Source organism: Passer domesticus, chromosome 16, assembly GCF_036417665.1.
Source record: "Passer domesticus isolate bPasDom1 chromosome 16, bPasDom1.hap1, whole genome shotgun sequence".
Taxonomy (NCBI): domain Eukaryota; kingdom Metazoa; phylum Chordata; class Aves; order Passeriformes; family Passeridae; genus Passer; species Passer domesticus.
Window position 1 is genome coordinate 12,177,604 of NC_087489.1, and position 572,296 is coordinate 12,749,899.

General features: G+C 44.1%; 11 protein-coding genes and 7 long non-coding RNA genes across 45 annotated transcripts; 7 read left to right on the forward strand and 11 right to left on the reverse strand.

The window, feature by feature from the left end:
• The first annotated feature begins 20,326 nt into the window (after positions 1–20,326).
• Positions 20,327–37,870, forward strand: APCDD1L (APC down-regulated 1 like). Its single transcript, XM_064391727.1, has 4 exons — positions 20,327–20,710; positions 32,158–32,269; positions 32,995–33,553; positions 35,795–37,870. Exons 1-4 carry the CDS (start codon positions 20,674–20,676, stop codon positions 36,557–36,559), a joined length of 1,473 nt encoding a protein of 490 aa, XP_064247797.1. The 5' UTR covers positions 20,327–20,673; the 3' UTR covers positions 36,560–37,870.
• Positions 37,871–41,079: 3,209 nt separating this feature from the next.
• On the forward strand, positions 41,080–41,677 carry LOC135282174 (uncharacterized). The gene is made up of 3 exons (XR_010348469.1): positions 41,080–41,169; positions 41,343–41,374; positions 41,551–41,677. It is a non-coding gene; the product is annotated as an uncharacterized LOC135282174 (long non-coding RNA).
• A 4,529-nt stretch (positions 41,678–46,206) lies between these two features.
• Positions 46,207–76,603, reverse strand: VAPB (VAMP associated protein B and C). The gene is made up of 6 exons (XM_064391728.1): positions 76,280–76,603; positions 60,626–60,778; positions 53,162–53,265; positions 50,889–50,969; positions 49,546–49,722; positions 46,207–47,441 (listed from the first exon to the last, which is right to left on the reverse strand). Exons 1-6 carry the CDS (start codon positions 76,335–76,337, stop codon positions 47,283–47,285), a joined length of 732 nt encoding a protein of 243 aa, XP_064247798.1. The 5' UTR covers positions 76,338–76,603; the 3' UTR covers positions 46,207–47,282.
• A 3,566-nt stretch (positions 76,604–80,169) lies between these two features.
• RAB22A (RAB22A, member RAS oncogene family) lies at positions 80,170–98,759 on the reverse strand. 3 transcript variants are annotated; one of them, XM_064391280.1, is made up of 8 exons: positions 98,591–98,759; positions 96,703–96,782; positions 93,843–93,924; positions 89,852–89,923; positions 89,616–89,722; positions 87,706–87,815; positions 86,236–86,363; positions 80,170–84,519 (listed from the first exon to the last, which is right to left on the reverse strand). In XM_064391280.1, the coding sequence occupies exons 1-7, from the start codon at positions 98,624–98,626 to the stop codon at positions 86,266–86,268; spliced, it is 585 nt and encodes a 194-aa protein (XP_064247350.1). In that variant the 5' UTR covers positions 98,627–98,759; the 3' UTR covers positions 80,170–84,519; positions 86,236–86,265. The 3 variants fall into 3 exon arrangements, with proteins under 3 accessions (XP_064247350.1, XP_064247349.1, XP_064247351.1); XM_064391279.1 differs by having other exon boundaries at positions 80,170–86,363; XM_064391281.1 differs by lacking the exon at positions 98,591–98,759 and adding an exon at positions 97,847–98,541 and having other exon boundaries at positions 80,170–86,363.
• A 61-nt stretch (positions 98,760–98,820) lies between these two features.
• LOC135281927 (serine/threonine-protein phosphatase 4 regulatory subunit 1-like) lies at positions 98,821–120,420 on the forward strand. Of its 6 annotated transcripts, XM_064391269.1 has the most exons (21): positions 98,878–98,968; positions 99,064–99,108; positions 102,873–102,916; positions 103,580–103,712; positions 104,042–104,148; positions 104,741–104,883; positions 105,415–105,561; positions 107,157–107,264; positions 108,374–108,439; positions 109,014–109,172; positions 109,634–109,827; positions 110,158–110,579; positions 111,299–111,531; positions 112,087–112,179; positions 112,682–112,867; positions 113,146–113,307; positions 113,898–113,998; positions 115,082–115,202; positions 115,685–115,819; positions 116,490–116,631; positions 117,320–120,420. In XM_064391269.1, exons 3-21 carry the CDS (start codon positions 102,895–102,897, stop codon positions 117,472–117,474), a joined length of 2,829 nt encoding a protein of 942 aa, XP_064247339.1. In that variant the 5' UTR covers positions 98,878–98,968; positions 99,064–99,108; positions 102,873–102,894; the 3' UTR covers positions 117,475–120,420. The 6 variants fall into 6 exon arrangements, with proteins under 6 accessions (XP_064247340.1, XP_064247337.1, XP_064247341.1 ...); XM_064391267.1 differs by lacking the exon at positions 102,873–102,916 and having other exon boundaries at positions 98,826–98,968; XM_064391271.1 differs by lacking the exon at positions 102,873–102,916 and having other exon boundaries at positions 98,826–98,968; positions 111,299–111,378.
• A 4,481-nt stretch (positions 120,421–124,901) lies between these two features.
• Positions 124,902–129,450, forward strand: LOC135281933 (uncharacterized). Of its 2 annotated transcripts, XR_010348339.1 has the most exons (3): positions 124,902–126,324; positions 126,650–126,755; positions 129,130–129,450. It is a non-coding gene; the product is annotated as an uncharacterized LOC135281933 (long non-coding RNA). The 2 variants fall into 2 exon arrangements; XR_010348338.1 differs by having other exon boundaries at positions 124,902–126,755.
• A 2,831-nt stretch (positions 129,451–132,281) lies between these two features.
• On the reverse strand, positions 132,282–136,073 carry CIMIP1 (ciliary microtubule inner protein 1). The gene is made up of 4 exons (XM_064391282.1): positions 135,737–136,073; positions 135,123–135,204; positions 134,286–134,384; positions 132,282–132,481 (listed from the first exon to the last, which is right to left on the reverse strand). Exons 1-4 carry the CDS (start codon positions 135,772–135,774, stop codon positions 132,350–132,352), a joined length of 351 nt encoding a protein of 116 aa, XP_064247352.1. The 5' UTR covers positions 135,775–136,073; the 3' UTR covers positions 132,282–132,349.
• A 43-nt stretch (positions 136,074–136,116) lies between these two features.
• On the forward strand, positions 136,117–400,074 carry PMEPA1 (prostate transmembrane protein, androgen induced 1). Of its 5 annotated transcripts, none has more exons than XM_064391277.1 (6): positions 136,117–136,154; positions 145,657–145,732; positions 162,387–162,629; positions 390,737–390,891; positions 396,632–396,685; positions 397,297–400,074. In XM_064391277.1, the coding sequence occupies exons 4-6, from the start codon at positions 390,778–390,780 to the stop codon at positions 397,861–397,863; spliced, it is 735 nt and encodes a 244-aa protein (XP_064247347.1). In that variant the 5' UTR covers positions 136,117–136,154; positions 145,657–145,732; positions 162,387–162,629; positions 390,737–390,777; the 3' UTR covers positions 397,864–400,074. The 5 variants fall into 5 exon arrangements, with proteins under 5 accessions (XP_064247347.1, XP_064247348.1, XP_064247344.1 ...); XM_064391278.1 differs by lacking the exon at positions 136,117–136,154 and adding an exon at positions 161,452–161,642; XM_064391274.1 differs by lacking the exons at positions 136,117–136,154; positions 145,657–145,732; positions 162,387–162,629 and adding exons at positions 358,302–358,821; positions 373,672–373,710 and having other exon boundaries at positions 397,300–400,074.
• Positions 208,606–219,561, reverse strand: LOC135282192 (uncharacterized). Its single transcript, XR_010348489.1, has 4 exons — positions 219,265–219,561; positions 218,558–219,105; positions 209,650–209,929; positions 208,606–208,826 (listed from the first exon to the last, which is right to left on the reverse strand). It is a non-coding gene; the product is annotated as an uncharacterized LOC135282192 (long non-coding RNA).
• LOC135282195 (uncharacterized) lies at positions 265,089–271,314 on the reverse strand. The gene is made up of 3 exons (XR_010348490.1): positions 270,456–271,314; positions 270,139–270,363; positions 265,089–265,420 (listed from the first exon to the last, which is right to left on the reverse strand). It is a non-coding gene; the product is annotated as an uncharacterized LOC135282195 (long non-coding RNA).
• On the reverse strand, positions 332,545–345,697 carry LOC135282237 (uncharacterized). Its single transcript, XR_010348516.1, has 5 exons — positions 344,101–345,697; positions 343,383–343,570; positions 336,720–336,942; positions 336,029–336,136; positions 332,545–333,516 (listed from the first exon to the last, which is right to left on the reverse strand). It is a non-coding gene; the product is annotated as an uncharacterized LOC135282237 (long non-coding RNA).
• A 245-nt stretch (positions 400,075–400,319) lies between the features above and the next one.
• Positions 400,320–407,385, reverse strand: LOC135281934 (uncharacterized). Its single transcript, XR_010348340.1, has 2 exons — positions 403,684–407,385; positions 400,320–403,591 (listed from the first exon to the last, which is right to left on the reverse strand). It is a non-coding gene; the product is annotated as an uncharacterized LOC135281934 (long non-coding RNA).
• LOC135281931 (uncharacterized) lies at positions 405,482–413,490 on the forward strand. 6 transcript variants are annotated; one of them, XR_010348337.1, is made up of 5 exons: positions 405,482–405,929; positions 411,634–411,785; positions 412,377–412,617; positions 412,939–413,014; positions 413,311–413,490. It is a non-coding gene; the product is annotated as an uncharacterized LOC135281931 (long non-coding RNA). The 6 variants fall into 6 exon arrangements; XR_010348336.1 differs by having other exon boundaries at positions 405,483–405,929; positions 413,322–413,490; XR_010348335.1 differs by having other exon boundaries at positions 405,483–405,929; positions 412,377–412,524.
• Positions 413,491–436,264: 22,774 nt separating this feature from the next.
• Positions 436,265–444,162, reverse strand: PCK1 (phosphoenolpyruvate carboxykinase 1). The gene is made up of 10 exons (XM_064391412.1): positions 443,789–444,162; positions 443,278–443,552; positions 441,721–441,902; positions 440,908–441,111; positions 440,368–440,555; positions 439,321–439,483; positions 438,977–439,201; positions 438,752–438,883; positions 437,917–438,012; positions 436,265–437,347 (listed from the first exon to the last, which is right to left on the reverse strand). Exons 2-10 carry the CDS (start codon positions 443,499–443,501, stop codon positions 436,893–436,895), a joined length of 1,869 nt encoding a protein of 622 aa, XP_064247482.1. The 5' UTR covers positions 443,502–443,552; positions 443,789–444,162; the 3' UTR covers positions 436,265–436,892.
• Positions 444,163–456,185: 12,023 nt separating this feature from the next.
• Positions 456,186–468,523, forward strand: CTCFL (CCCTC-binding factor like). 4 transcript variants are annotated; one of them, XM_064391415.1, is made up of 9 exons: positions 456,186–456,357; positions 457,378–457,630; positions 459,208–459,375; positions 460,045–460,178; positions 461,792–461,912; positions 463,149–463,298; positions 463,963–464,120; positions 464,897–465,017; positions 466,201–468,523. In XM_064391415.1, exons 1-9 carry the CDS (start codon positions 456,217–456,219, stop codon positions 466,251–466,253), a joined length of 1,299 nt encoding a protein of 432 aa, XP_064247485.1. In that variant the 5' UTR covers positions 456,186–456,216; the 3' UTR covers positions 466,254–468,523. The 4 variants fall into 4 exon arrangements, with proteins under 4 accessions (XP_064247485.1, XP_064247486.1, XP_064247483.1 ...); XM_064391416.1 differs by having other exon boundaries at positions 463,963–464,102; XM_064391413.1 differs by having other exon boundaries at positions 456,187–456,357; positions 466,126–468,523.
• Positions 468,524–520,084: 51,561 nt separating this feature from the next.
• Positions 520,085–534,993, reverse strand: RBM38 (RNA binding motif protein 38). Its single transcript, XM_064391146.1, has 4 exons — positions 534,621–534,993; positions 533,804–533,927; positions 533,141–533,195; positions 520,085–521,665 (listed from the first exon to the last, which is right to left on the reverse strand). The coding sequence occupies exons 1-4, from the start codon at positions 534,786–534,788 to the stop codon at positions 521,365–521,367; spliced, it is 648 nt and encodes a 215-aa protein (XP_064247216.1). The 5' UTR covers positions 534,789–534,993; the 3' UTR covers positions 520,085–521,364.
• A 12,995-nt stretch (positions 534,994–547,988) lies between these two features.
• On the reverse strand, positions 547,989–555,920 carry RAE1 (ribonucleic acid export 1). Of its 4 annotated transcripts, none has more exons than XM_064391338.1 (12): positions 555,790–555,920; positions 554,842–554,938; positions 554,609–554,713; positions 553,980–554,072; positions 553,520–553,606; positions 553,019–553,105; positions 552,706–552,777; positions 552,103–552,210; positions 551,688–551,794; positions 551,508–551,583; positions 550,785–550,979; positions 547,989–549,307 (listed from the first exon to the last, which is right to left on the reverse strand). In XM_064391338.1, the coding sequence occupies exons 2-12, from the start codon at positions 554,929–554,931 to the stop codon at positions 549,221–549,223; spliced, it is 1,107 nt and encodes a 368-aa protein (XP_064247408.1). In that variant the 5' UTR covers positions 554,932–554,938; positions 555,790–555,920; the 3' UTR covers positions 547,989–549,220. The 4 variants fall into 4 exon arrangements, with proteins under 4 accessions (XP_064247408.1, XP_064247409.1, XP_064247410.1 ...); XM_064391339.1 differs by having other exon boundaries at positions 555,750–555,887; XM_064391340.1 differs by lacking the exon at positions 555,790–555,920 and adding an exon at positions 555,681–555,743.
• A 406-nt stretch (positions 555,921–556,326) lies between these two features.
• Positions 556,327–570,016, reverse strand: SPO11 (SPO11 initiator of meiotic double strand breaks). 5 transcript variants are annotated; one of them, XM_064391344.1, is made up of 14 exons: positions 569,658–570,016; positions 567,903–568,047; positions 565,710–565,823; positions 563,242–563,330; positions 562,568–562,634; positions 562,254–562,362; positions 561,579–561,665; positions 560,229–560,265; positions 559,896–560,005; positions 558,923–559,022; positions 558,381–558,418; positions 557,661–557,737; positions 557,357–557,468; positions 556,327–557,122 (listed from the first exon to the last, which is right to left on the reverse strand). In XM_064391344.1, exons 2-14 carry the CDS (start codon positions 567,998–568,000, stop codon positions 557,003–557,005), a joined length of 1,158 nt encoding a protein of 385 aa, XP_064247414.1. In that variant the 5' UTR covers positions 568,001–568,047; positions 569,658–570,016; the 3' UTR covers positions 556,327–557,002. The 5 variants fall into 5 exon arrangements, with proteins under 5 accessions (XP_064247414.1, XP_064247413.1, XP_064247415.1 ...); XM_064391343.1 differs by lacking the exon at positions 569,658–570,016 and adding an exon at positions 568,640–568,743; XM_064391345.1 differs by lacking the exon at positions 569,658–570,016 and adding an exon at positions 568,537–568,563.
• Between the last annotated feature and the right edge of the window lie 2,280 nt (positions 570,017–572,296).

The window sequence follows — 572,296 nt, forward strand, 5'->3', positions numbered from 1 at the left end:
GGCAGGGGACTTTGATACTCCTGAGAACAATGTGACCTCCATAAAGGCCCCGTGACAACTGCATGAAATCCTCTGCACCGCAGCTCTGGGCTGGGACCCCTCAGCAGCATCCTCCCAGCGTACAGAATGGCTCAGTGTGACTCAGAGCAGAAACACTGCCCATCCCAAATGCTGTATGAAAATTCTGAGTGTGAGTCAGCCCAGTCCCCTCTGGGGAATACAATTACTGTCAGCGAGTGTCTGCTAAGCAAGGCCCTGCTCAGGGATTGCATCCAGGGGTTTCTCCCATGGGAATCTGTGCTGGAGACACGTGGGCAGGGCACTGGGCTGGCACTGCATCAGGCAGCCCGTGACTCATGGCAGTGTCTGCCTTGCCATACTGACTCCATCAAACCTGGGGTGCTGGTGGGCAACTACCAACTGCAGGAGAATGGGATAAAGCAGCACTTCCCAGGCTCCTCCATGGGTTGACCTGGTCCCATGATGAAAAGACAGTTTGACCCCTTCTTCTTCAGTAAGAACAGTGGCTAAGGCTTGAGGAGACAAAACTCATGGACAGGCTTTTGCATCATCACAGCAGGAGCAGACACCATGTCCATAGCCTGCAAACCAGCAACAGTTCCCAGCCCAATCCCAGCCCTTTTCTCTTTTTTCCTGGCAGACTGAACTGGGCTGGGTCTCTGTATTAAATGACTTCTTTCACTTTGGTAAACAAAGCAAACCTTCTGCCCTGGCTGCACGACAGCTTGTGCTCAGCAGTGCTCCGGGTCACTTCTGTACGTGCTGCTGGGCTGAGGAGGCACAAGCCTTGCCCCTCTCAGAGAGCCTGGATCTGCCTCCCTGGCTTCCCCAAGGCCACCCAGGAGCCTCCACACTCATTTCTTCCCTACCAATGTCAACAGAGATCTTCCCACCCCACCTCTTTTCCTTATCACCCCTTTTCCATCTCTGTCTGACAGATAATGGAGTGTATAAGTGCTGTCTTGTCTCAGGTATCTGTCTGGGGCATCAAAAGATGTGCCCTGCAGTGAGTGGAGGTGTTGTGACCCAGTTCAGGCCGTGCTGTTTGCACGCACCGCTGCTCCTGACGAGCTGCTGCTGCCAGGCTGCTCGTTTGGTGTGGCAAGAGAAGTGAGGAGGTAAAATTACCTGTGCAGGCAACCTGAAAAGCCTTTTGCTGAGCACAAGGACAAAATGAGGGTGTATCAAGTGGAAGACAGCAAGTCAAGAGAGTCAGCAGAGTCACAGAGCATCTCCTTGTGCCCCAGAACAGCCTCTGAGTTTTTGGGACAAGAGGAGGGCATGAGGAGGAGCTCCATCTCCCCACCACAGCCTGGTCTTGCCACCACTGTGCCTTCTTCACTCCAGGGGCTCCTCAAGCCAGGAAAAAGGAGATACCGACCCAGGATGTGGGTGGTTTGAAGGGATCCTGTTGGCATTGGTTTTCAGTGGAGAAATTTTCAGTTACTTGAATAATCTTAAGGAGAAAAGTGCCTTTCTCAACAGAGTCCCACCTTTTAGAGAGCTGGAAGATCTTGAGTTGTGCTTTTTCATTTTTGAGTATGAAAATTCTCTGCAAAAATATTCCTTGGAAATCACTGGTTTTTGTGACTTTTTCTGCTTTCATCAGCTTGTCCATGGTGGAAGAAGGAGCAGAAGGACAACTAGCAGAAAAAGAGCTTCCCCTCAGGAGAGCAGGGAGGTTCTATTTGCTTTCAGTGTCCCAACAGTTCTGTCTGTAGAAGATGCTGTGTTTTCATGCTGGCTCTCACCCTGCTGCTCAGGAGCAGCTGGAGAACCATGGTAAAGACAATTAAGTGCACCCAGATGTCAATGCCACACCAGCAGGTTGCACAGCCAAGCAGACTGTGTCCTTTGCAGACAAACCTCTTGTTGTACCAGGGCAATTGTACCAGCCATCCTAATTTCTTGACTTTTCATCTGAGCATCTCAAAGGAAATTTCCCTTGTGGATAAGTAAAATTGCACACACTGGCTCCCACTTCACAGGCAAGAATCTGAAGCTGAAGATGATGAACCCAAACCATGTGGAAGACTAAAGCCTGGCTATTCCCCTTCCTGTGCTGACCATGATAGGAAATTCAAAGTTATAGTAGCTCACTAACAGTAGGGAGCAATTTAGTCCTCCAGGTGTGAAAATATGGGTAATAAATATTAATAGAGCAAGGCTCTGAAAATAGCCAGGGAAAACAAGTCAGAAACACTTTGCAGAATCTCACTGATTAAAGTGAAATCTCATTTAAAATTGTCAAAAGCAGCATTTCTGCCTTTACCATTTATTTTTTGTCACATCCAAATATTTCAGTTTGGTAAGAAAAAGCAGCTTTGTTTTAACAGTCTCAGTTGGATTACTTCTGATTTATGTTGCACATTAATCTTAAAATAGGTGGTTTGTTGGTTTTATTTTAGGAAGAATTGCAGTTTTCAATGTGATGAGAAAAACGCCATATTTGACCCAGGACTTTGCAAGCTCCTGCTTTGTCCAGGGAGGAGCCGGGACCACATTGGTAATTACAGCCCCAAGACTGTCCTGGCTGGGGCTGGAGTGGGGTTTTGCAGAATGTGCTGATAGATTTGGGAGACATTTCCCCACATTTTGTGCAAACCACTGCAGAAAACCAACCCAGGAACCAACTGTGATGGAGTGACTGCCTGTCCTTTGAGGACTCTGTATAAATCTCTGCAGCCCCAGTAACCACTGACCCAGATGGTGCCCACATCTAATTTAGGCCTTGGAAACCTTCTTGGGGTGTACAGTGGGATGTCCCTTAATGGTTCCTGCAGCAAAACCCCAGCTCTGTTTTGCCAGCCTCCCACACTCAGCTGCCCCTGGAGTCAGTAGGAATTTAGAATGCAGAGGTCTTTTAAGGTCAAGCTTTATATGGATTTGATCCATGCTGGTCCCAGTTCTCAGGATGGAGGAGTCCAACACTAATTCACTGTCTGGACTGTTGAACACACAGGTATGAGATACCACTTTACCCCAAAAGGTTTATAGATGCACCCACAGTGATTTGCTCCTGATTCTTTTATGGAATATAATCACATTATCCTGTAGTGCAGCTGCAACTGATGGCAATAAAACTTGATGTATGGGGAGGACTAACAATTTTGCAACAGGCCATGAAAAGTCAGTTTTAGAATGACACAAATTTTACCAGAAGTCTCATTCTTGCTAAATAATGCAGAGCTAAATGAGTGGTTACAAAGGCTCTGAAATTGATGGTGCATTGTGTTTAATTTTATAAAGGAAGACAATAATAAACTACTTTTTTAAACTTATCACTTCAACATCATCCTTGGTGCCAAATGCCATGTTCTATTCATTAGCAGGTAGTTGCTGGGATCACTCACACAGGGACTGGGCATTTGATGCAGTTCTTTGGCTGTAACAGACTGTCTCTCAGACTCCTTCCTTATGTATAGCAAGCTTGAAACAGAGCTAATGAAGGCCAGATGGCTGCAGGCTCCTTCTCACACCCATAATATTGATGGGAACATTCTGGAGGGAGTGGATTCTGCCCGAGTCTTTTCCTTGTGCCTGACATGATGATAACCACATTGCAGCCTCTGTGCTGTTTGGTCCTAACTTGATTCAAATGTTTCCTGGATTTCCAGCAAATGAATGAAGTGCAGCTCAAAAGGAAATATATGCAGGCCTTATTAGAAAAGGTTGTACTCATCACGAATCAGCTAAATACCTCATTTCTGACAGCGGGGAAATCCTTTTATAACTGAGTTTGTTTGGAAAGATTTTGAATAGTTCATTATAGAAATGCATTCATCTCTGCCAGAATATAGAGAAGCAGCCAAAGTACAAAATCTGGCCCCACTCAAGTCCATGGGATTTGGCATAAACTGGCAGAACTACTGGGCAGAATACTTTGTTCTGGATTAAAGCAGGACATCTTATGTGCTAATGGAACCCACTGAAGTGTGCTCACCAACCTGAGAAGGCCTTGCAGTTAGGTTCTGTCTGACTACGCTAATTAAGAAGAATAATTAATGCCCAAATATAATTCTCTGGAATGCTGCAGATATCCCAGATATTTCACGATTGCACAGGATATTGCACAGGATTAGATACTGTCTCTGTTGGTAAATTCCTCGTGGTTAGTAATCTCATCTTTTATATTTCATTTTTAATAAGGAGCTGCCTTCATGCTGAAGCCAGCTCTGTTTCAAGCTGCAAGAAAAAAGTAATTAAATCTGACAGGACTTGCTTTCATGACATATATTGCAGGCTATCTCATGACACACAGACCTGGTCATATTTTTGTTATAAGGAGTTGATTTATTTTCACCAAGTATCTCTTTTAGAATCAGAGTTTTCCTGAATTCTCTATTTCTTTGGCTAAACAAGCCCTGCTGCCTGTCTGTGGCTCTGTGCTCTGCAGCAGTGCTGGCTGCACACCCTGGCTATGTTGACATGTAATGGTTTGAACATTTGACATTTATATGTGGCTGGCATTCGTTTTGTTGCCTTGCAACCATCTGGTTCCAGAAGAAACTCATAAACTGATCCTGAATCATGCAACCACCAGACAGCAAACAGACAGAGCTGTAGGACTCTGACAGCACATTTATCACCCTCCTGTGATAGCTGACACAAACTGCACTGCACTGTCTTCTCCGCTCTCCGTCACACAGAGCAGCCAGGGCAGCACTTGAAAAAGAGGATTTGATTCTTCCCAGCAGTGGGAGTTCATTGTTCACCCTGCCTGTGGCCCGTCCTGTGTGCAGGCTCTCTGTTTGGTCCCCAAATCTCTGCCTGCACCAGCATGTGCCACTGGGTCCCTGCATCCGACACGTGGGAGCAAACCACCCCGAGCTGGAGGGAACCACTCCAAAGCCCAGATTTTGAGCTGATTTTTTCCAAGCTACAGAAACACCAGGGGACTCATTTCAAGTCAGAGCCTTTCATGCTTGTGCATGAAAAGAAAATTACAAATGTACAGCCTATGCTGATCCTGGTGGTGTTGGCACAGCTGAGGACAGGGGACTGGCAGTGGAGTGCTGCCCTTTGCTGGCTCCATCACCCAGGCCAGCAGCAGCAGGGAACAAGCCAGCCTGTTCTAACAGAGGGAATTTTGTCCCAGATATTCTTGCCATAAAATCTATATTCTTTATTGTCAAGTGATTTTCTCAGTAGATTAACTGATACAGGAATGAAAAGTTTCTAGGAACAAAGTGCATTCTTTAAAATAGAGCAAGAGGAGTGCAGTTGCATTTTTCTTGGCTGTGGTTTATTTAGGAGGCCAGCAGCTCCCCTGTCATTTCATTTGATTGTCCTCTCCTTTTTACTTTCAGTTTCTAAATTTTTGACACTGTTCTCATGTCCATGAAGCAAAGAGCTCACTTTTCGCAATAAATAGGAAAACTGAAAAATGCAGGAAGACCAGGTTATTAAACCCAAAGAACTCTCACTCACACATTATGTAATACCAATTTAACAAGAATGTTGCTCTGTAATCAAATCCACATAACTCATTCTATAACTAGAACCATCTCTTTCCAAATTAAACAGCACTTTTTTTTTTTTTAAATAATTGGATAATGTGAGAGTACTGCAGAATTTGGGTTAAGATTTCATTATTGGAATCCATTTTTATTTTCAGCTTTCGTAGATGTGTACACAAACACACACTACACTAATCCAAAAGAATGACTTTTACATTACAAAATTCAGCAAATAATAGTAGCAGACACTGGAGGGCACCTGCCTCAAATTCTCACCTACTTAAGTATGCCAGAAAGGAAAAATAAGTACTTATGGTGACTGGAATGGCTTCCTTTTCAATTTCAATTCAAAGGGCCTGGAAAAATGTTTTATTAGGTTCACACTGCTTTTCTGAATCTTTGAGATACACATGTGTGTATCAGAGATGGAACCAGACAGGAGTCTGAGTGTGCACCTGGGAAACCAGGTACAGACCTGACCAAAGTCAGCCAGGTCAGCAGCAACGTTAGTATTTGTTCTGTTCATAATTCTCACCTTACAAAAAACCCCAAATATGGGCCATAACAATTCCTGTGCCAGGGACCCTTATATGTCTATGGACAAGACAGCAAAGGCAGGGAGGGAGGCACAGGCAGTCAGGGGTGCAAAGCAGGAGCGGAATTTTGTTATCAAGACTGGTCTGAACTTGACAGAGGCAGGGATTCCCTGTGCCCTTTAATGGCATTGGCTCTTCAGGGAGGGCTTAAAATCTTATTCTGGAAAACTGCATCTCCGTAAGTGGCAGATAAAAAGAGAGGCTTTGCAAAGAGCCAGAGAGCTGCATCCAAATCCTTTGCACTATTTTCAACAGCCCACAGGAATTTCTTTGCAGTCCTTCAGGGCATCTGCTTCCTGCTTGGGCCAGCAGACACAATAGATTTTAGTGCTTTTACTCTTTTACATTCTATATCAAAGCAGTGCAGGACACAACATCACTTATTGATGTTCAGATTGCAAAGGTGTGGCATAGTGATCTGTGTAAATGTTCAGTGGGTGTTGGACATGGAAACTCTCCCAAGCCCAAATCTTGGCTGATACACCCTGTCTCTCCATAAACCAGAGTTCATCAATACACTTCAATAAACAGATAAGAGGTCAAAAGGATTTTACAGAAAATATTTTTGCAGGAAAAGAAAGACTACTTCAACTGAAAGAAAGATTACTTCAACTCAATTCAAATTGAGTTATCTGAATTTTATTTAAAACTATTGATTGATTACTCAAAGTCTTCTAGTGCAGCAAAAAGTGCACTTTGTTCTGTGCACATACATTGGAACAGAAACCTTATTAAAAAGTCAGTGGAGGTTTCCAGTAAGCAGGGCCACTTGATAGACTGAGCTATCTTTAGAGAAAACCAGGTTTGCTGTTTTAAGATTAAAAGTCCTGCATTAGTGTCTGGGATATTGTACAGAAGGCATTGCTTGTGTTTCCACACAGAATGAAGTGCTCTTTAGGCAGAGGAGTTCTGCCTGAACTCACACTGGACTTTGCATAAGTTTAAGAAAGAAAGCACTGAGAAACAGAGTGAGCAAGTAAATTAGGACAATATCTGAGTGTCTGCTCCCACGTGAGCATAGCTGCTGGTGTCTATATTGGAGCCATGCACACTAAAGCAACAGGAGATTTGAGCCTGGCTTTTCCAACACCAAACCAAAGCCTGGGTTCCTCTTTCACCACCGTTAGGTGCTCCTGTCTTTGTCTTCTTCAGATGATGTACAACTGATCGTATAACTTCAGTTGTTCCATGTAACAGAGCACACAGCTGAACCCCCTCTCCACTGCCTCAGTTGTTTTCCCACTTAGGCTGCACTGAATATCCTGACACCAGGTGTATCGTATTTTTTTTCCTGGCCTCTCAATTTACTGAAAAACATGAAGAAATGCAATGAAATCCCTCTCCACAGAGAAATTCTTCCTCTCTATAAAACAAACTGAAAGGAAGAAGCTTTGTCAAATGAAGCTCTGGGAACTATTCACATGCTACAGCTGTCCTAGGACTGGTGTGTTGAAATATCTGTGAGTGACATGACAGGTAAGAACAACCAGGATAGAGGAGAATTACCCCGGCCCATTTTCCTCTGATTGCTGAAAGTCAGTTGCTTGCTAGGAGGAAACCACAGAAATGGCCACGTTTTAGAGTGCTGTGTATTGGAAACCTACACAAACGGGCACGTTGTGTAAGCTTTGCTCTGAGAGCCATTATTGTCACCACCAATATGTCTTGGAAGCCGGGACAGCCCTGGAACGATGGCAGACGATGATTTAAGGCATGGCAGCGAGGGGCTCAGGAGGGAGCCTGCTTCTGAGAGCTGATGGCAGGAGAAACCTCAAAAGGCTGCAGGAACAGCGAGTCCCGAGGGCAGGCGGTGCGGGGACAGAAGGGAGCATGGCTGCGACCTCGAGGGAAGGGAGGATGGCTGCGAGCCCCGAGGGAAGAGAGGAAGGCTGCGAGCCTCGAGAGAAGGGAGGATGGCTGCGAGCCTCGAGAGAAGGGAGGATGGCTGCGAGCCTCGAGAGAAGGGAGGATGGCTGCGAGCCTCCTGCCCCGGCACAGCGGCTCTGGCAGCGATGCCCATTGCTCAGTAACTCTTGGTCGCTGATGGATTTCAGTGATTCCCCTGGGAATTGCCGAGGGCTTTTCCAGCGGAGCCTGGCACCGGGATCTTTCGGCAGCAGTGCAGCGTGGCTGGCATTTAGAAGCACAAATGGTGCGAGAGGATTCCTTGCTGTTCGCCCCCATGACATGGCACAAACCCCGAAGTCCTTTTCCAAACAGGATGGAGCATTTCCAAGCTATTTAAATCTAGTGAAAAACATCTCTGCCCTGACTCTCCTGCTGCAAATGCCTCTCTGAGGGTACACAGGCAGCAAACCACAACCGGAGGGGAACACTGGGGGCGAGGAGAAAAAAATGAAAAGTTTTTCAGGCTCTGCCAAAACTGCCCGTGCTGGGTGCCTGTCCCCCAGGTGCCCAGGACAGGGCATCTCTGCAGGACCACGCTCCAGGGCGGGCTCTGGGAGGAGCCGGGAGATGCGGGTGGCACTGGTGAGAATTTCCCAGCTCCCAGCGTGTGTGTGGTCCCTGTGCCTGCCGAGACAGGTGAGTGTGGAAGCGCTGATGTGCCCATCAAAGCACGCCTGTCACAGGATCCCCGAGTCCCTGTCCCCAGAGGATGGCTCCTGTGACACCCGAGCAGCACAGCACGGAACAGCCTGCCCCAGTTGCAGCCAGTTCAAAGGAAAAGTGGGATCCCGTTGCCAGCTGGGACAGAACTCTTACCTATGCAACTTTATATATGCTCGTCTCTTACCCTTCATGCAAGAAGCTTTGAAAATATTTATGGGTAATTTGTGTCAACCCTTCCAGCACAGCTCTGGTACTGCTGAGGCCTTGCTATAGCCAGGTATCTTTGGTATCAGAAGCATTTGATTTTATTATTATCTCTGAGCAGCTACTTTGTCTTATCAGTCTTCTCTCCTGCATTTTTATTCATTTTCCTATTTTTTTTTCTGGTTTTATACTGAAGGTGAAAAGCCGAATGTCTGTTTAATCTCCAGTACCAGAATAAAATACCTATCAATGCACACAAAGGAGAAGTAACTTCCTGATTTTTTTTTTCACCATCCTTGCAAAAGGCAAGACTGCAGTAACTTACAAAAAGGGGTTTTTCGGTGGATTTTTGAGATTTTTTTGCATTTGAACCAGACAGCACAGAAGTCATTCTTAGGCAATATTTAGGGAGATATTTCACTCAAGTTCTGAACACTCCTGGAATGTTTTCAAAGGAGAAAATGAAGGAAAGTCTACTATTAACAGGCAGTTAGAGAAATTTTCAGATTACTTTCAGTTTCTTACTTATCTTGGCACTCCATTAAAATAATTGCACTTGCTGTATTACCAGAGAGATTGATTAGACTGAAAACTTTGTTAGCCTGTTTAACATTACATTTACCCCTTTTAGCAGCTCTTGATTCAGAGTGAGACACTAAGAATAAAAAATGGAAAGTAATGTCTCTGAAGAAGCTTCAGAGACATTTTAGTACTTTTAGTTTAATCACTATAAAGGGGAGCTCTGGTTTAATCTAGTTTTCTTGGGATTAGAAGACTTTTAATTATTGCTTGCAATCAAGCCTTCTAGCCTTGCATGAAGCAACACATTAAAGCTGGGATTTTCAAAGAGCCTAAGGAACACACTCATCATTAAAATTCAATGACACTGGCAGTTTAGCTCCCTGCCTCCTTTGAACATCTTGGGGTTTCCTTTTAATAAAGCAACATCTGTGAAATTTAGAAAATAATATTAATTTTGACCCCCTCTGGATTTTTAATGGGTCTATTAACCCAGTGCAGGTGATCCTCTCCTCCTGCAAGCAGTTTGTAGTCTCAGCATCTTTTTATAATATGATGTTTCTTCAAAGCAGGGAACCTTCAGGACCATAATGAGTGGATTCTCTAAGCTTTTCCTGAAGCAAAGAGCATCAGCTCTGGTTGTGGACTAGATGAGGGAGTGGCTGCAGAGCATCCCTGAAATGTCTGGTCCAGAATGTGGCCAAGGTGGTGTCTGTGCATGTGTGAGCCTGGAGGGCCTGGCCTGTATTTTCACGAAAGTCTTAACTGGTAATGACAATTTTGCACTCTAGAAAATCACCCTGGTACTCTGGCACAGGCTCCCAAAAGCAAATCAGCATACTCTGCCCTACACCTGAGAGCAGCCCTATGTCTGTGCTCTGCCAGCCTGACCAAATATCCTTAGACAAAGATCTCGCCCTGAAAGTGGCATTTATCTTTAATTCTTTCTCCTTCCTGAGTTTCCACTGGATTCCCATTACAGACAGAAAATTGGCAACTATTCAGATTAAACACCAGAGTGAATTTGCTTGGCTCCAAGGAAGACATTTCTGTGTCGAAAGGTAAATTATGTTGCTGTTTTTCCACCTGTTAATGTGCAGATTATATAATAGAGACATTTTTCAATTTATATTTTTCTTCTTATGATTGCAATGACGTAGAAGATTCAACCTTCACAGCTTCTTCTTTGCTTCAGAGAATAATGCCAACGCTTTTGTGAAAAAGATCAAAAAGTAGGATTTGAAACCATAAGGATTTTGCTTGCTGTTTACAGAGATGATTTTAGTGGTAAGTCTTATAAAAACTTTAGTCCACAGCCATTTTTTAGGTTTAAATCTTTGGCAATGCAAGAGCTCAATCCTAAAATTTAGATGGTTGTGGGCAATGCTGTTGGAAAGGCAGATGTGTGGGTCCCCATTTGCGTGTGTTTGGGGATGTCTTGATTTCAGGGTAGCCAGGCTGGAACATCTTTTGAAAGTCCCAACTTCCTGGGATGGTGTAGCCAGGACATTTGAAGAGCAGTCCCAAGAGATAATGAAAGGGCAAGTACAAGTGCTGAGAGCCCCAAATCAGCGGCCTGGACTTGGAAGCTGAGCACAGGCTGAGCTCTAAGCAGTGATGATTTCCCCCAGAGGATTCAAGCTACACACACAGCAGCAGGGATGTCACACATGAGCCCACTAAAGCAGCTGGGCTTTATATTTTCTGATTGCTGTTGAATATGCAATGGCAATTTCTCTCTGCTTTTTAATCTCTCCTTAAACAAAGTCATAGTTCTTCCACAGTCACCTCGGAGACAGGGAGAGAAATATTTTCCTAACAATTACTGCAGTCAGCTTAGCTGGGCATTTGAAAGTAACAGACATTTAAAAATATACAATAACAGTAATCTTTAAAAATACTTTATTTTAGAAATATTATTTGGGGAAAAAAGTCCTTGCTCCCTTTATTCAGCAGGAAATGCCTCACAATTATCTTTATTTTCTTACTGTTTGTGGGATGAATTGAAAATCAGTATTTTAGATAAACTTACCTAGCAGCAATTAACATTTAATTTCCTTTAAAAATATGGAAACAAGATTAAAATGCCCATTGGGGGTGATTTATCCTTGATTAAAGTTTAGAAGTGACTGAGAAAAGTTGATGTTCAATGCATTAATCAAGAAATAAGAGAATGAAAACTTATGTTTGATATTCCAGAAGCAAACTTGGAAGTGGCTTGGAAACTGGCTAAGTTTATTTTTATTGTCAGGGAAATAAGTACCCTGCAGGCTCACAGGGGTGACCACAGCCCAGTGAAGCAGAAGAGCAGGTTTTTCACTGAACCCAGTGATTTGGCACACTCACAAAGATGGGCTAATATTTGCACAGCCAGAATTTTCTATTTCCTTAGATGTTAAAGGACAGAAGGAATTCAAAAGTGATAACCTGTGACAACTTGCAATGATCTGTATTAATATATTATTTATTACTATGATTATCTCACTGGAGAGTGAGTGGATCTATGATTTAGACCTGCCCATCTCTCCAGAAACCCAAAGGTGTGCAATTGCTCTTTGTTTCTCCTTTGTAGGGACCTTGTCCAGCTCCCTCCATGAAGGTCTGGGATCTCTGTGTGCACAGTGATTGTGGAGTGGACACATAAAAATGGAGACAGAATCATGACATTTTTATGGCATTTTGACTCTTTGCAGAATGTCTGAATAATCTGGAATCTGGTCCATAAAAAATAATATCCCAGATTGTTCAAAATGCATATGTGGTTGAATAATCAGTTTATATGTCCAATTATTTGACTTGTGAGTAGATTGGGTAAAACTTGGCATAATTTTTCCACCATATGGTTGTACTAACTTGTTTGAAAGAAAAAATGACCCAAAATTCACATAAATAACTGTCCCCTAGTTTTTCCTGTCTGCCTAATTTTGTCTATTTTCCCCACTAGCAACCAGAGATCCAATAAACTATTGAAGGCTAAAGGCTGATGTAAGTCCTTTTTTAGGGCAGTGATTTCAACAAGAGTGTATGAAGAGCTTTTTTTAAACCAGAGAAGAAGAGCAAACAGCTAGAAAAACAAAAAATGTAAAGTGCTTGTGCAAAAATCTGTCATGGACATCTGGACCACCCTTGTCCAGCTCAGGAAATGTAACACCAGTCATGCTTCTAAGTGAAGAGAATCAATTGCACTTTCTGTTTGCAGAGGATCAAAGGTCCCCTGGCAGCTCTGCTTTCAGCCTGGGCAGTCACTTGGGGGCTGGGTGCAGGTCCCTGTCTCCCCTCAGTCCTGCAGCACATTCAGGGCATCCCGAGGTGCTTCCAGCCCTGCTGGAGCTGTGACCCTTCAGCATCCCTGAAATCAGGCAGCTGTGCTCTGTGATGCTGCAGTGGTGATGCAGAAGAAGGGAGAGGCTGGTCTGAAAGTCACAGAAATCATCTCTTCCTGTGAACACTTGACTCTGGAGCACAGCTCAAGATCATCATCGTTGCTGTAGCACACATGCAGCTCACTGAGATTCTGAGGTTTAAATGTTGCTTCTGTAAATGCAGAGTATCTCTGCTTTGTCCCTAAGATTTTGGGACACAGGGGTACAGAGCACAGATTTACAACCATCTTATTTTTGGAATACCTAAGCTGCTGCTGATGTGATAGACTGTATTGGCTCCAAAGGACTGGTATAACCAAACAGACAGTTTGATTTAAGATTAGATATTTTTGCAAAAACAAAGCTTTACAAAATATAAGATGAGGGGAAATCTGCCATATTTATAGTTCAAATACCAAAGAAATCTCTCTTCCCAACACTAATGGGTCTAGACATCTGTTTTTCATGCCTAAAATACAAATGCCCTAACAGCAAACCAGCTCACAACTGAAGGAATTGAAGCTGTCTAGAAACAAGAATAAAAACAACTGGCCTTCCATAGCAAGCAAAAAGCCAGAGTAAAAAAAACCTCTTGCAATTAGTAGTGGAAAATAAAATTAGGTTTTCAAAATTATTGCAGCCATATGTAAGATGGACTCCCTCACCACTGAAACCATGGGCAAAGCACAGTTTGGAGCTCTCTTTATCCATGATCCCTAAATAGCTGGGAGTGATTGCGACGTTTTGGGTCCAAGCTATCCCATACAACCACATCAGAAAATACCAGAAAGTATTTTCTCCACATGCTCCCCCTCACCACCCACCAATCTTCATTTCCACAGCAAAAGGTTGTACATCCAGTCAAAAAGCAGTCCCAATCCATCATCAGCTACCCAAGGTTACATCCATCTTCTCTCATGTCTTTTCTTTTAATAATGAGCTCTGCTCTCTGCTGACTTAATCCTCAGGAGAGCCATTGATTCACAGTTTCAAACAGAACATGGATAACATGAAAAGAATCATCTATAAAAAAATACAGATGGCCAAATTCACTGGCTAACCTGGACAATGTTCCTTTAAGTCTAAAGCCTCTGTTGTGCTAAATACCCAGCTGTTAACAATCTCTTCTAGAGGCTATTGAACGCAGGAAGGACATGTTTTTAGCAATTAGAAAAATAATAGTACACTTACACATGGCAATATTTAGCAGAGTTTGTTTGGTTAATAGGTCAGCAGTTTGGGACAGTTGGTGGTTGTTATGGGGCAGCAAGGAGGGTTTGTGCAATAAGACATCCTGGCAAGAGTGCTGAAGCCCCAGGTACCCCTGGGGCACCCTCACATGAACATGTGCCATATAATCCAAAGCACTCGAAAGACACCCTCATTCCACAGCTTCCTTATATATTTAAAAAAAGCTTTGAAAACATTTTTGATAGGTTTGTACAGTGTCAGGGAAAATGCACATACATAAACCAGAAAAAATGCACACGATGGAATGATGTTTTGGGCATATAAGGGTATTACACATGCAAGGCTTGAACCGAAGTTCACATCCTTAAATAAGTTTTAGATAGAGCAAGAATTTAATAAGTGATTGTGTGCTTTCCTCATGCCTTGCAGGAATATGCAAGGGGCTGGCCTGAGGCGTGAGCAGGTGCATGTCTGCTGCAATGGTGCAGACAATTTATGGTGCAGCCCTCACAGCAGTTTGAGGTTGGCTGGTGGCCTTTGTGATTTATCTCTGCTGATATCATTATGTGCCTTGAGAACATTTATCTTCCTCAAAGTAAGGAGTAAATGATTGTTTAAACAAGGAGAAAACAAGACTTATTACAACAGCCCTGGACTAGGGACCACAGAAAGGCTTGGGTTTTTAACATGCTCCAAAACCTGTTTTAACAACTGCTTATGGTTACTATGGTCACTGAACAAAGATGTGGTTATTTTACCTTTCCTTGCTGATGGCCCAAGTTCCCTCTTATTTTCTCTGTCTTTGGGGAATGGCAGAGGCCATGCTTGGAGCTGCTGGAGTCAGAGAGGTCTGTGCAGTTTTCTGCCTGTAGTGGTGCAACTGGCACGCTGAAATCTCACCCTGAAAATTGCATTACATAAAAGGATGTGAGAAAAGGGGACATATCCAATCTAAATAATCCATCCATTGACCTTGGTGGTGGTTTCCAATCCTTTTGGTTTCATGGACCCCCATGGAGTCTCTGACAATAGACCTGCTTTTCTTGGTTATGTATTTTGCAAAACCTTAGAACTAATTCAGAGTCGCCACAAGGTCCATGGAAAACATACATAAAATCACACGTCTAAGGTATTTATAAGACACTAGCACCTAAATTCCTCCTCATGGGTGAGCATTAAAAAACCTTGAGGAGGTTTTATTACTTGCCTAACTATCAGAGTATGTATATGGTTATCCTTCCTTGCTGTTTCTAAGCCACAAGTTGCCCTAAAAAGTAGTTTCAGCACAGACTATGTCTGTATCTATAGTAGATTCTCCTCTAGCCAAAGAGAGAGCTAGTGGTGATTTTGCAATTCATCAGAATAAGAGCAATTTCTTTCCAGGTTTGTTATTCTTCTCCCTTCCTGGGTATGGGCAGAAACATAAAAGAACAGGACCTCCCACTAATCTGAAAAAACTTAATGCTAGAGGGAAGTAAAATGAGATTTTCATAAGGAATCAGGGCTTTGGAGGTGTCAAGTGTTGGAATATGACTGTCCCAGCCCTCATGCCACTAGAAGGGAAAATGGAAATTAATGCTGGACTGCTGGGGTTGTGAAGGAAGCAGCATAACCACAGAATCAGCACCAATTTTTTTGAATACAGGCCCAGTTTTTACTTTGGAACAAGAACTTGGACTCACATGAATTGTGTGAGGGCCTGGCCTTGGATAATCAGTGGGTGCTCGGTATCTGGCAGGATCAAGTCCATGGTGAACAAGAATCTTGGCTCACATTTGAAACACCACTTCTTCTGCTTTCCAACCCCATGGTGTAACCACCAGACCACAAACGTCTTTCCTACTTTTTGCTGTTAAGAAGGAAGCGTCAGTTTTCAGGCTTGGAGAAATGTGGTGGACTGAGGGCAGGAAGGATCTGTCATTCATAAGAAAACGTGGGCTAGAATTTCAAGATTTATTTAAATTTTAAATTTCCTCAATGCTGATAGAGTCAGGGGGCAGGAGAAGGTTCCCTGCCAGTGGCTCTCACTGCAGCACGCAGTGAGCTCTCTCCTCTAGCTGCCTTTTAACGAGTCCGCAAACACTAATGACACATTTAATTCCTTCACACCTTGGAAAACAGTGGCACCTTGCACAAAATAGAAATCTGGCTCATTTTTGATTCTTCCTTCTTCCCAAGGCCCCAGAAGGGACCTTGAATTAATGCGTTTTCCTGATTAGCATGATGGTATAAATCACAGCAAGCTGCTTTCATGTGGAGAAGTGAAGCCAGGCTCCAGAGTGCCCTGCAGTGCACACACACTCAGCAACGTGTAGTGCAGTGACACCAGAGCTGCTGCTGCTGCTTCATGTGCTGCACAAACTGCTGCAATTATCTCCAAGGATGTGGGAACTTTATCTGTTCCAACCTTTTGCTCTCAGACATTATAAAGTTAATTATAAAATGTGCCAAGGGGGAGGCAAGGAGAAACCTTGTTAACCTTTTCTTTCTGCGGTTTTCCCCCCTCGTTGCATTTACATTGGCCTTGAAGAGCTGGGACATTTTGCAGATGGTTTAGGGTCTATAAATTCTTATTTAAATTATCGTGAGCCAAGTATAACAGGTAGCAGCCCAGACTTCTCTAGAAAGGACAAACTCCAGCTAAGCATGTAAATAATACTCCAGTGCTTTTTAATATATAAATACATACACTGAGCCAGGTGCTCTGCAAGGTTTATTCACATTTTCCTATTGTTGCTCTGTAAAATGCACTGGGTATGCATTGCATGACTCTGCAATATTTTTTTTTTGATACTATTTCTTAGTGAATAGTGCAAAGTAACAGGCTAAAGGAAGGTGCTACTTCCTTTACTGCTCATCTCAGGTGGCTGGTAAAGACAACCAAAACTCTGTCTTTATCCACCAAACCTCAAATGCCCAAGTCCAAACAGGTTGCTGCCAATCATGGAAAAGTGAGAGGGAATTACCTGCTCTAGATCAGGCTGATGTAAGAAATGATGGGTCAAGGAGGACAATATTATGCTTTCTTTACTAATGGTGTGGCAATAATACAGCATGGAAGTATTGCTCTGTGCTGTTGAGAGAAGCAGAATACTCATTTCTACCCATTACTGCCCATTCCAGCTGGGAAATGTCCTGAGACAGGTCCTGATGGCACCTTTCACATGTCTGAGCAGGACATGTCCTCCATGGCTCCAGTGTCCCTGTGGGAAAGATGCTGCTATCTTCCTCTAATTGTTTTGAGTTAATTAATAAAGACTCTGCACATTGTATTTCTCCCGAAGAATGCTCTGCACATATTAACTGTTTTTACTTAGAAGTGCAAGGAATAGCATTCCCACCTTATTTTTTTCCCCTGAGAAATTAAAGAATTTTTGCCAGGTTTGTTTATTTTTATACATTTTTTTATAACTGTTTGTTTCAGTCCCCATTTCCAACTGTGCATCATGGTCCATCTGTTGGTGAGCCCAAGAGTGTTAAATGTATATAGCTCCCTCCAGAGTTTCCCAATGAGATTCAGTGAAGTTCCAAGAGGGACACGTAGCTCTTCCCCACAAGTGCCCCAAAAGAGGGATCCATTATTCAATTTCCACCCCCCAAATATACGCCCCTGAAACTGAAATAGAACACAAGTGGTTCTAGAGGGTATATATTCATTGTAAATGCACATACTCAGCACTTTCAGGTCACCCAGTACATCCCTTGGTATTCCCTCTTAGAGCCAGGACTCCAGAAGCAGCATTGCTATGACTTATGGATAGGGCTTTTTGGGGACCCAAGTCTCTGCTCAGAGGATCCCTCTTTTCAGACAACAGTATTTTCAGAACTGATCAATCTTTGCTTTCCTGGCCTGCTGCCTTCACGTGTGGTTGCCTATCCTTGCTGTTCTGGCAAGGGGAAGAGAAAATATTTGGCCTTTGGGAACTGGACAACTCAATGCCCTGTATAGCTAACAAGAGTGCATGATCCTGAGTTCAAATATTCTGTACCTGTTTTGCACAGGAATGAATATTACACAAGGTGCCAGGCAAGTGAAGCATAGCTAATGTAAAAACACCTTGGTCTGGTTCCCAGTTACCCTGCAGCTGTGTTAGTATTTACAGCACTGCAAGTAAAGTGCCCCTGAATCAGAATAGGAACAGCTTTAATTCTCTTTGAATGCATAAATCAGGCCACATAGTTCTGCTGGAATTACAGGCTATTTGCACTCATTTGTCTCCCTCCACGTGCTTTGCCCAGCAGGTAGCCTGTAATTATTTGATAATAAAAATTATAGGCATTTTTACATTGCTGGTCCTCTGCAGGAGCCGAAGATTACCCAGCCATTTTTACACGAGCTGAGAATGCAAGCCTGATGTCCTGGCAGACTTCCAGGTTGGAAGACTCCATTGCCTGTCTAAATCCTCCTGGTATTTCTAACAGGCTGTGGCACTCCTCTCATCCTCCCGGGGCAGTGTGTGGCTGAACAGCTGCATCGCTGTGCCGGGGCAGCTCCGCAGCACCAGGGTGGCGGGAGGAATTCTTCCCAAAAAAAAAGAGAAGGGCTCATGGCTCAGATACTTTGATAAGGTCCCTTGGGAGCTGCAGGGATGAAAGAGGCCAGATGAATGAAATCTATCACTGTGCCCTGTGGGGCTGATATGTGATAAAAGCTTGCGATGGTTTACATATGATTATTAAAATTTTCAGACACCTGTGTGAAAATTGCTCTGCTTTGGTTTTGTTCCTTCCCCACAAAAAGTGCTTTTAAAATACTCCTAAAGAAATCAAGGAGATTAGTGTTAGAGGCTGGAAGTGTCATATGAGAGGTGTGTAGCCAAAATAAAAGTTTGTTAGTGGTAAAAGACTACCTGTTCCATTATTTTTCTCATATAAATTGGCTATGCCTGAAAAGACTAAGTGCTGCTTTATAAAGAAAACTTCTTGCAAAACTATTTCTTTCTCTCTATTATCATTATAAATGACAACTTTTTTGCCTATGCATTTGAGAATTTATGTATTTGTAAATATAATAAAACCACAGTGGTTTGGACATTTACCGAGAATGACTGGTTTGGGGAATTTGAGAAACAAAAAGAGATAAAAACATCATCTAGAAAAAGGAGTGCCTGCATTACAAATGGACTTTGTTATTTTTTATCTTGGCAAGTATCATTAAACTTTAATTCTTTATGCACCCAAGACAGATAAGTTTGTCCCACTTCACATTAAAGATGTTATGCATTATTTTTGACAAAGTCATTAAACCCATTGCAGTGAGACCTCACCCCAGGACGCTGAAGGTCCTGCTCAGCAAATATGGGACTGTGGAATCAGGCCTCAACTTCTCCCCACTGCAATCAGCAGGAACACTGCTGTGAACTTGGAGACGAGCTTCCTTATTTCCCCCTAAAGTTTCCTTTTATTTGGTGAAACAGCCAGTTTGACCAGGAAAAGTGAGTGTGCAGGGTCCCGGGGTTCTGCCGGGGGCATACATGTGTTTTGATTTCTTTGCCTCATTTGCAAAAACTGAAACTAGCTTTTCAGTCTGGAAAAATGCATTAAACTTCAGCCTTTAGTGCCAGCACCATAAGTGTTGACCTGGCAGAGCCATGGCAGCCCAGCCTCTTCCCTCACTGCTTCCAAAGGCAGCGAGCCCTCACACTACGGGACACACGCATTGTTTTATGTGCTCAAAGGGAGAGAACAAGATGGTTCATGGATACTCACCGAAACAAAGAGAAGTGTTGTTCTGTCCCAAACACATCTAAATTAAGATTTGTGCTTTGCTTCATGCCAAGAGCTGATTCTGAGTCCTTTGTCGGTCACAGCTCTGTCCCGCAGGCCTGGTTTGAGGAATGGAGAGGGAATGGCTGGCATGGGCAAGCATCACCTGAGGTGGGCATTCTGACTTGCCCAAAGGGTCCCATATTTTTTCTGTGTAGAGTGTTGAGAGGATTTTTAAGGGATTCTATGCATTCTTTTGATGGCCCTGGTGATAATGAAGGGTCTGAGGGTGCCAGGGGCACAGTGGGCAGGAGGACCAGGCTGTGGGGATGCGAGGACAATCCCCTCATGGCCTGGGGATAGAGGGATGATCCCCTCATGGAATGGGGACAATCTCCTCATGGCATGGGGATGACGAGATGATCCTCTCATGGTGTGGGGATAGAGGGACGATCCCCTCATGGCGTTCCACAGCACAGACCTGGCCCGCGGCCCCCAAACGCCTCCAAGACCTCGGGGCCCAGGGCAGCACCAAGGCCTCAGGTCGGGTAAGGTGGAGCCGGTCCCTGAGGGAATCAATCCCGAGGCGGGCGCCCACCACGATCCGTGGTGCCGGGCCGGGGCTGCCCTTCTCCTTCTCCTCCTCCTCCTCCTCCTTCTCCTCCTCCTCCCCCGCGTGTGCGGTGCGCGGCCGCATGTGGGGCGCAGGCGGCGGAGTCTCCACCTCTTCTGGCAGCGGGAACCTGTGGCTGCCAAGCTCCATTAAAGCCATCAGCAGCCGGGGGGACGCGCTCCACGGCGAAGGCGGGGTGGGCTGCGGAGCTTTATTTTAAAATATATACTTTTCTTTTTTTCGCCCCCCCTTTATCCCTTCGCAAGGCTCGGGCTGAGCAGGACGCCTGAGGGCTGAAGCCGGGGTGCCGCCGACGCGGGCACCGGAGCGCCGGAGGCGGCCCATGGCTGCACCGCCGGGCGCCGCGCCCCGCTGAGCTCCGCGGGCACCGGCGGCGATCGCGCCTCTGGCCGGGACACACAGCGGGCACCATGGTCCGGTGCTGGTGGCTCGCAGGGCTGCTCGTAGGTAGGTGCCACCGGCGGCCGGTGCCGTCCCGCGGCGAGAGGACGGGAGGGAGAGCGGGTGGCGGAGTGGGGGTCGTACCCTCATGAGGTTCCTCGTCACCTCCCTCACCCATCCGGGCACAGTGAAGGGGCAGGAGCGGGCAGGAGGGTGCAAGGGGCTGGAATGCAACGAGACTGACTTTATGGGGAGTGCAGGGGGACAGCGAGGAGTGTGCAAGAAGTGTGCGAGAAGAGCGCAGCGGACTGGGGAGGAGGATGCAGGAAAATGCAAGGGGAGTGCGAAGAGGGTGCAAAGAAGCGGCGAGGAGGGGGCGAGAGGACCAGGAGGAAGTCGCACGGCGGGTCTCGGTGGGGCCGGCTCCGGGACGGGGCTCCCGGGGTGCCCCCGCCCGGGCAGAGGCACCTGGCGCCCGGAGCTCGCCGCTCCCTGCCCGGGTCACCCCCTGCCTGGGCAGTGTTTCCCTCAGCCGCGGTGCCCGGCCGGCCCGGCAGGGTTTCCCTCAGCCTCGGTGCCCGGCCCGGGCAGGGTTTCCCTCAGCCTCGGTGCCCGGCCTGGGCAGTGTTTCCCTCAGCCTCGGTGCCCGCCCGGCCCGGGCAGGGTTTCCCTCAGCCTCGGTGCCCGGCCGGCCCGGCAGGGTTTCCCTCAGCCTCGGTGCCCGGCCCGGGCAGGGTTTCCCTCAGCCTCGGTGCCCGGCCCGGGCAGGGTTTCCCTCAGCCTCGGTGCCCGGCCGGCCCGGCAGGGTTTTCCCGCCGTGCCTCCGCGGAGTGCCGGGAGCTCCGCAGCCCCACCGCCGCTCGCCGGGGCAGGGACGGGCGGGGAGCGCCGCGGAGCCCCGGGTTGCTCCCCCCGAGCTGTGGGATTGGGAGCGGAGACTGAGCCCCTGAAGCCTTTTCCCAGTGAGCGCCGTGCAGGGATGCCAGAAGGGCTGGCAGTCCGGTGCTGAGCTGCCCAGGGAGGTGCTGGCAGAGACAGTCGGGCATCCCCTTTGTCACCGCAGCTGTCCCGAGTATGGTGCACGGAGAGCATCGAGCAGAGTTTAGCTGCAGGAAGGGCTTAGAGGTGATTTTCACTGGAGTAGGGAATTCTCCCTAGGAGAATCCAGCACCTGCCCTGGCAAGGGACAACCTCACAAGTAGCCTCCTGCTCCAGGGACGTGATTCTGAGCCCCAGCTGTGCAGACAGGCTCGCGGAGCAGCACAAGCTGCATCTCTGCAGCTCCCTTTCAGAAAGGCATCTTTCAACCCCACGGTTCTTGGAGCAGTTTCAGAAGAAAAGGTTCTGGCTTAAGAGACCATATGGGAAAACAAAGGCAACTGTGCTGTGAAAAATACGCAAAATTATTTCTGTTTATGACAAACAGCAGAGTCTGAGAGAGACTCCTCCATCCTCAGACAGTATTTTCCTAGGAAATGCAGAGGAGACCCTTGGTTGAGACTCCTGAACAGAAGGGACAGGTGAAAGGAAGGGTGAGAGGATGTCCCTGAGGGCCCTGTGCAGTCTGGACACTGAAAATCCAGGCACCTGGTTTCTACTGCTCTTTCTACCACTTAGTTCACTCAGCTGAGGTTATGGGCAGCAAAAACCACATTGGCTCACCTCTCCAGCTCAGGGCTTAGTGATCAAGGCAAAAGAACTGTGTGGTGACAGCTATTGGGCAGTACTTGCATTAAGTGTAAAGGACCAGACTACAGAAAGAAATCTCTGAGAAGGGCACTTTTGTGGAGTTACCTTCCTGTTCTCCTTATGTGGGATCTTTGTCATGTGTTTGAAAAATAAAGCTGAGAAATATGAATTCTCTAAGTATCTTACTAGGTCAAGTTGCTCTGCTCAGGGATCTGTTATACTGCATTATGTAAGTTTACTCACTGAAGTCTAGTTAAAATAATTCTTTCTTAAATCCTCATGCAGTTTCTCTTAGTCCAGTCTAACCTAAACTCTCTGCTTCTTGCATCTGATGTCAGTGAGAGAATTTCTATTGATTTCAGTAAGAACAGAAACTGAACCTCAAAGTAACTGTTTAAATACCTAAGTCGGACCCAGAACTCATTAAAATCAGAGCAAGCTTTGCTCACTGTGAGCAAGGCTGGCATTCTGCATTTTGCATAAGGCTGAACATTAGCATGGGCATGACACCAGTGCATAATTAGTTGAAAAACCACTTTAGTTAGGTAACTGGATCTGACTTTGGAGTCTCCTCCAGAAAAGAATCACTCATTCCTGGAAATGTCCCCTGAGACCTGCTGAGTTTTACCTAAGCTTTCATTAAAGTCTGTACATTCCAATAACATGGCACTGATATTTTTTATGTGTAGCTTCTCCTACATGGTTTTAACATAAAATATCTATTCTTGTTTTCAATGTTTACTTTTAAGTTTGAAAGTGACAGTGTTGAAGTAAAATAACATCACCAGTTGCACTAAGTTTAGAGATTAGCAAGAGAATCCCATAAGTGTTAGAACAACACTCAGCATAGAGATGTGTGTCTATTTACACAATAATATATCTGTTCCTACTACTAAACCAACATCATTGTCTTTGGTTCAAATATTTATTTGGTTAATGTTTACTTAGCTAATTTTTTTTACCAGATTGGTGGCTTTTATTCTTCATTTCTCAGGCCAAAATAAATCAACAACTAATGTGCTATGCTGGATTGTGTGATATGACTCTATTTGTTCTTTCAATAATTATAGGGTTAGCCACGTTTCAAAGTATATGGATATAGATAAAAACAGGGCTGAGATGTAAAAAAAGCACAAGTGAAAAAAATATTGTGTGGTTTCTATATTTTCCCCACAAGCACAAATTGTTGAGTAAGGAGATTTTCAAAAGCCAGAAATTGCTGTGAAGAAAACCAAAGCTGGAATCCAATGCTAGGGGAGGCTGCATCTGGCAGAACAAAGTTTGGAAAGAGGTTTTGCTTTCAGTGGGATCCTGTGTTTCCCCACAACAGAGCATATGTCATCTATAAAGACAACGCTTTCATGGGTGAGATACAATCACTGCTAAAATCAACCTCAAATTAGGAAGCACCTATACAATGCTCTTACACAAGTGCTTTGGTTTTCTTATTCATTTGCCGTGGAAGATAAAGGTGTGAAAGAAGGGAAACTTCCTGATTTTAAGATGGTGTGTCTCAGATATAATAATCCCAAGAAACTGACAGTGAGAACGTGAGAATTTCAATGTGTAACCCTTCTTCTGTAGGCTAAGAGTGCTGCCAGAAACTGAAAATGTGATTCATAGAACAGCTCCTTCTCTTCCCATTTTAATTTGTGTAAGATCTGAGGGGTTAGTAAGCTGCAATCTGTGGAGTTTTCTTCTTTAAGGAGTTAAAAGGTCTCATGGTTTAAAATGCAAAATTAGGGCAGTTCTGTTTCCGTGTCTTAGAAAAGAAGCTCTGATATTTATTCTAAATGCCAAGGCTTCAGGGTGTTAAGTGATAAGAGGTTGAAATCCATCATTATTTTTGAGTTTTAGCAGGGTGATGGTGTGATAATTGTGGCTTTCGTAGTGGTGTTTTCTCATTTTCAGTGAATAGCTTATTGAATCATCACGGTTTGAATTCAGCTGAATCTGAATGCTGCAAAGAAGCTCAGCTCCTGTGGCACTGTTAGACAGATATTTGGATTGGTGCAAGCCCTACTTACAGCTGATGTGAGGGGACATAAATCAACAGGAGAAGTCTCACCACAGAGTGCTTGAGGAGATTTGCTTGAGTTTAGATTTTAAAATCATGCTTTAAACTTGAGTGTATGTCAAGCACTGAAAAAGTCCCCCATGGTTTCTCCTGGGTTAATAAGAAACATTGACAAATGTGTGACATTTTGGCCTTGTCTAACTCCAAGACTGTGGTCTTTGGAAGCAGCTTTCTCCTGGCACTCCGGGATCAATGTATACACCAAGCTCCCCACTGAGACAATTGGATTCACCTTGTTCACACTCTCACTAAATCCACAAGTGCTGGACACGGCAAGTTATGGCTTGGCTCTCCCCTGTTGATACAAAAACACAATGACATGTTATTTTTAAAGCTTTTCAGAGAAAAAAGAAGTCATATTTCCCAGTTAGCCTGCCTGGAAAAGACAGACGAGAATATAAATGACAGCAAGGTTTTGCTGCAGAAAAGCTCCCAGAGTTTGTTAGTTTTGAGTAGCACAAGTCCTGTTATTAGATTATGCAGCACGTAGGTTGAATGTCAGCTTTGATTTTAGCATCTGTCGGCAGAGTTTAGGAGAACTGGAACGCATCAAAACTTGGCTAATGTGGACAGGCTAAACAGTAGACTGAAATTTCAGGCTATCGAGAAACCACACCCAGACCCCAAAACACATGTTAGAAGTAACTTCAATTCTGTGCTCCAGCTGAACAAGTAACCTTTTTCTGTGGTCACTTGTGGCTCTAAGTTAAACGTGTGTGTATTGCTGGTGTGGGCTCTGGATCAGTTTCCCTCCTTTCTGCAGAGCTTTTTTCCTGAGGATGACTGCTTTTGAATGCCCTTCTCATCCTTGGCTTCACAGGAGCCAAGTAGCCTCAGAGTATTAGATCCTATTAGATCCTAATTTTATTACTATAAACAGTATCCTTGCAGCAGCGCCAAGAGCCCTGTTGTGTTAGGTGCTAAATAAAGGGAGAACAAAAGGATTGTTCTTGCTTTAGTGGGTTTATAACCTAATTTCCTGGACTTAGATTTTCAGCAGTGAGTACTTGACATGGCAGGGACCTGCTGGGATTCCCAGCTGTGTCCAGCAGTTTAGTACCTATTGCAGTTGCTTAGGTCTCTACATCCCTAAATGCCTTTGTGCATCCAGCCCTCATTTCTAGTCCCGTGGAGGCCAGGGAGGGAGTCTGAAGAGCAGGACAGTGAACAATGTGCTTACACAGGAGAGCAGCTGTCCCCCGTGGGAGCAGGGAACTGGGGCGGCTCCGTAGCAGTGGGAGACTGAAAGGCCACTCAGATTATCCCGCCAACTCCCTGCCAAGAGCGGGCTGTTCCCTGCTGAACTAATGCTTTGCTCAATCCCTCAAATCCTGCCAAGCAAGTGGACTTAGGTTGCCTACTCCATTGTGCCTCGAGAAGTTCACTCTGCCATACAAGCCACATGTTTTTCCTCTCTTCATTCGCTCCCAACAGAATCCTTTTATTCACTGCAAGGAATTCCTTCCTTTCCTTGGTGTTTGTGCTTTGTGAATATTTATAGGCTGTTATCATATCCATCTTGCTCAGCCAGGCTATATGTACTCTGCTCTTTTAATCTTCCTTTGTAACTCAATCCCTCCCACCCCCTCATCATTTTTTGTTGTTCTACTCTCAACTCCCGCCAGTTCCAGTTGCTCATTTTGCTTTGGGTAAATGCTGTATTTATGTTAATATTATGTGGTGGGTGGTCCTCTCTGCACTCTTGGTCCATGTGAGTGATTTAGACATTTGAAATGAGGTTGACATTTTATAGCCAAGCCATGGCTGATTACTGGTTCTGCTCTTCAAAGCACTCCAGGAAAAAATATGCTTAGCCATCACTATTAAAAATGGCCATGATAGCCACTAATAATGTGTCTGTGCAGGGGTTCAGGGGCACTGCCAAAACCTGCATGGGTGCTCTATACATTTATAACAACAGTGTGGCATTAATTTCACATCCATGTGCTGTTTTTTCAGTTGGGTTTCCGACTCATCTGAATTAAAGCATATAGATGTAATATTTGCAATTTGGTAAGAATGTGAATTCTGGTTAGAATTTAACTGAGTCATGATGGTACCCCGGGGGTATTGTTCAGCCTTGTTTTTATTTTGGAAAACAAATGCTTCCCTCCATTTGCTCTCCCCAGCCTCTCACTGTTTAGGCACCCAGGGGGTTAGAGATCTCACTGTGGTCTCACCTGTCTCACCAAACTGAAATTAAAACTTGCAGCAGTTCTCAAGTAAAAAAGCTCTAACATCACCTTTCTTTCCTTTGTTTTCCTTTGGGTTTTGGTTACATATTTACCTGTGCCAAATTTGGCAATACTGATCAGAGTTGAACACAAGTCATGGCGTGTTAATGCTGTGAGTTCTCAGATTTTGGCTCACAGCAGAGCCGCCTTCTCAACCCTCTTGCCCTCCCTGCTGTCCCTGGCTGGGCTGCCCAGTGCAGGGCTGGCAGCAGGACGGGCTCTGAGCCAAGGGCCAGTGACCCCTGAGCTGACCACAGTGGCTGGGCCAGCTGGGGCCATTGGGCTGCCTGGAGCTGCTGCTGTTCTCCAGTCAATCTTTTGGCACTGGCCAGTTCAGCTGTAGGAAAAGTGTGGGCTGGTCTGAGTCTGTGCAGCATCTGGGGCTGAGAAAGAGGAACATGAAGTGAAATGGCTCCTGTCTCTGTCAGGGCAGCAAGGATATTGTGAGTAGAGCTCTGCTGTGTAACCTAAGAGTGTTTTGGTGAGCATGGACTGCAGGAGAGCTCATGGGAGAGTGGACTCACATCTGGCTCTTGGGCTTTATTTTGTCACCAAAGTCCTCTGTCCCAGCTCTTACATGTCCTGCTTAGTTCACCCCATTTGAGAATACCATGATCTGTAAAGTCCCTTCCAACCCAAACCATTCTGTGATTCTCCCTATCCCATTTCTCCTCCTTTCCTCAGTGTTTACTGTCAGTTTATGGGGATGGGCATCTTCTGAATAAGGTGCTGATGAGACATTTCCTTCTTACAGACTCCAGAAAAACTGGGATCAAGCCCTTGAATCCCATTTACAGTGGTAGGCTTGATTGTCTTTGGGGTAAGCAGCCAGAGAGGCAGTTTGAAGAAGCCATTTTCTTTAAATGTAGTTTATACTGAAGAAGATCTTTGGGGTACTTCTCCTTCCTCCCCTTCCCTAAATCCCATCTGTCTTGTCATCTGTTGCTGCACATGACACTTAACAGGAAAAATACATTATTCCATTATTCCAAGAGCAAAATATTTACTTCTCTAGTGCCTTTAAAACCCCCAGGCAACTCACCACAAGCCCTTCACTATTTTAATTTTGGATATGAGACAGATCAGGCAGTGCTCACAGCCTTAGAACAAAGCCAGGCTAGAACCATAGAATGGGATGTCTGAACTCAAATGCCATTGTGTTGAATGTATGAGGTGAAAATATGTTTTGAAAACTTCTCTAAAATCCCAAACTACTTGGGACTTTTGAGTCGGCCGAGTTTCCTCTTAGGATCTGCAGGATTTCATGTGTGATTATGCTCAGTGTGCAGAGGAAGCTCAGGGTGATGCTCTGCAATGACAGTTTGTGGGTAATACAGTTACTGTGCCAGCCCTGAGGGCATAACTGAGAAACATTTAGTGAATTCAAAGCATTTTATGAATATCATGAACTGAGCACCAGCCTGGTGAAACAGCTAAATGTGAATATACCCATTTTACAGACAAAGAGGAGAAGGGATGAATAATAGAAATACTTTTCCAGAAACCAAACAGTGCTCCAGTGAAAGCACTGGCATCCTCCCTCAACCACTTGACCACATTCTGGCTTCAGTTCAGGGAGGCATTACTAATCAGGAAAAATGCTCATGCACTGGCTTAATTTCAAGCACATGCTTAAGTTTCACTGCAACCAATTAGACTTAAGCGTGTGCTTAAGCTCTGTCCTGAACTGTGTTCAGTTTGTATTTAGGCAAAATGCAAGGTTCTGCTGTGATACACTTTTCCATCCCCAGTGGGTTATATTTAAATTTTATAACTTTATAATATTATAATATAAAATTTATCTCTTCCCACAGAGCTGTTCTCTTGGGAATGCCTTTTTCTGAGTGAATTAAAGGCACCACTAACTTAATCTCCACACAAATGCAAGAAAAATTGATTTGCTAAATACAACTATTTTGTTTGCTTCTAAAAGAATGCTTATTCCTTTAGTGGCTAACCCAAAATCCATTCTGTGTGCACTCAGGAGAGGAAAATGCTAAAGAAACACTGTTTTGCTGTGTTAATGAAGTCTGTGTGGAAAAGTGTAATTCACTTATGCAAAATACATTGATACATTTCTTATCGCCTATTTCTTTCCAGTCTGAACATTCCTCAGAAAATATCAAAGGTTTTATGTCATCTCTAAATGAAGAAATGTGTAACGCTCCGTGACTTCAGGCCCTGATCTTATCCCTGTGAATGGGTGACTAACTGAAACATTAGAATTATAAATGGGAATGATAAATTCTGGCCATAGGAGGCAATAACATGTAAGAGATAAAACAGTCCAGCTCTGGAGAAGAGCTGATCCACAGTAACTAATTTGTTGCAAACTGTAATATATGCATTTTCTCCTCCATTTATGAAGAAACAGATGTGTGACTCAACTTTGCTTTTTTCCAGAGTCAATCTGCTTGGGGGTGCACAAACAAGATTTGTTTCCAAGGAGGAATATGACAGCATTTCTCTCTTGGTTGATGTTTTTTTCCTTTAGAAGTGAGAAGTGGCTCTGCATCTGGAGCACACAGCTCTTGTGTAGCACAGGGCTCTCATTTCCAGGCTTGGCCGTTGCCTCGAAATCTTCCACCTTAATTTCACCAACAATTTACTGTGAGGAGAATTTGAGAATTTCCATTTCTGCCCTTCTTGTCAATTTGATGCCGTGGATCTGATTTTCCTGGACGTGGTTTGTACAAGTGAGGGTTGGAATGGTTGGTCACAGCTGCTGCTGGAGCTGTGTGCTCAAGGCTCGGTCGGGTTTGTGCTGATGGCAGTGATGGCTCTGCCACTCCCTGCCTGAGTGCTTGTGCAGCGCCCTGCTCCGAGGCTTTGGGCTGGTCTTTGGGATGCAGCACACACTGGGAAAGCTGGGAAAAGCTGGGAAAAGCCCTGTCTTGTCTAAGTGCTGTGCTGGGGAGCTCTCTGGAAACGCTGGTGGTTAATCGATACAGACGGACGGCAGAGCGAGCGAGGGGGAGAGAGAGATCACAGTTAGGGAGGAGAGATCACAGTTAGGCATTTTTTTAGATTTTCCTATGAATGAGGATTTTTGTCTTGAAGATGAATTGTGAATAATTCCTTCCTCCTGCCTGAGAACTCTATAGAGCAGTTAATTTGTGTCACTCTTAAGAAAGAGGAGCTGCTCTGATGCGCTTTACCAGGGGCTGAGTAACAGAGTGACACATGAGTGACAGCCACTTCATGCTGCTCTTGGAATAGAGAGGTGCTCTAACTACAGATTTTAGGCCTGGGACTAAACTTTTCCAGCTTGAAAGGATGTTTGGATCTGGTGGGGCTGGAGTATTTGAGGGAGAAAAAAGCAGTCACAAATTTTGGGCACAGGCCAATAGCTTTTGGTTTGAGGATGCATCCAGCTTGGAGTCTTGTGCACAATTAAGTAAGACAAAATCCTTAGGAATTCCCATCATGTCAAATATTTACATTCTGGAGGCCTTTTTTTTGCTTTTTTTTTTTTCTTTTCCCATGAAGTTTGATCCCCATTATAAAAATTCCCTTTTGTATTGAATGTGTCAAAATGCAGTGCTTGCATTGCCAAAGTGTCTTTGCTCCCAAACAATGTAGACTATTAGTGTCTCTGCCAAGAGTAGCACGAAGGGTTCAGCGAGATATTGAAGCTTCTGCTGCAATAAACACACGCAGAGCTCAGCTTGTGAGTTGACTGGGTTATATTGTGTATATTTTATAGCTGCATTCTATGTATCTATAGACTGCACTGATACCTCTAGAGTCTTTCTGTGGTTATGGGCAAGAGCAAATTTGACCCTTATGTCCATTATTACCTCTAATACAAATACAGTTCTTTTTTAGTTGACTGTATTCTCTAGGATAATAATTTTGTGTTTGTTTGAAGTGTGGTTCAGTTTGGACTGCCCTTGTTCTGATGACTCTCCAGGACTTAGGTCTCTTAGGGCAGTCAAATGAATCTTGGCATATTCTGAGTGTGAGTTTAAAAGAAAGCCCCAGGAGTAGGGAGCACAGAGGACCCCAGAGCAGAGTCAAGGCAGAGCTGGGCTGAGGATACAGCTCCCCAGCTCCTAATGGCTCTCCTAAATAGGCACCCATGGGGCAGCCTCACACGTGCTGCAGCTGCCAAATTAGAGGTTTAACTAATAGCAGGGGGTTTTGTCATCCCATATTTTCCCATTTTCACATGGAGACTCACAGGAACTTCATTTTAGGAAGCACGAGTGCAAGCAATGGTGAAGTAGTTGGCTGTGCCTGCTCACCTCGTCCAGCCCTTAAGGATGGTAAGAGCAGTGCAGTTGTGAGTCTGCTCCCAAAAGAGCCCTGAACTCTAATAATGTGTCTTTCCAGCTGTTTCGTGCATTCCAGAGAAGGGTGAGGTACCAGGAAATGCAAGGCTGGTTCCCCTGGCCTTTGGGTGCTGCTCTCCCACTTCACTGGGGGCTTCCCTTTCCATGTGTTTATTCCTTTTGTGGTAGTTCAGGCTTTGTGTGCTCACATACATAAATACACAAATACACTTCAAGTGGCCTGTAAAATGGCAGCACCATAGTGAAGTGGCTGAATTTGTCCATCAGATACAAGTCTGAAGTTATTGAGTGGGATTCCCTCTCCTTTTAGAGGGGATTTAGTGGAGCTCCCTCCCTCTCAGGAGCCTCTGACTTGCACAGCAGACATTTAATTACTGAATTCCCACCTGACTTGGTCCAGAGCTTGTATATTGTGACTCTGTGTGTTCATCTCCTTGACTGAGGCACAGGGTGTGCAAACCTTTCACATCCTCATTCTGTGGGAAGGCGACACATAGATGTTGGATCTTTTGTTCCAGCTGATAGCCAGGCTGGAAAGCAACCCGTGTCCTAACACTGGCATGGAGTGAATAAAAGTTGGCTTCAAAATGTCCAGCAGACTCCTGGGTAAAATGCAAAGTGCAGCTGGAGCAAACCAACCCCATCTGGGCTCGTAAAGCCCTGGCTGGGCTGAGCTCCGCTGGAACCAGGGTCAGAGAATCAGCGGGGTTTTGGGAGGAGCTTCACTGAAAGCTCTTCCCATGGTGCCATGAGGAGGGAAATCCCAAGTTTCTTAGAGAAGCAGCCCTGCAATGAGTGCCACAGAGTGCTTAAGCAAAGAGTGAATAATGTGTAGGAATATGTGTGCTTATGTGTGCGTGCATGCAAAGGTCTTCAGGATTTAGCTGAGTGTTCACACATTCCCTAAGCCAATAACATCCGTTGTTATGGGAAATGAGGTAAGTGACAGAATTACTGTCCTTATGGCGGGCGACAGGCGAGGCCAGCGTTCCCATGCTGTAATTCCCCGTTCCAGCCACTGCCTCAACAATAGCATGAGAGGGGAAGAACACCAACAAAGAGCGCTCCGTTTTATTTGAAGGTTTCATCTACAAACCAGTTAGATTCAGATGAAACTCAAGTGGGAAACTTGAGCGAAATAAACCCGCGCGTGTGCCTTGCTGGGGGTTCGCCCGGGTCAGTGCCCGCGGCGCTGACCCCGCTCCCCGTGTCCCGCAGCCTGCGCGGCCGCGGAGCCGCGCTGCCGCCAGCAGCTGCGCCACCTGCAGGACAGCGCCGGGATCGCCGCGCGGCTGCCGCCCCGCCTGGAGGGGCGCTGGGTCTCCACCGGGTAAGGCACCCCCGACCCGGGTAAGGCACCCCCGAGCCCGGGTAAGGCACCCCCGACCCGGGTAAGGCACCCCCGAGCCCGGGAATGCGCCCCAAGCCCCGGGAGGGCACCCCCAGAGCCTGGGAACCTGCCCCTCTCCCCTGACAATGCACCCCTAAAGCCACGGGGAGGACACACATGGGAGGGAACATCCATCGCAAAGCGCCCCAGATCCCCCGGAACGCGCCCTTAACACCCCGGTAAGCCACCTCGTTCTCCTGGGAAGGCACTCCTATCCACTGGGAACACATCCCCAGATCCCGGAGGATCTCAGAATCGACCCCCAGAGGCCCCAGCCCCTGTTCATCCCCGTACAGCAAACTGTCCAGCAAGAGGAGAGTTTCCTTCTCCCCCAAGCTCTCATTCCCATCTGGAGGAGTGTGGGACCCCCGGATGTCCCTAGAGCCACCTGCTACTTCCCCATCGGGCTGCAGCTCAAATGGGCAGAGCAGCTTTAATTCCTGCTGCCCTCCACACTCCTCCTGTGGACATGCCTGAAGTGTAAGGTCTCTGTCCATCACTTTCAGATTTTAGTAGCAGATGCCCAGGCTGTAAAGCCACCCAAGGGTGGCCATCATGTGTGGGAGGCTCTTGCCCAGGAAGCTGCTCCCAGCTCTGTTTGCACCCCAGCTGCCTGGGAGGGATTTGTCCCTGTTCCGCCGTGGCTCAGCGCTGCCTTCCCGCAGGTGTGAGGTGCGGCCGGGACCCGAGTTCCTGACCCGATCCTACCTCTTCTACACCAACCGGCTCTTCAAGGCTCTGCAGTTCTACTACTGGGACCCGTCCTGCCGCGACCCCTCCTACTCGCTGGTCATCAAGGGCAAGCTCCGGCTGCGCCAGGCCTCCTGGATCACCCGCGGGGCCACCGAGGCCGACTACCACCTCCACAAAGTGGGCATCGTGTTCCACAGCCAGAAGGCCATGCGGGAGGTGGCCTCCTGGATCAACCAGACCTCCGGCGAGGGCTGCCGTGGGTTCCTGCCCCCGGGGCGCTCCTGGGCTCCGGGAGCCCTGTACGAGGTGCTGAGCGCCAAGACGGAGCGCGACTGCACCGCGGCGCTGGGCTTCGCCATGCACGAGCTGAGCCTGGTGAGGGTGGAGCGGCACTTCCAGCCGCTGCTGCAGCCGCAGCAGAGCGGGAGCCGGCTGGTGGAGGAGCTCTACCTGGGGGACATCCACACGGACTGGGGGGAGAGGCTGCGCTACCGCCCCACCGGCTACCAGCGCCCCTTGCAGAGCGCCCTGGTAAGGACGAGGCCTTGGCACGGTGCCCTTGCTGCCGCGGGGCTCCGCCAGCAGCTCCCTGGCTGTTCCAGCCACACCTTGCAGCTCTTGGCCCCTGCGGTCCTAAAGACACGCGGGTGATGGTGTGGGAGCCTGGGGTGTGTGGGGCTCACCCTCTGCCTTCCTGAGAGGACAGGACCGGGGCGGGTGAAAGCTCAGCAAAACCAACATGGGAAACAAGCCCGCACTGACATGGGCCTGGAGCTGCAGCTTTTGTTTGGCCGTGTTTTACGAGGAAATGCAGTTTCCTTGTTTCCCGCACAAAGTCAGTGAAGGCTTCAGGCTGCACATTGTTAGAGCCTGTCTGCTCTGCCCTTCATCTGCCCTGCTCTTCATCTGCTCTGCCCTCTCCTTGCTCCTTGGGGTGTGCTCCAGGCTGAGGGGAACAAGGGATCTGCCATTAACTCTTCCGCCCTTGCTGCAATGCCAGGAGCACAGGAACTTGCCCCCAACACAATAATGTTATTACACAAAAATCAGACTTCCATTTTGATATACATAAGACTGAGCAGAAGACTTGGGTTGCCTTTTATTCTATTTTATTTTGTTTTATAGCAACTTAGTTTATTCCCAGGAAAGCAGCTTTCCATCTGAATTGAAGCTGATCAAATCAGAAATGGTGGAGCAGTGAGATGGGGTGAAAAAACCTCTCTGAACTTTGCCAGATAGAAGGGAAATAAATCTAAAAAAAATATATTTTGGGGCAGCATTTCCCCACACCTCCAACCACACCAGCTGAACTTTGAAAAACACAGAGCAATACCCCTCTGCCTCTCAAAAGTAACATTCTCAATTTGGTTAAACTTGTATTATCTTGGGCCAAAACCATATATATGAGCAAAACCAGATGGTAAACATAAACACTTTTAAAAGTTAATTTAAAACCAAACCTAAAGATACTGAAATTCACTCTCTGAATGCAGCCCTGTAATTAATCAGCCAACAGCTCTCCAATGGACCCGCACATGATGTCACCACTTGGCCATAATTAGAAGCTGCCATACATTAGAAATAACTTCACACGACTGGTTTAAGCAAGTAAGGGTTTTGGCTCCATGTCCATAGTGATAATTTTATTGGGCATAGGATTTTTTTTTTAAATTTTTTATTTCCTGTGAACTGACATCCATTTGCCTGTGCTGGTGAGTTATACAGCTATGTCAGGAATTATTTTTTAACTCTCTTTTTGAAAATACCACTCTTTTCCCCTTAAATTTATATCTGTTTTAAAGAAACCCATTCTCCCCAAATTACCTTTCATTATCAAAGAATTTCCTGCCTAAGGAGAGCATATATATTTGCCAACTTCTGGGATTATTTAGCCATAATGTACTGTGTACTGTCAGCACTCATTACTGTGACAGTAGCAGTAAAGCAAGCTGAAAATGACTAAATTACAGTAGACTCCAATCAACTTGCATGTAAATTACCCACCCTACAGTTAACTACTGAGTTATTTAACCTTCTTGCCTATGACAGTTCAGTAAAGATTAGCTCGTGTTCTAGAAAATTATATAACGTTCCAACCCTGCTTATTTAAAAATAAATCAGTTGTGATATATGAAGTACAAGAAAAATTTCCAAGCTACACAAAACCTCTGCTGGCAGCGGATCAGGGCAGGGCTGGTTTGACTCAGGGGAGCGAAGGTCAGGGCCCCCTTCTGCCCAGGGTCCCTTTCTTCCCCGGTTCTGGGAAAACCCCGCGTCCCCCTCCCGGCTTGTCCCGCATCCCGGGATGTGGGAGCAGGGGCAGGATCGGGGCGAGGGGAGGCAGAACACCCTGGGCTGTCCTGGAGCTGCCCAGGGTCACAGCCTCCCTCATTCCCAGGAGTTCTGTTCTGGCACGCCCAGCGCCCCCATCCTCACCCAGCCATGGAAAACTGCCGGGAGCGCCCTGGGTGTCCCGAGGGAGCCTTCCCCTCCTGGCCCTGCCCTTGCCCCGGGCTCCTCCCGGGCTGTCCTCAGCACCCGCAGGGCACAGCCGCTGTCCTTCGGCTACCAGAATAGCAAAGAGCAGGGCAGCGCTTTATCCCCTTAATCTGCTCGGCAGCCTGTGCCAAGCTCCCCGCAGTTCCGCACCCTGCTGTGGGCGAGGGGAGCCGCAGCTTTTGAAATATTCTGGAAGGTTTGTTGTTGGTTTTTTGGTTTTTTTTTTTTTTTTGCTTCCCAGTTGGCAGAGCTGTTATTTTCTGTCTCCCGCAGCACCACGTGCACCCTTGCCCGGCGTGTGGGATCGTCTCCAGGGCCGACGAGCACCACCCGCCCGTGCTGCCCGCCCGGGCCGCGCTGCCCCTGCAGCTCAGCGGCAGCTGGGTCAGCACGCACTGCGAGGTGCGCCCCGCCGTGCTCTTCCTCACCCGCTACTTCACCTTCCACGGCAACAACCACACCTGGCAGGGGCATTACTATCACTACTCCGACCCGCTCTGCAGGCAGCCCACCTTCACCATCTACGCCTCCGGGCACTACAGCCAGGGCATCCCCTCGTCCAAGGTGCGCGGCGGCACCGAGCTGGCTTTCAAAGTCACCCAGGCTCGGGTGACGCCCATGGACGCGGTGACGGTGCTGATGCTCAACTCCTCGGAGGCGGGGAGCTGCGGGCTGGCGGGCTCCTGGAGCGCCGGCGTGGAGCAGGATATAACACCCACGAACGGATGCTTGGCGCTGGGCATCAAGCTGCCGCACACCGAGTACGAGCTGTTCAAAACGGAGCGGGACACGCAGGAGCGCAGCCTCCTCTACATCGGGGAGCGGCCCACGGACGGCTCCAGCCCCGACAGCCCCGACAAGCGACCCACCTCCTACCAGGCCCCTCTGATGCAGTGTGCTGCGGCCCCGGAGGAATTCTCCAACTACATCAGTCTGAAATACGTGGGAAGAAAGGATGCTAATGGGATCGAAGCACTAAAACCTTTGCCTGTGGCCTTTTTGTTGTTTATAGCACTTCTGTTTTTAAGATGGGACTAGTTATCTCTTCAGGTACAATGCAGAATCAGATAAATCTTGGTGCTAGCGTGATTTTTATATCCTTCAGATGAGCACATCTGGAATCAGTTTTATTCAGATTTGGAAACACTTTTTAAAAACACCCAATAGTGAACGAAGCCAAGGAGATATGCCTGACTCCACACTGTTTGTCCTGTGGCTTTATTGCCTAATCTCCCTTCTTTGCGTGCAAATTTAATGTACTGACACGGATGCACTGCACATTGCAACAGATAATTTAGCATCATGAGGGGGGAAAAAAGTGACATCAATTAAAATTGCTGCTTTGAGCTTTTGACATTGCTAAGATTTAATCAAGAGCTTGATTCAGATGTAATTCAAACATCCAAGTGTTGGCTGCTGAGTTTCTTTGAGGTTAAGTTCCCTCCCATCACACTCCTTTTTGCTGTTCATGCAAATTTAATCTGCAGAGTCAGTCAGCAATAAACAGTCAGCAAGTGTTCTTGAGAAGGGCACGGTTCACATGCCTCTTGCAGTTTACAGATATTTTCTGCACTTTGCCTGTGTATGTCACACACAGGGACCCACAAACACTTGGAGATGCCCAGAACAGCTCTCACAGGGGGCTCAACTTTTCCACCTGACCCTGGGCATAGATTACAGTAGATGGAAAACACTCTGTGCACAGCTCCAAGGCTCAGCATTCCCTGGCTGCAGCACTGCATCCCTGCTGCGTTAGCCCAGCTCTCTCTGTGAGCCACCAGCAGTGTCCCCGTGTCACTGCTGGCACAGGCACTGCCACCGTGCCCCGTGGGAAGGGAAAGATCCCTCACCAGCCCTCTCAGGCCATGTATTTCCACTGCCTCCTCTGCAGTTACTGGCACAGCAGCTGTTAATGCAGCTCTCCTCTCAAAGTGTCACTTCCAGCCCCGTTCCTGTACAGATGTTTTATAAATCTGCCTCTGGTGAACAATGAGCAGAAGAGATGCTCAGATCAGACAGCACAGTCAGGTCAAACTGATTCCTACTGACAAGCAGGACAAACTATGAAATTATATTCCCTGTCTGCTGCAGCTAAGCATCATATAACTTCCTCGAGAAGCCCTTCTCCAGCAGCTAAATCCTCTCCAAATAAGCCTGTATATCTTACCCACAAAAGATATTTTGTTAAAGCAGCTATGCAATAGCCACCTTCTTAATGCTGTATTTACGAACTTGCAGCTTGTACTTAGATAAATTATGGGGTTTATAACACAAAAATACTTTGGGGGGATCTGTACATTAATAATTCAAATGAGATGCTTATTAAATGCATTACAGTTGTGACATAAATGTTGTCAGCATGTTCACATGTTCCAGGCATGACCCAGGATTAGTCATGCACATAAACAGTTCAACTTGAAGGTGACACACAAAAGGGCCAGGCTTGGCTGCCTTGCCTTGGGTTCCCTCCCTAATCCCTGGAGACTTCAGCAGGCAAATCTTATTTCCAGTCTTGGTTGTGCTTTGTTCCCTGCTGCTGCACGGAGATCCACGGGCAACTGAGGTGATCCCAGAGCAGGTGGTGTCTCCTTGGGGATGTTCCCGTTGGGGTGCTGGGAATGGGCAGCTCAGCTGCACCCCCTGTAAGCCCACACGGGCAGAATTCTCCATCAGGAGTTTCCCCTCACTGTGCTCACCACAGCCCAGGGAAGGGCTGCTGTGGCTCCCATCAGCACAGGCCCCTGCTCTGCAGGACAGACGCCCATGGCAGAGCAGGGAACAGCCTTGTGCTGCCTTTGGAGTGTGTGGAAGAGGGACAGGGCAATTCCTGCCCTGTGTTTACCCCCATGCGTCAGAGCTGTGTGCAGATACTGTGTTTCATTTACATGGCACCAAAATGGATTAAACTTAACAAGAGCCCAGGTCCTGCACGGTGTAAAAGCTCTTACAAGGCCAGAGATCCTTTCCAGGTGGGGATGGGATTAAGGTGATGTGAAACACCATCACACACTTCTGCAATGTCAGCAACAAGCCCGTGGAAGGCTCTGCCCTGCGGCAGCTCAGGCACCACGGCTCCAGCAGCACCAGTGCTCTGCTGGCTGAACTGCCCTGTGAAACCTCATCCGTGTCCTCTTCCCCCCTCTAAGGACACCTCTGAGAGGAAAAAACCCACAGAAGAGCTATTTGCATAAATACCATAACTTTTATTGTTCTGTTCACAGTTTTTGAAGACACATTCCTAAATTACACAGTTATTCTCTCTTAAGAATTTGTGCCTTTTTCCAATTTGAATTTGCCTGGCTTTGCCAGTTGGTGATTCTTGTGTTGCTTTTTAAGATCAGAGAGCTGCAGTGTGCAGTATTTTCTGCCTGTGAAGGTACTAGTGCACTGTAATCAAGACAGTCTCAATTCTGGTAGAAAAACTCAGCCAACTGAGTTTTCTCTCACCCTCTCTAAGGCATTTTCACACTCCACCAGTAATTTCTGAATCATATTTTTTGCATCCATTCCAATTACTCAGCTTCTCTTGTAGAATGTAAATATCCAAATTGCATCCAAAATTCCCAGCTCTCCCAGCTGAGACATACAGAAGGATAATCACTTACAGCTAACAGTAATTAAAAACAAGAACGCATTCGTATTCATTAGGCTTTTACCCTGGGACTGCACTGGGAGTGTGCATGGAGCTGTTTTTCATTCTGGTCCTGGCTATGGATATTTCTGCAATGGTTTATCAGCAGTGATTTAGTGCCTGTGTTCCTCAGTGATCTGGAACCACAGGATCTGCCAGGTCCCTGCAGAACCCTTCCCTGGGCATCCCCACCTCATGGTGGCTCTCTCTGAACTGCAGCAGGGTGAGATTGGCATGGAGCACGCAGCTCTGCAGGGCCTGCCAGACCCAGCCCACTCTGATCCCAAAGAGAACTGGAACCCCAGAGACAGAATGACAGGACTGACACCCAGCTCCATCAGGAACATCCACCTCCTTTTCCATCCCCTCCCAGGGTGTCCCACTGTCCTGAGCCACTGACCACCCCCAGCAGCAGCTCAGACCCTGCCCCAGGCTCCTCCTTTGCAAACACTGATCAAGGTTTTTGGGCCTCCTGAATTAAAAACTGTCAATTTTTAATCCTGAGCATTGCTAAGGAATGACATCACCTTTCCAGTTCTCTTACATCATCCCTAGGTTTTATCTCCTGCATCTATTTCTGAACAGTTCTTATCCTATTGCAGATTTCCTCTGAACTTCTGCTCCTCATCACTCTCTCCAAGCACTCCAACCCACATTTTTCTTTTCCTTTGGGTTGTGCTTTCCTGATTTTCTACATTTCCTAACTCCCATTTTGAATTGATTGCTGTCTGCTTCCCTTTTTCTTATTTGTTTTATATTACTTTCCATCTAATTTTTCCCCTCATTTCATCACTGAAGTAGGATGGGCAGTTAGCCAATGTTGTCCCCCTTCTCAATTGCAAAATTATTGTTTTTTTGGCCATTTAATACCTTTCATTTAGAAAACTGTCAATTCTACTTCAGTTTTTCATCTAATTTCCTCCCCACTCCCAGATCTGATATGAAATTTGCTCAACTATGCCCTTTTGAAGCACCAATTAAATTTATTAGCAGTTCACACGGCTGTTTGCTGAGCTCCACTGCAATCAAGATCCCAACCTCATTTCTGACATTCATTTATCTTTATCTGGCATAAACAAGACAAACTAAATAATTTCACCCTTCGTGTCTAATACTGCTGCAGAAAAACAGGTCTAGGATACAGACCAGGAGCTTTAATCCTGACTACTGGATTCCTTTCTACCACAAAACAAATAAATACATTTTTACTGTCCCTGTGAAGAAAACCCAAGCCAGTGTGTGCTGGAAGTTGATGGTAACAAGCACATGTGTCTTAGTAAACTCTTCCACATTCACTTCTCTTAGAATATTTTTTAAAAGATTAATTATTTTTTAAACCACTCCAAAAAGCAAAAATAAATTAATTTCCCAAGTCTCGAACAATTTTCTGGCTTCCTGCACTGAGACTGAGCCTTCAGTACCTTCTTTAATATCACAATCTCCTCAGACAAGCTGCCTTTCCAATTTTCTGCTTCTTTAGCAGGTGCAGAAGTTTATAGTGTGAGCCAAGTCTGCCAGACAAACAGACCTGGGTCTGACACACAGCTCAATTAACAGTAACTTATTTTTCCAATTAACCACCTTCATGCCTCCCTGTTTAGAATGCATTTCTTCATTCTAGATTTCCCAGATAAAATGAAACAAAAACCATCTGAAGCACTTTTGGATATGTTAACAGCATTGTGCTACTGCTTTGTTTGAGAAATGATCCACATGGAATAGAAAAATCTGTCCCACACTACAAATAAATAAATCCACTGCACTGGAACAGCAGGAGGGAGCTGGAGACAGAAAGGAGATGGGTGACAAGGCTTGCTCCAAACTCCCCAAAGAGTGGAGAGGAAGAGAAAACAAAGAGGAAGCAGGAGGTGAGTGGCTGCATGGGGTGGGGAAGGGCAGCCAGGAGCAGTCAGGTCTCCATGGCAGGGGAAGATCCAGGAGCAGTCAGGTCTCCATGGCAGGGGAAGGACCAGGAGCAGTCAGGTCTCCATGGCAGGACAGCACCAGGAGCAGTCAGGTCTCCATGGCAGGGACAGCCAGGAGCAGTCAGGTCTCCATGGCAGGGAAAGGACCAGGAGCAGTCAGGTCTCCATGGCAGGGGAAGGACCAGGAGCAGTCAGGTCTCCATGGCAGGGAAAGGACCAGGAGCAGTCAGGTCTCCATGGCAGGGAAAGGACCAGGAGCAGTCAGGTCTCCATGGCAGGACAGCCAGGAGCAGTCAGGTCTCCATGGCAGGGAAAGGACCAGGAGCAGTCAGGTCTCCATGGCAGGGAAGGGAAGCCAGGAGCAGTCAGGTCTCCATGGCAGGGAAGGGAAGCCAGGAGCAGTCAGGTCTCCATGGCAGGGCAGCCAGGAGCAGTCAGGTCTCCATGGCAGGGAAAGGACCAGGAGCAGTCAGGTCTCCATGGCAGGACAGCCCTGCCAGGCTCCCCTGGGCCACGAGCTGGGACAGGCAGGGAAGAGCCTGGAAGGGTGAAGGGAAGAGAGGGACCCAGATGGAAACAGGCAGCAGGGAAGAAAAGCCATTAAAGATGCTCGGCTGAACAAGGGTTTCTCTGCCAAGGAGCAGGGAAGGAACAAGGATGACTTGGCCTGGAGCAAAGCGCTCAGGGAGGGAATGGGGTGAGATTTGACAGCTCAGGCAGAACAGAGCAGGAGGCAGACTGGGCAGCAGAGCCTGCAGCCCCCACAGAACGCTCCTCTGGGCTCAGCACTGAGGCAGAGATTCCTGGCTCCAATCACACTTGTGTGTGGCCTCCCAGTGAAATGTGGAAACAGAAATTGCTGCTTCAGCTCTGAGTTCCTCCCCGCCAGGAGCTCAGGTCAAGAACGGGGATCCACACACAGAACACAAAGAATTCCCCCAGCACACACATGGGTTACACCCAACACCACAGTGCCACACTGGAAGTTCAACTTTTAAAAACCTATTTATATGTAACTTAAGAGAAATTAGGGTTCTCCAAATCCAGGCACACAAACCTGGGCAGTTTTGGACAACTTCTGAGCAGTGTCAGCTCAGTTTTTGATCACTGAAATGATCAGACACTGCAATGCACTCCCCAAACTCACAGAGCACAAACCTGGTTCTGCCATTTCCTACCTCCTGAGTGCTTGACTTTGTACAGCCTTAATAACAGTCTTTTAAAAGTAGCTCTCTGTGGGTAATTGTGTGTGGGACATTTGCCAAACTAAACATGAGGGAGTTCAAGAGGCTTTTCTAATCTTGTGAGTTTATCCACTAAAGAAAAAGATTTGATTAAAAAAATGAAGTACAGCTAAACTGGGAACAATACTTTACTACGGGCTGTTCTTCATAGGCACTTCAGAATCTTGAAAAAAACCCCCACGAAATTAGGAACTTATTAAATCAGAATGAAATGTACCAATGCAGAAACATAAACAGAAACGCCAGATGTATAATGTCAACTTGTAATACACAGCTTCAATTATTTCTTCTTAATTCATTTGTTTTCTTAGCTTCTTTTGTTTTGCTCTCTGGAAAAGGCCATTTTCTAATGACAGATCACAGGAGGAAAGATCCAAAGTTCAAGTTTACTCCAAGGAAAAGCAGCTTCATTTCTGTGCTCACAGCCCCACGTCCCTTTTGTACTTTTCACTCTCTCAGAGGCTTCAGGACAAACTCAGGCCTGGACTGGGAGGCAAAGAGATCTACGTGGAAGTTTAGTAAAGGCTTTAAAGTTTTACTCCTCAAGTACAAAAGTGAACTTAGCTCTTGAACAGGAACTGCACCCACAGGAAATGGCAGTGAGTGACAGGCACACAGTCACAAGTGTGCAGGTGCGTGCTCACTGCAGTACCACGTGCAAGATTCCTAGCTGGCTCTCACTTGTGTTATTTGAAAAATAATCTTCATTTATGCAGTAAAAAACCCCAGCCCATTAATCAACCAACTTTTATAGTTAAGCAGATTTGAGCAGTGGAAACACAATTACTTTGTTCTGTGAAGCTGATCTTCTCCAAATCCCGAGCACATAAACTGAATTTCACTCACCACCTGTCACTTCCCAACTTGCTCACTCGAGGACCTGGGCCAGGGATGCTTCCCCATTCCCAAACATTGCACAGGGGCTCTCCAGGCTCTGTGCAGCACCAGTGCAGCACCAGTGCAGCTGTGAGCCAGCCACAACAAACAGGAGCCTCAGAGTGTTATTTTACAGGGGCTTGAATTTCAAACAGGGATTTTTGCTGGTGCTTTTTTCCTCACTTACTTTATACAGAAAACAGAACTCAGGATGTGGAATTTCAGGACATCACACAGGGCAAGAGAAGTATAGTTTCAAATTAAGAGCACTACTGTGCCTGAAAATAAAGAACATTCCACTGAAGAAATAGAAGTGCCATTTTCTGAAGAAAAGGGATGACAGTTTTCTTCCACTGGGCAATGCAACATCAAGCATGACAAGACATAAATGATCCATTCCTTGTGCACACCACGATGCAAAATCGCTGACAAGAATTGCAAGTTCACATGTGCAGCAGATACAAACCCTTCAGAGTTTATTGATGAAAAGAAATTCTAGTGAATTGCAAAGTGAAGTTTCAACTTTATCCCACTAACAGCATTTCAGGAGGAAAAAGTAACACCACCATTGAGCTTTACAATCCTGTATTTTTAGAAAATGACATTATGGTACATCAATCCCCCTCAGCATAACAACATGACATGATCTTGCTCTTCAGCCCCCAGGCTACTCCCAGTAACCTGAGCTGCTCCTGCACATGCAGCTGTTCCAGCTGTGCACTCCCAGCTGACAACTGCCAATGCACAGCAATAGTTATGATCATCCATGCACGGAGTATTTGCTTTAAGATGTGGAGAACAACATAAAAACAGAAGAAACCATTTTCCGTTCGTTTCCCAGCACTAGGCTTCAAGATATTTCAGGTATCTGTTTATCCCAAATTCGCCCAAAGAGTGCACCAAGCAGCCTCTACTGGGTGTTACAAAAATCAACAATAAATGTGCAAGTGGTCATCTTAAAGTAACAGCAAGGACAATAATTAGATTAGTAATAACTTGATTTCTACTACCATGAATCAATCACAGGTTTCTAATATCTGATGTTGTGTGAGGACCCCAGACAATTATCTTATTTAGAAACTCTACATTTTGTGCACAACTTCCTAAGATATAGAATGTCCTTCAGAATAATTCACTTTCTGTGAATACTTCATGAGAACATTTGTTCTTGTGTTGCCATGAAAGGAACAACTTACACAAAGAGCCAGGTGGCTTACGAATATCCATCCAATCTATATTTGCACTCTATCTACAAACTGGCCTTTTAGGAACCTTGGAAGAAAAAAAATCCTTAAGATTTCTCTCTACTGCCTATGAAAGAAGGGTTTGGTCAAACAGGGACTGAGAATTCCCCTGATCAGTGACTTTATTTCAAGCTCAGCAAAGCAAAGCATTACCCAGACAATTCAGGGCTACTGTGTTCAGGCTCTTGTGAAAAATGGTGAGGGAAAACCTCAGGATTTTGTTAAATTCCAAAATACAAGCAGTTAATTTGATTGTTAGGACTGATGGTGTGGGTGACCCAGCTGCAGGTTACACTGAAATCCTCTCCTGGTCTCCTGGCTCAGTGTCTGAAGGGTCTGGAAAAGCATGAGAAGGTTTTCTGGGACCTCTCTGTGCTCCTGGAGTGCAAACACCAGGAACAGCTTTGCCCATGAACCATCTCCAGTTCCAGGCTGGCACAGATCACCAGGAAGTCACTGCTGAGCACAGAGCTGCTGCTGGCTTTGCCCAGCAAGGGCAGCTGTGGTAGCTTCCTCTGGGTGTAAAACCTGCCTGGAACTTTACTCCAGCTACCCTCACAGGAGACCAGGTTAAACCTTCAATCCTCTCCCTTCATCCTGCAGACAGTGATTTATTTTTTTTTAAACCAACCTTTTTTAGGCTGTTTTAGAGCAGAACAATGGACTCTCAAAAAAACTTATTTTTTTCAAAGTGAATCAGAAATTCTGATAAGAGAACAAGATATTTACAGCCACTTAAAAAAAATCTACTTCATATCTCAGTCTCCCTTCAGCAAAGGTTTTCTCAAATATGTTCTTCAAAGCCATGAAAATCAATTTTGCACTATTACTCATAACCTTGCCTTTCTGAAAAGAATGCTTCATTAGAAAGTTTTCTTCAGCTTCTACTGCCCAGGCAGAATCTTCTTTATCAATTCTGCCCAATTTGTCCCACAAACTCCCTGCTTTGTCCTCTCCAGCTCATCTCCCACCTGCAGGACAGGCTGCAGTGGCTCTGTCCCTTCCCTCTGAGCAGACAAGGCACCAGCACTTTAAAATGCTAAAAATACACCTCTCCTTTCTATTGAATCTCCTAGAAATACTTCCAGACTCACGTTCATAAGATGAACACACCGATCACAAGGGTTTTTCCCACCTATTTTTCTCCTTAAGCCTTACATAAAATGTCACTTATTTGCACTTGCAGAGGAGGAAGCCCTTGAGACACAAGGGGGACAAACAAAGGTCAGGCTGCAGCCCCCACAGCTCCCACAGAATCCCAGCAACAGGGAAGGAATGACAGAAATCATCTGTAAAAGACTCAGCTTCATCTTGTAATATGCCACAATAAATTTTGCCACTGAATGTTTTTGGGTCTACCATTTGAGAATAGATGTGAATTTACCTGCTCAAAATCTGTTTAATTTACTGAACCCATCATGTTAAAACACGCTGAGTTTGTTTATACACCTCGTGGTAAAAGGAAGCTTAGAACCAAAATCTCCTTATTCTAAAGGTGCTGTCAAGTGTCTGAGCCCTGAACCCAACCAACCTGGAAAGTGGGATGTTACCTTGTACCTCAGCACGGTGACTCTGAACAACTTTTGTGTGTCAGGCTCACGATGGGGTGGTTTGCTTTGATATTAAAATCAGTCTGGAAAAAAAGAAATCCACCCTGAAATCAGACTGCAAATTTCCTTATGCCATGAACAAAGCTGACAAGAGAACACTGTTTCCTCCCCACCTCTAAAACTGTGAGAACAGGACAAAAGTAACAAAGGAAACATGAATTTGGGGGCTTTATTTAATTTTTCTTTTCTTTCTTTTTTTCTTTTTTTCTTTTTTAAGATGCTACATAGTCAAACAAGATTGGTCTTTTTACGGCATAGGACTAGTTTACTACTGATATTTTTGTTTCTCCCCTAAATAGACTTATTTACATACAAAAACAGTTTCTGACCACTGTTTCCCCAATGCTCAGATGATCAAAACTCCCAACAATGGTGTAGTGCCCAAAACACCAGGAGGCAGAAGAATCTTGCACCACTACAGCAGCAGATTTTTAGTTCTTGTCACTGGCTTTGAACAGGCGCCTTTCATACCACAAAGAATTAATCAATTTCGTGATAATAAGGAAACATGAGATGAAATACATTAAATAAGTCAAATATGCATTAAACATCTCTGAATAACATTTTAATTCAACTAAATGAACCAACAGCAATGTAGCTTGGTCCCTTGGTGAGAACAAGGCATTGACCTCTATAGTGAACGAGCCCCTCGGTGCTGCCCAGCTCCCTCAGTGCTGCCACAGACAAATCTTTGCAGCTCCTCACTCCTCATTTAAGTGCCAACAAATTGGTAACTTGCACAGAGTTGAAGACACTGATAGAAACTGTTAAATTCATGAGCAGAATGGTGGATTAATGTATTTTACAGAAGTTATCAACACCTCCTGCCTAACCCAGCTCCAAACATCCCTAGGGCCAGCTCCAGCAGTGGAGGAAGAGGTTTTTCTAGTTTTCCTTTTTTTTTTCTTTTTTTTTTTTAAAAAGAGGTAATCCAGCAACATGTACCAGGGTCTAAGAATGTTTAAAATGACATATACAATATTCCATTGTAGTGTTAAATCAGGATTTTCTCCCCCCTTCATCATTGAAGCATATTCTCTTTCATTCATTCCCTCACCGTACATTTTGAACTTTCTAGATTATGTTACATAGTATTTGTGCAGGGGTAATTTAAAGGCAAGACCTGTGAGATGTCATACATTAATTTCTTTTTAAACATTGTTATGAATAAATTTAATCCAATGATATGGCAGAACCATCAAACCAATTTACAATTTCCAGCATGCTGCCTCTACAAGGCTATTTTTCCTATAATTACACCAAAGACAAAGAACAAAACCACCAAAGCAAGTAGTCTGGAGCTGAGCCCTTCGTCCTTGACAGCAGCTGCAGAAGGAGATATTGGGTTGTTTGTCTGGGGTACCTTCCTCATCCGCAGTCCATCTTCTTCCTAAAGGAAGAGATATTGATTATTTCTACCAAAAAAAGCTTTAAATATTCACGCTTCTCATATTTATTTAGGTGGGTGTTAAAGAATAGGTGAAAGTGAATTTACAGCTAAGTTAGAGCTCTGTGTCCTGGATAATCCTGAGAGGGAAGGGCAGTGAGGCAGAGGGGAAAGCCACAAGCTCTTGGAAGTTCTGTCCTGCTAAGGGAGTGGGGAAGCACTGAGGAACCCTGCAGGAACTCCTGTCCAAAGCCTGGAGATGGCTCCAGAACTTCAGAAAAGTGATGGAGAAAATGCCATGAAGGTGCTTTTCTTGCCCTGTAACAAGAAAGGTGCTGCTGGGGAAAATGTTTCTCAGTATAACTAAGAAGCAGTTGCACGTTTTTCACAAGCCAAGGCAATTACACTCCTCACTCCCCATGTCAGATCTTCCAGCCCTTCAAGGGAAATCAGTTTCCCCATCATATTAATGCTGACATTTTGGACATGAACCTAATGGCAATAATTAGGATATTTTCTTGATAGGAATTTGGCAGCTCACCTGATGTAGAGATGAGACAACAGCTAAAACAAAGGAACACCAGCAGACATTCCCATCCCGGGTGGGAATGGTGCTCCCCTCAGCTCTCCTGAGCTGCTGTGCAGCACAGCTGTGTGTTAGCACACTCCAGTCACACACACACACCCAGAGCACTTCAGGAGAGGGTAATGAGTCTTTTGTGACTTCATTTGTGTCCAGCTGAAGCAACAGTGTTAGACTTTTAATGTGATAAGGTATTATAGTGCAAAAGGATAAGGTACCAAAGCAAAAATCTCCAGTCTCTACTTTAAAAAATACTCAAGAAATAAAACTGTAATGAAAGTTACTGCAGTCTTCAAAATTGTCAGATAAGTGAAGTTCAAAGGGCTTGGGGTATGTCAGTGTTTCTCACTTTTGAATTTAAAGGGGCACCTATATGATCTGAAGGTGAATTTATTTTTCTATTAATTAATTTATTTATTTACTAATTGAAAGCCACAGACCTCACTGCTGATCTAATTCTGAATGGGCACAACTGACTTCCATAAACAATAAAAAGCTGGTTTACATACAACACGATTTATATAGAAACAACACATTTTCATTTGAAATATTTTCATTTCCTTCTGACAGTGACTCCAGCCTGACACTGACAGCACCTGGTAGCAGGCAGTGATTTAGCATTGCTCTCTGATGTTTTACAGGTGTTTTTGACACTCCACAAAGGGACAAAGATCTCACCTATCTGGGACGTTACTGTAAGACATCAGCTCAATTCTAGATAGCTCCTGTAGAGTGAAGACCAATTTTCACAAAAATTAAATAAAATCATATAGAACTTAAGAGTAATGAGTTGCTGGCAAAACAAGAACACAAGGAGAAGTTAGGGCCATGTCTGTTATGTACACATATTATTTCTGTGCAAAACAACTGTTTTCAAGAATTGCTTCATGCATCAGGCAGCCAAGCAGATCAGAGCTGAGAACAGAGCTCCTTTCACCGGGCTGCAGGAGTCACAGCATCCACACTTTCCTTGGTGCTGATATCTATGGCAGCAGACACTTACAGCAAGTCAAGCTGCTGTAAAAAGAATTTTTCAGCAGAGTGATAAAGGCTTCTCAATGCCTGGATTTCCCAGCCATGTGCTGGGTATGACAGGAAGCCCATTTCCCATTCATCTGTCTTAATTTGGCCATTTCAGCAGCACATTACAGGTGCAATTACTGAAACACTCAGTATTTGCACAACACTGCCCTCAAGCTCCCACGGTTTGGGAGAAGGGGCCAAGTCCAACACTGAATGCTTAATTCAGACTGAGAAATTAGGTGGGAAAAGAAAAAAAGAGGGGGAATTCACTCCTCTGGGTTGCTACCCAATCTCCTTCTGTGACTGCATGACTTGTGCCTCCTTTCAAAGGAACCATTGATTTCAGCACCTTCTCAGAGTTTACAGAGAAACCTGAATTATCTTTTACTTTACAGACAGCAGTAAAATATTGTGCTAAGGTCAGGTAACCAAACCTTTAAGATGGAAGCTTCTTTTTCAGGAAAGGGGTAAATCTGAAAAGAAAACAACAGCAATCTTTACCTTAAACTGTTTATTCTCCTCCCGTAACCTCTGAACTTCTACTTGAAGCCTCTTATAGTCTTCCATTACTTTCTTAACTTCAGTGTCATCCAAAGAAGAACTTATTGATTTAGACATTACAGAGGAATCTGTCTTTGTTGCAGTTGTGGATACAATTTTATTTATTTCTATGTCATGCTGTTAAAAAAGGATAGAGTGATTTTTGGTTAGTTATTAACACCACACCACACACCTGATACATAGGAGGACAATCAGGTAAAATTGTCTGTGCACACCTGACACGTGCCTGTAGCAAAAGAAATAAACAACATTTTGCTTTCTGTGACTTTACTGCTATCCCAGAAAACATCAGACCAGCAGCAGTAAGTGAGCAGAGAATGACCCTGACTTGTCAGACCCTGCATGTACAGAAATGTCCCTAAACCAGGGCCACAACCAAAGGTGTCCCCCCCCCTTCCCTGCCAGGCCCAGCACAAGCAGGACCAGGACAGGCTGCAGCTCCTCCCCACCCCTGGCTGTCCCCTCTCCTATTTCTGTGTTTCTGTGGGGATGCAGGAATTTGCAACCCAGGCTGGGAAACAAAGTTCAGTGTCCCAACCCTGCTGCCTCTCCTGCCTTTGGATCTCCTCCATGCTCTGCACTTTAGAAAGGGTCTCTCATAAAATCAAAGCTCTCCCCAGCCAATTACATAATCCTAATTACAGACTGTTCAGTACAAGGTAGAACAACTGTGCCTTTAGGACCTGCACACTAGGAAGCATTTTTCAGTTCTTTCAATCCATTATCAGTTTTATACTGGACAATAGATATTTGCATTACAAATTAACATGTCCATTACCCTAACAAGAAGGGATCCTACAATATTATATCTGACAATTTCAATATCATTCCTAACTGCATTTGTGCCATCCTCACCAGTTTTGTATCAATTTACCTGACAAAATTAGAGTTGTATTAAGGAAGTGTTGGACAGGCATATTTATATTGCTGATGATTATAACTGCTTCGGTATAAACTCTGAGCTTCACAACCAGCAATCAGCACCTTTAATTTTTTCTTAAGTATTCTTTATCCTGTGACCTTTCACTAAATGAAAACAGATCAACTCAAAAATTGCTTTGTGGACTGCTGCATTTATGAAGTTCAAACTGGCTGTTAGTTACACCAAGGATTACCAAGCTTTTAAACAGTTTACATTGTGCTTTTGAAGAGTGATGCCATCCAGGCAGTGAAACAGAGGATTGTGTCTTGTGCTTTTACAGCTGTCTGTAGAAACATGCCATTTTACAGGATTTACTGTGGTATTAAGTTAAATCACTCAATATGCATCTGAAAATACTCACAGGCTTATCATTCTCTGCTGGTAGCTCAAACACACACCTAAGCTTCGAATCCATGAGTTCTTCCGGTTTTGCTTCTTTCCACTGGAATAAGTTAATATTAATTTCATATTAAACATATGAGTACAATCAGGCAGATTGGAAATGCAGTGCATTATGTAAACAAATCTCATTATTTCACTCAGAAAGAGCCCACAGGTGTTTATCACACCACCATTAACCACGCACAGGATGAAAAATGAGATCAAAACCAAAACTGAGTGGTATCATAAAGACAGAGCAGACACTATGAAGCAAATCATTCTAAATAGTCTGAAAGTTCCACAGGTAATTTATGAGAGAACTGGGAGCTGTATCAGAGTAATTAGCAGAGATGGAGGGAGTAATGAGCCTGCCTAAAAAAAGAAGGAAAAAATATTGAAAGGAGGGGTGAATTCAAAGGGAGGGAAAGATAACAAGCCCCCAAATAAATCACAGAGTGAGTTCTCAACTCTCTGGCCAGTGGAGTTCCTATTCAAACTTTTCAAATTTCACATGAGCTTTTCTTCCTGACTGGAATGAACACAGGACTGTTCTCCCCTCTCTTTGTTTTCCACACCCTTATTTTTCAGCATCAATGTCTGAGCAGCACCAGGTGTGCTACACACAGGGGGATAACTTCCCCCCACACCTTCTCTCCCCTTCAGCTGGGGAGTCTGCCATAAACAAGATTCCTCGCAACCTTTCTAACAGGGAGCAGCAGTAATAAATCTTTGCTCAGTATCAGCTGTAACCCTGAAGTGGACAGATTTACTCTCAGTGATAATGGACAGCAAGAAGTGCCCACACTTCCATCCTGGAGCTCTCACGTGCTCCCCTTCACTCTGACCATCCTCCTGGTAGCTTGGTATTCCTCAGCATATCTCAAGTAGGTGACAAATTATGGCTAAGCCCAAGCAACCTGGAGCAGTATTTAACTCATCCTAAACAGCTGAATCCTAGTTCAGCTCTTCTGGGGCTGAAGTCAGATCTATTTCCAGCTCCTTGGCTGTGAAGTGTTGAAAGCTTTATAGTACTCCCATAACTGGTCTCACCTGTTCATCCAGAATAGGAAGAGATCTGGAGAGTGGTAACAAAACTGAGAACTGATCAAAGTGCTACAGGAAAGGGAATTTTATCAGTCTGGAGAGCTCTGGAAAACTGAAAGGCCCATCTAGGTACTAATAAATGTTCTTTGCCAGCAGAATAACATTTGTCATGGTATAAAGTAACTCATAAAAATTAAAGAGCTCAGAAGAAAGGCAGACTGACTTATCTTTCTAGTGATGCAGACATTTTATTACTATTGCTGTTTCTCCCACTGGATCTTATTTTGAGCCCATTAAACAAATATAGTTCCATAAATCAGTTTCAGAAGGGAAATTATTAACCTGCAGAGTGCCCCAGCTTTTAGAAGCTATTCAGAAGAAGACACATATTGTAAAGACTACTGTAGAGTATTTTTGAGTTGGCTTTTTTGTTTTTAAGCCACACACTTTTAGAGTAATGGTCTTTTTCCTTTTTACATTGTGTCCTCAATAGCCACTGAATGTTCTCTCAAGCTAACAAAAGCCAGGCTACAGAGATCTTCCTTGTGCCTTCTTCTGGGGGCAAATCTTGCTGATAAAGGAAACCCAGCAGTTGACAGAATGGTTTACTCCTCTGCAGGTTGTCTTACAGTAGCCTAACATCTTATTTTTATGTCTTTTGTCCTTCTCTGCTCCAGCACCTACATATTTCTACTGCTCTCATTTGTAATCCACAGGACAGAATCCATGAGAGCCTTTCATTTACAAAGCCACAGCAGACACACGTAGGGATAAAGAAAAATACAAGACTTGTAAATCATCCTGTTGCATCTTGCAAAAGGAGCTGCTCAAGAGAAGACTGAGAGTAGATGCATAAAAATGATGCCACAGACTCAGAATATATTCTGTATATCCTTAGAATATATGGTTCAAGCTGGCCTTTCTACAGAAGGATATATTGCAAAAAACTACAACTACTTGTTTCATGGCTTGGCATCCCATTACTGACAGCAGCTTCCTAAAGAAGCAACCACAGACAAAAATTCTCAGAGCAGGATTCCTGGGCTCAAAATAACACAAAACTCCCTGTCATGCAGAGATGGAAATCTGGAAAAGCTTTCAAGGACCATTCCAGTGTGGTTTGACAACACCCCTTAAACAACACAGTCAAAGGACGTACAAAATTCTGCAATTAGAAAGAAATCCATTTTAATTAATTTCAATACTTACTACTGCTTCCATATCTGAAGTATCAGCTGGAGCAAACATAGACTGAACCATAAACTTGTGTTTACTTTTCTCATTAGGGTCATAGTCAAAAGGCTGTAGCATCACTGGAAGAAAAAAACCCAGAACACATTGCATTAACACTGCTCTGCTGCAGCCATGCACTGATCAGACAGTTACCAGATTTCACAAAAACAAACAGTAAAATGGTTTCAAGCTGTCTGTTTTTAAGACCAAAGCAGCAGCTGAGATCAGGAACCTCAATTTAAACTGGAATTTTGAAAAGAGGCAAGAGAAACAGATTTCCTCAGTCTGTCTAGACTTTGGTCTGAGAATTCTGGAAATGCTGATCACTCTACAATATTCAGTACACAGTTATGGCAAGATAACAATAGTCATTTACAGGAAAGAGGATCATTTACATATCTTCTGGGACAGAGGGAAAAATTTTCCAAGACAGCATCTTTTTGTCTTGCTCCATCCTTGGGGCAGAAGTAAGAAGCATTTTGATGAGCTGTACACACAATATTGCTGATGGTGCCCAAGAAAAACTACAGAGGCAAACATTGTAAACCTTGAGGTTGAAGCCTTGGGATGGAAATTTCCTCTACAAAGTTTAAGACTCTCATGGCATTTGATTTATCAAGTACAAGAATTTTGCTTCCACAAATAAGTCACTGAAAGTTTGTTACCAATTTATAGATGGAAGTTTATATTTAAATGTGATGCAAACTTTGCCTATGAAGGGTATGTAAGGAATGTATTTCTCTTCACTCAAAAAAATAAAAAGCATTCCAAAATTTACTTATGCAGAAAATTACTCTATTTAGGGGGCAGAGAGGAAGGAACAGCAGGTTTAGGGAGTGGGTGTGCTTTAATTTTTTAAGCAATATTGGGAATTTTCATGTCTTTGCTTCTGAGTTAAAGCAACCTGAGGAACAGTTGGGAATTTAATTTAAACAGAATAATCTTTAATCACTGTGGTCACTTGGAACCTCCACATTTGCACATGACACCTGGATATTCAGCCATTGGGGCATTAAAAAACATGAGCTTGGCTTCACCATGAGACAGAACACGTGGAAATAAGCAACACAGTTTACACAAACATGTTATTAGACACTGCAAAAAGCCACCACCCCCTCAAACTGAAAACAAAGCTTGCAAATACTGCCATTACTGCTAACAGAAAAAAAATGATGTAAGGTTTAAAAATTCACATTTTATGACCTGTCTTACTTCAACCCCTCAATTCAATCACTAAGAAGAGAAGCAGGTCAAGAATTAGGATCATTTTCAAGCACTGGTGCTATTAACATCATGTGCCCAAATTCATATGCACTAATTGCAGGGGTTTGTCATATAACAGCAATATCCAAAGATCCCATTTGTTACAAATGAAGGCAAGTCAAAGCAATTTGCCTCCCTTAACGAGCAGGGTATGTTATAGCTGTGCCATCTTTACTGTGCACACAATCTGTGGCCATCAACAACCACATGCCTTTTAAAGCCCAGAGAGAAGGCAGGCAATAAATTCTCTCAGATGAGGTGCTTTAAAAATTATTATACATTTTAAACTCACCTTGCAGTAGTTGGATATTGTTCCAAAAAAAGTTTGCAAATTAATTTGCTTTAAAGGTTTACCTTTAAAACTATTCTGCTAACAGGAGTGACTGTGAAAGCACAACAATTTCAACACTGAACACAGCACTGAAAAGCAGCAGCATCATTTTTTATCCTCTGTAGCAAACACTTAAATAATTTCAATGTGTAAGATCCAACTGGATAGCCAGAACTGTTCAGCATTTATGGAACTTCTATGATTGTGGCTTTTTCAGCTCGCTTTGCTGAGTGCAGCTATCAGCTCTTTTGAAAATCCTCATTTCCCAAGGGACAGTGCTGAATCCATCCTGGAATGCCAAATGATCACTGCCCCCAGCTCCATTCACTGAACCACAAGAGCCAGAGAGGGCTTGACAGCACAGACGTTGTTAGCACTTGTATTTTTAGATCAATACATGAAAGCCACATTGACACAAATTATTCAGCAAATGTCTTGTAAGCCAGATGGGAAGCTCAAAAATATGTACTTTTTTCAAGAGGAAACCAAACCATTTTAATATTTATCCACATACTATTGGGGTTTCTGTGAAAGATTAGCTCCATAAAATTGCCCTAATTGCTGGAGAAATTGCTAGTGGGAATGTGGCTCCTTTGTTCTGAATGGAAATCACAAACCTTATGCAAAAATTATGGGAGAAGTATGTTCCTACAGAATGCCTTATCACATCAGAGGTCCCATCTGGTCAGAAGCTTCAGCTTTTATCAGTAATCAGAGTTTTAAGAAACAAAATTATTAATGTGATCTTCCAGTTTACAGTCAGCAGCATCCATCAGGCAGAGATGTATCTCAACCACCTCCCAAGCTGCTCACCCCAGAGCTCGAGCACCAGCACTGTTGTACCACAAGCAAAAACTGCAGAGTCACTGAGAGATCAATGGCCATGGGTTTTCTCACACTCCTGCAACATCCCCAGCATTTTATATTCAGCAGAGAGCTAAGGAGAGGCACTGACCACCCAACGTGCTCCTTCTTTTCCACAGAACAGTTTACTGGCAAAGTTAGTTACAAAGTTAGTTACAATGACAGCAGCGTTAAACTCCTCTGGTTTTCCTAGAATAAACCAGCTTTTTCAAGGAACAGAGGAAATCTGAAGCAGGGAACACCTTTAACACCTGCTAGGTTATAGCTGTCCTTTCCAAGAGCAGAAGGAACAGAAAAGTCTCCCAGCTCAGATAGTCAGCAACCTTCCTCTAGTTTCCATCTAAATTTATTAATGGCCTGTTTACTTGGTCCTGGACCAACGCTGCCCTAATACTGAAATACCAGAGAGGGGGAAGAGTCATTTACTTCTGGGGCCCTCCAAGCCATCAATCACAGTAACTCTGGCCTACTGGTAAACTTAAGCCAGACTTGGTGGGTTCTCTCTAGGCCAGGCTCCCATTCATCCTCTGCACCTGTTTTGGTTTGAGCTCCTCTAATTACACATGCAGGAAACTTTACTAGTGCCATGAATCACAGCATTCATGCCCTCTCACCTCTCCCCTGATCCAGATGTATGATGCTACATCTGCCTTACTCACAGCCACATTCTGTATTATTATTATTATTATTATGTCTATTATCTGCTCACCCCAATCAGGCCCTTTTATTCAACAAGCTTGCAATTGCAGCCAGAGTATTTTATTCTCCAAATATGTGATTTTGCAGTTTTTCTAATGAAACTCCTCCCACTTCTCTTACTGTAGCTTTCAAGGGCACCTAATTCTGCTGTATATCTTCAATCTCTCAACTTTACAACATCATCAGAGTTTTTAGTGTACTCTTTGTTCCAGAATTGCTTGTAAAAGCTTTAAACAAGATGAGGACCAAGAATCACTCTCGAGAAACATCACTGGTAGCTCCCTGCTCTCACATTTCCATCCACATCACTGTTCATTCTTAAGCAGCTCATTCAACAGACTGTCAATTTATTTGTTCTTTTCTACCTTTATCAATCGTTTTCCCAAATGGAACTGTATGGAATCCTTCATGGTCTGGATGGATCAAATCTACCACACTTATGTCACATAATACACCCCAACCAGAAACAGGGGCAAGCCTCAAGATCCTTATGGAATTCCATCAGCTCTGGCAGAGGTGAGCAAAGGACACTCACATCCATGGAAACAAGCAGAACCCATTGCATCATCCCACCTTTATGTTTACATAAATAAACATAAAATTTCTGTAAATATTTCAATAATATTAAGAAGTGTTGACTTTGTGAAGATCAAGATAGAATTTTAAAGCAGGCAGGCAAGAACAACCCAAAACTTGGTAGTTTCTGCTTGGGAGATCTGTGGGAACAGGGCAGAGGAGTGACACTGCCAAGGAAAGTCTGGGAATGCAGCAGTGGATGGGACACAACCAGTGCCTGAGGGAATGGGGCAGACCCACTGCGACTGCAGAGCACAGGGCTGCAGCTCCATTCCTGCCTTTCCAAAGCCAGGAAAGCTCAGGAAAGACTAAAAATCCTCCCCGGATATTCGAGAGCAGCCCAAGGATAAGTCAGCTCCTCCTCCCTTCCAGCAGGCTGCTCAGACTGCTCTCTTCAGAGGGACTCTGCACAGATGGGACCATCTGCAATTCCTCTCTCCTCCTTACACATCCACTGCAGACTCACCAGCATCTGCTGGTGTTCCTTCACTTTTCCTTTGTAATCCATTCATGGCTTTGATTTAGGTTTCAAAGCCACAGAATCAGCTCTCTGTGCTGAAATCAGAGGTGCTCAGCAGCAGTGCCATGTGTGCAAACACTCCTTCCCCAGCCCTGCAGCCCAGTGCAATGGAATCAGATGACAGTGCTCACACACGCTCCCGACAGTTACATAAACTCAGCTGTTAAAATTACATGCCATTATATAACAGGTGAAAACACGGGCTCCAAACCTGACATCCCAGCAGGCAGCACATGCTGACAGGGCCTCAAATGCTGCTATTTAGCAAAAGCTGTGATATGGCATAAGAAGGCAGCATTTGAGAATCCACTAGATTAAAGTGAGCTTTATTTTTCTAGCATTTTGTAAGTCTTTAAATGAGCCATCATATTAATGTGAAATGAAGTGCAACTGCTTGCCTCTTAGAGCAAAATATTTTCTCATACACTTACAGCAAAATAGCACAGACACAGTTTCACAGGAGTATAACAAAGGCAGCTGGTTACTACAGAGCAAGAAAGAAGAGGCTGTCCCAAATTCAGCTCCAGGCAATAATATTCTCTGAGACTAACAAATGCTGAGGCACTGATTTTTGGAGACAAGGTGCAGCACCAATGCAGTGCTATCAGTGGCTGTGGTAAAGCCAGTCAGCAATTGTGAAAGGAGCAGACTGCATATAGTAAACACAGCCCAATTAGCTGAAGTGTCCAGAAGTTACTGTATTAACTATATTTTAAATAATTTCTCATCAGTAGTATTTTCACTAGGTTTGAAGGAATTCAAGTCCCATTTATTCAAGTCCTATTTTTATGCCCTGGGCAAGAATTGAATTAAATGCTGAAAAGGTAACTGATTTAGAGGCAAAGAAACAAATTCTATTTATTTTTCACTTCATTAACTCCAAAATCAGTCTTTTGTTCTCAAGCAATATTACTCAAAGGAAAGGTTAAAGACATCTTCCCCCCTTTCTGTGAATCTGAAAACAATTGTATTTTGCAAGTTAATAGCAGTCCCCTCTTTGATGCCTCCCATCCAAAGGATCCCATCTGCTGATAAAAACCAAAGACACTGCCATCCTCAAGTCCAAAATCAGGTCCCATGCATGGTTTGAAGGAGCTTAATCTATTACCTAAGGAACAATGAAAGTGTGCCATTTACATTTTAAAATATAATGTCAATGAAAGGACTGGCAATTTAAGATTGATATTTATTACTACTGTTAAAATCAGCATGGAAATATTAGAACACACACGTGAGCTTGTGATTAAATACATCACAGCCATTTTCCACACTAACCAAACCATAAATCACTACAAATAAGGTTATCAGAAAAGGGAAATTCTTAAAGCCGTGTAAGCAAGAGCAAAGCACAGCAGTCTCATAAGGGGATACTTTACTGATAAGATCCACACTCTACCTGGTGTGCCACTGGGAAGGCTCAGGCTGGAAAAGCAAGCCTGGCACATCACAAGAGATGGCTCCCAACACCTGCCTGCCCTGTACTTGCTCAAGGTGGAGCTAAGGGGCACTTGTGAGCAAAACTCAACCTGAGAGCAAGACAACACTTCAAAAAGCCTGGTAAGAGCTGCAAAGGAAGCAGGCTTTTAATTTTCAAAGTTCATCTGCAAGATGAAAAGCATCCACATCCTTATGGCACTAAGATAATTTGTAGCTAGAAACCATGCTAATTTTCATTATCATTTCATTGATTTCAGTGCATTTGATATGCTTGCCTGCAGCTAGTATAGATGACAGACAGCTTTACTTGGGAATTGTTCCGAGTTTTAAAAATCTCCATTTCTCTCCAGAGAGCTTTTTCATTTACATATTAGTCATTTCAGAGCTCACTGGGTATGTGCTGGCCCCCTCCTGGAGCAGAAGTGCTTTGCCTGCCCCACCTGGAGCTCCCAGCACTCCCTGGTTACCTCCTCACTGACATTCCCCTGGGATTAACTGCAAGGGAGGCACAATCCTGCAGCCCTTTGCACACTCAATCTGACACCACAGAAATCCCAAAGACAACAGATCAATGAGTGTGCAAGTATGGGCATGTAGAAGAAGACTCATAGGATTAGAGTTGCTTAATTTTACAGTGCAAAGTGATTTTGGGATCAATTTTTATTTTGTTGTATCAAGTTGTCTCCAAGGGTGAGGTGTTTAAATATTTTACATTTTATTAAATAAGAAATTGAACTCAATTTTTACATGTTGATTTTTTTCAAGTAAAAAGAAGTGGTTTTGGCATCCCAAAATTTTATCCCAGGCTAAAAGAGGCTGGTAGGAGCAAACTGTATAACCTATCAATAGTATTTCTTATCATGCCAATATTAATTTTTTTTAGGAACAGCAAAGCAAATCTGATATGCATTTTTAGAGGAATAATTTTCTTAACTAAAGTCTGACCTCATTCATCCAATATGCCACAACTACATCCTTTGACAGAATTCTTTATTAAGAGCATGGATGAGAGAAGCTATTGAGAGAATATATTATCAGCAAGTTAATAATACACAGATACTGTTTGTGAGAATACTCAGCTCTTTATGCTTTCAAAGTAAGCCATTCCTTTGCTTTTCCATTACCAAACTTAGGCAAGTCAAGAGCTACTGACTCATTAGAGAAAATCATTAACTTTTCCTATGCAACAGCAAAGATTTAGTCATTTGACATTTTTAACACCAAAGGATACTGAATCTTCAAGGCACACAAAACAAGCATGGTTTGAAAGTAAATGTTTTCATTGTTGGTTAAATCCAAGGCAGTTTGGCATCAGCCCACACTGGTCTAAACCAGTGCTACAGTCCACCCAGTTTTATTCTTCCCTCAATGTGCTCATCCAAGCACTTGTTTGACCCCGTGGTGAGCTGGTTCAGGAAGTTAAGCTGGCAAAAAACTAACTGTACAAAAATAATCCCACAGGGAGGGCAGGGCTGCAGCAGGACTGGTTTGGATACGCTGGCTGAGGCTGTTAATGAACCATATCAATCATTTATGCATTTCCGCCTTTTTCCTCTCCAAAACAAGAAGAACAAACCTGTTCCTGTTAGACCAAGAGTAAGGGAAGTAAGGATACATGAAATGGCTGCTTCTCCATGAAAACACAACCTCTTGGATTCACCAAAACATGTTCAGGCTGCAAGGCATTCCAAGAAATAACTGATTATAAGAAGCTATTTCCAATCAGCAAAGAACTGCTTGAATGGCTTACCAGAAACATTAATTGATGTTCCTGCATCGATAATTCCACTGTTGGGCCTTACACAGTATCTACGTGGTGCTGTGGTCTTAACTTTGAAGCACACATTTCTGTCCGTGGGGTTGCCGAGCTTCAGGTTTGTAGTGACCACATCTGTGAAAGGACCTGAGGAGGAGAGCAAAAGCAGACTTGAAATCACACAGAAAGCACTTTTCAAGCAGAGGCTAAGCAGGCTCTAAATCTCCGTTCACAAATCTTATAAAGTAATTAGATGTTCAATTTCCATCTGCAGCATGTACAGACAATCAGCACGCAAAGCTGAGGCTGCAGCCAGGCCCCAGCCCAAGAGCTCATCATTAACAGCAAAACAAAAGGGGGAAATCATTCACACGCTGTGCCAACACCACAACATGGCATTCAAAGGATGCCAAATTCCCTGCTGTGTCACAGTTGCTCCATTCTAGTCACAGAAGCCCAGGCTAGCAGAGATACCCGTGCTGTAGATGATAAGCAGTGAGTACAGTACAGGTTGTTAACCAAGGAATGGGAACCAAGGACTACCACAGATCCATCTGCACATGGACCTCCACAGAACCAGGATTCCACCAGGTATTCAGGAATGCCACACCAAAAACAGCAAGACAAGCATGCAGGGTACATCTCCTTTTGCCTACCAAGTTTTTTAATTTTTTTTATAAACTGTCTTGGCAACTAGAAATTATAAACCAGAAGAAATAATGGAGCCTACCTCACCCAGGACAGGAAATAACCATGTGGAAATAGGAAAGTTTTTAGACACTGAGAGCACTGGCAAAGATTTCCATATTAGCAAAGCCAAAATTAAACCATTGTCAAGTTCTGCAAAACCAAGTGCAGGCAAATCCTTTTCTCTCAGGCTCACTACCTAACTGAAATTCCCAAATCCCTCAGGGAGAAGAAAGGCTGATTTCCTACAAGACACTGATAAATCAGACAGGTAGCACACAACCACAGTGCTTCACAGACGGTAAAGAAGTAAAATTAAAAGAAATATAAGCACACTTTGATCAACTGTCTTCTCCATAGAAGTGATTAATTTGATGCCTGAATAAAATACCTTCATTTGTCCTCAAGAGTAAAAGCAAATTAGTAAAAAAAAAAGCACCAAACTTTTCCTTGCAGAAATGGCAACCCTAAAATTGAAAAAGGGTGAATGATGATGATACTAAAAAAATTAAAAATAGAGGCAGCATTCCACCACCCTCCTCTTCCACATGGATGCCTTGATGCGATTTAAATTTGCTTCTTATTCTACACAAATTTGACTCCTAAGACAATATTTAATCCAGCTGTAACAGTACTACAGTGCTGCAACCTCTATCCTTGATCCAATTTGTTTAAAGTAATTAGAAGGGGAAAAGCCTCATAACAATCACACACATAATAACCCCAACCAGACAACAAGGCAGCACCACTTCTGTCTGCACCGAGCAAACCAGCTCTGCAATGCAACAGGAGCTACAAAAAACTTGAAGCAATAAAATTTTTGGATCCCATGGCAAAGGTTTCACCAGCCCTGTGCCTGGTGGAACACTGAGATGTGAAAGAGAATGAAACACAGTTGTGAAGTTTTCTCTGTGTTCTGCATGCAGTGAGAGACTTTAGGCTAATGGAAAATAACTGGCCAGAAGCAGCCACGAGTTGGTAAAGAAGTCAAACAAGCCAAACTATCAGAAAAATCCAGCAAACGTTTAGGTGTAAGGACAGTAGCAGATCTTCAAAACAGCCCTAACAGAGAGGTATCTAACATTTCAGAAGAAATTATAGGATGCCTATGCAATAAGGATGTGTCTCTACTAAAAAATTACAGCTTGAGCTGTTCCAGCACAGGGGGAGGGTTGGCTGTACAAAGCCCTTCATCTGCAGCTGCATCCTCAGTAGTACTTTGCTGGTCTGCATGCTGGGATAGATTTCCTGGGGGAAATACCATGTTTGTACTTGGCTGATCCATGAATGTGTGCGGGATTTGCGTGCCCCAGCACAGAGCTGCTGTTTGAAATAGCAATACGACAACAATTCTGTGTGGAAAATAATTTCCAAATGGAGTTACTTATTGCTAACATAGCTCACACCAAAATATTTGGCAGCAAAACCTTGCAGCAGACGGAACTAATTTCTTCTTGTCTGCTTGGTGTTTCCTCTTCTGTTCTGTCCACTAAACCCTAAACAGTTTCTTTAGCTACATTTCCCCCCAGTTACAGGTTTTACAGCCACCACAACTCCACTAGAAGGTTGACATCTGATCCCAGCAAACCTGTGGGCAAGCACACTCATTCTGATGGCACTGCTGTTCAAACTCTGCAGCAAAACAAAACACAGCAGACAAATGCAGGATTAACGTGCCAATTAAGGTCTCCTGAAGGAAAAAAATAAACAGACCACAGGGTATTACTCAGGGGTAACCAGGGCGTGGCAGTGAAATATTATCACCTGGCTGGCCTGACTTTTACGAGCAAGGCCCACGGACTGCCAGCTTGGGCTGAAATGAAATCTTGGTCGCCTGTTGTTGGATTACTACAGCCAAAGTTACAGGTTTTGGGGAGGTTGGTGTATGTTGGAGAACTTATCCCAGGAGAGACACAAGTAATTCTGCACTGGAGATACACCTTGGCTTTCAACATCTGGATTTGAGTGCTGCAGATAAAGCTGGTGTGGGCATTACAGTCAGATGAGATGCACATCAACCCTGCAGCTTCATTTTCCAGTGCAAGCCATTGGGACTTTGGGAATCGTACCCAAATACAGTAAGAGAAAATACTCTACAATATTTCTGGTAACTTTGTCCTCATTACAAGTGGATGGACTATTTATACAAGTTTATGCAACACCTGGACAATGCTTGTACTCCCAAGGTGGGCTGAGAGCACAGCTGAGCCACACTGGGGCATCTGGATGGTCCTTGGGTGAAAGCAGCAAATGAAGACTGACTCTTAAAACCCACAACCCTTACTTAATCACATTATTTTGTTTTGAATGTTTTTTCAATTGCTCATAATAATATTTCTAGATAAGTGGAACTCGTACTAAGGCAGGGTGCTTTCCAAATGACAATTTGCTCTTTAAAATCATCCCAACTGTTTTTCTCACGTGTTTTTTAAAGATCATGAGAAGAATGACACTGGTGCCATCCCAAGGACAAAGTTATGGGAAACAGGGTCTGAACATGCATCATCTGACACGGGGTTGCCATGGGAGCATGGAAGAATGCAGTAAATTGAATTTGGTGCTGAAAGTCTGAAATACTCCACAAGGGTTCGGTGACTTTGCCCTGCCAAAATAAAGTCAACTCATGTTAATGCAAAGTGGGCATCTAGTGATACACAAACTAGCAGTAGTGAAAGGAAAAGAAACATCACCTTCTCTACTCATAAAGCAACAAAGAGTAAGAGGTATCCTGGTTTTCCATAGGACTACTTTTCAGCAGGGTTATTTCTGAACTGTGGCTTTTCACCCACAAATCCAACCCTTCAGGTTTGAAGATCACAATGTTACCTCAGAATTTTCCACAGCCCATTTCCTATTCAAACAGCAGTGCTGTATCAACCTTTCCTTAGAGAGCCATTCTGCAGAGTATGGCATTGTAATAACCCACACCATTTTAGTAATGATAAAAAAGTCTGGGAATTAGGTCAAAAGAACATGATGTCAACTCTATTTAAATTTTAAATAACCCTCACTGCAATAGAAATTGCCCATAATTGTTTCAGCAAATCCAGGCTGATAACTTTTTGATGAGCACAGTACTCACTGTGAGTTCCTTGCTACTTGCTCCTCAAAGAAACCACGTTACACAGCCACGTCATTTGTACTACATCTAAATACAACCATCCTCACCTTAACCAAAATTCCATGCTTTGGCATAGCAAATAATCACTCCTCATGCTGTTTGGCAAGTGAAGGAATTCAGCATAAGTGCCAGCAGAGGGAAAGCTTTGATGGCACAGCCTTGGGCAGGAATGTTCAAACCCAGCAGGGACAGTCCTCTGCAGATCTGTACCTGCAATTATCACTACATCTTTATAATTAACCACACACATCGGGTGGGCCACAGGGCTGTTTAATTCCTGCATGAGTCCATCTCACTGCTGAAAGAGGAGGTGGTCTGGCCTCTCATCTCCACCAGCTGCCTGTGCAAGCTGCACTGTGTTCCTCTGCATGGGCCAAGAGCAGAGCCAGAGAGCTGCTGGGGCTGGAAATTAATCCACTTACCAGAGAGAGGGAGGGGGCAGTGGGGAAGAGAAAAAGGAGAATCAGTTTTCAGCCAGAATGAGCAGCACTCAGACCTGGCATCAGGGAAACTGCATCTTCCTGCACAGCATCCTGCCAATTTAAGGTCTCACAGTTGCAGGTTAAAGCTTGCAAGCACATCTGGGCATAGGTGCTGCAGTCACTTGTAGTGCTGGCATAGCTGCTGAAAGTAATTAAGGCACATTCATCATTTTTTCTGAATTTAATGCAAATTCTCATCTGCTAAAAGCTAGGCATTCCTAAAAAATGTAGTGAACTCTTCAAAGAAAAGCACTGCACAAATACTTGATAGAACTGGCAACCATTGATCCACAAGACTAAGAATAAATTCTTATCAAGTTGCCCATGTTATTCCCAGAGTGTTTTAGATGCACTTTCAGCATCTTCCCCTAAAGAACTTTTGCAACTCCAGCTCACCACAGACATGTATCCAACAGCAAAGTAATTGGAAAAAGCCAGAAATACAGGCAGAGCTTCTCATGAGATAACCTCTCTTGTACTTCCTTTGTGGAAAGCAGTGGAATGCAATAATAGGAGGGGAAGGATGTATTTCACCATGGTTTAATCCCACTGATGTGTCAGATGAAAGTCATTAATCACCTGACACATTAATCAGCCATAGAAAGGTAACTGAAGAATCTTTAATAAGGGAGATGGTGGAAAGCAATAGAGGGGAAACCTGAATTGTTTTATGACTGTCCTCAAGAGCCCAAATCCTACATGTGACTGGTAGATGTTCACATGGAGCAGTAATTAATCCAGTGAAAGAGCCACACTGGCCCTGTGTGAGGGGAAAGGATGGGGGCTGAACATGATACTGATCCTTCCCCATCCCACACCCTACACTGGCCCCTCTCCCCTGGCATTAAGTGCCTGCCCCAGCTCTGCCAGCCCCTCAAACTGGGAGGTGTCAGCACCATCAAACAGCCACCATATCATCTCTCCAGCTGATCAGTTCAATATTTCTACCTGCAACTTTTCTCATCTTCACATCCAAGTGGTTTCTCAGTTCCTTTACTGCCTCTGACAACACCAAGTGATTTCATTTTATTTCCATGGGCTCTCCCATTTTCTTTTTGTCGATGTCTGTCAGCATTAGAGACAGGCAAAATAAAATCAGTAGTGAAGTGCAAGAGGGCTCAATTACAGGTGAAGACCCTGACTTACTGCACGCTTCTTTTAAAGTCATATATAAAGCTGATGACCTTTGAAGATAAACACTAAAATGAAAAGAGCTGAAATGTCAAGCAAGACATCTTGAGCTATCAGCCAGGTGCCTGAGAATCAAGAACACCCAAGATCCAATCAAACTCTCCCACCACCTTACTTGTCTTTAGACAAATCACTTAAGGGCTTGATCTTCTGCTATTAAGAGCCTTACGAGTTGACAGCAACTCCAAAACAGAAGCAGGTTTGGACCCTTCTAGTTTCCCTCTCTGTCAAGTAAGGAGAATACTTACCTAATTACACAGAATCTTGTGAAGATTAGTGTTTTAAAAAGTACCGAGTGCCAAGGTTTAATCATCATCTGGCTCTGGAGACTCTCATAATTAAGTGAGCATCCGCAACTTTTGAAATCAAAGAAGCCAAAAAATCAGAAGCAAGAAGAGCCTGTGTTGCATAAATATCTGATTTCACAAGTAACTCACTGAGACAACCCAAATCCCCCAAATTTGGTAATTATTTAAAAAAAATCCTTGTGTAAACCACATGCCAACCTTTTGACCTCAGCTCACATTTTAAAGGGAATTAGCTACAAACCCCCAGCCCTGTAGAATCAACATCTTTTACTCCCAGCACCCACCTCCTCACCCAAAAGAGCCCTTGAAACAAAGTGACAGGAGGGGAGTGGTCCCTTTCACTTCTGCTGTGTCAAACAGCGGATGCCTGGATTAAAAAATATTACAAAAATAGAAACAACATCCACATCACTCCCTATGCAACAGCTGATGCAGTGGAGCAATTTTTTTAAGAAGTATGCAATCAATAAAGTGACCTAAGAGGGGAAAAAAAAAGGGTGCAGAAACCCAACAAAATTAGATGATTCAGATGCCAAAGTTGGAGCAAGGTTGGCAGTAAGTTACTCCATTTAGATGGATTAATCAGTGTCCTTCCCTGGCCTACTCTAGCATAAACTATTTTTCTCAGAGCATGCCTCATGCTTAATTGGGAAAAAAGCCCAAACCCCAAACAAATCTGAGACTGAAGACTATTTTCAGGGTATCTGTTAGTATGTAATTCTTGTCACCTTTTATCCCTCAGAGGATCATTAACAGTCTGACTTCACAGCTGTAAGAACTGAGAGGCCACACATAAGCTTGCCAAGAGAAACAGAAGAATATGTCCTTCATATAATTTTGGTACCAGAGTCACTTGTTTTTTTCCCCTGTTGATTTCTTCAGTGTTTTTCAACACCCAAACATTACCTACAGCAAACTTCAGCAACAAAATCACACAACATGAAATATCTTCATAAAGTTAAACCAGATTTCTGCACACACTTGCATGAAGAAGAGGCGGAGAGCAGCCCTGGTGAGCTTTCAGAGGTGTCTCTCTGTTTCAGCTGTGCTTTCAGATCCTTTCAGGACCGAGTGCCAAACAGATTGTATTACCCTGCTCATTCTGCACACAAATATCACATGAACCAACTCTGTCCAGGTATGAAAACAGCTCAGGAAACACTGGGACAGCAGCTGCATCTCTTTCAATAACCATGATGCAGCCAGACTGACTTAGGTAAGACATCTCCTTTTTGCACACAGCCTGGAGCTCCATCCATGGGCTATGGAAAGGACAAAAACAAAGCCCAGGCTCCCAGGAGAAGTGGGGATGCAGCAACAGAGCAATGAAGCCTTGATGTGCAAACCTCCCCAACAAAAACACTGCTGAAGACTGAAGTCAGAGTAAAATGTTTCCCTGGAAGAACCATCCTGATTTTAATCACCAATCCAAGCTGCACTTTTTCTTCTAAAATGATTTTTTCCTGGTCTAATTTCATCACTAATCTCCATTTCCAATGCACATCAAAATGTTAGGGAAGGAGCAACTTAACTACTCTAATTTTACGCTCGCTCCTCAAATAGAGAAATTTGATGTGCAACTTAAATAGCAAATGAGCAAATATTTTAAAGTGCAAAACTGTGCCTAAGTCGAAAATACCAGAAGAAACAAACACAATTAGATATTCTGGGGATGCATACAGAATAGCTGCTTTTCTAATAAGTTAAAAAAAACACCCAAGCCACATAAAATAGGCAGTGGGATACTATTTATGGCTACAAAAAAAGAAAGGAATCCTGAGTTTAGCAAGATATATTTCAGGGGAGCTACTTGAAAACCAGCTTATTAACTGTATTTTCAGGACCAAAGGGAAAAAAAAAACCAAAACCAAACCAAAACCAAAACAAAATCAGAAATTTAGCCAGAAGCAGTGAGAAAATTTTAACAGGAAAAAAAAAACCTGACAGTTTATATGTGTGGCATAGAACAAGAAACAAATGTCAAGTTGTGTTCTTCAAGCCTAAACTTCTGTCTTTTCCAACCTAAACAATTCCATGATTCTGTGATCATCTGCACCACTGTATGACATCACTAAACACAGTGTAAAACCAGCTATACAAAAATTAAGGGGGGGAAAAAATGTTACTGCTCTTAGTCTGGTAAAAATATAGAAAGGCCAGAGGATGAGAAATCACAATCCAGAGGAAATGCAAACGTTTTGAGAAAACACAATATACTGTTAATTCACATATCACAAGAAGCACTAACTGCAAATATCAACAGACAACAAACATGAAACTGCACAAGGGAGAGGGTGAACTGCTGGGAGAAACATCAGAAGCACCAGCAAGGACGAAGCTAACTAGTGTGATGAAAAAAGTAGCAGTCTTGGGAAAAACAAGAAAGTGCAATTTTTTTTCTTAAAAGAATTACATAGTCATTTGACATGCCTTCTACAAGCACAACTAATTTGTCTCTTAAATTGCTTGCAAAAACATAAGATTTGGCTCCATAGTGATCCCCACACCTACATGATTTTATAATCTGCATCCTAAATAACTGGATCACCAGGCAAACCTCCTCCTTCTCTATTTTTCCACCCCTCGTGGAAACCAACCAAGAAAACAGGATTAAATTTAGAATGATAAAATCTTTAATCCATGCACCATGGTATGAGGGACTTCGTTTACAGCTCAGAGAACTAGACACTAAAGTAGTTTAGTAAAGAGATTATTTTCATGAAGTATTTATAATAACGTGGGGTAAGTACTGCAGGCAGCAGCAGTACCCAATCTGTACAAATGTGTTTGAGGCCTGGAGAATTCCAGCTGAATTGAGCAATTTTCAGAACAGCTCTAACAGAGAAAGAACAGCCCAGGCCCAGTGTGGGCTGTGCTGCTGGTGTGAACACACAGCCACAGCCAGGGTAGGAGTGCACCCTCCCTGCCCTGAATCACACAGTGGGGATTTGCTCTGCACACACTGCCAGGGACAGCAAGGACTGTGACAGCTGCTCCAGACCCACGGCACAAATCCCTCTTTACAAAAGGTTGCCTAGCAGGCCAAATTTTAAACTCAACAACATCCCAGGCATCTCAGAAAGTATCTTATATGGCTCTACAGACATCTTGGTCTACAAAGCACTGCAAGGGTTTATATATTGAAAAAAAATATTGGGTCAAATGCCAGAGGAAGAGACTTAGCATGAATCTAACCCCTAGCTTGGACAAACTGGTAGTTAAATATTCATATATGTATGTAAAATAAGCTTCCTTTCTGCTTCTGGTCATCACACAGGAAGACAAAGGATCTTCAGTGTTGTGGTAGGAACTGTCACACCAGTGCCAGTCCCTCATCCAGAGGAGAGCTCCTGACCTAATCAGTGAGATTTACTTGCAGAAAACCCCAACAAAACAACAATTGCAGCAGCAAGATGATAATGTTAAAGATCACGTTTCTTACAAATACAAAGATGAAATTTAAGTCTGAAACAACAGCTGTCACCACAAACAGAACTGTTGCAAATACCATCAATAAGGCTTTCAAAGCCAAGCAGCCACACTGTCAGGGAAAGTAAAGAGGCTGTTATTGTACCAACTATGAAATGCATTCAGTAGTTATTAGCTGTTCCCAGCAGGCAGCAAACATAAGACCAATATGGTAACAAGATAGTAGAAAATGAGTGTGACTGCAAGATGTGGGCAGAATTAGCAAGGGTCATTTGATTCCTGCGCTGCCTCAGCTGGGCAGAAAGCTGTGCTCAGAGGCACTCAGAAACAAGACAAACCCTCCCTCGCCCAGTTTCCTCCAAAAATTGCATTATAACATATGTAGAAGTTGCTCATTTGATCCAAAACTCATTTGATGCAATCAATACCTTCCAGAGCTGGCTGCATAGAACAAATTAAGCTGCTTTTAAAATTGGGTATTTGTTCATAGATGTAAGCTGACCTGAGCTCATGAAGTTGGATCATTTGCTATGGTGATGATGCCTTTTTTCCAGTTGAGTTTCAAAACAGATCTGACAATCTATTTAAAGGCTTGTACTTGAATTTTTACAATCCTAATTCTGAATAGAGAGCAATTAAACAGATTCACTCTTGTATTTAACGGCAGCTAACCTATTTTAAAAGAAATAAGGCATTACACGATTACTGGTAAGTTTTTAATTTATCAATCTTGCACCGTGAGGAAAAATAGGTAATAATTTATTTTCCAAAGAGGAGGCACTATCAGGAACTGCTGTATAAATTTCTACTCTATATTCCTTTCACGGGTGACAGGACACTGCACACGGCATGCAGGGCAGCAGCTGGTAAATACAATTTACTGCTAAGTACCAGTGTGAACCTGCATCCACTCTGACACATTAACTGTGTCTTCATTTTGCCATGATAGCCATGCTCCCAGGACTTGAGAGAGCCACCCCTTCCATCTGTATTTTCAATATAATCTGTTATCAGATATATCTTCTGAAGTGATGAATAGAGGTCACATCGCAGCAACCAAATCAGCCTGGCAGGCTGCCAGCCTGATGAGCTTTAAATAACAAAATTGAAAAACTTTTTCACGTATCATTACAATAGTTCCATAGCTCAAAGTGAGCTGAAAATCCATGGACAAACACAGGATTCCCAAGGAACAGGAAGTTGTGAATGTACGTGGCCCATTTTTGTACAGCAAAGGCAAGGAGTTGATCACATTCAAAACACAAAATCCCACAAAACTAAGAAAGCAATGGCCAAGTAACAAATTTTATCACTGCATTAGGTCTTTCCCTGAAATAGTAATACTTTGATCCTATTAATGCTCCTAACTTCAACTGGAATTCTTAAAATCTGTGCAGTACAAAATGATTCAAAAGTCCTTAACCCGTAAATCACATTGACCAAAGCCTTCAAGGAGATTGTGGTATTTTTGGAAATAGTCTTGGGAGACCTAAATACATTAATTAAATTTAACAGAAAATGCAGTTAAACCTCCTTGACTGCTTCACACATCTCAATTGTTCTTTGGTGCTCCAACCATCCTATTCAAAGTTTCATATTTCTGTTAGTCCCACACGTACAATTCCTCTCTCCTTTCCCAGTGGAGCTGTTGAGTGTTGTGCCTCTGGTGTACAGGACACCAGATTAAGGAAGCTCAAGAGAAGCACAATCTTCAACTTATTCCACCTTTCACAAAAGAGATGTGTTGTAAGAAATTCACAATGCATCACTACCCTCTCTTACCTCCAGATTTTTTCCCCCTAACACCTCTCTTCTAAAGTGAAGAGACTATGCAAAGTGATGAATTAATTATAAAACCAATGGAGCACGTGAAATCAGAGTAATTCAGCGACATGCAGCAGGCCTGTGCAACTAAACAAATGTTTAATAGAATAAGTTATTGATTTTAGCTAAGCTGCAAGAAAAGTGAGTGCAACATTAACTACACCAGAAAAAGACTGATTTTCTTTGATAATTGGGGTATATTTTAGGATAAATTTGGGTAAATTTAGGAAGCCTGCCTGTTATTTAAATACTATGTCCTCTATGATTTGATAATTAAACTCAAATAAGTAGAGAGATGCATAGGTTTACCCATATTTAATGCAGTAACAATGACTTGACTTGGAATCAGGCCAGACAAAGGGAAGCAAGGGCTGGTACATTTTTCAGCAGGAAAGCAGACAGCCATTGGCACAGCAGCCTTCAAAGAGTAAAGAAATCCTAGTACTGGCTGCCATTCTGCTGTGAATACCAGGAGGGCTCTAAGAGTTTAAAGAAAGAGCATATAAATGTTCAGCTTAAAAGATGCGTGTTAATTATCCTAAACAGCCAACTACTCACAATAATGTCACTATTTTACATTCTTAAACATGGCCTGTGACTAGAAATTCCTATTTATCCAATACCGGAGAGAATGAGCACAAAGTCAAATTCCTCCCAATACCTTCAGTGTAGGAGTGATTTAACCATTCCCAGTGGATCAGGACAGGGACAGAGACATAAGTGAATAGTCCACATGCCCTTCACCTCTCTTCTGAGACTTGGCAACCGCAGCTTCAGCAAACACTAATCTCACATCCCAAATGTTACTGGCCTGTTGGACTGAAGAGGCTCAGCCTGGTATCTGGTAGGAACGGGATATTCCTGTCAGACACAGGCGGCTCTGCACACCCCACTGCAATGAGCAGATCTGGCTGGAGCTCACGCAGGCTGACCTGGAGGAGCTCAGAGCGTCTCAGCAGGGAGCAGCAGCCACCCCACCAGGGAAACACAAACTGCACAGGACTGGGGCTCAACACTGAATTCTGAACATTTCAGTGCTGCAGATGCACTGCTGCACTGAGGACACCGACACAGGCCTTTGGGCTCTGAGGTAGCCAGGGCTTGTCCCTGAGCCTGTGAGAGGTGACAGCCCCAGGTCAGGGATGAATTGGCTCTGTTAGCAGCAGAGAGGATCGGCTCTTCTGGTTCATTGTTGTGCCCTTAGCAGAAAGCAAAGCTACACAGTGACATATTGCATAGGTCCAGGATCACATACTGGGGACAGGAACCTGCATTTCCAACTGGCACGACTTGCAGAGTTTAGCAAGGCACTAATCCCTGCTTGGCAGTACTGCCGGGAGCCACTTGGGGAGCACGGACAGACTGCTGAGTCATAAGTCCAGCCTAACCTGGAGCAAACCTCCAGAAACGCCACCAAAATGTCCCTCAGCCTCTGCCACCTCCCATCTGTGCCACCCCTGCTGAGCAACACTGCCCCAGCACCCCATGTCTGCTAACATGCAGCAGCATCTCAAACACTACAAACCCAGGGGAGCCCTAAAATATGCTATATTTTAACAAAATTTTACTTGCTGACATTAAACAGCCGATCTCTAGTCCTGGTGGGCACATATGGTGAAAAGACAGATCAGCCTCGGTGGGCAGCCTTCCTGTGAGGTGCAGGAGCATCCTGCAGCACAATTCCACATCCTTTTTCAGGTTTAAATCTAGCAATCCTTAAAGTCAGAGCCCCAAATGTAACAAATTCCTGGCAGATTAATGTCATCTCTTAGATTGAAAAAAAGAAGAAAGAAAGGGAAACATAAATGTAAATGTCACGTATACCAACAACAACGTTCTTTTTCACCATTTATTACCAGTAAATGCTGAGCTGTAAACCTTTAGCTGGATAATTTTTTTGCAAGCCTACGATGACCAAGAAGTGGAGGAAGCCACTGGCAAGCCAGTGAAGCTCCTATTTCAGAGAGCAGGGCAAGAAGTGGGCACCTTCAGGCACCTAATGGTGTCCTGCCTCCCACACTCACAGCTGCATTTCAGCACAGCACACGCTGATGCTATTTTGGAGCATGTGTGCTCTGCTGTAGGAGATGCGAGGCGGGAGGAAAGACAACCCCTGCTCATGTTCACATGCTGTGAAAAAAAATTCCAGCATGAAAAACTCCTTTGATTTTTTTTTTTTTCCAAACGAGATACAAGCACAGTATTTTGAAACGGAGCACCAAATGAATTTGAGATTCACTGCAAAACCAAGGGGATACAAAAGCTTCTATAAAATGGTTTTCAACCCTTAAGAAGTGAAAGTGCAGGCCATGGTTGCAACCCCAAAGTGATTGGGGCATATTAGAGAAGACATCCTCATTCACTATATTATTCCTGACATCCTATCTCCTTCTAAATTTTATACTGAAGAGCTACACAGAGCCTTTCAACAGCATCAGAGCGAACAATTTTCTGCTTTTTCTACCTGTCTGCATTTGGATTGAGCCCTTCACCATTTCCAGTATTAGGTTTACAGCCCAATCTCTGTTTCCTACATTGAGCACCATGTCTTTCAGCACACACCATAAGGATGCCTGTACCACTCAGCAGCTCCATGACCTCTGTCAGCCTGGATCTACTTGTACGGGGCCAAGGAACACTCTGGAAATAAATGCAACTATTTACAAAGGTAACAATATCATTTCAGCCCTATCACCAGGCAGCATGTCATCACAAGATCAGTAGGGCAAGAAATGCTTAGAGCAGAATTTACTTCATGAATACTTCAACCTGGTGTTTCCTGAATGAAGGACAGCGGTCAGCACTGCCTGCTAGAAAGGACTGTAAGGCAGAGGTATTGCCAAAGCATATGAATGCTGCCCGCAGCATTAAGTCTGTTTGAACATTAATATTTAAGTGTACTTTGAAACTAAGCCACTTAATAGCTGCAGTTAGTCAAGTAGCATTTTATGTTATAAGGAGTACACGTTGCTGGCTAAAGACCTGGCAACCAAAAGCGCTATGGTTAGTTGATTTAACTTCAATGGCTACTGGTTATTTAGCCCAAAACCTCATCTGAAAGACAGACAGCCTGACAAATTATCATTACTTCAAGAAAAAACAGAGTCTGGCAAGGTTTATATCTACCTGTGATGAAGAAAAGAAAGAAAAACAAATCCTGAACCACAATTTCGTCTCATTAGCAAGTCAGCGCCAATTAAGGCCCCACTTTTTGCCCACCTGAGCTTGGATTTGCTTGTTTGCTGAAAGCAATTTTATCCAGAACAAGAGGTGATTTTAATCTAATCATACTTAACACAAAGAACGTCAAAACAACAATAGTTTCCTTCTTAAGCATGTTTGATACTGCTGCCATAACAACTTCAGTTTACAACAAAGATATATTCATTCCTCACAGTGTTTATTAACAGGCTGCTTGATAAAACCCACTTTGTATTAATAATCGTTCAAATATATTTACTAACAAAAACAGGTAAAGACCTCCTCTATATTTAAAAACGTACATGAAAGCTTTTTTAAAGGAGTATTATTTTTGCCAGAGGCCAATAAACAGATCCCCTTTTTTTTTTAAAAAGCTTATTTGCCAGATAATCAAGTGAAGCCATAAAACACCTCTGACTCTGGTCGCATAAATAAACTTGCTGATTGCTTATTTGTAATCCCAGAATATTGTATTACAGCTGTGCTGTCAGGCTGCAAGGCAGGAATTTCAGTGCCAGTGGAAGCCCAAGCCCATTGAAGACTTTTATTTAAAGGATGGATTTTTGCACAGGCAGCCTATTCGTGACTTACTTAGCCAAACAGCTTGCTAAATTATAATAATAATAATAAGCAGGAAAAGCCAGGGAGTGCTGCCCAGCACCTGGCCAGAGGCCTCGCGTTTTTGGCCAGAGACACGATTGCAACCCCACAGCGCCTGGGACACATTACAGAAGAAACCCTTATTCGTTATCTTATTCCCAACATCCTTCCTCCGTTTAGATTCTATACAGAAGACCCACGCAGAACACTTAAACAGCTCCACTGCTAGCAATTTCCTGATTTTGTCTTTTGATTAAGCCCTTTATCCATCCGTTCCTAGGGTTTGTGGCACCTGGGCTCCCAGTGCTACCTCACGGACATCGCTGTCCTACATTACAGCACCAGATCTTTCGGCCGGGGCCGCGCACACACCCCCGCCGGGGCCTGGGGAACGCAGCCCAGCCCCGCGGGGTCCCGGGGAACGCAGCCCAGCCCCGCGGGGTCCCCCGCACTCCCCGGCCGCCGCCCCCGGGAAGGTCAGCCGGGCACAGCGCGGCGTTCCCGCTGCCGGCCGCGGAAGGCGGCGGCCGGGACCCCCCCGCACCGCGCCCGCGGGCCGCCCCCACCCGCGCGGCGGCTGCGGCAGCGCTGAGGGCGGCGCGGGGGGACCCCCGCGGGCTGGGGGCGGCTCCGCGGCGGGCGGGGGGCCGCGGCGGGGCGGCGGGCGCGGCGCTGAAGGACATTTTAGCTGCCGGCGCTGCCCGGCCCCCGGAAAATGGCTGCCGGGGAGCGGGCCCCGAGCGCGGCCGCGCCGCTCGCCCGGCGCGGGGAGCGGCGGCGAGGGATGGCGGCGGCCGCCGCGTACCTTTGAATTTGAGCTCGTGCTGCGGTTCGAGGCTGAGGACCTGCTCCGCTTTCGCCATGTTCCTCCTCCTCCTCCTCGGCGGTGGCGGCACCAGGCGGAGAGAGGAAGGGACGGGGAGGGAGGGGAAGGAAGAGGGGAGGGAGGGGAAGGAAGGGAGGGAGGAGGGAAGGCGGGCGGGGGGCGCGCCCGGTAGCGGGTTCACTCCTCGCCCGGGCGCTGGTTCGCCCTGTCCCGGCTGCTCGTTCGCTCGGGTGCTGTTTCAGCCTCGCCCGGGTGGTTGTTCCCGGTGTCCCCGGAGCGGGGGCAGGCTCGGGCGGCGGCTGGCGGCGCACACGCTGCCGGGCAGGGCGGGCGGGAGGCGGGATGATGCAGCACGGACGGGCCCGCGGAGAGGCTGCGGCGGCGGCTGACGTGAGCCCGGCCCCGCCGTGAGGGGCCGCGGGGGGAGGCTCCGCGCCGCCGCTCCCCGGCCGCTCCTGTGGCCGGAGGTGCCTCGCCGGAGCGTTTCGGGAACAAAGAGGGCTAATAAACAACGTTTATTCCTCACTGGAAAGCGTGGTTTGTAATAAACGCCTTGTTATCCAGAAGCAGCGCGGTTTTTCAGGCCTCTGCCCCGGGTGGCCTCAGGGCTGCAGGGGAAGCCCTCGGGGCCCTCGCCCGGCTTCCAGCGGCGCCCGGAGCTCCGGCCGGGCTCGGGGAAGGGCAGGGAAGGCTCCCGGGAAAAGGAGGAGCTCCCGGGGCCGCAGGGCTCGGGGCGCAGCGCTACAGCGCCAGGGCGAGCCTGGGAACCGGTAGCGAGCTGCAGGCAATACTCGCTTTTTAATGAATAAAACCAGAACTTCAGGGCACCTCAGATTTTTAACACATCCTCCCCTTTCTTAAAGCTTTGGGTTATTTGTTGGGGTTTTTATGTTTGTTTTGGGGTGGTTTGTGGTGGTTGTGTTTTGGGAATTTGTGTTTAGTTTTGGTTGGTTGGTTTTTACTCCAATGTTTTAAAGCATTTCTTTGAAATTTACAACATGGTTTAATATAGAGTGCAGCTTTATTGATAGCCCTAGGCCAGTATAATTACAGCAACACTTTGCTTTTTACTCCCCTCTCTCCTCGGGTTGTCTTAAACATTTGAAAAGTTCCTAAGAATTTATAAAGCATTCCTGTAACCTGGCAGAGGCAGGAGTTTAAGATGCCCCTCTTAACAGCATTAATATGCTGGTCTTAAAAACTGGTAATTTACATACACTAAAAAGTATGGACTTTATACATATTCACTGGACTTTATACATACCTGACTTCAGGAGGAGATGCCATTTGCAGAAATAAAAAGCTTCCAAAGAAAATTCATTTCTCACATCACTATAATCTACATGATGCAGTGCACCTTTCACACAAATTCTTTGTATCATGTTATTTGACTCAATAAATGCCAAAAATGCATAAGGTAGCTAAAAAGATCTAGAATTACAAGAGTGTTCTCCTTTCTGGCACTAAGAGCAATGTAAAGTGAGTGATGTGTGTGTTAGAATTAACAGCCCTGAGCAGGACAGTGGGCATTCACTGCCCTGAGCACATCTGCAGTGTTTGTACCACACCTTCAGCTGCTCCTGTCCACCACAATCCCTGTTCTGCTTTACCACCTCCCAACCTATTTCATCTTTTTTGTTCTCCGTTTTCTTTCATTCCATGCCAAAACAAACCAAACCCATACCTGTATTTAGTACAAAACTCTTAGTTTTGCATGATACAAGTGAAACCTGCCAACTCCTTCCAGCCACAACAATGGGACTGATTTTTTAAAGCTTCAGCACTGCAGGGCAATACACTCAAATACTGCTCTTGTTCCTTAAATTCCTTCTCTTTTGGGGAAAGAATGGTCACATAACATCATAAAGGGGTGCATTTTCTTTTCCAGGAAACTAGATTTGGATGGTCTTATTATTTTTGCTCCTTGGTGTGAGTGGGTAATTTTTAGCCTAAACTACAGGTTTTGTCATAACATTTTAAATCTCAGTCAGGAGAGAATTGAGTCCATAATTTGCAGCTTTCTTGGCTGGTACTGTGGGAACTGGGTACTTCTTTTACCTAATCTCTCAAGTTTCATTTTATAAACAGATTCTCTCTGTAAGCCAGGCAGTCTTGGAGCAGTAATTAGCAGAAAAAACAAGCTTTGTACATATCAGTAAGTTATTTGCAAACTAACGGCTGAGGAGTAAGAGAGAAAACTTTACACAGCATATAGTCATGCATAACAAAAGCCCTAAAGTAAACAACCATTAAGGGTTGCTGCGCAGACCTTTCCGAGTTCTACTTTTCCTGAAAGAAGTACAAAGATGCCCCTGAAGCGTTATGATCCACCTCTAAAGGATTTGCCAAGATGTATCACCTTGCCCTAATTGGCAGCTCTGAACTTACCTGTTTGTATTTGAAGGAGTCGCCCATGTTTTCATCCAGGCTGAGGGTTTTATTAAGCACAGCGTTGTTTAAGTTGGAAATGTATGAAGTCTAATGAATGTAGGTTGTCAGGTTTTTGTTGCATGTAAATAATGTGTGTACATTTAACGTTGTGCAGGTCAGATTCACTGAAATGGGTGTGCATGGAGGCCACCTGCAATACCCCACCCCTGTTCCACAGACAGCTCTCACTGGGGACAATGCAGCCACAAGACTGAAAGGCAACTTCTTGCCCACAGGGCTTTCTGATTAACAGGAGAAAATTGGGATGAACACTGCAGGGAAATGCTGGACAGCACCTGAAAGCTTTGTACTGAAACAATTTTAAAGAACAAGTTCATTTCTTGCAAAACTTTTACCTTAGAAGCTATGAAAGACTTGATCCAAGTGAAACATTCTCATTGTGTGTGTGAAAACCAAGTGGTTTGCATTTAGTTCTCAGATTCCCTATGCAAACACATACAAATGTCTTTTGCTCTCTATTCCAGCATATTTTCTGTGTCTACCCTTCTTATGCTCTCCCTGATGCACATTCATGCTATCTTAGACAACCCCACACTATTCAAAAGCAGTTTGTTCACATCTAAGAGCACAACTTCAAAATTGCAGGTGACAAGAAATTGAAATTATTCCAGGTCTCTGTTAAACAAAAGATGACATGGCACGTGTTTCCTGCATAGGAACTGCAGCCATTTGTTTAGTAAAAACTTGTACCCAACCTTTTCATGTGAAACAGCACTTCAGAAAGAGGACTTTATGTTTATTTAGCTTTTGAAGGCTGCTATTAACTCAACAGGTTAGATGTGCATCCCAGATTAAAGCAACCAAACCACATCTTTTAAGCATCATGTAAGACAAGTGAGTTAACTGCAGCCAAATCCATATTTCTGAGGACTACATAAGCACCAGAGCAGTGGTTTAAAAAAAGCAAGGCACCAACCAGCTGGCTGTATTAACAAACAAGAGAAGATCCCTTCCCAGCACAACAGGCCCACGATATTAAAAGCACTTCACAGTTTTGATTGACAGAAACCTGGCCTAAGCAGTTGAGAACTCTGCACTTCATGCAGTCTAAGGTAAAAGCAATGGATTAAATAACTTGGCCCTGACAGAATTTGCCCTGCTTGACAAGCCTGTGTGTGGCCTGCAGTTTCTCAGGCATGGTGCTGCAAAGAAAGGAAGTGTTACACAAAAGCTGCATTCTCTCTGCTGTTTGCCCCCATCCCTTTGCACAGGATCTTCTGCCTTTGTCTGTGTGTACACAGACCAGGGAAAAGCTCCAGTTTCTGAACACCAGTAGTCAGGACTCCTGCAAAACAGCTATTCCAGTCATTTGTACATGTAAGCTATTGCTTACATTCCTCTTCTATAATTATATTGCTATAGAGACTGTTTTTTAAGGTGTGGAGAATTTTGGAAGCATTTATAAATAAGCCAGCATATTTATAAACAAAGCTTTTTATTAATAAAATGTTTACACCTTTTTTTTTTTGCACAATACATCAGACTGGTAGTGATTTAGCATGTTATTACACTATAAAAGTTTATTATGAATGCTTAGGCTGAAAAGGCTGTTTACATTATGTCAAATCAACATTTCTTTATTTGCATTCTATGCACTATATGGGAGTGTAACGACTCAAACAAAAAGGAGAGAACAAAAGCCTGGTTTTCCTCATTAGCATCTACAAACCAACAATACAGACAAACCTGTACACGCTCTCAGGACCAGCCCAAGAGAAGACTAAAAAAAGGTCTCAAAACATTCATAAGCTTGGGAATTCATCACTACAATATTTCATCACTAGTAATCTGACTACACTTCATGCAGTGAAGCAATGGGTGGAAATTTGTGCAGTTTACAGTGCTGCAAATGCTCTGTAACTTTGAGCGGCTTAAGTTTGTTTTAGTAAGAGATAATAGAAGGCACAGACCTTTCAACCCTTGTAACAGGTTAACCCATCCTAGAATGAAAAGGCAGAATGTTGTTATGAGTGACAAGAATTGCTGATACAAAGGTTGACCTTTACACATTTTACAGCAAACATTTACTACACTGCAAGAGCTCAATGCATATCAGGTTATTTTTGTGTCCTGAACACACAAATGCAGTTTCTCAATCAGAAAAAAACTTTTTTTTTCTTCATAGTCCTCACTGGGGGGGTACAAGTGGGAAGATTCCAGGAAGTCTTAAGCATCTTAGCTACAGAAATGCAATCCATTTCTGTGCCTTAACTCAATGAACTCACCATCACAGTGTCAGTGTTGGATACACAATTTCAGAAAGAAGTACAAGAAAGGAAGTTAAAATACAGAAGAGTGGACTAGAGGCTTACGATAACTTGCTCCTCCAGGTGAATGTGCTTTTAGCCTTTGTTATGTGGTAAAATACAGTCATGGCACAGGTCTCAGCTGCTGTAACAGTTTCATAAGGCTGTGCTAATGAATTACCCTTTAGCTTACAAATATTTGCTGCTGTGACAGATACTTCTAGAACTTTGTGGCAAAATAGACACTCACCACCTATCCTTGTCTAAATCCCATAAGGAAACAAAGAACAAATTGCCAAGAAAACATAATGGATTTAATAGGAAATACATACTGTAACATGAGTAAAAGTGAGGCAAGATAGTAGCAGTGAATCTCTCAAGGTGTCAGAGTTACAGAATATTCAAGTGCAACAACTGGATGGAGTATCACACCCACAGTGATGAAGAGCATGACAGAAGAGTGGTCTGTGTCCTTCAACATTTGAAAAAGTTGGTTTGTTCAACAATACGTATGTGAAAACATCAACAGAAGCCAAGCAAAGCAAACCCCAACCATCTTAAAAGAATATCTTTACAAAGGTAATTAGCTCCTTAAATAAAATTTATACTTAGTGTTTAAGCAAAAATTTAGGAACATCAATTTGCAGGTTGATGTAACAGGAACAGCAAAATTGTTTCTTCTAAGAAGTCTTTATTCTGCACTGAGAAAACTCATCCTACTGCCTTGATTCTTCATGTAAAATAGGGAGCACCAAGTAACTCTCAGCCATTAGAACTTCTCTAGGTATTTCTGAATAGCTCTTCATAGCATGGACACTCTGACAACACTATGATAAAAATTCAGGGCTGGGTGGGGTGGGAGGAAATGGAGAGGGGAAGGAGGAGAAAGCTGACCCTAGGAACATTTTGACAGGTCAGAAGCTCATCAGTATTCTTGGATTTCAGGATAGTCTTATATCCTTGAAAGTTTTTTTTTTTTAATCTGTGACACTTTAGGGATAAAGTCTGGTAATGCTTGTTCAATTTTTTCCAAGCCGTGCATTTCTGATGGTAGCCAAGCAAGAAGTGGTTTGCATTCAGACTTTTGAGACCTCCAGAATATCAGAAGGGATTTTTCAGAAACAACATTAGTGTCAGAAGGCCTAAAATAATTTTAGGGAATTATATTTTGGCACCTGAATTTTTGTCTGATACACAAATATGTATTTTCAAGCATATTCCTTTTGACAAGCTGGAACCATATGACTCAAAGGAGAACAAACATTACTTTAGTACTAGAACCTGTATTTCCATCTTACATTGGTAATTCACACCATCATCATATTTCTGTAAATCTTCTGTCACCTACCATCACTAGGCTGTGATCTATTACCAGAGATGGGACCTGAACAGGAAACATCAACAGTTTTCTATAGGGAATGTTTTGCAGCTTTTTAGAGACTTAATTCAAAGTACACAACTCTTCTGCTTTGAGTAACTGACTGGTGATGTACAAACCATCTCAGGTGGCTGTACAATGACTTCCTGCTAGAAAAGTTAAGAAAGTTTGTCCTTTTCTCTCAACTATGAGCCAAAAAGCCATTTTTAGAGGCTGTAAGTATCCAGGAGAGATACATGAAGCCTTTTTACCAAATGAGCAGGGAGTGTAGAAGTTGAAGCCAGTGAATTATGCAGGTTCTCCTTGTGTTGGAGATGATTTTGCCCTGCTTGTCTGTGGCTACTGCTGCTGAGTGAGGTTCACTCCAGGGTGAGCAGCTCCACTGTTCTGACAGCTTCTGCCCTGTAAATCATCCATTCCTGTGCAGATTGCTGACACAGCTCACCACAAATAGCCTACCCCATCCTTAACACACACTAAAGACTGTTTCACAAGCAACTAATTCAAACATCACTGCTAAAGCTTCCTTTTCCAACTAGCAATGTGTTATACTGGAACTAAACACTAATGTGAAGGAATAATTTAACCTTAACAGTGCAACAAAAACAAAAATCTTGCCGAGGCCAACTTTTAAACCATTCAAGATTTTCACCATGAATTACTTTTTGATGATTAAAATGAAGCTTTAACCAAGATTGTAGTTCTCCCTCAACCAGGTTAAAGGATTAGACTTCCAAATCAATAAGTAGGTCCTGGCTCCTCTCCTCTTACTCTCTTCCCAAGCAAGTAAATAATCCTTCTTGAGCAGGCTGGTGGCATTAAATGTAAAGCAACACATCAAAGACTCCAGGCTGCATAAAACATCCCTCTAAACCATTAACTGTCTGATCCTGCAGCACTCAAAGGAAGGGTCTCACTGATGTCAGCAGGGATCTGGAGTGCAGAGATTTGCTGGACCTAAAATAAAGTCTTTACCTTCACAGTAACAGCAAAAGTTGTTAGAATTGCCTTAGAACTTTTCAAAGCACCTACAACAATTTTCAGTAGTATGATTACTAAATGCTACTAAATGTCAGTTTCCAAATTTCACCTACTTGGGCACTTTATATACCAGTTTTCAGCATGTACATAAAATATCCTAGAAAACTAACTGCAGCACAGATTGAGAACCTGGCGAGTCAGCTAAGTGACTGTTCCAATAGAGGGTCAGATGAAGACACCTTCCAAAACCTGGAGAGCACATTCAGGTTGCTCCAAAGCTTAAGAATGAAATGTTTATCAAGTTTTATTTTTATTCAATTCTATAACTTTGATGAGAAAGAACTGGTGGTGTTTAGAAGTTGCAATAGTTATATTTTTTCAGCTAAAAATGCTCTGGATCAATGATATAACATACACCTTGTTACATTTTTACATACATGACATTTTTCCCTTTCAAACATCTTCTGCAGAAATTAATCTGTGCAATATGCTCTGGGATGACCCTGCTTGAGCAGGGAGGCTGAACCAGATTACTCACTGTGGTCCCTTTCAACCTGAACCATTCTGAGATTGTGTTTGACAGTATCTGAAAGTTGAGTCTCTCTGATGAGCTCCACTCATTAGACAGAAAGACATGGTGGAATAAAACTTTAATCCTGAGCTTTTTTAACAACTTCTTACCAGGAAAAAAGTTATTAAAAATTGAGCTGGAATGGTTGATAATCTGCACTCCAAACACTCCAATACCCATGTATCTCCAAATAGAGAAGCTATGTTAGGACAAAATATAATCAATTCCAGCAAGCCTAGTGCAAGATCAAAGCAGCTGACCTAACAAATTATTAATACAAAAGAAACCACTTTTCTCCACCAGAAAGGAAACAATGAGCATGTGCATCTCATGCAGGGATGATTGCATTCCAGCATTCAGCAGGGCCACTGATCAATAAACACTCCTCTGGACTCAGAAGAACTTACATCAACTGTCTGTCTTGTTAAATAGGCAAATATTAAGAAGCAGCCTCACTCCAGGGCTGGCAGTTTGGACAATCTGGAACACTGGCTGTTACACTTCACCTGCAGCAATTCAAGAGCAGAACTGCAGAAAGAGAGGGTGCATACCCATGCAGTTGCATTTCCTGGGCTCTCTAGAAGCATGGAGCCTGTGGGACCATGGCAAAGAAGGCAGAATTGGCAATGCAGGCAGGGTAAGGAAAAGGCATGGCAAAAATGTAGTCACCAAATGTCATTAAACTCACTGACATGTCCAAAAACCTCCATGCACCAGTTTGCCTGTTCTGCTCCAGCTCTCCAAGAAATTTCAATAACACAAGTGAATCTGAAGTACAAGTCCTTCCATTTCTTACAAATTTTCCTACATTTCCTTCACAGAAAATACTTGAGATGATAGAAAACCAGATTAAAAAAAAAGAATAAGCATCATCATGAGTTCAGTTGGATACTAAACCAGCATATTTTAGTATATACTCAAGTCTATTAAGCTCTTTGTCTTCAAAAGTATAAAAGTTTCTCACTAGTGCTGGTAAGAAACAAAAAGTAAAAATAAATAAAATAGCACAAACAGGTATGGTCAACCTATAGTTTAATTGAAAGCTTACTAAAATCCATACAGGATAAGCTAAACACTGATTTGCTAAAAACCCTCACAGATGAAAAACCCCAGGAACCAAGAGGTAACGATCTACATTACCACATGTCTTAAGGTTACTTCCTATGTGTATTTTTGTGCCTAAAATAGGAAAGACTGGGTGCACCCCAGATGAAAGCTTGTTCAACAGACAGGCCTTGTGCTGCCCCAACAGGATGTTCTGTTGGCCCTTTCAAATGTCATTGAAAGAGAAAGAATTTCATCTGCCTCTGGATGAACTCACAGTGACAATACCTAAAATGCAGGAAAAAACCCCTGATGGAGATTCCCCAAGAGTTTATCCCTAGGTGTGGAATGGAAGGAGTGTAGAAGATTGTATTATTTTTTACTGTTTTTACATAATTTATAACACTTTAAACACTGGTCTCATAAATATAATATGAACACTTTACACATGCCAAGCAATTAAAAGCTTTCCCCAAAACCTTGTTGGTCTTATCAGAACCACTGGCAGCACCTGTTTACAGCATCTCTTTTTAGTCAGTAACCACTTCATTTAGTCAGATCTACAAGTAATTTTCTTCAACCAACATCTTAATATTAAAAAACTTGTAACAACAAAAAGATGCCTAAAAGCATACCAGTCTGCCTTAAAGTGATTACAGTCAGCATGAAAAAGAAGATTGTCTGTGGTTTAAGATCTGTTGCTTGTGTCCCCACCCCCAGTGCAGATCATCCTTAAATAAAAAGTGCAAATGGGATTTGGGGACTGGATGGACTGATTTGCCTACTATTTGTCTTCAGTTGCTTATTCTGTAGCCATCTCACATCAACTGTCCCATACTTTGGAGTAGCTACACCAAAATTTAAAATAAGGCTCACTGAAGAAAAGGAAGAAATGACATCTAACTTCCAGACTCCTCCTAACCCAATCTCCCACAAAAGTGCTCATTTCCCTTTTTACAAAAAAAACCTCCCAAAACCTTGATTACAAAACTACGAAAACATTTGAATTCTACCATCCACGCAGTCACCTTCCAATCAAGCAAGGCCAAAGAAGTGATGATGGATTCCCTTTGAATGCAGGGGCCACTGCACGCTGTGCAGCCAGCGGGCTGCCCCGAGCACTGCAGTCTTTTCTGCGCGCGCACAGGTGTCAGATGAGCCGGTCCCTCTTTGGGGGACCCCGGGTGCATGAACACCAGCAGATAAAGATCTAAGACTGATAATATAAACCCAACGTGAACCATTAACTTCCAAGACCACCTACTGTATAAAGTTTGACTTTCTGAGGGGTCAGTCAACAGCAGCTGCGTTTTGTCACCGATGGCTGGCGTCGAAGTTTGAAGCCCTTCCCACTGGATGCAGGGTTGGTGTCAGTGGATGGAATTCTGCGACCTACAAGGAGGCAGGAAAAAGAAATATATAGGAAATGTTATACTTGAAACTCATTCTAAGCATCCGGTGTATGCTCTGTATACAAAAAATGTGCCTTCAATTAGCTACAGGTCACTAGGGATGACATTCCTGCCCAGCAGGATGGCAGCAACAGTCTGTGTTATGTCTGTAAGAGGGACGGCTGCACAAAAGGACAGCAGAGGCAGTTAGAAGTCAATTTAGCAGCAGTTGCACTTCAGATTCATCTAGGCCTGGACATCTAAGCTGTAAAAGCACTTGGAGAATACTTTGCAGGATGCAATACCATCTGGAATAGCTTGAGAACAACCATCTTGACCTGGATTTCCACAGATTACCTGCATCGGGCTTAACAAAGGAGTGCTTGTGGAGAGAGCTGCTTTACTCATCTCATCAGTCTTTAAAATGGACTGTTCCTGGTTGAGCATTCTCTTCTGAGGAAGATTTATGATTTTTTTCCCCCATAATTTATTCAAGATCAATTTCAGAGAGCAACTATTAAGTCAATAAATCAGGAAGCTAATCTACAGCACATAGTTTTTACATCAGCTTCAATATATTCAGCTGCTTCTATAGACCCTATTTTTTTCTTAAGTCTGATGTTTCTGTAGCTAGTCCTCTTTTCACAAACAGGCTGACAAACCTGCACATTGGTGCTGCTACTTGACACATATCCTCCAAATAATATTGCATAGAATTCACTTTGGAATACTGTCTGCTTTTTATTCACATATATAAAAAGTATCATTGTTATCCTCACCACAAATGGGACAGAAAAGATTTGCAATTTAATATAAAAAAACCCCAAGGTACTACAAACATACTTGCGGAAAATCTACATGCAGTAGTTGCTATTCCCCATGCAGTAATCTGGCATTTATGAATTTTTGTATTTTTAAAAATACACTTATTTTAGCCTAAGTACAAGCACTAAGAGTGAGAACTTAATTCCTTTTCTCGGATGTGTGAAGTCTGGATCATCCTCACGCCATTTCCTTCCTCCTCCCTAACCTTGGAAGTACTAATTGGAACATTCAATAACAGACATGGTAAGATGACACTGACTTCTGACATGACTACCTGGCCTGCTATTTATCCAGCAGCATCACAGTGGGCTGAAAACCTCTAGAAGGAATATTGAGAGGTCATTAGGTGACCAGAAATTCATGCAGCTCATTTTGCAGTTTGTAGTCACGTCAGATCGTAATGAATTTAGTATTAAGTCTGTAAATTTTCACCCAAACGGCACAAAAAGTAATATAGAAATCAAATTTCTGCTCAAGTTTTTTTCAGAAGAAAGTGCATTAACTGTTTAAATACTTACTAATTTCTATAAAGAGTTCATTAATGTTTATTGCATTTTTCGCACTTGTCTCTACAAATATTGCATGAATGGAATCTGCATAGTCTTTAGCATCTTTTTCCATGACTTCTCTGGGAAAAAAAGAAACAAAGAAAAATTCATGAATGCAAAAGAACCCCATTACTCAAAACCTTAAGGGACAGATTAAGTTTTTAAGTGTCTCCTATAATGAATATTTTACCTGTTTAGCATCACAGTGCTCCCTCATGCTGAAGCTGATGCTCATTCTTTACTCTGTGCTGTCTCCCTGCCTTGAGGTATGAGCACAGTCATGAACTACCCAAGGCCTTAATCCATCTGACAACACTGCAGTGATTTTGTCTGGAGTGCTCTAAGCTTGGGTGTGCAATCAATCCTTCTGGTGTGTTGTTCACTCCACCAGCTTTACATGTCCTAAGAAGAGCCTAAAGCGTTATTTCCAATCATCCTGTGCATTTCTTATGACTCTTTACAAAACCAAAGAATCTCCCAAAATCATCAGCACAGCATTTACTTTGCATGAATATGCAGCTATAAAAAAGGAGTATTTTTATACTGAGCACACAGAGGTGTACAAGTTATTCTGCACCCCAAAGTAGGCAAGTCAATGATTTTGTATCTTTCCTTAAACAAAATGAAAAATACAAACCCCAGCAGCTGTAGGGAGGTCTGGACTTTGTTATATCACTTCACATACAATTTCTACAACACACAGGCTACTTTCAGTAATGAGGGACATTAGGATATCAAGAGCATGGACTTTGAGCAGTGACTCCAATATTGCCTCTGACTAAAGTGCAAGGAATCTTCCTCATTAGCTTCAAGAGCAATGTTGGCACTTATGATGCCAGCTGAGCATGTGAGATGTGAATTCTGTTCCAAATAATTTTACACTCTATTTCCTTCAAAAGACATGCTACTTCTAATGAAAGTTATTAGAGCTCACTAGATAACTTCTAGGTATTAACAATTTGTAAAACCATACTCAGAGCAACCTTTGCAGTGGTTCTTTAAACATATAACCAGCTGTCCCCTTTGAGACACCAGCTGTGGTGCCTTTTCCAGCAAAACCTAAACCCAAGAAGTTTACACACACCTTCTTTCTGAATTTTGGCTTATTTAACCAGGACATCAATAAAAAAGGCCTTCTTTTGTTTTTAGTACATGCCTTCCTGAAAGTTTGCCTGTTCATAAAGTTTCTCAAGAGCTTTTCCTGCTCCCTGCAACTATTTTGGCCACAGTCAATTCCACCCCAATATTTAAGCAGGGAAGGAAGGCACCTGAACAAGCAAGTCAGAAAAACCTACACAATGCTTTCCAACAGGCTTGGTGTTTTTCCTAACAAAATGAGGTGCTACAGACTGACAGGGGCACTTCTTGTAAAGTGAGGTAAACAGCTTCTATTACACTATAGTTTCACAGGCAGTTTAGGTTTGTGTAACTTGGCACTGCCACCAGAAAAGGTAATCCTGTCTCCCTGTAAACTGCTCATTCCTAACCCTGCTATCCCCATACCGTTATGCCAGCAAGTGTTCATGGTGTGAGAAAGATAAATATACTTGGATCAGTTTTCTTTTTTTTTTTTTAAGGGTTAGTTTTAATCTGGATCCATTTTACAGCCCAATTTACTGCCCAATCACACGTGTACTCACACCAGCACACAGGAGGAAGTGGGTGAGACCATCCAAGGGCAGACTAACCACATCTTCTGACAGCAGAAACAGCTCAAACCCCATGTCCTTTGACAGCAGAAACAGCTCAAATCCCTTGTGAAACTACAACACTAGAGCAGAACAGCTTGAATTGTTCTGTACCTTTCAGCTGCTCTAAAATCTTAAATATGTAATGGTACGGCTTAAGGAAAACCCTCAAAAGTGACAGCAGTTATTTACCTGACATCATTAAGATCACACTTATTTCCTGCAATAGCTACAACAATGTTGGGAGGTCCATGCTGGCGAAGCTCTTTAACCCAGTTCTTTAACGTTGAGAAAGTTTCCTAATGTGGGAAAAAAAAAAAGAAAGAAAGAAGACGGAAGGAATTAAGAAATTAAGAGTCAGAACTGGCCCATGACACAAAGAAAAAACCCCAGACATTGTAATGCTGGGTCAAGATCAGGTTTCTTACCTCTTTTGTGATGTCATACACGATGATGGCTGCTGCTGACCCTCGGTAATACATCGGGGCTAAAGCACGGAACTGCAAGAAAGACAGCAAACATAAACCTGGTCTCCTCTGACCTCCAGAACCTCACTATCATTAGTATTACTATTGATAAACTGAAAACCAAGATCAGAGCAGTGAAAAACTTTCCTTTACAGTCACAACTGGTCTGTGCAGTAGAGCACATGATCTGCCAGGAAGGCATTGTTCTGCTAAGGCCAGGCAATAAATCGTGTGGGACTCAGCAGCACCTACTGCAAAGAGCAGGAAAGCAAACTTGATCTTATTTTGCCTAGATTAGAACCTCTCCCTTAACAGACTGTCTACACAAACATGCATGTGCTCGACTTGAAACACCAAACAAGGGCAGAAATGCAGGGAGAAGCAAGGTCAACTTCGACTAAGACAAAAATGTTAAGAAAACTAGCATATATTAATTTTGATCTGAAGTGTTCAGAAGCTACTATCAACTTCTAGCCCTGTGGATCAGTCATCAGACTTAAATGCTAGAAATGTTGATTTCTTCAGAATGTAACTTATGATTTTAAGGATTTTGCTTCAGTTTTTCCCTCAAATTTAGAAGCATGTTTAAACCAAAAATCTGCCAAAGCCCACAACTATGTGCCCTGTTGGAAGCAGAGCTTTAAGGAACACTCTAGATAAAAGGCTGCTTTCTTGCAATTTTCAGAATTAAATCTACAGCACGTCTGTTTGCTTTGTAGGGCTGTACCTTTGAGTGGACAAAACCTTATGAATGCAGTGCTAAAAAAGAGCAATAAAGTACACAATCAAGTTGCATCAAAAATATCAATGAAGCATTCTTAAGAACAGTGGGATATTCTGCCAACTTTAAAAAAGCCAAGACAACTAATCTAGCAACCAGAACTTTCCTTCAAAGTGCAGAGTAAACTGCATGTATTGGTTTCATGTAAGCATTATGATTTAGAGCTTTTGTGCATCTTATTACTCAGGGTAAAAATAATGAATTGGATACAGTTTTTCATAAAGGCTTATTCATTTCTAATAAAATACCAATTTCCTTTTGCTTAGTACAGTTCAACTGAGAGCAATATAATAAATCATAAAAATCTTGCTATAAAGCAGAATTCCAGACCATTTACATTTGGCTCTCAAATTCTGTTTTGAAAATAGGATTTTGAATGCAAAGTTCAGAATATAAAAATATTTAATAGTGGGAAAGGGAAACATGGGCAGGCATTCAGTTCACATTGGGACATAATCCCTCTCTTCCTTCTAAGTACTAAAATATAAAGGGAAACATATTTGGTAAACCACCACTTGGACTGGCTGCAACCTGGCTTTTTGATTATTTCACTATTTACATTGGGAATAAACCAACTTTCACTTGCTGATTTTGTATTACTCTCATTTCCTGTCTGCTAACACTTAGATACTTTTTTCCACCTAAGAGCAGTCGGCAGATAAAATATATTAACAAAACAGATGTTACCAGAAACACTGGATTTTCCTTTTGCAATTTTTCCAAAGACTTCAGCTTGCCCCCCAGCCTCCGATTTGTGTTTTTACAGAATTATTAATGTAATTATGCATAATGTAACTATGCAGGGAAACTCAAAACTGTTAGGTAAGAAGGCAAAAATCCTAATTACTGTAAGTGACCTCCTATCAATTGAGCTCAGTGTAGAAGAAACGAGAGAAGAAATAAGGTCTGTGTGTAGATGAGGTGTGTGAATGACTTGGTGCACATTCCCAGCTCTGGAACAAGGCTATCCAGGCACCCCAAAGCCACTGAGAGCAAGGGGGTGCCCAGGGCAGTGCAGCACTACTTGCAGCTGGGCTTTTGAAATGGGAAACAGCAAACACTCCTCAAGAAGCCAGGGCTGTGAATTCCATGCATTCCACATCATAGCTCAGCAGAGACATTTCAGTTCCAAGAATGGTGTGGACATTTTTAGTATTCCAGATCTATTCCACAGAGGGAATCCCTTCCATAATTCACTGGCAGATATGCTGCATGACCAGAAAACAGTGCTACAGATTTCAGGGCCAGGCAGGTGTACAGCCCATTTGTGACAGCAGTGACACTGCTCTGGAGAAAGAAACCTTTGTGAAGATACTGAATCATTTCAAAGTAAACATCCCTGCTCACATTTCACTGATTTCCTTGGTTATACTGGGGTCTCCAGTGACTTCTCTCAGATATGGAATATAAACTTCACAGGTATCACAGCTCCTGGGTCACCTTTCCTTTTTTGATTTCAATAAAGATATCAAGCAACTTGTATGGAAGACAATTAAAGAGGTATCACAGAGAGTCCAAAAATAGATCAGGAACATGCTGGTCATGTACAGAGATGCTTCCTCAGATTAGATGTGCTAAAGCCAAATTACAGGATCCTCCCATTGCTTGCACAGTTAAAGTGAACAGGATGGAATGCTAAAATGTAATGGATGCTTCCTGCCAAACAGTGGCAGGCATGTTTATAAAGCTTTCCATTTAACAGTACCAACCTCTAAAAATTCATACTCTACCTCTCAGAATATCACTTTGCAGCAATAACATTCCAGAATGGGCTATGATGTTCACTTAAGACAAACTATTTACAGCAAATGCTGACTGACTGCTGGGAATGGAAGGGCTCAGGATATTTTTGATAACACAAAATGCTGTTGGACATATTCCTGGGAAACATCCCTGACAACTCCAGTTTGCTTTATATGGTGCTGTTGGAAGGAAATAAATTGTCATTCAAAACTGACAGCACTAAATCACAATACAAATACACTTGAGTTACTTCCTAGCCATCAAGGCTAATATCAAGCCAAACAGCTGGCAACTCAGTTCCACCAGGAATCCTAAAGGCCTGTGGATAGGGATGACTGAGGCTTTACAAAGTGTTTGTTTTGTTTGTTATTATTAGGGGGTTGTTTTGTTGGTTTTTTTTGTTTGGGCTGTTTCTCAAGCCAATCCTGAAAAGCAGTACAGCTGTATTTGCCAGTTGTTATCCCAAAGTTATAACCCAACCTTTGTCACAGTTACCTCACATCCTAAATAAACTCATCTTGAGTAAGTGGCAGCTGCCAGTAGTTCACTTGCAGTCAAGAAACAGCAAAAATAAGCACTGTTAATACAGCTACTGTAATTTCTACCACTCTTGCTATTAACCCATAAGCAAGCAAGTTCCCTAGCAAAGCCTTCCTTTTCATTCCAAGCAAAAATCACGCAAATTAATTAGCTGGGATTTCATCTGATTAGTCATTTTCTTCAAAGCTTTTGTTGCCTCCCCTCAGAACTATGCATGCTGCAGAGATCAAAACCCCAAACTACCAAATAAAAATTTAAATTTCAAAAGAGATTCCTCAACACAGCTTCTAACACAATCAGATTTGATTAGTAAAACTTTACAGAAGAATAAATAGTAGTTATCACCTGTAACATTGCTTGAAACTCTTCTTTGGAAAGCCTAAATCTACATCCTACTCACACTGACAACCTAACAGTGAAGCTAACAGAATGTGTTAGCAGTTGTGCATTTTTCCAGAATCAAGGCCTTACTTGTACTATGAAACATGGTAATTCATCTCACTTTGATTCTTGTGTTGCTGCACTGGCTGAAAACATTGCAGTTGAAGGCTTAAACAGCTAGAAATGGTACTAGAGAGAGCTGCTGGCTTCCTCCCACCCCAGCCTTGTTTTCTGTGAAAAGACCATTCCCTTCCAGAGAATATAAACCCAGACTATTGTTTCATAAACTCCTCTTAGGTAATCTTCCTTACCTGTACACTTAAATCATGACAACAATGAAAAATAAAAACATATGTACAGCACCCACATCTTGATGGGAACCTGCATAGAAACAAGTGTTCTAATACATGTTTGTAAAACCAGATCACTTTGTGACTTTCAGGGGCACAGTTGAAAATAACCCAAGCTCTGGCCCAAACTTTCTCCACAGATATTGATTTTACTTACCCGCTCCTGTCCAGCTGTATCCCAAATCAGGAATTTATGCAGCTCATTTTGATACTGTACAGTCTTGGTCATAAATGAGGCTCTGAAAAAAAAGACACAATTCACACTTTTGGAGAATATAAAAACATCCTTAGAACATTTGTTACCACCATGAGCTTTCAAGAAGGTTCACATTGCAATTAAAGTTCTTTCCCTACACATAAACACACAAATTGATGAAGCATTTCAGATATAAAGGCTGAAATTAAGAGAGAAAGAAATTTCATTTCAGAGACTGATGTTCAACTACCAAAACACAACATATTATAGGTTTTGTTTATAAGCTTTGAATAAAAATATAGAGGATGTATGACCAAAAAAGCCAGAAAGGTCAGCCTTTTAACAACATCCTTCCTCACAGCATCACAGCCATCACTTCAGTGCACACTGGAAACTTCTGGGGGGAATGAGGTCAAATTCTTCCCTTTGTATCTTTTCCTATCTCTGTACTAACATTCAGATAAGTGCTGGTAAATCCATACTTGGGAATAAAATAGGAGATGGATATCACTATTGGTAGGTGTTAACAGGACACAGAAATCAATAGAGTAACTTGCTTGTTGTCTGCACCCTGTACAGCTCCCCAGTTCCATGTTTCAGTTTGCAGAGGCTCTTGGACTTCTAGAAGACAAAAGAGATCTCTCCTACTCTCCAGGTTCTTCTCCCCTTGCCCAAATTCTAGATGTTTGACAGCTGCAAAGTACAGTTGCAAACCACTTTTTGTGGTTTATTTGATCTGCTTTAGCTGAATGAGTGTTTTTCCCACAAGAACATGAATTCAGTGACCTTACTCTTTTACAAGAGGGAGTCCTTTGCTGTATCTCTCACCTGCAGGCACATTTTTCACTGGAGAAACCACACACTGAATTCAAATCCTTGTACAGCTGGAACTATAGGTGACATAACTGTTTTAGGCACATGAGATCCCACACTGTGAACTTGAACATTTCTTGTGTGATTAATTCCTGCCACTTGAAAATACTGCAGACTTCCAAACTTGTTCTTCTGCCAGTTTTGACTGGAGCTTCTTACAGTACCCCAAACTTGCTGTAGTCAGACTCAGAGAGCAAGAGTATTGCAGCACAATCAGCCTTGAATACCTGAGCCCAGGACTCTGAACTTGAGCTTATCTCGGGGTTTAAGACCCACTTAATGATGTCCTTGACACTTTTGTAGCAAATGTAACTGCAGGCTTTGGACTTGTTTCAATGCTATAAGAGGACAATTAGCTAGATACATTAAAGAAAAGGAAAGGAAGCAGTCACACAATGTTTCAGCTGTTAATCTTCTCCCCATTCCTTAAGCCCCTCAGCATCCTGAGGGGAGAAAAGTTACAGATTCTGACAGGGCTTCTGCAGCTGCCCTTATCAGAAATTGAGCAATGAACATTGACAACAACAAAGTGTGATTGCTCAGCTGATTCCAAGAGGAATGAAAACAGGACAGGAAACAAGATCATATCTCATGAACTCAAAGACCCAGGGAATAAAGTTGAAACATTCTCAGCTTTAGTTTTACAAGATGCTCAAAGCTCTTCTAATCCTTATTTTGTCCTTTCCACCTACTAGTCTCAATTAGGAACTAAAAGCAAGGTATAAAAAAAGGGTAAAAATTAATTTAAATTTTTGGACTGTGTATCTTGTTGGAACTTCACACAATCCCTGCATTTGGACAAGTTTTGATTCATTTACATAGAAAATGACCAAAATAACCAGTCCTCAGACCATGAATGATTTGTTAAGGTTGGTAAGAGGTAGATTTTCAGTCTGTCACTTCAAGCAACTATAATGATCTCAGTACTGCTAATAAACCTCTGTTAACAGAGGAATTTAAACAAAACTTCTACAGAACATTTTGCAGTTCAATGTCAGTATTTACACTCAAAAAAAAGAGGGGGGTGTAAAGGAAAAAAGAGAGATCTCGGAGACCCCAATTTTTCAGAAGGACAGGATGAGACACAGCTGATCTTTATCAGCAGGATCTTTTTTGGTCAAAGCTGTAGCAGAGCCTGTGAGACACCTGAGACAGGAAGTTGTACTGACACCCCCACACACCTCTTGGCATCCAGCAAAGGCTGTCCTCCCAAAAGCCAAAAATTGGTTCTGATCAAAGCTGCCCAAAAGACACTTGCTAAGCAAAAAAAAAAACAAAACCCAAAAAACAAAAACAACAACAACAACAAAAAAACAGCAAAAGAAATAAAAAGATCCAACCACTCCAAGAATTCCAGATGCTTGCCCTTTCTTCTGTCAATTCAAAGATTTGAAATCAATAATGTTGCTACTCTGAGGCTCAAATATCCCCCTTACCTATAAGACCAACTGCAAAACCAGTTTAATCAGTTAGATTTATGTGTGCATTGCATACAGATGTGTAACATTTTAACTAATTAATGGTGAGACCTACCTGAATTATTATGTTAACCACCCTCAAAAACTCAGGAGACTTATAGTACTTGAATCTTTAAAAAATATGAATTAGAAACTGTGGAGTTGCACAACAATTAGAATTTGAAATTTAAGGGTTGTGCACAAGAAAAGCATGCTGCCCCTTTAGCAGAAGCATCTGTAGTGTAATTTATTCACTGTTAGCTTAGATTAACAATACAAAAATGGGTCCAGACCTTTCAGATGAAAATGGAAGCTGCAGGAGTGCTGAGAACACTCCTACGTGTCCTGAGGTAGCTCCCAAGCTTAATTAAGGCTGCAGTTATGTTTATTACCACATTTAGCTGCCACACACGAAGAACTCCCAAGTGATCTATTCAGGTAATTTCATTTTATTCTTGCATAAATCACATTTACTTCATTTAGTTTCTTACCCTATTGTTGGGTTGATGTTGGGATCAAAGCTATCTTCAACAAATCTCCACACGATACTTGATTTGCCCACACCAGTGTCCTAAGAAAAGAACAGAAATAATTGAAAGCAGTATTAATTACTGTAGACAGATGATTCTTTTTGTCCTCAAATCCTGTAGTACACTGCAGTGAGTAACACATTCCTGCAGAGAATCTCAGAGAAGTTGTGAAATACTTCAGGTATTACATTAATTTAGTAGAAAATGAAAGGCCTGTAACAAGTTACAGCTTTCTAAACAAAATTGTTGATTTTCTTTGAAGGACCACAAAAATCTGCATTCACACTTATTATTACTCAAACTTTGGGCTTTTTTACAAAGCCATGCACACCTCCCAATGCAACAGCAGTGGGAAAAGACAACTTTTGGTAAAACATACAGCAGTTGAGTACAGCTTAGCAGGATGGAGGACCAGTGGAGTACATGAAGTTATACAAGTGTGACACACGCATTCAACCTCTGACTAATGCTGTCCCACCCTGCTTAATGAAAGACTTGAAATTTCTTCTGTGACACACCTGAAACATGTTACTAATGCAACTCTACAGTGCTAAAAATGGCAAAAGAGGAAACAAACCATGACAATTCTGGATTGTGTATATCTTTGCACCAGCGACTCCATCGTCAAAAAGCAAGAGACAGAGAAGTCACATTTAGAAGTGAAATTAAACTCTTAGTAGTAAAATGCTTCTCAGTAGAAGCTGTATTTTATTTAAGACGTGTGAAGACAAACTTTTTGCTTTACATTTCCTGAGTCATTAAAACTTAAAGAAATAAACCCTGAGGAACTGCTTCACTGGAAATGAAGTTTTACATCACTCATGCTTTTTTTTTCCCCCCCCCAAACTCCTGAATGTTGCAGTAATTTGGGTACACTATGTACGATTGTGTTCATCTTGCCAATCTATTTACCTCTTCAGAAAAAGCACATTGTCATAGCTCTGTATTTTACACTGGTTGCAGTCTCAGTAATCAGAGCAAATCTTAAAAAGAGAAACACAGATGCAGTTCCTGGCTCAGGGAATTCAAGGACAAGTTTTCCTTTTCTTCCGTGACAAAAGATTTCTCAGGCCAGGTGAACACAAACAGTAGTTACCCCAGATACCTTCGTAAGACGAAGGGCACACAAACACATAATCTTCCCCTCTGAAGGGCAAGGTGGCCATTTAAAAGCAGAAAACAACTCTGAACAGAGGGTTTCGGTGCAGGTGGTGACACCTCCACCTGTTCAACGCGGGTCTCTCCGACCAAACCAAGCAAACAAGCAGCTTCATTTCCTTCAATTTTTAAACTTCTGCTTCACTTTACTCCATGTCTCCTCCTTCCACCACCTGCAAGACTTTCCTGCATATGTTCTTACAATATAACTTCAGGCCCCTCCCTTTCTCCCACCAGTTTGCTTTCAGGTGCTTCTATTTATTTTGTGGACTCAAAGCCTGAAAGGGCCTGGGAGGAAAAGGGAAGCATACACTGGATATTCATGCTTCCTCTGTCATTTTTTAAAAAGGAGAACAGGGCAGAAGAGGAGCGATATCGACCCCTGGCAGACGCCTCCCTCGCGGAGGGGAAGGCGCGTCCGCCCGGTCCCCTCAGAGGGACGGGGCGAGGGCCGGCAGCGCCCGGGAGAGCTCCCCACGCTCGGTGCCTCTCCGGGCTCCGAGAGAGGCTCTCCAGGCTCTGAGAGAAGCTTTCCGCCATCGCCACAGAGCCTCTCCAGCCTCTGACAGAGGCTCTCCGCCATCACCAGAGGCTTCCCGGAGCTCTGACAAGAGGCTCGCCGCTACCACAGAGCTTCTCCAGCCAGTCCCTCATTCCGCTCCCACCCTGTCTCCGGCCGCCCAGCACTTACCCCCAGAAGGCAAACTTTCAGCTCCCTCAGAGCCATGGCCGGGCAGGCAGCGCCTTCAGCGAGCGCCTGAGACGCGGCCCAGCACGATCATCGCCGTCCCCGCGGCGGCCGCCCCCCGCCCGCCCCAGTTACCCGCACACCGCGCTCCTCCTCAGGCTGCGCGGACGCGCCGCCATCTTGGGCGGCCGCCGGAGTCCCCGCCCGTGCCCCCCGCTCGCTGTTGTCCCCTCGGGTGTTGAGGGGCCGCTCGACCCCCGGCAGCCGCTGCTCCTTCACCCGGTGGCGTTTCGGGGCTGACCCGGCGACAGGAAGCACCCGCGGCTCCTCCCTGTGCCCTCCCGCTCCTCCTCCTTGCCCATGTCCATTCCAAGATGGCCGGTAAGTGGGGCCGGCGGGCGGGCGGCTCAGCCGGGGCTGCCGCCGTCCCTCCGAAACCAACCCCCTGGTATCTCTCTTCTGTTTTTTGTTTGTAGGGATCCCTTTGTATTTTGTGGATTTGCAGGATGACTTAGATGATTGTGAGTAACTGTTTTTTATTTTTCCGCTCCCTGTTCAGGCCCGCGCTCCCACCCCGGGGTCCTCCTGTCGCCCTCTTTCCCTCTCGGCATTTTCACCCCGGTGAGGGCGAGGGGAGGATTTTGAGGCAGCTCTGGCAGGTGAAGGGTCCCGGGGCGCTGGGACCATCCCCGCTGGTTCCAGCGGCCGCTGGGCTCGGTGTAAACAGCAGCTCCAGCAGCGCCCGAGCCTGGGAAAGGCTCGCGGGGGGACGCGGGGATCAGCCCCGCTCCCGTTGTCAGTGGGAATTAGGATACCTAGCCCAGGGATTGCTCAGCTGCGGTGAGACTTTGCAGAGCTGTAGAGGCTGCGAGGACGCGCTGTCCGCTGCTCCTGCATCCCGGGGATGTGCTGCGAGCGCACCTCGGGATGAAGGGAAGAACACGCTCCGTGTGTGCTCTGTTTGGATCGCACAAACCGGTGGGTGTGGGTTGAGCACCCCGGTCCCAGGGCAGGGAACGGCTCCATCACACGCCCGTGTAGTCCCGGGCTGTGCTCCAGAAGAGCTGCACACCTGTCAGACGTGAAGCAGCCTGGTAAGCGCTGTGACTTCAGGAGATAAAGCTTTGACTAACAGTGATATGAACTTCTGTTGCCTTAGAAAGCAGCTCTCTCTGTGGGGTGGCTTCCTCGATGCTGTTGTATGCTTTGTTGACTTTCCTATTAAAAAAGAAACATGTTCTATTTGTTTCTTTTGAGAAACTTTGTTTCTTACAAGACTTTTATTGTTTTATACTGCTTGGAAGTGTGAAACAGGTGGACCTATCCCACCCACCTTCCCAGCTGAGCATGAAGGGGGGTCTTCAGGGGATAGGAGAAAGATACTAGGGGAAATGTTGGAATACAACTGGGATCTAAAGTCTTCTGTTTGGAAGATGTGCAGGGACGTTGCCTCTGTGGGAGGAGCTGGTTCTGTGGAATTCTGTTGGTTGTTGCTCTCAGTCTGAGGTTTCTGCTTTTCCCTAGTAGGTAGCAGTGTGTAAAGTGTGAGAAGCAGAAATAAATGCAAAGTTCAAAGTCGTTTTCTTAAGGGTTTTGGCCTTGGACCTTCCCTGGAAGTGTTTGTTGTCCATTAGTGTTCACTCCTTGGCCGTTCTGTTTAGGCTGTAGCAGATTTGTCTGCTAAGTTGATTAAGAAGCTTGATGCTTGTAAGGCGAAACACGAGTGATTAAAAATGTCCAGATAAAGATAGTTTTGCCATAAATGATAATTCATAAAAAAGTTATCCATTCCAGGATGAGCATGTAAATAAATGTACCTTTTACAGCTTTATGAAAATCTAATTTCGTTATTTAAAGATATTCTTTAATTATGTTAAACAATTTGACAATACCTTTAGAATTATGGAATCAAAAGCTCTCTGTTGTAGCAGAGTTCAGGTGTCCCATGACTAAGATATTGTTGTCCAGAAACTAGGCTAGCAAAGAGGTCAGGATATGTTTTAGGAAAACCTCAGTGAAATAAATCACTGGAACTGCATTCTTGCTTAAGTAAATTGGTGAAATAGTGTCATGCACACTGCAGATCAATTGTGTTGAAACAGGAAGTCTAGGGACTTGTTCTGAATGTGGGAAAAAGCTGTAGTAGAATCTAGCTAAATTCAAGTGCAACTTAAAATTGTTTTCCATAAGATAATGGGTCATCTGGAAGAAAGAATTAGCTTATTTATGCCCTTTGTGTAATTAATAAGAAAGTATTTAAATAATTTGGTTTTCCTTCTACAAACACCAGGAGGGAAAATTACCTTCTGGAGCTGATTAAACTGTTGTGCTGGGTGCTGATATTTACTGGTTTGTGCTGTGAAATCTGAATGGTGACCCTGGGTGATGACATTGAATTGCCCCACCAGGTCCTGTGACCCTGAGTTTCTCACACCTCTGAGCAGCTTTTAAGCACAGTGAACTCAAGTTCAGCTGTGAATACTGTCACATTTATTTCTGTTCATAGCTCACTTGTTTGATCTAGTTAGAGGGAAAACTACTGAATAATAGATGTACCCACGAAGGAGCATTAGATAAGAAATACTAGTTCAGTATTTGGAATTTGCTTTATAGTACTTGATGTGAGTATCCATGGTGTCCTGTTTTATGGAAAAGAAAACTGAAATTCCTGAGAGAAGGCAAAATGGATTCTGCTATGATTATTCCTTACTTATGTGTAGTGAGAGTGTGTGGAAAAAATTCCAGGTATTTAACTCTCAGTTCTGAGCATAAGTAGTGGTGCTCTGTTTTCTCTCTGCTCTTGGAAGCACAGGTCTGGGCTTAAGTACTTTAAATGAATAATGGAGCTGCTCCATGCAGTAAAATTAAACATGTTCATCATGTTTACAAAATTAGTCCCAGGTGTGGTATTGTAGTCAAAGTTAGAACTGGGATTTATTTCATTGTCATTTGAATTGGTAGGAATTCTGAACTATTCGAAGTGAACTAATAGCTTTAATTGTTAAAGAGTTTCTAATTAGGGACAGGTAGGAACTAGGTAAAGCTAATGGCAAGTATATTGATTCTAATCAGTCATTCTTTGTGTAACAGGTGACTAACCTCAGAAATCAGCTGCTGAGTGTCTTGTCTGTGTGGAATTTCAAATATATATATACTATAATTGCATAGACTTAAGGATGGCAACCCCAGAAGGGAAATCTGCAATGCTACAGACACTGTGTAACTTCCCCTGAGCTGTCAGGGACACAGCAAGTTTCTTCTGAAGCAGCAAATCTGGATGTTCCCTCTTCAGATGCTTTGACTGGGGGGAAGTCCTGGAGCAGATTTATCCCAGACAGACCTGGGCTCTCTAAATTGTTTACACTTGTGCAGAAAAATGTTTTAAACCCGACAGACCCTTCTGTAAGGAGCAGGCATGAGAAATAATAATGACCAGGAGGGGAAAGAAGGGTGTCAGTGCAATATGTCATCATTCTAAAAAGCTGGGAATAATTAGCATCTGTTTCCTATTGTGTGGCTGTGGGTTCACTTGTAGTATCTGTGTGCACATTTGAAATGTCAATGTTTAATCCAATCCCACAGTTCTGTTTGTTTGAAATCTGTTGAATTTGTTGAGCGCGTTGTCTGCGAGAAAAGCAGAATCTGGAACTTCTGTAGTATTTTAACTCACCTGGGTTCCTTGGAGACCTTAAACCAATCTGCTCTTTTTCCCCTGAAGAGCCAGATATAGCATTTTTCCCCAAGTATGTTCAGATGACTTCCTCTTTTACTGAGCTGTATTTCTGAGGGTGTTTTGACTTTTGCTGAATAAATGGAAAGTGGAGTTTTACATAGGAAATGTTGGCGAAAACCTGAGGCTTGGAACAGAGGGTTTTTAACATATAAAGTGATTTATAATGGTTATTAATGGAGTTTAGACCAAAGAAGCAGCTTCTTGTCTTCAGTGGTTGTCACTGTCAGCACATGGGCTGGTTTGTGAGATACTTCATGCATGTGAGAAGCTGTGTTGGCAGAATTTGCATTTATTTAAGTGTGATCCCAGTTGTTCTGTTTGTGTGACAGAAATGTTCCTGGATCTAGGAGTGCTCAGGACAGTTGTAAACCCGGAGCAGCAGTATTGACTACTCCAGTGCAACTCCTTCTGTGGAGTTCCTGTATCCAGTGCTTCAATAAGAGCACTTATGTGAAAGATTTCTATTGCAGGCACATTATTTCACTTGGTTGTAGGGTGAAGGATTAAAATAAGTTTGCAACAAAGTTCTCCCATTCCCTTTCCTTTTCACAGTCATACCTCCTGCCTGTGGTCTATGATGGTGACTCTTAGACTTGGTAAGGCAAGTTGTAACAGTTGATGTGGTAATGTTTGGGTAAAAATCTGAGGCTGCAAATACAAAAAAGATTCAGAGAAGAGTGGGTTCACACAGAAAAAAGTCCGTAGTTGAGAAGTGCAGCAGGGAGCTCCCAGCTGTTCACAAGTACTGTGAAATTGAAGTTTTTCCCCAAAGTCTGTTTGATTTAGGTATGTGGGGCCCAGTAACTACTGTGACAAAAACGTACCTCAGAAACTTTGAAACAGACATAAGAATTTGCTGGTTTAAAGCAATGCAGTTTGAAATTTACTATGATTGTTAAAATTCCAGTTTCTTCTAATGGGACTTACTTTTCTTCTGAATGTGTCGGTCAGTTTGTGGTGTGCAATTGTGTCAGCTGAGCCCTCCTAACTCAATGCATGTGCATCCTCCATTGAAAGGGCAAAGTCGAGTGTGTTTAAAGCCAAGGATTTTGACAGTTTTGTTAAATTTTAAAGCTTGAATTTGCAAGTCTGTATGCAAGATACAATTTAAGATGATTTTGTAAGCTGTTTCCAGTGATGTGCAATTGCTTTTCTTTTAAAGAAATAGCTACTGATTTCTTGCATTTTACATTGTAACATCTCTTGTTGACGCTTGGATATTTTTTTTTTTTTTTGGGTTACTTTTCATGTCCTTCAAGTTGGCTTTGAAGATTATGGCCCAGACTGTGATAGCATGAGGATAACAGCATTCTTGGATATTCCTGGACAGGATAACTTAACTCCACTGGCTCGTCTAGAGAAATATGCCTTCAGTGATAATGTATTTAACAGGTAAGGGCACTCAGGCACACTTGGTGGTACCTGAGTCTGAGTGCACTGTGCGTGTTAAGATGTTGTTGTGTCTTTCATTATTCTCCCAAATACATGCCTGATGTTATTTCTACTTGAATAACTTGTAAAACACTTCCATGGAAAGAGATTTTCAGTGTTGGTTATCAAATAAGATCTCTCTACTCCATCTTTATTTTGTTGGTATGTGGAATGTTCAGAGAAAAGCTTGATCTGTTTTCTGGTGCAATTTACATTTGAGAAGTTCCCCTTGCATCCCATCTCTGTATCACTGGCTGGATATTGAGGCATTTGTTGTGTTCACTCCACAGGCAAATTATTGCCAGGGGTCTTCTGGACGTCTTTCGAGATTTCAGTAACAATGAAGAAGACTTTCTGACTGTAATGGAAATAGTGGTCAGGCTCTCTGAAGATGCAGGTTTGAAAGTTTGCTTTGTTTGTTTTTTAATTTGTGTAAGCTATTTTACTTAAATTGCAACATAGGAAATGCTGACTTCCGATTTTGAGAAGGCAGTGAATGAGCTAAGGAAGTTGAATCATCCAGCAGGAAGATCTGTCAGTGAAAACAGATTCATTTTTGTCTCGTTTTTGAGATATTTTGTATGGTAAATGTTAAAGGCCTATTCTTAGTATAGGGCCTGAAGCAACATTTGCAAAGAAATTTGGTAAATTTGCTTTGTTATATCTGGTGTAAGTGGCACAGAGCAGTTGTGTGTTTTAATAGTTGTTGTGCATACATTCATGGTGACTGGATTTTCCAGCTTGTGATCTCATTTTATAGGATTGATTTGGGAACTGATCCCAAGTCTCTGAACTGTGATATGTATGTGAGGCTATTCTGTTTTATTCAGCTTTCCTTTAAGAACAGGCAATCTCAGTGATGCTATTTCTATGTTTTGATTATATTAATATTCCTCTGTTGTGAAAACAAAGAAAAATGACACTTTTTTTTCTTAAGGTACCTGATCTTCATTTCATGTTTACTAATGTAATCTGACTTTTATTTCCAGAGCCAACTGTTCGCACAGAGCTGATGGAACAGATTCCTCCTATTGCCATCTTTCTGCAGGAAAGTCGACCAAAATTCCCAACAGCATTTTTTGAATACCTTATGCCCATAGTAGTGAGGTACCTCACAGATGTTAACAATCAGGTAGGAAAAACAGACAACAGGAGTTGGATCCTTGGAAAATTCTGTGTGGTTCAGTGAATTTAAGGCATGAGAAAGAGATAAGAGGAAATTCCATGTTGGTTGATATCTGACTTTAATGTAGTGCTCTGTGTTTATTGGTTTCAGCACATTCCTCTAGGGAGGCCTGATTTTTAATTTTTTTAGTGTGTTTTGGGTTTTTTATTTTTATACTTCTCCTAGCAGATAATGGGAGACTTCAGGATCTGCCTGACAGCACATGGACAGATCAGGAGTCATGACTTGAAAACCCTGTCTTCTACTTCATCTTTTATCTCATTTTCCAAATGTGATAAAATGTCATCTAATGATTACATTAAACTTTAGTATTTGTTACGAATTCCTTTTGATAATAAAACTTAAGGCTTTTTTTTCTGGGTTTGTTTTTTTAGCTTGTACCTGTGTGTCCATTCAAAGGATAGAGGGTTTTGTGCTTCTTGTCTCTGTAAATGTTGTTTTTCTAGTGACAGACTGGTTTTGTGTGTTTGTTTATAGGTCAGAAAGGCAGGCCAGGAAGCACTGCTGATACTGCTGGAACAAGACCTTGTGGCTCAGAGTGACATTGAAAATAAGGTGTGTCCAATTCTGCTGGACCTCTCTGCTCCTGACAGTGATGATGAGTACAAGGTGGAAGCTGTCAATGTAAGTTGATAACATTAATTTATAGTGGTGATTAAGATGAGGCCCAGGAATAGTGCTGACATTAAATAAAGTAAGCCATCAAACTTTTTGTGTTTATGCAGGAAGATATTTGGATTTTCACTTTAACAAAACAAGTCTTTAATTTTTACTCTGAATTTTTGAAAATATCAGATTTGAAGAGACTATCTTTATGCTTCAGGATGCTAAATGATGTCAAAATAGTAGCTGAATAGCTTTAAAATACAATTGGTCCTTGGCAGCCTTTTTAAAAATCCTTGTTAGGATTGTTACATTCCCCAGAGTGTTCTTTACATTTGCTTTACCAGGTTTCACAGTAATGTTGTAGAAATGTGACCTGATCTCTGTTCTGAAGTGTTTTGAAGAAAACATTGCCTGGTGACTTTCAAGAAATCAGTTGACTCCACAGAAAAGTGCTGGTGTGTAATTACATTTCAGCATGGATATCTGACACTTGACCTGTAAAATATTTTACCAGCTAGATTTTCCTCTTCCTTGTTTGGGAGTTGGGAATTGCTTAGGCAGTTTTCCAGGATGACATCTGAGCACCAGATGCCTTTTAGGAGTTTGAAAATTTGTAGGAAAGTCCTTGAATGGTCTCTTCCTTAATTGTTATTTAGCATTGTATTACAAAGGCAAGCATTTATTCCTGGAAAGGAATAAAGCTTATTTTTTGTGAAGGTAGCAAGCTTCAATATTTTTTGAAAAATAAAACCAGAAAGATGAGGACTGTAATCTGATGATGTTTGTGTAAGCACTGAAACCCTGGTGCATCAGAGCCCCTTGCTTTCTCCTCTTGCAAATACAAGAATGACAGCAACTTCTCCCAGAAAGTGGGAGCTGGAAGGAAACAGCCAACCCAAAGCACGTGATTTTCACAGCAGAAACATGGTTTGTGTTGGTAGAGGAAACTGATGGTTCCTCAGAGACAGCTGAATTAATGAGCACATTGCTAACTTCCTTTAATTATACACTGTTAACTCCTAAAATTCCTGGGCATCATTCCTGTAAAGTGTGCATTGGCTCCCCTAAATAACTCGTTTTTCTTGCACTCCCTTTTTTTGTCTCCTGCTGTATGGCAAACTTGTATTTTACTGTGCTATCTGAGCCTACAGAGCTGGGACTGAGCATGATTTTAAATATCTGAGCTGTTAAAGACCAATGTTGTACTTGCATGCTGAACCTTGGGATATTTCTAGTGTGCTTAAAGAGAGGAGTTTCTGTAAGATCCTTAGTGCAATGGAACTTTTGTCTTCTCCATACAAAATGCCAGTGTTTGCCACATTGCAAACACATTGAAAAAAAACTATTAGTAAAAGTCTAACCAGATAAAAAAGACAAGGAATGAAATGCAGAAATATTATGTTCTGGCATAGAATGATTTAAATAAAGTAAAGCTGTGTTTGTGCTTTAAATAAAACAGGTGTATGGAAATACAAATAATGTGTAGCAGTTTCATCTGTTTGATTGTAATCACTGTCTTGCTCTCTGAGGTAATTTCTAGGAGGAATATTTAGCTATGCTTAAAAGCTTTATAATTTTCTTCTCCTTACACATATTCCTTTTCTGATTTTCAGATAATCTGTAAAATGGCTTCTATGTTGAGCAGAACAACAGTTGAGCACATGCTGCTTCCTCGTTTCTGTGAACTGTGCAGTGATGGGAAATTGTTTCAAGTCCGAAAGGTTGGTGTGTGTCCAACCCTAAACCACCTGAAAATGAGTTTGTATTGCTGTCCAAATGCTTTCTGCATAATTTAGTCATAACTCTAGCTGATGGGCTTTCAAAGCATCTGGAAGAGAAGTTTTGATTTATTGACACGGTTCTAGTTTCTGTGGTTCAGTAAAGAAACAGACAATAGACTTTGGCCAGTAGGTTGGGTTCAGTAGTTAAACTGGTCTTGTACATTTAATAGTTTTGCACAATGGTTTTTTTTTTTTTGTAAGCTGCTGTGCTTGGTTATAGGATGGCAGCAAGTTTTATAATTTCTAGCATCTTATTTCAAAATTCAAAAGTAATAGACATTTGAGACATCCTTTCTTTAAAAAAACCTCTGTTATTATTGACAGGAGAAATCCCCTAAAGTGTAAGACTTACTTTAACTCATGTTTGAGTACAAAAGGAAACTTGTAGCATAAGAAGTATTACAATACTTGTGTAGCATTAAGGGTCACACCAAGCTTCAGCTTGGTCTGCAATATAAGCTGCACTTGCTGGAATTTGAGCTGCACACAGAGAGTGACTAAAACGTGTATGAACACAGCTCTATCTTAAATGATTTCAGATTTTGCCAACATCTTTTTCCAGCCTGAGGGGATGTCCCTTTTGCCTTAATTAGAGCTTCTGTAAATGGCATGAACTTGAGACCTTGATTAAACTTGGCTTCAGCAAAGCACTTAAGCCCCCTTGAGCCAGGGCAGTGCTGTCAGTACACCTAAGTCCTGACCCTGGTATCATGTTCTGGCCTGCTTTGGGTTTGACAGCTGCTGCTCAAAGTGATTTAAACTTTCATGTGGGCTTATTGTCCCTGCTGGTGGTTACTGGAGCAGATGATGCTCCTTGTGCAGAAACCTTTATTACTATTGATCCCAGAGGCATGTGGTGTGTGGACACTTGCTGCAGTGACTCTTTGTTTGGATGAGTTAATATAACATGATGCAGTTACAGACCTGAAATTGGAAGAGTCAAAACATGTGCACTTGTTTGATGGGATAAATAATGCATGGCAGAGTTGATAATCAAACTAATGCCCTTGAAAGAGACACAGTGTTATTAATGACTTTTTATTTCTTAGATTTGTGCAGCTAATTTTGGTGACATTTGTAATGCTGTTGGGCAAGAAGCCACTGAAAGACTGCTGGTATGTAAAAACCAAATCAATTTGCAAGACCTGTATTTCTCAGTTCAGAAAGTTTAATAATGAGTTCCTTTATTGTCTTCTCTATAAATTAATCAGCATGCATGCATTTTTTAATTGACTTGGCTAAGACCTTGGTTGCAATTACACAGCAAAACTAGGAATTAAGAGAAATGCAAAGTTCTTGCTTTGCAAAACATGTTTAACAATGTAATTGACAGCAGATATATATATATATATACACACACATATATATTTATGTATGCACACGCATTGTAGAATTACCACTTTTATTTTTCCCTGAACTAGATGATCATCAATTCAATTATGATTTCAGGGAAAATAGGCCATTAATAATTCTTTCTGTTCTTTCTTTCTGCAAATAGTTGTACACACATTGCTAATGGAGTAAGTGAGAGATGGGTTTTTTCCAATTTCTTTAATTAGTGTATGCATTTAACCTGTCCCTGTTTCTTCTGTTCTTTACTTACTGTCTGCAGTTTTCAAACAAATACTTTGATATCACTGCAGCCTTTGTTTAGTCTTGAATTAGTTTTGGATTGGCTTGTTTTGGCAGATTCCCAAGTTCTTTGAGCTGTGTTCTGACAGTGTGTGGGGAATGAGGAAGGCTTGTGCTGAATGCTTTATGGCAGTGTCTTACACCACGTCCCCAGAAGTTCGCAGGAGCAAACTGTCCCCCCTGTTCATCAGCCTGATCAGTGACACCTGCAGATGGGTGAGTACCTCCCTCTGGAATGGGTGCCTCCTCCCAGGCAGATCCTAAACAAATCATGGGCAAGTTCCGTAGTGCTTTGAAGTGCATTTTCTGAGACCAGAGCTTCATGTGCCAAAAACTAATCTCTAATGAGATTGTTTCTTATATTTCCTCTCTCTCAACAGTTTATAAGTCTAAATACTCTTCTGAGAAAAGGTTGCTTGTGTTAAATAGATGAGTTGAAGTAAACAGATGTCCTTCAAATTTGTAGCTTCCAAAAGATTTCTGTACAATTGTAGATATATGCTTAGGTGTATCACCCTTTGCTTAGGTGTCACTTATTTGGTAATTGGTTATATTTGGTATTAAATGAAGCTGTTCTTAAGAACCAGTTGGTTCTTACTGAAAATTGCACCAAATTAAGATTTTTCCACTCTGTGAGAGTTGCATGAAGCCTGACTGTTGCTCTCACACCACCACAGGTTCGTCAGGCTGCTTTTCAGTCTCTTGGTCCATTTATTTCTACCTTTGCAAACCCTTCAAGTGCTGGTCTTTACATTCGAGAAGATGGGACCCTGAGTATCCGACCACCAGCACAAGATGTGAATTCCAATTCCTGTCAGCCAAGCAACAATGTCACTGTGGTGTCTTCCAGTGCAAATGCTGCATTGCCCAGGTAAATCCTGGGAAAGGTGTGATGTAGTGGAAGGGGTTAAAAAAGGGGGTTTGTTGCTTGTCAAGACTAAAAATTTCAATTTGAGAATGCACTTCCAGAAAAGGTCTGAAAAGTGAGATCACACATTTGAGTAACCACATTATTGAAAAACTCACTTTGGCTTCACAGGAGGACAAAGGGCAAACTGCTGAACTAAAGCATAGTGGTAACAAATTCTGTCTTTCTTTAGAGAAAAGCTTCTCTTGTTGCTGCTGTCTTTTATAAAGTATTTCACTGAAAACCTCTTGTTACAGAGTACTTCAAGTTTACTTTCAATAATTTTATTTGCAGCTCAGAACAACCAATGGAAATCAAACCAGAATCATCCACTGAGGAGACTTCAGCAGAAGTTCATACAAAGCTCTCTGAGGACCTAAATAAAAATTCATGGGAAGAAGGTTCAGATTGTCGTGCCAACCCTGCAGAAGATGTGTCTGCCTTGTGTCAGGGTGACAAAACTGCAGAAGGCACGAAGGAGAGCAGTTTTCCGGGGCTGAGCTCGGTGCTGCCGTCTGCCGAGGACGTGTTTAACACATTCCTGTACTGGCGCCCTCCTCTGCCCGACATAAGTCAGGACCTGGAGCTGCTGCAGTTCAAGGCTGAGAAGCACAACGATGCCTGCTCTGGGCCATGTAATAACTGTGTTGCTAGCAGTGAAATAAAAAAGGTTCTACAAAGCTTACAGGAGCACATAGATGATCCAGATGTTCAAGGTGAGACTCTCTGACAGTAAAATTGTCTTTTCTCTGAGCAGATTTTCTGGCCTTTACAAAACACTTGACTGCATTTTAATTAGCTTGATCTTCATAGGGTGATGAACCTATCTTGAGTAATAAATTAATGTAGAAGGTTATACAACAGCTTTTTCCTAAGACTGGAGCAGCTGGGGAAATGTTTCTGGCTTCTGTTTGATTGAAAAATAAATTGATCTAACTACAGAAGGGAAACCAGCTTGTTAAGGACAGTTTTAGCAGGTTTTGAGTATTGTAGGTACTGTGGGTTTAGTGACAGTAAACTAAACTGTTTTAGTTTACAAAAACTAGTGTTACAAGCTGAATTCATCTAATACTGGCTGACTGAGAATGGCCCTAATTTCAAGTTCTTTGTCCTTACCCACCTGAGACAGGCCCTTTGTCAAAAGCATTGGAAGGATATTGGCCTGACAGTGGGATCTGTGCTTCATGGACCAAATCCTTGCCATCCATAGTCAGCTCAGTTTCTTGTTTCACCAAATCTCTTGAGTGCTCTGCAGTAAAATGCCTTTTCTTTCCAAGAGCAAATGTTTGCTAATACAGCATTTGTGTGCAGCTCCTGCTGGGCTACCTTTTATCTTTTCAGATGAGTTAATCACAAGTGCCTATTGGCACAAGGCTATTATTAATGTCTTTAAATGCAGAAATGAGACTAAATAACCATCTTCTACTTTATACAGCTCAGGTCCAAGTGTTGTCTGCTGCTCTCAGAGCTGCCCAGTTTGATTCTGTTGGTGACTGTGAGGCCAAAAAAATGGAAGTAAGTGGTGACAATCTTCAGAACAAAATGATTTTGGATGAAACAGCAGTTTCAGATGCTGCCTGCCACCAGGTGCAGGGGGACACTCTTTCATCCCCTGCCTCCCAGGGTGACATCAGTGACCAGTCAAGCACCAGTGTGCTGAAAAGCACAGTAAGTACATGCTGTGCTCCATGTCTGAGCTGTGTAGGGTTATGTAGTCCCTGGCATAACTGACCCACTTCTGATCCTTTGAACATTACTAGACCAAGGCTATCATATTCTACTTACTCTAATTAACAAAAGAAAGCCATTAAGGGTTATAATTTCTGTTTGCACACAAATAATCCAGGAGGTAAAGTTTTGCAGTAGTTTTGTACAGTTTTTTTTTTTCTCATAAAATTCTGTTGATATAATTTAAGTTAATTTCAAGGATAAAAACTATTTAGAAGTAACCATCCAAAATGTATATGAATGTTGGGTTTGTGATGTTAGATTCCTTTCTTTAGAAGTAAATCTTAACTACTGCTGTCCTTGCTGCTGCTAAAGTCTGTTTGCCTCAGTGTGCAACTGTTGTCTTTTTGTACTTGCATAAACACACTGAACAAGGCTCTGCCTGTGCAGGGCTGTTCTGAATCTGAGCTCTGTTGTTCTGCACTGTGATGCTTTGAAATAGCCCAAAAAGCACCAAGTCTCCTTCATTTCACTACCTGGTACCTTCTTTTGTAGGACTCAGAGGAACAACACAGAGGAACCAGTGTCTTTTTGAGGAAAGAGCAAGAAAATAATCCACCATTTGAAGATGACAAGTCAAAATTACAGGTGATTAAAATGGCATCTAATGGATTTAGTGGAGCACTGTGAACAGTTCATCTTCCCCTTAGTGCAGTGATACCTTCTGCAGTGGATCAGTTGCAGAATGTGAAGGAATGCTCCAAAATTCAAGGAGAACCCTTGATGAGAAAATTTTAGATGAGAAAATTAGGAACATTCTGTTGCCTTTTTGGTGCCTTAGAGGCAACCTGTGCATCCAAGGTAGACACTGACTCTTGCTCTGTCACTGATTTACTGTTTGGTATCAGAAAAGAAGGAATTTTCGGCTTAGTTGGTGCAAGGTGTTGATAAAGCTGTAATGACTGCTCCTTGCTGACTGCTCTGTCCTAATGAGAGGATAAATAACCACTGGAGTCATGTACCCTTGGTGAGGGTAACACACACAAGGGGTGTCTTGTTTCTTGTGTTTAGGTGCTGGCTGATTGGTAGAACTGCAGCACAGCAGCTGTATTTTCCTTCTGCTCTTAAATGGAAGTGTTTCTGTCTGTAGGACATCATCCCTCAGCCTTTACTGGACCAGTACCTGTCCATGACTGACCCTGCTCGGGCCCAGACTGTTGACACTGAGATTGCCAAGCACTGTGCCTACAGCCTGCCTGGGGTGGCCCTGACTCTGGGCAGGCAGAACTGGCACTGCCTCAAGGACACCTATGAGACACTGGCTTCAGATGTGCAGGTAAGAAAAGAAAGTTTTGTTACCCAAAAATCAGAATTTTGAGGAGGAGGTGTTTTCTTCAGTCTGTACTGTTGTTAGAAGATCACATAATTTCATATAACGGAATAAGCTTGCACTAAAAATATAAAATCCCAGATTTAAATCAGACTTCATAAGTATGATTAGCACTTCCTACTAGCCCTCTTTGTCCTGCTGTCTGAATCCTCACACGGGGTAGTTCAAAAGCTGTTCAGTGTAGCCATGGTGCCTGATGTGGTTCCCTTGCTGGCCCGTTGCAGTGGAAGGTGCGGCGCACTCTGGCTTTCTCCATCCACGAGCTGGCTGTGATCCTGGGGGATCAGTTAACAGCTGCTGATCTGGTGCCAATTTTCAATGGCTTCTTGAAAGACCTGGATGAAGTGCGTATCGGTGTCCTCAAACATCTCTATGACTTTCTGAAGGTAGGAAAATGTAATACATTTCTCAACGTGAATTTTTTTCTCTTAAATGAAAAGAGTTTTTGAATGAGCTGTGCATGTCTCAGTATCTAATCAATGTTTAGTTTTTAGCAATGCTACCATTTTGTGTGTGTGCCTCTATTCTTTCTTTTAATGTACCTCACTTCTCTTTTCTCTCATATCCCAACAAAATACCAAGCTGAAAACCCTTTGTAAATGTGGTTGTAAATGCTGCTGGCTGTTGTAAACTGGGAAAATCGGCCCAGTAGCAATTTGTGTTTGGGGCTGGGAGAGAAGAGGGCAGATCCTGGTGGGCTGCTGTAGAACACACACTGATCCTCAGCTTTTGGTTACTCGCTGTCATGCCCTGAGATGGTGCTTTGGGTGTTGCTAAAGGGATGACTTCTTGCACTTTGGATGTCACTTGTGTGTGTCCAGGCACTCAGCTGACTGTGCACAGTTTTTAGGAAGCACCTTGTGATTGGTCACTTGCTTTCAAGTAGGAAAATGCACATAGGTGTGAATAGTGACACACCAGAGAACTGCAAGTGTGAAGTTTGATCAGTTTTATACCAGTAATGTTTTTCCTTTAGCTACTTCATGCAGACAAAAGGCGAGAGTACCTTTACCAGCTGCAAGAATTTGTGGTGACTGATAACAGCAGGAACTGGAGGTTTCGTTACGAGCTGGCAGAGTATGTAATTTTGTTAACTTCTGATTTTTAACCTGTATTACTAACTTGGAAATAAGTAATTATATCCAGAAGTTAGCACATCTTGATTAGAAGCTAGAAGTTTACAATCTTTCTTTAGGAAGGAAAAAGCCACTGGCTGTTAGGGTTATCTGGGGGGAGTTGAGGGTGTTTGGGTTTTGTTTTTTGGGTTTTTTTCACAAATTGTGTTGTAATGTGTGACTAAAACTTAAATGTCTGTGATTTTATGGAGACCTGGGTTCGCTTGCAGCTGATGAAACATGACAATCTGATAGATAGTATTTAGTGAGAGTTTATTAGTTCAAGACTCCCTTGCAAAAATTAGTGAAACACATGTAAAAAGGAATTTTTTAACATGTAGGAAAGAAAAAACAGTTCTTAAAAAATAAGTTGTGTTTTTTTTAATTATTTCTATAAGACTGGACTGGGTATATAACAGAAGTAGATAAACATCCCACAGTTCTTTTTCTACAAGCCCTGTTGATATTTGCAGCACCATTGTAGCCACAGTTTGCAGATAAAGTCTGACCTTTGTGTTTATTTTGTTGCGTGTTAGGGTTGTTGAGCACTTGCTCTCCCTTTCCAGCTTGGCACAACAAACTCACAGTGGTACAGAAGTTACACAGCAGCTCCCTGAGCTCTGGTGGGGAGCTGCCACTGCCCCAGTTCTGTGTGGGTGCTGGAGTGAGTTCTGTGTCGTTCTGTGATAGGAATTATTTTCTGAAATGTAGATTTCTACACTGAGGTAAATATTCAGTGTTTGCTTTGCAAGAGTGTACAGGGGATTGGTTTGAAGCTGAAGAAGGCTCCTCATGCATCTGTTTGTAGCTTTTGGTTATTCTTTTGGATAATGTTGATACACTGGTACATGCAGTTTGGATCACAGTGTTTCTGGGCCTCCCTGATGGATTAAAGCCTGTAACAAGTGAAGAGAAGAACAAACCGCTCAAGGGCTCTGTGGGAGCCCTGCTGCTTTGGTGCTCCTTCCCCACCTGTGAGAGCTCTGGGGAATGGCAGCAGGCTGCTGCTGCACTTGGTACAGTAATGGTTTCCTTTGTGTTCCAGGCAGCTGATCCTGATCCTGGAGCTCTACAATCCCAATGATGTCTATGACTACTTAAGGCACATTGCACTGACTCTGTGCTCCGATAAAGTTTCAGAAGTTCGGTGGATCTCCTTCAAACTGGTAGGGGATTTAGTTCACTCCTGGCAGGAGAGCAGCAAAGTGGTCCTGGAGAGGGTTCCTGAAATCACTCTTTTTCAGACAGTAGGGATGTTTTGATAAACACAGGAATGAATATGAAAAAAAGTGAAGTGGAAAGTTTATAAAATATTTTGAGTTGTCAGACTGCCACAGATACTGAAATTTTTCTCTGTGGTTGTACGTGAATGAGAAATCCTTTGAAGTGAATGAAGGCCAGTATATGTGATTTGGAAAACCTTCCTTCATTCTGGGGAAAAAAAAAACCCAACCCACAATAAAACAGACAACAACCAACTACTGATCTTTGAATTTGTTATGAAGTCTACAAGCAGAGCTGACTACATTGAATACAGTGTCCCTTGCAGAATTCAAATGACATTATGCCTTTTTCAGTCCAAGGGCTGAAGCTGAACTTCAATTTCTTCTTTTTGTTCCCCTCCTTTTCCCATTCCTTTGGCTCACAGGTTGTAGCAATACTACAGAAGTTCTATGCAAACAGTGCCAATGCCCTGGGATTAAATTTCATCAATGAGCTCGTCGTGCGGTTTCGCCACTGCTCCAAGTGGGTTGGGAGACAAGCCTTTGCCTTCATTTGTCAGGTTGGAATGTTCTCTCCCTGTTTCTATGTGTACATTAAATTTGGGGTTTTGCAGCAATGTGGGCAAAACTGAAATTTGACTCACAATTTTTTTTTTGTTATTTTTGGTTTGGTCGGAGTCAGTGTGGTCTCAGTGCTGGCATCTGGCTGTCCCACCCCGAGCTGGATCCCTGTCTGGGTCTGTGCTTCCAGCTGCCACAGCTGGTCCTTGGGCTGTCTGGTATCCCAGGGGCAAAGCCAAGAGTTAAGTCCCAAACAGAGATGAATGGCCAAGGATTAAACAAATGTTAGGCTAAAGGATCACAAGAGCTCTTCACACCACCAACGGGTGCTGGATGCCAGGAGCTATTTCCCTCTTTATTGCCACCACTCACCCCTCCAAACCAAAAATGCTTACTCGGGTAGGAATGAGGAGCAAGGGTTGAACATTGAAAGGGAAATGGGTGATGACAGGCAAGAGAGCAGCATTTCTTAAAACATTCTTGAAAAAGCAGATGAGTTTTTTTCTGGCCCATCTTTGGCTGAAGTTCAAAATGGTGAGACACAGAGTGGGGTGTTCTTGTTCAGAGCTTTTTTAACAGGCCAAATTAAGGGCAAGGTGAAAAGAAATGAATGGCAAATAGTGTATTTTTAACCTAAACCTTGCTTTTTCTGTTGTGTTTGTCTCATAGGCTGTAGTAGAAGAGGAGTGCATGCCTGTGGACCAGTTTGTTGAACACTTACTCCCCAGCCTTCTCAGCCTGGCATCAGATCCTGTGCCAAACGTCAGGGTCCTGCTCGCCAAGGCTCTCAGGCAGACATTGCTGGAGAAAGGTGCAGTCCTTCCTTTCCTTGGACACATCAACGCCTCGGGCTCTCCTCTGCCCGCACAGCTCTTGTAGCTCACTCGGTGCAAGGCTGTAAACAGTCGCGCGCCGTAATTTAGGATTTAAATTCAGCTTTGAGAGCGCTCGGTGGCTTTGCAGGCTCGGGGGGCTCGTCCCGGCGGTGCTGCAGGTGCCGGGCGGCCCCGCACGGGGGCACTGCGGCCCCGCGATCCGCGCCCGGGGCTGCGCCTCCATCCCGCCCTCCTCCTCCCCAGAATAACCGTCTGGCTTCCTCTGGGGGATCCCAGACCTCAGCTGGGTGCTGCCCTCTGAGTGGTCAGAGGAAGAAGAACAGAAATCTCCCGTCTTTTTTTCAGAATAAAGTATGGAGAAGGGTTAGGAATGTGTTGCACAGCAGCAGCTTCCTGTTGCTCATTGATACATTTCTGTTTAGGGCTCAGCAAAAAAATTTATCTTTAAGTATTTAAGTACCGAATAAGATGAATCAGAAGCAGCATATTTCTCTTTCTCTGTCAGCTTCCTTAGTTTCCTGTAGTTTCTGTAAGGAATCTATAAGCTCTGGATAAGCTGCCCCAGATGGTTTTGGCATTCTCTGTATTTCTGCACTACTTATGCTCTAGGGTTTATTCCTTTGTATTTGATTAAAATGGTCTTTTTTTCTCCCCTAATTCCAGCTTATTTTAAAAGTGTTGGCAATCCTCATCTAGAAGCTGCAGAAGAGACCATTCTAGCCCTGCAGTCTGACAGAGATCAAGATGTGTCTTTCTTTGCCACCATAAAACTGAAACAGGATAACATGGACAATATCACCATTGAAAAACAAAACTAAGGAGTTGTTGTGCAGTGAAGGCTGAACAGCAGGATGGTTTTTCACCTTGTTTCTGTTAGTGTGAGTAATGAGGACAGATAAGGTGGGTTTTGTTACCTATTTGAGCAGGAAAAGGGTTTTGAGAAATGTTACAGTCTTCATTTCATGACCTTGTTTCATCTACAGCGGTGTGTTTGATTCCTGTGAGTAATTCCTTCCTTTTGGTTTTCCCTTTATAAATGGAGGTGATAACTCTGACCCCACCTGCACTTCACTATTGTCTGTAAAGTCTTACACCACACTCTGTGTTTAAGCATAATTGGAATTTACATTTCATTTTTTTAACAAAATATTTCCGTTAGTACAAGTTTGCTATAAGCTTAAAAAGATTGCTAAATCTTCAAACCTGATTATAGCAAACTTTCCTGAAACTGTTCTTTCCTCACTTTTATTATAATATTTGTAATGTTTCACCTATTGCATTTATTTGAAAAAAATTGTATATATGTGAATAGTTTTGAATTGTAACAAAAAATTATGAAGAACTTAATTCTGTATCAGTGGGAATAGCTGAAAAATAATTTCATTTTTTAAAGTAGTTTACACTGTTATAATTAAGCATTGGTTGGTCATTTTAATGTGTGATATTTTTCAAAGCACAGAGAGCTCAAAATTCTTTATATATTATGAGGTTTCTATTAATTTGTTCCTTCTGAGCAATACCCTTCCAGTGTTAACAGATCCTAATAGCACCATTTCACATTTCTGACTGCCCTTCCAGGTGTTCAGAGGTCAGGTTTTGTTGCTGCTGCCTCTCCCAGGAGCAGGCAGACTGCAGAGTTCCTGAGCGGAAAATTCCTGGTTCTGCCCCAGCAAAGGTCACTCGAGTTGAGATTCAGTTCTGCAGCAGCAGCTGGAGCTGTACAAGGGTATTGCAGAGAGATACAGGCTTGAGTCTGTTTGTTCTACATGCACACCTCATTTAACAAACACCTTTTAACCTGCCCAGTGGTCAAACCCCAAACAGCTTATCCTAAGAAACAAAGGAGCTCTAAATTCTGCAAAACCCCAGCACAGAAATGTTCTGGGGAAAGGTGGTGCCACAGTTTGCTCTGCAGCCTCTGTGGGTTGTAGGGCAGGGTCTGGGGCAAGCACCAAGTCAGACACGTAAGGTGAAGTGGGATGTCTCCTGTCTGTTGGAACAGGGGCTTGGAAGAAAGAGCAGAATTGTCTTCGCCAAATGGAGTAGCCTCAGAAAAATTCTAAAGCTTATACTTCTGCTGGACCCTGTCTTCTTTTGGATCCCAAATCTGCAATAATGTGGGTCCTGGAAAAAAGTCTTTACTGTGGATTGAAACTTTGTCCTGCTCAAAAACTAATGCTTAAATACTAAAGAAATGGTTTCATGTGATAACAGTTACTTTCTTTCTGAGAGCAGAGTCCTTTCTCCTCAGCAGACCTGTGTAAATACTCACCCTTATTTCATGTTCATAGTAAGTAATTCACGTGGGGGAAGGTTTTCACAGAAATACCTGTTTGGTTTTGTTGGAATGTGGCAATACAGTGAGTAGGTTCCTCAGCTGGGTTCTGTGTTTTGGGAGGGCTCACTTTTGTATGAGTTAACCAGTCATGTATTATAATATGTACAGTATTTGTAGCAAATTGTTTTCTTGTAAGATCACAAAATGCTCTTTGGAAGTTGCAGGCAGAAATTACACCACTGCTATTGCAGCAAACAGTGTAAACTTTGCAATATTCTGCATTTAATTTTTTACAGTTTTTTTTATAATTTAAAACAAATGCTTCTTCAGTACAGAATTTTTATGATTGCAATTTCTTAACAAAAAGACTCCTCAAGTTAATTTTTTTCTAGTTCTAATATCTTTTTCTAATGCTGGCATTATACTGATATTTTCTAACAGTTCAGATTTTCTAAGGCCTTTCTGACAAGGTTTCACTTCTGTTTTTTATTATCAGTTCATTAAATTTCTCAGCACTGAACAGATTTTTTTAAGTGTGTGTATATGTAAGTATGTTTGAAATATACTGTATATAAATTAAATACCTTGAAGGTTAACCCAACCCAGGTTGCTGTTTGTCAGATCACCTTCAATAGTTACCTTGACTTGCAATAATCCACTGGAAAACACAAGCTTCCATAGGGTTCAGCATGTTTGGGTAGTGTTCAGTAGGAGTTTTTAACTAGGATGTGTCTAAAGGGTAAGCCACCAGCTATAAAAGTTCACTAAAAGGCTGAACAAAGTTTTTTGGTTTTTAACAATATTTTGGTACCTCTCTGGCTCCCAAATTCAGGTTGGTTTTGAACAAGGAGATTCAGCTGAGCGTTTAAAACCTCCTGTTACACTCCACAGCTGCATGTCCTAGTGGGGGCCAGCATGGTTCTGGGGAGGGTTTTTTGTAGACAATGTGCAGGTCTGTTACCCAGATTTACCCTCAAGTTTGTCCTTTTGGTTTCGTTTTAAACTAGAAATGATTTCAGCATGACTAAAAGGCTGCACTTTACGTCTTGTCCTAGACAAATGTATGCAATGAGTGTGTTCACATGCAGTTCTCTGGGTTGTTTAAATTATGCAAAAATATGTATTTAAAAAGCCAGGTGGAGCAGAGTTAGGTAGTCCATCCACTTTCACAGCAGCAGCAGGGATATCACTTCTCAGCATTTCTAGCTAAGGAACATGACAGTAACAGTAGTTGGTGCAATATTGCTGGGGTGCTGTAGGGAATGGTCCAGCCCTTGTGATCCAAAGCATGTTGGTCATGTTGCTTAGGTTGAGCCTCACTGGTGGCCCTGGTGGGATGAGCACGTGGCAGCTGTGTCACTACAGTGTGGTGTTTAGAGCCCAGTTCAGTGGGGACACTCTGGAAGTGTCATTCATTTGTCAGAATAAAGAATCTATGTAACTTTGTATTTATCTCAATAAATCCTGTGACTGTTTTATAAACCAACTTGTGGTAACTGATTTTTGTTGTGGGTGAGATGTGAGTGCATTTCTTGGTTAATGAAACCTGTCCCAGAGGTAAGCACTGCTGGCTGTCAGACCAGGGCTGAATGGGCGTTCTTTGTGCTGTGTAGTAAAAGAATCTTTAAAATGTGCCATCACTTGCTGGAACTTCCCCTGCCTGTGGGGATATGGAACTTACAGGGAAGCTCCTTTCAGGAGCACCTGAGCAGAGTTCTGTGTTCTTGGCAGCTTCACACCATGGCTGGTCTTGTCCTGCCTGTGAACTCTAGTCTGCTGCACCTCTCCCTGTGGAAGCTGAGAGTTGGAACCTGGGAGCAGAGACCTGTTCTTGCTTTGGCATTGCACAAACAACTTTTCAGCTCAGGGAATTTTTAAGGAGAAAGAAAGAGAAGCTGTTGTTACACCTGTTCCATATTTATCAATAGACACCAGAGGCTCAGAACACTGTAGCAATTGTTACATTCCCTTCTTAAAGGGAACCAAATGAACAGAAATTGTTAAATGCCAGAGTACAATACAGCTTATAAAGCCCAACAGCCATCAGGAAACTGGTGCTGATTGGGCTCTTACATGTTTTCCTCTTGCTTAGGAAAGAGAATTGTAGTCAGCTTGCAATCTCCCTGACATTGTTCCTGATGGAAGCACACAAAAAGTACCAATGAAACAGAAGGGCTGCAATTTAGTTAATTTATGCAAAACACAATCAGCATTCAAACTGGGAGTTACCAAGCAGAAATGTATTGATAGAAAAGCAGAAATACTCTGTGCGCAAATTGTGAAATATTAAAACAGGATTTCAAAGAGACTCCTGGAATTCACATAACTCTAGGCCAAAGAAGATTCAGGAGGAAATTTTGTCAGTGTCAAACTCATGGGGAGGGGCAGAGGGGCTGTGATTTAGTCCCCAGCACTCAGGCCATGCCTCCATGTGCTGCTCTGCTGTGGCACAAGAGCTTGGAGCAGTAAGGAAAAATAGGAACAGCTTTTTCAAAAGAGTGATTAGCAGGGGGGATGATTGCTTCTGAGGGCTGGCTGTTAGGATCCATGGTGGGGAGAGGATGGGGAGGGAAGAGCAGGGAGGAGGTGGCACAGGGCTGAGAGAAATGGAACTGCAGATGAACTGGGGCCTGTAGCATTGTCCACACATTCTCTGCCTTCAGTTTCTGAGTTTGCAGTGTTGTTGGGTTGTAGCCACCAGCTGTGCTCAAAGGCCAGCATGAGCTGTGCCTGAGGATCTGCTGACCAGTAAGGTTTGGGGAGGGAGGTGGTTTGCAGAGGGGAGCCAAAAGTTATTAATTTCCTACTCTGCTTCCAGCAGCCTGTTTAGGTTGGTTTGATGCCTAAGCCAGGCTGCAATTGAGGTTTGTGCTTTGGTTTCCCTTTAGGTTCCAGCTCTCTGTACACTGTTCTGTTTGCAGCATTTGCTTGACATGACTGTCTGGTGTGGGTTGCTGGTGTTTTTCTGGAATTCCTGTATGTACAGGAGCTAATAAAGGAACTGTCAGCTCAGAAAGCCATAAATACAGTTCTAGTGGCTTGGGATAAGAAATGCAGAGATCCCTTGGCCAAGCCTCTTCCATGGAATTTCTGATGCTATTTCCATTCATTTGGTTTCCAAACAGTAGCCAAACAACCACTGGGGTCAAGCAGAAGTCAAGGTATAAAAATTCATGGCTCTGAGCCCCCTTACCTATGAGCTGCCATATGTTAGAGGAATGATCTAGACCACAGCAGTTGTCTTCTGTCCCCTGATGAGTGTTGGTATGCATAATTCAAACGTGTGCATGTGTTTGAATTCCAGCTTTTATTGATTGAATTGGGCTCTGATAATAAACAGTATAAATAAATCAGAAGGGAGTTAAAGCACTGATGTGCTGGGGGGTTGGAATTAAAATGAGTGCAGTGACCTCGAGCAGGATGTAATTTCAAAAGTGCCTGAAATATGCTGATGACATAAAATAAGGCTGGGGAAGTTGGAGGGGCAGAGGAACAAAACAAACTCGTTCCAAATGATTTGGATTTATCAGGATTGCAGGCAGGTAAGTGGCTCATGCAGTTTATTGTAGGGATGTGTGAGGTAATGAGAGCAGGGACCAAAAGCAGAGTGAGAGATGTGGAATGTGGATCAGGGCTTGTGGGAGGGCAGGTGCAGAGCTTGTCATTGGTGTCAAACATGCAGGAATCCTCTCAACTGCTCTGGCAAAGCACAAACCGTGCAGAGGCTGAGATGTGAATCCAGCTTTTGATGTTCCAGCAAACATGAACTGAGCTGCCTAATAGTTCATCACACTGATTTCAGACTAGAAAAATTAAAAATGCATTGTTTTGGACTGATGAGTGCCCTGACAGCCACAGGAAAGCAAAGAGAAATTGGTGACTCCTTCCAGCTGGCTAATCCAGAGGTGGATTCTGTGGTTTTGAAAGTACTTGTTTTCTTCTGGTTTTCTTTCCTTCTTTTTAGTCCTAATGTCTATTTTAATTTTTTTTAAATGTTTCATTTATCCCCTAAATTGTAAGCTTTGGATTTTTCTCAGTTGTGGCCAAGCAGCTTTTGAAACCAAATCAAAGGCAGAAACAATAAAAGGAGAGTTCTGTGTTGAATTCTGTCAATATCCTTGCAGCTTTTATTGTTCTGATAGAATCCATATTAATTGTCCCTGTTTAAAAGTGCTTTCTCTAACTTTACTTATATCTCTAAATCTCATATTTACACCTATTTTTCCACTGAAGAAATTAGATATTTGAAAATATAATTTTCCTGTCTTACCTTTTAATGCCCCAGTTTTACATATATACTGAAAGACTCCCAATAATCCATTATTTTCAATATCTTAATGCCTATCATTAAGGGCATATCAATAACAGAGACTTCTCTTTTCCTTTGTGCTCTCCATGCTGCATCCCATGAAATCTTTTATTGTCTGGAAGCCACAGTTTGAGTAAGACAGTGAAGAGCTACAGGGGAAACTGAACTGGGAAGGACAGGAGCTAAGGCAAGTCACAAATAATAACTTAATCTCCTACCCTGATCCTCGTGTCCTATCAGAATTAAATCAGGAGTGGTGAAAGAATCTTTGGGGAAGTAAGAGATGCACTTGGGATTTTTTTCTTTCTGGAGTATCTTCAGGGGTTTGTGGCCTCTGATTGACTTGGTGCCCTTGCCTGGGATACTGGGAATGAGATGCTGGATGAGATCAGCTCTTCCCCCTTTGAGATGAGCTCTCCCCCACCCAGGTCTTGCTGTGATTTTGATGTTGTTGCAGTAATAAGGACAGAAGGATGCCCTCCTTGTTATGGTCTCCCTTGGTTCTCCACAGCAAGGATCAGTGTTGGCTACAATCTGCAGCCTCAGAGTTCTGTTGTCAGCTCGGGCTGTTGTCACACACTTAGCTAATACCCTCCAGTAATTTTATTTCTTATTCACATGCACACTTAATGTCCTTAGTCATTAGACTGAAAAATGTTAACCTTGTCATAGTTAGTGACTGGAAGCAGAAAAGTCCATTTAATTCTCAGGGGAATGAATTCTAATTTTCTGCTTGTCAGAAAGTGGCATTTTACATATTTTTCTCTTTTCTTCCCCACCAGTTTAGTGCTAAATTTAAATGTGTATGTCATAGGAATAGACCTTTAGTCAGAGCTAAACACCCCAAAAGCCTTGGCAGGGGTCCAATGTATGGAAGTCTTGACCAAGAGCTGCTGCTAAAGCTCATTTCAGGCCCTGCAGAGAATGGGGGGGTGAGAATGAAAAGTTAAGAGAGAAGAGGTCAGCTCAGAGGGCACATTAACATTGCATGTCAGGATGCATTTTTTCCCCAGCAAATATGGATGGATGAAAAGCAGCTCATCTGGAATAAAATGTCCAATGAAGAAATAAATTATGTTAATCAAGCAGACTAGTACTAATATTTGTCATTAAGATGTGACATCTTCTAATTAATGTCACAAATTAATGTGAGCCTTTAAAAACCATGCTGGTGGGAAGGGAAGTTGTCTGCAGATCCTGAGTTCCCTGATCTATGAAAAAGAAGAGCTTGTCTTGAAAAATAGATGGCATTTATGGCAAAGAGAAATAATCCTCCCACAGATTACAGCTGTTCTCTGCATTGTTATGCTGGTGGTCTTATCTCATCAGTGGATGTTTTATATGGTTCTTTTTATTTTATTTTTTGGATGCATTTTCATAAGGCTGTTCTGAGGAGGACATTGTGTACTGAGAGCAGGATGTATTTTGAGAAAGAGACACCACTACAAAGAACTCTGAGTTTAAATTGCAAAGATGGATGAAGTAAAAATGAGGGATGGTTATTTTGCTTTTTACAGATGGGAGCTGAAGCAGGGGAGGTGACTGTTGTGGCCAAAGTCACCCTGGGAGTCCATGGAATTGCATCCTGATCTTTGAAGTGCAGCTCCAGTATTTTACCATATATTGTCTTCTGTTCCCTCGCTGCTGAATGTGGGTTTGATATGCACATGTGTAATGAGCCAAGCATGTTCTGCATGTGTTTAGCCAAATTGTGACCTCAGGGACACGAGAGGAGTGCTCCCTGCTGTGGTTAGGAGAGCTTCCATGGCTGGGCTCACCCAAGGACTGCAAAGCAGTGTTGGCATTTACTTTATGAAATTAAAGTTTGCTGTTTTAGCATCTGTGGGTTCTGGAGAGGCCTGCCAGGGCAGTGGGTGATGCTGCAGGGCTGATTGTGTCACCCCTTGCACTGTCTGAGCACCAGATGCTGATTAATGATTAGTGTGTAACAAATTAATAAATCAATACCACAGACAAATAAACATCCATTACAGGGGGCTCTCAAATCTCTCTCCCCTGGGGGAGAAGGGAGACCTGCAGGCATTACATTCTTCACTAGACACAAATGCCTCTGGACTCTGGGCTATCCTGACACCTTGCAGAGGGAATGTACCCTTGAGATTAATTATATTCCATATATTCCATAGGTGGTTCAATATGTGCTGGAAAAATCCCTGGGCTTACTTTTGTGGTATGCAGATGTTCTTGCAGGGAAGGGTGAGTGGTCAGCACAGTCAAAGTGGGCTCAGGAGGAGCAAGTCCTGCCCTGAAGGGGTTTATCCACAGGGACTCATTCCAGACAATACCTTTGAAGTCTAAAGACAAGATCTCATTGCCCAAGCTCCCTCTGTAGCTTTGTGGAGAACAGGGATCCTGTGTTGTATCATTTAAAGTCTGAATTTGGACTGCAGTCCTGAATGATGACCAGAGTTTAAAAGTAATGCATGTGGCACATCAAACACCACTGACCTGAGCCTCTCTCAGCCAAAATCAGGCAACAAATTGAGTTACTGTGTTGTCATCATTAGGCTGTCAAAAGCATAAAAACTTCTGTCCATCTGGCCTTGTTTTTCAGAAATAAAAAGCATTTAAAGTTGGTGTGATACATTATGGAATGCAGGTAATTAATGCCCTTGTAATGACCAAAGGGAGAATTCAGACAGAATTCAGATGTGGTTTCTGAATCTGTACAAACACCTACAAATCCAGAATGGGACAGGGAAGTAAATAAATCCCTGATTGGCCTAACTGATTTTTCCATTCTTCTTGCATAAGAAGTGTGTGTGTATGTCTGTGCTATGCTTGAGGCATAATTTATGCATTGCAATAAATAACAAGTATATGTGTGCATAATTAGGAGGGACAATAAAGAAAAGCAGTTGATGAAATTGAATTATGCATAATAAAGCTGGAATTTTTCAGGGAAGGCTGTAGTCATCAGGAAAGAAAGTGAAGCTTGTTTGTTTTGTTAGTATTGTGAGAGACCTGAACTGGGACTAGAGTTTTGTAAGACTTTGTATTTTTATGTCTCACAGGGTTTGGGCAAGACCAGGTGAACAGACCAACATTTTGGAACCTGAGGTACAGGATAGACTGCAGTCTGCCCTTATGGGGACTGCTCAGGAGGCTTACAAGACAATGCTGTGTATTTATCTACTTTTCCACAGTAAAAATGTATAAATGATCATTATAGAGCCCTTCTTCAAAAGGGAAAAGTTTGGCTCACTAGGTTTGAAGAGCCATTCTCCTACTTGGATGCTTTTACACATCCATGACCACTCTCCATGTGCTTTATTCAGCTTCAAAACAAGTCCACCAGCACTGCCAAACACACACATGAGATGAATGTAAAATACATTCCAAATAATTGCAGTATTTATGTAATTTGGTGTCTTGTGTCTTCCAGAAACCCTCAACAGCTGGTTAACCCCAGCAGGACCAGTGAGCTGAGAGGGGCACAGGGAGTGCCAGGGTCTGGCTGCCCAGCAGAACCAGCCAGGTCCTGCTGCCGGGTGAGGGTGGATTAGCAGTGACTCCAACAGTGCAAATTAAAGGGAAACGGAAAGCAGATTTAGGCAATTCTTTCTCCTTTGTGAGTCATTTAAGTGTAGAATTCTGTGTCTATGCATGCAGGGCATTTTAATTGAGATTTTTTGAGTATGAAGAAGGTGGTTCCCTCTCAAGTTAAACAGCTCTGGCCCACGGGGAAGGAGCAAGGCTCAAGCTGTCCATTGCTTGTGGCTATCCCAGTAAAATACTGATTTGCTCAGCACTCCTACTTTAAACAAGCAGAAGGGCAGACAAACATAGTGAGAAACCTGGTTTGGTCAAATCTATGGCAAGAGCTTTTCTCATTTACACAAAAGTAACTGGAATTATTGTGGACACAGCTTCTGGGAGAACAAAAGCATCAGCAGTGCTCTTTGGGAACCAGATTATTGTCCAGTTTTGCACTGCAGTGTGTTCCCTTTACCTGGCACCTGCCTCAAGACTTCCCAAAAATTGTAGATTAAAGTGAATTGTCCAACTGTAAATATTCAGGGCCCATCTCCTGGAGCAGAGTTCTCTGACCCAGCAGCACCACTGCCCCACACTCTGCTGTCCTGTGCAGAAGCAGCAGAGCCAGCCTTGGCCTTAAGCAGCAAGGGCTGCTTTGCTGCCCCAGAGAGCTCCCAGCCTGGCCTGTGCCTGCAGCCAGGCAGGAAATGAGGTGGGGAGAAGATCTCCATGTCCAAGTGAACCCACAAACCTTGTCCCTCCACACTTCCTCACACGCTGGTCAGCTGGATCTCGGCTTTTCCCCAGAGGCTGTAAATGTGTGGGGTTTGTTCATTAACCAGTGCAGCGCCGAGATGGAACTGTAATGCACGTGATGGGAGCAGAGGAATCACACGGCTTTCGTGAAACAAAGGACAAGGCTGGGCTCTGGCAAGAGGAGCATCACGGCTGTTTATTTTTTCCAGACAGGGACTGGAGCTCACTGGGGTTTTTTGGGCTCATGCTCCGTTTTTGTTTTGCTGCAGCTTTTAAGGATGGGAATGTTGTGTCTGACGCGTGTCAGAGGAGATTCACGAGCAGAGCCGCGCTCGTCTTGCTCCCCGTGGGGAATAAAAGCAGTGCCCGTCTCTCACTTCGGGAGGAGCAGGAGGGGCTGCGGGGAGTGAGAAGGCAGCGCGGGGCTCGGTGGGGCTGGAGCGGCCCTCGGCAGCCCGGGGGCAGCGCTGGCAAAGCCGCGGACGGAGCTGGGCGTGCGGGGCTGGGGGCGAGCGCTGCCCCGGCTCTCCGCATCCTTCATCTTCTGGGGAAGCAGGCAGGAAAAGGGACTGAATAAAGAGCCCTTTGTCAAGGAAGCAGAGAAAATGGCCACTTCTACAGCCCTGTATTGGAACTCTAAATGATGCTGTTATTAGAGCTGTTAAAAAATTAAATTAACAAGAGTTGTGTCCACTTTTAATCCCAATCTGGTACCTGCAAATCTGGTACCCAGGGAAGCTGCTGTCACTGGAGCCACCAAACTGAAAGTGTGGGGCTGGTGGGGAGTGAAGATTCTTTGTTCTTTGTTCTGTTTATTTCTTCATGGTTTCATCTGTTTTTGTGGTCTGCAGTTTTTTTTTTCTTTTTCTTTCTTTTTTTTTCAATATTTAGTGAATTTTAAGTTTATTTCACTTCTTTAGTGAGGCAGATAAAGCAGCGAGGGGGAAAATACGAGGAAAGGGGCTAAATTCAGAGTCACTTGGGCCACATACACAACCTGTGACCACAAGGTGTAAAGGTGTCATTTCCATTAATAAAAGCACATTATATTGACCCATCACTTCCAAATTTCAGCTAGACTGCAGAGTGCAGCTCACCTAAAGCAGGACATATGAGGTTAACAGAATTGTTGTGTTTTAAAACTATTTTTCAATACCATTAGTCTTTCCTGTGTATGACTGAGGAGCGATGTTTTGTTCACTTCCAACCCAATCAGTTTCACAGCACAAGAGCATCAATTTCCAGTACAGTTAAATTTATTCCAGTATGGTCCTGTGAAATGGCCTGACATGCTTTCAGCTAAATGACAATTTGATGGGATGTGAAAACCACAGGAGTCAGGAAGAAGGTAACAGTCTGTGAGCAGGCCTTATCTGTCTTGCTACAAGGGGAACAAAACACAACATTGAGGAACCTGAAGCAAGGAGGGGCTGGGCTGGGCTTCACAGGGGAGCAGAGGTTGCTGCTCTGGTTGCCAGTGACTGTTAGATCAATGTTTCACTTTGCTGCCTTCTAGAGTGTGGAAGGAACCAAAAAGAATCCTTCACTAAAGGAGGAAAATGATGTGTGTGAAAGGGGAGCCTTATGTCTCTGGAAACTACAATAATATAATCTACATCCTCTGGTTTGTAGGGAAACAATCTCAGAGCTGAAGTCACCTCGGGCTGACAGAGCAGCCAACAGGATGAGCTGGAAACAGGAGTTTGTTGCTCAGCCTTAGGACTGCAGTGAGTGTCACTGGGATGTCACAGATGTCACTGCAGAGATGTCTCTGCAGAGCACTGAGTTTGTTCTCCAAGCACCTTTCAGGCACTGCATCACTTGTCTGTGCACAGCCCGTGGCTGCTTTTCACTTTGGTTCATTCCAAATGTACAGCACCTCTTGTATGGTGATTGCAACCTCAGCAGTGCTACTTACTCAGAATCACCAGCAACTATGATCTAATTTAAAAATGGTTATTCTCTGTAAGATGCATTTTAAATAAATACCAATCTTTTGACTCTGAGCTCCTGGTAAAGTGTCTTATATTAATGAAATTATAAATAGCAAGTGCCAGTTCTGTGCCAGTTCTGACAGCACAGAAAAGAACACATTGTGAAGCAAAACACCAGGTTTTTGTCCCCCAATTTTGTTGTTTGTCAAGTGAGTGCTTGTGAAAAAGATAATTTTGATTTCATTGTTCTTCAACTTAAATACAGCTACCATTGAAGCCTTTGCTGTTATTTCATCACACAGCCAGGAGAGCACTGCAGGGACACATCCTTGGTGGCAGATGTGGGGGGACCTGTTTCCACCTCTGCCTCTGGTGCCTGGGTACCAGATCCAGTCACATTTCTGTTCTGAAGGGCCATCCACAGCTCTGGAAAATGAGTCTGTTATCAAGTTTACCTGGAAACAAACTAAAGGCCAGATGGCTTCAGCTTTTTGAGAAAATTTTGTCAACCAAGGAGCTCTCTGCAGCTCCCTGGGTTCACCAGAACGTTTGCAAAAGACCAAGTGAAATTTTGGTTGGAGCATCAAAGACATCTAAATACTCTTACACCTTGTTCTCATGTTTTGGTTCTGCTCTGACTTGCACAGAAACACAGGTCTAACACTTTTACACAGAATTGAAATTGTTTAGACTTTTGGTGCACTTTTGAAGTGATTTAATTTCGTTTTGAAGCATTTTCTGGTGTATGCAGAGTTTACTGACACTGTCCTGACCTTGGAGAGGTGTGATATTTTACAGTGTGCAGTGGCATTTATGTACCCAACCTGGCTCACATAAATAGGTTAATTTCCACTAATTAAAGGCCAGGTTTCCAGTATAACATCTTTAAGATTCACAACTGGGGCAGATGACTGAGCAGCCCTTTGACAGCTGCAAATCCACAACTTCTACAAAAAGTTTTTCATGTAAATGTTAGAAGTGTTGGGAAAAAAATTAGATTTATAGTTTCACATAACACCAAAACCCTGAATGCATGGGACAAATAACAACTGACAGATTTATGATAAAGAAATTACTTGAAATTTTAGATTATATTCTTTGCACATCCCAAATTAGTCTCTATCAAAGTATCTCCTGAAGTAAAGGTAGATAAATGGCAGAATGATAGAATGCACAATACAAACCCTTAATGTCAGGACAGAGTTAATATTGGAATAAGAGTCAGGAATGTCCAACTGTAGATGCTGCACAAAGAATTTATTTTGGTTTTCAAAATCAAACCATGGCTCATCTGGATTTGGATTTCACTTCATACAAACATCCACTGCGTATTTGGTGCTTTGATTCTTTAATATAACTCTTGAAAAGCCAGTGGAATTCCCCTTTTATTTGGCCTAAACTAAATGTAATTTAATTGCTACTAAATGACATATCAATCATTATTATACCTGTTTATATAAATCAGACAAGAATAAGATCTTATGACCTTAAAATAAACTGAAGAACCACATACCACATGATTAAAATAAGCAATAGATACAAACCTGGCAATGACAAGAAAGCACAGTGAATTTAAATATTATTCTTACAATTATCTTGGTTGTCCAAAGAACAGTGTACACAGGTTATGGTTAGTAGCTAAACTACAATTTAAATTCAATTTCCAGAGTCTGATTCCAAGTTACTCTTTATTCTGGTTTTTAAGTGAAGTGTCTGAAGTTACTTCTGCTATGCATTCTCCTTCTTGGGTAATCTTTCCAAAGGATATGACTCACTTCTCCATTATTTGTAAAGAGTATGGAAAAAAGTAAAATATTATTATTTTGTGGGCATTTGGAAATGGATGTTAAAAAAAAAAGGTGGGATGTTGATCATTGTGAGTCATTTCTTGGGAAGAAGGGAAGAACAAACACTGGCTGCTGCCTTACTGCTGTGGAAGCCAAGGACTTAGTGCTGACTCAAGCAGTGGATATTGATGGCTGCAGAACACAAGGAGATCTTGCAGCAGGGTTAAAGAGGAAAACCTTTCCCCTCTAAGTGATAACAGTTAGAGGGAGCTGCCTGTGTTCATTTCCTGGAGGCTCTTTTTTGCTTAAACAACCTCCTGGTTTGAACACCTTGGCCAGTTAGGATTGTATCAGGCAAGCAGTTGCTGCAGCTCAGTGAGTTTCCTCCTGGGTTTCCAGAAATCCTGGCAGAAGTCCTGGCAAACCTTCAGGTGCACCACGAAGAGCAAGACTGAGCTCAGGGCACTGAGGGAGCTACCCCAGTAACTCCCAGAGCTGTCACTGCTGGCTCTGAGCATCCTTCCCTGCTTGGTGCAAATATTGCTGTACACAAATCTGCAGCAATAGAAATCCTTTGTGACCCATCTCCACACTGATCAACGAATGGAAAAGCTCTGCTTTGATACCAAAACTGATTTTCAAAGTGACTCTGGCTCACCGTGGCCTTTGTGTACTTTATTTCTTTACTAGGAACTACTCACTTACTTTTGTGTGTAACTACACAAAATACCTGCAAAGCACACCCAACACAAGACCCAGAGTATTTTATTTTATAAGTAGAGGTTCTCGTGGAGAAGCAATTATAAAAATGTACTGTCACTCCAATTTCCAATGAATATTTTTATATTATAGTCTTATTAGTGATAATAAAAATAGTGTTCTGTGATCTTTACCCGAGTTAATTCATTGTTATTTTTAAGTTACAAGCAGAAGCTCTCAAGCAGAGTTAGCAGCCTGGATGCCACAGATTCAATGAAGTAAAATGAAAATGTTCACACTTCACCAAAATGATTGTGGGTTTTTACATAAATAGCAGAAATGCCCAACAGTCCACTCCAGGATATCTCCTTAGGAATGCAGATGCATCTTTGTGCCTCTTTATTTCATATGTCACCCAGAGGGCTCACATGGTCACTTCATGCTACAGACAGATCCTTTGCAGCTTTGGATTTGATAATCGTGTTCAAGTGCCAGTGCTGGAACACCTGATCTCCAGCCAATAAATCCCTGGGTCGTTTTTGGTACTGGAGGAGATGGAAGCACCTAAAATCAGAGTAACATGCAAAGCTGAGTGATGAAAAGGTTTTTGGTTAAAGTTTCTGTCACCCAAATTTTGTTTTTGTGCTGTAGTGTTCTAAAACCAACAATCAAGCCATGTTTAGTAGTGTATGTTGGATTTATTTTTTCCAAGTTTGGTTCAATACTAAGGGCTTTAATTGCTTAACATTATTAGAATTTTTATTATTATTATTATTACGTATGGAAAAAGCTCAAGCAGAAGATAATCACCATCATCTTTAAAACCAATTAACTTCTGTAAACAGGAGAGATAGTGTTTCCTCCTTGCTGTAATATATTTGGAAACAATGCAGCTATGGAATAATAGTTTTAAATCCAAATGCCAAAGATGTTACTGACCAAGATGGCTTTTACATCAAGAACTACTTATTCATCCTACCTTCCTTCTACTTTAAAAGATGGGCTAGCAAGTTAATCTGCAACTAATCTAGCTAAAAAGGAAACAAAACAAAGGCCAACAGACTCTGTTCAGTGACTGCTGTGCTTACTTTGGCTGAATCATCTCAATTGGGCACGTTCTATCATTTCAGCATCTGGGGACTCAGCACAGAAATACACAGCAAGAGAACAATGTTTCAGTTCTCTTGCCAGAGTTGCTTCACTTTGTTCTTTGGCCAAGATTAGAAAATGTTTATGATATTTAGGTGGAGCAGTTCCTCAGAAAAGATAATTTTTATGGCCAAAAGTGCCACCCACTGAGCGGGATAATGAAGGAAATCATGTCCCACTTTCGGTCTGGGGGAGGGGACTGTGCAGGAGCTTTTATTAGTCTAACCTAGAGAGAACAGATTTGACTGCTACCACAAGGTAAATGTGCAGAAAGACAGCTCTGAAAGGATGTATGAAACTTCACTCTGAATATGTAAAGGGTGACCTAAATCACAGCCAGCCCTTCTCTTCCTCCCAGTTCTGAGGTGAAATGGGAACTCTGTTCCAGCGTGCACCAGGCACTGATAACTCAGGATTTGTTCAAGCACCAGCACCCTCACGGGGCTGGGACTCCACTGGAACTGACACTGGGCTGAGGCTGGAGGTTTGGGGCAAAACTGAAGAACAAGCAGCAGTAATGGCAGAAATTCTGCCATTTCATTGCTATACCTCAGCACTAGCTCTTAATTTTTATTTGAATTTAATCTCAGTGAAAGCTTTTACTACTTCCATACCTTATCTCCCCACCCTTGGAATCCTTTGAAAGAAAGCTGCTTCAGCAAGTAAGAACTTCCAATCTCCTTTATTTCCCTAATCTTCTCTAAGTGGACTAACCTTCCTTTTCATTAGCATATTCTGCTTCCCCTTTTGTGAGTTCCTCTCCCAGTGTCACTGCTTTAGCTGCCTGTGGACTCACCCTGTTCACTGGTGAGCCTGACACGCTGTATTTACAAATTAAACCATCAGGTCACATTCTACTCTCCAGCTGTTTGACAGCTTTGAGACTCTGAATATACATATAAATCACAGAAAACAAAATAATTATGACTTGGCTTATTAGAACTGGCTTCTTATTAATTTGTGGTGCTGAAGAGGACAGTGGTATTGTCTCTGACAAAAAGCAGACTCTTAAATAAAGGTAGAAAAATTGCAACCATATCCAAAGGGCAATTCCTTGTCTTAAACAAATGCTTTAAAAGCATAGTTTGGCTTGCAAATGCAGTTTACTTTGACCTTTAGTTAAAGACTCCCCCTCTATAAGAACACTGGTTTTCAGAGCTTGTGTGGTTTTTTAAAACAGATGTTGCTGTATTGCAATTTTAAAATCTAATTTTCTAACCTTAATGTATTTTTCCACAGGTGTCACAGGTCGAACCTGCAGGTGATCTGGAAGCTGCAGCTTGGGCTTTGCAGCTTCTTTCTTTTCATCTCCAAGCAACTAAAAGAAAACATATTTAAAAACTGCACTCTTTATCTTTGGAAATATACTACAGTATGTGAAATCCACACCATTCCCCTCATTGTTGCTTATGAACTTCCTGTTCTTTCCACCTCAAACAGGATTTCAGTGCTTTTAATTACTTATTTCAGTACTTTGGAAATTACTGGACTTTTTTTGTTTCAGAAGACACAAAAACTACATTTATAACTATGCAGGGGCTGCATCAATCCTGTTCTTTAGCAATGAAATACTGTGATTCCAATTGTAACATCGTGTGCTACTGTATTCTAGTATGTAAACATCACGGAGAAGAGACATCACTCCAAATATTTTCATTTGTTGTAGATTCCCCCACTGACAATTTAATTAGCTGGAACCTTTTCCCCTAGATTTTTAAAATACCATATGGAGAGACAAAGGGGAAATATTTTCCTGTCAGTGTGCATCTAGTACTTGTTAGCACTATTAGGAGTCATGCTTCTCAAGAGAAATATATCAGAATATGCACAGCATATAAATTACCACTTGATGTATTTTATTCAAAAGAAAAACTGAATATTTGAACCATTTCAAAAGTAGTGCAGTTGCTACCTTGGATGACAGTGTGGTAAAGCATACTCAGTACACTTCTAGTCTTCTGTGCTCTCATAATTTTGTGTCCAGATAAATTTGTGCTCGAGTACATTTCATGTGTTGCTTATATTATAAGCCATATTACACGCCATTCAATTTTACCTCTTCAAGAGGCGTTTTCAAAAATCCCCATTTCTCAGCCCATCTTTTTGCAGCATCTCTTTCGTTTTCAATACGATTTTTCCTGCAACCAACACAAAATATTCAAGATTACTTTGAAAACTTGAATTAAAAAAATCCACAACACACCAAGCCAACTACTGATGTCACAAAGCACAGCACTTTAGCTGGAACCTTTAAACTTCCATCTCAAAGCAGCACGTTCATATACAAATTATCATTATCTGACTCAGAGCTAATGGGAAAATACTTTCTAGAGGTTTGAAACACTGCATGTGAAGAAGTGAACACTGCACGCGAACACTGCGCTGCTTTTAAATTATGTTAAGAAGCGGAGGAGGTTGAAAAATAAGCACCAATGATGCTTTCAAATATACTTTCATTTACTGCACTGACTGACGAGATGCCCGGAGCCCACAGCCGGGCAGGAGGGGGGCACTGGAGCAGCTCTAAACGCGACTCTGGTACCAAGGCACGCTTCACCCAACTCTTTAAAAACATGAGGACTCTCCCAGCGCGGAGCTGCGGGCCGGGAGGGCAAGGCGGACGGCGCGGCAGCAGAGCAGCGGTACTGCCGGGGCCGGGCGGGCTGTTACCAGTTGTTGTCCTTGGCTATGAAGTTGGTGGGCTCCATCGGGGCCGCGCCGCCCCAGCCCCGCCTGAGGGAGCGCGATCGGCCGCGGCCCCTCGGGCGTTGCGGGGCAACGGCGCCGTGAGGGGCGGCAGCTCCTGTGGGCGGGCACAAGATGGCGGGAGCGTGTTCAGTGGAATGTTGGGAAGCGCCCTCACACCCCCCGAGGGGAAAAGGATCCCCTTCTCTCGGCCCTTTGGGAGCTCTCCGGTGGCACCACAGCCATGCCGCAGGGGGAAAAAGCAAAATAATTCCCGCTCGGTGCTCTGCCGAGGCCCCTCAGGCGGGCACAAGATGGCGGCGGGGGGGGGGGCTCCTGTGGGCGGGCGGAAAGGGCGGGAACTCGTGTGGGCGGTGCAAGATGGCGGAGGGGCGGGGCCAAGGTAATGAGGGGGCGTGTCATAACGCTGTAATAAATTAATATCGGGATGTGTTTATATACTGTTTAAAGGGCAGGATTGCCTTCTCTTGTCTTTTGGAAGTTCTTAGGTGGCACCACAGCCATTTCTCAGGGGAAAAACAAGCAAAAAATTTGCGCTCCCTGCTTTCTTGAGGCCCCTCAGGAGGCCAGGGGAAGTGCGCGGTAATTTTTTTTTTGTGTGTGCCTTTAAATGAAGGAAAACACATTTGGGTTAAGGTTGTGGAAAGCTTCTTTTTAACCTGCTGACCTGTTCTGGGTCGTCTAGCTACACATCCAAATTATTTTTTGATAATTTCATTGGGAAACAACACCAGTCCTGCGATCCAGTGTCTGGTCTCTTTTTCTGATAAATGTCCTTTACGAGCTACACGCCTATGACAGAAATTCTGAGAAAGATCTCCACATACTTTATGGCTTCTATGTGAGAACCCAGAATATATATACAGTTATAATAGTTCATTGTGTCCCAAATATATTAATTTTTAAAGTAATTTTATTTTCTTGCATTTGCTGGATAAAATATTTCAACAATGAGTGGAGCCAGCTGGCTCTTTGCCCTGGTGGGTTTAAATGGTTCCCCGACCTCTTTCATGTTGTCTGGAAATTGACTTGTGTAAACACCCTGAAAATAGTTAATGGGACTTTCACACCACTGGGCACTTATTATCCTTATTAGAAAATACATGCAGAAAGGTTTTGACTTCAGCTGAGTGGTTTAGAGGCAGTGTGTTTGAATGTTTAATTATTAGACTTCTTTAAAAAAAAATCTGAAGTACCTAAAGCGTTTAAATATTTGAGTACAAGAAGACTATATGCATTTCTTAGTTATTTTAGAAGTACTAAGAATGTCTGTTTGTATAAGATGAGAATAAAAATGCCTTCTGTAGTTCTAAAATAGCAATTAATACTGCTCTTCTGAGTCTCTGAAAATCATTAAAGTATCAACAAATGGAATATTTCACTTGCACGCCATTTCTTGATTCTCTAATTGATAATTAGGCTCGCAATTAAATCAGCTGGGTCTCCTATCACACCCATAAATGCTTACTCATTGTCCTACTTAATTAACTCCTGCTGCTTTGTCACATTTATCTCAGGAGTTTTCTTATTGCTTTGATGCTTTCCTTGAAAAAAGATAATTTGTTAACGAAACAATCAACTCTGTAGTTTACTGTGTCAGGGCTGAAAGTGCGTTTGTCAAGAAGAAAGGAGAGGTGAAACCTCTTATAGTGGTCCATTTATAGATCCATTTATATATCCGTTTATAGATCCATTTATAGATCCATTTATAGATCCACGTGTATCTGTGCTTAGGGTTTTGCATTAAAAATATTTACCAAAAAATATTAGTTAGTACTGGCAGTTTTGTGTTTGCTGCTCCACGGTTTGCAATGTCAGGTGTGGAAGTCTAAAAGAGGAAAATTTGAGCGTAATTTCAGTGTCTTTTTGTAATGTTTTTACATAATATTTCAGATGTAGGCAGCCCGAGACTGCCTTGTTATGATTGCTGTGATTTAAGTAATGAAGTCCCATTGACACAGACTGGTTTCATTTAAAAAAGCCCTGCTAAAGTCTATCACATCAAGAACATGTTAATTGGAGTTCCTGAATTTCCATTTATGAACGTAATCCAACAGCCTGGTTAGAATCATTACATGTTGTGGCAAAATTTAGAACTCTCATCTTATTGTGGCTATAATTATCCAGTGGCTTTTGAAACAGCGAGGGCATGTTTGTTTTCCCAATGATATGTTCCTTTTTTTAATCCATAAAATGGCACTTACAGCTACAGCTTTATGCAGATTTCTGTGCTTGAAAAGTTCAATAATTCCCGGGATTTTATTTGGTTTTGAGCAGATTCATTTCTTTTTATTCAAACTAAAGATTTACATGAGAGACTGCTTTACAGTAAACCTGATGGATACACTCACATTCCTGCTGTACTGGGTGGAAGAAGATCCATGCCCTCCAAACAAAATTATTTGTCCTGTAGACATGGAGACCTTTTCAGACTGGAGAAGGTGTTTGCATTAAAATCCCTGAGTGCCAGCCTTGTCTCACCTGTTGTGGCAGAGAGCTTGCAGGATGCTGCCCTGGTGCAGTTCCAAAGAAAACGGCCACCACTTGTAGCCACTGCAGGAGTTTGTTGTAAATGCCAACGTGCAGCACTTAACAAAACTCTCCTGGTATGAGAACTACCTAGGCACCATATGAATTAAAGATGAAGGAGAAAGACACAATTTAAAATTTTGTTGCATTGTATAAACTGAAATCAAACTCTTCATGGTCTTTGAAAGTATTTTTTTGTTTCAGTACAGCTCATGTTTGAAATCAGAAAGCGTCTCCTTTTTCCCTTTTGCCTGAAAGGCAGGGGGTCTGGGACATTTTAATAGCTTTCATTGCCTACTCTGCAAATATATGATTGCTGCACAATGGTTTCTTTGCATGAGAATTGCTTAAATGATTCAAAAAGGATTGGAAAATATATTTCAAGTTTTAATTTTATGCACAGAACATTAATGAGCAGTGCCCCTTAGAGACTTGCTGTCAGTTTAACATATTCACAATAATCTCAACACAGATGTTATTCCATCGAAATCCTTTTAGAAGGAAGAAACCAGTAATTTTTCCTTAGAGAATGTCAGAAAATATGTTATTGTTGGAAATTACATTTTGATCCCAGAATGCTATATAAAAAATCATTGCTAGGAAGAATAAAGTAGCACATTGTTTCTGAGGAAAAATGCATGTGAAACTTTCTTGAGCCTCCTGTAAATTTTAAAACAAGTGAATGTTCTGTTAGTCTCATGCAGTTTTGCTTCCCTTGAGGGAATATCAGCATCTAATTGTATTCTAATTTAAGAGTGGATTTGTTATAAGTTCACATTTCTCTATTTGTAGCCATCAGATGATGAAGTTGTTGTCTCTTTTGGATACATTTTCCTCTGCGTTCTCTGAGCATATAAATTAAAATACTTGCTAGAAAGAAAGTACATACTTGGAATAACCGTTTTTTGTTGGAAAATGGTTTTGGTACCCTTTCTGTTTTGTGTTCTGTGATATGCCTGTGTTTTCTTTCTTCTCTTTGGTGCACTCTTGTTGTACTTGGTCTTGCCTGAGAACAGCTCTGAAATTATGCTGGTACTATAAAAAAATTATAAGATTGTAAATATTATGTTGCTCAATATTGGAGGAAAATTTTTCTGTTCCACTAAATCTGAACTGAAGTTGATCTCCAGTGGAGAAGCTGTAGCCAGTTCCCCGGAGAGACCCCAGCCATATGGGAGTGGTGCGTAGGTAATGTGAAAGAGGACATTTGGGAAAGTGTTGGATGACTCAAAGCAATGGTTCTGCAATTTTCCCAGGTTCTAAGAACACTTCTAGGACTGCAGAAATAAAAGAATCATAGTTGGGAGTACAGAGTGCACCATCAGTTCTGTGCAGAGAGAGCTGTTGGAGTAATTCCCATCAGGTTTTTCAGAAGTTGTTTGGAAGAGGAGGAGGGTGAAACATGAGGGTGCAGTCCGCCCAAAAGCAGGAGAATTTCCAGTCAAAGAAATGTTTGTTTCCACTTCCAGTCAAATGTTTCAACCCCTTCTTGGGAAAGAAGCAGCTCCCACAGCCCCTTAGTGGGTACTTGACAGAAGGAAAGGTTGCAGTTGCATAACACAAAGTGGGATCTCAGTTTCCAGTCTGTTTTATGAGCCCTGCTGCACAGAATGGCAGGGATGATGACCTGATCAAATTTCAGGATACTGCAGTGGAATATCCTTTATGAAAATGTATTTATTTTGCAAAGGTAGATATCTTGACCTCCAATAGCTTCTAATTTCTGCACTCTGCCATTAAGAACAGTACAGAGAAAATCTCTGTTTAGATGATGGTAGAAAATAGCTGCAGAACTGTAAACAAACACAAAAAAGACAAAATTTCCAAACATTTGCTTTAAGTAGGATACATTTTACTTAAAGTAACAAGCCTGGAGAATGAAATTCCATTCTGTTGTAGAATACAAAGAGAAAGAAGTACATTCATCAGCAATCTGTTGTTTTAATAGCAGCTCTGGGAGGTCTTGGGGTTTAAATTATTCACACTGTCATACTCGTGTCCGGGTTCATCTTATTTTATACTTAGTTGCACTCAAAATGCTCAGTTTTTTGATGTATGCACTATAGGTAATGTTGCCATAGTGAAAATGGTTGTACAGTTCTGTAGTAGGAAACAGCATAAATCTGTTTTCCCAGTATCAGTAGTATTGATATTGGGAAAATATAGGCTGTTAGTATTACATTTAGATTAGGACTTTGTTGCTTTTCTTTATCTGGAAGGTAGAAAATATTTTTTCATTACAGATTTGGAAAAAAGGTTTATTGTTATTAATTTTTTCTTTCAAGATTTGGTAGGGTTTTTTGATCAGATTTTCTGCTCCTTATGTAATCTGTGCCTTTAAAACAAACCTGAAAGATTCATTTCTGTAAGGAAAATCAGTGTTTAAATAGGTGGTGTAACATGATATATGCAATAAATGGTAAATGATTAAGCACCCTAATGTATCTATAGACCTTGGTTTAATAGTGCTTTGACTAACCTGGATTATGACATATAATTTGACACATACACATCCCAATTCAATCAAAACCTCTTTCAGTGGCATCTTAAATAGTACCCACTCATGCAGACTTTCACATTAAAGTAATTATGGGGGAGGGGGGAGTGGTAAGAACAGAAAGAAAGTTTACTCTTCCTCTTTATAGTGAAAACAAATGTGTTTTTCTCCAGAATCTGCCAAGCCTGTGTTTTAATGATTTAACAGATGGAGTTGGCACATGTGAACCTGGAAGATGCATCTGTCTGATTTTTCCAGTCTGAGGATTTTTTAACTGCATTAATGGCACAGACAATGGTAAAATATCACCTCCCCAGGCTGCTTTGCTCTCCTAACACATAATGTCTTTTAAGGAAAAAAAAAAGTGATAGAAGACTGGGGTGAGCAAAAGGCCAGAGAAATGAGGATTTGAAAAGTTTCATATTTTCTGTCTTTACTGCATTAAGCTTTTAAGCCTTTCACTTTGAATTTCATGTGTGTATGGTGTGGAAACAGAAATTCTACCCAGGCAACATTATGTGTGATCTCAGGGTTTTGTTAATTAATGGCTTTAAATAAACACCATTTAAATAAGGAGACCAATAGCCACCAGTGCTCTGTCCTGTGTAATTGAAATTGAGTGTTGCTTTTCCAATTTGATAATTCTAGTTTCTTGGGGGTTAGTTCTTGCAAAGGTTCTGCTCACATATAACTTTAGATTTAGCAATTTAGTCACTTGTACTGTTCATTCAAGCAGGCAATGCAGATGCTTAACTGTTTGGAATGAGGGCTTTAATTTGAATTTCTTTTGGACTGGAATCCTTAGCACTCACCTGGATTTCTGCTGAAACCAATGGAACACCTTTCTGTGCTAAAATCCTGAAGTCTCTTGGTTATTTGCACTGAGCTCTGGGATGACACTGCAGAAGCAGGACCAGATGACCCAGTAGTGTGGTCCTTTCTCTCCTGACCCATTCAGTGAGTCTGAAATGCCTCAGCAGTTCACAGGAGTGAACTAAATGGTGTCTGTGTAAGAAAGTCTCCCTTCTGAGGGAAGCCTTGTCCAAGGGCCAGGCCAGTGCTGCTGTGAGCTGCCCAGCTGCTGGCACTAACACTAGGGATAAGGGCTCTAAAGAATCAGACACATTTATTTCAATAGTCTTATCCCTGATTCATGTTAGGTAGAGACAGAATTTATCTCTTGATTTTTAGTGAATCAGAGAGAGTGCTGAGAAACTCCTGCATTCAGAAGCACTCAAGTCCCAGAAAGGAAGTGCCAACTTTCTGCAAGCCTGGGATACTGAAAATATCAATGCATTAACCATAGCAGATATTGCTGTTTATTTTCTTAATGCCCTTTTGTATTTTAACAAATGGCTGTAATAATTTTCATCCTCGTTTTAAGGTTTGATTAATTGGTTCATTGTGTTCTTTCTTCAGAAGGAAATGTGTTACTGATATCCCTTGGTATGAGTGACATATGGGTTCTAGCTGAAATGATGGAACGTCCTTTCATTTAGCAAAACAAAAATATGCTTGGCACTCTGTTCTTCTTTGCTACTCTTCCAGCCAAATTTAATTTGTGAGAGTGATGTGGCTTCTTTGTCATTGGTTATGGTGACAGAACTTCATCTGGGTGAGATTCTTCATGCTTGTGAGGTGAGGTCCATAGGGTGGCAGCAATAATGAGAGAGGTGCTGTTTTCTCTGTTTTCTTCTGCCAAAGTGTTTAATGTTGCAGCTCAAATCAGCCAACAAATAGAAAAGGATGGAAATACCTGAAAACGTGAAAATGCCCTACTCTGCATGAGTTCTTTACTTCCTTTCAAGTTTTCTGGTAGCTATTTTTCTTTTAAAAATTCTGCATTTTATTTTAAGATAATCTTTGAGAAAACTATAAGGTGAAGTCTGTGTTAAGGGAAATTGCCTTGAAATGGAGCAAGGGAAATGACTTGACTCCTTCAGGATTCAAGCCAGTTAAGAAACTGGGATGATTCCAGAGTTTTTTTCTCCATGCTTTGCTGCATGTGAGAATACATCCACTATGAGCCTTCATTTCAAGCCCAAGCCTTCTCTCAACACATTGGACCCTGTTATGAATGAACATGGTGTTGTTTGTGTCCTACTGACTGTTTCTTCCTTGTGTGCTTGTCACAGCACTGCTAATTATGGGTGATTATTTTAGGAATCTTTGGAATGTCATGTACATTTTGCCTCTCCAACAAATACCAAATTGCAAGGCTGTTGCCAGTTCAGGAATTTTTATTAGCTTCTAATTCCTTATTTTATTTTGGACACTGATAGGTAGGGTACTTTATTCATTCAACTGTAGCTTTTTACTGTGTAACTGAGATGAATTCCATCTTTCAGAGAAAAGAATTTCTCCATTATTAAATGTGTTCTTATATAAAAGCATTGAACACATCATGCAAGCTGAGGATAGATCATATAAATTTAGTGTCTGGTCTAAGAAAGATGAAGTAAAAAACTGCTTAGAACACAGGTGCTGCCTTTGAGCCCTAAGTTACCTGGTTTGGAATTCATGAGCATGTCCTAGATAAGGAGAGGCAGTGTTGCCAATTTTAAGGAACTTTTGGGAGATCACAATTTGGTATCGGAGTACGTGCGCATATGTTGGTGGCGGTTGTTGTTAGGAAACTGTTTGTACTCAAGCTTGGATTTAGAATTTTTTTTCCCAGTGATCTGTTGATTAATTTTTTTTTCCCAAGGAATAGAACAATTTGTGTGGAAAAAGAAAAGGTTAGTCAATATGCACATGTAGCTACCAGCTTCCATGGTCTTATAAACCTCATTATTTTTTTTTCACAAATCAATTAGAATGATGGGTTGACCAAGCCAAGTTTAAATTGAATAACTTTATGCCCCACATATAATCTACAGTGACAGGATTAAAAAAGAAATAGTTACATCAACTTTAATCTGCGATTCAACAATTAAAATATAAAAAGTAGTAAAATTCCTAAAAGGGGAAAGATCAAGATAAAAAGTGTTCTAGATCAATTTTCTTCCTGTCTCCAGTTTCAAATTCATGATATAATTAGGCTTCATTTAGTGTCTAAAACTGCAGTTCTTCTCTGTGATCTGGGAAGGACATGTCCAGAGAGAAGAGCGCTGTGTTTGCCATCTAAGTGTACCTGGAAATAATGAGTAATCTGTGTTTTGAGAGGAAGAGTTGTCTTGCACCTAGATTATGGGTGTGGATCTCCTTGGAGCTTAGAATAATTGCTGTGTTATTCTGGTTAAATTATTTAAGCTTTCATTTCTGTTCTAGCAATATTTCCTTACTTTTGTCATTTATCTGATGCCTTCTTAGGTATTCAGGAGAGGAATTCTGTGTTGATCTCTGTTTTGTAAAATCTAAGACTTGAGGAATTGTGAGGGGACAGAGGAGACATTTGGGTGTTAATGTGTGGTTGTAATAATCAATAACAAATAAATCAGGCCTTCAATTTCCCAGCCCTCACAATGTTGACAGTTCCCTATTCCAGCAGCCAGGTAAGCTCAGCAGCTCACTCTGGTTCTAAGAGTATTTATTTATAGTTTTGCTGTCCAGTTTGGCAGAGTGAACCAGGTGATTTGGAAAACACTTGTGATTTTTTTGTGATAAGAAATGAGGTTTTCTTTTAAATAGCCTGGTAGTTATAGTAATAAATTATTGTTGGAAATAACTTTGACAATTAACACCAATGCAAGATAAACTTAGTTTTGCATCAATATTTGTAAAAAATATATCAAAGCATAGGTACTGTAAGGAAATGCTCAGACATGGTGCCAAGTGGAAGATAAGAGTGTCAGACTGACCCAATGCATGAAGTCTTTCCTGAGTTGTTTGATTAAGATTTCTCTTTCACTGTGAACATGCAGCAAAAGAAGGGAGTCAGGCTATAGAAGCTTTTAGTCCTAAAGTGTAACTGATGTAAGAGAAATGAACAACTCTTCCATCATGACACTGCTGGTTGCCATCTCCGTGGTGGTAAACACTGAGAGAAGACAAACACTCTCTGCAGCACAAAGTGTGACTGAATGCCTTTAAGGACTAGAAAGTGCTAAATGACCTTTCATCACTTTAATCACTTGACTGGGTAGGAAATTTTTTAATGAAGGTCATAGAGCTGGAAAAATATCATAGATGACTGGGAAAGTGGCATGTTCTGCTTCTCCTGATTTGGGGTTTTTCCAAAAATTGTCTCTGCAACCAGTATCTTTTTCCTTGGAAGAAAATACTTCAGCACAGTAATAGTAACAGAATCTTAATGTTCTGTGTGGTATCAGATGGTGAAGAGTGGTGGTTTTTTAAAGCAGTGGTTGGTGTAAAAAATCGGAATTTAAAGACTTTCTCTGTGGCAGTTGTTTTTGTAATTTTGTTTGAATGCCTTTAATACTGTTCCCACTGTGTAAAATAAATCACTGGTATAATTACTGGTGTTCCTAAAGGCTGGTTGTGGCCTTTAGAAACTGGGCCAGAGAAAATAAAGTCACTTTGACTGTACATTGCTTTTTGAAAAGGTGGCAGTTTTTGTATTTTCTTGTGAAGCAGTCAGGAACTGCAGTCCATTTGCATCTAGACCCTACACACAGGTTGCTTACCCCTATAATGACAATAAGAAACCTCTTGGGTGACTTGTTTTGGGCATAAATCAAGTTATTTTCATGTCCTTGTTTGAAGCAGGAAAACTGAGTAGAGGGGGAAAAGCCAAGGAGCTCAGTTAAGAGATTAAGCTTTCATAAGAGGCTGGGATGAAGCCATATAATAAATTTTAGGCTGATGACCTTTCAAAGAGAGAGACGTTGGAGGAAGGTTTATTCAGCTGAAACATGATTGGTTTTCAGTTCTTCTTTTTTTTTTTTTTTTTTAATAGAAGAGCTGAGTTGTCCAGTGCTGTCAAGAAGATGGTAATCAAGGGCAAGATATAAATCAAGAGTAACATATCTGAGGTAAGATGGCATTCAGTTTCCAGAGATGGCTGAGCTCTGGAAGTACAGCTGGAAGTATTGGGGTTGTAGTGCTGAGAGCACGTTGGTTGCTCAGCCTTCCAACTCTGCTTCCCCTGGCACACTGGCATGGGACCATGCTGCTAATTCCTGTGATTGTCTCCAGGTCTATGCATTCCTTTTGGTCTGCTGTTTCCTGCTATTCCAGGGACTCAGTTTACATTTACACTGGCTCAGTACACAAGACTACCCTTAATATACATTGACTCCTTATACTGTAATTTGAGAGGTGCTTTGTTGTTCCTTTCCCAATTGATGCAGTGAGAGCTGTCTCAGTATTAAACATCAGAAGAGAGTTTTTGAAGTAGAGGAGGCATCTGATGAGCCATGTGAGAGTGTTGCAGGGAAAGAGATCTATGCTGGCATTAATAAATGAAAACAGCCCACCTTGTTTGAACAGAGAGACAAATGAAACATTTGTATCCTTGGTGATTTGGATGCTGGCAGAGAAGTTTTGTCGCTCCTTTGACTTCAGACACTGTCTTACAATTTTCTCTCCGAATATGTACCAAAGAAAAAGGAAGGCAAGGTCTGTTTTTTATTTATTTACATGTTCAGCAGGAAGACAGTGATTTGTATTCAGACATATCATGTACAGTGTAATCCCACAAAGTGTGATAGGTCTTGAAAGATGAAAAAGTCTCTGTGGGACAGTCACTCTTGGGGAATTCACTTATCAGTTTGTATCATGGCTTTCCAAGTCAAATCAGAGCTGCAGAAATCCCAACATCTGTGGTGCATGCTCTTACTTTTTAAAAATCAAATATAAACATGAGCAGTAGGGGTCCTGTTGCTGAGCTGTAGTGCATGAGCTTTGTCGTAGTGTCATTAATATTTTGTGTTTCTCAGCACATGCTGACTGTTGCTCTGTGACGTTTGGCATTTGGGCTTTGCAGGGGCTCGTGCAAATGTTGCCTTCATTTCCTGCATTATGTAAATTCATTCCTTTTGTATCACTTCCCACCCCCAAATTTTGCTATCATTTGTAGCTTCTGGTGGACCCAGGCTCAGAGTAAAGTGCAAGTGGAGAAGTGAAGTTTGCATCTGATTCTGAACAAAAGGCTTGTGTGTATGAATTTCAGACTCAGCACAAACCCATAAGGCCTTGAAATTTGCTTATGTCACATACCTGCACAGAGCTCTGCAGAATTTAGAAGTCTTTTTACTCTGGGTTTGTCACATAATGTGGAGGTTTAATTACACTCATGAAATTGCTGAGGTTATTATAATTCACTATGTTTCGTTAGCTGCAGGTGAGGCAAGGGAAGGCTGCAGAAAGAGTTGTGGTAAGACTTTTACTTAATATGCTGAGATCTTCTACGTTTTTCCCATGACAGCTTGTCTGCCAGGTTACATTCCTGAGCCTCAAATATCACTGCAGCTAGACATCTCTTGAAACCTGACCCATTTATTCCATTCCTACTCATCACATTTTGGTGTGGAGGCTCAAATCTAACTTTTCTGCACAGGAAAAAGTTGGAGGAAAACACATTTTCACATTAGTTTTCCCTGAGGGGGGCAGAAAAGCTGCTCTGCAAAGTGGAAATTTTCTGATGAAGCACAATTTGTTCAGATCTCAGGGTGCTGCAAATAATAAGCATGAGAAGAATAGAAAACAGTAAGAACAAACTTCTCACTTTTTTGAAATTTGCTTTGTGGTGACGGAGCAAATTCAATTTGCAAATTCAAATCAGGTCCTAAAATCATATTGAGTAAAATAAACAAATGTTGCTTTATTGAAACATTTTAACCTGAGCATCCTAAGCATCATGACTTCTGCGTACATGGAAGACCATAAGAAAATCTCACTGTTTCGTTTAAGGTTTTCAGATTCAGAAAGAGCTTAAATGAAATTTAGCCTGGAGTAGAATACCCTGCAGAATGTGTCTGTGTGCACTTGAATGAGTGTGCAACTGCAGTGGAGGCTCCCTTTAGCCAGCTCTCTCCATATGGGTGAATTTACCTGGGCTGCCTCATCCCAGAAGGCAGCAACAGCTGGTGGTGTTATGTCAGAAAATGGAAAATAACTTCAGAGACTCAAAGTCACTCTCCAACTTCAAAGCCAGACATGTAAGACAAGTGAGGGAATGGCAGATTGCAACAAATCAGTCTTTGATTAATCTCTCCTGGGCTGTTCAAACAAATTTGCAATTTTTACTAAATACAGGCTCGGTGTGCTTCATTGATGAGAACAACATGTATCTTATTTTTATGCCCAGATCTCACTGCAGGCTAATGCCACCTGGCATCAGTGCTGTCTTGAAGCTTTGCCTCAGTTCATTCAAGACTTGATTTTGCAGCTGCTGATGCTTTTTGAGTGTCCCCTCCTCAACTGATCATATAAACTTTTCTTATGAACTGTGGAAAGAAATGCTTCCAAAAGGAATAGGATGGCATTTCATGTGTGATGAGCCCTCAGCTGGCTCTTGGGAGGAGCTGAACTAAGAGCTTTCTCTTTGACTCCTCACATCTTGTTCTGTAGCTTCAAAACCAGCAGTGGTGAGAGATTGATTTTACATGCCCCTGAGACTTCCCAGGGAGACGTTGATGTAGTTCTGGAAAGAAGTGTGCTTTGTTCCTGTGAGCCCTTTGCCCATCCTGGGCTGGGCTGGGTTCAGCAGGGCCACGCTTTTCTGTTATCCTGTGGAACAGCTGCGCTGCTGGAATAAACTGCTGCTGGGGTTTTGTTAACACTCTGCTCTTCCACATCTCACCTCAAGGCTGGACAAATAAAATGGCATTAGTAATGTTATCTGATGCAACTATCAGTTCCATGCCAAGTGGAATATCTCTTGAATTATCAGTTTGTGCAGCTGTGGTGCAGCTATTATGAAAGATCCCTAAGGATTTTCGCAGGCAATGTGGACAAGGATGGCTCTTAAATTTTACATTCAGGCATAGTTCAACTGTCACTAAGAAATAAAGGTCACTATAGAAACTGGAGTGAAATGTGAAGGCTAAATTAAGAAGAGAGAAGTCCACAGGCAAGTAACAACACTGTTCTGACTATCTGATGAAGACAGACATAAGCACGTCTACATGCACACATTTGCTTTTCTGATCTGTGCAGTGTTTTTAAGTGGATCTTCAGTTCTCCTAGGAAACCATCATTAGGCTAATTGAAATGCTACCTTTAAAAGCAACAAATGTCATGATACATCTTAAAGGCTTCCAAAGAATCAAATGGTGTTCATGCTAAGAAATAAGGTACAGTCTATATAAACATTTCAAGCACTGTGAGATAAACTATGAATGTTTCCAAAGCCAGTAGACTTTCCTTGTATTTTAAACTGTGTTTTTAAATGATTTTGCAGTGTTTTCCAGCAAGGTGAGGGTAGAAGTAGGACTCAGTCCCAGAGAAATGATTTTTTTCTAGTGAGTATTTAGCAATGGGAGTTTTTTGATTCTCTTTAGAGAGGAAATGGCTCACAGAATAGTTACTACCACTATTAGTGTCGTGTCAATTGAGATAATGTTCATCTTCTCATTAAATAAGAACATGCAACTAGAAGTCTGTTGTGTCTTTATGGAGCTGCTTCTCTTGTTGAATGTTTTACTCATTCACACCAGGCAGCCAAATTCTCTAGTACATATGTGTGCTTTAGGATAAAAGATGCATATGTTAGAAAGAGAATTGGCCAGCAGTCAGAGAACTTTACTGAAAAGGCTGATTCTTTTTCCCTGTCAATAACTAAAAGATAGTTCTAACAATAGCCTGATATAACTTTGCTGTCATGGTGGTATTTGGGGAAGAACTTGGGGTTTGTAGGCTATCAATATGATTGTCCTTCTGAACAGTGTTAGCAGGGATTAAAGTAGAAAAAATTTTGTCATATCACCTTTTTTCTTAACATGGGGTGGGAATGGCATTGTCCTTCCTTCACAACACCAGCAAAAGTCCATTTGACTTTCTCTGAGGGTAAAATCTGATACAATTTTGTTAAAGAATGTATTTATTCTTAGAAATCCTAACTTGTGCTTAATGGCTTGAAAATAGATGCATATTTTAATCAAATTTGGTCCATTTCTTTTCCTACAGATGGTGCTATTTTCCCATGAAAATCTTAAAAGTTTGAAAAATCAAATGGCTTCAATGCCAATTCATTTTTAGCCCAAAGGAAAAAGCCAGGATGTTGCAAGGACTGTTAGACTATGAAGCTGTGTTGCTCTGGTAGTGGATGGAAAGGAAATGGAAGCTCCCCAGTTCCAGAGCTGTCCCTCTCTATTTTGTCCAAGCAGCCTCTCAGTCCGAGCTCTGAAGTGCTGTCACATACTGGAATGGGCTCATACACTGCTGGGATTCATTTCTGTGAAACTAAGTTTTGTTATTAAGTGCTCATGCATGCAAACAAGTGGGAAATATGGCTTCCAGAACTTTCTGGGTTTTTGTATTTCTGAATCTATTTTATCCCTCATTCTTTGTCATGACCCACTCTTTTATTGCTTTTGAAATATCCTATGGTCAAAACAAGGAGGTGACTTCATTCCACATCCCAGGGACTAAGCAAGCCTGACTGTTCTCTTGAGGTACGAGTTTAATGTATTAAATGCAGTAGACAGAGACTGAACACTGACAGGAATCTTGTGCTTCTCAGTCCTTCTCACTCTCCTGTAGAGCCTCACAGGACTTGGGTGATGGTCAGTCTCATCATCTGTTCTGAATGATGCATTCTCACTCTACCTTTTTCTTTTTCCGCTGACAGACCATTGATTCCATGTGCTCCCGTTAGAAAAATGTCTGCAGCTATTTCTAACACACAACACAATGTGAGTGATCCAGCTTGTTTCATGAGATGTGACTGCTGTGTCAGGCAGGTATAAAATTATCTGTGAGGACACTCTTGTAATAACAGCCTGTTGCCCCACTTGTGCCACTCAGGACGTTTTCATTTCTTTCTTGTCTTGAGCATAAGTGGAGCTTGCAGTCTCCTGGATTGCCAGTCATACAAAGAGCTGTTATGTGGGGAGAAAAGGAATTTGATACCTGTATCAAAAAGTCCCCCCAAAAGCTTTTACATTTAAAGTCAAAGTAAATTCTAAAAAGGCACCAACAGCCCATATTGTGTTTGCTGTCACTTTCTGAAAATCCCATTCCTGGTGTGTGCTGTGAACAGGTCTTGCTGGTGCTGATTCAGGCTCAGTCTGAATCAGGAATTTGTCAGGACAAATTTCCGAGACAGAACCTGAAATGTCGACAGGGCAGTGCTGATACTGGGAGGAGTTGCCCTTCTCTGGAATCACACAGTGGGAGAGCAGAAAGCAAATCTCATTTCTCCTCATTTCAGTGAGGGTTTTGTTTTGCGTTTTTGTTGGGTTTTTTTTAAACTCAGTGTGTGTCACGGGCTGGCGAAGGCTGAATGTGTCCCTCTGTGGAGACAGTCGCTGCTGGAAACAGGCTGTCACCAGCAGAGTGTGTGACCAAAACAATACAGTTTTCTTTCTTTCCCATTTTTCTCCTTTCAGAACAACTCCTAGATGTTCTGTGTACTGGCAGGCAGGAGGAAAAGACAGATGGTGTGACAGTGGGAGAACAGTCTATTTTAGCACTAATAAAAATGGGTCCGGAGATTCATATATGGCAAAAAATTATAAACTGGGCATAGCAGGGATAAAGCAAGATAAGCAGTGACCTTTCAGTGTTAGAGCTGCACAGGGTTTGTTTTTCTCTTTTGCATTTGAAATGTAGAGTTTTCAATTCTCCTACTGCAAAATATCTATTAAAATTATGCTAGTCCTGGTGTACAGTTTAACTCCCATTTCAAGTATTATTGAGCAAAATATAGTTTGGTTACAGAAAGTAAAATATTCTCCTGTTCAAAAAGGTATTTTTTCCCACCTGCGTCAGTCCTAAAACTGCTAGCTCTGTGCATTTTGTGTGTATCAAAACCAGGAATAAAAATGGATGTTACCCCCAGTCTGTGAACTTTGATGACTTCCTGACAGTTCACCTGTCCTGGCTTGTGCAGTTCTGAGGAGTCAATAACAGCTGGGAAGGAGAGTGTCCACTACAATTCCTGAGGGAATTCTCCCTGTGTAGCAACCTGCTGGACTTGAGAGTTTCCCCCTTTAGCATTAGTGCAGGTTTCACTCTGAGGAGATGCGGAAGACTCTTGCATGGGCTCTTGTGGAAGGAAAATAATGGGATTTCTTGTTCAGTCAGTCATAAAGTCTCACCTGCTCCTTTGTATTGAGGTTCCTGTAGCCCTGGGGATTTTATATCAGTCTGCAGCGTTGGTAGCTGTAACTGCTGGAGGGGATAAAGGTTGTTAAAATGAAACTGTGCCTCCTCTTGAGAGACCTTTTACAGGTCAGCATCGCTAGGCCTGTCTTAACTGTTTTCTTTGAGGGAATTCACTTTAAACTATGCTGAAATTAGCCCATCTGCCAGGAGGGAAGGGGATACATGGGCAAGAGGAGATGGATTGCAAAGAAGTTGCAAAGAACTTCTCTTGCCTGATGCCAACAGTGTCTGTCTTCTCATTGGTAGAAAGGAAAATATATTTCCTCTCTTTTTAAATATAAACACAGCTAATTCCCTCTAGCTATCACTTGACATCTCACAGATTTGACATCTGCAAACTGATTTAATTAATATTTGAGCTACCTTTCACAAGTGTATAGCACTTCCAACATACAGAAGTGCCAAGCCTTTAGTTGATAAAATAAGTTGTTTCCAGAGTTTCTAAAGTTGTCTAATTAAGTCACCTTTTGTGTTTGCTTCTGATTTTGTTCTCAAACTAACACCTCCAAATGTCTGAAAAAAACCCCCCACTGTCACTTTTCTCATCAGTGTCATTACTTGAAATGTCTGACTTTTACGGACAGCCCCATCAGGGTCAGCAGAATGTGAGATGCTGACAGAATCAGTATGGATATTCCTGGGAGGGTGCTCTCTGCCTGCAGAGATCCTGCAGCCAACATTTGCTGCACTTTTAGAAGTTTGGTGCAGGGCTCTATGAACTGAGTTGGAAGAGCAGCTGTGTGTTCTATACCACTGCTCCCAAACTGCCCTCAAGGATGGAAGAGGGGGATAAAAGAAACAGTGTGAAAGGAAGGAAGTAACAGAAGCCCAATTCAACTCTCATGGAAGTCTACAGGAATTTTTCCGACGACTTCATGGGAACTGAATTAAGTTGTTGGTGAGAAGCCATGTTCACAAAACTCCAGACCTCCTCTTCTATTCTACATCTGCACTGGATCTGTTGAATTTATTAGGAATAAAAATCTAGTTTACAACATGTGGAAAATAGAGGGGGTGAAGGTTATGAGAAAACCCCAACTTATTGATGTGGGAGTAGAGACCTCTTGCAAAATGGACTGTTTCAAATGTACTAAAAACATGTTCCCCCCAGCACCCAAAACCTTCTTGCATTCACAGTCCCTGACTTCATCAGTTTCACAGCATTACTTTTCAATCAGCAAACATCATAAACACAGGAAGGCAGATTTATGGCTGTTTATTAGCCAGCACCATTACTGTATTTACTGTAGTGTGAAAAAGGAAATCGGGGAAAAGTGCTATAAATCTCAGTGGCTGCAACCCAGATGCATTTATTTACTTACTGGATACTTCCCTAGTAGCTTAGCAGATGCCTGCTAGTTTACACTTATATTTTGAGCATATCAGCAGAATGCTCTAGAGGGAAGGGTGTTAAAATCCTGCTGGGGTCTGTTGTGGGCACTGCTAGGAAGGAGCTACTGAAATATGTTCAGTTTAAGCAGCTAAAATAGTTATTGAAGAAACACCAAGGTGTTAACCAATCACTGTGTGTTTAAAGGGAATATATGTATACATCTAGAAGTATATAAACATACCATCTTGCAATAACAACAGATAAACATCTGGCTATTAAAATAATAGGAATAAAAGCAAAACTCCTGACTTGTTCACATGAAGATATTCTCTGTTCAAAGAGGAACCACAATCCTCAAATCTTATCTAAAGTCCTGGAGCTGTAATATCCCATCTGTGCTGTGCAGGGAGCTGGTATCAGATGGAGAGTTCTGTTTCCTGCAGGCCAGACCCAAAGGTTGTACTTTACAATTGAAGATATAATTGTAGTTTATTCCAAGACAGTAAGTCATCTACTCCTGGATGACCTATTTCCATCTGCACTCAAAAAAAGTTATTTTGGGTATGGCTGTTTCTAATGTTCAAAAATGCACAAATACTTCCTTACAGAACACTTCTGCATTGTTCTCAGTAAACATGTCTTTAAAGTAAAGAACGTGACTTCAGCAAATGTTGCATTGTCTAGGCCTGGTCTTTACACCTTCATTATCTAGAAAAATTAATGACTGGAAGTTAAATTGAATGTGTTTAGGCTTCAAGTGTCTGAAAGTTCTATTTAATTTATCAACTTTCCAATAAAAGCACAACTTATTCAGTTCAGATTTGTGGTCAGATGCAAAAGCTGTATCTAGATGTGTGGCTAAAGTCCAAATGTATTTTTCCTAAAGGGAAATCATTAATCCATTCAAACCAGTTGAAATATCTTCACTGATGTTCAGTGAATCAGGAATTAAGTTCACCCCAAAACCTAGAGGGTTTTAATTTTTTCTATTTTTTCCTACTTACTATTGGCTCTTATTGTTAATGCTGTTTTTAAAATGAACAGTAAAATGCAAAGAGTATAAATTATAGATGAACAGTTTCAATGAGGCTGTTGATTGCAATGACTGAAATCTAATTAAGCAGTTTAAGATCTAAGTGATATTATTATTAAAGGATTATGTTAACAGAGCATTTGATCAGCCTCATAATTTGTTTTATGTGAATTATACTTAGGAGATAATGTGATTCCAAGTGACAAAAAGCTCAGTTCTGTTTCTTTCCTCTTTTTTAGAGAAAACTAATATGCTATAGTTAAATTGAAATAAATTGACAGAGAGGTCTCCTGGAAACAAAAGCACTATTTTGGCATCTTAACTTTAACTGACTTCATATAAATACTAATACTGACTACAGGGTTTGAGATGACATTGTGAAGTACTTTTAAAACAGGAACGGAAATGTCTGCACATGAATATATGCAAATACGTGTATATTTTTACACAGATATGCTAATTTGTTATGATGACAGACTTATTAGCAGTAGCGAGCAAAGTGGTTGTGCCACACTACCTCTTTGACTGTGACATCTGTAAACATCCACTTTTTTATTTAAAATAATTCAGTGCATTTTCTAAATCAATGGGAATCCATTGGGAAGATAATTATTATTTCATTTACCAGTACAGTTCATACAAATTTATGAACACATTGGATTGCTTCCTGTGTGATGCAGCTAAGTAGCAATCATGGGGACAGCGTGCTAGATAAATATATCCCTTATTTTTAGAAATCAGGTCTGTGCTTGGTGACTCTGGGAGTCAGCCTTGGTCTGGTTGTAATTAATATTTGTGCTTTTCTCACTCTCTGAATTCCATCAGAACCATCTCTGTCAGGTCCCAGCAGAGCATCTCCTACAGAGCCCAGAATAGTCCCCATTTCTTGTTGCTTGTACACAGATGTTGTCTACAGAGGTGTCCCACATTTCACTGTAACCTTATTTCTGTGAGCATCCTTTCCACACCTCAGTGCCTACTCTCCTTGCCTTGGATGCTGAAGTGCTCCTTTGAAGTTCAACCTCTTTGTGTCCACAGAATGTGAGTCTTGTCCCACCTGCCACAGACAGCTCAGAGCATCTTGGTCAGCCCACAAAGAGAATAAGCAATTGGAGGAACTGAAAAAGACAAAACAGGAGTCATTTTAGATGCAACTGGACACCAAGAATTAGCAAAATACTATATTTTTTTTGTTGGATTCCTTTGATTTTTACTCTGTAGCGCTAAGTTTGTTCCTTGGTTACCATGAAAGGAAACCAGGCAGGATTTCAGTCTTAAAATTTCAGTGTCATATAACTGTGGGTTTGTTTGAAACCAACTGTTATATTTCAGTGCACAGCCTGACGAGTACCCTGGGGAAATGGGCACAATTCCAGGGAGACAATCGTGTTCCCAGGTTAAATGTGTTGTGCTGTGGTTGCTGCTGCCTTGACCCTGTTTTGGATGAAAGGACCATGTCACAGCATTGCCATTTCCCTGCCCACCCCTCACTGCCTCTCTCCCATAGACATGCCAGGGATTGTTGAATCAGCTCCTGGAATACTCTTGATAAAAACAGCTCCAATTCTGCTGCTGCCTGTGCTCTCCCAGATTTTGGACATCCAGTCATTTTGATTTAATTTAAATATTGTTTCAATGAGTTACTTGTAATAGATGGTCTCTGGTATATATTTACTTTTTAAGCTTTCTAACCAACCAGGACAGGGGATGAGGGAGCAAATCATGGGGAATGATATGGACTTGAACAGAGAGGGCTGAGGGTGACAAACACTGCAGGGGAAAGAGATGGTCATGAAACAAAAGGAGACAAAGCAAGCGTGGCTGGATGATTCACTCTTTGCTGGGCTATTGCTTTGTGTGTGGCAGGACTCACAGCAACAACCAAACCTTTATTCCTAACTCTGTCCCTTGAAATTTGTTGTGCCTTTTCTCATATGGCTCATTCTGTATCGTTCCTTGAAGACAGTCTCTAATGAGCCAAAATGTACAGTATTGTTTTGAACCCATTCTTGGTTTTCTTTTCATGTCTGGAAGGATGGAAAATTAATTTTGCTCTTGGTCTGGTTCAAAATCTTCCTCCCACACTGTGGAGCCTGGATGTGGTGTTGGAAGATAGTATGTTCTGGCTACAAGCATCAAAGTGAGATCCAAAGGGCAAGCAGCTTTAAATATTTAACTACTAATAATCTGGTTCATAAAACTGACTGGGTGTTTATGGATGACAGCATTGATACTTTATGCTATTGATCTAACAGATGCAGTTAATCCTGTATTTTTAGACTATAAAAATATGCAAAAGTCATTCTTGATAGATAAAAAGAAATAACTCCGCCAAGTGCTTTTAAATGTTGATGTGTCAGCAGCCTTGCTATCTCTCATTAGCATTCTTTTCTTTATATCTTAAATTTAATCAATACTTTTCTGAGGTTATGATCAAGTGGCATAAAACATTTTACAAATTCTGTTTGCATGTGATAGACTTTGTGTTCTATGATGGCTCTGATCTAATAGGGGATTGAGCAGCATTAGTAACTCCTGACAGACTATGGCTTAAATTAAAGGTGAATGACCACTTCTGCTGTTTCAAGTTTTAAGCATTAAGCTAAACATGCTTTTAAAGAAATTTAATTTTCATTGGTCCGTATTGAGTTCTTCCCAAAATCCAGCAACCACTGAGGTCCCAACTCAACCTTTTCATTGGGAATCACAAGATTCCCATAAGAATTTTCAGGCTTACTGCTTCCAAAACACCCTGAGATTCTTGAGCTCAGGTGCAATGGAAGAAGAATTGTTTTGTTAGTGTGTGAAGTGACATGTTGATAGATAGGTACCTCCTGAGTGGTGGTTTCAAATATTAAATGATGATTATCCAGAGCTCTGAGGCACTGATTCTTTGAAAGGCCTTTCAATTTTGTGGGAGTAGAATGACAGGGGCTGATTTCAGCTGATTAATACGGAGCTACTAATCTGTGCATTCTTTGTTCTTGACAAATTGTATAAATTAAGTTCTGGGGAGGAGGGACCATTCTTAAATCTGAGGGCAGTAGAGAGCCTGGTCGAGAGGAACTTGCCCTAAGTGCTCCCTGCCTCTCCTTCCTTGAGCATCTCCCAGTTTCAGGGACACAATCCACCACCCTGCAGCACCCTGTGGAGAGAACTGTTGTGAATGCACTGTGTATAGAAATTTAGGGAGAAATCCATGTCAGAAAAAGCACGGGATGTAATTAGGCATGGTAAGCAATGTGTAAGAAGGAACCAGAATTACCTTTGGCTGTTGGTTATACAAACAGCATATGATGAACCCATCCATGAAAAAAGGAAGAATAATTAAATGTTTATACTTGCAGAGTCCTAGGGAAATTCTGTACCTCTTTCTGTACCTCTTACTTCAGGTAATGTTATCTTGCTGGTCATGGGGACTGTAGTAATTTGTACAAGAGAAAGAACAAGCCCCAGTATGATTGTAGTACAGCTTGAACTTTAACTTTTGTTTTTGCAGAAGTATCAGTCAGCTGCACAATCCCTCTCCATTTTTCTCTCCTCTAAAGGTCAGATACCACTTCTTCATTACGTTCTCTGTCTTTTATGCAAGCAGCTTCTGCTTGACAATTTTCATGTGTCACTCATACATCTGTAGGTTGAAACATCTCTCTGAGGCATCCATCACTCACTCACAGCTGACACCTGGTCATAAAGGTGACCTATTTCGTATTAAAAATCCATTTCCTTTCATTGTCACCACCAGGATATGTTCTACCTTTTCCTTTCCTTGTCAGAAGTTTAGACTTAGGGGTTAGATTGAAGATTCTTTGAAGGTAAAAGGATGATTTTTTGATTCTTTGCATCACTGTATTCTGTCAATTTTATTTTGGTGCTGAGGAAAAATCCCCAAACAAACATTGCTTTCTGACAGAGAACACTAGAACACTGTCATACTGAAGGATCACACTTCGTATGCAATCTTGGTAAAATTGTTTCCACAGTGCAAAGACTCTCATATGAATCTCATAAATTACAAGGTATCATAGTATGTTATTGGAGTTCCTTGTGGGATTTCAGTGCCTTGTGTCTTTTATATTACTTGGAATATGGTGCTGAATTGTGGAAAAATTAATTTAAAAATTAATTTCAAGATGAGAGATCTCCTACATGTTACAGAAGTCTGTGTTATGCAAAAGCAAACAGCATGCATAACCTACCATGTTCCTGACATCTCTTGGAATTGTTGAGCAAAACAGTCTGTGTTCACATTTTAGGAGACACAATAATTCTCCAAAAGTTGCAATCTGTCTTTGGAGAACCCACAGGTTTGTCACTGAATTTCATTATCAATCAAGGCATTTTTATGTGGAAAAAAAAAGGTGCCTTGAAGAGAACTCGGTGTAAGAGGAGGAGGATAATCTTCAGGATAAAGATGCTGCTTCTGTTGTGAAGTCCTCAGCACTTGATCAGATTTAGCTGTAGTGTGTATTGAATTAGAATTTATTTTTATTTTGGAGTTTTAAATTCCTTTTTTCTCCTCTACTTTCCACTGTCATTTCCTCTCAAAGTAGTAGAGAATAATATTTACTACTTATTCATTACATAAGTGATGCAGAAAATCCGTTCATCATAATGTTTAATGTCATGGTTTTGCAGTTTGGTTTTTCAGTTTTCAGTTTTGTTTGGTTTTTCAGTTTTCAATCTGAAACCACCACATCTTCTTAATTTTGAGCTACCTAGTTTGTTTTTGCTTTATTCAAAATAGATAAACATGCACAAGGTAATTTGGATATATCTTTGCCATGGTAAAATCTGTACTGATTTAATGTGGTTGTCTGGGTTGCGATCAGTCTGGTCACTGGCATGTTTTTCCCAAAGAAAAGTGGAAAGTGAGAAAGTCCTGTTGCTAGAAGAGAAAAAATAATGGAGAGAAATTCCAGGCTCTGGGAAATACAGTTGCCATTGTTCACCTCTCCTCATGTAACCCTGATCCAGTGTAACACCATTACTCATCCGTGCGCTGCCTTCGGGATTTGTTCCACCACGTTCCACTGGACTTCCCGGGGGCTGATGGACCATTCACACTGCCCTACCACACCACATACCAGGCCTAAGCAGAAATATTTTTTTTTTATGCTTGGCAGTCTTTTTGCTGGAAAATATGAATTAGGAGCTTGTAAAGTAACCTTCAGTATTGTTGTGAAATGTAAAAATTCCCATTATCCCTGCCTTTCACAGCACTGAGACACTCACTGCCATGTCAGTCATGAAGGATCATACTCTGTTCATGATTCCTTTTAGCTCTGACCTTGAGGGCATCTTATGAATCACTTCAAGTTTCATGAATTAATCTTAAAATTACGAAACAATGATGACTGTGGCAAAGGACGGCACATTTGTAAGACAAAACAAAAGCAGAAAAAGGCTGACATTGCTGGAAGCAGCAAAGCAACCACAGAAGGGTTTTATCAGGAATCAGAATGTGAATTCTAGCAGTGAGGTGCTACCCCAGTCTGAAACAAGAGCTGTCAGCTGTCTGAACACAAAATTCTGATGAGTTTGTACTCTTGCCTAAGAGATACTTTATATTTTCATGGGGCACTTTGGAGAAACAAACACAGCTCTGGCCTTATGGGTGAAGATATCCTTTGTGGTGTAAGCCAACAGCATTCCACAGGGAATGGGAGAGCAGGTTATTGGGACATAGGGATGAAAAGAAAAATTCATCTAATGGTAAACATAGCACATCTTTGCCATTGCTAGTTCATGCATACTAGAGTATTTTACATTCACTGTGGGCTGCAGCTCTTTCTTCTAAAGCTGAAACTGCTGTTAATATTTCTGAAAACTAAAATATTACTGATCAATATATGTTTTGCATTTCAGTGTTTTTCCAGCTATGAGAGATGTAGAACTGCAATGATTGGCTGAAGTGTTATTTTTTTTTTAAGGCAGATTAAAACATTATCATTCTTTTAACATATTAACTGAAGAATTAGCACAACTCTAACAAAAAGTTATCATCAGTTCTAAATGATGATCAGTTTTCTACTGATGCTTTTTGGCAAATGCTGTTTACTTCTGCTTAGGCTGATTTGGTTTATTAAGACAGCAAGGGAAGCAAGGAATAGTTTCTCACTTGTTCTCGTGTTTGATGTTGCTTGGACTGTGTCTCCCTGCATTGCAGGGGAACTGAGCCTCTGGCAGACTCTTTTGTGTTCTGATTCTAGAGCATTATTGGAGATCTTATTATCTTAGGCTCTGCACATCACTTCAAAGACAGGAAATGCTAAGATGGTGTGCAATCATTTGTCATATCTATCATGTAGGCAATGGATTCACTCGACAAAGCCTTTTAAAATTCTGTAACAATCTTTGAGAACCTTATCTGAGTGCCTATGTGACATGAAGGCACCTTCAGACTCAAGCTGGCTCGTGCCTTGAAATGCTTCACCTTACTCCAGCCGAGCTCCCCCTGAGGTCAGAAGCAGGTGAGCTGTCAGGATGTGCCTCAGTTTTCTCATTATTGTTTCTAGGTGCATCAGTACCAGATTTAAACACAGCAAACATCACAGTCTGAAAGTTTATAGAGCTACTAAAGCAGATACTTGTGAAATCTGTGGGTTTAAGGAGCTGCTTTCAGTGTGTGTTCAAATACAAACAGATGCTGACTATATTTTTGATGTGGAAAAACTTAGGGATTGTTGCTCTTCTAATTGTTCCATTCACAATATTTATTTATACTTAAATAGTTGTGACTGGATTTCCATATTCTAGCAGTGTTTGTGATGAAATGTGATTTGTACTATTCTGTATCATCCCAGAATGCGACTGGGGTATCTGACTGACTAAATAATGTGTGATAAATGTTATTACATAAACTTGGTTGTACTTGCAGTTTGGGGTATTCAGCTTCTGTGAACAGCTAACATGGGATTCTCCAGCATGAGTTCCTTGTTTAAGTGAAGATCTATCTCAGTCCTTCATTATTACGATTCAAACAAACAGTTTCTATAATTTCATTCATTACCTTTTTCTCCTTAATTGTGTCTTATTCTTTCTTTTACCTACAGGAAGATTTCAGAAGTGTTCAGATTGAGAATTTGCTGTCTCAGCTGTCTTTGCCTTTCCTGGTGCTTTGTGCTCTGAATTGGGTCACACGCAATTTTGCAGTGATACAATTGTCCTTTCTTGTGAGAACCATTCCTCCTCAACTTGCTTCCTCTGCAGCTTCAATCTGAACACTATGAAAGATGCACTAAAAGTAAGGCAGGATTCCTTTATGTAGCTAGAATTTCAGGCTGGAACATTCATAGTACTTTTCCAGAAATCTGCAAAACTATTGCTTCAGGTTCCCTAGTTCTGAAGAATTTAAGCAGAAATTCAATCTTCAAACCCCAGATATGACTCAGCCATTGTGTAATTGTTTTCTGTGGTAGTAGAGAAACTGATGTTAAATGATGCCCAGCTTTAGTTACTGGACAAACGCTGTTGCTGACTGAAGAGAAAAACTTCTCTTGTAGCAGCTAAAAGTTTGAAGTTTATTATAATGTGAGGGGACAGCATATCAGATAAAACTAACAATTGATTATAATGCTAAGACAGGAAATGTACCACTATATTGTCATGGCTGTGGCCATCTGGTCCAATCCATACCTCTGGCAGTGGCCAGTCCCACATGAAAAAGTTGCAAGGAAGCCCTACAGCAGACAATCCTGGAATTATTATATGCTCAAAAGGGCCCATCTGTCCTAACCTCAGGCATGTAGAGGCTACCTTATACCCTCAAGCAGGAAATTTTTGTCTGTGATTTTTCCCTCTGTAGAAAAATTTATGTACAATCTTTTCAACTTGATCTCACTCCCTCGGTTTTTCTAAGGTATTGAAGAGGTGTGAGCACCGTATGGGATCTGCAGAGAGTGTCAGTGGGAAATAAGAAATGGTAAAAACTACTGAAAACAGCAGTGTGTGTTTGAAGTTTGACTCCTGTCTTACTTGTTTATTGCAGAGAGCAGACTGGAGAACCAGATGATGTGTGTCAGAAAAACGAAGACCCTCATCACCTTACAACAAGATATATTGCTGATTTCCCTCTGAATGTTTAAGAAGCTATTGCAAAATATGTCCAACATTGGCTGTGCCTCTAAAAGTCTGGGCACTCTCCAGGAGCAGACTCAGCAGTGTCAGCATGGTAAGAGACAGGATTATCTCCAGGAAGTTTAGAAATGAGGAATCCTAGAAATCTCATGAGGTAAGCCAATCTCTAAGAACCTCAGATACACTAGCAAAAATGAAGACATTCAGACAAGTTGTGTAAGCTTTCAGTCAGCTGAATTTGCTGAATTCTGATTATTCATTTCCAAACCTTTGGAGAGTCACATAAACCTGTGCCTTTTGCTGAAGGTGTGACCACTGTCATGCCTGTAAGACAAGAGGAAATAGCAGATACTCTGTGGGCAAAAAGACATAAACACAAGACAGTCTCTAAAGCACGGCAGTGATCATAAGGGCTTTTACTGACACAGATCATCAGCTGTCTTAGAACTGCTAGACTCGGCTGGCTTTCCAATTCTTCCTTGCAGCTGGTGGGAATTTGGACAGCTGAGGATCTAGACAGGGACTGGGGCAGAAAAGCTGTGCAGCCTTTTAGCATTGTGGGTTTGTTTTGCAGTGCAGCACTGCCTGGTGATCGTAGCCTGAGGTGCTCAGGGATGTGAATGGCCACATAACATCAAACACATGTGTTTGTGTGGCCTCTGGGTGGAAAGCATTCAACCCTCCTTTATTAGTTGTGTCTTAAAAAAGGTACCTTTTGAGGCATCTTTGAGCAAAGGATAATTTGATTCCCTTGCTCACCTTCAAAAAATTAACTTTAAATGAAGCCTCAGAAATGGAGGAAACTCCCTACCTTCTTGTTTTTAGACAGACACTGTTTTCTTGAGGGATCAGATGTCCAGAAGCTTTCACAATGTGCATGAAACAACTTATGACAGAATAGCAAGCTGCCCTGTGCCATCATGGCAGCTGGCAGTGACTCATTGCTTCTGGCCCTGTAATGCAGACCTTGCGTGTCTGGGAAATAATGCCCAGCCAAGTGTGATTGCAGCCTATTATTAAGGCTTTATTTGTGAAATTGCTATAGCTGAGGTCAAACATCTTTCTCTCTATTTCCACATAGTGCTTTTAGACAGCTTTCAATAATGATTCCATTATACCCCTACTAGGGAGATATTTTATCTTGTATACAAATTGCTGGTTAATTACCGAGTTGTTTTTCACATCTGATTTGGCTTTTGAGTAAGACAGTATGACATGGAGCCAGAGGCAACACTGACTACAGAAAAAATGGTGTTTCAGCTTTAAAGTGAGTGAAAGAATTTCTGAAACAGATGAATGCAGCCCAAGAGTTACTGTAGGTAGTGAAATGCATTGTCTGGAAAATGAAATTATTTAGAAACAGTGGTTTGCCTACAGGTCTCCAGGTGATGTGTTCTGTTGGCTTCCTTAAAATGTTTTAGATCCACCTTGTGTGGTAAAGAGGTAGAAAATTATTTTACTTGTAATGTCAACCAGTTCAGAATTGTTTGATTTATGGGCCTTATAATATCTTGACATAATAAATGGGGAATCTCAAACCTGGGAGCTGACACTGAGCAGGGGAGGATGAGGTGGTGTCCTTACTTTCAGAGTGGTTTCTTAAGGTCAAGGACAGAGACCTGGGTAGAGGGATATTTTAAAGTATCCTGGGATTACTGTCAGAGATACCTTATCAGTGCTGACTTTCTCCAGATGTTCTTCTTTCTGTTGACTGCAGAAGGAATCTGCACAGTGGGCGCTGACGTTTAGATGGGACTAGTTAAGAGAAATTCCCTTCTCCCTGTCAAAAGACCACAGTCCTTTGTGTAGCTGTATTTCAGTCACAGAGAAAATCCAATAAGCCAGTAAGAATATTAATGTGAGTGGAATCTCTAGGATTAAGTCCTGAATTTCTGTCGAGTCTAAATTCTTACTTTTACAAAAATGTTGATATGTGTTTTTCCTTAAAGGAACTGGATAGTTGTAGCAAGGTACTGACAAACACTTTAGAAGAGCATGCTATGATAGTAACCTTGTAAAGAAATATGAGCACTGACAACATCACCTGCCAGAGAAAACTTGGCAAGTCTTCTAATTTGGTCAGTGAATGTTGCTAAGGGGAATATTAATTTGAGATATTCATAGCTCAGCAGAAATCATTCTTAGTCCCTCAGCTGTGCACTCTGGAAGGGAAATATTCAAATAAATAAAATAAACTCAGCATTTTGTATTTATAACAAAAGGAAAGGGACTTGGGAGATCTCTTACTGTGCTGGTAATTCTCAGATTTCTTTTTTTCACATCTCATTGCACAGGTAATAGTTTTTGTAAATGTACCAAGATTACTTTTACATCACTAAAACTATTGTCTTTATCTGTTTTATACTGTTATGGATTATGAAAGAATCAAGTTCTCAGGATTTGCTAGGGGAAGTTGGCACTGGAATCAATTCATGGAGGCCCATGATATCTGTGAAGGAAGATTTGCCATTTTCTTGTGGAAATTAATGAAGGACACAATCTAAATTCTTATCTCTGCATAAAAAACCAAACAAACAAAAAAAAACCTCCAAAAAAATCCCCCAAAGAAACGAACCAGAAAACAACAAATAAACAACAACAAAAAAATTAAATCCAGATGTCTAAGTTATACCTCTTATGCAGAGAGGGATGATTTGCTATAAACAATGACCTAATGATGTCCTAAAACCCTTTACCAATTGTAATTAAATAAAAAGAACCTCAGACAGAGGGAAAAAACCTCCTAAAGCCCAAACCCCAGAACACATTGTTCAAGGAAAGTTATTTCCTTCCATACTAAATGTCTCAACCACCACCATTCTCAAGGATTTTTAAAGTTTTCAATATCTTTGCATCCACAGAATTATCTTGCACTAATGTAACAATATATAAGTTGTTATTCCAAAAATCCTGGGCCCAACTCCAGATTCATCATGTGAACTTGAAAAAGCCAACATGCTTTAGAGTTACAAAAATAATACTGGATTATTTATTTATATAGCACCCATAAATTTACAGGTTGTTTTACACTCCAGAAATAAATTTTAGTCCCTGGAAGGGTAGTGCCACAATGAATTCTGGCTGCTAGGTTTAAATTAAAAGAAGAAAAACTCTAATAAATTCTCAGAATTAAGAAATAAATTAAAAAAATCTCATTACCAATCTCTGATATCCTCTGTATTTTAAGTATTTCGGCAGTGAATTAATTTAATTTCTAGCCTAAATAAAAGGCAGAGAAGAATTGCCCCAATACCTCCTAAAAAAAGCATTAAACTCACACCCTGGAAGCAGAGAACTGAACCATCTGTTGCTGGTTGTTGAATCCATGTCAAACTCGGCAGCATGTGAGAGTGACGTACGGTGCAGCGTACAGAACAGGGCATTTATTTTTGGTGACATCTGGATGCTTTTTATCTGCTGCATAAACAAGGATTTTGGGACAACAAACTCTTAATCGTATGCACTTATCTCTACCAAACCACCATGGTTTTGATCCTCTGGCTGCATATTTCTCTTCAAAAGCCCCACTCTGATGAGGGAGAAAGTTCTAAAAGGATATGGAATTTTTACTTCCTTGGTTCTTATTTCTCTTGCTAATTTTCTTAACAAGTTTGACAAGGTGGCCAATGCACCCATCTTTCCTTGGCTGACTAATTCACTTTGGGCTCAGCAACTTCTCCCTGATATCCATGATCAGTGTTCCTGCTGCCTGACATGGAACATGTTTACACTTTATGGTTAGAGCTCAAATATAAGAAAAAAAATAAAACAAAAACAAAAAAAAGAAGCTGAGTTGGATGAAATTTGGAGACTTGCTACTGCAGCATACCATGGTCATATTTAATCTTCTTACTGTTGACACCTGCTAAAAATTTACTGTTCCGGAGGGATTGGTGGTAGTTCTGTGCTGACTTTATTGGTGTGACAGTGACAAAATTCCAGGGATTTCATTGGAGAAATCTGTAATAAAAGTTTCTCTTAGCTTTAATATTGTACTTTGAGGTGGCTGAGGGTTGTGTGCTTTTGTTCTTTCTTTTCACAGTGGCATAATTACTGGTCATAGTCCATGTGAGAAATCAATGCAAGCACCTGCAGGCAAAGGAAGTGGTTTCCATACTCTGTATGGGAAACCTCAGAATAGCTCCTTTACTGTTATTCAGCTGTCACTTCACTTAGGTTTGAATTTACAGAAAAGTAAGAGACATCTGGTTCTTACTTTGAATTCTCCATGGGAAACACAATAGCAATAATTTCACTGAAAGAGGCTGTCTAGCAGTTAGTAATGATGGGACTATTTTGGGTTTACTTAACTGTACAGTGGGTGCTTTTCTTCTGCAGGTAGTGATGTCTCAGATTTTAGTCTACATTTCTTATTCTGTCCAGACTTAAGTCTTGATTGAAGAATTAATCCAAAAAGCTCAAAGTATTGTGGGTTTTTTCCACTTCAGTCAGGTTGCTTATGGACCTCAGTTAAAGACAGTACAGGTACAAGTCAAATGGGTTTTTTCATTCATAATCGTTAGGACTGATTCTAGTTGTGGTCCCATGTGATTCTGCTGAAACAAAAAAGGAATTCTCTTTGGGGAGGAGTGAGTTGAAACCAGTTCTTCAGTCTCAGTCTGATATTTATGCTGGAAACACAGCTCCTCCCCTCAGAGGACTTTGGTTTTGCCTGAATAAAAAAATGAGTCAGGAGCCTTGGGAGCTGGTCCAGTGGAATGACTGGGACTGACATTTGACGGTCAGTCTGACCTTTACTGGTTCTTCATGTTATTGCCATTAAATGGTTGCTCACAAGGCTCTGAAAAGGGCCAGTCTCAAACCCCCTCTACTCTGAATCATTCTTTATTTTGTTATTGGAAATGTGCCTTCTTTGCTTCGTTGATACCTGGTATTTTGTTCTTGTAGGAAAATAATGGTGAAAAAAATCATACAATTCAGGGTTGAAACATTGTGTCAGACAAATTAGGTTTTGAATGGTTAGCAGGAAGAATTAGTACTTCTTTGTGGTGCTGTCCTGGGCAATTAAATACTGAGAGAATGATGGACTTTGGATGGCTGATCTGTGTTGTCTTATTCTGCATTCTCTGGGTAGCAGAAATCATAATGAAGAAATTATTCAAATTTCAAGGCTTGTTTTAAATAGGTCTTGGCATCAATAATGAATTCTGTTGCTTGTGTGCTTACTTTTTATATTTAGGAATTTGTGAACTTACATTGTGTGTGGTTTTAGATTTACAGGACTTCACATAGAGATGGCTCTTTGATCAAACTGTTCAGGTGTATAAATCCTGGAAGCACATCACTACATTAAAATAGGTTTGGTTTAGAAGCTACATACTATTAGTGCTTCTGCTAGAGAATATGTGGAGACACTAAGGTCTGTTAATGACAAAGAAATAAGAAGAAAAAGATAGCAAGGAGGGTTGAATATGTAGAAGATGTAGGTTTATTGTCACAGCAGACATGCCAGGGTCTGGCTCATCATTCTTGGTCACTCGTTTGATGTGTTCCTGAGCAATGTGATGATGTGTATGTGAACACTGAACATGATTTACATACCTTCTCTCTATTCAGTGGGAGGTCTCATATTGGCACTATTTTTTATTGAGCTTGTTAGAGCTAATGGTAATTCCTCCAGCAATGTGTAAAAATAAGTGAAGTTATATTTCAGTATGGAGCCGACATCTCTAGATGCCAAAACAGTTATTGTTTTGTGTGAGGAATCAGTGTGCCAAAAATTCTTTCTCTTCTCTTTTCTTCTCTGTTATTAAAGCTCGTTGAAAGCTAAAAAAAGTAGAATGTCATGTCAAGAAGAATGATTGTTAATCTTGGATTTAAAAACTTCATCAGATCAGTGTCACGTTGCAAAAGGAAAAGCTATCTCTTCATCTAAACGATATCTGTTGTGAAGAACACTTTGCAGAGGAACTCCTGTAAATATATGGAACTGAATCTTGCTCCTCGGAGCTGTCCCGTGTAGTTTCCACTTCACATCCACTCATCCAAAGAAACCCACAGGCAGAACAAAATGCTGGGATGCCCAGTGGTAGGTACCATGCAGGAAGCAGCTCTGTCTCCCAACATTTGCAACCTCAAAAACAAGGAGAAAAACAGGCTGGGAAGAGACAACTGTGTGTTTCACCACCAAAAATAAGCCCTTGTGAGTTATGAAGTTAGGCCAAGTACAATGAGGGTAAAAATGGAGGAGGGCTGAGTCTCACCCCTGCTGTAGGGCAGGGGTAGGGCTCCAGTGCTTTGCCCATCGAGCTCCAATGGATTTATTTGTGCTGCTGCCTTCCCAAAATGCCCTTTGCCCAGGGACTTGCTGGTCTGGCCCCAGGGATGTTGCCATGGGTTCTGTGCCTGACTCTCCTGGAGGAACAAGAGGATGGAGGCTCTCCAGCCAACAAGGAAAGGATCCCAATAAAAAGTACCTGATCCTCAGGAACAGCTGAGTTCTCAACAGTGTTTAAGGTAGAAATGTACACAAAATTTAATAGAGAGCAATGGGAGGTATATTAGGGTTTTCTGAGGTCTTCCTTTGGAATATGAATACTGTTCTGCGCAAATCATTCTGAGCCATCACTACTCCCAGTTCTTCCTGCATTTCTTTTCTCCAACTCCTACTCTTTATTTTGTTAGAAAAGTAGAAGTTAACTGTTAGGCCATTGTGTTCTTCAAAACGAGTCAATTCTGCCATCTCCAACAGAGTTCAGCTTGAGTTTAGTTTCTGACTAAGATGAAGTGCAATTAAAATGGGGAAAGTGGCACAGTGCTTAGTACTGTGTCTGCTAATTGCTGCTGTACTTTCATTTCTTGTGACAGCTCTCCATGATGCATTATCACTCTGGTGGGTTCCCCCACCTTTACGAGCTTTTCCTTAGATTAATTTCTGCTTGTTGCTGCACATTGGTGTGCTGAGCACTTGGAACAATTTGCAACTATTAAGTCTAGTCCTGAGTTTGCTACTATTAAAGTTCATATTTGATCTTCTGCCTCTTGTAATCACAGGAGGAGATGTGGCTTTGTTGCTGCTTTCATGTTCCCCATATCCTCCTCTCCTGTCTCTCCTCAGGCCCTTTAAACAGATTGTTCCAGCCTGAGCTTATTGCAGGGTATGAGATAGGAGGGATGTTATGGAGGTAAAACACAGGGAGAGAAGACTAAGAAATCAAAGTTAAATATTAATTGCTTTCATTGTGATTGGCATAATTTGTTTCAGTCGGTGTTGCATTTCTTGTCTGCTCTTCTCAGAAAATTTTGTAACCCTGAAGTTGTCCCCAGACTTTCAGTATTTAAAATCAGTGTTGGAATTCTGAAATGTAAATACAAAATTAAAACGTGCTAAAGTTCAGAATATTCAAACATGTGAGGACTGTGTGAGCTGATTTTATATCTTTGTTATTTTGTTAATATTACAGCAAGAAGTGCCTATGGGTGTGCTGTGCTCCTGTGGAGTAAAACCAGTTTTTGCCTTTCAGATTTAATCAATCTTCAGGAGTAAAACAGACAAAATAGGTAAAATGGGGAGATTAGAGATTATGCAGATAATAATGACTAATTCTTTAGATCAACTAGAAATCTGAAACTACATATTTTGAATCTCAGTCTAGTATCTCAATCACTTTTTCTCTCCTATTTACATCTCAGATTTTTTATCAGCCTTCTCTACTTCTGGTCTCTTCTGAGCTAAAGAATCAAATAATCCGATGACAGTCTTGAGGATTTATTATCCTTGAAATTTATGGCCACACTTGCATTAGCTCCAGGAATTAAATCTGCTTTTTTATGGGAAGAGCAGTAATCTCAGAATTTGGTTAGGAGAAAAATATTACTGAATGAAGCCATGAGCTGCAAGATCCCCTCATCCCATGGGCAGGACCAGCTGTAGAACCAAAGGGTCTGTCCCTCATTTTAGGAAGAAATACCAGACCAAATTCTAGTGTATCTCTGCTGATTTTTGTGCTTAAATTTCATTCTCCATTAATGATTCATTTGATAAAGCTGTCTGCCCACAGAAGTGCCTGGATCAAACAGTTATTCCTACACAGATCACAAATTGAACATGGGAGAAGCAGGCATTCTGTCAATGGTTAAATGACTAATTTGACAGTAGGACATTCTTCCAAGAGTAAAATGCTCCCAGAAAAATGAGTGGGCTCAAAGGGAGGCTGAGGCCATACACGATGCCAAGAGCTACACATGGTTCTCACATAAATATGTCCTTAATAGTTACTCTTAATACTTCATTGATTGATAGGTCATAAACTTCCGACACTAAAAGTGCAGAGATAAGGAGACAATAGGAGTTCCAGAAATGGAATGAAAGCCAGGAAAGTTTTCCAGTTGTACAAGTCTGTATTTCTCTTTGTTTGTAGTTCAAACTCTTGAGTTTGCCAGATTAGTGAATAAGAATATTTTGTCCTTGTCCAGTAAATATCTTGATAAGATGTAAAAAGAGCAGGCATAGAAAGTTAATGCAGCTCCATGTTCACATGTCCCTCTGCTGATAACAGAAAAAGGGCTGGGCTAACACAAACACGTGGTGTTAGGAGTTCCAGTGACATGATCCTCTTCCAAAAGGAAATTCAAGACAGTCACATTCCATCGATTTTAATACATATCTGAGATATCAGTCATACACTGCTTGTAGGCAAGGATTAGAATGCAGAAGAAGTGAGTAGCTGTGCTGCTCCCACTGTATCTGAATCATGGAAATACGGGATTTCCAGGGCCAAAATTCAGATAAAGAACTTGTGTTCCATTTAGGAATCCAATTAAATGTCCAGATTTTTAATAGAGCACATGCCAGTAAACGCTGGCTTTATCAGATAACATGAAGCATTTTTGGAAATTTGCCTCTCCCACAGGTCTCTGAAAGGGAACTGATCCCTTTTGAAAGATGTGTACACAGACATTCCTCGGGAAAAGCCTTTGGCACACGTGACTGATCAAATACATTCTAACACCAAGGTTTGTTTTTTGTTTGAAGCCTCCAGAAGGGATCTGCTCCCTCCACACCTTGCTGCCCATGCTGGGGTGCTGAGCTCTGCACGCCGCTGTTCCCAAATGCCAGCTCAGGAAGGAGCTCCACAGTGTGTGAGGGTCCCTGGAGCAGGGACATCTGGGCTGGTGGCAGCTCCCTTACCCTGTCATAGCTGCTGTGGCTGAATCAGCCTTTCGAGGTCTTTAACTCAGCTCTGAGGTCTTTAACTCTCTGTGAACGGGCAGTTTAAAAAAGGCTTTGTAAATATCGAATCTTTACTGAGATGCATTCATCTTTGATATCTAAGCAGCCTGAATCCTCATCTGTTTTTTCAGCCCTGTGTCTCTTTATTATGTCTTCTCATATTTGCTAGTTGTAGGATTCTTTTCTTCTCCTTTTTGCATCTCTTTTGGCTCACCAAACATCTTTCAGCAGAATCACAGTGTTTGTGGCTGTTTTGCACTCAGAAACTCCTATCTGCACTCAGAAACTCATATCCAGAAAGCTGCCTCTCTCCCATCCTTCTTCCAGTATGTTGTTTCCATCCTCTCTGGTGAGAGTATCCCTTTGTTTTGTTGGTGTCAATGGATGTACAGGTAGTGCCACAGAATTTATCAAAGTATTTCACATGAAGTTTAAAAAACAGGGCAGGGACAGCAATAGCTGATGGGTATAAGCTGGATCTTATATGGATTGCAGGTGTATTGCTCAGGCAAATCCACAAACCATAGATACAGCCAATCTTCCTAGAACTGTGTGTTGGTTTAAAAGTGCTCCAAATTTTTAATGTTATGATGTAGGCTGTTGGGTTTTCATTTTTTTCCCAGGGTCCTTCTTTTCAGATCTTAATTCTCCCTTCATAAAAGCACAAGGCTTGGCTCTTAGTTCCATCTGCCTTTATAAGCCCACACCCTGAACACAAAACAGTGTTGAAGATCACTCCCTTGTCTTATCCTGCCAAATACAAACTTTAAAGAGGTTTGGGATATGGATGTTCTTTTGTCCTGCTCAGCAGACCCCTGACTGGGATAATATCCTTAGGGTTATGAAGTATTATTGAAAGGAAGCACAAGAACACTGTGCTCTAGTTCTGCATGTGGCTTTAATTATAGATTCTCCTGAATCCTTTTCATACCTGCTCTTAATTTTTTTCTTGAAATTTCTTCTACTCTGTAATGATTCTCTTCAAATGAGTTTTAAAAATGCTATATAGGAACTAACTATACAAAATTAAGGAATCCTGATATTGCCTTTCATCTGCTTGTTTCTAATTCAGCCTGACAAGCTGTGCAGGATAGCTTGAAGAACTGGGGCCTCTTCCTCATGAATGCACCTATAAATTAAAAGCAAAGGAGTTTGAGCTGCTTTTCATTATCTTACATCCAATGGCTGAATTTACACACTGAACAAAACTGTATCATCATCTTACAAACTAATATTTGGGGAAAACATGTGTTTCAGAATTAATTTTTTGGTCCTCGGTAATACCAGCACTTCATTTCTTTTAGATAAATATTTATACAAGCATGCACTGTAAACCAAGAAAGCCCAGGGTCTGAGGCCCTTCAGCAAAGAATCTCTCATTTTCTGTGATGATTTTTTTTTCCTGAGCTGTTTTATAAGTATTAACTGCTGAGGGAGTTAAGAACCTAAAAAGAAAATATTTTTGAATACTGGAAGGAGATCAGTTTCCTTTCCCTAGACATGATGTTACTCAGTGCAAAGTACAGCCTTAAGTAAAAACAAAGTATGCATTGAGAAATTCACTGCAGAACAGCTGCATTTCTGAGATGTTGTAGGCAGGGAAAGTCTCACCCCTGGACTCCCTTCAGGTGTCTCAGAAGTTTCTGGTGCCCTGGTGCTAAAAGGATATTAGAAAAATTCTGCTTTAAAATTGGCTGCCAGAAAAATCTTACTTTTAGGAAAACATACCTTCTCCACACCCCCTTAAATTTTTAAGTATCTTTAAAAATCAAGGAATAAATCTGAAGATGAGGTGGGAATTCTCCTGTCCTAGAAATGGGCCTGTGTCAGGAAGAAATCACTGTGTCTGATTTGGTTTTTTAATGATGGGGCTTCATTAAAAGACCAATTCATTGTCCATGACAATTACTGCTATATTCCAATCTACATTTTCCCAAACAACCCACATGCCTTCAGAACCTGCTTTTGCAGGCATTTATGATGTTGGATGCAGGGGCCAGATATTTCAGGACAAAGAGGGGTAGTTTCAAAAGTCAGAAGAAGTTATGCCTCCTGCTGAAACTGGAGTGGATTCCACAGCAACCTGGTATTTTCGATTTCAGTTTTGGATAACTTGTCCAAAATGATAAAATAAACGGAGGCTAGAAACTAAGGAATAATTTATTTGGCTTTAATGCTGTTGTACTAGATTTTATCAACCCTCTAAATCTAACATTACAGTTCCTCACCTGGCTATTTCAGCATTATTGAAGAGCTTATTCTTAGTCCTGTTTCTGAAACTAAACTTGTTTGCAGAGATAAAATGAATTGCTAAATAAAACAAATTCAAAAGTGTTCCTATCCCCACCTAATTCAAGTGTAGTGCAGAAAAATATAAAGTGAAGTTCTAAAAACTTATTTTGCACTCATTAAAGGAATTTTCATTTGATGCGAAGCCATTGCACAGTCCTGTGGCAGACTGAGAGAAATGAGTACATGCAAAATGGCCCAAAACATCCACTGTAAAACTGTTAAACTAAGGGAATTGTGTAAAATTTGGTTGTTGTATTTGGCTGGCTTTACATGTACTTTTTTCAGTTTTGATTTGTGGTTTTGACTCTGTTTAGAACTGGGCCAGAACCACAGCTGTGGATCCAAATACCCACAAATCCTGGCCCAGATCTGAATTATTCATGTTGAGTTCATTTCTGATTCAAAAGAACCCCCAAATTCTGGGCAAAATTCTCTCAAAACCACTAAACTCCCCTGGCTGGAGTGCCAAGCCGCAGTTCAGCCCAGGTTTGTTTGAAAATGACTAAAAAGTGGTCACAGATTCTGTTGAACATGATCCAAAATTGAATCATAGTATTTAGAAACTTCAGCAAACTGAGGCAGAACTCAGTGGTTGCAAGAAAACCAAAATGGAGAGAGCATAGTGAGGTCTTAATTTCTTTTTGTGGACATTTCTTGCAGTTCAGCAAACCCGTCCTGAGAACAGCCCTGGTTCAGGGGAGCTGGTAGTTCAGAGAACTTGTGTGCTTGAGAGTAGTTCTTAAAGAGCTGAAAGCAATGATGGAAATGGATCAGTTTCCTCTCTTACGCTTTTTCCATTTTTAGTGGAGTTGCTCTTGTTCTGTTCTGCCTTCTGCACAATTAAAATAAAAGCCTTTGAAGTGTCTGAATTTGCATATTTTATTTTTTTCCAGAGACTTTGTCACAGCCTCTCATGGAAGTGATAGCATTAAATTGGAGCAGCACAATGAATTCCAGGAAGCGAGTAATCTTCATTAAGCTTGTTTATTTGCAGGAGCTCCATTAAATTAAGAATGCTTATCAGGCTATGTCTGCACTGATGAAACCAGTTCTGCTGTTTGTCTTGAGGGATTGGTTCCCTACCTGACACCTCGGGGTCCTGGATTTTAATCATGTCCTTGGCAAGCCCAGTAGATCATTAGTTCAAAACTGACATTTCAGCTATAGTACAAGATCAGTCTTTACAGGAGCTTTTACATATTCTCCATTTGAAAGATTAAGAAATAGGGCTACAGCAAAATGCATGACTTAAAACAGGTGAAGGGAAAGTTGGTTTTAAGATGTTTCTGTTGTGGTAAGGGCAGGTGTAGTTTTGGACTGATCCAGTCTGATATGTGAGTGCTGCTGTGTTCTCTTAAAATCAGAAGCAAAAGAGAGAGATGAATCAATTCTGAATTGAACAAATGGCAGAATTCCAGTCTAATACCTTGAAAAGAAACTCATAAAACATGAAATAAAATTTAATTTCCCCCTATGTGTATTTAATGATGACTGTAAGTCTGTGGTGAGGTTCTTCTCCAAATTATTTAGGTAGAAATTTATACTCTTTTGAAATACCAATGAAAATAATTTTGATGTGTTTGAATTCTTCTGCATTGCAACATAAATATTTGGAAATGTTCACCCCTCTGAAAGGGTAATTGTTGGATACACGGTGAGTTGGATACACTACCAGCCACAGATAAGATGCCTCCAAAAAAAGGGCTCCCCATAAAGACATTTGTTTTCACATAATTAACCCAATGGCATTTGGTTCCAGCTAAGCCATTCTGCAACATAATGACAAGAAAAATGAGATATTAGTGAAGGTCTGGGAAGAGATGAGTACACATCTGCTTGTATTTGCTTTCCTGGCGTGACCCATCAGGTTGCTCTTTAGGACTAAAATTAAAAATGTAGAGAATGGAAGATTTTAATGAAAAAAATAAAACCCAAATCCACATCTCTTCTCCTAATTGAAAATGTAGAGAGACATAATGGAGGGAAGCTGAACTTGTAAATGCTTTGGGTTTGTATTTCTGTTGCAGGAGCTGTGTGTTGCTCTTGTGTGTATGTATCAATTATAAATATATATCTGCTTTTGCAGTGACAGACTATTTTAAGGTGGCTCAAACAGTTATTGGTACCAAACTGCTTGATAATGAATGTCTGGGAAACTGTGATGACAGATCAAAGGATCAGCATTTTAGGTTTCCATTCCTGGTGTATCTGGTTTAGATTGACTGTAAATAAAGTTCTAGTCAAGTTCCAAATGAGCAAGGCAGGGTCTTACAGGGTAGGGTAGCATTATCTTGGGAATCCTGCTGAAACATCCTTCTGGAGGGGGCTGATCTGTGAGAATTGTGGAGAGATTTGTAAGCCTTGATTTTTAGTGAAGATTGCCTAAAGCAATATTAATTGAATATGCATCTTTCTGATAAACATACTGTACTTCTGAAACTGTTGTCATCAACATGACAACAAATGAGTGTGGAAAAATCAAATCCTGGAGCAAAAGGCAGATTTGCTGATGAGAAACTCCACTGGGAAGTCTGGAGCTTGCCATCCCTTTTGTAAACAACTGCACCCATGTGGACTCTGTTTGTGTGCAGGGGTGGTTGGGCTCTGCCTTTGTGTCACAGTGAAAGAGGGAAGAAGATGAAAAGCGATGGCAACAAAACGAATATGCAAAAAGGAGGAATCTGATCCAGGGACAGGAGCCGTGGGTTGGGGTTTAATGTTATGGATTAGTCTGTTACAGTTTATTTCCCCTTTAGGATGTTTTTTCCCAGTTCCTTTTCTCATATGTGTGGTCTTCACTCAGCAGTGCTTGTTTTGTCATCCTTTTCATCTGGCTGTAAAGAAGTTTTTGGCTACGTATACCTTTGCTACAGGGATCTTGAATGATATTTCTTCAGGGTTTCTGAACTACATGAAATACAGAGCTGAGAAGAATGCACTTACAGAGGTTTAGGTTTCATTTAAATTTACAGGGACTTGGTTGCACTGGTCTTCTGTGTAATCTAGAAAATCTATAATAATTTGGAAATAAGAATAGAGAAATCTAAGCCTTTACACTGCACTTGAATGAGGACTGTACTTACTAATGCCCTAACTAGAGTGAATTTGAAAGATCTACTTCTCCCTGTTCCTTCTGCCTTTGTACAGATGTGTATGCTGTAAAAGTTATTTATAGGATTCATTTAAATTCCACATTTTCCCAGTACATTTTCCACCTTCTTTTTCACAGTACTTACTTGTAAAATCAATAGTCTCAAACAGCTTTACTTTTTAAACTCCCCCTACTTTCCTTTAAAGCTTAGAGGCTCTATGTGTTTCCATGGAGCCACTTCTAAGCAGATAGAAACAAACTCAGGCTCAAAAGTTCATTTTGAAGGAAAGCCAGTGCTGGTTTATACTATGAAGAGCCTAATCATGCTTCACTTCTGCAGGTGCGGAGTTTAAAATGAAATTCTCAATATTCAAAACACTTGCATGTTTTTGTTGCAGATAGATGGTTCTACACCATAACTGGGTAAAAATACCCTGGGAAAAGGACTTCATAGTCTGCACAGATTTGGTTTTAATACCTCTCTGCTTTTATAAGGTGTTTCACAGCATCCAAATACCAGGATTATTGTTACTTTGACCCATAAGAAAAAAGTACCTAAAGCTGGAAAAATGAGGTAACATCAGAGCATTCATTACAATTATATGAATATTAATTAAGAATATTTAAGAAGAATAAATGGTATTTGGAGGTTTCTGTGCAGAGAGGTTTATTCTAAATAGAGTTGTCAAGATCCTTTAGTGCTGTTCCTCTGGTGAACAACAGTAGAACTGACTTTGTTTACACTTAAGGTTTGGCCTCTTCTGTTCAGCAATTGCCACATAATAACAAAACAGTAACAAAGCTGAATTTGACTCATAACAGAATCAAGATTTCTCTTGATTTCAGATTTACCAAAACAGTGGCTTGACTGTTGCCTCAGTTCACTACAGATATTTGAGCTATATTCACAGTTATTTCCTCAGTGTGGGTTTGATTTCAACAATTCTGAAATTCAGAACTTGTCAAGCTCCTTTGTGATCAACTTAATCTTTCACAGAAGGATCTCATGGATTTATAGCTGAGATCTTGACTTTGTCTTCAAAATATTTTTTATTTCTCAGAGTTTCCTTTACCAATGCCCCTACCAAGAAAAGGAAGCAAATAGTGGATTTTTTACAACTGCTTATAGCATAACATAGGGAAAACTTCAAAGTGCAGAGAAGTGATTATGCTTGGTCTTTTTTTCTTTTTTATCCTCTTTTTTTCCTTCCCTCCCCATTTCATATTGTAATTATATTTGCCTCTGATTCTCATGTTACTTTCTTCTTCAAGCTGCCAAAAGTCTTCAACTGTGGTGCTGGAGATTAAATGGCAAATTTCTGGCAAACATCACAGAGCTTTGTTTTCAATGAAGAAGCAAATCTAGCCTCTGATTAACAGGAGAATCACTTTACTTGCACTATCATTTATGCTCATAGTTCTTGGATTTGTTGTCATTTGCACATGGAAACATAACATTTGCATATGCAAATAATGCATTAGAGTGTCTTGTGCTTTGAAAACAGTACACAAGGTACAATACCCACAGTGGTCTAAGGAACAAACACATACAATCAAACTGGTAGCTGGTGAAGAGAAGAATGACAGCATAATTATGGCAATGTGCAAATACTCTGACAGAATCAAGAACATGATTTCAAATATCTGCTTTCAGTGGGGTCAGTCATAAAATCCTCATCTGCTGTTCCATGGGACCCAGTCCATCCCTCACATAATTTTATCTGGGAGGGGAGAGAACTGACACTGAACTGATGGCCTGGCTGAGCATCAAAGTGCTGTACAAAAGCCCTGCTGATTATGCTGATTCAAAGAATTAATTATTTTACATTTGCTGAAATCAAAGCAAGTTATGGCATTAATGAGAAGAGGAAAGAGCAAAGCAGAGGATAGTAGGACCAGTGGATATCAGCACTGATGTTGGCTACCCCACACCACAGGAACTGCTCCCTCAAGCTCTCTTAGCAGTGTACAGACTGTGCGTGGAATGTCTTTGTGAAGGAGGCTTTGATCTGTTGAGTGAACCTGACCTGTTTGCTGTGTTTTAGGCAGACACTGGAAGCACAAGATGTGAGACATCAGAGACAGATGATAGGAAATGGACTCTTAGTGCAGAAAAACTAGGGAGAGCACAGATATGCCTAAATGACCAAAATGAAAAGCTGAGCTCCATATGTCTTTCCATTTAGAAGTATTGCAGGTCAGGATCTTCTTTTACCTCTGAGAGGGTTAGAACAAACGCCCCTGCTTGCTTCACCCTTTCCCTGCCCTGATGACCTGGAGAGGAAGGCTGTTCCAGAGAGCAGAATTGTGGAGGGAAATTCATGTGAAACACAGTACCAGACTCTGAGAGGATCTTGAGTGCGCTGCTCTCTGGGCAGTTCAGTTTGAATTTACATGGGCAGATGAGGAGGGGACTGTTTTAAACTAAAATAAGGGAGATTTAGATTAGATGTTAGGATGAAATTCTTTACTCAGAGGGTGGTGAGACATTGGCACAGATGCCCAGAGAAGCTGTGCCAGCCCCATCCCTGGAAGTGTCCAAGGCCAGGTTGGATGGGGCTTGAAGCAACCTGGGATAGTGGAAGGTGTTCCTGTCCATGGCAGGGGGTGGGATGAGATGAGATTTAAGGTCCTTTGTAACCCAAATAATTCCATGATTCTGTGAATTATTCTACAAGGAACAGGCCAGGTGTGGATCAGAGTGATAAGGGACCACAGTCTCAGATTCATGGTTGTGTTAAAGTCTTTGCAGCTTCAGGCTCTACTCAGTAAACACCCCCAAGCAGATTTCCTACAGCTGTGGTTACAGAAAGGCAGCAGTGTGGGTACATCCCTTTGGTTCTCTCAGTCTCAATGAGCCTGGAAAAGTCCTCAGGCTGCCTTTTCTGTGTGTACCACACCACAGGCCACAAACCACTGCCCACCAGCCTGCACCACTGAAGATCAATAGTGAAAGAGCAAAAGCCACAAACTCTGATGTGCCTCAGGAAGGGAGGGAGGAGATGAAGGGCATTGCCAATGTGAATGAGATCTACATGAAAGAGCCTCATCATTGCACTGCTTTCATGGATTAAAGGAACAATTGAGCAGAAGAATGAGAAGGCGGTGCCAAGAGGAAGAGAAAATATGGAGGAGGGAAGCAGGGTTTCTCTGGTTAAACCATTCCAGTCACGTTCCTGGCGCACAAGCAGAAAAGCACAGCTGCTTTACATCTGCTGAGAGCACTGGAACTGAACAGGCACCAACATAAGTATTCTCAGCCTGTTCAGATGAGGTTTTTGTTTGCTCTGGTGTGGATACAATACTTTTTGTAATTAGTAAGATGGAAAACTATTTTCTAATGCCGCTGCAATAGCTGATTTGGCTTATAAATGTTTTCTCTCAAAGGTCAGGCCTGTAGAGACTTACAAAAGGCTAATTTTGTCACTAGAGTGTCAGACCTGGTGCCCACCCTGAGAGACACAATAACCACTGAATTACACAATTTGAATGTTGCATGCTTGTATCAATGAAAAACTCTGTCATTTTTTTTCATGTAGCATCTTGATTATATTTCATGTAGTAAATCTCCCCAAGTATTTTAGGGCTTTGTGCCTAAAATGAGGCCCACATCCCTGGATATCACTGTAATACAAAGATAACAATAACATTACAATTTTTCTTTACCTAATTTATAGTCTTTGGGGCATATTTTGAGTATGGCTCTCAAGTCTGCTAAAACCCTCAGCTGACATGAGGGAAGTTCATATAAATGCAACATGAAGAAATCTTAAATCCTAGCTCAGCATCTCTGTTTGATCCTCGTCTCTACCTGGCAACAGCCAGGAGGTAACAAGAACTAATAAACATATAAAGTGATTGTGATTGAATTAAATTAACCCATTCACTGACACTACTGCTAGAGGGATCATGCATTTCAAACTCCAGCTCATTCTTTGTGTGCAAATGAAGCTTCAGCTAGTATTGATAAGTATTTTGCCTGGATGAGTTATAAGAATGAAGACTTTAAAGATGAGGAGAATATCAAATCAAAGAGAGACTGTGTTATACAAATAAAAGCCTGACGCAGACCTGAGGAGTTTGAATCTGGGATTCTAAACTCACTGCTATCAGCAAGAACAGCTTTGGGTCTTCTATCCTTGGCTGCTTCTATTATTCAGTAAGGTTTTTTTAGCTTCGTGTTAGGTGATAGTACACCTATGTGGGTGACAGGAGCTGCAGCTGTGCTAATTATGGCAGAGAACAGCAGTGCATTCTTCAGCCTAGCTCCACACTGGGACTGTGCTTGGATGTCCCGTGGCTGTCTGCATCTCACACAAGCACTGGCAGTGCCTGAGTCTTTCAGACAAGCATATGAAAGAAATTGGTGTTTCCCAATGGCCTTATGAATATTTAAAGGTGAAAGAACATCTTGCTAAAGTTACCTGGTGTTTACTTCCAAGTTTTGGGGCTCTGTGTGTCTAGGTGCAGTAAGTGTGCAGGTAGAGCTGTAAAACAGGGAGTTCTGATCTGTGGAGCAGCTTTCTGTGTCTGTTGTAGCTTTAGCTGTGTCTCAGCCATATGCCTTGTGCTGCATGTTGAGCAAACACCTTTTTTTATAATTCTTATATCTCAGGGGAAACACTGACAGGGCCATGGCAAACTGCTCATTCAACTAAGTGTTGGTGAAGAGGCTGCTGAGGATCAGGCTTTTGGAAAAGATTCAATGCCACTGTCTAGACAGAGGCAAGAAACAAGGGCTCCCTTTCCCCTCATCCCCTTGAAGCCTCATCACAGAGCTATGCAAGCCTGCTAATTAAGCTGGAGTTTTGCACTTCACCCTTAGGAGTTTCTATCTTAAAAAAAAGTAGGTCATTTGATTGACATGTATTCTTCAGCATCCTAATCTCCAGTGAGGAAATGATGAAAAATGAGCTGTGCTGAATGCAGACAAAACTGAGGCTGCACAGAAATGGAATGCTGGATTACATAAAAGGCTGAATAAGCCACCAATCCCACATTAGGAGGAGCAGGAATAAGGAGGAATAGTGCAGAAAGCCACACTTTTGCTGTGGTTAAGGAAGGCTGCTGTTATTTGCTGGATGACTTCCATTCAGTCTGATGGAACACCAGATTTCAAGTGGTGGGTGTGTTTCAGTGGTGGTCTGAGACACTGGGTCCAGGCAAGAAATGAAGAAAACAAGGCCAAGACTGGGACATAGAAAGGTCTTGGTTGGGAAATGGAGCTCTGAGTTGGAAGTGGTGTCTTACTAAGGGCTGGATGCAGACACAGGCTGAACAGGCATCCTGAGAAACTGAAGCAGGATGATCAATGGAACTGAATAATATCTAAGAGCTCATTGTAGTTACACATTTAGGGACCTGGTAGAATTGTGCACTGGTTTAGAATGCACCACTGGTTTAGAGGGTGCTGATGGAGGTCTGTTTGTGTCCTGACTGCTCAGACATTCCCAAAGTTATCCCAGAGAAGGACAAAGGAGAGGGTGACTCTTAAGCACTGTCTTCTGACAGAGATCTTCATATCAGAATGAGATACCCGGGGGGGATTCTCCATCACTTCCACTGAGACATTCTATGCCTATGAGCAGAGAGTGTGGAAAAAGGAACAAAATGGCTTGGCCAGGGACTACTTTGCACACAAAACTTCTGCTTGTGAACTCTCAGTGCTGAAGGGCAGCATTAGTTTTTCCTTTAACTTTTGGGAACCATGTTCCAGCAATCAGTCTGCTCAGGTCACTGTATGGACTGTGCAGTACCCAGCATGTTCAGAAGTTTCCTTTGCTTTGGGATGCCTCCATTTGTGAATGCTCATTTTCCCACAGCACATCCAGGCCTGGTTTTCAGAAAATCAAAGCTGAGCATTTGTGAAAAGAAGGGACCCTCGAGTCACCCCAGGCTGTATACTCAGATATAAACTGTGACTCGCTTAAAAATGTAATTCAGTATTTTTATAGGAGGCTTTTAAAAAAAAAATCTAACAATATTTGTATTATTAAACTTATACCAAATGTGTATTTGGAAGTATTTCTCACTGATTAGTATAGAGACATCTTGGGTCTCACTGTAAATTCATGAGCGTCTGTTTTTCATTGTAGTGAGAAAGCTGTGAGAAAGCATCCGAGGGAGACTATTCACCAGTAAGAATTAAGCATCTATGGTGAGGTGGAATACAGGGTTCTCTGTTTCCTCTTGAATGATTCCATGCCTGGAGGTTTAATATCTAACAGATCTTTTCCTTCTCTTAATGCCAAAATGCTAAATTACTTGCAAGGTAGGTTTTGTTCTGGAAATGTGTTTCTAATGTTGGTTTCTAAGGTGGTTTGATAAGGTGCTGCAATAGCTTGTGGCCTGTTTGGGGTTATTTTTAAAATTACTAAATAGGGTTGAAAAAAGGAAACAGGACAGTACAGAAATGCCTCTTTGCATATTCTGCTGCTTCTTCACCTTACCTTGGACAATCTTGCCCTCATCTGTGTATTTAGTGTAAATTCAAAATATTATGAGGAAGAGTTATAAAATTATTTGTATTAGCAAATGAGCTGTGTGTCTCTTGGGAACATGTAAGGTCCTGGGTTTCAGCCTATACTAATGCTGGGTTTAGAACAAATGCTCCTGGCTCCAAACAAACCTAAAGCCTGTGTGTGTCCATGAGCACTGGTTCTCTATGACCTTCCTTTACTCTTCTGTAGACCTTGTCTAATATTTCTCTTCTGTCCCAGAAAAATGCTTCCTTGGAAGGTTTAGTCAGATGATGTTTGAGATCCTTGAGGAAAGGTCATCACTGCAAGGACCTGAGCTCTGGTGACATGACTTCAAAATTAAAATAAAAGGCTAAAAGGTATAACTATGGCACAACTAAAAATAGAGACTGAAATTCCTCTTCATTCTCAAGCCATATAAGGATCTGTGCATAGCTATGTCAGGCAGGATCCTCATGCAAAAAGAGATGAAGTTTTGGCTGATTTACCATGGGAAGCATCATGTTCATATGTTTCCTTTGTAGAGCTAAATCATAATTCTGAAGTTGTCAGAAGGCCGCTCTTTAAATTAGAGTAATTTATTACTGTATGTGCCCAAGAACAGCTACAAATGTAAACACAGGCACTCCCTTGGCTATATCCAGTGCACTTTTCCAGATCATTTCCAAGTGGAAAAGAAGCCTAACAAAGAATGAAGCAAAATTTCTCTGCCAGTCACAATCAGAAGATTAATCCTTCTTTTCTAGTGCCTATAAACAGTAGACCAGAGTCTGGTCTTTGTCTCGAATTTCCAGTGACACTGCTGGCAGTGCCAGGCATGGATGACAGGCAGGGAAAATGCACTGGCTTTGTGCAGAAATCTCCTTGCTATTAAACATCTCATCTACCTGTATGTGCACATGTGCTCCTGCAGAACAGGGATATTTAGAGGCTGTTTCACACTCCAAAATTAGTATTTATGGGAAATGATATATGCAGTACCTTGATACTCACAGTGCCCTTGTGGCAGCACGTTCCTAAAGCATTACCTGTGTGATACATTGATGAGGTGGTTTGGATTTTTGTGTGACAGAATGGTGAATGAACTTGACCTGGCAAATCTTGTAGGACTGTGAGGCAGAGAGCCCTGCAAATGAAAAATAGCACTGCAAGGTTCCCTAGAAGGACTCCAGGATTCCCTCTATCTGGTGATACTGGGTTCCCTGCTTTTTGCCAATGGTGGATAGAAAAGGTGCCCCAAGATGCTGAGGAAGAGAAGGAGATGCTGAGAAGGAGAAGGTCAATTAAATAAAAGCTCCTCCTGCTGTTGGCAAAGAAGCATCCTGGAATCTGATCCATGAACGTGCAGGTTTTGTTTATTCCCATTTTGTGGCTGATTTGTATTTGGAATGAGGTCCAAACCACAGTCACATAATCTCTTTTTGCAGCCCAATTTGTTCTTAAATGCAAAACAAATAAACAAATAAACAAGACCCCCAAAGAAAACACAACTGCATTTCTAGTTTATGTATCCTATTTCCCTGCATTTCAAATGAGTCCTCATCCTAGCACAGGCCAGACTCCATGTGATCCATGGCTTTTCATGCACTGCTCACATTCCTGTCTGTCTTTTGTGTCATCTTTTCATTGCTGCTTTAGATTAGCCCCAATGCAGAGCCATTTATGGTTGTCACATGTTATAAATCAGCCTTAATTGTTCGTCCTGCCTTTCATCAACTCTTCACATGTCCCACACCACTGATTCTTTTGAGGCACCCAGCTTGCCTTTACTGCTGCCTGGCCTTACACATCCATATGATTCCATTTGGTTTTCAAAGATCTCTGTCATTTTAACACAAATCCCCCAGAACTGTTTTGGATGGGTTGTTTGCTATGGTTCATGTATGTGCCTATATATTAGAATTTGATATCCAAGAGTGAAAGGCAGCTGGTAGATCTGGACCCTGTACTGGTCTGGAACCCTGTACTGGTGGATTATTGACATCATTCCTGTGTATGTCCCTTCTCTGGTTTGTGCAGTGATGATGCCTTGTCCCTTGGGGAATTTTGCTGTCTTTCTCTCTCTCTCTCTTTTTTATTAAGAACATTTTCCTAATTTGATGCCTTAATTTGAAACTGCTTTGTGCTGTGTATTGTGTTCCAAGGCTGGGAATGATTCCCAAAGCTTTTTTTTCATGGCACACTTTTGCATCTCCATTGGAATCAATGGGAAAATGTTATAGAGACTGATGGCAAAATTCCTTTACATATTTCTGTATTCTGAGGTATTTTAGAATATGGTGACATCTCTTTCCCTCTGAACTTTTCTCTCTTCTGTGCATGTATCCTTTGCAGTTCTCTTGTCCTTCAATCTGTCTGTATTTTTATTACCATTCAGAAATATTTGTAGCAAGACAGGAAGGAATTGTAAAGATCACAACAGAGTCAGGGTGGGATCTGGATGCCAGTGGAATCTGAGCACCAGATTTTCCAGCATACCCAGCTGAAAATACAGAACAGGAAGAGGAATGTTAAAATAAACTTATTCAGCTAAATCTGGCAATTTAGACTTCTACCTGCAGCCTCCAAACCTCTCTTCCACTGTAATCTCCATTTGCTATACAAAGAAATACTTTAAATTAAAGCAAGGGAGAAGGTAAATTTTCCAAGGCAATCTTGTCTGTCTCTCTTCTCAGGATGCCAAACTGATGACAAGAATGTTATTATTTGTATATGTATATTTAAAGTTGATTTAATGAATGAAACCCATGGAGTCTAACCCCTAATCTTATTAATAATTCAGATGCACAGAAACAAGAAGCTGTTTTACATTTGAAGGATACAGAAATGAAAGGATTGCTTTCAAATTTATTTTTAAGTTGGTAAAATATTTGTGTGCCCATAATATCCATTTAATTTTGGAGTTTGGTGCATGAGGAATGCTGGGACAAGATGAAAAGTAAATGTAAAAGTAAAGATGGGGTTTCTGGTAGGTGTTCTTGCCTTCTCTGAGTCTCCTTGGGCTGCCTGTGAGTTGGCTGTAGATATTTCACCTTCTCTAATAGTGCTTTCATGTTTACAGACCTTGGTTTGCTCAGGATGCTGGGAAACTTGGCCTTTGTGAAATATTTGCAAATAACCAGTGATGTGAAGGAGACTATAGGGCTTTAAATATTTCATTAATTTGTCAAGGAAATCTGGAAAACATCTGTCTCCACTGTTTGTTCTTCTGTTGCTTTGCTTTTAATTATCCCCCCCCTCTTTTTAATGGAACATAAACTACCATTTCACAACTTTATTTGATAGACCAATCCATAGACAAGTGCCGTGACATGCACAGACCCCTGGACTGGCCCTTCTCCTTCTTACAGATGTCTTCTGTGCAAATATTTCCAAACGAAATACTGATTAAAAACAGTTTGAGGACCAAACACAAACAGTTTTATGAACAGGCACATTAAATACCATTGTGGAGGTCAAAACAAGACTTGTTTAATTTTTGTGGGTCTCTTCTGTTCCGTGGAAGGGGAAGGATCAAGGCCCACAGTGGGATTTGTCCTCACGTCAGCTGCTCCCCCTTGCCTGGTGTGGTCTCTGCTGGCTGTGCTTTTATAGCAGCAGGTCATACCTGGGGCTCTGCACTTCCACAGCAAAACAAGCAAACAATGGGCTGGTTTTTCCATGAGTGGGAGAAAATGGATAAGCCAAAATTGCAGCTAGGCAGATGGGAAAATGTGGATCAGAAGTGAGGCTCCTTGGCACTGCAGAAATTTTCGGGAAACGTGTTGGAAATTTCTGTGTCAGATGAGTGGAAGAACAAGTTACAGATAAGGGACCGTGCAGACCAAGGGACACACGCGATTTCAGGGCAAGTAATGATGCAAATTGTTCTCAGAACAAAGCCAAGACTCATCTGTGCCTTGTCCTGGTTAGAGACAGGAATTTGCAAGGAGCAGGGTTTGTCTAAACTGGTAAAATTTGCAAAATGCTTTTTTCCAGTCCCTGCATGCTTGCATGTGTCATTGCAAGTGCAGGAAAAAAACAAATGCACCTGCTTTCAGGAGCTGATGCAGAGATATGAGATTATCGGTGGCACCTGTTGTTCTCTGAACAAAAGAATGAGCACGGTTGCCTTTTAGCACTGACAGAGAGCTGCAGAATAACATTCACAACAGCTCAAGCTGGGAAGGGGAGTTGGGACAGTGTTAACTAATGCAGTAGGTGCTACATTTCAGATAATTTCTTCATTTTCCCTTTCTCAGAAATCACTGAGATTGCATAATTTTTCCATAGAATGCCAAATGCTGTCCCAAAGGTGTCTTACCATGGGCACAGAGAGCACTCAAGTGCTTTTCCTACAATACTAAACCCCATCTTCTGGACACCTTCATGGCCAGAATGAAGAGGAAAATTGTTGCAAAAGTGATCAAAACTCAAGTCAAAGTGAAAAGCTGAAAGGTGAAATGTGGAAATTAAACAAAAAGGAAAATTCTTTAGTAAATAATTCCTTCTGTTAAAAGAAAGGTGGATTTCTCAACACACTACATCTACACTTTTTGTAGATTCTTGATTTCTCTGGAGCTAAGATCTGTACATCTGTCCTCTGAACACCTAGAACACACATGATCAGATCATGATTTCACTGCATTTTTCTCTATTACAAATCTTTATTTTGGGAAAGAGTTACTTTCACCTAAGAGTTTCTGGAACTGGGCTGTAATTTTGGAATAAGATAGCTTTGGATCATTGTCAGTCCCAGGAAACATTCTGCATGTTCAGAGTTAAAATAATTTCCATTTGGCTTGTTCCCACAATGCAAATACCCACCTGTGTATTACTGGGAAGAACTTTTCTGAATCATCTCTTCTTATGGGTCTAATATTGATTTAATTGTGGGTTTTGGCACTACTTAAAAGCCTGAAGTGTTTCTAATAGATAAAATATGTTGTGTCCTTTATTTGTGTCAGCACTCCCTGGGGAATCTCACAATTCAGAATGTTTTCTTAGAGGCATATACATACACAAACCCTGCAGACGTCAATTCAAGCACTGCACCCAGGGAATAATGACTAACAGACTTCAGACAATGAAGAATCCAATTTAAAATCCAAAACTGGATTATAAAACTCTTTCTTGTTCTTTGTAGATTTCTGTAACAAATGAACTCTCTTTGCTATTTCTAAATATATAATTATATTCATATTTATGTGGGTTAGTCCCCAAGACCACAAGCAAAGCAGATTGAAAAGAAAGTTGTGGAGCTCACATTTCCAATTCTTGTCTGAATTTTGAAATGGTGATGCTTTTATAGCATGAAGACAGACACTTTATAAATGGTATCTCAGTTAATTCAAATAACTTGTTTGAGAACTACTTGAAGTCACTAGAGATTTTCTCCTTTTAGGCTAACTGGTGTGGACTGGGGCATTTTCCAGAATTTTTTCAGAGACTGATTCAGACCTGGTGTGCTGTGGCTGTTCTGTTTTTCAATTTGCTCCATGTAAATTTATAGGAAAGGAAAAGAGCAGTGTATTTCTGTTGTTCCATTTTCCTGGTCATTGTGAGCCCTTAAATCCACTTCCCATGAAAAGCAATATATAATTTTGATAAGATTTTTGGTGTTCATATATTTCTATTTTGGTTATGTGTCACTTCACCATGTATCAAATATGGGCAATATCTAGTTTAGATCACTTAAAAATTATTGTCTCAGCTTGATCATGGATATTTCTTCATATTAAATGCTTAAACCCTTCTTAGTCTCCTGTTAGATTGTTAGCTCAGGAGTTCTTACAACTGGACCTTCCTGTTGGGTACTGCCCCACAAAACAGGTTTTGGCAGAAAAGGATGAGCTCAGTAACTTCATGTCTGGGATGTTCCAAACTCTGTGTGAGTCTTTGTGCAACATGGAGCAAAATTACTGCTTTTCATCCAGCATTAACCTTCTACTTTTAGTTGGGTATATTTCATTTTTGCCTTTTACTCATTTATAAAATACATTTTTAAAGTCATGGAGATTTTTCATAATGTCATAACATTTTTTTCTTGGAAGAGTTTACTGTTTTGCAGCCTGCAAATAAACTAAGTAAAACAATCAGAAAGTAACAACTCTGCCATAAACCCCTAGCTGAACGATAGTTTTATATTAAAGACGTGCAAACAATACAGATGTTAACATTAAAATACACTTCAGGATGATTACCAGCATGGCCCTATGCTGGTTGGGCTCTGACAGGTTTAACTGACAGGTTTAACTTATTAAACTCCAGCTTTCTGTTGATAATAGAGTCTCCCTTCTCTTTGACTTTACTGCAGTACCACTCACTTTTGGTTACAGCAGCGCTGGAGATGTCTTGCTCCTGTCCCAGTGCCTCCTCACCTCATCACACTCTCATCAGCTGCCCTGGCTAACTGTGTCATGAATTTAGGGCAAGAATCCAGTTCAGGCATATGGAAGTTTTCAGGCCCTGGTGTGGCAGCGTGCAGCTCAGCCGAGATCTGAGGGCTTCACAGGCAGCTCCGAGTGCCTGGCTCTGCTGGAGCAGGATCTCTGCAGCGTGGGACCTGACCTGGCCCTCCCACCCCCTGTGCAATGGAAAACCAGCTGAGGGCTTTATTTACCGCAGCTGCCCATGAAAGCTGGTTTAAAATCAACATCCAGAGAACAAGCCGTGGGGTTCCAAAACAGGACAGAATTTAGCAGAGAGGAGAGTATTGCTCTTGGACTGGGAAAACAACCATTCTGTTTAGCAAAAGATTCTGAGGTCTTGAAGTGTATTTATTTTCCGATAGGAAATGACAGCAAGGCCTTTTAAAATTCCCTGAGACAGGTCGATGGATGCAGGCCCCAGAGCAGAGAGCAGGCTGTGTGTTTTACCAGGGCAGGACAATGGGAGATTTAGTCCCACGGAGTGTTATTTCAGCTTTGGGATTGCAGCTTCTTCAGTTATCTCCATATCTGACACAAAGCAACATTTTTGTTCAAGCTGTCATATTTCCTCAAAATCTTCTAGTTCTTGTAAAGGTTTCATGGGAAACCAGCTCTGCCTTGTATTCAGTGACCCGGAGAGGTTGCTGTATATACACACCTTGTCAAACAAATATGGCAATGCAGATGGCTTGGGACATGGAGGAGACAAACAGAAATGGTGAGAAACAGAAATCCCCAAGTCCCCCAGCCCTGGATCAGGATTTGTGAAAACAGCATCTTTGGTTTATAGAATGTTTCTCCACCACTCCTCTAAGAAATCTTGGACCTCTGAATGAATTTATGGCCTTATTTATTTTCCCTGTATTATTTTTGTGCAGCTGTTTTTTCCTCTGTAGAGGTGTGTTACTGCTTTTTGCTGGAGCTGAGTTTCCTGTTGGAACAATCTTGCTTAATCGTGTTCTCCTACATTCCCTTTTGTTACCTTTTTTTTTTTTTAAGATTCCTCCTGTCCCTTTTGACTCATCTGTTTCATTTTCAAGGCATCCTGTTTATTTTCCCAGCTATTTGTTTTTAATATGTGTTATCTGACCTTTTCTGTCTGCTCTTTTGGGGATGTATACAAAGCTCTTCCTTTATTTGCATTTGCTTTTCCTTCTGCCCTCCACAGTCCCTGATGTTCATAGTGGAACCCAAGATCAGGAAATGGGAATAGACATCCACAAGCCCACAGAAGTTGATATAACAAGCAAAGTTCATTTTCACTGTGCAGGTGTGGAATGCTTTGAATCACCAAGATGTGTATAAATGCAAGGGCTTGTGCTCTCTCCCAGGAGCTCCATGACACAGTTCTGGGCAAAGGCTGCAGCTCTGGGAAAGTTGTTTGAAGGCAGCATCCTCCCCTCTGGTTTCCTTGGGCATGACAGCCATCACTGAGGGTGGAAGCAAAGCAGGATAAGGTTTCACCTCATCGGGGAGAAAGGCCTGCAGGGACTGATTGTGGCTGCAAATAAGATCATGGTGCTACTTCAGCAATGTGCTTGCAGAAGAAGCCAGGGAACTTCTCTTCCTGGGAGTGTTTTTCCATTGTCGTGGAGATTACCTCTTTGGCCAGTTTCCTTTTGACATGCTCTCTTTTAAGAGAAAGCTGCTGAGAATCTGACAATGCCTCTGGCTAATTGTGGTTTGGCAGTGATGTTCATCTGAGGTGGCTGCTTCCAGAAAAATCACTATCCAGACTTGGCAAAAGCTGGCAGACATCTTTGTCAGGGTGAAGCACAGAGCACAAAGGCAGGTTTATCACAAAAATCAATACCATGAGCTGCTGGGCTGCCACTGTTTATTCATCATGGCTGCAAGAGCCACACTATCTCCAGAATTACTGTCATGGAGCTGCACTGGCACCTGACATTATCCTGAGGGAGAAATTTTTACAGGCTACAATTCACAATAGATCTTGCTGCTTGCAGGATCCACTGGCTTCATTTGGTGAAGATGTCAGGCACCTTTTGCTCCGAAAAGGAACAAAGAGCTGAGCTGTCAGCAGCTTTACCCTGGACTGGTCCAGCTAGAAAATGAGTTATTAATGAGAAAAGCTTGTATTTTGGCAGACAGACATGGTCACCAGGCCAGGACCAGTCTTCTGGGAAGGTGTTCTTTGTTATCCTGATTTGCTTCTCACATTTCTGATTTCTCCCATGCAGCTACTGCTGTGTGTGTAACTTTGTGTGCCCACTTGTGATGTGGGGAAATCTCTCTCTAGCCACTGAAATGGATCTGCTGCTCTGGGAATGCTAATCTTAATCCAGGCCCAAAGAAACTAAAGGGGAAAATGCTGTTTTCCAAAAAGCTTCCTGTAGCTTCAGTCTGTTCCAAATAGACTTTCATTTTCTGCCCTTTGTTTGTTCATTTTCTGCTCTCTTTGATGATGCAGTATTCAGTGATGAAACAAAATCGTTTCCCTCAAACTTTGAGCAAATCTAGAGCAAGGTTCAATGCTGAAATCTAAATCATGGGCATGTGAAAATGGATTGAAACTACATCAGGAAAGTTCAGGTCGGACATTAGGAAAAGGTTCTTCACTGAGCAGGTGGTTGCTCTCTGGTTTAGTTGTAGGTGGTTCTGTGAGGAGCAGGGAGTTGAACACAATGATCTTTATGGGTCCTTTCCCACTTGAGACACTGTGCCCTATATTTATGTTCTGGTATAACCATAGCACTGAAGGGGAGAGCAGGGAGTGATGTTCATGAGCAGATTGACAGCATTTGCCATGTGTGTGACAATTCTTAAGGCAGAAAACTCAGGAGACTCATCTGTGTTGATTCTGGCCCGAATCCATGTGCCAAAACATTTCTATGAAGGGAGCACACCCTTTTTAAAACATGCGTGTTATGAGCAGTGTTTGCTTTGAAAAGGCAGAGCACAATGGGAGGCAGCCTGTCCTGGTGGCTCGTGTTGTGTCAAGGTCTGGTGGAAGCTCTGGGACACTCTCCCAGAGCAGAACAGATTGTGCCATTTAACAGGAGTTCACAATCTTGCACTTCTCTTTCCCGCCCCTTCCCTCTCATTTCTGCCATTCCTCTGGAGGGAATAAGGCACAGCCAGGTGAGGTCCTCGTCTCAGCAAGAGGAAGCCTCAAAGTACCCCAATGACCATGGCCTTGTTCTTTCCACATTGTTTCTTCTGCTGATTTGTTTTGCTTGTGGGAAGGCTACAGGAAAGGACTAGTGAGAGTAGCTCATTGTTATTATTTCAGCTGCGGGAAGAAAATACCTAAGAAAATGACTTGGAAATTGAAGTTCTGTAAATTCACATGGCAATCCTTTTAAGTATGTGAAATATTTTTACTAGAACAATTTTGTTTGCATTCCCAACTTCAGCTGTTTCAATATGGAAGAGCGCTTTAGAATCTACATCAATTGGGACTGAGATTTCAAGTATCACCTTCCTGATTTCCTGCTCCTGGCCATTCTTTTTTGCTTTTATGTGATTTCAGTTGCAGGTAGTTGTATCAGGACCTCTGATTTTTGACTTCTGATCTAATATTTTTTTAGAAACTGTAATACCCTGAGTGGTGACCTTTCACCTCCAGGTTTAAGGATCAAACCCACTGTAGCTGGAAGTGACTATGGTAATTTATACTCTTCCTTAAAACTGAGATTAATACCGTAACACTTTTTCCATAGCTTATATTAATATTTTGCAGCCCTGAAACTGGATCATTTATGGTTTTTCTGCCATATGTCTTTAAATGAAGTCTTATTGTTTTGGGGGAAATCAGATGTTTTTATAGGAAAGCATCACTTGGTTCAGCATACCTTTTTTCCCCACTGAAGAACTGTGTTACTGGAAGCTCTGTGAGGAGCCATGACCTTTCCACCCCTGCCATTGGCATCAGGCCCTCCATAAGGGAAGCCAGGAACAAATGCCTTTGAGGGGCTGTCTGTTCTTCTCTGGTTCAGCCACTCCAGAAGGTTGCAGTGCAGGAAGCACAACTACAGGAGTAATCAATGTCCTTGACAAGCCTCCTTGAGGAACTTTTTAAGACTGGTAAAAAACATCCCACAGTGGCACCTGGATGCAAATCTATATGAACTTATTACCATGGTGATGAGTTTGCTGTAGTTACTGACTGGATTTTTAATTACTGGACAAATTCTTTGCCTGTGTATGCTCCTTCTTTTCCCTAATTTCCAGTGCTGGTCACTGATATAAATAAGAGGGTGTTATTAATATGGCACATACTGGGCAAGTATGTGTCTCTAGTGAACACATCACTGAAATGTCAGACATTCCTGAGGAAATGTGTGGCATGTGTGAGAAATGGGCACAGCTGATTGGGAGAAATCTCCATGCTAAAGTCTTTATTTTTGATTCACTTTTGTCTGGTTTCTGCTTCCTTTGCATAGAGTAACACAGGCTGTTCAATAATGTGGAGAGAGAACCAAGTGAAACCATATTCTGAAAGTTTTCCTGCCTGCCTGAGATCTTGTGTTGGTTCCTTACAGAATAGAATAGATTTGGTTCAGTTGGAAAAGACCTTTCAGATCACTGAGTCCAACCATTGCCAGGTTCACCACTAAACCATTTTTCTACCACATCTACACATTTTGTGCCACATCTTCAGAACTTTTAAATGCCTGCAGTGAAGGTCACTCGACCAGTTCTAGTCAACTGGGAGCTCCTCAGTTAGCCAGGACTGCTGATAAATGATTGTGAGTGGCTCTGTGAACATTCCTGCCAGCTCCCACACTTCCCCTGGGTGGATCCCATCCAGCCCCACAGATCTGTGTGTGTTTAAGTGATGTAGAAGTTTCCTGACCAGCTGAGAATGCAAACATGCAACATGAGATTGAAGGGAACAGGAAGGAATTCCTCCACCTGAGTATCTGATCAATGTTTATTGCTGGGTTTCTCAAAACCAGAGAAAAATAACAACTACTGAGGATGAGCTGACGATCTCACATAGCAAAAATAAATTTCAACATAAGAAATCTTGCCATGCAGTGCTTTTTCCTCTTGAGAATATCGAGGTTCGTTGGCAGAACGTTTTAAAATACTTGTCAGGATTAATATTCTACACTCGTTGAAGGAGCTTGACAAAACACAGCTTGTGCTTGTGGAGGGGCTGTGTGGGGCTTTTGCTGGCTGAGGTTAACCCATGGCTTCATCCAAAGCATTTTTTGACAGAATATACTTTATCCATAAAGGAGCTGTAGCAGAATTGTCAGTGATGGCTCATGAGAGATGGCAACATGGGGAGTTGTAAGAGCCTGGCTACTAAAACAAGGACCAGACAACTTAGTTCCATGACAATCGATTTGACTCTGAGTGGGTGGTGTCATCTTCTAATGGGAATTTAATCATATACCTTCTAGAAAGAATGGGAATCCAGAGATGATTAAGGAAGAGATGAGAAAGAAAGAAAAAGCATTTTGGAGAAATTTCCTCACAGAGAGAATGATTCATTTTGGACTGTGCTGTTAAAAAGCAGCTATGGAAACTGCAGCTGTGGATGTATTAAATAGGAGTCAGGCAGGTGCTTACTGGAAAAAATGTTATGGATGGAAACAAGCACCAGGAGGAGTGGGAGGAATCTGCAGAACCAGCTTCCGTTTTTTAGTTACAGCAGAATAAATGCGTTATTCTGCATTTGCAATGCAGATACACAACAGTTCTCAGTCTGAGCAGATGCTTGGCGGCCGTGGATTTTCATGAGCACTTGTCCAAGGGGCCATTCTCACCTTCTGCTGACATTTTTTAAAAGGAAGAAGCATATTAAATGCCAGGATGAAGGGAACAGTTTCAGGATGGAAAAGACTGAGTAATGGTGGTGTAATAGAAAGCAAAATTTGGCCCACACTGGTTTCCTCCAAGAGGACAGTTTTTTCCATTAGTACTCCTAGCACAGAAGAATATCCATGATGTGTGACAGTGTATCAAAAGTTTAGCCCTGCAGAGAAAGACAGAGAGCTGGAGATGTTTATTAGATGTTGGGGAGGAATGCAGGAAACAAAAAAAGGGGGTGGTTTTGAGTATTTTAAGAAGGGCAGCTGAGAGGGTTCAAAAAGTTGAGGCCTGATACTGGTGCTGTTGTGACTTCCAAAGGAGATCTGATGTTCTGCAGTGAGGGACTTGTTGGGACTTGAGTGTAGGGAAACTGAAGGAGAAGCTTCCAAGAATGCTCCTTACCCAAACCTGCTTGTTGTCCTTAGCTCTCACACTTCCTTTTCCTTCTCTGTCCTGGCCTCTTGGATTCACATTTCCTGTAACTGCAGATGTTGCCACTGGTTTCTGTGAAGTCACTCCTATTTATGCCAGAATTAGCAGAGAAAAAAAAAGGACTGATCATGAGGAGAGACAACATAAAAGTGTAAACTTCTGCAGCTACACACTGAGGCTGTCTCTGCTTTCTTTCTTGCTCCTTAGGTGTGAGTCCATTGATTCAGGGATTGGTCTGGATGCCTCTGGGTCATAATTTGAAAATAGTTTCCAGTTTATTTCAGTGCAGTTCCATTACACCCCAGTTTCTCTGGGCTGTCCCACTGTCCTGCCTGAACAACACCAGCACAAAGATAGCTCCAAAATACAGCTGTAATAATAAAAGCCTCAAGGTTATTTCAGAAAAGCAGGAACCAGACCCTCAGCTGGTTTAAATCAGCACAGATCACTGCTCTGGAGAGACACCAATTTTACACTGAATGAAGATTTTTCCTGAGATTTATTTTTGCAAATGGCATAGGGAGAAAGTTGCTGGAGAGAGCTGAGGAGAAAAACATCCTATTTTCTTTTGGGAGAGTTTAAGACTTGCTGACTCAAATGCCAACCACCAGTTCATTATCTCCTAAATCCTGAGGATACAATTTGCTAGGTAAAAAACCACATCTGTTCTTCAGCTCAGTTCCACCTCTTTGAAAGCATGTCCAAACTACCTTCCTAAATGTTTCCATAAAATTAGGCTTGGTTACATATGTTTCATTGTGTGTTGCATGTTTCCATGGCACACTGATTTGCCAGATAAAGCAATCTGCAGTGTATTTAGTCTATCTTAAAGCCTTTTAAATCTGTCTCCTCTAAGCTTGAAATTCTCTCATTCAGGCATCCAGCACTGTTGAAACCCCTGTGCCAATAATTCTTAATGACGTGTGTGTCTAGCCAAAGTAATTCTCCTCATTCAATTTGCAATTTTCCAAGTCAATCCTTTCAGCATTGTGACTGTAGCCATTTATTTTGCATTCTGAGACGTGCAGCTCTTAAACAAAATGATCCTGACTTTATAGGCAAAAAGGTGTCTTATAATGAAGGGCAACCAAACTCAAATTTTGTTTTGGAAACCAGGGATAGTTGATATTTGCTTGCTTGCTCTCCTGGGCTCAAAGCTGACTCCAATCTATGTACACAAAGTCTTCCCTTAGTATTTGACAAAGAAGCAGAGCCATTTCTCATTTGGCAGCATATTTCCTCCCTGCTCTTGTTCAAAGAGGCTGCTGGACTGAGCCTTGGATCTTCTGCTGTTTCCCATGCTCAGGAGCTGATATCTGCAGTGACCAACAGAAACTCTGCTGTTCAAACCTGGCCTCCTGGTTTATAGAAGCAGCATATTTAGGGTGTCCTGATGGAAAGAAAGAGGCCTTGTAGTGCTTAATGGCCAACTTTGACCATGCAGGAGATCTCGGTGATGGCTCAGGAGGGAAATTTTGCAGCCACTGTAAAGAGGATGGCAACAATTTGTGTATTTGGAAGGAGCTGAGGTGAAGATGACTGGGTGGAAATTGGGGTTCTCATCAGAACAAACCAGAATGGGCACACATGTGGTTTTTATCTTCAGGAACCATTATGACTTACATGCTCATTTTGTCCTGAAAACAAGAAGCTTTTGATCCCTGCATGTGGAAGATTTATGTGAGCTCAAGAGGTTTTACTTTGGTCACTGTGAAAAAAAGAATTTATAAGCCTCCTTCATTTCATTCATTTATTTTTGCCTGTTCTTCAATACCCGTTGAAGGAACAGATACATTTAAGGATGTTTATTTTAAGTTGGTACTCTGGATTGAAAAGCTTTTCCATCTGTTTCTGCCCTGCATTTGATATAACATTTTGCAGATGGCAGCATTTATCAGAATCCCACTGCAGACTACTTACTGGCTTTGTGCCTTCAGAAATGGGCTGTGTTCATCACCACTGTAACTTCACTGAAATGGGTGGAATGACACCGTGGCTAAATCTGAGCCACCATCACAACTGCTTCCTGAAGTATCACCATGTGCTCTGAGCTCAATGGCTCTGTCTTGGTTGACTTGTTTAATGTAAATATACTGAATTATATGTAGTTTTCATGATTACTGAAGATTACTGGCTTGCTTTAAGAATCTCTTGGTTCTGATCTTTCCAGTTCATGAATTATTTAGGGAACAGCTTTTAAGCATGTCATCTCAAATTGCAGCCACACATTTGGATATCCAAGATATTTAAGCAGGCAGAAATAGGGAAGGTTCCTGTTGTCTTGATTGAATCACAGAAATGATCAGGTTTTGCCACTTTTACTTTCTTTCACACATTCCACAAAGTATCACACCTCTGCCACGTTGTTATCCCCACTCCTGCACTCCTGGTTTTGTCAGCATTCTCCCAAATTTTGTGTTCTGTAAGTCCCTTGGGGTCCTGATCCTAAAAAGCCTTGGTGATTTCCATGCAACTGGTTGTGGAGCCTGGGCCTAAGAGCTACAACTCCATGTTCAGATTTCAAGATTAGTTCCCTTTGGAATTTAATTTTTGGACTGTTTTTCGTTTCACTATCAGGTTATTTTCTCTCTAATATTTTATCTACAGAAAGGTGCAGAGTGGAGAGCTGGAAGTGACATAGGTCATGAGGCCAAATATCAGGCTCAGTTAGGGAAGGAACATTTCCATGCATTTTTAGCTTTCTGGAAAAAAAAATATTTTGGGACCAGGCCTATTGTACCTATCTTCAGCCAAAATGCTACTTGCTTTGGAAAGTGTGAAGAAAATCGGTTAAGAAACCCACATTAGTTAAGGGAGGTGGGAAAAAACCCGAAATCTGACTTTTTAAAGTAATTTTCCAGCCTGCCCTCTTATATGGCAGGAGTGGTCAGGAGTGAAGGAGAATTCCCTGTTGGAAGTGTTTGCCACAGCAAAGCTCTGAGCACTGTTTGTTCAGTGCTGCTGTGGAAATCCCAGTTCCTGTCACGCTGAGGATTTACGTGAAATGACAAAACGAAGATTTAACTGTCACTTTTCCATAGTCCTGTTTTTTCCTTCCCTTCCTTCATTTCTATTATGCTTTGACAATATTTGGGAAAGCACTTTTTTCTTACATTGTGATTTACTAAGGCCCTGGATGCCTCATTGATGCAAGTTGCCTCACTGTTTCAGTAAACACTATCAATAATTAGTCTGGCCAGCATGAACTGGATAGCCCTTTGTGTGAATTAGGAGAGCCTCTACGGCTCCAGCTGTGACCCTCTGCAGTGAAAAGAGAATTTCTTTTGAATAGTGCCTGTCCAGGAGCTAATAATGCTCTGTTCTCAGAGCTGTGGGCTAGGAAAGAACGAGACCCTGAGCAATGTCAGTGTCACAGCAGTGCCTGAGGGCCTTCTCAGTGGTTAAACACATCCCAGGCATCAAGATGGAAAAATACTTCAGAGATTTTGTAAGCTGGAGGAAAAGTTCCAAGTATTTAGTGCAGTTAATGCTGAGATCTTCTGACTCACAGCACTAAAAAGCTGCTCCAGTCTCACTGCTGAATCAATTAGCTCAGCCAGCACCTTTCCCATCAAAGTAACACCTTCCCTCCTTTCTCAGTTTTAAGACCTGATTCAATAACTTCAATAACAGAAATACCCAAAGCTGTGTTCCCTTCTGTACCCAAAGGTTGTTTGCATGTTTCACCTTGCCCTGCTTGCACACCTACATGTTCAAATTCTCTTCAAACCAGGATTTGGAGCCTGTGCTAGAAATCCAAGCCCTTGCAATCAAACCAGCTCTGTTAATATTTGTAGTCCTCCAGAGGAAATGTAGTCCCGGGGTGTTTGGTTGGGATAATTTTCGGGATCAGACACGATGCTGTGGAGGGCATCAGTTTGTTTAACACAGCCAGGGGAGCTGAGCTGGTGACTGCACAACCCTGCAGTCTCAAAGCTGCAGCTGCAGAGCTGGACCAAGGTACACTGAGCACACAGCCAGGCCTGGATGCCCTCAGGATGTGCCTCACCTTTATTCTGAAAGCAGCTTTGTGCCTGTAGCCTTCACACCCACACTGGTTCCTGGTTTGATCACCATTGTCTGTAGGTCTCTTGGGTATGTCCTTGATTCCAGCAGAATTTTCTCTGTGTGGGTAGCTCTGTTAGCAATTTTTTGGCATTGTGATCATTGCATCTATCTTATTTTCATTTTATTAATGATTAATTAGTCAATTATGTGAAATTAGCTTTTGCAATTAAAGCATAATTTAGAAAAAACATTGAGCAGATAATGCTCATTTGTCATTGAATTACTTATAACTCAGAGCTGTTGTAAATGTGAGGTGTTTCCAGTACTGTCTTTACTGCTGGATGAAAAACACTGATTAAAAGTCCACCCTAATACAGTGCTTGGAGTGGCTCAGTCTTGTCCTTCAATACTTACAAGGAAATGGATTTAGATTTGTGATTTATGTAGGAAACAGAGCATTTGGGCTTTGGGACGTTGATGCAGCTCTGAGCTGAACTTTTGTTATGTGGAGTTGAAAGGGCAATGGATGTAACTGGGTGTTACTTAAACTGTCACATAAAATGGAATCTAAAATATGGTACCTTAAAAGTTGTTTCTGTGGTGGAAAGGGAAGGACAAATCAGTTATTGCCTGTGTAATTGTTTGGTTATCCATCAGATTGCTGCAAACTGCATGTGTGTACTTTGCAAAGTGCTTTGGTGCAGACAGACACAGACCTTTGCTCCTGAGGAATTCAATGATTTACCCCATGGGAATTGCTGGGCTTGCCAGAGTTCACTTAATGACACTGATGGGTCAATTCTCTGCCAGAGCCAACAACCCATCTTCATCATCTTCTCAACTTCACATCCACTAATGATCAGTCTTCATAATGAAGGCATTTTTCACCCTGCCAGGAGTCACAAGGAGAAAAATTGATTGACAGAGTTATCTGGATTGTAGTAATTAAATCAGGGCAGACAAATCCCTGCTCTCATTATATTTCAGACATGTCTGAACCATGAAAAACAGAGCTAAAGCTGAGTTGCTTCCTGCAGTTCAAAATGTGGCATTAAATGCTGTGTATTATATATAAGGTTACAATACATGAGTGTGAACAAATTAGAAAAGACACAAGTGGTCTAAATATGGGTGTTGGTTTTAACCATCTTCAGTGAAATGTGTATATCAAGTGTCTGAAAAAAGCTATTAGCGTGTTTCAGGAAATGAACCTGAAAGGATGCTGTGCTTCCAAGGGTACCCAGGCTCATTCATGCACTGGAGCAGCATTTGTGTGTCCAGCCAGGTGACAGGGATGGCAGGTACAGACAGAGATGCTCCACAGAGACACAGAGCACGTGGAACGGGCAGGGAGCAGGATCAGTGCCGGCCCAGTGGAACAACTGTCTGAGCTCTGAGCTCTCGTGTGTAGAGGAGAATGCAGATTTCCACTGTAGAAGCCAGAAAGGGATTTCAAATACCATTGGAATTCTTTTGTTGGTGAATTGCTTGTCGTGCAAGCACTTGCCTTGAAGGAGGATTTTGTGCAGATGTTCTTCGGGTAATGCTGCAATCTGGATTCAAGAGTTGTCCCTTGATTATTTTTAAAGAATTTTTCTTCCCTCAGTTTGTTAAGCTGAGCCATTTTTCAGATACTGTAAAATGTTGTACCCACTTTAGAAAGAAGATGTTGCATGAACTTGAATTCACATTACCAGTAAATTAAGCTGATTTGATCTAGTTAATATTGGGAGAGAGGCAGATTAGGGTTTAAAGCAGGAAAATGGAGCAGGGAAATCTGGATTCAGTGGACAGCTGTTCTGATAATATAAACTGATGCAAGTTCACTGAGCTCAGTTTAAAGTACTGAGCTGCATTTATGGGGTATTTGGCCCATATATGATGTATTTTTAAATAAACCATAATAATTCAGAAATGCAGATGACAACTTGTGCTGGTTTTGGCCTAGCATTCAGACAAAAGTGTGTTAACCAGAAAATCCTTCCAGAAGGAGTGAAGACTTTGGGGACACAATGCTCATTCCCTTCACGTGGCTGCTTTTGTGGGTCCCTCCATGGGTGCATTCAGTTTAACCTTTTGGATGGTACAAATCCATCTGGAATCAGCGCAGGAATGCTTTGCCTCTAGTTGTGCATTTATTTGTGTCTGTAGAAGTGTTCAGGGCATTCTGGATCTCAGCAAATGCTGTCAGCATTAAGGAAAGGTTTTTAATTTATTTCTTTGTAATGTAATGTTTTCCAAGACTTCAATCACCCCTGACTTCCACATTTGATAACACAGAGCTGTGAATTATAGGATGTTATGTACAACAGTCAGATTTAAAACCAGGCATGCTTTGGGATAAGATTCCACTTCTCATACTCTATTTTGCCTGTGAACTTGGATCCAAATTGACAGAAGTTCTTTTCTAAACCTTTCCAAGCAGGTTTAAGTTATAGGGCACTGGGCTGGGAACCAGGAGATAGGTTTAACACTTGGTCACTGAAATTGAGAAAGAGCCAGTGACTACAGGAGTGTTTTGTCCCTGAATATATTTATTTCCAATTTCGTGATGATGTTCCAGGTGTACACACACCTGTGAGATGGAATAAATTGGTCTTCAAATGGCTGAGCAGACAAGCTGGTGATCTGTCAGTGTGCCTCTGGAAAGTAAGGACAAAGGACAATTTGTTAGATATGGGATTTGTTATAATTAAGATATTTAATTCTAATAACATGTCTGCAAAGCTGTAAAGTTTAAAAAGAAAAGAAATTGTGAATATGTCTGTTTTTGTAAGGACCCACAATTTAGTTATGAAATATGGCAAGTAGAAAGTAGGCTTAAGAAATTTCCCTGTTTCCAAGCAGGCCCTTGAGGGGCCTGGGATCTGCTGCCTCCTGTTTGGTTTCCATTCAGCCAAGGTGCTCGGGGTACTTGACCTCCTCCACTCAGCAGAACCTGATTCATTCTTTTTCCTCCCTGGTTTCTCTGCTTCTTCCTGCCCAGTTCAGAAGGTCACCTACAGCTACTCCCTTTGTCACAACAACTGAAGAATAATAAAATCATGGGCTGCAGTGAAGTCAAAAGAGTTTTGTTGTAAGTGTTGGCTCTGACTTGCCTTGTGAAGCAGTGCTGGGAGGGAGGGACAGGTCCAGGAGGGGTGGAGAGCAAGATGAGACTTTGAAGCACCTTCCATAAATCCTATGTATTTTTCCAAATGGGTCAGGAGAAAAAAACTTCCACAATCTTAGTACGGAAAGGGAGCAAATGCAACCTGGTCATCTCCAGGTCCATCCCCAGAGCAGCTCCTGCTGCTGTGTTCTGCCCCAGACCCACACAGCCTGTCCTGATTGTTGTTGCAACACAAAGAGGAGGAGTAAGGGCACAATGGTACAATGCTGGAGATGAGAGGCAGCATGTGGCTCCCTCACAACCTTCTATATTTCAGAAAGGGATCTCTCATTTGATGAAGATCCTTTTTTCTGTTTAGTCATAAACAGATGAATCCCATAATAGCCTCTGTTTCCTCTACTACAGGAGGTCTGTATGATTAATAAGATCTCCCTGTAGTGAATGCCAAGCCAAACAGATGAATGCAAGGCGCATCTGCTGTAGATTAAACATTTGGAAAAAACATTTTATAAATATTTTTTTCCACAACAACATATCCATATGGCAGTTAGCTAGGGTATATATTTAAAACCTTGCATGTACAGTATATCGCCATGCATATGTATTTAATATACTTATTAAATAAGTACTTATGTTGTCACTCAACAGATAGCTTTTTGATATGACTTTTAATCTCTTCGAGATGTCAAATCAGACTGTTTGAAAGGACCACATGTGCCCTATCAAGCAAAGCATGAGAAGACACTGCTTCTGAGTGGGTGGGTTAGTGGGAAGCAAATCTTTTATTTCATTATTTCTCAGAAACAAGATGTGCAAGATAATTACCTGGTTAGGATGAGGTAAGTGTAAAATAACATACCCTGAATACGCCTAGAGAGATAAGGTTGTCCTGGGTACTATGAAAACAGATCCTGAGGAAACTGGGAGGTTAAACTAATTGGAAATTTCTTAACTGGAAATCTTAACATTTAAATTTAGCTTTACTAACTTAAAAACACTGACATTATATCTCATTATAATTAATATTTTGGACTTCCTAATCTAGCCAGAATGGGTTAAAGGACTTAACAGAACTAATAATTATTTTTTCTCTATTTCTTGTTATATAGCGGGGGGCTCCTTTTTTATTTCTGTATCTCTGTGTGTTCCTTAGAGAACTAGACTATAACTCTGGATTGATAAAGAATGAAGTCTGACAATTTATCCCAAACTAAAACCAATTTCAACAAGTAAACATCATCCAGAGCAGCTATTGGCACTCTCACAAAAGTCAATCTGGTTTTTTAAGTTTTTTTAAGTACGTTGTTCTTGTAAGACTTAGCAATTTTATTGTAGGCTGATTTTCTGGTACACTGGGATCTTTTGGTTTACTTGTCAAGAAACCAAAGATCCCAATATGTGATTTGGAGAACCGGATTCCTAAAATTTTTTCTGTGACGTTTTTTAACTGGCCTTCCAGTCCATCAGAAAGAGGGAAAATCAGCATTTCAAGGTTCCTTATGTGCTTGCTTGTTGTGTTGTCAAGGATCAAGACCCGGTTTGCGTGTGTGCCTGGAAAACTGGGGCACTTCTCTGAGGAAAGGCCTCTCTGAACCTGACATGTGCTCTGGGAATGGCCAGTGCTTGTCAATTCATGTCTGTCTGGGCTGGGAGAACGTGGATTTCCAGACCTTGCAGCACGGTACTTGCAAGCAGACATGACGTTTCCCCACATCCTTTTTCACAGATTGCAGAACAGAGGAAAATAATTGCCTGGCTTTGCTTTTATCACACACCATTAGGTGCTTTGCCGACTCAAACAAGAAAGACAAAAAGCGCCTCATGTTCAAGAAACTTTCCATATTTATGTTCATTACAGCTTCAGACTTTGCTGCCTAAATGGCTTGTTTCTGGATGTTCTTGCCATAGTTTTCCTCATTTCTGAGTGTCCTGAGGGCAGGTGGGAGCATGGAGGTGGGAAGCTCCCTCACTTTTGAAATAGTGGCTTGATGACTCATGTCTCATTCTGCTTGAGAGGCTCATTTCTTGATGTCCTTGCTTTGCTGTTGAACTGAAAAGTGCTGCTTCACTGTTTAAAAAAAAATTATTTTGTTTTAACCAAAATGCCTGTGGAGTCTTGGAAACATCACTGAACAAAATTTTCTCAAACTTTGTAGAAACAGTTGGAAAGTGGTGGATTTGAACTGAAAAATCATAGAGTGGTCCTCTTTGCATCGGGGCTGAAAAAACCCTACAGAATGTGAAGCTTTTCTGAACACATCTAATTTCCAGAAGCATCTCTTTTCAGAGCCCTTATGTGAGCCCTCAGTAGCTGTTTGTGATGTTCACAGCAGGTTTTTTCCTACATATGTCAGAACCATACCTGAAATTAGTTTTCAAGTAGATTAGTTAAATGATTTTAAAGAAAACCACAGTTATTGTGCTTTAGCAAAGGATTATTTTAGACTGGTTTTGATTTTTTCCCAATGAATTGCATTTAAATGGATATAATCTAAGTTTATATTGATTTAATGGTGTCTCATAGCTCCTTTGTACTGGTTTAGCACAACTGATTCATTCAAGTCCTGAATTCTGGATTCCAGAAATGGGTCCCTGAGCTGTTCCAGCATTGCTGTGAGGCTGCAGCACCTGGAAGGCTCCGTGCTGGAGAATTCACCTGGCTGCCCAAAGCATGCCAGAGACAGCAAACGATGCAAACACCTCCAGCCCTGGCTGAGTGCTCAGGGTATGAACCTCCCCTGCACGTGGGCAGAGTCCATCCAAGCAGGAGTTGGGATGATCTCCCAGACGCTCCCACAGCATCCTGTAATAATGTGGCAAGATCATTGCGAGGGGAGAAGGTGCCCAGAGAGTCCCTGTGGAGGCATCAGTAACATCCATCAAGGATGTGCTGTTCTTAAAAGGCAGAGATGAGTCTGCAGGGCTGGTTCGTGTGGGATCCAGGGGGATTAGCACTCCCTGCTCTCCTCTGCCAGCCTCCCACGGTCTGACATGATTGTAGGAGAACACAGGGTGCTCAGGATGCCAAAGGAGTATTTCTCTGAGGAAAAAAAAAAAAAAGTTTAATTTTTTAAACTGAAGAATAGCTTCTTTAAGTGAAAAAGGGAGAGTGATATGGATTGGCAGGCTGAATCTTTATTTAAAATTTTATTTAAACCTGAATCTTAATCTGTTATTTTCAGTAGGTTTGTCTCAGAGGTGAAATGGGAAGTTGGTTCTCCAGCAGTGTCTTCTGAGGTGTGGATTTCCTGGGCAGGGAGGCATTGCCTTATCTCTCCTATTGGCACAAACCTGTCTGAGATATGGCTGCTTAATTGTGCAACACCCTATTCTCTCCCAAACTGGATTAAATGTGGGTTTTGCTTTTTGCTCTGAGCTCTCTAGATCCTCACAGGAATGCCTGGAGGTTGTGGACTTCAGTCCTCCCCTGTCTTTGCCAAAAAGCCAAACCACATTTACCAGCAAATATTATAGAAAAAACTACTTTTAACAAGAAACTTTCAACCATGAAAAGACATATTCTAGGAAAATTCTTTCTGTTTTGCTATAAAAATGCTTGTCCTTGGAAGTACAAACCTTCTTCATTAAAGACAGTAGTTGGAGGAATCTAAACTGTTCTGCTTGTAGGACTACTTGTAAAAATAAAATTAGTTTTTATTGACAAAAAGGAAGAGAAAAAAAACCACACCATGTGTTCCTATGATAAACAACTGCTTTCCTGTTCATCTAGAGTTCAAACAACAGTCAGGGTACAGTTTGGCTGCCTATGGCCAAGGACTTTTGACTTCTCTGTTTGGCCAAGGATCCACTGCAAACACTTTGTTCTAAGGTGAGAAGTGCATTCCGTGAATAAAAACCAGTTAGGAGCTGGGAAAGAGAATGACAAACTTTTATCTGAAAATGTCACTTTAACTCTCTCCATAAGATACCTATGGTTCCCAGGCAGTATGTTTTTGTGATTTAGCTACATTTCCTGCCAGATTATTCAGCTAGATACAGATCTCTTGCTCCTGCAGTGTGGAAACCTGAATAATAATTTGAGCTGCAGAAAGCCCTGGTGAATTGCTGGCCTACTTTGCTGTCCCAGGGGAAGGTGCACTTCTCCAATCCAGGAGCCATTGCCTTGGCAGATGGCTCTATTTACTCAACGAGCAGGTCAGGACAAGAGGAAAAATGGAACATAATAATCCAACAGTATTCAATTAAAGGTAGCTCTGTGCAACTGTACCTAAGTCACTGCTGCCGAAGCCTCTGGGGAGCGTGTTCATTTTTCAGCCTTGTTTCCTAAGGAAATGAGGCTGTCTGCCTTTCTGCCTTTCTGTCTGTCAGCATCTGTCCTCTCCGATTAATTTATTCATCTGTTTGCCATTATCAAGGAAAAATGACCACAGAGAACAGTTTTCAAACACACAGAATTCCAACAAAGTTAACAGAACTTGGCAACTGAGACAGGAGGAGACCCTGAGGGTCTCCATGGAGGGGAAAGGAGATAGAACTCCAACCATTCCCAGGCTGGAGAGCAGGTCAGACCTGTTGGCCTCAACAAGAATATTCTTTGTCAGCAGTCTGAACCAGGATGGTCCTCCTTGTCCATCCAAACATCTGGGAAATGTGGGAGCAGCCCGGGGAAACTGTCAAGGATGAGATGTTAGAGACATAACAGAGTAAGGTAAGACAGAAAAGCTCTTAGAAGAAAAAGATTTGAAAAACCAACCAAGGAAAAACATTATGTGTTCCCAAAACATTGAACATCGTGTGTATTAAATTTCATCTCTGTTTTGACTGAAGCCCCAAAACTGGTTTTGGAACCAGATGTCCACATCAGTATTATTATGGCTTTTTTATTGCTAGGCAAGAAAAATATCATTTGCTTCAGCTTTCCTGGAACTGAAAGAACAGGGAGAGATGGCAGAGCAGGTTCAAGTTCCAGCTGATTATTGGATTCATTAGAAATGGGCTGTCTGTAGCAAACAATACAGGAAAACCCTGGAGGAAGCAGGGTGAGAAGGTTTGGACTCTTTCCTTTGTATGCTGTCCATCCCCCCAGCAGATTAGATATTTGGAACTCTTTCCAGACATTTTTCATTTTGTTGGTAAATAGGCATGCACTTGTTCTGGGATTTCAGTCCCCAACTGTTCACTTTATCCAAGGGAGAAAGGCAGAAACATTAGTGAAGCTCAAACAATAAAACCTCAGAATGGGTCAGGCCAGTTATTATTACATGATTTCAGGCTTTGAAAGGTCATTTATGTTTTCCAAGTTGGATTTATTTTTTACACTTATTTGTAATATTACCTCGCTGTGTTTCATAATGTCAGGGAAAATGTCTGGTTTCAGGCCTAAAATGTCAAAGCAGCATTTTCAAAATCACTCACCACTGAGCCAAATGTTTTTCTGTTGGAGTCAGTGGTAACAGTCCCATTTGCCTTAGGAAGCTGTGGATAGTGCTGAATGTTATGGAAATCCACATTTGTTACCATTTTTTCAGGCTGCACATTCCCCTTCCTTCTCCTCTTCCACAGGCCTGTTCATGTGTGGAATGATTCCTGGTAGGAAAGATAAAAGCAGCTCAGAGTCCTGGATTCACTTCCAATCCTTCCTAATGACTAAGGTTAAATCATGGAACTGTTTTCTGCCTCGGTTTACACCTAAGTGACACATAAAATCCCCACCTCAGAGGGCCTCACAGCTCACCAACACCTGGGAATGACAAAACTGCTGCTTCAGAAGTGCCAAGTGTATATTATGGGATAAACTGTTCCTGTAGTGTTGAGAGATATAATGTAGATGAAGCTGATGCAATGTAGACATATGTCTCCATCTGTGCCTCCATGTTAGGGATTGTTCTGGATGCACTGACTGCAATAACCAGAATTTCCCTAGCAAGGAAAATCAGGGTTTAAAAAATTTAATAAGAATCTCACGTTGATAAAACCTTCCCAGTGGCTTTGTCATGATGAAAACAAAAAAGGGTGCAGAGAATAAATTAATTTGCTGTTCCAATAGCTATGATTCAAAGTGGGCTGGTTTTTTAATGGCTTGTCTCCCAGTCAGCACACAGTGAAACATCTCTGCTGTAGGACATCCCAGTGCCATATTCTTAAGAATTTGCTTTGCTTTGCCTACTCTAGAGATATCTTATGTCTTCAGTTGTGAGTATTGCCAGATAAAAAACCTCTTAGCACTCAGATTTTCTAATCCTCTAGACAAGATAAAAAAATCCAACATCCCCCTATCGTTGTCTGCCCTCTCCTGTACCTTGCATTTCTATCACATCAGCTTAGAATTACCTGATAAGAGAAGTAGGAGTGTGCAATAAATTTGTGCTTCTATATGGCAAGAATATTCCCTTTGACTTGTATTCAATACCTTGGTTTATGAACATTATCATTCTTCCTGATAGCCCGAGTTACTGCAGAGAATTGCTGTGATAGAGCAGGACGAGCTGTGGAGGGGGGCTTCTCCTGGTGGGTGTTTGGTAGGACAGAACCATCAGGAATATTGTTCTTCACCCTGGATGGACGTGTGGGAGTGGCTGAGGCAGCTCAGACACATCATGGGCTCCCAGGGAACCTGATGAGTTAGAACTCCTTCTAGAAGAATATTTCTTCCTCCTGTTATAGTTGTACAAATTCCTCTGCCGTTCTACCTGGAGACAGGAACAGAGAAAGGGCTTGGGCCAGGATGATGAAGAAGAAGGAACAAATAAAATTCTGGTCCCAAAGCACTGAATTTAATGATGGTGGTTGCTCAGAATATCTCAGATTGAGGTATCACAAAGCTGTGGCCTACAAAGAATTAATTCTGATCCCATTAAAACTTCTGCAAGTGCTCCAGTTTACACAGAGAGAGCTAAACCTTGTGTGGCAGCAAGTATTGGCAGGACATAGCTCTCGAGCAATAAAGCTCAGCAATACTAACTTCATGATTTGGTTTTGCTGTCAGATGGTGATAATTCCACTGCTTTAGGGATTTCAAAGGTCTTAGGAAAATGTAGGCTGCTCTGCTGTCCTTCACAGCCTCGACATCCTGCTGCTCTTGGGCAGTGGGAGGCTGAGCTTTATTCAAACAATATAAATAATATTGCTAGAAACAGTCAAACTACTTTTGCTTTTTAGAATCATGTAGAATATGGTAAAATCCAATGAAATGAAAATGAAAAATATGCTTTAATTTCAGTCTGCACAATCAGATGCAATAGTCTGTGTGCAAACGGATTAACATGCCAAAAATATAACTTGAGGCGAGAAGTGTAACTTCCCTCAGTAAATTAACATCAATAATTATAAGCTGTAAACAGTTGCAGATATAATTAAGATTCGAGGCCCAAGGGTTGCACATGCCTTGCTGCAACTGATATCAGACTCTGTGATCTTGATGTTCAAGTCCCCTCCAGAGACAGCAAAGTTAAGAACATCCCCCTGTGTGGAAATAACGTATCGACATTTTGGAGCATTTGCAAAGCTCCTCTCCCCCTTTATTTTAAAGACAAACTAGGCTCTTTGTCAAAAATTAGAATTTTCTGGTTTTCCCTGTGCTATTCCATTATTGTGCCTTCTCTCCTTGCAGCTGATGTGCTGGAACTTCATGCTAAAGCATTATTTTTTTAAAAGGGTTAAATTAAGCAAGTTGTTACAGTCCCCTGCAGACAAAGAACTGTCCTCAAAGGGTGGAGGGGATTTCTTTGTTAAATTTGTAAAAGGGGGAGACAGAGGAGGAGGAGGAAAGGGATCCACTGTGTGGAAGGAAAAAAGCAGAACAGGTGCTTGTGTTTGAAATAACCTTTCAGAGCTCAAATCAATGGGAAGAAGAAAGATGGAAAAATTAGAGTAAGGGTTTCAAGTGAAACTGTTTGAGCATTTTTCAGGATGTGATGATTATTGGTACCTTTAAATGGAATATTCAGAACTTTGCAGAAAAAGACTTTAAAGAAAGCAATGGGTTGCTCATCATTATGGGGGAACAAGCCCCAAACTTTTGGTCAAGAGACCTTGTGCTTCAGCAGAGAATTGTTGTTTTGGGCTGAGGGCTGGACTATGGTAGTGCATTTTGTGGGTATAATTTGCCTCCAGAGTTATAATTTTCAGTGAAGTATTTGTATCAGTGGAACTCCTTTTGTGTAAGTCCTTACACAGGTTACCAAGTGCCTTATGTTGTACAGCATTTTCCCTTTCTCCAAGAACACCAGTTTGTGGCATTTGTGCACTCAGAGGACAGTGATGCAAAGGCCAGGCTATTAGGTGGGGGTGAGAATCACAAATGACTCCCATTCCAGGTCCAAAATGGCCCTTGTTTCTGTACATAAACCATGGATGAGACATTAATTAATAGTCTGACATTAATTTCATGTGATGGGAGCTGCCCTGTTTGTTCCACTGTGTGGGGAAACCCTCAGATGGCACTTACACCAAATGCAATTTAGCTTCACTTAAAGACATCTGGCAGAGCAGTAAAGGATGGCCTAAGTGTCCATGGGAGAAAAGACCAGGAACATCATTTTGTCCTTGAGGTCAGGGAAAAGAAGTCTGTGCAGTTCTGGAATCTGTGAATGAGGTCTGGGTGATGTTCAGGTAATGCATCAATGACTTAAGTGTTTGCAGTTTCAGTACTTGTAGGATCTGCCTCTCAGGTGTCTTTGAAATGATCCTGTCAAGGTGTAAACTTGGTGTTTAATATGCTTTTACTGACACACTATAGCACAGAATGGCCCAGTCTGATCACAGACAGAAATTTATAAATTCTCAAAGAAAACAGCCTTTGAAGGGTGTTGAAAGTTGTCGTGTCAAGCAAAACAGAGGCAAAGCCTTCAGCTCCTGGCTTGACAAAAGAGTGAAAAACAACTGAAGCTTAGGAGAATTGCTTTTCTGTTTGTAGTGATCCTTGTGGTTTGTGGGGAGGCCACATCTTAGGAAGTTATTGCTGGTAACAGGCACATGCAAAGAGGAGATTGGAAAAAATGCTGCAACAAGTTTTTCTTGATCCTCCTGAAATATTTTTATTTCCATTAAAAGATACAGAAATCCTCATTTCACTGTTAAGAAACCGCTTGGCCAGGAAATTAATAGAGGAGGAATTTTACTTCAGTGGTTGATTTTTAGAAAAAACAAAGCAACATCAACCCAAGGCTGGCCTGGGAGACCCTGGATGCTTGGGAAGAGCAGAGGTAGGAGCTGCTGAGTTCTTCCCCCCGCTCCACCCTGCTGCTGTCACCCTCATTTTGCCACCTCACACTCTTCATTGCTGCTCTACCCGTGCCACCCTCCAGCCCTGCCTGGAAGTCACACAAGGTGAAGGCAGCTGAAGTGTTACTCTAACTCACAGCACCTCTATAAATCTCTTAGTAAAGCACCAGGGTAGTTTTACAAGTGTAATGACTTTTTATTTTATTACCCAGCATGCAGTACATGAAGCTGCTTTCCCACAATGTATAAATTTAGTGAGGGAGGAAACTCCGTTTTCCCCATTGCTCTGCCATCAGTGCCTTTCTGAGATCAGGGAGCATTTGAAAATGCTTCCTCTGCCTAAATTCTGAATGACTAGAAAATAGGTTAAAAGTGCCACTTTGTACTGTAGCACTTTATGAAAGTGTGTTTTGTTTGACAGGACTTAATAAAAAAATCTTTTAATCTCTGTCACTGTGGGTAGGTGGGAAGGCCAAAAAGTCTAAATGTTTTAAAGGAAAATTTTAATTAGTATGCAAATTTGACTTTCTGCATTAAAATGTCATTTACTAAGTAAATGTTGTTGCACTGGAAGTTCAGATATTTGATCATTTTCTGTCAAGGTGCCTTTGCAAATTTCCTGAATGTAATAACAGTATTTCAAAAACAAAATGAAATTCTCCTTTTGTTGCAGTGCACTGGGTCTGCTCCACCAAAGGCTGTGTGACTGGAATATCTTAAACCAGCCACCAGCTCATAGTGCTGGTTCTCCTTCCCCCAGTTTGCAAATTTTGTTGTCCTCTCGGTGCCTGCAGAGGTTTTGTGAAACAAGGGAGATGAGAAATATACCCTACATGTCATAAATTTAAATCATTGAAGCATAGCAACAAAATGATTACAAAAACTCTTGTAGTCATTAGAATCAAGGGAAGCGGTTGCTGGGTTATTGTCAGCCACCACTGAAGGTTACAGCAGTGCTCAGCATTTACAGGGTTAGGAAAAGCCTTACACACATTCTGAGGGTTAACTGGTTTCATTGTCTCAATAAAACACTCATTCCTCTCTCCTGAACAAGGACAAGACCAATGGTTGAAGGCCCAGCCTTGCTTTTAACATAGAAAAAGAATCATTCTTACATAAAAGTGATGGAAAAATAATTGTGAGACAGAAAAAAAAATGGGGAGGGGAAAATTTAATAAAAGCAGGAAATGCCAAGTTTAGTTTCTTTCCTTCAGTGTCTGTGGGGTCAGTGGTTGCTTCTTGCCACCCTGAATGAATGTGGTGTCTCAAACTGCACCTTATATGGAGCTCTTGAGGGATCAGAAACATGGCACATGGGAGCCATATGTTCAGCACTTGCCATCATTTATTGAGAGCCGAGTTCAGGGCTAAAAACTGATTTAAAGATCCATATTTAGAGCTCCTAAGCACAAAATAAGGCACAAATTCTCACAAAAGTTGAAGACAGAAGAGAAAAAGCTGTGACCCAACATAGAAGTGGTTTTAAAAAAGAAGAGAAAAGGCTGAGGGAAGGAAGGAAAGAAGAAAAAAAATTGGTTTTAAGTGCCAAGTGCCTGCCCTGGGAATGCAGATCCTTGGCTAAGGGCTGCAGGGGGAAGGTCTGACGAGGCTGGTGGATGTGGAGGCCTGAAGGTTTATTGGGAACAATGTGCTCACTCTGGATCCATCAAAGGTCAGAGGAGAAGGAACCTCTGCAGTGTGAGGAGAGGGGGATTGCTCTCTCCACCCTCACCTCATCCTACAAAGGTGCAGATTTGCCTGTGATATCCACACACATGGTGGAGAACACAAGTGACACAGCCTTTGGCAGAGCTTTCAGGCTTTGTGAATGTGTCTGTATAATTTCATTAACTGGGTGTCCCACATGAACAGGAAATGTGCAGTTGTGTGCTCCTGATCTTTCAATAAATCTAGAAACTGCACATAACCCGAGGCAGCTGTGCTGAGAGGTTCTCTGTGTTCCTCACAGCCTTGTGCTCATTTGCTCATACCCTTACTTGTGCTGTGACCTTGGCTGGAAGTGCTTTTTGTCCAGGAGGAGTCACTGACCTGACCTTGGATCTGCCATCCCTGGCAGGCTTGGGATGTGTTGGCAGGAAAACATTCCCAGTTAATGGCTGTGCCTCCCCTTTGAATGGACACTGGACATTGGTTCCTGCCACTGTTAATTGGCCCTTTGGATGTGCATGAACTTTGTGTTATGAAAGAACTTATAGTGGATTTTTCTTTTGCATAATAGACATTTTGCTGGTTAAAAAAAAGAAAAAATAATGAAAAAACCCCAACAAAACCCCAAACTCCATTACATATGAATGTTTTCACTGTGTTAGCAATTTTTGTATCTTATTGGCAGTGTTCTAAAGTACTGAAGATCGAGACTGCTCAGTTCCCTAGAGATCCTTGTAATTACAACAAAGACTGCTGGAGCATGAAAAAAGTCATTTGGCAAAATGGTCCTCTTGGCTTCCTCTGTCTCATCCTCCCCTCTCCCTGACTTCCAAGTCCTCTTTGCTCAGTTCACTAGACAAACACATTGTTTGCTGTTCGCCAGGGCAGATGTTTGTTTAACTCAGCACCTTCTGCTTCTTTCCCCAGCTGGAGGAAAGTCACTGTTCACTCTTTTCTTTTCTCTTTACAACACCTCTCCCCTGCCAGCCAAGGTGCAGAAAAGAAGGACAATGGTGCAGCTCATGAGAAGTAGATCCATGTTCCAGCATCTCTAGGAGCTTAAGCACCATTTCCTTTATTCTATAAATGGCAGATGACAAAACACAGAGAACACCTCACTGGGTTGTCTTACTGTGCAAGGAGGTAATATCCAGCCACTGAATATTTAATGTAGAGAACAAACCCTCTTCTTTTTGAAAAATCATGAAATCCCAACTTGAACTGACTCATGCTCTGATCCAGCTGAGTTCTGCTGGAACAACCCTGCTCTGGAGAAATGTTAGTGCTTGAGAGAATGTTTGCCTTGTAGTCTGGACTGTGATGCAGAGTCAGGCTGCAGAAAGTCTACATAAAACCTGTGTATCCCTTCAGTGCTGATTGGAGAGCCTAAGAGGGCATATGACTCACTAGAGGCTGAGGTGTTGAGGCTCATCCATGTTCCAAATAAACCTTTGCCACCGAAATCTGTGTTCCAAGAGTCTCAGCAAGATTTTGGATTTATTCCTACCCCTTTGTTCCTGCCTTCCATCCCTTCCTGTGTGTGACTGACACAGTGCTTTCTCCTTCCTTGCAAATTTCCTCACAAATTTTTGGCTTTGTGCATATCTCCTCCACTTCATGCCTTACTCATGCATCTGACTTCTCTAAAGCTCTGTGGCTTTCTCTGTGTTCCCTGCACAAAGGTTGGCTTCGCATTCCAAGCACCAGGTCAGAGAACTTAACTCCAAATGGATCCAGCAGGATGAACAGATATTCTTTTACTTTAACAAACAATATAGTGCCACTTTTCCTGATCAGCTTGTGCATTTTCAACAAGTCCAGAGATAATTACCAGATTTACATATATGTGACTATCAATGCAGAGCTGGGCTTTTATCTACATGCTGTATGTTTCTGTAAACAAAGAAGGGATGTAATTGTCATCAGAACCATTTGTTGTAATTGGAATGCTTATAAATAAGGAACAGACATTGCAGGTTATTCATTGCAGGCTGGAAAAGCTGTCTATTGGCTTGGTACCCCTTGCAGAAGCCAGCCAGAACCTGGAGGTTTTGCAGTACTTGGTCGCGAGTGAGTCCTGTAGGGAGTGACTGTGATTACATCCCACAGCCCTGCAGGTTCTCCTGATAATGCTGCTGTATTTATTCCTGCTGTGCTGGAAACTAGCAGACCTATTGGAAACTTTAGCAAACCTTGCTGTGAGTTTCACATTTCTGTTTTACTGCAAAGCTCTTCACTTTTGTAAGATGCATTCTCAGATAAGCCAACTGAAGAAGGAACTTCATGAGCATATTTTTTTTTTATCTCAAGAAATCACTTTGGATTTAGCTCTGTTTCTGATCCATTGGAAAAATTCTTACCTGCATGATCAAACATTTTCTCACAACAAATACTCGTAATTCACAGAATTCTCTTATTAGTTTCATGTGACATCTTTTGCACAACTGAAATAAACTTTCTTAAAAAAAAAAAAGAAAGAAAATTACCCAATGAAACAGATTCCACATTTTTTATAGTAGTGAAAGCTTTTGGGGACAAAGAAATGGTACCAGTGTGACTTGGAACTGAATTTGGCTTGGCCTTCTCCAGAAGAATGAATCACAGCCTTGTATATGGCAACAGTATAATTCCCTTGATTCTTTCTCTGTCTCGTTCTTATCACATCCTTCTTATTTCTTGATTTCATAACTGCCAAAGACTGGACAGACAAAGATTTTCATATTATAGCACTCTAAATCTTCCTTTCTTTGCAGGAATAAATTGAATAGCTGATTAATTTAATGAACCCTTTCTAGTTTAGATCATTGCCCCAGGAAAGCAGCACTCAGTTTTCTGTCTCATTCTTCTAAAAGACCAGAATATCTCTGATTCTGTGTTTTCTGTCTGTCCTCATACTGGCAGTGTAAATGCTGTCAGCAGACACAAACCTCTTCATTTGAGATTCTTATTTAACCCATTCAGGATTCCTGATAACAGATCAGTTTATCTCGGGATTTGTGGTATTACTTTATAAAATCTGTGAGAATTCATGGAATGCAAAACTTCTGATTTTACCTGGGCTGGAAAGGTAAAAGATGTCTGTTGGAAATTACCCAAGGCACAATGACATCAGTGGGGATCTTCCCACAGACATCAAGAGCCTGTAAATCACCAGCACAGGTGCTGTGACTGATGAAGAAGAAAGTTGGGAGATGCCTGTTCTGGCCATAAAGACTTTGTGGTGCAGCTAATTTCAGTTTCTTAGACAAAATTTGTGTGTTGAAACACTTAATCCCCCAAAGCATAATTTTTCTCTCCAACTCATGACTCTTTCCAGTAAAGTGTAATGCAAAATTCCACCTGCCAAATTCTTCCCTTGTTTATGTGTTCATAACAGATCAGTGAACAAAATTCTCCTTGCACTTCATTGGTCTTAGAAGGTAACTCCATGTCAGCTTGTTGAAGGATTACTGGGGGAAATACCCCAAACATTTTATGAGAAAGAAAGGGCCTGTGGATTTCAGCTCAGCTGCATAAATATCACTGAAGGCAGGATTGAGTCCTTATTATTTCCTGTCCACTGCATTTCTCCCATTTTGTCATGGCAGCTGTGTAGATGGAAACTCCCAAGATTTCTACAGCCAAGTCATCCTTCACCAATAAAGCCATACTGACTCACATAATAGATTAGGCTGTCACACTAAACCTGACAAACAACATTTAATATGTCTCAAATTGCATCCGGGCAGATATCCCTGTAAACGACCGTCCCTACCACGCAGATGTTTCCCATCTCTTTGGAACAGCTCTGATGGTCAGGCCAGGCATGAGGCTCTCCTGCTCTTCCCCATTACCTTTAGCTTGCAAAAATAGAACTTGTGCACAATGCAGGGCTGTTATCAGCAGTTCTATATCTGCTTTTGTCTTCTAACTATTCTTTTAACTTGCTCCAGCCTCAGGCTGGGATTTTTTTATTTTTTTTTTTTCAGACAAGTTCTCCCTAGTCTGCCTCCTTCCCAGACTGTTTATGTTTGAAAGACTTCTACATTAGCTGGTGCTAATCTTCACATCCTCACTTATTCCCACTGGCCTCTCTCATCCTTTTTCCCATTGGGTTGAGTTTCAGTTGTATCATCTCCAATTGTTCTTTAACTTTTTCCAGCTCTGTGCAGTCAGCTTTCTGGTGCACCATAGGGCTCCAAATTGAAATTTCTCTGGGCAGTTCACATTTCCTTAAATTTCGATAAGGTGAAAATCCCTTGGTGCTCTTGCACTGAGTAACATTTCAGATGCAAGGATAACCCTGTCCCAGCTGTGCTGAGGTCTGTGTGAGGGGAGTGATCAATGAGATGGATGCAGCACAGACAGGCTTCCTTGGTTATTCATCAGTTTATCTGATTGACCCATGTGACAAATAAAGCCTTGTGCAAATGCAGGTGTTTCCCTACCTGGCAGGAATCCCAGAGGGCTGCTGACCAAGCTGCTGTAGGATTTAGTGGTGGCCAGAACTTCTCAGCACAGCAGCACCTTTGATTACCAAGTGAGGACCTTTAGCTGTTTGCTGGAGGCCAGCTGCTGGGAAACATGTTAGCCAGCACATTAACTCGTGTTTTATTCAATTCACTTGCTCCAGTATGTCTTAGGGGTTATTTTTATTAATCCTTAGGTATTAAGACTGAACCAGTGCAGATTTTGGTGATGCTACCCCCAAAGAAGACAGTGGCAAAAATCCAGCTGAAGTCAGGTGGGTGCAGGAAGAGCATTGACACGAGCCAAGATATTCACAGTCAGAACTTGAGCTCTGGCCTTCCAGAGCCTGATGTTTGGATGGAGAGTGCAGCCACAATGTGAGCAGATGCTCTGTCCTTCTCAGCCTCCCATTTCCTCCCTTTTGCTGCTACGTGCCAGAGATTCACAGAGATCTCTTTCAAAGGCAGGCTTTTGTTTCTTCATCCACTTTCCGGTGTTGTGCTCTGCTTGTTTCTTTCAATTTGTCCTAAAAAAAGAGAAAAGTAAAACTAGTTCTATGAGACTACAGGGAAGAAAAATAATTCTCTGGAGTTTCTTCAGCATCTTGGCTAGGAACACAGCAAGCACTGTCATTATGGTTAGCAACAAAGGACACGGCATCGCTTCCAGCAAAATCACCACTTACTTCAGTGTGGGTGAGATTAGGCCAGGAAAAACCCCAGCTGAGTTTAATAGAGGAGAAACTGACTTTGGCTGAAACAATAAGCTGTGCTCCAGACCTGCAGTGAGAGCCTTAGATCCAAGTCTCAAGGAGGTACTGCTTTTCCTCTGGTACCTTCCCCCAGGGGTTCTGCTCATTATTCCACCAAGTCTCACAATCCCTTTTTCCCTCTCTCACAAGCAAGGTCCTTTGTCCATCCTCATTCAGATCCCCCTTAGCTGAAATGGAGGAGTGCAGGTCGTTCAGATAAGCACAAACTGTAATTAGGTCGTATTCTGAGTAAATAATATGTGGGTGGGAAAAGGAAGGAAGGGCGAGGGAGAGAGAGCAAATGGAAGAAAGAGGCAGGGGTTTGGCTGGGTTACAGAATTGCAGCAGGCTTCTTACAAGTCTCAAGCTAAAAATGGGAGATGTTTGCATAAAAAAGAGCTTTAATAGGTGCTATAAGCTGGCATTTTTGGTGATTAGATAGACAGGTGTTTATCATTTTAGTAACTGTTAGAGCTGAAATTGTGTACTACCCATTGTGTTACAAGCCTCAGTTGCAAGGAGCAGGAGGTTTGTGCTGTGCTGGGGTGTGAGGGCAGCCCAGAGCCTGTGCTGCTCCATTCTGGCCTCAGGAATCCCAGTGCCTGCAGGGAGCACCTTCCCTTCACAGGAATAAAGGGCAGCCTCACGTTGTGTACGGTGCCTTCAGCAGCTGCAGCCCAAACCAGAATTGCCTTCTCTTCACAGCCCCCAGGCAAGCTGCTCCCAGGATGGGAGAGGCAGTGAGGGCCTTGGGGTGTTCCAGGTCCCCCTTCTGCAGGACCCCTGCCCCAATCAGCAGCAGACCCACATTTTCCTGGTTATCCTTTTACACATTAATTATTTGCTACTTAACTGATGAGTTTAGCAACATCCAGGAAAAGGGTTTCCTTCACGTGGGAAAATGAAGCTTTTCTTGCAAGGTCAAAAACTGAAAACCTTATGAATTGTTTTGGCTGAAAAATTGCCAAGGAACACAAGATAATTCACTTTTTTGGACCGTGTTTGTTTACTTTGTGATGAAATAACAAAAATGTTTTACGAAAGCAGACTCTTTCCTAGAAAATCAATGTTCTCATTTGACAAAGGCTTAATGGAAAAAATGCAGGTTGCTCTAGGGATTTGCCTGGGAGCTTGTCCTTCACAGAAGTGGTGAAGATGAGTCCTTGGTTAGGGAGGAAGAGTGCCACATCCCTCTGCAGGGTGAGCCTGGTTGCAGCCCTTTTTCTGCAGCTCAAAGGAAATCCTGGTGTGTCTGAAGACCTCTGAGGAGCCTGTGGGACAGATACACCCAAAGAAAAGGCTGCAAAAAAATCGAGATGAGATTATGGTCAATCTCCACATGTTTTTTGTCAGTAGAACAGCTTTTGTTCTGCTTAAATTCCAAATACGAGATTCTGGCTTCCATTGGAAATCTACAGGTTACCAAAGCTGTTGAATTGTACATGATCAGCTGTGGGCCCCAGATCCAGTCTGAAGATATTAATGTCCAGTTTCCGCTGGCTGAGTTGGCTGCACATGTCAGCTTCCTGTGTTCTGCTTTCCAAGCTCAGTGCTTGTGGAAATTTTGCTTCTCTTGAAATGCTTTCATTGGTGTAATGAATGGAAAAAGTTTACCAGTGTGCACTGTCTGTAAATCTTCACTGTTCTTTCTGAAGGGATAGACAGTTTTCCTTACAGGAGACATTTATTTTCAGTAGGATTCTGTTCCAGGAGTGTTACGTAACATTTAGAGAATTTGAAAAGAGAACAATCCCAAAAAGATCTTGCAGATGTACCTATATACACATTTCTGTGCACACTGGATGGATCTGCTACTATCCCTGCACAGCCCAAGGGAGGTCACAGAGCCCTCACAGCAGGGCCTTGCTTGGTCGCTATGGCCACCTCACCTGTCCCTTCCCGAAACTCGTTCCAGGAGTCAAAACGAAAAATCTGGAATAAGGCAGCTGGGTGTTGTCACCTTGTGTCCTGCTGACCTGTTTGAGTTCAGTGGCACCTCTGTCCCAGGCAGTGAGGGGCTGCTGGCTGCCCTCAGGTCACTGTCACGCCACGGGGGATGTTTCTCTGGAAAAGAAGTGATGCCAACAAGTCGACCCCCTTGGCTGATTCCTGTGCAGTGGTGTTCTTTTGACATCAGACACCACTGGAACAGCCTGGAGCAGCAGAAGCTGGGACTCTGGAGACTCAGGTTTCCTTTCCAGCCATGTACACAAGTGCTCTGTGTTTGCCGTGGAAGAATATATCTTGGAGGAGTTTTTAATAGATCAGTGGTTTTGTGAGACTCAAATCTTATTTTGAATTATGATCTAATCAAAACATTTGAGAGGGTATAAATGTGCTTCTTTACCATTGGAGGATATTTCCTCCTACTCACAGTGCTTTCATTTAAAATGTGTGGAAATTTTTATTTGACTGGAAAGTAGAGAACAGAGATTGCTGAAGCTGCAGGAGCCATGGAAGGGTTAACATACCCAAAGCTTTCTTGAAGAATCTAGTGTGTTCTTTTGAGAGGGGGAGGGAACCAAGAATAAAATTTAATTTATTTTGCACAGGCAAACTCAAGACAATAGAATTCCCTCTGTTTTCATCTGCAAAACCAATAGACAGACCAAAAAAGGAAGAGAGGTGAAGGGTTATAGAACTCATATTTTTCTACCTTCTGTGACTGTCTTCAGGATTTCTTGTTATCTGCAGATATTGCATTCAGCACAGTGACCTTTGAATAAACAGGCTTGTGGTGTCCTAAAAGAAGAGAAATAAAAAGCACAGACAAATTTGAAAACTCTGTGAGGTCTGTGACTTCTTTTCCAGCTAAACTGGATACTCAGAGTAAACTTCAAATATTAAAATAGTAATCCATTAAGATCTAGAGAAGACTCACAAGAGAGTCCCTGCTTTAACTACTAATATGCTTCTGCTTAATTCCATATGGGAAGAGTAGTTTAATTGGTGACCTTCTTGTGTGATTTTAAGAGTAAAAAATAAACTTACAGCATATTTAGCAAATAGAGCCATGCCAGAGGGGGGAGGGAGGAAACAGAAAAACTTTTCAGAGTCTGTATAGTTGTTGGAAAGTTTTTACCCAACTTTTTCTTCTCTAAACATAAATATAGCCAACATTTTACTGCTGAAACTAATAATTTAAGCAACTTCTCATGAAAGCTTGAAGAACTGCCTTTCCCATTTATGGCACAGAGCTTGTGGTTCATATTCTTCAAATCCGTCAGTCAAAAGAAGGGAAAATATCTATGCATCTGCACATCCCATTATATCCTAACCTCTGGATGCAGAAATAGCATCTGAGCAGTGAAAAGCTGCTAAAGCCATCGATGAAAGCCTGTTATGCCTTGTTATGAACTCTACCTGCCTGCCTTGCTCTAGTTTTTCATTCTTTCCACATGAGCAGCTTTCAGAAGGATCTCTGAGCGCAGATCCCACTACAGTAAACTGCATTGTTTCCTGTTCCAGGCACACTTTCACATTACTCACCAACTTTCCAACTGCCAGACAAACTTTGTTATAGTCTTTCTACTTCACTTGGAATATGGCATTTGAGTCTCTTTTCAGGGCTGCTCTACATAATATGCAGTGACTAGATAGAAAACTATTTCCTTATAACACGAACTAAGCAAACACAAATTTAAGGCAAATTATGCTGAGCCCTGGGCCTCAAGCCAGTCTTTTTGTATTAGCTCATGGGAAATTCTGATCTGAAAGTAATACTGGCAATAGGGAGAACTTCTCCTGAGATGGAAATTTGCTTTCTATCAAGCCACAGTGGTATCAAAACCACCTGGCAAACAGGCAGGGAGCATCTCCTTTGGAGCTGGGTCTGACAGCAGAGCCCATGACCTCAGCACGGACTGTGAGTGGTTTATGCAGAGTGCAGAGAGGCTTGGGAGGGAGGGCAAACATTTTTCACTTCATATATCATTGCTCACAGCTCACTGCTGGGATTCTACTGAGTCAGCCAGAGCTAAAATATTGTGGAAAATGAAATTTCCTGGGTTACTGTTTTTGGCAGTTCCAATCACACTGGACAGTTGGGCACTGGAACCAACACAAAAGCTCCTCACGTTAATTAGAAAAAGACACATGCTTAGTAGTGTGCTCTGGTAGCTAAGAAAAAAAAAAGACTTTATCCTTCAAAAACTGAAGCAGATGCTGAATATCTTTGCCATCCAAAATAGTCTTTGCATCTGTGTGTAAAGTAACATGAGTCTGTGCAATCAGAAAATGCATCACCTGCAGATTTCTGAGGAGGATCCTACCTCATGTCCTCCTCTGCTGCTCTTTACAGCAGCCTAATCAAGTGGGGCTGAATGGCAACCAAAGCAGAGAAGTAATTAGTGGGCTGGAAATGGAAAGAAGATCAGCCAGGAAGAATTAGTTACTCTCTCACCTTCAGTGCTCAGGAATGACAGGCCTCGGTGTTTCAGTGATCAGCCTCAAGCTAGAGAACTGAAAGTGCTCCATCCCTACTGTAGGCAGTGTCAGTCAGAGTCACAGAGATAAAAAAAATTCACAGCCCAGGTTGTAGAGAAGTAGAGAAGGCAAAACTGGGTTCAAAATTGGTATCAAATAGTTTTAAACTACCTCTGGTTGGTGGCTGTGGGTCAGAGCAGGATTTACCTGAAGTGTCTGAAGTGTGACTGAAGTGTCTTGCCCTGTTCCCTGTGGTACCCACCCCACGCTGCCAGCTTGCTCTGCCCTGCTGGCTCCAGAAGGGGAGGATGCTCCTGGTGCTCCAGCAGCGCTGTGTGTGGATGTAGGGATGGTGTAGGGGCAATGTAGGGATGGTGTAGAAGTGGTGCAGGTGTGCACATTGCTCCTGTGCTGAGGAAATCCCAAAAGGAGCTGTAAACTCTGTGACTGAGCAATTCTCTTTTCAACCAAGTGGTAAAAATACAAAATCCAAACGCTTACTTTGAGTGATCAGGTCTTATCACCACCCTTCGTTTATCCCCTTAGAATGAGGATGCCCTTGAAGCAGCCCCTTGTCCCAGGCTGTCCCATGTCCCAGGCTGTCCCATGTCATATCCCGGGCTGTCCCCAGCTGTCCCGTGTGGTATCCCAGGTTGTCCCAGGCTGTCCCCTATCCCGGGCTGTCTCCGGCTGTCCCATATCCCGGGCTGCCCCAGGCTGCCCATGTGGTATCCGGGCTGTCCCAGGCTGTCCCATATCCCAGGCTGGCCCAGGCTGTCCCATATCCCGGGCTGTCCCATATCCCGGGCTGTCCCGGGCTGTCCCATATCCCAGGCTGTCCCAGGCTGTCCCACATCCCGGGCTGTCCCATATCCTAGGCTGTCCCATATCCCAGGCTGTCCCAGGCTGTCCCCTATCCCGGGCTGTCCCATATCCTAGGCTGTCCCCGGCAGTCCCACATCCCGGGCTGTCCCGTGTCCCCGGCTATCCCATATCCCGGGCTGTCCCATATCCCGGGCTGTCCCCGGCAGTCCCGTGTGATATCCCGGGCTGTCCCGGGCTGTCCCGGCTGTCTCGTGTGATATCCCGGGCTGTCCCGGCTGTCCCGGGCTGTCCCGGCTGCCCGTGTGATATCCCGGGCTGTCCCGGGCTGTCCCGGTTGTCCCGTGTGATATCCCGGGCTGTCCCGGGCTGTCCCCTATCCCGGGCTGTCCCGGCAGTCCCACATCCCGGGCTGTCCCGGCTGTCCCGTGTGATATCCCGGGCTGTCCCGGGCTGTCCCGGCTGTCCCGTGTGATATCCCGGGCTGTCCCGGGCTGTCCCCTATCCCGGGCTGTCCCGGCAGTCCCACATCCCGGGCTGTCCCCGGCAGTCCCCTGTCCCGGGCTGTCCCGGCTGTCCCGTGTGATAAGCCGGGCTGTCCCGGGCTGTCCCGGCTGCCCGTGCAGGGAGCGCGGCTGTCGGGAGGCGGCAGCGCTCTCCTGCCCAGGGCAGCGCTCCCGGCCCGGGCTCCGCTCCCTGCGCTGCTGGGGCCGCCCCGGCCCTTCCTCATCTCATCGGGACTGCGCCCAAGGAACTTGCTCCAGGGTTATTTGCGACACTCGAGGGCCCTCAGCGCTTTGTGAGATTGCAAGTGAGAGTCTCCGTGTGACATTTCTGCACGGTGACTCACGTTTGGACGGGTTTCAAATCAATAAATCCTCCACAGAACGAGCCCCCCAGTTCAAGCTGAAGACATTCATCCTGTTACCCAGGAGCACCCATGAGCAGGACAGGCTTCACAACAGAGTTAAAAACCCCGAGTTTTAACGGATCAAAGTGGTGAAGGGAATGGGAGCAGCTGCCTCATGGCAAACTGCTGTGATGGTGCCCGCGTACAGAGAAAGGTTCTCTCAGAGGAAGGACTGGGATCATTTGGATCATCTGAGATGAGCAGTCATTTCAGGTTTCCTAGTGAAAATATTAATATCCATAATATTAATAATAAGCCAAATAAAACCCTTCTGTTGGAAACTACTGACATGGAGGCTGAATTTTCCATTACTAGAAAGTTGGAAATTTTGCAGATATTTGCTTTGAAGCTCCATGTCTGAGAGGATGACCAGGTTATTTAATATTTTTGTTGCCATTCCATCTCCTCCCATAAAATTGGCTAAAGAAGTGTAATTTCTTCCATGCCCAGAACAGTGCAGGGGTCACCAGATGCTATTCTGTGAAGAAATGGAAAATGCCACCATTGTTGACTGAGCAATGAATGTTGAGCAGGAGCTGGTAGTAGATGGCCAAGAGATTTGAAAAAGTTTTACACAGAAAACATAACAGACTTTACAAATTGTCATTGAGAGAGAGCACAGGAGTACTGCCTGTACAGAATGCTACCTACATTAATATTTCAAAAATGTTTTCTAAAACCTTTTCTCTTTTAAATTTTTTTTCCAAATAATTGCAACAATAATTCTAAAAAACCCCTCTTCAAACACAGAATCATTTCTGTTGTTGTAGAATTTTTTGAATGCCAAATACCTGCTGAGTTAATCTTTGGAGAACAAGAAAAGTTTGTTCTTTGTATATGTAGATTGTTTCAGGGTATTGTTTGATTTTGCTTTTGATAGGGGTCATGTTTCTGGGCTTAGCTGGATAGTTTGTTTGTTCCTATTCATTAAAAGAGACCCTGCAGCTATTTGGGGAGGGAGTATGGTATTACATTATTATTGCTCCAAAAAGTATGGACAAAAATGTATTGTAAAAATTCCAAGGTTTCTGGTAGGAGTTCTCTCAGTAATAAATAGTCCCAGTCTGCTGGAGTGTGGTTAATATGCTAACATTGTATTGTGCTAATTAGACAGATCCTTAAGGTACAGAATTAAAACATATGGATAATTCTAGATGTAACCTGTTGATAAAGCAGTTTTGTGCAATGGTTAAGGGGAACAACAACTTTTAGGGTCAGCTTTGCCTTTGTTCTCCTTGTCCCACTGCCCCTGTCACAGCACTGCACAGAACAGAGCTGAGATGCTGCAGGGCCTGTCCCCCTGCTGCAGGAGCAAGTACAGGGATGCTGCTGAGAGTTCTTCATCCCCTGGGGCAGGAGACAGGGCCCTCAGATGAGATCAGCACTGCAGACACCAACACTTCTTGTAAGATGTTCACTGAACTTGTTCTGCTTTGCATCAGGGGTGTAGAACACCTTGCAGCACTCTGCTTGATGGGCTTCACTTCTATAAAAAAGAGAATAAGTGCAGTGACCTGTTCTCTCTCTTCCTTAAGCTCTGTGGTTTGCCTGCAGTGTGGCATTTACTGAAAGAACTCCACTTGCACACAAAAAGCACTGGGCTACTCTTCCAGGATAAAGTGCCTGTGCTCTTGATTCACTGTGTCCTCCCAGAAGAGAGTCCAGGGATTTCTTTTTCCTGGGAAAAAACAGCAATTGTCAAGGAATTATTCCAAGAAAGTTTATGCTGGAGCTGCTAATCCATAGTAAATTCTTCTTGCCCACCTTCTGGTCAAAGCCTCACGTTTGCCTCACTTGCTCTGAGAAGTTCCACTCCACCCATGCTCAGCTGGCCCTGCAGAGCCCGTGGGGCATTGCCAGAGCTGTCACTGGCCACGGTGCTTTCCCAGTGGTCAGCTTTAGTCCTTCACTCCCCAGCTCAGGGGAGAGGGCAACCTGCAGACTCTCTTTACTTGGCTTTGTCTGTCTTTACTCTCTGTAACTATTTAGTCATTCATAGGATTATTCCACATGTTTCCTTTGCCACAGACTAACTTTTCCATGAAAAAATCCAAAGATATTTCAGCTTTGCTGTAATGCAGAGTAATGACAGCAAAATAGTATCTGACCTCCTACAAAGTGCTCAGGAAACAGGGAGGGTGCCTGAGATTATTCAGTGCTGGGAGCTGCATTCCACTGGGCAGATAAAAACAACTGCCCACGAGCTCTGATCAGAATATTCAGTTTCTAATCAGATAAATCTTTATGCCCCACTTTTTTTTTTACTGTGTCCACAGTCACTAGGAAGAAAGTAATAAAGAGACCACAGAACCACTTCTTTTTAGGTACCTGTATTGTTATTTTGCAGCCCACCTGGCTGATGGTACTGAATGTAAGTACAGCAGAATGTAAATACAGTGTTTCATCACCACCCCCATCACCTCGAATTCTGTGGTCAGGGATAACAATATCCTGCCAGCACAATATCAGGGAGAAGTGATGAAGCAAGCCCAGCACAAATGGGTCAAATAAATCCTTTCTGCTGAGTAATGTCTGTGCTTCAGGTCGATAAATCTTGGCTTTCGTGTCATTTGGAATTTTTAATTAAAACCCTGTGGCTTCCGAGTGTTCATTAATATCTTCCCTTCATAGTTCTGACCCACATGACTCATTCCCCACCCTTGTGCTCTCGAACTGTGAGCCCTGCTCAGATGTAACACCTTCCTCCTGGTGTTCTGGCAGCCTGAAGCCAAGGACACTCCAGCCTCAGAGGTGGAATAGCACTTGTGGCACTTTCTCAAATGACACTGGAAAAAGGGTCATATGCTCAAACCTGTGAAGTCTCTTCTAATTCTGTAATTTTTGAGAGGTTTATTCAAATTTAGAAATCTCAATATTTTGGTATTTTTTCTGCTTTGAGTTTTGCTTCTCCCCTCCCACTGCCTTTTCCCCCCCTTAATACAAAGGAAAAGTGAGTGTAAGTAATTTTGTAGTTCCTTTCCCTTTTCAGTGCCATTCTAACTTCTGTCACTTCATAAACTCTGCAGTTAGTGAGGAAAAAAGGAAAAATGAAGGTGAGAGAATTTAAAGCAAACCCAAAACTTTTCAAAAGTAATGAAAATATATTTTTACTGTTTGCTGTCAGCAGAATCCTGTCTTCTCTTCCTTTTCCTCTTGTATCTACAGTAAAACCAGACTCACCACAGATTAAAGCCTCAACCCTGCAGTCTGACACCTTTTAGTGCTTAGATAAGATTTTAATACTGGATATACAGTTAGCATAATAAGAATTATCATTACCAAGCATTATGGTAACTCTTGTTTCATTAGTGAGTGATGCTCAACATTCCATTCAAAAGCCGTTGACAGCATCACTTTTCCAACTTCAAAGGACCATACTTGTAATTCCAAGGATTATATTTCTCTCTGAGAGTGAGTATGAGCAAATTGCACCAAAGCCATCACTCTGACCAGTGGTAAAATTCACTCAGTTTTCCACTGAGTCTGGATATTTTGACAAATATCTTCCATTTAAACTAGTGAAAAATCAGCTTTTTACTGCCTGTGACCAACTGAAAATCAGCATCTACTCACAGACTATGAAGGCAATTAACCACTGACACAACCTCTCTCTCAGAGCTGTTGTTGCAAGACCAGATGCTCTCCTGAAAGCACAGCTTAAGTGGAAATGCTGCAGAAAGCCCTTGGTGAAATGCTGTGCCTTGTGCAATGCACTCAGACTCCCTGATTGTGCCACTTCTGTCCTTCAGCATCAGCCAGAGGAGGCCTCCTGAGCTCCCTCCAGGAGCTGGGCAGGATGTGCTCAGCAGATGTGAGGAATAACAAACTAGCAGGAGACGAAATAAAACAAATTCTGGTAACAGAACAGACTTTAAACTGGAAGGCTAGTTATAACAAGCAATTTTTAAAATAAATATATACTTTTTTTTAATATATGTATTTTAAAATGTGTGATATCTGTCGTTACATCCAGATCTCTTATTTTTATCCAGTCCTAGATGTCATTGGGACTGGGCTGTGCCAAACAGTGTGAGCTCAGAAACTGCAAATTATTTTTTAGTCTGTTACATGCTGAAATACTAAACTTTGGAATAATTTGCCTTATTGCTGGCAAAACCCCCTTCATTTTGTCTACAGCTAAAACATGTAAGTTGGTACCTTTTGTCAATTCACAGATTTCCAAGATACCCAAATTCTCCCATTTACCTTGCTCTGCAATTCACGTCATGCTGTTCTCTGCATGGGATGCAAAGATTTTGATCCATGCCACATGCTGCACATCTTCCCAATGAAGCAAAACCCCTCCCGTGCTGGCTGGTACCCTGCTGACATCCCATTTCTGCTAATTAGGACCCTGAGTAGTTAGTACAAAATATAAATGTGGCAGGATTCCAAGCTGCAAAAAGAAGGGAAAGTGAGGAAAAAAATAGTTGGACAGCTAAGGGAATATGTAAATGTATTTAAAATAGATGATTCTAACTGCAGTGAACAGATGACTTTTTTTTTTAATTCCGACTGGATGGCTTTAATCAAAAATGATAGTTCATACATCTGCTCTTTGAAGATAAGCCTGCAGTTACACAAAACACTTAAAGAAAGAAGCTGTGGTGTGCTGATGAGACCTCAAAAATTCTAACCCATGACTAGGAAGATTATAGTCTGGTTACTTCAGCAAGTTGCTAATTCTGAAATATTAGACTCAGTTACTTGTCCTGTCTGAGGCATGAAAGGGATGCCTGTAGATTGTGCTGAAGCAATTAAGACATTTTAGAAATCATTAGTGAACTTTCTTGATTGAACAGGCATTTCCCCTCCAGCCTCTCCCTGACTCTTCTACAATTGTTTGACCTAGAAAAGCAGCTCTCCATCATCCTGGCATTTATTTTATAGCACAGGATAAAAATGACAAATTTAAAGCACGCCTGCTTTTGGGAATGTGGGGCTCCCTTGGAAAAGCAAGCTCAAACTTCAATTGGAATCAAGGACTCCACCTTCATAAACATTATAAAATTGAATGGATTTGATTTGATCACAGGAAAAATGAATCTGGTTTGATCTCAGGAAAATCTGATTTGATCTCAAGGAAAGAATTTTCAGAAGAGAAATGGGCAGAATGTTAAGTGAAAGAGAAAGAATATTCACATGCCTCATGCTGCCTGTGAGTAAGCACAGTATCTACTCACAACAGACAGTAGTATTAGTAATTAGTGTTAATTGTATTGTTTAATCAAGCCAAAGAAACTTAAAAGTTTTCAATACTGAGAAGTTTTCACAAATAGGAGTCTCTAGAGTGGACTACAAAACTTTCCCTCTCTCCTGACCTTTTATGAGTGGGATTTTCCCATCACTGTGTCAGGTACAGGGTTAGGCCTGTTGCTCTTGTTCCCTGAAAATACTCATTGGGATTGTGAGAATATATAAAGCAATTCCCTAATTACACAACATTTTCTTTCACTTATTGGTCCTATGACTCCACAACTGTTCTGGCTTCTAAGAGGATCATCACTGCTGATTTATTGGAATATTTGTTCCATGGTGCCACCCTCCCAGCTGGTACAAGCAGCATCATTTTGGTTTGATCCAGCTGACCTGAGCTGTGCCTTGTATCTGCTTCTCCTTGAGGTTCTCACATTCAGCCATACCACAGCAGCCAATAAATATGCAGATTTTGGGACTAGAGCAGACTTTAACTTCATGCTTTTCTGTGTATTTTTAAATTTTGCCCTGATGGTTTGATTTGGTTTTGCAGGACAGTTTTGCTGCTGGTTTAGTACCCATGGGCAGTGGAACCTCCTCCTAAGTGATACTCATGCCCCCTGACAACCCCATTTCAGGTCAGCAGCAACACTGTGTCAGCTGTAGACTAAAAGGGAAAAGAATTAAAAATAAAAAATCTGCTGTCAAGGGGAGTTGAACAGGCAAATCTCTTTGCTACATGTAAAATTAATCATTGCATTTCTGCTGCTGACTTGTTTTTCTATTTGTGTCACACAGGGATTCTTAAATGATCTAATCTTGAATCTGGTGAATTATAGCCTGGAAGAGCAAGGTGTTTATTATGCTGTGACAGAGAATGGAATGATCCAGTGTTTGTGGGGTTTTTCTTCTCCCCTACTTTGGGGTCTGTTTGCCTCTGGTACCACCTCATTGATCATTCCTGGAATTTACCCTTCTGTAAATACTTGGAAAGGATTTTGAATTTTTTTTTTTTTCCTTACCAACAGTATTTTACACTGCTAAGGGCAAACTCCAAACAAAGCCATGCAGGTACTTACTTGTTCATATGAAATGTAATCCTGGGCCCATGATTAATCTCAAATTCAGTGTTGCACCTCTACTAAAAGCAAGGAGTTACGTCTATCCCCAAATTTTGCATATGATTCCATGCTTTTGGCTTCAGCAGGCCTGCAGGGAAGGCATTTGCTAAACAGCTTAACTCAATAGAAATGTACTTAAGCATGTCCTTAATTCGTTTGCTTAAATGGAGCCAGGGCATTTGAAGCTAATAGAAATCATTTTAATAATTTAAACTCCACTTTTAAGTTTAATACATTGCACTCACATTTAAAATTGATCTACTCAGAAATAACAGTATTTGAGTTTGAAAATGGAAGACTAGGAAATTGTAACAGGCTTCCCAGAGCAGTGGTGGAGTCTCTCTCCCAGGAGGGATTTGAAAGCCACGTGGTTGTGGCACTTGGGGACATGGAGAGTGGTGGCTGGAAGGTTGGATTCAATCATCTGAAGAGTCTTTTCCACCCTAAACAATCCTACAACTGTGTGCTATTAGTGCTGACACAACCCCAGCTCTGGTGTTTTCAGGCTCACTTTTCTCCTCCGTGAAGACTCTGATCAGCCTTAACTCATTCTTGTGTTTAACTGCTTTGAAGTGATTTCTTACACTGGTACTAATACAATTAAACTCAGTATAGCAGAAAAGGAATATTTCCTTTGAGAGAAAGACTGATAACGAAGATGTTTCTCTCATACTTTTTATTTAAACACTTGCTTTTGTGCTTCTTTTTAAAGTACCAGGATTTCTTTGCCGAAGCTGTCGCTAAAAGCCACTGTGCTGTCAGTGATTTTCCAGTTGCTTGGCCTCAGTTTGTTGTACAGAGTTTTACCAGCTGGTGTTGCCTGAAATCTACATCATCAGGTCACCAGTTCATTAATTAAAATTGCACATGGAGCCATTTGTAATTTTCTGATAGGGACTCCTGGCCTTGCTCGTGCTCAGGGCCTTCTACGTGACACAGAGTGGGAAGGAGGCTGTCAGGATATGGCTCTGTCTCCATGGATTTCAGAACATTTTACAAATACAGGAGCTAGTCATCCTTGCTTTCTTTCCTCCTGCACCAAATTTCAAGACAGCTTTCATGCCTTCAGTGAAGCTATAATATATATGTATATTTGCAGTAAAAATACAGTTTTCCCTTTTTTAATTAAATTCCCTATTGTGAAAAAAGAAAAACATTTGCCTATTTGTTTTTAAATGAAAACTCAGTGGAGAGATTTCCCCACCCCCCAAAAAAACCCAAAACCAAAAACAATGGGGAAAAGCAATTTTCCATCCAAAGATGGATGTTTTGTGATGTTTTCTGCTGGGTAATAGTATGCATTTTATAAGTGACAGAGACAAGTAGAATTTACTGCTTTAGAATATGAATGCTGAAGTTTTAGAAAGTGGATTTAGCAGAGCTAAAACCTCGTGCCTGCACAGTTTCACCTGGATTTACATAGTTCTTCACTGCTGGATATTATAGAATTCCATGCCATGCTCACCAGAGTTTTTTATCCAGTTCAAATCTCACTGTAGCCAACTCTGTTCTTTGTTCAAGCTTTCTATCCACAATATTGAGGCAATTGCCATATTCCCCTTCCAAGTTCATTAGAATATCAACTATGAGGTTCATGGCCACTGCATGTACTTGGATATTTACTAATAATTTAAGCATTTTAATTTGCAAATCTTGCTCTTTGTACCTTGCTGGGCCCTGCTGATGTGCCCTGAGGGTTTCCAAATGCTGCATTCCCAGCTCTTCCTTGGGAGGTTGGATTCTGTCTCATGGGATGGCTGCTGCAGACTGCAGCACAGTAAATTAATTTTGGTTTGCTTAATGTAGATGCTCCATTCTGGTGAATGATTCCAGGTAAAATCCTTGTGAGATGCTTTGTACCCTGAACACCTGCCAAAAGCAGTGGATACTGGAGGTCATTAGTGGTTCTCAGAAGGATTTAGTAACTTTGAGGATTCCTGAACATAATTTCTGTCGAGGAGAAGTGTCTGTAGGAAGGATCTGTTTCCTAAAGAACTCTTTAAGTTCCTTTTTCAAGACTCATTTTTGCCCTCCAATGCAGAGATTCCAGAGCTGTTACAATCCAAGCTGCTGTCCAAGGGTGTTTGTCCTTCACACAGCTCTTCCATGTGTATGCTCTCACCTCAGTGTCTGAAATGTAATTTAATTTAAAGGGCAAGCGGGAACATATATTGATGTGGTGTAGGAATGGTGAAACAATTCCTTCCTGAGCTTGTTGGTGGCATCTCTAATTCCACAATTGCAGCAAGGCAATGTACAAATCGTTCCCCATAGCAAAGGAGAGTGGCAAGCTGTGAAATTTGTAACAAAACAAGGACCTTCTAACCAGATGTAGCCCAGAACTGTCAGAAAATCATCTCTGGCCCAAACTTTAGTGTCCAGTGCATCAAAGCCCTTTCTTCTTAGGGCAGTAGATCTTCATTTCTTTTGCATGAGGAGTGAGGAACTCTCATAGATTTAATTTGCCCCATTACCTTTTTAGACTGTTCCTCAAGGGGAAGATTTGGGATGATACACATCCAGACCCCTACAAAGTTTTGCCTCAGTTTTATTAAACAAATAAGCAGTACACGTGTGTTACAAAACCAACCCAATTACACTGGATTGCTCTGCTGCTGGTTGTTTCATACCCTGTCTTTTGTGAGCTGAGATCTTCCCTCTCCATGGATATCTGCTCTGCTATGCCATTCCAAAAGCTGCTGTTAAGCTTTGTTCATACTCCAATATTCATTGCCATGGATTTCTAATTACACTGGCATGAGCTCTGGCAGATATGTCCATATAATAATCAATAACTGTCTTTGCCACCCACCTACCACATGCATATACACTTAATATTAGAATCACCCACGGAATTAATGACTCTCTATGAGGCAGAAAAAAAAAAAAAAAAGAGAAAGAGTAACTATCTCCTGTAAAATAATCTCTTTCTTGGCATATGCTGACATTGATTCACCGCAAGAGGAATACTCCTGCTGCAACTTCTATAAAACACAGAAATTGTTCAGTAATTGCAAGGGCTGAAAATTAAAATCAGGTGGTTGTAATTTAGAACAGGATGCCATGGAAGAGGAGTGGACGTGTGGGTACCTGTGCCCAACCACCATTACGTAAAGGAAACGTGTAGGGATTACTTTAATGCACTCCTATTTTTGAGAGTTAGTATGGTGGGTGGTATGGAAGCAACAACTCCAGGCAGCCCACAGTATCTTTCTTTCATGCACTTCTTTTCTGTAGGGAATATTTGTGTTTGCAGAGTCCGAAGAACTGGCAACTGAGAGAAACCAAATTTTCTGTTGACTCGTGGGCTTTCCTTTTCAGTGCTGACTGAACCTTTCTGAGGCACAAAACCTCAGAGCACACTCGTCTGCTGTGTCCTGGAGGGGACTTTGAGGTGTCTCCATGGTAAGCAGTCTCCATCCCTGCTCTGTCAAAAGAATTGCCATTTTAATAGCAGGGTTATCCAAAATGAAATGTGATGTGGTCTTCTGTCTAGTAGGTAGAAACCACATCATATATTTAACTGAGGATTCTGTCTGGCAAACTTTCCAGTAGATAGTTACTGATTCTTTTGTAAGCCTTTAGGACACTGATGTCTTCAGGAAAAAATCATCTAAATCTGGATGAGGCTATTTCTCTTGCTTCAGGAAAATATGAGATGGGAAAGGGGAAATGACTGCAGTTTCTCACTTGTACAAGGCTTTGGAGTATTTAAATTTCTCTGCACACTATCCTACAGGCAGCTTTACTGGTACTGAACATCTCTTTAAACTCTTCACTTTACACAGATTAGACTTTTGTGTTTGTGGGCGTGAAACTCAGAGATCCTTCAAAGCACAATCTTTATTCAGGTAAATTTTCAGAAACATATAGGGCATCACAAATCTTTTAATAAACTGTAATAAATTCTTGTTTCTCTCTGGGACAGTATTCTGACCTACTTCAATAAACTCTTTAAATACTCCACATCTGTCACCTGGAAGCTTGGCAGCAGCCAAAGCATTGGTGATCTAAGTCTACTGCATGTAATTAAAACATTGATGATTCTTTTGGTTTCTCTGCTCTGAACATTCTTGTTCTGGCTGGTAATGTGAGAGTTGCATTATCAGTTTTCAGTGTCTAGTTAGGAGCAAAACTGAGGAAACTTTCCCTTAAAATCTGTTGTTTTTAACCTACCCATAGAAAGGAAATCAGGCACTTTGTTAATTAATACCGCTTTATAAACCAAGGAATATTTTACTGGGTTTAATTTAGGCATCAAACAAGTTAAAATGCAGAGCTCTTTCAGCATGCAAGGAACACTGAAGTGTGTTCTATCTTGCAGCAAGCACTGGAATTAATGTTCCATTTTGTGCTGTTTCTCATTCTCCGGAAAGTTTAAAGTATCCAGGCAGATTAAAGTGAGAAGGGAGCTGAGGAAATGCTAATTGTCCCATGTTCCTCTAGAACCTTAATTTATTTTTTTTCCAATTTGAAGCAAATCGTCATAATGAATTTCCGCTGATGGGTGCACAGAAGATTTAGGGATTCTTCATAGGAATTAAAAAGGTTTCCAAAATCTATTGATTTGAGTAACAGATGTACCCCCACCATCTACACCTGTCCAGTGATCTAAATAAAGGTTCCTTGTCAGCAGGGTTGGAAAAGTCTTGCTACTGGGATGATCATTACTTGTTTTTTATACCCAGACCTAGGAGTTATTGTTTTATGGAGAATTCTGGCTGCAATAACCCTAAAGTTTGCATTCAGATCAGAGCTTTTCTCTAGGAGCAGATTCCCTGCACTGGAGCTGGACCAGCCTTTGGTTCGGGTTTTGGAAATGAGCAGAACACACAATATTTATTCATGAATGATGAGGCTGCTGGCAGCTGTAATCCTGATCTGTGCCACCCTCAGTCTCATGGAAGCTCGGAAGCTCAAGGTCACCCAAAGTGTGTGACAAAGTCAAGAATCAATCCAGTCTGACTCTGCTTTTAAGAGCCTTCCCTCAGTGCAGCCACGAGCAGCCTCCGCTGGTGACAACAGCCGCGGCCGTTTGTCGTCCTCTGAGCCATCGCTGCCTCGGGAGGGCTCTTAAACTTCTACAACACTCACAAAATCTTAATGGGCTTTGCCAAATGAATTAAGGGCCCTCACAGCTTCCATGCTGTGTACCATGGATTTTGAAAAACTTGTGTCAGTAGAGCAGTAAATCTCTCAGAAGCCAGGGGAGGCAGTGAGGGAAAGAGCACGGATGGGGAGCAGTGCTGTCACGTTTGCCCAAGTGAAAATTGTAAGAAACCATTTTGGTGGGCAATTGTATAAATCAGTGATAAATAATTGAATGAACATGAATGATTTGGGGATCTTTGCCAACTGCTCAAGCCCCAAAGCAAGTCCAATAGAGGTTTTTCCTTGTGCTTCTGAAGCCATGTTGCTCTTATGATTGTTAATATTTATGTGATTTTCTGTTTTAGTTCCCCATTGGGGTTAAAATGGGCTGGACCTCTCACATTCCTGGACACTGAGTATTCCCTGTTGGAGATATTAATGTTGATGAGTCTTTTTTCTTTCGTTGCCTTTCTTAAACAAGCAGGCTGAAGGATGGCACCTCTTACATTTTGTCGTGTGACAACAGATGCGTCTCTGCTGAAATGTGCAACTCAGAATCTTTTTCCAGAGCCTGGCTTAAAGATGTCATTGCACAAGCCTTTTCATTAAAAACCTGATTTTTCAAAGCTCTGTAATCTTTCTCATAAAAGCTGGATCAAGACTGGAACTTAGCATCTGGAAGGTCAATTTAGTGGTGGATATTTGTTCCTTGTTTTTATTTGGTTTGGTTTTTTGTTTCTATGAATGAAAAACTGCTAAAAAAAGTTGAAAATGAGGGGAAAAAAAGAAGGAATGAGCAAAGGTGTCTTGAACTTCTTAGGTCTCTGGTTCAATTTGGGCTGAGCCAGATTTGTTTTCTTCTAGGTCCACCTGCTGACATGTTAGTGGGATTTAGATGTAGTCTGTAGGATCCTGTCAATAGGGTTCAGTCAATAGGGAGATGAAGAAAAACCCTTTACTCTCTGTGAGCAGGGAACACTGATTTCTGCAAGGTTTGCTCCAACTGGTACTCTGTCTCAGTGGTGTTGTAGTTCTTTTACTTTTTCCCTTGTACAGAAAATTCTAAATCATAGTTAAAGTTCCAGTTAATGGGATGTCTAAATCTAATGCAGATTATTATAATCATAAAATCTAGCTGATTGCAACACAGGCTTGCCTGGCACTGGAGCAAGATCTGTTTACCAGTCAATTCTTAACAAGTTCAATTTACCTGACTTGTGTTCAATCAATAAACCTGCCTCTTGTCAAAATGTGCATCATGTCAAGGTCCTACTCGATGCACCTTCAGCCCAAGAGTCTGAAATACTATCCCAGCCCAGCAAAATGGCTGTTTTATCTGCCCCTAGTCAAGAACTGACATGTTTTTCTTGTCCTCAGATGTTAAAACCAAGAAACTTATGAGCTTCTAGGCAGACCTGTAGGGAAGCTTTTGTACCAGGGGAGTTTTGAATCCTGTCCAACACCTTTGACAAACGCTGAATTGCTGCAAAGCACCTTCCAGCTGGAAGAGAACTTCATTATCTGGTGTTATTTGCCTCATGCTGCCTACAAGTGCAGTGTCAAATCTGCAGGGCTGACCTGTCTGTGTAGAGCTGCTGGACTGGGCTAAATGACCTCATCTATCACTTCTCTCCCTCTGGCTTGTTACATACACCTACATTCATCAGGAAACCTCAGCTAATCATCCCCATCAGGATGAGAGTGGGAGCTGGACATGGGAATTCTTACTCAGAGTTACATTCCTCTGGAACTCGCTGCTCCTGGAACTCTACCTGACCTTTAGCTCCAAAAATGTTTCAGGATAAGTTATTGCCCCAGCCCCGCTTCCCCTCCTTCCTACACAGCAGAAGGTGAAATAAACAGTTAGAGGAAACCTGTGCTCATTTGGCTTTGTATCCATTGCAGCAAAAGAAGTTAGGAGAATTCTGTTTTGCATTCTACTGTGATTAAGCTGGATAAAATTTTAGCTTGTGTTTTGCACTCTCTGGAGATCTTTGGGTCTGCAGTTTCTATTACTCCAGATCTGCCTGCCTGCCCCTCTGATTGTTGAATATTATCTACTTTTTCTGCCACCTCTTCCTACTTAGTACGCTGAATGAGAGCACTAATTAGACTCTGGTGCCAATTTACTGATGCACCATCTTCTGCTCACCCCCTGAGAGAGGGATTAGCTAAACGCGACAGCTCTTCGTCTGAGTTACTGGCATATGATATTTGTTGTAATTCTGTCATGAATGATATCTGCAGAACATGCAATTATAGCCTTCTTTCCATATTGAAATCTACAGAGGATTCTTTAATTTCCCTTGAAGGACAATCATAGCCTGTGCAACTCTTTTCATGGGTTTATGGCTACAGGAAGTTTCTAGACTTTTTTTTTTTTATGGTGGGTGGGAGAGAAACATTGACTTTTAAAGCTCTGTATAGTTTTTCTTCCTTTACAGAAACACATTGTCTTTCCAGCCATGGCTATAGAGAAATTTGTTATGCTGAGATAAGCTGCACATGCAGTTCACTGTAACAAAATTTAAAGTAATGAGGTAAGGGAGTATATTTACAGTTTTAACAGGGGCCTACCACAGAATACAGAGTAACATGGGAACCTGAGTGGATTGTGAATAACCATTTTATCTATCTGCATAACGTTTATCAGCAGCACATAGAGAATGAGTTTTGAAGGCATGAAAGCTGCTCTGATATAAAACAATGCAAAAGCAGGGCCGAATTTCAAATATTGTGAAACTCCGTGCGTGATCTGATAAGGGCAAGATCAGAATGCTGCAAAATGGAGCACACAGTCAGTTCTTGTACTGCAATAACCCTGAAGACCCCAGCCAAAGACACGGATGTTGTAATTCTGACCATGCTGGCCAACACCAAAAAGAGCATCTCAGGCCCAGCAGGATCTGCTGCAAGACATGGCAGTGATAAAAGAGGTGTGAGCAGACTGGCTATCGCAGAGGTCTTGGCAATGACAAGTGATTCTCAAGGCCAACTGCAGTTCACTGATTTCCATTAGGAGTAGCTCGTTACATGCTAAATCGGCCAGTGGGTATTTTGTTCTTGGTTTATATTTAGCTCTGCATAAACCAGACCAAGGCAGACGAACCTGCCTTGTTTATCATTATGGAGCTCCAGTGGAAAGGTTCTAGAAACCTCTCTTCCTCTGCTGCCTTCTGAAGTTCACTCATATAAAACTAATCCTCTGATCTTAGTGACTTCATGTTGGTGTAATTTGAGCCCTGACAGAAGTGCAGTTCACCCATTTAGTGTTTTGTAGAAAGGCACCAAAGCAAATCCACCTTCCTGGTTTAGGGATTTTGTTCTTTTTGATATTCACTCTCATACACGCCTTCAGCAAACTGCCTGGTGTACCCAGGTAAGGGCACAGACAAACAGGGAAATAAAGGATGCATTGGTAATAACTAAATAACTGGGATGTTCTGGTAATAAATAAATTTTTGCTTCAAGATGGGAAGCACATGGATTGGTTTGATTCAATCCTGAGCAAAGTCAATTAATCAAAACACACACATAGAAAAAAAAAAGAATTCAAGGGCAAGAACAGCAGGGATTAATACATTTTCCTAGCAGTTGAAGAGAATCATAATAGAAGCAGAGGTTTCTAGGATCTTGCTATGGAATTTTTGTCTTTGAATCTGCAGCACTGGAAGTTTTGTGTTCCCCACACAGTGATAAATTCTCTTTTACAAACTGGACTGAGAAGGAGGAGGGAGGGAACTGGGTGGAATCAATTACAAACCATATCAGACATTTAAGTTTAAACACAAGACCTTGCAAAGGCTTGCATGAAATCTTACTAGCAATATAAACAGGACTGGTGCCAAACTAAGCACCAGAAGTATTCAATAATAAAATACAGCTGTCTCCATTGGCACCTACCCATGAAAGTTTGTCATTTTTACTGTTAGAAATGCTGACAAAGAGAAATCTAAAAAATGAAAACATTTTTTCAGAAGAGGGAGGTTTTCATGAACTGCAACCTAAATATTCATTTAACACTGGAACATTCCATAAAAATAATTTATAACATAATTTCTTCTTAGAAACGCATTTTGACAGAGTTCTTTTCAAAGACTTTGGTCGAGCTTGGCAATGGTAGTAGCTTTGCTTTCAAATCCATAACTCTTAATTATTAAAAGACTCTCTGTACACTTCTCTTGGGTTCTAGGGAGGCACATCAAAGCAGGGGCCCCTCTTTGCTTTGGCTCAGTGCACACCCTGTCAGCTGAGGAGGAACGAGCCCAGCCCAGAGCTCTGGGAACCTGAGACACAAACGCTGTCCCAGGAAACTTGCCCGGGTTGGAAACACTTCTGGGAGGGAGCTGTGCCCAACTGGACCCTACACAGAGGCTGCTGAACACCTCTGACTCACTCCAAGTGTGTTTCCAAAGTTTTCCCTCTTCCAGTGGGACACCATCCATTTTTCCTGTAAGGTCTTCCACAAAACTTCTCCCCCACCTGCGGCTCTAATGTCTCTCAGCAGTCAGAAGGAAACGTAATAGTCCCACCTCAAAATTCTCTACTCTCCCCTATGACTAAAATCCTGTGTTTTTAAGGCACAATGATAATAATAATGGGTTTTTTGAACTTGTAGTGACAATGAAATGATGAATTTGCTTGCTCTTCAGATGACCTTCTCTGAGCTGTAGCGTGCGTTATTTTTCTTTGTACCAAGACTGAGGTCTTTAAACTAAGAGACTATTAAGTGTGTAGAATTCCAGACTAATGCATAGGGAAAAAAACCCAGTAAAATTCTCCTCTTGTTAAAATTACAGTTACTGTACTGTTCTGCTTAAAATACTGCAGTCATAAAATTCAGATTGAGAATTATATGAGCAGTCTCAAAGCAACTGCCATCAACAGTTCTCCTTGTCAGTCCTGTACAGTTTAAGTACTGATTAAACTCTACAAAGATGGTCAAAAATGACATTTCAACATTGTAGAGCTGGCTGGGCTCTGGGAGTGCTTTGAGCTTGCAGGTTATGCACAGGCCAGCAATTATTAATGTTTAACTGAATGACATTGAAAGTAATGAGAAGACACTGTAACTCTAAAGGAGTAATTTCTTTAAAGGCTAAGAGTGACTGTTATCGTTTTTTAAAATTCTATATTTATTCCAGCTTAGTCCTTAACTGCAAGCCATGCCATGTAATAATAATGGAACTGCTCAGACAGCAATTTACCAATGTGCTTGAGGCCCTGTCAAACCACGTGGAGTGATGCCATAATCAAATTCATAATGTCTTATCTTTTTCAGATAAAGTAATCATCAAAGGAGTACTGGCATGAACAGAGAAAATCCAGGGCTCAGACATGCTCTAATGTAGTGAGCTGTGACACAAATTGGGCTGTCCCTGTTTTGCCTTTCTTCTCTCTCCATGTTTCCCATTGGTCTGCCAAGGAAATGCTTCTGGCTTTGTTTTGTGCCATCTTCTGAGACAAAGGATGTTTAGAAAGGAAAAAAAATAGAAAGGGTTAAAATTTCAGAGTTAAATGTTAGTGTTGGATCCCCCCTACTTTTTCTTTTTTCACAGTCGTTGGCTGATATTTTTGAGAGCGAATCCACAGACCTGAGATTTTCAGGTTAATCAATAAAATATTGTTTTAAAAAATGGAGTTAAGTGCATTATCGGTCCATTACTCCATTATGGTTTGCCCTCAATCATGGAAGTGAGACCAAGATTCCCAAAAGACAAATCGTATTTGTAGTTAACCTTAACCAGTTTTCCCATATCAGGGAACTATTTAAGGTCTCTTTTCTCCTTGGTAATTAAGCACGTGCCTATCACTAAGCATATTAGTAATACTGCTGGAGTCAGTGGAATGGTGAAACACAGCTGCTTATGTATATAATATCCATAAAGAAAATAAGAAAGGAAGTCACTGACAAAGGGCAACAGGAATTAAAATACAAATCTTTTCAGTCGTGCAGTAAAACACACAGGGAAGGAAGAGAAAAGATCTGATTTTTTTGTTTTAGAGGCATCTGGTTTGAAAGGTAGTGAAGTAATTTAAATGGTTTTTTGTCTTTGTGGGTTTTTTTCTTTTCAAATTTGTTTCCCTGACATTTGGGCCAGGCCAACTTGAGCATCCTTTTTTGCACTTGCTTGAAGTTGTTTCTGGTTTAAATATTTGCTCAGGTCTTGTTGCTGTGCTCACTCAAATGCTCCACTGATGTACCTGAGGCCCAGGCTCTGGCACTGCCTTTTTTACATCTTCTGGGGCATTTAATGCCCTGCAAGGCAATGAAATCCCAGTTCTCCAGGGAGCTGAGGAGCCCCAGCTCCCAGGGACTGCAGGGAGAGGGGCAGAGGGTGCTCAGCACTGCTGATGAGGTCTGGGTGAGGCTGCAGGGTTGTGTCCTTGTTAATTCTGGATAATTAGGAAATATCTGTTTTCCACTAATGTACAGAAAGAATTAAACCATGCACCATTTACATTCCCAAGCACTTCTCCACCTGAAATGAGGAAAGTATATATGAACAAAATATTTTCAGCCTTCCTGTCAAACACTGTTTGATTTTGTGTAGTCACTCATGTTTTATTTCCTAAAATGGATAATACTCTTCAAAAGTTGCAAAAAAGTTGGGTAATTAAAGGGCCCAAGTGTAGATTTAAAAAAAAAAAAGTTATCTTCAATCTATATTAAGATATGTAGAGCCCACAATTGTACTATTCTGATGGGGGAAAAACACACAAAAAATCAGTATGAAAATGTACTGCGACACTACAGAATACTAATCACTCCTACACAGAGAGAGCCTTCATTTTATCTGCTTTTGCAGAAGGGTTTTATAAAGTCAGGTTTTAGAATAACTAAAACCCAGTACAACTGAAGGAGACAAAGCTTTGCACTTGAACAAAGAAATGTTTTCTCAAAAAATAACAATGACAATCTGGTTTGTGCTTTTATAGCTGTGCATTTGTAGATGATGGATAGATGGTTACACAAGGAGAATATATAGTGAGCTGATTATGTTCTGCATTAAAAAAATCCCAGGCAACTAAGCTTCAATGCAAATTCATGTGATGTGTCTGCTGGCAGATTTGGCTGATTGTGGGTATTAGGCTCAGTCCTGCTCGAAATGGTGCCAAACATAATTTATAATTCACCAGACACAGAATGATCCCTCCTGGATTCTGGCTGGAAAAGTTTAAGAAGCAGCTTCTCCCTTTCTTGTGACCTTGGACATACCAAGACTTGCAGGTCCAGTTCCCATCACCGCAACTGGACTGAAAAGGATTTGTGCATTCCAGAGAAATAGTCCCTGAAACCTGGATAATCCATTTGACTTGAATTGAGTGTGAATCCTTTGGCAGAGAATCCTTCCAGGACAAGGATTTTTTGGAGCACTTTTGTCATTTTGCTGTATGACTTTACAGGACACGAGTTCTGATCCACCCCTCAGATTCCTTGGCACTACTGAGTGCCAGAGTTACTGATCACTGGAGAACGTGCTCTGCTTTCCTGCAGAGGGCAATTTGCCTCTGACTTTATAAGAGAAGTACTACAATGATGGAAGAATGAGAGGTTTAAAAAAACCTTAGTTCATAAACTTAAAAAAACCCAAACCTTTTTGAATTATTTTGATGAGTTTAATCATTTGCCCCTGTGTCACATCAATGCTTTATTTGAAGGTTTTCCTTGTCAATAGCTCCTTTGATATTGTGGATGATAAAACCATCAAAAGGCTTTAGAGGGATTTTTTGACTTCTTGCTGTTGCTGTTGCTCATGTTGATGATAGAATTTGGGCATCAGATAAATAAATCTTGATTACGGTGGTGGATTGACTGTTTCACAGGAGGAGCTGTGGCCAACCTGTCTCCATCTGAGCCAGCTCATGTCTGCAGCAGGATAACCACATTTTTACTGTATTGTGCTTTGTGGAAGCAGTGTCCTCTCCACTGCCAACTCCAGCTTTTCACCACTCCATCACTCACTGAGCTCTTTTCTTCCTGCATCCTCAGGGTGTATTTTTGTAGCACAGTTCACTACAGCTTTTCCTTCCTTTTGCTTTAGCCAGTAACACCCATCACATGGAAAGAAATAATTTATCTTCATAGAATTGTGAAATGCTGTGTTCATACATCCCAAGTAATGACATCAAATATTCCATGGTACCAGCTGTAAATTCATAGGACAGAATCCTTAAGTTTCTTGGGAAGTCCAAGCACACTCTGTCAAGTAAATGACCCTGAGGCAGAAGAGTCCATGTTACTAATTCCCATTATTAAGTGGAGATCCTGCTTCCTGTGCACAAGCTGAATTCTTCCAATTGTGATGTTTAAGGAACTTAAACAGTTACACCAGAGAAGTATGGTGGAACAATAAGTGACCTACACATATTTGTCCAAGTAGCAAGGATTATTTTCCTTGGACATGTTAATCAACACATGGTCCACAGAGCACTGAGAGAAAGAGAAATTTGTGCTTGGCTGTGGAAAGTTCTGTCTCAGCACAGTGAGGCACAGCCGACCTCAGTGCGTCGTGTTTACCAGCAGAATTTAAACAACCAGGATAAATCACTGTCAGTGATAGCAACAGGAAGTTAATCCAACAACCTTGAGAACATCATTGCAATCTCTTTCACACATTTTCTCTTTTCAATGTCTAAGTGAAATCTTATTTCTGTGCTGAAGTCTTTGGGGCTGCAGAAAGCAAAACTATCAAAGACACCTACACATCTTTGCCTTGAGCAACAAATAAAAAGCAGACACAACAGAAGAGAAAGCAGATGGCCTTGCAAGTGCCCTGGAGAAGATCCTCCAGGTCACACACAGTAGGTGGTGAAGAGAATCCATTCTGCAGTGTCTCTTGTAGATATTGTCTTCCTTGTGCTTGTCTTAACAGATGCTGTGTGATCCCTTTTGAGTCTGATTCCCAATCTGAAAACTGCTTCATTTATAAAACGTGAATGCTCAGTGTAAGACATCAACAAGCAGAAGTTCTCCATCTGATCTAGATTCCTGTTATTGTCAATGGAGAGAAATTGAATGTTCTGACCTATTTTAAATGCCTACCATCAAACAGAGTTGCATCACCCGAGGTTCTTACCACTGATATTAAAGGAAGTTGTGATGACTCGCTCAGACAGGGATTTCAACACTGTCAGTGTCTCAGACTAGGTGAGACAAGTCCTGCCCACAGCTATGTGGGTATTGCCTTAATGAATCACAACCACAGAGAATTCTCCAGTATTTTTAGAGATGGTAGAAATCTGATGGTTTTGGTTTCCTGGCAATACATGAATGGGAAATGAATGAAATTAAATTCTGTGGTATTTTGAAATTGTTTTTTTCAAATTTTCACTGGCATGAAATTTTTTAAGCATTCATTTCTTTGGAGAGTGTAATTTTGATGTTCTACTTTGAGCTTTTTGAAAAGTACATTTTAAACCAATATTTGAAACCTTTGAAACAAAACTGATCTCAAACAGAAAAGGGAACTGTTTCCTGTAGAGATTTGTAATGATCCTTTTTGAACTCTGAAGTTTTATTCAAGATGAAACAGTTATTAAAAATTAATGTGTCATTCCTGCTGGATTCTTCCCCTTCACAGAAAAGAGGTTGGACATGAAAAATTTTCCCACTTTGAGTATCTTGTTTCTGGATAGGATGGTGTGTGGGAGAAAGGTGCAAGTAATCAGTGTCTGGAACAGATGTTTCTTACAGATGTTGATCCTGACTAATGTTTGTGCTATCCACTGAACTGGTTCTCTGTTACACTGCACAGGCTCTTAACCCCTTGACTCCATGAGTCAGAGTATGCCACAAGTTAATTATAGAATATGTCAGAGTGTTAATGCAACTCCTAGATTTGGATTTTTGATTCTTATCTTTTCTTCTTCCTGAGGCTCAGAACTACCAATAAAATCAGACTGAGACTTAGATGAGTTTCTGACACTCTGTCTCCCAAAACTTCATTTGTGTTCCAGTCCAAAGAGTTGTTACTTGTCTCTCTCTTTGCTTCAAACATCTACCAGAGGAGGCAGTGAGCCAAATATTTGTAACCAAAATTTTTATTTAACTGGCATTCTTTGGAAAAACAAAAGTTAACTCTGTTGAGATTGCCTATTAATTAAAATGAACATCAGTTAGTTACAATCAATAAAGTTGCAGTTTGAAAGTGCTCCCACTGCTCTACTGCTCCAGCAGAGCCCAAATCCTGAGCCACTTGTGTTGCTTCCTTTGGCCAGGATGCACCCAAACAATTTCATCCAACTCCTGAAGAATTTTACAGCTGTCACGTCTCTTCTTCTCCTTCAGCAAACAGCCAACTAAGGGGACACAAAACTCCTACTCCAACATTAAACATGTAGAACGCCTTCCTTATAGGTCTGGACAAGTGGGACAACTTGTAAATTAAAGAAAGACTACACCAGCTGGCTGATGGCCAGAATTGGTCCCTGGGGAGGGCTTTAGGAGTGGTAACTAACCATAAGTACCCACAGCCTGGCAGTGTTTAATGGAATGTTGGCAGACACGCTGTATAGTACTAGTAAATTAGTAATGAGAATTAATTAATAATGGTTTGCATTCATGTGGCACATTCCTTGCTGCAATTTACTTCTCATCTGGCTAAACAGGGACATGAGGAACAGTTTATCTTCTGGTGATCTACCTTTGTTTAACTGCTTTTGCATCTTCCGTCTCACCCTCTCTACATTCCATCAAGGTTTCCTCATGCACCTGAATTGTGGTTCTCTCGTGGGCTCCTCCTGGTTCTCTGCCAGGGTCCACAGCCTCCTGGAGTGCCATACTGACTGCAGGGCCTTTCCAATAATCACCAGATCTGAGGGATTGCCTCCCATCTTCCAGAAATTATTCCACTTTTCAAAAATGCATGTTATGTTGTTGGTTCTTGCTCAGCTGGTGCTCTCTGGGATCTCCTGGATGCTTGTTTGGTCCCCCACTGAGTCTTCTACCTGGGTTTGTGCCCACCTGTAGAGCCTTCCACCTCTCCTTATTGAATGTTTGTTCATTCCACTTCACCACTTCGTCAAAATCCTTTTGCACTCTCATGCCTTTGCAGCAGTTTTTGGTGCGTTCTCATCACCAAAATCAATGATGAAAACATTGACTCAGTGCTGGATGAACAACTGCACCACACTTATTGTTCCACTGATCATCACTACCTACAGAAGATTTTATGACCAGTTATAAATTAATTTTATAGATCTTGACTGTGTTTTCCTCATTTATTTTTGAGATAGCATATGAAATATTGAAGTTATTAATATAAATAAATATGGAATTGGCACCTTTTTCCTTATCTGGAGCAGAGCTGGTCCATCAATAAGAGATGGCCAACTCTAAAGTGAGCAGTAGGAATTCAGAGAAGGGAGGGAAATATTGGAGCTCCTTCTTTGATGCTGACAAATCCTTGGATGATGTTAAATTCCACCCTCATCTTCTTTTTTCATCTCAATGCTTATAAAAGCATATTTGGTAGTTTATAGTAATATTTGTCTGGTGATTTAAGATGCTTGACCTCCTATTTTCTGGCTCTCCTCACCCTCCCACCCCCCATTTAAAGCTGGGATCGATCTTTTCCAAACATCTGTAACTTGATCTACTCTCCACAGAGGGCAATGTGTCCATGATCCCCAGGAAGAGCTCTCAGATTGCCTCTGCCAGCTCATAACACACCCTAATATAAAATAAATCAGACACAATGCATAGGAAATATTTGAGCGATCTTGAACTTGCTGGAGCTGCAGAATCTCAACATTCAGTGCATTGTCCCAGCTCCTAATTGGTCTAATCCATCTCCAGATCTCCAGCTTGTAATTTTGTTTGGCTGATGTTCTTTCAGGAAAAATATTTAGGATCTTTTCCTGAGTTTTAATAAAGCTTCATAAATAAAAAATCATGGCTGTTCCCCAGCCAAGACCAAGTCCCAGATATGTGTGTGAATTGAACCCTCTGCTGGTGAATGATCTTTAGCAAAACTTTTAGCCCATTGCAAATACAAAATAAATTTGCCTAAACATTCACTAAAGAAGCTGAAATTACCTGATTTATCTCATGGTTGTGATTGGCTAAAACGTGTACCTAGACCTCTAAAATAATTGTAATTCACAATGCTTTATTAAGATGCAAGTACCCATTTGTGGACCTGACAATAATATTTACAAAAACCAAAGGAATCTATTAAAAAGCAACATAATGTTTATAAATTCAGGCAAAACTTCTCTTTCTTTTATTAATAAAAAACTAGAGAAAAACTGTTGTGAGTTCAGACAAAAGTGATCTTTTCTGCGAAACCCTAAAGTTCTACTTGATCAATGGGAAATATTTTATTTGACCTGAACTGAAATTTTGAGCTTTTTAGTTTGTCTTAAAGGAAGTTCATTTTTTAAACATTACCTGAACTTTTACATGAAAAATGCCAATTTGAAAAAAAGTTCAATTGGGAAAATGTCAAAATGAAAACTTTTTGGCATTTCTGAAACAAACATTTTAGATAAAAAATGACAACATGAAATGTTTTGACACTTTGAAAAATGTCTCCCTTTTTCAATCTGAAACTTCACCAAATTTAAATTGAATTTACTGTTTGTCTAGAAAATAAGAATTGCTTGCGTTGGTAGTTTTCCCTGGATAAGCAGCTAATCTTCCTGCCAGGTTAGCAATGAGACATCAGCCAAGGAACTGCACAAGCAGGTTGTAAAACAGTTCTTGCCTTATTGCAGCTCAGATTTGGACTTTGTAGTGATTATCTCTCTGTCTATCTATCTATCTGTCTATCTCTCTATCTATCTATCTATCTATCTATCTTCACTTTTGCACTGTACAATGTCCAGCTTTCAACTTAGCAGTTCAATGGTGCACAAAGAAATAAGGGAGAGAGAAATGATTACTGTTTAACAAGTGAGCAATTTCCCATTGCATTAAAATTATATTTTTATTTAAAAACCTGTCTAGTGGCAGAGTTATGAAAGTTCATTACAGAAAAAATGGTTTATCCATTAAACAGAAGCAAGTCCATAACCCTGAATGCTAAATTGCTATGGCTAAATTCTTAAATTAAAGTAACCCCTTCCAGACTAAAATCCCAACATTCCAAAATAAGACCGGAATCTGCAGTGAGTGGAGTAGTTGGTGCTTGCACTGCATTTTTGGGAGGGTTTAGCTGAGCACAGCCTGGGTTCTGCTCCAGGATCCCTTCTGCTGCCTCTCCTGAGTGCAGGGCTGGAAGGAATTGGTGGCTTCCCACGGGAGGAGTGTGAGAGCTCGAGAGGAGAAAGGAGAGGGGTTCTGGTGGCACTGGGGGGAAGACTCTGGACAGGCACTGAAGCAAGTGGAGGGGCTTGAGCAGCTCTCATTTCTATTCTCTCTGGTGTGCTTCAACTTAAAGAAGCCTTTCAAGAGGAAGAGGCAGGGTAGGCTTAATATTGGCAGTTCCATTTCACAATGGAGATGGTTTTACATCTCTTAACTCTGGCTTCTTGCCCTCTTTGGAGTTAATTATCTGTGGGTTCCTTCTTTGACTTTTAGGGGATTTCTTAATTCTCCTGGCTCTACTTTAAATAGTGCAGGGCTTTCATGTTTCTTATTAGTTAATGTGAGGAAATTGAGTAATGTGGGGTTATTAAAAATTACCCTGAATTTAGATGAATGGGAAAAAAGTGTGTCCACTGCAGTAACTCCTGTCCATCACCTGGGCTGTGTGGATCCCTGCCAGGCAGGGTCCAGCCCATTGTGCTGTCATGTGTAAATTACCTCCCTAAATGCAGCAAGCTAACAGAGCTGCTCCGTGCTGAGTCCTAAATTGACACCAAAAGGGAAACTTCCATCCAGACTGGAAATATAAGGAAATCAAGCAGACTTACCAGTGGCACAAAAAGTTCTGAAACCACAATGGTTATTAAATAATGCCAATTTTTTTTTCTGCAGACGTTAAGTCAGTGTTTAAAAATACAAACATCTAGATAATTAGAGGAACTTCAAATCTGTCTTCATAGTGTTTCAGCAGGATGACATTGTCAGCTATTCTATTTTGTATTGATTTCCACAAAGCTCAGTTATTCCCAGCCTTCCATTTCAAATGCAGCACCTTGTTTTCCTGTATCTTGAAGCAAAGAAATTAGATAAAAACTATTGATTAGCGAGGCACAGAGGGGAGTGATGTCTGTAACCTTCCTTTGTCTTGCAGCTCTGCAGCTGAGGCAGCAGTAATAGGATTCTGTGCGAGTGCGACTGTGATGAGGTCACACTGCTGAGAAGGGAATGAAAACACTGCAGTCAGCGAGATCTCTTGCTTCTCTGATAGTTTTTGATATTGTTTGTCAAATTGCGATTTGAAGGTTATTTCTCTGGAGGCTGAAGTTGCCTTGCCTCTCTTACGCACTTGGCTGGGCTTTTAAAAATCATGCATTCATACAAACAGCTCCTTTTCTCTCAAAGTTTCTGGTTCTTACTTGGAGCCAAAATAGGGAGCAAGAAGAGATTCTCCTGAAATTTTCCATCATGGTGAGATTAGGGCAGTTATTTCTTAAAATTTGTTGGATTTGTTTGGCCTCTCTAGCTCTCCTTCCTCCCTTCTTTTTCATGAGGGTGCCGCAGTCCTCTTCAGTTCAAAACAGGTTCAATAAACACTTTCAAGACACATGAGCCGTGAAGGTTTATGCTGATTTAGTACATAATGGCGTAGCATTTATTGGAATCATTACTCAAGAAAGAGATGAGGAATTTCCTCATTTCATTTGCTTTGGGAAACAGGCATTTTGTGACCTACCGTGGGCAACTGCAGAACTGAACAGAAAGTTCAGAATAATGATTAATGCTTTCCCGTTCTGAGTGGGCTTTACCACTGTTATTATTCTTATATTCTTATTCTTGTTATTCTTATCTTTCTCCATAGCAGTGAAACAGCTCATGGAGGTGACAAAGCGAAAACTGAGGGTCATAGAAGACGTGAATGGTTTGGGTTGGAAGGGACCTTAAGGATCCTCTGCTCTAACAGAGCCTGCCCTGGGGTTCAGGGATCTATTTCCTGGGAGAGGTGTCAGTGTCAAATACAGGATAAACACAGATTACCTGGCCCTCAGGACTCTACTTTTGGTGCATAAGGCAGCTGCATTCCTCTCTTCCCACAGAGGAAGAAACCACATGGGGCATGCAATATCTTCCACTAATCAGGCCTTAGGGGGTTTTCCTCCCTTTGGAAAGCTCCCTTGCCCTAGTTCTCCTCCCGTAACAAGACACTGGGAGATTGGTATGGAGATAGCTGGCTAAGAAAACCCTCCAAATAAACTTCTGGAATTGCATGGCAGTAACAGGATGCCTTCAGCAGGCAGCTGCCTTGTCTGTCTGTGCAAAAACAAGTATGTCAGGTCAAGCTGCATATTTTGAGGTTTGATGTCCCACCCTCACAAATAAGTGATGTGGGAAGAAGTCTGCTGGGAAAACTCCTTCCCCAGGCTTATTACTGTGGGGGTTTTTGTGGGAAGCACTGAGACTTTCCCATCCCCTCCTTTCCCCCATGTGATGCTCTGTGATCATAACACATGAAACTATCTCAGGCTTCCAAGAACTCCTCCAGTGCTGAACAAGCACACTCTGGGTGTTTTTCTTTAGTCTTTGTTCTATTCTCTGTGATCCTGAGGACATCATTCTTTGCCCCCTTTGTTTCTTCATCCATGTGAAGAAGGTGATATTTCCTTTCTCGAGGGTGATTGTGAAGGGATTTTTTTTTAATCCCCTTCCAGATGTTGGGCACCATGGGGGAGCAAAGCATCTTGCTGTAATTGATTTATTTATAAGGGAAAGCTGATGCTACTTTAGAGATCCTTTTTTCACCTCCCTCTCCAAGTAAACTGCTGGAAAGGCTGTTCTCATTTGCTGTTGTTTTTCTACTGTTTGTATCTTCCTCATCCCATTTATGGCTGTATTTAAGGTCCTGATGAAGCAGCCCCACAGGTCAAAGCAAGAGCTGTGGGAATGTTACCTCCAGAGTGCCCCACTGAGGGCTGGACAGCTGGAATCATCCAGTGCCTGGTGAGATACCTGCCAGCTGAATGGATGGAATTGCATCCTGCTGGCCCAGGACTGCAGTACTTGTTTGTCTCTTTAGCATTCAGCATCACCTCTGTGCTCCCAGAGAAGCAGTAAGAGTGGAGACTCAAAAAGATGTTAGAGGAAAGCAGTGAGTGGGGAAAAGGCTTGAAATCACATTATTCTTTAGAAAATGGGCAATTGCAGTGAACTAAACACAAACAAAAATCTCTAGAGGGGCAGAGCTTGGCTGAGAGTTCTTTTTTTACCCTGCATTGTTTCAATGGATAAGTATTTTCTCTTAATTCCCACTTATCTTTTCATTTGACAGTTTTTTTTTCCCCCCACCCTTTCCCAAAATGTGTTGCTGAGTGTGGCATACCCAAAAGGGCATGTGACTGTGGTGAGAGCAGCATGTGGTGCTGGAAAGAAATGAAACCTCAGTCCAGAGTAGTGAGTAAGGTCAGAGTGGCACATGAGCAGGCATTCCTACAGTATCCAGAGAGAATCTGGCAAAAAAAATAAAAATCATCTTCACCCACAGGACTTAGGCAAATTTTACATTTAATCCTTAAATATTCTTGGCCACTATTCGACATATTTTCATGCTTGGTCATCTGTCTCTTAGCAAGATCTAAAGGACTCAGCCAGGTGCAAAGATAATTGTTTCCTTATTTCAGGCAGCATCTGCTCAGCCATCTGGGAGGCTCATCTGTAAAAGGTGACAGGCTCAGGTAGCAGCCTGCAAGTCCCACCTCTGGAGCTCTGGTGGCTCCCAGCCCTGCTCAGACAGAGCCTGTGTGACCCAGAGTGAAGAGCACTGGGCAAAGGGAGTGCAGCTCTGCTGAGGAGAGAAAACAAGGGGCAGGAGAAGTTTGGTTATCACAGAGATAAACACTGCAGTCTCAATTTTCCATACTTTGCTCCAACCCCAGATTACCCTTCCTGTTAAATGCTTTGTTTCCCCATATATTATATTAATCTGTTTTATTTTAAAAGGCTGTTTATCAGCAGCCTGTGTGAGACTTGATTGCCAATTCTCTGCATTCACTGCTAATGAAGAACCATGGCTACCACGATTTTAATGGCTCTGTGGTCTGTAACTCCACACATCTGGTGTTGGTGACAGTTTATCTTCTACCCCAACGTTCTGCTCTTTCAGCAGATGGTTTGTAGGAAACTCCTCTGAAATACAGGGGGTGGCAAGAATCTGCCATGGGAGGGAAGGGTGAACACAACCCCTGGTGTTCTCTGCACAGCCCTCCTGCCCTGCTGCTCATAAACAATAGGAATGCTGTAAATAATGAGGAATAATAATGTATTTCTGGCAGAAACCAAGGAGGATTTGTGTGGGGTGCAGCCAGAGGACTCAGGTCGGGTGTTGTGGGGTTCTGTTACAGATTTGGAAATGTGCTACTTGTTCTTTGTAGCTCTGTTGCTAAAGAGACATTTTTATTTCTAAGTACTTGCTTGGTTTCCTTTGTTAGCCCAAACTGCCAAAATTAGAGGCATCTGACATAGAAAGGAAGTCAGTTTTGTTTAATTTATCTCAGATTTATTTTGTGACATTTCCTGGATACATTTACCCATCACATTATTAAACAAGAGTTTATTTTCTGGAGGCTAGAACTTCAGCTTTTGCCTATATTTCAGTAAGACAGGAATTTTAATACTGTCAACATTATGAGAAATTAGAAAGTCTTTCAGGTGTGTTATGCAGGAGAAAGTTCAGAGCTTCACTATCTCTCCTAATAGTTGCCCTGAGGCTTTTTCAAATGTATAATCTGATTCTTACACTCATTTGAAATGTAAAAGGAGAATTTTCACAGAAGAGAGAGAAATCCATCTGAAAATACTATTTGTTTTTGCCAAATTGTTTCTTTAATTATAATGATAAATTTCCACTATTTGGCAACAGCACAAAGAATTAGGCTCTTGAATGTCTTTGTTCCTTCAAGAGGAATGGACAAAGTGGGTCTTGTTCAGAAAGCAAATCCCCATTTAGTCACACAATTCTTGTCACTCGCCCCAGCAGATGATGAGAACCCCCTTTTTATGACTCTCCTGTGGGAAGGATGTTTGGCTATGACTCAGAAAAAAACCTGGGGTTTTTTTTGGACAAACTTCCACTGACTCAGGACAAAACTCAAATGAGGAAGTTGTACAATGTTTTAATCTGCCTTTATGTCTCAAAAATGCTCAGTTACAATGAGGAACATGCTTATATACACATTAACCACCTCAATAAAGGTAGCTCAGAGGTGGTGATAGGCCAGTGGATCAGCTGACTGGAATTTGGGATTGTTCCCAACAGGGAGACCCTAAATGAGGCTCAAAGCTCCAAATGCCTCAGATGTGCTTTTTTGGACATGATGACTCAAATACCAACTCCGCACCTTGAATCCATCTCTTGAGCAATGGATCATCCAAAAGCTGTTTTTGGGTTATTCAGATATTTTCCTGGGGTCTAGATTTAGAAAATGATTTCATTTAAATCTCTCTTTTGTAGCAGCACACACAACCTTGTTACTTCTTCCTTTTCATTGGAAAGGAAATATGTATACTTATAAAACTTATATTTATTTAAACTATATACCCTGCATTGAGTTTTGGAGCAGATACTTTATGATTTGGAGAGAAGAGAAAAAATATTGCAACTTAGTATACAAATATTCTCTATAGATTCTGCTTGCTGAACATTTATATTCATGGGACTGTGGTCTGATAGGGGAGAAACCTGGAGTTTTCTGTCTACTTAATTTCTTCATTTTTGCATGTCCTTTGCACTGACTCATGCCCTGTATGTGCCAATACACATGAGTGAAAATTTTCTTGATGATGTTTTCATCAGGCAAAGGAGAAGCTGTGAAGACAGTAAACACCCAATATGTAAAATGTTTTATAGTCCTTAGAATTCTGCAGACTAGTTCAAAATAACTGCAAAGCCCATTTGTATTCAGAATATCTGAATGGGCCTTGGTTCTGGATAAGGAAGAGGGAGCAGAACTGGATGAACTGGGTGTATTAAATTCTTTATTCAAAAGCTTTATCCCTTTTCTGCTTTTGTATTTCCCACGACTGGATTTTCTTAGTTTTTTCTCTACTGGATTGTTTGGCATATTTTTCATGCAAATGTACTGAAATCACTGGTCTGGTCGGGAGCTCTTCACATTCGCCTGGTTTATGGCATTCAGTTTTCAATTTTAGCCATATGGGCCTTTTGGTTTGGTTTCTTGCCTTTTTTATTATTCTGTGCCTGCTTAATTGTAGCTTTTATGAAGAAATGGAGAAAGAGTCATAAAGACAATACGACAAATCATTCCCAAAGCAAATATAATGAGGAGAAGAGTTGGAGAAATATTTACATGATTTGAATTTTCTGTCAATGTTCCTAAAAATAGAGCAAAGAATTAAATAAAATAGTCAGATGATTTGCTAGTGAAAGGAATAAAAACAATTGCAAACATGAGAACAAATGTTCATTTTTATTCCGAGAAGTAGTTCTTGGCAGTATTTTGGAAGCTCTAATAGAGAAGACGAAATGTAGATTTTTATCCCACTTGAGCATAAATCAGTGCACTAGACTAAACAATTTCTACTATACAATGCACTGAATTCTTCTATTTTGTACAAATGTTCAATTAAATCTGTAAACTTAGTCTGTAAGCTGTAAAGAGGCTTAGTCACCTTATCATCAGCCAGTTCCTCTGCAGGTCACTGCCACAGTCCTGCAGCACAAATAAGTTCTGTGTGGGGAAGGCTTCCAGTAGCATTCCAAAATAACAGCAATTACATAATTACAGCATGGCCATGCTAAAGGTTACATTAATGGCCACCAGTGATGATGAATAGGAAGGCAATGGTGTGAATGAAATCATAATTAGCAGAGCATGAGGTAGGTGTTATGTTAAACATCCAATGGAAAAAAATTAACAGCACTGCACAGGTGGACTGAAATGTTACATGTAAAACTTAACCTGCAACAATCCCACTTTCAGGAGACAAGAAAAAACCCTTACATCATTTGTTAACCAGTTCTGGGTTTTATTCACCAAGCAGGGAAGCATGGGCTGGGTGTGACACTCTCCAGATCTCTGCTCTCCTCAAGGTGCTCTGTACCTGTCCCAGCCCGATATCAGGGTTTGATATCTGGGTTTGATACCAGAACTCTGAGTTTCTCAAAAGACAGGCACTGAGCTGCTCTCCTAGGAGCTCACCAGCTACTGAGAAAGGAGAAATTCAGCTGGAGCAGCAGGACAGTGGAGGAGCTCCAAGCCCAGTGCAGGCAAATGATAACTATGATTTCCACTCACAGCATCTCTGGGAAGGGTTTGATACCCTCTGTGTGTCACAGACATGTGAAAGATTTGCTGCTGTTGAATTAGCAGAAAGCCAGCAACATTTATGCTGTTTAGGTTGCAAAGGTTTCCATCAGCACTAAGCAGGTGATTTTTCATTGTTGCAGTATGTGCAGGGCTAAGGTGGCATCTTATGTCTGCTATTGATTTCCCTGATGCTGCCTTCAAAACTGGTGCTTACAGCTGCATCTTCCTTCTTCTGTAAATGTCAGGGTCTACAAGTGAGCCCTGGAGCTCAAGTGTTTGTTTCTGTCTTTGCATATTCTTGTGTTTCTGGTCTGAAATTACAATGCTGCAGAATTTCCAGAAATCTGGTACATAGGTGTATTTTTAGGACAGCAGAACAACTGATCTTTCCTTGAGTGGGTCAAAGAGATGGCATTTAAGTCAGGGGTTTTAAATAGGAGGAGAAAAAGGGAAGAAACTGTTGATGCTAAAACACCTTAGGGTCCCCTGCTATAAAGAATTTAATTCAGTTGCCTGCATTATTCCAACAGTGATATAAAAATACAGAGTGCCTTCCAGATTGGCTCTCAAAGTATTTTTCGCACACAAAATTCTCTCCTGAGAGAGTCCATCCATCTCCCTGGAATGTGCCATTCTCTGTGGAGAAGGCAGAAACCCTCCAGCTGCCTTTTGCAGGGCTCAGTGGCTTTCCTGGGAAGAGTGTTGCCTGGCAGGGAGAGATGTGCCTGAGATATTTCTGGTACCAAATGTGGCCATTTCTGGGGAAAGGGCATTTTTCAGTATCGCTCTTTTGGAAACTGGACCACCAGAAACAGGAAGGGAAGGGAGGAAGGGAAGCAGAGTCATCAGTGGTGGCTTTCTACCACATTCTTTTTGCCACAAGAGAGGGAACCATTTTTTTGCCACAAGAATGGTTCCCCCATTCTTGTGGCACCTCCCATCAGTGACCTGCTCAGCCTCCTCAGCAGTGACTCATCCCAGGGCACATCCAGGTGCCCTGTGACAGATGCCTGCTGCCTCTTATCTCAAATAGTTTTGAAAATCTCCTTTGGCCAGAAGCCCAAGTGTGAAGGAGCAATTCTGTTTTAGACCAAACTTGTAAAGAATCTGGAAAGGTAACAGGCTCTGCTGGCTGTTATTTCTATCCCCTCCTCTGCTGTCTGCTCTCCAGATTAGTTTTTTAATCTGAATGTCTGGCTGCTTCTCATCTTGCTGATCCAAAATCTCTCAATATCCAGCAGGAGAAAGGTTCTCATTGCTTTCAATAATCTTTGGATCATGCCATTAGCTCCACTTAAGCTTTGGGTCTGGTTCTGCACAGTTCAAAGGATTTATAGTCTTGACTCCAAGTTCTTATCCAGTTTTTCTGAGTTCGTTTAACTCTGTAGATATAAAAGGTCTCAGCTCTTCACTTGAGTATGAGCTGTATCTGCTGCTACCAATAACACAGACATTTAGTGTAGGAAGGAAGGAAAAAAGGACTTTGTATTATAATGTTTAACTTGTGAAACAAGAGGAAATGTCTTCAACCTGTGATACATTTGGGTTACTTAAGCTATGAATGAGGCATTGTTAGATGAATATTAAATATAGATGTATATATTAAATATTTAACTTGATCTTTGTTCAGTTTTCCTTTCTTGTAATTTCTTTTCAGTGTTCATAGAAAACAAACCTGATTTTTATACTGCTTGCCAGTAGTGACCTCAAATTTTCTGTTTGTGTTAATAGTGTCAATTACCTGCACACATGAGTCACATTGAACTTTGTTACTGCATTGGAGGAGCACTTTTTGGAATTTGTCCACAACACCTTTGCCATGAAAACACTCCCTGTTGATTGAAATGGTCTGTGAGTGCACACACTCTTCCATGCACATATAGCTCAGGAAGATGTTCATTCCTAATTTTTTTCAGTATAAAGCTGAACCACGCAACTGCTCAGTAAATTAATCAGAGATGATAAAAGAACTCCAGAGCAATGCTGTTATCAAGGAGAGAAATGAAGGCAACCTGAAATTTCATTCCACAACAGCCCCTGCAATCCCCAGGTTTGCTGCAACCACAAGTATATTTTAAACCTTAGCTCAGTGTATACCCACAGTATGTCCCCTACAGCTGTGAACTGCTACTCTTTGTTTAGGACTGGGCAAGGCTCCAGTGGCTCTGTTCTTACAAGGAATGCATTTTCCAGTGTTTTGAGTTAATGACTATTATTCAAGTTGAAGTCAGTTCCTTTCTCACACTATTTTAGGCTGTGTGTGGTAAACCTTTGTGCCACTGTTCTCCTCAAAAAATTCTGGTATTTTCTTACTAAACCCAATACATATTATATCGAGCTCTTTATCTTCTGAAATAAATGTTGGTTATCTTCATAATGAATCAATCCTGAAATGAAGCAGGTTGGTATTTCTGCTGCTCTACTGACCCTCCTTTTTTTGCTGCTGCTCCACACAGTAGTGTTGGGAAGTTCCTGTTGTATTTGGTGATGTGCAAACAAAGAACAAAAGGCCCCTGCCCTGATGGCTGAAAATTTAGATATTTCTATTGATTAAATAATATGGGGCATTTGTCTTTTCTCACCAGAAAGTGACACATTAGGGCAACTGTTTCCTGGAGAGATAAACAGTGAATTCTGAAGATGGACAGGAAGGAGGCATGGAGGGAGGCTTGCTCTGATGGGGGCAGCAGAGTGTGACACTCTAAGGTTCTTCCTCTCTTCCTCCTCTTACTTTTATTTCAACCTGGTACTTTATTAACCAGACTTTGATCAGAACTTCCACATGTGTGTGTTTTCTGGCATTTGCTCTGTCCTTGTGACCCTGAGGTGGTTCCACATCCTTGCTCTCAGGGGAAGGAGTGGACGCTGGGAGGCTGCAGCCCTTGTGTGCAGGACACACCATCCTGTCTGCCTCACCTGCATTTTCCAAAGCCTTCTCCTGCAGCCTCTCTCACTTTCCTTCAGGAAAGTGTTTGCCTTGGATACTGGGCCTCATCTGGCCCTGCATTGCTCAATACCTGCACTGATCTCCTTGGGAGTTTAGTCCTTATTTATCACTTGGAGTGTGTTGTGATTTCCATTTAAATTTAAATTAATGAAATGGGACATTTTATTTTTTGAAACTGCATATGAAAAAATTATTTTAATATCCATTTTAAAGTGAGACTACTGCTTAGAATTTTTATTTTTATATCTTTATTTGCACATGCTTTTCTTTGCTAAGCTTAGTTACACAGTAATGTAATTTTATTTTGAAAATTTAAAGTTTCTTAGGAGTACAATTAAGAAAACATACTCAGGGAAAACAAGATGTTAGTCTCATCTGAAGGAAGAACAAAACTAGTTATGAAAAATTTCAATTAAAAAAATAACTTTGACTAGTTTTACTCTCCATTCAGTGACAACAGCTCTGATAAAATGTATCTAATTAACACCCAGCAGATAACAATTATCTTGTATAATTACGATGGGCTTGTTTGTTCTTTAATTGACAGCTTAGGCAATGTTTTATGATGTTTGTTTGACCTTGCAGCTGATCTGCACCCTGCTCCCGTGTGCTGCCGAGCGCGTGGCTCCTTGGGCTCCATCCTTGGCCCTCGTTACTGTCACTGTCACTGCCTCTGTCACTGCCAGTGTCACTGCCAGTGTCACTGCCACTGCCTCTGTCTCTGTCACTGCCTCTGTCTCTGTCACTGCCTCTGTCACTGCACTGTCACTGTCATTGCCACTGTCTCTGCCTCTGTCACTGCCTCTGTCACTGCCAGTGTCACTGTTACTGTCACTACCACTGTCACTGTCAGTGTCACTGCCACTGCCTCTGTCTCTGTCACTGCCTCTGTCACTGCCAGTGTCACTGCCTCTGTCACTGCCAGTGTCACTGCCACTGCCTCTGTCTCTGTCACTGCCTCTGTCACTGCCAGTGTCACTGCCTCTGTCACTGCCAGTGTCACTGTCACTGCCACTGGCGTGTGCCCTGCCCTGTCCTGTGACTCTGCAGTGTCCCCGTGATCCCGGCAGCCGCTGCCCCTCTGCCTGTCCGTCCGTGTCTGTGTGTCCATGCAGGACACAGCCGAGCCTGGAGCAGCCCCAGGGCACCCCTGCTCCTCCCTGGCAGGGATCACAGCAAGGGGGTCCCTGCTGCTCCCAGGGGGAGCTGAGGCAGAATTTGCAGCACTCCCCCAATCTGTTAGAAGGTACCCAATAGTCCAAAACCCAAATGTCCGTGCTGGTAGAACAGATGCACTTGGTTTTCCTGCATGCTGAATGCTTTGGGAGGATTTTCATCTTCTTGCTGAAAGAAATCTTATTCTAATCTCAGTCTTGTGTGCTGCTACCTGGCTGCCATAATAATGAACAAAGCTGTGCTTTCCCCATGTTGCCTCACTACCCTTGTCCTTGGAGATTTGGAATGAAGGGGAATCTCCAGTGTGTCAATCCTGCTTGGCACAGTGTTCTCTGTGAGTCACATTCATGTGAGGGTTATGTCTCTGAAATAAATCTTAAATTAATTTAGTGAGAAACAAATAGGAAATGTCCCCAAACAAGGATTTGTCTGATATTTCTGGATTTTGGGGATTCCATTAGAGAGGGAAATAGCCTGGGAACAGCTTTTCTTATCACATCATCGTGTCCTTTTCACTTCAAGGCAATATTAGAAAGTGCAATGGTGCATAAGACTTAGTAATAACTATTATTATTTGTTAAGCATTGTCTTTTACTGTGCTGAGAACATTGGGGTTTCTGTCCTACATGGATCATTACTTTGGGTATGCAAAATTTTTCAAACAGTAAGTGTCCTTGATGATTAGAGAGAGATTATCACCAAGTGCTGCATTTCTGTTTGGGCTTTTTTTGTTGTTCTTGGGTTTTGTTCTAAATGAAAGGACTGAGTTTCAAACTGAATGTAGTTATCTATAGTAGAATTCTGGTTTGAGGATGAGATAAAATATGTCAAACCACTTAACCTGGTCCTCTCTCAACATAAATTGGGTGGAAGGAGATGTAGAAAAATCCCTTGCATGGAGGGGATGCATCGCCATACCATGATTTTTGGTCCCCAAGCTGGCAGTATGGCCAAACCTAGTCCAGGTTCTTGAGTTCTCGGGTGTTGGGATAGATTCTCCTCCTCCTTTAGGATGATTTTATCTGCACATGAAAGCCAAGGTAGTGGACAGCTGGACTTCCAGCTCGATAAATTGAGATATTCCATCTAAAACCAATGGATAAGGGTTTGGGTTGGCAGGAGCTGTGGCTTTCATGTAGTATTTTCTCTCCTTCTTGAGGAGGATTCTGTAGGGGGAAGACTCTGTCAAGTTAAATCAAGGCAGATTTATGTATCTATTAGTGGTACATAAAATAATAAATGGTAAAAAGTTTGGAGATGTATCCAATAGATTCATAGTAAGAAATCTTCTGAAGAGACCTTATAGTATTATCTGACTTTTAAAGTAAACTGGAATTTATTCAAATGCCACAGGCACAAATTAGATACTTTTCGCCTTAAAATTCAAGGAGTAACTATTGATAGAATTAATAAAGAATAATTTTTCATAAAAAGTGAACATATGGCTTGTTATTACTGATTTCAAGCCACAATCAGAACATTATCTAAATAACTCCAGAATACCAGCAGTATGTTCTGAAGCATCTCGTACATTAGAGCACGACTCCTCAGATACTTTGAGGCTATGAATGTTCTGTTGTCGATCTTTTTCAGCAGTGTTGTCTCTCTTCTGACTCCTAATTCTATTAAAAATCTTTATTTTCAAGTTTTTATAAAGGTACTCTGAAAATTTTAAGTGGACCTGAGGTAACATTACGAACTTTTAGTTTGGGAATGTTTTTCAGAGACTGAAACATTAATTAGAATCAGTCTAAGTACCCACAAGTATTTTTCCTTTTTTGTTGTTGTTTCTTGTGGTGTTGGCTCTCCTGACACTTAATTACTCTGATTCTTTTCCAGTGTAATTTTCCAGTCCTTTACTCATGTTCCTTCAAATCTTCCTGAGTTGAGTAAATAGATGTAGTGGGATGAGCTGAGAAAACGAAAAACTTGCAGAATTTTTCCCACTCTCAGGGGAAAAATATTGCAGCTTTTCTCCCTAAGTCTTTTGCTAATCCTAGTGACCAGACAACTCCCAGCCAGCTCTGGCTAAAGACATTTTAAAATGTTTTTAGAGACAGGCAGAATAGTTTATCCCAGGCTGCTTCTCCCACCGGGCTGCCTTGTACCCCTGAAGGAGGAGCTGGAACCAAGTCCACTGGGCAGGAGACCAGGAGCAGTGGAAATTTCAATGTCTTGCTCATCTGATTTGGCTGTGATCCATTTTATTCCTCTCTGTTTCATTGATGTATCTATTTAAATGCTTTAAGAACTGGGGCTCTCTCCCAGCAGGGGTTTGCAGAGTGCATTGCAGGAGGGATCCTGACCTTGTTTGGGGCCTTCTGTTTCCTGAGAATGAAGTATTAATAGAATAGCCTCATTATATAGAATCATGGATTGGTTTGGGTTGCAAAGGACCTCAAAGCTCATCTTGTTCCACTTGCACTGGGCAGGGACACCTTCCACTATCCCAGGTTGTCCCAGCCCCATCCAACTTGGCCTTGGACAATTCCAGGGCTGGGGCAGCCACAGCTTCTCTGGGCACCCTGTGCCAGGGCCTCAGAACGCTCACAGGGAAGAATTTCTCTCTAATATTGAACCTAAACCTCCTCACTTTCATTTTGAAGCTCTCCCTCATTGTCCTGTCCCTCCAAGCCCTTGAAAATTTTCTCTGTCCATCTTTCCTGTAGGCTCCTTCAGGTCACACTGGGAAGGCCACACTGAGGTCACCCCAAGTGTTCTCCTCTCCAGGTGAACAATCCCAGCTCTCCCTGCCTTCCCTCCCAGCAGAGCTACTCCATCCCTCTGCCCATCCTGGTGCCTTCTCTGGACCTCTCCAGCAGCTCCAGGTCACCCCTGGGCAGGGCCCAGGGCTGGGGCAGCTCTGCAGGTGGGGTCTCGCCTGAGAGGGGCAGAATCCCCCCTGCCCTGCTGGTCCTGAAGCAGAAATGTAAAAGCTTGTATCCAGCACAGGCAGTGACTGTGAGGAGGTGCTATTGCCCCAAGGTAACATGCACAGAAAGGGGGCTAAATGCAACTCCCTTTTCTTGGCCTGGGTGCTCAGAGGAAAGAGGAGAAACTGGCTCTTTGGGAACAAGAAAGAAGAGACTGCCTTTATTGAAAGAAAAGCCAAAAAGAGATGCACACCCATCCCCCCAACCAAAACAAACAAACAAAAAAGCCAAAGCTAAATATCCCTCGGCTCCACACCGTGGATCACAGCATCAGAGCTCTTTGTTGAGACCCATTCTGCAGAGATTTCTGGCTCCTTGCTGCATTTTGGAGCTCTCTTGCTATTTAAATTATCCTTAGGAGACAGCCTTGTGTCTTTACTTGGCTGCCTTTGCTTTTTTTCCCATTTCTTTTTTTTTCTTGATGAGTCATTCTACCAGCCTCTACCCTCTCATCAGATAGACCAGACAATGAAGTCACTGGGGTTGCCTGAGAGCAAAATTGGCCCCATTATCCACAACCACTGTGCCTTGTCACTGATAATATACTGCTCAAGAGCTGGCCCTCAAAGTAGGATGGAAAATCACCGGGGACAAGAAACCTTCTACCCAAACAAAAATATTTGTTGAAGTTCTTTTGGTGTGTGTTTTAAATTTGGTGAATTTACTTCCAGCTGAAAACAGGAACTCACACACAAATAAAACTGGTGTTATATTTTGTCAGTGTAGGAGGGAGAGCAAATTATCTGATAGTGTCCCTTTTGTGCACCAGCTTCAGCCTTCTGAAATTAGCAATGGCAGGAGAATTTTATTAGTGTTCTAGTACAAACCAGAAGGCTTTATAACAGAAGGAAAGGAGGATGCTTAACAAAAATGATTCTTCAGTAGCTCAATACAGAAGCAAAGTTAAACTGTAATTTCTAGAGTAACATGGGTGGAGAAATACCTACCCAGGAAACTTTATTCTAGAAACAAAACACACACTGAATATGAAAAGGGAAACAAAGCAAGGATGAGGGAAGGGACTTTTTCCAAAGGATATGGCAGGTCAGTAGCCTGGAACCAAGGATGGTACTTGGGCTTTCTGATTATCATTCTGTTCTTTCTGCTGAGGCACAAAACCCTGCAAAGCATGAAGAGAGTCAGTGCTGATGGCTTCTGCTCTGCTCAGTGGAAACAACAAAGTGCAGCTGGTCTGTTGGGATCTCCAGTAATCTGATGAGGAATTCCATAACAACTGCCAATATTAAACTTTTACAAGTCTAACTGCTTGCATCAATAAAGGACAGAAGAAAAGCTGAACAGGAAAGAAACTAAGTCTTGCAAAGCCTCCATAGAGACCTCTCTTCCTTCCTTTTGGTATTTTTAACAACAGGAAAAACTTCTTATTGCTTGGCTAGTCCATTCCTAGAGTTGTGCCCATCAGTGGGCTTTGGAGAGACTCAAGTGGCTGAGTTTTATCATCTGCCAAAGCCCATCATTCTTTTGATTCAAAACTGGTGCCCTGCCATTAATTATATTTTGTATCACTCTGTTCTGATCACAGCTGAGCCCCCTCACTTCTGTGCCCTCTATTAGCTCGGTATAAAAGGATGCTTTCTCTTCCTGCTGCATCTCCAGCCCAGGAACCCCGAGTGCATTGCTAAAGGTGACTGAAATCTGCTGGGAGAAAGGAGAATCTGAGCTCGAGGTGCTGCTCAGGCTGCTCTTTACGTCATGTCTGCAGAGCCCAGAGCCAGCCTGAGCAGTGCTGAGCCAGGGACACTTCCATCCTCCCTGGGAAGGGAGAACCTTCTGTTTGCGAACTCGCCCCAGGAGCACAGTCCAGAAGGTGACTACTTTCATCTGTCTGTTAAAATCATCTTGCACTATTTTTCCAGCCTGATTCTATCTTACCAACTGTCTGGCTTGACTATTTTGCTGTGATTTTTGCTTGCAGTTTGTCACACTGATGGAAGATTGGCTCTGTGTGTGTGTGTGTGGTTTTTTTTTTCCTTTTTTTTTTTTTTCTTTTCCTCTCTCTTTTTTTTTCCCCTCCTCTCATTTCCCAGTGTGGCATTTAGGATGGAGGCTGAAAATATTGAACAAACTGCTGATGTCCCCAAGATTCAAATGTGTGAAAGAGACTCGTAAATGAGTCTAGCACACTCAGAAACATTCTTAACATCTGTTCAAGCAGGAGTCCCAACTCCCTTTCTCTGAAAGCACAATTTGTCCTCCCTGTTAGTTAAAACTTCTTTAGATTTGAATAATATCAAAGTAGAGCTAAGGAAAATAAGCTCCCTGATTATGGATACAGCAGTTACAATGGGAGGTGTGGTGGGGATGGAGCAGAATTAAAGAGTTTTAACTGCAGAGTGTCCTCACTTTCTCTTATAGTTAAGTTTTCTCCCTATACAGCAGTATGGAAAGTAGTTGTAAGCCCTGGGGGTTATGTCCTCTGGACTGATAGGCATGGGTTTAGTGACTGTTCTTACAGAGCAGGAAAATAGCAAGTTTTTTCCTCTGAAAATTTACTACTTAATAAAATGAAAGGCACCTTAATCTTGATAAAAATAATTCTAGGCTTTTTTGAAATTTTCTTTTTATATGTACTCTTGTTGAGACAAAAAACTCCAATATCTCTAACTCATTCAAATTTTTCCTGTCAGTAAACATTTCAGAATTCTGTCCCCAAAATGCAGTTGCAAAACTCTCAACACTTCTGCAATTTAGTGAGAGAAAGGCTATAAATAGGCAGCCAGACAGAGGCACAGCAGGGAGAGCCCAGGGGTCCGAGCTTCCAGCCTCTTTCTGCAACCACAGTAAAGAGCTGCAGACACAAACATGACAACAGAAAAGAAAAAAAGCAACTGGTAACTCTGAAAATAAGTAAAATAAATGGCTGCATTTAATAAAGCTGCTGAATGGGCTCTGCAGTGTGCTGGCTCTGAGGATGCTGCAGCATCCTGTGCTCGGGATGAAGTCACGGCATTCCAGGCTCCCTGCAGAGGGAGGATCCTGCTGCAGCATCACTGTGTCCTGGGAGCAGGTCCCAGCTGTTTCCTGGTGTCCAGGGCGAAATCCCACTGCTGGCTGGGACTGCAGCAGCATGTGAGCTGGGAATGGGATTTGAGCACAGTTTTAATGCAGGTGGATGAGAAATCTGTGTGATATTGTGAGTATTCCAAGGAATGGAACAACTTTAACCACAATTAATCCATTAATATTTCCTGTTTAAGTGACTTTTATTGCTACAAATGTCTTGTTATGGCAACGAGAGTGGCTCTATTGCAATTATTCCACCTTTTAAAATCCATACCACTGCTTTTACTCCTTTTTGATAGAGAAATTATATAAGTCACTAGTCTTGTTGCTGATGTGGTACAGAAAGATGAAATACTTTTCCTCTGGAAGGTTAATGTGCTGCAAGCCTTCCCATCATTAGGAACAAAAATATGCCAGCAGGTGGGATATATCCAGAACAGAGAGTTCTGTGAAATTCTACTTAAAACAGGCAATAAAACCAGCAATGGCATTTCAGCTTAGAGGCCTCCTGCAGCAGTGATCTATAGTACCAAGGAGAAATTCCATGGAATATACCTGTTATTTCAAGAACAGTGACATTTTTGCAACTGTGATAACAATCTTCCAAGTGCACATTGGTCCTAAAAGCCTGACAAGTGTTCTTTCCTGAGAAAAAGGTCACTTTCAAAATCCCACTAACACCAGCACAAGGACATCAGTTAAACCTGATTACACTTGGTGGTGTAATCACTTTCAGGGAAGCTTGGAATTTATCAAATCCACACAGAAGTCCAGAAAGTTTTGAGCTGGGTACATGAACTGTGCTTTAATGGTTTTGTCTCTTGCTTCATTTTGGACTGAGTAGGATTTAATTCTGTTCAAAGCCAGTTTTGCAGTTGGACAGGGTGTTACCATGAGCTTGAACCTCCAGGTTCAAACATCTGGTGCCTGGTTTTATTCCTGTGGTTTGCCTCTCATCCCTTCCCTTTCCAGTAACAAACAAAAATTTATTCCCATCAAGCTATTCTGGTTGTGGGTGCTGCTTCTAAGAAACTTAGTGTTCATCTACCTAAAGTCTGTTGTCACAAGCAAGAGAGAGAAAGAGCTGGAAAATTAACTTAGCATGCATCCTACTCTAAAACTTTTCTTCAGGAAAAAACACTGTATAATGAGAGTATTACTTTCCTTTGTTTTTTAGTGCAGTACATCTTTCAGGTTTGATTTTTAATTCATATCTCACACTTGCAGGTCTGTCACGGTACAGTGCAAGTGGGAAAAGTTAAGTGTTTTGGTGTAAGACAGGTTTGAAAATAACCTCAGTATTTCACAGTAAAGGGAAATCAATAAGGCCAGCGGGAAAGAGAAGAATAGGTGTATTAATAAACCAAGACTCTGAGTACAGAGAGGTCAGGAGCTAAATGTGGCTGTACCTGCAGCCTAAAGGATCATTCCAGGCACCAGAGCCAGGACGTGGTGGGAAGCTCAGAAGCATGGCCTACTTGTAGCTAGACACAAAAAAAGTGGGTTGCTGGGTTCTTTTTTTGGCTGAGGAGGGGTGTTTCGCCATTAGGATACAAAAATAGTAATTCCAGAAAATAAATTCAACTCCCAGACAAACTTTCAGCTAAATTGCATTCTGCAAGGTAAGTAGATTTTGTGAGAGCAGCAAAATGCATTTAATCTGGTGAGTAGCTCTGATATTGAATATGCCTGATCTGGGAGGGTAAAGAACTTTCAGGACTTGCTTTTCAATATTTTTCAATAACTCACTTAGGCATCATTAATCTAGTATATATTTAGTTGACTTTGTGACATAGCTCAAATGATAGTGCCTTTTATTTGAAGGGCAAACCCCTACCCAGATACCTCCTTTAAAAAGCTTCCACCTTTTAGGTGCACTAAATTTGCTGCTATTGATAGTGCCATTTCCCACCTTGTTTCTGTGCATTTGCTCCTGGATTTAAATGATATTCCGTTCTTGGTCTTTGATGCTTTGGCAAAGTCAGCACTGAGGAAGGCAGAATTTGGGTATCCATAATGAAAAGACAGTGCAAAAGCTCTGTATAATTTAAGGCTAACCAGATAACATTCACAAAAAAAAATTACAATTGGTGACAAAAAAAAAAAAAGTCCAAATAAAAAGAAGGAATGGCTGGTTTTACACAAGACCAATTCTTGGGTTGACTCAGGATCACTTGCTCCTCTGGTAGCTTCACATTTGGAACTGGTGTAGCTAGACTAGTTTAGAAAGAGTTTTGAAAGACCTTTTTATAACCTAATAATTTGGGACTAAACTGAATTTGCTGAGACTCCTCTAAGATGATTTGATTCTACATATAAGAAAGCACTGGCAGGATTAGAGTCTACAGGCTTTGATCAGTAATATTTTGCCATAATACTCTTTCCCAGAAATATTCTTAGCTACTAATTCCTGAGGCTTATTATAGTTCCTATTAGTTACTACTGTTTACCACATTTCTTTGACGTGTTTCTGCCTCTTTTTGGCTGCTGTTCTTGTACTGTCTCATTACAACAGGTGCTGGTTTATTATCATACCAAATAAATGTAGTTTCTGAAATGCAATTAAGCTGCACAGACAGCAGAGGTAATTCCTGCCCATGACCTGAATTTCATGGCTTGCAGTGCCACTGACTTAGCATATGACCTTGGATGAATTTCCTCATTAGGAAAATGGGGCTGATTATTTACCCCCAGGGCACAGTACTACGGTGTTACAAATGGCAAAAGCTGGGGAAGTACAAATTTCCTTGGAACTCTCCCAAATTCCGTCCATTGACCATATGCTAAAAGACATTATGACAGAGTCTGTCCTACCTACTCCGTGGGGACAGCAGAGGGTTTCCTGTGCTAGTGGGAGGATGCTTCATGGCCAGATTTGTTACTCCATGGTGCTGTGATGTGAGAGGAACCTGCAGCAGGGTGGGTTTGGAGCGCAGTGGTGGCAGTGCAGCCCTTGCACCCAGGTGAAGGATGGTGCTTCAGCTATAAATCCATGTCTGCTCTGTGCATTACTTAGGCTACTTCATTGTTTCAACCTGCCTGAGAACAGAAAATATATTAGTATGTTTTATTTCCTTGTTTTTTTCTGCATTAGCTTCCCTGATAAAAGCACTGGTTCTTACAGACCTCACCTTTTCTCTTTGTCATCTATAGTGCAGAATTCAGAGGCAAAGAGGGGATGTGTTTTACTCCACCACAGGGTTAATTTATCTGAGGAAAAGAATTTATTGCTCATGGGATTTTTTTACTGTGTCCAAACCAGGCAGTTTTGGCATTTTGAATTTCACTTTCTGTAAGGTCCATGTGAGAAAGAAAGAAAGAAAGAAAAACGTGCTTCAGTGAATACTCCCCAGTAACTTGTTCACCAGCTCGTTTCCATTGTCTAATGCTGGGTCCAGCCCAGCCCCAGTATTCTCTTGGCTGTTATCTAGTCCAAGTTTTACTCCAATTCAATACAAATTCCTTTTAGCTAAACTGTCAGAGCATTTTCCTGAGCAAACACAAATCAAATATCTTATCTGAGCTAAGTCTCTGCTCTTGACTTCCACACAAACTTGAGACATGAGAGGATGTTTGCTGCTACTGAAGGCACCTGACAGCCCCTATTAGTGTCGCCTAATGAAATGTATTTGTGGCTCATGTCAGGGTTTGGTTTTTCCTTCCAAAAACAAACTCTTATTATTTTCTGCTGAGCTATCAGCATGCCTTTTTTAGACAAAAGCTCATCTGCCTTTATGATTTTGATTTGCAAAATGCCCATAAAACTTGAAGCAAATATTTGCTCTGCATTACACAAAACAGGAATTTAATTACTTGTTTTATATCTTCTTGATATCTTTCTTTAATATCTCCAAAAATAAAACATGATGGCAGCAATGAAACATACCTTCCCAAATGTCTGCATTCATTACTGGTACCAATAATCAAGGCCCTGATTCAGCAGAGTTCTCGAGTGCCTGCCCTAATTTTAAGCACAAATAGTCATATGAAGTCAGTTAATCATTTTTCATATCTATGTTTTAGAGTCTTTCATTGCTGCCAGTGCTGCTGATCCAGCCAGGCTCTTCCCAGCTACAAACAGTGTGGCTTTCTTGGGGAGCGTGTCTCAGAGTTTTGTTAAGTCAGGAGTTACTAAATTATGCAATGTTTAACCAATTCTTCTTCACAAGGCAAACGCTGCTCCCATGGAAGTCTGCAACAACATTTCCTGCTTTCAGTTATAACAGAAATAGGCTCCAGTGGAACAGATTATGAGAATTTTATTCATTTCACAAGGGATGTTGACTACTTAGACACACAAGAGGGTAGAATACTTTTTCTTTCATCAATAAGCTAAACACTTCTCTGGAAAAATAAATGGTTGTTATGCTGTAAATGTTACCACTGGGCATCATGTCCCACTGGTGCAAATGCATAGCCCCTTCACATCAGTGAGGAAATGCAGGCTGCTGAACCAGAAGAGATGCTGAATGGCAGTGGGGTGGGGAGAGATGGGGAAGGATGTCTCTGGTTTAGCCACTTTTAGAAGGCAATGGAGCGATAATGTCAGAACAAGCTGTACTTTTTAGGAGCAATCATTCATTCACTACTGTCAGGATTGCTATAACCTATAGCAAATGCATCTATTCAGTGTTCTCGTGCGACCCAAGAGTGGGGAAGGGAACTTCAAACCAAACTGTCAGCTTTGTGCTTCGCGAGTTTGACAGCAAACCCACTCACCAAGTCTGATGGTAGTGTAAATATATACTGGGAAATAGAGCCGTCACTGACAGACTCACCAAACCCAGACTCTCCTTTTGGAGCACACCTCCTCCAAGATAAATGGTGTATAATACAGCCAAGGGAGCCAGGACAAGGATCTTTTTAAAACATAAAGTGCAGCCATCAGTAAGCCCATGTGTCTGTTGTGAGCTTACTGAGTTTGGTTTGCATGGTTTGATGGAAGGAATGACCCAGATGCAGGTGAATTTTTCACACACATGAACAATGTATGTGTGCCTCTCCCCTCTAAGTTCCAAGAAGGCTTTTGTCATTGTTAGTGCCCATGAGTTGCAATGCTATGAAGAGCAGAGGGGGAACAGAATCACTGTCGCTGCAGGATCACCACTGGGTACATCCTTACAGTATTTTTACATGGATATCATTGCCTCCTTGATTTGATTTTCAGTGATGAAGTGCAATTTGTATAATGTGTGGAAAGGTCTGATACCACTGTGCTCGAAGGAGCTGTAGCTGGAAGCATGACCGTGTTCCATTTCAGGCTAATTGAGTAAGAAAAATGCAACAAGATCAAAGGAGGGGAGGGAGAAGTGTTCCCTGATTCATGCAGAGGAAGGACAGTGTCACCTGCACTGGCTCTTTAGGCAGGCTCGTGTCTGTGCGGGTGCAGCTCAGCCTGGCTTTTCCATCCACAGAGCCCATGCTGTCCCCCCATCCCCTCCCTGCTCCAGAGGGGTGCTAAGACAAAAATCCAAATGCCATTGCCCAGAGCAGTCTGTGCTGCAATTCCGAGGCCGGGTGGAGCTGTGGAAGCTGTGTGAGCCCCACAGGCCTGGCCTGGCGCTGACCTCGGCCTGCCCGGCTCAGCTCAGCGCCGTTGAGCCCAGCACAGCCATGGACACGGAGCTGCCGGCCGAGCCACGGCCCACTCTGCTGCACAGTGCTGGGTGCTCCTGTCAAACCTGCCCCTTTTTGCTCTGCCAGCCCAGCCTGGCCTGCAGAGCAGCCGTGAGGGCAGGGGGCACCCAGCGTGGGGCACCCAGCCCTGCCAGGGCGCCACAATCCAGGGCTGGAATCACTGAGGGGACGCTGAACGTGCACACGGGGCCTTGGGACGCCCCTGGGGCTGCGGAGAGAGAGGTGGGCGAGCCACAAACACAGGTCTGGGCTAAGGGAAGAAATAACGTGTGATTGATTCCATTTAAAAATCCAGGGGCTAAAATAGCCGCCTTGAAAATGTCAATACCTCTTTAAATGTGGGTGGCATGTAAATCACAACCACATATGCAAAGAGCGACAAAGATTTAAAGAGTGCTGGGGCGAAATGAGTTTACAGGCTTGCGTAAGGGACTGAGCAACACCCGGGAAGGAATTATTTTAACCACCAGGATGGTAACAGTCCTTAGATCCCGACTCCAGGGTGCAATTTTTAATTTTTTTTTTTTTTTCAAGACCATCTATTTTTACGAAAATAATTTTAAAATAAGTTTGACATTTTGCGCGAGGAGCTGTTGAGAAATTCCTTATATAACATTAGCTCAGCGAAATATTAAAAGCTTTGCTGGGCTAAATTTGAGTGCGACTGTTTGTTCCACTTACTGGGGTCCCTCCTCTGTCCCTTCCCCCTGCTCCTTTTTCCATATTGAAAAATAAAATATAGGTACGGCAAACTGTTACAAACCTAAATTCCGCAGCCATAAATACTGCAGCAAATAATCTTTTACACCCTCCCTCCCCTTCCTCCTCTCTAAAATGTATTTGAAACACAATTACTGTGTTTAATGATTCAATTTGTGAAGACTTTGTCACTAGGACAATGAAAGTGGCTCAAGTGTGATAAAGCAAACATACCAATAAACCTTGTTTTTATTGATTTGTAGGACGCTCAATTGTCTGGGAGAAACAGAGAGAGCTGACATCACCCCCTGGTCCCCCTGGAATGCAGTGATAAGTGTCAGCCTATTTTTCTTACAGGCAATTTCTCTGGCTATGTGATGTCTGGCTGCAAATTTAAAGTAAATGACATTCCACAATCTGTTAGGGATGGGGGGGGGTGAAGTCTGCATTATTTGTTTTAGAATTTAAAATAATTTTGTGTCTGAAAATTTCACCGGTGTCTAGACAAGATGTATTGCTTGCCTGCTGAAAATATTAAAATTTAGTAATGTACAGCTGACAAAGGCACTTTCTTAGCAAACATACAGATTCAATTTAAGATTTTTAGACTCCTTTTTACAGCATATTATATTATTATTACCGCTGGGGGATCCAGATTAAATCTAATTCAGGTAGTCAAACACGGTACCACTCTGTGCAGGCCAAGTTGTCACAGCATTTTCTTTAAAAGCCTATTAAGCATCTCAATGTTTTGCATTTTGTTGTATTTCATCACTAATGCAGCAGCACATGAGCAATGTGAGCAGTGTCCTCTTTAATTTCACACATTCCTTTACTTTCCATAGTCTATTTCAAAGGGCTAGGCAGGGAATTTTAGAATATGAACACCCACCACTGCACAGAAAGGAATCACTTGATCTATGGTCTCTATCTCTGTATTATCAATGAGATATTTTGCAATTTTAGAGGAGTTGAGTTTTGTACTTGCATTAAAATTGAAATTAATCACAAAATACTAAATTTCTTTCATGAAAATTAATAAATCTTTTAAATTATTCTTCCTTTACTCAAATGCAAGGTTATCTTAAATCAAAAACTGCCTGGGATGTTTTAAGGCAAAAAATATTTGCAACAACTTGTTTTCTCATTTAATCTATTCAGCATATGCTCCCCAAAGTGTACAGCTTGTGTGGAGATAAGGGTGTGCATGTGGAGTTAGCTCCCTTCAGCTGGTGGATGGGCAAGAGGCAATAAAGAAATATTTTTGTCCTAGTGGGAGAATTGAAGATCTGCTGTGGATTTTCAGTTTCTAAGGAATGGAAAACATGTCTGAGTGAATTTCAGTCATATTCTCTTACATATGTAGGTTTTTGTCTAGCAATCTCAAAGCATATATAATACATTATAGCATATTCATCAGCATGGATAGACAATATTATTATTTTTCTTGGGACTTAAATAGGATCCAGATTTGGTATGTGGGTATTTACTTAACTTGAAAATATGCTATTTATTTGGACATATTTAAGTACATCAACAGAAGCTTGATGAAATGTTTTTGCTATTCAAGCTCATTAAAAAAGAAAAATTCCTGTAAGAAAAGCTTGTTTAAAAAACAAATTAATTCTGTAATTGTTCCTTTATCGAAAATATATACTTTCTAAAGTCAGTAAAAAAGGCTTTCCGATAGCAACATTCACCACAAAGATGCTGGGTAAGAGCAAAATAAAGCAGGCCATGAACACTGAATACAAAAGCTGGGTTTGTTCTCTGTATTTGTTTGAGTGTTTTGGTCACAGGTATCAGGCTCTCTATAGCCCCAAAGGCCCCTCTCTTTCCCCAGGAAAGAAAATGAGTTTGTCATGTTCCAGCCAGCAGGCTGATGTACAATTAAAGGCAAAACTGTAACAAAGAGAGGCACAGCTCAGTCACCAGGGACTGTGGAGCTGATTGTTGTGTGAGAAAGTACCAGAATTTTGGTGGCCTTTAACAGATCTCCCTCTTCAATTCTTTAATGCTCACGTTTTTACTGTAGTGAACAAATCCTAACACTTTCTTCAAGCTTCTTAGTAACTCCCCCCTGTTACTTATTAAGAGTTTTGTGTTTCCAGCATTTCCAAATGCCAGTTCTCAAAAATCATGAGCCAGGCCTGGGAAAAAGAAATTATGAGTTTGGCTTAAACCAATGTACTTTGAATTCCTTTTATTTGCCTTCTCTCTTTGGAGCTGTTAAGGATACTGGCACTTCATCTTTTCAGGCTTCTTTCCACAGCTTTGAGAAGTGGAAATATAACTTTTTAAAATGAAAGATGAGATCGCTTTGCAATGCATGAATCTGGCAGCTGGGGCTTTAAAAAGGCAAACCCATGAACTATCGTGAGACTTGCACTTCAGAGTAGGCTTTGAGTTGCTTTGGATATTAGTGCTGGTTCCACATTTTGAATATGTCAAACTCTGACTTGCTGAAGAGATGGTGATTAGAAAATATTTTGCACATCACACTTCATCTTATCCATCAGCTGTCCCAAGACAGTCCACACTATTCCAACACTGTCTTTCTGACCCTTTCCCATTACTCAAATTCTGCAAACTCCCCCTCTTTCCAGCAGAATGTTTTCCCTCATACCTGTGAAGTAGTAGCCCAGTCTTCCAACCCTTCCCACCAGAGAATTCCTTTTCCCTTTGCAGCAGTCGTTTACATATTTGGAGGAATATTGTTTTATCTGTCCATCTTGTTCTGTCTGAACTAAGCCCTCAGATCAAAGGTGTTGTATTGTACTGCAGTTTAAAACCAGTTTACACATATTTCCCATTGGAGTGGTTTTAGTTGCACTGCCTTTGTCAGAATTGAGCCCCTGCTATCCTGGATCCCTCATGGAAAGGCCCTGGCAGGGCTGTTCTTGCTTTACTGCCTTTGCATTCTTCTTTTCAAGCTGCATGCAGCCTTTGGTTTTGTTTTACATTTAGTGTATTTGAACAGACAAAATATCTTTGAAAAGATAACACTGACAAAATTATAGGGGCTTGCATGAGCTGGGTAAACACTAGAAGGAATACTTGTATCAGCAAAAAAAATACAGATAAGCTTTGAACTTAGGAGATTCTCATGTTGAGATACATCAGTGAGTAAACAAGAGGTTGGTGCTTTAAAAGAAAGTGAAAATAATTGACTGTGTGAGAACAGTCTTGAATTGAGGCACATTTCCCTACAAAACTGAGGTTTTTTACCAAAAGCATGCAGGAAGGAAATCAGGTGCTTTCTAGAATGCTTTCATGCTGCTGGAACAGGGACTGCTGTGGGTAGAAAAGAAGGCACAGAACCAACGATAACCATTCCTTTTTGCAGAATTCAAGAGCTAATCCTCATTTCCTTACTCAGTTGTGTGAATAAAACACCTGCCAGTGTAACTAGTAACTAATTAGAAGAGAGGACTACCAAGGGACTTGAGCCATTTGAAATGTGACAAGCAGGAAATGGGTTGGCAGTGCTGGCACAGCTCAGGCAGCCCTGGGTGGGCTGAGGTTAACGAGGCTGCTGTCCTGACAGCTGTCATTTCACTGGAAGTTGTTGATCTCACCTTTGGAAAGATGCTCCAGCTACCCTTTGGCACACAGCAAGGCCTTCAATTAGGGAGAGCTCAAAAGCTCATCCAACCTTTGCAGCTTGTGGCCTCTCTTAATTACTTTTTATTGTAAACTCATGGTCAACATTTAATGAGGAAATTAATTACCAAAGAGATGATAGAGAACTCTACTCAGGGAGTAATTTTTTAAAAATTTTGTCCAGAGAACAAGCACTGTGGTTCTGCAATTCTTCTAACACAGTGTTGCCAACAGAGGAGAAAATTTGAGTAATCTAAAAATCAGACCTGACTTCAGGATCTTTAAGGACTTTGTTCAAAACTAGAAGACTAAACTCATGGGGTGCTGCTAAAAGCTTTGCAGCACTTTTTCAGCTTTGCAGTTTTGCCCCTGCTCTTACACAGCCTGGCTGGATTCATCTCACCTACTGGGAGATGTCCACAATGTGGCAGCCCTGTATGAAACAGTCTCTCTAGAAGAGAAAGAAACACTTCAGAGGTCATACCTGGACTTGCAGCTGGCTACTGAAAGAGGCTGGATGAATCACACTGCAAGTGTTATTGCCTATGGACTCTAAAGGAAGTTCAGCCAATGAATTTAGATGGATATACCTGAAATTAGGGACAGTTTAACCCTGTCAGGTGCCTGTGCATGCAGGACCTTTCTCATTCAGCATTGCTCATTCAGGGATACTCAGAGGTGCAGTGGCCCAGATGCTGCATGGTGCCAGACCTGGGTTTGCCACCTTCAAAGCTGCCTGGTGTGAATTTCAGGAGTATTTTCCCTCTTAGGATCTGAGTGTTGCGTTTATCCCTGGAGGGAAGAATAGCAGAGTTGTTCTGCAGAGCCTGGCAGGGCTGACTGACTCCTGGTTTACGTGCTGGTGTTGTAAATACATAATGTCCAACCTTCTCCTGGCTACAGATCAGCTTTGGTGCATTGCAGGAACAAGAGCTGCTTCCCCATCCTTCTTTGTGCTTCTCTGAAGAAGCAAATTTGTAGCTTATAGTCATACTTGTAAAACTGAAGCCCAGTTACAATCTGCAACCAACTTTTATAGCTTGGTATTAAAAGGACTACATTTTGTAATATAATTAGGGTATTTAAAAATTATCTTCTTTATATTTACTGTAGGTCTTAAAACTGGTGATGATTAATTTATTTTTTCTAATGTAACTGATTGCATAATGTTGGAAGCTACAGAGGCTCTCATTTACAACGGTGTGTGTTAGGAAGAATCTGGAATCTCAGGGCTGTTCCCTCCCATTTGCTGGCTGCAAGACAGACTGACAAAAGCAGCTTTCTTGCCAAAGTTCTACTGAGAATCTGCACCTCCCATTCCCAGTGAACCTGGAGTGGCCTTTGGCTTCCATGCTGGAACACACCCTGTGAGTCAAGTCAACGATTGGAAAAAAGCCTCTCAGGTTCCTTCTTTCCCAGTGCACAAGTCTCATATCAGGTCACAGAAAGGGTGGGAAGGTGAAAGGGAAGGGTCAGCAGACCTGGGAGCTCTGGAGAGCCACCAGCAGGAGTGGCAGTTCCAGCCTGGTGGCACTGCCAGCATCCTCAAGGCAGCATCCATCCCGAGCTGCTCCGACCCCAGTGTGGGATCTGTGGGATCAGCTGCACCATGGCAGAGGCCCTGGCACAGGGCTGGAGTCAGGGATGTGTGTTTGTAACCACAGCTGCCCCCAGAGCCAGCGGTGTGACTTTCCCTCTGCACTGTGGGTCTGGACGAGTCCAGGGTTGTGCCTCCAGGTCTGTGGTTTCCTCTGAGCTAGCTGGGTTTGTTGCTTTGCCTGCTGTACATTTATTCCCTCCTTGCTGAGTGTCTGCAGGTTCCTGAGGGGCTGCTTTCTTTCTGGCTGGATTTTCTATGTAGAGAGGACCTTAAAAGATACTTTAAAAATGCAACTGTTTTGCTCCTAGCATTTAAATCTATAGCAGATTATCAAATGAAGGCTGTACTGAATAATTTTAGGTCTTGTCTGAATTTCACTGATGTGCTTTTCAGGTTACCAGTATATCTGCCTGATGTCCTTTGCCCTTTCTAGAAAATCAGAAATAGAACTGCACAGGCAGTCCCCGCTCAGCAAACAGTGTGTTTATAAAGCTGCAGTGTAGATGGATGTGTCTTAGTTAAAACATCAGTCTTCCTATAGGACTAATTGGCCTGATGCCAGTCCTTGAAGAATGAAGCTGTTCCAACGTGTAATCAAGTAGCTCCTGTGGGCCCCCAACTGCTGCCTTAACACAGCCCTACCTGCCACCGTGCCGAGATGGCTTTCATTCCCAGCCAAGCAGAACAATCCCCCTTTGGAGAGGAGCAGCTTCCGAGTATAAATGTGTTTGAGCTTTCTCCAGCCTTGGGGGAAGGGAATCCGCACACTCTAAACAAATGGAGGTTCTTATATCAATTGTTTGTGCCTTAATTATTGCAAAGGATAATTAAGGAATCCCACAGGGACTTGAGCTGTAAAGCATTGAAGGACTGCATCGTTCACTCTGCGCTGGCAGGCTCAAGATTTGTGATGACAAGGCACTCTTCTCTGATCTCTTAGAGGATTTAACCTAGGCTTTATGAAGCCCATGATAACTGGGTGTCACATGCCAGGCACTTCTGGAGTCTGTGCACGTCCATATTTCATTGCAGACAAAATTAAAAGACACTGGTGCATAATCCAAGTTAGTTGACCTCAACCTCTGCTGGCTCTGGGCAGCAATGCTGTGCAGGAAATGCACTGAGATCATCACCTGCCCCCTGGTCCTTGGCTTTAGGGCAATCTGCTATTATTAATTATCTAGTAAGGTTACAAGGATTATGGGAAGGGCTAGCTGGCAATATTTTTCAGAGTTTCTGTGGCTGGCCTATTCAAAAAGCATGTTGTTAACTATTAACTTCCCACCTCTTGCTCTTGGGCCCAAAGATTTTTACCCACATGCCCAAATAGCATAAGAACAGGGACTAAAGGAGTTGACTGAAGTCCAACTGTGCCCTGTGTCAAGATCAGCTTTACTCACATCACTCTTGATAAATCTTTGTCCAACCTTGCTTAAGTATTTCCATTGTCTTCTACAATTCCTCACTCCGAGGCATTAACAGAAATCATGGAACGAGACCCAGAACAGCTCTTTAGGCTATCCACTCAAAACATGCTTCCAATTTGACAAAGATTTCCTATTAAATATTCTGTTGCATAGTTTTTCAGCCTCTTACATCCACTGCTGAGTTACTTGAAGATCAAATTTCTGAGCTTGCCTATAAGAATGTCTCATGAGTCAGAGTCAAAAGACTTGCTTAAAACAAGCCATGACAACTGTTGTTTCTCCTCTATCCCTGAGCCTGTAATCCTGTCATGGAAAGAATAGAGCTTGGTTTGACATCATCTGTTCCCAGTAGCTGTATGTTTGTGCTTGCTGATTTTCTTGTTATCTTCTGTGGCTTTACAAGTGGTTTCATTCTTTTGTTTCAGTACCTGTGCAGAAGCTGAAATTTCTTTGCCAGACAGTAATTTCCCAGTTCTTCATCTCCTGCTTTCGGTGGGTGCTGTGCTGGTCTTCTGCCAGAACTCTGGCCCATCCCTGTCCCTTAGGAATCCTCAAAAACAACTGCTAACAACTCCTGAGATTGTTTCCAAAGTACCTGAGGGTAAATGGTATCAAAGCCAGCTGAGTGGAAAAGCCTGTAAAAAACCAGAATAAAATAAAGACTTCCTAATCAAAACTTGTCCTCCATTGTCACATGTGGCAGATGTGACAGTGCTGGCTCCTGGGCTGTCTGCCCAGCTCCAAGACAGGTTGAGGTGGCTGTCACTGTGCTGGCTGTCTCTCTGTCTCTCTAATATAGAGTTTTACTATTATTTCCCTTAAGATTATGCCTACAAACACCAGGATGCCCTTATTTTAGAGATTATGAATATGTAAAGAGACAATAGTTGCTCTGATGAGTGTGGATCTATAAAGAGAAGAGAGGAAAAATAATACGACATACGTGCAGGAGTGGGAAATTGCACAGACAGGGAGAAATGGACAAGCTGGATATAACCTTTGGTTGATGTGATTTTATTTTAATTTTTTTAGTGCAGTTTTTACTACATACAGTTGCTCAAATGAGTTGAATACCTGACTGCTACATTTGACAGGGAAAAAGAAGTGTATTTTGTCAGCTAAGGCAAAGCTCCTACACATACAAGTCTGTGACAAAGATGCCCAATGTGTTTGTTAAGATGTATTTCCAAGTCCCACCTGGCTATCAGTCACCCAGCATGCCTTGTATAAATTTGTGATTTCACTAAGAGACACAAAATCTGATCAGAATGAAACCATTTGTTCACCAAGTTTTGCTACATTTTTGGGGGGGTGTGGTGTAAAATTAACCTGTTCCAGTTTGGGAATATCTATCTTTACCAACATAGCTGCTTCCATAAGCAAATTTATAGTACAAATGCACTCAAGTCTTCCCAAATCATTTGGTTATTCTCTCATTAACTCCACTGGGTGCTGGGATAAGCCCCCAAAGGCTCAGGCAGCGATTTGAGGTGAGGTAAAAGCTCTGCTCTGTGAGCTCGCACGCATTTGCCCGTTCCTCTGAGTGCAGCTGCAGTAGTGTTTAATGCTGCATGTCAGAATGTACTTCCAAACTGCCTTGGAGTTTAGTAAAAATCCATTAAGCACTAAGTTTTCCTTTTTCTTGAAAGTGCAATCAGTTTAGCCTAGATATGTACTGAAAGGTGAACGGTCTCTTAATGTGTGCATGGGCAGCCAGGCTCAGTGGGTGAGAAGCAGCTCCAACTTTCTGTTGCTGTGGCTTGTAAGGCTATGCAGAACTGGGAGGGAAAATATGTGCTCTGAACCTGGGCCAAGGCTGACTTAAAGACTTTAAAACTCTGAGCTGATCTGAAATAAAACAATTGGGACATTAGTCATATGGAGACAGGGCTGCCCGTTCCAGTGTGTCACAAGATGGACTGAGGCAAGTGGTGCACATGACACAAACACCTCCACAGTTTCTGCCTCAGGCTTTTAGAAGATTAGGGCATTGAACAATGAAGAAAATGTAAACAAGGATGAGATTTGGGTGGAAAAATTATGTAGGAGACAGGAAGATGCACAATGGGTTCTCAAAGCCATTCCCTTGTTTTCAGTACTTGTGTTTCCCCTAGAAGGTCCCTCTTCTAGAACTTCCTCAGGCAGTTGAGTTAATGAGGGAAACAGCATGGCCAGAAGAATCCACGAGGTGGGACTGGGCAGTGGATTTGCAGAGCTGTGTGGGCAAGGGCAAAACCTCACCAGGGTTTCTGAGGTGCAAAGGACAGCCAGACAACAAAAGCACGGAAAAAGCTGGAGATGGGAGGTTTTGGACGGCTGTCCACCTTCTCTCCAAGTTCCCTGTGCAGCCATATGTTTCAGATGTTCATGGGCCAGGCTGATCCTTGTGACTCCAGCTTGTCTCTGAACCATGAACCAACTTTTTGGGTTGAGCCTCCAAAGATCTCTTCAAAGCCATGAGTGTCATGAGCCCAGAGCTGAAGGCACTGACTGTGCAGTGACCTTTGCTGTTCTAGCTGTGTGAGGGTGACACAAATGTGGAATCACACACATAAAAGGGACTGAATCAAAATTTAATCAACACTTTTATTCTGTTCTCCAACTTGTGCTCATTGTTTTATATCTGAGTATGCTGAAGCCTGGAGTGATTGAGGGGGCTTGCTGTCATCGCAATTCAGCCTGCTCTTCATGCTGAGCACTTTGTGTTTCTCTGCCTGGAAAAATTCAAATAAAATGTCAGTCTGTGCATCTCATTAATCTGCTAACTACTAAGTTAAAGGTCTAAGTGTGTTTAAAAATGTAACATAGGTTTTAAGTTCAAGGATATAGTTAAGGTTAGAATGCTTTCCTCTGCTCCATCCATCCATCCTGTCTGCCAGTCATCTCACTCTTGTGCAGTTTGCATCCAAATGAGCCTGATGCAAAAGGGCCAGGATGGTACACTGGGTTAGCTTCAAAGCAGAAAGGAAAGTAGTTGAAGCAAAATCAATACTTTTGAAAGACAAAAGAGTTACAAAGCCTTTTTCCTTGAATACATCTGTCCATGTGTCACAAGAAAGCACCACCACCTTTGATGTTCATTTGGCAGCATTTGCAGCTGAGACTTCAGCCTGTGTCAGTCTAAGAGACACTGAACTCCATCTTCTCCTCAAGGAGAGGGTCACTGGGTCAGACCAGGGAGAGGCTGCTGTGGCTTTGAAAGCCATCCCAGGCTGTGCTGTGAATGGGCACGGGGTCCCTTGGGAAGCTGTTTCAGCTTGCACAGACGCCTTCTCCACTCAACGTGTGTCACTTCAGTTCCTCAAGCACTAAAAGACCCATGTATTTTCTTTCTGATGATGTTGTGTTTATAGATTCATGTGTGTGTGTTTGTGTTCGCTCCATCTTATTATTTACAGCTAACTCTATCCCCTACTATTTCCTTCTCCCTCTTTTGTTACATTGGATGCCATATTTCCATGCCATATGCCACTTAAGCTGCACCTTTATGTGTACAAAATGTGTACCTAATTTGCATGCACAGTTACTACCATTGTAGACACAGGCATGGAGTGAGTAGGCATATTTGCATGCAATTATCTGATTTGCTTGTCCAATTGTGATGATTTGCATATGCAGATTGTGTGCACAGTTGTACATTTACATTTTTAAAAACTGGCCTCAATGGTTTATTAAAATAGCTTTAAGCTTCCTCTTATAAAATATTGAAGATCCTAGAACCCCTCTGGCTTTGCAGTGTTATATTCCCTCAGTAAATGATCTCCACATTTTTATATTCTCTCTTGTCCAGTACTCAGGAGAGATTTAGTCTGCAGATTTATACATCCATTATTTCAAGGTATATTTGATCTTCTCCATATGCCTCTGTTAATCCACCTTAGCTGTAAGTAAAGAAAAAAAAATACCCTTGCTTAACTTTCAGAGGATATTTCACCTCTCTGAGCCTGTGTTCTCCATTTAAACCCAGATTTTTTCAATGTATTAATTTTGATGGAACTGAAAAGATTCTTTTCCTAATAGGGAATTCATCAGTTGCTATGGGCAAATCCAAGACTGTAATGTGTGCTCTGGCACCACTTTAGCGTGAAGGGACCAAATGTGTCTTTGAAAACATCTAAAAGTTTTTTGTGAGAACATTTTGAGGAGGAGGAAAGTTGCCAGTTTGGTTCCTATGCCTTAAATTCTTTCAGATGTGAAATTTACTTTACCATGATTTCTCAATCATAATTCCAACACCACGGGGCTTAACTTCTTCCACCTGTATGACCAGACAAATTCTGATAACTTCACTAACTGCAGCGTAGCTCTAGCTTGGAATAAATGGGCCTTTAGTGCTTGGTGCTGCACATACTTCCAGTGTCTGTGTACCCCATATTTATGAAGAATTCAGCTGGGAATCTGCAGTTTTGTCAGGCTACATTGAAGCTTCCTGTAGTCCCTTTAGACAATTCATTTTTAGACCAATGCATTTGTTTTGAATTCTCTCAGGGTTTAAAATGTGCTCTACAGAGTTTTACATCTCATACTTACATGTTAGTAAGTCTAGGTTGTTATTAAAGCCTCACACAGAAAATATAAATACTGGTTACAAGGGACCAAATTAGCCTTCAGGTAAGAGGATGAACCCTCTCTAATTTTGTGCACTCGGGTCATTCTGCAAATGTTCAGGAAATGGTTGAACAATGTTATTGTCTTGCTCCAGCATTTAGTCAAAGGCTTCTTTGGCTGAACCTGGCTCTTCCAGAATGTCCTGAAGAGAGAACTCAAGTGCCAGGAATTGGAATGCTGTGCTGAGAGAGTGAGAAAACATAGGAGCAGCCTGTCAGGCCCCACTGTGCACATCCACTGAGCAGAGCTGTTCCAGCAGAGGCTTGGAAAAACTTTCTTGGTTTCAATTCCTTCCTCCTCTTTGATTTGCTTTGAAAGCACATTCCTGCCCCGGCCTAAAATGCTAACACAGGCACAGCCAGCGTTATTCCTTGCTGCTGTGTCCCCTCTGCAGGCTTTTAACAGGCTCTTCCTTAGCAGGGAATTCGGAGTCTGCTGTGCAGCCAGCTGTTCCAAAGGGCTGGGAGCAGCAGCTGCCTCTGCCTGAGTGGCATCTTTATCCTTGTGCAGCATCAGGATGCTGACACGCCGTGGCTGCTGCTGATCAGGGGCCCTTAGCAGCCCATGGGAGCAGGAGCTTTGTTTTTGCCATGTTTTTGCCATGCTTTTGCCATGTTTTTCTGAAGGAACACATTCCCCTCCCTGCTCCCAGGCTGAGGCTGGAGCAGCACCATTGCTCTGCAGCCACGTGCTCTCCTCCATTCCACCTGACAGGCTGTGCCAAGTGGGACTTAGTTTGCCTTTAGTGTGTCACATAGCTTTAAAGTTCATTAAAATAAAATTTGAGGGTTTTTTAATGCCCAAAATATAGTTTTTAAAGGCTAGTCAGAAATTACCTGGAAATATCCCTCTCTGTGCAGGAAATTGTATATAATTATAGCACATTACTGCCAGTCTGTGCCTGCCACTGTGTGTTACTCAGTTCCAGTTTATTCTGGGTTAGGAGGCAGGTTTCATTTTATTGTAACTCTGCTTCCAAAACAACCAGGACCCCTAAATCTCTGCAGGCTACAACTACAGCAGAATTTTGATCATGTTTTACTTTTAGGCCTCTTTCCCAGTGCTTTGCACTTTGAACAATCATCTTTAAGCAAGTGACTGCAATTCCCATGGATTTATCCTTAGGAAATGTACCAAGAATCCCCTGGCATCAGAATTAATCATACTGAATACAGAAAAATACATTTAAACCCAGCTCCAGCAGGGATCCTACTTTGGGATAAACTATGAATTCTAGTTTACCCAGCATCCTGTCTGCAATCCCTGCTGCACCCCTAAAAATGAAACAGGCTATAAAAGTAACAATGACTTTTATTGTCCAAGGTGAAAAGCCAAAAAAAAAAAAAGCCCAACCCAAAACCTACATGGAAAGATTCAATCAGAATAGCATTTTATAATCAGCAAAGGAGGTTTTAGGACCATGTCATATGTAAAGAAATGTGTAAGTTCACAGAATTGTGAAAACTTGAGATTGAACACTTCCAACTGCAGGGGGATTGCAGCCATGATCTGAGCCTGTTCTGTAATGCAATAATAATGCACACAAACACAAAGCAGTTCTGCAATTTCAAATGAACACAAGATTTTAAAAGTGGTCTTTATTCCCTTGAAAAGATAAAGCAATTCTTTGCTCAGTATAGCAACAGCAAAAGTGTCTCAGGTATGAGATGTTAAAAAAAATACAGTGAGAAAATGGATCTTTTATCTAAGTGGAAGGAGGGAGTGAGGCTACATTGACCTAAATAATGGAAAGGTTTAGAACTATGAGGCAATGGATAAAAACTGATTCAGGTAAATTCCTCACATGTTCAAGGTCTGAGAGTGCAAAACCTATAATTTGAAGAATGTATTTAAAAGGCCTGGAATGGGTGATTAAGAGGGGCTGTTTGAAGTCTGAAAGTGCCACTTTCTGACAGCAGTAGGCCTGGAATTCACATGGCCCAGGGAAAATAGGAATTATAGCACACAGGCACAAACTGGTACAAACAGGTGTATATTTGTCATGAAGTCTTGAGGGCTTGAAATTAGAATGAAGTGATTAAAAGTGTTTGGCCACAAGGCAGTAAGATGTGCTTTTCTGTGGGAGCAGTGAGGGTTAAAAGTCTCACTTGTTGAGCTGGAAAAGGGATTTTCTGTATAGCTGTCTGTTGTGGGTGTGGGCTGTTGAGCATCTTCACCAACAGTCTGGAGGATGGGGATGGCACACACTGGGAGTGGGGCAGCACCCAGACAGGCTTCCCAGAGGGACAGGGAAATCTCCACCCTTCAGGTTTGTCTAAAAGCTGAAGAGAGCCCTGAGCTGGCCTGGAGCCTGAGTGGAGCAAACAGCCTCCAGAGAGCCCCTCCTGGGTTTTCTGGCATTTTATGACTTTGTGGTTCTCTCTTTGGCTGCACGTGCTGTTTGTCTGAGCCTCCATCCCTGTGCTGCTTGTGGGACAGGGCTGGCTGGCTCCAGGTACCACTGCTGGGGAGGATGGGCTGAATCAGGAGCCCACTGCATCATCTCTCATTGGAACAGAGACTTCTTGGTCTGGACCAACATTTTAAAAAGCTCTGTGTTTCCCTTTTCTTTGGAAAACCTTTTCTCTCCCTTCCACAGCTTGGGGGTCAAACCTCTCCTTTCTGTAACTCCACCAAGGCTAATTTGGCCAGTGTTTTTCCCCATCTCTCAGCTAAAGACCCAATTAAAAGAGGTCCTGACAAATCACTGCAAAGGGAGTTATTTCCTCTCCAAGTGCTTTCCATGGGCTGAATCTTTTATGTGAGCTGCAGTCTTTTGACAGCCCATGGGAAGCTGGTGGCAAACACATCTGATGTCTCTTCTCAGTCAGAAGACCTTATTTCAGCAGGAAATCTCTGGACTTACTTCTCCTTGCTACAGCTCCCAGATATCCCCTTGTGGGTACCTCAGCAGCCATTACACGGAGCCAGTCCTGAAAGCAGACAGTTTTTCCTTTTTTATAATGGGAGAGTTCATTTCTGCTGAGAATACAGTTTTTACCAGACTGCCTGCAGGACAATACAATAAAAGATTTATCCTTAATAGCATTTCACTGAAGTTTCACCACAGGAGACAGGGTTTTTTGTTGTGCCTTTTTTTATTATTATTTTCCCCTTCAGTTGCTATGAAAGTCTCTGCTCTTAGCTTTTTTTTTTTCCAGAGCATAATCCCTAGATGTCCTCTGCCACCTCTCAACTGAATTTTTCTCTTTTCTTCAATCTTTTCTCATCTCTGAGACATTTCTCTCTCTTTTTGTTTTGCTTCTCTTCTTCTATTATGTAGTCAGTGGAAATTAGAAAAGAAACTGGTTGTGAGCACAGTAACTCTGAAGTTGGACAAGGCACCAGTAGCAAAACTAATGTGAAATAGGAGCTAAGCTTTGCTCAGCTGCACCTTCATGTTTGCTTTTCTCCCTGTGTCTGTTAGGCACATTCTGCTCCTTTACAAGCTGTGACTCCATCACTCTTCTCCTCTCCTCCCTCCAGTCTCAGCTGAGCCCCAAGTGCACCCCACCTTCCTGCCTGATCTGTCCAGGAAAGGGGCAGGCCCTCTGATGTCCCAGACTTGTCCCAGCAGGGCAGCACCCTGTGGAGGGCAGGCAGGGATGGGATTCTCTCTAAAGTGCCCTCTCCTCCCCCTGAGCTCAGCCAGCTGATGGAGGCACTGAGTGCCAAGTGGTTTCCTGAGAGAGCACAATCCCGAGTCAGTGAGATCACTGACCATTGCCTGAAGAGGGGTCCAGAGTCCTTCTGGAGTCATCTGGAGGTCCAGTGATGTTCAGGACGTGCCTTCTCACTTGGCTGGAGGGAGACTTGAGGTGATATTCCATCTCCCACCAGTCAAGTCTTGTCTGCCTCTTGTTTCCTGCTACTAAATAAGTAGAATAGTGCCTTCCTTCTTCCTAAAGTGCCGCAGAACTCAGGGTTGTAAAGAGCTTCTTGAGCAGCATGTCTCATAATTAATTGTTATCCTAAGCTTCCTCAGGTGCCTGACTGCTTGAATATCTAAGAATTTATGGGCATTTGGTAACGTCTGAAAATGAAAAGTCTCTTTAATATGCTTATGATAAGTATTTGCACTATTTTAGAAAGCTATTTTCATTCCACTCAGACACTTGTTAAATAACTTTTTAGAACTTCAACATTTACTGCTCATTTTATATGTGCAATAAATCAATCAGATGTAACAAAGGAAAGAACCTGATTTGCCCACAGCCCTGTCTGAGCACAGAGGTGCCATTTTGCAATCTAATGAAGCTTTCAGTTAAAGAAATGAAAGGTGGGGGGAGACTTTGATGCTTAATAAAAATGATTCAGCATCCTCATAACTTTGACAAGTAGTGTGACTTACAAACCTTCCACTGGAGCAGTTTAACAACAGAGTAGGAACTTACAAGTCTAGACTACAGGAGATACCAACACTAATGTATCCTCCCCAAATCCAAAAGAGCTTTGGGAAAGGGAAGGGCCCCAAGCAAAGCAATTATTATAAACAGAATATAGTGCTATGAAAAAAAAAAATCCATGCTGTGGGTTTGGACTCATGGCAAGAAAAGATATCTACATGCACTCCGCTTTCAGTATTCACCCTTGCTTAAATTACTAAGGAGATACTGAGATTGCAGACTTTTAATAAAGGGACTACCATCCTGTGTTTGTATGTGCCTGGCACAAAAATGGGATACTCCAGCATGAAATGGGCTTCTTTGCTGATAATGACACATCCTGTACTGAATAACCCACTGTGAGCACGGGGAGCCCTGGCACAGGGTGCCCAGAGAAGCTGTGCCAGCCCCATCCCTGGAAGTGCCCAAGGCCAGGTTGGATGGGGCTTGGAGCAACCTGGATAGTGGAAGGTGTCCCTGCCCATGGCAGGGAGTGGAAAAAGATGATTTTTAAGGTCCCTTCCAAGCCAGGCCACTCTAGGATTCTGTGATCTTCAGGAATACTCAGCACTACTTGTGGCTCTAATGTGGTCACATTATTTTCTTACACATCGCTCAAGTCCCTACTGTTTCTAAAACATTGCATTGTTTTTCCTTATATTTTTCTTGACTTCATAGTTAATCAGTACAGAGTTTAAACAGGGATTTATAGATACATAAAAAGAAGGATTCCTTAACACCTCTATAAATCATCCATCCTTCCCAGTCTGGGGCTATTAGCAGATGGGTATCTGTCGAGGCCTGTCTGAAGAGACTCTCTGTGACTTTGATGTATTTTTCCTATGCTGCTAACAAATGGGTCACAGCCCAGTTATGTGATTATACAACATGTTTACAGCTCCTGCCATACTGAAGATGCACAGAATATTGCTTGGCAGGAGCCAAGACATGCATCTTGTATGATATAAGAAGTTCTGCCTCTCTCCCTTCCATCTCTTTATATACACAAGGAACCTCACAGGGACAAAACTTCCTTGCTGTCATATTTGGGAATGGTGGGGCTGAGTCTCACTGACACAAAGTCTCACAATCTTTAATATGCTTTCAAGCTCAGCAACAAAAAAGCATTAAAACTGTACTGCATGAAGGCTTCTGTGTTATGAAGTATCATCATCCAAACACTTTGAGTAGTATTCTATAACATAGTCTACCATAAGTTCAATTTTTACTCAATCACTTGAAATGCACTTAGGAAAATTGCTCTTTTGCTGTTTTCACAACAGCTCTGGAAGTCAGCCTCTGGTTTAATGATAACTGCTTTAATCACAGTTTGGCTTGTTTCATTTTGACAGCATTGATGTAACAAACTATTTATTTTCTGTATGTTAAATATACTATCATTGCAGCTACCAGATTTTTTTTCCTGGTGCACTAAATGCAGATGACAAGGTTTGCATCTCATTAAGGTAATTTGTGTGTGCATAATTTTCAGTAAACACAGTGCATGAAATCACGGATCTTCTCTACCAAAAGTGTCATCTGAAACTATTTGTGCTTGGTTTAGTAACGGAAGTGATTTTTCAAGTCCCACTATATATAGCAAACCATGTGCTTTCTCCAACAGGAGAGCTGGGCTGCAGAGCAAACGCAGCATCCTCGGGCAGGAGTTGCATTTTAAAATATTGTTACACCATTAGCTCCTCTCATGTGCCCTGAATGGCCAGGTTCAGACTCTGCAGCATGTGCAGGAGGGAAGGATGTTTGTTCCTTCACTGTGAGCCAGGGGACGGGGGAATTCTGCCACTAATTTGTTCTGATCCTGCTGCCTCATTAGGGCAGTCTGTAAAAGATGGGAAATGTGTCCTATGGCAGTGAACTTTCTGCATGGAGCTGTTAACACAGTAAATAGCTCAGGAGGAGGGAGGGAGACAGCTGGAGCACATTGTGTTTCATAAAGACTATACCGGGACCTTGAGTCTTCATTTAACCCATCACTGAGGTGACAAATATCCACTGCTTTGCTGCCGGGTGATGCTGCTGCTGCTTGCCTGTTAATTTATCTGTTTTCAGGCTGTCTAGACATTGTTTGGGTCAAAAAGTGCTGTCTCTCCCCTGCCGTGGGATTTGCCTGCTCAGCTCTTGCTGCAGGCTGCTGTGCCAAACGGGCTTTCCAGAAGAATGCTCCCTCTGTCTGGATGGCTTATTAGCAGGACTCCAAATGGATGGAGAGGCTTTCAATCAGGCTAAGGCTTCCTACAGATAAAGTTTATTTTAACTTCTTCTCTCTAAAAATACACTGGCGGGGATAAATAATTCAAATACTTTGGGTTTTTTCCCCCCTTGTGATTAAAAATCTGCCTAAAAGTGTCCTTGAAATGTTCTGCTAAGAGGTTCAGGCAGGTTTGGGATGGTCCAACCCCAGACTAAACTAAATGCCAATGTGGGGCCCACGCTGTGCCTTTGCTGGGGTGACTCTGACATGGTGCTTATCAGAACCCCTTGCTTTGCTGCCAAATAAGTATTAAAAAATACTTTTAAAATAATATTTTAAGTAAAGCTACTGCCGAATACCTCAGTGTCCATGTATTTCTTGGAAAGACTTTTAGAGATGTTGTCTTTTGGGGAACTCAACTGTAAGGATGTTTTTTATGTGGAAAAAAATCTCCCAGCTCTCTTACCCAAACTGTAGTCATGAAGTTCTCAGTCTGATTCAGCAGGAGAAAACCAGAAGTTTCATAAAGGCAAGAATCCGGGTCTATAACACAGTGTTGTATTGCATTCTGTATTCAGTATCAGCACTGATTTCCTAATGTCAGAATATTGTCCAGTCTAGGACTTCATGAAAAATCTCTTTTTTGGGACAAGAAAAATGGGGTTTGGATTAAATGAAATCTTTTGGAGGGACTGCAAGGACTATGAGAATTTTTTTTGATCTTTGAAGAAGTCTCCCAGACCAAGGCACACAATGTGAACTGTGTGGTGGGAGCTTTAGGTCCCATGTTTCCTGTTCCCATTTCATTGCATCAGTCAGCCTGACTTTATCTTCCAAGAATTATGGTTTCCTCACACCACGTGGAACTCACCACTTGTTATTGCTCCAACACAGAGCATAGGAAAGGTCACCCAGCTAGGGGATCTGTAGGGAATGATGGGATGGGCATCTGTGTTAGGGTCCATTCTTTTATGTGTGTATGCTGCTTTGTGTTCAGCAGAAATACTTCAAATTTTTCTTCTCTTTTTGTGCCATAAATTCACATTTATTCATAAAAACTTCTGATAGGTGAAAAAAATTGAGGAAAAGAAATCTATCCTCACTGGAAAAAAAAAAAATCCTTCCACCCTCTCTCATGGTTACAGGTGAGCACATGGGCTATGCCTGCTTGTTTATGCCTGGAGATCCCTTCTGAGCTGGCAAAATTCTGCCAGAGGTCCCTAATTCTGCCAGAGGTTCCATAGAGGGAGAGGGACATTGTTCCTGAAGAGGAACCCCTCAGGATTTTCAGCTGCTTTTTGGAGGACAGGTCCAGTCTCTCCCAGCTGTGAACTGCCCCAGCTCTGTGCTGCAGAGCACTGGGAGCAGTTCTTTGCTGGCCATTCTTGTGCTGGACAAGACCTCATGCCCCTGGAGCAGGCTCCAGTCGAGGTGGAGCTGGGACAGGCTGGACTGACCTCAGCAAGGTCCTGGCTCCTGGGGAGCAGCCAGCCCCAGCCCTCGGCTGACCAGAGTTCAGGCAAGAGTGCCCAGGCTCCAGCAATGAACTCTCTGAACCCAGCTCTGAGAAATGGTTGCTCCAGGCTTTTATCCTCTCTTGCTGGCTGTGCCTTTTGCTAGGAAGGTGCTGGAGGGAGCAGTGGGAGCAGCATCCTTTTGGAGGAGCAGAAATCCCTGACCATGTCCACCCAGCTGGCTTTAAGTCACTCTCACTGTGAGATTCTCAGCTTCACATCTCTTCTCACAAAGCAAGGGCTACAGAGAACCTTTGTTCTAAATTTTCTCCTCCCTCCACATTAGAATTTACAACAAAATGTCATGGAAATACAAGTTTTGTTAAAGCTGACTACTACAAAGCTGAAACTTTAGGCTAAGTTAGACCAGAGAGAGTTTAATTCTTTTTTTTCATGACTAATTCTATATTTTTTCATAGAATTTGCATAGTTTTTCTGTAATTGCTGCAATCATTGTGGTGATGTTAATGGAAGCACCTTCCAAAATACAAACTAAATAGAGAGGTACTTTCTCTGATTTACCTGTTGATCTACCACTAAAGGATTTTCCCCACTATCTTATTTACTCTAAATGACTGGGCTCAAGAAAGAAAGCTGCCCTAATCTTCCAGATACGACCATTATTTCCAGGATTTCAGAGCTTCTCATGCAACTTCTGAGCTACAGAGCTGCTTCTTCTCATGCAGCTTACAAAGCTGTGGGCTCTGTAACTGAGTGGTGTCTCCCAATGAGGCAGGGAATGAAGTGGGGTTTAAGGAGAGGAAATTGTGGGGGTTGGAGGGATGCTCAGAAAAATTAAAGGTCCCAGTACCTTTCCAACCCACCTACGTCTCTGACCTTCTGCCATATCATTTACCTGTCTCTTGCTTGAGGCATCTTCCAGAATCCTATTCCTGACTGCATTAAAAATCTCATCCTTCTCTTCCCCTTCACTCCCCAGGCCAAGATGTGCCTCTGGCATTGTCTGAGCCTGCAGAGGACTCCCAGCTCAGCATTACTGGGGCAGCCACCTGGGCAGGCACTGCTGGCTTCGTTTCATGTCAGAGATCTCGCTGTGCTCAGGGCTGATCTACTGCAGTCATGATTTTAATGACCTTCCTCTCTCTAAATCAGATGCTAAGGGCAAAGGAGTGCATTTCATTCTCCCATTTGTAATTAGCCAGCAGCAAACCAAAGTCAGGCAGTGTTTTCCTGTTGCCTTGGCAGAGACTGGGAGGTTCAGCCCTGTTCACTTTTGGGGGCATCCAGCTGAACACTGGCCCCCTGAGCTCACCTCCAGCTCTGCCAGGGATCTTGGTGGGTTTGGGACAGTCTCCCTCTGCATGGAGAAGGCAGCCAGAAGTCAGGCAGCAGAGGAGCAGATGGAAGAAGTGGGTTCAGTCCCTTGGCCTGCCAGGGACTTCCCGCCTGACTGTCCTCCAGACGCTTTATCCTCTTGTGTTTCAGTTCTCTGTCTCTAAGCCAGGGCAAACAGTGATTTCATACTTCTCTGTGGTGCCACGAGGAACTGTAATATCCCCTAAATTCCGTGGGAGAGATGAATGGGTTGGTTTGTACACAGACCCAGCAGATACTGCCTTCAGTGCCTGCAGGATCTGGGACCAGCAACGTGTTTGTGATCGTGGGGGGCTCTGGAGATGGGCTGTGTTTGGGGCTGTGTTTGGGGCCTGTAGCTGCTATTGAGTCACACATTTCAGAGCAAAAGGTTGTGCTTCTCAAGCACAACAGCAAGTGATTCCTGTTACTCTGCTGTGATTCCTTGGGCAGTCCAGGAGCAGGGGCACACATTCCTTGGTTCAGCCCGGCAAGATGGATATCACTTGTGGACAGCATTAGATATGGACTCCACTTCTTGCTTTAGGAGCATTTAAACTTGTACAGGATATTCCAAATCATTCTGTGGGGCAGTTTTCAGTTTGATAGGTACATTACATTCCTTTTTAAAAAACAAAATATCTATTGATGGCGCCCAAGAAGTAATTTTCCCCCTTACCTCAAGGCTCAAAGGCAGTCAGTTTGAGAGCTGCTGATCTCAGCTCAGCAGGTGATTTTGTTTGATTCATCTGTGCTGTTTTGTCTGCTCAGGTTCCTGACAGCTGCTGTCTAGCACACAGACAGCTTCCTCACGGTACCTGTGGGAGGGACACTTGATGCCAAAGTGCCCTCCTGGAGGAAGCGCCTTCCATCTCTGCTGGGCTCATTTGGAGCTGGCAGCCCTCACGTGCCCTGCCAGCCCCCTTGTTCCTCAGCATCACAAAGCAGTGATAGTGCCATGCTCCCCTTTACACCTGAGAGGGCAGAGTGAGTTAACAATTCTGTCAGAACTTGGCAAAAGTTTGGGAATGTGGAAATACACAATAAGAGTTGTTTGATTCTCTACCTGTCATTTGAAGCAAAAAAGCCTGTGGAGGCATGCAAATATTTCAGGGTGCTGGTAAAATGCTGCGCCCACTGCAAGTTTGCCCTCTTCCCTTCTGGTAGTCTACTGGTCTTTCACAGATTGCAGCAGGCCTTCCTTTTGCAAGTTTTACTTCCTTTTTCACTGAGATGAAGTATCCTCATGATGCCCAGACTCAAAGTGAAAGACAAATGAAGGAGATTTTGCCATCAGGGTGTTTTCCTAGATGTACTTCTACTGCAGTCCCTGCTGCAGCCTCACACAAACACTCCTTTGGCTTGTGACCCTCTGATGGCCAAACACCAGACTGGAGCTCAACCTTGCTGTTGCTCTTTGCTGCTGATATTTTTGTTCCTTTGTTTATTCCATCTGAAGTCAGTTTATAGTTCAGCCCACTTCTGTTCCTGCTGGAGTTTTTGCTCCATAAACTGTATGCCTCCCTGGCTGAAAAGTCAACAGTTACTGCACTTTCATTTCCTCCTCTGAGGGTGAATCATAACCAAGCAAGGGCTGCAGGAGCAAAAACAAAAGGAGAGAGAAATAAGGCTGTGGATCAGCTTCTCCAGGCAGTGTGAGTTCCTCAGGGCACCCTTTACTAAGAACCTGAAATAGTTTTTTTCTCAGTGGCTGAAATAAAGTGACCCTTGAAGGTTTGCTGGGCAGATGAACTCGAGGTTTCCAAGAGGAGCAGCTTCCCAGCTCTGCCCTGGCTGCTGCTGGGATGTACCTTGTGTCCTCACCTCCAGCAGCAGCAATGGGCTCCAGGACTTTGCAGGCCCTTCCAAGCCTTCCTCCATGGCTTCAGAGGCCCTTCCAAGCTTTTCTCCCTGTCCTCCAACCATTCAGAGAGATCCAAACACGCAGCAGAACCCGAGCCCCTGCTGGGACTGTGATGTTTGTGGGTTTCTGAATCTCCCCATTCACAATCACTGAATGGATGTACATGGCCTTAGCAGCAGATTTCCTAAAAAGGATCTTTCAAAGGCAAAATTGCCAAAGCAGAGAGGTTGTGTGACTTTATAATTTCCTTTTAATATAATTTGTAGCTGTTCACTGGTTATTTTGATAAAGTAGTTCCCCATGCCACCAGGATAGAGCTGGATTATGTGGAATATGATGAGGGCAAGACAGAATGCATGTTCAATCAACAAATGTACATATGTGTGAGTGTGTTTAAAGATGAATATTTGAATAGAAAATATGATTATAAGAAAAATTATTTGCATTTTCTTGAGAAAAAGGAGCATTTTCTAATCAGCATCAGAGTAAGAAATAACTCAAAATTTAGGAAAAATGCCACTACATGCTCCATCCAAGGGCAGCAGCATTGCTCGTGTGTTTTCACTCACAGTGTAACTGCACTGCAACCCAATTTAAGGTGAATGTCAGCCCAGAAATCATTTATACTGAGGGACTTTCAGTCTCTCACACTTTGGATTTTTGGGAGATGCCACCTTACTTGAACTTGCAGTTTCTCTGAGTTTTAGTCATGGCACACGTACTCACTAAACAGAGGCATCAGAATTTTGGCAGATGTTTGGGAAAAGTTGTTCTGCAGTTTTGCTCATATTTGAAGCATTTTTTGTCCTCTGTGGCTTGGTGCAATGCCCATCAGTGTTCATGGAAAACTCCAGTGGAGCTGGATGAGTTTTGCAGATCCGGTTCTGTAATGTGACGGGTTTCTTCCCTTCATGCCAGAAAGAATGGAAAGTGCTAAACAAACTGCAGGAGGTGGGTGACCCTGGCTGTGCCAGGCCCCTGAGCTCTCCCTTTGGAGGGACAATAGAAGAGAAAAGTCACCTCCCTGCAGTGGCTGAGTTCTGACCTGAACCAGCTCCTAGGCTCCTGTAGACTTTTGTAAAACTGACATTTAACTCCGTGAATCACACATGGAATTTGCATCTTATGTCACAGGCACACACTGAATAGTGGAAAGAATATGACTCAGTTATATTCTTTTTATGAATTGAACTTTAAGACGTTTTGCATTGTTTTTGTTAAGAAGTCTCTGTTCTGCTCCCTTGCATTTCCTCCAACACCCACCCACTCAGAGGCACATGCACTTCCTACCCCCTGCCCTACACACACTCCCACCACTCCTTTCTGTGACCCTTCTGCTGCAAGTTGTTTACTGCTGCCTGTTCCCTTCAGTGTCAAGTCACTGCTGTTATTACTGTATAGTTATTATTATTTTTGTGCCAGCCACTCATCTGGACAGGAAAGCTGTAAGAAACTTAATTACTTTGTGGCCAGACATGGAGCTCTATTTCTAAAAGTAGCTTTTCTTTTTTGGATCAAGTTCATTTCCTACAGTGTCTGGTTTTATGAGTTTGTGAAAAGCTTTCAGGTTCTCAGGATCCCCGTACTTTCTTCTCAACCACACACACACACAAATATATATATAAAGAGTGTATAATAATCTAGAACAATTAAATTGCTTTCACCTCCTGTCAGTCACCTACTTGGAGTCATTTGCAGTTTCACACACATACTCTACTTTCACTTCTGGGCTAAATAACACTCTAAAATTATCTGTGTGATTATTGTGTACTGTGGTTCAGGACCCTTCCAGCTGAAATGTTCCATAGAAAATATCACTGTTATTCTTGAAATGTAATTTCTGGCGCTTACCACCAACTATGTTAATTTTTGTATTTTTTAAGAGTAGTGCAGCAGAACTGGCAGAGATAGTGAGTAATTCCCTTGAAGCTATGTCCCCACTGATTTGATTTTTCCTTGACAGCTTATCCATCATGCTGTATGCTTATTTAGACAAATAAATAAGAGAGCTGTTATCTGCCAGCCTGGCCTGAGGGCTTTTAGCAACAGCAGAAAGTCTGCCGGCTTTCCTTTCAACATTCAACAAGACGATTAGGGAATCACATCATGGTAACGTGGATACTACATGCTTCAGTGGAAAAAGCAAAAGCTGCCCTAAAAATTGGGAATCCATGAGAAGTCCAGTGATGGTTTGCACAGTAACATAAAGCAAATGCCCTCTGAGCAGGGATCAGGGAGGTGGCTGGAGAAAAACTTTGTCTAATTCCGTGTGGAGAACAGGGCACTTCTGGGATTTATTGCAAGCACTGGGAGATGCATTCTGATAGAACATCCAGCTCTAAAGAAAACAGATTTGGGTCAACTGAAACATTTTGTGAATTCATGTTCAGCTTAACAAGTTGTTTCATTCTTAAAATTTAAGCAAGTCAAAATGTTCCCTTTCAACATTTTAACATGAAGCAGTACACCTTTCAGAAATGTACCTGGGTTTAGTTTTTAAATGCTTACAAGTGAAATGACACTTTTTACTTGAGACTAAGTGACAGATTTTACTCAGCCTAAATGATTCTCTTCATTTCATTAAAATGGAGAGGGGGGGATTCAATTTTGAATCTACCCTAAGATGTTTTCTTCCACAATTTTTCAGTACAATTTTGCAAATTTAACGCATTCACAGAAACAGCCATTCCTCCACCTGCTCTCCAAGGGAAATTTCTCTCTTTCAATGAGAATAAACAGCTCTTCCCCACTTCCAGCTGCTGGAATTGTGAGGGCAGGCTGAGGGCTGGCATGAACCTGCTCCTCTTGGTGCTGTTCAGTTCTCTGAGCATGGACAGCATCAAAGCTTCTCACAGTCAGATAAGCCAAGGCAGAAGTTACAAGCAAAAGTTTGTGCTGGCCTTAAACTGGGGCTGGATTTTTAGAAATGAGACAATTAAACTCTCTGTTTGCAAAGTAAAATTTCAGAAAGGTCGACATGAAATTATAATTAGTATGAAAGTTTCATAAAGCTTTGGGTCTAGCTCCTTTGGTCCACACTGGGGCACAAATATGCTGTCCTGATTTTCTGCACACTCTACAACTTACTGCCCAGTCTATTCTGAAGGTTTCCATAGGATGGGATGAAAGGATATCTGTCAATTAGGCAGGAAATCTAGGTCTGAGGCACAGCCCTGATATCGCCATGAAACTGTGCAACCATAAAAAATTCCAAGTTGGAATACAGGATGGAGCTGTGCCTGTGGCTGTATGGGTGTCTGGAGAAGACCTAAGCTCATCTTGCCATCAGCGTCAGAAGGCTCTGATAAATAGTAACTTTCCAAGCATGACTTAATTTCTCCCTAAGATGGGTTGGAAAGCTGGAAAAACCTGCCTTATAAAAAATGGTCTCATCAAAGTGAAGATCTCCCCAAGTTCAAAGACCTGAAGGAGTAACAATTTGTATCTCCCCTTAGCTGTTTTAATAAATTCATTTAATTAGGGAAAGTTTAAAGTGACAGCTTTTAAAAATCACTTTTTCATTCTTCTCCTGCTCTCTCTTTCAGCACCACAGTCACACCCCAATTAAGTAACTGTACTGCTTACAATAAAGACTAATGATCCTCCCCTGGCCCCCGCCTCCATTAGCAGCTTCAGAATCCCACCAGAATCCCAATTAACACATTGATTTGTTTAAAAGAAAAATAGTGATCTTTGTCTGTCCATTCCACCAGCTGTGTGTTCCATCACCCAGTCTCTAGCAAGTCCATTGATTTCCTTAAAGTGAACCCAGCAAATGTCCATTAATTCCCCTCCCTTAACTTCAGGGTCCCACTCAGATTCTTCTTTTTGCTGGAGTTTGCTGGGATGTTTTGTCCAGGAAAGCTTTAGCACTAACATGCTGTGCTCCTCTCCTGCTGGCCCACTGGTTCATCAAACTGATTTCAAATGACTGCTGGTGGGAGACTGAAGGGAAATGCTCAGTGAGGATGTTTAACTGCACGCCGCCAATTCGACTTGGTGAGGCATCCAGAGGAACCAGGGAAAGAAAAGGGTCAGGAAAGCCTGCATGTTAAGGTTGTGTCCTCTACAATCACTCTCTGATAATTAGACTTGGTAATGAGGGAGCCCTCATTATCGGGAGCTACACAAGGAGCCTGCCAATGTTATTCTTGGGGCTGGTGGAGGTCAGGAGGGGGCACAGCCACAATGCTGACTTGCCCCCAGCCCCAGCGGACAGCGGCAGTTGCTGCGTGCCTGAGGGGGACTCTGCGTAGGGACTCCTCCTGAGACAAAACAGCACAAGTTTGATGTCCAAGAAGTTTCCTGTTTCAAAGCACTCATGCTGAGCAGTACGCTGCACATAGAGGTTATAAATAATTAGGAATGAGTGACCCAATTCGGATAATGGAGCTAACCTGCCTGTAAGCTCTTTCCAGCACTCACCACCTGCCTGGGCTGGAGTTAGAGACTTCTTCAGGAAGTCTCCAATTGTCACCAGTCATGCAGGTGGCTCTTGAGTAAATGCCACCAGGCGTCTTTTGAGATTTCACCACCACAGATGGAAAATACCAATTTCCACCGGCCACCTACGTACCTGTTTATCACAGGCAGGCTGCAGTGGCAGGATCCTGCTCTCCGATTGCTAACACCAATACCCACAAGACTGCTGTAGTAAAACGTGCTATAAAAACCACTGTGAAATAATAACCAAGTGATAAAATTACAAGTAGGAACACATTAAAAAAAAAAAATCATATGCACTGCAGGAACAATGATAAAAGCCTGCCTCTCAACCTGTCTAATCTCACACGCAAACCACACCCTTGGGTATTGCCAACCAGCTGAAAGCAGAGTAGGAGCAAAGTGAAAACACATGAATGTGTGATGTGCAGCCCCATTCCAAAACCATATTACAGCTTTTCTCCTTTACTGCTTATATGAGATTCCTTGGGAATCTCCCAAGGATGTGAGATGGGAGGATGTGTTCCTCCCTGGCTGGATGTGAGAAGCAGAAGTCAGTGGGACACACAGAGACATCTCCAGGTGTTCCACCAGGCAGGCTCAGCGTGCTCTGGAGTTATTGCCAATGGCTGCTTTGTGCCAGGTTACTTGTGCGAGGCACTGGGCTGCTTCTCTCAGGAAGGGTCAGTCTGTACTTTCTGCACATCCTTCAGGAGACATCTTCTGGGAAAGGGAGAGTAAAAAAAGCATAGGAAGGGCTGACTAAACAGGTGCAACAAATGAATAAATTATTGATGGGCACAAAGACATCCTGTGATTTTCATTGTAAAATACATTTTCATCTTGCTTTTCTTGCTGCATGCCCCATCAGAAATTAAGGTCTGTGTTAATTCTCAGTAAGAGTTGAGTCAGGCTTAGCATCTTGCTTTGTATCTCCTGTGTCAATGTAGCAAGTTAAGGCACAAACCACTCAGCAGTGATACCTTATTTTTAATTAAGTCAACAAAATGCTTGCTTGAAAACCAAGATTTCACTGGCCTTTCACTCCAGGCTCCCTGAACACAAATATCTTTCCCTGCAAGGTGATTTGAATAATGTTCACCTTCAGTTTTTATGGAGAGAGCACATTGGGGCATGCCAAATCCAATGTGGTTGTTGAATTCAAAACCAATACTTGGATGAGGGTTATTTTGGTGGTGTGGTGGGGTGTGTATCCCTATCCCAGCATTTGCTGGATCTCAGATGCAAACATGCACATAAAACCTGGCTGCAGTAATCTTTTCAATTAGAGAGATCATTCTACATACTCAGAGAGATTAACATGCTGCAACTTGAAAATCTGCAGCTTTTAGGTTCACTCTTGGATGCCAGCATACTACTAGAGATTTGGAGATAACGACAGGGCATTAGACAGTCTCTAAATCACAGCAATTATTTTTTGATGAGAATAAAATGAAGATAAAGCTGAAAATAGCACTGCACTTTCAAAGGAGTGATTACAGGGCCTAAACCCTGGGCAGTGAGGTGTATGGATTTTAGCAATATGCAAAGGGAATGCTGAGCAGAGCCTTGCATTTGTCATCCCTGCCTTGCCAAAACCCACCGCCCATGGCATGCCCATTTTGAAACTCACCATTTTAAGGATTAGTGGGAAGGATATGATCCAACCACACCAAACCAAATGTGTTTTCTTGCTTAGTGGATGAAAGGGCAGCTTCTGCTTTCTGCATTCCCCTGCACACCCTCACCTAAAGCCTCCTTACTCACCAAAGTGTCAATTCCAGCTGTGGAGGCCCAGCCTACCTCTGAGCTTTCCAGGATACCTGGATCTCTTCCTTCTCACTCTTTCCCCCCTCTTTAACACTAGAATAATGTTGCCAAGTGATTTGCATTTGCTGTAAGAAGATGGTTGGGTTAAACAATTCAAGTTTGAATTCTGTTCCAAAACACACGATCATTTGCAGAGCTTAAAGAGAATTACAAACACTAATTGAGTCTGACAGTGCGCCTGCGATGGCAGATAAAGAATATTAAAGCCATTTCACTGATAGGTAAACAAGGCTAGGTAAAAGGAATATAATTTCCCTGAGCTCACACAGGAAATCTGTTAGGAGGGTGAGAGGAATGCTCAACATTTCTGGTTCTCTGGTATCATGTCCTGTGTAGGAGAAAAGCCCTCCACAAATTGCAGTCTCTGGTTATTAATTTCTGTACTGTGAAGACCTGGGATTCTGTTTTCAAAATAACATCTGTTAAAATACGCAGGCTAATAGATACATCTGCATTCACCAGGAATATTGTAGCTCCACATTTGGATTTCCACATGCAAATCTTGAATTAGTCTTCTAACAAGTTCATTATGTGAGCGATGTCTAATTTGCACATGCTGTTTTGGCAACTGTCTGTGCAATTTTGAACATGCAGGACTGCGTGCCTGCCCTTTGGAAACCAAAGCTCTTTAGCAACCCTTCATGTAAAATTCTCTATTTTTCTTTCATTGAATTAAGCTGACCTGAGAACTGGGATCTCTTTTATTTTATTATTATTATTATTTAAAGGAAACTAATAGAGAATATTACAAAAGACATCCTTTAAAATGATTCAAGGGCCTGATTGACTTTGAAACCACTTTAGTCTTCCAGTTTTTAAAGAGGTTTATTCTGATTAACTGACCTGAATGTTAACAGAACTGGAATTTTAATTTGTATTCAGACTGTAAGAATATCATCCACTCAGATGAGACAGTGTTGTTTAATTAGGTCTAGTAGTTAACTCAGAAGAAAGTAAATGTGCTGCTAGAGGTTTGGAAGGCTGCTACAGGCTCCTGGGATTTGTGGGAGTTTGGAGAAGCTTAAAAATAAGAAGTCAGTAATTTTAGGAATTAGAAATGAGTGCTTAGAAGGTATTGGAAAGGTTCTGCAAAGTCTGTAGTCAGCATCTTTTAACCTTGTGCTTCCCATTAGTGTAATGACCTTGGAAAGATTTGAAATTTTGCAGTCCAATCAAGTAAATCATATATATGTAAGGTTCACTTTCTGTGATTCCAGAGAAACCCCTCAGATATTATGATAAATGTGCTATCTGCAGTATCTTCCACAGGACTCTCTGTGTTTCATTTATGATGCAAATGAGCTGTGAAAATTAGAAGTAATGTATATGCCACCACCAGCAGCCATTAATAGCAGTAGGATATTATCTTCACAATTATAGTTTGAATCTTTACAGTTTTCGTTATAGTTGATACAATAAATTATATGTATTTTTTCAAATTGCTATTCCCACATAGTTTAATACATCACTGAGACTTTGCTTCTGGTTTGTTGTTGTTGTTTTCATTGTTGTTATTTTGGGGCATTTTGGTTTTAATTGAAAGAAACATTGCAAATTGCAGACTGACATATTTTTGATGAAATGACAAGGCAAGCACAAAGCCATACAGAGCTGACAAAATGAGATAGAAGAGGGAACTATTCTTTAAAGTTATAAATGTGAAAATTGATTCAAGAACACTAGCTGTTTTCGATTTTTTGTTACAACATACTTTAAGGACACCCATGTTCTTACAAACTGGAGCTTATGTTCTGATATGCAAATATAATTAACACTTAAATTGACACTCTATGTCCTGTGGAGTGGAATTTTTCTATTCTCAAATGTGAGCAATTTGTAAAGAAAGATGGTGGCAGTGAAAGATCTCAACATCTGAAATTGGGGTGTCCTCCTGGAGGGGGTGCTGGCACTGATGGCTGAATGGATCTGCCAACACCAGAAGTGCAGGAATGGATTTCAGGATGGGGCTGGCCAGCTCCAGGGGCTGCTGCACTAAGGGCTTGTGTGTGACCCTAGGCCAGCTGCAGATCTCTTCAGGCACCTTTGGGACGAGGCTGGGGACGGTTGGGAGCAGGCTGACAGCTCTGCATGGTTCCTTTGTGTGGCTTTCCAAATGCACCGTGGAAGAACAAGTCCTTGGCAGGGCATTTTGAGTTGCCCATCAGTTGTCCTCCAGTGCCACATCAGAAGGGGATTTGGAAATAGTCACATTTTCAAATAGCCAACTCACTTTTATTGCCATGTTCATGTACCTTCCCTGTGTTTTGCTGCTGCAGAAGATACCTTCTAGACCAAAAGCTCCCTCTCAAACTTCCTCAAGTAAATGGAAGGACTCCCTTCAGCAAAGCAGCACAAGACCCCTCCAACCAGAGCTGTCATTGTTATTTCAGAGGTTTGGGAAGCTGTCACAAGTGAGTTGCATTTCTGTGAACCACCCAGCAAACACCCAGCACGGCCACCCTGAGTTCTCTGTGCAGGGACAGCAGGAGCTCCAGCACAGCTCAGTCTTCGTGGCAACAGTTTTGGATTTTCCAAAGCCAGCACAACATGTCTCTGGGAGCTGGAAAGCTCTGGAAGGGAGAAGGCATCGCTGCTGCTTGGAGAGGTGACTGTGGCTCACAGAACAGAGATGTCACTGCCATTGCATTCCAACATCCCTTGTCAAAGTCCATGAGCACAGTGTTGGACCAAATTGCTCAGTGGGGCTTTTTAGGGGCATTTTTAGATTCAAACTTGTCTGACTGTACAGTAGCTTCACACTCACACCTGTGCTGAGGCAGCAGTGAAATGGTGCAGCTCTGTTTCCATCAAGGCAGCAAAACAAAACCTCCTTTTGCTCAGTAGAGCAAAGAAAGCAATCACAAATCGTTGTTCTCCAGTGGCAGCAAATTCCTTCCAACTTGGTACAGATGCAAACAGAGGTTTCAGCTGGGAGGGATGATTGAGATGAGCAGGGACAGACTGCATCCCATGCATGCAGAACAATGAAATTACCTGGTAGCACTTCACCCAGCCACGGTGTGCAATGCACTGGAACAGTGCTCAGCTGTGCTCTTCACTCCTCTTGCTTCCCTACAAAATTGCTACAGGGTTGCTACAAAATCCCTCCCTTCTTTACCATGCAATGACAACAATCTTATCAACATTTAAGGGACTTTGCACCATACTGAAGAGGCAGCACAAATGAATGGGTAGCTCAATGAAGGCACAACAGGAATTAGCTGAAATTAAATACCAGTAAGAGTAAGAAGAAAAGATTGAAAAAAAGATTGGTTTTGTGTGGGACAAAAGATTAAGGGTGGGCATTGAAAACAGCCTAGTGCTATGGAGAAGGTTGATTTTAAAAGGGTATAGTTAGTTATTTCCCTTCTCCACTGGAGCTGGGACATCAGCTTAGGAAGAAATCAGCTTAATTTGCTGGAAAAAAAAATAGATTGGATATTAGGAAAAGCTTTCTGCTTATTATGAGAGTTAGGTGATGGAACAGACTCTCTAGGTTAGTTTTAGATCTCATTCTCTGAAAGGTTTCTAAGGTTGTTACACAGGCAGAGAAGACAGTGGTAGACCAGGGACAATCCCTGTGTAGAAGTAACTGAGACAGCACAAGGAGAGGATGTGCAAAGTTTGTTTCAGTTCATCCCTGTGCTCTTCTTGTCCAAAAAATGGACGTATTTGGCATAGGGAAGGTATGTATTCAAACAAGCTACTAACCTGACCCAGTTTCATTGAAAGTTTTATTTTATTTCAGGCAGAAATGGGAGGCAATAGGAAAAGTTTCATTTCTGGAATTAATTATTTCCCCTTTAATTTTCTCCAGAGTAAATCACCTTTTTTTCTACATATTTTCAAAAGTCTGCATCAAAACATACATTTTGGGTTTACTGAAATAAATGCAAAAACCTGACCAAAAAATTATCCATAGTCTTCAGGGAATTTCAGGATTTTAAGGTTTTTGTTCTTGTTTGGAAAAGGAGCAAACCTCAGAAGTGTTAAGTCGTTTGTATCTTGGAACAACTCTGCTCTCCACAGCTCTTGTGTGATCTTTGGCCTCTGGCACCTGGCAGGGCTCCTCGGGGTGCCCAGGGGAAGGAGGGGAAGCTGCTCTGCTCAGAGATTCCAGAGCTCTGGGGGCTGGACTGGGCTTCCTGCGCTGCTGCCTTGACCTCGGCATCGCCAGCTCCTGCATCTCCAGCCCTGAACGTCTCCTGCAGCTCCTGCTTCCTCTTCCCTGCTTGGACAGAGGCTTTAATCGCCCCTGTAGGTTTTGTGAGAATCTTTATTTCATTTAGGGGAGGATGAGGGAAAAGGATGAGACTCTCAGAGGGTTCTGTGGCTGAATCATGGCTGAAGTTCAAACAAACTGCTGGAGTGGTCCAGCAGCTCCGGGGCTGCAGCTGCAGCGAGTCCTGCAGCAGGAGCCCCACATGTGCTGAGCTCACTGACACCGAGGTGCTCTCAGCAGATTCCTCCAGAGCAAGCCCAGACTGGTGAGGCTCATTTAAAACATCGTCAGCCATCTCCTCATGCAGCAGTCAGCTAAAGAAATAAGACTGGGCAGATGAAAACCCCAGGAAGGTAATAGAAGCTGGGGGAATGGAAGTTGGTGCCTGAAACAATTAAGAGTTCAGAGGTGAGTCAGAGAAAAAGCAACTGCTTTTTATTAAAAATTCATTTCAATTTCATGGGCTGGCTGGAGAAGTGATTCCAGCACAGTCTGAGTTCAGAGAAATGCCTCCCAGATAGCAGGACACAGAACAGCTAAACAGCACCAGGAAGACTCAGGACAGAAATGCTGTTAGAGCAAACTTCTCCCCGGCCGAGGAGCACTGAGGGATTGAATGGAAATGTCCTTGGTGCAGGGAAATTTACAGGCTCCTCTGCAAAAATGCCTCTCGCCAAACTCTCCAAAATCATATCAAGTCTAATATCTGCAGAACCAATGATGCACCAGGTTTGAGGCATTACATCACCGGCACCCAGCTCCATTGGCTGCTGCTGCCCTGAGGACAAGACATTCCTTCCTGCACCTTTCCAGAGCTGCTGCTTCTCAGGAATTAACTCTTCCAAGTGTGTCACCTTGGGACAAGTCTAAATTTCTGACCGATACATGTAGACAGTGTTTAATACAAGAGGTGTTTTTTGTTTGAACCTCCAGAGCAACAGCCGTGTCTCTCCAGTTCAGATTGTTTCTCAACCTTCACTGCAGAAAAATGAACTGTGTATTTTCTGTCCTTCAGGGGAAAAAAAAAAAAAATCTAATTGTCAGTGCTGCTATAAAAAGGAGAATACACTGAATTAAGAATACTATGCAACATCGGTAAATAAGGAATTTGTACAGGAAATAGAAGGGCTGCTGCTGGTGCAGTGTGAAAAAAATTCCTCTAAGTGGTTAATTAGATTAATCAGTGTCACTGCAAAAAAGATGCTGCAGATGCAGGTTAGCGCTGCCTGGCTTGAATTTGCATTGCTCTATTTCAGGTTGCATCCAAAAATAGCTGATGGATCTAGACAGTGTTGCAGGAAAAAGAGTGGGGTACATCTGTGTGTGTATATATTTTGAGTATGTGTGTTCTTTCCCCTTTCCAAATTTCCAGTTTGCCTAGTAAGTGTGAGAAATCAGTTTCATAAGATTACTGCCCAAAAATCAGCTGATGAAACCCGTTGCATTCTAAGTAATTTGGTTATATAACTTTTCCAAAAAGAAAAAAAAAAAAAAATCCCCGCACACAGAAAGATGCAAGGAAGTTTCTGGAAGATCATTTCTTGCCTAACTTTTTTTTTTTTTTTTTCCTGAAGAAATGTTGTTCCAGGGAGTGTCTGACTAGTTCTGCAGCTTGGCAAAAAAGCCAGACGTTACCTCATAGCTGCGGCCAGACAGCCCATTTCTATGCCAGGCAACCACTGCAGAAGCACAGAGCACAGGGCCCTGCTTGATTAGCACTTCTGCTGTTTCGAGAGTCCTGGAGTGTTTTGTTCAAGGTGGGCTGCTGAGAGGGGACTCGGTGTGCTTTTGTGCAAATGAGCGTGAGGCAGGGGGTGTGTGGGGTGTGGGCTGGGGGCACAGGGGGAAGGGAGGCACAGGGACACAATAGGGGGAGGCTGCATTAATATTCCGTGTTCATGTTATCTTGGGGAAACAGGATCTGTGTGATTTGACCTGGTCAAAAATAAAATAAAATAAAATTTAAAAAAAAAATAAAAAACAACCCACCAAGTATCACATCCTAAAGGTCAGAGGAAAAGAAAGAGATGGGAAACAAAGAGCTGTAATGACAGAGCAGGTCAAACTGAATTAAATGTTTAATTGTCTCCCTCGTGTCTCATCAAATAGCTGTCTTTAAAGCAAGAGGGATCTTTTCTTCCAGCAAAACCATTACCAATTCATCACCGAGTTGGAAGGTGACGAGTGTTTGTAAACATTACAGTCAATATAATTTTCTCATCCTCTCCCTCATTGTTGATTTACCTTGTTTAACTGGATCATTTACCTAGTAAAGCTGTGTCTATATCACGTGTTCCACAAATGCTGGGGTCCCTGCACAGAATTCCTGCCCAGCAGGACCGTGCTGTGCTTTTCAGCATATAGTACCCCTTGCACAAGAGAAGGGCAAAGAGCAGGGCAGAGATGCTCAGCCCTGCACCTCCTCCTGGCAGTGTCCTGGGGCGACTCCTTCCAGCAGCTGAGCTGTGGTTCAGTGCCCTGGAATGGAGACAGGCTGTGCAGTGAGCTGGGAAGGGAGATGCTGTGCCCAGGACCAGCCCGAGCTCACTCCTCGTGTCACACAGAGCTGTGGGGACGCTGCAGGGCACTGGAGCTCCATGACCTCTCCTGGTGTATTGCCTCTGTTCTTGTCAATGACAGCAGAAACTTCTGGCTGGGACAGAAGAAACACATTTTAATAATTTTACTTTATTGGGTGACAAGATAGCTGCTAATAAACTCACCCTTCTACCTGAGAGTACTGCATGACTGTCAGAAAATTCAATATCAGAAAATGTGTGGGTTTGGATTGTCTTTAGTAGTCAGTTTTCCAGATGACAAAAATTGTGGCTAAAGAGGTAAAATTGATTGGTTTTGGTCACATATAAAATCAGTGTCAGGATCAGGATCAAACCTTTAAGAGTTCTTAACTCCCAGCCTTGTATTTGACCCCTAACGCAAGATATGTGCCCGTGGGAGGCACAAATCAGTCCTTACCTAAGACAACTTCTACTGAAACTTCTACATTTCTTCCAAGCCTTTTTTTGGGCTTACAAGGAAAACAGATTCCCAGAACTTCAGGAATGTCAACTGGAAGAGAGGCTAAAGTGTTACGCTAATGGACTCGGGGCAAAAGTGGGATCCATCTGACCCAGTTAAGACCAAGTCCAACTGCTCTAAGGCCCAAGGACATGTGTCAACATCACGGATGGGGAAACCACAACGGGAGTTTTCCCAAGATTTACAGGAAGAGATGTGCTCTGGATGTTCCCAGCTGCTCACAAGTGGGCCAAGAGGCTGGTAATTCCAGTCCTCCCTCCAGTCACAGCCAAGGGTGTCTCAGGGATCTCCTGCAGGGCCATGCTCCTCGAGATCCTGGAGCATCACCTGGGTTCTGTGCTTTCTAGAAGCATCACAGGCTCGTCGGGGACATTTGGCTGCTTGGTTGGATGTGTGTGGTAGGACAGTGGTGGGTGTGGGTGCCTGGATCAGTAACAACCACTGCATTAACAGAGCTTTCCTGTGGTGTTGAATGCAGCTGATTCCCTGGATTACAGGGGGCCCCACAGGGCTCTTTGCAGATTCCAGTCACAGGGCTGCAGAGGAGAAAAAGAAGGAAATTGCTTTTCTCTTCCTTTTTGGCAAATGAGAAGTTGGAGCAGGGAGCAGGGTGGATTGCTGGGTGCTGTGCACTGTGCTGGCTCTACCCCTCTGCATCTCTCCCAAGCTCTTCTCAAGATCATTTAAATACATTTAAATCCCATTTTAAAGTCACCTTAGGACCAAATAATTTTGAGGCCAAATTTCCCATTTAACATAGTTTCGTGTAGAGTAAATTTCCTCAAATTTTGGCTTGATGCTTAAAAACACCTTGGCACATGAGAGCAAGCCCTAAGCCACTCCTGGCTCCTCTTTTTCCCCAGTGTGAGGGGATTTGCTGTTTCCCATGGTTTCACATATCAGTGATGACAAAAGAACATGGACATCCCAGCTTCCAGGGACGTTCTGAGCTCCATTTGGGAAGCTCTGTGCCTCATTTGGCTGTCTCAGAAAACCTTGCTGAGGACACCCCATGTGGAGCTCCTGGCAGGCCAAACAGGAGGGCAGTGCACAGCTCAGGGTCAGTGCTGCAGTGTCCCTGCACAGGAGGAGGAGGCAGAAATGTGTGCTAAGGAAATTTCAGGCTTTGGAGGTCAAGGTGCAGAGTGGAAACCTCAAGGACAGTTTCAACCCCAAGCACTGGGTTCGTCTTCCCAGCACAATGCAGATGGAAGGGTAGTCTGTGCAGTAGGAGTGGGGAATTCAGTTAAATGTGTGTATGGGACACAATGGAAAAAATGCATTAAAAAGTAGAAATCCCTGCCTCCAACCAGATCATCCCTTCCAGACAAATTGGAAGCAGTTGGTGAAGGGGAGCCTTGCAGGGTGATGGAGAGAAATAAGAACCAGCCCTGCTTGCCCAGCTCAGAACAGCAAGGTGTCACTCCCAGATGGGGTCAGGAAAAGGTTTTATTTGTGCAGGGAACGGGAGGAGGAAGAGGAGGAGGAGGAGGAGGAGGAGGAGGACAATCACAGGACACCAAGAGCTGGGCTGTGCACGTGGGCATTGCCCATTGGGAAATAGGTATGGACAGAGCTGCAGTTTCCTTAGAAGATAACAGAGGTATTAACATTAAAGAGTAGAGGTTGTTTAGATTGTTTGGGGAGCAAGAGAAAAGAATGAGAGGAGAGAGAGCTATTTGAGAAGGAAAAGGATTTATTAGCCTTTGAAAGTGGGGATCTGAGAGAGACTGGAATGGGGCTGCTGTGTCATTATGGGCTGCAGTTGGAGATGTTTCAGAGAGTAAACTGGTAATAGAAATATTTTATAGGCCACCTGACCAGAAAGAACAACTGGACTGTGAAATGACTGTGCAAATAAAACAGGCATGTAAAAAGGAGAGTGGTAGAATTGAAGATTTTAACTATGAGGCATAGACTGGAATACATTAAGAGAAATAAGGCTGGAGGTATGTTTGCAGATCAGACACAGACCTGCTTTCTGATTCAGCCTGAGCATCAACTGCACAGCTTGGCTATTACAAAGGGACTGCATGAGGACAGACACAATAGGGGAGAGCCCTGGGGAGGCAGCTTTGACAGGCTCCAAGGGAAAAAGATTTTAAGGGTGGATTGTGAAGGAAAGGATAAAGGGAAAAAAAATAGTGATTTTGGTCAGAGTGGCCTTAGAGCTTGAATTTCAAATATTTAGGTTTTATTTGTCTTACAGTTCCACAGAAGCAATCAGTAGTGTGGAATCATGACCCACTAATGAATTAAATCCTGGAATCACCCAGCTTTATCCAGGTGAAGCTGTCTGTTGTTAGTCAGGCCTGGGAAACAGCGCCTGTAATGAACCCCTGGCCCCACTGACACCAACAGTAAAAGTCAGGTTTGATTTAACGAGGCCATGGCTTCATGCCTGATGCTCATAATCTCCTTGGGCAGGAGGGTGATTAGGGAAGGTGAGAGCAACAAAGCTGGTCTGAAGGGCCAGGGAGGCTCCCCAGGGAGAGGGAGGTCTGGGGTTTCATTGCCTGCCATCCACAGCTCCTGAAGGGTCATCAAGGGGTGAGACCCCTGCTAAAGGTAACGATGAATCTTTCCTAGGCAGGGGATTGTATATGTACAAGGTGGCCAAGGAGTAGCTAAATTTTGAGTGGCTGTCATGAGTCATACACTGTTTTCTTGTAGCCCATATGCTTGACTTCACCTCATATATCCTCTCTGATTAAAAAAAAAGAAAGGTAAATAGGATGGCTTTAGGGATTTAGATGAGTCCAAAATAGCTGCACGTTTGGCATGTATTAAGATTTTACTACAATTGTAGAGATACTGCCAAAAAGTAGCCTTCTTGTTTTATTCCTTTGTATTAAAAAAAAAAAAAAAAAAAAAAAGTGTGTGTTTAAGGGGAGCAGAAGGAAGAGGTTGTAAAGAGTGAAAAGAAACCTCAAACCCAACAGGTGTCAATGATTCACAGCTCTCTTAGTCACCATTGCTGGCTGCATGAATCAATGGAAGACTCTGCCTATTAACTAAAGATTCAGTCTTGGTATAAAATATTACCTGATAACCAAGCAGCCTTATTCAGTGAATGCCTCATGAAAGACTCAGACTGAGGCCCCCAAAGAGAGACAGGTCAGTGCACAGTCATTTAGCAGGGGAAGCAAAAGCTGGATTTTAAGAGTCTTTATGTAGATATTAAAAAAAATAAATCTGCTCTTGTTATAACTAATAATAATAATAAACTGGAACCCCATCTTGTGTGGGCAGGCACTGCCCAGGCCCCGAGGGCAGCCCTGAGCCACAGCCTCTGTCAATCCAAACACTGTGTGGGTTCATGTTTGTGCACAGCAAGGGATGGAGCCCTGCCCAGAGCCAGGGACTCTTCACTGGCACTGCTGCTGGCAAAAATTGGATTAACTCTGAATGCCCCTTCCCTCCTGTCCTGGTGCCCCCCAACTTTTCAATTTGGCAGCCAACTCCCCTCTCCTCCCCCCAATACCACTAAAAGCAGTGACTGTTCAAACAGATTTTCCTTCAGTTGGTAATTTTTTTTGGAGATGAGATGTGCATGTGTTCATTAAAACTGATTTTTTTTTTTTTTCAAAAAGGAACAAACACGATCTGTGGTGATTGTCTCTGAGTTGCTAATCCATTTTTCCATCTCCTTTTCCTTTAACATTTGGTGGAGAGTTTTCATCCATTCTCTGTGGAGACTACTCATTAAATGAGTCTTCCAGCAGCCCTGGCAGGGTGTAATTTTTAATCCCTCTTTACTCCAAACAACATAAGGGCAGCAAACACTTTCAGTACTCTGGCCTCTGCTATCCATGGAGTGGGAGCTGCTGGGATGCTGCAGTCTGAGAGGGCTGGGATTTGTGTGCAAGAGCCAAGCGTTGATCTGATCTGCTGATGCTCAGGATAATTAAACAATAGAAGCAAAATGATTAATAAGGTTCTTTTTCCAAGGCGTGGAGAAGGCTGAAGGCCTGGAGAGGGGCCACTGAATTTGACTAAATAAACGTAGCAGAATAGGAAGATTTTCAGCAATTATTGGCTCATTTTTTCCCCAGGCTTTCTAACCCATCGCTTTAACTTATTGGCTTAAGACACTTCTTACACCCACATCACATTTTGCCTTGGGCCATTCTACTGCTCTTGACAGCTGTCTAGGGCAAAAGGAAATCACCCGACCACAAATGTTTTCTCATAACTTCATAACAAGGGAATCTGAAGAAGTCAAAACCTTGGAGGTTCAGACCTTGCTTTAAAAAGCGAGATAAATTTAGGACGTGACACGGAGGCATTGCCCTCTGTCCCCTGGCTCTGTACCCAGCTGGGCTGCAGTGTCCACGCATTAGCTGCAATTAGCAGCAGTCTGAAAATGGGTACCTGAGTTGCTGAAGTGCTGGTGGTCATTGGAAGACCAATCACAGCCCCTCAGAGCTGCATTGTGGTGCCTGGCTGGTGGTGCAGGTCAAGGGAGAAGTCCTGGGATGGGGCTGGAGAGGTGGGACTTCACAGTCCCTGCTGCTGAGGGGTGGCAGTGCCTGGGGACAGGGTGGCAGGGCACGTGGGCAGAGCTCTGCTGTGCCAGGAGGGAAGGACAGTCCCAGCTGGATGATTAATGTTCAAGCTAAAGCTAAACCATGCTTGGCAGTGCTCTGGCTGCTGGCTGTCCCAGGGCAGGAAAAGGGAAGAAGTCTTTGAGCCCATTCAGCCCTTGTGAACTGGGTCAGAACAGCACAGGGGCAGCCACTCTCATGGCAGCTTTTTGATGCCTGCTGGAGATTTAGGTTCAGGAGGGCAGTATCAGCCCTGCTGTAGGTGTTCAGTGTTTGCTGTACATCTGAAATGTGCTGAGTGAAGGCTGTCTGAGAGAATGACTGAGAACAGCCACAGCTCCTGCCACTGATGGACATCAGAGCTCAGTGATGTCCAGCTTGTGCTCCATCATCTGCCCATGGCCCCTGCAGCAGGTGCATCAAGCAATGACTGGAAAATAATAAAAACCTTGCCTGTCTTCCCACTCAAGGGGAAGACAAGCTGGCAAGCTCCAGGAAAAGAAATGCAAATCAATGAGCAGTCAGTGTTCAGGGGCTTTTGTTTTCTCTGCAAATGGGTGCAAGGGAGTCTTGGGGCTGCTTTGGGAAGCTCAGGGGTCCTCTGAATGCCAAAAGCTTGAGGGATCCAGCTGCATCTTGCTCAGATGTCCTGTCTGAAGACAAGTCAAACAACGAACTGCCTTTTAACTTCTTGGTGTTTTATTTAGACCCCTTCTTCCTTAGAATCTGTTTCAAAGGTGCACATTCAGTCATTCTTTCACAGCCCTGTCCTCTTCTGTACAAGGGAAATTGGGGAGGCTGTTGAGGTTTTGGTGTGTGACTCTGCCTGTCTGAACTAGTAAGACATTAAACATCTTGCCCAAGGTCACAAATAATTCACTGTCTTTCTCTGATGATTTTCAGTACATGTGCTCTAGCACAAGTCCTCTCTGGAGAGTGTATATTGCAGTTTTACTGCCTCTATATGATGACTTTCCCTTTTTTCCTACAATTACCAGAGTACCTGAAGACCTGGTTTGAAAGAAAGTTGGGATATTGCTCCCAGGAATAAATCTGTCTGCAACTTTGAAAATGGCTGAGTATCTGAGCCTTTCAGTCTTCATTGTTCTTTCTCCAAACTTGTGTTGGAAAAATCCCGAAGGGATGTTCCTGTGGCTCTGAAAGGTACTGCCCAGTGTGATTCCAGTGGCTGTAAGCTCAGCTGGGCACACCCTGACCCCCTTGGAAGAGCAGTTGGAGCTTTGTGGCACTGCTCCACGGGCATCCAACAGGGACAGAAACAGAACTGCAAAGCAGCAGCTACAGCCTATTAAGAAGCGTAATTAAAAGTTTAATTACTTCTGAAAATAGTGGTGTCACTGGCTAGACATGCAAATCCCACTGCAAGCCAAGTGAGAAATTCAGGTTTCCAGGAGGACCCTTGGGATGAGTGGAGAGAGTGGCTGGGATCCTGGTGAGAGGGGCACTGGGTGCCACACCTGGCCAGAGGAAGATCCCCTGCCCACCCTGCCTTCCCTCCTTGGCCAGAGGAAGATCCCCTGCCCACCCTGCCTTCCCTCCTTGGCCAGAGGAAGATCCCCTGCCCACCCTGCCTTCCCTCCTTGGCCAGAGGAAGATCCCCTGCCTACCCTGCCTTCCCTCCCTGGCCAGAGGAAGATCCCCTGCCCACCCTGCCTTCCCTCCCTGGCCAGAGGAAGATCCCCTGCCCACCCTGCCTTCCCTCCTTGGCCAGATGAACATGCCCCTGCCCACCCTGCCTTCCCTCCCTGGCCAGAGGAAGATCCCCTGCCCACCCTGCCTTCCCTCCCTGGCAGGTCTCTGTCCCTCTGCCTCCCTCCCTCCCCTTGCTGCACTTATCTGATGGTCGAAGTCCCTGTTATTTACATTGCCCACAGGGCATGTTGGATTGGAGCACATTTCCTCTCTTGTTACAGTTGATGAATGCAGCTCTATTAAAATATCATCTCATCTTCACACTAGATTGCAGTCTAAGATAATATGTGTTTTTTCTATATCGTTTATACAAGAAAGATTATGTTAAATGCCAGACCCAGTAAATATTTCAAGATCCACTGCATTGCTGAGAACAGTTTCTCCCTGGGCATATGTTTCAGAGCCAAAGAAAACACTTTAAAAATTTCCTTCCTGTTTAATTTTTTTAAAGGGCATTCTCCCTATATCTGTTACTGAAATGACAAGTTGTCATGTTCCTTGATCTTATTACAGTTGCAGATGTAACTCAGCAGGGAATCTGCCCAAGTTTACATTTAAAATCATAAGACCCTGATTCTGATCCTTTTTTTTTTTATCAGTTTAAATCTTTCTGTGGTATAGGACTTCCAGCTTTACCTCATTGTAATCAAGATCAGAATTGCTCCTAATTATAACACTTAACTCCTGTGTAGTGCTTTACACTTTTCAGGCTCTCTATATTCATCAATTAATTAATCCCCAAAGCAGTATTAGATTTCTACTAAAAAAACAGAAACCAAAGCAAGAGGGTGAGAAGAACTTGCCAAAAGGCAGAGGTGATGGAGGAAGAGACTGGCCCCAGTTCTAATCCCAGAATGTTCTTGCTGTTCACTCTCTCAGACCCTCACTGGGTGGATTGTCCTTCCCAGTGTGCAGGGAAATGTCCCAGCACAATTGTGGCTCAATTCCTGCCCTGTGCCACCTGCATAAACCCCTCCATGGATCCTGGAATAAAAGCCATGGCTGCACAAAGACGTGCTTCCAGAAAATCAGTTTTATTCCAGAGTAATATGCAGGCAGGATATTTTACTGGCCTATCTGTAGTGGATTAATTATTCTAGTACAGCTGTTCTGGGAAGGTATTTCCCTGCAGGCAAGCCCATGGAGGGCAAAGGGGAAATGTGAGCTTGTTGAGGGATTAGGCAGAAGGGTGGGATGTTTAAAGGTTCAGCTAAGCTTCAAATAAATGAATTTAAACCTTTGGAGGTTTTCTCCATCGCACCTCATGGAGATCAGATCATTTTTATCAAAGAGAATAAAAAGGACCAACATGCAAATTTTTTCTTACTATTTTCGTTAGTTGGAGAGGGAAAAAGAGAGAAGTGACTTCAAGAGAAAAAGCAGGTTACATGGAATTTAGATTATGTGATTTTGGAAGGTGTGAGTCATTAGGAAAGAAGAGGGGGAAAAATAATTTTCTCTGGTCGCTATGCAGTAATGCAGAACAGTTGTTCCTGTGTTTATTTCTGTGTTTTCCAGCATGGAAATTGTTGGCATGGCCCATTGTGAGATAGGGATTGTGCAAAATGAAATAGAAAAGCAAATACTCACCAATACAATGGCAACTGATGCCAACTGTAACACCTGACACAAACATGTTGAACCTATCAGAGAGGAGGGATCATTAAAAGAAACAAGTATTCTTTTAACTTTCATTTCCTGAAGGAATTTTGATTTGTTTAGGGTATTTTAAGAAAAACTGGAACAACTGCACTGGGCTGGAATGGCACACCAAGTAGGGCAGGGAGAAGAAATCTTTGATTTCTGCTTTTGTACTTCAGAGTCTGAAAACAGAAAAGTACTTCATTAAAAGCAGTGGCAACAGGAGATTAAATGGTTTGTTCCTATTACAGTGTATTATTATTTTGAATCAATATTTCATTAATAAGATTCACTCTTACATGCCTACTTTTTCTTTGGAAAAATTGGAAATCGAACACAAACAAATGCAGCTGTTGTTTGCATTCCTCCTGAAGGTCCTCTCATCTGTGCATGGAGTGTTTGTTCCTTTCCCTTGTTTTATTTTCTTTCTAAACCTTGAGGATGATAAAAGTCAGATTATTTTCAAATTGTGTTGTTGCCTACACCAAAATCATCCCTTTCTAAGGAAATTATCTTAAAAGCAGCCAAGTCTGCTGACATGGTATCATCTGTTGAAAATGCCTCTGGTCGTGCTGTGTTTCACAGACTGGCTGTGGGTACAGGAACCATTGCAGGACGCTTTGGCTGCCTCTGACCTTGCTGCTTGTTTTGTCCTTTGGGGTTTTGAAGCAGTCCCTGGAGCAGTGACCCAGCAGCACCACCTGGGTGCCCAGTCCCACACCGTGTGCCCCGAAGTGCAGTGCCAGGGTTGCTCCAGGCTCAGATCCCTGGGATGCTCATTCCTCCTGGCAGAGCAGCTCCGTGGCCTCTCGCTGGGATGCTGGGAGCCCCTGGAGCTGGAGCAGCCTCAGCAGCTCACGGATGGCTCAGCTCATCCAGGCCAGCAGTGCCAGGGCTCAGGTGGTCACATCTGGCCGTGCTCGTTCTGTGCAGGGGGGCTCTCTGTGCAGAGCCCAGCTAAAGCTCACCAGACTGAGATGCTCTGCTCAAGGACCCGAATGCAGCAGTTCTGCTCCCACCTGGCCACCCCTCCCCTGTGGCTTGTCTTCCCCCTGGGTCCCTCCCTGGGGGAAGCAGCTGCAGTGCAGACTCAGAGCTTGTCCTGACCCTGGGTGAGGAGGGAGCTGAGAGCACAACTGAGAGCTCTCAAATGCTTCTGGTTCACCAGTGCAGACACAAAGTACACAGCAGGAGAACATCTGCCTACAGGGACTACTGTGCAGGGCTTGTAATGCTTGAATAATTTTTGTCTGCTCCTGTGGTGCAAAAGGGATGGATCCCAAGCCAGCACAGAGCAGAGTCAGTGCTGTGTTCTCTTCTGGATGAATACATTGCCCCTGAGTGCAGCTCCTTCCCTTGCTGTGCTCCAGGGATGCAGGGGAGCAGCATCACAGAGCTCTGGGACTGTGTGGGGCTGTGTGCCCTGGCAGTGCCCTGTGGCTGGAGGCTTTGGCCCTGGTGTGTTTGTCTGTCCCTTGTCTCGTGAGAGGGACAGGAGAGGAGCTCAGATACAAGTGCAGACATTTGTCTGCTGTTTAGAAAAAACAACTGGTGTTTGGGCAAGTTTCTCTTCCTGCATATCTAGTCCCAGCCTTGAACTGTCCTCTCCATCCCACAGTTGCTCTCTCCCTCAGCACGGGTGTATTTGTTTTTCTCTGCTCCTTTGATATCAACATTTCTTCTCTCCCAGAGTTTAACTCTTCTACAAGAGGCTCAAACATGTTTTCTGTGTGCTCATGTTTAGGTTTGCAGAGCCATTCAGACCAGCTAAGAAAAGCCAGCCAAGCAGGTCAGGGAAAAGAGCCTTCATGTGCTTTGTGGATTGCTCTCATGGTTGGTGAAACTGGCAGGACAGGAGGGAAAAAAAGTGTTTGTCTGCATGTTGTGTATGTGGAAATCTCTGCAGCTCCAGTCTAGACCTTCCCTGCTGTTCAGGGAATCAGGGAAACTGCAGCCAGAGCAGCAAGGCTGGGTGAAATCATAATAGTGCCATTGACAGCAGCCTGCACTCAGCCACTGTGCAGACCCAGCAGCCTGGCAGGGGAAATGTGTCACCCACCCTGTCCTGACTGGGGACCCCCTGACACCCACCAGTGGTGCTGCTTTCCCGTGCAGCACCTCAAATACCCATCAGGACACTCCCTCTGAGCTCCAAGCAGATCCAGGGGAGCTGTGGGCCAGGTGCTGCTCGGGCAAACAGCCCTTTAGCACCCCATTTGTACAGAACACGAACAGGTACCATGAGAGCAGCTTTTCCTTCCCCAGTGCCCTCAGTGCTCTCCTCTCTGATGTGAGAAAATCGCACTGGAGACCGAAACACGTCGAGGTTGGCCAAAGATGTTGTGTTGAGCCATATGTTGACCCAAATCACCAGGAGATTCTGTGGGTTTTGTGTCCCAGCTTTGTTGCGTTCTGGCCCTCCCTTGTGTTTGTCAGGCTTCCAGGCACTGATGTCTGGCGTTCCCACCCTGTCTGCCACCCAGTCCCAGCGAGCTTTTTGCTGAAACAGGAGCCTTTGATTTTTCATTTTGAATTAACTCTGGGGGTTTAAATTTCTTTCCTGGGTATTTTTTAACATTTTAGACAAAGAGAATAAAAAGTCTGTATCCAAAACAAAACCTTTTATGTTGGGGGCAAATGAAATGTTTCCCCTTTTTTCCTCCTTTCCTTTTCCCTAATTTGATATTGGTTTAAAACACAAACTGGAGACAACCAGAAATGATGTTACAGTGCTATTACCCTCTTTTTCCTTCCTTTCCTTGGCTGTGATGCATTTGCACTGCTTGTAATCCTGACTTCCCCAGAAGACACTTCCCAGGAGCCTCCTGTTCCTCAGAATTCCAACCCCGGCTCCCCAAGTTGTTCCTGTGCGTACCAGATTAATGACATCAGCTCCACCAGTCTGTATTTTTGGCTGCAAAAATAGCAAGGAGGTGATTCAAAATGAAAAGTGCTTTCCAAGTGGTTATGTTGTATTTAGTATATTAACCACCACCCCTCAGAGGAGGCGGATGAGCGTGGAGGAGGAAGAGGTTGTTTTGGAGATTTTGTGCGAAACTTCTTTTGAGTGACAGCATTCTGTGACAGCTCCCGAAAGCAGTGCTTTTTACTGGCTCCCAAATTCTCTTATCTTTTGGCAAATCTCCTCCCCATCCTGCTGCCTCCCCTCCTTGGGTTATTGGTGAAAAACCAACAAAAGGAAAAGGGAACACCTGGCACGTTCCCCCCGTGGCACGGGGACACAAATGCAGCTCGAGTCAGTTCTCAGCAGATGGGCTCATGCAGCACTCCTAGAAGGACATTTTGGCCACGGTGACCAGATTGATCATGTGTCCCTGATTATTTTCTGAACTGACTTTTAAGACCCATTGCAATGGAAAATAAAACCTTTATAAGTGCTACGGGCAGCAGTGGTGGGGAAGGATCTGATTACCAAAGGCATGCATGGCACCCAGGCCTGTGTAGAACGGAGCATTTCAATTGTGCTCTGCAAACTTTGCCCCTGCAGACGGATGGAAAATGGTTAGATGGAGCAGGGATTCATTTTCTAAAGGAAATGAGGATATAAATTCATTTAAGAAATGACATGCCAATTTTTCTTGCTCCGTTTTCCTCTCATAATAAATGGTACAGCTGCCAGGAATTTTTGTGAAAATAACACTTGCTTTCTTATGTTTTTATTTTTATGTTTTTAAAATCCTGCTCAAACGTTATGAAAGACCCTGAGCCAGATATTTCATATTTAAGATCTCAGCGGAGGTAAACCTCATGAAACAAGTGAAGAGTCCCTGTCCCTGTTGACTGCTGACAATGGTAGTGACACACACTGCAACATTACTTCCTCAAAACCTGGAGAAAATATATAACCCATTTACTTAATGGACTGAGCTATAATGTCATCAGTTAAGTGAATCCCGTGAATAAAGAACAAGATGAAGTAATTGCTTCCAAAACATTTCTGGAATGAAGTAAAGCTTCACAGTGACTGCTCTCCTGGGGTCCCGTTGATAACCTCTTTGGAGCAAAGTTTGTTCTTCTGTGCTGCAGAGATCCTTTTCCAGGTGTTCTTAAGGACTTCACTCACTAGACAGCATTTAAGGGAGGGCCTTGATGTCACCCCACTGTGGCTGGGTTGGGGGATTGCCATCTTGGTTGGGTTTAAAACAAAGTAGCTGGAAGGGAAAACAGCCTCAAGTGCCCAAGCTGGCACAGATGTGCTGTGTTGCAGCTCAGCTTGTGGAGGTGTTGAGCACCTGTAGGTCCCAGCAGAGCAGTTTATAAAACCAGCCAAGGAATGACACAGCAGGCTGGGGTGTGTTCCCAGCTGAGACAGTTTCAAAACAAGTGAAGAAACCCTACTGGTCTGGTGTTGCAATCAGCACTCCTTGACTGCAGTGGGAGAGCAGCAGCAGCGAGGTCTGCACCTTCACAGCTCATCTTTCACTTGGCTTTGGCTTTCTTCTTCTTCAGAGAAGCTGGGATGCCATCCCACAGCAAGGGCAGAGAATGCAAGGCTGAGCTGGCTCTGAAGAGCTTGGTGGTGTGTCTGTAGAGACCCTCTCTTTGTTTCAGGGTTGTTGGGCCCCTGAGAGTTGTCTAGGTCTTTTTTTCATAATGAAAGAAAAACTGTTGGAAATGCTATTTTTGTAGTCCACAGGACAAAAGAGTTGTTTTCCTGAATCTTTGCAGCTTTCACTAGGCTGGAAGGGACATGTGGGGGTCATCTAGTCTGACTGTCTGCTTAGGGAAAGGCTATTTCCAAAATCAGATCAGGTCATATAAAATAATCAGTTTAGCCCTTGATTGTAATTTTTAGACGTTTCTGCCTTCATGGCCACACAAAGGCAGAAATTTGCAGCTCCAGAGCAAAAGCAACAGAGAGGCAAGAAACTGTAGAGGTAGAAACTCTAGAGGTAGGTCAGCCATGGGCAAGAGAGCTCATTTCTTTGTCTGTGGTGGATCCATTGGCAAGGCTCCCACCCCTGAGTCCCATCTTCCCTCCTGTCCCCCTGCCTGGCTGCCCGAGGTCCTGGGACCCTCACACAGTGCAAAACAAAGTGTTTGTGTCACAAACCTTGGGCAGGAGTGGCAATGACAATGGTTCACCAACTGTGCCTACAATGCAAAATTAGAAGCCTTCCCTTGTTCCTGACTCCCCTTCCTTATCCTTCACACAATGCCCCTATCTGCCCTTCTCATGTGATTTTTGTATTCCTCTCAGCAATTTTATTTGCACAATGTTATTTTTTCTCCTACATGCTTGTTTTTCTGGCTGCTTCACCGTGGCTGAAATGTTTAGTTCTTTCCATCTGACTTAAGAGGTTTCTGGTCTTACAGTTGCTCTGGAAAAATGCAACAGCTTAATTAACATGCAACTACTGGAAGGGAAGAGAAAAAGGAAATACAGGGTCACATTCTTTTTGTCTGTCAGAGCAAAAAGCCTCGTGGTACAGAGTGCACAAAAAGAGGGTTCCATAAAGAGATTTGGGTTCTCTTTCCATCCTAGTGCCTTGTGTGATTTCCAGGCAGTGCCTCATCTCTCCAAGCCTCCTTGCCTGCTCTTGCTTTTCTTTCCTATTCACTTATTTTCTCCTCTGTTGAGATGTTGAGCAGCTTAGGGCAGGCACCAGCCCACCTAAAATGTACCCATGTCAGCCCTGCCTGTGAGCCCTTGGCACTCAGTGGTGGAGAGAGACACCTCACAGTGATATGGAGCTTAAGTGGGATAAATAACAGCTCCTAAAAACCTTTTTCCTCTCCATTAGCTGCAGTGGGAACCTAAAACTACCGTGTTTCTAACCTGGACAAAGAAAATCTGGTGGGAACCTACGCAGCCCGGAGCATATGCAGTGTTTATCACCAGCAGCTCAGCTGAAAACTTTAACACCTAACTATAACAAATTATAATGCTAGGAAAAACTGCTTTTCCTGGGTTTCTTTCACACAAAGAATGTCGTTGCTGAATATCACTATCAAAGCAAGCACAGCAGAAATCACTTGAGCTCTTTTTTGTGACAGCAGTGAAGGACTGTAAGCAAAATGAAGCACTGTTCTGGGGATAAATAAAAAAGCAGGATCTGCATTAAAACAACACTTATGGAAACTGAGAAAAAAGGCCTGCTACTTTGCAAAGTGAAGAGGAATGATGAAGATGCAGAGGTTGGAGAGGGGAGTTTGCCCCATTGGGTCGTTCTTTAGTGGAAGGAATATTTGGTGCAGCTCAGTGTGATGAGCAGCACACCTTGTTACAGCCCAGGAGGTGGAAGGATAAACTTGAAAGGAGAAGGAACTTTGTGGTGTTTGACTACCTGCTTTCTAAAGACAGCAGAATGTTGAACACCAACAAAAGGTCTCACATTAAAAAAAAAAAAGGAAGAACTCCTACGCCCCAAACACCTCAAAAGGCCAAATGGTCTTTTGAAATGTGGTATTTTATCTAAGCACTGCAGCAACACTGGAGCATGGAAGTCAGGAAGGGTTTGTGAAGGCAGCTGCCACTGCTGGCTGTGGGAATGGAAGAACAGGTCTGTCTCAGATCATCTGGGGGAGCCACCTCCCTTTGTCCACCCTCATCATTTTCCACAAATCCCTGCTGCCCTCTCCTCCCTGCCCTATTCCCCCCTAATCTTTGTTCCCACTACATCTCTCTCCAGTTGGATCATTTTTGATAGCTACACTTTTCCCTCAAAGAAAGCACATATTTATGAAAATAATCTGTAATTTGACACTATGACTTGTATTTTCTTTCCCTTCCTACTCCATGTTAGGGTCATCTTTAGCTTTAGCTCTAGAAGATGGGATTTTTCAAATTTTCCTGCTTCTTTTCCTGCTTGTGCAGTGCTGAGCCCCTCAAAGCTCAATTCTGTTACCACACATTGTATGATGAAACACTTCTGATGTGCTGAGTTGTAGGACTCATTAGCCAGCAAGTGGATGGCAGTTTTTACAGTAGCTAACAAGCCACTGATAGGTAAAATAGCAATAAAATTCTAATAACTCATTTGCTGAAGCCTTTTCTCATAAACAGATTTTCTGCTACAAAATTATGACTCAGGCACCACCATTTTCAGTGGTCTGTTCTTCAAAGGATGAATGTTTTTCACCCAACATGGGACTGAATCATTCCCTGGGATGTGTAAGGTATTTGTGCTTGCACCACGTCGAGGTGTTGTCGTTATGGAAACTCTTCTGTATTAGTCTTGATTCCTCATGTAGTGCAATTATGAATGTTGTTGTTTTAAAATACTCTGAGCTGTCTCCAGCCCAGGGAGCCAGCACAGCTCAGTGAGACCTGCACATCCCCACTGAGCAGAGCTGCTTCACCATACGTTGTTAAAATAAAGGCTGGTAAGGAAGAGAACACATCAGAACTATTTCTGTGGGAAATCAGTGGAGAAGTCCACATTTCCCTTGAACTTTTCTCCACAGCTCGAAGACAGACACTTTTTTTTTCCTTTTAAATTAATTCAGCCTTGGTTCTCAGGTAATCACATGAGTCCAAATACGCAAGACTGCACTGCACTAATTGAAATGATTATATAAGCTGTGATATTTCTGCAGAGGTGCTTTAGAAAAGCCCACTTTTGCCCAAGGTCCAGAAATTGTACATCCATTCCTCAGTATATCCCAGAAAGGGATGGGGTATGCCACAGTGCAAGGACCTTCTTGTGCCCCCTTCCTTTATGGTTTTAATCCACTATTTCACTTTTCTGGATCTGAAGCAGTTCAGATCTCAGTGCAGTATTAAAGACACACAAAACCACTAAAGACTGTGGCTCCAGTGTCCACAATTTGCCTCAAGGTTCCAAAACATTCCCGGGATGTTGCCCAGGGGACAATAAATCCACTTCTATCTCTCCAGACTTTGAAGGACAGACGTTTTTTCTTAAATAGACCTTCTCTGTTTTCATTCCCTTATTTATCTGGAGCTGACACTTTAGCACAGTAGATGCAGCCAGACACTCAAAACAAAGAGAAATTCGAGTCCTTGACTTTTTCTGAGACTTGCAGCCTGTATTTAAGAAGGAAAAAAAAAATCTAACAAACAGAGAAAGTGTGTTTACAGATTTGTCTCCTTGGCTTCTCTAAACATCAAACAGGCAGAAAAAAGATTAGGAGTTTCTTCTACTTTGTGAAATACCAAATAAAAAAGAATAAAAATATTTATAGAATAACAAAAGAAAGAAACAAAAGATACAGTGCACAAGGTGTTCCTTTGGTTTCTTGGGAGAATGTGCAATGAGGCTTGAGATTGTTTGTCTGCATTGCAAACGCTTACAATGAGCTTTTGAAAAATATTTCATTTGCTGGGTACTTGACCCTCTGTGTGGATGTGTCTCCAAACTGAAGGGAGGAAAGGGAGGCGAGGGAGAAGAAAGGAACTGTCCTTGCTTCTATTATCTTCAAAGACTGTAACGTTTCTGCAGTGTTTCTAGATAAATGGTGAAGGAGAGCTCTCCCATCCTTCCCCTGCTCCAGGACATCCTGTCCTCCACCCCTTCTGCTGGAGGCTGATTTCACTTTCCAACCATTTGCTGTGGCGTGTTTTACCAGGCCTTGGCTGCAAAGAAACCAGATTTCCCAGCTGGGCTGGCCTTGGTGGGAGAATCACCCCTGCCAAAGACTGAAATCAAGGTTTTTCACTTCGTGTTCAAGTACAGAATAGGGCAGAAGGCAATAAAAGGGGAGAAGGGTAGGATGGCCAGATATCCAAACGCTCTTCAAGCTGTGTGGGATAGATGGAACCTATTCCTGTGGCAATTTCCTCTTCTTGGGCAGCTTTGGGTGGAAGTGCCCTGTAGTTTTTGCTGTTACCTGGTGATGGCTGCTGTGGGTTTGTGCTCTGGAAATCCTGAGGGGATGCAGACACAATCAGCTCTCAGGCTGGGCAGTGGGATTAGAAAGTTGGAAAGCAATGACAGGAGCGGGGGGAAGCTGCATGGACATAATTTGTCCCAAAAGTAGTTTAAAAAGTGTGTAGAGCAGTTTGGGTGTGGATTTGGCAAAGGGTGCCCTGGCATCCCTCCAGGCCTTGCCATCACGTCGGTGAGGGCTCAGTCTCTGTAAAACCCAGCCATTTGTTCAAGCACTGGGATAAGGACCTGGGGCAGTTCATTTTTCAGGTATTTGCATTCCAAGCTCTTGGCCCGGGCCTTGAGGAGGGAAATGAAGCTGTGCTGAACAGAGGGTGGTTCTCACGTGGGATTTTCTGTCGCCACCATGTGAGACTGGCGCGTGCATGCAACAGGCACGGAGCCACCGCCACCAAACACATCCCCACTGCCAGCTGGACTTCAACCAGACATCCAAAGGTGAAATCTTATCTCCATGCCTGAGAGAAAACAGGAGGAGATGCAGATGGTCCCAATAAACCATTGCAGGAAACAAAGTACACTTGATAAGGAGCAAGGGAAAAGGAGGATGAGAATTCCTAATGTCAGTGATTCTGTTAAAGACTTTGACCATGCCTTATGGGAAACTGCAAAGTTAAAATATAAATAAACTGACTTTAAAACCTCAATATTGCAACAGTAGTGGCTGAGTTGAATTTAAATTACCTCCTGTAATTCTTGGAATATCTAATGCTTTAAGAAAGTGTGATGTTTTTCTTACCTCTTACATAACTTTTTTTGGTCAAATTTCTGAAGCAGTGTATCGGTTTGGTTTTTTTTAAGGTAGAGATTATCAAGGCTGTTACCAGTTTCTTACAAATAAGGGCTGGACATGTTAGAAAACTAACATTTCAAAGAGCAGGGGATTCTTCTCAAAGTCTTATCCAACGATCCTAACACTTTCCTCAAAAGTCCCTGAGGATCAAAGAAAGATAAGTATAGAAACATCATATTAGTGACTGTCATTTTATTTTATTTATCTGCTGAATGCAGTCCAGAGAGAGAATCACTTTTCAGCTCTGAAATTACTATAGGTCTTGTCCACAACCTAAGTGCTGCAGACTGCACTGTGCCTTTGCTTTTTGCATCCTGGAGACTCCTTGGCTTGAGGGAAAGGCAGTTCTGTGTCTGCTCACGAGCAGTGAAAAGCAGCCAGCTGCACAGGAGATCAGATCTGAAGGTGTAGTTTTGCCTTCACTCTCAGAATAGGAATGAGTGTTACACCAGCAGGAGCACGGGCAGGCCCCTCAATGGCCCAGCATTTTGGGGTTAGTCTGTGCACACCTGCAATATTCTCTCTTATTGATTAGAATTAATTTGGTAGTACTATTATGTCCCTATTGAATACAAAATGATTCTGTGAGCCCTGGTAGAGGGGTTTTTTCCCCTTCTAAAATGGTATATGAGACAAGTAAACCTACAGGACACTCTTTGACTGCTGATTCATTTCTGATTCATAAAAATAAACAGATAGCAAGACATATGTCTGAGTTGAACAGCATTTACTCTGTGGGAACATGTAAATGTAATAACACTCTTTAACAGGGTTAAACAATATTAGCCCTCTGATTTGTCATTATTAGTGTCACTAATTCTAGTTTCATGAACATCACTGAAAATATATGGCTTGCAAAAAACTACTACCATAATGTGAGCACATGCATCTGTCTTTCCAGAAGAAAAACAGGCTTGGCAGAGACTGCAGTTCTGCAAGGATTTGAAACAACAACTTTTTATTCATTAAAATGTGGTTATGGTCTGAAAATGGACTTGAGAGAGAGGAGGAGGGAGGGGAAAAATGATCTCTCATTACAGACAGCACTTAGCAGTTCCAGTTTGTCTTCCACTGCCAATCTGCACTGACAGATACAATGGCTTATTACTGCCCCCACTGATGCCAACAGAAAAATTCCCTGTGGAATTCAATGGAAAAAAGACCAGACCCCAAATCTGGACTGCTGTCAACAGTGGGGAGCCAATGTCAGTCTAAACAGAGCAAGTTTGGTTTCTTTTCTGCCCCATGTGTCCTCAACACATTGCCAGCTCAGGGCTGAATCCAGACTCTTTACAGCTCGTGAGGAGAGTGGCTGGGCAGCTTTGCCAAGCCTGTGGAGTCTGAGGCTCTGTGAACCTCGTGAGATATTTGCAGCTTTGCAGGACTGGGGATTGGCTTCTGCCAGTTCTCCTCTGACTTTGGGCCAGGGCTCACTCCTTCCCAGGACACTGCCACTGCTCTGGGGGTCCCTGTGCACGTGCCAAATGTGGCACCTGCACACGGTCACAGCCCCAAAGGCACAGCCTGGGCTGAGTGTCCAGGACGAGCCTGTCAGAGGAACGTGCCTCAATCACCTGCTCTGAATAACCTCAATAACCCCAGTGCAGAACTGCCTGCCCAGGATTTCCCTGCTCCTGCAGGTAGGAAAGACATTTTCCTAATGCCTCAGCCCCAGTCTTTGCTGCAAATAAGGTGATTTCTAAAGGAACAAGAAGAGTGTTGTTCTCTTCATAACAAACTTCTGCATTTTGGAATACTTTTGTCATATCTTTCCTCTTATCAAATCTTTCCTCGTTCTTTTCTTCTCTAGACTAAACAAACCCAATTCCTACAACCTTTCCTTACAGGTCATATTTTCCACATCTCTTATCACTCCTTTCTGCTCTTCCCTGGCCTCTTGCCAGTCAAACCCAATGATGATTCCCAAAGCTGGACATCCTGCCCCTATTTTGTTGCTTTGGATATAGGACAGTGAAGCAAGCAGAATTAGCAAGAGATGAGGAGCTGATTTTTAATCCCCTCCATTATCCCTGAGCTGGATAACAGTGCTGCAGAGGTTTAGGGAAAAAAAGAGCCAAAGTGGGAGCTGAACAAATGGCATAGATTCCTAGTTATGACCATCTCTTAAATTATGCCAAGTCCTCATTAACCCTGAGGTTATTACTTTGCTCAGCTAAATATTCACCTGCACGTTCACCTCGGATGGGGTTTCGGGGACAGCTTGAGGAGTTTGCCTGGAGTCAGCTCGACTCCTGCCAGCACCACTGTGCTCCCACAGTCCCAGGAAGGAGTGGAACACGACAGAAATTGCTGTGCCGGCTGTGGGAGCAGGGGGAGGACACTGTTGTCATGTCCATGTTCTATCTGTCATCTACTGGTAGCTATTTATACTGCGCTTATCGCCGGGGTGGGATGAGCAGGGGGTAAGGGAACGTGTGAGAGCCTCCGAGGCACCGAGCTGAAAAAAGAAAGATCCTGTTGGGTTTTAATGTGCCAGACTGAGCCTGGGAGGGAGCCGCTACCTGTCACAGCACGGGGACTGCTCTGCAGCCCTTCCAGTGGCACTCAGCATCCCTGAAAAATCACAGCCTGTGCTGGGAAATTGCAAATCCCTCCAGGACTGAGCTCCAGGGCTTTAATAGCAGCATGTTTTATTCAGCCTGTTTCTCCTGTGCTGCATGTTGTCCTTTATATGTTTTCAATATTTAAAGCCTGTTTTTCATGACAATGTTTCTTCTGGCATTTCCACACAAGATCTTTCTTCTCCCGTGTCTCTTGGTTCCAGAAAAGAAGTGGTTTTGTGCACTGTTCTCCTAGGGCTGTGAAATCTCTGGGTGTCCATTAAAATGAAAAGAGTGACAGAAAATTAAATTAGTTTTATTATCTATGGTAGCAGTGCTAGGAAAAAGATTGGGACTGTGTCTGTTAGGGCTGTGTAGCACAGGTAGAGCCAGAGAGCCAGACTTAGCCTCACCTGGATTATTAATTTTTTCTTTCTTAATTCTATCCCCTCAATTGATTTTTAAGGAACCATCATTGCCTTTTATTGTTATAAACTGAGCAGTGTGAGAGGTTTCAAACAAAGCCATTTAATTTTTTAGTCCTCCACTTCCTCCATGACATAACCATTCCCCAGACACTGTGGATTCAGTGCTACTGGTGATGGGAAATCAAGGACCTTGTTTAAATGGAATAATTTCTCCAGACAGCCCTGCTGTTGACAAATCCAGTTAATAGTACTACACAATTTTAGAGAACACAGAGAAATGTTACATCTACTCATTCACCTGCAGAATAACTTAGCACTGCATGTCAGCATTTAAAGGGGATTGTCAGTAATTAGGCTGCTATAAAATATAAGTACAGTGGTCACAGACAATAAAACCCAAGGAAGTATCTTTGCAGAGTGTCTGAGCACAGGCAGTTCCACATGGCCATAATGATCTTTCACAGGAGGCTCCCATGGAAAAGCGAAAATTAATACGTGTATGTGTAAATGAATATACACACAAACACCCAGCTGCAGAGGGGGTCTATCAGTTTTATTAGTTATGTATCACCTCCAGGGAAAATGGAACTTGCTCTAGGGACATTTAAAGGAATTCTTTTTAACTGAAGATGATTACATCTGTGTCTGTGATCACACAAGGCACTGGGGTTTCTTTGTCTTCCTCTTGTTTTCCCTGGAGACTGCACAGGAAAATGAACAAAGCAGAATGCAGAAATCTGTGGCTACTCTGGAGACAGAGGCAGCCTCGTGTATGGCATGGGAAAGGAGAGCCAACATTCTTCTTTCCATCAGGAGTCCAAAGCTCCTTCACAGAGACAGAAAAGCTACTGCTGCCAGCACAGAGAACATCCCTGGGGGCTTTGGGGTCACCCTGCGTGCTGCTGCTGGCAGCTGCAGCCCCAGAGAGTTGTTCTGCCATAAAAACAGGGACAGAGCATCCTCTCTGCTTATCCCCTGTGAAACAGGGTGTGGAGGAGTGGGGAGTCCCAAATGATGGAGTTCCAGGGCTCCTGGGATCCCTGGCCCAGCCCTGCTGGGTGCCTGTGCTCTCCCCTGCCATGCAGGGATGCTGCCCTGCCTTAGGCTGGTGCTCCCTGCTCTCACCTGGGGCACAGAGACCCAGAGCTGCTCTTGCTCCAGGCCTGGCTGCAGCTTCCCAGCAGCTCTCACGTCTCTCAGCTCTGGGCTTAATGGCCCTGCTCCCTGGAAAGATGAAATATATGGTTGGGCAATAAAAGAAAAGCTGGAAAGAAAGATTTATAATTTTCCCCTTAAGCCTGTCATTCATGTCATTAATATAGATGTCATTTAGGAGGGCAACAACTTTCTCTTCTTTTTTCTTCTTTCTTTCTTTTTTTTTTTTTTTGTGCTAAAAGCTTTGTGTATGTACCCACAGTCTGACAACCAAATGGGTTTGCCTTTCTTTTTTTTCCCCTCCAATATGTGGATTGCTTCTAATTCTGTCAGTCAAATGGAGCAGCAGTTTCGGGAGGGGAGTGATTAAGGTTCCCTCGGAATAAAGGGCTGCATGCTGTGCCTCTGCTATTCATCAGCAGTGGGGATGGAAGAGCAATTCCAGGCTCCTGAATAACAGGATTTTTTCAAACATACAAAACACACCTTAGAAATACTCTAGCAGCAAAGCGCACAATCTCCATGTGCCATGCTTGTTTTCTGTTTATTCATGCTTTATTTTCACTTTTCACCATGCTCACCCCACTCAGCCCAAGTGCTCGCTCGTGCTTGACTCCAGACTCCCCCAGAAAAACACTTGGCAGTTCCTTAATTGTGTTTAACTCGCTAAAAACCAAACGATTTCAGCTGGTGCTGAAAGTAAAGCCTTTGTTACATACTTTGTAAAAAGAATCTTCATTATTAGACCTGAGCCTCTACTGTTGGTCATTTATGGGGGCAAAAAATGCAGAGTAGGCAATACTGCAGTATTTCCCAAACCAGTGTCAATTTAACAAAATAATTGTGTAAGGGAAAAAATATTAAAAAGGTGAAATGGTTTTGAAGGTGTTTTTAAGCAAGCTGCCAGTTTGCAATTTCTACCAGAATTATTTATAAGTGTTTAAAACCCACTTAAAATACAAAATCCCCTTTTTATTTATAGTCAAACAGTATGTTTTATTTCTGTTTGCTTTTTGACTCCTCAAATATTTTTGACAGTCATTTAAAGTTTCTCTGAAATGGAAATGCAGATGGGAAACCAAGCAGCTGGGGCTTACTGAGGAGTCAGGGAGTCTGTTGCAGGTAATGGATTCACAGTCCCCCAAACATCAGTCCAGCACCACTGCCATAATACCCTCTTCTTCATGCAGTTAAGATGAAAAATACAGATGATAAATTGTACTCCTACATACCAAGGGATGGAGGGGGTCCTCAGAGACCCAGCGTTTGTTGAAATGCAAGATATTCCTTCTTGATTCCCCACTCTGTTTTATGGTGTGGCAAATTTACTATGGAGATAATATTCAATGCCCACACTTTCCTGAATTTAAATCGAGGAGAACTTATCCAGGTCAGGGTTTTGGGTTGGTTTTTTTCCCTCATCACTTTTAATGTCTGCAAACATCCTGTCTGTGTGAGTGCCTGTACCAGCGTGTCCACTGTGTTTGCCAAGGTACAATGGAGGGAACACTTGGGTGCCACATGGTAAATGTTTCATGAAAAGAGTATCTAAAACCATCCGAGACTGTCTGCTCTGCACTCAAATGCAGGACATTATTTCATGATTCCCTGTGATCCCTTTGGCATTGTGATTCTAAACTGTGCAAAGAGAAGTGGATGAAGGTGGATTACAAATTCTAGGCTGTATAAAGAACCTGTAATTATTTGTTAAACTGTTGTGTTTAGTCTCCTGTTCTGCTGTCTCCAGGCTGGGCTGTGCAGTGTTTTCCAGTTTAACTCCCTGCTTGTTTTACTGGTGTGTGAGTACAACGTGTGCCTCCTTCTGCTTTCTCACAGGCCAGCAGATAAGATTTCTCCTCCAAATCCCAGGGATGGCCTGAGAGTGTCTGCAGGCAGGGGATAATTGCCTGTGGGATACAAGCTCCAGTCCCACGCTGGGCTGATGGGACACTTTTTGACCTGCCAGCAGACATTTCTGTACGAGCACGATGTCTCCAGACATCTTCTCATGTTGTTTTTTCTCTTTTGTTCTTGTTTCCTCTTAGACACAATTGAATTTGTTTTGCTTCAAGGTAGAATTTCCCCTAAAATGCAAAAAAAAAAAAAAAATCTGCTTCTCTGTCCACCCTTTCTTTCTCAGACAATGAGTCCCCTGCTTCATCTGCAGATGTGTGTGCATGTATCTACACCTATGTATGGATCTACCTACATGTATATTCTTTCTTTACCCCATTCCACTGTGATTTAAAATAGCAACCCTTTGCCAGTCTCTCCTCTCCCACCAGAGACAGGTAGGGTTATTTTAGAAGGTGCGAGGGTTGTTTGTTTTAACTTTTCTTTAAGTCACCAGAATGGTGTTAAATATAATTTCCATGAAATGCTCCAAACCCACTGCGTTTGCCTGGGTGTATTGTTTTTCAGGCTCTCTCCCACCTCTAATCAGCTATGATTCGGCACAGTTGGCAGTCTCTGCTCAGCAAGCAGACTGTCTGAATCACAACTCAGCCCTAGAAAGGATGGTCTTTCTAGGTCAGGGCTAAATATACTGACTATGGGGGTGAGCATGGAAAAGTTCCCACTCCAGCTGCTATCCTGCACTGAGTGTGCAGGGATAAAACTCCCCACCTTGACAGCATATTGTGAGCTTCACTCACTGGGATGTGGAAGGGGGAGAGGGAGAGTCCTGTGCAGTCCCTGCCCCACGGGAGCAGGAGGCCTCTGGGGCAGCTCAGAGCCACGGCTGAGCTGGATGGAGAAGGGCAGGGGAGCAGTTCCTGGCACCTTGGCACGACCTGGGCACACGTCTGCACTTGTCCTTGCTCCTTCTGAGGCCTGAGAGCTGGCGGGATCAGGAGGGCTGGCATCCCCTCCTGTCTGTGCTTGGCGCCCTGGGGATGCCCCTTGTTGTCCATCCTCAGGCAGGCAGGGACAGCAGCAGAGCGTTCCCCGAGCTGAAGGACACTCCAGGATGGCTGCAGGCAGGGACAGCAAGCTCTGTGCTGCAAAGGGGGCTCTGGTGGCACGCTCTGGTGAGGCTGGCCGGAGCTGGGGAAGCAGAGGGCACAGCCAGGGAGAGCCCAGCTGTGGAAACATCTCCCTCCAGCCTGGCCCAGCCACTCCTCCAGCCCAGGGCTGACACTTGGCAATCTGGCTGGAAAAATCACAGCACAAATCCATGTGCTGTTTGAAGTCAGTCATGAAACAAACTCCCGTTTCCAGGAGTGGGACTGCATTTCCATTGGCCCCTTCCTATTAATTCTGTAATACCATCTTTCATTTTTATATAACACAACCAGCCTCCTGCAAGAGTTTTCTTTCCTTTTAGAAGATGAAGCTTCAAGATTGTTACAGTTGCTAGAGGCAACTATTCTGCAAAATCTTTTTATAAAATGTATTTATCTAATTAAAAATCTTTTAACAGCACCATGCCTGTAGGATCAAAAATCTCATTTATACTGTGCAGGACTGGAGCAAGTATTTGCTGCTTCTGTAGAGCCACAGATAAACAGGGACTGGAGGGGCATAAAATGACTGCTCCAACCCAGCTAATCCTAATGCACTTTTTCCAATAAAAAAGTGGGCTCTAAGACCTCTCTGGTTTATTATTGGAAGAAAAGTAATGGGGAGGGGGGAGGAGTAAGCTTATAATGGAGTCAATTCAATGTAGTTGGCAACAAGAGTAGAACAGCCTTACATCAGTGACATTTTCCAGTGAAACAAACCTGTTGTACAGAGAACAATTTTTAATTAACTCTATATCTCATGTGTCGAGGAACGTGAGCAAACTTCTTTATGACTTTACTTTTGGCTGCAAAGTATATCCCAGTTTTTATCCTCCAAGAATAGATCCATGAGGTGAGTGGCAGGGAAGAGAGGGTTTCTAAATATGCATGTGAGACGGTACAAAGCAACTTTTCAGGCACTTTATTGATTTTATCTCCTTCTTTTTCACGAGGCAGAGCATTTATTAAGCACTAAATGGTACTCAGAGAGTCTTTAGGAGGACAAGGCATGTTGAAGTTAGTAGGGAGTTTGGAGAAACCAAGTATTTGTTACTCAGCCTTGAGGAGAAGAGCCCAGGCTGCCCAAGCTGGTGGCCAGGGTGGCCCTGTCATCGTGGCAGTGCCACTGACCTGCCATGGTGGCTCTTGTGGCTCCAGGAGTGTCCCAGCAGCTGCTGGTGGCCATCCCTCTGCTCTCCTTGCCCACTGCAGAGCCCACTCTGGCCTCTGACCTAATGAAGGGAGAAAAAGCTTTTTCCTCGTGGTGGCATCACCGTGTCCCCTGTCCTGGCTCTTCTCTGGTGGGGTGAGAATGATCCCTGCTCAAATGGGACAAAGCTCAGGTGGGGAACCAGAGGAGGTGACTGTTTTCTGGTATTGGGGTGGCATGAGGGACTTCTCAGGGAAATCAGGAAGAAACTGGAAGTGCCTGTGCCGTGTCTGTGCTGTGCTGCAGCCACTGAAGCTCAGAGCAATGGCTGGAAATGTTTCTCCAGAAACCAAAGCTATCAAATCACAAAACGAAACACTTGCTCTGTGTATTTTTTTTTAACCTATCCTAGCTCAAAGTAACTTCTGCTCTTAATTAACTTACCCAATCAACACCACCAACCAGGCCCTGCCAGCTGTTTGGCTCTGTTTCTCTGTGCTGGTGAAGATGTGCTCAGAGCAGAGCTGGGACTTGCACTGGCTGCAGTCTGAACTGGTGTGAGACAAAAAAACCACAAGAGAATGAGTGTAAAAAGCACATGAGCATCTCTTTGGCTTTGCCCATGTTTTGATTCCAGGAACTTTGTTCAAAATAGATTGCTCTCAGGGCCACCCAAAGGAGCTTGATGATTTCCAGTCAAGCTGAAGAAATGAGTATTTCATGGGGAGTTGAAAAGGAATTTTACAGAGCTACCTAGAAACCAATTGGTTTCACTTCTGGTCCTTGGGGCTCACCAGAGCTCAGGAATTCTCTCATGGGGGTCCCTGCTTGGTCTGTACCCCACCACTGCTCCTTCCGCTGCTGTGCAGGGATCAGAGCTGGGCTGCAGACAGAGGAGTGGGGTGTCGAGCAGCATAGATCATAGGGGAGCCGAATTTGTATGCTTTAGCACAAATTAGATTGCATTTCTAAAATCCTAATAAGCATAGAGATGGATCCAGTGGGATTGTTACAAACCAAAGCAGAATAATAAGCTCATCCAGAATTTAGCTAATGGACAAAAATGAGAGACAGTTTTCAAGTAATGGGCACATCAAGTGAAGCAGAGAGCATCTCTCTAAGAAGAAATACAAACCTATTCTGGGATGCTGGGGCCTGCAGTGGGACATGGAGGGACTCTGCAAATTGCAGCTGTGCTGGGGAGAGGTGCTGATGAGTGAGGAGCAGGGACTCACCCTCAAGTATGAGAGTCTAGGAAGTACTTTAGGTATTGATGAAAAATTGCTTTTAAGAGACCATGTCCTTCATTGAAACCAATGGAGAGTTTGTCATTGACTGCAGTGGGATCAGCACTAGATCTGTAACAAGAAAATAATAATGGTCTTGTCTGAGAAATAAATAAATAAATAAATAAATAAATAGCCAGCTTTCAGAGCAGCCAAGAATATTCTCTGTGGCTCCAGGAACACTGTACTTGGTGAATCATTTCTCTCTTAGATAGAGCATTTGTTCGCCTCCTGATTTATCTCCAAGCAAATTTAGACTACTCAAAATCGATTTGCTCGTTATAATTTTTCAATGCCTATGGGCAAACTCTTGGCTTCTGTTGCTCACTATTGTTGTTCCTGCTGAGCATTGGTTGCCTGGCTCACGTGGGCCTGTGCCCCCTCCCTGCTGTGTGACGAAATGTTATAAATAGAGGCTGGGGAAAATCACAGTGCCCCGTGTTTCACAGGGGTGGGATTCATGGCTCAAAAGGGCTCTGCCACACCACTCCTACATGGCTAGCTCCAAAATTCTGATTTCCTTTTATTTAGAGTCGGTTCAAAGCACCTGTTCTTTAAAAGAACTGGGTGCACATGTTAACAGGCAATAAAGAAAAGCAAAGCACATCCAGCAGCAGCTGCAGAGACCTTAAAAGGCTTCCCTGAGAGCCACTGAGCCAGGAACCTGCAAATATCCATTAATGAAAGTTATTTTGCTGATGCAGGTTTCTCACGATAATTTGATTGGGTTGGATTGCTGTTTGGGAGGAGGGCACCTAAGGAACATCCCTGGACATTATCCTGGGGAGCCTTTTAAGGGAACACCAGCCCAGTGTCAGCACATTTTATGGACAGGGCTGCAGCTCCTCCAGCTCCTCGCTGGATGGGGTTCAAGCAGTAGGGATTTTACAGACCTCTGGCCTCTTCTGTTGAAGCTGCTGCTTACCCAGGATCCTGTCCAAATTTTATTTAGATATTCCTATTTGGCCTCCCTGTTTAGAATTTTAATTACATTTGGCTGTTCCACATGCAGTCAATCCAGTTTCGTGCTTCAGTGGGTGCTGCTCAGCACTGAGAGTTCATCACCTGTGGGGGCACTGGAGGATCCTTCAGCCCTTATCACTTGCACTTTCTCTGAAATTCTGGGGTTTGCAGCCCTGCCTGTCCCGGAGGAGCTTTCCCAGGAGCAGATCTGCTGGTTTTAACCTGTGTGAGAAGCTCTGCTCAGCTGCCAGAGCAGCCCAGGCTGAGCTCAGCTCTGTTACCAGGAGATTCTGTGATCCTCTGCACAGAAAGCTGCTGTTTCCAACTCCACAGGTGACACACAGGTTTGTTTCACGTCAGACTCAGCAGCTCCTTGGATGTTGGGTTTAGCACTGAGCCTTCATTGGGATCCTTTGTTCTTGCAGTACCTTACACCAAACACATTTTTAGGAAATGCTAAGAATTTGCATTATATTAAAATGCATGTTCCGCTGGGCTTTCCAGTTAATTCTTTCTCTTTTTTTTCTTTTTCTTTTTTCTTTCTTTCTTTTTTTTTTTAACAAATAGGGCTCAGTTTTACCATTGTTCAATTTTTTTCTTTTATTTAAGCAAAATCTTCAGCCATTCAGCGCCTCTGTTGAGATTTTTTTCTTTCATTACTTTATGGCAGATGAAAGTTAAGAGGTCCAATTACTAACATTTTATGATAGCACAGAATATTATTAAAGCACTTAAGAGGTTATTAACACCTTTTATGTACCTCATTATTTAAAAGCCTGCCATATTTAATCATTTTAGCACCATTAAATTGGCATTAACAACAACCCTATGACTTACACTCAGAAATGTCACCATTTGACAACACTAATGCAATAAAATATCTCACAGAAACCTGGAGGTACCAGGTGAACTATTAAAAAAAAAATGGGATTTTTCATGGGTTCCAACCACAGAGCTCTGCAAGGAGAGGCAGGGGTGCCCACCTCACCCTGCTGGCAGTGCCTGCTCCAGAGGGAGCCGTGGGTTTGGCAGGAAAAGCTGGGTTTGCTGTAGGACCCTGCAGTGGCTGAGGGACACCAGGGACACAGAGCTCCTGTGCAGAGGGCCAGGAGCTGATCCAGTCCCCTCTGGAGCCCAAGGGCAGCCCAAGCTCAGGGGTGTTGCCTGGGCCAGGGGAGTCCTGGGAATCCCTTTGTGTCCCCGTGGGTGCTGTGGCACCTTTGCTGTGTCCGTGCCATGGCTCAGGCTGAGCCTTTGAGGGCCTTAATTCAGTGAGTGTCACACTGAAAGGATGAGCACCCCTGACAGAGTGCAAACAGCAAAGTCCTCCTTCACTCCTGTCCTGCCAGGGCCCCTCGTTCACAGGAGTTACATGTGCTGCTCCCTCTTCTAGTGGTATCATTATTTCTCCTGTGACTCTCCCCTTGGATCCCTTTCCTTTTTTGTTCCCCTCTGTCTGTGCTGGGGGCTGACACAGGCTGGTGGTTGGTGATTGCACACTCAGCATCTGCCTCTGCCCTCTGATTATCAAGGACAAAACCCAACAGCAGACTGGAACATCACGTTAATCAAGGCAGAAATATTGTTTTTACAGCCTTCTGATTATTTCTAACAACCTGCTAAAAGCCAGTGGGACTGGGTGGGTCGGAAATGCTCTGGTGACACTGGGAGTGTTCCAGCCCCTGGAGTTTTTCCAGCTCCTGCAATTTTCAGCTCACCAGCTGAAGGTCCAATTCATGTGGGACTTTTCCACAGCAAAATATGGGATGAATTGTGTTTTCTCTGTAAGGTTTACAAATAAATCCCTTTCCTATAATCATTATTTTCATAGACAAGTGTTACTAATATATTTTGGCATTTTAAAGCACATCCTTGAATTTACCCTGGCAACTGCTGTACAGCTGAACACACAATCAGGGAAATCTATTCCATGACTTCAGTAGTATTTGCATTCTTTGTGATGGTCTAACAAGGAAAAAAATGGAAAAAGTCCCCAAAGCCTCAAATCTAGAGCCATAAAAGGCCTCCTGAGTTATTTTTCAGACATTGGCACTCAGACAAGCGACTGTGTCAAAAACCCCAACAGGTCTATGTACAAAACCATCTGCTGGAAGGGTGCCAGCAGCACTATCAGGACATTGGTTCAGCCTTTTGGGGAGGGTAAATGTCAGTGTTTGTGGCTGGGAAGGGTTGGGGTGTTTGGTGTTAATGAGGCTGCCTGTCCACAGCCCAATCCCCCCTTCCCAGGGATCTGTGGGATCTCCCCTGTTTCCATTGCCCTTGAAGGGATGGATTAATATTCCAGCCCAGCCACGCTTGGGTTTGGTTTGCTGCTTGTAATACATCGATGTCTGCAGCAGTTAAATGCTGGTAGGTCCTCAGGTCTGTTAAACAAATTATGGGAGCCTTTAAACATCACTGCACTGGGCTTCATCCCCCACAGGCAGCATGCAGATCACTCAGGTGAGAGAGGAGAGGAGGGAATGGGGCTTCCAGCCAATCCCCCCCTGCAGCACAGCCAGCTCCCTCATTATCTGGGAAGGAGGGGCATTAATTGGCATGTCCTGGTGTAGGGTTTAACAGCAGTGAGAGGACAGAGCTGTGTCTGGTTCTGTGCCCCAGGTCTGGGTCTATCTCTCCAGGTGTTTGTGGTATCTCTGAAGTTCCCTGGCCCTCCTCCCTCCATCTCCCCTCCCCTTTCCAGGGTATTTTTGTGTGTTTCTCTGCTGTAGCACCCTTCACTAGAGCTGTGCCGTGGTGATGGAGCCAGGCTGTGTCTGCAGACCTGGGCCAGGGGGTGCAGCCTGCAGGGCCCTGGGCCAGGGGGCTGTGGCTGCTGTGTCTCAGCTGGGCTGTGTGGGACAGCAGTGGCTCTGCAGGGCCAGCAGCAGCTCCCCTTGCCATGGCACCGTGGATCCCACGCTCCTGCAGGGGCTGTGCCAGCAAAGTGAGAGGGCAAACTGGGCACCAACGGGAAGAGCTGCTATACATTTATATATGATGTATTCTGAAAGTGGCAAAGCCCAGATCCTGCCTGTAGGAGCAGGTTTTATCTGTTACATCAATACAGCTGCAGCAACAGGTCACTATTGCATTCAGTGCTGTAGAATAGCTCCCTTGTGGCTTTTCTTACCAAAGGAGGTGTGACTTTTATGTTTTTTTCTTTATGGGCAGATAGCTAATAAGTGGTAACTATTTTCCTGTAAAATCTGGGGGTGATGGGACTCCAGACCCAGAGGCAGCATCGCTGGGTGACAGTAGCCATGGGTCATGTGGCACTGGCCAAGGGAAATGGTTCAGTCCCTGTGGTTATTGCAGACTCACCATTGCTCTTTACTTGCTGAGTTAACTTAAAAACTGTCTCAGCACTTGTTCTGCTCATGCCTAGGAACTGCTATGGAACTGCAGAAGTTTCTAGTTCAGCCTGCCCTTCCTGGGCTGGGGGGACCATCTCCTCAGCAAGCAGAGCTGGACAATTTGGCTGTGTTTGCAGAGCATCATCAGCCCAGGCTGGTGCAAACCCAGGCTCATTTATCATCTGGGGCTGTGATGGATGAGCTGATGGGAATTGGTGGCTTTGCTCCATTAGTGTTGGAACCAACTGATCTCCTTGCTGGCAGCCCCAGCTGGAAAAACTCTTGGTGCCCTGTGGCACCTCTCCTCTTTGGAGCAGCCTCTGTCCTTCAGAGGGGACTGAGCAATCAGCACAGTGACCTCTGAGGTTTGCTGCCTCTGCTTCCTCAGCTTTCCTGCAGTGCCGGGGCTCAGTGGATACTCCAGTCCTGCTGTGAGGCTGTCAGCTCCCTGGGGACAGTGCCCAGGACGCCCAGGCAGGTGAGACAGATCCCACAGCTACTTTGCAGCCTGGGATTTGCGTGTCTGCAGAGTGGCTGCTCTGCAGCACCGAGTTATTTGCATTTGTGTGGGGTTTTTTCTGCCCCAGATCCCCCAGAGGAGCTGCTGCCTCTCGCACGCAGCACAGCCCAGGCTGGCTCGCTCCTGCAGCTCACCTGCTGCTTGCCACAGATTCAGCACTTCCAGTTAAAGTTAGCCCTGGCTTTTAAGGTCTATTCCAACCCATTTAACTCCTCGGCTTTGTGTGAAAAACAAATGGGAAATAGAAAAGCTTACATCAGCTCCTGCAACTCGCAAAGTGAATGGGAAAACTGCAATAAATTTACAGTCAGACAAAGAGCTGTGTGTAAACTCCCACTTTGTTCAAAGATAGTTTATTATCAAAAGATAATTTTAGGTGACAGTTGTTGCTGCGGTATTTCGTGCTTTTTTAAAATTATTACTACTTTTTAGTTACACAGCGTAATTCTTGAGCAGATACTCAAACGAGATTGGCTCATCACTCCTCTTTAATTCCACATCATGTCACTTTGGAAGGGAAATGGCTTGGTAAAAGCCAGAGAGTTCAGATACGATGCTGGCAGATCGTTATGAAATATTCACAAGACATTTAGTTTAACTTGGTGCTAATTGAACACTGACAGCACAAGTTACTCCTGCCTGCAGCAATAGTCTATCACGTTTAGGCAAGTGGCATTCCTTCCCCTTTGATGCTCTCCGAGACTGGAGGCTGTCAGGGAGCACAGTTAACAACCAGTAAACACTCAGGGAGCAGCACTGGAGAGGATCCTGCCCGGAGAATCCTCCAAAATGTGCAGAGAGTTTGTTTGCACAGGGGCTGTGACAAGGCTTTCGCTTTGTCTATGAAAATACTCAGTATCAGGTGAGGGGTGACTCTAAATTATACAGTTTGTTTGGTTTTGTTTTTTTTTTTTTTTAATATTCTCCTGAGTGAAGACACTTAAAAGCAAAACTATTTGCAGATTACCTGATTTCTGAAGCTATGGCCCAAAAGGCCTCCTTGCCCTGAGATGAGAACTTTCCAGGTCAGTTACAGCTGTACTGGTGTAACTCTATTTTTCTATGGAGACATGGCCTTGTTTATTTCTTTCCTCTTTTATTTCTATAGCCCAACATGCTCTTTGCTGATATTTGTGAATTTGTTTCTTATTTGTCAGGTCAGCTTCACCATGGACATTTAATAACAGGAATTTTCCTACCATTTTAATTCTCTTATTCCAGAGCCAAGCAGAGTTTGAAGCAGAGTATTAATGCCATCATTTTAGTGACCAGACATGATGTGTGGTCTAAATAGCTTGGACCAAAACTCGGTGCCCAGCTTTGCCTGAAACCCTCTGGCCATCTGTGGCTTAGATGCAGTCCTCTGCCTTGGGTGCCTCAGTTTCCCAGCTATGGAGAACAGCCAGGTTGTTCCTCCAGGACTTTTCTCATCTTCCCATTTGGAGGAGTTTGCTGCAGGTCCTCCTGTGTGGCCAGCACAGGGGGTACCCAGCAGGAATGTGCAGGAACAGCTGCCTCAGCAGGACCCTGCTCTGCAGCCCGTGCCAAGCACATTTTGTCACTCTCAATGTTGCTGAAGGATTGAGTGACTTCCATGTGCAGCAAAATATTAGAGAAGTGACCCAGAATATTTGTAATCTACCAGAGGAAATGTCCCTGTCTGCCCAGCTCACCTGTCCCAGGGAGTTAAACTGGAGAGGAGTCACATTCGAGAAGGTGTTAATGAAAGTGTCACTGAGTACTGAGGTGACAGTGGCTTCCATTTCAGGAGTCCCTCTAGCAAACAGCGTGGTGACTGAGCACTCGGTGGCTGCAGAAAGGCAGTCACTGATGCCTTGTGAAGGCTGGCCTAGAACAGAAGCTAGACAGTTAAAGAATAAATTAGGGATTTATCAGGAGGTCTCCATGGATCCACCTTGGGCAGCACCAGAGCCCAGCCAGGGCTGCACCCAAGATGAACCAAAATGGTCCCAAAATGAACCCAAGGTGAACCCAAATGGGCACAAAATGAACCCAAGGTGAACCCAAATGGTCCCAAAATGAATCCAAGATGAACCCAAATGGTCCCAAAATGAACCCAGGATGAACCCAAATGGTCCCAAAATGCACGATGCTCCCGGGGTCTCTCCCTGGGCTCAGCTCTGCTCCATGTGCACATTGCAGTTCAGTGTCCAACCCCACTGCAGCCCCTGCAGTCCCATCCTTGTTTTTCTCTCTGCAGCCCACGGGGTTTGTGCTCCTGGGCTGAGATTGGGATCATTTGTCCTTGGTGCCCAGCTGGAGCAGGAATTGTTTTGTCTCCCTGCTCTGTGCACAGAGCTCACCATCCCCTGATGTGAACCCAGACCCACACACTAAAGCAGCACAGAACCTGAAAAATATAAAAGGTACCTGAGGCATCCCAGTAGTGCAGCCACTGACTGACCACAGCAGTAGTGGTACAACTGGTAGTAACCACCTAAGAGCTCCAGCAGCTTGGAGTAAAGCCCTGCTGTTCAGTGTTGTACAAAGGCAAAGAAAATGGGCATCCCCATAGCCATGATGGAAAGCTACAAATGGGAGTACACAGCCAAGGAATATGAGATAAAATGTGAGGAATGTTGCACAGGCAGCAGTCACAGCACATACTAGTGCTGAGGCTGTGTTTTTCCCCCTTTTAAACAGAAATAATCAGAAATAGGGAGTGCTAAGAAAGGATTTAAAGGAGGTATCTGTGATTTCTTTGAAGCTTGGGGTAGGGTGGAAGGTGAAGGATGGTTTCTGAGCTGGACAGACTGGAGCCAGCAGGTGAGGACCCTGCTGGAGTGATCCCCACTCCCCTTGCCTCCAGTGGCAGTCATGGTGAAATAGAGATCACCCCAAAAGAGCTTCTGTCTGAGGTGGGATCGCAGAGAGGTGGGACCAGGTACATTTAAGCAACTAAGAAAAACATAATTTCATTAGCAGAAGGCTTTTTCATCCCAAGCAGATTCTGGATGTAAGGTCGTGGCTGAGCTGAAAGCCACAGAAAGGAGCTTTCCTGCCCTGGAGTTTCACACCAGTTGGTTGTGGCTGTAGATAATGATCTGCTGGGAAAACACACCTTGCTTTCAACAAAAACATATTTTCAAAAGCCAAGGACGCAACACTGGACTAAAAGAGCTTCCAGACTTCCTTTCCATAGACCCCCCACCCTTGGATTGTTGAAAATCACTCTCCAGTGATGCTGTCCTTGGGAGGGTTGAATAAACTGAGTCCCCCTCTGCAGAGAAGCAGCAGCAGAGGGAGGGCCATGAAATGTCCCATCCTCCCCAGAGTCCTGCTCCAACTGGCTTCCATAAGCATTGCTCCTCAGGAGGGAAAACTAATGAGGCTTTCAAAACTGTTTTACTTAATTCATTTCACTCTGGGCCAGAGCAAGGCAAATAGACAGTGGGAGGACTTCACTGATAAAGTTTTTTGGGTTTTTTTTCCAAAGCTGAGAATACCAGAAGATAACACAACAGCAAATTAATGCATATTTTAAACCCTTGTAGCTAAACATTCCCTTTTGGGGCTGCGCCAGGTATCTCGTGGTGCCAGTGAAAATGGGATACAGATGTTCACTTGTTTGGATGGAGACACTGCAATAATTCATGCCTGCTACAAATGATCAGCTGCCTCGTGCTCACAAAAAATACCCTGATCTTTTTGTCAGGAGTAAGGGAATATATCCCCTGTACCTAGCTTAAGGAAAATAAGGATTGTAAGAACTGTGAAATGCATTTTTCAGTTTTCAAGATGTAATTTCTGTTGTAGCCTGTGTTGGTTAAAGTGCAACCAGCAGGATTCCAGTGCAAGGGTGTCCTCAGCCCAGGGGGAATGAGTGTCTGGCACAGGTATATGGACCATTAAAATACCTGTGTGAAATGTGTATTCACAGAGGAGCTTTGGGACGCTGGCCCTGAGACCTTTTTCTTTGTTTCCTTTTTACAACTTCAGCTTTAAATATTTGAGTCTTTTTGTAGGATGAATTTTGGTGGTTTTAACATATTTTACCTCTGACTTTGAACTCACTTGTGGTGAAAATAACCTCACTGAAGCCCACAGCAGCAGTGCTCAGGAATGTGTTTTAATGGCCATGATGGAAAAAAAGGGAGCTGTATCCCCAAAAAAGAGCTGAGCCCATCAGGCTGCAGCTCAGCAGCAGGGCTGACACTCACCTGCTGCTTTTCCATGTAGAGCAGAGCAGTGCAAAGCTGGCATCTGCCAGAAGGATTTGTTCCATCCCTGGATACCTGCACGGCTGCTTCCCCCCATCAGGAGAGGCACAAGCAGGTTCACACCTGCTGCACAGCTCGGCTTGAAGGAATGCATGTGCAAATGTGGCAGGTAGGAATTGCTCTCTTCAAATCACTTCTTGAAATGGGAGCTCTCTGCTTGTCCTGCCTGCTGTTCTGTTTTTCACTTTCTTCTTGCAATGCCCATATTAAAATGAAGGTTTTTATAACTTTTAATTTAATCTTAATGCATTTTCATGGTGGGGCTGTAACCAAATCCAAACTGCACTTCTGGGAATCCAGCCCCAATGGTGGGTGAGGGTTTGAAAGGTGTGCACAGTTTTTTTTCTCTCACTCCCCCAATTTTTTTTCTTGGTAATTTTTGTGATGTGGATTTGGACCTGACACAACTGGCATCATCTGGGATGTAATGACTTTTTCTCCTGGTTTATTTGGGAGTTGTTTAACCTTTTACTTACCTTTCTCAAGTTGTAGGCTAACTTCTAATTGAAAAATCCCATTTAGAATTAAAACTCACTGAAAATCTTTGGATTCAGTGCACTTAAATGCAGTGCTTTATTTCCCTATTTTTTCCACTGTTTTTCTTGGCTTAAATGACTCACCAGATTTTTTTTCCCCAATTTATGAAAAGTTTTGGCATTCTGAAAGGGCATTTTTTGCAGGACTAACTGTTAACTGATTGTTTTTTCCTGTTACTGTTTACTACATTGTAATTGTAGTTTTTCACATCAGTGCAGACCATGGACAATCCCAGCTGGGCATATATAAATATATAAATAAATAAATAAATACATACATACATATATATATATATATGCAGACTATTCAAAACTTTCCAAGGGAATTGTAGATCCCTGGATAGAAAATTTCTCTCTCTAACAGCTGAATACCTTTTCTCATTTCTCTGTGGACTCCTCGAAGTCCCCACCCCCAGAAGTTCACAGAGCACAGCTAAAAACTGTTTCAGGTTCATTCCCACTTGCTCACAGAATGTAGTAGCTCAGCCAAGACGTGCTGCCCCACTGGTGTTGCTTCACTGGAGCAAGCCACAGCCAGAAATAAAGGCAGGGGCTATTTTTTTCTTCTCTAAGTATGTTCAAAACATGAATTTCCATGAGTTTCCAACATAAGACCTATATCTGCATGGTAAGTAGAGTCACTTTCACTTGCAAATGAGGTTGGATCTGCTAAAAAATCTGCTAATTTGCAATAAAAATAGCATCCATCTTTGCTCTGCAAATATAGTCTCTTTGAAAACCGTCCCATTTTCAGAACTGCAGCAGCTTGTAGGATGGGAGAAAGGGGAAGGAGGAAATACCTTGCATTTGAAGTCACTTTGTGTTTCTCCAGGACTATTTCACACACCTTTAGTCACTCTGCTGCGTTTTGTGTTGTCACATTAATTTTCACAGTAACAGACTGATAGAAACAGTGTGACTGCACTGCAGAAGCAAGGGAAGCTGGATTGATTGGGAGGGAGAAGGATTTGTTCAGACATAAATATCTCCTGCCATATTGAGGGGAGTTTAAAAAAAATGGCCAGCCAAGAAATTGCTTTTTTGTAGGAACGTTCTGTTTCTCTTTTTTTTTTTTTCCTATTTTTTCCCCCTTTTAATACATGCTTTAATGTGAGAGACCAGGAACAAGGGGAAAGCAAGTGGCTCTTTAATGAGTCTGAGGTGCTGAATCCAAGGGCTCTTTCTGGTGAAACCGCAAGGAATGGGAGAAAGGAAGGTGAAGGGGAGTGTGGAAGATGGTGTTAAATAAGGAGGCCTGGTCATGTAAGGTCTTGTTGGGGAAACTGCTGACTTTTTTTGCAGGTTAAATGCTTGAAGGAATTGCAGAGTCAGGCTCCTAGAAAATAAGGGCACACCAAAAAATCAGCACCTCAGCACAGAGGCAGGTGAGAGGATCAGGTGCAGAGAGGAGAGCCAGTGCAATGCCAATGTTCCTGCAGCCCAGGAAGGAGCAGAGATTGCAGAGGGGAGCAGCTTTTGCTGTCCCTCTACAGCAGCACCTACCTGGCCACCAATTTTTATCCCCTGGGATGGGCTCTCTGTGCTGCCCTGCCCAGACTTGCAGAAAGCTGTTCCAGCACTCACATCTGCTGGCTTGGCAATGCTGCTTTTGCCCTGCCAGGGCCAGTGGGATGACTTTCAGTGCAGGCTGGAAGCATTCCCTGGGCTCCCATGGCTCTTCCTTTAAGGGAGGAGCTGAGAGATGCCTCAGCTTTGGAGCTGAGTTCTCTGCTGGCACTTGTCACTCCTTGAGTATTCTGGGCTAGAGCTTGTGGTCTGGTGTAAGAAAATAAATCCGCCTCTGAGGAAGCTTGAAGAAAAGTCCCAGTATCCAATCAGAGGTTTTGCTGTTAAGGATGGGATCAGTTGCAGCTCTAGGAATTCCTTATTCCTCACACTTCTCCTGTGCTAAGGACAGCTGGCATGGGTCACACTGTCCCTTGTGCAGCATCTGAGCCTTGACCTGAGGTTTCCACTTGATATGTCCAAGTTTCTGACACCAAAAGCCTTGGGTGGAAACTTGCTTATGTCTAGCTGGCTGGCAGCAGGCAAAACTCCTAAAGCTAATTGCATATTCATAATGGCACATACTTGAGAAAAGCCCTTAATTTCTGCTGTGGTGGATCTGTAAGTACACCCCTGTCCATGCTCAGCAACATCCACCCCCAGTCTCTGAAGAACGTGGATCAAGCAGAGCTTTTTGGCCCTTTTCCTCTGAGAAAGAACCACTGATTTCTTCTGTTGGAGCACATTATTTTTTTAACAAAAGAGCATGATACAGCTCTATACACCAGTTGGAAGCAATGTGATTTGTGTCATGAATACTAATATGCATTTGATGGTATCCTATAAATTCAACACGTTCCGAAGAGCGTTAACAAGAGTTGTAGGAACCATACTTAAATTCTTCCCCTACTTTTTTGTCAATTAAAAGAAAAGGAAGCTAGTGAGAGTCTGTATTTGTATCCAAAACAAATATGGCTTGGGTCACGACAAGACTTCTGCACGCCGTGCTAGACCTGGGTCTGCAGCACATTCATTGATTTTTGTCTCCATGAATCACCCTAAAGCTATAGGCAACAAAAGCTGAAGCTATGTAGATGTGATTTCTAGTTCATTTGTTGTTCATTAGAAAGATTTTGTCTCTCTCATTTGCAGCACCCCTGCTGCTGCGCGTTCATTAGGAGAATGGAACGTATTCCAAATATTTCCTAGCTCTGGCAGGGCAGATGGTGGAAAGTAATTTTCCAAACTCTTCTGGAAAAGGATGGGGCGGGGGGGGAGGGGGAAAACACACCCAAATAACCCCAAGTCACCCCCTGCACGCCAGAAGAATTTGGTATTTCTGAGTGCAGACGTGCCGTACACTCTCTGTCTCTCTGGTTGTACAGTGCAGCATGTCGGAGTGGTGGGAAGTGTGTATGAATGGGAATGTATCACATTACATGTGGGATGTTAGCAAGGCTGGGATTTTTTTTCACAGGAAACTGCATTTGCAAAGAGCACACAGCAACACGCAGTACCCTAAAAGATGTGTGTGAAGGAGTGAGCAGGATTCATTTCCCTAAATCTTCTGGGCAACCCAATGCCTGAGGGAATCCCAGGGAGGGAGGACAGAGCCTGGGCCCCACTCCAGTTTCCCAGTCCAGCCCAGTGCAGAGGCGTGAGGCAAACTGGAAGCTTCTGAGACACCCCATCCCCGCCGCCTGCCCTGGGCGGCGCGGGCAGGAGGATGTCCCAGTGCTCAGACAATGGTGGAGGAAGCAGCTCTGGCTGCATTTCCCTTCTGCTCCCTGGGGAACACACACGGCAGGGCCAGATTTAGCTCTTGGATCCACATGAAACATCCCTGAGCCGCTGCTCCCTTCCTCCGTGCCGGGGCTCTTGTCACGGCAGCGGCAGTGGCGCACACGAGGGGAGCAGAGGGCCGGGCCCCAGCTCCGCAGCCGGGCCGCGAACACAATGCGGGGCAGACAAAGAGCGGGGCCGTGTCTGCTGCCTTCCCAGAGCCGTTCACTTCTCCTCCCTGGAGCCTGTTTCCTCTTTTCAGGAGCCTCTTGACCCGCGGCTCCCTCTCCTCGGCAGGCAGGCCCCGAGCCCGCGGCTGGATCCTAATGCCTCTTCAGATGAAACGCGCGGAGCACCGGGCCCGAGCTGTGTTTGCAGGCAGCCTTTCAGCTCCTTGGCACTGGGGGTTCCCGTTTGTTTTCCAACTCCTGGGGACAGCAGCGGTGCTCTCAAAGTCAATACAAACAAAGCAGGAGAGGCTTCAGGCAGTGCAGCAGAGCTTATCCATGGGCTCCCATGGAAGGTGCCTCCAGCACCGACCTGGGCTGTCAGCTCAGGCCTGCACGCCCCAAACCCCACACAAAGAAACCTGGCAGAACACAGAACTTCCTCAAAAGAAGGGGGACAAGTCACCCATCCATGCCAGGCCAACTTGGGAGGAAGGTGCTCTGACAGCTGCTCTAAATCCCCATCAGATTTTCTAAGCTCGCTGTCAGTGATGGATTTCCAAGCCCCTCTTTCTCCAGGCACTCTCACAGTGCAGTGAGCGGCTGCAGGTGGAGGTGTTGGGGCTCCCACTGCATTCATTCCATAGAATCACAGAATGGATTATGCTGGAAAAGCCCTCTAAGGCCATCAAGTCCAACCATTCCCCCAGTGCTGCCAAGGCCACCACTAAACTGTCCCTAAGCACCACCTTTACACATCTTCCACAGGAGTCCCCTCCGAGCCCCAAAAATCAGGAGCAGAGCTTCCTCCAGCCGGGACTGCCCCAGCACTGAGATTCAGGGGTTTGTGCACCCACACCCAACACCTGAACCTGTGCTTCCACAGCCAGGCTGAATTTTACAGCTGGCAGCCTTCAGAGATGAGCCGGGGCTGTAATTGATTCGTCAGGGCTCCTGTTAATTGGGCTTTGCTCAATTGTTGTGATATATTTCGTTCCCGATTATTACGCTCTGGAGCCAAGGTTCCTTTAGGTAATTTACGCTGTGGCCTACGTATGTGTAAAAAATTTATTGCACTCATGTTTTTAATTAAAATGCATGTGATAATACTAAAAGCAGAGAGGGAGAGGGAGGGAGGAGAACGCAGATTAAGTTTTTAATTGTTTTAATAGTGAGATTTGTTTCAGAGAGAACAGGGCATATTGGTTTCCTTGGAAACATTGGCGATGTATTAGCTGTATAAAATCTAGTATAAAAGATTTGAGAAAGTGAAGCCTTTAGGTTTTAACTGATGTTATAACTCTTTTCATTTGGAAAATCAGATTCACACATGCTCCCTGGAGCCCCAAAATGGTGTCTTTTTTGTGTTTTCTTTTAAACCTTAGAATTTATAATTTCGTAGATTATCGGAATCATTAGAAATCCAAAACTGCAATAACAACAACAAAAAAAACCCCCTTCAACAATTCAATATCCCTGATTCATACGATTTAATTAGATGTGCCTGTAAGTTCTCTTTGTGCCAAACAGTACCAGGCTTAGGCAAGACTCCACATGATTTGAGAAAGAAGGGCAAAAAATTTGGCTTTTTAAAATGTTCCAGTAAAACTGGAGATTATTGGTAATGGGCAGGGAGTGACATTTTATAAACATCCTGTTGTTTTATTGTACATCACCTGGATGTACAATATACAATGTACAGACAGTTTCAGGCTCAGGGAATCACTGAGGATGATGATGATCGTCACACAAAGTCTTCAAGGCCTCTATTTTTCCTGGTTTTAGGAACCAGAGGACCCCCAGAGAGCCTCATCCCCAGAAACAGCATGTTGGGTTTGGGGCTGCAACACTCCAAGGCATACAGGAGGTCAAATGTACATTTTAAGGGTCTCCTCATCTGAAATTGAAACACTTTCTCTTGGTTCTCTTTGAAAAGCAGGCTCTCAAATTATCAGTTTTGTCTCTTTGTGAGGGAGGCTTCAGCTCTCTGCAGCAGAGTGGGACTGAAACAACCACTTTTAATATCTGTGATTCACCTCTGAGCCCAAACTGTGATGATGGAGTGCATCTGGGGATCACATAGTGCAGAAACGCTCTTTGGAACACAAGGGGGGAAATAGACTGCAGATAAAGTACCAGATGTAGGATTTTGGACCGTCGCAGAAGAGAATGGATGGCTTGGTTTTAGCATGTCAGACTGATCGCTCAGCCGAAATCATTTCAGCAGCTGAGTAAACAGACTTATGGAAAAGACATTTATGGGCGCGTTGTGCCGCGGGATCCTCCCCGTTTCCCAGCCCTGCCGTTTGTTTGTTCCACCCTGGGAGGGAACCTCGGGGTTCCCATGTGGCGGTGCCAGCCGTGCCCCGAGCGAGCCCGGGGGCTGCGGGCACCGCTCCGGAGGGAGCCCGGCACGGCACGGCACGGCACGGCACGGCACGGCACGGCCCGGCCCGGCCCGGCACGGCCCGGCACGGCACACCGGCTGTCACACCGCGGTGCCACCGGAGGCACCGGGAGCAGCGAAATGAGCCGAGCCTAAAGGAAAGCCGAGTTTAAGGGCACGGACCAGGCAGGCTCGGCCTGCGCAGGGAATGGGGGACTCCATGGTCCAGCCCTGTCCGTCTGTCCGTCTGGATTCAAACCCTGCCTGTCCGTCTGTCTGTCCTGCCCGGTGGATGCAGACAAACCCTGCCTGTCTGTCCTGAGCCCTGTCCGTCTGTCCAGCCCGGCCGGTGCAGGCACAGCCCCGGCTGTCCGGCTGTCCGTCCGGCTGGGCACGGTCACCGCTCGACACCCCGCCGAGCCGGTGCCATATGTGCCTGCCTGCTGCGCGCACGGGCGGCGGAGCCGGTTCCCGCCCGGGGCAGGAAGCGCTGGCGGTGCCGCGGCAGGGCCGGCAGCGCCGGGGCTCGGCGCGGCCCCGCTCGGGCGGCGCGGTCCCTTTAAGGCGGCGCGCCTCTGCCGCGGCCCCGGGTCACGGCGCGGTCACGGCCCCGCCCCACGTGGCGCCGCCGCCCGCATGGCCGCGCGCCACGCCCCCCGCGCTGATTGGTCGCCTCGCGCCCCGCGGCCGCCGCCGCCACTCCCGATTGGCTGAGCCCGCGCGGCCTTTGCCGGCGGGGGCGGGGCGGCGCCTGCCCGTGACACCGGGGCCATCTGGGGCTGCCCCGCGGCCTCCGCGCGATTTAAAGGGGCCGCGCCCCGCCGGGCGAGGCCGGTCGGGTTCCGCGGGCACGGTCCCGCGGGGTTTTCCGTGCGAGACCGGGGGCGCGCTCCCGGGGATTCCCTTATGGTACCCCGCGAGTGATGGCGATGGCGGGAGGAGGGCTCGGGCGCACCCTGCGCTGAATGGCGACTGGAGGCATCTCCAGAGCCTCCTCCTCCTCCTCCCGCCGTTCCCCGTGGCGGGCGCGGAGCGGCTCCCGGGATGGCAGCCCCAGCCCAGGCAGGAGCAGGCGGAGCAGGGCCCGGCTGGGTCTGAGCTCCCCCTTTGCAGAAACAAAAGCCCCAAAGCGCGCAGCACACGCGCTGTGACACCACGGGCACCCAGCAAGGGCAGGTCAGCCCGAGCTGCTCCGGCTGCTCCAGAGCCCCGCGGGGCCAGCCCCTCAGCATCCCCGCCCTCAGCATCCCCGGGTCAGCATCCCCGGGTCAGCCTCAGCATCCCCGGGTCAGCCTCAGCATCCCCGGGTCAGCCTCAGCATCCCTGCTCAGCATCCCTGCTCAGCATCCCTGCTCAGCATCCCCGGGTCAGCCTCAGCATCCCTGCTCAGCATCCCTGCTCAGCATCCCTGCTCAGCATCCCCGCCCTCATCATCCCCGGGTCAGCCTGGCTCTGCCCTTGGCTCTGGCACGGCTCAGGGGCACCTCCACTTGCTTTTCTTGCCGTTCCCCTCTCCAAAATGCCCGTCGTTCCCTTAAGAAAAGCCAGGAGTGATTTTATGTTTGCGCAGTTAGAACTCTTCCCCCGGTGCTGTTTTGTTTTATTTTGCTGTGTTATCCTGGTTTGTCTGGCACGACGAAGTGCAGTGTGCTCAGGCAGGGAGCTGTGAGTTCAGAGCGTGATGTATTTCCTACCATAAAATGTAAAGGTAGGGTGGAGTCTTCCCAGTGATGTCAGCCGGAGTTATATCAGGCCCCAAAAAACACAGAATGGGTTGGAATTACATTCTGGTGGCTTCAGTGAAAAATGTTCATTACAAACAAATACTGACTTTTTATCCCTCCTGGCTGGGAACAAAACCTCCTAAGTGGGACCCTTAACTAAAGCTGCTGAGCATCCATGTCCCCATGGCATTGTTCTCTGTGGCAGCAGAGATCCTGTTCTAATTGTGGGGGAGAAAACATGAGATTCTGGTACCAAGCAGTTAGAAAAATAAACTTCAATTGAGAGGTTAGTCACCAGAAAGTGGAAACCATGTCTGGAATTGTTAGAAATAAGGCTTGCTTGCAAATAAATATAGAATTATTCACCATGGTAACTATTGCCCTATTGCGTTAGTGTGTATCGATTTAACATTAATCCAAAGACTAATGCTGTGAAATATTTGGACTCCTTATTGGACAACTGTTTAGTTAACAAAGCTTTGGGGAGTTGTGGAGGTTTTTTTGTTTTGTTTTTCCTTAGGTTGTCTTGAACACCATTTGACTCTTAAGGTTACTTATTTCTCAGATGGATCTTGCTTTTCCATTACATTTTATGAATTTATCCATAGCGCTGCACTGTAATGATCTAAGTGATGCTGGAGTGTTGCAGTGAGGAATAAAAGGAAAGATTTAAATGTGACTGCACAGGCAAATGCCTGACTTCTGGTCTGGCACTGAGCAAAATGACAATCCCTGACTAGCCATGGCAGACTGATGTGCCCGTGTCCTTCAGCTTGTCCAAGGATCCCAGATGATCTCAGAGCTCCCGTGTGTCCCTTTCCATGGCTGCAGAGCCCGAGGCCCAGGGAGCAGCCTTGGCTTTCCCTGAAATTTTATGGCAAACCCAGGAAGCGAAGGGAGATCTCGCAGCTCCAGACTCATCCTGGAGCTGTCTGAGGTGTCTCCAGGGAAAACATAAAAAGAAGTGGAAAAAAGCTGATCAGTGGCAAACACAGGAGCCAAAATCAACAACAGTGTTTTCTGGAAATGTCCCACAGATGAGCAGCACCCGCTGCTGGGACAGAAGCTCTGACAAATGCACTGGGCTGGAGGCTGGATGGTGTCATTACAAAGAACAGGGTGAAGCATTTAAGTTAGCTGATCTACTTTTAATTTTTACAAGCCCATCTGGGATGACTTTAATTATTTGTTCTTAAATCATGGTGGAAAAATGCTGATTATTCTTAAAGCCACATGAGTCGTTCAGATGAAATGGAGATGGTGGTAAACAGCATTTTTAAACCAGCATCGACTTGCAAACAGTTATTTTTTTCTTTATTTTTAAAGAAGATTGGGAAGATGTGTGAACTTGCAGCAGCCTGCACCTAAAACCTTTATCCACCAGAGCTTTGTGAACTTGTAAAAACTCCCCCTAGAAGAAGGTGATTCATGGGGTGAGGGCAGGAGCTGCCTCTGCCACAGCCCCAGGGCAGCCTGGGCAGGGGGTGCTGGCAGTGCCACTGCTCAGGGCACCCCATCTCTGTCCCTGTGCCCAGGGGTGGTGCCTTGTGCATGGCAAAGCCTTTTGGAAGGCAAAGCCTTTTGGATGGCAAAGCCTTTTGGATGGCAAAGCCTTTTGGAAGGCAAGGCTGTGCCTGCTGCAGCAGGGATTGCAGAGAAGGTCCCTCCACTCAAGGATCTGACCTGCCTCAGAGGAATAATCCATTGCTTGGAGCAGCATTCACTCTCTTGAGACTGCTCCCAAATGTCTTAAAATCCAAGAATTCTGAATGGAACGTGAACTGTGGCCACATCCACATGGCTGAGGAGCTCAGAGGGCTCAGCAGTGGTGGCAGGGCTGGTGCTGCCAGCTGGGACCTCACATGACACAGGGACACGTGCAGTCCTCACCTTGATTTATTTATGGCAGTGCTATGTGTTTTAAGTGCAAAGGATGTTAGTTGCAAGCTGGCAGGCTCAGATAAGCTTCCAGCCACCTTTTCTGGCCAGTCAAGGAAGGTCCTTTGCAAAAGTGTCGCTAATGTTCAACCAAGTGTTTTAAACATAATATAAAGATAGATTTCCAGGTAAATAATAAAAGTAGGTTAATTGATAAAGCATATCTGAACTGGAATTTGTCTTCAGCATTTTGACCATGTGTGTGCCTGGCTTTAACTTTCTTGGTGTCCTTTTTGGGGCTGGTGGGCCAACTGTCCCTGTAATAGGGGTAATGTTTCTTCCTTCACATTTTCATGAAGCATTTCTAAAAATCTGACTGCCACAAAATAAATTGAGCCCCCAGAAATAACCTGAAAGAATCAGGATTACTCCTCCTGCATTACTGATGAGGAAACTGAGGCAGGAAACAAAATATAAAATAGGATTGCAAATACTTTATCTCCAGCTCTAGCACAGATTTTTTTCATGTAATTGTCCCTAATCTCCCAGCACACCAATTCCCACCTCTGGTGCCACCCCAGCACCTTCCCCTGCCTTTGGGAATGGCACTTGTTGGATAATTCACGTGTGCTCAGTGCTGGGGAGCACAAACTTCCCAAAGCTCGTTTTTATCCCAGCCACACGATCCCCTTCCGTGTTTCCTTTGGATTAGTAATTGTTGGGAGTTACCATCTGTCGAGTGGCAAAGAGTAAAAGATTAAACAACCTGGCAATTCCTTGTTCCTGCTCTCCAGGCATTTTCACAGGACTGGATGGGGCTGCAGGAGTAAAGCACGGGTGGGTGTTTAACATTAGTTTGTAGTAGTAATGTAGAAATAAATTCCTTTTCTGGGCAGGGAAATAAAGGTTAAACCTTACCATGAGTGCCACTGAATCTGACCCAAATTTTGAGACCATCCATCTTCTGTGATTGCCTCAGCTTTGCAGGAATAGGATTTCTGCTGGTTGGTCGCCTGTCCCCACCTCGGTGCATCTCCCCAGGAGCATCTCTGGGGAATGCAGGCCCAGCTGGGGATGCCTCAGATACTCCCAAATCCTAAATCAGAGCTATCAACAGTTATGGGGAAATGTGCTTTCTTAGAAGATAACTGGAGCTGCTTTATCTCCCAGTAACAGGATTCACCAAGATTTATAGCAGCTACTTCGCACCACTGTAGTTAAGCTTGTTTCGGCATTTTCATTATAAACCTTTGTTTTCACAGGTTTATTTCCCAGAAAAGAAAATAAAAATCTGTCTCAACTAAATCTTGGCACAATGAGCCCTTAGGGAAGAGATAAGGTTTTTTCCTTTTACCTGTCTTGCAGAGAATGGGGTCACTCTGTTTTGCAGCGTGTGGTTTGAAACAAAAGTGGGAATTTGTGAGGAATAGTTCCTGAGCTCTGAGCAGCACCACTGGCACCACCATGGGAGCTAATGAGAATTTTCACTGAGCTCAGCTATGGTCAGGCTGGGTTACCCCCTGCATCTCTTTTCCAATCTTTCCCATTTTTCTGTCTGAAATGCTGCACTGGGGGCTGGCTGTGCAAAGCTGGGTGGGTGTTGCAGGGTGAGCCTGACTTTTGGGTGCTTTTCCAGCAGGATACCCAAATCCAGGTGCGTTTGGAGCTGATCTGCAGAAGCTCTGCCGGGTCCTGCTGGAGGCTGGGGGTGCCCCTGGACCCACCTGGGAGGGCTCAGTGCAGGTGGTGCTTTAAAGATCCTGGGTGTGTGGGTGCAGTAATGACTGGATCATGTCTGATGGGGAAAGGCTGAGAGAGCACGGCCTGCTGGGACTCCAGGCATGACTGAGAGGGGGCCTCATCTATGTGTGTAAATAGATATTTACTATTTTATTGTGCCAAGAACATGGACCAGGCTCTGCTCCGTGGTGCTGAGCAATAGGACAAGAGGCTGCAAAACGGATGGCCAGGAATTCCCACCAGAACACGAGGAAGAACTTTGTTTCTGTGCAGGTGAACGAACACCGAACAGATTGCCCGGAGAGGGTGTGCAGTCTCCCTCGCTGGAGGTATTCCAGAAGCCGTCTGGACACAATCCTGTGCTCTGGGATGACCCTGCCTGAGCGGGAGGTGGGACACGGGGGGTCCCGCGGCCGCGGCACTGCCCCAGCCCCGCTGCCGGCGGCAGCGCGGGGAAGGGAAGGGAAGGGAAGGGAAGGGAAGGGAAGGGAAGGGAAGGGAAGGGAAGGGAAGGGAAGGGAAGGGAAGGGAAGGGAAGGGAAGGGAAGGGAAGGGAAGGGAAGGGAAGGGAAGGGAAGGGAAGGGAAGGGCAGTCCCCGTCTGGCGCTGACGTCACGGTCCCGCCCGCGGCGGCGGCGGCGCGGCCGCGTCCCCGTGGCCGTGAATGAGCGCGGGGGGCGGGAGCGGAGCGGGAGCGGGCGGGCCGCGCTCCCACCGCGCTCCCACCGCGCCGCGCCCCACAAAAGTGCGGGGCTGCCGCGGCCGGGCCCAGCGCTGCCGCTTCCCGGGCCGGAGGGGCGCGGAGCAGCCGCGGGGCCGAGCGGAGCCGCTGCCGGGGGCGCTGCGCCGCGCCGCGTTTTTTATTTCCAATTTCTGATCGCAGCTGCATTTCCCTCCCTCCGCCCCCCCGCGCCGAGGAGGAGCCCCGGCTTTATGTGGTGCTGCCCGGGGAGCGCTCGGCGGCCGGGAAGTTCTTTGTGTCGCCGTCGCCTTCCTTTTTTTTTTTTTTTTTCTTTTTTTTTTTTTTTTTTTTTCGTGTGTGTGTTTAAATGTATAACTTCATGGGGCTGAACAGCACGGCCGTAGCTATTCAGCCCAATGTGTCCTGCACATGCAACTGCAAAAGGTCTTTGTTCCAGAGCATGGAGATCAGTAAGTACCAGTCCTGCTGCTCCGGGGAGGGTGCGGGAGGTGCCCGGGCCGCCGAGTGCCCGGCGGCCCCGCCGCGGGCGGGGAAGTTCCCGCGGGGGCTCCGGGACCCTTGGCCGCGATGCGCTTTCGCGGAGTGGCTTTCCTGCCCCCTCCGTGCCTGCCCTCTCATCCGTTGCCGCTGGGATGTCGCCGCGGGTGTGACACGGCGCGGGCCGGGCTGCCGGAGCTGCCCGGGATCGGCCGCTCCCCGCCGGCTCCGGGGCTGAGATCCCCGCCGGTCCCCATCCCCGCCCGCGGCTCGCCCTATCCCCGCCGTGCCCCTGCCTTCCCCTCCTGCGGGGGTGATGCTGGGTTGCTCCCGAGCCTCCCCCGGTAAATCACCCGAGCCTCGGTACCGGGGCACACCGCGGGCCGGACACCCGAACAGGGTTTGGATTTGGGAACCTGTTCCCCCCGTCCCCAGCCCCTTCGGGCTTTTTGTTCCGAAGGGCGATTTGGGTTTTTTCATTAATATTTTTCAACCCTCGCAGAGTAGCAGTGAGGGCAGTGCCTGACCTAAATATTCAGCACTTCTCTGTGTGCTCTTTCCCTCTTGGAAATGAAGTGCACGGAGGTGAGAGAAGGAATATTACTGCTGAGGGGAGAGGAAGGAGTTGGGCTCTTTGGCAGTTTTAAGCAAATGGTATTTTCTGTAAAGGGAAGGTTTTCAAGGCATCCCAGAGCGGGAGGGTTGTCAGGATTGCCCCCTGCTTAGCACCTCGCTCAGTGCCTTGAAATCCAAACCCTGCACAGACTAATGCAAAATGGCCCAAAAGGAAAACTTGGGAAAGAGTCAGGGTTTTGCATATGTGCCTGGCACTGCGACGGGGCAGGCTGGCGCTCGGTGCGTGCAGGCAGAGCCAGCTGAGCTGTGCCTGTCTCTGCTAGCACAGGATCTGCCCCGTTACCTCCAGCGGGGCTGCAGAGCATCTGTCCCTTGCTGTTTTGGGTGGTTTTCGTCCAGTGTCGTCTGCCTTCTCCTTCTCCGGCTTCGTCCTGGTTTAATTCAGGTGTCTGAGTCCTGGAGAAGGTCTGCAGGCATTTGTATACCGGGTACTAAAATGTGTTCATTCTGAATTTTAGCATAAACCATACCCTTTGTACTGTATGCACTTTTAATCTTGATTTAATCTCATTCGTGTTCAGACAAAACTAAGCTGGATTTGCCTGATTTTATTAACACTACCGGTACTGAATAGACCATTATTCTTCCCTGACTTTAACAGGCCGGGCTAGATGTGCATACCAATAGCAGTGTATAAATAATGAAGATACAGTTCTTTTTTGTGTCAGCCAGTTGCTGAACATAAACTGTGTCCCACAGAATCCCGAGGATGAGACTTTGCCTCTGAGCAAGGCTCATGGTTGTGATAAAAGTTGTGAATTAAAATGTGCAATGTCTTTTGAAGAAAAAGCTTCTATTCCAGTCTAACTCTTGGCATGAGGATTTGTTGGAACAACTCAGGCTTTTAATTTCACTCCTTAACTTTTTAGAAATAGCATAGTTTATAATTTCCCCCCCATTTTTGTCAGCATATGAAAAGCTGGGTGAGAGGCAGGTGCTGTTTATGGATGGGGGGTGTGAGAGACAGGGAGCAGCGACTGGCACCGGAGGAGACCTTGCCTGGATTGGGATGGGAGTTGTGGTGATGCTCCCGAGGTCCTTCCCTGACTTGTCCCTGCCCTCTGTCCTGACACTCAGCTGCTGAGTTCCCTGAGCTCCTGGGAGCCTTGGAGGGAGTTCCCTTTCTGCTGCCCTTCCCTGTGTCGTGTTGGGGTCGGTTTTTTATCGCCAGTGTTATTATTTGTTTCCTGCGGATGGCGGGCAGCGCTGGCTCACCCTGTGCTGCAGGAGAGCTCCGGTGGCACCGAGGGGCTGTTACCTGATCGCCTCCCGCGCCTGGCTCCGGTGGAAAGGGCAGAGCTCAGCCTCTGAGATAAATCCATCCTGCAGCGTTCTCCCTCCTCCACTCGCCCGATTCTGTGTATCCTTCTGACACGACTTTCAGGGAACCTCACAGCAGCCACCACCAGATGCTCCTTAATTTTTCAGCCAAAATTTTCAGCTGCCAGGCAGGAGCGCTCCAGGAAAGCGGCGCGGGGAGCAGGAACACGCGAGCCCCTCTGATTTACAGCCCTCTGAATGGGTGTACCCTCCAACCCATGCCCAAACCCCTTCTCCCCGCAGGCTTTATTCCGTATGGCGGCCGCGGCGCTGCGGCGGAGGAGGCAGCTGCTTTCTGCGTGTGGCGCTCCCAGATTAGGATTAAAAAAGGGCTTTTTGGGGGCGGGGGCGCGAGTCTCGCCCCCGCCGGGCCGCAGTGCCAGCGAGCCGGGCGGTGCCGAGCAGCCAGACGGCTGCAGCAGTGGGCTCTGATCGCCCGGCTGGCTGAAGCAGGGCAGGGGTGACCGGCGTGGCGGAAGAGGCTGTAAATAACTCATTCTTTGGCGCGGGGAGCGGAGCGAGGCGCCGCGCCCGCCTCCCCAGCCGGCACCGGCACCTGCGGCAGCGGGGCATCCCCGCGGGAACCCCGGGCAGAGCCTTTGCCGTCCCTTTGATCGGCTGGGAGTGCTGTCCGAGGCGTTTGGGATTTTTGGGAGGCGTTGTTGCATCGCCAGGATCGAGGCTGATCCCCCCCAGCTGCAGCGCCGTGTCCTGGGCTGCACGAACCGTGAGAGCAGGTTCCTGGCCAAGCCCAGGCTTCTAGGTTTTCACATTCTTTGGTTTAATAACCAACCAAATGCATGTGGCTCAACCAGGGATCACGTCTTCTTTCCACTTTCACACTGCTTTTCTGACAATGCATTTCTTTCCTGACACTCTGTCATGGCTTATTCCAGAGCAGAGTGGATATGAACCATGTGTTTCTTTATTCCCCCCCAAAGTTTTCCTCATGGAGCAAAGCCAGAGCTGCTCCCAGCGTTTCAGCAAGCCCGAAAGTGCTTGCACAGAGGATGTTCAGTTTGTGGCATCTCAGTTTGACCTCAGCCAAACCGGGGAGTTCCCTGTGTCTGGCTCTGGTTATGTGTCTGTGCTTTTTGCTGAGATCAGCATCCCAAGGTGTGATCCTGGAGGAGCAGAGCGTGGGTGGCTTTACTTATGGTGGCCCAAGAGCTGTCTGTGTGTGCCCTTGGCCATCCCAGGGGAGCCAGACACTCTGCAGTCCCATCTTTCATACCTGATCCCCTGAGCCAGGAGAGCACAGGGGTCTTTATTAAAATTACAGTTTATTTGTGCCCTCAGGTAGTGATTTTGGTCTTAGCGCTTTATAATTCATGTTGAATGGGAGAATGAAAAGACACAGAGGGGGAAATGCAGGGGAAATAGTCAAAGTTTGTTTTTTTCCTGTGGGTGAACACCTGGATTGTGCTGTGCTGCACAGTGGGACCTGCACACAACAGCAGAGATGATCCTGTGTAATTGGAGGTGATCATTTATACTGCCAAGACATGGTTCATTCTTCCTTTTCAGTCAGTGTCAGGCTGTTTGCTGCAGTAAGTCCTGTTAGCTTCTGGTGTGGAGGGATCCTCCATCCCCTGAATGTTTGCCTCCATAGTGCATTTTCATATCCTGGCTGTGAGAACACCAGAACTCAATTGTGTGTGGGGAACAGGAACCATATTCTTTTCCTTAAAGCCCAGAATTCCCAAATTTCTGGGATTACCTCTAAATTTTTGGGCTATTGAATTAGCTGCTTCCCCTGCTCCCCTTGCGAATGGAGAGAAGAGCACCCACAAACACGTTCTTACTCTTACTTGCTGTTGCTCATCAAAAAAACTAATAATTTTGTATTTCCCAGTTGAAAGTTGGTGGTTTGATAAATCCAGTTTTAGGATGCATTTGTAAACATAAATTATAAGTGGAGAGACATGAGTAGACCTTTCCAAGGGAAGTACCAAACTGCATGGTGTCACTAATAAAGGGTAATTACAATCCAGCTCCTTTCCTGAGTAACTCAGTGTACAGTCATGTCTGTCGATGTTGTTTCATTCAGGTAGCAGCAGCTGTCAGAATTTGCTAAGCCTAATTAGTGAAAAAAAAAAGGTAATTTATTTGCAGTGGTGTCTCGTGTGAAGACTTCCAACCAGTTTGCTTCCTGGAGGGAGATCCCGTACTGGTGTGTGGTTTGCCTTACCAGATCCCTCCTGTTTGGTGACACACGGTGTGTCTGCTCCTGGCAGGCTTCATCAAAGTGACAGAGCCAGGCTGGGGAGCGGGTGAGCAGGGAGGTACAAGGGCCCCTTCGCTGCCGTTGAGTGGAAGCTTGGTTCATGCCATGAGCACACTCCCAGACGTCCATAAAGCACAGGGATCACTGTGTCGACAGGGGTGTTTTAATGCACTCTTCTTCCTGTCTGTGTGGCTGAATTGCTGGGTGATTATTTTATAACTGTTTTGGGTGGCAGGAGGTAGGTCACTCGGGCAGGTCCCAGGTGAGGAAATGCATCCCAGACCCGCTCCGTCTGCAGTCTGGAACAGGGAGCAGTTCTGTGGCAGCAGCATCTGACCCCTCACTGCCATCTTCCAGAGCTGATCACTGGCTGCTGCCTTGCTGCAGGGAATGCAGTGTGGTCTGGGAGCTCCTCCAGGGGCGATGGGTGAGTGAGGAGTGAAGGGGAGCGGGACAAGGGCGATCCTGGTGCCAGCACCTGGAACCTGGACACAGTGCTGGGAGCTGGAGAGACCCTGCACACACACCCTGCACACACACCCTGCACACAAACCCCCTGGGAGCTGGAGAGACCCTGCACACACACCCTGCACACACACCCTGCACACACACCCTGCACACACACCCTGCACACACCCCCTGGGAGCTGGAGAGACCCTGCACACACACCCTGCACACACACCCTGCACACACACCCTGCACACACACCCTGCACACAAACCCCCTGGGAGCTGGAGAGACCCTGCACACACACACACCACCAAGGGCTGACAAGTTTTCAGTACTTGAGGAGGTCTCAGGGTGCTCTGTGTGTGTGTGTGCACGTAGGCATAAACACGTCCGTGAAACTTAATTTAGTAATAAAGGAAAGTGGCTCCAATGAACTGGTTAATGAAGAAGTTGGTAACCAGAGAAAGGAGTTGTAGGGTTTGGGCTTTTTTTTTTGTTGTTGTTGTTTTTGTTTTTTTTAAAAGCAGATAAATTTCAGCTGTAAGAATTTATCGTTCAAATCAGAGGATTTGGGGAGCTATTGAGAGTAAAGAGAGCTTTGATGATTTGGCAAGGAATACAGCTTCTAAGGCAGCACTTTGATCTGCATTTTAAATGCTTCTTTGTAATGACAGTTTCACAATTTCTTTTCTCATTTTGAGTCAGTTTTGCAGAGGTATGTTTTGAGAGAAAATAGTAACAGCACACATTATTCTTGTTGGCTTTGGAGCCAGCTAGAACTTGTAGTTCATCCCAGATCTTTTGGCTACCGTGGTAAATTTATGATTGCACCAAAAAGGAAATTAGTAAAGATGTTAAATATTATCAAAGCTTTGCAAATCTTTTGAAATCTCTCCGGTGTGAAAACTAAACTTGCATTAGCATTTCTGCTGCGGTGTGTTGAACAGTGTTTATCCAAGCATCCACCTAATACTGCAGGTTCCTGATTTAGCTTTTTTTTTTTCCTTCTGAAGGACACGTTACTGTTTAGCACATGCATCCTTTTAGTCTTGCATTGCACCTGAAACCTTGGCTCTAATGACTCAAGCTTCCTAAAGACAACTCCACTGGGAACCTTTTTCCTTCCCTTCTATCTACAGCACCTCCTCAGATAAACTCTTGTCAGAGGGAGAAGGTTGTTGATGCCTACATGTTCTTATACAAGACAGCTTGTTGCATTAATTTATGTGGTATGGAAAGGGGTAGGAATTGGGAATGTTTATTAAGGTTTTAATTTAAATTTTCCATGGCATCTTGAATCCAATTTGGGGAGAGGTTTATACCTCTCACTGGAAATCAGCAGCCTCAAGCATGAGAACAAATAAGCAGGTTTTCCCAAATTGGTTCAGAGCTGTGTGGCAACTCTTCTGGTGCTGGTTTTGGCCTCTCCTGGCTCTGATGAGCTGTACCAGGCTGGCAGCTCTCTGCTTGTGGAGCAGGTGTGTAAAACAGGGCACAGATTTCATTTGCAAGGTAAATTCGCCCAGGAAGTTGGGTCTTCAGTGCATGCAAAAGGTACTGGTAGGCCTTAGATAAATAGAGCTGTGTGTACATTTGACTGGCATCCCTCCCCAACTGTCAGTGGCTGTGCTCAGTGGGGCGTTATCCCTGTTTTTGGCTCTCCCTGGTACAGGGTGCTGATTTGGAGCGTGTAGCCCTGAGACATGTCAGTCACCATCCCACTCAGAGATGTACAACCAGGGCACTGTCTGTGTTCAGGCTCAGGTTGGCATCCACTCCACCTTCACTTTTAGATATTTTTTTTTAGCTAAATGCTGCTTTTTCACTGTGTACAGCGAGGTAGCAGTGCTAGAGGCCATAATCCATCAGTGTCCCCTTTTTCTCCAGCTAGTCAGACTTGTCATTTTTCCCTGGTGCAGGACTAGGCTAATGCTCCATTTAGAGGAGGGTGTGTTTTTCACTGTGTGTGGTGTGTGTTAGCGTGTCCCAGACTGTGGGTTACGTAAAGGCACCTTGCACATCTCTGGAAACTTGCCTCACAAGTTGTCAGTGTTGGTGGATGTCCACAGTGCTTTCAAGTGGTTCACACATTTCTGCTTGGTGTATTCAGTCTCGCACATCTCTTTAATAAAATGCCTCAGACTGGGTAATTTTTCACTTGCAGTAGACATTCAAAAGCGTGCAGTTAGCAAGGAAAGTGCTTTTGCACATGGCAGTTCTCTGGACCGTTCCTGAGGCCGTGCTGAAGCCTGCAGAGCTGAGGGATTGTGCCTGTGATGGTTTGTGCTCTTCAGCAGGTGCAACAGGATTTCCCACATTTGCAAACTTGGCCCAAACAACCCAGCAAAGCAGAATTTAGCCTTGGCGAATGAAAACTGATTAACCCCCAGGCTTGGAGCATACCAAGGATGAAAAAAGTTACTGGCACAAAAATCAAGGCTACTTTTCAAAGAATATGTGCAAGACATGGCTTGGGGATTTTTTTCCATCTCTTCATTCTGTCCAACATGTAAAGTAGCTGGTTTGTTACTCTAACCCCCTACAAATGATTGTCAGTAATAATTCTGTAAAACTGTGAATCAACTCTGCATGACTTTGTGCAAATAGACTGAGTAATTTCTTTGTTCTTTTCTTCTTACTTTGTAATTGGAGTCTGTAAAAGCCCAAAGGTTTGGTCTTGTGGAAAGCATGATTCATTTATTGGTGTCTGTGCCGACTAGTTATCTTTCAGTAATTCCAGAGTGCTGCTACAAGCCAAGAGTGATTCATACATGGCTAAGTGCACAAACAAATGGGGTCATGGCCATCTGCAGAAACTTTTCTAATCTATTTATGGTATCAGGGAAAGAAGTGGGTGTATTAAGGATGATGGAATAGGTGTCAATTACATTAGTGACTATAACTGGTTAAGTAAGGCTCACCATTACTCAAAACCACATCTGCTCCTTGCTGAAGATCACAACAGCAGGTCCTGTTTAAATGTTAACGCAGGTCTGATACGAGAGATGGATTGAGTGTCTAGCCTGCCTCCTGAGGAGCTCGCCATCCTCACAGCTCTTCTGCCTTCATTGAGATTCAGACAGGGATCAGGAACTTGCACTGGGAATATCTGTAGTGGCAAAGTCTGTCTCTGCTGTTGCAGACTGTGGTCGTTGTAAGCTTCACACACAAAATTTGGCCTTAACTTGTGTTGGTGGTCAGGGTTTGTCTTTGGCAGAACATCTCACAGTCCTGCTCAGGTGGTCAGTTTTCATTCCAAATGCATCTTCAGTGGTTTAAAGTCTTGAGGGAAGATGACCAGCATCTTACAAGGTGGCCTTTCTCTACTTCTGTCCCTTTTCACTAATTGTGAGAGTTCATTCTCCCTTTGTAACTCCGATAACAGAACACGCCTGGCTGCAGCTGTGTCAGAAGTGCTCTGGCCAGGTTTTAGGCTTTTGCTTTTAGGCTCCTGCCCTGCTGAGGGGTGGAGGAGCTGGGCCCAGGGCTGGAGTTGGTTGTGAGGAAGAGAGAGTTTGAGATCAGCAATAGGAAACAGGAGGGCAAGAAGCACTCCAGATGCCCATGGTGGAGGGTCTCTGGTGGGCTCCCTCTGGACCCAATTGCCAGAGCCTGCCTGCTCATCAGCCTTGCATGCTGCAGCTGCTTTTGCACCTGAGATAGGTGCATCCAACAAGACCTTTCCCTTGCAGAGCATGGAGTGGTCTCACAGCATGTTAGGTTGTCTGCAGGATGGACGAGTGTTACTCATGATGAGGTTTGGAAGTGGCCATGGCCTCGTCTCCCTGAGCCATGGGAGACCTTGACAGTCACTGCTCAGTTTGATTTCAGAGGACTTGACTAGAACACAGAGCTCACGGGCTCCAGTTTCTGTGAACTGGATTTAAGCATCAGCACTGGCCAAAAATACGGGAGAATTTGGCAATGCCTTGTTGTTGTCCTTTCACTGATGTTTTGAGCACTGTGTTCTGCTGCACCCTCCCTGCACGTGCTCCCATGAAGGGAGACAAGGCCTGGCTGAGCTCTCTGTGGAGGGGGAAGTGACCCAGACTTTTGCCCAAAGGACTGATGAGCCTCTCCTGATGTCTGAGCAGCTTTCTTCTCCTGCCCTTGCTTTACTTAAGTCAACAGATTGTGTAAGCCACATGCGCGATTTACCTGCAGGGCAAGCGGGAGAGGAGCAGTGCCATTTGGATGAATTCCCAAGAGACATCTAACCACTGAGCGTGCAGAGTCACATTTCTGAGCTGAGCCCTACAACAGTCCTGAGTCTGCTCGTCGCCTCTTCCACTCTTCCATCCGTGGCTTTGGCTGCCGAGGACGAGTCCCAGGGAATTTGCCGGCTGTGGCCGCTGGCTGGCAGCTCCCCTGCGGGCTGGGCTCTGTGCTGAGCAAGCTTGGAAATTCTCCCCCTTGGTGGTTTCTGTGTAATGTTATGATTAATGTCGTTATTTCTTACAAAAACAAAAGATCCCCCCAAAGCAGAGCGCCTCCCGCGTTTCCCACGGTGCTGAGGGTACACGGGGCTCACCCTTGGAGCTCTGCATGCTCTTCATGGGGTGAAACCCACAGCTCAGCAGCTGAAATCACCCATGGCTGGGCTTGTCCTCGGTGCCTGTTCCAGGCCTGCAACCAGGCTGGATTGCCTTGTGCTCTTCACAGGTATTGGTGCAATGAGGGTCAGTGGTTGTCGGTGTCCCCTGCTCTGCCTTGGCTGAAGGGCTCACTGAGGGCAGATGTCTTTCCTGGAGGGCCAAGTCCTGCTCCTTCTGTGCTGTTTTCATTATTTCCACCATTATTCCATTTTACCAAGGGTGGTCTCTTGGCTTCAGTACCTCAGAGTAGCATATACAGGTTAGGCTGCTCATCACTGAGCTCTGGAAGTACCTTGTCCTGGTACGTGCTCTCTTTAGGACACTGAAGAAACCACATGATTGATGGGCACTTGCTTCACACAATTCAGGGAAAATTTATCTTAAATTGCAATTATTTCCTGCATAATAAGCAGGAATCTCATTTTTGTTGTTACACTTAGATTACTGTAATGGGACTTTGCTTGAATGGGAAGATGTGTTTTTGAATTCAGTGTTTCCAACTGCTGAGACACACTCAAGGTGTGTAACACTTAATGATACTGATCACTGGTGTGTAATGCAATCAGGGTTTATGTTTCTCTAGTGTGACTTATTCATAGCAGTATATACACGCTGCATCTTCCTCAGCTTTTTCTGGGAATGCAGGTGCTGGATGTCAGCTGATGAGCCAGAGGTGGGCTCAAAAACAAGGAGAGGGGGCAGAGGTCTCTGATGGGGGTCCTGTGTGAGGTGCAGAACAAACTGCAGGGTTACGCACACATTCTGTCCTGCTGATAGCTTTTAATCCTCATAGTTCTCATGGGTTTTCTTGATAAATACACTTTTCAACCTCCACTGAGTTGCCATCCAGGCCTGAATTGTAAGGAACAATAAACATAATGGACAGACTCAATTTAATAGATTTCGCTACGAGCTTTTTATTAGTGCAGCTTTTTTTAAAAAAGAAGGAAAAAGAGATGACTGCATTTATTTACTTGAAGTGCAGAAAGCAGCTCTTTGAAATCCAAGAGAAGCGTGCCCGAGTGGGCTCAGTTCAGCTGGTGGCTGTGGAATGAGGGGGGGGTCCAGAAGGATTCCATCCTGCTGCGCAGCCTGCGCAGAGCTGGCCGGTCTGGAACGGGTTAACAGCGTGTGCAGATGTTCAGGAATTCCTCTTCTGACTTGACCGTGGGGTTTTGCTGCTCTTCAGAGCACAAGTGCACTCCAGTCACAGCAGGTTCGTGGGTTTGGAGATGCCTTTCATCTCTCCTGCTCTTGCTGCATGCCCGGGAAGGGATCACGCCGTATCTTGCTGCCATGTGTCTTCCTTGGTTGTGTTTCTAGAGATTTGCAGACCCACATAAAGCATCCATTAAATTAAGCAAAATGGCCTTTAGAAAGCTACGTTTCAAGTGGAAGAAATGCTTTATGTAACGTAGGGGTATGTGAGGGGACCTAAATACAAGCTTAAATTGGCTGTTACGAAAATAGGTATAATTGGGTTTTTGCACAGTGATTTTACAGCTTCTGAGTTTAATGTCCTGATGAAATCCTGCATCCAGTCCACGTGCAGCCGAGGAGATGGGGGTTGAGCAGCCTGAGTAATGGGGCTTGTTCTAGGAACAGCCTTGCCCTCGATTGCAAAACTGGACATACCTGTCGTTAGCTGGGGCTCTGCCGTGTCTGGGAGGTGTCTGGAGTGAGGTGGTTCCTCTCACCTGTGTGTGCCCTTGGCTCTCTCCCCTCAGCTGCCCCGTGTCAGGGCAAGGGGCATCTCCAGCCGTGGTTGTAACTGCCTGCAGGTGAAAAATGCAGCTGTACCCTCCTCACTGGGCGCGTGCCAAGAGCTGCAGCTTTGTTTTCCAGCCAGATCAATGCAGTTCGTTGAAGTCGTTGGGTAATTTAGTAGCTGGAGGCACTTCTGTGGGCTTGGCGTGGGAGCGACTGCTTGGCTTCCCCCCTCGGGAAGGCTGGGAAGGGTTTCCCTCTGAACCCAGGCTTCCCCAGCTGCATCCGGGCACAGGTGATGCTGTGGGGTCGTGGTCCAGCCGTTCTGGGATCAGGAGCCTGAGGAAGTGGAGGATATCACACTTTGACCTTGCATCCTCGTATTAATCCCGATGGTTTTTCCTGTTTTAATATTTAAAGCCTTTCCGTTCTCCTGTCTGGGGAGACAGTGTTGGCTCTCCTGGGTAAAGACTGACACATCCTCTTTTGGAAAGCTCCTTCCAAACCAGGTTATTTTCATAGAAATCAAGGTGCCTTCAAATCCTGTTGGCAGGAATTGGAAGAATATTTTTTTAATTTGCTCTGTCTTCAACCAGTTAGGCCTGAGAGCTGGTTTCCTTTCTGGCTTACTAAGGTCTTGCAAGGATGAAAAAAATCTGTTGCTTTCCTTGGAGTCTCTTACCCAAGGCATGGAGGAAAGCCTGTTACTGTGAGACAGGGCGGAAAAAAGCTGAGATAGAATTTGCTGCTTCTTTGAAACTATCCCTTTTTAATTGTCTAAACAGCATTTCAAAGAAAATCTCTGCTCTTCTCTGTTCTTCCAGCATTATAATTCTATATAATCACTTTTCTTTCTCTAAAAGAATAGAGCATGATTTTTTTATTTTTTTTTTGCAGAAGGGATAAATTCCAGATGTTGCTGGGATACACTTTTTGCCTCTGTTTAATGTCTACTGGCTTTCAGTAAATATGCTGCAAGAGGTGGGGCTGGTGTTTTTATTCCAAGACAAATCATCTACAACAAATCCCATCTGCTGATGGGGGAGAGCGTCTCTTGGGTGTGACCTGGTGGGGTTAGAGCTGATTCTGCCAGAGGCTGAGGCTGGCCCAGGTGCTCCTTTGGGCTCTTTGCCCTTGGTCACTCGTGGTCTTCACGCTGCCCTTCCCACACCACTGCCCAGCTCCTGCTCCTGAGCACGGGGCATCCCTGGCATGGGAATGGGCACTTCTGCTTGAACTGGCACAGGGCATTTTTGGGAGCAGCTCTGCTCTGCAGGCAGCCCTGGCTGGGTGAGGGCTGTCACATCCTCCGTGCTGTCCCACGTGGGATGCTGGGTTTAGCAGGACTCTCCTGGCAAGCCAGGCTTTTTGGTGCTGATGTTTCAGCAAAGAACATCCCTAACCCTGTGCCCTGCACTAGTGTGGGGCTGGGTCCAGAAGCTGGGCTCTGCAGATGGGCAGCCCTTTTCCCTCCTTTCCTGCCTTTCCAGTGCATGCCATGCTCAGCCCTGCTCTGCAGCCTCGCAGGCTGAAGCAGCAGTGATTTTCCAGCCTGTGTTGCACAGAGGCGTTGTGGGACCAACACGGCAGCTCCGTTCCCCGTTTCGTGTTTTCACCTGTTTAGGCAAAGCACATCCCTGCTTTGTTGGCAGCCTGTTGGGTTGCACAAACAGTGTAAGACAAAACCACGAGCAGGTGTTGGTCCAGCCAGGGTAATTACTGGTTCCATGCTGCTGCTGGTAGGCAGGGAGCCCGAGCCACCCTTCCCATGGAGCTGTCTGGCAGCGCTGCGGCTGCAGAAGGGCTCCAGGCACGGCTCAGCCACTCCCTGCATCTCTTCCCTGCTGCCGATTGCATAAAAAAAAAGTTTATGCATATAAGGAGGGAGGGAGGAGAGCTGAGGGTGGCTCTGGTCAGGTTTAAAGCACCGACTTTATGTGCCAATTCTCATTTGCATTTAAAAAGTTGGCGAATGCATGGCTGAACCTAAAGGGCAGATGTGAGGATGGGAGAGGCAGTGCTTAGAGACAGGGGAGAAGCAACATCCCAAAACCTTGCCTGACTTCAGAGGCTTCTCCCACACATCCCAGACCACGTCCAAACATCTTGGATGAGACGTGATGGGGAACACATGCCCACACGTGCACAGGGTGTCACGCTGCATCACCTGGGCTGTGGAACAGGGAGGGGAGAGACATTGCTTTCTACCCTTTTGGAAATGTAGCCAGAGAAAAGCTGATCCTGATCCAGCCAGCTGCATGCTCAGGGTCTCTTTTTCTCAATTTCCTTTGGACTCCTTTTTGGGTCTCCCAAGCCATTTTGGCATCCACTTTTTCTCATACTCTACGTTTTACTTTTGGGACTCCCACCCTTTTTGGCCTCCAGACTTCTTTTGGCCTTTCACTCCTTTCCAGCCTCCCACCCCTTTCCAGGCTTTGTGTAGCGAGCTGGCTGAGCAGGAGGAGGAGGAGGTCCGAGCTTGTTGCCACACGTTGGTGTTTGGCTGGGCAGAATTCCTTTCTTTCCTTTGCTGTCACGCTCGGTGTCGGTGCCCGTTCCAGAGGGGTGGTGGTGGTGCTGCCCATGGGCCTGGAGGCACAAGGCTGCCCGTGTGCATTCAGCTGACACCTCATGTTTGCAGGCCCACTTTGGAACTCCTGCATGTGAAGCACCTGAATCAGCCCGACTTCCCATCAGTGAGCCCAGCCTGCGACCCGTCGTTATTTAGCCGCTGCAGTAATTTACAGCAACTCTCTGAGCCTTGATCTTTTCCTGGGATTAAAAAGCTGGTTTTCTCTGTCCTCCCAGGTGCATGGAAAGTAACTTTTTAAAGCTTTGTTTGAGAGCAGCGATGTGCTGATGTATCCCTGCCAGCCTGCTGCGGAGGCAGGCGCAGTGTGAGGAGCAGGCCGTGTGTCCGTGCCCTGTCTGGCAGTGACTGCCTCCCTTGCTCTCAGGTTAAAGGCCACTTTTATAGGCCAGTAGAGCTCCTTACGGTCAGACTGTACTAATTAGTACCAATTAACCATTATCGGTGACAGACAGTCCTTACAGGCTTCATAAAAGAATCCTGTATGTGTTTCTCTGGCGAGCCTCCTGCGGGATGCAGAGCTCCCAGCCAGCCCAGAATGTCTCAGCTTGCCAGGCACTGGGGAGGATCCATGTCCTGTAATCCCTTCAGTGTTGCAGGCAGTCACACACTGATGGGTGAGAGAGAAGTCATGAGTTGTCTTTTGTTGCGAACTTTCTGCTGCTTTGTTCTCCTCATTTGAAAATACATCTGCTGGGCATTGCTCCTGGGGTGTTGTGCAAGATTTTGCTGTGGCTCTTCCTCTTAGCACTCCACAGGCACTGCCCCCGCTGTGGCCATGGGGTGTCAGGAGACCCTGAGCTCTCACCAGGCTCAGCAGCATGTGGGGCTGAGCTCTGTGTGTTTGCAGAGGAGATGGAATGTGATAAACCATCCACCAGTGCCTTGAAGTGCAGAGTGCTGCCCTGGGCCATGGACAGGCAGTCTGGCACTGTTGAATGTGGCAGGGAGGTCTCTGGGGTGGGCTGAGTGATCCCAGAAACTTCACAAACCTCTGTGAAGCTTTGGCAATGCCAAAGGTGAGATCAGGAGAATGTCCTGGGGGAAGCAGGGGAGAGAGGAACGGGACCTTGTGTGGCAGTGTCTGGTGTGGGAAAAGCACGTGGGGTCAATATCCAGGAGTGGTGGCACCTCTGGTACTGCTGCCCCGTGGAGATGGTGGGAGCAGGTGTGTGCTGGCCAGGGGAGCTCTGCCAGGACGAGTCCCCAGGAGGGGAGCTGGGGTGTGTGTGCAGCCGCTCGGAGGTGGCTCCCATCACTGACGGATCCTTTCTGTTTTTCTTTCAAATGTCTCCAGGCACTGAATGTTTAGGTCGCACCTTTCCAGGTAAACTGGGTAAGTGAAGTATTTCAAGAGTTGCCAAGATCTAATTACGAAGGCTGATTGCATGATTGCAGCTGCTGTACCGTAAACTCCCCGGTTACTGCTCCACGCCACGGGTGGGACCCTGCCTGGCCCGAGAGCAGCAGGTACCTGCTCCTCTGGTGCAGAGGGGGATGCAGTGGTGTCTTCAGAGGCTGACTGTGCAAACCTGCTGTTCTTTGGCTATCCATATCTGGCTGCACTTATGGTAATCCTGGATGGGATTTTTTTCCCTGCTGTTCAATGTAGGAACAAGTTCAAAAGCTGAGTGTCATTTTAAGTATTGGTACTCTTTCATTACTGCCACAGTAGCAAACTGATGAGCATTGTTACATTGAGGAAAGAGACTGTCACTCTATTTTATGAAAGTAGTTGACATCCTGCACCTTTTTAAGTCATGGCATGTGGGACTTCTGCTGAGTGTGGCCAGAGATGCTCATGTTCAGCACAGACAAAACCAGATGTTGGAAGCCCTGTTAAACCAGGCTCCTGGATTTGAGCGGAGTCTGTTTGCAAAAGCCTTCAAAAAGACACTGCTATAGTGTTTATGGGTCTGTCTCTCAGTTTAGAATTGAGTTTATGACAGTACCTTAAAACTAACGTGTCTTTGTGGTGTCCCATGCCTGCTGGGGAAGAACCAGCTAAATAAATTGTTAACAAGTGATGAATGAATGATTTTAATAAATAGCAAATCAATTGCTATAGAGCTTGGAAAGTCGATAGAGGTTATGACCTTGGCTTATAACCACACTCGGATCCTTAACATGTCTGTAATGCCTACAAATCATTCATTAGGCTTTTATCAAGCATCAATTAGTAAAAGTCTTAATCTGAAATGAGAGGAAAAAAATAATAATTTCATTTCCTTTATTTCGAGCCTGGTGACACAATTTGGTTGCACAGCAGGACAGCCCTTGCTTATGCAAAAAAGCTGTGAGACACCACCGGTCCCCCCTGGCAGGCAGTGTTATCGAGGTGCAGACAGCAGGCAGGGGAACCAGGGGAGCCTGAGGCTGGGATCAGCCCCGGAGCTGGGACACTCACAGCAGCCCGCAGGGAAACTGTCCTGCAGCAGGCAGTGGTTGATTTACATTTATTTTACATTAATGCCTTAAGATCTCAGCGGGTCAGGCGGGCAGGGGTAGCCGTGGTGTCCCAGCGCTCGGAGCGGCTGCTGGGGTGTTTTTGCTCCAGCAAAAGGTGTTTGGCCTTTGCTCCGTGGTTGTAAAACTCACACTCGTTTTCTTGTGCTGTGATTTGGGAAAGTGTGTGAGCGGGGATGTGTTCGAGCTGTGCTGCTCTTCCTGCTTTCCCTGGCCTTCCCATTTTGTGTGTGTGTGTGTTTGTGCCTCGGGGAGGGAGGCAGAGATGCAAGTGAAAACATGCGGTTTTCTTAGAATATAAATAACAGAAAATTAAGTATAATTTTTGTTTGTTGTAGAGTCATTCCCTGCAGTCTCCAGTTGTTTGCTCCTTTGCTGCACTCCTGTACTCTTTGGGTTTTTTTCATCTTACCAGATGGGTACTGTTAGGAGTGTGCTGCAGGACACTTCAGTGATCTTGCTGCGGGGTTAATTGTGCGCCCAGCGAAGAGCTGTGCTTGCAGACATCAGTGCATGCCCAGGCTTCTGAAAGCCCGGCCTGCCAGACGGGGCTGCCTCTATCAGACGGCTTTTTGCCTCGCCTTTGTTGTCTGGGTCCTTGTCTGCAGCTCCAGCCTGGGCCGGCATTCCCAGACATCGCCACCTCCACCACCCGCGTCCTCCCGGAGCGTCCTGGTGCTGCCTGCAGAGCCAGAGCCCCAGGGGGAGATGCCCCTGCCCATCCCAGGGAGATGCCCGTGCCCATCCCTGTGCCACCTGGGATAAAGCCCTGCACGTGGTGGGTCAGAACACCAAACCTGGGCAGGGAGCAGCACTACCTCCTGCAAGGGAGGTTTGGTTTTCACTGGGCTTTTTTCCCTGGGTTTTTAAGGTATTCCACCATCTCCTTGGTAACTCCTGGGTGTCTGCGGTGTGGATGTCAGGCTCTTGGATTTCTCTGAATGACTTGTGGGTGCCTCTTGTGCCTGCTGAGAGGGAGCAGTTTGGCTGAGCTGCAGGCTCTGCCCAGATCTGTGTGCTGGGGCATGGTCAGGCACCACTGTGTCCCCTCCATGGGGACTAAAAGAAAAGGTGCTGCAGCTTCTGGTGGATTTTGTGTTAGCTCTCCTGCTTCTCACAGAGGATGGCTGGGAAATGAGTACAGAGGGGGAAGGAGAGAATGCCCTCAACAAATGGCTATTCATCTTATTTAGGAGGAGATGCATTCCTTGAAGTCTGTAAAATCAAAGGGCAGGGTGGGGGGTTTACACCAAGCAAAATTCACGTAGCTAAACATGTAACTACATGAGAATGTGTGATTCCTTAAAAGTTTGGCTGAATTCTGGGAGAAGCTGGGCCATGCTCTGCATTCACTGCAGTGTGTAAATGACAATGTGCACCATTCTTTATTTTATTGTTGTGGGTTTGGGCATTTTGTTATATTAGTCTTAAATGCATTTGTTTCCATAGCTGCGCACTGCTGATAAAAATCCCAGTGTGGGATCTCTCAGTCTCCCTGTGCCTGTGCACCAAAAATAAATGCCAGGCAGTTGTCAGGAGATGAGCTGCTGCCATGGCAGGTGCCAGGCTGTGAGGAAGGTCTGGCTGGACCGTGCTGAGGCTGCAGGTGTGTGGCATCTTGCCACGGTGTCACCATCAGTGTCCTGCCACAGCTCCTGGCTGTGTTGGTGCCTCAGTAGTCCCAGGGACCTGGAGCACCTGGGGAAGGAGTTGCCACAGGACTGGTGATGTTTTGGAGATGGGGAGAGGCAACAGAGGCAGGGGGAGAAGAAAATCCTCATCCCTCACCTTTTTGTTGTGTAAGGTATGGAAGTGGTGAGGTGTGCTGGTGAAGGATTGGCATCTGATGGCTACCAGGATACTGGAACTCCTCTCGTGCTCTGAATTCACTGTATTCACCATCAGCTGTTTGTAAATCACCTCTCACCAGAAGGAGGTGGGGATTTAATAGCTGTTTAAACGATCTCAGTTGCTGGGTCTGGTTTTGCTTGGTCTCAGGCTGTAACTCCAGCCTGGAGCTGGCAGGAGGAGGGGGGATCCCTGCAGCTGCCTGAGGTGGCTGCTGGCTGTGCCTAGGGTTGCAGGTTCCATGTGGAGAGGTGCCACTGGGCCAGTGATGTCACTGTCATCTGGTGGCACTGGTGCCCAGGGTGGCACCATGGGTCACACTGGTTTTACATCTGTACAGCTGGGCTGGAGCACATCTTCCAGGTTTTCTCCAGGAATAGTGAAATGAAAGGGGTTTGTTTTGCCCAGAGTTCTGATCTGTGGCTCCCAGGTTTGCCTGTGGCCCCGCTCTGTGCTGGGTGTGCTCGGGGCAGCTGCTGCTCCTGCTGCCTGTGCTGCCATGGCCAGGGCATGGCCAGGGCATGGCCAGGGCATGGGATCACCCCAAAACCTTATCCTGAGGGCACATGGGGGTGGTTGGCCGGGAGTGCTTCCCTCAGTGCTGTGCCAGGGGTGTTCTTAACCCCCCTGGATGCTCTCTCTCCTTTAATGCATCTTTTTAAGTACTGGGTAATAGTGTTTTCTTTCTGGCAGAGATGAACAAGGGCTTTTAATAGGTCTTTTATTTTCTCTTCGTGCAGTTCCCTGGCAGTAACCTGCCATTAGCTTCAGCATTTATTTAGGGTATTTATATTTTTATATGTGGGGACCTCAACACGGGGAAGCCAAGGGTTTTGATCAAGGTTACACAAGAAATACGTGTCAAAGCTGGGACTTCAGCTTTCTCTAAATGTTGGGCTGACCTCTAGGCTTGGCAGAAAGGGAACATCTTGGTTTGTCCCCTTTTAACTGAGCCAGACAGGGAAAGCAGAAAATCCAGGCTCTGTGGAAGGAAGCATATATTCCATTTTTGCAGTCCGCGCAGGGCTGGAATCGCAGGATCCGTGTGTTCAGGAGTGCGAGGATGCTGTGCGCGAAATAAACAGCGGCAAAGGGAAACCCGGGGCTGGAAATCCCATGGGCTCCTTCACCTCCTCCCAGCAGCTGTGGGAGGTGGAGGCTGCCCTGCAGAGCGTGTGCTGGGGAGGAAGGCCGGGCTGTGCCCCTGCCCGCAGCGGTGCTGCAGCTGGGGCTGCCTGGCCGCGCCTCCGTGCCCGCCTTGTGAGAGCAGCCCCAGCGAGCCGGAGCACAATGCTCCCTTCACTCCCCGGCAGACTGGAGGTCTAGACGCTCTCCCTGCCTTTTGTTGTCGGGGTCACAGGTTAGGGAGCGTTCCCAGCTCCTTTTCCCCGCGCCGATCGGGGAGCGCTGCCCGCACGGAGCGCTGCGCCCCCGGAGGGAGTCACCCCGCTACCCAAACACGCTCAGACTTCAAATTATTGTGGCAGCTCCCAGAGAGAAATGTGCCTTTGAAAGGCAGTCGGGATCACCCCCACTCCAGTTCTTGCCGGCACAGATGCTCAGCTGACACCAGCTAAATAGAAACCTTTTAGCTCTTGCCAGTAAGTCTGGAGCAAACTGCCAAAAAGCATCGAGGACCAAGACACAAAACGAAGTCAGGCCTGAGCAAAGTACTTGCAAAGGAAGGATGGAACTGATGTGTTCTGTCTCTTGATCTTTAGCACATGAGGTGCTTCAGTCTCGGGGTTGTTTTTTTTTCCTAAATACAATGGTGGCATTTTAAAGGATTTCAGCAGATACAAAGCAAGTCCCCTAGCAACAAAGGGAAGGTTTTTCCCTTAGTGCGGGCTGTTTTAACATGGAGCATTTGTGACATTTTCCTTCCCCCTTAAAGACAAGTTTGGCTGAAGGAGACATTTTTAGTGGCTTTTAGACATATTTAGAGATGGCACTTGAACCTGTGATGTTGCCCCTGCCCCAGCCCACCCTTGTCAGCCTTGCCCTGGCCAGGAGGTGCCTCTGGGCTGCAGCCCCTTGTCTGGAGGAGAGAGGTGCAGAGGAGGAAATGCTTTGATAAAGAAGTTTGGAACAACTTTTTTCTTCTTCCTGGCAAGAAGACATAACAAAAAATTGGCAGGTTCATGCTTTTTAATATTGAATTAAAATCTATTAAATAGTCGCAGGGAGCCAAAACCTGAAATTGCTGTTAGGCACTGCTCTTGGTGAAGTGAAATGCTTCTGGATCTGGCTCACTTCTGCATTTTGTGTGTGTGTGTGTGTTTGTATCATGTGTGAAGAATGAGTCTATGAAGCTCAGATAGAGGTTTTAAATAGAAATAATGCTGGCAGCTCTTTCTCCCTGAATCCAGGGCTATTATGTGTCTGGCTCTTGCCAACATGAATTGCAGAGGAAGTTCATGTGAACTCCCTGGCTGATTTGACAGCTGCACAGCCATGGTGGGTTCAAAGCCCAGGCACTGCTGAGCAGAAATGATGACATTTTTTGGTGTTTCTTCTTTTCAGAGGGTGAGGGTGGACCAAGGCAGCCTGTTTCCCACCCCAGTCCTGGCACAGGCAGGGATGGGCATGTTGAGCAGTGGTGGCCCAGCTTCCCCAAAGCTTTATCCGTGGTCCAGATGCTTCCACTCTCAGGGGACAGATTTGTGCTGCCTGGGGAACATGAGTGGGACACAGACCGTCCCAGTGGCAGTGGTGGAGACCACAGAGCCCCCAGACCTGCCCCTGTGGGAATCCTCATGCACCTGTGTGCAGTGGGAGCAGTTTGGGGTTAATTCCTCTGCAAACCCGCAGTGCAGAGAATGATGCTGCTTCTACGGGGCGTGGGGGGAAATAATGTTAAATTAAACTCTCCGTAAGGGAAGAAAGGCATCCAGCCCCATTCTTTACTGCTCATTTTAGTAATTTCTTCCAGATAACCTACACATCTGTGTCAGTGCAATTAAAGCAGAAATTCTGTCTAATGAACAGTTGTAGCCCTTGGGCTATTGCGGAATGAACAATGAAGTTGGAAACAGTCTTATTAAAATAATAATTAAGAAACAAGGGTTGGGAGACAGAGGGAGGTGCAGATGAGGTGGTGGTGGGATGTTACAGGGTGAGGAGCAGAGAAGAACTGAATTCAGGCTGGTTCTGGGCTTCCAGGGGTGACTCCCACCGTGACCCTCCCCTGCAGAAGGGACTGGGCAGAGGCTGGAGCCAGGGCTGGGCACAGGGTCGTGCCATGTCCCAAAAAAGCAGTCTCAGGCCAGTCTTGCACTGGGGTGGGAGTGTTGGCTTGGGGTGGCTGTGGTCTCCTGTTCAGCAGATCAGTGATTTTCCTGTGTATTTTATTTTGAGAGGTTTTTTTTGTTCTTCAACAATTGATAAAGCTCAGAGAGGAAGGAGAGTGTTCCTTGTCTTAGACAGGATTATATTTTGTTGTTTTTTTTGGGGTTTTTTTTCCAGAAAACCATCCTTTCTCTGTAAAAAAACCCCAACACTCTGAACACCCACATAGTTTGCTTTAACTTTCTTTTCTTCTTTGCATTCCTGAGGACTGGGACTGAGCAGGCTCAACTGTGTCAGCGATGGGGTCTGGCCAGTTTTCCTCATGTGATACAGTTTATTCTTTTGTTTCTAAGTAAATAAAAACAAAAAATTCCTTTTCAGTGTTGTTAGCCCTTGGGGTTATAACACTGTTTCTCCAGGAGTCATCATTTTATGCCAATAAATCAGTTAAAACTTTGAGCTGGCTTTTTTGAACTGAATACACTCCTGTTTAGAAATGCATGTGCTGCAGAAAGCTACTGACATCTCAGATTAATAAAATAAATTTTAAAAAAAAGCAGCAAATGCCATAAAAAAGAGGCCAGACAAATCCCACTGGAATGATACATTGGAATGATTTTAGTGGGATTTATATCTATGAGCTGTGGGGGTTTTGTGGGTTTTTTTTTTTTTTCCTTTTGAAATGGTTGTGAACCAGTGATTACTTATCATTTTCATTTTAACTCCATCTGACAAATCGTTTTAGATGGAGAAAGCAATACTGCGTCTTTAAATGGCTACTCTGTCAGCGCATCTTGCAGGGCTTTAAATGCCCTTTGTTATCGCAGTCTAGACAGGACGCAGGCGGAATATTTGATATGTTATAAGGCAGAGATGTGACAAGGTTGAATTAATTTACTGGCTTATTTAAAGCTGAATTTCAAAACATTTTTCCTTACAAACTTGTTTTTTTTTTTTTTTTCCTCTATCCTATATTTTTTTTTCCAAGTTCGTGCAGTATGTTTCAACTGTTTAGACTGGGAGAGGAGACATTGGCTTACTGCAGCCTGCAGTACTTTAATTGCCCTTTTTATGACTGTCTAGACATCATGCAGATGCATGTTTGTGGTGAGAAGACATTTCCCCCTCTGGTTATACGATAGTCTGAAACCTTTACATTCCCTATCTCCTTACCCCCTCTGCCTCCGAATGCGCTTTGCTCCCTCCATCCCTAAAAATCACTTTTCCCCTCACTTTGATTTTTCGAAGGACACTTCGGCCCCCGTTTTGCTGCTCTTTTCCACATGCCGGCGTGCAGCGGTTTGGCGGGGATGGGGAGTGGGAGGGGATGGCTCTCGGGTGTCGCTGCCCCGGGCTGTCCCCGCAGCCCCGGCCGGGCGCGGGTCCCCGCGCATCGCCGGCCTCTCAACGGGCGCGCAGTTTTAGTGATGCAAATCGGCGCATTAATTAACCCCGTCGCTATAGCTACTGCTTTATTGTTAAGCGCGGTGAAAGGGGGGCAGGCTGTGTCCGTGGATAATCCTCCCGTCGGTGCTGTGCCCTCTCCCGCCCCGCGCCCGGTGCGGGGCAGCTGCCGCCCGCAGCCCGCAGCCCGCGGGGCAGGTGGCGGGGCAGGCCCGGCCCGGGCCAGCCGGGGCTCCACCGCCTCCCCCCGGGCCCATTGTGGGCGCTGACCCGCGGGTCGGCTCCCCGCAGCCCCCCCTGCCCCGCGGATCTGGGGATGGGACGGGGGAGCGGCACAATGGGGCGGCAGGAGGGATGCAGATGGGCCGGGATGGGGATGGGGATGCTCGGGGGAAGGGGCAGGGATCCCCGGGATGGGGATGGGGATGGTCGGGGGAAGGGGCAGGGATCCCCGGGATGGGGATGGGGATGCTCGGGGAAAGGGGCAGGGATCCCCGGTGTGGGGATGGGGATGGTCGGGGAAAGGGGCAGGGATCCCCGGGATGGGGATGGGGATGCTCGGGGGAAGGAGTAGAGCACCCCGGGATGGGGATGTTCGGGAAGGGGCAGGGATCCCCGGGATGGGGATGGGGATGGTTGGGGAAGGGGGCAGGGATCCCCCGGATGGGGATACTCAGGGAAAGGGGCAGGGATCCCCGGTGTGGGGATGGGGATGCTCGGGGGAAGGGGTAGAGTACCCCAGGATGGGAATGCTCGGGCAGGGCAGGGATCCTGGGGATGGGGAAGCTCAGGGATACAGAGCACCCCAGGATGGGGATGGGGGATGCTCAGGGAAGGGGTAGAGCACCCCAGGATGGGGATTTGGTTTCTTGGGGATTGCAGGGAACTCCAGGATGAGGATGTTCAGGAAGGGCAGGTGCCCCCAGCCCTGTTCTTGGCCCCAAACCCCATCTGTGCCTGGCCTTCTCTTTGTGTGCACCCTAAAACCTGCACATGCAGAACCCCCTGGTGAAACAGACTTGCCAGCAGATCTGCTGTGGGAGTTAAAACCTTTCTCAGGCTGTTGCTGCAGCTGAGGTGGAAGTAAATTTATTACCTTTAATTTTGTCAGATTTGGGGCGGTTGTACTCACCTCCCCCATTCACTCTGGTGTGTGTGTGTATATATATATATATATATATATATATATATATATATATGTACAGTATTTTTTTCACTTCTCTGTGAGAGTGTGCACATGCATTCGCTTCCATCTGGTGGCAGCGACCAGTTCAGACCAGTTCAAGAACTGAACTTGAATCCTGCAGTGACCAGACACAGTGTGCCGTGTCTGGGCATTTGCATGCATTTTGCATATCTTTTTTCCCTGCAATGCATAATTTTGCCTGTAACTTAAGATTGTCCTTGTTCCCTGGGAGTGAGTTGCCTTGTGAAAGGTCACTGCTCTGGCGAGCGGGAGCTGCAGAGTGGCACAGACGATAGCGGCGCTCGGGAAGAGGCAGGGCAGGGAGTGTTTCCCGTTTTTTGGCCCTGGACCGTGCTGAGGAAATCCGGTCGCAGTTCCAGCCCTGTCATGACCTGTGTGGCTTTGGCCAGCTTGCTCAATCTGGGTTTCAACACCCGTCTGCGAGCCAGGGCAGCCCCTGTGGCACTGCTGCCCCGGGCTGCATGTCCTGGAGCCCCTGCGGGAGCTGCAGCCTCAGGACAGGGGCATGGCAGGGGCCCAGCACCGTTCCCAAATGTCAAGGGGCTCCCTGGGGATGTGCTGGTTGATAAGTGAGGTGGTGTGAGGGAGCCATGCTGGTACAGAGTTGAAATGCTGGAGGAGCACAGGTTACCCAGCCACAATTTGGGGTGTTTTGTGACTTTTCTGCCCTTCAGTTGTGTCCCGGTGCTGGGTGTGAGTTGATGGGTGTCATGCTTGTGGCAGCGAGGCACAGCTGCTGTCTTATGTGTCCCTCAAGGTGCCCCTGCATGAGCACTGGTCCCACAGGACTTGCTGGGCACTGTGACAGGGGTTGAGGTGCTGGCACCGGGGCACCTGGAGCTGCTTTGGGCTCTGACACGAATGTGGCTGAGTGCACTGGGAATTGGCCAGTGGATGATTTCCCCTAGAATAAGTGGAAATGGAAACTTTCTAGGGGACAGCCAGGGTGGAGAGACACCTGGTGAAACCCAGTGTATGCAGCATTTGTTCAGCTGGGAGAGGCTGTGGTTGATGCTGCTGGCATCCCCAAACCCCCATCTGCACACCCCCGTGCCGTCCCCGCTGCGCACTCCACAGGGAGCGGGACAGCCTGTGCCATCTCCCTGCCCTGCTGCTGCCTTTCTGTGTGCACAGCGAGTGCAGCCTGCTGGGTCCTCGTGACCTGCAGCGTTCAAGGCGCCTTGTTGTGCTGGGCTGGGTGACAAACGCGTGCCATGTTCCCTGGTGTCCCCGCGGCAGCAGGCTCCGGCACCGCTGGGCAATGCGGCGCAGGTGGATGCAGCTGGGGGAGGCTGCAGGTGCCCTGTCAGCACCAGGCAGCTCCATTGCAGTGGGAGACAGGGCTGGGAGGAGGCTGGAATCAGAAACCCAATCCCTGTAATTGCCATTTGCTTTCTGGAGAGGGGGCAAAGCCCTCCCTGCATGGAGCACTTGCTCTCCTTGGAGCGTCCGCGTCTGGCAATTTGTCTGTCGAAACAGATGTGGGCAGCGACAAACATCTATTTCTATAACTAGAAACAAATTTGGTAATTGCCTCTTTCAACAGGACTTGCTCAAGCAGGAAATGAAATTCCTAAATGGCAGTTAGCAAAAGTATTTATAGCTAAGTTCATAAATGAGATGTGCTTTCCTTTGTCATGAGTTTCTGCTGGGTGGAAGGAAAAAAAAACCTCTACAGTAGCAAGCCACATATTGATCAGGAGTGTTTCCAGGGTATACGAAAATACTTATTTATTAATGTGTTTATTTTTACTGGCTGTTAGAAATACCCCTGACAAACAAAACCTGTTTGGTCTTTCAGGGTCAGCTGGTGGGGTTTGATCCGGATATTGTGTGCTGTGTTTTTTCACTCATTATTTGGTAGATTTTTATTTTTTTTTCTGGTTCAGGCTATTTATGATTGCAGATGGTAAAACTCTAGTTCTTGTGTTCCTCTCTCATGGTTCTCTTTTTCAAAGGGGTGGGTGATGTTCTGCCCTCACCCCTGCCCAAACATCATCCAGGCCTGATGCTGTTGTGCTTCCTCTTGGGAAGCAGGAGGTGTTTTGGATGTTCTCAGCTTGGTGGGGGCCATGAGCCCTGCTCAACATTTTTTAGCGAGCAAGCAAATTTACCTGTCTTTTAAGTGCAAAATCAAAATTACTTTATTCTTTTAATCCAGTTCAGCTGTTCTCACCCTTGGGAATAACTTCAAAAGCCGTGTACTCCTTCCAGTCATCTCAGCAGACTGGGATCAGCCTGACTGTGTGTGAAATACCTCATCTGAAAATCCTGGAAAAGGGGAGGGTGAGAGAAGTAGGCACAGAAAAGAGAGAAGGGGTTGGCATTTGCAAGATTTCAGAGTCAGTGTGTCCCAAAGAACCTTGTTAGTTCTCATTGCTTTGAGGGAGCTGTTTCATGTCTCCAGGAGTTTCTAAACAATGTCCAGCTGACACTTGCTCAGAGCCTGCTCAGGTCTCTGCTCAGAGCCCAAAGTGTCCTGGCTGACAGAGCTGCTGACCCCAGCTCTCAGATTTGCCATTTCCCTGTAAAAGCTGAGTTCTGCCATGCTGGTCCTGCCTCTGTGGCCCTTGGATGTGTGTCCCATCCCTGCAGCTGCCACCGAGCTGGTGGCCTGGGGAAGGTCAGCCTCTGAAAACAGGCCCCTGGTGCTGCCAGGACAGTTGCTGTGGTTTTTAAGCACTAAAAAAAAAATGTTCTGAGGCCCAAGCAGTCTGATATTTCTGTGACTATTAAGCATGAAATAAGGCTGTTTCCTTTAAAACAAACAAAAATGGGGGTGTGGGGATGAGGCCATCATTTGCCAGTGACTCAGAGGATGTGATGCTCGATTACCTGTGGTGACATCTGAAAAAAAGAACTGTATTAAACACAGTTATGTCCCAAGGCTTGGCACTATGAACAGGACTTCTTGAGGCCCTATCCCCTGTTTTCCTGGCTCCTTTTCTGAGTCTCACTTGCTCCCTGCCCTCCTGCCCCATCTCTGCCTGTCATCACTGGCTTGCACGGTGTCATTTCTGCTCGCTGCATCAGAATTGACTGTGCTGAATCCAGATATGAAGTTTAGCTGTTAACTGTACTGATCAAACAGGGCCAAAATGATCTTTTCCCAGCTGTCCTGCCTTGTCACAGGCCTGGTCCTGGTTCCTGTGGTGTTGCTGCAGCTTCAAGGTGCTGCCAGCAGCAGCACTATCAATATTGAGATCGTATTCTGCATCTTCCCCTGCTCTCTTGTAAACAAACACAATTGTTGACAATCTGATGGGCCCTTCGTATCTGGTTTTATGGGGGTATTAGAAGACAAATGTAGCAGATGCTAATACAAAAATAGTGCAGTAATGACTTTGCCTGCTCTGATTGTTTCTGAGATGACCTAGCAGATGAGCGAGGGTGAGTAATCTGCCATCTGAAGTTCTTTGTTCTTTCATCTCCTCTTTGCTGTCCACAGCCTCTGAAAGGGAGAACACTCTTTAATGAGAGCATGTGTGTGTGTAAGAAAGTGTGTGTGTTAAGAATGTGGAACTGTGTGTGAGTGTGTTAAGTGTGAGGGTTTTTTAAACTTTTTTCCTTAGGAGTTATGGCTAGTGCAGCTACATTTCTTCATCTTAGCCATTATCTCCTGAGTAGTTTCACTTCTTCTAGGCACTTCTCACACGATAAACAATTCCAGTACATGCAGAAGTTGTAATTGAAGCTGGGGGATGACTGGTTTGACCTGCAGATGTGTGTTATACCTGGCTGAAAGCACAGGTCATCTTGGTTGAGACCCTGCCTCTAAGCTGTTCTGTCCACCTGTAAATGATAGCTGGAGTGTCTGGAATGATTGCAGCAAAATACAGGTTTTGGTTTGCCTTTTTTTTTTTTCTCCTTTATACTTGTGGTGGTTTGGAGAGTTTGTCTTCTGCAGAGATACTCTGTGTAGAAGCAAGAGCATTAATAAAGTTTATAGGAAGCATTTTATGAACTGAAATGTAGCTGTAAAAGGCAAGGCACTGCATTTAAAGTGTAACCCAGCCTCACCTCCCCTACGGCTGTGAGGGTGCTCCCAGCATCACCATTGCCTCAAATCACTCTCCCTCCTTGTAAATATATTAATTAATTTGCACCTGTGGGTGCCAGCATTCTGTTCATAAGGACTAGAGAAGCTCCCAGATGCACCTTCCTGCAGCATCTCCTGTGGAGCTGCGAGTGGGCCGGCACCTCAGTGTGGGACCCACACATAAATCCATAAATTTGAGACACTTCAGAGCTTTATAGTCGTGGTGGCTGGGCTGCAGGGTGGGCAGCAAGCTCCTTATAAATACAGGAGAGTGGTGTCCAAGGCTGTGGAAGCAGCAGAGCCCCATCACTCATTCATACATCTCCATACCCCCCTGCCAAGCCCTTGTTCAAGGCCAGGCGTGGTTTGGAGTGGCAAGCAGGCAGTGAACGTGAAGAATGGGACGTGACAAGTGCTTCTCCTTGGTCACGAATCCCCCGTGCTGGGGTGCTGAGGATCGGGGGGAAATGCTGAGTTGCAGAGCGGTGGCACGCAGAGCGCCCGGCTCCGGAGCTGCCGCGTCTAGACAGAAAACACGGAAAAGCAGGTTGTGTCACTGAAATGTGATGTCTGAACCTGTTAGCCTGAAACGTATTCTGGAATAAAAATTATGCAAAATTAAATTAGTGTGACCTTGCTTTGCATTTGGAGGCGGAATATGCCCATCTTGTAAAGCCTAGTGCATTTATAACACTTCCCTTGGGGAAAATTACAGAGAGAAATGGAATGAGGTCTCTTCTAATTGAAAAGTGACAATGATTAGGAAGCCAAATACAAAATGTGTTGAGTATTTTTTTTCTTGTTTTGTTGTGTGTGTGTTTTTAAGAATACCAGTAGAATTATAAATTATGTGCTTTGCAGTTTGGCTTGTTTTTCATTCCCCAAAGGCTTTTTATTAGCATAGCAGCTGAATTGCACTTGTATAATAGCATATTAACTCAAACTTTGGGTTTTTAATGATCTTTCTTCATTAGTTTGACTGAGCTGCTTGGATAAAAATCTTACTGAGCATATCCAGCTTTCCAGTGTGTTGGGTTTGTTTTCCCTTCTGCAGAAAAGAAGCCCATGAAGACAAGTTAAAACAGAGGGAGAGCTGGCAGAAACTTTGGTGCCTCGAGTGGATATGAGTCTCTTGAAACATGAAAAGCACAAATTGAGTGTGTGTGGGGTTTTTTGTTTTGTTGGTTTTTTTTGGGGGGGGTTGTGGTTTTTTTTGTTTGGTTTGACTTTTTTTTTTTTTTTCCAAAGGCCAGATTGGGCAACCTGAGTTTTCTTGGGATTAAAGCAGGATGGGTTTGCTCCTGGGCATGGTAAGGCTGGCTGCTCCTCAGAGCCTGGGCTTGGGGTAGAGATGGGGCAGGAGGAGCATCCCAGCTGGACAGCAGCATCCCCTTTGCTCTGGAAATCATCCTGTGCCTTCCTGTGGCACCTCTTGGTGCAATCCCCAGTTACAGCAGCCCCAGGGGCTGAGGATGGATGAGACACTGCTGTGTTGCCACAGATGCTGATGGAATTCCCACTCCTTCTTCAGGCTCTGCTGGTTCTGTGTCTGTGTGTGCAGGGAGCCCGGTTTAGGTCATTTGTGAGTGACACATCTTGTGTGTTCCTTCCTGGGAAGGAGTTTCCTGGGCCAAAACTTCACCTGTGTCACTGAAGCACCAGCACCAATTTAGCAAGGTTTGGTTCATTTAAGGTATATCTTAGCCTAGGAAAGGAACTTTCCTTTATTACTACTTGGGCCTTGTTTTTCTTTAGAAATATAACCCCTTTTAACAGAAAAGGAAGTTTTCCATCACCAGCTTCATTTATATTTGTTCTTGTGTTTTCTTACCATGGCCAAAGCACATGTTGCATTCTGAGGCCGAAGTGACTCATCTTCTTAAACACATTTAGAGTTTCTTTTGCTTAGTTTTTTCTTTTCCATAGTGATTTGTGCAAGAGTTGGGCTCTGCAGGCTGGGTGGCTGCCCTGCTGCCCACGGGGAGGGCAGGCACAGGGCTCTGGGCTCTGGCTCTTCATGGATGACCAGGGGAGCACCCAGGGGAGCTGTGGGGTGCCCTGTGCCTGGCTGGGGTGCTGTCAGTGCTCACTTGCAGCTGGCACCAGGACATGTCTTTGGGATGTGGAGGGACACCCCTGCATAGTGGGGGTGACAGGGGAAGAGTCATTGTGGTTTTTCTCAATGGTTTTGCATCGTCCCCTTTTCCCAGCCTTTAGGTTTGGGTGTTTTTGTGCCTGTGGTCAGTCTGGGTTCTGCTCAGAAGCAGCAAGCTCCTGTTCCAGCCAGTTCCTCCAGCACAGGGCACCAGGGGCAGCTTTTGGGTCCCACAGATGAGCTGTGCTGCTTCGGGGCTGGATTTATGGGAGTGTGGTTTTCTTCCATGCTGTTCCTCACAGTGGCACTGGGCAGCTTCTTGGGGTTGCTGTGAAAGACCCAGAACTTATCTTTTATTCTAGCTAAAAAGCATTTTTAAGGCAAAACTCCTGTACAATGTTTGGCTTTTAATCCCTCTCTTCCCACCCTGTGTGCAACCTTCCAGAGGAGAGGCAGCTGCATCTTAGGGGTGCTGGGAGGATCTGGGCTCAAAGTCCCTCATCCATCCAGATCAAAGTGCCAGATAAGGTTCCTGCTTTCAAGGCATAATTCTGCTTTCTGCAGGCAGTGGGCAGAGCTGGTGGAGCATTTTGGGCAGTGGCAGAAATAGCTGCTGTTTAGCAGAAAGAGCTCCAAGGTAACTGGCAGTGCTCACCACCTGGACTGTTTTCTTGACATTTATTTGCTTTTACTGGCACTCAAATGCCACCTGTCAGGAGAAAACTTTCCATAAAAAAAAAAAAATCCAACGAAAAACCTAAAACCTAATAAATTGGCCTGACTCAGCAGAAGTCACCCCAGCTGGTATGAGTGGTGCCCTCTGAGGTCTGATGGGCCTTGCTGTGTGTCTGCAGATTTATATGTGTGTGTCTGTATAGATTAAATATAGATGGCAGCATCCATGATAGCTTAGGGCATGGCTTTCCCAAACTGGATTTTATAGCTGTCACTGCTGAGAAGCAAACAAGCTGTAAATCCCTGGAATGATTGAATTTTGCTGTCTGGCCCCTCCTTTATGCTGGGGTTGCTGCTGCCCAGTCCTGGGCACTGCTGGCGTGAAGGGGGCTGGGGGGAGTGACTGAGCAGTTTGGGAATGGCATGTACTCCCTGGGCACCAAATTCATGGAAATAATGACCCAGCACAATGTTTGCTTCCAGTACTCAATTTTCCTAAGCCTCAGAGAGGTGTGAGGAATTATTTCCTTAGGAAATTTTAGGAGCGACTCCTCGCTGCCTGCTGCCAAGTGTCAGCAGAGTTAACCAGATAGTCTGTTATTTGCTTGTTCTTGTTTGTTTGGAGGGGTTTTGGCAGTTTTCCTTCCTGCCAGTTCAAGCCACTCAAGCTGCCACTGTCAGCTGGCTGAGCCCTGAGCCGGGGCTGTCTGGAGCTGCGGGATGGGGCCCCGTGGCAGACGCATGGCACCCATCTGGCGTCTCACCCCAGGGCAGGAGCTCTTCCTGTGGTGGGTGGGCAGCCTTGGAAACGGGGGCTGCCACTGCCTGCTGTGCCGTGCTGTCCCCTGGGCCACCACTGTCTGACCCCTGGGACAGAGGGGATGTGCCAAGGAGGGCTCAGTCCTGTCCTCCCTGCAGGAAGGAGTGGTGTTGGGAAGAGAACTGCAGAAATTTAGCTTGCATTTAGCTGAACTGTTTCATTAGAATGAATTCTGTTGGTTCATGGCTCTGCAGCCTCAAGAGAGGCACGTGAGGGATGCTCAGGTTTTGTGCCCAGTGCTGGGGACACCCAGGAGGTCTTTGAGAAGTCCAGCCTGTGCTGTAGCTGGGAGACACTCTGCAGTGCAGCTTGTCTGCAAAGATCCCTCCTGGAGGCTCTCCTGTGACACTGAAAAAGTGAATGAATGAGGTTTTTGTGGGCTCAGGGCACAGAGAGCCCACGTGTCAGGGCTGTAACAGGAAGGGTGCAGCGGTGTCAGTGTTGTCTCAGCCACTTCAGCCGTTCTTGTGCTCAGTTACCTGCTCCTGATGGCTCAAAAATCTGTCTGTCTCTCTTGCAGCGGAGTTGGAGTTTGTACAGATAATCATAATCGTGGTGGTGATGATGGTGATGGTGGTGGTGATCACGTGTCTGCTGAACCACTACAAACTCTCTGCGCGATCCTTCATCAGCCGGCACAGCCAGGGCAGGCGGCGAGACGAGAACCTCTCCTCAGTAAGTCACACCCTGCTCTTCCAGCCACACATGCCAGCTTATGTTTGGCCGTGGCATCATCTGTCTCTCTTTTGGGGGTGAGGGGGCATTTTAGGGGTGCCTCTGGCTCTTTAGGGTGCTGTGTGTATGGACAGCCATGGCCTCTGCCTTTGCCCTGAGCTTTGCAATTTGGATTTTACGTTAGTAAAGTGACTGCATGAGGCTGTTCTTGGCATGTCCTGTTGCTGAAACCACCACCCCCAGCTGGTTGGGGTTCATGTGCCTTGGTTTAGCACTCCCAGACTATCCAGTCCTTGGGCTCCAGTTAGTCTCAAGTGACTGTATAAAAACTTCTGCCTGCCCTGCAGAGAGCAGGAAATCCTGAGTAACTCGCTCCAGTTTTCACCAGTGCTGCTGCCATTACTGTGGTGGAAGGGGCAGAAATCACAGCCAGACAAGCAGAGATCTCTCCAAGGGGATGTGTGAGAGGCTCTCTGTAACACAGACTCCCAGCTCCATAAAAGCCTGAGGAGAAATGTGTGAATTGTACCTCTGACAGGGATTTGAGGGGAAGCCTCACCAGCCTCAAGGCAGATGTTGGTTCATGCAGTTTCCTCAAATGTAGTGGCTCAGAGAGACTTAGAAGGATGTACAGAGAAAAGGTATCACATTTTCTTGAAGGGGAGCATGTACTGTTCACTGCTGCCTCCCTGGCTTTGTCTCCAGTGCAGGGATGTCTTGTACAGATACTTCTCTTTTTTAGCATTCATCCTGAAGGGTCTTAGAGCCCTTTAAAACAGGGCTCCCCCAAGGTCACTGCTGCACGCCCCCTCCTCTGCAGGCTGCCAGGGCAGGCTGGACACACTGCTGCTGTGTGGGGCTGTGCCCCCCTGAATCAATTCCATACTTGCTGCAGGAAAAAGATCAAATACGGAGATTGCTTGGGGATTTTTAATTCTATTTTTCCATTTTCTTTCCTCTTTTTTTTTTTTTTTGAGAGGGCTATCTAAGATCTTTCACTAAGCCAGCCAGCCTTCAGTGCAGTTGTCCCTTGTAGCTGCTGATTTTGTCACACACCACACTCATGTGTGAGGTCCCTTCTTGGTCCCTTCTTGTGAGGGGGATGCCCCTGGGAAGGAGAGCTGTGCCAACCCCAGCCCAATTAACCCCTTGTTGTGTGGGCTGTGAGCACTGGGCTGTGATCCCAGCTCAGGGTCTGTCCTTACTGCAGCGGGATCGGAGTGCTGGGAATGCCTGATCCCACGGGATGCCTGATCCCACGGGATGCCTGATCCCACGTTCAACCAGCTGGTGTGAGGGTGGAGGTGGCTCAGGCACCTCCCTGCTTTGGGGCTCAGAGCCCAGCTCCCCACACATATCCCAGCTCCACCCGGAAATCTTGCGTTCCTCTTACGGTCCCGTGCACCCACTTCCAGCAGCAGCAGGGTGTGGGCACCCGAGCACATGAGTTATTAAAAATAGCATAAATGTTGTTTTCCCATTTTTAGATCCTTTCACTGCATTATCATGTCCAGAATGTTTTACCTGCACAATGCCAAATGTGTCGTTTTACATTTTCCAAGCAAAGTTCAGCTCAAGCCCTCTTTATTTTAATACAGTAATTTCTGTGTTCTTAAGAAAGAACTTTTTATTTTCTTTAAAAAGAGTTCAGAAGGCTAACATGGAGAGAAAAGAGAAAATTACATGGAGATTGACCAGAAATTTCAGGTTGAATGAAAAATTGACTCTTTAAAAAACAATTCCTTTTCCCCCTTTATTGTTTTTTTCTATTTTAAATTTTACCAAGCCAAAATTTCCAGCCATTTTTTGGCTCAGCTCTGTTACTTATTCAGGCTTCAGGCACATCAGTGATTAAATGGCTTTGCAGCAGTGTTTGACCTCTGTGCCTCTGCTCAACCCCAGTGAGGATGTGCACTCTTCAAAACCTTTTTTGGAGCTAAGGAGAGAAATAAGAATATATATTTTTGGGGGGTTTTTTTCCATCTTTTTGGTTGTTCCCCATCTCCTGCCCTGTCCATGCTGTGCATGCAGCACTGATGGAGTGGCAGCAGAGATTCCCTGTGGTCCCAGCACCCTCCTGATGGGACAGAGAAGCCCCTGTGCGCTAATGAGCAGGAAGCTCGTTACAGGGGGATCCAGCATAATAAACACCTTAAAGGCAGCACCTTTTGTGTCTGTCAGTGGAAAACAGTCTGAAGGAGGGCTGGAGCCTGGCAGGCAGAGGGCTGGATGCTGGTTTATGCAATCCATTAAACTTGCACTGAACTTTTTAAATCCCAAACTTCGTTTTGGTGTCGTGACCGCAGACGGGCACTGGAGCTGCATTCGCGCTTTTCATCTGCTGAAATATTAAAGCAGTTCATCCCATGGTCAGGATGCTGCTGGGTCTGCTGGAGTTGTCCTTTTTTGTTGCTGCAGCTCAAAAATTACAGCTGAAGGAGAAATTAATTTCCCTAAAGGGTTTTTTAATGCGGCTCTCACTGGCAAGCAGATTTTGTATTACTTCATGCGTTTCTCCATCATCGTTCTTGCTGTACTTAAAGTCTTGTCTCCTCATGACAAGTGCCTTTTATTTTCCAGAACTAAGAATATTTAAGAAATGCTTCTGATAACTTTTTTCCTTTTAGAATGGCACTTTCTCTGCACCTTTGTAACAGTGGTATCCCACTCTCCCAAGAAAAATTACCTTTGTGTCCCCCAAAATAGAAAATGAGTCTTCCTGAAGGCTCAGAGACTTAATCTGCACCATGCAGCCTTACAGAGAAAATTCTCTGACATCACTAAAACAAGTAGTTCTAAAAAAAGTTGAAGATTGATGTCTAAAAAGAAATTTAAAAGTAATTTTAGGTTCTGCAGCAAGTCCTGCAATACTTGTGGAGGCTTTTACAGCTGTGTTGCTCACCAGACAGCAGAATCTCACCTTTCATTTCAGAACCTGTGGCTTTCTAGGCTGTTCATTGTTGAGATGGATTCAAGTCCTAAATATTCTGAAAATCAGAGGTGGGTGAGGAGAGGCTGAGGATCTGCAGTGATGTTGCTCCTGCAGTTTTGCTGGGCTCAGTGGGGCTGTGGAGCCATCCCAGGGCCAAAGTAAAGGCTAAAAGCAGGGATGTATCCTGTCCCTGAGGCTTTGCCCTCCTCTGACTACTGATTTCCAGCACTTTTATCTTGCTGTGGAGTTTTTAGGGGAGCTGAGCTGCTCCCCAGCTGGGTTTCATGGTAGTGTGTGAGGCAGGGGTTGGTTTTGGGGAGTACTGGGTGCCTGTGGTCGATCAGGTCCTGGGAGAGATGGTTAATAATGGCTGCAGAGATCAGCTCCTACAGAAAATGGGTCTCCTGTCTGCTCCTCCTCCCTCTGCACATCCCATTTTAATGCTGTTTCTGCTGGTTTGCTACTCTTGCATCCACGTGTTGCCCAGGGCATCATTCCTGGACCTCATCTGTGCAAACAGATGAATGGTGTGTGAGCCAGAGCTTTGATTCCAGGCGCATGGGCAGGATCTTGGTGAGGCTCTGGGTGCGTGGGCACCGAGGGGCAGGGCACCTTTGGGGTGGTGGAGCAGCCCTGCCCATCACCTGCCACAGCGGGATGTCCCAGCTGAGCCTGGCAGGGCTGGGAAGCACCAGGAATGTCACCAGCCACCCTCGTGGGAGCTGGCTGACATCACTCCCGGGAAAGGGGGGAGCAAATGGGATATTGCCATGGCACTGCCCACTGCCAAGTTAAATATAAAGCATCTAGCAGAAGGCAGCGGGGTACTCGCCGCTCAGGAAGTCTGCCACGGGGGCATGGCAAAGTAAACACAATTTTGGGAGTGCTTCCCGCTCCTGCCCACTGCTTCAGCATCCTTTGGGATGAGGTGACAGGCTGGCAGCACCTGTGGTGGCACTGGAAATCCTCCCTGGGCCCTTTGGTGTCAGTGCCTGAGCTCAGAGCTGGAGGTGAGGGTTTGTCCTGTGGCACATGCAGTTCCTCTCGGATCTTCTGGCTGCTGGGGGAGTTTGACTGCAGGCTCTCCCTGCAGGCCAGAAATCCACGTGAAATGGACCAGACTAAACAGTCGATGCCTGTGCAAACAGTGGCATGTTGGAGTCTCGAGGTCTGGGGTGAAGCAGGGCTGTGTTGCTCAGGAAGGGCCATGGGGCTGCAGCTCAGCCAGCACCCTGCTCAGCTGTGCCAGGGAGCGTGCTGGCACTGTGGCACCTCACCTCTGCTCCGAGGAGGTGCTCCTGAAAAAGCCATGGAGAAGGGGAAGGCTCTGGGCGGTCTCATTTCTGTTTAAATCGCTGTTTTCCTCGCACTGGCACCAGCCCTGCCTTGAATTTTGTGTGCAGAGCTCAGCTTCAAAACCCAGAACCTGATGGATTCTCTCTGTACCTGATACCACATCCTGTGCCAAAGGAGAAATATATTCCAGCACTGGGGAAAAATAAGACAACAGGAGGGTGGGGGATATCATGGTGATTTCTTTGGAGATTTTAATGTGGTGCTGGGCTGTGTTTGGGGCAGGTAGAGCAATAGGAGTTCTCACAGGAGGAAGGTGTGTGGTTTCCTCAGACCAGCCTCTCAGTGCAACACTTAAAGGGAAAAAAGGGGTTTCTTTTTCCCTTGGCATTTTTTTTTCCCACTGGTGCTAAATACTTCTGCCTGTGCCTGGCTTACTAGTGCCAGAACTGGAGATTCACCTGCAAGGAACTGGGAAGTTCCAAGTTATAATTACAAGCCTTCTGGCTGTTTTCCTCCAGCTCTGCCTGCCAGAGGGATGTTGCTATATGTGAATATTAGCAATATTTAAATATTGCAGTTCCTAAGGCAAAAAAGTCTGGGGTGAACTGTGCACACTCAGAGTATCACCAGCAGATGGGAAGAACCTTTGTTTGTTTGTTTTGATCATGAATTGTAAACTAGTCTCAGAGTTTGGGGGAAATTGTGGCTTCAGCCTGCCTGGGGTTGTTGGCACTGAGGTTTGGATCTCAGGATCAGGGTGATGCTTGCAGTGTAAGAAAGCCTCTGCACTTCATTCCCTCAGTCTATTTAAGTCAATGACCATTTACTCTTTGGGAAAAAAATACTCTGAAACCATCCTGTTGCTACAGAGTTGGGTTTTTTGGTTGTTTTTTTTTTTAGCCAAATCAAAATTAGGCTTAACATTTGGTTATTCACTTATTATCTTTATTTTCCCATGCTGTCCGTGGTTGTGAGCATCAGAATGTGGGTGTGAGGGGTTTTTTTTTAGTTTGGTTTTTGTTGTTTTTTTTTTCTTGTTGGTTTTGTTGGTTTTTTTTAATCTTGTCATTATTTCATGGAGCATTTTTTGATGTCTTGTGAATCACCCACGGCTCATGGATCACAAATTGAAAAATACTCCTCTGGCATGTTTGAACCAGGGAAAGAACCCTGCTGGGGGTGGGAGGGGGGAAGTCTGCAAACAGGAGAGGGTTGTTTGGTAGTGCTGTTCTCACCATTCATTCTGCAAACGATCCATCAGATGGAGATGGAGGTGCAAGGGCAGGGAAGTTTTGCTCGGAAGGGGTGTTTTCAGTGGCCATTGGTACCCTGGAGCAGGTGCCCACATGATGCCCAGCACACATTATCATAGTTGGAGGTGCTGGTTGGAGTTGGTGCGGGCAGAGCAGGAACACCTTGGTGGCAGTGTCTTCTCTAGGTGACACCTGTTGCAGAAGGAGCTTCCACCCCTGCCATCACTCACCCTGGCCTCTCTTCTCCTTTCCCATGCAGGAGGGAAGCCTGTGGCCTTCGGAAAGCACCGTGTCGGGGACCGGCATAACCGAGGTGAGGGCGCCGCGGGTGCCGCCGCCTGCAGCAGGCCCAGGGCCTGCAGGGCCTTGGCGGGCAGAAGCCTGAGCTAGGAAATGCCAAGTCAGCATGACTGGACCCTAGCAGCCCCTCTCGTCCGCCTTTCGGACCCTGCTTATCTCCCTGTAAGCCCATCGGTCACTTTCCCCTGACCTTTACTACTGGACAGTTTTCAAAACCCCTGTAGGGTATAAAAACCCCTGATTCTGCCCGGTTCGGCAGAAGAGCTGTCCCTGGACCCTTCGCAGAGACCCAAATAAAAGAACCCTGCAGAACCCATACAGCGCTTCTCGCTCTCTCTACGTCTGCTGCCACGGCACCTAGGAAACTAAAAGAGCTGGAGATCACTAAAGAGCTGATTATCCCTAAGAGCTGCAAATCACTGTAGCTTGCCTAGGCTGCCTGAGCTCCCACTGAGCTATCCTGGCCTCCGGCTCTCCCCGCTGGGCAGAATTCTGCCCTGTGGGTAGTGACTGGTAATAGCTGGCCCCCAAACAGACAGCCGGGGCTCCGGGCCCATAGCCGCCCGTCCCGCCATGCCCGGCCCCTCACACCTCTCACCCTTTTCCCTCTCCTCTCCCTTCCAGCAGCAGATCTACACCCCGCGGCCCAGCGAGCGCCTGGCAGTGCCCTCCTTCCTGCAGAGGGACCGCTTCAACCGGTTCCAGCCCACGTACCCGTACCTGCAGCACGAGATCGACCTGCCGCCCACCATCTCGCTGTCGGACGGCGAGGAGCCCCCGCCCTACCAGGGACCCTGCACGCTGCAGCTGCGCGACCCCGAGCAGCAGATGGAGCTCAACAGGGAGTCCGTGCGGGCCCCCCCAAACAGAACCATCTTCGACAGTGACTTGATAGATAACTCCGTCTTCGGGGGGCCGTGCCCCCCCAGCAGTAACTCTGGCATCAGTGCCACCTGCTACGGCAGCAGCGGCAGGATGGAGGGGCCGCCGCCGACCTACAGCGAGGTGATCGGCCACTACCCCGGCTCCACCTTCTACCAGCACCAGCAGAACAACAACGGGATGCCCCCCATCTTGGAGGGCAGCAGACTCCATCCCTCACAGATCAATGGCCTTGAGAGCACAACGACGACGACGACGACGACGGCGTGGAACAAAGAGAAAGAGAAACAAAAAGGGCACCCCTTTTAAAAAAAAATGAAAAAAAAAGGAAAAATGAAAAAAAAAAGGCAAGAAAGTAAATGAAACACTCTGCACTTCTCATGAAAAGAAAAAGGAGAGAGAGAGAGAGAGTTGAGGAAGATGAGCAAAGAAAAAAAAAAGAAGCCCTTCCCCATCTCTCCATGTATAAATATTTACTTGTTATGTCTGGTCTGAATGCACAAGCCTACCAAGCTTGCAAAAACATTTCTTTATTGAGCTGTGTCTAGACGTTTAAAAAGGAAAAAAAAATTCAACTGTAGTCTTTTTTTTTTGTTTGTTTCTAGTTGGGCTGTGTGTGAATGCTTTTTTTTTTGTTTGATTATTTCACTTATCTTTAAAAACAAAATATTTGCACAAAAACCATTTTGTTTAAAGATCTGCAATATAAATATATAAATATATATTAAAAATAAGAGAAAGTGTATGTGTAAGGAGCAGGAGTATTTTTGTATTAGAAGAGGCCTATTCAAAAAAAAAAAAGTTGTTTTCTGAACTAGAAGAAAAATGGCAATTTTTTGAGTGCCAACTCAAAAAGCATGTATTACATTGTAAAAAAACAAAAAACAAAAAAAAAATCAAAAGCAGGGGTTTAGAGTTATTTATATAAATGTTGAAATTTTGCACTATTTTTTAATATAAATATGTCAGTGCTTGTGTTGGTCAAAGCCTCTATCATGTCTACCATGAACCTGTTAAGGGATCTATGTGGAAGTGAAGAACAAAGTAGCTGGAAGGGGAGGAGGATCGCTGGAGTGGAGATGCCAGCCCTGGGAGGAGCGGTGAGCGAGACTGCAGCTTATGCAAATCCTTAATTTCCAGAGTCCCTGCGCGTGGCCGCCGACAGCCACGGCTTTTATACATTCCCTACAAAGCAAGAGGAGTTGGTGTGTGTCTGTCTGTCATCCGGTAGGATTATTGGAGTAACAAGGTAAAAAGAAAACTCCCTGCTTCCCGCAGTCAGGAATGACTGAAGCAGGCAAAAATTACTTGATTTTTTTTTCTTTTTTTTTTTTTTTCTTTTTTTTTGGACAACCTCTAACTTTTTGGAGGGGAGGGTGGTGGGGGTTGAGAATAAACTTCTGTGTCTGAAGGAACAAAAGTGTTTTTTGGTTTATTTCTTTCCATGTTCAACTGAAGGGCCCTGTTGGAGCCAAAGTGGTGGTTGTGGAAGTCAATGTGAGGAACTGGTAACGCACCCACTGGCTGCCCTTCAGCTGGGTTTAAATGTCTCGTTGAAAGGACGAGCTGGAAAGTGTGGTGGTGGTGAACATCATTTTCATTTTGTTTCAACCTCCCAAACCTCAATTTGGGATAAACGGGCGCGGCCGTGTCCCGCGGCGCCGCCGTCCCTGGTTGTCGCTATTTTTGACGTTTGTTATCCAGCTAAAGAGGCACCAGGTACAGTAGATGGAAATGAGTCTGCTCCTGTGTTGTATTAATTAAAGGCTACAAAAATAATGCTTAAGGCTTTAGAAGCAACCCCCCTTTACCTCTTCTGGGACGTCCTCCCCCAGGTCCCGCTGCCCTCCCGCCGCCGGGTGTTGCGCGTGGTTCATTTCTCTTGGTTTCGGAAGCGCTTTGTCTTGCTCTGCTCTTGTTTACATTTTTGTCACCTCGGTGTCTGGTAGGGGCCTCACCCTCGTGGTGAATTCGCAGGTGACTGAGTGAGTGAGTGGGAAACCTGAGAGAGCGAGGGGGAGAAGGCGAAAGGGAGAAATCCCGTCGTGGGTCCCGTCTCTGAGCGCTAGGAAGGGTCGGTAGGGAGCCACAGAGAGCGAGGATTTCACAAGGGGGTGTGATTTGATTTCCTGCAGGATGCTATCTAGTAGAGTGACATAAATGAAAGATATAAAGGCAATAACTATTGTTTTTAAGCAACTTTTTTATTACTTGAAAAAAGAAAAAAAAACATAACCATGAGAACGGTTTTGAAGTTCTGACCATTTGAACAATATTTATATATATTTTAAAGAAGATGATGAATAGCTGAACTTGAAGTTTGATCATTGTTTTTTTTTGCTTTTTGCTTATTTTTTTTTATTTCTGCCTAGAAATAGTCCTGTACCTTCTCAATACTTCAAACTGCTTTTCCACAGCTCTTGAAATCTTCATAGTTTTACAGTTATGTAACCTAAATTTTGATGACCTAAAAAAAAGAAAAAGAAAAAAAAAAGAAAAAAAAAAGCCACAAAAACGAAAGTAATGCAAAGGAATAAATCTAGTTTGTCATGAAAGGTACAAAACTGGTGAATTTGTACGAGTTTTTAAAATGTATCTTTCCTTTATGTAACATGTCTATTTAGTGCCTTATTAAACAAACAGTAACCCTCCCTTACTGGAGAGGGGGACACAAAATCATCGTTAGCATTACAAGTAACCAGCGTCTGGTCTCTTGCTCCTTTGGACCTTGCATTCACTTTTCCAGTCCCTTTTTCCCGGAGCAGCTCCCTGTGCCTGGCCACACCTGCTGCTCCCTTGGCCGCTGCTCTGCTCCGACTGTTCTTAGGGAACTTGAACACGTTTTATGCACATTATCCTACCCGGGGAGGTAGGAATCTGTGGTGGATATTGTAAATGAGATACCAACCAAAAGAGAAAGCGAAATATAATATCTACTGCCCTCTTGAGCCAAAATGCGTGAATAGTGTTGTTGGGGTTGGGTGTGTTTGTTTTTTTGTTTTGTTTTTTTGGGGGAGGGAGGGGGGCGTGTTGTTCAGTGATCTGAACTAGTTTTGTTTGCTATTAAAAAAAAATACGGTTACCTCAGCAGATTTTGGGTGGAATATGCATCACATGTTTAAAACTGAGCAGTGAGTAAAGAGGTGGTGTGGGGTCCAGAGCTTGTTAAGAAATGAGATTGTCTTGTCACAGGGTGTCACCTGGCCACCAAACCCCGTGGAAAAGTCAGGGAAGTGGGCAGGGGCTGGATAGGCACAGAGGGGTAGTGGGAGAGGGTCTGAAGATGCAGTGCAATTGAACCCAGCTCTCATGCTTGAAAGTCCTCAAAATTTCAACCAATTCATTTTTCCCCCTATTTTTTTTCCTCCCTCCCCAATCCTCTCCCAGTGTGAGCTTTTATTTGTCTAGAGTCACCCCAAGCTCTGCGGTTGAGTGATCAGTTTGTTGAGTTCCTGGGTCCACTTTCATTTACCTCTTTCTCTAGTTTGGGGAGCTTAATGAGTGTGAAATGGGGTGGCTCATCAACACCAAATTTCTGTTGCAAATGATGCCTTTCAGCCCATCCTTGCACAATCCCCAGGCTGCCACCTTTCCCTGGTCTGCTGCAGCTCCAGTGGGGAGAGCCCCAGGTCCCAGGCCGTGGGTGCAGCTCCTCAGCAGAGCTCAGCTGTTATCTTTTGTCTTTCTTCTGTCCATCCCTCTCTTTGCAGTCCTGAGAACTGTGTATTTCAAGTGCAGATAACAGATCTGGGGCCCAGATCAACTCCCAAGTTCTGAATGGGTGTTTAGAAATAATGGTCTGTTCTTTTTTTTATTATTATTATTGTTGTTGTTATTGTTGTTATTATTATTATTACTACTATTTAATGTTACTTTTTGCCTCGGGGTCCATTTCTTCCCCATTCCCACGTCCCAAATTGCCACCAAGGCAGGGAATTTGCTTTGCACACCCTTGCTGATGCCCCGTTCCTCTGGCCTTGGTGCAGCTCAGTGGAGAGCGGTGCTAGAGTGTCCTGCAGCTGCCAGCACAGAGATTCAGGCCCCTTAAAAGTGATTTATTTTTAAAGAAATGCAGAAGAATCAAAGCACTGCTAATGCTTAGCAACCTCATGTCCTAGCCTGTCTTTTTGCTCGGAGTTTTAAGTCGCGTTAGCTTTAAAAGGGGTTGTTGATCTTACAGAGTTTCTTAGCTTACAGTACGGCAAACAGCGTCCCTAAAGTGCCCCCAAACCTCACTGGCCTGGAATGGGAACGTGGCTTTGCTGGTTCTGGTGGGTGGAAGGATGGGTTTCATTTGGGGCTGACACGTGTTCCCTTCACAACCCTTGGTTACACTGGTTTGAAGACTCAGCTTTACTAATCCAGCGTGTTGTTTCCATGAGTGTTACAAAATTCATTCTGTCTTAAGTGGGGTCTAAGGAAATCCAGTTGCTTTCTGGAGAATCACCCTTTTGTATGTCTATCGAATTATAAAATTGCACTAACTGCTATATTAAAAAAATAAAGAAATCAAAGCCCAATGTTTTTCCTAAGGATTGGGAAAAGACTGAATCAGATGTGTAGCATTAACAGTGCTAGGCCAGAACAGAATGAATTTTAATCTCTTCTGTCTCTGAACTGCTCAGAGATATTCTGTGTACAACACAAATCTACAACAAAAGAAAAAAAACAAAAAGAAGTTTTCCAGAAACTGCGCTTCAAATTTTTGCTGTACTATAGAAGCTCATGAAGGACAACATTAAAGTCCTAATTTGCCTGCCTTATAGACACATTTCATTGTATTAATATTTTCTTAAACTTCCAGTTGCATTGTGTTGGCTTTGGAGTTTGTTATAGGCAGTCCTGTATCCTGAGTTCTGTTCAATTTAAACTTATGTAAACTATTGACAGCACATGCAATGCAGTACTTATCTATATTTTGCTGTTTTAGTATGAATATGTACTCTGATGCCAATTTACAAAAATCTGTTGTAAACGCTTCTTGTGTACCAGTAACCAATAGTGGCAATTATATGTCATTCTAAAAGCTGCAATACTTATACAATAAATTTTACAATACTTTGGAAAATTTGCCTTCACCTTTTGCTTTGTTACCCAAAAAAAACCCCAACAACAAAAAACCAAAACGAAAAACCAGAGTTTGTCAACACAATGTAATTTCAGTTTTCCTATTTTCTTATGAATGTTGGAAAATGAATCTGCTCAGTTTTGGATATTTGTGTGGGTTCCCCCTTCCTCGTTGTGGAGCACAGCCCCAGCTCTGTCCCCGGGGAGCTGTAGCTGGTTCCTGGTGCATTTCCCTGCTCCCTGTGTGTGTGTGCACATAGAGCTGTTTCCTTTGGAGCAGGTCAGGTGCACCTACAGCTGTTTCCTTTGGAGCAGATCGGGTGGCCCAGCTCCAAGCCCAGAAGAAGCATTCCTGGTTTGCACCACTCTGTCCTACACACGGTCCTGCCTTTCAGCTGAGAACATCACTGATGGTCAGAAGGTCTTAACTTCAATAACGTCAGTCAACAAGAGCTGCACAGATTGACTCAAATCCTAAGCACAGAGAATTTGTGTGACTTTTTTTTTTTTTTTTGCCTTTCTGAAACTGTGGTCAGATTGCAGTGATCACATTAAAGCGATTGAAAACTTGACTGTTTGCAGGGGGTTTTCTTTTGTGTGTCTGAAGGATGGATGTCCTGTAGATTCACCCAGACCTCAGGTTTCCTCCTGGGGCTAAGGGATGTGCAGTTATTAATCCCTGGGGTTTGCTGCCAGCTCTGCCAAGCCCTTGGTCTCCCCAACCCTCTTCTCTGGCTGGTCACAAACGTGTAATTCAGGTGGCAGCACTGTTAAAAGTGTAAAAAAAGTTAAAAGTGGCCCCTGGTTTGACAAGCAGCTCCTCAGCTGCTTTGGATGGGCAAGTGGTGGACACTTGGCTTTGACTTGGGCACGAGGAGCTCCTGTGGGTTTCAGCAGGATAATGGGATGCTCTGTCTGTCCAGTTATTTGCAGCACAGCCCCAGGCTGATGGTCAGCTGGGAGAATATCTCTGGGAAGGAATGAAAGCAGCTCAATTGCAGCCCAGGGAGGAGAACCCCAAACCCACCCCTCTGGCTCTGATTCTGGATCTGAGCCACTCACCTCCTGGTTGAGGTTTGTTTGTGGGATTCCTGGTGTCCTCTGTGCATTGCTGCTGGAAAGACAGCCCAGGCTGGTGCAGTGCTGGAAAGCAGCTGCCCTTGGTTGGAACACTTTTCCCTGTGGTAGGAAGTCAGATGATTCTAGGGCTGTGCCAATGCTGTGACTCCAGTGCTGGCTTGAGCAGCTCCAAACCCTCCTTCCCACCTTGTGCCCAAAGAAACACCAAAACACAAAATTTCTGAGAGCTGGCAATGCCCCTGCCCCAACCCCAGGATCACAAATATCCAAGTGGAATGAATACATCCACCTTGCCCCAGGCATGGTGAGGCAGGGAAAGGGCAGGGCTTGGTTCGAATCGCTGTTTCGAAATTACATTTTTGGAATCACAGCTGAAACCAACATCTTCCCACAGAAAAAGAGAACTCAGCTGAAACCACATTTTCCAAAAGGGAATTTTTTCTAAATTACAAAAAAAAAAAAGGAATCAAGTTCAACCAGTGCAGTGTGTGGGAATGGGCAGAGGTAGTTGTTACTTAGCTACCTTTCCATGTCTGCTGGGGAGATCTGGGGACACTGCAGCGCCACTCATTGGCAAAAGATTATTTTTTAATGCTTGGGTTTTGGTCGGATTTTTTTTTTTTTTTAGCTCAATGGAAGAAACAATTCTGTGACTTTTGGAAACCACAGGTGGCAAAGCCTTTGCTTTTAAACAGATTTCTGTGCTGCAAGTGGAATGGAAGTTAAGAAATCAGGTTCAGATTTTCCCTGTGCTTCCAACACTGAAGCACTTCTTGCAGCTCTTGTGGGCCTCCATGGTGCACTGGCTGGAAGGTGCAAATTCCAACTGCAGAGAATTTAAAACATTTTTTTCTTTTTTTTTTTTTCTTTTTTTTTTCTCTTTTGTCTCCATATTTTCCCTGTTTGTCCTGATCCAGCTCTTCCTCTGTGCTGCTGCCTCCCTGCCATCCTCGGGGTCCTGTCCATCCTGCTCCTGCTCTCCTGGCAGGTGATTCATTGCTCAGGCTCATGCCTGTGTTTAATCTGGTTTGTGCCTTCAGGGCACCAAGCAAAGCCCCTTTGGGGCTTGTCCAGCTCTGGTGCTCAGGGATGGTCCCATCACTGATTCCCTCCCAGGAAGGACGGGGATGACCTGGAGTGCTTTGGGGAGTGAAACCTGGCATCAGCCTCTTGCTTTTTTGGCTTTTTAGCCTGCTCAAGCTGCATTTCTCTGGGTTGATTTATTGAGGTTTTCCCCTCCATGCTGTGCAGGCAGAGCCCTGTCTCACCACTGAGGGAGGGGAAGCCTTGACCAGGGACAGAAACCCTGAATAAAGTGGCTGGAAACATTCTCCCTGCAGTGATGGCTTTCACTGAGGTTTGGTAAGAAAGCAACGTGCTCTCACGGGGATCCTGCTGCTGACTCTCCCAACTGTAATGGGAATTTACTCCAAACACTTGCTGCTATCCCTTAAAATAAAAAAGTGAATAAATTCCAATTGCTTTGGCATACAACAGGGCTGTGTAACAGTAGCAAAAACAAAAGAGCAGACAGGAGAGAAGAAGAAATAATTACTGTCCTACTGCCCAAGGGTCCCTTCATTTAAGGTCTGATGGGGTCAAAACTGATTGCCCCTCCCTCTTCCCTGCTCAGGAGCCCTGCAGACAGCTCTCCCCTCTCCTTGGAACATCAGGGGCTTCGCTCAGGGCCAGGCAGGAGGGCAGCTGGCCCAGGTGGGGGATGTGGCCCAGGTGGGCACAATTTTGCCATGGCCCAGGAGGCAAATTTAAGGAGCTCCAGGGAAGGTGGAGATTTGTTCTGAGGGTTTTTCTGCTCTTCTGGTGAGTCAGAGCTACAGGAGGTTTTGCAGAGTCTTTCCTGACCAGGTTTCTGAAGCTGCCTGGATGATATGAAGAAAAGATAAACCCTCTGAAACAGCAGCCACCTTTTTTGAGCTGAGATTGGAATTTAAGGCATTTTTTAGGGTACACAAAAGGGGGTTTCAGGCTGTCCTGGAGCCATGCTCTGCCAGAGCTGTAGGTGTGCTTTTTCTTGCTCTGTGGCTGAAGCCCATTGATCATGGCAGCTCCAGGCCCCCTTCCCTTCTGCCTTGTGCCCTGGGGAGCCTGTCCTGGCTGAGCAGGGCTTGCTGGCTGCTGGAGACTATCCTGCCCAGCAGGTCAGGCTGGTGGCTGCAGCACTCTGGAGTTTTGTCCCTGTCCTCTGCCCACGGAGAGCCTGTTGTCAGGTAAGACTGAAAGGTGCATAAATGAAGTTTAGAGCTTTGGCTGAGCAGACTGCACTTGGCAGGGGAGAGGTGACACGGAGCCCTCCACGCAGTGAGCTTGGGGTGGGGTTTGCAATGCAGAAATGGGGGAGAGCATTCAGTGCAGGACTCATCACTTGTCAGCTCCCCGTGGGTATTCATTCCCCCCTTGCTCAGCCCTGAATCACTTCAAATGCACATGGTTGCCTTGGGATTGATTGTTATCAGCAGCAATAAATCACAATCACAGCAGCCAGTGGTGAGTTTTGGATGCCAGTCAAAATGCAGCTCCTCAGAGTATTTATCTCTGCAGAGGCAGGGAACCTGGACACTGAACAATTAGATCAGCGTGGCTCTGTGAAGCTGCATTTGATTAAGAGAGAAACTGCAGTACAAAGTTATTGCTTGGTGCTGCTGTGCATTGCTAATAAGCAGCCTGGCTTTAAAAACAGAGAGGCTGGAGATGGGAGCACAAAACCCCCCTGAGCATGGTGTCCAAGCAGCAGCAGCATCCCCCTGTCCCTCCTGCTGTGGCCTCGCTGCTGCTCGGGCACAGAAAGGAGGCAGGAGCTGGCCTTGGCCACCAGGAGTGTGCACAGATGTCCTCTCTTCTCATTCTCACTCTTCCTCATGCCACTGGAGCTGCTTCAGAGGCCTTTAGGATGGGCACAGAGCCTGTGGGCAGGGCACGGGGCAGTGTCCGTGTGTCCCAGGCAGTCCCTGCAGTGTCACAGCTGGCAATTCCCAGTCTGCCACTCTCTGTTCCCAGCAAGGGATGGGAACAAGCTGGGCTTGGCCACAGCTCCTGCTCCAAGACAGCACCACTGAACCCACATCTCCAGGAGCAGAGCAGCCAGCTGCCTTTCTGCACGAGGCCTTCACACATTTCTGCTCTTTGGGCCCATTAGGGTGGGAATTGAGCATCCTAAACACTCCAGCTCTAAAACAGTCATGCAAGCACCCAGTCCTGCAAGACCAGCCCCTTCTGGGTGCTTGGTTTTGGGGAGGGTCTCTGCAGGTTGGGGTGAGCAGCAGAGCTGTGTGAGGAGGGAGCTGGGTTAGGTTTAACTTGGGGTCAGTGCACACCAGGTGATTTCCCAGGGAGGGTGATGGGCTTCATGCACAGCTTTGTTCCACACAATTTATTAATGTGCACACACAGATTTTTTTTTTTCTCCCTTGGATCTCAAACCCAGGCTCTGCAAGGTTCAGATGAGCAGAACCAGGGTAACAAACAAATGTTGAATGACCCTGGTGGGCCCCACTGCCAATCTCATCTCTATTTTTCCCTTGAGAGCTGCTGTTCCTCTCTGCTCTGCTAAGCAGGTCTGTTGATTTTCCTTCCTGAGGAGGAAAGCCTGAGGTTCTCCAAGAGCCTGGCCCTGGTGCTCTCCCTCCCCACTCCCAGGGCAGCCTTTCTGTGGGCATGGAGGAGCTGAGCTAAATATAAGCTGTGGAGGGGAAAGCAGGGGGAGTTGGAGGAGGTTGAATGAGAGGATCTGTTTATTTTCCCTCTGATCTCTGAGCCCTGTTATGTTTTATTGCTTTACAAACAGGAGGTCTGGAACACTTCCTTCCCTCCTGTGCCAGTGCAAGGTCAGCTGGGTGCATAATGCCTGCACTTGAAGGAAAAAATACCAACTATTTACAGTAATGCTGTACGAGTGGCATGAAACTGGAACTCTATTTACTTTCTCCAGGCCAGGTTTTACTGTAAATGCCCAAATAAGCTATTTATATAAACAATTTCTGTGTATTTGCACGTCCACCCCACTGCTGAGAATTTATATCTGATGAGTAACCTGTGTCAGAAGAGCAACTTTGATTGCAGAAAACCCCTCTGGAAGGTGGTGCAGGCAGGTGCTTTATGTGCAGAGGATCTCAAGGAAGGTGAGGCACCTCCAGCACGTTTGTTCCTTCCCTCTGCAGGAGGATGTGGTGCCCACAGCCTGGCAATGCTTCAAAAGAAACCCATTTTGGGGTGTGTGGTGTTTGAGTGGCTGTGTCAGAGAGCAAAGGGGCAGAACCAAGGAATAACTGAGATTCCTCATGCTGTAGAAAAGGCTGGTGTGAGGCAAGGCTTTAAGGAAGCAGACTAACTCAAAAAAATGTGTTCAGGTTTACTCAGCTCTCCCCATTCATCAGAACATGCCCGAGTCCTCAGTGAGGTTTCAGCTCAGAACAGAGATCTGGGACTGAGTCATGAGCGAGTGTAACTGCTTGTGAGTAATTGCTGGAGCCAAATGTCAGCTTGGAAAATGGGCTTCATCTCTTCTCTCAAAGTTCTGGTTTATGGGAAAAGGCAGTGGTTCTCCTTTCAGTTCCCTGTGTGGGTAAAGCACAGCCACGAGTTGCTGCTGTGGGTGGGAGTTTGGCACCCCAGGACATTCTCCCTGCTGCTTTCTGTCCCTGTCCTCAGCTGCTGCACTGGCTTTAGGCCTTGGGCAAACGGGACAAATGGCATCCAGCACAGGTACAGGTTGCTTCTAAAGAAATGCTGCATTATCAGCCTTACACAGAGAAATTCCTGCCTGAACCCGAGGCACTGCACCCTGCTGTCCTCCATCCCCACCCGGGTCCCTGTTAGCCCAGGACTCGCCCATGCCTTGAGGGCCAAGGTTCAGCTGCACAAACAGCCCCAGCCCTGTCCCCCAGGGCACCCCAAGGTTTTCCTGGCAAACCCAGGGCTGACACTTCCACCACTGTGATCCCCAGCCTGCCCTTCCTGGGTATTGCAATTTCTTCTCCAGATCTGGCTGAGATACAGGGTGACAGGCTAGAACTGGAGTGGAATCAAAATTGCATTTTAATTGTAAACATTTGTCCAGAAATTAATGTTTCTGAACTAATGTTTCTCTCCGACCAGTGTGTTCAGAAACAAATGACTCTCACTAATTGATTTTCCCTGAATTGTACACGTAGAAATTCAACCATGCATAATTGAAAATCCCCCTCTTTCAGCAGGTATCCATATAATCACTCAACTGATGTGTTTGCTTGTCCTCTGGCAGATGTCACCTAGGACTCACATGGCTGGCAGGAGGGGGCTAATTTCTCCAATTTTTGTTCCTTGTGTTGGATTAAACATTGAAAATCACTATAAACAGGCTTCCATATCTAATAAATTTGCTCATAATCCCAAACATGTACCTATGAGGGGATGTTACTGATGCCTTCCTCCTTTGGAAAGGTGTATTTTATACCTTCACACCTCTGAGGTCAGTAATCCCATTTGTCCCAGTGTATAAAACAGTGCTGAGCAGCTTCCAGGAGCCTTTCAGCAGCTGATGCACGGCTCCTCTGCAGCGGGGGCAGAAGGGACTTGGCTCTGAAACCTGGGCTCTGCTGTGCCCAGCCAAGAGCCTCAAATCCCCAGGACCCCCCCAGGGAACTGACAGCCCCAGGGAGCAGGAGCAGAGCAGAGAAGTGAGTGTAAAATCACTTTGAGTGAAAGGAAGGCTGTGATTCACTGCTTGGTGCAAGAGGCAGGTGAGATCTTGCCCTGCTGCAAGCCAGCTCCTGGGGGTGACAGCAGATTCCAGGAGGGTGAGCAGCAAGTCCTGCACGCAGCTGCTGGAAATGGGTGTGTTTTAGGGGAGCTGTGGGGTTGGTGTTAATCAATTTTGCCTGCTCCAGTAACAGCCACAATGGGTCCCAGCAGGGCTTTACAGGAGTTTCCCTGGGGTGCTCTGACCTCTGTTGCCATCAGCCTTAACAGGCAAAACTAATCAAGGTCTGTTCAAAAGTAATTTTGCATCACAGCGTCTGTTGAGGAGCAGATAATCAGGTTTTATTTATTTATTTGTTTGTTAATAAAGCTGTATAACAAAGGATTTCATCATTCCAGTGATATTGAATGTAATGTGCTTGCAATAATTAATGCCACCGCTAATGGAGGATTGGAATTTTGCCTTAATTATATCATTAAGGCACATTTCATGCATTTAATTGTTTTTGTAAGATGACAGCCAACCTCTCCTGCCTCATATTTCCCATTTCCAGATTCAATTACTTCCCATGCAAGGGCAACCTGCTAGTAATGGCCTCTCACAGATTTTGCTTTCCAGGGGAAATCAAGTGGGTTTTGGTTAGATATGCCAATACTTTTCAGGTTAGCAAAGCTTTTACGTGTTGTTTGTCAATGTTAGTGATGAACAGATGCACTGAACTCTCCCTCCCTCCTTGCTGGCCTGGATTTAATGAAAAATAGGGGTGGGGGGAAGGGGAAAATGTGTCAAGACAGAACAAGAAGGTTAAAAATCAGTCACAGGCTTTATCACATGCCTTGCTGCACCTGTGGGAGGTTAAGTTTGGGTAAAACACGTCATGTCTGATCCAAAATCAGGAGTCCTGGAATCAGCAACTGCAGCCTCACAGGGGAGGATGCTGTGATCATTCTCATGGGACACCAGCAGTCAGGAGGCTCAGGGCTCTGTGCAAACTTTCCTGCTTGTTCTTTGGAACTAAGTTTGTGTCTGTAAGGCCAGAGTCAGTCACCCAGCAAGCCCAGGCTCCTGGAGAGGCATCTCAGAGGAGTGAGGTGAATCAGTGAGGCTCATTGTGCTCCAAACCAGGACCCAGTGCCCTTGGCTTGGTGGTGCACAGGGGTTTGTTTGGGATGAGTAAATACAGTTTTCACTGGACAGGAATTTATAGTTGTGTCTGCAGCTCCCAGCTGCTCAGGGGGATGGGAGTGGTGTGTTTCTCTGGTTTGTGCCTTCTCTGACTGCAGCTCTTTCCCAAATCTGTAATCATTGCTGCATAACTACATAAAGGCACAATTCAGGGCGAGGATGGTAGGAAATGGGAAGCTCTGCTGCAATACAGAAAATATGAAGTTGCCTTGAGGGCAATCACTGCTGGGTTTTGGACCATCTGAGCTAAGCCAAAACCTCCCCAGATGCCATCCAGGTGGCAAAGCTAGCAGCCCCCAGTTGGAATGTCACAAAAAGCAGGTAAAGCAAGTGGAGGAATGCGAGTGGATTGTGCAGACAACAGAGTGGGAGCTCCCATGGCAGGAAGCAGACTCAGCAACTGGTGAATACTTTGAAAACCTTTCCAAGTTGTTCCTGCAGCACTGAGTGTGGGAAGCATTTGGGAGCAGGCTTTTGTTCCCAGGCTGTGACCATGCTGCCGACTCGACCTCAATTAGTTCAGTTTGGAGCCCAGGGGAATGAAGCCAACTGTGCTTTCCTTCTCTTCTTCCTTCCCATCCTTTCTTGCTCGGTGTATGACAGAGCTGAAGCTTGGCCAAGGCACAAACCCCATCCAGCCCTTGCTGGGATCTGCAGGAGAGGTGGAGGAACCCTGTGGGACACAGAGAGGAATCCCTCACCAGAAATGTCCTGCACTTCTGCTTTGCCACTGGCCTGCTGGAAAGCTCTCACTTATCCTGAAAGTGATGAGGGACATTCAGGCACCACGTCCTGGTTGCATGAAGCCCACTGGGGAAAATAACTGAGACACAGACACAAAAAATCTAAATAACAGGTGTGAGAAGCACTCATTTCCACTGTACAAGGCAGTGCAATACCATCTCACATATTTCTACAAGGAAACTGAATTTCCAGTTCAATTTTGCTTATAGGTTCTGTTTCTGGAGTGTTTCATCAATAAATACCTTCCCTCCCCAGCCCCCTCCTTACTGTGATTGTTAGTAACAAATTTCTGTTGTGTTTCATTTCAGGTTGTCCAACAAAACTGAGCACCATTAATTGTCATTCTTGGAATAAGCAACAACATAATTTATCAATGTGGCAATAACAGTAATGTTTGTATTTCCCAGTCTTGAAACAAACTCTTGGATTGGAGATGACAGCATTATAATTGAAAATAATGGTAATTATCTGTCTGCAAACATGTTTTGTTGCTACGCTCAATATCTTCTTTGAAACCAGTCATGAACTGAAGTCACCAAAAGCAACAATAAACTGAAAAGTCATTTTCCTAGAGATTGGTGCACTGCATCTGTTGTGTGGGAAATAACTCTCCTTTTTCTTTTGTTTGGGATTCCAAAATGGTCTGTGGATGGAGAATTTCAAATCAATACCATCAGGAAAAATCAGCTGCTTCTATTTGGCTGAATTTGAAATGTTATATGATAAGATGAGTGTTTTTAATATATGGATCTATATGTATGTACACCTTGAGATCATTCATATGGAAACAAGACACCTGCTGTATCAAGATGAGAAGGGAACATCAACATAATCCTTTATGCTTTCCTAGTGAAAATTGCCAAATGTGTGTTGTCAAATGTGGGCACCATATTGAGTTGGGTGTGAGCTGAGCACTGCCTGAGCCCAAGGAACAGCATTTCCTCCTGGGAATTCTGTACCAGGGCAGGGCAGGGATGCTTTAGGCTGTGTTTTGTGCACATTCCCCTTTTCATTGCTGGTTTCAGGTAATCCCCCCCTTTTGCTTTGCCAGGTGAGACACTGACCCCAGCTCCAGCTGGGCAGGGGAACCACGGGGCAGCATCTCTGCAGAGCATCCCCACTGCAGCCAAGAACCAAATGAGAATTTTGGATCTTCCAGCCTGGGTTTGGGGCAGGAGCAGAAGGCAAGGGCTTTGAAGGTGGCAGCTGCACTCAGAGAGGACTCTGGGTGTCAGGGTGGGGTCCAGCTCCTCACAGCCATTTACACCTTCTCCTTGGATCCTCATTTCACTGTAAGCTATTGAATCATTCCCTTATGAACTAGTTTCTGTTGTCCTTATTAACCAAGGATTAATTAATTATTAATTAAGCAACCCAGGCTACTTATTAATTCAACTTGTTAATTAAGTACAGGATACTAACGAGGCAGCTTGTTAATTGAGTTGTCAGAGTGAAGTGAGGATGGAGGGGAGGATTTTTTCCTGCCCAGTGCCTGTAGCAGAGCCAGGAATGTGGCTCCATGTGGGGACATTGGTCGTGGGAGCTTCCTGAGTGGGGTCAGGCAGTCACAGATTGGGAGAGCTTTATTTACATTTATTTCCTTTTACTGTCAGCCCAGAACAACCTTTCCAGAAGAGACTCCAGGAGCTGCAGCCCAATATTTCAGTGCTGTGTGCAGGACCAAGCAGGGTAAGAGTGGGGACAGGACCAGTGTACCCAGGGGACAGAGGCATGGAGGTGACCTGGAGCTGTGGGGGATGATGGATGGCAGTGGCCTCCTGCTTTCCCCAGTCTTAATGAGATGCACAATGGGAATTTTGCTCCTTGAAATCCCTTTAGCCTAAGACAAGAAAGCTCTGCAATTTACAGACAACAAGAGCAAGAGATGAGGAAGGAGCTCTCTGCTTTGTCAGAGCCTTTGCAGGGAGTGAGAGCCACGCTGAAGCCACCTTGGGTCTGCCCCAGCTCTGCTTTTTTGTTTGCAGGACCAGGCCAGGATCCACTGAGGATGGAGCTGCTGTGAGGACAAACTCCTCCAGCACTGAGGCTTTGTGGGACAGCCCCATCAGCATCTTGCTCTGCATTAGTGCCAGGTGGTCAGGACTGGGACAGTCATTTCAGGATGTTTTCTCTGGAAAGTTTGCTGATGGGCCATTTCTTGTTGCCAGCAAGACTCCAGCATCAGTGGTTTGTTCCACTGCAAATGCCATTCCCCAGGCGAGCTGAAAATAAAACCATTTCTAATCACTTCTGAAAGTTTCTGAAAAGAACTGGGGGAGGGGGAGAGCTAATGAGGAAAACACACAGCTTTAGAAACAGGAGAGCATTCCCTGAAGTCAACAGAATAAAAAAAAAATCTTTTTGAATATTCATTTCTACTGAGATTTTCTATCGCTATAATTAATTTGTCACAAATACCCTGACAAAGCATTTCTGGTGGAGTGATGAAGGCTACAGGCAGAGGTTTACTTAGTGTCTTTTGAAGGAAAATAACTAGCTACCAAATAACTTTAAACTCCTAAAGCTTTTCTGGCTTGATCCTGCTTTCATTAAAGAATGCTACTTGGCTTTGAAGACATTTAAAGCTTTTGAAAAATTGTTACATGGATTTATTTTTGGGTTATTCGGTCCCCTTCTGGCGTGTTGGTGTATTATTCACTTTGAGAGGCATCAGCTATTTGTTTTCTCTTCATGGAGAGGAACAAAACAAAGCCTTTAAAGCACCCATGGAGCCATTCAGGCTCAGTCCTGGTTTCCCCCTTCCTTCCTGCACTAACTCGGGATCCTCTCCACCTTTACCCAAAATAAGATTTCTGACAGCAGCCCAATAACAAATCAATGCTGAATGTCTTGAATGACTGAAAAATAAAGACTCTGCCACCCCAGACTGGATCAGGATCCCTGCTGGACCAGCCAAGGTCAGTGTGGGGAATTAAACTCTTCAAGGTTTCCTCCTTTGTCCTTCTACCCCCAAATTCCTGCACAATGACGGGACATCCTTGCAACTGACTCAAAGCAGCAAAAATATTTGTGTGATGGGAGAAGGATGAGGCCTGATTCTGTAATCATTCCTCACCCCAAGGAGCACCTGTTCAATCAGATTGCTCATGTAAGGAAGCTCCACTGACGTGAGTAATCGTGGCAGATTCTGGCCCTGAGTTATTACATGAAACCGTCTCAGGCTCAGGAGAAAGCTGCATGACTCAGACCTAGCTTTAAAAAATAAAAGTTTTAAATCCCAAGTTAGGATGTGCCATTTGGCTCCTGCTGAAGTTGGTCTAAAAAGGCAGCACTGAATAATAAAAAAGATCAAGCTTTTGATGTTAAATTGCATGTTCAAGCATAAAATCCAGCCTTGATGATGAAGCTTAGCCTGGCTTTTTCACTCGGGCAAAGACACTAAACAAGAGCCTTACACTTTTTCTCACTTAGAGGAAATGTCTGTGCATTTATTAAAAAAAAAAAGTTTTGACAGATAAGTAATTAGGAAACATCTGGCCAAACTGAAGGCAACAGAAGTGATTCCAGTCAGAGGTGGTTCAGTGAAAGCTTTTCATCTCGACTCCAACAGAAACGGCAAATTTAGCCCTTTAAAAAATTATATATATATATATATAATTCCAGCTTCTGATGAAGTGTTAAAAAGTGAGAGAGCAAGAAGTGCAGAGACATCCACCCAGCCCAGGGCTGGAGGAGGAGGAAGAGAAGGGGGAGGAGGAAGAGCCCTGGCTCTGGCAGGATGAGGTGTGTGCCAAGGCCCTGGAGGCAGGTCAGGTGCTGGGACAGTGGCAGGGTGCTCTGGATGGAATTCCCAGGTGCTTTGGAAGGATTTGGATGGAATTCCCAGGTGCTCTGGTTGGAATTCCCAGGTGGCTCCAGGGCTGCTGTGTCCCTGTGGATGCTGGGGTGCTCCTGCAGCACTGTGAGGTGAGGCTGGGGGTTCCCAGGACACCAGGACAGGAGAGGCTGGGGGTTCCCAGGACACCCAGGACAGGAGAGGCTCTGCCACTGGCTCTGTGTGAGTGGCTGAGGGTCACTGCTGTCCCTCGTCTCATCCCTCCCTCTCAAAGCTCCGTGGGAGCTGTGCACAGAGTGGTGGCATATCCTCACTGGGGATTGGGGGTGAGGGATGCTCCCCTTCAGTTTCCACTCTGCAGCGTGTTTTGAAGTGCTTTGCCCACGTTTAGTGAATGCTGGTGGTTTGGAGGCTCCATTAAAGTAAATCCCAGGGTTCTGTGGGTGCTTCCTCACCCAGCTGGGAGGATTTTAGTGAGCTCCCTCAGGGGTGATGTGCTCCCATGGCGTTCTGGCTGCCAAGTGCCTGCTGGAAATATTCCTCCAGGCTGCTTTCAATTTCAAACCAACCTCATTCTGAGTTTTTGGGAAAGGTTTTAGATATTTCTTTTTCATCAAGCTGGTAGATTTAAACATCCTATCCAACCTCTTCAGCCCCCATGGCCCTTCTTGTTCTGCTCACATGTGAGCAGGGCTGAGCAGGACAGCCACCTCCCCTCTTTGCAGCACTCAATCAAACCCTGCTGCTGCTTTTAGCTGCCCATTTTTATAACTTTAACACACCAGACCAAAAGCCCAGAGCAGAAGTCGCTGCTCAGCACCCAGCTGCAGCCCTGAGCTCTGCCAGGCAGGGCAGGGGGGCAGCAGGGACAGGAGTGGCAGAGCTCTGGCATGTCCCTTTGCTGTCCTGCCCAGAGGGAAGGAGAGGAAGGAGAGGGTCCTTGATCCTTGCTCCAGCACAGCAGCCATTTCAGGATGCTTCTTGCACAGCTGGAAATCACAGCAAGAGCTGGAAATCATGGGAGGTTTGGCAGGATTCAGAGGGAAAGAGGGAGCAGTTAAATCCCTTGGGAAGGGTGAAAGCTCCAAAGGCATTTGGAGGGGCCCGGGCTCAGCGTGGTCCTGCTCTGCCCAGCCCCCAGCAGGGCACCCACAGCTCCTGCTCTTTGTTCCACAGCCTGTCCCCACCACAGACAGCTGGAATACCTTCCAACTGGGATGGAATTATTGTTGAGTAAGGAAATATGTGCTCTGTAACCTCACTGCAAAAAAACCTCTGTAAGGCACGAACAGGAAGTGTACAATATATTCCTTTCCAAATTAATTGCTATTATTCTGATTAAAACACATTATCATATAAATATTTGATTAAGAATGTGATTAAATCTTTCTTGCTCATGAACTGTGACAACTTTAAAGTCTAACCTTTTATAGCTTGGCATCACATCATTATTTTTCTCATTAGCTACATTTAATAATTCGATCTCATAATATGCTTTGCCATTTGGAACCTTCCTTTGTGTGCCAAGTTCAAATCAATGCTGTTAGTTATTTGTGCCACTGCAGATAATTAAACAGAAATTAACAGCAATTTCACCCTGCAGTCTGGCTGTGGGTAGAGGAGCTTTGGAGAAGGGGAGCAGATCACAGGGCACAGGTCAGAGGGGTTCCTCTGCCAGCACGGTGTGCTGAGCTGGCCAGGAGCAGTGAGGGGAAGTGGAGGTGTCTCCTGGGGGCTGCAGTAATTCAGAAAGTCCCTTTCACCAGGTGAAGCCTCTGGGCATCACAGAGTGAGCAAACTTGCTGTGGACTCTTATGAATTATGCGAGAGGGTAAAGTGGGGTAAAGTGAGGGGTCTTGGGTGTGTGGGGAGGAGAGCCAGAGGAGCTCTCCGTGAGGCAGTCAAGGAGCACTCTGAGCAGAGCAGGGTCCCCTCTCCAGGACACACATCCCTGGGATGCAGGTGCTGCCTGGCTCCTTCCCCTGGCCCCGGGCCGTTCCTTTGGGGAGCTCCGTGTGCTGCAGCCTCCCCTCCCCTCAGCAGGATCAGCCCTCACAGGCTGTCTGGATGCCTGTGTCTCTCCCAGCTCGCTGCAAACAGCCAGAGCCCGCTTTCCTAATTTAAACCTCACACAAAAGCTTGCCTTACATGGTCACCCATGCTATTTTTAGCTCCGCCAATTAATCCAGCTCCGTTTGAGCTGGATTAGAGATCACATACCCCCTTAATTATAGGTGTATAAACTCCAGACTGGCAGCTGTTTTGACATTCTCAGCTGGGAAATCTGCCCCAAACAGCCGTGCCCTCCCTGGCGTGGCAGGATCGAGGCTGGGCCCTGCCTTGGTGCCCATCTGCTGCCGTGGCACCGCGCCTGCTTGGCCGCCTGCCCTGGGCACAGGTGCCAGGCTCAGTGAGCTGCCAGGGGCACCCTCCCTCCTTCTTCTTTTTTTTTATATTTTTTTTATTTTTTCCCCCCCTCTGTAGGAAATTCTCCCGGCTCCCCAGGGTTTTTCTTCCCACTGAGGACATCTGCCAGGAAGGAGAAGGAGCCTGTGGTAATGCTCTTCCAAGGTGGGGTCACCATGGGGGGCTCTGGATGTGCCTGCCCCACACCATGGGCAACGGGGGCAGCTCCTGGCACTGCCAGAAAGGAGCCTCTGTGCAGGGATGCTGGCCTGGCACGGCCTGAGCTCCCACACCCAGAGTGCCAGCCCATGAGGGGCTGCCCGTGGCACTGCTCTGTGCCCATGGCACTGCTCTGTTCCCTTGGCACTATTCTGTGTCCGTGGCACTGCCCTGTGCCCGTGGCACTGCCCTGTGCCCATGGCACTGCTCTGTGCCCGTGGCACTGCTCTGTGTCCATGGCACTGTTGTGTGTCCATGGTTTCTGTGGGAGCCTGTGGGGCTGCTGAGAATCTCAAACCTTGCAGGGCACACGGGCGGTTCTGGACATCACGGGTGACCCCACAGCTGCTGCTCTGGTGCTCCAAGGGTGGCACCTTGCCCCTCTCCCAGCTGGGGCTCCTCCCCTGGGACAGGGACACCCCAGTGAGGAGCTGCCCTTTTTATTTCCATATGGGTAGGGGAGATTTTAAAGCTGAACATCCCTAGAATTGCCCATTTCAGTGCTGCAGGCAGGAGCCCACTGACACCTAGAGCAAAGAGGAAACTTCAGAGAGAGTTCCATGAGAACCCTCCCAGAGGCAGGAGCTGTCACTGGAGACCACCCCGTGGCACCTCCAAAGGCCCCACGTGTGGGGCAGGGCAGGACTGGAGGCTCAGACCCTGCTGTCACCATCCCAATCCCAGCCAGGGACCCTGGGGTGCAGCTGCCGTGGCTGTGGCAGGGGAGGGCCCTGGGCTGGGCCATACCTGAGCAGTGACACAATGTCCCAGCAGAGCTGTGACAGTGCCACCCCTGTGCAAGGGTCCTGCTGCTCCAGCTCTCCATGCCCAGTGGTCATCCTCGTTGTTTTCTTTCCTGGGAGCTGGAGGCTGGACCAGAGCTGGCACAATCGCTGTTGGATCCCAACAAACACTTTTTTGTTTCAGTGTGATATCAAATGCTTTTGAGCCGAGTGAACAAAGCACCCCCTTGCTGGGGCTCCCCCTCCTCGCTGTCTGGCAGTGTCAGCAGCACCAGCACAGCACAATCCTCTGTCCTTGGCCTGAGAATCTCACTGCACCTCCTGGATCACATTTAATTCTGTGTTTCTGTTGAAGTCTGGCACACTGCATCTCGTGGGACAGCTCGACAGCCAGGCACAGGCTCCCAGAGGAGTTTTCCATTGAAGCTGCAGCCATCTACATTTACTCCTCATGTTTTCCACTGCCCACTGGGGACACAGCCATGTGAGTGCTCCAGTGCTGCCCTCGCAGGGAGAGGCTCAGTGCTGGGCTGGTTGTGAGGCTGCTGCCTTCAAGCAAAGGTTTTCCCTGGCACAGGGCTCAGTGAGAGCCCCCCTGCTGCAGGGCTGGTGAGGGGTGGCTTGTGCAGCCAGGGTGAGTGGTGAGGGTGGAATGAGCTCATTTCCAAGTCAGCTCTGCAGCTGCCTGGGACAGCCCAGCTCTCGCAGCTGGCAGTGCCATGCCAGGGTGCCAGGGGAGCCCTGGGACACTCTGGGGCCCGAGCAGGAGGCACAGGAACAGCACACACTGCTGCCAGCTGCTGCTCCTCAGCAGAGAGCTGCAGAGGGAACATGAGGGTTTCCTGAGCTGCTCTGACCATGGCAGAGCACAGTCTCACCTGTGTCTTTACAGAGCTGTTTGGAAAGAACACTTGTCTGTAGGGGTCAAGAAGGGGAAAGTGGGGGTGCCTGCTTTTGTGGGCTTTGGGAGCTCATAAAAGCTTTGGTGGAGCTCTGGGGGAAGGCTTTTAGGCTGTTCTGACCCAGCCCCTGGCTCTGGGATGCAGGGGCTGCTCCCTTCCCCTGCATTGCTGTAATTCTTTGTGGGTACCAGGCTGTTGCTGCCACGGGCAGCTGAGTGAGATTGCAGGAAGGTTGGAGCAGGAGGGTTCCTGTCTGACAGAGGTTTCCCAGAGTGACTCACAGGGCAGCAATTCTGCCCATCCTCATCCCACTTCCAGGACATACCTGTGGTGGATTCCTGAGGCACCAGCACGGTCCTGCAGAGAGAGCACTGTGAGATATCACTGTGAATCACCCAGGGTGTGAGGGGCTGTCTGAGTGTGCCTGTCCCCACACCCAGGGCTGGACCACCTGCAGCACAGCTCTGCCAGCTGAGAATTGAGCAATGGGGCACCAAAGCAGAGGCTCAGATCCTCCTGCCCCTGTGCCATCCATCCTTTAGCAGAGCCCATGGCTGCTCTGTGCTAATAATGAGGAAACCAAATGGGGGAAGTGGATTTACAAATCTCTGCAGGAGGATCTGTACAAAGACCTAAAACTTCATCCCACCATAGTGACCAACACCAGCCAGCCCTGATCAGGTCCAGCCCCAGGACAGGAGGACTTGGATGCTGCTCACAGCACTCAGAGCCATCCAAATTCCTCTTGTCCACTGCCAACACAGTGGAGAAAGCCCCTGTGAGGTGAGAGAGGCCCTGCCAGCCCACTCTGATACCTTCAAGTTCTCTCAATAGCCAGCAGGAGCCACAATTAACGTCTGCTGCAATTTCTTCATTATCATAATGACAGTGCTCAGCAAAATACATGGGAGGCATCGACGGCGACGCCCAGATGCTGGAACCATGCAATGCCACATGGAAAATCATGGCCTGGTATGAAAACCCAGCTTTTCTGTGCTACAGCTGCCTCTACATAATGCCCTGGTAATTTATCAGTGGATGGCATCTGCTTCTTTCCTGTCATTCTTCGACTTCCAGACAACCATAATCTCAAGTGTCTTAATAATAACACGGACCTGCCAGACAGGGGAGGAGGGAGGATGGAAAGGGGGTGGGGAGCAAAATTGCTCCTTTTGTGCTGTTCTGCCCAAATTAGAGGGGAAAACCAGGAAGAGGGAAGCCTGGTGGGGGGCTGGGAGTGCTGTAGAGGGGGCTGGGCTGGCATTGCAGGTCTGGAGGAATCTGCATGAGGGGCACCTTGCAGAAGCCATCGCTTTGGTATCCAGCTCTGGAAGGGCTTCCAGGCATCTGCTCTTCCTGGTGTGTGATAACTCCTGGTGCACCTCCCGTGGGAGTCGGGGGAAATTCCCGGGGTAGGGCTGAGCCCTGCGAGTGAGTGACTCTGCAGGGCCAGATCTATGCCTGGGCCATAGCAGCAATATATAAATATAAATATAAATATAAATATAAATATAAATATAAATATAAATATAAATATAAATATAAATATAAATATAAATATCACAGACACCACAGGGCTGGGTCGGATCTGCTTCAGGTCGAGTCTAGGGATAGAGCAGTGCCCAGTGCTGGTGGGGACACGGTGGTGACATGGTGGTGGCACGGGGGTGGCCCAGCCCCTACCCACCCCCAGTGCACTCTGGGCCCCTGCAGGGGCTGCGGGATATGGGATGTAGGATGTGGGGTATGGGATGTGGGATGCAGGGTATGGGATACGGGATATGGGATGTAGGCTGTGGGATGTGGGATGCAGGCTGTGGGATGCGGGATGCAGGCTGTGGGATGTGGGATGCAGGATGCGGGATGCAGGGTGCAGGCTGTGGGATGTGGGATGCAGGATGCGGGCTGTGGGACGTGGGATGCAGGCTGTGGGATGTGGGATGCAGGCTGTGGGATGCAGGCTGTGGGATGTGGGATGCAGGCTGTGGGATGCAGGCTGTGGGATGCAGGATGCAGGATGCGGGATGCAGGATGCAGGATGCGGGATGCAGGATGCAGGGTGCAGGCTGTGGGATGTGGGATGCAGGATGCGGGCTGTGGGATGCAGGATGCGGGCTGTGGGATGTGGGATGCAGGCTGTGGGATGCAGGATGCAGGATGCGGGATGCAGGATGCAGGGTGCAGGCTGTGGGATGCAGGATGCAGGATGCAGGCTGTGGGCCGCGGGCCGTGGCAGGCTGCCTGCTGCCACCACGAGATGGCGAGCGCAGGAGCCTCTTGGCAGGGCTGTCCCAGGCAAAGGGGCCCGGCTCTCGGAGGCACGGCACGGCACGGCTCAGCCTGGTTCCCCCTAGCCGGGGATGAGAGGAGGGCGGGGAGCACGGCTGGGCACATGGACAGCCGGGCCGGGCGAGAACAAGGATGCTTGAAGTTTTCCAAGCAGGATTCGGGAGAGCGTGGCAACACATCCCGCGCTGTTCCCAGCCCTGCCGACCCCCATCCCCGGGATCTCCAGGGTCCCTGCCTGGTCCCCTCTCCATCCCCTCGGCTGTCAGGGTAACCCACTGCAGGTGGGGCCAGGCAGGAGGGTGAATGGCAAACGAGGGCACCTGGAGGGTGGGCAGGCCCCGAGACCAGGGGCAGGGGCAGCAGCAGGAACCCTGGGTGGGAATTGCACAGGAGCAGCAGGAAGGGATTTTCCTGGCCATGGTGCAGTGCTGCTCTGTGGAGGTGGGTGTTGGAGCTCTGCCTAGGGATGGGGAGGCTCTGAGCAAGCCCTGCTGCAGGGACGGTGAGCAGGATGATGGAGACCAGCAGGGATGAAGTTCTGCTCATCTGGTTATTTTCTGTCATTCCTTCCTGCCCTGCCCCTGTGCATGCACACAGGTCCCAGCCTGTGGGCTGTGGGGCTCCCGTTCCTGCCTGGGTCTGAGCTGGCAGGAGGGTTTGGGCCATCCCTGAGAGTGGTTCCCATCTTTCCCAGTCTGCAAAAGGGTCAGCAAAGCTGCTTTGGGTATTTCTGCTGGGAAAGTTTCCTGTAGGAGCCAGCTCAGAGCTCCAAGGGGAGAGATGTCTGCAGGGACTAAAAGGGCTTCTTGTTCAATATTGCACACAGGAATTGAATTATATTGTGAGCTCTGGGATGGGTGGCATGGGCACAGCTGCCATTCAGCAGGGTCTGGTGCTCTGTGACCTCCAGAGCCTGGGGCAGCAGGGTGGGCAGCAGAGCCCCCTCACCCTGCAGCAGCTCAGCAGTTTGCTGCTTTATTGTGACAAATGAGTGGTTATAAGAGCCACCTTGTAGAGGGGATTAGTGCCCTGACACACACAGCCAGTGCCCCTCCCAGGGCAGCCTGACCTGCAGAGCTGTTTTCACAATTTGTGTCAGTCCAGAGCATCTTCGTTTGGTTGCCTTTTTTTTTTTTCTTTTTTCTTTTTTTTTTTTTTTTGGGAGTTTTGGGGGGTTTGTTTGTTTGGTTGGTTTTTTTTTTTGTTTTTTTTTTTTTTTTTTCCCTGTGTTTTTTTTGTGTGTACGTGTACAGAATTTCTGGTTGGTTTGTCCTTTCATGATAGGAGGGGAGAAGAGAGACTTGTTATTTTGCCCTGCTTTCTCTGTTTGTGCAGTAAGAGATAAGCCCCCTATTATGCAAACAATCAGACAATTTGTGCTGAAGTGGATCTGTTGGTGCTAACTGGGACAGCTTTACCTTGGGAGCGTGCCTGGGTGGGAGGAGATCCCTGGCTGGGATGAGTGAGGATGGTGCCAATTTCACCTTGGAGATGAAGACTTTTCATGCTTGCATCAAACTCTTGGGCAGGGATCCAGAGGTCAGGCACCTCTCTGCCGTGTCCCGTGAGGTTCCTGGGGTTACACGTGGATTCCAGAAGGAGGAACCTCCCCTGAAGGAGGTTCAGGCTCGTGCAGACCATGCCAAGAGCAGCTTTGTGGCCTGGGACATGAAGTCCTGCAGTGTGGTCCCTCCTGCACACTCGTGTGCACACAGGGGGACTTCTGAGCCTGTCTTCAGTGGTTACCTGAAGCACTCTCTCAAAATGTACCTGTAAAACAAAGAAAGCAGCCAGCTGGAGAGCCCAGATCCTGCTTGCCTTCAGCAGGGTTGAGACCGAGTGACCCGAGCCTGCCCTGTGCCAGTGGGTCTGTCCTGGCTGGGTGGGCACCCAGCTCCCGTGCAGGGCCTTTGTGCTGCTTTGTGCCTGGGCTGGAGGGTGTTTTGCTCTCTGCTGGAGGCACAGATCTCCTGGCAGCCTCTAGAAATCCTGTGCACCAGCAGACCCACCCGGGGCAGACTGTGCAGGGTTTGGGTCAGGTCTCCTTTGGGGCTGTGCCACCCCTCAGCACACAGGCAGCAATCCTGGGAAGGATCTGATGTGTCAGGAAGCATTTCCCCATGTGTTTTCAGTGTGTGGACTAACAAGTGCTTGCAGGCTCTGCTTGTCTTTCTTCCTTCCCAAGATGCTCACAGCCTGAGCCAGCCCTGCCCCTTTCCTCCTCCCCGACCCCTCCAAACCCAGAGCTCCACTAAAATCAGCTCATTTTGCTCTTGGGGCAGTGGCAGCTCGTGAGCTGGGGTGCTGCTGATGCTCTGCCCCTCCACCCTCTCCAGGGCTGCTCTGCAGCCCCTCCTCAGCCAGCACAGCCCCCCAGGCCAGCACAGCCCCTCTGATTCCTGCACCACTGGCACAGCACAATCCTGCCCTGGCGATTCGCTGAGCACAAACAAAGTCCATGTGCCCGTGGGTTGGCTCAGCAAGCGGCGTGTGTGCCCCCAGAGCAGTGTTTGCCCTGCTGCAGGGCAGCCCGTGCACTCAGGTGAAATGTTCCTGGAGCAAAGGGCAGCAGCAATCCAGCACTGGGACAGCAAACACGTTACGCCAGCGGTGAGCTGGAGCTGCATTCCTCAGTGTTTGTGCTTGCTGTGGGGTCCCTGGCACGCAGGGGAGCTGCCAAGGGGCCCTTCTCTTCATTAAAACAACAGTCTATTAGGCTTTGTCAGGTTCAGTGTTAATTAACCCGCAGGGATAAAGTCACTTGTTTTAGAGCTGCCTCTTTTCAGGAGCTGCTGGTTGAGTTTCTGTGGTCACTCTTGTATTCACCTCTTTTTGCACTGATTTGCCGTCCTGATGGAAGTGTTGGTGAGAGGGAGCTGGGGAGGGCTCTGCTCTGGTCTCTGAGCTGCTGCCAGGGCTGTTCTGGGTCAGCTGTGGCTTGTCCTGGACACGTCCAAGGACAGAGCCTCCTCATCCTCTCAGGCAGCCTCACTGCCTTGCACCAACCCTCCAGGGGAAACTTTCCTGGTGTTCCCTTGGCACATCCCTGGCAGCCCAGGGCTCTGCTCCCCCAGCCTTGCAGTGCCCTCTGCCTGCTCCCCTCTCCAGAGCAGCCTCGCAGGTCTGGGGGGTGCCAGTGAGACACGTGTTTTTCCAAAGAAATACATATTTCCACAAAAAACAAACACTGCTGGCTTGGGGCAGCCCTGAGGTCTGCTCAGCCCCTTCCTCACAGGTAGGAGGCTGCAGATGTCCCACAGCTCAGAAATGAAACCTGCCCCGGGAGGAAATGCCTTCCTGGTGCCCAGCTGGGAAGCCTGAACTTTGCTGTCCTTTTTTGAAAGATTTTTTTAAATGTGGCTTAGCCACCATTTTGGCTGGAGCTGGACTGGTGAATGCTGCTGGAAAATGGAGTTTGGATCTGAACAATTCCTCTGTGAGCTCTGGAGGGGTGGTGGATCTTTATCTCTCTTCAGTCTCCCTTGGCAACATCTATTTACATGGCTGCACAAGCAGCTGAAATAGTTACTTCACCCTGGTCTTTTGTTTTGTTTCATTGGAAACCAATATTTTGGCCATGTCAAGCCTTGAATTCTTTTGTGGCATGTTTAATCCAGGTTTGATGGCTTGCTCTGCTCCCAGAGGTAGAAAACCAAATAGAAATGAATACAGGGAAGGAACTGATGAGATGTTAAAGAAACTGGGGCGGGAGAAAAAAAACCCCAAAAAAGTGAAATATCAGCAATTTGGCAGAAAACATTTTTTTTTTTTTTTAATATTACTTATGAGACTCCATGAATCTCTGTTTAAAAAGGAGGGAGGTGGTGTCAAAGCCTTTGGTGGCACAGCCAGGTCATAAAGCTCTCACTGACTGAAGGATTTGGGGGTTTCTGTGCACAGCCCACAGGGATCAGCCCATCCTGCAGGCTGGGGATGTTCCTGACTTCTGTGCTTTTCCTCCTGGCTGGTGGCAGCAGCAGGGACAGTTTTGATGGCAGTTGTCACCTTCACCTTGGAGTGACGGGGACCTCAGTGGTGGGACTGGCTTGTGGTGCCCTCGTCTCTCTTGCCTCTGTGTTTTGTGCCCTAACAGCATCCTCAGCCTGGGGGAGGCTGCTTCCCATGGGGTCTCCCACCTGTCCCCGTGCCTCCCAGCAGGACTCTGGGTGTCTCTTTTTCTTCCCAGCTGCCCTGTCCCACCTCTTTTGAGCATAAGTTCTCTGGACAAGGATCTTTTGATGGAGGAGGGAGGTTATGGCTCTGTTTGTGCCTGGGGTGCTGCTATTCCAAACAGCCCGAGCAGAATTTTTGCTGCAGCTGAGCAGCCTCTGCCCAAGTAGGTATTTATTTGTTTGGGAGCCTGGAGGGGAATTTCACTTGTTGCCTTATCAGCCTTATCTGCTTCTGCCCTGGAGCCAAAGTGGTGACGAGTGTTTTCTTCTCATTTATCTGTGTACCTGCCTTAGTGATTGGCCAGAAGGGATGGAGGATACTGTAGATCTCCAAACAAATCACTTTCTTCCAATATCGTAATTTACTAGGAATCAATGCCACCAGATTGCTTATCAGCCTGGATAGGGCACTGCTGCTCCCACTGCAATGTTCACACGTAAATCTAAGCAGGATCTCTTGGAAAGCTTTTATCTGGGATTGATTTTCAGCTAAGATAGGCATTATCTGCACCAAATAAATGGGTTTTACCCTGTAACCCATGGTGATGCTACAGACAGGGCAGGCAAAATAAGGCCAGGCAGAGGGCCAGCCAAAACAAGGCCAGTTTGCATTTGCCCCTGGGGCTGGGCTGTGCAGGCTGCAGTGCTGGGTCCTGCTGGGCTGCTCAAACCTGCCTTCCACTGCCCTGCCAGCTCCCTCGAGCCCTCAGCCCACCTGGAAAGGGGTTGTCTTCCTCTTCTCCTTGCCCCAAGCCCATATGGGTGCAGCCCAGGAGGCACCATGAGCTACCAGAGCTCAGGACAGTTCCTTTCTTCCTCTTATTCCTCTTCTTCCTCCCTTTTTGGGCTGGGGGGTCTGACCCCCATCCCAAGGGGACCCCCATCACACCTCCACCCTCTTGCCTCGTGTCTGGCAGCACATCCTTGGCCCTGACACGGGATAACCTGGCCTAAATAATGGATTACAGGAGCTGATCTCACTGTGCAGATCATTTTGCTGGCTTTGTAAAGTTAATCAGTTTACATGTTGCTGTTAGGTCAGGAAAGCTCCGCTTACCTTGAATAATTAATCAAGATCAATTAAACACAGGGTAATTGTGAAGAACAGCAAAAGGCAGAATGACCCTCATTTCTTTCCCCTCTTTATCATGTTTAGACAACCAGTGAGCAGCACATCTTGCAGAGCTTGGGCAGTGAGAGAGTAACTTACATTTATGTCTGTGATGACAGCTCTGTCCCGAAGGTTTGACCCAATTACTGCCTCTTGTCTCGACTTCTGTCTGGGAGTTATTGTTGCTGTCATTGTGGCAAATGCAGCTAATGAAAACATCCAGTGGTTCCATTAAAATATCAGCCTGGTGAGTGGGCTCTGCTGTGCAAGTGCAAATGGATGTTTCTGAATTTCTGAATTTTTTTGGTGACTTATCACGTCACTTTGAAATTTTTTTCCAAGAGTTCTAATGCGTATTTTGTTTGGGTGGTGCGTGGTAAAACCAAAGAAGAAACTTCTTGAAAATAGTATTTGATAATTATTAAAACTCAATACCCCCTAAGAGGAAACTTAAATGCCTCTCATGTAGGAGAACTTTAGAGAGGCTGAGAGTTTTGGCCCTTTTAGTTGATCTTGGAGCTGCTTGGACATAACTTATAGTACTTTATACAGATATTTCTTGAGCTGTTTATTGCATAAATAATGTGGTTGAACACGGTAGCAGCCAGTACAGAAACTGGTAGAAAGGAGCATGGTATGTCCCAGTGACAGAGCTTCCAAGAAGCCCTTGGGAGGCAGCTGGGGGCTGCAGGATGTTCCTGGAAAGAGCTTGTTTCCTTCACTTCCACTGAGTTACAAAACTTGTTTTTCTATTCTGAGAATCCTCAGCACAAAGGGACCATAAAGAGTTTTAAAGGACTTCCCTTGGCTCACTTGGAAGGAAGCTCTTTGGTGAACTGGCAAATACCTGCTGGTGGCTGGCTGGGCTCCTCCCAGGGCTGGAGCAGGATCAGGTGAGGGTTCCAGGCCTCTCACCTGGGGTGAGAAGTGCTTTAGGATGCTAATCTCTCTGGTCCTGACTTCCAGGAAGAACAAGTCCATGGGGACTCAGTGATCTTAAAGATCTTTTCCAGCCTGAAGGATTCTGTGGCGGGCTTTGAGAGCAGCACAGACTGACAAGATACTGTAAAATGGGGTCTTTTTTTCCAGATGGGAGACTCTTACCCCAGAGAAATGAAACTAAATAGCTACTTGCTCAAAAAGGTATGCTCAGAGTTGAACGGGCTAGACGTGAATTACTGCTCCAAAGCAATCCCCTCTGCTACCCTTCACTCTCATGGAGCCTGTGGTCTGTTGTGACAGTTTTGCTTAGTCTTTGTCCTCAAAAATGGCATTTTTATATGGATACATCTACAGATGATACATTATGAAAAGAATTCTGCAGTGATAGCTCAGTGTTCTTTCTGCTTCTGATGGGGAAATTGCAGAGGGTGTTTTTGGCTGTAATTCCTGGAGATCAACACGTTAATGAAGCAGCCAATGAACTTTGGGTTGGATGTTGCAATGTCCTCGGGCTGCAGCACTTATCTGGATTACTCTGCAGAGGACCCGTGTCCTGTCTGCTCCACAGGGAGGTTCACAGAGCAGTCCATAAATCCTCTGCAATGCACACAATGGATTTGGTTTTAATTTATAATCCACCCCAAGCCACAGGACACTGCTAACTTGTTGTGGCTGTGGTGCCTGCTGTACTGACACAACCTGAGTGCAATGGGCACTGGGAATTGTGGATCCCTTCAGCCTGAGCCCCTTCCCAGCAGCACAGCACAGCAGTCTAACAAGCCCAAGGACTGGAAATATTTATGCTACAAGGACTCCTGGGCTGAGTGTGCCTGGTGTTTGTCCCTGTTTGTTTTGCACTCAGTGCAACAGCAACAATTTCCTGAATTTCAGGAGTGTCAATACTGGGAGGAATCTGGTTCTGCACACAGGCAAAGCTTCTGTTAACAACAAAACCTCCACAATCACTGACCCACTTTGTTCAGAGGGATTGCATTCCTTCCTTCCCTGAGGTGCTTTGGAGGTTCAAGGATAAGGGAGTTCTTAGAACTACAACTAGAATCTTGGGGGAGGAGAACAGGCAGTGTGGGGAGCCCTGGATGACAGCAAAGAGTTAACTTGCACCACTGGTTGCATGACAGCCCCCAGCTGTCTGTGCCTTCCCCTCCAGCACTTTTCTCCATTATTTCATCAAAGCAACAGGCATGGTTTTAATTTTCCATGACTTGCTTATGAAATATGATCCTCGCTGTAATAAAGAAATGATTTGGTTTGTAATGGATACATAAGAAATCAATTTCCTATTTTTAAATTAGGTGGGATTAACAATGAAGCAAACAATAAGCAGAGCAATGGGGGGAAGAGGATGGGAGAAAGACCCAGCAGCCCCCAGTCAGGGCTGGCTGCACTTGGACGTGTTAAACTGCATTTGTTAATGGCTTCACCAAGGCAGCCACAGCTGTAGGGGTTCTTGCAGTGTATATTCCTTTTTATGCTTTAAAATCATGATGTTGGGAATATTGCTGGAGATTCATGACTTCCCTTCTGCCTGGCAGTGACATTTAGGGTGCAACATGATTTCTGTTCAAATTCATAATTAAAAAAACCTGGCACTATCATAAATGTCTTTGGAGCAGGACAATTTTGATGGGTGCAGCAGGGACAGCATCCAGCAAACACCCTCACCCGGACCAGGAGACTGGGAGATGCTCTCTAGAACAGAACAGAACAGAAGAAGCTCCCAGCTTCCACAGTCTAAGGGCATAGCTGTGTGTGAGCGCTGCTTGTTTGGAGATGGAGCAGAGATGTGACACAGCCTGCAGGGAGGTTCGTAGCTGTCATTGCTAGAAACCATCTGCTCCCCCTCCTTCACCTTCCTCCCACTGAGCAGTGCAGCCTGGGGACGCCCAGGCCAGGCAGTTGCCAGCAGTCCCCCAGCCCTGCACAGCCCAGTCACCTTCCTGGCAGCTCTCTGCGCTGTGTCCCTGGAAAGAAAGCACTTTCCAGTAGAGAATATTCCAGTGCTGGGTAATGCTGTGCTGGAGTGCCGTGTGCTCCACCTCTGCTGGCAGAGCTGCCCATCTAGTGAGGTCCATTGGGGGCCTGAGGGGCACAGGGATTATTAACCTTTAGCCCCTCAGGATGCTGTCTGTGTTGTTTTACCCTCTGGGTTCCCTGGGAAATTCACCTGCCGTGCAGCACCAAGTGGGCACGGCGCTTGCAGGGCGTGTGCAGGGGGCCTTTGGGCTGCCCAGGCACAGGTATTTGTGCAGGACACGGGTCCTGGGAGCTGCAGGAGCCTTGGAAGGCAGGCTGCCCTTTAGACCTTGGACTGCAGGCGGCTGATCCAGCTCCTGCCAAGCCGCGGCGAGCGCTGCCGGCGTTTCTGTGCTGCTGACAGATGTGCTGTTACCCTGCTGTCCTGCATGTGCAGGGAGCCCAGGGATCACAGTGTCCCTGGAGCTGTCAGCCGGGGGGGTTTTGGGGGTGGGGAGTGGTTCTGAGGGTACCGAGCCTGTCTGTGTCTGTCCCCCTGAGCAAATCACCAAACTGCAGCGGGGACTTGCCAGAGCTGCTCTTCTGGTGCCAGCGACTCCGCCTGGCCCAGCTCCACACTTGTGCTAAGTGGCTTTGGAGCTGCCCCAGGGGTCTGTCACGGGTTGGAATTAAGAGTTGCATTTGGCTGGCTGGTCTGTCTTTCCTTCCTGGATGCAATTGCTTTTTTTAGCTTATCTTGGTTCTGCATGGGTTTGTGAGTTCCTGCTGAAGCCTCTAACAAGATTTGTATGGTGGCTTCTTTTTCCTCCAAGCAATCATAATTTGGCCAGAAATAAATGTCTGCAGAAATCTTTTTAAAGTCTCTCCCTCGTGTAGGTTTCTGCAGCCTTCTTGAGAGAAGCCGTAAAAACTGATGGGACTTTTGGAAATGCTTGGTGGGACTTCTAGGACTGGGCAGAAGTCCAAACAATTTCTTGTAATCTTCTCCACATAGATCTGTTATTGCTGGGGCAGGTACCAGATGCATTATCACTACTAATCTCCTTCAAGGGTGGAGGGGTGCCTGAGTGTAGATAACTATGATGAAATAGAGCCAGATTTCTGTCTTTATAGAATAAAGACCAAGAAAATGCCACAGAATCCAAGGCTTGCTTCTACTTATTAGTGTCAGAAGGCTATTGTTTTTGTACTCTAAGACCACCACTCAACCCACAGCTCTCAAACAGCCTCCCCCTCCCTTTCTCAACTCTTGTCCTAGTTTAAATTTATGGCTAACTTATAGATTTATTTTTTTCCCTGTTGGTTACCTCTGGAGCTTGACATAACTGTTGGTAGAATCACTTTGATAGGCAAAACCAGGCTGAATGTGGGGGTTTTTCTGGGGTTTGTTTTTGTGCAGATTCTTTTGGACACCAGCAAAGCTCTGCTGTCCAGCTCCACTATCCTGGCCATGTGGCTCCCCATTAATTGTTATTTAAGGCAGTCTAGGGACTGAGGTGGAACAAAACTCCAGGTACACTTACCTCAGCCTGGGCAGACCTGAGTGAGCTACAGGAAAAGGGTCAGGGTGCTGAGTGAGGGTCAAGGCAGAAGCTCCCCAAGGGTCTCACCACTTTCCTGGCTCCTGCCAGCAGCAATAACTCCTGGCAGAGCTGTACCTCTCGTGATCCCACACCATTCAAAGTCACCCCACTTCCACAGCATTACTGGACATGGATGGAGATGTTGTTCATCCTGTGGGTGGGAATTTTTCTCCATGCCCCTTGCAAGGCTCTGCTGGTTTCCCAGCCAGCTGAACTGCCATCATCTTGTAGCTTTGGGCTTCGGTCTCTTTCCAACCTTGGATAAATTTAAAGCCGCTATTCATAGCTGCTCTCAGGATCTGGAGCTCCAGAACACCATGGGAAGTTTCTCATCTGTTCAGGAAGACACAGATAAATATAGTGATGGCTTCCAGTGGGTAAAACGAGGTTTTGTTGTTCTATTCACGTTCAGAGCTGGCATTTGTGCTGTTGCTGTGCCAGCCCCCACCATGGTGACAGGCCCTTTCTAGGATTTCTGATGAGATGGGAAGGATGACAAGTTCAGACTATCAGTTTAGTTTAAAGCCCACAAATCTATACACAGCAGGGGTAAGATCTATTTATTGTGAGCCTAGGAGCTATTTTCCATGGAGGATGAGCTTAGTTTGTGCTGGAGAACAGCTGTTTATCAGGATCAAGTTTCTGGGAGGGACTGTTCCTTGGCCATCTCAACCTGGGAAATGGCCTTGTGATGCTTGACAAGAAAAGGAACAAAAACTACATTCTTGGTTCAAAAAAAGAACAAAACCAACAAAAATGAAATGCAGCAGTTTACAAAGGAATTTTTTAGATGAATAAAAGGCATTGAGGCTGCATAAAAAAAACAGCACAAAAACTTTGATATGTTCCTTCGGGAGGATTAAACCAGATGTTTTCCCTTTTCCAATGGCCAGCATCTGACATTTCCAAAGAAGACACAGAGAACATTTCTGGGATGTGTATTAGAAAAAGTTCTGCTTGCAGCTTATCAGCTTGAAGGAAAGCTGAAGGCAGAATCATCTCAGAATTATGTCTGGTCACATTTCCACTGGAGAAAAGGCATGGCAAGAAGCAGCAGTGTGAGGAGGAGCAAAACAAATTTCAAGGTGATTGTCACTGATGGCATCAAAGGCAGAACAAAGCCCTCCACACTGGGTAGGGGCCACTCAGAGGTCTTTTGTATGGCCTCTTACAGCAAAGGCACCATAACCATGTTTTTGTTTGCAAGGATCAGACACAGCCTGAATTTTCCATATTAATATATGTGGAATTCTGCAATTTGCTCTCAAAATCCTTCTCTGGTAAAGTTTTGCAGCCAACATATCCATGGTGGCTACAGAATGCAGGAAAGGAGTACAATAGCAATTAGGGATTTTTTTTTCTTTCTCATTTTCCCTACCTAGCTGTTTTGCATAAGGACACACAGATGGGGCAGGACGTGGTTTGGAATCTCAGTGAGGGGGATTTGCCAACACTCATTTGACCAATGTGCCCTTTTGTACTGCTGAGGTTAAACCTCTGCCAGAAATGTCCTCCACAATCAACACTAACAATTACTAATTTGGAGTTTAGAGTGCTCTGCTCTGCCATCCATAGCAGCATTCCCACAGTCTTCCAGCCAGGTACATCTCTAGTTACAATAATTGTCTTTCAGTTGGGGAGCTGACTGACTATACTGCTGCAAGTATGGAATAAATCATGTTACTATGGCAGCCAAGGTTTTTGGAAAACAGCATTTCCCAAAGCACAAATGCCATTTCTCTGAATTTTGCTTCTTTTCCTGAAAATATCATCCCAGAATTGTGAGAGGTTTGAAGTTGGGTTACACTGTTTTCCAACATGAGTTCTGCAGCAAGCTGGACGCTGCTTTTCAGGTTTATTTATTTATTTGGTTTAACCTTCATGATGTTGACAGAATCCAGGTGCATGGATATCTTATATACTCAAGCTAATTACTGCTGAGACTGACATCTGAGAAGGGGATTTGAAGGAACAAGACAAAACACAGTCAAAACTTGACCTTGAAACATGAGAAACGAGTCCAAAGGATGGCATCGGGCTTGGAGGCTTCTCAACCTGTGCAAGGACTGGGCCAAGGTCTAGGTCTGAGCTCTGGGTTTATCTGTGCTAACAGGAGCACTTGGCACTGAAGCCAGACCTCTTACCCCTGGGACTGTGCTAAATTTAAGGCAGTTGAGCACAGCCTCCCCTGGATGTGGTGCATCCATCACCATGTTCTTGTCCAGTGAATCACGGCACAAACGAGGTACCAGAGATTGTATCCTCAAAACCATTAATGGTTAAACTGTGATTTTAATTTTGTCTCTCTTCTTCTAAGCCACCGGTACATCCACAAGTGTTTTAACAAAGTATTTTGTTTCTCACTTCCCAGAATACCAAGTGCATTTCAAACACAGCTGTTGCAAATGTTATGGCTCTGTACACTTCACGTGTTAGTCTTGCCTGTGCTTCCCTTCTTTGAATTGCATTTAATAGGCCAAGTTTTATATTTCTCTACTAATTTGTTGAAATTTATTGCATTTGTTGCCTTCCCCTCTTTCTTTTGAAAATCAGGGGAACTTCCAAATTTCAATTTAAAAGCATTTTGTTTTTATGGAGCATAGTATTTGTTGGAGGGAGAAGAGTTGAGATCATAATCTGGCACAGTTGACTAAGTTTCTAAATTTTAAACCACCACCTTCTCCCTTTTTAAACATTTTCTCTGCCAATACTAAACATTTTGATCATTCAAAATGTAAATTGTACTCCCCATAGATGCTGATGGGTTGAGGATATATTTACATACAAAGGAGCTGTTGAATGACTCACGCAAAAACTCATTTTCTTGTTCTTGTTCTTAACAGTACAACAGGTTCTTTCCCCCATTTTCTGGTTTCCGGAATGATCTGTGTCTGTGCGCAGTGTTTGAAAAGGTGCATGTGGTTAAAATGTGTGCAGTAGGAGAACCACAAATGGTTTAAATATTTTTTTCCAGAGGAGCTCGTGATAGGCACTGTCCGCGGGTTGTGTTGCGTTACATGGAAAAAAAACCCAGAGCAGAACCTGAGGGCAGTGGTGCTCAAAGGAAGGAAAATTCCCTGATTTCTTGGGGTGAGGAGGAGAAATCAGGGGTTCAGTCAGAACAGAGAGCCAGTGCTTTGGGCCGGGTAAGATGTTCTCAAGGCAGTTAGCACTTTATAACAGCGGCGTTGCCAGAGCTGGGCGTGTGCTGTAGGACCTCAGGGATGGTGTCTGTACCTCCTCATGGAGCAGCATTTTATGGGAGAAGTGTCACTTGGTTTTCCCATGCCCAGATGCCTGCTGGGCTTGGGCCCCTGGCACAGATTCCTCTGGCAGGAAGCAGGAGCCATTTCTTTGGAACACTCGTTTGAGCCTGGTTGTGTTTGGGAAGGCAGAGCAGGAGCTCTGGAAAGCCCCAAGCTTCTGTACATCTCCTGGGCAGCATTTCAAGCTGTGCCTGGAACACGTTTGCACAGGGCTGGGATCCTCTCCCGAGGCCCATAAGAAACCCTGAGGCTGTAACTGGCCATAACTCTCTGAGATCACCATGACAGATTTTCCCAGCTCTCCTTGTTCTTCCTCAGACGTATCCAAACACCAGCCCAGTACTGTCACACCAGCTGTGGATGGCCCAGGCTGTTCATCAGCTATTTATAGCATTACTGTATTAACAGCTTTGTTTTATACACTTGACAGTAATGCTTGAATCTGAGTGTATATTCCAGTCTTTCTTGGCTCACTTCCTCTGACTTATTTACTGTCTTCCACCTTTATTTTTCTGTTAATCTGGAGCCCATTCAAGAGGACACATAGAGGTGACCCTATAAGAGATGCAGATGTGGTTTTGATCACCTCCACAGAGGCTGCACCACTCTCCTCCACTTCCATCACAGCTTTCCATTGCCTGTTCTTTGTGTGACCTATGCATTTAACTTGGGCTCTATTATTCACTTCAGAACTGATAATGTTTGTGTTAAGTCTTAAACATGGGGTCAGGGGGCAATTTAGAGCCTTTTCAGATTGTGTGACCTCTCCTAGCAAACTCTGAAGGGCAGTTGTTGACCAGCCCTGGCACTGTTTGCTCTGCAAGGAAGCAAGTCTGTAAAAAGGCTTATTACACAATGTAAGTGATTTTCTTTTTGCTAAGCAAATATTTGCAATATGTTTTGGGAGATCAAGCATTCAAAGTGAAAAAGCAGGATACCTGCCAGGGATGTGGGAAGCACATAAATGACACCTCTAATTGGGAGAACATGGGCTGGTTTTAGTGTCTTGGCTCTACAAGGAAGCCAACACAGGTTCCTGCCCTGATTTTCATTGAGCTCTAAGGCTTTAGGCGTCCCAAAAAATCTGGAAAACTTTTTCCCAAATTGTCTTTACTTCAACAGTTTTGCTCGTTACTCTTGCAAAAGCCAAGGTGCTGTGGAACAGGGACAAATCCTATGACTTTAACAAATGAGCAAGGTCCTAATATGGGGCTTTCCTAGAGGGTAGTTTATTTTATAAATGCCTGCAGTAACTAACAATGCCCAGTTATGGAGAGTGTGTCACCATCTGGATGACTGCTCACAGCTGGTATCATAATTTTTGGATCATTCCTTTGGCTTGAATCGAAGTTGCAAAGACAGTATGTGGCTTAAACTAGTTGGCTCAGGAGTAGCAGATCAGCTCCAGTCAACATCTAACTTCCACATGTGCATCTCTGCCTGTGCTGTGGTATTGACAGGAGCCTCAATTTATGTGCATGCAGTTTATAAACAGCAAGAATACTGGAAATGAGGTAATATTTTGTATAAACATTTATTTTATAGTTTAAGAACAAGCCATTCAAAACATCTGGAAATCACAGGAACATGAGTAATATATAATAGCAATATCTTAAATATGCATTAGTAATATAAAGTCATCTTTCACTCTGATAGTTACAACTTCATTTTTCTAAAAAGTATTTAAGACATGAAATATGTTTAGGTAATACATATATACAGCATCTAATTTTCTCTCCTCTTTCCAGTGGAGTCTGGGACTCCAGAGGTTTCTGTGATGGAAACAATGTGCTACAACTTGAAGGCTGGATTGGTTTGGATTGTACATGCAGAACTAGGCAAATAATTTACACCCATCATGGCTCTGTGTGCACGTAAGTGACAGAACAGAGGTTTCAGACCCTGTGCACGTGCACTCCCACAGCTGCTCACCTATTCACAACAACCGATGTAGTTATAAATCATTAGGTCTGGAGTTATTTCTAGAATGTCTCTGCATCTATATCCTAACTAAGCTATGACCTACTTTCATTATAACCCCCTGCCCATCAGTGTGCTGTTATGCTTCCAGTGGTGATTTGGTAAAATGTGTTTGCCTTGTCTTAGTGTGTGCGAATTGATAAATAATTGTGGGTTGATCAGCTCACAGCTGTTTTATCCTCATCTCTAAGGCAAGCAATTCCCTTTCTATTTCGTAGGGAAGGTCAGCATTAACTTGCACTTCAAAGTATTGCTTGATTTCTTCTACCTCCTTTTCCCAGAACTCTTTTGAGATATCAAACAGTTCGGTCAGGTTGACATCTTCCAAACCCTTCAAGTTCAAAGCAGCATCAGTGGGGATGTAACCTATGGCAGTTGGTTTGGCAGAGGCTTTCCCTTCAATTCTGTTGAACATCCACTCCAGCACACGGGAATTCTCTCCGAAGCCAGGCCACAGGAATCTCCCTTGGCTGTCTTTCCGGAACCAATTAACGTGGAAGATCCTGGGTAGTTTTGCAGCAGGACGATGGGCCATGCTCAGCCAGTGGGCCAAGTATTTGCCAAAGTTGTAGCCAAAGAAAGGCCTCATGGCAAATGGATCGTGCATAATGACTTTGCCTGTTTGAAACACAGATGGAGAAGGTGAGGGAACAAATAGCACATTTATTCTAAAGCACAAAGATTCAGATCCTCCCAGGGTTTACCCATGATCCCTTCACCACCCTTGTGAGCTTTAAGAAACAACACAAGCATTATCCTTGATGCACAAAAGGTACAAATGAAATTAATTTTCATTATTAAATTTCTTAAATCTCAGGTCAAACAGCTTAAATGAAGATTCTCAAGAGATGGCTATCACTCATGCATTTATGTTGAGCTCTAGCAGAAGAGAAAATTTAAATTTGTTTATCCCAGACTGTAACAAGAACTCCCTGTCAAGGCTTCTGGCAACCCTGTGCCTGCATCCTGTTCTGTATGCTTGCCACCTAAGGGATTATTTTGCTTAATTTGACTTTTACAGAGAATTTGGCTGTTAATTCCAATACAAATATTTTCTATTGTGAAAATGCACAGGTTGCAAAATTAGCTGCCAAGACTGAAATGTGAAAGAGCAGGGGGAAGGAGAGGGCAGGCAGTCCAGAGGGGCCTGCTTTTAATACAGGTAGGCAGATTAAATTTTGATTTACCTTTGTGCTCAGCAGCTGCTGTTGCTTCAGATCTCATGGCTGCTCCTACAAATACTCCATGCTTCCAGTTAAAGGCCTCATATACAAGAGGGACACCTATAAAGAACAAAATCACTTCAGTAATTAGAGGTCCAGAAACATTTCTATGACAGGTTTTGCTATCTGACATAGTGCTGAATGCATGTTACTGGATAATGTATTCTAATTTTTCTTGGGGTTTTGTGCTCAGTTCATTTCCTGCTCTCTTACAGCAAAGAAGTTTAAATGAATGTTTTCAAAACTGGCTACTGATTACTGAACATATCCAGTGGGAGATATCTGGGACACCAGAATCTCCAGCAGATGGTGGAAATAGAATCTGATCCTGTGGTCCTATTAGACTCAGACCTAGCATTACTTCTATTTCTTTTCCAACTTTAGATGACCATTAGCAGAACAATTTATTTTAATTATTTTTTTTAAACTATCTAAAACTGATTCATTTCTCTAACCATTTGCAAACTGAACTACTTAAACTACAGGCAAATTGAGTCCAATGCAGCAATTTTCTGTGTCTGCTACCCATGTCAGTGGGTCCTGACCTCCCTCCAGCCCTTTATTATTATTATTATTATTATTACCTGGTTTGTGTTAACATCAAACAACTCAGACACTGAAACACCAGTGGCTGGGAGCGTGTGTGCCAAAGGCTAACACAGAGGAATTGGACTAACGTGGTTATTTCCTGGCTTTTGCAGCTGTGAAAGCAAAACCTGTGGCTATGCCCAGCTGTGTGTCAACCCTTCTGTGGCCAGCACTTCGGCCTGGAAAGGTGGCTGCTGCATCTCTTTCTTACCAGCTGGTCTGCGGCCCCCAAAAATGATCCCTTCGATGGGCACGCCTTCGGGAGACTCCCACGCAGGATCCATGATGGGGCACTGCCTGGCTGGGGAGCAGAACCTGGAGTTGGGGTGAGCACAAGGTTCTCCTGCACAGAACACAACAAACAGGTCATGATGGCAGAATTAACTTGAATTTGTTCATTAATTCCAAACAGAGGGCCATGGTGTGGGCCAAGTACCGTTGTCTGGGGTCCAATCCTTGTTCTTCCACGAGGTCACTGTCACTCCAGCTGGCAGGGGCTCATCAATGCCCTCCCAGTAAACACCTCCATCACTGGTTTCTGCCACGTTGGTAAAGATGGTGTTCTTGAATATGGTTTTAATAGCATTGGGGTTTGTTTTGACTGAGGTTCCAGGGGCGACACCAAAAAAGCCATTTTCAGGATTGATTGCCCTTAAGTTGCCTGGAAGTTAAATGATAAAATATAAGTAAACTATGCTGATTTAATTCTATCCAGAAGTTTGGAGCATGTCTTACTGCACCTACAGCAACCTGTAAAACATTCCAATTTAATTCCCATACCTTGTTCATCAAATTTCATCCAGGCAATGTCATCACCCACACACTCAATTTTCCATCCTGGCAGGCTTGGGTTCATCATGGCCAAGTTAGTTTTTCCACATGCACTAGGGAATGCTGCAGCAAAGTACTTCTTTTTACCTTCTGGATTGGTAATTCCCAGGATCTATTGAAAAATTAATGCAACTGTTAAACACAGCCTTTTTTTCTTGCACTTTTTGTTTTGGAGATTGTCTCCAGCAAGTGGAAATGATAAAATATTTAATTAGGCTCATTTGTTCCTACAGAAGAAACACCACATAATATTGTTGACAAATAACTCAAGCTGTATTTTTTAAATCAGAGAGTCAGTTCTTGCCATTAGAATATCTGTAAGAAATTCTTATATTTAAAAAAAATTAGGTCTGTATATGATAAAAATTTATTTTTACTCTGCTGATTTATTTTGCTGTGTTTCTCTGTCGAGACAGAAGAAAACCAGGCAATATTATTTTGGCTGCACAAGTGGAGTAAAAGGAAAGCACTTTGTGCATGGATATTTCTGCTTTTCTCAAAGACTACAGATATTTTTTTCTAAGGCTGTTCTCTTAGGCACTTTGAAATTCTTTTTTTTCAGTGGTATTTTATGGTGGTAGAATGTTTAAAGGACAGCAGAAATTGAAGCCTGGAAGGTTGCACAGCAGAACTCCCTTAGAAAATCTGAGATTTGCAGGTTTTTGAGTGCACAGATCTCTTTATAATTTGGCTCAGTGATGATGTTCAGCTCTGCTCAAGTACCTGGTCTGCCTACCAGAAGTCACTCTCAGAAGTTCCAAATCTTGCTTGTTTTAAGCCATGACAGGTCCTATTTTAAATGTTTAGTACTTGGCCTTGCAAGCAGTTTTGTATTCCTCATGAGCCTGGCACATGACAGATTCCTATCTAAAGTTACAGGACCATCCATATGAGACTAATTCCATTGATGGCCAGGCGGGTGGTGGATTTATGTGGCTCTAATTTGGGGTTTAACGGCTGCTCCAACACACAAGATTTAACAGCATGGATTTTTACCAGCATGTGCTCTGCCAGCCAGCCCTCCTCTTTGGCCAGTCTGCTGGCAATCCGGAGAGCAAAGCATTTCTTCCCCAGCAAGGAGTTTCCTCCGTAGCCGCTGCCAAAGGAAATGATCTCCCTGCGATCCGGGAGATGAGCAATCAGCGTCAGCTCCGGGTTGCACGGCCAGTTGTTGATTAATGGCTCTGCAGAACAGAATGTTGTAGTCATGAATGCAGCAATTTCCATGCCTGATCACACTGTTGTTTCATCAGCATCGAGCCTCTGACAGCAACCCAGAGCATATGCTTCAAGGAAATCCCTGGTAAGTACTAGGGATAATGATCTCCTTTCCATCAAACTCTCACTGAGCTTTGATTCCTTTCACTGAGGTTTGAACCTAGTGCTGTTACAGAACCACCCTGGGCTTCTGTGGTGAGGGTGTCCCACGTGCTGAGGACACACACCCAGCTCCAAAGCACAGCCCTGGGCATTTCCAGGGGTTTTGTATGGCTCCTGGGGTTTTTTATGGTTCCAGGAGTTTTTAATGGCTCTTACCTTTTAGCGGCAGAGGGCATCCAACTGAGTGAAGGCACTTTACAAACTCCCCATTGCCCAGGGCTTTCAAAACATCTGTTCCTATCCGTGTCATGATCCTCATGCTGGCCACCACATAGGGTGAATCCGTCAGCTCGATCCCAATCTTGGACAAAGGTGACCCAATAGGCCCCATGCTGAAGGGGATGACATACATCGTGCGTCCTGGAAAACAGGGAGTAGCAAGATGTGGCCAAGAGCAAAACAAGGAACATTTGAAGTAACCTTTATAAATATGGAGGTTGTTTCTCAGCCTTTTAAAAGCTGTTTGTCTTGTGACAGCTTCTGATGGTGTTTAAAGAGCTGCAGCTTTCTGTTTGTCTAATTGTGTAGCAAGAAGTTTTATCTTCAATGCTGAAAGCAGCAGTTCAGACAGATTGTCTAGCCAGGAGTAAGGGGAGGTGAAGGCCAAGTTCTCTGTTGGTGTAAATCCCTGAATCTGAAATTATTGCTGTGGATGGGGGTTCCTTCATTCTCATCTCACGTCCTATCTGTTCCTCAGTTGCTGTGTGACTTCCTGAACCAAGTCATACAAATTTTTGTACTTTGCCACTCTTTAGGAAAACAAGAGTGCTGGAAAGAGACTGAGGACTGTCCTTGCCCAGATATTTAGTTCTGTGGTAAAAATCTGCACGAAACCAGTGAAGTGACTATTGGGGGTATAAAGCTAAATCTTCAGCTCAAACTGTTCTTTAAAGATTACAGTAATTTGCAACAGTACAAGTGTCTCAGCATTGCTGAAAATTCACTGTCAATTATCTTTTTCTTGCCTACCTTGCATGCAGCCTGGGAACCTGGTGTTGAAGGCTTTCTCAAAATCTTCCTCAGACATCCAGCGGCCCAGCTGGCTTGTTCCAGTTTTAGGGATTGGAGTGGTATCTCTCTGCTCTTGAGTGATGATGACAGTTTTGCTCTCAATTCTTGCCACATCTCTTGGGTCAGTGAGAGCCAACCAGCTGCATTTCAGCAAAAAACAGGAAATTAGACTTTAATTATCAATATAGCATTTTTACCCTTCTGTGGGTCTACTTTAGCACAAAAGGCTGCTAAAACAATGCTTTGTAAGGCAAAAATTAGTGACAAAGCAGTATAATAGGTAATATCAAAAATCAGTCAGATATATTCTCTCATAAAAATTGCTTTAAGACTTTCCAGTAATAATAAAAAAGTATATGGCCTAGGAAATTCTTGTTACATGTTAATACTCCTTTGCCTCTTATCTCAGCCTTATTTTCTGTTGCTAACTTTCAGGGAAAGTTAATCTTGTTTAATTCTCATTATCATCAGTGTGAAGTTTTTTTGTAGGGGGACCACAAAATGATGCCTCAAGCTAAGTGGATGCCAAGCAAAGTAGTTTAAGTGTTGGTATAAGTGCCAGAGGGATCAGAACCCAGCTTAGTGGATTGGCATAGTCCCTTAAATTAGAGGCATCACAAAGGAAATACTGAGTATAAGCATGATCATTAAAAGTGAAGGAGTTCATTAAAGGGGATTCTTTCCCCCCTCTAAGGAATTTTTTTGCCATCTATTTACGAGAGAGGAGATTGTTTTACATTTTCACCTCTGTGCATCGAAATTTTCCACGAGTATAAAAATGTTCTAGTTGGGCTGTCATAACCATCATCACTACAGCTAAGCATATAATTAACAATGAATAATTTATCTGGTGAATCTTGCCCTTTTCTCTCCCAAATAGTCTGCAAACAGATTGCCAAATTCCTGCACTTAGTTATTCAAAAGTCTTTGCAGATTTCTCCCATGAAGATCTCGTGGTTGGCACGTAATTCTCGAGTATGCACTTGTTGTTAATATTCTCCTTTCACGTTCAGTTAGTTGGGAGAAATTATGAAATATTTGAAAAAAGTATTTGCAGAATACATTAGAGTCAAAGCTCATCGGCACGATTTGAATAATGCCTGTACTGAATAATATTTGAACACCCACAGACCTATTTGAATGCCACAAAAAAGTATGTGATGAATAAACTAATTGGCTAAAATAGTAGAATTCTTCAAAAGAAGATCTGCTCAATAATATTTAGCCGTTCCTAATGATAAATTGCTTAAGTCTCATGACATTATTTCAGTTCCCTGATGTAACTAATCAATAGAGAAAATGTACAGATGATAGTCCAACTGAATAATATGCTTTATGCTAATTTTTAGAGGAAAAAGTTTGCTTTTCCTGAGTATTTCACCTATGTAAGCTAAAGTTCCAAAATGTTCATGGAAAGCAAATAGTGGAGAGTTATAAGAAGTTTTTTAAGTAAACAGGACAGAAAATGAATTTTCCAATTGTGAGATGATACTTGACTTCATTTAGGCTACTCACCAGTTCTCATACTTGTTCAGCTTCTTGATCATGCCTTGTTCTACCATGATGTCCAGAATTTTCTTGTTCTCTTCCTCCGAGCCATCGCAGATGTGGATGCACTCAGGCTGGCACAGCTTGGCGTTGGTCTCGATGAAATCCCTGGCTTCTGGAGAGAGACTCTCCCAATCCCCCTGCACAACCTTGGGCATGACGTTCATATCGGCTTTCAGCTGTGGGGGCATTGTTGAAGCTGTTGTGGATCTCGTTGATGGCTGTAAAATACTGATCACAATCTAAAATCAAATAGATTAGGTGTGTTAGCTTAGTTACGTTCTAACCAGCGTCACAAAGCCTAACAACATAAAACACAAAGAATTTGCAATGGACTAGATTATGTACTGCTTTAAAATCAAGGTAGGGAACTTGGATCACTGCTAATTTCAAGAGGCCATTCTACTAATTTAAGGTGGAAAAAATAGAGACCATTCTACTAATTTAAGGTGGAAAAAATAGAGGCCATTTTACTTACTGTCTATGGAAGCTGGAGCTGGATTCCAGAGAGGATTTTGCTGTACCTTTCAGTTGAGCCCGTTTCACTTGCTTTGGAGCTCTCTTGAAATTGCTGGTTTCCAAGGATGCACCTCCTTCCTTAAATATGCTTCATGGTAGTGTCCATCCCACCAGTTGAGGTGAAGGAGGCTTGTCCTTTACATCACCACTGGATGTGTCTTGGGACAGTGCCACTGACATTGTCATCATGCAGAGTTGTCAACAAAGCAGCCCTGGTGGGGTAATCATTTAACAGGCTTGATTAATGAATGCTGAAAGCGGAGATTCTTAGCCCCTGGGTTTGCTGTTTTGAAGAAGTTACAAAATTTAGCAGTTTAACCAAACTTTGATCCATTTTGGCTTTGAAATCAAAAACGTCATAACTTCTCGGCGTGTGGGAAAGGTTGAGTACAAAGAGTTTCTGGAACCAGGAACACGGAGGTCATGCACAGAGGCAAAGTGCAGCTGGCACATTTTGTAGGCAGATGGTCACTAGCTGGCTGTGAAGTGGAGGCTCGTCCAAGGAGTGTTTACTCACCTTGGGAACATTGCCTGATCTGGGTATAAAGTTCAACAGTGAGCACTGACAGGCCTGAATAACCACTACGTAAGGCCCACAGCTCTTATTTTTGTCTATGCAGTTCTAAAAAAATCCCTAGCAATATAAATCTAAGTGTTGGGGTTCCTTCAGTGCAGGCAAGGGAGTTTTTGTTTATGGCTTGTTTTAGGCTCTTGCAAACTAAACAGTTATTTCCTATTGCTACAACCTCAGAAGAGGCAGAGCGGCAACTGTCTCAATAATTAACCTTCTCTTTCACATATTATGTCTTATTTTAGTGGGAGTTCTATGGGGGCGAGGTCATAAAATATTAACCCATCCCTAAATTAGTACTCAGAGCAAAAGCACAGAACTGCTGTGGGCTGGGGCTGCACACTGTTGTTCTGTGGGTGAAGTTCACTGTGTGTGTGTGTTCACAGACTTGAGTCTGTATCTGTTTCAGTTGTGGCACTATCTGATATCAACAGGCACTATTACTCTTATAATTCTGAGGGTTATCTCAGTGTGATATCAGACACTTGAGTGTCATCTCAGGCACTTTGAGCTCTTGTCTCTCTTTCTGCAGGCCTGTCTTTAGCTTCCCCTATTCTATTTTAGACAATTGTGACCATAAAGAAAGGTGGTCCTCACGTCTATTTGTCCATGCAGTCTGGGTGTGTGAAGACTGAAGTATTTCAGACAAACAGAACTGTAGAAACAACCCTGCTGCCATTTCCTCTCCTTCTATTTAAACCCAGTCTTAGCAAAGCATCTGGACCCTGGATAAGGTGATGCATTTGTGCCAACTTGTGGCTTTTTTGTATTGATGGGGTTCCTACCATGGTTGTCACTGGTAGTTTGCAGAACAGGAAATCTGGGATTCCCAGCTAAGTTTCAGGGAGTTGTGAAAAGCAACAAAATTGACTTATCTTGTATAAAGGGTGTTCACAAGCCAGCTGTTGCTCAGGTTTGTGAGGCAGCTGGATGTTCCCAGCAAGGTTCTTGCTGGGACAGCCAGCAGTGACTTGCAAGCCCCAAAAAGCCAGGCTGGCAGGGATCAGGATTGTATCTCACCTTCCCACCTGCAGGTCTAAAACACTGCAGGGCTGGCTCTCCCAATGCAGGAAGACCCCCTGGGACTGTATCCTCTATCTCCTCTGCAAAGCCTTTTATTGTGTTTTGTAAATAAGGGAAGAAAACAGTGAGGTAAGAGGGGCTGTCCTTGATGCATGGCAAGGCCAAACATTCCCGAAAAGGAAAACAAAAATCTGGTGGGATAAGAGGTGCTAAAGAATGCTCCAGATAGGGCTGTGATGTAAGCAAAGATAAAATCCAAAACCAATTTGATTATGGCAAAGCTGTTGCTTGTCTTTAGACTCCACATACTGTGGTGTTGGTGGAGCTGATCAAAAATATTTTCCTTTTAAAACATGTCATAAAGTACTTTCATTAAAAATAAAATGGAGCATAACCTTTAGTAATACTAAGCAGAGCCCTTTTTCAGAAAAGTACAAAAATACTGAGTGCTTTTTGCTGGCCAGGTAAGTCAGTGTACATAGAAATAACTGAGAGTAAGCCAGCAATGTTCAGTTGTCAGGAAGACAGTAGACCAGGAAATTATCATATTTCAGCACAAGTAAAATCAGAATAAAATCTTACATACTACAGTGTAATACAGCAGAATCAGTCCTGGTGTCTCTAGGTTTTGAGAGGAGGAAAAAAATTCCTAAACCCAGAGCATTAATTTCTGCCAATTAAATTACAGTCAGGCAGGTGTTGTGCAAATTTTCTAACACTGCAATCCTAACCTCCCACAATCTTGCTATACAAACTGTGGGCTTCTCTTGAGAAGACACTAAATATGCCAAATTGGTGGCACTGTGTTATGAACATATGTCCATTAAAAATCACATTAAGGATTCCAAATGTTTTTCATTTGTGATGGCAGCAGGGCTCGAGTACAGATGTCCACTGGGAATTCTAGACACTTCAGCATCAAATTACTTGTATTTAGGTAACACCTCCCATCAGAGGATCTCAAAGCATATCACAAACACACAGTAAGCCTCAAGCCCCTATATAAAACACACATAGTATTTGGTGCAGTGAAATAACTGGAGCATATGCAAATCAAGGCCAGGATTTTTTTCAAGAATCTTCTCATTTAGAGATTCAGCTTTCAGAAAGCCAACAGAAGGCATTAAAGGTTTTATGTGAAGACAGTGAATTCTCATAACACCCACTGTTTCCCACACAAAAACCCAGATGCAGCACTTCCAATGGCTCAGTTACAGTGGTCTTGAGGTGTCACCCAGTACCAGTGGGTGCTGCTGTCTGGATTCAGTTTCTGGAAGATTCCACTAATGCCAAACATGGTAGGTAGTATGGGGAAATGTAAGGCCTTTTAAAAAAGAGTTATCTTGAATGTAAAGTTTATTTTCCATTTAAATGAGAAGCCTTTTTTAGTAGTAACTGCATTATAATGCTCATCTAATAGCTGATACGATTTCTTCTGATTGAACTTTTTTTGGCACTTTTTCTCTGTGCTTCTTGACACTTGAATGTGATGCTTATCAGGTGCCTTCTTGGAAGCTGTCAAATCATTTAAATGTGTGTGAATCTGACATTTCAAGATGACAGTGTTCAACAAGTGCCTTGAAAGGAGAGGTTTTAGGATGTTTGCTTTGATGGATGCTATTCAGGTTGCTCAAAACAGAAGTTTTGGAGCACTTCAGGTTCTACAGACTTACTAGAACTCAATAAATGTAAAGGTTTTTAGATGCTCAGAAAAAGTGTCATTAGGAAGCTTAACACATCACTACAAACCAAGGTGCAACAAAGCACTCACAGTAGATCTGAAAGTTGTTAATGGCATATAATAATACTCAGAAATTCCACTTCCCTCCCATTGCTAATTCTCCTACATATTGTCACCTCTAAGGAGTTTGTCACTTGGGTATTCTGCTATAAAACTGTAGGTTTTTTAAAGATTCTCTGCGCTGTTCTACTAACGGAAGAGCCTCTGGATTGTTATTTCTTTGGTGTTCTGCTCAGCTGACACTGAGCACACTCTGACAGCTGCTGGCCTGGATGCCACAGAGTCCAGACCCAAGGGCAGCCAGAGAGAGCAGGGCAGGGATCGTTCTCTCAATTTCCAAAAGAAAACGTGAACCGTGCAAATTGCCTGCAGTTGCAAAAGAGCCTGAGAGCGAGCCAAGGGCTTGTTCCAGACCCGCCGGGCGGCATTTCCACCCCACAGCCCCTCTCCTGCAGGCAGCTCTGCAGCACTGACCCACCTGCAGGAGGGCTGGGGGCCCTGCCACGTGTGCTGCACGCTCCCCTCCGTGTGTGCTGCGTGAGCTGGGACACTGAGCCTCTGCCACAACAGGCAGCAGCAAACTGGGGGCACAGCGCTTCACCTCCTGCTCACCTCCTTTCCAGCCCTAATCCATATAGGATTGGGCAGATTGTAAAATACGCTGTTTGTGGATCCCTACAAAAGGCAATGTAATTTTTCTGGCCCATGTTCAAAATGAAGTGGCTTGTTCTGATGGCAGAGGAGTGGAAAAAAATACCCAGATTTATCACAATTAGACTGTATTTCCATTAGCCTGTCCAGCATTTTCAGCTCGACAACAGACATTTCTCAAAACAAATGGAAGCAAATTTCAGCAGTCAGGAAGATGCACTGTTGCATGTTTAAAGTCTCTAAACAAAGTCACCAACTTTTGATGCTTTGTTTAGTATCAGCTCAAGTGCTCAATCCTGAGCTATATTTTAAGAAAAGTCTTGGTTGTGCCACAGTACATGCCAAGGCTGACATTACACCATGGGCACACTGCTTTCTTGCTTGTTGTTCTGCTTTGGCAGATAAAATAGTTATTATTGTTATTGTCATTACTTTATTTTTAAGCTCACTTTTACAGGCTCAGCTCTGGAGATGAGATTAAGACATGTAATTTTAACTTTGATAAGCAGTCACTCCTCTGGAGCCATTACTTGAGCTGTGACTCTAACCTGGGGACTCTTCCCTAAAGGAATCCCGTTATTTTTTTAAAAGCACCCTATCGAGGATCAGTGTGAGTATGTGAGTAATGGGCTCTGTAGCCACTGGTACCTAACCAGTGGCCAGGTATGTGTAATTCTGTTAGACTGGGAGCCCTTCTCATCTACTGCAGAAGATCTCAGCCATATGGAGAGTTTGGGCCCACTAAGACTTTGACTAACTTTACCCTAGCCACAACAGAATTATGATTTTTGCATGGTTAATGCAGGGTTTTTTTGCTGGATGAACAGCAGAACCACAGCCAGGAGAGAATGGGACAGACCATACTAACCAGAGTGAAAAACAGTCAGCAAAAGGTTTGTGTTTCCCTTTACCTTTCAGCACCTGCTCTGCTCAGTTCCACAAAGCCCAGATGGCTCCAAATCCAGTTTGCAAATAAAAATGGTTACCCTTGCTGGAGTGAAATCTCTTTACCACAGTAAAGGTGTGCTTGCAGCTGTCAAGGACTTCCTGCTTCCTACTTGAGTAGGGAACAGACAAATCCTTGCACATGAGTTCAAGCACCTCTTGTTCAAGAATTTCTGCTTCCTGTGGACGACTGATGTTCTGCTACCTGTGCCTTTTTACAGAGACTTCATCTCCTCAGGCCTAACGAAATTTTTATATTCTAATTTTATTTATTTTCTCTAGGATGGGACAGCCCTGGCTCCCCTGACTCCTTCCTCTTGCACGCCGTTCCTTATTTCTCCGCGATGCTTTGCCTGCTAGCAGCACTGTGCTGGCAGTTGTCCTTTCAGGGTTACCCAGCTCTACTTCTCCTAGTTTGGTTGATAGCTGCTAGTTAGAGAAACTTAAAACCTAATTAAACATCATTATTATATTTTCTCATTTTTGTCTGTGCCACAGACCACCCCTGCTGGGTTCTCTCTAGGTTACTGTAATGCAAATAGTAAGTTCTTACTTGAAATGAAAAGCATTTACTATAAACTGTTTTCTCCTTCAATAGCAACACAAAAGCAGCATCTTGGGCTGCACTGTGTCTTCTGTTTCAAGTGAGGTTTGTTCTATACTTTTTCCCCAGGAAAACAGCTTTGATTAATATTTCAAGCATTTTATAACACTAAAAGCCCAACAACAGGATAGAAAAGCTGATTATGCAGAAATGAAAGCCAAGCTACATCTAAAGGTCAGAAGGCAAAAGTGCCTATGTCAAGCACTACATACCTTTTGGTTCTTGAACCTGGCAGCTGGAGGAAAATCAACATTGCACAAAAACCAATAATCCCTGCAATGAATCCTCTGTTTACTGGAAAACTCTTATGTAAGTATTAACAGGTCAGGTAAGAAATCCTACATACTGTACACTTCTGCTTAGCACCATTCTAACAGGCATAAGGCAACATCAGGGGACAACAATGGGATTTTTTCAATGTACAGGCACTTTTGTTTGGTCAGGGTAAATGGTTCCTACAAATGCCACAATTATGATTATTTCTACAAACAACACTCAGTAAAGAGATCAGGACTTCAACTGGACCCTTGATATCGTGCTTTTTTTTCTTATGCTTTTAGGAAGACAAAATTCTGACTGCTATATGTGCATCTTTGACTGACCATCTGTAAATGTCTCCAAATTTACTGATTCAGGATGATATTTATGCATATGAATACTGTTTATGTAAAGAGAAGTTTCTTACTTGTGTGCTTAAACCACTATGTACAAATGAACAGCAACCAATTTGCATTCTGCAAAAAAACTTAAAAACCCCATGCACTTGCTAACCTTGGAAAGATCAGATATTTGCTCTAAATAGCACTAAGTACCTTTTTATTTTAGGTGCAGCATAGAAGTTCTCTGCCCAGAAAGCCTTAAACAAAAGATGGATATGAATGACAGATAAAGAGACTTTCAGTTTGTAGAGGCAGCTCTGAATGGAGTAATAACTGTGATTCACAAAATGTGTCACCCAGGTATTCTCATCTGCTTTCTAGACACTGCCTCACCTTGATGTTTAAGTTACAAGGACTATAAGGTTGGCTTTGTTTCTTACAGGAGCAGAAAAGATGTACAACTAAGCCTGCTATACCATATTTCCATTACCAGTTCCTGATGGAGAGGCCTGGGACTATCTGGTTGTGGACTTTAAGTGATGGTTCAATATTGTAGCAGTGCAAAAAACTAAGATTTAAGGTGTTTCTGCTGATAAATATCACAGACTACACCACCTGCTGTTCAGTGAAGTGACATCAATATACAAGTTGCTAAATACTCCCTTAAATTTTCTTGATTTCTTTAGATTTTTTTAATTAAGACGTTGATTTGGACTCCTCAGAAAGTTTAATGCCCAAGAGGATTTGTCATCTGAGCTGGAAAATACGTGCACAGGAACCCACTGCTCTTCTGAACCCATCAACCACCTCCTTACTGCTGATTTTGCAAGGTTTAACCTGTACTTGCTGCACGTCCACGTGGAAGCAGAATTTGAACTCCTCTGGGTTTGTACATCTCACTCACAGATTTATCAGGAAAATAATTTAATAGTCTCATTCTTCAGTGATCCTATTAACTTCCAAGTTGTGGTGTCTGTTCAGCTGTGCACAAAGAGCTGTTCTCAGAACTGTTTTCCTGATTAAAGATTAACAGTGCGATAAAAGAAGGAAACATGGGCATCCTTGGAGTTTGTTTCTTACATCAGCTGGGTTAAACCTTTACTATCTTTTCTCACTGTGTATCTTCTATCTGTGTTTGGCAATCAAATTCTGCACAGCTCCAGCACGTTTCCCCTAGTTTAGTCAAAACAAGAGGAAAACTTTCTGCCTTTTAAACTTTTAACTCTTCCACCCTTGCACAAACAGCAGCAGAAACCTGTAATAACTAACTAAGGCGAGTTGTACTAAAAACTTTCTTTGCTATCTGTTGGATTAAAGAGTATTCTGTAAAAACAGTGGAAGTCACTGAGGTGTAGTTAACTGTATAACCACACTAATGACTTTTGAAATGGAATAAGTGACATGCTTCCCAATAAACATCCTTCTTGCAAACAGATCCGGGCACGCAGCTCTGCTGTTTGCCACAAGGAGCAAATTGTGTATTAGTGGATGGTAGGACTGTTTCTAAATATATCATAATGTTAGATGAAACAGTTAATAGACAAATTGCAATTATGGTTAATAATTTTTAGACCACTTCCCTGACTTGTGTCTAAGCAATCAATCATCCCTGGTACTTTCAGCTCCAATAAGCTTATGCTAAATACTTCCTCTTTTATATATCCCACATCTGTACTCTATTAGTCTTGGTTTTTTGTCATGCTATATAATTATAATAATTTACAGTATGGAGCAGGATTTTAAGAGCATAGACAATACTTGAAAGCATTAAGTCTTTTGACTTAATAGGGGTTGCTTTTGTTCTGCTGCAAGAATCACTCATATTTACAGAAATTATTTGTCTCCTACAAGTCAAGATGAGCATTGGAGAGAGAGCAAAGCCTGGCTTTCCCCGAGCCTTAGGCAAAACCCAAATTTAGCTGATCCTGCATGAACAGCACAGTCCAAGCACTGTGCCCTGAGACAGCTCTGCAGCTCTGCTCACCCTCCTCTTTGCATGAGAAGTGGTAATTTATAGCCTGCCTAGACACTAGTCAATCAATACCCTCCAGCATGATTTCCATCTGGCTTTGCTGTGCTGTGCTCCCATCTTCTCTCTGCTTTGGGGATTCAGCAAGGAAACAAGTAGGACTGCATGTTCTGATGTTCCTGGGTCTGAGGTCTGACTAGCTTTTTATATGACTGTAGCAATAGGGAGCAGAGAATTGTGTTCTTTGGGGCAGGCAAGAAACCCAAGTCAGATCTAAATCCTAACTGATGTCTGCTAAAATAAACTGTAGCTTCCATCTCTGAACCAGAGGACTGGGGGAAAAAATAAAAAAATAATAATATTCTTTTTTCCAAGTGATCAAACTGTATATTTTCTCCTGAGAATATTCCAGGCCAGCACTGAAGCACTGACTCAATTCTGAATCTGCAAGATTCAGTTGCTTAGAACAGCATCAAAAAGAACATAAACTTTTTATCTCACTCATTAGCTGATGTGCTTTTTTTTTTTTAATTAAGGTTTTTGGTGGTCTCTGAAGAAATGCTTCATATTTGTGAAAGTGGGACACCAAAGAAACGAGGAGCATCAGAAAATACAGCAAAAATACTTCAACCATTTAGTGACAGCTTCAAGACCTGAGCAATATTTAAAAGAGCCAGATGAATTAGGAGATTGTAAAAGTATCTCCGCTTTCTCTGAAGCAGGTGATGGTGTGAAGGAGGTTATCTGGTGCTGTCATTATTAAGAGGGGCAATATCTCACTGCAAAAGAGGTGCTGAAGGTAGTGATTGTCCCTGGGGTAGGAGGAAAGGGGAGGCATGTGTGTTTGCAGCCTGGTGCTAAGGCACACACACCGCTGACAGGTGCGGTGTGAACGCGACACATACTTGGAAACAAAAGTGAGACATTGGTGGAAAGTGAAAATGGAAAACTTTCCAGATGCCAGGTGGAAAATGATATTAAAGCTGTCAAAATAAGTCACAACAAAGACTGGGTTTTCTCCTAGACTAACAGGAGTTCATGTTCTGGAGAAGAATGGAGGTTTCAGCTACAAGGCAGAGTGTCATAAATGAAACAATTATGAGCATTGGAGGTTAAATCTGAACCTATTTATGCTTTGGTCTCTTTATTTTTTCTTTTTCTCTTTCAAGTGCACTGCAGCATTCCTGATTTACTCTACAGTTTGTGGACAGGTCAGAAATGTGTAAATAAATCCCACTGTCATTGCTTCACATAGTTATCTGCTCTGGGCCTAATTCCAAGCCCTGTTAAATTGATGGCAATCCTTCCATTGGCATCAGAGGAGTGCAGTTTAGAACCTGTGATGGAGGTGCAAAGCATCACCAGAGAGGATGGATAAACAGCCTCTGCAGTCATCCAAAGTGAGTTTCTGAAACACAGTAAGGGAAGCAAACCTTGAACTAATTCAAGGTCAAATATGCTTTATGTATATGGTAATGGAGCTTTTAAAAAAGTCAGCTCCACCTAAAACACAGTAAACATCTTAAATATTATAAAAGACATTATTCAGATTTAAGGCTGGCAATCTGAACAGATAACCCAGTATTTTACTTTAAAAAATCAGCTGCACTGTTTATACTTGGGTGGAAAACCACAGATCAGAACAAAGTTTGCTGTGTTTCCTTAGTGCAGCCAAGGAAATTTACTCTGCTGATTGAGGCTTTTACTTGTCCATGTATTCACTTTCATGCACTGGTAGATTCTTATCAGTAATTTATCTGCAATTTTGTGGCTGAATTTTGTTTCTTTATGTAATGTTACTTTAGCACAAGAAAATGTGCTTACATTAAATTCCTTTTGCTCCTTATGAAATACCCCTAACAAACAATAATTCATTTTGAACGTTTACCCACCAAAAGTATAATTATGACTTAAAATATAAAATACATCTCTATTCTTTCCTGATAGACTTTTCATGCAGGATGTTGATGTGTTAGAAAGAATCAGACTCCCAGAGGAGTGGGTAGAAGCTTGATTGCAGCTAGAGATAGAGAATGCAGCAGCAGCAGTAAGTGGAGACTGTTCACACAACACACCATAATGGCCATTATGGAGCTGTTAACCTCTAGTGTGTCAAAACCTGCTCAGAAACTGGCTGAATTCATAGATTGCTGATCCAAGTGGTTCCTTTAAATTCAGCAAAAAATGAACTGAAGGGCTATTCTGCATTTGAGCTATAAATCCTTGGAAATATCGGTTAATAATGGAAATAATGACAGACCTTTACTGTAGCTGCATGGATGGTGCTGGTATTAATAATGCAGAAGTGCAAGGCAGGACAGCTCTTAGAAGCTGATGTCTGCTGAAGTGCAGAAAACCTCATTAAAACAACCTAAAGGATGGCATATTATTATAACAACTTTTTTTCCTACAGTGCCCTTCAACTATCATAATTGCACAGTATATAGAGCAACTTGAAAAGATCTAGAAAAGTGTAAGAAGTAAAATCTCTTGCCACAGTTGCCAGCAGCCTAATTATGTGAATATATTGTGTACTCTGCATCCCGTTCTTTAATTTTGAGAACCCGTGGATTTGTGGATGATGAATAATGTGGTGTCTAACCAAAATATCAGCATTAAATTGCTGGAATAGATATTCAGCCTTAAATAATTGCTTTGGATTTGTGTTGATTCCAAGCAGTAGAATAGTTATGACTAAGCTGCAGTTGTTAAGTGTAAACATATTGTATTATTTTTGCATTTAAGATTTTACAGAACTGTGGATAGGAGTGGTTGTTGTCAAGGGTGTTTATGGGATTTTCAGTTGATGTCTCTGAGGATGAGGTCTGATAACCCCACCTCATCGGAGGGTGCTGCTCAAAGGCCACTGGTGTGGGCTGCTGTCTGTGTTACAGATATTTCACAAATGCCAGTTGTCCTGGGTTACTTCCACAGACAAGGAAAGCCACCACTTGGTTTAGGGCTTTGATGAGTGTTTGATAATTCAGTTTAACAGGATCTGGACCACATTGGGCTGCAGTCCCTGTGCAGTGTACTGTACCCTGCAATGCAGAGCTAATATTTAGATGTAAAGCTCCAAATTTATCGTCTGCACTGGCATATGATAGAGTATTCAAAGTAAGTGGGTTTTATAAAATGTTTGATGGCTGGAAATTACTAGTCTAGAAGGGTACACAAGATTAAATGTTAAGTCACTCAAACTGTGTAAAACCTCAAAGACGTTTTCACAATGCCTTTGGAGAAAGAAGCATTTCAACTTATTCTCACTGAATAACCAATCCTGGCCTAAGGTACAGTGTAACGATGCTTATACATCGCTCCACTGCCTCTGCAAAGCCACTCGAGCCAGTTTTGTACACCACTTCTGCGGCGGCAGCATCAGGCGGCCCTTCAGCGGCACTCCAGCACCGGGCTCCCGGCTGGAGGCTTTCCGTCACAGAAACATGGCAAGTGCTTCAGATATTTCCCAAGTGGAGAATCCAATTGAGCTCAGCCCCGTGGTCTCCAGCAAAGTGGGAGCAGAAGGTTAAGGGCCTACAATTAAGGCCGAGAGAGCTTCATCTTTGCTGGCTCAGAGGGTGAGAAAACGGCAGCTGCTCTGACAGGACTTGCAGTGTGTGGGGACCAAGGAGCACCGGGCATCTGGAGCATTGGGTGGGAAACCGCCGCAGGTTCTGGACTTTGTGTTTTGTAGGGAATTAACAGGTGAGAAGCAGCTGTTCTCTAGAAACTACCCCCGAGTGGGCTCCCACACCAGCCGCTGCTGAGGGAGCGGCGCAGGGAGGCAGAGGCGGCCATGCCGAGGTGCACGGCTGTGCTGAGCCCCTTCCCTGCCGCCTCCCCTCGAGGGGCCCCGGCCCGGCAGCCCGGGGGGACCCAGCTCCCCGCAGGGGAGCCGCCCGGAGCGGCCCAGAGGGGCCTGGAGCCGGGGGAAGCCGGGCGAGGAGCAGGGCTGGGGCTGGTCCTGAACGCCCGTGGTTTGCCCTGGTGTTTAACCCCGAACAGGAGCGCTCTGCAGCGGAAAGGGCGGCGAGACCAGGCTGACCCGAGCGCAGGAGAGGAGCGGAGCGGGGAGCGCGGTGCGGGCGGGACACGCGTCCGCCAGAGCGGCCCTGTGTCTGAGGAGGGCGAGGAGCACCGAGCCTAGAGCCGGTGTGTGTGGAGGGAGCCCGCAGGGCCCTGATCTGTCCCAGGAGGTGAGGAACACCGAGCCTACAGCCGGTGTGTGTGGAGGGAGCCCGCAGGGCCCTGCCCGGGCCGATCCAGGCCGTGGTGCCCCCGGGCATGGCCCTGACCCCGCGGGACGGCACCCGCGTGTTCCATGACTTGGAGCTGGTGCAGATCCGTGTAATTCAAGAAGAAGGGCAAGGAAAGAGTGCAGGAAGCAAGGCGGCAGAGAAAGCAGCAGACACGCTCCTGATGGAGGTACAAATTCTGGACAAAGTGAAATTAGGCATATGTTGTTCCCTGATAGCTTCTGCTGTCGCACCGATTTGGTTCTGAATTACACATTAATATTATATATTGGGCTTAAGTATCCAGTCCCCTATACATATTTTTACAATTTCATCTCATTTTTAAAAGGACAAACTAGAAGTTTAGACTTTCTGAATTCAGAGAATATTCTGAGTTGGAAGAGACCCAGTTATCAAGAAGATACTGTGACAATATTTAACTGTTGAAATTCAGACAAGTTTTTAATTTAGTTCATCAGTTTGCTACTATTTGTTTGATAGCCTCCATCTCTTAAGCAGCATTACAGAATTTCTCGTTTTCTCCTTAATTCAATCAGTTCAATCCTTCAGTCATTGTTAAAGCTGGTTATGTAATACAGTCCCATTTGAAATTAATTGTATTAAAAAGGACATGCAACACTCCTGTTTTGTCCTGTGCTAGCTATTATAATGATTTTACAATTAAATACCCCATTTTTTCTTATTAAATTCATGCATCACTAGATAATTTCTGAGGTAGGTCATATTACCATATTTGAGTCTAGCTAATGCAAGAAGTATCACAACCTGGTTAATTGGTATACAACAAAGAAGGAATTGCCATTAGCCTGCAGAAGTCCTAAATTTGTTAAAAAACAGAGCATACTTCTAATTTCCTTTTAAAAGTAGTAAAATGAAATTTTAAATATTTTCTTTAAAAAATAAAAATATGTGTTTTTGTGTTCTCAGTGCTGCAATCTTAAAATGATGCTCTGAAATTTTATATAAAATTTTAAAGAGGGAAGGAGGGCATCATTTTAGTAATTATTCTTACTTAATTGTAACTTACCATTTAGGGTGCTGTGTGCTAAATGCAAATTTTGTCCATCACATGTAAGGCTGAAAATTAGAATGAATTGGTGGCTTGCATTTTGTTGACTGCTCTGTTGATTTGCCACTAGCTATTGCCTTTAACTGAGAAAGTTGTAAAACATATTATTTTTTAAAATAGATTGACAGAGACATTGATACCATTACATTTGAAAATAACATCCAGAAACTGAACCCATCAGAAGAGGGGGAAGGAAAGGAAGTTTTTTCCACTGTTGGGGAAGCAAAGACTCAGAGCTGCAAAGGGGGTGATGATTTGTCAGACTTATTCAATGGAAGTAAAGAGCAGGAATATCCAACTGCATCAGAACAAACAGTTGTAAGAAATCTCAAGAATCTAAAATTTGAGGCTTGTGCTCCACATCAGGATAAAGGTAAAAAATTAATGATCTTTGTAGTTAATTTCTAGATAAGGGATGTCAACTGAGGTTGAAGTTTTGCATTAAATACTCACAGTGGTAATTGTTTAGATTAGGTTAAGTCTTAACATTCTGTGGAAATTTGGAAGAAAAAATAATACCTTCAGCCCTAAGTACTCAAAGATCTTGTTCAGGCTGCTGTCATCTGCCTTGTGTTCAGGAGAGACATTTTGGATGGCATTTAGGAATTAAAGGTCTTTTGAACAGTGTGTGGTATTTGAAACCTCCAGGGAGATTTCAGAGTTAATATTGTATAAGTGCCTTTGAATAAACCTAGTAATTTATTTAGTGTCTTCATCCACTCATTCAGCTTCAAAATGTTCTTGTTTGAGGGTTTATGGTTGAGCTCAGAGTGGTTCCACGTTGCCAGCAGAGGGTGGTGGGCACTTTCCAATCAATACCTGTCAGCAAAGCCTTTCCCAGAGCCTAAATAAGAGTAACAGAAAATGGCTGATGTAAGATGTTAGAAACCTAAAAGTATGTTACAGAAGTTAAAGACTGACTCAAAAGAGAACAGATAAGCATCTGTTTCCCTAGAAACTGTGTGTGTACTGTAAAAATTGGATGACATCAATGATGTTGAGTCTGTAAATGTGTGTGTTGTATCTGGAAGTTAAGGTATCTTGGCTGGGGTTCTCCATGGATGCTGTACAAATTGTAAATGTCCCCTGTTTCAGTTACAGCCTTTATAGGAAGCACATTTGAGCAGTTTTAACAAAGCTAACAATGTTCCTTTGTGTGGGCATGAATCCACAATGAATAAATGACAATAAAGTGGTTTTGTTTGCTTTTACTGAAGAGAAGTGTTATCTGCACATCTCTGTGTGGTATAAAGCATTGTATAAAATGCATTTTGGTCTCAGCATGAAAATCATTACAGAGAGCACACTTGGGAGCTGAGACAACTGTTCTGGAAAGACTCTTCAAATATGACGTATTTGCCATTTCACAGTTTCAGATCTTCTTCATAACTAAAAGTGTTGCACATTTAATCTTAACTTGTTACTCTCAAAAGAAATTCATTACTCTTGTGCCCCGAACTTTATTCTGTGACTTCTCCAAAGAACTGACCTTTTCCCCTCAAATTCAACCAGTAATTTTAAAGAGGCTTTCACATCATGATTTTTTTATATGCACTTCACAGATTCAGGAGCACCAGAAAGCTGGGAATAGCTTAACCTGCCATTTCCAAATCTTTGCATAAATTTACCTAGTGCTAATTACACAGTTGTTATCAAGAAGTTTGTTGCACAGGTTGTAAGTCTTAAAGATGGTACGTAGAGAGGAAATCTCCTGGCTTGGTGGTGAGGGCAAGAGTAGGAGTTAGGTTTCCTGGGATTAGATTCTAAACTGTAGCACCAACAATTAACACAATTTTGGGGCAAATCACTTAAGCCTTAATGAATCCTTTGATGTAGAAGTTCGAAGTAGTTTTACCCAGACTAGAGGGACTCTTTAGAAACTGGTACCATTTTTAGAAAAAGTCATTCTTTTGTGGCATGTACAGTGTAAATGTGTCTTTGTTCCAACAGGAGAAAAAGAATTCAACTGTTTTTTCTGCACATTCACCTCAGTCAAGTTATCGAGTCTCAGGCGTCATTTGAAAACCCATTCGGATGAGAAACGTCACGCGTGTCACCTCTGCCCCAAGGCCTTCCGTACAGCAGCTCTGCTGCACAACCATGTCAACACACATACAGGTACCTGTGTTACATGCTGTCTGCAAAACTGAATTAGCAGGCAAGTGGCTTTGCCTTAGAGCTGTGTTCTGTGATCATTTTATGCTCAGAAATTCCTCTGATTTTCTGTGGCGTTCCGCACTGAAAAGACATGGTCTGTAGTTAGGAACTCTGTGTGTGTGTATTTGGTTTTTTTGTTAAGTACCATTCTTAACAATTCTTGTCAGCTGAACAGTGATTTCAGCTGTGCTTCATTCCTGCATGCAGAATAGAATTTTCTGTGATGTTTTCATTTTGCTATATAAACATATGAAGCAAAGTGATTAATTGTGTTTATAATAAACTTACTGTATACATATATATGGAAGAAATTCTCAACTGGGAGGGTAGTGAGGCACTGACACAGGTTGCCCAGAGAATCTGTGGCTGCCCTATCCCTGGAAGTGTCCAGGGCCAGGTTGACCAGGGCTTGGAGCAACCTGGGACAGTGGAAGGTGTCCCTGCCCATGGCAGGGGGTAGAACAAAATGAGCTTTAATGTCCTTTCCAACCCAAATCATTCTATGGTTTATTGTATGTAAAAAATCAGAATATCAGAAAAGGTTCCATTAAAAACTTCTGCATGTTGATGTAAGGCAGACAAATCACATTTCTGTGGTGTTGAGTAAAAGTCTCACATGTATTGCTGCAGGGAACAAACCCCATAAATGCAGTGAGTGTGACACAGCCTTTGTGACCCGAGGGGAGCTTGCACGACACAGGAGGTACAAGCACACTTTGGAGAAGCCTTTCAAGTGCACTATATGTGAATACTCCAGTGTAGAAGTAAGTACAGCCTTATTGAATCTTTTGGGAGGGTGTGAAGATTTTCATGTGCCAGGATTTTAATGTACATACAGTTTTTGCCCAGATTTTTAAACGTGAGAAGTCCAGGCTCTGCTGATGGCCTTGGACACACTGATGGATTGTGTTTATCTGTTATGGTGCTGCAGTGTTACTGCAAGGTGGCTGATGGCTACAACTTTGTGCTGCCATGCATTTATTTAATTACATTTCATTTCATTGCATTACATTTCATTTGTGTGCACATCTTTTCATCCCCATCATCCTGCAAAAAAGGAACAAGTAACCTGAATTCCTGGAACCCTTATTTGTCCCTGTAGTATTTGCAAATGTGTTGGTCCAAATTAATATTCATACAATTATTTAGGGGTTTTTTAACTAGTTGTATTTCAAGAGCTTTTTCTCTTCTGTTATGCTAAAATTGCTGCTAGACAATGTGTTTGTGTGATTTTGGTCCTACAAAAGCATTTTTGGTCCTCATTTACACTGCATTCCAGGTACTGTAGGACAATACTAGCTAATGTCTAAAAAGAAGTTCAGGTATTGTGTTTATATACTTGATGATGTATGGGTTCTTTCCAGAACTAGAATTTTCTTCATCAAGAATAAAATACCTTAAGAGTCTGCTTAAGGGTGCAGTTGGAAATTGCAATTGAATTGGGTGCACAGGCTTTTAGAAATGCACCTGTGATTGAATCACTGCCACAGTTTAGTGGATGTTCAATATCTGAATTTGTGCTGTGTCCAGATCTAAAGCTGTAAGCAATCCTGAACTTTATTCCATGCACCTTATCTTAGTAATTAGATTTTTGATAGCTTGCATCCTTAAAAAGCCTGACAGCTGATATTAAATTCCCCTATTCTTTCCCTTGTTTCAATAAGGAGCATTCAGCATTCACTGCTGTTACAGAACTCACATTCAGGTAAGCTTTACCTGAATGAAGAAAGCTGAAAGAGCTCTCCAGTACTGCCATGCAAATTATTGCACTTTTGTGTATCAAAGGTTGCCAGTCATGTTTAATTTTATTTAAGTGAATAGTAGTGTAGATTTGAAGGAATCTAGTAGTGAATTCATTAATTGTGTTCATAAATGGAAGAACTGAACATTTGATAACTCCTAATGACATACCTACAATATTTATGTAGAACATATCAGAAAAAAAGCATGAAAAAGTAGAACTGAATTAAACTTTGTAACTAAGGTGCTTCGTTGGGACTTGAAGGTGAATAGACTTTGCATAATGAGTTTGGTCTTTCGTTTGTTTTCCTGAGTGTTTTCAAAGAATTTCATGTTTGGTATATCCAAGTAGCCTGACAGTAGTAGGTATCCTCTTTTTAAAATTTTATCTATTTTGTTTTTATTATAAAATTTCTCATTTTGCTAATGTGGACAATAAATATGGAAGCAAGATAATATGGGGAAAAAGTGCAGCAGTGTCCTAAAGTCACAACAGGCTGGTGAGCAGGGAAAACCACAGATGTGAGAGTGCTAATTCTAGGATTAACACAATTAAAATTGTAAAATAGCTTACATTTTAATTAAATGTACCTCTAATGTAGATGTTACTTTAGAAAATCTCTTGTTTCTGTCTGAGGCCAGCAAGATGAGACGCCACGTTCGCTCGCACACCGGAGAGCGGCCCTACCCCTGCCACCTGTGCAGCTATGCCAGCAAAGATGCCTACAAGCTGAAAAGGCACATGTTGACTCACACAGGTAGCATTCTGGGCCAGTGATCAAGTCCAGGGCCTCAGCTCCTTAATATTCATGGGGTTGGAGCAGTCTTATTTCAGCCTCAGAATTAGCCCTTTTTTAATCTGTGATTTGGAGTAAAAACATGTTCTCTTTCAGTGTTCTGGATTTGGCAGTTGGAAGCCCAGTAGTTAGTCTTGCTGTTCCTCCTAAACTTCTTTTATATTAGAGAAATATTTCATTTTCTGTGGGTCAGGTTGTCACTTTTATTTCTCAATTAGTTGATTTTACATGGAGAGGTATCTATGAGAGATTTTTAACTCTCTGTTCAGAACATGGATATTGTTGTGACCCCAGATTGCCAGCTACTAATTTGGTCAACAAAGAATTAAATTGCTTTAATATTGGAAGCAGTGTGTTCTTGTCGTAGTTCTGTAACATGCAAGTCCTCTCAGGGGCAGTGGGTATCAATCCTGTACTTCAGGGTTTAGCTTGGCTCAATTATGATATGTAATTTGTGCTCTGATTAATGTTTTAGGTTGAATCACAGTGTGACAGCGTGGTTTGAATCAAATTTTCCAAATATCCCCACTTGTCACGCATTGGTTCATATCTTGAGACAGTTTGGTGCAATTAAACTGAATTATTTTTTTATGAGAATCAACCTCAAGAGTCCAACTGGAAGGGTTCAAGAGTGTTAGCCACTCCTGGCAGGGACTTCTTCCGCAGAACCAGTCTGGAGGTGGTTCAAAGCTGTGCCAATTGCCAGTGCTGATGTAATTTTAATGGTAGTCACACCTGATGTGGCTTTTTGGGGAAGAAAGGCACGAAAATAATTTCCTAATTTTTCTTCCCACCTTTATCAATGGTGTGTCACTCTTACCATGATGTTTTACTGCTGTTGACTTTCTCTCCTTGCATATTTGAAGATAATTCTGCATTTTTGTACATGAAGTATTCAAGGAAGAATAGATGATAATTTAAAATAATTCCTGATTCCTAGTTTAGAATTATATAAATGGCTTTATGCTTCAGCAGTTTGACTAGTGGACTCAGAAAGCCAAGATTTTGTGTTGCAATCAGTTATGTAAACTTCTGGAGACTTGTTTGGCCTTTTGTGCACTGTCAACCAATATTAACTTTTGGTTGATCTGGAGACTGTTGCTGTTAGAACGTGGATGTTGAATTCTGTGGGAATATGAATTTCTATCAAATAAGTACAGTTTCTAAGCATATCTTATTTAAATTTCTTTTTAATAGGTGAAAAACGCTATGAATGTTACGTTTGCCAAGCCAGATTCACTCAGAGTGGTACCATGAAAATCCATGTGTTACAGAAACATGGAGAAAATGTGCCAAAACACCAATGTCCACATTGTAGTACTTTCCTGTCCCGAAAAAGTGACTTGGGTGAGTTTAAAGGAAACCACTGACAGCAAAATGTAGAGATAAGTAGAGATGAAATCTCTAATTTTCACAAAATTTCACCAAATATGTTATAGCTGACTTCATATTATCACAGAATATTTTAAGTAAAATGTATTTGTAGTTTTACAGGTAAATTCTTCCTGCAAGGAGATGTGGTGACATCTTGTGGTTGATATTTTAATTTGTTTAAAATGCAAAGTAGCAAATCCTTAGCTTTTTCTGTTTTATTATTTGCTTGATACCTGTGGCACTGTGACCCTCTGTTTTTTCAGAAGTGTTGGCAGCAACAGAGCTGAACAGTAACAAAAAAACCTATATAGAATTTTAAGTTTCCAGAAATACATGAAAATTCTGGATTAAACCTGGATTTTTTAATTGATTTGTTAAATGATTTCCACTGAAATCAGTAAGATTCAGGCTTATAACTGCTTGATTTCTTGGGAAGTTACAACATCTTGCTGCATCTTTTGTTTAATTTTAAACTAATTTGTGTATTTTACCCCATTGCACAGGGCATGGAAGGTTCTTTTTTGCTTTCCTCTACAAGATTTGCATTTCCCAGGGTTATACACAGCCCAGCTCTTGTTCAAAACTCTGAAAATAAAACCCTTGCCATTAAAACGAGTTGTTCTGAATACCTGTCCAGGTGTCCACCTGAGGAATCTGCATTCCTACATGGAAGAGGCCGTGAAGTGCAGGGACTGTGAGGCAGCTTTCCACGAGCGCTACGCCTTCCTTCAGCACAGGAAGACCCACAGGAGTGAGAGGAGCTTCAGGTGTGCTCAGGTGTGCACGTGTAACCAGGTATTCCAGCTCCTGGGAAAATACTGCTCACTCTGCTGCTGCTGTTGTGAGCCACAGTTGGCCTTGGGGCTATAGGTACCTTAAGAAAATAAAAACTTCTGTGACTGCAGTCCAACTGAAATAGTGTAGTGGTGCTTATTTCCAGGGTAAATCTTTCACAAATTGAAATTGATACACTGGAAGGATGAATCTATCTTCTTGATAAATCTTTTGTATTGGACTGCTTAGAAATATAAAGTAAGAGAAGTCACTTTCAGGGATGTTGTGATAAAGAACAAAATGCAGCATTTGAGCCTGAAATGTGATTTTCAGTGGTGATGCAGAATAAATTCAGTCTGAACTGAAAAATTTATTTTAAAGAGTACTTTTAGGATAGCTAGGACCCATTCAGCAAGGAAAGTTAGAAATTATTATTCACTTCAAAACCATATGCAATGAGAACATATTCTCATTTTGGCTTAACTGTGCACACTTTAAAGTAAATGTGACCCTTTTTCCACATACAGATTTTACGTGTGAAACTTTACTGCTTATCCAGGAACCAGAAAATGATAAATTTTATTTTATACCCACCAAATGGCAATGTTCTTTTAAAGCAGAATTTTAATATATATTCTGGAAAATCTTCAGGAGTTTTATGGAAGTTGTTAACTAAGTCAGTCTTCTACTTAGTGTTCCAGAACTTGTCTGTCAGAGCCATATTTGCTTTGTGTCTGTTAAATTGCTTACATGGATTAATATTTGATTGATATATTTGTTCTTCATTATGCTAACAGAGTAATATATGTAAGCATGCTGAAAATTGTGGATTGGTGAAGGCAAAAACTGCTACACCCAGAAAAGGAAGCAAAGGCAAAAATAAAATCCATGAGAACCCGAAGCGTGCTAAGCCAGAAGGTAATCAGTGACTAAGTTAGGATTTAATCATGTAAATTAGAATCAAGACTAAAAGGCTAAGGCATTGAATCTTCCCTGCTGCTTAATTGCTGTTTCACAGTGAAGCTAATAATGGAAGAATATTTGAGAATTGGCTTTATTGTGTGTCAGAAATTCTTGTTGTGTGAGTTTGGTCTCTGCACAGGTCCCATCCTGGGCTGTTCCCTGCTCCAGTTCCCGAGCCCCCTTTTTAGCAATGCTTTCAGATGAATTTTTTGGAGTAAGAGACAAGAATGGAGATACACCATAGGCCTAGGGGGTCCCTAAACCTCACCCTTTGTATCAGATTGTATCTGCACTGAGAGAAAATTTGATGTGGTGAGAAGAAAAAATGTTGGAGCTTTTCTGAATCTAATGAATATATATCAGCAGCTGAGTTTACATTAGCATTGACACTTCTGTTTTCACTGGTGAGGCTGTAATGGTATGGTTAGAGAGAAGTGTTACAGCTGCAGTGTTTATGTTTTTGCAGTAATTAGATTTTGCTGCTTATTAATGTTTTCCTACTTGCAAACAATTTCTTTTTGATATCTTGTAAATACCTTCATCTGAAAGCTTGTTTTTCTGGAGCTGTGATAATGTATCTTCAGATGTTGTTCGTGCAGATATTCAGTTCATTAATTGACTCACACAAAACCTAGAAATTTCTGTGCTTTCCAGAAGGTTTTCCCCAAAACTGACATTTGCAAGTATTTATAAATCACTGTCCTCTTCTTGCACAACTTGAAGAGGCCTGTGGGATCCACAGGGTGGCTTTGCAGATGATGACTTGTGAGACTGGGGCTGTCAGTGATTTGCTGTGCTAATAATTAAAAAAGAAAAAGGATGCATATGATAATTAAGTTTCCAGTTAAAAAATGCATAGTTTTCCTCTGATGAGAATACCAAACTCAGTAACATGGCTTGTAATGTAATATTCAACAGGAGATATATTCATTCCCCAAGTAAAGTGCAAGATAAAAGATGTGGCAGCATTTTCTCCACCAAATAAATAGCATACTTGTTAAATTTATTGAAATATCTACTTGTCTTTCTGGTTAATGATCCCAATATTTAATTTTTTTTTAAGTTGCCCTGAAATCATTCCCAGATGACTCTACTGCGAAAAATGAACATTGTGCCAGTGAGATTGTTCCTGTTTCAGATGGGACAGAAACAGCAGCTCCAAGGGAACACAGAGCAGAAGCAACTCATTAAATGTATCCTCAACATGTTGGACCAATAATGCACAAACAGACTGGTCTTCTTTGTCCTCAGCAGTTGTAACTGAGCAGCTCAAAGGTGGAACTACCTCCACTTAGAAGGGTGGAAAAGATGCTGGTTGGAAGCTGTTGAAGCCCTCCTGTGCTCATGTTTCTCCTTGCTGCAGTTTCTACTGTGAACACCATTGCAAAGTGTAAAAGTTAGAGGTAATTTTCACCTGGTTTATTACATACAGGTAATAACAGAATGGCAAAAATCAGCTCATTTCAGAGTTATTTATTAAACAATAGATTGGTTGTTTCCCCTTACATTTGTTTTTTTCCAGCTTTACTCATAGAATTGCAGATCTGAGGCAAGTTTATCCCTCAGTATCACTGAGAGCTGCCTGAATTTCAGTGTTTGTAATTTGCTGAGGTGAGCAAATGAAAGGCAATGATTTTTTAGTACAAGGTACATTTACTAACTCTCCTTTCTGCAGACACTTCAGTTTCTAATCGAATTCATGATGCAATAGAATGAATGACACAATTTTGTGGAAAAGCACCATTTCTTATGCCTCATACTACTGGTAATTGGAAACTTATCTTTTGTCTGAGTTTTTCTCAACTCAGTTAGCTGGGCAGACACAACTGCATGACATAAATGAAGCAGGAACAGGGTGGCAGACAAGTGTGGAGGACCCCCACATTCTGGGAGTGTAAAACCTTCTGTGACCTTAAGCTCTTTTTTGAATGCAGGTGGGATCTGATGAATGCAGGTGGGTTTTCTTTAACCAGCCTTGCAAGTGTTCCCATGTAAATCTGTGATCCTCCATTTAGCACCAGATCCAAACCATACCCACGACTTTGATTTTAATTAGATCTTCAATAAAGCACAACTGTGTTATTTAGGAAAGTTCATGTTTATAGTACACTTAAAAATCAGAAAATAATTTAACTGTCAAATACATTTCTCTAACTTTCCTTAGGTTATAAGAACTACTGGGTTTAACTCTTCATAATTTTTAGGGTCATTACAGTAAGTACTATTAATTTTTATGATTCATTACAATGATCACAATTGCCATTTATGCACTGTTCACACATTTTTTGTCATTTATAATTAATACTTGGAAGCCTCATAAAATCTTAAATACTTTTTAAATATTCATCTTTAATGCTGCTATTCTTATGTTACATTTCATTATAAATAAGTAGCAGCATAACTAACAAATATTAATAATATTAGGTCATGTAACAGCTGAATTTAATTGAAATGCCAAACCCTCATCCCAGATTCAAGATTAACATCTGTGTTAACTTCATTATGGTGTGGAATTTGACCAGCATTAAATGGTTTGGGTTTGCAGGCTGGGCAGGCTGTGGTTGCAGGTTCTGCTGATGTGGTCAGGGACAGAGAATTCCTGTGCTGTGCACCCCAGGTGAGCTGCAGGCTCACAGCAGCTGCAGCTTTGCTTTGAAAAATGAAACAATGAAACTTGACGTTTTTGCCAGTTAGTTTATTAACACAGCATCTTTATCCTGTACTTGGTGACCTGTCTACATTCCTGTTCTAGGGGAACTTCTGTAATTCAGCTGCTGTTCTGTGACCCAAAGCAGTGCCAGGAGCTCTGTGCCAGAGTCCCCAGTATCTCTGTGCTCAGTGAGCAGATAAGGGAGGATGGTGGGATTAGCAGCAGAAAATTGCAGTCTTAAATAAATAATCCCATTTACAGAGCCCACACCAAAGGCCTCACCAAGACCTTCATCAGTCATCTCAGTCAAACACATGAACAGGAATTACCACTTTGGTAACAGAAACCTTCTTCAGTGTTGTAGCAAGCTCTGAAAAGTCAGAGGGCTTGAATTCATTTAGATTCCTTATTGATTCTGCCCCTCCATTACAGATCTGTTACTTCAGTGTTTATGAAGGTTCATATTGATTGCTCTGTGTCTCTTCTCCTGCTGGTAAAATTTCAGGAAGTTCATTTGTTCTTACAAGTGACAGGACTTAAGAATACTTTTGTTCATTATAATTGCTTAAATAATATTGTTAACTTTATTCTTGTTGAGCTGTTTCCATTTGTGTTATAAATTCTAAGCAGCAGATTGCTTGGTTAAAATTAATTTTAGAAGTTGTTTAAATTCCTTGATCAATTTGCTGAATATATATTGTTCATTTGAATTGTTAATAACAAAGCTGACTCATTCTGTGCTGACATCTAAAAATCAGACTACATAGAGTGGAATGTGAATGTAGTAATAAAAGATATTTTTATCTCTGAACTTTCAAATTATTATTTCAGTAGTTAGAAGCTATGAATGTGTCATTTTGGAAATGAAGAAAGAATGCTTTGACCTCCTCAGGAGCCATTCCTAGTGGCCTTATGCTTTTTAACAGCAGTGATTGTTCTTCATGATTAAGAGTTTGCATAACTATGCAAATGCAAATATTTGCATCACTATTCTGATTTATATTTTACAAAGATAATTTAATTTCATTATATTACTCACATATTTTAGACCAGTAGATATGTATTAATATCTTTTAAAGCAATATATATTCTGAACAGATGCCAAATTTAAAATATTTTAATTTACTAATTGTGGAGGAGTTGTTAAATACACAGGAATTATTCCTGTCTGAAACAGATAATACTGGAGTGTTGTGTAGCATTATGTAACTGTTCTGAGATAATTCAGTTATTTGGGAAAGAAGGGGAAACTTGCATTCCGAGTTTCCTCTGCAAGCTGAAATTGTCTATGCTTTAAATAGTTAATGTGTGAGGAAATACAGTTTTGCACAGACACAGCTGATAAAATGCAGAGAAAAAGTAAAACCAGGCCTTTGGATACATTTTTTTTACTATTTAGGCTCTGTAATAAAACAGACTTGACACAGGAGACACTTCAATGACGGGACCTGGTGGAAGTTATCTGTCAATTGGAATGAGCTGCATCCTGAAATCTGGGAAAAGTGACCTCAGAAGAATCCTGAACAAAAGAAGAAGGAGCTGCGACTGGAGGTTGGCTCTGGTGTTCCTGCAGGAGCGTTCAGGGGCAGGGCTGGTCCGGTGTCGGTCATTCCCGGTCCTGTGTCGGTCATTCCCACCGCGGTCATTCCCGGCCCGGTGTCGGTCATTCCCGGCCCGGTGTCGGTCATTCCCACCGCGGTCATTCCCGGCCCGGTGTCGGTCATTCCCGGCCCGGTGTCGGTCATTCCCACCGCGGTCATTCCCGGCCCGGTGTCGGTCAGTCATTCCCGCCGCGCTCATTCCCGGCGCTGCCCGCAGGTGGCAGCGCGGGGCCGCCTGGCAGCTGCAGGGAGGCCGCTCCGCGGTGCTGGAATTGCTGCCTCAGTTTCCTCCGGCCCGTCCCTCCATCGCTTTGGCCGCGTCCAGGCGGTACAAAAAGAGCTCTTCCTGTCCCTTAGCAGGTTCCTAACTCCTAATGTCGCTCCAAGTGTTGTCACCCCACCAGGAGAGAGGATGGGGAGAGCGCTGCTGCCTTGTCTTGTGCTGAAGCCCAGCTGGGATGGGCTGGGGCTGCCTTGCTGAGCCTGGAACGGGGATTTTCTCCCGATGGGACTGGGAGGCTCAGCGGGTCCCTGCACGTTCTTGGGCTGTGACAGCTCTGCAGCCCCGCTCGTGCCTTCGCTGTGTTTGCGTTTCCCTCTGGCTGAGCTGGCCCCATGGAAGGTCAGGTCAGTGCAGGGAGCCTGCACTAGGGCATGGTAATATATTTCCTGTCGCTGATAAATCTTTTTAACGTACCAAGAAAGTTACTGTTTGTTGATAATTTAAGCAGCTTATCTAAGAAGTCTTTACTTAAGGAGATGTTAGGGCTTTTAACAAGCAGCACATTTGTTAGGTGAATTTTCAAAAGTCCTTTGAGGTGAGGTGAAGTGGGCACGGGCCATGAGGAGTGACCTGGCCCTTTGGTAAAGGAGGAGCTTGTCAAGTCCAGTAGATTTCTGTTTAACGTTCTCCAAGGTAAGTGTTGACACAAAAATGTGGAAATGGTGCACAGTCAGCATCACCACAAGCACTGGGACTTCTCACGCTGTGATGTAACATTTTACCATGAAATGGTCTTTACTCACTGTCTAAGCATTATTCTTGTACACTATACAAGGAAATGATGGATTTCCAGCTGATTTCCATTTTTGTGACTGTTCCAAGAAATTTTCTTGAATTGTCATCTTAACATTCCTGCCATCCTCTCCTTTGTATCCAAACTAGTCTCTTTCCTGTCTTTCAAATCTTTTTGCTGACTGCTGAGTCTGGATCAGGGAAACATGTCTGCTGTCTGTCGGCACATTCCTGGAGATCTTTGCCGTGATTACTTTTCTGTTAGTTACACGAATTTGGTTATTTAACAATCTCACAACTATACTGTAAAGATAACTGACAAAAAAAAATTAACAGATGGGAGTGTAATTGTTTTTGTGAGGAAGCCTCTCTGTCTCTCAGCCATAGCTGTGTTGTCTCCATTGTACAGATGAGAAAGATGACACACAGAACAAAATGAATCTTTGATTTAATCCTCTTGCTTTCAGGAGCAATGAAACCCACAGTGTGCTCTGCTTATTACTCCTTCAATCTCACAGAACCAGGAATAGAAACCTGGGGTGCTGCAGCATGTGATGATTAAGTTACATTAGCAGAAGGTGGTGAGCAAATAGGCAAGGACCTAAAGACAAAGCTAGTGCTGTTAATCACTTCCAGGGACATTAAAATCAGAATATTAAAGCTGAAATAACATTTATAACTTCTTAAAGGTCAGTGCTTAAGCTGATAGGAAGGCACTGTGGCAGCATGACTAACAGCCATGGGCACGAGTGGTGTGCAGCATCCTGGACGAGCAATCTGGTGGTAATTGGAAGGTCCAAAAAGAAGACACAGACTCTGTCATCTCACTTTCTAAAGTAGGAAGAGTGAAATGAAGAACATTTTCCTTTGATACAAACCTTGGAGGCCCCTTTTGCTGTGTTTCCCCCTGAATGCAAGCTCTCTCCTAATGGGTGACTGAATTATGGCTGACAGGTTGTGTATGGCTCTAGCAGTAACTTCCACTCAGTTTAAAATCTCGGGTTTGTTTTGCTAAAGAAACTGGATGTGCATTTGAAAGCAATTTGCATTAATAAAGTATGTCTTCAGGCAAACATCATTCCCCGTTTTAAACAGCTTTTAAACTTTTAAACAGCCCAGCTATTGTTTGAAGTCAGTCGCAGAAACAGCTGGGCTCTGTCTGGCGTTAGGGGTGTGAGCATTACAAAATGGGATAGCATTTTTGGACAGTTTTGGTTCAATCTGTTTTCACTTTGAATTGGCACTTGACAATGAAGAATTTCGTTTCTATCTCCTTTGGTAGCTGACTGTTTGAGTTGCCTTTCTAAATTATTTTATTTTTAGCTTTTGGGGTTGGTTTTTTTCCCCTCCAATTGAACTATTATTGGTTCTATCCCTGCCCTGTCCACATAACAACATTTGCAGCTAATGGGAGGAATGCAAAGGAGTGACACTGCTGATTGCTTTGATAAGAAAGAGACTTGCTTTTATTACCAACTAATTGAATGGTAGGTAGCAGCTAATGGTGATTATAATTAAGCCTGGAACTGACATCCTTTTTCTGGAAGAGCTGTAAGCTGAGAGAACTAAGCTGAAGTCCCTTCATGGCAAAGGTGATTTTTTGTTCTGTTACAGGAACTGATCAGCTGTTTCACTGCAAAGTGAAAGTTGTGAAGCTGTTTATAGTTGGTATTTGCCAATCCCATTTTAAATGTCCTGCTGCTTGAAGGCAGTTGTTTATCCTTTCACCATTTAGCTTTACTGACTGTGAATTGAAGTTGTTTAATTTTTCATGAGCTGTACCCTCCAGGCCATGTCCTCTGACAAAACTTTTGCAGTTTTGCTCCAGTAAAATTTGTGGGATAATAAATGTCATAATAGTGTTAGGGTAAGACTGTGCTCCTTTTTTGCAGAGGTGTAAGTTTGTATTAAATACAGATAGTAAATTTATTCTAGTTAGATGCAAAGTGAGACAGCTCTGTCTTCTTTTGGGCCAAACTTCCAAGAACTGCCACACAACCAACAAACCCCACCTTTTAACACTGGGCAATGCACCTGTACTTTATCACAAAAGATATTTTTCTGTTTCCTCCTGCCTGTGAGGGGTGCAGGAGCGTGCAGGGGGCTGTGGTTCGTCCTGCCAGGACGGAGCTGCAGGTCCTGCCAGGGCTGCGGGAGGGCACCGTGGGCTGAGCCTGGAGTTCCTCCCTCTCCGAAGCAGCTGATGGAGGAAACAATAAAACTGCTGTCCCCATCTGTGATGGAGACTGACAGTTCACAGGGGATGAGTCAAAGGTCGCTGATGAGAAGATCCATCCAGATAATTGCTGTAATTGCACCCTGAGGATGCAGCTCCTCTCACGGAGCATCAGGCACTGACTGCTGGTGAATCTGTACTTGGCAGTGAACTTCATCCTGTGCCTTAAATCAAAAAAAGTTCCTTCGTCAGATAGAAATGAAGAAAACTATTTTGATTTTTTTTTTCTCCCTCAATCCAACCATGTTTTCTCCTGTTGGCAGGTGATTAGGAAATAGTTGCATTGTGAAACAGGGAAGTAATTGTGATTTAAACATGAAATTACCATTTAGTGTTAAATCCTTTGATGAATACACAAGCTGTTGTTACTTCACAACAAATATCAATAAGCAGCATGAACGAGTATACATAATTCATAATATTTAACTTGAAAGTGCATCTTTTTATTACAGTGATTGATTCATTTTTGTAGAATTTGTCCAGTGACTTCAACACAATTTTAATACAAAAAGCTTTTCTGTTGGAGAGTGAACAGGAACAGGACACAAGCAACAGCCTTGCCACAAAATTAGCTTTTTACACACCCCTTCACAAGGCCCAGAAATCCAAAAGCTTTGTGGTTGCATTGCTGAATGAAACTAGGGAAATAACACCATTATCAGTCAACCCTTAGCACTTCGGACTTTATTATATGAAGAATAAGAAATATTTAATAGAGGTGCTCAGTAAGAAGGAATTGAAAAGGCAGGAACTACCTCAAATACAACAACCAGATTGTGTTTTTTACCTCAAACTGTTTGAATGTTGTGTATAACACACAACACTTCCTATTTTAACAGACTCTTTCTTTGCCCATAGGGGAATTTTTCATTTACCAGAGAGGCCCAAGGGATTGGAAGCAAAATGTTTGTTTTTGCAAGAAGCAGCAGAGTTTGTTTTGTGTCAAAGCTCCACGAAGGGTCACGATTACCCAGGCACGGGGGGAAGGTGAGTGAGCACCCAGCCTGTTTCTGAGCAGCATCTCCACCCTCTCAGGCTGTGTGTGCCCTGTCTCAGCGTTCTGTGGTTCCAAAGCTGGCAGAGTGAAGAAGTGCAGGGCAGCCCAGCGTGCTCTGAACAAAGGCTGGTTCCTCTCTGGTGCTCTCTGGGGCAGGTTCAGGCGTGTTCCTCTGACCCACACTGACACAAAGGCAGGGCCAGAAGAACATTTTCTGGAAGCTGCTTTGGTGGTTTTTGATCTGCTGTTATTTCCTCCTTCCTGGATTTTTCTGTATCGAATCCAAGTAAGTGTGACAGGGAAGAGTTCTCTAAACTGCTCCCCAGTGTGGGGATAACAACAAAGCTGTGCTCTCCTGTTGCAATTTATCCAGTCAGGGCTCTTTTTTATTCAGTGAAATTGCTGGGATTTTCCACACTGATGAAAGCTGTGCTGTCAGAGACATAATGGTTTTACATCATATACCTCTCCTGCAAGTATTAATTTAAACTTGGCTTTACTATTATGAAATAAGTAGGTAGCAGCATGGTCTTGTGCCAACACAAATTAGTACATTTATAATTAGATTAGTACAAATTGTTTATTGGTTTCAGGCTCCACTTAGCCCAGTAGAATATGCATGCAGTCTGAAAAATTGCTTTCTTTGGTGGAAATTCCTTTGCAATAACAAAAGTGTGACTCAGAATAGAATTTTACATTTTTTTACATTAGTTCAATAACAACTATAATCTGATACTATGGTCATTTGGTTTATGCCTTTTGCCACTTATTCATCAAAACAAAAACCAGTATTTTGTGCCTCCCAGAGATCTTGGTATTTATCTATGATTCATTCAGTGTCTATAATTGAAATATACTCTTGAATTTCCACTGAAGCTCTTGCTCGTGGGAAACCAACAGGCTTGCACCAAACATATCTGTCACTACTAAAAGCTATTTGATAAGAGACTTGGGAAAAAAAATCTTCTTAAAATACAGCAGAAGAGAACTGCAAAAACCAGAGTTCTTGAGTCAACTGCTGCACAGGAGCTCTCTCAGCTATTTTTGCTGGGAGTGCTTTGGGTGGAAGACAAACATGGTCAAATTAGCTAAAATGCTGGAAGTTCAGTCAAGGATACTGCCTTAAATAGTTCACCCAGAAGGGCTTTCTTAGGGCAGCCCCTTCAGAATTCCAATGGCAGTTGCAATTTCTAATAAGTAAATATCAAATATAGTAATTTTTCTGCTTTTAATTTGTTTTAGGAGGGATTATTGGAATGTTTCAAGGTCAAATTCAGCCCTCCTAACTATGAAATACTCACTAGGAAAAATATATATCTGAGAGTAGACCTTGATTAATATTGTTGTTTTCCTATTCTTGGCTTTATTTTTTTGCCATTCATGGCTATAGGTCAGAGCTGGAAGAAAAAAGTATGGTAACAAGATGCTAAATTTTAAAGGAAAATGCGTTCACTGTCAACCTCCTTTTACTGTGCAGTGGTTTTTACTTCTTGCCAAATATCTGCTGTTTGACCTCTCTGGGCTATGCTAATATTGACCTAAAGAGCACAGGAGATTATCTTTCAATGTAGGAATAAATTCAATATTTACTCATAAATATTTTTCATAGAGCCAGAGAATACCAGGTTGGAAAGGACCTCAGGGATTGTATGACTGAACCTTTCCAGGCAAAATCACAGCCTTGATGGGATGGCCCAACTGAATCTTAGAAGTGTCCAGCACTGGGGAGTCCCCTGGGGAGATTTTTCTGTAAAAGATATTCCCTGTAAAAAGGGAATTTCCATCTTCTTTGTAGCCTGGAACGTGGTGAGGAAGCCTCCCTAAGCCTTCTTTTCCCAAGGCTGAACAACCCCAGTTCTCTCAATCTTTTCTCACGGGGCATCTTCCCAGCTCTTTGATCATCTTTGTGGTCCTTCCTTGGACTAACTCCAGCCTTTCCACATCTTTTTTATGCATAGCAGGGACCCCAGTATTCCAGGGGAATACCCCAGAGTTCCAGGAAAACTGGCCCCAGTATTCCAGGTGAGGCCTGCCAAGTGCTGCATTGAGTGGGATGATGATTTTATCTCTGCTGGTGATGCCCTTGCTGGAGCAGCCCCGCATCCTGTTGGCTCTCTGCCACAGCAGCTCCCTGATCACTCATACTGAGATTTTTGGCCCCCTTCCCACAGGAAATGGCTCCGTTTCTGGCCCATCCCTGGTCTCACATGCACCTTTGGTGCTGCACCACCATGTGCACACCTGGCTCTGCAGGCAGCCATCCCCCTTGATCATCTTCCTTCTCTCATCTCAACTCCCTTCAGCTGCCACCAAAGCTTTGTGGAAGTCCCAGTCCCTCCCCAAATGCCGTATGTGTGGGTGTGACCCCCCATCTGCTAATTAACATTTGCAAGAGCAGAGCAGCTCCTGAGCGTGTGGGCAGAGGGTGGCTGTGCTCATCCCACTTCCAGGAAAGATTCATTCCCAAATGCCAGAAGTAGAAATAATGGAGTGGATCTCTGGGGGTTCTGGTGGTCTCAGCAAAGGGTTAACAGGGGCTGTGCACAGCCAGCCCTCACTGCCTCTGCTGAAGGAACATTAATTATAGAGAGCCCGAAGGATTCAGAGCTAAAAAGCCTAAAAAGCCTGAGTAGTATTTAAAACCAAGACAGTCAAATAACTGGTTGGATTTGATCTCTAATAAATTACTACGTTCTGATGGTGAAATTCAGCAAGAGGGTGACAGTCAGATGGGGAGGTTGGCAGCAAAAGTTTTAAAAATAAATAGTCTTAAATTGCAGGAAATTGCAGCAAGCAGCTCCTTGGAGGTATTTTTCTGCACGCATTGTGTGTCTGAGGAGGCAGGCAGCCTGCTGGCAAGCTTTTGACCTTTTGTGTGAGAAATCAAATATGCAGGTGCAATAGTGGGAGTGCACAACGGGGGACAGTGACTTTCAGCTGGGGGTTTGAGCTCTGGGGGCCCTGCAGGGCGGCCAGGAGTGCTCCAGATCAGCTCCAGGAAACCTGACAGCAGCACAGGGAGAGGCTGGAAAGGATTGCAGAATTTGTGTGTTTCCTACAAACATCCTTGTGCTCCAAATCTGTAAATGATCTCGCTGCTTCTCCTATTGCCCTGTTTATATTTGACTCTTGGAGCAGTTGAGTTTAGTTTGGTGACATTGCTGCACCATGCTCTGACTCCCATTTCCTTGGCTGAAAGGAAATCCATACCTGCATGGCAGGGATTTCCTCCCATTGTAATTATATCCCAAATTCCTAAACCCTCTAAGTAAATATGAATGAGAAGTGATGATTTTAAATGTAATGAAGGTGCTGCAGATAAAAAGGTGACAGTAATGCTGGGAATGCCAACTCTGCAAATGTGATGAATCCTGGATCTCTGTGGGCAAAAGGAGTTGTTCCACTCAGATATTCAGTGTTTATCAGGTCAGTGTTCCTACAGACAAAACTGAGGAGTTGCAGTCATTCATTTCTCACAGTTTAGTGTTGCTGTTACTGCTCCAGTGTTTGTCAGTTGTTTGGGCATGGAAATCACCAGGTTTTGCAGTGGGAAAAACCCCCATGCTGTCCCAAGCACTTCCCCATCTTTATAAACCATAGAAGAATTTACACTGAGGATTATGAATCCAAAGTTTTATCTCCTGATAGTTCACATTAAGAACCAATTTTTAGCTCCATGTTCATATCAAAATATTGTTTTTTAAAATTAAAGGATATGTTCTTGGAAGCTTAAATAACCTCCACAGAGAAATTTGTGTCCTTGTAGGTTTTACAACTAAACCCAGTTCTAACTATTATCTGCTGGTGGCACCATTACACCAGAGGAAATTATTATCCAAGTCTTAAATGAAAAACTGCTACAGACTACCTCTCAATCTGATTTAATGGGATTTTTTTTTTTCAGTTAAACCAAGTCATTTTGTTGCTGTGGGGTCTTTGTGGGTGAGTTTTAAAGAAATGAGCTTCATAAGGAGCCTAATGGTGATGTACCAGGGAAGAAAATTGTCTGACAGTGTCACCTAAAGTGATCCTTCATGCAGTCACACCCTGTTTCTTTTCTCAGCATCAGAGGCAGTTCCATATTGAGTTTTATTTCCCCCCCCTTTTTTTTTTCTCTTTCAGAAATTTTGGCTAAAAAAAAAGAGCCAACTTGGACCATGTTTCATCCTTCAGATGCTGAGGATTAATCGTTAAACTCGATTTTTCTAATTATAAGTGAGGAGGAACATTTTTGTGTGGGGGGTAATCACACAACAAACCCTTTTCTTTTAGTTGGCAGCTAAATACAGCTTATTTTGTTTTCTTCAACCTTATATTGTCCTAATCTTTTATGTAATTTCCTAGACCTCTCCATTATTGATATACATTGCTACATAGCTGTGTGAGCCACTTGTATACCACAGAACATAGTGCAGTTTGATTTTTCCTGTGGGTAGAAGAACAATCCTTTTCAACAGTATTTTTCCACACAGATTTCTACTTTAGTTTTTAGCTTAAATTATGAAGATTAAAAATTTTTGCGTAATTACCTAAATTAACCTTTGTCCACCCTGGCAGACACAAGCACTTCTAATTAAATATACAATTGATTCTATTAATTATTTTTAATTTTTCTAATTCTTTTAAGTTTTTCTTGCAAGGAATTGATTGCTGCAATCTTCTTTACTCAAAAATGGGAGAATCACACTACACTTCATTGTGAATGCCTTTATCCATGGCCTGTGATCCTGTAAAATTCAGTTTAAAAATCCACTTATAAAATCTGATACTTTCTATTTTTCCCAATTTTAGTAAACACAAATCCCCCCCTTGTTGCCCTCTCCCTCCCCTGGGTAATGTTGCTTATATCTGGGCAGAAGTAATTTGTGCAAGCCACATTACTTATAGGACAGTGCCTAAAAATACCTCCAAAGGTCACTGCACAGCAGACAGAAGGCAGCTCTTGTTCCAGCCACTCGCGCTGAGGACGACAGCTCTTTGTTAATATTAATTGTGCATATTTTAAACAGTGCCTGCTTTAAAAATACACTGCACAAACATGCAGCAAGGAGCATTTTGTGAGCCCTGGGACTGGGGAGCGGGGGTCAGCTCCTCGCTGATGATTTTAGACATGAGTGTTTGCTGCTCTTATTGGCTTCCAGGTTTGTGAATTGTGCATCTGCTTCCAGGGAAGCGGGGAGTATTTCCAAAAAACACGAGTGAAATTGAGAATAGTAACAAAGATGTGTAAAGCACCGAGATTCAGAGCTGGTGATTTGCACAAACATTCACCATGATTGTGCTTATAATAGTAAGTGTGTACAGAGAACATGGGAAAAGCTTTGCTGGGAGAGCAAGGGCAGGTTCCCTCCGAGCTCAGGAGAAGCTGAGCTGCTCTGGGGGGCTGGAGCAGGGTCCTGCTGCTCCCACAGGGAGCTCCTGGCCAGGGATGCCTCACTCCTTCCTGGAAATGTTCCTCCAAAGGCAGTGCTGAGCACAGGATCCAGCCAGGGGATTGTCCCAGGGGCATCTCCTTCCTTCCAGCTGCTGAGGTGGCACTGAGAGCAGCTCCCAACACACAAAACACACTCAGTCACCTTTTCTGCCACCCTCCTTCTGAGCCCAGGCAAAATCAAAAGGTGGGATTCTCACTCAGGTGGACGTTATCCAGGAGTGGTGTTTTTACTAAAACTGCAGGTCCTGACTCTCCAGCCTGTTGAAAGGCTCTATCAACACCTAACACAGAAACCCTGGCACCTGGACACTGCTCCCATCAGGGCCCTCTCACTCCAGCATGCTTGGTTTGTTTTGTAATTTATCCTTAATAGGAAAATGTTGAAAAGATCCAATTCTGGCTGGGCATCAAAGGCAGTGGAGCAGAACATGGACAGTGTTGTTTATAATGGGACTGTGCTGTGTGGCAATTCACAACCCAAATTTATGTTGCTATTGATTATGGCCTTTTTTTTCTTTTGAAAAGTGGTATATAAGTGTGTTTACAGTGGTAATTGTTCACACAGAGTTAGAAGCAATAAAAGAATGCAAGTGTGGTGAAAGCAACAGCAGCACAAGGAAGGTGATGCTGTGTAGGTAAAGTCATTTCAGAACTTCCTCAAATGTTAAGCTGATGAAGATGAACATTAATTCTCTTTTGGAAGGAAGATTGAGGTAGAACAGATGGGTTGGTTGCCAAGAAAATGGTTTGAAAGGAAGTAATGTGCACGTTGACATTTCCTGCTTTTACATAATTATTTTTTAAATAACTTATGTAATTGCCTTGAGTGGAATCATTGTGTTCATTAGTGGGATGTGAAGACAGGCATTTCCAGCATCTCAAAAGGACTGTCTTGTGCTGTTCCTCTATTCTGTTGCATTTGACCATCCCAACAATTGCATTTATTTTTGTTTTTGACAAAGCAATGTGCCCTGACTTGAACAAAAATCCAGCAGCATCTTTTTCTTGCCGTGTGTGTAACTTGTTCCTCCTGGGAGGTAAGGGGAACTTGTTCCACTTTGGGGTGAGTAGGACTTTGTTCACATTCCCCTGGCTGCCCACCTGGGGTGGAAAATCATGGACCTTGCCCACCCAGGGCAGGAGGTTCATCTCCCTCTTCCTCTGACAATTACAATTTGTTGGCCCATCCCACTCTAGAATCAAATCCACGAGGCAGGTCCTGGAGCAGAGGATGCTGGCAGGCTGAAGGCCAAGGAATATTTTCCTTCAGGCCCCTCTCGGTGTCTGTCCATGCCCTTTGTGCTGGGTATCTTCTCTCTGCTCCCAGATTTTCCCTGTGAAGTCCCACGTTCCTCCCTGAGCACACCCCTCACCCCAAGCATCCTCTTGAGCAACGTTCTGCTGCCTTGTTTTGGAGTTCCAGCTGGACATTTGCTCTGAGTGTGGAGCAGCATCTCCTGCTGCTCCAGCCAGAGTGTGTGCCCTGATCTGGAGGGGGATTGCTGCCAGCTGTGCCCTGTGCTTGCCACTCTCTGTCAGGTGTCACCTTCCAGGAACTGCCCCTTTGGTGGTGACAATTAAATCTCCCCTGCACCAGGCAGGTCTGGGCAGTGCAGGAAGAGCCCTCCCTGTACTGATGCTGTGATCACCTGCCAGCTCCACAAAGCCTGGCACCTCCTATTTGTTCCCAAGGAGCTCTTTCAGCAGCTGTCAGAGGCTAATGAAATGCTTCAGCTGCTGAAACAACCTGTGCCCTGTGCAAACCGGGGGGCACAGCCTGAAAATGGGCATAAATATTCATAACTGTTCATAATGGCACCGACAAAACCAAAAGTGTGAGTGTGGTGATCAGAGCTCCCGTGTGGATATGTTGTGATGGGTTTAGAGTGATGAATGCAGCGTGAATGTTTTGGAATAATGCTGTTATTTTTGCAGTTGTGAGAAAAAAAATACTAAAAGTAGTGGGATTGCAGGGGCACGTGGGTAAGAGCAGGATTTGTGACCCTGGGTGATGCAGGCAGTTTGGAATTGGGCAGTGCTGTCTCTTGTGGGTGATGCACTGAAACTTGTTCCTGAAAGAAAGGAGTTGCTGTTTGCTCATTCTGTTTGCATCTCTCTTCTGAGCCTGCTCATGAGGAATTGAAAGTTTCTCTCCAGATCTCTGCTAGATGCTTATGGGACACAAATCCCATTGAGTTCAGTGTTTTACTTTCTAAAATAATTAATGAAGATTAGCAATGTATAATTAAATTAATAAATTAATAAAATAATTAATAATTAATTAAGAATAGTAATGTATCTGATTTGCTCAAAAGTGGATAATTTCCCACCTTTCAGCAACCCAAACCCCAAATCTTTGACATCAAAATACAAATGTGAGTCAGTCTCTTTAGACAGAGTGCTTTAATTCTGTCAATGTGTCTGCATTGGGTTTTTAAAAAATAATTTTTTTTTGTAATGTGCTTTTGCTTTTTTCTTCAGATTCAGGACAGCCCTGCTGAGAGGGGACAAGGATGATGTTCCCCTGGAACCCTTTGTTGGTAGATCCCTTTAAGGTACATCAGAAGCCAGTGGTACCTCTTTGCTCACGTTTCTCTGCCATATCAGTAACTTGCACTAACTTTCAAAATCTGTTGATTTTGGGGAGTCTAATAATGTGTCTTTTTACATCCCTTACCTCCTCTGCCCAGAGTGAAGCTGACCATTAAAATTCACTGAAAAGCTGCTGTTTTAGGATTGCATACAAAGGTGCAGAGCTGGACAGGGATGAAAAGATCAATCCTGAAAAATGTTGGAATGCAACTGATTTTACTTATGAGGGCTTCAGTGGGAAAAATTCCCCTGTGGTCTGGTTCTTATATGCAATGACTCTACTAAATACTGCTAGAAACAGGCAGGATTCAATCTCGAGTGAGTTTGACCATATGGGAAATATTTCTTGGGTGTGTGGGAACAGGACAGGCATCCAGCTGATAAGCTTCATCTGAATCTGAAAATAATAATAAATTAGTGGTGGTTCCTTCATTGCCTTGAACTATTATCCACATAGCCTGGGTGTGTTTATTTTTCTGTGGAAGAAGTCTTGTGAAAATTAATTGTTTCTCAGATAAAGAATGACATTTTAGTTGGAAATTGTTGTCATAATAGTTGTACAAAAGGATTCAAACATTCTGCAGCTTGGTACAAATAAAATGTTCAAAGATACAGGTGTTGTTCCTGAGCCATCAAAGAGTTTTCCACTGCCACCACAGTGTTTTATTAAAATGAAAAGAAGAGAAAAGATAAAAACCAAAGCTCTGTGCTAATCTTTTGCTTTGTTGCTTAAGGGACATTTCAGTACAAAGTAGCAATTTCCATATCATTTGAATAGCAGTTGCAGCCTATTGATGTTTAAAGTAAAATGTGCAGCTCCTGTAATCAGCAGAAGAGATGCAAATGTCTTGTCTGTCTGTCTCCAAGTGCAGCTCCCTGCTTGCTGCTCAGTTAGATTGAGAGTGGAAAGCACCATCAGATAATGAAAATCATGGGAGCTCCTCTTTCATCTCTTGGCTGCAATGGTTTGCTCAAAAGCAGCTGGAGTGAGCCTGGCTGGGGTCCCTGCAGCATCCCCACCCTCCTGAGCTGCAGCAGGTCCCACAGAGGTGGGAAAGGGACACATCTCCCCCTCTGCCCCCTTCCCTAACCCTTCCCCTGCCCCTGGGGACAGGAATGGCCTTTTGGTTCTGTTTAAGCCATCCCAGCACAAGCCTCTGCACGTTTTTGTAAAAAAGCAATCGCAAAAATAAATGACATTTAGCATTTAGATCCTGGGCTGGGGTTTTGGCTGTGCAGGGAGCAGTGCAGCAGGTTGGGTAAAACCCCACTGAGCTCCCTGAGCTCTGCCATGCCAGGCTTTAGGTGGCTGGAGCTGTTCCTCAGAGGGCTTTTTAACTCTAAAAATAACCTGCAGTGGTATGAGGGAAGAGTTTACTTTATCCTGCACATTTCCAAATGTGACAGTGAGCACTTCCATGGTGCTTCCCTGTGCCTGCTGTGTCTGAGCCCAGATCAGAGAGGGGTTTCATCAGAATGATTTCTGAATGGAGGAAAGGGAAAACTTCCCAGGAAAACTTGGGTTTGATCAAAATCAAATCAATGAAGTCTCCAAAGCAGGTTGCTGGTGGGATAAGAATCCTCCTTTGCTTCCTCTAAAACATTTTCCTGGAAAGAGGCTGATTTTTTTATTTTTTTTTTTTCTCATTAGTACTTTTCCTAATCAGGAGACATCTTGTGGAAAAGGATTTCCATCTTGTGGTCAGCTGTGGTAATAAAACACTCCAGGTGGACTTTTCTTCATAGCAAACCAAACTGGTTTCAATAAGAAATAATGCAAATCTGTTGTGGTTCCTTGCGAAGGTAAATGCTGGACACCTCACCGAGTCTGTTTGTACAGAAGGTAAAACTCTTTCAGGAGAATCCCCCTTCATCTTTAGAACTAAAATCCTTCGGAGAGGTATAATATAAATTATTCATTATGGAATATTTAATTTTGACACCTTATACAGCATGTTGGCCTCAGGAGCCATGCACAGGAGCCCAGACAGAATTACTTGGAACTTTAACAGAAAGGAGGCAACTACTCCTGAACTTCTGGGAAAATTTCTATCCAGAGCCAAATATTGTTGCTTGGATTGTTTTCTATTCCAGGATGACTCTGAGTCGCAGTACAACGTCAGCAGAACTTCATGCAGATATTTGTTGTGCAGGGCAAATTTTGAAACCCGTGCTCTAATCTTGAAATAGCAAAATGCTGCAGGGTTAAGTGCTGGAGTTCACTGGAAAATCTACCCACTTCAGTGGGAAAGACTTTTTAATATTTTAAAAACCAAACAAATTTGGAAAGGTCATTTTAAATACTAAGGGCTGTGGCTGAAGGGCAGGGCTGTGAGTGCTGGGGAGGTTTGGAGCTCAGATCTTGTGGAGGTGCTCTGTAAATCACCTCAACAACCCTTGTACAACCCTGCAAGGAAAGGTGAGGCTGTTAAGAGCAATAATTAATTTTTTAAGTTTAATTACCACCTTGTCCAGTTGTGCACTGTGATGCTCATGCAGATTGCACTGAAAACCTTCTGACTTCAGCAAGAGCTGGACCAGCCCTGAATATTTACAAGGAGAGTTAAATAACATGTCAGATCAAATTTTTAGAGATAAATGTAAGAACTTCATAAGTATTTTTTATTTTGAGGGCTTGTAACTAAAGGAGATGTTCAGTGTGTTCCTTCATGGGTGCCAAAAAGCTTATTTTCAGAAGTGTCTGAATTTCAGGGAAAGTCAATAACTGCTATATTTAATCTGAAGTCACTGCAACTGCTGCTGAAATTCATCCATATTCTTTTGGTAGGAATAATAAGGGGGGAAAAATACAGCATGTATATGAAAAATCAGGTAAAATGCACATGACTTACATGATATTGCAATGTCAATTTCAAAAAAAACAATTCAACAACATGTCTGAGGTTGTGCTGTAAATGTCACTGAAAGGAAAGTAGAAAATGAGAGATATTTGTGAACTCTTTGCAGTGTTTGGTAAATAGTTTCAGAAAAACTTATATCCAAAGTGTGTGCATGGGCCTTGTTCTGTTGGTAACTGTAGCCATGGTCTCTTTTGAAACAGGATCCAATTTATTTTTTTATTTCTTATGTGAAGGTATAAATCTTGGACCTTAATTGCAAGAATACTTAAGGAAGAAAACATTTTCTCTTTTTTATTTTAAAAAAATCATCTAACAGCTAGTTTGTTAAAAACATTTAAAAATACTTGAGAAAAGGCTTCCTTAAATCAAAGAAATCTCTTATTTTGCTCTTAGACCTTCCTGGGGGTGCTGTGTTTATCCCATTTATCTGGAGGGTGAGAGCTTTGTCAGATGAAGCCATTGGCAACTCCTGGGGCAGCCAGCAGCAAAGCACAGCTGGGTGTGCTCCGGAGAAATCAGCTCCCACATTTTCACACCTCCCCAGAGGAGGAGAGGAGAGGAGAGGAGAGAGGAGAGGAGAGGAGGTGCCCTGGCACTGAGAGGAGCAGCCCAGCCCGCCAGGGTGGCTATGGGGCAGGGGATGCTGTGCTGGGCTCTGGGAGCATCCCTGACCTCCCCACTGGGGTGGAGAGGTGAATTCCCCAATTCTGTGGGAATTCTGCACCAGCAGCCCTGGCTGGCTCAGCCCCTGCAGATCCAGACCTCCAGGGCTGGATTGTTCTGTGCATTGTCCCATGGACAGGATGGGCATTGCCCCTTGCAAGGTTTGGGAGCTCCCTTAGCCACAGTGACTGCAAACAGAGGGGCTTGGAGCCTGCTGAGGGTGATGGCTGAGGGATGAACAACTTGCTTCAGTTTATGGATAGTGTTCCTTTCTCTGCTTCAGGCTGCTGAGTAATTCCATCCTCTGAGAAGTGTTTCATTTATTTACTTCTTTGGGCTTAGAACGTTCCCTGCTGCACTGTGTGTTGGTGGAAAAGTGTTTTATTTCTCTGGAATTTTGTTGACAAATGCCCCCTTGGTTGTGTGGAGGTCTTCATTTCAAAGCAGTTGCCCTGTGCGAGTGACACCTCTGTAAGCTCTGGTGCCACCCTGACAGCACTGGGTGGGCACCATCCTCCCTGCTCCTGCTGCTCCCAGCCTTGGAAAGGACCATTTTGTGCCAGTTTTGGTTCCCACATCCTCAGCTCTTCAAACTGTGAGGAGGAAAGTAAGTGCAGGTGCTTTGGGGAGAGCTGGCTGGGTATTTTTGATTTTATTACCAGTTGCTCAGAAATGTCTGCAGGAAGCTGCCAAGCACCCTCTGCTGGGGTTGCTTTCCATATAAATGACTGCCAGGGTCACCCAGGTGTGGCCTCAGAGGAGAGGTGGAGAAGGTGAGGAGCAGCAGGGAGGTTCCAGAGGCAGTGACAGCCTCTCCTGGCATGGTCTGTGCTGGGACACATCGAGGACCATGTCCCTGCAAGGGGCTCCCTGCTGCCCCACCTGGCCTGGGGGAGTCCCAGGTTTTGCCATCCCGTGGGTGGTGACGTGAGGAATGTGGATGGGAGATGGAGCTCACGGTGCCTCAGAGCAAGCCCTGAAACTCTGGCAGTTCCTGTGGCCCAGATCCAGTGCGGTTTTTTTTTTGGTTTTTGGTTTTTCTGCAGTTCCCAAGCCCTGGGCGAGTTTGTGACACCAGGCTGCAGCTCTCAGCAGCAGCAGCAGCCCAGAAATGCTGGTTAATCACTGGTTTATTAGCTCGTGGCCTTAGGCAAACCTGAAATCATTAACAGCCCATTTGTTGGGCTAATGACTCTTTTTTTACTAGATGTATAATTTAATATATGGTAGCTTTCATGCTTAATTATGATCTTCAAAGTTTCTTTTGAAGGAATTTATTTTTCTGTGTGCATGTATATGAGAGGTTTGGGAGCTGGCTGGCTTTGCTTCCATGCTGTTGTGTTAAAATCTGGATAGTTTATGTAAGAAGATTTTAATTTAGATATGGGTATTTCCCCTCTTGCTTGCTCTTTCAATATTTTTATCTTTGAGTGCTTGAAAAATAAATAATGATGAATTACCAACAGGTTTAAAATAGCATCATTTCATGCCCCACTGTAGGTTGCTACATTGTTTTGGACAAGACGTAAACCCAAAGTCCTGATCAATAGGGCCATTGTGCCAGCAGCTTCCAAATGAATGCGAGTCTTGATCTCAGTGTCCTGGCTGCTTTCCAGCCTGGTTCACATTTTACTCAGCAGCAAGTCCCACTTCTATTCCCTCTAACCTCAGCGGGAGCAGAGGCAGGGCACTGCAGTGCTGCTAATCCCACGTGCCATTTGCATGCAGCACTTGTAAAGCATCCTGGGATCAGTTGGGATGAAAAAGGCAGTGCATGTAAGATGTTTTTCACTGGCATCCCAAATCCTCTGCCATATCACTGAAAGGAAGTTCTGACTTTGTCAATCGGGAATTTTTTTTGTTGAATTTTTTTTTTAATTTTTTTTTTTTTTTCCCCAGTGAGGCAGCTGATTGAGAAGGATAATAAAGATGAATTTGATTTTTCTTTCTGTGAGCTCTAGTGTCCCCTTCATGGAGATTAAAATTTTCCCGGTGCTGTTTCCAGCTCCACAGAGCAAGCAAAAGCTAATCTGCTGCCTGGCTATACCCACACACCCTCTAACAGCATCGCCACACAGTTGTGACTTAACAGGCTCTGGGAGAGCATAATCCTGTTTATTCGGTGATCCAAAGCACTGATGATCTGAGATAATCGGGGCTGGGAGCAGGGGAGGAGGGACGAGGTTTGCTTTGCCCTGTGGTTGTCTGGGCAGACACAGAGTGCCCGGGGAGGGCTCAGTCACAGAGCAGGGGAGGGACCAGAAACATCCCCCAGAGGAGAGACAGCCTGGTAGAACAACAGCCTGGGCAGTGTCTGATCCAGATGTCGTGCTCAGCAATTCTAAATTGTTCTTTTTGTGACTGATTTAATGTAGAAATACTCAGAGTCTGAGTGGGCACGTGGGGCACTTTGTGCAGAATGCTTTGGCTGCCAGGTGGCAGAGGCTGGTGGGTCATCTCCCCATGCTCACTCACCTTTGGAAACCTGCACCTACCTGGTATTTGGATCTAAATTTTCTAAAATTACAACTATTATTGCATTTTTGCTAGGTATGAGGCACAGTTTTCACAGGACACTGAATATTTGTAAGCAGCCCCTGGGTCTGTGGGGATGTAGGAGCACATTCTGCAGAGCCTCTCCCAAGAAATGTGATCTGGGAGACTTTCCCCAGTGACCTAGAGCCTTGAAACTGGGCTGTATGAAATCTCTGGGGACAGCACAGTAGTGAGCTTTCAAATGACTTTATTTTCTTGTTCTTGTGATCATTAAAGCTCTCACACTTCATACTCTATCCCATTAATTCATTGGCTTGGGTTTCAGTGAAAGGGCCCATCTTCACTTTGATTTTATCTGTGCTCAGCAGTCAATACTTTCCTGTTGCAGACATTCCAGTGTTTGCAACTTAACTTTTACAGCTGGCATGAGCCGTGGATTAACTTCAAACAGTGATGCTGATTTTGAAGCCTCATTTTATGTTCTCTGGGCTGTCCTGGTCCAGATGACAGGTTTATAGTTTGGGAAGCCAGTAGCAGTGGCTGAGCTCACTGGTTTTTATAACTAAAGCAGTGTTGTTAGGTGCAGCTCCTCACCATGGTGACACTGCAAATATTGAACACAAAGTGATTCATGGCACCCAATACAATGCTTACTTTAATTAATATTTTACAAGATAAGTTGCTTTATTTAACTTCTCAAACGTGAGTGGGTTGGGAAGGACAGAATGTTGCTATGGATAATTTATGGGCACTCATATTTGTGTGCTTGTTTTAAAAATTAAAAAGTATTGTTTGTTTTCTCCTCTCCCTGCTGGCGGATGTTCAGGCCCTTGCAGGGCTCCAGGGGATTTTCTGAGTGTGAGTGTTGAGTGATGGGCTCTGAGAAGTGATGCTCTTGCTCTCCTGCCTCCCTCCCTCCCTCCCTTTGTATCCCCATGCAGTCAGTGTGGCAGGGCTGTGTCCTTCCTGGAAGTGCTCTGGGCTGCCCTGAGCACAGAGCAGGCTGCTGTCACCCCACTGGTGACCATCAGACCCCTCAGACCTGAGGTTCAGCCTATTTCCCTGCAGAAATGGTGTTTTGGGTAAGTAACACCAGATTCCTCACTAGAGCTGGCAGCAAGTACAGGAATATGGCAGTTGCAGAGCTTTGGGGCAATACAGGAAATTCATAATTAAGAAATTAACCCCAGGGTTGTACTTCTGAAGTGGAATGCTGTAATATGAGCATATTGCAGATTTCCATGCATTTTGACTGGAATTTATTGCACCTAAAATCAATTTATAGACTAAGAGGATGCAGCAGCCCATCTATTGAAGTGGTGGCCATACCATCCTCAGAAGTGATGATCTACAGGGTCCTTCACTCTGGGTGTGTCCTAATAATCTGAGAAATCAGATTATTGTGAGACAACCCTCTGAAAAAAAAAAAAACTTTCTTAATGCTTAGGTTTTTCTATAAATTTCCCTCTTACAACTAAGATTTCCTTTTGTGATTTTTACAGCCATAACTGTAAATAAACAAACATTATAAAATCTGTTAAATTCACCAGCATTCTTCTGCAGGCAGGGAAGAAAATGCCCATTATTAACTCCTGTTTGCTGCAAAGAAGTGCCCATTAGTGTGTGTCCAACCCCTTTATATAAAACTGAGAGCAATGAAGTCACTGACAGGGCTTTTATTTGTCTATGTTGAGTCCTGCAGAGATGGAAGAGAAAAAAAAATCCTGCATTAATAAAAGAATAAATTCCTCTTCACGTTAACATAAAATGCTTCTACAGTGATGAAAAGATTTGGGCTTGCTCCAGTGTGGTTTTCCCCGTGTGGTTGGTTTTTGCATTTCTTTCAACTTGCTCTTTGTAGTCCATTTCCAGTTGGGTTTTTTCTTCCCTTTCCAATCTGACATACAGGATGATGTTACAGATTCTGGCCTGTGACAGCTTGAGGAATATTTATGTCTTTGGACAAAATATCTTCCCTTCCAAGTCAATTTGAAATGCCATGGAAACGTTTCACTCCCGAGGTTTTGTTTGTCATTGTTGGTTATTAAAAACCTCTGCCCAAGGTCAGCAGTGACACAACAATCCTTTGCAGGAGGCATTTTCAGGGATTTTGCATGGATAGCTTCAGGAAGTGAGGAAGGGGTGATGGAGAGGAGAGGATGATAGAGGTAGGACCTTTTTCTGTACTATTTCAAAGGTTTCTTCTTCTTTGCAAAGTGTGCAACCAGAAGTAACCACGAGGCAGGAGCTGGAACTGCTCACAAGCCTGGCCCAGCCTGATGTCAGGGCACAACCTCTGGTGAGCTTGTTTTCTTTCCCTGTCCTCACAGCTGGGAATATGCCATGATTTAAAAGCAGTGTGGCATTAACTGCCCCATTACACACAGCAGAAAGCTGAGGGACTGACCTCAGCTGCCAGAACAAGTGTTTTAATGCTGCCCAAAGTTCAAATCAATCAAAAGGTCAAACTTGTTTAAGTAATAAGTGATAAGAGGGGCGATGGAAGCTCGTTCCCACTTGTTGGAATTAAGCCAGGCTGGCTGCAGGAAAATCTCCAGATAGGATGAGCCCTGAGAGCAGTGACAGATGAGAAACTCAGGGCTGAGCCTCCCCTTACTGGAGACAGAGAATTCCCACGAAATGCAAGAGAAGAAAAGCAGACCCTGGTGAGTGGGACTTCAGGTCATTCTCCTGGTGAAGCCTGCTCAGACAGCTCACAGTGCCTTGGTGTTGGTGGAGTTTTTGGTCTGCTGGTGGAGAGGACTGTGAGAGGGAAAGGGGATTTTCAGCCTGGAAGGTTTGTCCCTGTGAAGGGGGAAAGGCTGAGGTTACTTTGGTAGTGCACAGAGCTCAGAGCAGCTGAGCTGGCCCTGGGGCATCTCTGCCAGCATGGGCACGTGGGATGTGCAGAAATCTGGTCAAGTTTGAGGGAAGTGGCATCTTCAGTTTATCCCCTTTGGGGAGGAAGAAGGAGCTCACACCTTGCTCAGCTGAGACTGGAACAGAACTTTTTTCCCTTTCCAAAGGCACAGTTTTCCCCTCTCAGTGTTTTCTTCTGTGCAGGGGAGAAACTTCTCTGTGGAAAACCTTCCTGCTGGTCCTGTGGGGGGCTGCTCAGCACCCTCAGCTGGTCTTTGGAAAGCTCTTTCCACAGTTTGTAATGGCTGCTTTTTCTAATGGCTTTATTTAAAACAAACAAAAGCAAAAAAAAGAGAGAAGAGAGAGTGAGGAACTTAAAGTTTGAGTTATGGTGGGGGACATGGGGACATTAGCCTCTGTGGCACATGGCCATGCTTTCATAAGCTTGCAAGAGATGGAGTTTTTCTACATAGGTTTTTTTTTTTTTTGGTCAAAGAAAGCATTCTGCAAAGGCTGACTACAGACAAAATCCCTGGTCTTTTTGGCAGAATTCCCTGGTACTTACACAGCCAGGTTTTCTGTGCTCCAGCTCTGGTGTGTGACCCATGCTTTCAACACATCCAGGGCCAAACGAGGATCTTTTGGCTTGGGGCTGAATCTGACCATTCTCCTTCTACAACAAAGATGTAAATAATTCTATGGGTGGGAGGAGAAAGGTGATATTCAGGATGAGGAAAGGTGGCCAAGACTGCTGAGCTGGCTCTAAGAGGAAGGATGAGGACCAAGCCACAGACCTGCTGTATCAAAAGTCCAGCTCCAGACTGCTCAACCTGCCCCCCCTGCAGCCTCTGGGGTCAGCTCTGTGCTGCTTTTCACTGTGGCCAAACCAGCAGCACTGCAACTGAGAATGGGGATTTTTCCGAGCTCTTGCTCATGACACCAGATGTGCCTGTGCCTTTTTTCAAGCTCATTTGAATGTGTGTAATGGACTTCTGGCTTTGAGAAGTCATCAGTTACCAGATGTCTTTTAAATTGTCTGCCACACAAAATTGTCCGTTGCCAGATGTCTTTTAAATTGTAAACCCCTGCAGTCAGAGGTTAAAGCTGTGTCAAAACAGTCACTGATATGAATTCATATTACATTTTAAATGCACTGTAATTTCCTCCAGCTCTTTCCTCTTGAAAGTCCTCTCATGGAAATGTTATGGCTCACCCAAGATTTGCCACCTGCCCGTCGCTAGAGATTCAGTGATAAATGCTTTTAATAATTAACAGTGGCAGGGGCTTTGTACCTCTGTCTCCTGGATGTCTCACCTCTCAGACAGCAGAAATAAAAGCCTGTTGTTACAGGAAGAATAATGATCTGGATGCTGGTGGAAGGCTCCTGCAGCTGCACCATCACTGCAGATCTACACCTGGAGTTGTTTGCCAGCAGGATTTTGTCCTGGGCCCAGTTTGGAGCTCAAGGCAGCTGGAGAAGCAGCGATGCCTGCAGAGCTCCTGAGGTAAAAGAGGTTTGGGGTTGTGTGGGGCTGGGAAGGGGCTGTGCAAGTCAAAAGGACAAGAGGGCTGGGTGCGAGTTTCCTTCTTAATCCGACTCTCCAGGGTCTCATCCAGCCTCTGTGCTGGCTGCCAAAAGCTCAGACTGAGTGGCTATTTTGGGATACAGCAACACCAAGTGTTACTTCAGAGATGTTTGGAGAGAGATTTAATAAAATCAACTAATAAGGTTTGACGTGCTGAAGATTAGGAAAAGTCATTCCGAGCATCTGAAGTGAGCTCAGGGTGGGAGGCTCAGGGGAGTCATGTGTTATCCTGGGGATGGAAGCCCTCCTGGTGGGACAACAGCAGCTCAGCTCTTTGTGAAACCATCTCTGAGCTGTGAGGGCAAACCAGCAGGGCAGCCTGGCGCTGGATATTTGCCTTAAAATTAAAAAAAAATACGGAAGGGAAGAGGGAGCAGCCCCTCTCCCTGCAGCAGAGAGCTGGGGTGACTGCAGCAGCTGTCCCCCTGTAAATCACCCTGTCCCCAGCCCAGGGCTGGCACTGGGCAGAGAGGTCCCAGCTCACAGCCGGGCACTGCCCTCACCCCTGGTGCCAACTGCTCGGGGCTGTCAGCTTCTGGTTTTGTTTTGATGGTTTAGGGGTTTTTTTCCCTTTTTTGTCACAGGACCAGCCCAGAATAGGATCACGAGGTCAGTGTTTATTACTTTCCAAATAATCTATAGCCTGGTTTGAGTGCTGACACCGTTTGAAGGGCGGTGTCACTGCTGCACTCATGTTTCCATGTGACGCCACTGCTCACTGATTTTTCCCATTTCATAACTAATAAGTGAAGTGAGCTTGACAGCCTCAGTTTCAGCTTCAGCCTGTTGGTTCCCATGTCACAGATAGGCTCTGTTAGCAGCAAATTCTTGTCAGGAGAAGAGAATTACAGCTGAAGCTTGAAATGTGCTGGTGTTCAGTGCAAAGCTTTAAATTCTTGACCAAAGTTAGATAAAGGCAGCTGAAAGTGTGACGTTTGAAATGCACTATCTATTTATCTTTTCTTCCTCACCAAAAATACCTAGACTGGAAGTATGTGTATTTGCATCCAAGCTGAGAACAGTTGAGCTCCTCTAAAAAAAAAGGATAAACAGAGCATTTAAAATATTCTGGGTTTTAAAATCTGTGCAACTGTCCCTCTCCCTAGATATGTGTAGATTATCTGTATTGAAAGAAAAAGATATGTATGGACATCTCTTTAAAGAAAAAGGAATGGTTAGTTCTCAAGGTGTGGGAAGCTTATTTAACTGGTAATAGGAAAAAAATGTTAGTTCTCCCCCAGCAGTCATTAATAGCTCTGAGTACAGATGGAGCTTTGATATGATCACACTTTTGCAGAGAGAATGTGCTGTATATCCTGCTGCTAATCCTGGGGTGGAAATCAGCTCCTCCTGGCACCTGCTGCCAGGACGTGACACAACTGACTTCAGCTGCAGCATTTGCAGCCTCCTGGGCTGGATTTTGGGTTTGGGCATATCCCAGCTGGGTAAGTCAGTGTGGGGCACTTCCTTGGCCTGATGTCCTCCTGTAAAACCTCCCTCAGAGCCACCATTCCGTGCTGCCCTCCCTTCAGCCCAGCCATTCCTTGAATCCATTTCTCCCTGCTGGCTGAGAACAGCAGAGGTTTGTGTCCACACAATGTTTTCAGTTTTGGCTTCCAGCAGGATGAGCTAGCCCTCATCCCAGCCTGGGACAGCCTGGGAAATGCAGCAGCTCCTGGGGTCAGATGGGGAGCTGGGAGCTCCCTGTGGAGCTGGGAGCCCAGGTACAGCTCTGGGCTTCCTTAGGGAATGCTGCTCCCAGAGCCTTCCTGGCTGGCTGGGCTGCCAGGCTGCCACAAAAACTGCAGCCAAACATGGGTCCTGATGGTTTTGGCCTCTTTGTTAACATTTGGCAACCAGATCTTGTTATTGAAAAGTTTTCCAGAAGCTGAGTGCAAGACTGGAGGGGGTTTTGGAAGGGCTTTTTTGGTAGTGGTTTGAAAAATTTATGGTTTAGATCTGAAGGGACCCTTAGCCTGACCTCTGGTGTATAACAGAGAGTATTGAATTTCCTGCACTTAACTCCCACAGTCTGTCCAAGAACTGCCTAAGCACTGTGCCTTCCTAGGGAAAAAATGCTCTTAAATGCACTCATTCCAGCATGGTAGAAATGTTTCTTATCCCTGGTAGGGAGGAATGGGATTTTCCAGAAGGGTCTGAGATGAGGAACTTCTAATCTAGGCTGTCCATGCCTTCCCCCTGGCCTCATCCCTCTCCCCAGGCAGCACCCTGTGATCTGTTTGTGTCCTATCCTGGTTGTGCTGGAGGTTGGAGAGACATTAAATGAGCTAAAGGGGTATGGAGGGGAAGAGGTATCCACTTGGGAATAAAGAAGGGGCAGGCATGAAACCCAACTCAGCAGGGACACGGTTAATGTGACCTTGTCCCACATTTGGGTGAGAGATTTTCAGCTCAAAACAGGTATTTATTATTCCACACAGATGTTTGCAATGACATATGAGCCACCAGTGCTGCTCCTTTGCCCAAACCCTGTTGGGGCAGGCGCAGAGCAAAGAGCTGTCCCTGTCCTGAAGTCTCAGACTCACAAGGTAATTACTTCTCTTTGTCCACTAATTTCCTCTCCCAGATTTAAAGTGCAATGAAAAATAAATGTTTTTAAGTGACCTCTTGAGATAGATGTGCTGCCAGCAGGCCCTGCCCTGCCTTGGGTAATGGAAGGCTGGGGTGTTCACAGATTTGGAAAGCTGCAGCATGCCTTTGCTAAAATGACACAGATTAAGATATTCCAGAGATTATCTTCCAAAAACATGGTGGTCAAGGGCTTAATGACTTAAATTGTGGTCAAATGTCTGCTTGTTATCAATTGTCTATTGCCAGTTAAGCTGCATTAATGAAAGTCTCTTGATAAAAGCTGCCTTATCAGCCGGAACTGAGATACCCAGCCTAATGTGCTCCAGCAAGGCTGGAGGAAATTCTCCTTTCAGCAGCAGAGGAGACGAGGTGTCGCTTTCCTGAATTAGGCTGAGTCAAATGGATGGTCAAGCCCTCCAAAAAGAAGCAATTTCTTTCACCTTTTGTGTAAAGGGCTGCTTATCCATGTGTCAGGAAGGATTCTGGCTGTCTTGCAGGAGCTGAGGGGCCAAGCAAACACACCTTGCTGGGGCTGGAGGCATCACTGCACCCTGAGGGGATGGCACAGCACATCCCTCTGCCATAACCACTTCCTTCCTTGGAGAAAATGGGCTGAAAATGGTATTTAACATTGTTGATGACAATTTTTACAGATTTATTACCTGGTTTTTGTTCACTGTTTGGCTGCCTGCTCCCTTTCCATCTGCCAGCCCTGTAATCCACCTCCTCTTATCTCAGCACAGTGCTCTCCACCTCTTGCTCATTTTCATTTTATTGCCTAGCTAATCTCATCCTCCTGCTTTTCCTGACACGGCTCCCTCCTCCCCATCTGTGGAGATTAAATCACTGCTCCTTTTGTCTGATGCCACTCAACATTCCCCCATTTCACCCAGGCTTTGGGACGCTTCCAGGCACTTTTACTGTTGTTGCACACATCCGTTTTCCTGGCACAAAAAGGCCCATCAGCATCTGATGGGAGCGTTAGAGAGGCCTCTTTCAACCAGTTCTCAGAGATGTCCTGAATCTGAAATGGAGCCCAGCTCAGCCTGCCCAGTGCAGCCCAGCCAGGTGTGTGTCTGCAGCACCAGGACCATCAGCAGGATGCTCAGGCTGACAGAGCCTGAACATTAGCTGAGAAAATTCTAAACCAAAGGTGTGGGCTAGGAAATCTCTAAGCTCTCAAAATGTGAAGTTTTGGAAGTGGTTTCTCTTTTTATTGTAGTCAACCATCTTCCATATTGACAACCTGTCAGTGTTCATGGCCTCAACATTTTTTTTCTAATTACTGCTGAGGCTTTTGGGTCAAGCTTGAGCAGCCTCCCTGTCGAAGGGTGTTTAGGTCATCCTGGGATAACAACCACGGGTAGGGATGCTGGATTTTCATGCCACGTGTTTCTGGCACCCTTCCACCTTCCTGCAGTGCTGGAGGCTCTCAGCAGCACCTCCTCCACCTGTGGGATTGTGCAAGGCCTTGAAGGCAGTGCTGCTCATGTGGGCTCAGGACAGGGACCAGCAGAGCCTTTAACTCCCCAGAATATTCCAAGTGTGTTTCAGGGACCACATTTCCTCACAGGGCTCCTCACAGCTGCCACTTGCTGTTCCTCCTGCTGTGAGCACCCCAGTGTATTTGCTGCCAGAACAAATCCTAAAGTCTTGGTTCAAATTTGGAATGATTCCCACTCCAAATACATGGAAGACGGTCCCCTTAGCAAGGACTCCTGCTGTCTGACCCTAATCACTGAGTTTAAATGTTCATTTTTATGCTATTTGTGTTGCACCTCTTGCCTTAATCTCAACTTGCAATACCAACCATGGTGCATTCACTGTATCTCCCCTCACCGCCTTTATCTGCCAGCATGTTTTAAATTAGTTTAAAGAGTATGGGAGCTAAAAAAAAATATAAAAAAAACTAACCAAAAAACCCAGGCAGCTTCAGATGAAAGCCAGCAGCATGCCTTTAAAAATAGAGCAGCAGCCCTGCGCGAGGTGCCGAGCAAGTGGGAGCACGGGCGGGGAGCTGCAGAGGCTCTGTTTAAACAGAAGGTAAATAAGTGGCTGGGGGAGCTGCAGTTCATCTTGTTCCCTTACGTGTTGCCCAGATAATGCAGCAGATCCTCGGGCAGGCTGGTTCTAAAAATGGACACAGCTCTTGGGTTTCACGGGGTGACGCTGGGGCCGCCTCCGGTGCAGCCTCCGTGGGAGCAGCGCGAGGCCACGCCAGGAAAATGGCATTTGGTGCTCCAAACCAGCAGAACTGCTCAGCTCTTGGCACTGCTGCTTCACGAGGAAGACTTCTGCAGTGAAGGTCTCGTGACTTTATACCATGGTATAAAGTTGCTGTCTGTAAATCCCTGGGGTCAGGCAGTGTTTTGTTCAAATTCCCTTTCCTGCTGTGGTTGACCTGTGAAAACAGCAATCATCTGACAGTGGCAGCAGCACTTAATTAGTAATTCAGGATTAAAGTGGGCTGTCCAGTGAGTGATTTCACAGGAGCAGAGTTTAGGATTGAAGCTAGTTTAATATAACAATTGTCTTGAAAGCCTCCTTGGCATTTTAATGGTGTTTTTCTTTGGTCTAAATATATACGAGAAGTTGAGAGGATGTTTAAATCTGAGCAGGGTATAAAAGGGACCAAGAGAAAGACTGAAAGGTCTTGTCCAAGCTCCACCCAGTTGTGTGAGCCCATAGCTTCCCTAGGACAGGGCATCATCCCAGGGAGCTGCACCAGCCACCATTGCTCTCACTGCTCCAGATGAGCATTAATATCTTTGCCTTCCTTGTCACCCTCTTCTCTCCTGCCTAGTTGAGCTCAGCTCAGCTGTGCAAAGGACAAGGATTTGTTACCCTTCAGTGGCTGCAGCAATGGCCAACCAGCCCTTCCCTGCTCCCAAGGAGACTGTGTTTGGATTGAGCATATGTTGCTCACTGGAATGGAGAATTCTCCTTTTTTTTTTTTTTTTTTTTTTCCTAAATGAGTTTTCTCAGGCTGTTCCCGTTCAGCAAATTCAGGAGAGAAAGGGCAGCAGTGCCCCTTGGCCAGACCATGGCAAGCACTTCTGTTCTCCTAGAGGAGCAGGCAGAATGCAGCCTCCCCATGGCAATAGAGTGATCCTCTGTTGGGTGAATTGTTGCTTACAAGGTTAATTAGCTGTAGAAAATGAGCTAGAATACTTGGGAGTAATGAATCATAATGAGTCATTATATTTGAGGAGTGACAAATTAAATTCATGCATGTTTTGGACTACTTGTTTTAGTCAGAATGGAAAATAGTGCTATGCTTTCTTCTGCTGTTCTGCTTTCATGTCAAGATGTCAGGAGATAAATCAATATGGCCAGAGCTTGTAAAGTCTGCCACTGCTTGATTGCATGATGTTTAATCTCTCTCCTGGATCCTTGAGCTGGGCTGGGAGCAGGAGCTCCTCTGGAATCAATACTTTTGCTTCCACCTTCAACAAGAGCGATTTTGATCTGTTACTGAGAAAACATGAAGCTTCTCCTAAGCTGAAAGAGGAAAAAAAAAAGGAAGTTGTGATGTCCTAATGCCATGAGGGGTAGTGTCCTCTGGCAGCTCTGGTTGAGGTGTAGCACCTCATCTAGGGAAGTACATTAAATTACAGCTCCACCTCGACACCAAGGTGAGTCAAGGGACTTCTTGGTAGCAAGGTTCATGAGATCCTTCAGCTCCTGCTGCCCCCAGAAGAATCTCTGGAGTTTTTCTGTGGAATTAGACCAAGCAACACAGCCGGCCAAGGAGCAGACAGGCATTGTGACCCCTGGAATACATGGAAAGCAAGGATAAGCAAGCTGCTCCTACCTGGAAGATAGCTGCTGGAATCTCAGTGTAAGACGAAGGACACAGTGAAAAGAGGATCTTGATGAGAAGAATTCATCCTTAGTCCCCTTCAAGCATTATAATATATCCCTGGGTGAGCTGAAGCCTGGCACAAGCTGCTGTGCTTGGTTTGGGTTTTTTTTTTGGTGTGGTACCAAAGTTCAGCTGGCTCAGGGCTGGAGGAGCTGTGAGCAGTGGGAGGATTTGAATTCACAGCCTTCCTTTTAAATATATCAGTGGTTCCAGGAGGGCAAGTGGGACTGCTGCTGACTCAGTTCTTTGCTGGATTGATGCCTCTGGAAGTGTTTGGAGAGATTTGACAAATCTTTCTGTCTGTTGAAGGTTCCCATGGTGTTAGCTGTTTGTCACCACTGGGATAAAACATCTTTCACACCATCTCGGAACAAAGAGCACTTTGGGGTTCAAAGACAGAAGGCACCAACTGGCACTTAGTTTTGCTACTAGTTATATGCCAGAACCTAATATAAGTTAGGCCCAAATTAGTGCATTTCTCCAGATGTTTTCACAGTTGCCCTGTGGGTTATGTTCTGAATTTTTAAGCACTCATTTGGGTCCTTCTCACTCCACTGATGTGGTTGGTCCTGGCGTGGTCAGGTGCAAACTCCCACTTACTCCACACTGTAAGGCATCACTGACACAAAGTGGAAAATTCTTGGGGTGCTGAGCTCTTTCAGGAGGCAGCCAGTGGGGTGACTGCTTATAGACCTGGTCCTGTGCTTGGAGATGTGGATTCATGTACAATATCTTCTGTGAAAGCAGCTATTCTTGCTCTTGCCAGGCTGCTCTGAAGACCCATACAATGATGTTAATTGTAAGCCACAAGCTGGCTCTTATCTTCAAATTGTTTTTCTCTGACAATTTTAAGAAGAGCTCAGCATGTTCTCAGTAGGAGCTGATAGATGCTAAGCACTTCTGAAATCCTGCCAACTTCATTTAGGTTCCTAAACAGGAACTGAGTGCTCTTGAACATATGATCCTAAGGGTGCATTTCATAACTCTACAGCTCTGTCCATATCATTTCTTTCCTCTCTCCCTGTCCCCAGAATGTTCCTGGCAGCAGCAATAGCACCAGGAGCACCAGGCTAGTCAAGGCTTGAGTGATGTCTCAGTTGTCAGCTCAAGCCACACTGAGCAGAATTAAGTGCCAGCAGTTAAAAGGTGCCTGTCTGCATCCTGTGTGCAGTGAGGTCCCCAGCATCACTACCAGCAGAATGGATGTGTTTGAGATAGCTGTGATGGATTTTATATATGTACATGAAAACAATAATCTAGTGTAAATTCTGCCTTGTTTTTCAGAGTATTTCATGCCATGTTTCATGCCATGTACATTGTACTTGATAGTGTTCTGACTCAATTTCAGGATTCAAATTTTCTCCCAAGCAGATTCTTGGGGCAGATGAAATGAATATTTTGCAGTGTTCATGGGGCAGGAGAGGAGGGCAGACAGGCCTTTATCTGAAGCTTTTCCGGCAGAGTTAATGCATGGACAGCATCTGTTTTGGTGCTGTGAGGCTGACATCCTCTCCCAGCAGACTTGGCAGCGAGCGGAAGGACCACATGTCAAAAAATCCGGGGGGGCCCAAACGCTGCGGACAAAAGTGCGGCAAAGAATTTAAACATCAGTGAGGGAGTGCTGCTGGAGGGCTGGCGGGGAGCGATTAGCACAGTGCTCTGGAATGTGGCGTTTCAATAGCGCTCCAGAAGGCTCTGCAGCCCCATTGACTTGTGCGGGGTCAGGATGGGGCTGGTGGGACGGGGACAGCCCTGCTCACCGCCCCGACCCGCCCAGGGCTTCCTTCTGGTGTGGTTAAATATTGATCCTGCCAATTTAATAAAGATAAACATGAAATTTATTTGTGACTGATGTACGGTCCCGACAGCCAACAATCAAGGGCAGCACCGACCCCGGGATCGGAGCTGGGTGAACTCAGATCAGCCTCTATTGCACCAAATCCCCTCTGTTCACCAATGCCACTTGGCATGGTCCATTTTCATACTCTTTTTCTTGCCCGGGCAGAGTCCCTTTGTCTTTCCTCCAGGTTCTTCATATTCATGTTGCCTCTGTTCTCTGTCCTGGGCTGGACAAAACCTCATCCAGGAATTGATGTGTGTCCACTCTTCGGTTCTGGAATCCCGCACTCAGATGTATGTCCTTGATGGTCCCCTCTGTCTAAGAGGAACATCTCCATGGGCCATCATCCCTGGGCGTTCTCCTGTTCACACCAGTGAGAATGTCCATCTCCTGTGCCCTCTAGGTTCACTTCCTATGTTAATGACACTCCTCCTCCTCGGCTGCCAGCTGTGGTTTCACCACCCTGTGAGGCAATCTCCTTTTCCTTTGCTAGAGTGATTTCAAGGTTTTATATTTTATTTTTATATATATATATATTTAATTTTTTTATCAGCACGAACTGCCATAATATACATAACACTCCCCTCCACAGCAGCCAGGTGTGCACAAGGTGCTCTGCCAGAGCCCCCTGGGCACTCTGCAGCAGTGCCAGCTGCTTGCTTGCCCTGGGCTGATGTAAAACCACCTGTGGCCATGATCCAGCTGTTGCCAGCTGTGCGGTGGGGCTGGGTTTGAGTGTTTTTCTCACGTTTGTCAGTGTGGGGTTTGGGTGGTTTTATTCCACTCGCTTTGGTTTCTTTGGGAATGGACCCAGCAGGACTAAGCATGTGTCTGTGGTCGCATTCACTTGTTTTGTTTTCTTTGAATTTTCCTTCCCCTCCCACCTACTTCAGATTTCTAGGTAAATAAATCCAAGTGCGGAATGAATTAAAAATAAAGCTGGGTGGAAGGCCTGGCTGATGTGAACACATGCTTTTTTAGTTGAGGTGGGAGAGGAGCACACTCATTCAAGCCCTCATCTAGGGCAGGGAATTCCCTGGCTTTTGTCTAAATATGGCATGCGAGAGCAGAGCACAGGCAGTGCAATGCTTCACTGAGTATTGTTTAAAAGGGAGCTTGGCACCGGCCAGCAAGTAGGATTCTTGTGAAAACATGGCACAAGGAGTTGTTTGACAGATTCTGACATAGCAAAGTATTTACAAGAGGAAAAAAAAAAGGAAAAGAGAGAAACTGCAGAATGCATCATGAAGCCAAAAGCATATTGTCTGCCTAGGAAGATTGCAGAATAAAAGGTGCTTAGCACTGAGTCATACCCTGCGTGCTCTGTGGGCCTGATCCTATCAGTGATCCGTGGCACTGAGTTAAAAATCCACTCCTAAATGATTGCCTCTCTCATCCAGGAGAGGGTATGAGGAACAGTGAGAGCTGGGGAAGAGGCTGCCATGGCTTGAAACCACTGGCCAGAGTCTCTACGCCAGACTTGCCAGGTTGGATGGATCCAGACTCTGCCATCCTGCAGGCAGTGGCATTTCACCAGCAGATCTCTGGATGCAGCACTCAGGCCCAAGCAATCCTGTGGTCTGTGTAGGTGTCTCCCTTTTGCAAAGCTTCTGCTGAGTTGTGGCTTTGAATCCCTGTTGCAGCAGCAATCTCTGCCTGGAGGAAACTTCTCCCTCTGCCTCTCCTGCATCTGGAGACATTGTGAGAACCTTGGAGCACGAAGGCCTTTGGACATTTCAGCAATGGAGAATTTTGTCTCCAAAAGTCCTGGTCTATTTTTGAAATATGGCCATGATGTGAATGTGTTTTGAGGCAGGGAAAACTTGTCCAGAACTCAGCACTTCTGGAGGTCTCAGATGAGAGCACATCACTCGATGATTCTACTGCAGACAAGAGCTGCTGGACAGTCTGTGCAGCTCATACAGAGGAGGACTTGGCTCAGCCTTCCCTAAATTTGCCTTGATGGCAACATCCATGCTTGATCATAGCTGGAGCTTCCTCTCATCAAAGGCAAGTCACTCTTCCTCTGGTTGGTTGTTTGGATGATGTCTTGCAATGTAAACTGGATTGATAGGAGTAGTCTGTAATTAGCACATGCCCCCAGGCAGTTTTGCTGTTCCTGAAATGCAAGGCCTAAATTGTTCTGCTGCCACAGGATTGGTTTGGTGAGTGCTTTAGCTGCTCTGCATGTGTTAGTGAAAGCTGTTCCCTAAGAGTGGTCTGGATGGATCAGAAACCAGGAGTCCAGATCCACCCCTGTGGGCACCTTCCAGTGAAACCAGAGGTTAATCCACCACACGCTGCCTGTGAGATGCACTCCATGGCAAAGCAACACAGCCCAGGGGTTTCTGTGTCATCTCAGCAAAGCTCAGGAGTTTCTGTGTCATCTCAGCAAAGCTCAAGGGAGAGCAAGGCACGGGAGCACTCCCCCACCCTTTCTGAGCATTTCAGCTGATGTCGTTAATTGTAGTGGAGCTGTTGCAAATATTTCAGAAAGCAAATATTTGGTGTCCCCATCCAGCAGAAAAAAAAAAAGCAGAAGAACCAACCACCTGCCACTCACTTGGTCACCTCAACAAACCCAGGCTGGGGCTGAGAATCAATAGCAACGACGCTGAGCCTTTGTGGTGAGTTCTCTCTGAACCAGAGCTGAGCTGGGAGAGCAAACAACACCTGGGGGAGCTGGGCACGGGCTGGAAGGGAGCAGGGATGGTCGGCAGAGGCTGTTTGTGCTCCTGGCTGGGGCTGTGGCACGGGCAGGAGGAGGAGGATGCCTCCATCAGCCCCTGGTGAGTGGGTGCCTTGCCCTGCCCTGGGTGGGCAGCAGCTCCTCTGTGCCTGCCAGGAGCAAACCTGGAGTGGAACTGCCCCAGCCCCTCCTGGGTCACAGCACAGCACAAATGGCTCTGGAAAATCGCCTGTCTGGCTGAGGCAGCAGATCCATCACCACTCACACCTCTGCCCAAACTGGATTCCCTAAGGAAACCAGGGAATTTTGCCCTCACTGAAAGCAGGAGGATGGCACAGTACCCGCTCTGGCTGGGCCCAAATTCCCCATGTCCAAGTGATCTGCATTTGGGTGCTGGGTTTTTTTATTCTTTATCTTTTTTTGTTGTTGTTTTTAGCCTTCTAAAAACAAACTTCAGATTTGTCAGCTGGAAGTGATCTCATGGCATTACAGATTTGCTTTCCTGGGAAACTGAACTCTTCTGATGTAATGATGGGAAAGTCTCACCTTCCCTAATATTCCTTTAACCAAGGTTCTGTTGAAATTAGCTTGGCAGCGCAACAGCTCAGAAACAAAGACACAGAAGAAAACCCTTTGTTACTATTATCTTCTTTATTCTATTTATTTTCTTACCCATCTCGTGATTTTGGGGAGATGGCAAGTGATTTTTTAATCTTTACTGGCACATATCCAAATCTGTAGAGAAGGATACATTTTACTAATACAGGAGTCTGTTTGTCCCACTGCCAGCAAAAAAAATAGAAGCAAGCCCCAATAATTAATTATTGTCTTGGGTAGTTTTCTTTGAGCTGCAACACTGTCTGCTCACTCCTACTCTTTTTTCTGCCTCTTACAAATTCTTTGCCCAAGTGGAAGCCCAGCTCAGTGAACCCAGTGCAGCATCCCTGTGCTCAAGTGAGGATGGGCTTGGCTCCTCTTCAAAGGGATCTTTTATCGAGTGTTCAGTGTGATGTGACAAAGCAGAGAAGTGTGCCATGCATGTGGTGCTTCCAAATCCCCTCCTTCTACCTTGATTAAACTCGAGGGCAATTACCCTTGCCAGGGTGATGAGGGCTGCCAATGTGCATCTTGTTTACAGCTGTGCTCAGTTTTTTTACCTTGTTTTCCCATTTTGCACTGGGACAAAACTCTTCTGCTTTATGCCATGGATGAAATCCATTTTAAATGCCAAGTTGCTCCTGTTTTGCCACAGGAGCTGTGGGATTCTGGACGTTGTGTTTCAGGCTGGCACAGTTGCTGCCATGTGCAAAGTGATGCCCAGGCCCCAGAGACCTGCAAGGTCTCAGTGCAGGGAAGCTTTGGATGGGGCCAGTAGAAATGAAAAAGATTTATTATGGGACTATTTTATTGTGCTAGGAACAAGAATTTACTGTCTGGTGTGAGTGGGCTTTAGACGCTGCTGTAAATTCCGGATGGAAATTTCACAGCATTTGCCATATTTTGCCCTATTTTATTTTCTGTGTTTCGTTTTCATTTCTAGAATCTGCTTTATTCTGAATTCTGATAAATTTAGAACTTCTTATTTTCAAAAACAAACAACCACACCACATTTTGGCAACAAATTCTTGGGTAAACATTTTTATTTTACCAATTTCCCAATTGCCTATAGCAGTCACTTTAAAAATGGCTGCATCTAACTAATTTTACTTGAAAAATATCCTGTTTCTTTTTTTCTCTCTGTTTTTTTTCCCCCTTCACAAGAAGCAGGCCAGATTTTAGAGAAACTTTAACAGGAAAAATGCACATCAGCACCCTGAGATATTTCCATGTTTGGCTTTGAATCTGTCAGTTTTATGTGGAGAAAAAAAATACATTGTGAATTTTCTAGTTCAGAGATTTTGTAGTGTGCTGATTTGGGCAGAATGCACTGAGGACAGGAGCTTTTCCCCTGGTCATTCCTGCCTCACTCTGTGTTTCACCCCTCACTCTGTGCCCTGGCAGCCTCCTTTTTTCTCTGAATAATTTTCTTCTTTTTTTTTTTTTTTTTATTTGACTAAAATGACATGAAAGTCTGTTTCAGCTGATGACGACACGATGCTGAACTTTTCTTTGCCAGGACTCTCTGGTTGCCCCTGGGGCCATCAGACAATGGTGGGACAGCAGACCCAGCTCCCTGTTGCTCCTGGGATGTGATTGTGCTGCGGTGCCAGGAGCAGCGTGGGATTCCACTTGGCACCTTCCTGGGAGGGGTGGCCCTGCAGGCAGAGCCAGGGAGAGGCTCCCACAAGCTGTTCCCATTCCTGCAGCAGCCCACCTGTTCTCTGCTGTGCTGGAATACCAGCCAGAGCCTTGGCTCTGTTCTTTCAGGCTGTGAGGGGTGGTTTTTAATCCCTCTATTCAGTGTTTCCAGGAACAGGAGGAGAAGCATACGGCATATGCTCACCTCGGCTCCCAGGAGGGCTGGGGGACTGTCCCAGCAGCTGCTGGGGTGATCCTTGTCCTTCTGTCCTCCCACAGCCACGTCCAAAGGTGTGCTCAGGGTGCCTGGGCATCACCCCACTAGCAGGGGGTGTCCCTTCCTCCCCACTGCAGCCAGCAGCGTGGGCAAGGGTGTCGCAGGGCAGAGGGACTGGAGGAGGGACTCCATCCTCTGCTGGTTTTCCTTCCTGCATCAGCTCCAGAGCAGGGCTGGGAGCACCTCAAAGGCACAGGCTCTCCCTTCATGGTCACAGTGCGGCTTTTGGGGTATGGGTGCCTTGGGTGTTTGGAAGTTTGTTGGATTAAGGACTCTGGTTTGACCAAAGCAGGTGAGATCTGGATGCGGCTTTGGGCTTGAAGCACATGAGATATTTGCAGCAGTAGAATGAGGAGAGCAGGCTGAGTGCTGAGCTCCTGGACCTTGCACCTCCCCGTGTCTGTCCTTGCCACCAAACCTCCAGCACACCCATCCTTGATGTCCTGCTCATTGCCTGACCCTCGTGCTGACCCGGCCGCAGCCAACAGGAGCATGGCATAACTGGCACCTCATCTTCTCCCTTCTCTCTTCCCTCCCGTGTCCCCTCCTGCCCTCCTGCTCTCGCTGCCTCGCCTCTCTGGGCACCATCTGCTGAGTTTGGGGCTGTCTCCCCTCACCAACTGTCGTCTGTCCTGGCTGTGGGGGAAATGTGCTCACGTTTTGCATCAAAGGACCCCTCAAGCCCTCTCTTTGTGGACCAGCCGGGCTGTCGGAGAGGAGCCAAGCAGTTGGCACTCAGTAAGCAACGAGCATTAATAAAAGCATTACACTGGGGTTAGAGCCTCATTAAAGTACTGCTAACGAACCGTCTGCCTCCCAGAAGCATGAAATTTTAGCTAACACTTCCTCCTTCTAATTTTATGTACATTTAAATCTTTCTGGGCAGGCAATATTCATTTCTCCGGGCTGCTGAGGCATAAACAAAGCCCGTTTCAGAGGAGCTGCTCTGGAAGTGCCTTTGGGTGCTGTCTCCAGTCCTGCAGCCTCAGCAGCCAGGGTGCAGAACCTCCAGGTGGTCATGGCAGGGTCCTGGAGCTCAGGGGACACCAACCCCATCACTCCGGGGGCACTGGGGGCTCTGGGATGGAGGCAAGCTCTGGACCCACCACTGCCCCCTTTGCCAGGTGTGTTTTGGGGGACAGAGGTCCCACAGCAATGCCCCAAGGTGTGTGAGCAGCACCTGAGCTTTGCTGGGCTGGGGCTGGCACTCAGGTGTCCCCAGCAGGGTTTGTACAGGGGGGTTCACTCTGGGGGCCCCCCAGCACCCCCAGGGCTGGCTCCAGGTGCTGCTCAGACACCCGGCTGCCCTCGCAGCCCATTGTAAAGCAAATTAATTCTCCCCGCGCCCAGGAATAGCCGTGCTCTCGAGGCTTGGCAGCGGCAGGGAGGAGAGCAGCTGCTCTGGGACTCACTGCCCCTTTTTTAAAATTTCATTTGTCTGATTTCAGCAGCGTGTGAGGGGCAAGTGAGCCACGGGGACATCTCACTGGCCAGAATGCTGGGGCTGCCGTGGGTGAGCTCACAGCTTCTCCTCCTGGGCATCCTCCTCTCACCTCAGACAGGTGTTTATTCTGCTCCTCTCACCTCAGACAGGTTTTTACTCTCCTGCTCCCTTTGAAGCACACCCAGAGGTTTCACTGCCAAAGGACAGTGTTTGATGGATGAATCCATCTCTTGTACCTTACAGGGTAAACACGGTGTTTTTTGGCAATAAATGCAATTTTCTTGAGTGGAAATAACCAGTCCAAATGTCTTCTGCTGGGTTTGGCAGCCTGTTTGGAGGCTCTGCCCTGGGGAGAGGGGTGTCATGAGAGTAAACTCAGTGTTAAAGTGATGGTTTGTGCTGCAGAGACTCAGAGCTCGATGCAGCTGCAGTTGGTGCTAAGGATGTTCCCCCACTGCTCTCTGAATTTTGTGGGGCTGCACTGGCAGCCTTGGGTGTCCTGCCTGGGGCTGGGGGACAGCCACAGCCTGGGGGAGTTAATGACTCACTGTGAAATTTCCTCTGTTTTCAGGCATTACAACACAGATTTTCCTCTTGCAAAGGCCCCAGCTCTGCAGACTACCCTCACTGCAGGGAAATTAGTAGGATGTCTTGGGGCAAAAGGTAAAACTAAAGTACATCAGTAAATATTAGCAGGATCAGGACCTTATTCAGGCATAAATCAGGTAGCTCCAGCCAACAATAGAATTACCTAAGTATAAAATCCCATGTAAGCCAGTAAGATCAGCTCCAAACCTGCTATGAATTTGCTTTTTGTTTCCGTGCCAAGAATATATCACTTCTAACTGCTGCAGTCAGGGCTGGTCCTTTCAGGTTTTTCTAAGTGCTTTTGAGCACGTTTATTTCCCCTCCCCAGCAGATCCACACGGAGCCTGGCCCTCCTTCCCTGGGGCATGTCCCAGCCTGCTTCACCCACAATAAATTGTCGCTATCAGGGAATATTTTTTTTTCTTTCCTGGCTGTTTTTGTTACTGCATTCGGTAAACAAAGGGACAGCAGTGACGATCCAAACCCATTCTTTTTTATTTGCCTGGGAACAGAGTCAACTATTTGTTGGTCTTTTGTTGCAGTTTTTGTTCTCTTTTTAGCCAGTGACCGTTGAAGCAGCTCCTGGTACCTGTGGGGAGCACGTCCTGGAGCTGCAGGGTTTGTCACCTGCTGGCACCTGGGAGGGGACAGCGAGGAGGACAAGGAGCTGCTGGGAGAGGTACCAGGTCAGACCAAGGCTCCAGGGCACAATGTCCCTCCTGTCCCTCCCAAACAATATGAGGGCAGCTTGCAGCAGTGTCCTGGTGGTTGCACATTGTGTTGTACGTGCCTCAGTTTCCCCCGTTCTCAGTGCACTGGTGTGAGGTGGTGCCCCAAGATGAGAAGTCTGGTGGTGTTTGCACCTGACTGAGCCAGGGTGGGACCAGCTCTTGGGGATGAGCTTCTCCAAACACTCGGGAGAAGGAAGGCAGGGAGGGATGGGAGCGAGGGAAGGAAGCTGGAGGCTCTTTTAGCCTGAGGGCAAACTTCTCCTGGCCTCTCCATCTCTGGGGCCTGTGCAGCAGCTCAGGCAGCTCCAGGCTGGTCTCTTCTTAGCAGACACCAAGAGAAGCATCCTGGCCCCCACTGCCACCCCACTTGTCCCTCCAACCCACACCAGGGCTCTCCAAAAACCCAGGCAGAGCTTCCCCTTCCCTGTTCCTCTGGGACACAGCAGTCCCTGGGCAGCACAGCCAGGAACAGGAATGCATTTCCCATGCTCTGGTGTGGCTGGGGACACCCTGATGCCATCAGAGCCATTTGTCACCCCAGGCCACTCTGGAGCAGGGTGGGGGGAGCTGCTCTGCTGCCCCTGCCAGGCATGACTCCTGCAAACCAAATCCTGCAGAGAGCATCCCCGGGAGCCATATGGTGTCTCTGAAGCTTTTATGGAGTGGGACAAAACCCAGAGCAGCCCAGCAGGTTGGACTGTGAGCCACGGTGAGCCCAGGGGACCTGTCCTGCCCTGCTCAGAGTGCCAGCCTGGGAGTTCAGGAGGGTGTTGGTGTCTCCTGCCACTGCTGCTGAGACTGGGGGGTTTGCCTGGAAAGGAGGATGGGCTTGTGGTCAAGGGAGCAGCATCTCCGAGCAGCATCCCAAACACCAGCCAGACAGCAGGGGGCCAGGGGAGCCTGGGCACGTGTGGTGTGTGCCCTGAGCCTGTGCCAGGACAGCCACCACTCAAAGCTGTCCTCAGGGCTGAGGGCAGCACAGCCAGGGCACCAGGGAGTGCTGGACAGGCCTGGCCTGAGCTCTGCCCCTTCTGGGGGGATGGACAGTGCTGCAGCACACAGGAGGAGAGAAGCATCCTGGCTCCAGCCTGACAGAGCCCACCCAAACAAGTCCCAAACCCACAGAGGCAAGAAAAATGACTCAGGAGAATTCCTCTGGGATTTTACCTTTCACCTCTCTTTGTGATGCTCTGAGTTTGCTGTGGAAAGACACAGCCCAGGTTGGTTGAATCTCAAAACTTACATCAAGCATTTGCTATCTCCAGGAGCTGTGAGCAGCATTTCCCATGCTGGGAAACAGGCTGGAGGAGGGATGTGTGCCCTCCACCTGGAGCTGTGGGGGCTGCAGTGACTCACTGCTATCAGGGGGCTGCCCAGAAAGGACCTGTGGATGTTTATGTTGCAAAGACTTCTGGAGGTTTGCTTTATAATTACAGCTATGTTAAAAAAAAAAAAAAAAAAAAAAGGCAGATTTCAGAGTTCACTCTAAATGAAAAAGGGAGGAATGATTGTTTCTGACTGGCCATGGATTCATTTTTTAATTGTGTACCCACAATGTGTTGTCATGCAAGAAAAATCTAACCCTTACAAAAACTCATTTCAAAATGAGCAACTGCAACATTTTTTCAGTCATTGTCTGAGAAGGCTGTTGCAGGACTGCTGGGGCTTCCCTTCTCCCCAGAATGAGATTCTGGTATAATTAATGGGGCATTTGGACTCTGATAGCATTTGCTTCCATCCAGTTTGTCATGAAAGCCCTCCTGATGCCTCTCAGATCTTCAGGAAGGTATGCAAGCTTTACTCCCCCACTTTCTGCCTCCCAGAAGAAGAATGGGAACTGGAAAATTCCCCAGTTTCTTGGCAGGGAGGCTGAGGTGGTGTGGTTCTGCACAAAGCAGGTCTGGCCATGGACTCTGGCAGCAGTTTTATCTTCTGGAAATGGTGACCTCAGCCCTTGCAGCAGGTGTTCTCTGGAACATTCTGCAAGGAAATCGGTTTAAATAGCAACAGCATAATTTATCCATCTGAACTAGCAAAGTGTTAATCTGTCTCAGGGGTGAAACAAAAATTCTGTGAAACTTTCAGGGCTTTTCTTGGTTTTTCTGCACCCAAACAGGCTCTCAGAGCTGTGCCTTGTGCTTGTCCATCACTGCCTGGAGAATGCCCAGCACACAGAGGCCATTTCTGCTGATAACAGGAAAGTCAGTGTTTGGTCCTGCTGTCAACAGGTTTTAGCTTGGAGAGAAACCTCCACTAATCAGCTGCTTTGTGGCATTTTTTACAGCAAGATAAAAGACGCCTGGAATTATTTGTTGGTCACCAAGCAAATGTTTTTACTGGTGAAATGTTCCAGAGGCTGTTTTGAGCCTTGATTGACAAACGTGCCACAGCTTTACAGCCCTCCCCAGATTCAGGGCTGAGATGGGAGATGGAGCTGATGGAGCTGTAGATGATGGAGATGGAGCCACCTCGTGCTATTGCTGCAGGGGTAACCCAAGGCTGAAGTGTGGGGAGAAGCTCATTTGTTATGCAAATATCTGCTTGAGCCTGGCGTAGACAGTGGAAAGCTCAAATTATTTTAAGCAAAAGACCAAAGTTCTCTCCATCCCCCTATCATCTTGGATCCTTGAAAAAACAAAACAAAACAGAAACCTCTGCGTGAACCATCTGACAATGATCAGCACTTGGCTTTTCTGGCAAGAGCTGGGTGTGCACAGGCGCATGGAAATAGAACAATTAAGGGGAAAAAACGGTATTGGAAGCAGCCAGGCTTTGTGCTGTCTTGATGACAGCACCAAGTGATCATCCTCCAGCCTTATCTCTGGGGCCTGCCAGGGACAGCAGAGCTGCAGGGCTGGGGGGCTCTCCCTGGGTGACAGAGGAGCTTCCTTGCTGCCTGCTTGCTGAGGCTCAGCCTGGGCTCTCTGGGCAAGGAGAGGAGCAAGGGTGGCTGTTTTGGATGCAGGAAGCCCTTTCAGGCCCACGGTTTGAGGCGGGAGGCTGGCCCATGCAGGGGAGGCACCCGTGCATGGCAGTGACCTTCCTGCGCCGGTGGCCGGCCAGCCGCCCGCAGCTTTGCATGAGCAGATGTGCATTTCATGCTGCTAAGAAAATCCTGGCAGTATTTACATAGCAAGGGGCAGCAAAGGGACAAAGCTGAGCCTTTCCCACGTGGGCAGTGATGCCATGGTGCCATTTCCATGGGGAGAGCCAAACCCGTGCCACGTGCTCCTGCAGCATGGGCTGTGGAAGGCAGTGGTGCTGCCTGCACCCTGCCCACAGGCAGCTGTGGTAAAATCCTGTTTTCCAGGCAGGTTGCATCTTTCCAGAGTGGTTTTTCCCTGAGCTGAGCTCTCCCCTGGCCTCAGCATCCTTATGGCCCTGAGAAGGCCTAGGGGGCTGCTGCACTCTGGTGTACAGAGGGCTGGGTAAAGCTGGGGATGAATTAGCTTTTTAAAAGGGGATTCAGACCAGCCCTTGATCTGCACCAGAAAGATTCCCACTGGCTCTGCAGCCCTCTGGTCAGACTGGGGGGACAGCCTTTCTGCCTCGCTGGGTGCTGGCAGTTTGGGCCCTGCTGGGGGAATGTCCCTTTTTCCATGCAGCATGTGTCACACAGGGTCACTTCCAGGGATTCCTGCTGGGGCTTCCTCAGCCCTGTCCCAAACACATCAGGCTTTGAGCTGTGCTGCCTCGCTGCTCCCCAAAGCACATGGGTCCCTGGGGCTTTGCTGGTGTCTCTGAGGGAGGGCAGCTGGGGAAAACCCTTAACAGGACTAAACAACCCCCCAAAAGCTCCATCCAGCCTGCAGAGTCGAGGTCAAGTCGTTGTGGGCTCTGCTGGCTCCTCAGCACCCCAGGATCCTGTTGGCACAGGTGACATCCCTGTGAGCCCAGGATTCTCCTGGTGTGCCACAACAGCCTGTGCTGTGACTGGCTGAGACTGAGGGTGGCACTGAGCTGGGGAGGCTCGTGAGCCCCTCCCAGGCACAGGGCACAGGAAATAGAATGATTTTCTTTGGAACGGCCAGGAGATGCTGGCATGACTTTCCCAGTAACCCCAACATGCCTCTGCAGGGCCACCTGCCCCCAGCCAGCTGTGAGCCAGGTGCAGTGGAGGGAGCTGTGGCTTGTGGTACAGTAACACCTGGACTATTTCCCCTCTGTATAAAACGCTTTGTTTCCTTAGAGCCGTGTCTGCACTGCAAAGTCTCCACTGTCATTCTTCAACACTCAAAAGCAGTTCCTCTCATGGGCATTTTTGAAATTGTTTGAAAAATCTGTGTGGGCATTACAGTGTTTGTTTTCTCTGATGACTATTTTTAATCTTGTTTTTCATTAAAAAAAAATAAATCAAGACAGATATGAATTGAAACTGCGCCTTTAAATATGACGTGATATTGGCTGCCCAAAACTAAACACAAGAGAGCTGGAGCATGTGCCTAAAAGCTGAGAAAGGCTAAAGCTTTGAATGCCACTCGCTTGGCAGCACTGTGAGAGCAGAGCCCAGGAACCACGGCCAGGGCACGGTGCTGGCCAGCTGGCACCAGAGGGGTTAAAGAAGCAGGTTCACCCTGCAAGGAAAGAGCTGGAAGTGGCCTTTCCAGGAGGAGATGCTGGCACCCCACTCTTCCCCTTGGCACCCAGCCTGAGAGCCACCAGAGCACCCCTGAGGGACACAGGGCAGCACCAGGGCTGACAAAGGCAGCGAGGGGATGCTTGCCTTCCATGCCCCGCTGGTTTCCAGCTCTGGAGAGGAGCTGTGCAGGGAGCTGCTCCCTCCCCCAGCTCCCTGGCCCGTCCTGGGGCTCCCTGCTTTTGTTCCCGTGCTGGGGATTTGGCCAAGTGGTGTTTGGCCAGAGCCAAAGGCTGCGAGAGGCCGAGAGGGCACGGTGCTCCTGCAGCGAGCCAAGGATGGGACGGGGCCCTGCAGCGGGGCTGTGAGAGCGGGGCACCCCAAAAGGGCAGAGCCTGCCCTGCAGGGCTGGCAGTGCCATGTCACAGTGCCATGTCATGCTCAGTGCCATGTTACACGGTGCCATGTCATGCTCAGTGCCATGTCACGCTCAGTGCCATTCTGCCTGCAGACCATGGTGCTCCAGGACAGGAGCAGCTCTGCGTGTCCTGTTTGCATTTCAGGATCCCAGCCTTCCTGCACTGCTGAAGCCAGGCAGGGAGGACACAGCACGTGGGAAATGCAGTGGCACAGACCCTGATGGATGTCATGGTGAGCTATTTTAAGACTTTATCTTGCTAGCCTCTGACAAAAATGTGCTATGGAGCAGAGCTTATCATGTGCAATTTGGCACATGGGGCCAGTGAGGGGACAGTGAGCTGGTCCCCAGAGCTGGGGCAGGTGACCCGGAGCCAGCAGAGCAGCAGTGCTGGGTGCTGCTGGTGCAGACGTGTGCCACAGGAGATGGGCATGGACAGGGTCCAACCCAGCCTGCATAAACCAGGTATCTGAGCCTAAATCCTAGCCCAGGCCTGAATCAGAGGAGTGCCAGCTTTGCTGTGCTCCTGGCTTCTTGGTGTCACCCAGAGCATGAGGATGGAACATCTAGCTGGGACCTTCCCTACCTGCAGTTTCTAAACATTGGATCTTGCTAACCAGGGCTGATTGCTCAGGTGAATGATGCTGCCTCTGTAATCCCCTTTCCCCATGGCTGTGCCCCAGGAGCTCAAGGCACGAAGAGCAGAGGAGGTGAATGTGCCAGGGTGTGAGCCCTGGGGCTGCCACCACCACCAGCTCCTGCTGGCTCCCCTGGGAGGGCGAGGGGTGCTGGGCTTGGCTGGGCACTGCAGACAAGCCCTGCGAGGTGAGGAGGTGCAGCTCTGCAAACACAAACCGACAGCAGCACCCTGCACTGCTGGGACCCAGGGCTCTGGGAGTTATCACCCTTGGCCTTTCGGCTGCTGGGGCTGGAGATTAGGGAGCTGCTCCTTATCAGCCCCCAGTCCTGCCCCTGTGGGGCTCCCCTTTCGGTCTTACTCACTGCAGAAATGAGTAAGCCTGTTGTAACCACCGTGCTGGGAGCTCTGGGGCTGTGCTCCATGGGTTGGGGAGGGGTTTTTAGAACATCTCTGCACAGTGACCTGCAGCAGCCAGGACACCCAGCACAGCTGGGCTGTGCTGCAGTCAGGGCCCTGCACATCCAGAGCTCACTGAGTCTGATGAGGATGGGAGGGGTTAATTCTGTGTGTGTGCAAAGGAGGGAGGGGAAATCCAAGGTCCCCACATGCCCACATCTCCAGTGTCTCACTTGCACACAAACCCCCACACCTGCCCCCAAAACCATTGCCTGTGCACAAAGCTCTTGGCCCAGCCTCTGAATTTGTCCCAACTCCTGTGTGTGTATCCATCCATCATCCATCCATCCATCCATCCATCCATCCATCCATCCACCCATCCAAGCAGGTCTCAGCCCCTGCCTCCTCCAGGATCTCTACACAGCAACCATTTCCAGCAGTTTATTCGACAGCTACAAGAAAATATTCCTGCACTCTCCAGCTCCACGAGGCACATGACCCGGACAGTGCCAATGGAATAAACATTTGGATTTAATTTATTATCTTTCCTGCAGGCTCTGCAGGCTGGCGGCTGCAGAGGGGCTGGGGCTGCTCCCTGCCTGCGGGACAGGCCCCTGGGCAGCCTGGCAGCCTTTGCCCAACTCCATGGGATATTTTTATTTTTTTTCCATTCAAGCCTGTGCAGAATTCCTGGCAGGACTGGAGCTTTCGTCCAGATTGCAGATGCCCAAAATATCTGTGTTCTGGGCTGAGCAGACTAAGGCTGAAGTGCCCGTGGTTGGCTGATTGAGGAGGACATAGGGGAAGGAAGAAAGACAGACAGACAGACAGACAGAGGAAAAGTGCCTGAGCATGTATGGCAGCAGTGGGCAAAAGGATGGGGGATGTCCCTGGGGTCTGCTCCATCTCCAGGCACGGCTCTCACACCAGCATGGGATATTTTTACTGTTTTTCCCACTCTGCTGAAGCCTGAGCTCAGTCCAGGACATGGTTTTGCCCCAGATTAGCTTGTGCTACCAGCCATTAAATTTGGTTGCACTGCTGTTATGCTTCTCATTTTAAATTATCTTCTAAACTGTGCACACCTGGCATCTTCAGGAGCCAGGATTTGTGAAATAAAAGTTAAAATGCCAGTTGAAATAAGGCATTTATGTGTATTCTTTCACATACACACATGAATACACACAGCTACTGATAAAAATCATGTGTTTGTTCATACATACATGTTTCTAATCAGATTTATAATGTATATAATATAAATGTTTTTCTACATATAAAATTCACTGGAAACAGGAAACCAAATTAGTTTACCTTACCAAAGTGGCATGAAATAAAGAGCAATGTGTGCTGTTGAGAAGAAGGTAGGATGTGGTTTTTGGAGGACTTTTCTTCCCCCCAGGGCTCGTTCTACCATGTTTATGTCTAAAACCTGCTAATTTTAAAGCCAGCTCAGAGGAGGCTAATGGCATGACTCATTTATTTCATTTCACTTTCATTTTGCAGAGCTCAGGGTTTGTTTAAGGTGCTCACTTGTCAGCAGCTCATGCAAACACACCAGAGGATGCTACAGGAGACCACAAATGGCCGTGAGTATCTGCACACACTGACCCCCCGTGTTTATCCACGAACAGGAGCCACTCCAGTGAGCTGAGTCTGATTTTAAAAGATTTTTTGAGTGTTAAACATGTAATAAGATGCTCAGTGCTATTTTCAAACCAAGATATGTTCCTGGCTGATTTATAAAAGGCCACAGTCTCCACTTTTATGTGGGCAAATGCTTTTAAAAATTGGCTCCTGGGATTTTGGGTGCTCATTGATTCATCCTCTCACAAACCTCCATCTCTGACCTTTCCATTACCAACTTTTCCATCTCCAACTGCTTCATCACCCTCCTGAGCATGGGCACACAGCTAATAAATCTGAGTCTTTAATTGCCCTCCCACACTGTGTGGCTTTATTTGAGCCATCATTCCTGTCGCTGTGCCTTGTTGCATCCCTCTGCTTCCAGGTTTGTGCTGCTGGAGTCAGCAAGAGGATAAAACTGTTACTTAGGTTTAGTATTTAGTAACACACTCCATGGCTGCATGGCCCCACACGTGTCTGACAAGGCTGAGTTGGCTCTGCCTGGGGGAGGTACAGCCCCTCTGCTTTTATCTCATGCAAGGTCCCATTTTTGATTTTTTACGCAGCTTAAACTATGTGAAAAATTTGTGTAGGGGAAAAAAAGCCCCATAAACCCACCATAAATTCCCTTGCTAAATACATCAGTAAGGGCAGAGAGTCCTGCTGGCCTGGTGTGCCAGGACCACTAGGGTGGAAAAGCCTCAAGAACACCCATTGCCTCTGGTCCCCAAGGGAGATTTATTTATTCCCCCCCAGTTTATCTCCCTGTCAGGAAGTTTCCCACAGCCCTCCAGGAGTGGGTGCAGCAGTATCAGCAGGCACAGGTCTATCAGGCTGAGCAGAAGCTTTTCCAGGAACTATCTAGTGCCACACGTGACCGTGCCCGGCCGATACGTGACAGGCATTCACCGGCCAGTCAGTTGACTTTGTTATTCAAACTATTTTAGTGATGGTTTTTAATCCCAGGCTTAAGTTTTTCTTTTTCTAGTTGGTTTTTTTTTTCCCCTCTTCTTTTTTTTTTGCTCTCTGAACAAGGGAATCTCTATGCTGGCAGGATTCAGAGAGGCACAAAGGAGGGAAAAACAAGTTTCAGCCAGAAGAGAGAGAGGGAAAAAAAAAAAAAGGATGCTGTTAGCATTCCCTGTATTTGAGGGGCTAAAAACATTTTGCTGTCAACTCTGTTTTAAAGGATAAGTGCTAACAGCAGTCCAGTTACTATGCAAATAAATCGTGTGCTCAGCCTTTCCCTCTCAGTGCAAAGTTTTGGGGCTTGTTAGGCAGGGGAGCAGGGCTGTGGGGGCTGGCAGTGTCCCCCCATGCCCCCATCCCATCCTGGGCATAGCCACTGGCTGGGGGTGCCACTGCAAAGCTCTGGAACTTGACAGGAGCCCGTGGGGGTGCCCAAGGGTCCCCCAGACAGAGGGAAGGGCTGGGCAACCCCTGCTCCTCGTCAAAAGCAGATTCAGGCAGCTGGCAGCAGAGCCCTTGGCTGTGCCTCTGTGACAGGGGACACCCCAGGGAGAGGGAGTGCCTGGAAAGGGCAGAAATCCCACCCAAGACATCCCCTTTCCATGGCAGGCTAGTGGGGAAGGTCTGGCAGCAGCCACCCTGGGGTGCAGGGCTGTCTCTCACTCGCTGCTGCCAGGTGGAAAGGGAGGTGATGCCAGGACATGATGCCAGACTGTGCCTGGGTTCATCCAGATGATGGCCAGCACCCCAGCGCTGGTATTTATGGTGGCACTTCCCCATGGCAGCAGAGGGGCTGCACATGCCCCAGCCCACACAAGCCAAACCTCCCCCTGACAGCCCCAGTGTGATGGTTTCCTATAAAAAAGATTTGAATTTGTCATGCAAATGACTGGGCATGTGGGCACAGCTGCTGAGAGGTGGCCTGGGCTGGGTCAGTTGCCAGCATGGCCACAGGGATGTGCCCAGGACAAGGTCTGGCCCCCCCAAAGCTGGTCCCACCCCTGGAACCTGCCAAGCAGATGGTGCTGCCAGGGCTGTGCTGCCAAAACCACCCAGCCCTGGCTGCTCCTCCTGGTCCCTGTAGCTCACTGAAGCTTTTAAACCAGCATTGTGACCCCCCTCCCTTGGCTTCTGGCTGGCTGCAGCAGAGCTGAGCTGCCCAGAATGAGCTTTCTTTGTGCTGGGACCACATAAGGAGGTGGAAGAGGATGCTCCACCAAGTAATGCACTAAAAAAGAAATTAAATTATACTTTTAAGCAATTTTAAAATTATTTAAGCACTTGTGCCACCCTGATCAGCCAGGAGCCAGGCAGCCTCTGCCTCCCACCCACACCCCACGGCTCACACTCTGCAGTTCAGCTCTTGTCCTTCTAACACAGCAACCCTTGGAGCTCTTCCCACTTTCCCAGCCTCGCACAGGACAGGGAAGTGCCTGGGCTCCTTTCCGGAGGCTGCCAGCACCACCTGGCAGCACAGCCCCGCTCCCAGCGGGAAGGAGGATGGCAGAGCCCGTGATTCCGCAATTTCACAGCCGGGTTTTTGCAAGCAGGAAGGAGGCAGGTCGGGCTGCTGTTTTGATGTGGCTGTTTCTCGAAACGAGCCCGGGGCAAACCTGAGCGGGATCCAGGAATGGCGCTGGGAGCGCCGCCTGCGCCCTCGCTTCCTGGCAGCTTGGAACCTTTCAGGAAATCAGACAGCTAAATGGAAAAGCATCACCCTTTTCACTTCAGAGCGCACTGCACACATGGGTTTTTTCAACAAATCCACGTTCAGCAGCCTTGCTGTCCCCACTGAGCAGGAAGATGTGTGTTTCTGGTGGAGACAAAGCCCAGCTCAGCCGTGCCAGGCACCACTGCTGGGGACGGGCACCTCAGGGCTGCTGCAAAGGGGCCAAGAGCTCCCCAGCAGCTCCCAGCACCCCCGTCCAAAAATCCTCCCCTCCCTTCTCCTCAGGAGGACTCCTGACAGGGAGAAAGAAGAATTGCTGAATAATCTCCAGCCCCGATAGCACTTCAAAGGCAGGGCCTGGGCCAGGCCGGGCTCCGCCAGCGCCGGGCTGGATGCGGCGCTCGGCTCTTACTGCTTTGGCAGCCCCACAGCAGTTCCAGAAAGTAATTACTTAAAAAGGAAATAAATGTCACCCACATGGTTGTAAGCAAAACCCCGGGCAGGATGAGCAGAGCCCCACCAGGATCTGCATTCTCACGCAACACCAGCAAGGCAGGAGCGAGTTGTTTCCATTCAATGAGATGGGCTCTTTACTCCCAGGGGCTCTTTATTCTGAGGGCTACTGCTGATATTAGATGTGCCCACCGTGGGCATTTAAGCTCCCCAGGGCAGCCACAGTGCTGAACTGCCTCTGCTCTCATCCTACAGCATCCTCTTCCCCCAGGATGGCTTTAGGCATCACCACCTGAACCAGCAGCAGATGCTGGTGCCAAAAACACTGCCCTTCCTGGCACCAGGCCTGCTGTGACCTTTGTGGAGATGAACCAGATAACTGGCATGAGCAAACAGTAATTTTATTTACTTTTACAGATGGATTCTTGAAGTTTGTAACTGTCAAAACCTGAACACCAAAGTTCTAAAGCAAGTTGGTTGGGGGAAGTCAAATGCAGCACCAGAGCAGCGAATGAGGCTCGAGGGTGAAAGTCTCTCTGCTGCTGGCACCTGCCTGGTTCTGCTGGATCTGAGACACCCTCAGCAAATCCCCTTAACCAGGACAGGGCTCTAGCAGCCTACTCTCTTTCAGAGAAATTCAATTTTAGAAAAATAACCCCTAACTTATTTTAAGTGATGGCCTGAAAACTCTGGGATGAGATCCCGTCTGCCCCTACTGCCTCTGGAGCCGCACCGGCATGGCAGCACCTCCCACCCCTGCTGCACGCAGTGTGAGGGAGCAGCTGGCACCAGCCCACGGCGTTCTGTGAGCTCAGAAACCCTGAGGTGCCTCGGGACACGCAGAGCAAGGGCAGAGGGGGACACGCTGCTGGGTGGTGGCAGCAGCTGATGCTGCCAGGGTGGCAGCAGGGCTCCTGTCACAGCCCACCCTGGCACACTGGAGGGTACAGCCCAGTCCAGGTGGGCTGGGAAATACTCCCCAAGGCACTGCAGCCAAGCAAACATGGTACCATACAGCACTGGATAATCTTAAAAGTTAAAATAGTTTATTGCTGTCTTTGTAGAAATGCACTTACATCGCCTGTTCTCTTCCTTTATTTGGCTGTTGGATTACAGGCATAAAAAGGTTACATTTACCCATTTGTTCAGTGACATAACACCTTTTTCTCTATTGCTCCACTCACGATATTCTCCTAAACCTTGCTGGCCAACAGCCCCAAATCTCTTTTACATAAATACTGTAAATGTCTCATAGGTTGCAGCATTGTAACAAAAGATCTACCAAAGTAGACAAAATGTTCAGTATTCTTGGTTGGTTTTTTGCATTTAAAAATATACCTAAATTTGAGATAATCTTAACAGAGTAACAATTACAATAAGAAAATAGTACAGTGCGTTGACTAAAGGAATATTCTGCTCTCCTTCAAGCCAATATTCCCTTTTGCATGTTGAAGTGATTCAGCAATTACTTAAGAACTTTTTACCTACATACAATAATTTAGTAAAATGAGAATTAAACAAGGCAGATACTTACTACTATTCTTCTGTCTGCAATTCACAGCTCATGCGAATAAAATCGCAATAAATATTAAAAAATAGTTTTTCTTTTGCTTTTTTTTTTTCTGTAAGGCATCTCTGAGTATTACAAAGTTTTTGTACAACCAAAAAATAAGATTGCTTTTTTTTTCATGTTCTCCAAGTACCTCTGTACCTCACCAGTAAATAAGAGGATTGTAGGCTGGATGAGGAAGGAAGGGCTGATGGGGAAGGGGGCAGAAAGAAGACCACAGGTGATGGAAGCAGACTGCGATGTGTGCAAGAATCTGTCGTTTTCCTGTGAAACATTTCAGCCGCTTTTAGAACATCTTCAAGACAGTATCAGTCCAGATTGAAGGAAAAAAAAAAAAGGGGGAAAAAAAAAACTTACCAGAAGTCCACTTTCATAAGCACAATCAGACTGCAAGGATTTGGGTTCGCCCTCAACACTATAAATAGCTTAGGTATCGATATGCACCTACATACGGGGGGATAAAGGGCCTGGGGTGATTTAATTTTTTTCTTGCGTCGCTTTTGCCTCTTTTATAGTTTTTTTTTTTTGTTGTTTTGCTGTCCTGGTCGTATCCTTGCACGGCGAGAGATTGTCCAGGGAGGCCGGCGGGCCCTCAGGGCACGCGGTCGGGCCCTCAGGGCGTGCAGGCGAGCCTTCATGGCGTGTGGGCAGGCCCTCACTGCATGCGGGCACGCAGTTGAGCCCTCACTGCATGCGGGCACACAGTTGAGCCCTCACGGCATGCAGCCGAGCCCTCACTGCATGCGGTCGGGCTGCAGCTGCTGCGGCTGGTACTGCACGAAGGCGGCGGCGGGCGCCGCGGGCGTGCCGGCGCTGAGGGGCGGCTGCACCGTGCCCGTGTAGCCGTATCCCACGAAGCCGGCGGCGGGGGAGGCAGCGTAGGGGTACTGGTCGTAGGCAGCTGTGGTGTACTGGGAATAGGCTTGGCTGGCGGCCGTGTAGTCGATGTAGGGAGACGTGATGGACTGCACGGGGGTGGGGATCACCACGCTGGGCTGGATGATGGCTTGGGGGTAAACATAGTGAGGCGTGAGTCTGTGGAGGGGAAGGGAGAGAGTTAGTGAGGGGCTGGGATCGCCCTGGCCTCTCTTTCCCCCAAGTTCAGGTGTGTCAGCCATGGAAACGGTGCTGCCCAGCGGTGCTGCCCGGGGTGGGGAGGAAAAGCAAACACTCCTAGACCTGAGGGTGGAGTAGTACAAGGTGAAGCACGGGCTGCTGCTAATACCCACACCATGGTCCCCACGGCTTGTATCCCCCACTATCCAGACTGCTGAAATCCAAAATAAGCTCCCTGGAAGGCCATGACACAGCCTCTGGCTCACCCTCATTTCCTCAGCCTCCACACACCCTGCCAGCCTTTCTGCTTCCTGTATTCTCCATCCAAATTTGGGTGGAGGGTCCTGAGGAGCCACAGCCCCTGCGGGACACCTCCTGCAGCAGGGACAACCTGTCACCCTCCACGTGTCCCACCAGGAATGACCACTGACCCCAGGCCCTCCAGCCGGCCAGGTGTTATCAGTTGCTACACACTTACACCATGTTTCCACAACACTGCATGTTTAGGGAATGCTACAGGGTGTTTGTTGTAAAACACGAGATATTAATGCGGCTTTCCTCCCCCCAGTAGCTGGCAGGGCGGTGACACTCCTGTGTCCATGATGTGTCACATCTGCCCCTGGCATCTCTGCTGCCCTTTCCATGAGGGCCCAAAAGTGCAGCTTGCCCCTGCCCTGAGGAGCTGTGCTGCTGAGAGGAACTTAACAATGTCACAGTCAATTAAAGGCCATAGATGGAGAGATCCTGGAGGTGATTAATGCAGGAGTGCCTACTAATTTGTTAGAAACTGCTAATGAGGAGGAAAGGGGAGGGGGGAAAAAAAACCCATCAAAATGAAAGGGCTGTATTTTCCAAAGGGCTCATGTCAAGTCAGGTCTCAAACAAGGCAAAAACTGTGCAAATCTGAAGGTTTAGGTACCTCCACAGAAACTGCCACGGGCCAGGCAAAAAATAGGTAATTTATATGGCCTGAAGAGTGAGGCAGGGTGACACATCTGGGGTTTTTTTAAGAAACAGGGGGTGCAGACTATCACCAGCAAACGGCCCAGTACCAGAGGAAGATCAGAGCCACCTGCACCCTAGGGAGAAGGTCCCTTTGGCCACTGCTTGCTGAAACACATAAGGCCACAGGATAAGGCAAAGCCATCTCCTAAAAGCTTGTGCCACCCTGTCCCCAAACCCATTTTGGCCAACAAAAAAATCCCCAAGGCAAAACTCTGCAGAGAGATTATGCAGATTCAAATATTTTGGGGATTTTTGTGTGGATGTGTGTGACAGCACATTTTCAAACATAACCACTTTTAAAAGCCTCCCACAGGCTGTTCACAAGGCTGTACATGGTTACCCTCATTCCATCTGAGCATCCTAAATCTCAGCCACCCCCTGCAGCCTGCTGGGGTCCACCTGGGGCTGGTCCCTCCTACCCAGCACCTACAGGGATGTTCCCACTTACTTTACAACCAGCACTGGACGGTTTAATCTGCTCTTCAGACAGAAGAAACGCTTCTCACAAACAAGGGCTCATCTGAACCGAGTTTTCTCTCCTTTTCCCACTCCCATATGCAGTTTGTTTTTGCTTTGTCAATTTGCATGACAAGAGAATGACTGCTCTCCTCTCCCCACACAGCAACACTGCCTCTGAAATCAGGGTCCTTCCATATGCCCAGGGAGGATGGATGGTGGTGAGCAGGTTTTAATTCAGTGCAAGACCTTCTTTGAGGCCACCAGAAACCCCTGGACAGCAAGAGGGACCTCACAGTCCTTCAGCCCATAAGCACACCATACCCAGCATCACCCTGTGGGTAACAGGAATGAGATGAGGCAGCAGAAATGCACAGAATCCCTTTTTGTTCAGCTCTGATCTAAACTGCGGCCAGCACAGCTGAATCAGAGCTGGAGCTTAGGCACCAAGGGCACTTCATGTCACACACTCACACCAGGCAGTGGCAGCCACCTCTTGGAGGAGCAGGGCTCAGTCCCACCCAGAGGGGGATTTTCTCTTTAATTTTGTTTTAAATAACTCCGAGGTGCAATGCTGCTCTCTGGGTCTGGGGAAAGGCTCTGCAGAGGCACCCCCAGGCCCTTGGGCATGACATGAGCAGGCTCAGTCCGTGCTCATTGCTCTGGCCCTGGTAGATCAGCCAACATCCTGCATCCCAGACTGGGATGGATGCTCTGGCTGCTCCTCACTTCTCCCTGCCTGTCTCACCCTGCCACCAGCCTCCCTGGTACTCCAGGGCCCAACAAAGTTAAAATCACTCCACAAATGCAACAAAAAAATGCACAATCCACTACAAACCATCCGGTGGCAGGAGCAGAAGAGGGGCCTGCATTTTTCCTGCCCACAGGAATTCCACCTGTACTCACGAATAAACCAGGACACTTCGAGAGACCCCTGGCAATCCTGCCTGAGCATCACCCTGCCTGAGGAGCTCCTCTATGTCCCTTCTGCCACCCACCTGCTCTCCTGAGCTGGCACAGCCCACGTGGGGGACATGGTGCCATCAGGGTGAGTGGACATCCCCAGCTCATCCCAAGAAATTCTGCACTGTTGGCTTTGCTTTCAGACATGGAGCTTCACAGTGGGCTCAGACAGTAAATCTGCAACATCCTGCACTACATTTTTCCTTCAGCAAGGAAAAATTCCAGCTTTTCGGTGCTACTTGGAATAAAAAGCACCATTAGCTTGGAAGGCAGAATGTACCCCTGGACCCCACTCTCAGAAATCCATCCCACCAGCCCACAAGCACACATCACTCACAATAGCTGGTACTGCACTAAAAAACACACTCAGCAACTCCATGATCTGCTTCTAAAGGGAATGTCAATGTAAAAGGGAAGGTTCTTTAGGTCTGTAGGATTTCAATAGTTCAGCTAAAAATTTCAATCAAGATATTATCCAATTTGGTCTTCTGAATTAGGTGGACAGATGGCAATTCATCAATCAAAACAAAACACAACCCAAAGTAAGGTCACTTTGATGACTTGCAGCTACAAACAAAACAAACCAGTGCAGTAGGATGAAGTTCTCTGCTGGCTACATTTAGCATCCACAGAAAATCTTAAAGTATTTCCCCCTCTTCCATTATTCCTGAACATGATCTTTCAAGAGATCAATTTTTTAAAAAAGCAAGCTGGAGTTCTGGAGTTCTCTTTCTAGAAAACAGCAAACTCTAATCTGAATTTCTACAGGATGAGTCACATCTGTGTTTTAGGATGCCTTTCCCTTCCTCCCTCCCTGCAGTTCTCCATCCCCCACGATGGGCTCTGCCAGCCAGAAGAGAACTTCATCAAAAAACACACACGGTGTGATTATAAAACACCAACCAAGTGATCAGCCGTGGCCACCACACACCAAAGTCACCCTGTGAACAGCAGATGGACGGGATGCTGCTGGCACCACCAGGAGCCACGGGCAAAGGCCACCCAACACAAGGAGCACGGCCAAACCTGAGCCCAGAGGCAGCAGTGGCACAGGAGGGACAGCAGGAGGGACAGCAGGGACTGGTGCCAGCCCACGCTCCTGGCCACGTGGCACCATGCCCCAGCAGCCAGAAATGAACCAGAACAGAGATGGTCACTGGCAGAGGGACACAGGCTCTGTCCTGCTTTGGTGGGGGACAGAACTAAAGGGTTGTGCAGGCCTGGGTGGAGATGTTCAAACATGTCAGGGGAGGCACCCGTGGCTCCAGGCAGATGAAAATGTCCCTTTCAAAACCTGCCATCACCCAGGTCTCCCCACCACAGCAGAAGAGCAGGGCTGGCTGGGGGACAGCAAGAAAAAAGGACAAGTCAGGAGGAAATGTGTCTCACTTCTCTCCCCAAACAATGGGGAAGAGGAACAAGCTCTCATCAGCAGAGCTCATTTCAGAGACACTTCATGTATTTGACTATTTTGTATCAGATTTACACCTGAAATGTGCTTTAGCTGCACCTTCTCAGCTCTCTGCCATCCAGCAGGACTTCCTACACATGAACCATGAGCTGTTCCTGCAAGCTGCTCCTGCACACTGCACGGGTTTGGGAGAGCAACAAGGTGGGAGTTCCTGAGCCCTCGGTCTCTGCCAGCCCTGCTGGGAGCTGGTTTTGTCAGCTCTGAAGAGGTGGAGACAGCTGCACCCCTCTGTCAGGAGGGACACGGCATCACACAAACATTTGGGAAACAAGGAGGGGCACAGGGCTCTTGGCAGCCTCACAGAGATCAGCACACAAATGCCACCACCACGACCAGCCTTTTACTGCTTGAAGAATAAAAGAAACAGAGCCCTTTGTGTCTGCCAGCGAAGGCACAAATTCTGGCATTTGACCCCAGGAATTTGGCCTCCATTTCCACTAGAGCTGACCCATTGGCTGCCACAGGGACACCCACACTGCCACAGCACGTGATGGCAGGAGGTCTGGGGGTGCTGCAGAACCAGCTGAGCTCAGCCCCTGGTGATGTGACACTTCCAGGTGACACTGTTGTATTTTCTGAAAAAATCCCTTCGCCAGGATTCTTCTCCTGGGAAGCTGAGAAACTTCAGAGAAAAAGAAAAATTATATTATCTTATTTGCTTCTCCTGTGTTTTGCTACTTTGGAATGTGGTTGGAGATTGTTTATCCAACAGGTAATTGTTTAATTAATTTTTGCTGTGAATCATTTTGACTTACTGGCCAACTGGGGCCAAGCTGTGTTGGACTCTGAAGAAAGAATCATAAAATTCATTAATATCTTTCTAGCTTTCTGTAAGTAATCTCTAATCTTTTCTGTATTCTTTAGTACAGTTTAGTATAGCATTCTTTAATACAATACAGATCATAAAATAATGAATTAACCTTCTAAAAACATGGAGTCAAATTCATCATTCCTTCATTTGTCTAAAAACCCCACAAATACAAGATCCAGGCACTGCCTGCAGGGCAGATCCAGAGGTGTATTTTGAAGTGGGCTCCTGAGTTTAAAGCTGCTCTGGGAAGCCCACCCCACACTTGCACTGGCAGTGCCAGGGCACCACGGCACAGCTGGAGATGCAGGCACACATCCTGGTGTAATTCACACTCCAAGGAATCGTTCCTGAGGGACACTCCCAAGCCAGCAAGCACTCACCTCGAGGAGACACTCAGAAAACGTGTGTGGAGTGCAGGCAGGGCTGGCCACGGGTATCATAGGGGCCCCAGCCACGATGACAGGCTGTGGAAATGTCAGAAATTCAGGTGCTGTTCCCAGTCCAGACATGAGGAGGAGGCTGCAGGATGTCCCTGCCTGCCCACCAGGACTCTCACTCCAAGAGGGGATCACAGTTTATGCACTCACACCTGGGTGCAGGTCAGGACATCGGCTGTGCCCTGACCATCCCTCACCATTCCCTGACACGGCTGGGCTCTAACCACAACACGACAAACCTCCAACTACTGAAATGTCCCTACTAAAGCTGATTTAAAAATGCACTGAAATGCCAACAGCTTCTGCCTCATCAGGCAGCTATCCCAGCCAGCTCAAAGTCACACAAGGATGAACTCTGCAGATCCATGGGATTTATCATCACCTGCTGCAATACCACACAAACACAAAACAGCAAAGAGGTCAAGACAATTTCTGCTCCTCTTGGAACCAATTTGCCTGTCTGCCTTCTCCTCACCCTTCTCTGTTCCTCTGAGAAGATTTACACAGCAGCCTGTGCAAACAGGTACAGGACTGAGCTGCAATCACCAAGGCAGGATGTGCCACAGCAGACTGTCCCAGACTGTGGTAAGTGGGGAAAAAACAGAAAGAAGTAAAAAAAAAAAGGCTGCAGACTACAGATGGCAGTACATCTCACAAAGATCTAATACTTTTTCTCAGCTCAACCAAGAGTCTGAGATCAACATGTTGAGCTCCACCATGAGTTACAGCCAGGCTCAATAGCTTTATCCTCTGCATCTTGCTTCCCCCACACCCAAAGGAAGAAGGAAAAAAAAAAAAAGAAATCCATGATCCTAAACAAAGGCATGCTGGGCCAGACCAAAAATAGTTTTGGAGAGAAGCAGGCTGAAAAACACTCAGGTAGCAGGAGATAACATCTGCCTGAAACAAGAGCCATCTGGCACCAAGGAAAAAGCCACATGGAAGTTTATCCACAACTAGTCAGCTCTCCAGAGAAGGAAAAACCCCTCCCCTCTGCAGTTATCAGCACAGCCAAACCAGAAATTAACTGACAGAAGAAACAGGGACTGTTTCACACCAGTGCATGACAGGAACTGAGTCCTTCCACATCCTTGTGTAGGATGGTAGGGAAAACCAGGGTCTCCAACAGATCAACCCAGGAAGCCCCAGAATTCTGCCTTTGATTGAGCTTTCCAATTTTCTTCTGCAATTTAGAGAAAATTGATGGCAGAAACATCTCTGAAGTCTTCTGAAATACCTGACAAGTTTTGGAATAATACACATTAGTGACTACTTTCAACAGGTTCCATTTTTAATGGCCTTTCTTTCTTTACACATGATCCCTTTCACTGACCTATAGTTTTATCTAAACCCCTTTCTTGGAAAGACGAAGTATTTTGAAGTAGAATGCTTCAGCTATGGAAAAAGCAATGAAATATCTCTTTTTGATAAAAGAAGGCCTACATTGATAAAACAAGTAATTAAGTAATTTCTCAGTCAAGAAAGAAATTCCATTTTAAGAGTTGGTGATCTCAGCCACCAGTTGTGCCTTTGTGGCAGTAGAACATTTAAGACATCTCAATCTAATCCTTCCACACCTTCCTGCAAGCTGGAATCGTGGGGGATGCCTGGATGCAGCATGGTTTTTCCAGCCTCTCTGCTTTGGCCAGGGCAGCTCAACTCTGACAGAAGAGAGCTAAAATGCTCAAAGCTGGTGACAGGGAAATTGCAGGGGACAGCACAACTCTGTTTACAGCACTTGGAGACTGAGAAACAGGAGACTGAGTTTTAACTCCGAGGTCCAGGACTTTTCATCTTTTGTGATCATGGAGTATATTTAGCTCTGGTATGTAGCTTGCTCCCATCCGTGGGGAACAAGTTCTTCATAAAAGTCGTATTTAGAAGTGACCCGGTGTCCTTGCTACCAAATTATCAGCACAACAACTGTCTGGTTCCCTGGCTGGTGCCCTCAGCGCCAGGGCAGGATGCCCAGGGCTGCATTCATCATTCGAATTACTGGGCATGTGCTTAATACTATGAGTTGGGGCCCATATGCCAACAGCTGCTCAAAGGAAACATGAGATCAAGCACAAGCTGAGCTGCTCTGCAAATTCAGACATGTGCATCAATCTGCCACGCTGGGACTCTGTGGCACCAGCCACAGGTGAATTTTGGATCTGTCACTGCCCAGCTCCTGCACCAACGGGAAAGGACTCAGGTCTCTGCTGCTGAGGAGGATGGAGAGGAAATCCACCAGAGGCAAAGGAATCACACAGAGAAGATGGCACGCCTCAAGCCATGTGCTGTAAAAACAAAGCTAGAGCCAGCTCAGGCTGTCTCTCCAACACACAAGCTCATGCCCTGACTGCCCAGGAATGGCTCAGATCCTTCACCCAGAGCCTGTCCCTTGCAACAGATCTGAGCTCACACATCATTCACAAAGCCAAGGGCGAGGTCACTGTAGCAGACCACACTTTTGTATTGGTTTACAGGCAGAACATGAGCAAATTCTGCCCTAACCCAAAAAATAGGCACACCAAACCTTTGGGTCTGACACCAGCACTTGACACCTTGAAGTAGATGGTCAAGAAAATTCTCAAAGCTGTCTGAGCTGCTTATAAATACATGTTTACACTTAAAACCACAAAATAAAATAATATAAAATAAGAAAGGGATTTCTTTCCGACTGGCAAGCATTTGGTCTGAACAGCAGTCACCATGCATGAGAACCAGCAGCTGAAGCCGTTTGGAAAAAGGCTTTGGACATTTCTTAGGAAATGCCCCCTTTCCCCCCAAGGCTTTCATGCTCCTGGCACAGGACAACACCGGGTGCTGGGTGCTCCATCCACATGAGCCTGGCAGAGTGGGATGGGATCCTGCAGCTTCCAGCTCTGGGTAAGGGGGCAGTGGGAAGCTGGAGCAGGGGGATGCCAGCTGACAGAGGCTGGGCACAGCACGTGCCCTTTTATAACCATAACCACAGAAAATATGAAAGTTTGTTGCCTTTTATTTTTAACCCAATAGAGAAATTTTAAGGATAAACAGCTGCAAGGGAGGCTGGGCTCACACAAAGAGAGACTTTCTTCACTTTCTAACTGCAGCAGCATCAATGCATGAAATTTTAAACTCAAAGAGATTTAACTCTTTGAGATCTTGCTGAGACCAAATGTGGGCCAGAGGCAGGGAGCCACCAAAACAAGGAACTACACATGGATGGAGTCTCTGGAGCAATGACATCCAATGTGCAGCTATGGAAAGAGCTGGATCCTGCCACAAGAGACAGCTTCATGTTTGCAAGAGCTCAGTCACTTACTCAGCCACTGGTAGATCTCCCACACAGATAGCTCCTTCGCTGAGGCACAGCCACAGGAATGCATCTGCCATATGCTGTGTCCAGAGCAGCAAGCACAGAGAACCAGGGAATCCCCACTCCCTGCACACACTCAAACCTGCTTCCACCTCCAGAGCCCCAGAGGAGGGAACCACGAGGTGGGACTAAGCAGCTCTGCCACATCACCTGATCACATGAAGCATGGCAGCTGCAGGGACACACTAGCACTGCCAGGTGCCTCCAAGCAAAGCACAGTCTGCAAGCCCCAGGCTGAGCCCCAGGCCCAATGCTGCTTCCCTAAACTCAGCAGCCGGATCTCCAAGTCACAGACACATCCTTTGCCTTGCATTACTGTTAAGATCTCTGGTTACAAGAAGCTAGAAACTTCTTTTCCAAACAGGATTTACTACTGACTCCGTGCTGTCTGCTGTGCAAGTGCCTCCCCTGCCAGGACAGCAGGAGGAAGGAGAGAGGCTCCTCGTGGTTTCTCTTTCTGTTCCACATAGCCCTGGCAATATTTACAGCTACATTTAGGTGTCTGGGGCTGGGGGGAGGAAGCTTTCAGTATATAAATAATCCTCTCTGGTGTTTGGGTAATTTTCATAGTTTCCATTCATTTCAGGTTTCACCAAAACCTGCGTTTTGTGGCTTGATAGCTGGGACATGACTGGCTGCTTGCTCTTCGTTAACTGCCCAGGAGTTAACGGCTCTTCATTCATTCCTGCCCTGCCAAGCACCCTGTGCCCCGTGACAATCATCTTTTGGAAACCACAATGCCAACCCCTGGGCACAAACACTTTGCAGAGACAGGAACTGCAGGAGGGAGAGCCAGGCAACATCTCACACCAGGGGCAAAGCAGCTGAGCCACTGAGCTTCCTTTGGGAAAGGTCGGGACCCACCCGGCGTGGTGCAAACAGCACCAGCAGTTCAGTGACAGACCCTGACAAACTCCTCATCTGCCCTCATGTCCCACTGAGGACCAAGGAAATTGTGGGTCCAAGGGAATGCAGGAGTGGAGCTTGGCAGGCTTCTTAGTTTTGTTGGTCTACTGAGTAGACAAAGAGGCAGCCGAGCTCTGCTGCTCGACTGAGCACCTGAGGCTTTGCTCAGAAGCCACAGAGCAGCCCCAGTGGTGGTGCTCAGGTAAAGGTGGTGCTCAGGTAAACACAATCTGCAAAACCCACATTTCCAGTGATTCTGCTGCAGCAATGACTGAATTCAATTAAATTCTTGTTTACTGATGCTTGCAAATAATGATATATAATCCCCTGCCTCCAGCCCTCCATTCTCCTGGTTCCTGTCTCTTGGCAACTGATAAATAATTTATAATGTTCTCCTCTGTATGTGCTAACTGCAGCTCTGCTGGTTTAATGATGAAACCAATGCCTAAGAACTGCAACAGGAACTGTCTAGATCACAAGGAATATGTAATCAGTCGATCCCACACTCCTCTGGATGTGAAACCAAAAGCAAACTGTTGGAAAAAAAAAAATGTTTTCAAGAGCTGCGGCTGCGGGGTAGAAAGGGCACCCAGAAAACTGCAGATAATCTGCAAGGTGCTCCTGCCAACAAGAGGAGTTTTAACAGGCTTCACCATTTTGCTCTTTGCTCCTATGCATGGCAGGACTCGCCAGAGGCTGCTTTTATTGGCAACTTCTCTCCTGCACTCCCATGCAAAAGTCTCTGGGTTCACATCTCAAGGTGCTGCTGTTTGGGGGCTGTGAAAGCTCTTGCAGCCCCCATGCAAAGAGAACTATTAAAAAGCAGCATTTGGTCTATGCAGACTAACGTGGCTCTTGCCCCAGAAAAGGGGAGACTCTTCCTTTCATGGCAGATGTTTTCCAGGGCCTTCCAGCAGAGCTGTACCCGCCTGCGAGAAGCGGCGTGTTTGAACCGCACACAGCACACGTACACTGGGTGTGCACTATTGTGGCAACACAGCCTCTCACATCAAACTCATCGGAATGAGATTACCCAGGCTGTTGGCAACTGCGGCCATAAGGGCAGAGGAATGAAAGTTTTATTGTTAGCAGGTTTTTTTTTCTTAAAAAAAAAAAAACAAAACAAAACAAAAAAACACCCCCAAAAAAACAAGAAGAGAGCAGGGAAGGGATGAAGTATTGAAAGGCCAAAATCCCATCTATTTATATTAGAGTCACACAAAAACCACACCAGGGCAGTGCTCAAAAGCTTTAAAAAATGCACTTACTTTCTTAATGCTCTTAGAAAATAATAATAAAAAACCTTATCAATATTCACTTTCTGAAATGGTGTAAAAAAAGAGCTGCATCAATCATTAAACAGTTAAATGAGGGCAGTATGACAGTCACTATTGTTCTCGTGAAGCACACTTGTCTTTTGCCGAGCAGCTGCCAGATCCTATTAGATGTATAAAAAGAGGACTTTTCTAACCGAGTAGGGATGGTATAAGCCATTGAAAACAGCGGACAAAAGCCCACTTTTGCAGACTATTCAAGCCTTGTATAACATCTGTCCAAAATCAATTTTTGACCTAATGTTACTTTCATTAAGTAACAGACTTTGTTTCCAATGCAATTTGTTTTCTGGGATAAAACTGTATCCTAAGCATTATTACGTGGGAAATGGCACAGAGGAAGCAGAGAATCTTATTTGAGAAACAAGCGAACAGAATTTGCTTAATTGTTTTGACACCTTAAGTACTATAATAGAGAAAGTATTTTCCATTTATTTGAATTCCTGTGAATTCTTGAAGCTGGCAAAACAGAGAGCAAAGCACTGGGTTTATTATGACTAAGATTTACTGAGGATAAAGAAGGATCTTTGGGAATTACATTAAAGCTGACAAATGCACAAAACTTCTGAAATCTCCACCAGAAATAAAGTACTCTGAACATTAACAACAGCTGTTGAAACTGTCCACTCTTGATGGCGAAGGCTTTTTTCACACATTTTAAATAATGAGGAAGTTGATTTGTGACTCTGATTTCAAACAGACCGTTAGGAAACATTTCCACTTACCCAAAGGGTCTCTGAATGAAGGCTGGATGTAGCTGCTGCACACCTATGGTAAAACCTAAAAAAAAAAAGTTCAGAAAAAAAAAGAAATATTAATGAATGGCATCCATTGTACCATTCAACTTGTAACACACAGGCAGAATTACAGCACACGTCTCTGCATTTGATCTGCTATGCATGTGAGCAAATTCAGAGCCCCATTTAGAAACAAGTTAAATTTAACATGCATATGTGATATGCACGAGGAGCAGATGGGAATTCATGATGAAAGCCCAGTGTGAACGTGCTGTAATGGAACAGACAATGGGGTATAAAGCCTTATTTTACACACTGGGTACTGTGGGCATTAAACCAAAGGGAGAAATGACAAAGTGGATCTTACTGTTAATTCTCATGTAACAAAGAGGTTAACAGGCAAACTGTGGAAGGAAACAGCTTCAACAGAGTGAAATGAACTTTTTTTGAGTAACATTAGTGCAGTAGGGCTGAGGAAGAAGATACAGCAGAGAGGTAACTGGACCATGCAGTGTCCTCAGCCAACAATCAGAACTATGGGGGACAGATAAATGTGCATCGTCAGATCAGATGACTCCAGCCCGAGGAACTCGTTTCCTTGTCTTGCGAGTTATTCTAATACAGAGAGATGGGATCTCCCGGATGCCTCACCAGTTTGAATACTCCTTGGTTTTGCTCCCAAATACGCCAGGTTCACGTTTGCTTTCCTGCCGTCAATGATGGGGTTTGGGTCTTTGCAAGCTCTTTCAGCAGCAGCTCTGTCTGCCATGGTCACCTGGAATCGAGCACAGCCTTGTTTGTAGCAACAGCGCTTTGTAAACACTCCAGCAACAGGCACTAAAGTGGAGTTTATTTATTGTTCTATTTTGAATCGGGAGCTGAACTCCCTTCGTGCAGCCTCGCTTGCACGGCGAGCTGGGAAGGGCTGCCGGGACCCGATGGAAAAGGGGGCACTCCCCGCTGGGCGGGTGCCAGCTGTTTTCCCCTGCCCCTCCACCTTTTTTAAGAAGCCTTTTCTAAGAAGCCAGCGGAGCCCTTCCCCAAACCCCCGGCGCAGCTGCGGGCGGGATGCGGGACCCGCACGGGCACCGGGAGGGGGGAGCAGGTGCTGAAACGAACGGCACGGCCCCGGCCATCACGCGGGGCTCCCCCGGGTCCCCAGCCCAGCCTTTGTCCGGAGCCAGCCCCTCGCTCCCGCAGCGGGCACAAGCTCCGCGCCACCGGGGGGTCCGCCCGGCCACACCGGGGCTTGGTGCGGGATTTTGTCCGGCTACACCGGGGCTTTGTGCGGGAGTTTGTCCGGCCACAGCGGGACGTTTGTCCGGCCACACCAGGGCTTTGTGCGGGAGTTTGTCCGGGCATACCGGGGCTCTGTCGCCAGCCCAGGCTCCGCTGCCGGCGCGTTCCCGGCGCCCGGGGGGCAGCGCCCGTCCCGCGGCGGAGCGGAGCGGGCAGCAGCGGCACTTACAAAGCCGTATCCTCGGGATTTGCCGGTCTGCCGGTCCGTGATCACCACCGCCTCCTCGATGTCCCCGAAGACCTCGAAGTACTTCCTGAGGGAGGAGTCGGTGGTGTGGTAGGGCAGCCCCCCGACGAAGATCTTGGTGAAGGTGGTGTCCTTCTGCACGGTGTGCATGGTGCCGGCAGCGGCCGGCCCCGGCCGGCATCCACGCCGAGCAGAGCCGCGCCCCGCCGAGCCCCCCGCGGCGGCCGAAGGCAGCGGAGCGGCGGCGGCTCCCGGGGCCCTACAGCCGCCTCATGGCCGCGCCTGGAGCCGGAGCGCGGCCCCGCGCCCGCCCGCCGGTGCCGGTGAGTAGCGGCCGCCCCGCCGCCGCCGCCGCCTTTGTAGGGCCGCGCGGCCCCGCCCCGCCGCGCAGGGGCGCTCGGGGCGCGTAGTCCGGCCCCGCCCGGGGGTCCCGCCCCGGCCCGGCGGCGCCTCGCGCACCGGGGAGCCCCCGGCCGGGCCCCGCGGGAGCCCGCCGAAGATCCCGCCCGGGCCGCGGTGTCTCCCGCAGCGCCAGCGCGCTGCTGTTGCACAACCATCGCAACGGCGAGGGCTCGGTCCCCGCGAGGCTCGGGCACGGCGACAAAGGCGGCAGCCGGCTGCCTGTGTGGGTGGCAAAGGCGCGGTCCGGGGCAGGGCAGGAGGAAGGGGTGGCGTGGGACGGAATGGCCGAGGAGAAACAGCCAGGGACGGGTCAAGGAGTGAACAAAGGTTCAGAAGTATCGTTATCAAGCAGGTTCTTCAGCCTCCTGCTTCTCCGCTGGGCACCTGGATATGTCCCTGTGCAGCCTCGCTGGGACAGGGATGCACCGTTCCCCTTCCCACAATGGTCTGCAATGGGGCTCTGTGTCCCTGTGCAGCCGAGCTGGGACAGGGATGCACCGTTCCCCTTCCCACAATGGTCTGCAATGGGGTTCTATGTCCCTGTGCAGCCTCGCTGGGACAGGGATGCACCGTTCCCCTTCCCACAATGGTCTGCAATGGGGTTCTATGTCCCTGTGCAGCCTCTCTGGGACAGGGATGCACCGTTCCCATTCCCACAATGGTCTGCAGTGGGGTTCTATGTCCCTGTGCAGCCTCTCTGGGACAGGGATGCACCGTTCCCCTTCCCACAATGGTCTGCAATGGGGCTCTCCTCCGTCCTCCTGTTGCGTTTTGTTCCATGAAAGGACAGGCAGCTCCTGCTGTGAAGTGCCACTGCCTATGACATGGCCTGCGGGTTTGTGCCCTGACCTGCGCTTCAAACCTGGGAGAATTGTTACTCATATCTGCTGCATGGACCCCTTGGGCCATAACTGCAGGAAAATAAAAGCTGAAAAGGTACTTGGGACTTCAGAATTCACCACTGGGGAACTCCAATGCAACGCTTTAATTCTTCCATCTCCAAGCATCAGTTGGAGTTTGGCGTGTGGGAGAGGATCCCAAAAATCGTTATTCGTTCATGCTTTCCATCACCCAGAATCTCAAGAACTGCCCCTGTGCCTTGGGTTTATCATTTCTCAGAGAAAGAGATTTTTTGCAACATGATAAATGCAGAGATAACATTCTAGGGGGAAAAAAAAAAAGCCAGTGAAGTTCTAAATCATCATCTACTTTGGCTTCTATACAGCAGGTTCAGATTCTGCAGACACTTTTTTTTTGTTACAGACCCCACAGAGAAAAGCCAATTATTTCAAGAGAAAGGAATGCATTAATGTCTGCACTCCATAGTTATTCATTAATATTTTTCTTGCACTGCTTCCATAGTTCTAAACACCCTATGCTTCATAAAAGAGAGAGGGGGGAGAAAAAGCCAAGGAAAGCCATTAAGCTTTCAGTCCTGAACCACCAGACTTCAAGACTAGGGTGCATTTCCTTTGATTACTGTGGAAGAAAGATGGAGCTGGGCCAGCAGCACCCAACATCACTGAAAAATTGACAGCAAATGGATGGTCCACGGAGCCTTTGTGTCTTGTGAAGCCACCAGCTGTGCCTGCTCCATGCACACAGCAAGCCTGGAACACACCTTTGGGCTCAGGCTGCAGCCAGGGGCTGGGGCCCCTCCACACCCCAGTCTCCCCTTCTGTCTGCATGGCTTCCACCACAAACTGCACATCAGCTGCTTCTGGGCTGCCCCAGCTAATGACAGCCCAGCTGGCATTCAGTCACTGTCCTTTCACAGAGCTTCATTCTGCTCCAAATGATGGCAAAGATTCAAATCCTCCAACCAGACTCTGGCAGAGTTCTCCAGAGAGACCAGCAGCATCTCTGCTCTCCATGCTTGTGCTTGTCGGGGGGGAAAACAGGGGCTTTTTTCTTCTTCAGACACGAGCCCCACGTCTCTCAAAGGAGAAATCCCATCTCCCCTTCTTCCCTCGAGGCAGGAACAGGAGTTTCTTACAGCAGAGCAGAAGAAGGAAGGAGTTCAGTCCAAACCTGTGCTCGGTGAGCAGCACAAAGCCCCCGGTAGCGCTGGCCTGGCCTCGGCTCTGCCACATCCTGGAAAGCAGGAGGGGAAATGAAATCTCCTGCCTCATGGTGCAGCTATTGCACACACAGCCTCTAATGAGCTGTTACCACAAACGCAGCAGGAAAGAGAAGAGAAAGTGAGTAAGGATAACTTTATGGAAGTTAATTAGTTTGCTTTTATTTTTTCCGCCTCGTTCTTGTGCGAAGCACTCATCCTCCTCAAAACACCTACAGATAAAATCCAGCCATCAGATCAAAGCTGCAGGAGCTTGGCAGAGCCAGTTTGCTGACACCTCCCTGTGCTTTTACTGCAACAATAGGAGTACCTGGGAAGAGAAGAATATATTTCAACTTTCTTTGAGTTCTATCAAAGATAACTCCTGTAAAGGCAAGCATATCTCAAAGTATGAGGCTGCCTTGGGGAAGGCAGGACATTGCTCAGCACAAATCTAAGAGCAGACTGCAAGCAAGAAGGAGAACACAGACCTGATATAAACCATTGTAGGTGTGCATTTAGTCCTTTGCTGTTATTAAGAAATAAAACTACACATGTCAGTCAGTGAGGAGGTTGGGAGAAAAGTAATCTTTTGCAGTGGGTGAACAACCATCCATATCCTTAATGTACAGGATTTGTATTGCACATCCAGAGCATCCTATTCGCATTGAGATTCTGAAGATTAATTTTATGATCATTCAACACAGTTAAGAGGACTCACTGGGTTTTTACTTACATGTTAATACATTCCTCAAGGCTTATGGAAAATTGATACACAAAGGCTCCTTCTGGTGGACTTCAGTGCTATCCAAGAGGTGGAATGGAAGAGCTGCAGGTCACCAAACCAATATGCTGGATTCCACTGACAATCCTAGAGGAGGTGGCACTGCAAGATGATCCAGGTAAAAAACCACATAGAAATGGTCCCTGCCTAAAGGATGAAAAACAGATTATAGCAGAAAGTTATACCTTTGGGAGCACAAGAACAGGGCAGAGGTGGGGAAAGAGCAGCAGGGAAAATGTTCCCTGTTCCTTGGCCTCTGCAAAGCCCCAAATTCCCTTCTCTTCTTGGCAGTGTAGCTTTGTGGTGCTCTCCTTGTACGCTTGTCTGAGCATTTTTTCTTCCCCAGTGTCTTTGGGAAAATTGATTTGAGACACCCCAGGTCTGACCTGCAAGCCACTGAAGAACCTGCCTCATTTCTTAGCAAACTGATGGGCTTTATTTCTAAAATGGAGCAGGGCTGCTGTGGAGCTCTGACCTTTTTCAGCTCCTGCTGTGCTTAGCCAAGACTTCACTGCTGTAGGGCAGTGCCCCTGGGTTTTGCCATGGATACCCGCTTATTGCAACAACAGCAGATGAAACATCCCCTTAGAAGCTCCACAGTTAAATAAGTTAACTGGAGAGCAAGGGACTTACTGTGGGAACTGTTTGGTTTGTTGGTTTTACTAATGCTCAGTCTGGATGCTGGCCACCAGCGAGGCTGTGAACAGGGAGATCTTGAGGGAGCTGCATTCAGTGGCATTTGGTTTAGGTTATCGCAGGCAATTCTGCATCTGGGCCCTCTGTCTCAGATTTTTTGGTTTGGTGCCCTGAGCACACCATAACAATTGCTTACCCCAGAGCTGCTGCTGCAACAAGAATTGAAAAATTAAAATTGTTCTTCTTTGGGCCACTTGTAACAAAATAGTTGAGCCTGGGAGGTTCTCAATCAGGGCTGCTTTTTGGCTTTGATTTCTGTAGGAATCCTCCAATAGGACTGTTTCCTCTTCTGAATATTCCAGAACTGGGCATGCTGAGTGAACTCTCTTTCCTTTTTCTGGCTACACTGGTTACACAGAAGCAGATCATCAGCTCTAGTGGTCATCTAGAGTGATCTGATTTATTATTCCAGTACCCTGCATTAAAAAAAATATGGATATGGACATTGGTAACTCTGGGACTGAGAGAACAACAAATGGAACACCTCACTCAATTCTGCTGGACCACAAGCATATGTTGGAGTGTGGCTAAAGGAACTGTCATTAAAAATCTAATTCTGCTTCCCCAAACTTTCTTGCCCTCCCATTTGATGTCCCTTCAGAAAATGAAAATTGCATCTCTGTGCCATGACAAAGGACAAACAGAATCATGGTGATTGCAAATAAGATTCCTGAAAAAGAAGAGGCTTGGAGGAGACATTGCAGAGCTCATAAGTGCTTGGAGGAGCTTGCCACAGGAAGTGCACTGCAAGCCTTGGATATAAATCTAGATGAAAATAAAGGCATAAAATATGGCCAAGGAAACTAAGAGGCTGTGCCATCACATTGCTCATACCACTGCAACTGCCAGCAGGGAGAATGTCTGATATTCAGGAATCTCGTGCTTTGCTCTTTGTGCCACCATCACCATTTCCCAGGAGTTTCTCAGAGCACAGCTTGGCACTTTTCCTTCCACATGCCCCTGTGCCAGCTGTGTGTGTCAGGGGGAGGATGAGCAGCTGTTTGGCACCAGGAAGGACTAGGTCAGGAGGGAAAGGTGCTTCAGTGACCCTGTGGTGGTGTCCCTTCAGTGGTGAAGACGAGCTGCAGTGGGCACACCTACATTTCTTGGTGCTTTTTCCTCTGCCCTTGGGGAATTTCTCCTCCACCATCCCCAGTTCACTGTTTATCCAGGTACAGCTCCTGGGAGCTGTGTGTACAGACTCTCCCAGCCCTGGCAAAACACTCTGGGGAGCTGGAATGACACTGGGCTGGGGATTGTCACAGTGTGACAGCAGGGAGCTGGGCTGGCTCTCTGAGCAATCAAAATACTGCCCTTGATTAGGATGGTGGCTTGTTTTCTGGCATTGCTGGCATCTCTGCCAAATAGTTTTGTCATCGTCAGTATTGTAATGTCTTGGCCTAGAGCAATGGTAACCCTTGCCTTTCCTGTGACCTTGGGGATGATCTGTCTCTGCCCTCTCAGAGAATGACTAATGAAAAGTGCAGATGTTCATATTGCAGCTAAATTATGCAACAAATTCAGGAAATCCTTCACTAGCTGGTGTTAGTTTCTTCTTTACTTCATAGAAGGCAGGAAAGGGATGATGAAGGGTTAGAAGCAGAAAAGGACCAGGGCAAAGCAAACAGCTCGTGGTGGTTTCTGGGACAGAAATTTCTCTCCAGATTTTCTACCACAACTCCTCCACTGGCAGTAAGCACTGGGGAGCAGGAGCTGTGAGACAGATCTAGAAAAGATTTTCCTGCTATGACAGCATCTACATCTCAGCACAACAGTAAATATCTAGGCCAAAATACTGCCTATTTCTCCATGTTTGCCTTTGGTGATGTCATGGAGGAAGAGTCTCTGTATCCCCAGATCTGCAGGGCACTGGGAGGAGGGAGAGAAGGATAAGGAGATGAAACCACTTGTTATCACCTGCTGAACACAACCTCCAATAAAGATTCTGTTCCTTCCCTGAATTCCTGCACAGAAACTCTGTCTCTCTTTAATGGAAATATCATCCCATCTCTCTCAGGCTGGGATTTAATCGTCAGAAGGGTTTTCCTCCCTCAAAAAGTTTTTTAGAAAAAAACATTCCATTTGAGTCAAACATCCAAACTACATCTCAAAATAGTTAAGCAAATATTTTTGCTATTTCAATTTTATGCTGTACTTTGGGAAAATATTAATTGTAACTTCATGTACAATGTAACTTCTGAAGTTTGAAAATCATAAAACTACATATTAAAATGAACAAGAAATAATTTAATATTCTTTAAAGAAAGGAAGCAGAAAAATTAAGACCTTTTGGAACAGCATTAATAATTATATATTTTTTTAAAATATTTGTGGAGTTATGTTAAAACTAAGTGGTATTTTCTGATTTAAAAAAAGAAAATGCCAGAGGGCTTCTAACAATCTCTGCCAAAGCTGCCAGGGCCACATCTCATGACCTTTTCATGGGAGTGCATGTGACACTGGTAGCACAAACTGAGCAGGAACTGTCCACCCACTCCAACCAGGGAACAGTCAGGAGAACATTAAACAGCTCTGGGATGTAGAGCACAGCTGTATGGACACAAATACTCATAACAGCAAAAGACAAGTGGCTCCAGAGGTAGAGCACATCCATAGAAATTGTGTCTGCCCAATGCTATCCCCCTTCCCACAAGTGAGCTCAGCCAGGTCCCACCCATGGATCCCCTCCTTAACCTCATGGTCCTTTTCCCCTGGTTGCTGTATTTTAGTCCTCACTAATCCAACTCTTCTGTCACATCACATCCAGGGAGATAAATAATCCATCTACTCTGATATCACTTTTCCAGTTGTGATACTTCTAGAAATTATTTAATGTCCACAATGAACCTGGCCAGAAGAACGTACACAAAAAGAAAAAATATTAGCATGGCAATTAACCTTCCTTAAAGGTTTTGTTTGAACCTCTTAAAGCCTTCTAGTTACCATGTCTACTCTATTTAAACACAAGGCAGTAAAGGTTGGTTGGAGTGGCTCTGAACAGGATATAAACACAATTGGAATGTCAAGACAACAAACCAACATATCAGCACTGGATGCAGGAGCTTTTGCCATGGAGCCTGGAAAGGTATTTAAAAAAAAATAAAAAAACCACAGAGTTACCTGCACTGAAATCTGGGCAGGATGATTCCAGCTTCTGCATGATCTCAAAAAGTCCAAAATGGGCCTTTGACAAAACAAAAGGATCAGTTATGATGGTGCCACAGCAGGGCAGCACAATCACTGACTGCAGGGCCAAAGCTCACTTGGGCTCCTGACAGCCCAACATCACATCCAGTCTGCTGGAGCAGAGATTCCTGATGGGGAAAAGCCACCAACAGCTCCACAGCAGCAACACGATGTCCCCAACACTGCAACAGGACAATGAATCAGCTGAACAGGACATGAACAAAGGCAGGCCACTTCCTGCTAAATCACACAGCCCAGTCCGTGCCCAGCATGCCTCTGCTTAGTGGGGAAGCACACAGAGAAAGGTGCAAGGCAGGTTTTGCATCCTCAGGAGGACAAAAAGGCTGATGGCATTTTGAAGTCAAGCTCATGGATGAAGTGTATGGATCAGGACTGAATCAGGAAATCCATTCTGCTGCTTGGAGTATGGTTTTCCTTTTGCCAGCCCTGGGGTGCCAGGGCCAGTCTTACCTCAAAGGACATTTTCATCTTTACAAGGAGAAAAACCACTCCTGTGTTTCCTGACCAGAAGTGTGGCTGTGACAGCACCATCCCTGTTAAGGAGCAAATAGGTCACTGGTGGGAAATGGGCCAAGCCACACTCAGAACAGTCTGGAGAGTTTCAATACCCTCTCTGATCTCCCTGCTGCTGTTTGCAGGACCACCAAAGAACGGTGCCCAGGTGCTGAACTGGATGAGCTCAGCCATTGTGGCAGACCAGGTCAGCACTGCACAATGGCTCCAACACACAGCAATGGCTGAACAAAAGCTGGCAGAGCTCAATGACAAGGTTTTGCTAAGCTGTTCTCTTTAAATAGACTATCTTTCTGTGGTTTTTGAAAGCTGTTTCAGCCCAGTTAAAGTGTTTCTGAAATGCTACATTCTCGTGTTTGAAGCCTGACAATGTTCCTGACAAATGTAGATGTTCTTCTTTACAATTATACAGACACTGCTCTGTAAATGAAACATTAATGCCTAAACAACCAACTGCTGTCTGCAACCCTGCTGCTACAGACCAAGCATGAACATTACTTAGGAAAGGGAGACCTCCAAGGAAAAGAGTCAGGTATCTGCAGAAAGCAATTACCTGTCAGTAAATGATACCTGACTCCATATAAATCCCACTGTTACAGCAGGAGCATGGCAGACAGCTGTCCTTCCAAAGAAAAAAAGGTTGTAAAGATTGTATTTGAACTCCAGTTTAGTCATTTGAGAATAGTTTGAGCTACTGCATTACCTCTGCCCTTTACTGACTGCAATAATCATGGCATGTTGTAAACCAAGGGAAGGAAGGATTGAACCAGTTGGCAGTGGGTCAGAAAAGGACATTTGAGCTTACACCCTTCTGGGAGTGGCACAACTGTGAGGAAGTACCTTGGGAAGGGTTGAAGAAAATCCATTACCTGATTTTATTTCACAGTGTTCCCAGGAACTGAACATCGCCCCTCTCTTTGTCTGACCAGCAAATCAACAATCTGCATTTCATACACATGAATGACAGAAATCATTTCCTGTCAAACCACAAAGCATTTCTTAATGCACCCCCAAGGACAGGCTTAGCTGACCTGGGTGTTTAACATGCAGTTTGCAGCATTTTCCCATCCCTACAACAAGCTCATTGTTGGAGCTCAGCACATCCACACCCCCACTATAAAGCAGTTACTGCCTGCAGAAGACACCCTGGGCAGCAAAGGGTAAACTTTCCCTACACCCAGGCAAGAGCATTACCTTAATCTCTTATCTAGGCCTGCTTTTCAGTGGCACTTGATACAGGAGCTATACCAAACACTTCCTTGAAAACATAAAGCCAGGGATTGGGTTACACACGACTGGAGATCTGTGCCACCAGTAAGACAAAAGCTCCTGTATTACCTGGCACATGCCTGCTAAATTATTGAAGTGTCCCTTCAAACTGAATATATTCACTGCATAATTAGTCAACAGAAGAAAACGGTCTCTCTTTACACAGCTAATGCTGGCAGGTATTGTATCTTTTATGCACTGTAACAAAAAGCATTTGCAGAACTGATGCAACACAAACATTTGGAATTACTCTGTCCGTGCACAAGCGTTCCCAAGGCACATGCTCCCCTTTGTGGTGCTGCCTCAGTCTCACGTTACCTTGCAACCAGGACCTAAAAATGTGAATTACTCTTGCCAGGTGTAGCACCATCCCCATTGCAGAAGCAGGTGAATGGTGCAAACACCTGGAAGTTGGCTTTGCCCCTGAGGAAGAGGCAAACACCTGGAAGTTGGCTTTGACCCTGAGGAAGAGGCAAACACCTGGAAGTTGGCTTTGCCCCTGAGGAAGAGGCAAACACCTGGAAGTTGGCTTTGACCCTGAGGAAGAGGCAAACACCTGGAAGTTGGCTTTGCCCCTGAGGAAGGAGCAAACACCTCGAAGTTGGCTTTGCCCCTGAGGAATAGGCAAACACCTGGAAGCTGGCTTTGCCCCTGAGGAAGGAGCAAACACCTGGAAGTTGGCTTTGCCCCTGAGGAAGAGGCAAACACCTGGAAGTTGGCTTTGCCCCTGAGGAAGGGGTGAGATCAATTTGGCCACTCAGTCCCATTCTGCATCAAGTGGGGCCTCGCTGGGGCTGTGCATCAGTGCCACTCTCGGCTCACACTGCTCACAGCTGATGCCACTGCAGAGGCTCTGCTCTCCTGGGCCTGTTCCTGCTGCTCATTTTTGGAGCACTGCTGCTCCACGTGCACACGGAGCACAGTGGCAGTCCCTGCACGTCTGCTGGAAGCACCACAGCAGCCAGCTGGTGTTGCTCTGTTTGTTCTGACCTGGCAATGAAGAACAGGAGCAGCTTCCTCTCATGGAAGGGCTGTGCTGCTGCTGAGCAGGATGGGCCCTGCACTGCTGTATCTAAAGCTTACCTGGAAATGCAAAGAGAGGGCTTCCAGCTGTTTGAACACCAGCTGCAGGATGAAATGCAGTTCTACCAACTCCAACCCAGAGCTCAAGGTGTGCAAAGACAACATTCTGTCAGTGAAAATACTACCAGGTTTTCCCCCTTTGAATTACACCTGTTACACCTGACACTAAGGGGACAGATGGGTTCTTTTAGGGGTTTTTGGCAGAATAACGACAGCACTAAATTGTAGTTACAATCAAGGTTTTCTCAGCAGGACATTCTGCTTAGCATAGCACAGAATTTATGACTAGTATGGCACAGGATTTCTACAAGCAGCATCAGTATGGTACAATCTGTAAATAACACAATACAGAATTTATAATTTCTTTATAGCCTGGACCCTCTGCAAGCCTGAGGATCCTAACACATGGTTTAGTAAATCAATGCAACAATCACATAGACTTGGAAATCATGTCACAGAATGAGCCACTGAGTCCTGAGGAAGCAGAGGACAGTGGAGGCACCCGTGGCCATGGGGGGTCACAGGTCACTGCCCCGCAGCAGTTTGGGTCCCAGCTCCCCCCTGAGGATTTCTAACTCCATAATTTCACAGACAGAGCCCTGGTGCTCAGCAGCAGCACTGGGCTGGCCAGGAGCCTGGGACCTTCAAGGCCAGCAAGGAAGGGGCCTGGAGCCCAGGAGCTGAGGCCAGCAGCCAGGGGAAGAAGAAACTTGTTTGGTTGACTTGGTTCAGGGGACTTCAGGGCCTGATAGTGAGAGAAGGGGAACAAATACATGACCTGCTTGCTCAGATGTCTCACTGAGCAGCTGAAAGAGCAATGCATAGCTCTAAAGACTTGGTTTATATGTATGGATACCAGATACACTCCTGAAAAACTCAAATAGACAATATTTCCATCTTCTTCTGAACATTTTGGGATAACTTGCTTTTACAAATAACTGTACCTTGTATTCCAGCAGCACTCCAGCTCCGTGCAGAGCCCCAGGCTGCAGGGAGAGCTCTGCTCAGGAGGCAGCAGCACTGCCATCGCCTGGCACCACAGCAGAGCTACAGCAGCGCCTGCAAACTGCTGCGTTCCTGCGGCCTGCAGGGGTGGAGAAAGTTCCTGTTCTGAATTTGTTCCAGTCTTATTGTGTGCTGCAGCTCCAGGTGATGATCACCACCTGGCTGGTAAAGCTGGATAACCCAGGGGAAATGCTTTACATGATGAATCTGCACCAGAGTTTTGTGAAATAAATCACTCTTACCCAAATGACTGCAAATGGCACTTAATTAGCCAATCTGGAGACTTAAAAATCAAAAGCCATTTCATTTTGCTCAGGTTCATCTCTGCAGAAAGCAAACAAATTGGAAACCAGTGGTTTCTATAATTTCAAAGGCTGGAGAGTGTGAAACCTCGTGATAGTGATCTGACACAATTCCTTCTCGTGGGCAGCTGCCCAGACACCTCATCTGCAAACAGCACGTCCTCACCATTAAACTGAGCCAGGCCAAAGCAACAGTATTTATTGAAATATTTATGGAAATACCCCATGCACACCTAATCCCAAATCTCAAATCCACTCCCTTCTGCAGAACACTCAGTGACCAGTTTTTCCAGCCTAGGAGCTAAACTGGAGTACTCACCAATTCAGGATTGCATTTCCTGTGGCAGATGGTAAATCAATACTCTGCCTGCCTGCCATTGTGCAAACATGTCTTGTTTCATCTGTGAAAGGCTCCAGCAGACAAACTTTGCCAATTATTTCGTTTTCTGAAATACGTTTCATTAAACCAATGTGCAAAACCACTGACATGTGTGAGCAGCAGCAGGAAACTCATCTGAAAATGTAAAACGTTTCCCTTTTGAGGGGTTTAACTGGGCTGTTCTTTATGCCAAAGATTATTTGCCTGCAATAAAACACATTGACAGCAAACTTTCAGAAAACTAAAGAAGTTATTTTATAAATCAAGCATTCCTATGGTTAGCTTTGGGTACATGCTAGCATTTTACATTCTTCACTCGGTTTTTTTGGACAGGTAACTGCCATAGAATAGCAAGTTAATACATTTCCAGAAATGCAGTAACACTTTAAAGGGTGTGAATAAACTCTCATTTTTGATGCTTGGAGGGATACAGCTGTGTGTACTTTACAACAGAAGCTCACAATAGTTCCAGGGAAGAGCAAATTGCCAATGTGCTCTCTTAACTTGGGTAACAGAAAACAATTCAGTTCAAAGCCTGACTCTCCTCCCAGCTGAACACATCTGATGTGCACAGCAACATAATGGAAACTATGTCCTTCTAAAATTAGTCTGAACAAGTAGCAAGTGATGATTAAACAATCCTGACAAAGAAAATTCTCACTGACAAAGAAATTCAGTCCAGCAAAGTACTCAACGTATTAACACATCATGTGTTATGCAACCAGACTCACCAGTGCTGGCCTCAGTGGCCACTGCAGCAGCTGCAGCTCCACTGCAGCCCAGAGAAACGGACCTGCTGAACTCAGTGTTAGGTATTTCAACAAAACGAGATTTTTTTTTAAAGCAGGAAACAATGACACATTCCATTCTTCCCTGTTTACTCCAGTGGGAGTTCTGCACACTTCAGTGATCACTTACACCTGATCTTGAGCCTGCAGTTGCTTGGTGGCATTCAGTTGACTGGGAAACCTGGAAAAATGTGCTAACAACCAAAGATTGCTGCATAACAATCACAACCTTAGGGAAAAATATCAACAGAAACCAAAGAAATGTTTGAGCAAATGATCAGCTACTGATTGAAGTGCTGGGAACTCTTTCCTACCTTAAAGAAAACAAGTTGTGCATGAATGTGAAATCTAAAACCATGTAAAACATAGAGGTAGCAGGAAAGAAACCAAACTATCTTGAGAAATAAAACAGAAAATCCCTTAACAAAGCAGAGTTGGGTGCATTCAAAGGATTTTCCTCCATACCAAACAAGAAATACCCATCCAGCAAAAAACTGATGAACACAGGGAAGAGTCTGGAGTGAAAAGACAGTGGGGCTGGAGAGTCTGTGATTCATCATACTCACCATGTCAGGTGTCTGGCTGCTGAAATAGCAATGAACTTGATCAATCTCAGAACAAAAGGCCTTTCACACCACTTCTCCTCACACCACTTCTCCCAATTCTTTGAGAGAAATACCCACAGGAATCATTTGTAGTGGAACAGAAGTTGGAAAATGCATTGGATTCTCAGCTTAAGCAGCTGGAGGAAAAGGAGCTGACTTTCAGCAAATGTCCCTGAATTACAGTGAAAGGCCAAGAAGCTGCTCTGAAACAGGAAGCACATTGCCTTGCCCACATTATTAGAACAGAACTTCTGAATATAAAAAAGCATTTAGTAAAAATTTTATTTGAAACTCAGCATGAATCCGTAACCACCAGCATTAAACCATAACAGTTTTACAGAGAATTTGTACAATATGCCATGTAATTCTATACATGCTCCCCCCAGCCCCCTTTTATTCAGTCATTATCAAACAAACAATAGACAGGAATAATAAGCATTCACTTCCAAAAAGAAAACTTTGGCATGTATACAACTGGCTAGTTAAAAGTAAACAGTGGTAGATTCAAGTCAGAAAGAGACCCACTCATTTTGTTTCACAGCATTTTTGATCAGGATGAAGCTTCCCAGCACTGCTTTCTAGTTAATACAAAAATGAGTATTTTTTTCAGTCCTGACAGGACAAAACCATGTTAAAATGCTCAGCTTACAACTCTAAAAGGTGTCAGCTTCAGAGAAGTTTAGGTCAAAGGGATTTTGCACACATTGGTTTGGTCATGAATAAAACCTTTTAAAGGTTTGCTCATGTTCCTGAACTCTGAGCTGTTTCACCACTTGGCACCACTGCAACTTCCCCTTTGACCTAGAAAAAGCAGTTTGCTCAGAAGTCATGTCCACTGCAGGAGCATCAGGAAAATCTGAAGTTTGCACTGGGCCCATCTTCTGCCTCGAGCTTCTGCCACTGCTCTTGGCCCCTACACACCTTCCTCATCATCTGAAAAAGGAGGGAAAACTATTTGCAAGGCATTTCTTCCTGGCATACAGCAGACAATGCTTCCATTTCAAAAACCAGAAAGCAATGAAAGAACCCCTGAATTATTAATAAGAAAAAAAACAAGCCTCCTTTGAGAAGAATTACTGGTGATTCTCCAAGTACTTACAAAAAATACAGTATTTATACAACTTCTCCAGAACGATTATAATTAACATATTTTAATGTAATACTAACAAAATAAATCCAGAGATACAAATGGCTGCACTTCAAAGCAGGAATATCCACCCCAGATGTTGATTTTGCTGCAATTTCATTATTGCTGTGGAACAGAGAGTGGTTAAGTCATGTCAATAGGAGCCTTTCTTTCTTATACACATCAGAGCATCTAATTTGGAAAGTGTTCTCCAGCAAGTCAGAATACATTTACTGTCATTTTTACAGTTCCTGCTAAATGTTTGTGATCCAAAGTTGACTGAACCATGGTGCAACAGGGCACAAGTGGCCAAAGAGCAGAGGCAGGAAGGGCAGAACAAGGAGAGGAGTTCAACTCAGACTCCCTACTTCTTATTCCTGGGCTTCAGCTCTTCTGCCGCATTTCGCAGGAAAATGTAGTTTTTCTTCTGTGGATTATAGAATTCATGACCCTAAAGACAAGAATAATCTACATTTACTCTCTTCAAAGAAAAAAATATCAGCATTAATTAAAATGTAAGAATATGACTATTCCATTAGTTTGGTTTATTAAGATTTAATCTTAAAACCTTTAAGACCAGATATTGACCACACTGGTGGATTAGGAACAGCTTACTTGAACAAGCAATTACAAGAACTATACATATAAAGTAAAATTTAAGAGACTCTTATCCATTTTTAAAGCATAAAATAGTTTTCATTTAAAAAAATAACCACATATCTCTAAGTTCTACTTCACAGATGCAGCCTAGAACTCAGTATGATTTCTTTTAAATGTCATTTGAGGCAGAGAAAAAACTAAACCTTTAATGGCCACCCAGCTTCACTTCATATTTTCTATCTTTTAAATGACATAAGGTCACATTTTTTTCAAGTGAAGCCCAAGTTCTACAGGCAACTACAGAGTTTTCTGTCCTGCAGATGCAAATATCCTGTTTTGCATATCATTTTCATACACATTACCAAATTAATACCCAAGTATGCAAATCAGGGAGAGTAAACACTAATAAAGATTCTGACGTCCAACATGAAAGTTGGAAATTACCAACGCTGTGGACAAGAAATGGCTTTGGGAAGGAGGTTCAGTACTTAGCACCAACTGATTTTACTATTTAATGCTGGCCTACAGATCTGAAAGGTACCACTGCAGTCTGCCCAAGCAGCAGAACGGAAGAATCCATCTGCCCTGGCACCAACAAATATTTTAATGTGGGCCCAGGACTAAATACAATGCAGCAAATTAAAATTTAGCTCTCTGTGGCATGTAGCTGAGTTAGTCTATGTGATTTCTGCATTCATTTCACTCAAAACCACAAGGAACATTATCCTCCCAGCACCATGAAAATTAGTTACGTTCCAAGCTTGCTGCCCTCCCTCCTTAAACTATTAGGAAATATTGACTTTCCACAGATCATGGTTTGCTGTGGCTCTGCTGCATCTGTATTGTTAATTGTGGAAGAGAAATACATAAATAAGCACCATCAAAAGCCTCATTAAGTGGCAGTGAAAACTTAATAAGAGCATCCAAACACTGGGTAAGTGTTTATAATCACAGTGACAGCTTGTTTCCCTGCACCAGCAGCAGAGATGTGCATTTCACAAGCTCTGTGGGAAGCTGTCAGGGTGCCACACTGCCCTGTGACACTGCCCACGGCACAACGCGTGTGAGCAACCATGGCAACCTCTGAGTCAGGGAATTTACAGTTTGCTCATCCACATTTGTAAACCAGCACCATTTAGCAATCTTGTCCAGCTGGAGCTGAAACACCACAAATTCAATGTTAAATTTCATCAGGTGGCTAAAATGGCCATTTCAAGTTCTCTTAGAAATCAGGAAGGTTCACCTACTACTTAAAAAAAAAACAGCAAAAGCCTCACAAGGCCTTGTAAGGCTTTTTTTCTATGAACATGAATCTAAAGCCTTCTTACCTTTGACCAATCATAGCTGGAAGCATAAGCAAATATATTGCCATTGTGGTTGAAACAACAGGCAGATATTGGCTGGTCCAGCTGCTCTGAGGTTTTTAGCTTTGTCCGTGCATCTTTATCCCAAAAGCTGAATCTCCCATCAGACCCTACTGTGGCCAGAGTACCATGGACAGGGTGGAATGCAATCCCATTCACCTGCAGGGCCACACAGAACACCGTGTAAAACACCACACAACAGGTGATGGACACACTCACAGAAGGTGTGCTGAACTCTGTGAGAGGAAATACATTAAATTTCAACTAAATACAGCTCTGAAATCTTTAAAATTTCTTTGGAGAAAAAATCCCCCAAAACAACCAAAGAAAAACCACCAAAGCAACAAGAACAACACCATCTTTTTGGCTTGATATCTAATATTTCAATGCATAATGCCATTACACAACTATTGTTTCAATAGCTGCAAAATCAACAAGTGTCAACTCCACTTGTTGACAAGCAGATTCAATGAAAGGCTGATCTAATGCTTGTTTTATAAGAGTATAAATTTTTTTTATATATATATAAATGGTTTTTTGTATTTTTCCTCTTAAAGAATGACTATGACAGGTCTTCAAATGTGCCTAAGACAGCCTTAGGCAAGATAAAAGGTCAAGGAGAACAATTCAGAGCCAATTTTACATCAGGAGTGTGCAGTGTATATCAGATACATGCTGGATACTCACAGCATAGATGTCCTGAGGTGCTGATGTGTTTGTTCCATTGGAGCGATGGCATTTAAAAGTGAAATTATCTTTTGCACTGGAAAGGAAATTAAAAAGTTTAAAATATTTGGAAAAGAAAGCTTTTTCTTTCCATCACTGTGGCCTGAGCAATAGAGAGAGGATGTTTTATTGAACACTTACGGGTTTGGGGGGTTGATATAATGAATAGCTACTCTGCCTTCAATGCTTCCAAGGGCAAATCCAGTTGGTTTGTTCACTTTGTCTTTGAAAATAGCAACACAGCGGTGCTGAATTTGAGAAAGATACAAAGCAGTTTTAGACAGAGACATCTTTTCCACAGGGACACAAAACTTCAAAGTCATCAATGCAAGGTAAAGCAAAACCAATAGCAAGGTCAAGAGATAGCTCTAACTCTGTTGAGAACTTGAGCAACAGTTTAAATTTCTAAATCCTTGTGAAGATGAGCAACAGGTGACTGGAAAACCAGGCCATTGCCATGCTAAGATAACTTGGTTTTGAACCACTGCAGGTTTTTACAAAAAATGTCAAGCCCACAATGTCAATGATCTGTATAAATACAAATATTATTATTTACCTGGTGTTTCAGAGGAGATTCTATTCTTCTGAACTCAGAAGGTTGGTTCTCTAACTGGTAAACTATCAAACCCCTTTCTGCAGTGGCCACAGCTGCCATAGGATGAACCTGGATAAGGTTGTAAAACAGGTTGGAAGAGAGACACTTGTGTTAATTGCATGGCAGAGCACCCTGAAGAACTAAAAGGAATGAGAGAGAGGGAAATAGGAAGCAGATAAAGAAAGAAGTTTTTATTCACGTAACTTCCAACACAAACAGTTTGTCCCTGCCACTGAGAAATTTAACACACCAAAAACCTTCTAATTATGAGCTGATTCTTCCAGTGTGAAGTGCAATGGTGGTTTACAAACTTGTCCAGAATTAAGGGTAGGTCAGTCCTCATGCTGCTTTTTGTGATGCTAAAAGGACACCAAGTGTGTTTTGTATGATGAAAATCCCTATTTTCCAGGGCCTGATCAAGAAGATCAGATTGTGTTCTAGTACTACAATCACACAGACATCAAACACTACCAGTATTCAAATCCTGTCCCACAGCAGCCCCCAGAACTTCTTCCTACTCCCAGTTATCCAGCTGGCACCAGTGTGCCACAAATCCTGACTTACCACATCTGCACAGTAACACCTTTCAGGGAGCTGCAGAGTCATCATAGGAGTTGGTGAACGGGTGTCCCAGAACTGAAAGGACAGAGAAAAAACAAACTTACCCTGGAGCTCAGGATACACCTAAAATTACTACAGGACAGGGAATGCAACTGTTTCATTCTTGTTACAGTCAGAACATTCCAACTCCCTGTGAAGTGAGGCTATTCCATTCATTATTAGAGCTTAATAAAATATTTCCACTTCACATAAATATTTGATACACAAATTACTAGCACACTTTGTGTCCATTTGTTCAGGTAAAAAAAAATCATACCTTCAAAGTTTTATCCCAGCTTCCTGTCATCACACAGCTGTAATTGGGTGCTTTAATCCAGTGGATGGTCTTCACAGGAGCATCATGCTGAAGAAAGAAAGGGCAAACACACATGCAAGAAGCAATCATTAAAGAGAACAACTCTTCTGAAATTACAATTTTAGTCACCATAATTGCATATTCTACAAACAGACATTAACTTCTAATTTGAGAATGTGAATTGTAATTCTGTTGTTGTTGTTGCAGTAAAAAGCTGGTACTTGTGAAGTCAATTGAATGACTTCTTAAAAATATTTTTCCCCTCTAATGCATCAGTGAGATCACTGCAGCAGTGGAGAGAGCTCCCTCAAGTAACAGAGGAAACAGATGCACAGGGTTTTTAAATCACTTTGATCACCTGTTCAGGTGCACTTCACTATCACAAAAGTATAAAAATTAGAAAGGTAGTTTTTAATAAAAATAGAAAAATAAAAAACATTTAGTACTTTGGGCTTTACTTACTTGTGCAATCTGAATTGCTTGATTACTGTTGAGATCCCACATTTTGGCAGTTTTATCACATGAAGCAGTAAATACTTTACTTCCATCCTAAAAAGTAAGAAAAAACCCAAGAGATTAGTGAATGGGAAAACTGTCAAGTGTTACTCTCTTCTAGAAACAGTGTAACATCAATGTAACAGGTACAGGGACTGCAAGACAAAGAAGAAACATAAATTCAAATTTATTTATTACTGTGTCACAAAAGAACAAAAGGTGCTACTTTTATCTAGCTTTTAATACACTCCTAACTTTTCAGCTCACTTTTATCCCTCTTACACCCATCCCACTAGGACACACTCAGCCACATTTACAGAAATTTCAGTCTGTGCAACAACAATATGGCACTCATCTGCCTGCAAACCACACACCAATTTATTTGGACTTTAGGTAAAAAACGTGCATTTGTTTGTAAATAACTTACATCACTCCAGCAGGCATCAAGTACAGGCCCTGTGTGCATCTGCTGAGCCTTTGGAATTGTCTGGCCATTATCCTGAACCTCCCAGCAGCGAACCTGCAACAGGAGAAGCAAATGCAGATGAACCATATTAACAGGAGCTTGAAAAGACTTGTCCAGCCCTAGTTTATCCAACAAAAAGTATGGCTATAAATACCAAAGTCTGGGTTTTTCAGAACTAGTGAAACCTTTTTTTTTTAATTTTTCTTATGTTCCTTTCACCTGTAGAGCCAAAACTCAACTCCACAACTTCAATTCCACCTCAAGAGTGCCTTGCAAACCTGTAACCTCTCACCACACTGTCTGGAGAGCTCTGAACCCTCAGAAAACATGCCCACATTTGTCTTACCCCCCTGCCTGAGCCAGCCGGGATCTCATCCTTCAAATCAAAAAATACTTGTTATGACTTAATCAAATAACTTAATCTTTTTGGGTTTGTGATGATTTATGTTATATTTAGTGCCTTGGTACCAGACATACATTTTACAGTTCTTCAACAAGTTAGGTTTCCAGGTGCACTGCACAAGCTTTTAGGATCCCATTTTGCAGTTTAGGCACTTTATTCATCTGCATGTTTAATTGAGAATACTTACATCATTGGCCCATGATCCTGCAATGAGGAAATTACCCGGCAGCGTTGGTGGACTAAACGCTAAACAAGATATGCTGTCATCAGGTGGGGATGTTACTTCAATATCCTACGAAGGACAGGAGACAGAACAACTTGTGAAAACTGAACTGAGCTCTTATTACTTCTAGAGAATGAGTCGGTGGGTCCTGCTGTGAGAAATTAACACACACAGAGCACAGGGGCTGGCACACGTACCTTCATGGGGTTGTGGTTATCGGCTGTGGTGCTGCCGAACATGCTGGTACCGCCGGTACCGAACCCCGACGTTGACCCGAACAGACTCATCCTTGCCCTGCCAAAGTGAAAGGCTCAGCTCCGCAAGGCCCTGGGAGGCACCCAGGGATACACGAATACACCGAACAAAATACGGTAAAATTAAATAAATAAATTTAAAAATACTTCTCGTTGCTGTTGGATCCCCACAGCTCCCGGCTACCCACCCCGCCGCGGATGCCTCACGGGCCGCGCCCTGGCAGAGCCAACCCCGCCGCGCCCCTCGCTGGCACCGGGGAGCCCAAACCCGAGCCCGGCCGGGGCTGCTGCCCCTGGGGCAAACACCGCCAGGCCGCCGCTCCGCGGGGTCCCTGTGCCTGGCCGGCGGCACCCGGGACTGGCACCGGGGACTGGCACCGGGGATAGCCTTCTGGTGCGGCCGCGGAGCCATCCTCACGCAGCGCCCCGGCCCGGCACAGCCCTCACGCACCGCTCCGGCCCGGCCCGGCACAGCCCTCACGCACCGCCCCGGCCCGGCACAGCCCCGGCACAGCCCTCACGCACCGCACCGCACCGCCCCGGCCCGGCCCGGCACAGCCCTCACGCACCGCCCCGGCCCGGCCCGGCACAGCCCTCACGCACCGCACCGCACCGCACCGGCCCGGCCCGGCCCGGCACAGCCCAGCCCTCACGCACCGCTCCGGCCCGGGATAGCCCTCACGCAGCGCCCCGGCCCGGCACAGCCCCGGCACAGCCCTCACGCACCGCCCCGGCCCGGCACAGCCCCGGCACAGCCCTCACGCACCGCCCCGGCCCGGCACCGCTCCGGCCCGGCACAGCCCTCACGCAGCGCCCCGGCCCGGCACAGCCCCGGCACAGCCCTCACGCACCGCCCTGGCCCGGCACAGCCCCGGCACAGCCCTCACGCACCGCTCCGGCACAGCCCAGCCCTCACGCAGCGCTGCGGGCCCGCTCCGGGCCGGGACCTGCGACGCGACCAGCAGCGAGCGCGGGACGGGCCGCGGCTCCTGCGCAGGCGCGGCGGGCGGGGCCGCGGCTGCGCCCTGCGTGGGCCCCGCCCCGCCCCGCCCCAGCGGAAGGTGAACCCCTTTCATTTTTTGCAGAAATTTGGGGTTTTTGGGGATGTGCCCGAGCCGCAGGTGACCTGACTCCCACCCTGAGGTACAGCGGCCGCTGCACCAGCCCTGTAAGGACATTCTCTGTAAATCCCTGGGGTTGCAGTGCCTGCTGGGACTCTGCCATCGCACTGTGGATAAAAAGGACCTTTCATTCAAGTTTAATGCTGGTGGGACAGCCGTAAAAAAACCCCAAATAAATAAATCTACTGAAAATATCGTCTGTAAGATCCATGCTGCTGGCTGTGGAGACCAATTTTGGAGGCATTTTCTATGCAGTCAGTCTGACTCCGTCACATAAAAATTAATGTACACTTTAATCACCACAGTTTTCTGCTTCTCTTTACTTCTTTACAGACATCAAAATAAATAAAATGAACAATGGATTCTGTTATGATGTGCATTATTAACAACATTGTTTATTAAATTTTTAATCAGTAACATCTATTTTTTTTATTTGTTCATTGAAAACAAATACTAATTTGATTGCTGAAGTTTTATAGCTGTTGAGATATGCAGTAATCAGGAATTATTTCTGGCTTTTAAGTCTGATTTTACAGTAAACACAAAACCTAAAATAATTTTCAAAAAGAGGCACATATAATAAATTCTTAAGCGAATCTTTCACTCCCTTCAACTACAAAAAGCTTGGTACAGCATCATGCAGTGCTTTAAGACAGAAGGCAAAACAATTCCTGGATACATTTTTGAACTTCACATTTTTCTGGCCAGAAAGAACATATTTCATTATCTTTTCTATGTGTACTCTTGCATATGGCACTTTTTCACAGCAGAAACCACAGAATGGAAGTAGCAGTAGTCTGCAAAAATCATAATTACTCTTATAGTTTGAACAAAGGAAGAGAGAAGATTATACTCTAGGTACAGAGATAAAGAAACTGAACAAGAAACTGACAGATACTCCTTTGTCTCTGCACTTCTTTTTTTCTTAAGTGCAGTCAAATTAAATCAATATGTAGGAAAACATTGGATTTGCAGAGCAGCATTCACAGCCATCCACCAAACTGCAGTTTGTTTGGTAAATAGACTCTGGACAGGTAATCTGATGAGACAGAAGTTAAAACTTGAATTTCAGCCTTCAGTTTAGATGCTGCCATAATATCCAGCTAAAAGAGGAAAAAAAAAAAGAGGAAAAATTAATGTGTGTAGAAAGTTAAGTAAGAAAATTCCATCCACTCTTTGTATGTGCAAAGTGGTTCAGAGAGACATTCCAGGTTTCCTCAACCTTGTCTTCTTTTAGGGCTACAAAACCTGGCTGGTTCTGCTATCCTAAGAGCTTGTCAGAGACAGGATCTGTCCTGTGGGGAGGAAGAACTAGAAAACAGTAGGTTTATACAAACCTCTTTTTTCCACAGTGGCTGACAAGCAATGTAAGGTCTCTTCTGAATACTTGCTAATTTATTTTCATCTTGTTTTGTAAATGGAATCAAGGCATCTTTGCATATGTTTAATCTGGAAAGAAAATAAAATTCTTACATTTTCTCACACACTTAAAAACATATTTGTTCCTCTTATTTCCTTATATAAAGCTAAAAAAATGCATGGAAAGAGTAATGGGTTTAAGTGGATTTTTGTGTAGTAAAATTGCATTTCCTGCCTGTGAAGGAGAAGGATACTTCTTTTTCTTCTGAGGAAATAACTCACCTCTCAAGATCAGATGGAAGGAGACCAAGCCACTTGACAGAGGGAACAGTGAGGTGATGGGCCTCAAAGGACATTGACTGGAATGAGAAAGGTCAGCTGTAACATTCAGAGATCTGTGGTTTAACTTGGATGTTCTTTTTCCATTTCTCTCCTGAACAGTTCACCCGTCCTGCCCTCTGCCTCACCCATACCTGCCTGCCTTCCATGTAGTGTGTCCATGCCTTTTCTGTAGCCATGTAACATAATGCTTGTTCCTCTTTACCTTTTCTGTAATGTTCCACACTAACACAAGTATCCCTAAGCAAATTCTCAGTCCAGAATAAAATCTTTACCAATATAACATTATTTTGTGGAGAATCACCCATCTCACAGTTGGGTTCTCCTGCTCCCAAGGTCCCTCCAGCCTTCATTCCTCTTCTAAGGCAGAAACAAATCTAAATGGTGAACCCTTTTCTGTTTGGGTTGTCTGAAATCTGCCCGTGCAGCAGAGAAAAACTGAAAATGGTTAAATGAAACACCTGGCATTACTATCCAGTTTCTTTTTGTTGCAGGAAGAAGCTGTTTCTGCAGACACACAAGGCCTAAAAATCACCTCTTTGTGTTGAATCAAAATGGTAAAAGGCAGCACCCATTCTGACAAAGGCTGTAGCATTTCATGCATTCCAGCTTCCAGGCTGGGCAATAAAACAAGGTATTTGAAGAGGAAAAAAATATACTCACCACAGATCCGTATTTGTAGACACACATTATTTCTACACCTGGGTTGCAGAATAGCAAAAGTCAAGTGTCTGTTTGTCTGCACAATGGGCATGTTTAAGGAGACTATTTTAAAAATAAGTTTCATGGCACAACAGTTATGGCTTTATGATTAGTGAGCTTTTTATGGTTTACATATATTTTTAGATTATGTCAAAACAATCAGAATCTCAGCATGTCACTTTCATGTAGTTAAATGTTTCACATTATCTGTGTGCAGTCAATTCAAACCCAAGGATAATCAGCTCTTTTACACATTGTCCAACATCTCTTATTAAAAGTGTCTCTCTTTATCCTGTGTAATTCATATCTCTTAATACTATTTATTTGAGCAGCTGCTTCTCACTTTGCAGTATCTCCCTAATTTCAGGTGGGATCAGTGTAGATACATCACCTTCTGATTGTGTTGGATTTCTGAGCTCTCAGAACTTTCCCATAAGAGTGAGAAAGGACATCCTAAACAAATTTTGTTTTCCTTTTATGCCTTTGAGCCTCTACACATTTACCATGTGGATCTGCATCCATAAGGGTGAAAATAGGAATTTGAAAAGAATCCCACAGCTTCCTGACCAAAAGTCGTGTATTAAGATCTGGTATGCCTCTTCCCTAAAGAAATAAAAGAAAAGCAGACGGTTTTATATTAGCTGAAACAACATCTGGCTACATATGTGTTTATATTTGCCATTTAAAAGCAAGCAAACAAACAAAATGCTGGCAGAAACATTTCTCCAGCAGCTGTTGTGCAGGGAAAGTTCTATGCTCATATTTTGGCTTTGTGCAGAGGGAGGGCCAGGCTGGGAGCAGCTGGGCAGGTGTTCTGGATTATGGGCACTGCAGGAGCATCAGACATTCCTCTGTTCAAGGTTAATTTATGAGGTCTGGGGGTTCATAGCCTGCTGTCTGCAAAGGCTGGTGTAAGAAGGCCACTTTTTTATCTTAAACTAATATTTATGGCACTAATGGACCACTACAAAACAAGTTCTTGCTATGACTGACTGAAGCTGGACCATTTGTGGCATAGCACAGTAGAAGTGCTTATCTCTCTTAGGAATGGTGAAATGTTTTTTCCTCATTGTATGCATATTTCGTTTACACATTCCTGTTCATTCCCCTGGCTCCATAGCTCTTTCAGTACAGTCCAAAATCAACCAATTCTGTTTCATTTGGGTTTACAAAACCTCAGGTCCTGAAGGACAAAAGGTCACTGAACAGCTGAGCCTTTCTGAGACTGAGCAGCAACTTTGCAGCAGCACAGGAAGCTGATAAGCTACCAAGCTCTAAGGAGATGTTTGGAGGAAATAAGCCTTTAGGGCATGTATTTCAGATTTCTATGAGGATAATTAAATTTTAAATATTATTGTTAAGTATGTTTCATATTAATTTTATTATGGCTTTTTGCCCAAGTTAGAGCAGCTCTACAATGGTAAAGTATTCCTTAAATTAGGTGTAGCTGGAGGATATGAAATACAAGGTGCATACCGTGATCATGATACATGGGGACACCTTACTGAAGAAATCATCATCCAGGAGTCTCTGAAAAGTTGCATCTTTTTCTACAATTAATATAAATTTGGCATGTGAGGTTAAATCTTTTGTGTTAAGGCCAGCTGCGTGTAAAATGATCCGTCACACCAATCAATTAAAACTAGCAGCTCTAAAATACCTGTTCTGGAGCCAAGAGCAGTGATCATGACTCAATTCCAGAGCCAACAAGGAAAGCAAAAATTACCAGAACGCTGTTTAACTTGGAATATTTCTTGTTTTTACTTTCTTTTTTTCTGTCTATGATCAGAGTTCTTGCTCAAAGGATACTTTTAATTCCTTGAACATTAGATGGCACAGTGACTGCCTAAAACAACAAAAATGAGATTAATCATTTTAAATAGAGAAAATGATATATTTTAAAATAACAACATTAGGTAATGAAGGACACAATTTCATCATGAAACCACCATTCCTCCTCTATATGATCTGTATAAGAGCATTTCTGACATTTTCACCTCTTTACAAGTGTATTCAACCATTTATATTGTCACTATTGTGTAGTGGTCTATGAGTCCTCCTGTCATAACAAGATGCTTTTCAAAAGTATTTGTGCCACTGTTGCAGAAAATTGTTCATCCTATGGACATGATGGAGGTAATAAGACCCTGATTAATGTTTTATCTGTCTTAGCCAGAAAAAAGTCTACTTGGTGTGAAGATTGCAAATTTAATACAGGCTTAAAACACTTAAACATTCTTTTTTGTAAGACCATTAAATTCATTCTTTTACTGGCCTCTAACCTGATTTTATGAGTGTTTTTGAGCAAAAATTTGAAGACATGGTGATGTTTACTTTACATCTTCAGTTAGGATTTGCTGAATCTGGCAAGCATATGGATGAGAAAACAGGAACTGGGGGAAGAACTTGGTCAAAGAGAATGTATATATGGAAGTGTGTGGTCTGTTTTAACTCCTGACTGTAAATCACCCCCAGTGCCAGGGTGGAACAACTCAGCTAATAAAAATATGGAGAACAGTAACAGGGGAGTTATGCTTACATACAAGTGTAATGGGCAGCTAAGGTTACCCTTCAATTTTGAAATGACCAACTAAGGCTTACAATGAACACATTTTTCAGAAAATTGTGACAGTAGTCAGCAAATCTGAGTTTTATTTCTGCTTTCATTCTCTGCACTGTTGTAGAAAATCTTTCAGGACTAGGCCAGTTGAATCTCCTCCCATTAAACCAATTTTGATTGTTTTCTCTCTCTGCCAGAATTCAATCTGCTGTGACAGAAATACTCTATGTTCAGAATGCCCAGGATTCTTTGCTTCAAGAGCACTCATTTGACAGAACACTGTAATATAATCTAAGATATGTAATATATACACCTTCCTCTGCAAGGGTCCCATGGCAGAAGGTAGTGCTAAAAACCATATCCAAATATTTATTCCTGGTCAGTCTAGCTCAGAATTACAATACAGAGTCTAAGCTCCAGAATTACAGTACAGTTAAGCAATATTTTCATCTGCTTTATTCACTCAGGTTGTAATGCCTCAATTTGTCCCAAGCAGAGGTTTGTGTAATAAATGTACACTGTAACCTGAGCTACAAGGAGTGCAGGTTATCTTGTACAGGCAGATGCTGTGGGTTGTGGTTGTGGTTTATAATACATACTGTTGCACTGCAGGTACAATTCACTTTTGTACCATCTTCCTCAGTGTAACTTAAATTACCAGCAACAAAACCTTTAGTTGTAGACAGCTGGGAAAAATAAAAGTTGTACAGAGTAAATGGGAAGTTACTATATTGTACAGACAAAGCAAGAAATCTCTGAAAATAATTCTCACTGGTACAGAGCAGTGATTCACTGCCATCAGCCTTTTAAACACTAAGCAATGTTCTGTCCTCATGGACATAAGGACTTACAAGAAATCATTTTAGGTATGAAGGAAGGCTTGCAAGATATGAGTCAATTTGACAGGTAGTTACATTTCTGATGTACTTTAAGTTTTCATTTAACCCCCAAATTATCAGTTCATGTGAGTAGAAACTAAACAGATGTCTTGCACTCTGAAGTTTAAGCACTGCCTTCTCTAAATCATAACAAAAGCTCCTGTGATTTTAGCTGGCAGTTGGTCCCAAACCCTTTGGAAAAAGCAAACTCTATGAATTTTCTGTGAAGAAAAAAACCTTTTGAATGCCACAATAAACTATAACTAGATTTCATTAGCACCAATGAGACTTCTTATTTTAACTATTTAATTCTAGCTGGCAACTTTTTGTGATGTTTCTCCTTGCAGTAATAAGATTTGGAAATGATGACAAAAATATTGACAAGAAGCCACTTACTACATGTAGACTTCTCCGAGGTATCTTAAGCATGCAAGAAATGTCATTGATTATTTGGTCCACAACACTCTGGCTACCAAACAGCAGAGTATCTGAATAATATATATCTCTATCAAGACAAAATATTGTATTTGTGATTATAATCCTGAAACAGCTGCAGGCTCATAGAATTTTATAAATAACAGGGTTAAACAGATAAACCTAAAACATTCTGTGTACAGGAATCCTGCAGGTTTGTATCCTACAGGCTGATTTTCACAAAAACATACTTAAAACACAGCTTTATTTGAAATTGCAGAAATTGACTCTGTTACCTTTTAGTTGCATAAGTGTTGCTCTGGACCATCTTATAGATCATTGATAATATTTTGAGCATCAAAGCTGAAAAAAAATACATTTTACAAAATATTCTATCTATTTTCAGAAATGTGTATATAATAATTGGTCTTTATATAAGATCATATTTGTGTCTCATAAAAAAAAAGTTTGAAATGTACTGTGAAAATACAGAGAGATTGTACTATTCAATAGACTCATTAATTTCTAGCATAATGAGAAAAAATATGAGGGGGTTAAGTGAGGAAATGTATGCACTAATGTCCAGGCCAAGAAATGAAATGACTGAGTTAGAAAAAGAAATGAGCTTATTGTCTGTATTCCAAGATTCCTTTCTGGCCAGCTTTTTGAAGAAGGGTGATGTTTTTACATTAATGCTTATTGAATAAGACTTTAGTTGATATCCATTAAGGGAGGGGAGAAACTCTAAGAAAATTGTATTAATTTCACTGTCACTCACTATAATTTAATAGAGGAGAAAAAAAAAAAAGCTGAAAGGCTGATCATAGTATCAGCTTATATCAGCCACACACTTCCAAACTGTAGTGCATAACATTTTAATTTTTGGATGTGTTTTAGGAAGTTGGGAACTAAGGGGAAAAAAAAAAAAGAAAAGCCCAGGAACTCCACTTGGGACTTTTTTTTAACTTACCAAATCTTCTTGCTGATTGAGGGCAGTCACTTCTTATTTGTTTTGCAGTACAACCTGGTATCATCTGTAGACCTACAGAATCTTTAAATCTGACGTAATGCAAACAAACACAATAAACTGCAAACTCCCTAAGTACAGGTGAATTATTCTCTGCAAGGTAACTCAGACTCAGAAACCCCTTTCCTATGACCAAATACAGCAGGGCTATTTTCAGACTCAGCACAGAAACCATCAGCTTGGGTGGGCTTGGGGTGGACAAAGGAAAAAGGCAGCAATGAGTTTCTCAGGAAGATGCTTCAAGACTGAATTAAAGTATAAAGCAGATAAGTTTCCAGACAGAAATAGAAGAAAATAATTTTATGCATGTTTAGAACTGTTAATATATCAGCACCAGTAATTACTTAGTATGAAAACAAAGGAAGAAATGAGAAGAAAAAATCTGAATCATTATTAAAATAAAAATCATCTGACACAAGTGGCTTCCTGATGTAGACTGTATGAAAAACTGTTACTATTTCAGAATACAATAATACTGTCTAGATTATGCCCTTAAATTATTATCAGGATAACTTAATTGTATTCTAAGGGTTGGAAACAAAAAGGGGGTGTATCTAAACAGTTGTTTAACCTGAAGGAGCTCCAGTATTTCATGCTTCACCATTTCACATCTGAAGGTGCACATTTCACTGAAAGAATCAGTTATTTTCTTAAGGACAGTCCATTATTTTACTTTAAAGTAAGTCAGTGCTTTATGATCCTGCCATTAAAGCATTCTTTTTCATTTCAGGATTTTGCATGTCGATTTAAAAAGTGCTGGTGGTTTAATGGCTATAATTTTATCCCCTAACCACATCATGTTCCCAAATCCTTTTGTGCAAGGTTTTGCTCCGTGTGTCCTTTGGGTGGCAGAGCACACACGCTGCACAAGCCCACAGGGACAGCCCGTGTAGCATCTGCCTGACAGCTTTAAAGTAACTTTATTGCCTTTGTGTTGCAACATTTTAAAGTCATTTGTGCTTTTCCCTTGCCTGTTCCCGACATTGTAACTGAAAAGGAGGAAAACTGTAATCGAGATTACCCTGAATTACTCGCAGGTTAAACCTGGATCGTTCCCATTCTTCCCAGGACTGTGCTTATTCCAGCAGGGTAGTTTTCTGTAAAATATCTGAGATTACACTTCTCCACCAGAAATAATGGTTCTGCTCTTTTTGATGTGATTGATGACTCTTATTTTTAACATACTGTGATCTTAACTCGTTTTAATTTGAACATTTTCCCCCATATGTGTTCAGATGGTAACTAACAGCTCACATTTGTTTTTCTAGCATGGAATGCCATTTCCCCAAAGACTGCCAAAAATTGCAAAACTTTGTAAGAGTATTTTAATTTTACAGACATCTGAGTGAAACATTTTTGTCAAACTATCAAGACACAAACCATTAAATTCCCTGGAACCTACAAGCTTTTCAGTTAACTGATTACCTTCAGGCCTCTCAGGTTTTTTGATTGGCAGAAGTTTATTGTTCTCGTTAAATGAGTATTCCACCAGAGTGTTACGCCTGGAAAGTTTGCTGTGCTTCCTCAACCTTAAGTGTCTGTAATGTGTCCATGTACAACAAGCACCTCTGCAATCTTATCAAGCTGAATATCCTTTAACTCACTGATGTCCAAAGCTCTTACAAGGCCAGAGACAGATTTGTGTCTTTATTCTTTTGCTAATGTATTGTAGAAATCAGCTCTTTTCTCAGGTTTGATGATTTTCAGTTTAAATGAACTCCTTGGAAAAACACTGTTGCACAAGCAACTTCTAGAAATGACAGAATGTGCTATAAAGGAGGACAGGTTTATTTTCTCTGATCCTGTCTAGGTCAGCTGGCAGAAAATCTGAAATTTAGATAATATTCTGGAAACTTGGTTTGTTTTATTTTGCTGGTAGCGAACTTAGCACACTGGTAAGACACACAGCTGGGAGAGGTGAGATGCATCTTCTCTGAAGAATAAAAGGATATGTTTATCTCTATCATTTTGAGAAATATGATACCATGAGGAAAAGCAGAGGAAAAGAAAGTAGGAAGCACTCAAAGGGTTTGAAGAACAGAATTACCAGTAATTTCTTCCAGCCTAAACCAGGGTTTTTCACTCTAACACAACCTATCATTTCTGGTTTCTACTGCTTCCAGACAAGGATTGTTTATAGGACCTCCCTTTCCTTTCCAACCCCTATTACAGTAGTTTTACATTTCCCTTTGTGCTGTGGTCTGCTATTACTTAATACATGATGATGCCTGTTCAGAGTGGTTACTAAGCATTACTTTTTATTTGTCCATTACTTTTTGCAATTATTTCTTGATTCTAATGCTTATAGAATGATTATGTATGATTAACTTTTTTGGAAGTTACATAATCAAATTCATATTCATGGCATTTGTATTAATAGAAGGCAGGGCTTTTAAATATTTACTACTTACTCTATGTTCCTCCAGTCTGTTCTGTTAGCCACTGTGAGAACAGGTGCTTTTCTTTGGGCCAGGCTTTGAAGTACACCTTGGATAACATTTTCTATTGCTTCAAGAACCTCAGAACTGAAACAAAGAGAATTAACAACACAGATCATATGATAAAATCTAGTTCTACTTTTAGTTTTATTAAATTTCCCCACTCCTTCAAAAATCATGTAAGCCAAAACTGCTTACAGCGTACTTAAGGTTCAGAAATGTGGAGAAACACTTTCATTTTTTAATTGTGTTTTGCTCAGTTTCCCTAATACCTTTGCCTTTCCCTTGCAAATGCATGAATAGAGGACACAATGTAAAGTATATTTCTGTTCAATCCTGTACCATCAAATTTTTCACCAGCTGAACTTCTAGACCAACTGGCTGGTTTGTGACTAATGATTAATGTTTTACTATAAATGAGGTAATATTGGCTTTGGCCATGATTTTGGCAAAGTTGTTTTTAAATGCTATAAATTTAAAAAGTGTTCAGGACTACAAATACTTCCTGTTGTACCATTGCACATTAACCTTTTGATCTGCTGCCCTGGACTAACTGCTAAGGATTTTAATTACATGAAGGCTCAGTCTCAACAGACACACCATGGAAAGAATCAAATCTGTATCTTTCACCTAAAAAGACAAAGCAGCCTTGCAGCAGATCCCTTACAGTAAAACTCCAGGCTGGTTTGAGTGTTATGACAGATGCTTTTTATTTTCATAAGCAATCTGACTCCAGCGTTTCAGCTGTCCTTAAAATTACAAGTGTACTCTGCACTATCCTGAGTCTAGGTAGGAATGAAAGAATTCATGGAACTTATTTTAGCTCAAAGTTTATCAGGTTTATCAATTCTGTCATTAAGTAACATACAGAGAAAAGATGAGTCAATACCAGTGCATGCCACACAAAATGAATTATCTCAAATCAGCATGAATGATTTTTAAAATTAAGCAGAGTCTCCTCAAACAAGAATGAGCTGGCATTAAAGCTCCTTCTATCAGCTGAATGTGTTTCTTCCATTTTATAGCTCAGCTTTCATGCTCCCTCCACATTGCTGAAACTAGATTATAATTTTTTAGAGCAATTTAAATTTCCAGAAGAACAAAAATTATTGTTGAAGACAATAAAAATCTGTATGGGCAGATGGGTGAAAGAACAGATAGGTAGGAATTCTAAATCCTGTCATTGCTTTGATACTCATAAACATTTTACTTATCCACTTTATTCTGTCCACTGTACCTATCTTAATATTCTAGATGTATTTCAGAGTTTGCTGCAGAATTTGCAAGTCCAGGTTTATGTTCCAATCCCAAGTTTCCCTTTTGCTAGCCAACAGAAATTGGAAATGTAATATGTAAAATGTAAAATAGGAGGAAGAGGATAGGAATTCTCTGTGTACCCCCTGCTGATATTCTGTCTCTTTTTGCAGAGATTATCTGAATTTTAATAAGCAAGTATGTGACACTGGCCAAGTATGCCTACTTAAAATTCACTGTGGTTTAGTTAACAATGACATGTGAGCAGAGAAAGGGAAGGTGCTGCACAGCTCACAGGGTTTGCCTGATCATTTCTAATAGATTGCAGCAGAGTGGACACTTGTTTCTGTATAGAAGGAGAACAGATCTTCAACATAAACAGCACAAAATATTAATATTATGTCACCTCTAGCAAGCCAAAAAGATACATAAAAGAAACAGTAACAAATGAAAACCTGCAGTGTAAGAAACTAACACACTCCAAAAGAAACTAACACACTCCAAAACTTAGGCCTGTGTATCGCTGAAGTCATGAGCCAGAGACCAAGAAATCTACAAATAATTATGTTAATATTATCCTTTTATTTTTAAAATACCTTCATGATACTCCCAGACTGTTCTAGCTGCTGAGGCTGATGTACTGTGTGCAGAAAGACTCTTTAAAAATTGACAAGGGTTTTTTGTTGGTGTAATTCAGTATGCTCATTTTGTCACAGTTTTCTGTATTTCTGTAGCCACAGGCTTTTTGGAGAGGTCTGAGGGAATGAAGATGCTGTTTGCAATCCAAGACCCCATCTGTTTTTGTATTGGATTATGTTTCTGATTCAGCATGAGCATTGGTGCAATAGTGTCCTACCTACTTAGGCATTACCACAGAAATAGAGTGGAGGTGCCATTTTTTGCATTTTTTACCTGGGGACCTGGCTGTCCTGACCAGACAGACTTGTTTCCCTGAAGCTGGCCTTGTTCCCAGCTGGAGTTTCAGTGGGACACAGACCATGCTTCTCCATTAAAGCTGGTGCAGGTCAGTCCAGCTTCTCTGGATGGGGAAGAAGCCCTGTTAAAAAGAGACAAAAAGAGGTTATCACAGAAATCACAAAAAGGAAATCACACAAATGGCCTTTCTGCTTGCTGGATGTAGAACACATGACCTGAGCTCAAACCACAGATCATAGAGAAAAGGCAGAAATTTGCTGTAGAAACCAAAGTCAAGGGTTTCCCACCCCTTGACTGACCAGCTTAGGGCTTCTCCCTCCCTTTATAAAGAGCAGGAGCTGGCACACCCTCTCCTGACCACCTGAGGGCTTTTTCCACCCAACCGGTCTGACTGAGGGCTTTTCCTGACCAACTTAGAGCTTCTCCCACCCTTCCAGACCAACCAAGGCCTTTTCCCTCTCTTCCCGACCAACCAAGGGATTCTCCCACTCTTCTGAATTGACCAAGGACTTTTCTTGGTTATTCCAGAATAACCAAGAGCCGTTTTTGACCTTTCTGACTGACTGAGGGTTTTTCCTACATTTTCTGACCAGCTGAGGGCTTTTTCTACCCTGATTGACCAGCTGAGGCTTTTCCCACCCTTCCTGCCCAACTGAGGGCTTTTCCAATCCTGACTGACCAGCTGAGAGATTTTCCCACTCTTCCTAACCTACCAGTGGTTTTCCCCACCCTTCCAGACCTGCCAAGGCCTTTTCCCTGCTCTCCTGGCTGGCCAAGGCCGCTCCGGCTGGCTTGGATTCCTGAGGGCTTTTCCCGCCCTTTTCTGACTGACAGGCGGTGGCCCCGCCCACCCCGCTGGGCCATGGCCGGCGCTGGACGCTGCCCTCAGGCCCGTCCATGGAGCTGATGTCTGACCACAAACTCCACAGCACGCCGGTTTCTGGAATAAACCCAGCCAGGCTGGCTTGGAAGTGGCCAAACAGCTGATCCATCCAGCCGCCATCTTCCTCATCCAGCCATTTTCCTCTTCCCGGAATCTCAAATGTCTGTTCCTGAATGGCGGGAAGCTGAGGCAGATGGAACTCCGGTGCAGCTCCCGCTGTTGAAATATCCACATCCTTCCCCAAAGTGGAACTCAACTTCTACTGAAGTTGAACTAAAGAGTTAGTGCTACTTTTTAGCATTTGCCTTCAGCATTCCGAAGGTTTACGGCAGTCTTGCGATATGTTGTCAAATCTTTCTCAATACGCTGTTAAAGTCTTGTACTCTGAACAAACAATAAACCCCATTTCTAAGAGTCATGAATCACTGGCTTCCAGAGAAGCTGAAATTTAAGAAAAGAATGCTAAATTTTGTAAGGGCTGAACTGGGATTGTTGTTATTCGTGTGGCGTGCTTGGCCAGAGGGCAGCGCTGCACGATGGGTGACACAGGCAGCCGTAGACGGTGAATTTGGGAAGAAACCCCACACACTGAGTATTTTGGTGCATTTCACCTTTAGATGCTCAGCTTTTCCTGCAAAAAATCCTGCCTGTCACTTCAGAATGTTTAAATTCTTGGTGATTGCAGAAAAAAAAATGCAGCACTGCTGGGAATCCTGATGCGGGCCAGAGGAGCAGCCCTTGGCACCCTCTGGTTCTGCAGTGCTTTTGTGTGCAGAGATCAGGGCTCCTGCTCCAGCAGCTCCATGGCAAAAAAAACCCCAAATAACACAAACTTTAACTGCTCTTACCTTTGCAGCTACCATAGGCCAAGTTGTATTTTCAGCTCATAACTATGTCATCATAATTGATTCCTCATTAGAAGTCTCTCTGAGAGTTTTAGAAGTTACTTAGGAGATAAATATCACAAGGCTTGTCCTTTCTAGGGAAAAATTTTCAAAGCTTGCTGTTGATAACATCATGTTTAGTGCACAGCAGTCAGCAGTATTGGAAGCTGTGCTCAATCCAGCTCACAGCCAACAGCATTTCAAAGGTGGTGATGCTTGGACTTGTTAGCAAATTAGATGATGTAGCTTTTAAAATGTTGCTCCATTAGCTACTGCCACTGAACCTTTCTTCTTTGGTACTCGTATGAGTGAGCAATCCAAGTCCAGCCTGAGTAGGTAATTAAAAAATTCATGCGTTGATTTATTCAAGGAAAACCTCAGGCTATGATGATATGAGTACAAGGTGCTTCAATTAACAGAGGAAAGCCAAAGAAAAGGGAAATAATAAACTGAAATTTTCAGAGCTTTCATCTTAAGTCTTTGGCCTTTAGGTATCTTGAGATCATTCCGGAAATATTTATGTAAAATCTCTGTAGCTCTTTCCAACAACTCTACATCAAAATCAACAGATTTTTTTTTAATACAGAACTGCCAAAATTACACTGTGCCCCCAGCAACAGATTGCAAACAAAACTAAATAGACCAATTTATGAGAAGCCAATTTAACTACTTACTTCTTCACAGCATCAAACAGCAATCATTAAAAAACCCAACTAAAATACTTATTGTTTATATCTGAGTTAACAAAAACAAGTAACAATAACAAAAATTTCCATGCTTCCAACTTAATACTGCACACATATATGTAAATATAAATATCTCTAACCAGATAAATTTGTATCCAGAACATGATAAGTAAATTAACTACAATCAAGAAATAAACTAGCAGATTATTTTTCTCTTTCTTTAATTATTTTCCCTTTTTAAAATATTTTCAAAATTAAATTCCAGATATCAACGGCATATGTTTAAAAAAATTATAGAAATACGCATATATACATTTATAGATAAATATGCATAAATATATACTCTAATATGTATTTATATACATTTTTTTTCACGTGTGTAAGAAGGAAAATTACTAGAAAAGCAAATGAGGAACCACTTTTAAATGTTAAGATGGGAAGGAAGAAGTGAAGGCAGCAGTGGAGGGATCAGTTCTCTTCCTGCCTCTACCAAGCTGTGCAGTAGATGGCACCACAGCTGCCAGAGAAAGTGTCACCACCCAGAAACTGTTAAATTTAACACTGCGATGAAACAGGAGCAGCATCCATCACCTGCCAATTGCATGAAAAGTTACTGATCTATTTTTGATGAGCAAAGCCCAGAGAAATAGGAGATGAAATGTCATTCACTGCTAACAGATCACAACTTCAAATGGGATAACTCCTTCCAAATAACATTGGTGGTTAAAAAGAACAACCCAAAAATAATGTGTGAGTGCAGTCTACCTGGCTCCAGAGTGAGAAACACCTGCAAAGTATTTATTCTGTGGTGAGTCAAGTCACTGTAAGAGGAAGTGGGGTTTTGTTACCATCCCTTCTTTTGGTATTTTATCTTTCAGCTAAAAATAAACTCTACAGACCATTCTTAAAAGGTAAAGTACCTTTCATCTAACCTCTGTCAATTCTGAGATCCACATTTTCTTCTGTTTTTGGGGATAATAAAGTATTTTTCGTGGCAGGGCAAAATTGGTGTTTGAGACAAAGAAACACAAAATAAATTAAACAAAGTATTACTTTTAAATAATTTAGCATAAATTCCACATGCACTCATAGTAGTTAAGCTACAAACAGGCAGCTCTGTGTGACTGAACATTTGAACACATAATTTTTACATGCTGAGAAGGTTGAGCTTGCCCAGTACTAACTTAGTCACTATTCCTCCCTCTCTCCTGAACTGGTCTCACACTAAGATAGGACACTCCTCCAGCCTATTAGGAAAAATTCTGATTAAAAAAATGTGTTGAAGGGGAAACAAACAAATGAAAGATATTTGTACTAAAATATAACTGGAAAGCAGGAATGGCTTCTATTCCATGCTCATATGACAGCTCGAAAATAGCTGTCTTGAAAACAGCTGCACCATTTCTTCTGGCTTTCAAAAAGTAAACTGTCTTATTTTCTGTTTTCCTTTTGTTGGCAAAATCCTAGAAAGCATGAACACTCAGGTGTGGTTTTACTCTTTAAGTACAAAAATGCCACCTGCTGTACATTAAAACTATTTGAACCTAAATCTGCTGCATTTATGGGAATGCTACACTAGTGGTGTCACGACCCCAGATTTCTGCCAACAGGTAAAACTTGGAGTGGACTTCAGTTGTTATTAACTATTTAATAAACCCTGGGGAAAATGAAGTCAGAGGATGATGTAGGAGCTCTGACACTGAGTGCTGTGGGCCATATAAATAGTGGGTGGGGCAGTTGATTAACATTCTACTTCATTTTTGGAAGTCTCGATTAAAATCAACCTTATGTCATTCTTTAAAATGCATTTGGTGATTTTAATTGAGCTACTAATGTTAATTGGTCCACACCACAAAAATGCCAGGGGCACTGTGATGTAATTTTGGATAAATGGCAGCCTTTGCTTTTGGGGGTCTT

Excerpts from the sequence above, each read along its gene's own strand:
- APCDD1L (XM_064391727.1), top strand. The coding sequence starts at position 20,674 with ATGGTCCGGTGCTGGTGGCTCGCAGGGCTGCTCGTAG. Across the intron at positions 20,711-32,157 it reads GCTCGCAGGGCTGCTCGTAG|CCTGCGCGGCCGCGGAGCCG; the intron begins GTAGGTGCCACC and ends CGTGTCCCGCAG. Across the intron at positions 32,270-32,994 it reads GGGCGCTGGGTCTCCACCGG|GTGTGAGGTGCGGCCGGGAC; the intron begins GTAAGGCACCCC and ends GCCTTCCCGCAG.
- VAPB (XM_064391728.1), bottom strand. The coding sequence starts at position 76,337 with ATGGCGAAAGCGGAGCAGGTCCTCAGCCTCGAACCGCAGCACGAGCTC. Across the intron at positions 60,779-76,279 it reads GCACGAGCTCAAATTCAAAG|GTCCTTTCACAGATGTGGTC; the intron begins GTACGCGGCGGC and ends TCTCCTCCTCAG. Across the intron at positions 50,970-53,161 it reads CTTCAGATATGGAAGCAGTA|TGGAAAGAAGCAAAACCGGA; the intron begins GTAAGTATTGAA and ends AACTTATTCCAG.
- RAB22A (XM_064391280.1), bottom strand. The coding sequence starts at position 98,626 with ATGGCTCTGAGGGAGCTGAAAGTTTGCCTTCTGGGG. Across the intron at positions 89,924-93,842 it reads ATACAGCTGGACAGGAGCGG|TTCCGTGCTTTAGCCCCGAT; the intron begins GTAAGTAAAATC and ends TCTTTCTTGCAG. Across the intron at positions 86,364-87,705 it reads TGAACTCTTTATAGAAATTA|GTCGCAGAATTCCATCCACT; the intron begins GTAAGTATTTAA and ends GCCTCCTTGTAG.
- LOC135281927 (XM_064391267.1), top strand. Across the intron at positions 99,109-103,579 it reads GCAGGATGACTTAGATGATT|TTGGCTTTGAAGATTATGGC; the intron begins GTGAGTAACTGT and ends ATGTCCTTCAAG. Across the intron at positions 115,820-116,489 it reads CCTTTGCCTTCATTTGTCAG|GCTGTAGTAGAAGAGGAGTG; the intron begins GTTGGAATGTTC and ends TTTGTCTCATAG.
- CIMIP1 (XM_064391282.1), bottom strand. The coding sequence starts at position 135,774 with ATGGAGCCCACCAACTTCATAGCCAAGGACAACAACTG. Across the intron at positions 135,205-135,736 it reads ATAGCCAAGGACAACAACTG|GAAAAATCGTATTGAAAACG; the intron begins GTAACAGCCCGC and ends TGTTGGTTGCAG. Across the intron at positions 132,482-134,285 it reads CTGTGGAAAAATACATTAAG|GTGCTTCCATCTCCTCCAGT; the intron begins GTTAGAAAATTA and ends CTCTGATTTTAG.
- PMEPA1 (XM_064391273.1), top strand. The coding sequence starts at position 358,719 with ATGTATAACTTCATGGGGCTGAACAGCACGGCCGTAGCTATTCAGCCC. Across the intron at positions 358,822-373,671 it reads GTTCCAGAGCATGGAGATCA|GCACTGAATGTTTAGGTCGC; the intron begins GTAAGTACCAGT and ends AAATGTCTCCAG. Across the intron at positions 390,892-396,631 it reads GAGACGAGAACCTCTCCTCA|GAGGGAAGCCTGTGGCCTTC; the intron begins GTAAGTCACACC and ends TTTCCCATGCAG.
- PCK1 (XM_064391412.1), bottom strand. The coding sequence starts at position 443,501 with ATGCCCCCACAGCTGAAAGCCGATATGAACGTCATGCCCAAGGTTGTG. Across the intron at positions 441,903-443,277 it reads CTGAACAAGTATGAGAACTG|CTGGTTGGCTCTCACTGACC; the intron begins GTGAGTAGCCTA and ends GCTGAAATGCAG. Across the intron at positions 439,202-439,320 it reads GATGAAATTTGATGAACAAG|GCAACTTAAGGGCAATCAAT; the intron begins GTATGGGAATTA and ends TTTAACTTCCAG.
- CTCFL (XM_064391413.1), top strand. The coding sequence starts at position 456,217 with ATGGCCCTGACCCCGCGGGACGGCACCCGCGTGTTCCATGACTTGGAG. Across the intron at positions 460,179-461,791 it reads GTGAATACTCCAGTGTAGAA|GCCAGCAAGATGAGACGCCA; the intron begins GTAAGTACAGCC and ends TTTCTGTCTGAG. Across the intron at positions 465,018-466,125 it reads GAAGCGTGCTAAGCCAGAAG|TTGCCCTGAAATCATTCCCA; the intron begins GTAATCAGTGAC and ends TTTTTTTTTAAG.
- RBM38 (XM_064391146.1), bottom strand. The coding sequence starts at position 534,788 with ATGCACACCGTGCAGAAGGACACCACCTTCACCAAGATCTTCGTCGGG. Across the intron at positions 533,928-534,620 it reads AATCCCGAGGATACGGCTTT|GTGACCATGGCAGACAGAGC; the intron begins GTAAGTGCCGCT and ends GCTCGATTCCAG. Across the intron at positions 521,666-533,140 it reads TTCATTCAGAGACCCTTTGG|ACTCACGCCTCACTATGTTT; the intron begins GTAAGTGGAAAT and ends TCCCCTCCACAG.
- RAE1 (XM_064391338.1), bottom strand. The coding sequence starts at position 554,931 with ATGAGTCTGTTCGGGTCAACGTCGGGGTTCGGTACCGGCGGTACCAGC. Across the intron at positions 551,584-551,687 it reads TATATCAACCCCCCAAACCC|TGCAAAAGATAATTTCACTT; the intron begins GTAAGTGTTCAA and ends TTTCCTTTCCAG. Across the intron at positions 550,980-551,507 it reads CACCTCAGGACATCTATGCT|GTGAATGGGATTGCATTCCA; the intron begins GTGAGTATCCAG and ends GTGGCCCTGCAG.
- SPO11 (XM_064391344.1), bottom strand. The coding sequence starts at position 568,000 with ATGGAGAAGCATGGTCTGTGTCCCACTGAAACTCCAGCTGGGAACAAG. Across the intron at positions 562,635-563,241 it reads TCAATCAGCAAGAAGATTTG|CTTTGATGCTCAAAATATTA; the intron begins GTAAGTTAAAAA and ends ATTTTTTTTCAG. Across the intron at positions 560,006-560,228 it reads TAATGTTCAAGGAATTAAAA|ATTTAACCTCACATGCCAAA; the intron begins GTATCCTTTGAG and ends TTAACACAAAAG.